At 41.2% G+C, this 576,716-nt stretch overlaps 7 protein-coding genes, 4 long non-coding RNA genes, 2 other non-coding genes and 1 pseudogene across 33 annotated transcripts; 3 read left to right on the top strand and 11 right to left on the bottom strand.

Annotated features, from left to right (window-relative positions):
* Positions 1–34,394: 34,394 nt before the first annotated feature.
* Positions 34,395–39,335, bottom strand: LOC107966737 (uncharacterized; annotated as a pseudogene).
* A 5,318-nt stretch (positions 39,336–44,653) lies between these two features.
* Positions 44,654–63,555, bottom strand: LOC129136146 (uncharacterized). The gene is made up of 2 exons (XR_008537475.1): positions 62,945–63,555; positions 44,654–51,614 (listed from the first exon to the last, which is right to left on the bottom strand). It is a non-coding gene; the product is annotated as an uncharacterized LOC129136146 (long non-coding RNA).
* Positions 59,688–62,949, bottom strand: ADRA2A (adrenoceptor alpha 2A). Its single transcript, XM_003312765.4, has one exon. It carries the CDS (start codon positions 62,503–62,505, stop codon positions 61,108–61,110), a length of 1,398 nt encoding a protein of 465 aa, XP_003312813.2. The 5' UTR covers positions 62,506–62,949; the 3' UTR covers positions 59,688–61,107.
* Positions 63,556–115,954: 52,399 nt separating the features above from the next.
* LOC134807208 (uncharacterized) lies at positions 115,955–126,454 on the bottom strand. The gene is made up of 3 exons (XR_010147016.1): positions 122,989–126,454; positions 120,410–120,522; positions 115,955–117,917 (listed from the first exon to the last, which is right to left on the bottom strand). It is a non-coding gene; the product is annotated as an uncharacterized LOC134807208 (long non-coding RNA).
* Positions 126,455–126,693: 239 nt separating this feature from the next.
* Positions 126,694–220,685, bottom strand: SHOC2 (SHOC2 leucine rich repeat scaffold protein). 6 transcript variants are annotated; one of them, XM_063782099.1, is made up of 11 exons: positions 220,561–220,615; positions 198,744–198,841; positions 188,409–188,593; positions 175,116–176,052; positions 154,383–154,520; positions 139,512–139,642; positions 135,268–135,456; positions 132,719–132,841; positions 130,989–131,126; positions 130,541–130,658; positions 126,694–128,752 (listed from the first exon to the last, which is right to left on the bottom strand). In XM_063782099.1, exons 4-11 carry the CDS (start codon positions 175,816–175,818, stop codon positions 128,544–128,546), a joined length of 1,749 nt encoding a protein of 582 aa, XP_063638169.1. In that variant the 5' UTR covers positions 175,819–176,052; positions 188,409–188,593; positions 198,744–198,841; positions 220,561–220,615; the 3' UTR covers positions 126,694–128,543. The 6 variants fall into 6 exon arrangements, with proteins under 6 accessions (XP_063638169.1, XP_016774806.1, XP_054515865.1 ...); XM_016919317.4 differs by lacking the exon at positions 198,744–198,841 and having other exon boundaries at positions 220,561–220,679; XM_054659890.2 differs by lacking the exon at positions 188,409–188,593 and having other exon boundaries at positions 220,561–220,635.
* Positions 151,138–151,245, bottom strand: MIR548E (microRNA mir-548e). Its single transcript, NR_106642.1, has one exon. It is a non-coding gene; the product is annotated as a microRNA mir-548e (primary transcript).
* LOC129136145 (large ribosomal subunit protein uL13-like) lies at positions 199,442–204,124 on the top strand. The gene has a single exon (XM_054659894.2). It carries the CDS (start codon positions 202,975–202,977, stop codon positions 203,584–203,586), a length of 612 nt encoding a protein of 203 aa, XP_054515869.1. The 5' UTR covers positions 199,442–202,974; the 3' UTR covers positions 203,587–204,124.
* On the top strand, positions 220,448–241,519 carry BBIP1 (BBSome interacting protein 1). Of its 6 annotated transcripts, XM_063780356.1 has the most exons (5): positions 220,448–220,756; positions 220,854–221,097; positions 222,018–222,111; positions 238,656–238,730; positions 239,730–241,519. In XM_063780356.1, exons 3-5 carry the CDS (start codon positions 222,075–222,077, stop codon positions 239,894–239,896), a joined length of 279 nt encoding a protein of 92 aa, XP_063636426.1. In that variant the 5' UTR covers positions 220,448–220,756; positions 220,854–221,097; positions 222,018–222,074; the 3' UTR covers positions 239,897–241,519.
* LOC134807209 (uncharacterized) lies at positions 222,705–223,578 on the bottom strand. Of its 2 annotated transcripts, XR_010147018.1 has the most exons (3): positions 223,438–223,578; positions 223,297–223,360; positions 222,705–223,011 (listed from the first exon to the last, which is right to left on the bottom strand). It is a non-coding gene; the product is annotated as an uncharacterized LOC134807209 (long non-coding RNA). The 2 variants fall into 2 exon arrangements; XR_010147017.1 differs by lacking the exon at positions 223,438–223,578 and having other exon boundaries at positions 223,297–223,413.
* PDCD4 (programmed cell death 4) lies at positions 241,499–295,931 on the bottom strand. Of its 9 annotated transcripts, none has more exons than XM_063782094.1 (14): positions 295,453–295,931; positions 268,657–268,870; positions 268,234–268,443; positions 264,177–264,281; positions 258,708–259,010; positions 257,145–257,239; positions 254,876–254,989; positions 252,359–252,580; positions 250,623–250,720; positions 249,582–249,696; positions 246,046–246,153; positions 245,722–245,832; positions 244,156–244,295; positions 241,499–242,222 (listed from the first exon to the last, which is right to left on the bottom strand). In XM_063782094.1, the coding sequence occupies exons 4-14, from the start codon at positions 264,217–264,219 to the stop codon at positions 242,162–242,164; spliced, it is 1,410 nt and encodes a 469-aa protein (XP_063638164.1). In that variant the 5' UTR covers positions 264,220–264,281; positions 268,234–268,443; positions 268,657–268,870; positions 295,453–295,931; the 3' UTR covers positions 241,499–242,161. The 9 variants fall into 9 exon arrangements, with proteins under 9 accessions (XP_063638164.1, XP_063638163.1, XP_063638168.1 ...); XM_063782093.1 differs by lacking the exon at positions 295,453–295,931 and adding an exon at positions 269,374–269,486; XM_063782098.1 differs by lacking the exon at positions 295,453–295,931 and having other exon boundaries at positions 258,708–258,968; positions 268,657–269,136.
* On the top strand, positions 281,430–288,612 carry LOC134807207 (uncharacterized). Its single transcript, XR_010147015.1, has 2 exons — positions 281,430–281,622; positions 286,324–288,612. It is a non-coding gene; the product is annotated as an uncharacterized LOC134807207 (long non-coding RNA).
* Positions 295,932–299,783: 3,852 nt separating the features above from the next.
* RBM20 (RNA binding motif protein 20) lies at positions 299,784–492,629 on the bottom strand. Of its 2 annotated transcripts, none has more exons than XM_508032.8 (14): positions 492,320–492,629; positions 357,375–358,458; positions 355,834–355,895; positions 354,828–354,919; positions 354,371–354,468; positions 341,663–341,803; positions 339,395–339,526; positions 328,921–329,000; positions 326,431–327,100; positions 319,075–319,179; positions 317,316–317,976; positions 315,635–315,769; positions 308,080–308,201; positions 299,784–303,392 (listed from the first exon to the last, which is right to left on the bottom strand). In XM_508032.8, the coding sequence occupies exons 1-14, from the start codon at positions 492,508–492,510 to the stop codon at positions 303,282–303,284; spliced, it is 3,684 nt and encodes a 1,227-aa protein (XP_508032.5). In that variant the 5' UTR covers positions 492,511–492,629; the 3' UTR covers positions 299,784–303,281. The 2 variants fall into 2 exon arrangements, with proteins under 2 accessions (XP_508032.5, XP_054515862.1); XM_054659887.2 differs by lacking the exon at positions 299,784–303,392 and adding an exon at positions 303,676–303,904 and having other exon boundaries at positions 492,320–492,593.
* Positions 492,630–532,316: 39,687 nt separating this feature from the next.
* On the bottom strand, positions 532,317–569,870 carry SMC3 (structural maintenance of chromosomes 3). The gene is made up of 29 exons (XM_016919315.4): positions 569,289–569,870; positions 568,116–568,191; positions 563,243–563,281; positions 561,574–561,641; positions 559,492–559,563; positions 559,067–559,146; positions 558,276–558,354; positions 555,969–556,086; positions 554,892–555,067; positions 554,345–554,425; positions 553,428–553,592; positions 553,014–553,135; positions 552,580–552,793; positions 547,299–547,402; positions 547,016–547,115; positions 546,435–546,595; positions 545,872–546,013; positions 543,766–543,916; positions 540,412–540,564; positions 538,676–538,827; positions 537,172–537,330; positions 536,447–536,554; positions 535,847–535,955; positions 535,058–535,305; positions 534,764–534,976; positions 534,277–534,468; positions 533,940–534,117; positions 533,652–533,758; positions 532,317–532,720 (listed from the first exon to the last, which is right to left on the bottom strand). The coding sequence occupies exons 1-29, from the start codon at positions 569,301–569,303 to the stop codon at positions 532,649–532,651; spliced, it is 3,654 nt and encodes a 1,217-aa protein (XP_016774804.1). The 5' UTR covers positions 569,304–569,870; the 3' UTR covers positions 532,317–532,648.
* On the bottom strand, positions 560,519–560,620 carry LOC112204698 (small nucleolar RNA U13). The gene has a single exon (XR_002938365.1). It is a non-coding gene; the product is annotated as a small nucleolar RNA U13 (small nucleolar RNA).
* Positions 569,871–576,716: the final 6,846 nt, after the last annotated feature.

The following is a 576,716-nucleotide window of genomic DNA, read 5'->3' as shown; positions in this document are numbered from 1 at the left end:
ATTTGTAAATTTTCAAGTTATTTTGCAATGGATATGAGTTTCTTTCCTAACAACAGCATTTTGTATTGTAAACTTCAGTGTTTTGGGTAGCTTTACCACACAATTAGTCCATGTTAAGTCTTTCATAAAAAATACAATTCAGAGGCTTTTTTTCTTGGTCTTGTATAGTTGGCTTTTTGAACCTAAGTGCCAGCCTTTAATTTATCCCTGCAGAATGCCATCATTTTTGCCCTGAATTCCAGCCTGCAGGGTGGGGTCTTTTGACTCCTGTTGCTGTCATGAGATGCCTGAACAACCTGGCGCTGCACCTTTGAGATTTTTAATAAGCACGCTTTCCCTTTCCTCTTCCACCAACTGGGAGTACAGAATAGAGGATGGGCCACTCTGGCGTCTTCCCTCTGTCTCAGTCCTGCATGGGCAGTGGGCCTGGAAGGAGGAGAGGCAGAACAGTGTGCCATACCAACAGGCAGGGAAAACAGGGATCAGAATCGTAGAGGAGAGGAAACGGTACCAAAACAGAGATTATAGGGAGGAGACAGAAAAACATTCTGCCTCCAATCTGATTACACTACCAAAGAAATAAGACCTCTGGGGCCAGCTCTCCTGGCTGCCTGCCTTGTCCGCAGGCCCGGGCACCGTGGCCGGCCCACACTGCATCACTCACTTAAGTGGCAACGATATCTGACAGACAGAGCACCGAGCCCCGGCCCCGTGTGTCCCTAATGTAGTTAGAGTTGGAGAAATTATTCATCAGAGAATAGACTAAAGCGGTTAGTGTCCCCTGGATGCATTAGGGGCAGGTTCTGTCGGCCTCCGCAAAGCACCTCTGTACGCTTATCCTGAAAACCCCTGAGCCGGCTCCACGCTGGTGACCTCGTCGCTCATCTCCAGAACCACAGCCAGTCCCGTGACTCGCTGCCATGCCGCCTCTTCACAGCCCCTTTCCTCTATCTTCGTTACCTTCCAGAACTCTTCCAGGCCGCTTGCCTCCCTCATCCCTGGGAGCTCAATTTTCAGCTAAGAAGCAAAGTGATCCCAGCTGCTTTCCCTGCCCTTACCCCTCACCCCAAAGGTCTCCTGTCCCCAGGCATCTCCATTTGTCCTTCCTGTCCTTTAGGGTCCAGCTGCAGCCACCTTCTTCTGAAGTCTTCCCAGCTCTCACTAGCCAGAATTACGACCTCTCTCTAGTGCTCACGGGGCATTTTCTTTTATTTCTGTCCAGCATTTCCCAGACAGTGGGGGCGAGGTGAGGATGTGGAGAGCCCTTGAGAAGAAGGATGTCGGCTCCTACAGGGAGGAAAGACCACTTCCTGCTCTTCCATGCTTTGCATGGAGCATAAACCACGTACATGGGGTTGGTATGCATTGGCTTGAGTTTCCGAGGTTCTCATTTCCTGTTAAAAAGAAGGGTTTATCAACATTCCCAAAAATCCTTATTACATAAACACCTACCTACCTAATATTCTGAAGTCTGAGGTGAGGAAAAGATCCCTACTTCACAAAAGAAACTCACAATAATTATTACAACTATTACTGTTATAATTCACCTTCAGGGGCAATGAACCAGGGGCCTATTCTATGTTCTCTGACTATGGTTTCTCATCTTCGCAATCACTCCACAAGGTAAGTCCTAACTCTGCAGTTCAGTGACGTGCCGGAAGTCTAATGACTCAGAATGTATGAAGTCAAGCTTTAAACCACAGATCTAACTCCATATCCATATTCTCTCCATTATTCAGTGTTCCCTGGTAAATGTTAAGACTCTCCCTACAGACTGTGAGTGACTGGGCTGTACTTAAGAGTTTTTGTTGGAGTAGAACAGCATCATGGTTAAGAACACGGTTCTGCAGCCAGACCGACCAGGTTGAAATCCTGGCTTTGCCATTTACCAGCTGTGTGTTCTTGTTCAAGACATTCACCTTCTTCATAGCTGAGCTCCCTCACCTGTAAAACAGCAAGGTGGCTCGATGAAATCCCACTCTTTCAGTCCTATGCACCTGGAACATCATGGCCATGAGCTCATTAAACCCTAAGAACAGCCCATAAAGGTAAAATCAGTTTAGCAGGGAGGCTCTTGAGGTGAAGAGCTGAAAAGTGTTTTGAAACTACTGCAACTTAGAATATCCCTCAGAAACTTGAAAAAATATCCAAAAGTATCCTGTAGGTAATTTGAAAGCTAGTTTATGGTTTATAGAATGTTTATCACAAGCACATTTTCAGACACACAGGTTTACCAATTTTCCTAGCATCGTTGCCTGCTGAGAAAGGGTGGTCAGGGAACAAGGTGCTGAAAGGAGCCCTGTGTTCTCAGTAACTCATTCAGAACCTTTCCTTAAACAGGTACTCAGTGCCAATAGATAAAAGTCCAAATGCCTCAGCCTTCCCTCTATGAATCTTATCAAGCTCAGTCTGTAGCCACTTCCCACATTAATCTTCCATTTCTGCATATTGCAAGCTTCTAATCATCCTCCAGCCACTTCCCACATTAATCTTCCATTTCTGCATATTGCAAGCTTCTACTCATCCTCCAATACCCCACTCCAGTGTCCCCTGCTCAGTAGAGCTTTCAGTGATCTCTGTAGGGTGAGATCATTGTTACTACATCCCCGCTGCCACAGTACTTTGTACAATTGTCTACCATAACCCTTCTTACATTCCATGCTAGTTAAAGGTTTAGGTATCTGCCTCCACTGTTACTCATGAATAGTGAGCTGGGCAAGGGTCAGGGTCATGTCCTGGTCAATTTTAATTTTAAATCTCGAATACCTCCTACATATCAAGTACCAAGTCAATATTTTTGAGTGCACATATAAGTTAATAAATAAACTTCAACGTTAGTTAAAAAAAAAATCATCTGGCTAAGTAAATATTAGCTCCTTCCTCAGTGTCATCCTTGTCAAGAACATTAAGATCCCAGCAATAGAGCCTGTGTAACTAAAAAAAAAAAACCAAGAAAAAGAAATTGAAAAACGTAATATCTTTCCCAAGATAAGATTTTTAAATATGCAGGTCCTATTTCTAACTGAGAAAACCATCTGCGGACGATTTTCTTGCATTGTTCTCCTAAATGGTCAATGGCACTCAAGAGGCTTTCTTGGAGGTCTGAGATGGAACTACTTTCCTCACATGATCCATCTCTTCACAGTGAAATTTCAAAAGCACACAGGCCACTTGAAAGTTGACTCCTGCTTTTGGGCAACACTGGAGGTTGTGTTCACAGGGAAGGCACAGAGTGGGCTCCTGGTAAATATTTGCAGCACAATGAATGTTTACTATTGTGTGAGGCGCTCTCCTGTGGTGCTGTTGGAAGTCAATTATTCACACGCCTCTGATTCAACCACCTCAGTTACGAAGGAAAAGGCAGTGTTACAAGGAAGAAAAGCTTTCAGTCAGATGACCCAAGTTTAAGTCCTGGCTCTGACACTAACCACCTGGGTGACTTTGGGCAAATCACTTGCCTCTCTGGGTAACAATTTCCTCATTTGTAAAATAAAAGTATCTCCCCACGCCTTGTTGTAGGGGTTCCACAAGATCAATACTTGAGAAGTTATAGTAGACCCCCTTATCCTTACTTTCACTTTCCACAGGTTCAGTTACCTGAAGTCAACTGCAGTCTAAATATAGGTTGAATACAGTACCATAAGATATTTTGTGAGAAAGACTGCATTTACATTACTTTTATTATACTGTATTGTCATAAGTGTTCTATTTTATTAGTTACATTTGCTAATCTCTTACTCTGCCTAATGTATTAATTAAACTTCATCATAGGCGTGTATGTTTAAGAAAAAGCATAGTATATATAAGATTTGGTACTACCTGAGGCCTCAAGAATCAGCAGGATGTCTTGGAACACATGCCCCTCAGATAAGGGGGGAATTGCTATATGTCACCCAGGCCAGGCATGGTGGTCAATAGATATCTGTCGTGTATACAGACCATGCTTCTGTGGCTTTGCTAGATTTCTTTTCTGACCTTTAGCTTTGGGACCCAGAATCGTATTTGTATCTATCTCACAAACATCCAAAACAAGAGGATGAAAAAAGAGCAGAGAACAGAACTGAAGGATTAACTCTATGGCAGAAAAGGTGTCTTGTCTGAACTAGAGACAGGACCAAGGGAAAGCATCTGGGAAAAACATCTCTCTCACATGAGATGCTGAGTATGATACTGGGAAAAATTAGCAGGAAAAAATCCATTTATTTTGTTTATATAAAATTTGACAAAGTTCCTCCCTTTATGGTAACCAGTTACTATTTGTGCCCAATTTTATGCACATGCACATTATCAAATATCTGCTGGTTTCACCTGACTATATGTCACTATGCTTGCTGAACCTGCATAATGTGTCACTTGTTTGTTGAAGTCAGACAGTTTTTATTTTAAAGAATTAAAACAATGTGTTGGCTCTTGTTCCAAGACATTTGTGATATTTGTGACCAAGAAAAGAGCAACTTTAAATATATATATGTATTATATATATATTAATTGCCATTCTAACAGGTATAACCTATTATTACCTATTAATATAACCAAATATTAATTGCCATCCTGATAGATATAACCATTTATACAACTATATATATATATATATATATAATTATACCTATTAGGATGGCAATTAACCAAGAAAAGTGGAAAATAACTAGTGTTGGCAAGGAAATGAAGAAATTGGAACCCCTGTGCTTTGCTGGTAGGAATGTAAAATAGTGCATCCATAGCCCACAGACACTATATAGCAACTACACAATCAAGTTTACAAAATAGCCAGCTAACAATATGATGACAGAATCAAAATCTCACATATCAATATTAACCTTGAATGTAAATGATCTAAATGCCTCCACTTAAAAGGCAGGGAGTGGCAAGTTGGATAAAAATTAAGACCTAACTGTCTGCTGTCTTCAAGAGACCCATCTCACATGTAACAATACACACAGGCTCAAAGTAAAGGGATGGAGAAGATCAATCAGGCAAATAGAAAACATAAAAGAGCAGGGGTCACTATTCTTATATAATGTAAGGACTTTAAACCAACAACAGTGAAAAAGGACAAAGAAGAGTATTACATAATGATAAAAGGTTATATTCAACAAGAATATAACTATCCTAAATATATACACACCAAACATTAGAGCACTAGACTCATAAAGCAAGTTCTCCTAGACCTATGAAAAGACTTAGACAGCCACACAATAATAGTGAGAGGCTTCAACACCCCTCTGACAGTGTTATACAGATCATAAGGCAGAAAACCAATGAAGAAATCCTAGACCTAAACTCAACACTTGACCAATTGGACCTAATAGACATCTACAGAATACTCTACCCAACAATCACAGAATATACATTTTTCTCATCTGCACATGGGACATATTCTAATATCAACCACATGTTCAGCTATAAAGCAAGTCTCAGTAAATTCAAAAAAATCAAAATCATACCAAGCACATTCTCAGACCACATTGCAATAAAAATAGAAACCAATACCAAGAAGATCTCCTTGAATAATTTTTGGGTAAACAATGAAATTAAGGCAGGAATCAAAAAATTTTCGAAATTAATGAAAACAGAGACACAACATATCAAAATCTTAGGATGCATCTAAAGCAGTGTCAAGAGGAAAGTTTAGAGAGCTAAATACCTACATTAAGAAGTTAGAAAGATCTCAAATGAACAATCCATCATCGCACCTAGAAGAACTAGAAACATTTTTTATTTTAAAAAAAAAAAAAAAGCTAGCAGAAGAAAAGAAATAACCAAAATCAGAGCTGAATTGAATGAAACTGAGATGCAAAAAAATCCATACAAAAGATCAATGCAACCAAAGGTTGGTTTTTTGAAAGGTTAAACAAAATGTATACACTACTACTTAGATTAACAACAACAACAAAAAAGAAGATCCAAATAAACACAATCAGAAATGACAAAGATGACATTACAACCAACACCACAGCAATACAAAAGATCCTCAGAGACCATTATGAACACCTCCGTTCACACAAATCAGGAAATCTCAAAAAAATGGATGAATTCCTGGAGACACACAACCTTCCAAGATTGAATCAGGAAGAAATTGAAAACCTGAACAGACCAATTACAAGTTCCAATATTGAATCAGTAATTTTAAAAAAACAGAAAAACAAAAAAACTACCAACCAAAAAATGATCTAGACCAGATGGATTCACAGCCAAATTCTACCAGGCATACAAAGAAGAGCTGGTACCAATTCTACTGAAATTATTCCAAACATCAAGGAGGGACTCCTCCCTAAATCATTCTACAAAGTCAGCATTATGCTGATACCAAAAGCTGGCAGAGACACAAGAAAAAATACTCCAGGCCCATATTCCTGATGAACATAGATGCAAAAATCCTCAAGAATATACTGGTAAACTGAAGTCAGAAGCACATCAGAAAGATAATTCATCACACTCAAGTAGCCTTTATCCCTAGGATGAAAGGTTGGTTCAATATACACAAATCAATAAATGTGATTCACCATATAGGCAAAATTTAAAACAAAATTCATACGATCATCACAATAGATGCAGAAAAAGCTTTCAATAAAATCCAATATTGCTTTATGATACAAACCCTCAACAAACTAGGCAGCAAAGGAACATACTTCAAAATAAGAAGAGCCATCTATGACAGACCCACAGCCAACATGATACTGAATGGGCAAAAGTGGAAACCATTCCCCTTGAGAAGTGGAACAAGGCAAGACTGCCTATTCTCATCACTCCTATTCAATATATTACTGGAAGCCCTAGTCAGAGGGCTCAGGCAAGAGAAAGAAATAAAAGGCATCCAAATAGGAAAAGAAGTCAAGATATGTCTCTTCACTGATAATATGATTATACGCCTTTAAAAAAACTCTGAAGACTCTACCAAGTGACGCCTAGAGCTGAGAAATGACTCCACTAAAGTGTCAAAATACAAAATCATTGTACAAAAATCAGTAACATTTCTAAACACCAATAATGTTCAAGCTGAGAACAAAATCAAGAATGCAATCCCCATTCACATTAGCCACAAAAAAACTAAAATACCGAGGAATACAGCTAACCAAGAAGGTGAAAGATCTCTAAAGGAGAATTACAAAACACTGCTGAAAGAAATCAGAGATGACACAAATATTTGGAAAAACATCCCATGCTTATGGATTGGAAGAATCAACATCACTAAAATGGCCATACTGCCCAAAGCAATTTACAATTCAACATTATTGCTATCAAGCTACCGATGTTGTTTTTCACAGAACTAGAAAAAAATCCCTTCTAAAATTCATATAAAACCAAAAAAGAACCCAAACAGCCAAAGCAATTCTAAGCAAAAAGAACAAAGGTAAGTATCATATTACCTGACTTCAAACTATACTACAAGGCTACAATAACCAAAATAGCATGGTACTGGTACAAAAATGCATAGACTAATGGAACAGAATAGAGAACCCAGAAATAAAGCTGCACACCTACAATCATCTGATCTTCAACAGAGTTGACAAAAATAAACTATGGAGAAAAGACTCTCTGTTCAATAAATGGTGCTAGGATAACTGGCTAGCCACATGCAGAAGAATGAAACTGGACCCATACCTATCACCATATACAAAAATTGATTTGAGATGGATTAAAGACTTTAATGGAAATCTTCAAATTATAAAAATTCCAGGGGAAAAAAACTAGAAAATACCCTTCTCTATACCGGCCTTGGCAAATAATTTATGGCTAAGTCCTTAAAAGCAAATGAAACAAAACTAAAAATTGACAAATGGGACCTCATTAAACTAAAGAGCTTCTGCACAGCAAAAGAAACTATAAAGGGAGTAAACAGACAACCTGCAGAATGGGAGAAAATATTCACGAACTATGCATCCAACAAAAGTCTAATATCCAGAATCCATAAGAAACTTAAATTAACAAGCAAAAAACAAATAACCCCATTAAAAATTGGGCAAAGGACATGAACAAACACTTTTCAAAAGAAGATAGACAAGCAACCAACAAACATATGAAAAATTCTCATCATCACTAATCATCAGAGAAATGCAAAAGCCACAATGTGATAACATCTCACACCAGTCAGAATGCCTTTTGTTAAAAAGTCAGAAAGTAACAGTTGTTGGTAAGGGTGTAAAGAAAAGGGAATGCCTATACACTGTTGGTGGGAATGTAAATTAGTTCAGCCACTGTGGCAACTAGTTTTGAGATTTCTCAAAGAACTGAGAGTTGAACCACCTGATTCAACTCAGCAATCCCATTACTGGGTATAAACCCAAAGGAAAATAAATCATTCTACCAAAAAAATACATGCGCCTGTATTTTCATCACTGCACTACCCACAAGAGTAGACATGGAATCAACCCAGGTGCCCATCAACAGTGGACTGGATAAAGAAAATGTGGTACATATACACCATGGCATACTACACAGCCATAAAAAAGAATAAAATCATGTCCTTTGCAGCAACATGGATGCAGTTGGAAACCATTAACCTAAGAAAACTAACACAGAAAAACAGAAAACCAAATACTATATGTTCTTACTTATAAGTGGGAGCTAAACATTGAGTACACATGGTCATAAAAAATGGGAACTTAAAAAAATATATATATTGCATTTCAGTGACAACACAGTGATGAGGATAGTTCTCAATTTCCCTTTAATTGTTTCAATACAATAGCTGGCAAGCTGGCAATGGGGGACACTTCCCAAGCTGGCCAACTTTAGTTCCTTTCTGGAAACCTGCACCTGGAAGATTCTGAAGGGACATGATTTTCAATTCCTCCTCTGGAGTGTCTGAAACCTTGCCAACAGAGTTGGCAAAATGTGGAACTAGGCCATTCTTCTCCTGAGCGTGGGACTTCTCTGGCTGGCCCTGCGCTGAAAACCCCACTCCGTAGTCCTGTCCTGAGCTTCCATATCCGGCCACCAAAATGACCTGCTGGGACTCCTGAAGATGGCGTTAGGTAACCAGAACTAAGTCAACAAACTGGGGTTATCGGCTTAATAGTTTAACAGGCTGACTCTCCCAGAAAACATATTTGCATTTTCACTGGGCTTTCTGGAAATAATAGTTTAAATCAAAGGAGCAAATCCCTTTTCTTGACAAATATTTGTTGATTATGGGACACACAGCTACAGAATACTTTTCCTTTCAAGGAGACAGTTCACCTGTTGCAGGTGGCTGTCGTTAAGGTCTGAGTTAACCTGCCCCAGTCAAAAGAACAGAAAGCTGGGTGGACACAGATAACCAAGGGCCCCTGTCTGAACACTGGTCACTTGCTTATAAGAGACTCTTGGACTCTCTGAGCATTGGTCCCCCGGCTTTTGTAAAGGAAATTCTCGGGCTGTAAAGGTCTTTTCAGTTCTAAATTGAAATTGAAATTCACCAGCTCAGCTCCAGCCACTCAAGCCTGTCAGGTTACCCACCTGAACCACATTCTCTACAAGATCGATGGGTAAATAACACTGCCTTCCCACCCAGTTGATCTCGTAGGTTGCCTGAACAAAAAGTGAGGCATCTGCAGCTTTCTCCTCCGTGTGTTGTGGTTATTGGATTACCGCCCCCCCCACACACACACACACCCCACCAAGTTCCCAGATAAATTCCCTTAACTTAAAACTTAACCTTTGAAACAAACTGAAATTCATTCTCAAGTGAGCTGCAGTAAGGCCCAAGAGGCACCTTGCTTTCCTGGCTGAAAGCAGGCAGGATGCACATCCCAAGGTGGCTCTTGGTCCAAGCGGATGAGGGATTCATTGTCTTAGCACCCTTAAAGGAGGCAGGAAAGAACAGGGGGAGGAGAAGGAGGAGCTATAGCAACCTGTCCCCACTCTGCCCAGCCCCTCAGGTAGCTCAGGGCCCGAAAAGCAATTCTAGCACAAAGGAGTCAAGATTCTCTCATGGAAGCAAGGGAGAGAGGACTGAAAGGGAACCCTGGGATCGGGGCAGGACCCCCGCTACCCATGAGGCTGACTGAATTAGTCCACCCAAGAGCATGAGAGTAGCTGCCTACTCTTAAGCACTCAGGCAGGTCAAGCATGTGCTGTATTCTTTATGGGCATTACCTCATGTAATTTTCAAGTAAGGCAGAAACTATCCTTTTCTCTTTATAAAGGATGGAACTGAGACACAAGGAGGTAGACTGACCCTGCAAGAAAATAAAGTCATAGCTTCCGTCAGATCCAAAAAACAGGCTGAAAACATTTTTGAGAGGCTCAATTCATAGAATTCCTTTCACTCACCAGTCCGCAAAGCGTTTCTCATTTTGCCAATTAAAAGTGGTTGCTTCTCTGCAGCTCCCAACCTAGAACACTTTCCCCTTCCTCTGCCCTTCTTAGGACAGATGTGAACACCCTTCATAGCCCTCTGGACTGGCCTTGGAGGGCCTTGTCCATTGTGGATCCCAACTGAGCTGAGCCCAGTGCTGGAGCCAGACATGCATGATGACACATGGAAGACACAGGAGGAAACCATGACAAAACAGGATGTTTTGCAGAACATCGTTCCCAGGGATGCTAACAGTGAGAAGATGACCGAATACCCTGTTCCCATCCTCCAGGCCAGAGGGCTGGCAGGGTTGACCCTTACCTGTTGTCTATAACTAACACCAAGGCTGGACCTTATATCACATAAACCCACGTATGTTCTTAGTCTTATGGAGTCATTTGCCTTGAAAATATCCAACAGCTGTGCATTCCACAGTCAATTGTACATTAATCATGCATCATAGGGGAAAATGCCATCATTGCTTCCAAATCTGCTAATGTGCAGACAGGCACCCAGCTTCTGAGCTGCAAGGGAAGAGAGGCAGGTCTCCAAATTCCAGCTGGCTCCTTTCGGCTTGCTGCAAAGCCTCAGACATCTGGCTAGGAGGATTGGCTAATGTGCCGTCCCTTGGCTGTGGTGTGCATGATTACATAGAGGTTTGAGCACCGCTTGACAAAGCCTCACTTGCTCTCTTCAGCCCTGCAATGATCTGAGACGCCCACCTCAGCTCACCTCTTTTCCTTCTTTTTTTTTCCTCTTTCTTTCTATTTCTTTCTTTCTGTCTGTCTGTCACTCTTTCTGGCTCTCTCTTTCTCTCTCCCACTCCAACAATTCAGGGCAGTGTATGTCAAAAAAACAAAAATAGACTGGAAACATTAATTTTTAACAGTTCCTATTTGCTGAAGACCTATTATGCACCAGGGACTTTGCACGTACTGGTTCTAAGCCTTATCAGCACTCTGCCAGCTGAGCAGTATTATCCCCATTTGCAAATGAAGAAAACTGAAGCAAATGGAAATTAAGTGACTTTCCCAAGTCATGCAGCTGGGAAGTGGCAGAGCCAAGATTCAAACCCTGATCTGGTTGATTCTCTCATGACACATTCTTTTCTGTCCCGCAATCCTATAGGGTCCTCCTATTGGACCCGGGCGATTGCCTGCGTCAGCTTCCTTAAGCCCAGAAATGAAAGATGACTCACTAGACAGGCCAGGCTAACTCAGGGCGGAGCAGGGGGCAGGGGGGAGGAAGGGGGAGGAAGGAGGACTGGCAAAGCAGGAGAGACCTATGAGGAAGGTTTTGCAGAAGGAAACTGTTTGTTGTGAAACGTTTAATTATTGCACTTGGGGGTAATTTATTATCAGGGAAATTAAGTGATTCCATTAGCCTCCTGTCGCTTTCCAAAATAAATCTGTCAGGGCAGGGTGAGGGGGGAAAAGGAAATGAGAGCTTCTCTGTTTTAATTTGTTTTTCTACAGATTGCCAACTGGAGGTGCGGGCTCCATTGATCCATGGGAAGGGAGCTGGCGGCCATCCTGGGTGAGCCTCTGCTAACCTCAGCCCCTCTGCAGCCACATTTCCATATCGGAACAAAACCCGAGCCCAGCTTGGGAAAGTGGGGCAAGTGCCCAGTCAACGCAGAAGGAAACCGAAGGCCTGGGAACAAGAGACAGCTCTGCCACCAGCTGGATCTGGCACCTTGGGCAACTCACTCCCCAGCTAATAAATGAGGCTCTCAAATGGTAATGTCCCTTCGCCCCTAACCTCCTCTAAGTACCAGCTGCACAAGCCTCCAATAATCCTGTGTCTCGGGTACCTTAACACAACATTGGGCTTATAATAAGAGCTCAACCAATGGCAGTGCTCTCCTTCTATCTCACCACCAGATACTCTTGCTATCTCTATCTAATAGATGTGGCTCTCAGGGAGCAAATTCTACAGCCAGAACAGGAATCCAGGTCTGAGTCCTCAGCCAGCACACTAAGCCACTGCCCCTCACTGTCATCTACTTCTGTGCATGCCCAGGAATTACTCTACGTACACCTCAATTGTCCTCATCGCAGCAACATGAAATCCTGCCTCCCTGGACTATGGGCAATTGAAGACAGGGCACTGTTGTTTTATTCCTTATATCTGAACCAGCCCAGGGCCTAAATAAATGCAAAAAACACTTTATTACTTTTCCTAGCCCCAGTGCTTGGCACTTAGCAGGTATGCAATATATATTTGTTGAATTAATAATTCTGTAATATGAGATTTCTCACTTAGCCAAATGGATAACTAGATCTTAACTGAGGGAGAGGACGCTGTGCCTTTTTCATGGGAAATCTAAATATGTGGAAAGAAAAGAGCTAAGAACGGTCTGGTAGTTTTACTAGGGAGAGGCCAAATTGTGCTCCTCTGCCTAAGAGCTTCAATTTCCTCAGCAACTCCATTGTGACTCTGCAGAGATGAATGCCATCAACTGATAAGGGTGCCCAAGGCCATGAGCCACTGAAATCTTCTTCCCACAGATGCTCAGCCCTGGCCATGTCTGCAGGGGGCTGCAATCTTTCTCTGGGCACAGTTTCCTGCTCATTTCCTCATCTATAACATGATAACAGAGTAGCATCACTCAGCCTCTGGAGAAGGAAGCAGGAACTATAGGGTACTAAGATCTGTGTTCTGGACACTGGCAGATCCAGACAACATACAAGATCTTCTGGAAGATTTAGCACCCACTGGGGCACTTCAAGATCAGATGCACCAAGTTCAATGCCAAGGGGACCCAATTCTGTCATCTCAGAGGCACCAAGACATGTGACTGCCATTATCAAGATATTACCCCAGCTCCCCAGTCATGTCAAGTATAGCGAGGGTGAGACTTCTCCACTGTAGACCCAAGTCTGACTTCACCTCCAGCCCATGACTGCTATTTGTTCAACAGATCCACAGCTAGGAGGAACACACCCCCTAAACACATGGTCTGAGTGGTTTTCTAAGTCAATAAATAGCTTTGGTTACCACCAACCATTCAAACTGGCTGAGGATGTATCTGCCAGGGGAGCCAATGAACATGAGCTGGGAGGGATATCAAATGCCTAACTCAAGTCCTGCACATCCTGATTCTCACTCTCCTCCCAAGGGATGGCAGGGCAGAGTGGGGATGCTATCCTATCTCTTGAAAGATCGCTGCCTGGGTTCCCTGTCTATGAGCTAGACAGAGATCATCAAATGAACTCCCCAAATCAATGTGTCCCAAACTTTAACATGCACACAAATCACCTGGGACCTTGTCAAAATGCAGATTTTTATATAATAGGACTAGGAAAGGGTCCAAGATTCTTCATTTCTAATAAGCTCTCAGGTGATACTGATGCTGCTGGTCTGCAGACCACACTTCTAGTAGCAATGCCTTAAATTCTCTAAGCCTGTTTCATCTACAAAATAGGGCTAATACTAGCTGCCTCACAAGGTTGTTGGAGATTTGATGAGATAACATACATGAAGCACCCAGCAAAGCATCTCGCACATAATGGAGCATGTACTACACACAAGTTTTACCTTCTTTGCATTTCCACACCGCTCCAGCTGACCCCCGAACCAGTGGTTCTTGATCTTGTTTGGCTAATAGATTCCTCTGAGAACCTAATAAAAACCTGGGACTCTTTATCAGTCAGGATGGGCTAGGCTGTATAAGCAAAATCTCCATGGTTTAACACAGCCAAAGTTTAATTCCTGCTCCTGCTACATTTCCTGCATGGGTCAGTGGGTTCTCTGCTCACTGAAGTCATTCAGAGACTCAGACTAATAGATGTTCCATCTCAATATACAACCCACGATCATGATGCAATCATGGTGGAGGGAAGGAGCAGGGTGAATCATGCATTGCTCTTATGGTGTCTGCCCAAAAGAGACACGCATCACTTCCACTCACATTTCAGAGGCCAAAAGAAATCCCAGGACAATGCCTCATTTCAAAGGAGCCAAGGATGTATAATTCTATCCTTTGCCCAGAAGATGGAGAGGCAGAAGCATTCGGTGAAGAACATAATGATTACCACCAATCTACTTCCCAGGGAAAATAATGCAAATAGAGGCCAGGCACAGTGGCTTATGCCTATAATCCCAGCACTTTGGGAGGCCGAGGCAGGCAGATCATGATGTCAAGAGATCGAGACCATCCTGGCCAACATGGTGAAACCCCATCTCTACTAAAAGTACAAAAATTAGCTGGGTGTGGCAGCATGTGCCTATAGTCCCAGCTACTCAGGAGGCTGAAGCAGGGGAATCGCTTGAACCCGGGAGGCAGAGATTGTGGTGAGCCGAGATCGCACCACTGCACGCCAGCCTGGCGACAGAGCAAGACTCCATCTTAAAAAAAAAAAAAAAAATGCAAATATAGAAGCATGCCTATAACTCCAAGAGGTCTACAGACCTGCTCACTCCCCAAGCCCCGTCCACCCTTAATACTGTCTGAGCATGACCAAGGAGATTTGGGGAGAAATGGTACTCATTCGTCAATTCAGCAAATGCGATTGATTGTCTACTATGACCAGTACATGTTGTGTGGGCAACAAGATAGACCAGGTCCACACTCTAACAAGGCTTATATTCTAGAGGGAATACAAAGACAGTAATCAGGAAATTACAGCAGATAGTAAGTGCCCTCAAGGTAATGGACATAGTGTGATGTAACGAAGAGTTACTGGGAGGTAGGAGGGACTGACTCCATCTGAACATGGAGAGGTCAGAGAAGGTCACTCTGACCAGTGAAGCTCAAGGATAAGAAAGAGCCATACATGCGCTGAGCTAGAAGAAAATTATTCCGGGCAAAAGGAATAGCAAGTGCAAAGGCCCAGTGGCAGAAAGAGATCACTGCGCTGGATGAATGGGCAAAGGTCAGTGTGGCAGGGGCTTTGTGAATGAAGTGGTCAGTGATAGGAGATGTGGTTGGAGGTGAGCTCAGAGAGGTGAGTGGGGGGCTGCTTGTGCAGACCCTGGGTATGTGTTCATGGCCTGATCCAGATCCTTGGGTATCCTTCCCTCATAGCAAGGGGAGTCAGAAGTAATCCTGAAGCACATGGGGAAAAGTCAGCTGTACTCGCAGAACAACACAGCCTGAAGCTGAGGCCAAGGCCCTCAGGGTAAATGACGCTAGCGCTAAACCCAGCAGCCTAAGGGACAAGACCCTCTGTAAACACCCACCGTCTCAGTCTTCTGTCTTCCCCTGCAGGACCAAGCTTGAGAGCTCCCTCTGGAACTCAATACATCTCTCTTTTCTCCTGTACAAAGACCCACGCTGCCTTCCTCTTCTCCCCTGGTCTATGTCAGACTGTCCTTCCTGTCTCCAGTTTCCTGCTCTCTTCCCTCCAGGCCATTATGATGGTCTTCCTCCTTAGAATACTATTCCATGTCCTCCCTGCATGAACATGTACTGCTCTTCCTGTAGAAAACAGCATAAATCCCACCTCCTCTGACACTCTAAGGACCATTTGCAGCGGAGGCCAACTGGCCTCTTGAATTTTTTTACTTCTCCCAAGCAGCCCTGATTTGGCCTAGTGGCATTGGTTACTATTACACCCAAAATTCTCATCTCTCCAAGGAAACTGCAGGTTCTTAGAGGGCAAGAATGATGTAACTGAGCAGTTGTCCCCGTCACTCACCCACCAGAGTGCCTAGCTCAGAAACGGTACTCAGGAAATGGCTTGACTCCTGAAGGCAGAGGCAGCAAACTGGGAAACGTGCTGACTCTGCCCTCTGTGCCCAGGCACCACATTTGTCCAGGCAGCTTGCTTAGCAGGGCCTGGAGCTGACAGGGGCTCAACCAATGCTGGTGGAATAAACCACCAGACCCATCTTGGCTTGGAGACTTGGGATGGATGAGCTGACACCTCTGAGCCTCAGTTTCCTCCTTTCTAAACTAGGGATGATGTGAGTTCCTTCCTCATGAGGCTGTTGTGAAGATCAAATGAAATATGAACAGGTTTTGTGAACCGTAGAGTCCTCACATATTATGAGTGACTGAATGAGCCACTGGTCAACAGCACAGTTGACACCACACCCGGTGGAGAAGGATGTGAACCAGAGGGCTGAGTGGAGCACATCCTGCTTCCTACTAAAGCAGGTCAACCAAGAACAAAGAGTAACGATAGGGTCATATTCCAGGGAAGGGCGTCTGAGCTTTGAAGGATGAGTGTCTTCTATGCCATCATGTCTCACATCAATTCTGCTTGCCTCTAATGCCTTCTCCTGGCCTTATGGAAAGACGGGAAGGAGAGTTGGCCGGTCAGGTGGGGAGGGAGGCCTGGGAGGTGAAGTTTTATATTGCATTCTTTGTCCCCAACCTCCTTCCACCTTCCTTGCTTTTTAGGGAGCTTATTTAAGTTGGGTTGCCCTCCAGAGGCCTGCTCTGGCTTCCTGCATATTCTATCACTCAGAGGAGAACCCTGGGCCCTGAGGAGCATCAGAAAAGGTCAGTGAGTCTTTCATGTGCTCAGAACAAGAGGGTCCAATCCTCCCAAGCAGAGAACAATGCGGAAAATGGTTCAGGAGGCAAACTGTTTCCTGAAGTCCAACACCATTCTCAGCACCTCCACACCCAGGTAACATTCCACAGGCACACAGGGCTGAGTGGAATTCGATCTCTGCCATGTACCAACTGTGTGACCCTGGGCAAGTCCCCTAATCCTTCATAGCTTCGGTTTGCTCCTAGTACCTACTACTTAAGATTGTTGTAAGAATATATCGAGAGAATGCTTGCAGAGCACTTAACATAGTGCCTGGCAATATATTTTAGCTATTTTCACTATTATACCATCAAGGCACGTTGTAGGATTTGATCTACAAAGGACTGGAAGCTCCAATCTTTGATGTTCACTCACAGACCCCCCCACCTCCAATAGGGAAAGAGCCACCATCCTATAATGCCTGTCCCTGAGACACTTGGGAATCTCCACCATCACCCGTTCCCACTCCCCATACTCTCAGAGTAGCCAATGGATAAAGATGTCTTAGTTCAGAACAAACAGGAAAATGTCTACCCTGGAAAATTCCCAGACCCTGATTGCTCACATAATGGCCACATTTTGCCACTCCTCTTATAATTAGAAAGTGAGGGAGATGGCAGGGCAGAAGGTAGAGATTTAAAACTTTTTTATCCCAAAGCCATGCCGAAGTCCAGGCACACACTCAACACCCATCATGGAAATCTCACCCTGTCAGCTGGTGAACCAAAAAGCACATCAGTCTCCCCCAACATTCATGCAGAAAAGTAATGTTGTGCTGGTCACCTATATGCCTCTCTGAATCTCTCAAAGGCAGAGGAAGATTACGCCTATGCATCCTTAGAGACCCAACACCTCACAAACAGTACACATGCAATAAATGCTTGTTCAATTTAATTGCATTGAGAGAATCCTATTCTCTCCAGAGGTGCAGAGAGTAGAAAGTCCTACCTGGGAGAACTGCTCCCTAAGAACCCCATCCCCTGGGGCATATGCACATCCAGCCTGGTGGCCAATCCTTTCTGCTCCACACAGGGGTTTCAGTCTTGGGCTATTGGTTACCTGTTCACACCTGCCCTCTATCTGGACTTATAAACTTCTGAAGAGTAGAGACGATCTGTCTTCTGGAGCAGAGGGAGTAGAGGCATCAGTTTGAGGTGCTGGCTACTCTCCATTTGCCCCTCCAGAGCCTCCCTCCACCTTTCTCTGCTCTGCTTTCTGTCCAGGGAGGCCAAACTCCATGAACTGCATCAAGAAGGTTTCCTTGGTGTCTGGCTTCCAGATGGTTTCAGCCAATGGGAGGTGCTAAAAGGAGATCAGAAGGTGGGAGGAGAGACAAGTCAGGGTATTTATTTCCCCAAATCCCTCCCTGATGGGCCAGGGCTTGTTTGGGCTGCATTCCTCTACCCAAGGGCATAGCTCCTGTCAGGGGGCCCTCTCCTTTGCTTTAGCTCTCCCTCCTCTAAACTCTACAGGCACAGGTGTACCAGTGGTTTTCTGCTGTTACTAATCCTGGCATCCTTCATCATCCCTTGTTAGTGTCCTTTAACTCTGCCCACTCTTTGTAAATAGTCCCCTCACTGAATTCTCTTCAATTACAACCCAAGTGTTATGTGCTTCCTGCCAGGATCTTAACAGATAGACCTGGAAATCTGAAGAGCTGGGTTCTAGTGCGGGCACTGTCGCAGCTATGTGCCTTTCACAAGGCTTGTCCCTTCTAGGTCAGTCTTTTCCTCTGCAAAATGGATGACATAACTAAGTGTCTCTAAGACCCCTTTAGCTAACAAAATTGTTCTTGCATCATCTCTCAGGGTCCCTAGGACACTGCTGTACCCATAGATGGTGCTGGAAACGATTTGATCAAAGGCTGCTATGGTGGGGAAAGGAGAGAGTGTCTGGTGAGTGCAGGGGTATCAAGTGCAGGGGTATACTGTGTTGTACATTGGCAGAAACAATCAGTGCCAGAGGAAACTGTTTTCCAGAAACCTATGTTAGTGCTTTAAGTGGCTGAAATGGCAGAGAAGTTTGGCTGCATATGGGTGTATAGAAACAAGACAGCAATGGCTCAGAGCATGGGATGAGATGGAAGAGTCCTGAGTTCAGGTCTCAACTGCTGTTTCCTTATTTTATGACCATTGAAAGCCCTTTCACCCCTCTATATTCCCCTCCCTTACATGTAAAATGGGGGTGATATGAACACCTCCCTGAAGAAACTGATATGAGAGTGAGAAATAGTTGCATAGCATTTACCACAATGCCTAGCACACAGTGAGTGCCACATAGTGGGAATAAATACTACCTATCACAATAAAAAAGGCCTTTGTGGCCAGGCACTGTGGCTTATGTCTGAAATCCCAGTGTTTTGTTTGGGAGGTCAAGATGGGAGGATTGCTTGAGGCCAGGAGTTTGAGACCAGCCTGGGAAATATAGCGAGACCCCCATCTCTACAAAAAATGAAAAATTTAGCTAGGCATGGTGGTGCACACCTGTAGTTCCAGCTACTCAGGAGGCTAGGATGGGTGGGAGGATCACTTGAGCCTGAAAAGTCAAGGTTACAGTGAGCCATGACTGCACCACTGCACTTCAGCCTGGGTGGCAGAGCAAGATCCTGTCTCAAAAACAAAAAAAAAAAAGGAGGAGGAGAGTCTTGTGACCAATCAGATGAACTGAAAGGCAAGATGCCATTGTGTGAGAACCAAGAAGGCCAGAGAAACTACTCAATTCTATGGCCCAACATAAGAGATGGAAGATAAAAATTCAAAGATTTACTAGGTGTTATGTTAGAGAAAACAAAAGTAATGCTCAATAATCACCCCCTACTCTCTTTCTAGGGAAATTTCCCAACTTCAGAGTAATGCATATGAGTCTGAACAAAGCATGGCAATACCAATGGGCTGAGGAGGCAGAAAACAGACTTCGAGGCAGTTGGAGAAGCTGGGAGTTGCAGGGCAGGATATCACAGAGGGAAAAGCTGAGGACAGAAGTCTAGAAGTCTTGCACCCTGGAAGTTGAAAACCGAGGAGTGGGCTGTATATGTTCAGGGTGTAACTATCTAGGTCTTATCAGAGAATGCCTACTACAAGTTTGAAAGCATAATAGAGAGGGTGAAGAGTGCTGGTGGACATTAGCGCTCTGACCCACACCTCATTAACATGCTGAGTACCCAAATAAGATATCAGACTTAAAGGAATTAAGGGAAAATGTTATCCTAATTCATAAACAGATGGCTATCTCAACAGGAAGAAAAACGAGAGCTGTACAATTGCTAATGCAAAAATTTTACTAGATGGGTTTAACATCAAATAGGAGAGAGCAGAAGAAAGAGTTAATAAACTAAAAAATCCATTGAAAGTATTAATCTGAAGAACAGAAAGAGATTAAAGAAAAATAACCAGAGCCTTGATGACTAATAGGAAAATATCAAATGACTTTGTATGTCTATAATTTGAATGCTAGAAGAAAAGAGAATGGGAATTTCTCCAGGAAAATCTTTGGAGACATTAATAGAAAAAAATCCAAATTTGGTGAAAACTATTGACTTACAGAACCAAGAAGCTCAGTGTTTTACCCTGTTTTTTTCAAGTAGGATAAGAAAATTAGAAATAAAACCACAAAACAGCAAAACCTGACACATGATAGTTGAATTGCTGAAAGCCTCCCTTGCTTCACTCTGCCCCAACCCCTCTTCCTCCTAACCAGTCTGACTGGGACATTGCTATGACCTCAGAGTTGCCCTGGGCCAAGCATCAGATTTGAAGGAGAGGTACCCTTAAGCTTGGTCACCAGCGAGATACGTACCAGGAGGATCCAGAGCCATGGGAGCAGCAGGCATGGGTGTAAACATGTGAGATGCGACTGCATAACACAGGTCAGAGCCCAGGTGCACACCGCTGTCCATCTCTACAGAACAGAGCCCAGTGAGAGTTATAGGATGAGGAACACTATCTATTTCTTCAGAGAAATAAGGGTTGTCCCTCGGTCAAACATCAGCCAGGCTTCCCTCTGTATTCATCCATCTCCTCTGACCCCTAGAGCCAAGTCTACTTAAAACTGTGAATTCTGACTCCAGAAAAGAGAAGGTGTGTTAGGGTTCTCCAGAGAAAAAGAAGAAACAGGAGAGAGAGAGAGAGAGAGAGAGAGAGAGATTAATAGAAAGAGAGGGGGAAAAGATTTATCTTAAATAATTGGCTTACATGAATGTGGTAGGCTGGCAGGTTGGAGATCCAGGGAAGAGTTGTAGTTCAAGTCCACATGCAGTTTTCTGGCAGAAATCCTTCTTCTTCAGTCTTTTTCTATTAAGGGGAAAGTCAGTTTTTTTAGTTTTGTTTTTCTATTAAGACTTTCAACTGATTGAAGGAGGCTCACCCATGTTATGGATGATAATCTGTTTTATGCAGTCCACTGATTTAATGTTAATCTCATCTAAAAAATACTATCATAGAAATATCTATAATAATGTTTAATCAAATGTCTGGGTACCATGGCCTAGCCAAGATGACTCATAAAATTAACCATCATACTATCATTCTGACAAAATGTGTCTCCTGTAGGAAGGGCCTGTGCAGGACAAAGATGAGCCTGAGGACAGCACCAACTAAGGGTATAGAAAAGGGGCTGTGACACCAAAATCTAACATGCTCCAAGGCAGCACCAATGGAAGTAAAGTGGCCCATTTCCTTCCAAGGAGACTAGACCCAGAGCTGCTCCAACTTAAGCATGTATGTGAACCACCAGCCTCCTGATCCAGGAGGTCTGGATGTGGGCATGAGAGTCAGCAGTTCTCACAAGGCCCTGGTGGCTGCCTGTGCCACTGGTCTCTGGGCCATAATTTGAGTAGCAGTGTGGAGGGCCTCAGAGCCTAGATTCCTAGGTCTCATCCCAGCTCTACTCTTCGTTTGCTGTGTAACTTTGAGCAAGGGAGGTACTTAACCTTCCAGAATCTCAGTGTCCTCATTGATAACGTGGGAGGTAACAATATCAACTTCAAAAGGTGATTGTGAGATTAAAAGAGAATATGAACGTGAAGTACATGGATAGTTTGAGCTCAATAAAAGCTCCTAGCTACTATCATTATTATGGGCACCTGATTTTTAAAGAGTACATGTTAGGTAGGATATAAATAAATCTTATATTTGGTGATCAGCATGGGGAAAGGACCTAAACATACAGCCACAGGAAGAAACGTTGATAAAATTGAAATCATTCACTCTAGAGAGGAACAGATGTAGGAAGGAGGTGGGAGGGAAGTGGAGGCCCAAAGAAGTGATGAAAGTCTTCCTGAACATTCTTGAAATGGAGCGTTCATGGAAATAAAGTGAGAGTTATCCTGCAAGCCTCCATGAAATTAACAAAGAACAAGATGTGGAGCTTCCTGGTAAGTCAAAATGAGATCAGTGACAAAGCCTGGGAGTATCCAAAGCTGACCAGAAATGAAGAAGGTTGTGTGAAGGTTGTGTGGACCACCAGAGGCACGGCAGCAGACTGTGCCACCACCCCTTCACCAGAAAGCCAACAGGCTGGTGCCACAGATTCATGTGACAACGCCCACACCCTCCAAGCACTTCCAGAACTCCAGAGCAGCTCTGTCAATGGCTCTCCCGGAGCACGGCCTCCTTCCTGCACTCAGAGTCCCGGCATTCCAGCTCTGCTGTCCAAGGGCCACTCCTGGGGGACAGTTGGCACATTCCAAGCTTAGTCATGATGCATCAGACAATTCATTCAGATTTCTTCAATTCCATTACCAAGCCCTGTGGGAGCCAAATGGGAAAAAGAATCAGTGCATAAGCTGGCCAGGGAAGTGGCAGTGTCCAAACAGCCTGCTCCCCATGAAAACACTGGCCTGTCCTTACCCCAGACCCCCAGACCAGGACTACCATGTTGCCAGGACAGTCAGACAGTCACACTATCCCATCTGACAACCACTGCTACACAGGCCATCTGCTCCATGGCCTCGGGGTTGCCCTTAGGCCTCCTCCCCACGTCTCAGCAGTAGCAGTGGCCCCCAGGAACAGCCCCACTCTGCTCCCCTCTCTGGGGCCTCCACACTGCTGTGCATTGCCCATGTACTTGTGAGGTCATCGAACCTCTTGGAACCTCAGTTTCTTCATCTGAAAAATGAGAACAAGAATAAGAATAATACCTACCTCACAGGGATGTCATGAGGTTAAAAGAGATAAAGATACCTAAAATATTTAACCTGATTCTTGGCATTTGGTACTGCAGAAATGTGGGCATTACACCCCGTGAGAGAGATACCCTGCCTTACCACAGAGGAGGCTCTAAGCAAGTGTTCATTAAACTGAATCATGCTGGAGAATACTCATGGCTCCCGGGTCTGAACTAAAGCAGATATCGGGGGGGGAGGCAGTTGCCTCCCTCACCTCCTCACCCTTGTCAGCAGGAGCCAAGGTCACAAAGCTGGGGCCTCACCCTCTAAGCCCTACCCAGGGAGACAGGAGCTCTGCAGGGTTGCAGAAGCCCAGAGCTTACGCTAAGGGAGCTGCTTGAAATCACAGCTCCTTCCAGGCACCTCCCCAGCAGGCCTTGCTCCCAGCTCTGTCAGGCTCAAGCAGCTTTAGCCTGAACGTTCTGGCCTCGGCCTGACGCTCCCCTGCCCTCGATTAAAGGGCCACCCCCACCCACTGTCTGACCTATGGATTGGGACAGACCTGAGGGTGGCTGTGGCCTTGGACCCCCAATCCCCAGCCAGCCCGGGCTCCTGCCACTAGGCTTATTTGGGACAACTCAGTTAACAGTTGGACATCTGTCGTGTGCCAGGCTGCGTGCTAGGAACAGGGGAGGACCAGTGCTCGATGTGCAGAGGGAGGGAGGGATATGGCAGCGCCAACACCTGTCGCCTGGGGCGGCTGGGCAGGTCCACAGGGACCTCTCACAGATTCTGTAACAATGCAGATTCATAGGGCTCCTGGAAATGATTGCGTGGGGATACAGGGCACGTTCCTCAGAGAGGAACTTACAGACCGGTGGAGGAGATGTACTCCCGGCAGAGGACAGAGACAGGGGAGCACGGGTCAATCCTGGTGGGGCGGCAGGCATGAGCACCTGAAGCAGTGAAACATTTGTGGAGGGTCTTTCAGTGCCTGGAATCTGAATCAGGATGCTCAGAGAAACACTGACTGGGAAAGGAAGACATGCGCCTGCAGGTGCTGGTGTGTCCTGGAAGCTTCTATGGAGTAGAGGGCGATCTTAGAGCTCACCACCTCCACCAAAGCCCACCCCGAGGGGAGAGGCAGGCGTCATCTCAACCTCCCCCCTCCTTCAGAGCTGGAGACCCCAAATAGTTCAGGCACCCCCACCCCTGTCTACACAAGCCTGCCGGAGGGACACAGGGACAGGGCTCCTTGCAGGGGGCCCAGGCCATCACACCCACAGCTGGATGCTGCACCCTGGGGGTGGGCATCCCAGGGACAGAGCTGAGAGAGCCTCAGGGTGGGTAGAGCTGGAGCTCCAGAGCCTGAGGGGGAAACCTGCCTGGCCCTGGACTCCTTGCTATGAGCGACGATAAATTTCCTCACTGACTATGCCCCTTGACTCAGGGTTTTCTTACTGGTAGCTGCAGGCCTTCTGAGAGATATAGGGACTCCATCTCCTCTCCTCTCCCTACGTCATGCTTGCAAAACATCCAGAGCCTACCCAAACTAGCGTTGCCAAACAAAACTAGGGTTAGCAAATGAAAATGCCGAGTGCCCAGTTAGATTCAAATTTTGGGTAAATAATGAGTAATTTTTCTAACATATTATGTTTTATGCTATGCTTGAGGCATACTTATACTAAAAAATTACCCATTGTTTATCTGAAATTCTATTTTAAGCAGGCACCCTGTGTTTTATCTGGCAACCCTACCCCAAACCCCTCATTTCTCTCGCCTGGCAGCACACTACCCTCCAAAATGGTTTGTCACCCAGAGAGCCTTCTGAGATGGCACTCAGGCACCCCCTGAGGTGGCCTGGGAGGGGTCAGAGAGCCCCACTGACTCCCCGGCACCTCCTCATTGCTGTGGGTTAGGGCTGGAGGGGGCCCAGTAAATGGCCTTCTCTTGCCTGCTAGGTCCTAACAATGGTGAAGAGAGAGAAGTGAAGAGGAGGAGAGACCGAAATATCACCTTAGCAGCTGAGAAAGCTGATTTGGGGGAATAGGGCTGAGAGCTGCAAGCACCTGGGCCTTCTGATATCAAACCCCAGAACTAGACAAATCATCTACTCTGTTCCTGCAGCCCTGAACCCTCCCAGTCCTGCTCCAGGGCAGCTCGGGCAGGGGAGGGAGGCTGCCACTCCCCTGGCTCACTCTGTGACCAAGAACAGTAGCAACCCAGGCACCCTGCAGGCAGGCGAAAAAGGTGAGGGTTCCTGAGACCTGTTTGTTCTCCCAAATTCACCTATCAGCGAAATCATTCATCCTACCTATCCCCCTGGGAGAAGAGAGGTCAGGAATATTGGGCTACTGACGGGAGTCCACATGGAGGCATCCACCGCTCTCATTGGCAGCACTAGGGGAACCCCGTCGGTCCCCACTGGTGGCAGGCCACTCACAAGAGCACGCTTTGATGAGCCAGCCTGGACCATGTAGTCACCAGTCAAAAGAAGTCCTGGCCAACAAACACAGCTCACTTCCCAAACTGTGCCTGCCTCAGTTTCCTCATCTGTGAGATGGAGAGAAGAGCACTCACCGGGGCTCGTTCATGGATATGCCTGCAGCACACCTGGCGCACAGAGAGGGCTCACGAGGGCTGTGGCTGTTACTATCCCTGGCTCTGTCATGGAGGGGAAGTGGGGGTGACGAAGCAAGGACAAGGCCCTTGAAGGGGAGAGAAGAGAGGAAGAAAGGGAGAATTTAGCTGGGCTAGTGTAAGACCTCTGCTTGGAGATAAGCGGAGGAAGAGAGATAAACAGATGAAGACACCAGGCTGGCCTCCCAGGTGAGATTGGTGTGGAAGCAATGAATGGGGGGAAGCACCCTGTCCCCATCACACCCATAGAACCTGATGCTTTCAGGGTGCTGACAAGCTCGAGATGCAGGAGCTGAGGCCACTTCCTGGGGAAGTGCAGAGACTGGCACAGCTAGCTGGAAACTTGGAACCCCCGCCAGGCAGGCTGTGACTCAGAGGGTGGCTCCAGGCCTAGCTGGAACAGGGATGTTCACCAGGACCCAAACAGAAACCACAATAGACCAATGGGCAGAGACAAGGAAGGAGGATAAACGGCAGCAGTTGTCACACGGATACCCCAAGTGCATGCTGGATTTCAGGCTTACTAACACTTACCCTCAGTAGTCCATTCAATGAAAGTTGATTGTCTCATCTGCTGTGGATTCTGGGGATAAAAGAGTGAATGTGGCAGCCATGGCCCCAGCCTCTGTGGGACAGGGTTCTTACACATGAAGCAACTGCACATTGTGGAAAGTGCCTGAAGGAAACATAAGCGCTGAGATAAAGAATCACAGGAAGTATGGCTTTCTTTGGTGGTGAGGGGCCTCACCAAGAAGTGACATGTGCACTAGACTGTAATGGAAATGGAAGCTCCAGCGCTGGGAAGAACTTTTCAGGCAGAAGATGCAGCAAGTGTGAAGGCACTAAGGGGGAAAAGGGCAGGAGGATTTAGGCAGCAAGGCCAGTGCCCAGCCCTGCGCTGGTGTGAGGAGCAGCTCAACCCAAGGCTGGGGTGACATCTGCTGGGCAAAGGGTCAAGAGTGGGATCACAGGCATGGTCAGAACAATGGCTTCTAAGTGTCCACTCATCTGGGAGGAGTCAGTCACCACAGGGTAGAAAAGCATGGTGGGACAAAGTGTCCCTGAGCGCCAACTTGTGAGGCCGAGGTCCTCAGAGGAGGACGGCTCCCTGAGGGCTGGGGGTCTCCAGAAGACTTCTTAGAGAAACCTCCTGGAGGACCCCATTTGGACAGGTTGGTGGTGTCAAACAGATGCGAGCAACAAAAGACAGCAGTGGCCCCTGGCTGTCTGTGCAGCAGAGAAGAAACTGGTTCACCACAGGGTAGGGATGGGGTCATAGGAGGAACCTTCCTTGTACTTTCTGAAGAAGAGGGAAAGGATAAGAAAAACCGCAGTATTTGTTAGCAGCCCACTCATCTCCCAGCCCTCTTTTCCTCTTCCTAACTGAACCCTGGTTGGCCTTGGAACAGCCACCTGCTTTCCAGGTACACACACACACTCATGTGCTCTGGAGGAAGTGAAGCCTCCAGTTCAAGGGGTAGGCCCCAATGGCTCACACCAACTGGCATATTCCATCTCCTGGCCAGGGTCATTGGTCCCAAAGACAGCCTGTGACTGAAGCCCATCTACTCAGAGGGATCACCAGGCCCTGGCTCAGTCTATGAGTTCAGCCACGAAGCATGGGCCTACTGGCAGTCATTGTAGACAAGAATAGAGGGATGGAAAGGACTGGGTCTCTGGTGACATCACTGAGGCCCTGGACCAACGAATCCTGCAACCCACCCACCTCTGGACTTTCCAGTTGCATGAACCAAACATCACCTTTCATGTGATTAAACCTGTTTGTGTTGAGTGCTCTATTCCTTCTGATGACAGCAACAGTTTGTGGACATCTAGTATGTACTAGGCACTGAATTAAATCTTCATACACACTATTTCATGCAGGAATCATCCTTCTCACTCTTCAGAAGGGAAACCTAAGTCTCAGGACATGCAGTAACCTGCCTCAGATCACACAGCTGGACATAGAAGGTCTGACTGCAGGGCCTGAATCTGGGCCTGGGCTCCTACCCCCCAGTTCCTTCAGTCCTTCAGGGACCAGCTTTCAGGGACCCATAACCAAGGGTCTGAAGACACCCTAAGTCAGAGACCTTACATCAGACATTACTGAGGGACTTTGGACTAGGACTGTGAGAGCTCTAAGTCTTGTTCAGGGAAAGTTGGGCAGGGCAGAGGCCTAGGCTTTGGGCAGCAGAGACCTAGGTTTCAATTCCAGAATCCCACTTAGTGGCCATGTAACCTTGGGCAAGTTACTTGCCTTCTTCAGCCTTAGTTTCCCCATGTGTGAAGTCAGAGTTGAATTAAGACCCTATTATCTCGTCTATTAATTACTTTAAAACACTCAAGTATAAACAATATGAAGGAAATGTAGACATGTGTATAAATTTACTTTCATCTTCACCCTAAGGCAATTAGTAAACAGTTGAAATTCCCTATCAGGAACCCATGCTCTAGAAGGTGCTATCAAGGACTTCAACTATCTTTACCTAAATTCACACCATAGGGCTTATAGCCTAACCTCATGTAGGTCAGACACACCTGTCGTGGATAAAAAACAGGGGTCAAGAATCGGGGCTGGTTAGAAAGACTGTCCAGCATTCTAGCCTTTGCATAAACAGGGTTTAAGCATGCAGAAACCCAGAGGCACAGCACAGCTCTGGGACTAGAATTCCCTTTGGTTCTGTGTGCCCCAACCCCTACGTGATGGAGGGGTCTGCCACCTCGTGTTCCTAGAAGGATGGCAGGTTCTGCCACCAAAACACTGTTTCCTTCTCTTGAAGTGTTCTTACACACAGTGCTTGTCCAAATGCCAAGGACCCTCCACACTCACAGGCATGGGGGTGATGCTTTGGTGGACACTTACCTCTCATTCTTCACATGGTGGAATCTGGCCTGAGACTGATTCTCACTGCTGCACATCTCCAGGTAGCAAGAGGAAGATGCCAAGCTCCAGCCCAACAGGATTTATTGGAAGCTATGCATCAAAACTAAAAATCCTGACAATTGTTGAATGGTCACCATGATTTAGATTCCTTCCCAGCTACTCCTTCCAAGTTGTCGGGAGGATAAGAGACACGAAATACCAGCAAATGTTGTTATTATCATCATTCTTATTATTCAGGCCTCTCTCTTCTTTAATCAAAGAACATATCTATGATGAGGAAAGGTGCTGAGAAGTGGAGAGAGGAGGAAAGATGGGGGTTGTGTTTTGAGATTTAGAAGGGCACAGTGTGTCCAGGCAACACTCCCAGCCCCCAGAGGTTGCAATGTGTGTTAAATCTCAGGACACATGAGGCTCTCCCACTGGAGACAAGAGGCCATGAAGGCCCTCCACACCCAATCTCATGGTCATAGACAAGCTAAGCTACCAGAGCCCTTCCTTCTGCCACCCTCCAGTGACACATGACATTGAGATATGGTTGTTCTGGTGTGGGGACAATTTGTCATGGAGACACTTCAATAATGATTATCAGAATCATAACATCAGCAATAAGTGTATTGTACCTGGTACCTGGTAAATGAAATCAGTGTTAGCTGGGTTCCTTCTGTGAATATTGTCGTAACAGGATACTGTGTGGAATATTCAATAGAGAAATTGAAGTTTTAAAGAACTAAGAAATTTGCCCACTCACAGAGAAAATGGCAATTGGGATTTGAATGCAGGCAGTCTCATTCCAGCATCTACATTCCTAACCACTGGTCTATAAAATACTAACACAATTAGGGGTGGAGGGTGACGTTACAGGAGCAGACAAACTGATTTTAAAGTTCGTGTAGAAAAGTAAACCAACATATCCACAGAAATGGAAAAAGAGAGCTATGAAAAAGAGCATGCTATCTATTCCCAGTAATAAGAGTGTCACTGGCATATGCTCAGACAAATATCCCAATAGAACAGAATAAAAATATAAGAAATAGACCCCGCTATGTGTGGAAGTGAGGATGTGATAAATGTGACATCTCAGATCAGTGAGGAAAATATAGTTGAATCGATAAATAGTATGGGACCAACTGGGTGGCCATCTGGAGAAAAATAAAGTCGGAACCATACCCCACACTATATTTCAGGATAAACGTCAAAGGGATCAAAGACTTAAAACTAAAAACTATGAAACTACAAAATGCCTGGACGAAAGCAGCAGAATTCCTATAAAGCCATGGGTAACATCTCTAGTCAACACTCAAATTCCAGAACTCATAAAAGACTGATCCATTTGATTAATAAAAATTAAAACTTCTGCATGGAAAAAAATAATAACAAGCAGGCCAGGTGCAGTCTCATGCCTGTAATCCCATCCCTTTGGGAGACCTACGCAGGAGGTTTGCTTGAGGCCAGCAGGTCGAGATCAACCTGGGCAACATAGCAAGACTCTGTCTCTACAAAAAAGTTAAAACTTAGCCAAGCATGGTGGCACACGCCTATGGTCCCAGCTAGGGATGGGTGAGGGATGGGATTGGATGAGGTGGGAGGATAGCTCAAGCCCAGAAGGTCGAGGTTTCTGCAAGCTGTGATTGTGCCACCTCAATCCAGCCTGGGTGACAGAGTGAGACCCTGTCTCTCAAAAAAAATAACAATAAGCAAGAAAAATCTAAGCGGACATATTTATAAGCCATATCACAAATTGAGGGCTAATCTTTCTAAAATGTACAAGCTCTTACAAATTGCTAAGAAAAGGACAATCACACAAATGGATGTGAGTAGACAGTTCATAGAAAACAAATTTATGGTACCACAAACCCCCATGACACGGGTTTACCCATATAACAAAACTGCACATATACCCCTGAACTTAAATGTGAAAAAAAGAAAACAAATGTATAAATGACCCTTAACTCTATGAAAAGATACTCAGCCTTATTCATAATAAAAGTGCAAATGAAAACCACACTGAGATAATATCATTTGTCTAACAAAATTGGCCAAGAGCCAAAAGTTTAAGAACTCACCTGTTGGACAGGCTGTGGAGAAACAAACTCCCTCACATGTTACTGGTGGAAGAACCCCCACAGAGGGCAATTTGGTAAAATCTATCAAAATTGCAATGCTTATACCCTTCACCCACAGTAATCCCACTTCTGAGAACTTATCCCACAGATAGACTTGCAAACATGTGAAGTGACATATTTATAAGGTTATTCACTACAGCGTAATGTATTATAGCAGAATAAGGTGGGAAACAAACAAACGTTCATCAGTAAGGACTGGTTGAAGAAATTATGATGTTACAGTACATCCATCCAACAGAGTACTGTGCAGCTGTTCGGGAAAAAAAAGTAAGAATGAGGAAGCTCTTTATGTGCTGACGTAGAAAGAGCTCCAAGAGATATATTGTTCAGGGGCAGACCAGTGTTTACATTATACTGCTTCTGGTATAAAAAACTGGGAGGTGGAAAGGATTTTTAAACTAAAACTTATAAAACAAAAAATAAAAGTGCTTGCCTGTTAAGGATAGGGGGTGGTAATTGCACAGAAGTAAAACTGGGAGGGAGATTTTTCACTCTAAAACCTTTTTGTTTAACCACATGAATATATTACCTATTCAAAAAAATAAATTTAAAAATTGTAATATTATGTTTTCAACTTTCTTCATGATTTACCAAGTACTATGTGAAAACAAATATCCTTCCCCACTTCCTCAGCCTCCTCCTATCCCTAATCCTGGAGTGAGGCTCAGGTAACATTTAAGCTAAAAAAAAAAAAAAAAAAAAAAAACTGAAGGTCAAAAAAAACTGATGGATGTGTTACTTGGAAATTGCAAGAAGGGGCAGGTGCAGTGGCTCAGGCCTATAGTCTCAACAATTTGGGAGGCTCAGGTGGAAAGATCACTTGAGGCTGGGAATTCACGACCAGCCTGGGCAACATAGTGAGACCCCATCTCTACGAAAATAAAACATAAAAAAAAACTAGCGAGGCATGGTGGCCTGCCTGTAGTCCTAGCTACTTGGAAAGCTGAGGTGGGATGATCACTTGAACCCAGGAGTGAGCTATGACCACGCCACTGAACTCCAGCCTGGGTGACAGAGCTAGACCTTATCTCTAAAAAATAAAAAATAAATAAAAAACAGCAATTTTGCATTTTGATGGGGCTGTATCAAAATGTCCCACATACAGTCACACAGATAGGAAGAGAGGGGTGGGAGGGAGTGCTTTGGATTTTGTACCTGGGCTGCAGAGAGTGCCCAGGTATAGAATTGAACGCACTCCCTCCTGCCCAACCCCCACCCACACCACATGCTCTCCCTCCACCCCCACCCCAGCCCCTGCCCCTGCTGGCGGGCCATAGCCCTGCTTGCACCTTAGAATCACCTGGAAAGTTTTAAAGACAATGCCAACACCCCAACCACACACCAAACCAAGCAAGCCAGCTGGCCCTCCCTCACATCCAGGCGCTGGCTGTGGTCGTAGTGGCACATTTGTTTGTGTGATTGTTTGATTAGTGTCTTACTCTCTTAGACAGTGAGCTCATGGATCCAGCGTTTACCATTGTATACCATGTGCCGAGCGAACAGTTGGTATTCAATAAATATTAGTTAAATGAGTGAAGAAAGGGAGGAATTAATTGTGGAATCCATGAAACGATGAAAGGAAGATGACAAGGCAAGGAGGTGAGGCAAGGAGCAGGCCCCTCAGGGAGACCCCATTAGACCCAGCAGCCCACAGTGGGGGGCCCAGGACCAGGGCTGACATCCATACCAAGCCCTGACCCCTTACTTGGCTGTGATAGGCAACTTGTTTTCTCCAGGGAGCTGATGGATCCTACCAAGGGCTGAGGAAACATTGATCTTCAACCCTAATCACGGAAGGCTTTCTGATTGGCAGGCACTAAGCGCAGCCCAGGGGCAAGAAGCAAGGCTGGGCCCCTCTGCTCTGGACAACACCACTTCTGGAGTGCCCAGTAAGGACTGTTGTATTTGTACATGACAGAAACCGGCCAAATGGCAAAATGCCATACAGGTCACCCCGCCCTAGGCTTTTGGCCTTTCTCCTGAACATGCTAAAAGGAGTCATGAGCTGCCACGTGGATTTAATAAACCAGATACCCATGATACAAACCAAGCTGACAAAGTAGTCCCCTAGGAGATCAGAGGTGTGGTCCTCTCCTTTGGAAAACATCTCCCCCTCCACCCACCAGTATAATAGCCCAGCAGCTCGTTGCCCAGGGAGGTATTGGGAGTCCTAGCAAGCCAGAAGGAATGGACCAGTAGACTAAGGGGCAGTAAGAGCTAATACCGAGGTGGACACAGGATCCAAGTTGAAGGAAAGTTGCTTCCCAAAGCCAAACCCAAAGTGGGAGAACTGCACACCCCCCAATCCTGCCTTCAACACTAGCAATATAATGAATGAGCATTTACCAAAGTTTTCCTGAGCCTGGGGCTGTGCTAAACCCTATGTGTGTATTCTCTGTAGGTACTCTTATTGTCCCCATCCATCAGATGAGGAAACTGAGGCACAGAAAGGCTAAATAACTTGTTTAAGTCTTTGAGGCTTTGCTGCGCAACATGATAGCCACTAAGGACATGCCACTATTGAGCCCTTGAATGTGGCTAGTTTGAACTGGGGTGTGCTGTAAGGAACAGGATGTACCTCTGTCCCAAATAGCTTCAGATTGTATCCAAACTGTATTATTTGCCTGTCAGTATTAATCTTGTTTCTCTACTGAGCTCTGAGCACATGGAGGACAGGTAATCTCCAGGGCGTGGTGCCAGCCACCCCACGTGGCCTTGGTCAGGGTCAGCAGAGAATGACCATGGCAGAGCCCCAAGTAAAATCCTTGCTGCCCCCTGGGGGAGACTCTGTGGGACCAGATTGAATGCACTGACCTTCCTCGGCCCTGCGAGGCAGCGTCACCAGCTCAGTTCTGTGGGAAGAGATGGGGGAAGGGTCTGGGGACACTCGAAGTGGCCCAAACTCTTTCTGCTCGCTACACATGCTCAGCCCCAGGGGGCCCACAGACTCCCTTCAAATCCCAGCTCTGCTTCTCACGTTCTGCCCTTTCTGGTCATGAGATGGGAGGGATGGTGGGCTGCAATGGCAGCTCTGCAAGTGTCACCCTCCCTCCCTGCCTTTCCCGTTAGCCAGAGAAGCTGAGTGTATTAGTCCATTTTCACACTGCTATAAAGACATACCTGAGACTGGGTAATTCATAAACAAAGGAGGTTTAATCGACTCACAGTTCTACATGGCTCAGGAAACTTATAATCATGGCAGAAGGTGAAGGGGAAGCAATCATCCCTTCTTCACAAGGCGGCAGGAGGGAGAGAGCACGCAGGTGGCAGGAGAGAGAGAGCTTGCAGGGGAAACTGTCCCTTATGAAACCATCAGATCTCATGAGAACTTCCTAACTATCATGTGAACAGCATGGGGGAACTGCCCCCATGATCCAATCACCTCCCACCGGGTCCCTCCCTAGACTCATGGGGATTACAATTCAAGATGAGATTTGGGTGAGGACACAGAGCCAAACCATATCACCAAGTGTGAGAACGATGACAGGGTCACAGCCAACTCTGTAGGAAGCCTACAACACCAGTCACCTCCAAGAGATGCCATATTCCACACAGATACACAAATTATGTCTACTAGCTACCCAAGAAAAGTAAAATCAACAGACCAGTGAACACTACATTTTGGGATGCAGCTTGGTGGAGCTGGGGATCTGGATTAGAAAGAAGCAGGGAATGCTCCCCCTGCTCAGCACGGTGCCTGGCGTGTGATGGAAGTTAATGCACACAGCTCATGCCCTGCACATGCTGTTCACTGCCTGGAACAGCTGCCCCACCCGACAAACCCCACCCTTGCATGTTGGGCTCTGGCTGCCCCTCTGTGGAACCGTCCATGCCCTCCCACCGGGGAAACGGTGTCTCCCACCTCCATCCCACTGCCACCCGTTATACTGACCCCAGGACAGTGCCCAGCCTGGTGCCACCCTCCCCACTTCTAGGGGAGGATTAGACACGAGGCCCTGCTTGGAGAAGCCTGTTCAGCACCGAAACAAGCACCGTTTTATCTCAAGCTTCCCATTTTTATTCCAAACACAGACTAGAGAAGTTTTATCAAGCACATTCAATCACCACTCTTCCTCCTTTCCTCGCATTCCAACAAATGCGATTTAAGCCTTGGCAGGCTCGAACAAATGGGAATCAAAATTCAAGTCACTTTACAACACATCCTGGAGTTCATTCATCCTCACGTTGATTGCTTCAGTCATCCTTCACCAAGCGTCTTCTGGGAGCCAGGGGCAGTGCTACACCGCGGCATCCCGTGGTGGTCTCTGCCCTCCAGAGGCTGCCAGTCTAATGGGAAACAGCTTGCTGCGTCTTTAGTTGTCTGTCTATATGTCCCTGTGCTATGACAGAAAAATGAACAGAATGCTGTGGGAATACAGATGATGGAGGGAAGGACTAATCTGTCTGGAGGGATCAGAGAGGACTTCACGGAGGAACTGACATGTTAGCTGGATTTTTTTTTAAATGACAAAGCCAGGTTTATTGCTCTGGGTTGAACCTGTGAAGGTAGGACCTGGGAAGGGGGACAGGGGCAGATGAGATTGGTGACTGTATCTTCCCGGCCATTGCTGGGTTCTCAGCACCCTAGGATCTGCTGCCCAAGGGCCAGGCCCCCAATGAAGTTCTAGGTGAGACCCAGTGCTGGGGGACAGGGTCGTCTTCCTGACAATGCAGCCTGTGGGATCACCTGTAAGGTCCCGTCATGGAGGTGGGGGCTGCAGTGTTGGCCTGTGCTGGGGCCAGAGTCCTCAGGAAGGTGTCTTGTTGGAGGAGGTGGCAGCAGCCGCCCCTTTCTTCTTGGTCGGGGCCTTCAGCAGTGCCAGCTTCTTGGGCAGGCTGTTGCTGGCTTTCATCACCACGGCATGTTCGATCTTCTTCCAGATCCTGACTTCTAGATTCTTCTTAAGCTTTTGCTGCTGACCGACGCACGCCTTCTTGGGAGCTGTAACACGACCGTCTTTCCTGCGGCCCCGGTTCCTTTCAGAGGCCGCCGCTGCCTCTTAGCTGGCTTGGGCGCCTGGAACTTGCGCTGCCCCTGCGCTAGGATCCCGCACGCAGCGGAAGAGGCCAGCTGGATCTTAAAGGATAAGAAGAAAGGAAGAGATGTTCCAGGCAAAGGGAACACACATGAGAATGCAAGTATGTAGGAAAGAGCACTGTGAATTCCGAACACAATGAGAAAAATTCCACACACCTGGACTATAAGGTGCACGTGCAGGAGTATTGCTGATGAGGCCAGGGAGAAAAGTTGGGTCCACGTGTTGAAGGGCTATGTGTGTTGCTGTAGGTGGCAGGGAGCTGATGGTATCTATTTTGTAGAAAATTAACTCTGGGCAGGGTGCAGTGGCTCATGCCTGTAGTCCCAGCACTTTGGGAGGCCGAGGAGGGCGGATCACGAGGTCAAGAAATCAAGACAATCTTGGTCAACATGGTGAAACCCCGTCTCTACCAAAAATACAAAAATTAGCTGAGCATAGTGGCGGGCGCCTGTAGTCCCAGCCACTCAGGAGGCTGAGGCAAGAGAATCGTTTGAACCCGGGAGGAGAAGGGTGCAGTGAGCCGAGATTGTGCCACTGCACTCCAGCCTGGCGATAGAGTGAGACTTTGTCTCAAAAAAAAAATTTTTTTTTCACTCCGAAAGCTGGGTGAAAAGCAAGACCATTCTGGAGTGCATAAGGTGCCCTACTGGGTACAGCATATTGGACCCTTGCAGAAGAGCATTGACTTTTTATGTTAAAGGTCTGTTTGCTACAGACTAGACAGATAGGAGTGGGGAAATTAATCTCCTAAATAGGGGATGGCACAGGTGTCCCCACTCCTGCCTCCCATGGCCATGACAGGCATTGCTAATCAATCACAGCACTACTTTCTGGTGAGTCTGGTCTTGGCCCCAGATTCTTCCTAATACAGAGCTCCATGTTACTACCACAATTTAGCCGAGGAGGCACATGAAATGAAGCATATTTTCCATTATTACACCAGGGAAATAAGCCTATTATTGACGTTAGTCCAAACTAAGCAACATCAGCTAGTAAAGCTTAATGTAAAAGTTCCTAAGAAGTACTATTCAAAATAAACACAATGAGTTGGAGGGGAAGAATCAAGTTCATAGCCTTGAGAAAGTAGCATTTAAAAGTGACCGGGGGTGGGGGGGGGTCTTGGGCCTCGAGATTAATTTTTTTCCAACGCAGCAGACCCACAGGTTAATCATCATAAAGCTGTCACTCTCTCCACCCTGCACTTGGAGATGATAAGAAATGTTCAAGGTCTTGCCACCGCAGGTTTTGCCTTCCAATTTCCCCTTTCACCTGCAGGAGAAGGGAGTTGCAAAGTGCAATGTAAAAAAGACATCAATTAGGATTCCTAAAGTGGGTGAGGGGCCAGCCATATTCCTGGTCCAGCCCAAAAAGTCGGCTGTTCCCCTGGCTAGAACGAGGCAAGAATCCATCTGGCCATGGCCCCCTGCCCTGTCTCAGTCCAGAATTCCAGAAGGACAGCAAGGCTCAAGTTCTGAAGATCCGGGCTTTGTGCTTCAGGGGTGGCCTTTGGCAAGGAAACGGGACAAGCAAATACCACATTGGTCTTTTGATCCTCTGTGCTTGACCTCTGCCCAGGGCCTCCATTTCCTTTTCACACCTCCCAGCTCCACCCCAAAAAGCAGAAGAAAAGCAATACTGGTCCCTGGGGTTCCCACTACCAAGTGCCCAGAAAAGCTGGAAAGGTGCAGGGAGAAGGAGTCCCACCCCATTCCCCTGAGCACGCCTCCACCTTCTGTGCAGGGCCCCACAAACAACTGTCTATTTGCTTCCTCTTCACCTAAGTAGGAGGCCCCAGCAGCTATGGCTGGTCCCTAATAGGGTGGGAGCCCAGCTCCCCAGACCCTAAGTCAGCCGGCATCTGTGAATCCTGAAGTTCCCTGACCCACAACGAAAACCCACAAGGACCCAGCAAGCGGGGCAGGACACTGGAAATCTCATCCAGTGTGGACTTTAGAACTGGAAGACATGCATGGGAGGGAGGGTCCTTCTAGACCAGGACTGAGTCCCCAACCCCCTAGAGGCTGAATCCTTAACCCCAGCCTCAGCTTCCTCCTCTACAAAATGAGAATTCTAATACTGACTTTGCAAGCTTATTGGAAGTATTAAAAACTGGGTACAGGAGGAGCCACCTAACAGAGTAGTTGGCACACAGCAGGAGCTCAGCACATGCACAGCTACTAGCTGGACCATCTGCCTAGACCATGTGAATGGCAGGAGGCCTGGAGCTGTGGCTCATTCGTACTGGGTGGTGGAGAGGTTGCTGTTTTCACTACCAAGTGAAGCTTCTGCCATGGAGCGTTCAATCCCTCATCCAAGGTCACCCCTGAGGCCCATGAAATTTCAAGGAGATTCTGTAGGATTAGGAACAGAAGGAACTGGGCCAGCCTCCAACCAGCCTTTGCCTCTAGGGCAGTGGCCTTTGTGAGACACACTCACTGCCAGCACCCCCACCTCCCGGGCCACCTGAATGCCTGGCAGGGTTTGTTTTCCTCTAAGCATGACCAGGTCCACCCCAGAGCTGGGCAATCATTCAGGGAGTTCCCACAGCATCTGCCTAATATATGCGCCCCTATCACGTCAACCTCAGGCTGGGGTGGGACAGTCTGGGTAAAGGACTTAATAGCAGGACAGTCACATGCCTGATATTCACTGCACCTTCCTCCCTTTCCAGCTTTCCAGCCTCAGCCTGGACTCATGATACAGAGACCCACATATCCCGCGGCAAAGGGGTTCCCCAAGCCATTCCGCTTTGGCCCCAAATACACCCAGCAAACCGAAAGCTCCTCAGATGGTTGTCTCCACCCTATTTAGGGACCATCTTATGCTCTTGGCACTCACTCTGGGAGACTATGCTGTATCCCACGCAGCTTATCCAAAAAGGATCTTCCCATTTCATCAAATTTTCCCTGAAAGCACTTGGGTAAACATTGCCTGTGACATTAAATTTCCAGTGGGTTTTTTTGTGTGTGTCCCCTACAGATGGGGCTCTAGACAGCTGCCCATTGCTTAATACTGCTAAGGTGCCAAGGTAATTTCCTTCTTAGAAACTCACAGCCCCACAAATGCCAGCCATTGTCCAGATGATGCCAGGTCAGACTCCGGCCCACGGCGGCAGCTTCTCTTAATCCCCTTTCACTGCTGAAAGGACACGCATATCTCCAAGTCATTGCAGCTTGCAAAATGCTTTCCCAGCTTGATCTCTTTTGGCCAAAGTTCTGGGATTTTGGGTGGGCAGAAGGCATCATCTTCCTCCTACAACTGAGAAAACAAATGGGCAGAAAAGTAGCCCAGGGGCCCATGGAGCTAGAAGTGGCAGAGAAATGGCAAGGATGTCTCTTGGCAGATCCAGAACACAACAGACATGTCTGTGCCTTGAATTTTTAAACTATTTACATAGTATTTAAGCTTCTTTGGCTGCAAGTTGAAAGAGATAACAGATGGGACCCTCTGGTAAAGAGAGAGGTGAAGATTAGGCAAGATACGTAGAGAGAGGGGAAATCTGCAGCAAGAAATAGTTTTGATAGTATGAATACGGACCATACATTGAGCACTTACTACATACTTCACATCCATCATCACATTCTACCCAACTTGTGAGAGGATATCATCCCCATTTTACAGCTGAGAAAACTGAGGCTCAGAGAAGAGAAGTGACTGTGCAGATACTCACCCAGTAAATGGAAAAGCCTGATACACACCCATGTTTGTCTGAACCCCTGACGCATCACATCAGTCACTACGCCGCTCCAGTTGCAGCCCGGTTCTGCCCCTTCCCGCTCCATGGGGCGCTGGGCTTTTTTTCTGGCCCTTTCTGTTTCCTCAATTGTAGGAGGCAGATCATGCCTTCTGCCCAACCCAACTCCCAGAACTTTGACCAAAAGAGATCAAGGTGGAAAAGCATTTTGTAAACCTGCAATGAACTGGAACTACCAAGCATCTCCCGGCCTTCCTGCTGAATCAGAGCAGATTCCTCCAACGGAGGATCTTGCCCCTCTTTTCTCCCACCACTCTACAGGGCACTGGTTCCTCCTCTTTTTCTTGGAAATGCTTCTAAAATCAACAAGATCATCGGCATCGAGCCCCAGTCATGCCAACATCAGGCGCCTGGAACCCTGAGCCCTGCAGGTCGGTCATTCTCATCGGCCCCCTCACATGATCCAGAGCGATTACTTGCTTAAAATTCAAAGCCAGGTTGCACAGGGCCCCCAACGTGGGAAAATGTCATGATTTTTCCCATGTGATCAAGTGACACAAAATATGAAAATAGCAGAGGGACTCCACCCCACCCCTGATTGGTCTCGCACAGCTAAAAAGGAGAACACGGTTTTACGACGGGACAAGATCAACAATGAATTGGCTTGTAGGGAGGAAAAGAAATGATATAATATTTTCTTGAGCTAAAGGGACTAAAAATAGTGTGAGGTTTTCCAAGTGATGGTGGTGGTGGTACTTCGGGATGTGGCTGCCAATCGTATATTGCAACAACTATTGGCATGTTCAGAGCTGTTCACAGGGACTGGCTGCTCACCCAGCTCCAGGAACAAGGAACAAGCAGAGGTCCGCCTGTCCCCATTATTGTACCTTTGCTCCTGCAGTGCCCCTCCCTGAAATGCCCTTCCTTCAGCCCACGCTGAATCCAGACATCCCATGTCCTGAGCTCCAGCCAGCTATTCTAGGCGGCATTTCTCAAACATTTTCCCCAAATCACTCCAACAGCAGAGGAGAATTTGCAGGGGGCTGGGTGAAGGGTGAAATTTGAGACTTGTCTGTCGACACCAACACAAGCATTAAATTTCCTCCAAATCTCAGTTTCATCCTGAGAATTCATGAATGTCATTTACCTTAAAAAGTTTAAACTTATTTTAGTATTTAAAAATCAGTTTGTTTCCTGATGTCACAGTTATATGGTTATTCAGAAGGGCTGTTTGCCTTGTGCCATCAAGAGCTTCTTGGCCCAATGCTGCCAGTGTGGAGTGCCCCTCAGCGACAAAACAAAGGCCTTTGCTGAGGACCTCAGAGCTCCTGTGGCCATTGAGGCAACTCATTCATTCATCCATCAATTCATTCATTTATTCATCCAATAGGTATTTACCAAACTCCTCCTCAATGCCTCCTATCAGGGATACAGCAGGAAGGAGTCCAACCCTCCAGGAACCCCATCTCATGGAGGAGACAGACAAGGAGACTGTGTGTCACAGCCTGGTGACAAGTGCTCCAGCAGAGACTAATTATAGGGGCTTTGGAAACTGGGCACCGGGGCTCAGGAAAGCCTTCCTTGCAGGGAAGGTGCACGCCAGGCTACAACCCAGCCTAACAGAGAACAGCCATGTGTCACAGGGCAAGCCGGTTAACCACGCAGTTTCTTCATCTGTGAAATGGGTATAATAGAATCATATGGTTTTCATGAGGACTAAATGTATTCAATTAAAGCAGTGCAAAGTGCTTACTATGGCACCTGATCCATACTGTGTTCAATAAATATTACCTATTGAGCTGGGACCTGAGGAATGGGTGGAATTGGGACGTGGGGGTGAAAGAGGAGAAGGAGGGAAAAAGAGAAGAGTATGTTTCAAACACAAGGAACAGCATGCTTAAGAACAAATATTCAATACATATTTCTTGAATGAATACATTCTATAAGGGAAATTAGAGTAATGCAATCTTGATAAGCCACACCCTTTGTCTATTGTTTCCTGGTGAGTGTGTGTAGGTGGCACTGAGTGGCACCTGAGCCAGGCACCCAAAGGCAAGTCCACTGCACTTTTCTAAGCAGGATATGAACTCCTTAAGGGCAGAGATCGCATCTTTCCCCTCTTGGGATCCCACATTTCTGAGCCAGGGTGAGCTGCAGGGTCTTATTTTTTTATCTCCAGGGGTGACTCATTCACCCCTCTCCTCCCTCTTTTGGCTATTTCACCACCACTTCCATCCTGGGGAAAGGCCTTGGCCAAGATCATTGGAGAGAACCAGGTGTCCCACTTCATGGAAGGACCTGAGTAATGCAGGCTGGGGGCAAACAGCCCTGGATTTGTATTCAAGTCCTAGCTCTGCCAGCAGGAGGCTCTGGGTCCTTGGCTGAGTCACCTGGGACACCAGTCCAGAGATGGTTCTCCCATGAGGAGCAGACTTCAGAGGTTTTGATGGGAAAGGATGACTAACCATCCCAGTTCTCCCTGGACTGAGAGGTTTTCTGGGATTTGGGACTTTCAGTGCCAAAACCAGGAAGGCCCAAGGCAAACAGAGATGAAGTGGTCACCCTACAAGGTGGCCCCAGGGAAACCATTCTCACTCCCAAACTTGTTTCTCCTCTCCCACATTCTGCCCCCTCTACCTCCCCAGACCTGAGTCGCAAGTCAGTACCAAATAGCATCAGAGTCCTTTAGCTTCTTCGCTGACTCATGGATCTGTGTCTTTGCAGGAGAAGGAGAGAGGATGAGGAAGAAAAAGTGTCTGGTATTGCCTCCATGATGCTTCCACACTCGAGGTTGGCATCAATACTCTGTTTGAGGGGGAGGACTGGGCCACATTCTCTCAGAGAGTCCATGTAGGGCCAAAACCAGCTAGCCAGGGTGCTGGCAAGGCAAGGGAATGGAGAGATTGGTCCACTCTGCTCTCAAGAGGTCAGGGTGATGGAATTTATGACCTCTGGTGGCGCTGAGCCCACCACTCCTCCCCATGAGGGCTAATTGGACTGGTCAGTCTGATGCTGACCCGCTAGGCAGAGTGTGGGCAGGAGGCTGCAGGGGGGTGTCCTCATCCAGGCCCCAACCCCACCCACACTGGGAAACCCAGGACAGTCCCCTGGGGCCACTTTTCCGATCCCCTTGGCATGCCCACCTCAGAGATCGCAGCAGGCTCCCCGTCATCCCATCCAAGAGACCTCTCGTGCTTTCAATTACCAATCCCCATTTACGTCAAGGTTGAGGCTTGAATGCCAGGCTATATTAGGCCATGCAGAGCCAGGCCTGTTATGCTTTCTCGTTAGCCACATCACATCGTATTTTTAGGGGTGGCCAATGCCAGGATGCCAGCTTTCTTCCTGAGTTCCCTAGAACCACCTCCATAAAAATAAATAAATAAATAAAATCACACTTGAAGGTCCAAGGGCCCCTGTAGTTCCCACCACAGTCTGGAAAGGTACCCTCTGCGACCAGGGACAAAGAACTAGATAAATCTGAGGCAATGAGGGACTGTGCCTATTTTTCCATCCCCTGCAGCTGCCTGCATCCACGACCCCAAAGCCCTGCTGAGCCTCTGGTTCCTTGTGGCCCAGTGCAAGAAAACAAAGATCCACGACTCTTGTGGGAAGCAAACGCCCTTCCTTGGAGCAGCCTCTTCTGTCCCTCCCTGTCCCTCTGCGGACCCCCAGCACTTCAGTGTGGGGCTCCTGTGCCCTGTCATCCACCATGTCCATCAGCACTGAGGCAAGGAACATTAGAGTTTGCAAAGTGCTGCCTCACCTGTGGTCTCCTTAGACTTACCTTTGGAGTGGGGTGGTAGGATACCCATTTTACAGATGAAAAAGTAGAGACAGTGGAAGGGGAGATGGTGTGCTCAAGTCAGGAAGACAGTAAATAGGAGGGTCAGAGCCTCTTTGCACGGCCCCAGGGGCTCGGCTCAGGGGCCAGGCCCAGCTGCCTATACAAGTCTACACACTTGGTAACCCAGGAGGAGCTGCTGTACATTTGAGTTCCTTTCCCAAAAGTACACTCCTGGAGGTAAGAAGCCCTGGAAGCACTGTGCCCTCTGTACTGCACTCCCTTCCCAGCCTCCTCATGCCCAGGACAGGCAGCTTCCATAGGGCTGGGGACTGGGGCAGCCGAGAGGGAAGAAGTGCTCTCTGTGACTTTCCACTTGCTCTCCTCCCCCAATTTTATAGTGACTCTCTCTCTCTCTCCCCCTCCATCTCTCTGTCTCTCCCTCATACACACACACACACACACACACACACACACACACACAGAAGCACATCTGGGATCCAGCAAGAGACCCCAGACCATCTCAGGTGGGGGATGGAGGGGCAGGGTCACTCCTCTAGTGAGCTGTAAGTTTCTTCCCTGGTCAATAATTGAGCATGCTGCCAATGTGCTGGGGCCTATAGTTGAGGAGGGGCTCCCACGGAGGCGCAGCGGGCAAGCTGAGGCAGAGGTGGTAGGAATCAGGGCCTGCTGCTTTGAGAGCAAGGCTGGGTCTTCCTGCCTCCATGAGATCCTGAGGATACGGCTGCAGACAGTAGAGGATCAGGGACCAACTCCAGGTCCCCTCCATGCTTCCCATCCAAGAAGAATAAGGGCAAGTCCTTTGCCCATAGCTCTTTGGCCATTAGCCCCTCTATGTCCTTCAGACCCCATGGGGCAGGACACAGACCACCTAACAGAACTGGCCCAAGAGAAGGGCTGGCCCAGGGGAAGGACCCCACATCACCAGGGCAATGGACCTTGGTTAAATGGCAGTGGTTGCTTCCAAGTCTCTAGCTCCACCTCAGGCCATGAACCCAGGTCCATTCTCAGTAAAGCTAATGGGCCACATGAACCTTCCTCGGACAAAGAAGCAAAGTTCTAGCCTCCTTATTTCACTGGACCCCCACTCCCTGGGCCACCCCACCCACACCTCTCCTCCCACCCCTAACTTCTGCCCTCAGGCTCTTCCTTCACACCTACTGGCCAACCCCATCACCATGGCAGCAAGGGCCCAAGGGTCAACAAGGCCATACCAAACACCCTCAACATGCAGGCACTGTGATAGATCTCAGGTGGGGAGCGGGATAGGCACAGCCTTGACCCACCCAGCAGTTTCAGGCTAGAGAGGGAGGAAAGGCTTACATAGACCAATAAATAATAAATAATCAAATAATATGGCAAGACAAGGATCCAGAATACATCCCCTTTCGTGGTGTGATGAAGCAGCCCAAAAAGACTGTAAATGGGAAACATGGAGGAATTTGGTGAGTCAGTGACACCCCAGCTGATTTTGGAAAGACAAAAGAAATGTGGTCCCCAACATTCCTCTCTTCCTCGAGACAGACATTCCTCATTCCTCAGGTGAATGAGGAACCCAGGTGTGCAGACTTCAGGGTCCACACATTTGACCACAATGCTCCTTTATTTTTCACTGGATTCATGTACACACATAGATGATTTACAGAGATTATTGGCATTTACAGAGTCTTGTGTCCAAATACTGTTGCATAGTTCTGAAAGCTGAACTTCTGTAGAAATGTGAGGGGAATAAAGCAGAATATTTAAGTGCAGAAAGCTGGCAGCCCAAATGACCTATGCTCTCAGCTCATCTGGCTTCACTTTGCCAACTAGATCAAATAATGTCCCCAAAATGCAATGCACAAAAATACATACACATTCCAACGATGTCTAAACCCATTTCTGGAAGGTTTCACCATGAAATAAGTCACTTGGTGGCAACAGCTCCTGTTACAGGACAGCCAGGATTTGGGCCATGCCTCTGGGACGATGACGGTGTTGTGCTATTTGTAGAGCCAGGAAATAGTTGTGAGAACAACCATTCTGTCCTCTTTAGAAACATGCAAATGGTAAGTTGGACCCTGAGACTGGAAGCCCAGACGGTCAGAAGTCCTCTACCTCCTATCCAATAACATAAAAGAATCCCAGAAATTGATGGATAACTGAAAGTTCCTCCCACCCTCCCAAGGAGTTGTTCCAAGTAACCTTATATACTCGGCCTGTTGGTCCCCATAGGATAGCACGTGGGTTATGGGTTTCTGACCTTGGTTTGATGGACTCTAGATAAGTTCAAAGAACCGTTTAAGGCAGTGTCAACATAGTTTGAATTAGAAAGTTGATCATAACACAAGGACAAGGTGACACCCAACTAAAGAAGCAAAACAAAGAAATTCACTTCAAATTCACACAATCTTTGAGCATATTGATGAGGTGACTTTGACCCAAAGGTCACAGGACTGTATCTGTCAGGACTTCCTTGTTGTAAGTGACAGAAAACTCAACTCAGATTGGCTTAATTAAAAGAATGGGAATGTACTGGCTCATGAAATTTTTTAAAAGTCTAGAGATAGGTCTCACTTCACACACAACTAGATTAAGGACTCAATTGGTGTCATTAGGGCTCCATTTCTTTTCCTCTTTAAGAGCTCTTCCATCTTCCATGGTGGCCTAGGTCGTGGATGGACATGGCACATCCAGTGGGAAAAAACACTGCCTCTTTCTCAACAATTCCATTGAAAGTCTTCTGGAAACTTATTGGCTTTGACCGATTCAGGGATGGGCCCCTGACCCATTCATTGTGGTCACAGTGGGGGATACACTGGCAGGCTACAAACCTGGGCTTAGCTCATAGAGTCACCTTGGAGCCCACCCCAAACACACTGATTGAGAGTAATACATAGATGGGAGTGAGGCTATTGCCAGAAGAGAGAATGATGGCTGGGGAGGCAAACCACAGACATTCACCACATAACAAGCAGGTTGATTTTCATGCGTGGCCTCCATCCCACACATGACCCTGATGAGCTACAGGCTGAATCCAATCCCCTCAATACCATCACCATGGTTCTCTCTGCCCCAGTGAAAAGAGGTTGCTGGGAGTGCTGCAGAAAAGCAGGCAATATGCAGAAGGTACAAGAAAGTCTCCAGCCCCACAAAGAGCCTGGAGCTGACACCTCACAAAGAGTGTCTCATGTCTACTGCTTCCATCAATTTTGCTCCCATCCTGCTCCCAGGCAGGGAAATGGTCCAGATCGCATCTGCAAAGCTGAGACCAGCAGAGTCTGAGTCATCCCTGCTTCATGATAGTAGCAGCCCAGGGCTGGGTCAGAGAAAATGTGCATAAGACATTCTCCATTGTATTGCTGGGACAGAGAGTGAGGAATCATTATCACCAAATAGGTATCATCATCATCATCATCATCACTAAGAGGAGACAAAACCCAGAAGACAACAACAGCATGTGCCAAATACAAACCAAAACAATTAAGAACTGAGAGAGGAAGTGATCGCATTAGTCATCAGGACAACTGAAGTAAGATTGGACAGCACAAGGCAAGTGAGTTGTGGTGAGTGATTCAGGACTAACACTGCGAACAGTGAGCACACACCAGAGCTGCTGCAGATAAGCAAGGGCAGTGATGGGGTGCCAAGACCCTACCCGACCCAGGCCACACAACAGAGAACCCAGAAGAAGTGGCTATGAACACATGCCCAAGTGACCCTGACTTTGAGGCAGGGATCCATGGAGGTTCCATGGAGGGTGGCATGGAGGACAGGAGTCACCCAGAGAGCAAATCAAAGGCTGACCTTTGTTGCTGCACACACAAAGGATGACCAGGAATGGTACTGTCAAGCCCTGAGCCATATGAGCTTATTAGTTCTCACCCCTTTCTCCTTTCTGGTTCTTCCCTACAGATCCAGGGCCATCCTTACTTAATGAGCTGAGACCACCTTTTGCCTCCAGCCTAAAAGCTGGGACAAGAACACCTTCCTCCAATTCCACTGTCCTGAGCACTGGCAAACTCCTAGATCAGGGTTCTGTTTTCAATCCCTCTCTCTGTGTTTAAAAGCTAAGACTTTCCCCCAACTCAAAGCAATCATTGCCATATATATATAGATATATATACAGAGAGAGACAGAGGAAAGGCATATGTATATGTATAGTATATGACATGTGTGTGTATCCCATACACACACACTTGTGCATGCACACACATCCACTCCTCCATATCTTCAAGATCCTGCACAAAGCTGTTCTCTCTGAGGATCCTTCCACAACCCTCCAGGCAGTGCCTATCACAGCCCTTGACAGCCTATAGGTGTGTGATGGTTACTATTAAGTGTCAACTTGATTGGATTGAAGGATGCCTAGATAGCTGGTAAAGTATTGTTTCTGGATGTTGTCTGTGAGCATGTTGACAGAGGAGATTAACATTTGAGTCAGTGACCTGGAAGAGGAAGACCCACCCTCAATGTGGATGGGCACCATTTAATCATCTGTCTGCATGGCTACAACAGGCAGAAGGGGGAAGAGCTGGCTTGCTGGGTCTTTTGGCTTCATCTTTCTCCCATGCTGGATGCTTCCTTCTCTTCCTCTGATGCCCTTGGAAGACTGCAGGTTCTTCCGCCTTTGGACTCTTGACTTACATCAGTGATTTGCCAGGGGCGCTCAGGCCTTGGGCCACAGACTGACAGCTGCACTGTCAGCGTCCGTGCTTTTGAGGCTTTTGGACTGAGCCACTACTTGTTTCTTTCTTCCCCAGCTTGCAGACAGCCTATCGTGAGACTTTGCCTTCTGATCATGTGAGCCAGCTCTCCCCTATACACTCCCTTTCATACAGACATATATCCTATTGGTTCTGTCCTCTGGAGAACCCTGGCTAATACAAACTGTACCCACACAAGTCTTTGTACATCCCATCTTCACTCTGTAGTTGTTTCAAGCACAAAAATGCATCAGAGACACAGGTCTTGGGAAGTCAGACATCTGCAGATCTCATCAGGTTTGATCTTAGCCCTTGTACCAAATCAACCACTGATAATTTAAGAGCGAGGACTTTGCCAGCCAGGAGGCAGGCTCTTCCCTGGTGGACAGCACTTCCTCTGTCCTTAAAACACAAGTACTTACATTCTCTTTCCTGCGGAACTTAGCCCCTGTGAGGTGAGCGATTCCCTCTGTCTTTGTGCACATCCAGGTGTGGAGCAGCCATGTAACGTGTGTGCCTTGTCACACTTGACACCAGGTTCTCATCTCTGCATTCACAATTCCTGCATTAACGTGGTTCTCAATGGTCACATCTACTGACTTAGGTGTATTTCATCACATTAAGTATCATTCACTCATTCATCCACCGAATGTTTACTGGATGCCTACTATGGGTTGTAGGTGACTCAGATTCAGCAGGAAACAAAGTCCTTGGATGTGGCATCATAAACATGCAGCCACACGCTATGGGAAAAGCTGTGGACTGTGCTCCTGAAGAAGTGGTAGAGCAGAGACTAAACTCTGAGTAACCTTGGCGTGTCACATAGATCCACCACAAAGTCAGAATGACAATATGCACCCGCTTGTGGTACTGCACGAGAACTCAGATATGAAGAGGGCATCGCAAACAACCCTGATGCATATGTGGTGTTACGAGAATATGCCATGTCCCTATGAGTGGACATTGGATAGTTTTCAATGCTTGCTAACATAGACAGCATTATTGTGGGCATCTTTTTTCTCTTAATATTAGTTCTTTAGTGAGTGTTTTTCAAGAGTGTGACAGTGGAGAAAAATAATATTGTAAGTAATGTTATGGCTCATCTTACAATATTGCCAGATTTCTCTCCAGAAGATAAGGCCCAATTTACATATCATACCAGGTATGTATGAAGACATGTGTTTCTAGGGGGGGCTATTTAAAATATTAGCACCCAATAGAGCATGAGCATGCAGCAGTCAGAACGGACACCTGCTGTCGACCTCCAGCACAGCCGTGGCTTTCCTGGCCTTGCATTCTATGATTTCTCCTTTTTACTGTGATTTTATTATGCGATTTTATTATTTCCATATTTTTTTTTACCGTGAGATATCCCACAGTTGTTCTCAGGCTCATTTCTTTCATTGCTAGAAAGTTTTTCCATTAACCAAATGGAGACGCATTTACTTCCCTATGTGCCGATCATCAACATTGATATCAAACTCCTCTTATTATAAGGAATCAGTCTTAAATGTGCAGGATTGGAAATTTTTCTGAATATTTTCTACCTAATGTCTTTTCCCATTGTGTTGATTTCCTTTTTGGTGAAACTGGGTTTTTTTTCTGCTGTAAACATCTATTTTTGAATTTTTATGAATGATTATGTCCATCTTCTCTCATCACAGCCTTCATTTCTTCAATAGACACAACATATCTTCCCTCTAAACTGGAGACACTATAGTGTTTCCTTCATGCTTTCAAAGAATTTTTCATTTTGCTACAAAAGTTATACATGATGATTACAGAAAAATGTAAGATGAAAATTTTAGGAAAAAATTGACTGCAAACACTCCACCCACAGGTAACTACTAACAGTTTGGTGTTTCCAGTTTTTTTGTTTTTTAATGTTTCAATTTCTATGAGATCATACTGTATTGGTTATCATCTGTCTTTTTCTCTTAAATCTGTATTATGAACAGTTTTCACATAGATTGGTTTTCTTCTTAAATACACAAAATATTCCAGTATATAAATGAAATAAACGTTGCAGTTAATCCACTATTATTGGTGAGAACTACTGTTTCTAATTTCTTGCCATTGCCTATAACACAGAGAGTTACTCTAGTTATTAACTTTATCTCCAACATGAAACTCAGGACAGGAATTAGATCTTTCCCATTTTGTATCCTCAGGACTTAGCACAGTGACAAATTCACAGTAAGTGCCAAATAAACAAGTAAATAATAGCTAATCATTACTGAGCAATTACTTTGCACCAGACATTGTTCTAAACACTTAACTTACATTAACTTGTTTGTTTCTTACCAAAAAAGCAAACAAAAATTTTTACATATGAGTAAACCAAAGCATAAAGCAGTAAAGAAAGTACTCCAATTAGCTCCCTTCACTTCCTCCTATTTGCTCTGCCCTTTCAGAACTTACACTGGGACAAAAACAGGGAACTCTGGCGCGGCCCTGAAGTGAAATATGGATCCACAGGCCACATTCCACAAAACTGGGGGAGCAGGAAGCAAGTGTTGGAGATGGAATCGAAGAGTGTCCAGAGATTACACAGAGGCAGCCCTGCCCCCAGACCTACAGCTCACAGGACCAAAGCCATCTTCTATATCCAATGCTGAGTTATTACTGCAAAGTCATCACCTCGTTTAATTCTACAGCAGCCCCATGAGATAGGTAATATTTTACCCATTTTTACCTGATGCCATGGGGAAAAAACAACTTGTCCAGCGTCACATAGACTGCCAGAGTTGAGGCCAGGATGCAAACCCCAGTCCATCAGAAACCAAAATCTAAGCTCTTCTTAGCCCCATGCTGAAGAGCTTTGGAGAACTCATGAGTTAGGGGTAGCTTAGATGGGAGAAACCCTTCCCCTCTAAGGGGAAAATCTGCATGTCTTAGGATTTCCTTTAGGTTTACGTCTTTTCTTACTTCTTTCTTTCTTTCTTTTTTGAGACAGAGTCTCCCTGTATCACCTAGGCTGTAGTGCAGTGACATGATCTCTGCTCACTGCAACCTCCACCTCCTGAGTTCAAGCAATCCGCATGCCTCAGCCTCCCAAGTAGATGGGATTACAGGCATGCGCCACCATGCCCAGCTATTTTTGTATTTTTAGTAGAAACAGGGTTTCACCATGTTGGCCAGGCTGGTCTTGAACTCTCAGCCTCAAATGACCCACCTGCCTCAGCCTCCCAGAGTGCTGGGATTACAGGCGTGAGCCACCACACCCGGCCCTTTTGGTTTAGTTCTGAAACTCTTCTGACCAAAAGCTCTCCAGTAGTGGGCACAGAAGAACTGGGGAAGATACCAGTCTCTGACTCCAATCCATCTGAATGAGAAGAAAGAGTGATGAAAAGACCCTCCCTCGGAGCTTTCGAGAATGGGAGGGCAGGGGGCAGGCCCATGAGTAGCTCCTCTCAGCAGCAGCACGGCGCCCTCCACCATGTACCCCTATTGGGCATTTGCCACCTTTGGAGATGGAGAGTGGAACTGACAGGAAGACAGACCCAAGGATTAAGCCTCAGTATAACTGATGCCAAACCCCAGGTTCTTTCCACTATTAAAATTTAAAAGTGTGGTGGTGTATCTTGGCTTTAAAGTGTGGTGTGATTTTGGGAGGCAGCAGAGGGATCACGTATGTGGCATTCCACATGCAGGAGAATCTAAGCAGAGTTATGGAGGCAGAAATGAGCATTATGTTCAGAAGATAGTTAAAATGACCTGGAGTGCAGCGAAGCAGCAAGGAGCACTAACCTGGCACCAGGAGATCTCAGTTTCAAGTCTAGAAATGCATCGTGGTCGTTACAGGTCTCGTATGGGTCCTGGAGCTCTTCTAGGCCCACCCTCTTGTGCTATTGAAGACACAAGGTCTTCCATCAGGCTGGAAAAAGAGAAAGCTAAGACCTAAGTGGTCAAATCTCTGTCACAAATCACCCTAAAACACTGCCCCGCCCAGCCCACCTCAGCCCAGGGCAGTTACAGGAGTAAAAGGAACCACCCAACTCCCAAACTAGAGAAGAAAATGTTAGCACTACTGAGCCTCTACCAGATGCCAAGCATAGGCCTAAGCAACCTACCAAAACACTGGCAACTTCTTCTACAAGTTACATGTGGAGAAACTGGTGCTTAGCCATCTGTTCAAGGTTAAACCAAAGCTATGTGATGAAACCAGGATTTTAATTCAGGTCTTCCTGATTCCAAAGTTTTAGCTTTAAAGTGCCCTTCTCAGCAATACCAGCCATTCCCTCCCTGGGAATTGCACAGTGGGAAGCTGTCAGCACCTTCAGAAGGGGCGAGGTGCTACCCACACTATTGGAACTGGGACTTCGGGGAAGGATGCCTGGCAGGCATTGCTGGCAGAGGACCCCTGAAGCCATTGCTAAGCTGGGTCCAGACAGGGAGAGAGCAGAGAGAATCAGCTCATTCTCCACTCTCACTCCCGCACCCTGATCTGCTGGTGGCTGCCCTTAGGCAGAACTCAGAGAGCACAGAAGAAAGAGTAAGGGGGCGGCTCACAGGGCTCAGCCTTCCAGGGCCCAGCATGGACAAGGGCAGAGACTATAGCCAAAGGTGCAAGTAGAGAATATCTAATTTAGAACCCAAAGCTCCATTCTCAATGCCTTCACCTGGGCCGCCCTCTCTGGGGGCTCCTGGGAGGGACAGCTCCATTCCAAGTAAGTGTTCAAAATCCCAATGAGAACACTTGGACACAGGAAGGGGAACATGACACACCGGGGCCTGTTGTGGGGTGAGGGGAGGAGGGAGGGATAGCTTTAGGAGATATACCTAATGTAAATGATGAGTTAATGGGTGCAGCACACCAACATGGCACATGTATACATATATAACAAACCTGCACATTGTGCACATGTACCCTAGAACTTAAAGTACAATTAAAAAATATATTTTTTAAAAATGGAAGGATTAGGTTTCAGGCAAACAAGCAAATGTGGAGGGTCATAGGAAAAGGCCCAGCCAAGAGCAGTGAGTTCGCTGCTGAGAGCTCCTCACGGCGGGCAAAGTACACATCTCTGTCAAGTCACAGGTTCCCTAACTTCTTGGAAATGGATGACTTTTATCTTTGAGGGCCTGAACAGCCCGGAGCAGGAGTCAGCAGCGCAAGTTCCAGATTTGGGGCTTATCAGATCTTCTGATCCCAAGTAGAATCCATGGGGTTGGCCAGGGTGAGTCCTTGCAAGCTCTCATTCACCCTTCATAATCAACTAATCTTTGGGGACATGACATGCTTGTGCTCCACGGTCTCTCCTCAAATCCTCCCTGGCCGGTAGTGTTGATAAGACAGGTGACATTCAGAAACGAGAAGCGAGTCACACCAGGTCAGATCCCGTGGCCTGTTAGGTCAACATACCACCATGACTGACTGAATTCACGCTCCAGGAGATGTTTGCATTTGACCATGAATAGGAAGCTCTGAGCCAAGGAGCCATTCCTTGAAGATGGAAATTCATGGAGGGTAGGAGCAGTGGTTCACAGTATTTTGCAGGCCGGGGAAGCTCTAAAATCCCAATATCTGGGTCTGCACAGACACTGGCGCTGCCACTGGGTGACCCTGAGGGAGTGAGGGCTCCTGGCCTTCCCTGTGGTGTCAGCACCCTAGTCAGGCTATTAATACTCTGACTGAATTACTGCTCCCAATACCCCTCCCCAATCAGTCTCCACCCAGCAGCCAGAATGATTGTTCTGAACCAAAAAAAATCTGATCATGTCCCTCCCTTGCCTAAAAAACCTCTCATGGCTCCCCATGCCCTCAAGATAAAATCCTTTACCTGCAGCTGCATGATCTGGACTATCTTCCTCCAGCCTCACCACTTTCACATCTCATGGTCCTATTAAAGTGGACTTCATAAGTTGCTTGAATATGCAATGCCCCCCACCCCTGGCACTCCCAGTCCCTTCGCTGGACCTATTCCTGCCCATCTCTCATCTCTCATCTGGCTGCACACTTCTCTGGGCTCCCTCCCCAATGCCTTCACCTGGGCTAGCTTTCCCCACCCACCCTGGTACCTGCATCACCAGGCTTACCACTTGCTGGAGCCCACAAAAGAAGAAGCTCCCACCACAAAAGAAGCTCTTCCCCCAACAAAAGAAGTTCTCCCCCTCACAAAATAAAAAGCTCTCCCCCAACAAAAGAAGAGGCTCTTCCCCCACAAAAGAAGCTCTCCCCAAACAAAAGAAGCTCTCCCCCAACACAAGAGGAAGCTGTCCCCCAATAAAAGAAGCTCTGTGAGGTAAAGATCCTAATTAACTTGTTCCCCACTCTACCCCAACACCTAGTACAAACAGAGGGATGTTAGTGACATTAGCTTGGGGCAGCTCCAAAACATAGTTGAATGAATAAAGGAAGGAAGGACTCTATCATTCATTCATTAAATGTCTCCGTGTCTCCTCTAGGGCTAGGGCATAAAAAATAATCCCTTAAGTGTGTCCAGGGACATGCTGAGAACAGAGCAGCAGACTCCCCAGTGTAACCAGGGGACAGGTGAGGACATCAGCCTGGGCCAGTCCTCATCTCCCCTCACCTGGGCCCCAGCCTCAGTGGCCATCACTGCTGGGCAGCTCTGAGCTATGTCTGAGCCACAGACATGGGATGGGGATTACCCAGAGAACTGTGGCCAAGAGCCAGCCACATGGGTCCCTGGGGCTCTCTCTCTCTCACCTGACCAGGTCGCAGGGAAGACAGGGAAGGGGAGTGTATGTGTGTATGTGTGCGCGCGCGTGCACACACACATAATAACCCCACACATAGCCTTGCATCTGCATAGTCAGGGAGGAAGGAGGGCCTGTGCTTTTCTTCTACAGATGCCCAGTGACCCAAGCAGCTGGCCCTTGGACAAACTGCAGAAAGCAGGCAGCTGGCCTCCCTCCAGCCTGTTCCCCAAAGTGCTGTTACTCTGCCTTTCTCAGGCTTTGGGTTCTACAGTAGATATTCTCTACTTGCACCTCCGGCTATAGTCTCTGCCCTTGTCCATGCTGGGCCCTGGAAGGTTGAGCCCTGTGAGCCGCCCCCTTACTCTTTCTTCTGTGCTTTCTGAGTTCTGCCTAAGGGCAGCCACCAGCAGATCAGGGTGCGGGAGTGAGAGTGGAGAATGTGCTGATTTTCCCTGCTCTCTCCCTGTCCAGACCCAGCTTAGCAATGGCTGCAGGGGTCCTCTGCCAGCAGTGCCTGCCAGGCATCCTTCCCCGAAGTCCCAGTTCCAGTAGTGTGGGTAGCACCTCGCCCCTTCTGAAGGTGCTGACAGCTTCCCACTGTGCATGTCCCAGGGTACTTCCCTGGCCCTTGTAAGTTTCTCTTAACCCTGCCTGTACCTTGCGAACAGTCCGTTTTCAATTCCCCTTCTTTCATCCCTTCACAGGGTGCCATCTTGTTTTTCTCAGGTATAGATTTTAATGTTGTCTCAGGTCTCAAGTCATGGGGACAACATTAACAGCCTCTCACTCTTGCCTCCCATCCCCTCCAGAATTCTCTGTAGTCAGATAAACTGCTCCTTCCAGAGAACAGGAAAGCCTGGAGGCTACAGAATATGCCTGCCAGAGAAGCAGTGTTGGCTGCCCCAGAATGCACACATTGCATCATCCCATCCTCCTCCTAGATTGGCTCCATTGCCCTAGAAGGGGAGTGGCATTCCACCTCGGGGGAGCAGACTCGCAGGCAGGGAGGGGCCAACTGACATGACAACCAGTGAGACGCACCACACTCCCCTTTAATTCCCTTTGTGACCTCTTCCCCTGGTGTGTACACGTATACCCTCAACTGCCCAGATGCTTCCACGCCAGGCCCAGGTGAGCAAAGTGGTCCTCAGTGTCCATTGGTGCCTGTTTACACACACACAGAGATACATACACACTCACACACCCATACACGCTCACATGTTACACACACATACACATAGGCTTAGCCTATGTTTGGAAAACACGCCAAACCCTCACTTCTACCCCAGCCTCAATAAGGCCAATGGCCCTTAGCGCCAGCTCTCCCTACAGAGAGCACATGGCTTGGCCCTGCCCAGTGTGCCTCACCCATGGCCTGGACAGAAGGAGAGAGCAGACCGGCATTTCATAGAATTATAAAATGGATCATCAGAAAAGCCCCGTGAGATCCCTTAACCCAGTATTACCCAAGAAGTGTTCCAGCAAACATGATTCACTGAGATGCTCTGTAAAAAAAAAAAAAAAAAAAAAAAAAAAATGAAATTCCACAGTCCAGGGAGTTTGGGAAACAGCACACCACATCATCCTCTCTCAGACAATCGGAAACCACATAGGCACATTAAAGGCTCTGAGAGATCCTGAAGGAGATGTACCTATTAAAGACTGCTTACCCCAGCATTTCACCAGATAGGTGGCAGACAGGGAAGAGATGATACGTAGGTGACAGACAGTAGAGACAGATAGAATGATAATGTCAATAGATAATGTAGATAATATAGATTTTGTAGTTGAATTAACTGCACAGAACACACTGTTAAATAATATTAGACCAACCACTTGCATTTCATAAATGAAGAAGCAGGGACTCAAGAGAGGGATTTGCTCAAGACCACATCGCTGGTAAAAGACAAAACTGGGCCTAGAACCCAGGCCTCCTAATCCTCAGTCTAGGCTATTTCCAACAGACCCTATTCTCTTTTTTTTGTATTTAACTAACTCTAAGCCCCAGGATTTCTGGTAATCAAATAGATCAATGCTATTTCCAAAACAAATCTGAGTGTTAGTGATTTTGCTCCATGACTTGACGTGGCCTCCCTTTCAGGCGTGCCCTCTGCTAAGGAAGGTGCCCCTTCCTGCACCCTGGACTCTCAGGCCCACTGTGAGGGGTGGCAGGGCCCAGGGCAGAGGCAAAGGGCTAGCCTGGCACTGGGCTCTGGACCTGGGTACCTGGATCCTATTATGCTACTGAGTCAAGGAGGTAGACTTCCTTACAGGTGTCCCCAAATGGGGACAGGACCTTGTCATGCCATCCCCAAGGATGAGGTTGGATGAAAGCTGAGGTCTGACCTGGGCCTAGGTGCCACTGCCCAGGCCTGGCACTGGTCCCACAGGACTCAGCTGCTAGAACCAGAGCTTCCTTCGCGGGCCTAGCCTTCTCAGAGTGTGGACATCCCAACTCCCACATTCTATGCCCTGAGCTCCCAGCCACAGCCACCTCTCCCCCACTGCTCACTCACAGTACAGATGCCTATTACCCTTGGTGGGCACACAGCATCCTCTCCCCCACTGCCACACTGTCACTGTGTGTGGCTAATGAGTGCTTTTCACAGGCACATCCTGTCTCCCCATGTAGCTCCAAAGCTTCCAGAGGGCAGAGGCAGGCCCTAATCTCACTCCACAGGGACAAGTGGTGAGCTTTGCACAGTGCATGCAGGGAAGGAAGAGAACTGCCTTGCAACGCCTAGGATGGTCCTTGACACAAAGCAGGCACAGGGGATCCTCTGGGGTTGATTAGCAACTCACCACATCCCAAAACAAAATAGAATTCATGTTGGGTGTATACGGCATCAGACAGAGAGTCACATGGAAGAGTGGGCTCAGGGGCTCCTGGAATGCTACATAACCAACAGCTTTTCTAGGTCTCAGGTACCTTGATCTGCCACTACAAGGTAAGAGTTAAGGATTGATGAGGATGCTTCTGGCTCTAAATCTCTGATTTGATTATACAGTCATAGACAGGGGAAAGCCCAAGCCACGTTTTCATCATTCTCTCCCCCAGCCTTTTAGCATAGAAGAAATTGAACAAAGCCTTGGGGAGGAGGAGACTGTGCTTGTGCCCAGGCTCAAATAAAGGCACTACCCTTCCCCCAACCCAGCACACTTGCACGAGTAAATCTAGCAAGACACACTTCAGACCCAAAAGCCAATGGCTTTCGATATCCCAACCAAAGTTACATAAAACAGGAGATTCGGCCACGAAGACAGACCCTCTTGGCCCAGATACTCGGGAACAGATACTATGCACAGGAAAATGTGGGATTAGCTCTTTAAGCCAAGATCCCTGTGGGAGCCATTTCACCTTAATTTCCCTCCCCACCCCACACCTTGGCAGACTGTTGCTTGAGCCCTTTGCAAATGAATAAACAGTGATTCCTACAGTGAACTCAGAAACCCACCCATGCCTGGGCTCCAGCCCTCTCTCCCCCACTTTCTGCAACCTCCATCCACCTCTGAGGCTTCTCTGCTTCTGTATCGAGGAGGAGGGAGCATGACACCAGAGGCCCCTCCGTGTAGCACCTCAGCCCATGCTTCTTCCCCCTTGGGGGGTGGAGGCAAGGCAAACACTTCCCTGACAGACAGGACAGAGCTGAGAGTCAACAGCAAGCAGTGTTTGTATCTGCTCCTGTGGCTGGGACACACAGCCTGGGTCTTGGGGGCTTGCCAGGCAGGCTCTTGTCTGGCACTGTTTGCCTTTGGGGCGATGGGTGCACTGGAGTGAGGAGGGAGAGGAGAGGCTGGGGTGAGGGTGGGATGGGGAGCAGGCCACAGAACCAGACCAGGGAGCCAGCCGTGGCGCCACAGGCCAGGAGGCTGGTTTCTGAAGCCTCTGAGCCAGGGTCACCGGAGCCCAGCACCTGGCCATCCTCCTGTGTGCTGGCTCAGAGGATCCAGGTGGCGGCAGGAACTCCTCTCCCCTTCAGAGCCATGGTCTTCCCTCTCCCAGGCCCCTCAGTGCCCAGATCATTTCTCAGGGCTCTCCACCCTCCCACTGCTGCATACAGACACCCTCTCCTGCACCAGAGAAGCAAAGGAAGATGAGGAGATGCTGCACGTATGGCCCTGAGGGTGCAGAGGACCTGCTTCTGGGGGGTGTCCAAAGCTGGTCCGCACATATTACAGGTGGCTGGGCTCACAAAAGCTGGCCTGCCCCAAAACCACAACCTGACGCTTGTGTTTGCCCCTCAAACCCCCCTCCTCCATAAGTGGCTATTCATCAGTACTGCATCTGACTACACACACAGAACTACTACTACACATCTCTCAGCTGCGCCCTAACCCGGGCAGCCTGGAGCCAGAGCCCTGTCACCCAGCGCCTTGGGATCCTGAGCAAGTCGCCTCCTCTTGCATCCGCATTTGCCTTCTCATCTGTCAGATGAGGGGTTGGATTCCTGGATCACTAAGGCCCCTTCCAGCTTCAAAGTGCCATTACCACAGTATGAGGACCATAAGCCCTCCTAGACAGCAGAGCAGACTTTGATATTACAGCAATGCAACAAGAAGGATGCGTGCCTTCTGGCCAGAGACAACTCAAACCACCAACTAATACATGGTTCTATTCAGGTTTGAGACCATACTTAGTGCATAACCACACTATGGAGTATATTCTACATGTCATATATTATCACGCTTTAAGGTGTGATATACATTTTGGAGTATATTCCACACTTGGTGCATATACCACACTTTGGAGTAGATGCACACTTTGAGGTATATAGACACATTAGGTCATATAGACACTGGGGTATGTATACACCTTGTGTATATTAAATACTGGGATATATCTCACACCTGGTGTAGATAGCACACTGCATAGACACCTCTCCACTGGGAGTGTTCTGAGAAGGGCTAATGCCAAAACTCTGGAAAGGTTCTGGGGTTAACAGTGCAGGCCCTAGAACCAGATAAAGCTAGGTACAATGCATTTCCACCACTTGTTAACCTTGAGCAAGTCACTTGCTCTGAGACTCAGTTTCTTCACCTGTAAAATGGGGATAGTAATAGAACTTACCTCATAGGGTTCTTGAGAAAAGTAAACGAGGCAATGCCTACAACCAGTTCACCACAGTGTCTAGCATGTCAGAAACACTTAGTAAATGGTAGCTTTGTTATTGATAGAACGTTTAAAAAATTTTTATAAGGTACATTTTTTATTTTTAAAAAATCCATAAAATCAGATGTTCCCAGAGTCTTAAAGCTTTTGAAAACTCAGATAACAGACAAGAGGACCACTCCATTCATATTTATTTCACATTTGATCTGTAAACTTTTTTATTTAAAAAAAATCCACTGTCATTAGCAACATGTGCTGACATTAGTTTTTCTTTAGTGAAATAAGAGTGCAGGCCTTAAATTGTCTCTGTCTAAAACATGTAGAAACGCAGATGTAAACACAAGGTCTCTGCCCTCCTCCCCTGACTTTGGCAGTTCATCAATGACATGATCTCAATCAGAAAAGCAGGGAGGGGGGAAAGGACAACATTTTGATACCTAACAGCTCTTGGGGAAGGAACTGTACAGTTTGGCAGGCCCATCTGTCTTTTCAAACTGTTTACCTTGGGCAAATTCTATCAGGTTTGCTTCTTCCACATAATTTCCACTCCTTGGAGTCTAAAAACAGCAGCTAAAAGATTTCCCCATAGTCAGCACTTTCGGGGCAGGAGGGGCACACAGACATACAAGATAGAAACATACATATTCTTCTTCAAGCAGTGGCCCTGGAGGGAGAGAGGGAACACTGGAAAGAGAGGTTTTAAAGTGAGTTACTGGGGCGAACAGTGCATCAGAGAATAATGGCTTTATACACAGGGCTGATGTGAGGCAGAAAGGCTCATTTACTTATGTCTTGATCCACCATCATAATATTTACATAGGAAAAGGCAATTATGCTGTTAGGCACAGGAAAAAAATGGACAGAAATCTTTTCCCTGTCAGGAAATCTCAAAGCAGGTCCATGTCGAAGGGACAGTCACCAGTTGCTGGTGAAAACGACGACATAGAGGGACTTCATAACACCAGAAAGGGCTTGCATTGCAAAGGGGCTTGGCCTGAACCAGACAGCTGTGTCTGCCTGGAAGGCATCTCTCCCAAGGCCAGGATTTCAACATCAAAACCAAGGCCAAGAGATATGGGGGCCCCATGTGTGCTATCAAAAATAGTGTATATTTACAGTGGGGGGTGGGGAGGGCAGGCAGGGCTGCCCTTAGCATTTTTCTTTAAAAAGAGAGAGAGAGAGCGTTGGGAATGGAAGGGGAATTAGCCAGAGCTAGGTAACCCCCATCCATTAACCTTTTGTGAGCCATGCCCTTGTAGTCCAGTGCTTGCTCTGAAGAGCTGTGAGGGCTGTACCAGGCGAAGAGGGTGAAAATACCTTTAGGAAGCAATACTGATTAGGGGTGGCCCACTAGGAAGATGGCTCCAGGTCAAGAGTGGCCAAACCAACAACTGGGGATGTGTGGGCCTGGCAGCAGGAAGCTTCCCTTGTAGGAGCAGCAGACGCCCGCCCGCAGGAGGCTGCAGAGCCACCCCAGACGAGGAAACGCAGAGCAGGCAGCGCCCGGGTTTCTGAGTGCCCTGAGGCTGAGCACCCCTCGATGCCCCCCGCTGCCTGCAGTCAGCGTGAGTCTACGCGGGCGCCAGCGGAAACCTCACACGATCCGCTTCCTGTCCCCCCGACAGAGGATCTTCTTGAAGGCGCGGCGGAAATCGTGGTTGAAGATGGTGTAGATGACCGGGTTCAGCGAGCTGTTGCAGTAGCCGAACCAGAAGAAGAACTTGAAGAGCGTGCGTGGCACGGAGCACCCGACGGCCGTGAGCGTGTAGGTGAAGAAGAAGGGGAACCAGCACACCACGAACACTCCGATGACCACGGCCAGCACGAACGTGAAGCGCTTCTCGCGGTTCTGCCGCCCGCGCCAGCGAGACGCCTTGGCAGCCCCGACGCGCTCCTCCCCCGGCCCTGCAGCCGGCGTCCCGATCCCCGTCGCCCCCGGCCCGCGCCGCGGCAGGCTGTCCCCCGGCTTCACCTGGCTCGCTCGGGCCTTGCCTTTGCCCCGGGGACCGCGCTTGGGTCTGCGGGGCCCTGGAGGCCGCTCGGCGTGGTCGGAAGACGAGCTCTCCTCCAGGTCCAGCGCGTCGGCGTCGCGCGGCCCGGCCGGCGCGGGCTCGCCAGGGGCGCCGTTGAGCTGGGTGGGCAGCGGTTCGGCCTCTGCGCCCCCCGGGCCCGCGCTGCGCTCGGGGCCCAGACCGTTGGGCCTGCGCTCGGCGCCCCCCGGCGGCGCGGCGACGGCGTCCGGACCCCGGCGGCTGGGTGGCACGCGGGTGCGACGCTTGGCGATCTGGTAGATGCGCACGTAGACCAGGATCATGATGAGGCAGGGAGCGAAGAAGGAGCCGATGCACGACGAGATGACGTACCACTTCTGGTCGTTGATCTCGCAGCGCGGCTCGGCCGGCTGCGGGCCGCCGCCGCCGCCCTTCTTCTCGATGGAGATGAGCGGCGGGAAGGAGATGACGGCCGAGATGACCCACACGGTGATGATGATGGCCTTGATGCGGCGCGGCGTGCGCTTCAGGTTGTACTCGATGGCCTGTGTGATGGACCAGTAGCGGTCCAGGCTGATGGCGCACAAGTGCACGATGGACGACGTGCAGAAGAGCACGTCGAGCGCCAGGTAGATCTCGCACCACGCCTTGCCGAAGTACCAGTAGCCCATGACCTCGTTGGCCAGCGAGAAAGGGATGACAAGCGTGGCCACCAGGATGTCGGCCGAGGCCAGAGACACCAGGAAGAGGTTTTGGGGCGCCTTGAGCGCGCGGCTCGTGAACACGGCGATGATGACGAGCACGTTGCCGAACACGGTGAGCAGCATGAGCAGGCCGGCCAGGCACACCAGCGTCAGCGTCACCTGCAGGGAGTAAGGGGTGGCCCGGGCGCCGCCCCCCGGCGCCTCGGTCCCGTTCCAGCTCGCGTTGCCCGCGTCCGGCTGCAGGGAGCCCATGGGCGCAAAGCTGCCCTCGGCCAACGGCTGCTCCTGGCGGAACATGAACGCGGGCGCCCGCTGGCCTGGGCCTGCTGCCAGCTGCCTTCCGGCCCGGCGCCCGTGGGTCCTCCTCTTCCTCCGGCGCCCCGCTCGCCTGGCTGCGGCTCACATAGGGAGGGGGCCGCAGGGAGGCCGGGCCCGAACTGGAGGACCGCTAGCGGCCCATGGCCCGGGTCCCGCGAACTGCGCCTGGCTCGCGCTTCAGACGCTCTCGGTGGGCGCCTTCTTGCTCCGAGCGCTTAATACAGCCAAGTTTTATTTCTAAGCGGCGGGAGAGAGTAGGGAGAGCCGATGGGTAAAGAGAGATTTATTCTTCAAGAAGGGAGAACAAAAATCATCGGTGGCCTGATAACTTGGAAGGATGACAGGAAATTAAATATATATATACATATCAATATCTATATCTTGAATCTTGAGCCTGAGCGAAAGCAAGAGGTCTTACCGTGTGCGGGGCCCGCCCCCACCCCGGGAGGCAGCCGAGGGGTGCTGATGCGAGCTCGGGGTCCTATGTCTGTCGCCTTACATCCCCGAAGCGATTACCGACTCTCTGGCTTCCCCCAGACGCTGCGGTTCTGGCCCGGCCCGGCCCGGGGCTGGGGCGCGGACTCTGCCGCCTCTCGGAGCGCCGCGAGACTTCCAAAGTTGTGCGCCCTGCTGGGGCTGGGGCGCACTGTGCGGAGCTCGGGGGCGGCGGCGGCGGCGGGGTGAGGAGTGTGGGGGCCGCATGAAGGCACCCCCGTCCTCAGGCGGGCCGGGGCAGGTGAACGATCAGCTCTCCAGGAGCCGCGACGGAGGCAGGGGTTCTCCTGGGCGTCCGCCTGGTGGGCGCCGAGCGCTGCTGGATGGGCCGGGGTCCGACGACAGCGCGAGTTGGGGCAGGAGCGCAAGGCGGGGAAGAAGGCGCTGGAGTGGCCGGGCGGCGGCACGTCGGCTGCTGGGCTTCTGCACCGAGCTGGAGCTGCTGCTGCTCCGCTGCGCTCACGGTGGACTCGTTTTATAGCCCCAGGATCAAGCCGGCGTTGCTGAGCGAACGGCGTCAGCCCCCACGTGGGAAGCCGACCCTCCCCCGCCCCTCGCACCACCCCTCCGCCAGTCTAGCGCCCGCGCCCAGCGCTGGACCTCGGGGAGCGTTGCCCTCAGGCGGGACGAGCCCTTTGGAGAGGCGGGTACGTTGAGCTAGAGACTTAAAGAGGGAGCCCGGGGGTGGGGGGTAGGGGAGGAGCGGCCCCTGCTGGGAGTTGGCCATGCAGCTCCGGGCCGACGGAGCAGAACGCAACGGGCACCCGTGAGTGCCCCCAAGGAGCTGGATCTTGGGAGAAAAGGGAAGAAAAAAATGGAAGGGAATCCCCGCCCAAATCGAGGGAAGTAACCTCCGGTGTGAGTTACATCTGGAGCAGCCCAGCTCCGGGCCAGAGCCGACGCGGTCCGCAGGTGCTCCTGGCGGCTGGGGAGAAAGGGGTCCTGGAGAGGGAGGAAGGCGCGGATTCGGATGGAACCCCTGGGGCGGAATGGACAGCACCCACGGGGAAGTGGCACAAGCCAGAGTTCAGACCTCCGCTTAGGGAAGAAGCGGCTACGTGTCCTCCCAGCCGCGAAGCTGTCTGCGGGAAACGCAAGACCCGGGGTCTGGACCGCGCCCCCTTAGACCGAGGTGGGGAGGGGTCCAGGAGCCGAGCGCCAGGGCAAAGCGAGGACGCACTGACACCTGCTGGCCGCTCGTGGTCACGGCTGAGAAGCGACCCGCTGACGCCAGGCGCCTCCTCCCGTCTCTTAGGTCTTCTGCCAACAGAGCCTTCTCCTATCTCAGAACAAATTGGTTTCTAAGCTCAGGAAAGGAGAACCCAGAGTTTGAATTGCACCCTGCCGTGTTGCAGAAATCTTCCTAAAGCAGATACTCGTGTGTCTACCCCTGGCGGGAGTGGGGGTTTGTCTAATAAAGTCACATCAGGAAGGGCTCAGCAGGCACCGCCGGCCAGAACGGGCATCCCACTCTGGACCCGCACAGCCCACCCTTCCTGCAGATCCGAGAGAGGCCAGGATCCTGCCTCCTTGGTTGCCCAGCTCTGGCTTGCTGGGAATCATTATGTTTTTGTTGAGGACCGAAAGCTAGACTCCACCCCCCCGCATCGCACCCCCATTCAGATGTACACACAGCATCCTTCAATAAGGGGAGGAGGGAGTAGAATATTTTCCGTGTTCTCTCTGATAAGAATAGCGGTGGGTGGCGGGGGGAGTGGTTGTGCGGCGAATGGCAAGTTTTTCCGTGCGTGCTAGCTGTCCTAGGATAGATTTTAACGGTCACTAGGGCACTAGCTTGCACCCTGCTAGCTGCACTTTTCAGATGAGAGCAAGCAGTTTAATGGTAAAACCCAAGAGGGTAGGAAATTTCAGCAGGAGAGAGATTAGACTTAAAGGAACGTCGTCTTATTTAAGGAACCACTAAACCAAAATGCCTTGTGTAGTCACCTAAGTTGGAATTCCAAGGATGGAACAGGCTGCCTCTCTGTGCAGCCAGCTGCAGGCTTAGGTCTGGCTGGGGGCTGATGGCTAAATTAAGGGCCCTGAGAATCACCTTCATTCCCAGCTGATGTCTATAGCCCACACCAGTGATACAGTTATTGGTGCTGCTGCTGTTCATGTAGTCTCAAAATCTGTACTTTCCAAAGTATTTCACAGAAGTCTCATTTGACTTCAGTACCTTTGTCTCCCAATCTTTGCCCTAATGGTATAAACTCCCTTTCCAGTGTTAGTTCTGAGGATCCTTTCTAATCTCCCTTTCTGGACAATCTAAAGGAAGCTGAGAAGACAATTTCCTCGCTCTGTTGAGTCACTCATTTTCCATCTTCTACTAAAGTCTCTGCTCTGAGGCTCTTGGCAGGGGCTTTGGACATCGCCAGTAGGCTCAGTTGGAAACATGGCTACACTCATTTTTGCACAGCAACTAGGAACCCCACACTTCAAGTATGAATACTAAGAGACAAAAATCAGAGCCCGTGGCAATCTGGGGTTTGCTGTGTTGCTGTTTGTAGAACTTGGGAACTGAGTCTTGGGAGACCATCACTTACCATCTGCACCCCAGCTTCCAACACACTGCTCTTCTTCCTAATTTCAGAATCAAAAGGGGAAATAAAAACAAAGTTTACAGTAATTATCTTTCTTGAAATTTCTGCTGCTAGCCTGTGTATGACACCTCTTGTCACATTTTCTAAATGCTTCCCAAACAGCCAGGTGGTTTCTTAATTCCCTGATTTGGAGTCTTTTCTCCTAAAATGGGAACAGGTCTTTTCAGAGCCAGGAACCCTGAGGCCAATACACAACGAATACCAATAATAACAAGTGCTGCATTTTATTAAGTACCACGATGTATGCACCATGTGTAGGGTGATATACATGGCCCCTTTATACACACAGTTCTTCTTCCTGTCATATGTTCCTTATCACCACAGGTTCTGCCTCCTCAGTTTGTCACACAGGGTATCTCTGAGCTTTGAAAAGCTATGTGGACACCATTAATTTTTGCTAGAAGATTTCATGCTGTGCAAGCTGAGTGAGACATTGCTGAGCAGAAAGATATCCACAAATATAATAATTCTCAACCAGGCCTATAGATCAGCATTTCCTAGGAAGACAAAATACACTTACCAATGCCCCACCAGGGAAATTATTCACCAGGTCCAAGGTGGGATGTAGCATGTGTATTTTGACAAAACTCCTTGAGAGCTGCAGGTGTGCACACCCTGCTGAAGACTTACCACCCAAAGCAATAAATCTCAGTGGGGGACAGAAGTGATCAGCAAGTGCCCTAGTGGGGACAGGAGGCAGTGTCCAAATTACCTGGGGTAGGAAGCCAACTTGAGCTAGAAAGAGTGGGCCCCAGATTGAGAATCACTGCCCTGAGCCAGTGAGACTGCTAGGACAGTGTCATAGCCCTCCAGGGAGCTGGGACAGAGCAAATAGTTGAGAGCCACTGTAAATACGGAGTTTGGGTTTGATGGCCTGAGAAGGAGTCATTTCTGGGGACCCAAATGGGGGTCCATTATTATTTATATTATTACTAAAAATAAATAGTACTTATTAGCACCAACCACATGCTAGGCACAATGCCAAGCAGTTTATGTACTATATATTATATAATTTCCAAAACAATCCCATAATGTAGATTTTATTATCTGCCTTTGTAGATGGAGGAAACTAGGCAACAGACTAAGTAAACTGTCCAGCTAATAAGTGGCAAGGACAGAGCCAAACTCTATTTTTCCTGGTGGTAAGCCCAATGAGCTTTCTAAGTTCCTTACTGTGAATCTCCAGCCTTGATCGCACTGCCAAAGAGAAACCTGCAAAATTTTCATCAGAAATGAGCGCATTGACAAGTTAGCACATCCTCCTTCTAGCCCTGTCCTTTCAGTCCATTGATGTCTACTAGATTAGGACAGTACAAGGCAAGATGTATTCCCTCTTTCTGTATCTAATGCCCACTCTTGGAGGCAACATCACGTACACTCTAGGAGACTGACCATTCCCCAACAGCCAAGCTGATGGAGAGCAAGCACTACACCAACTGGTTAGGCAACCCCTCCTCCTCCTAGTAGAAGCAACCTCTCTCTCTCATGGGTGCCATATATATTTTATCATGGCTTAGATGGACTTTTCTTGCTCTAGCTTATCTATTCATTTGTATGATGATCTAGCAGGTAGAAAGGACTGTCCTTTCATCTCTATTCCTAGAGCATCTCTAAAACAGGCTTTTTAAAAATCATATTTCTAGTACCTCCTCCTTGGAGATTCTGATTCAGTAGGATGAAGGCGGGGCCTGGGTGTTTGCATTTTTAACAAGTGCATGAGTAATTCAATAAATACCAAAATATAAGACACACGAGCATGGATACTTGATAAATGTTTGTGTGATGGATGAATGTATGAGTGAATGAATTCTACTTACACTGAAGCTATCAAAGAGGCAAGAGGGGCCCAGAAGTTGGTGAAGTTGGTGACTACGATGGCTAGCATTTTATTCCAAAATCAGGATTTCTTAATAGTTGAGGTAGCTTAACTAGTTCAAGGATGTAAGTATAGGATTCTCTCATTCTCTTTTTTCCTAAAAGGAATATGTAAGTAGAGGAAGATAAATTTATAACTATCAGCTAGGTAATTTACCAATAAAAGAAAGCTTCTTAAGATAAATCATCTGTCCTCATGTTATATCTGAAATTAAAGTATCAGGCAATACCAAAATTTGTCTTGGCTTCTATATCTTTGATGGTGACTTCATCTAACAAAAGTGAGGGAGCTGGCTGGGAGAGAATATTAATTGCTTACTTTATGAAAAAAAAGACTTGACTGTCTAAGAAAAAGAAAACATGACTCATTTAGCCTGGACTCCTAGGCTGTGACAAAATCCTCACAGATAGAAGCAATTTGGTCACACACACACATAAACACAGGCCACCCCCCCCCCCACCCCTGCCCCCGACACAGCCTGAACTTAAACACACACTCGCTAGTCTGAACATGATGAACAGGTGGGGAACGCAATGTTCCCGCTACTACTCATGCCGTGCGCACAGCTGGAACCAAATGCTGCAGTAAGCTACAAACATCTGTCAACTCACTGTATTGCTGACAAGGGGGAAGCAGGGAGTCAGTAGGGAAAACTCTATTGCTTCCTCTAAGCTATTACTTAATTCCTCCACTTCTTTGTACCTGTGCTGAAGCCCTTGGGAATCCCATCGTTATTGAAGGTTAATGGAAGCCAAAAGAAAAGCATCAACTCCAGGAGTGCTGTAAGGAGCTGCCTTATTCACCACCTACTATGTTCATCATTTGACTGCTGGATCAGTCTTGCTGTATTCACAAAAACAAGCGATGAGTCCTGCCATCGCCTTTATCTCTTTCTAACATGCTAACCCATCCTGCCGCAGCCTGGAAAATTAAGCCAGGTGTTTTCTATCTCTGCAAGGGCTTCTGGCCAATACCAAAAAGACAGCAGTTGGTACTAGGATCAACTCAGCCTTGAGGATGCCAAGAAAGATTGGGCTCCCAGCTGGCTCTTCGCTGGTGTGCCACCCTGCAGGGCATGTTTGTGTTGCCACTACAATGTGACTTTTGAGAGCTTGTGTGTACACACAAAGTTTAACATCACCTACCACAGTCTTCCAAGTCAGTCCTCACAAAGCAGTGACCTTTTCCACCACATCCAGGTGAATTATCTCGTCTGCTTTGTCCAGAAGCATGAGCAAAAGCAAACCTTGAAACAGTTATGGTGAGCAATGCTTACTTGTTCTCAGGTATAACAGGTGAGCTAAGAGCCACTGGGTATGAAGGAGATATTTGTCACCAACATTAATAACTCTTAAGCTAATATTCCATTAATATAATTAGGTAAGGTAAATCACCTTTCACATTTACTCAAAGAAACCATGGAGACGCCACGCCTGAAGCATATACACCCATGCGCACACACACACACACACACACACGCACACAGACATATTTAAGAGATGGTCTGGCTCTCACTGCTCCCTGGAAATGATCTTTTTTTCCCCATTCTTCCTAATTGATAACACGAAGCACAAACTCTTCCTTGGTAAAAGGACCACGGCCTGATAGTTTCTGGGAGGCATTCAAGTGAAGTCGTTAAGAATTTAGGCTTTAGAGTAAGAGAAACCTGAGTTCTGGTCCTGCTTCTGCCATTTCATAACTATATGTACTTAACTTCTCTAGACTTCAGTTTCCTCATATGGAAAAAGGGGAAAATGATTTCACATACCTCATGCATACCCTCAAAGATTAAATGTGTGAATACATGGAAAATACATAAGACAGTGTTGGGTTTAATTGGTGCTCAGACCAGCCTGGCCAACATGGTGAAACCCTTTCTCTACTAAAAATACAAAAATTAGCCGGGAAAGGTGGCGTGCACCTGTAATCCCAGCTACTCAAGAGGCTGAGGCAGGAGGATTACTTGAACCTGGGAGGCGAAGGTTGCAGTGAGCCAAGATTGCACCACTGCACTCCAGCCTGGGCAACAGAGCAAGACTCTGTCTCAAAAAAATAAATAAAATAAAAAATAAAAAAATAAATCTAGAGAAAGAGAAGAGAGTTGGAATCTCAAAGCTGATGGAACCTTAAATAGGATAAAGAGGCGAATGGTATTTTAGGGTGATTTCTTCTGCAATTCGAGCCAACCCAAAGTGCCTAAAATATAACAGAAAATGGATTGATTCACATAAATGAAATTTATTTTAACCTGAGGCAGAGCTGGCTTTGGGCAAGATGGATGCAGTGACTCAGTACTGTCACTAAGAAGCTGATAACTTTGTGGAGAAAGGAAAGAGGATTAAGCAAATAGAGAGTAATAAATGTAAGGAATCATGCAAGCCTCCCCACCAAAAAAAAAATTATATATATATATGGGAAAGAAGCTGCCTTGGTTTCTCCTAGCACTCCAAATTCCAAATGTTGTTGCTAGGAAGTTGAGATGAACCTCTTGCTTCTTTTTCTTGGATTCCATGAGATTTCAGAGCCCACACAACTACTTCCCCTTTTACTTCAGCCTCTTGGAGTTGTTTTCTATTTTGTGCAACCAGAATATTTGACCAGAATGAATGCTAGAGCCTTAACTTCATAAAAATAGTATTCATCTTCAATACACCAGATTCCATGCTAGACAATGATCATATAATCATCAAAACATAACTTCCAATAACTTCTATACACTGCAAAGTCTTTGAGAGGAATCTTTTCTGTTAGTGTTACATACATTCAAAAAAATTAAATAACAGTTTTGGTTTTAAGCACCAAATATTTTCAGTTGATGATGGCACTCTAAGTTTATGCTTCTTCTTTTCTTAGAGATGGAGACTTGCTATGTGGCCCAGGCTGGCCTCAAACTCCTGGGCCTCAAGCAATCCTCCCAGGTAGCTGGGTCTACAGGCCTATGCCACTGTGCGTGGCTTAAACTCAAGACTTTGAAGCGCCCCTTTGTCCAATCATGTAGAAATGAAAGATAAACAAAAGAAATTTTAAAAGATAGACCCACTCCCGATGCCAAGCAAGATGGAGCAAGTCTATTACAGCCTCTTGGTCCGACTAAACAGCACAACTAAAACATCTGGAAAATTCAAAAAGCAGCTATCTGAAAGGCAGACAGTAACAGGGAGAGTGGGAAGGGAAAACAAAAATTGAGGAAGAAAGCCTCATGAGAGAGTTTCCTATTGATTTTTTTCCTCTTTTGTCTCTCACGTTTGATCCACGGAAGGCCTCAGTTGTGGAACTGAGCACCGCAGCCGGTATGAGCAACTCAGAGGGTGAAGCTCCCTCTTTTGACAGAGAATGGTGGAGATGTCCACTGTGAGCTAGGAAATGTGGAGAAACTCTCTGAACATTTTTTCTTATTTGTCTTGTTTTTATTCTCCTCATCCTGCCACTAGAGTGGCCCCAAATAGGGAAATGTGCAGTAGCCGTATAGGCAGCTACAACTTTGAGGAGGAAAAAAAAGGTCTTTTCTGGCAGTAGGAACAGGGAAAGAAAGACCCTGTGCTCTAAAGGGCAGAGCCGGGGAGGGATTTCAGGACTCTTACTGTCTTTTTTTTTTTTTGCTCTTTTACCTTACCACTCTGCCCAGGGACTGAATCAGTCATGCAGAACTGGTGGCAGGATCATGGGTAACTCAAACTCTAAAAGAAACCTATCTTTCTGTCCAGAGGAATGGGACAATGGGTCCCTGGGAGACCAAGATTACATACGGGAACCCAAAGAGAAAAGAGCTGGAGAAGGGAATCCTCTAAGCCTTGTGTCTGATCAGGTGTAAGTCCCAGGCCCACCTGTGACCTGTGCATGCGTGTGACCAATGGCAGGCAGGATCCTGCCAAGGTTCATACCCCCAACATCAAAACACTGGTTACAGAAGGGGAGATGAGACCTGTGATTTGAAACCAACTACTAGGTTGATTTCCTGTGAATATAAACCAAACAGATTTTCACAGGACCAAGAGTAATACTCATAATGTCCAAGACAGAATCCAGAATTGCTCAACATACAAAGATCCAGTTAAATGCTCGGAAGGGAGAAATGATGAACAGATGTTTAACCTGAGATGTTAGAATTAATTATCTGACAGAGTTTAAAGTAACTATTATAACCAGGTTGCAAGAGGTAAAGGTAAGTATTCATTAAGTAATTTAAAAGATAGAAGTTCTCTGAAATAGACATGCTAAAGAAGAACTGAATGCCAAATCTTAAAACTAAAAAATTCATTCAAAAAATTAAATCTCACTGGAAAGGCTCTGTATGGGTTTCCTAGGGATGCTGTAACAAATTACCACAAACTGAGTGGCTTAAAATAATAGACACATATTCTCCCACAGCCTTGGAGGCTAGAAGTCTGAAATCAAGGTATCGTGGGGTCACATGCCCTTCGAAAGTTCTAAGGCAGAATTCTTCCTTCCCTCTTCCAGCTCCTTGTGGCTTTTTGCATTCCTTGGCTTGTGGCAGCATCAGTCCAATATCTGTCTCCATCTTTACATGACCTTCTTCCTTCTATGCTTTTCCTATCCAAATCTCCCTCTTCTTTCCTTATAAAGACAAAAAGTCACTGGATGTAGAACCCACCCTAAATCCAGGATGATTTCATCTTGAGATCCGTAACTAATTACATCTGCAAAGATCCTATTTCCAAATAAAGTCATATTCTAAGGCTCTGGTTCAACATGAGTTTGTGGGGAACACTATTCAACCCATTACAGGCTCAGTAGCAAAAACAGAGAAGACAGAGGAAAAATTCAGTGAATCTGAAGATAAATCAATAGAAACGCTAAAGGAAGTTGCTCAGTCTGAAGGGAAAAATAAGAGGGAAGCTTGAGACCTCAGGAATGAGGGAGTAACAGAAATGGGAAATATTTAGCATACTCATTGGCTAAGGCTGCCATAACAAAGTACCACACACTGGGTTTCGTAAGCAATAGAAAATGTTTGTCTCATCATTCTGGAGGCTAGAAGTCTAAGATCAAGGTGTCAGCGGAGATGCATCCCCCCGATCTCTGCCTTCGTCTTCACATGGCGTTCTCCCTGTGCTTGTATCTTTGTGCCCAAATTTTTCCTATTTCATATTGGACAGAGGCCTTCCTAAAGACCTCATTTTAACTTGATTACCTCTATAAAGCCCTTATCCCCAAATAAGCACATTCTGAGGTACTGGGGGTTAGGACTCCAACATATCTATTTTTTGAAGGGCACAATTCAACCAACACTTGGGTATCTATAACGAGGGTAAATATATTTTTTCCTTATGAGTTCTTTAAAATATGATTGATTTTAAGATCAAAATTACTACATCTGGTAGGGCTTTCAATGCATACAGATGTAACATATATGACAATTATAGCATGGACAGTGTAAAGCAATTTATATACTTATAAGTTTTCTACATTTTAATTTTTCCAGCTTTATTGAGGTATACATGACAAATAAAAATTGTAAATATTTAAGTGTACAATATGATTTTGACATACATATACATTGTAAAATGAGAATCACAATCAAGCCAATCAACATATCTATCAACTCACATAGTTACAATTCTTTTGTGTAGTGAGAACACTTAAGATAACTATCTTAGCAAATTTCAAGTATACAGTATTAGCTATGGTCATCATATTGTACATTAGATACCCAGAAATTATTCATTCTGAATAACTGAATCTTTGTACCCTTTGACTAACATCTCCCCATTTCTCTACTCCCCAGTTCCCGGTAACTACAGTTCTTTATTTATACTTTTTTAAAATTGACACATAATAATTGTACCCATATATGGGGTACATAATGATGTTTCCATACATATGATGTATACAGATCAGATCAGGGTAATCAGCATATCTGTCATCTCAAACATTTATCATTTCTTTGTGTTGGGGACATTCAATATCCTCCTTCCAGCTATTTGAAACTATGCACTATTGTTAACTACAGTCATCCTACAATGGTATAGAATATAGAACACTAGAACTTATTCCTCCTATCTAGTTGTAATTTTTTGTCCTTTAACAAATCTCTCTCTACCCCTTTATTTCCCCTATCCTTCCCACCCTCTAGTATCTTCTGCTCTACATTTTATTTCTATGAGATCACCTTTTTTGTGTGTGTTTGTGAGATGGAGTCTCTGTCACCCAGGCTGGAGTGCAATGGTGTGGTCTTGGCTCACTGCAACCTCTGCCTCCCAGGTTCAAGCGATTCTCCCACCTCAGCCTCCCAAGTAAGTGGGACTACAGGCGTGTGCCACCACACTTGGCTAATTTTTGTATTTTTATTAGAGACAGGGTTTCACCACATTGGCCAGGCTGGTCTCGAACTCCTGACTTGGTGATCCGTCCGCCTCGGCCTCCCAAAGTGCTGGGATTACAGGCATGAGCCACCGCGCCCAGCCAAGATCAACTTTTTTTTAGCTACCACATATGAATGAAAACACACCGTGTTCACTTTCTTTTCCTGGGTTATTTCACTTAACATAATGTCCTTCAGCTCCATGCCTGTTGCTGCAAATGACAGGATTTCATTCTTTTTTATAGCTGAATAGTATTTCATTGTGTATATATACCACATTCTCTTTCTCCATTCAACTGTTGTTAGACATCTAGGTTGATTCTATATCTTGGCTATTGTGAACAGTGCTGCAGTAAACATGGGGGTGCAGACATCTCTTCAATATACTGATTTCCTTTCCTTTGGATAAATGCCCAGTAGTGGGATTGCTGAATCATATGGTAGTTCTATTTGCAGTTTTTTGAGGAACCTTCATACTGTTCTCCATAACGGCTAGACAAGTTTACATTCCCATCAAGAGTGTCCCTTTCTCTGCATTCTCACCAGCATTTGTTATTTTTTGTCTTTTTGATAACAGCCATCCTAACAGGGGTAAGATGATACTTCATTGTGATTTTGATTTGCATTTCCCTGATGATTAGTGATGTTGAGCATTTTTTAATATTTCTCTGTTGGCCATATATATGCCTTCTGTCTAGAAATGACTGTTGAGATTACTTGCCCATTTTTTCATCAAATAAATGGTAAGATTGTTTATTTTTTTATTTTTTATTTTTTTGGCTAGTGAGATGTTTGAGTTCCTTGTATATTATGGGTATTAATTCCAAGTCAGAAGAATAGTTTACTAATATTTTCTCTCATTCCATAGGCTGCTTTTTGACTCTGTTGATTGTTTCCTTTGCTATGCAGAAGCTTTTTAGTTTGATATAATCCCCATTTGTTTATTTTTGGTTTTGTTGCCTGTGCTTTTGAAGTCTTGTTCATAACATATTTTCTAACACAAATGTCCTCAAGTATTTCCCCTGTTTTCTCCCAGTACTTTTATAGTTTCAGCTCTTACATTTCGGTCTTTGATCCATTTTGAGTTGATTTTTACATAGTGTAATAGCTGGGGGATATGGATGTTCAGTTTTCCCAGAACCATTTATTGAAGAGACTGTCCTTTCTCCAGTGTCAAAAATCAGTTGGCTGTAGGTATATGAATTAATTTCTGGGTTGTCTATTTCATGCATTGGTCTTTGTCTGTTCTTATGCCAGTTCAATGCCATTTTGGTTACTACAGCTTTGTAGCATATTTTGAAGTCTGGTAGTGTGATGCCTCCAACTTTTCTTTTTTCTTCAGGATTGCTTTGGCTATTCTGGGTCTTTTGTGGTTCCATACAAATTTTAGGAATTTTTTCCCACTTCTGTTAAGAATGTCATTGGTATTTTTATAGGAATTGTATTGAATCTGTGGATTGCTTTGGGTAGTATGTTCATTTTAACAGTATTAATTCTTCTAATCTATGGGCATGGGGTGTCTTTTCATTTGCTTGTATCTTCTATTTCTTTCTTCTGTGCTTTGTAGCTTTCCTTTTGAAGATCTTTCCCCTCGATTGAATTTATTTGGTAGTTATTGTAAATGTGATTGCATTCTTGATTTTTTTTCAGCTAGTTCATTGTTTATGTACAGAAACCCTACTGATTTTTTGTACATTGATTTTGTATCTGCAACTTAACTCAATTTGCTTATTAGTTCTAAGAACTTTTTTGTAGAATCTTTAGGTTTTTTTACATGTAAAATTATGTTGTCTGCAAACAGGAACTATTTTGCTTTCTCCTTTCCAATTTGGATGCCCTTTATTTCTATCTCTTACCTAATTTGCTCTGACTAGGGCTTTCAGTACTATGGTGAATAAGAGTGGTGAGAATTGGTGTTCCTCTCTTGTTCCAGTTGTTAGAGGAGAAGCTTTCAGCCTTTCCTGTTCAGTATAGTGTTTGTCATATTGGCCTTTTATTATGTTGAGGTACTTTTTTTCTATATCAAATTTATTGAGAGTTTTTAATCATGAAGAGATGTTGAATTTTATCAAATGCTTTTTCTGCATCTATTGAGATGATCATATATGGTTTTTGTCCTTCATTCTACTGATGCAATATGTGACATTTATTGATCTGTACATGTTGGAAAATCTGTGTACTCCTGGATACTTCCCAGGAATGTGCAGATGATTAATCATGATATATCATCACTTAATCATAATGTATTATCATTTTGATGTGTTGTTGGATTGGTTAGCTAGTATTTTGTTGAGAATCTTTGCATCCATGTTCATCATTGACCTGTAGTTTTATTGTTTTATTTATTTATTTATTTATTTTGAGATGGAGTCTCACTCTATCACCCAGGCTGGATTGCAGGAGTGTGATCTCTGCTCACTGCAACTTCCACCGCCTGGATTCAAGTGATCCTCCTGCCTCAGCCTCTCAAATAGCTGGGATTACAGGTGTGCACCACCACACCCAGCTAATTTTTGTATTTTTAATGGAGTTGGGGTTTCACCATGTTGGCCAGGCTTGTCTTGAACTCCTGACCTCAAGTGATCACCCAGCTCAGCCCACCAAAGTTTTGGGATTACAGGTGTGAGCCACCGTACCCAGCCTAGTTTTCTTTATTTGTTATGTTCTTGTCTAGTTTTGGTATCAGGGTTATGCAGGCTTAGGAAGAATTCCCTCTGTTTCAATTTTTTGGAAGAGTTTGAGAAAATTTGTATTAATTGTTCTGTAAAGGTTTGGTAGAAGTCAGCAGTAAATCAAATGCAGTCCTGGACTTTTTGGGGGGGGACACTTTGTATTAGTGAGTCGATATCATTACTTATTGGTATGTTCAAGTTTTCTACTTCTTCTTGGTTCAATCTTGGTAAGCTGTGTGTGTCCAAGAATTTATCCATTTCCTCTAGGCTTTTGAATTTATTGTTATATAGTTGTTTGTAGTAGCCTCTAATGATCCTTTGTATTTCTGTGTTGTCTGTTGTGACATCTCCTTTTTTATTTCTAGTTTTATTTATTTGGATCTTCTCTCTGTTTTTTTTTTTTTAGTCCAGCTAATGATTTGTTTATTCATTTCACTGACCTTTTGTATTGTTTTTCTAGACCCAATTGTATTTACTTCTGCTCAAAACTTTTTTATTCTTTTCTTCTTCTAATAGTGGGGTTGGCTTGTTCTAGCTTTTCTAGTTTTTGAGATTCATCATTAGATTGTTTATTTGAAATTATTCTCATTTTTTGGTGTAGGCATTTATTGCTATATACTTGCCTCTTAATACTGCCTTTGCTGTGTCCCATTGGTTTTGGTATGTTGTGTTTCTATTTTCATTTGTTTAAAGGAATTATTCAATTTCCTTCTTAATTTCTTCTTTCACCCATTGGTTGTTCAGGAGCATGGTATTTAATTTCCATGTGTTCACATAGTTTCTAATGTTTCTCTTATAACATTGTGGTCAGATAAGACAGTTGATGTGATTTCAGTGTTTTCTAATTTGCTTAGACTTCTTTTGTATCCTAACATATGGTCAATCCTAGAGAATGTTCCATGTGCTGAAGAAAAGAATGTGTATTCTGCAGCTGTTGGGTGAAATGTTCTATAAATGTCTGTTAGGTCTATTTGGTCTATGGTATAATTTAAATTTGATGTTTCTTTATTGGCTTTCTGTCCAGATGATCTGTAAAATGCTGAGAATGGGGTGTTGAATTCCTCAACTATCATTGTATTGGGGGTCTATCTCTCCCTTTAAATCAAATATTTGCTTTATGTATCTGGGTGCTCTCTTACTGGGTGCATATATATTTACAATTATATTTTCTTGCAGAATTGACCCCATTATTATTATATAATGTCCTTTGTCTCTTTTTACAGTTTTTGACTTGAAATCTATTTTGTCTGATATAAGTGTATCTAATCCTGCTCAATTTTGGTTTCTGTTTGTGAAGAGTATATTTTCACACCTCTTCACTTTCAGTCTATGTGTGTCTTTACAGTTAAGGTGAGTTCCTTATAAGCAACATATAGTTATGTCTTTTTTAAAATTTTATGCATTCAGTCTGTTTATATGTTTTAAATGGGAGATTTAATCCATTTACATTCAATGTTACTACTGATAGGTGAGAACTTACTCCTGTCATTTTATTTTACTTTATTTTATTTTAGAGACTGAGTCTTGCTCTGTCACCCAGGCTAGAGTGCAGTGGTGAGATCTTGGCTCATTGCAACCTCCACCTCCCAGGTTCAAGAGAGTCTTCTGCCTCGGCCTCCCAAGTAGCTAGGATTATAGGCATGTGCCACCACACCTGGCTAATTTTTGTATTTTTTAATAGAGACATGGTTTCACTATGTTGGCCAGGCTGGTCTTGAACTCCTGGCCTCAAATGATCCGCCTGCCTCGGCCTCCCAAAGTGCTGGGATTACAGGCATAAGCCACCCTGCCTGGCCCTGTCATTTATTGACTGTTTTCTGGTTGTTTTGTGTATTCTTTGTTCCCTACTTCCTCTTTTATTGTTTATTTTTGTGGCCGGGAGATATCCATAGTAATAAGGTTTACTTCCTGTCTCTCCTTTTTGTGCTGGCTCTACCAGTGAGTTTTATACTTTTCCATGTTTTCATGATGGTGGTTATAGCCTTTTCACTTTCAGGTGCAAGTATCCTTTGAGTATGTCTTGTAAGGCTGGTCTAGTGGTGATGAATTTTCTTAGTTTTTGCTTCTCTGTGGAAAATTTTATTTCTTCTTCTTGCTTGAAAGGTAGCTTTGCTGGGCATAATATTCTTCACTGGCAGTTTCATTTTGAATATATCATCCCATTCTCTCTTGGCCTGTAAGGTTTCTGCTGAGAAATCTGCTGTTAGCCCAATGTGGATTCTTTTATATATGACTTGATGCTTTTATTTTGCTGTCTTTAGAATTCTTTATCTTTGACTTTTGACAGTTTGACTATAATGTGCCTCAGAGAGGACCTATTCGGGTTGAATGTATTTGGGGTTCTTTGAGCTTCCTGGACCTGGATGTTCATCTGTCTCCCAAGTTTTCAGCCCCTCTTCCGTAGGATGCCACTGATAGGCATGACCCTTCCATGGGATGCCTGATAGCCTTGGACCAAAATCCCAAACCTCAGAAATAGCCCCATGGGCACCCCCTCAGCAGACACACCCACAGGCCAGCTGACAAGCCATGTGACCATATCCTGAGCCTGAGAAACAGCCTCTTGGGCTGCCCCAGCAGACACACCCCACAAGTTGAGCAGCAGTGTGCCTGCATCCTGGGCCTGAGAAACAGCTCCATGGCCCACTCCTGGCAGGCATGCCCCAGGCTGACTGAACAACTATGTGCCTGAGCTCCTGGCCAGAGTATCAGCTCCAATCTCAGCAAGTCAGAACCCAAGTTGGCCAATGCACCATGTGCGCACACACACATACACATTCTCCCAATGTGAGAAACAACCCAGCAACCCACTCTGGCACTACCCCCACAAATTCTCAGCCTAGGCCACTGAGACATTCATAAATATCAGTAGTGTGTATTACAGATGAAGAAACTACATGGAGACTACACTACTGCATCCACCTAGAAGCAAGGGCAACACATCCCAACCAAACCAACACTCTATGACCCATTCATATGAATAAGTATTTCCCTTCAAAACCTACTCCATAAAATTGGAAGAAGTGACTCTTCCACCAGATGCATAGAAATCACTGTAGGAACAGACACATCACACATGTAAAAGCAAGGAAACATGACACCTCCAAAGGAAAACAATAATTCTCCAGTAACAGATCCCAATCATAAGGAAATATGTGAAATGCCAGAAAAATAATTTCAAATATTAATACTTAAGGAAACTCAGTGAGATATAAGGGAAAACAGATAGTTAACTGAAATCAGAAAAACAATTCACGATTCAAATGAGAAATTATATATATACATGTATGTATGTGTATATATGTATGTATGTGTACATATAATATATATACATACACATGTGTGTGCAAAAAGAACCAAACAGAAATCCTAGAGCTGAAGAATTCAATGAAATAAAAAAAAACCAAGAATTTTAGCAACACTAGACCAAGCAGAAGAAAGAATCTCTGAACTTGAAGACAAGTCTTTTGAAATAACACAGACAGACAAAAAGAGAAAAAGAATTAAAAAGAATGAAGAAAGTCTGCATGATTTATGGGACATCATTAAGCAAACAAATACTCATATTATGGGTGTTCCCTAAGTATATGGGTATTCCAGAAGTATAGAGAAGGAAAAGGGTGAGGGAAACACCCTGGGGGTGTTTCTGCAGGGGTGACCCATGGGGCTATGTCTCAGGCCTAGTATGCAGGTACAGGGCTGCTTAAATGGCCCTAGGGTATGCCCACCAGGGGTGGCCTACAGGGCTGTTTCTCAGTCTGGAGCATGAGTGCAAGGCTGTTCAGCCCGTTCAGGGGTATGCCCACCAGGAGCAGCCCTCCAGGGCTGTTTCTCAGGTGTGGCACGTGGGTACAATGCTACTCAGCCATGCCTGGGGAGTGTCTGCCAAATGGGGTACTTCAGGCTGTTTCTCAGGTCTTGAGCATGAACATGTAGCTGCTCCACAGCCCCACGAACATAGCATCTGTTCAGAGGCTCAGGGGTCTCTCCCACTTGGGGATGGGCACACAGTGGTTTGACTGGCTCAAGAGTGAGTTTGTCTTGGGCAGGGCTGCCAGACTATTGCTCCAGCTGGAAGTGCAGTAATAGGGGTTGTTCATGACCAGAGTTACAGCCAATCTGGGTCCTGGGCTCCAGGCACACTGGTATTCATCCATGTGTGGGTTTGGTGGAATGAAGATGGAGAGGTGTAGTCACTACTAGCCCTCAGAGCAGGGTGCATTCCAGAGGTGGCTCTGGTCTCAAGATTCTGCTATGCTACAGGAGCTTGGCTCACAGGTGATGGATGAGGGATGTGGAGGGCACCCTATTTGGATAATACAGCTGTGCAAATTCCTGGCAGCTCTCCAAACTGGATTCAGGACTTGGAAGGACTGTGGGATCCTTCTGCAGTAAGGACTATAGGTATTTGGCAATGGGGACTAGTGGGAATCGGATCTTCTGCTTACCTTTTCCCCAAAATGTGAAGTCCCTCCTGACTCTGGGCAGATATGATCTGGGAGAGAGATGGGCTGCAGAATCCACACGCCTCCATGCTGCCCTCCTGGAGATGCATCTCCACTTTCCCACTGCACTCCGGCACTGTCCCTTCAGCACTCCAGTCAAATCTTAACTGTTTATTCATTGTCTTGGTCCTTTCTTTTGAGGAGAATGAGCACCAGCCATCTCGAGTTAGCCATATTGCTGATGTCACCTGGCAAACACAATTCTGATCTCTGCTTTTATGAGTTTAACTTTTTTATTTTTATTTTTTGTTTTAGATAGGGTCACTCTGTCACACAGGCAGGAGTGCAGTGGCACAATCACAGCTCACTGCAGCCTTGACCTCCTAGGCTCAAGCAATCCTCCCACCTCAGCCCCCTGGGTAGCCAGGACTACAGGCACACACCACCATGCCTGCCTACGTTTTTGGAATTTTTGTAGAGACAGAGTTTTGCCATCTTGCCCAGGCTGGTCTGGAACTCCTGAGCTTAAGTAATCCACCTGCCTCAGCCTCCCAAAGTACTAGAATTATAAGGATAAGCCACTGTGCCTGGCAAGTTTAACTTTTTTAAATTGTACATATAAGGCCAGGCACCATGGCTCATGCCTGTAACCCCAGAACTTTGGGAGGCCGAGGCAGGTAGGTTTCTTGGGGCTAAGAGTTCGAGACCAGCCTTGCCAACATGGCAAAACCCCGTCTCTACAAAAAAATACAAAAAATTGGCTGGGCACAGTGGCACATGCCTTTAGTCCCGGCTCCTCGGGAGGCTGAGGCAGGAATCGCTTGAACCTGGGAGGCCGAGGTTGCGTGAGTCAAGATCATGCCACTGCACTTTAGCCTACATGACAGAGCAAGACCCTATCTCAAAAAACAAAAAAGATTGCACATATAAGTGAGATCATATAGTATTTGACTTTCTGGGTCTCGCTTAAGTTAGCATAATGCCCTCAAGGTGAATCCTATGGCAGGATTTCCTTCTTTTTTAAGGCAGAATAATATCCCATTTTGTATGCACACACACACACACACACACACACACACACACACACACACACGAGGGGACTTCAAAAAGTCATGTAAAATTGAATTAAAAGATAAAAATAAAAAATGTAGGTTTATTTCTCAACATAAACTCCATCGAAGTAGACATTTTTGTAAGCAATAATACCAGCTGATTAGTTCATCCCTAAAAAACTAAGGGTCCCGGAAATTTAAGCACATCAATGTAGGTTTTTTGTTTTTTTGGTTTTTGTTTTTGGTTTTTTTTTACATTATTAACTTAAAAAAAGCTGGGTGCCTTTAAAGATTTAAAAGAAAAACAAAAGACTTAAAAGGAAACAAAAACACATCAATAGGAACCAAAGTAGGAAGCTCAGGTGGATGCCTACTGATTTCCCATAGAAACTAACAAAATTGACCTTGATTAGAGAAAAGAGCAGGCCCATTATTGTGGTGGAGAAGGACTTTCTGGTGAAGTTTTTTCAGACATTTATTCCGCTAAAGCTTTGGTTAACTTTCTCAAAACAGTCTCATAATAAGCAGATGTTATCATTCTTTGTCCCTCCAGAAAGTTAACCAGCAAAATGCCTTGAGTATCCCCAAAAACACTGTTGCCATGACCTTTGCTCTTAACCATCCCACTTTTACTTTGATTGGACCACTTCCACTTCTTGGTAGCCATTGCTTCGATTGTTCTTTGTCTTCAGAATCATACTGGTAAGGCCATGTTTCATCTCCTGTTACAATTCTTTGGGAAAAAAAATCCTTCAGGATCTTGATCCCACTTGTTTACAATTTCTATTGAAAGCTCTGCTCTTGTCTGTAACTGATCTAGGCACAGCTGATCTTTGACACCCATCAAATAGAAAGTTTGCTCAACTTTAATTTTTCAGTCAGAATTATGTAAGCTGAACCAAATGAGATGTCTATGGTAGTAAATATTGTTTCTGCTGTTACTCATAGGTCCTCTTCAGTTAGGGCACAAACAAAATGAATTTTTTCCTTGCAAATTGATGAGTATGGTCTGCCAGTGTGGGCTTCATCTTTAACACCATCTCATCCCTTCTTAAAATGACTTATCCATTTGCAAATTGCTGATTTCTCTGGGGCATTGTCCCCTTAAACTTTTTGTAAAGCATCAGTGATTTAACAATTCTTCCACCCAAGCTTCACCATAAATTTGATGTTTCTTCTTGCTCCAATTTTAGCTAAATTCATGTTGCTCTAATAGAAGCTTTTTTCAAATGGATGTCCTTTTGAAACTTAGTACCTCAAACTAGATCTTGTTCAGACATGTTATAACAAATTAGTATCTCAAACTAGATCTTGTTCAGACATGTTATAACAAACTAGTACAGGTTTCTTTTGGTGCAAAAAGCTTTGAAAACCATACATAGTTTTTTTCATAACATGCATTTTTCATGAACTTCTTGAAGACCCCCTTGTGTGTGTGTGTGTATCTCATATTTTCTTTATCCAGTCACATGTTGGCAGATACTTAGATTATTTCTATATCTTGGCCATTCTGAAAAATGCTGCAATAAACTTGGGGGTGCACACATCTCTTTAAGATATTGATTTTGTTTCTTTTGGATATTTACACAAGAGTGGGACTGCTGGGCATACAATATTTTTATTTTTAACTTTTTGAGGAACATCCATACTGTTTACCAATCTACATTTTATTTGAAGTGGTAAAACATTAACTCTAAGAAGACTATGAAAGGTTAAGGTATGTATTGCAATCCCTAGATCAGCCTGTAGAAAAATAATACAAAGATTATAACCAAAAAAAATCAATATGAAAATGAAAAGTAAATATAAATAAAAGTAATTGAATAATCCAAAAAAGACAAGAAAGAGAGAACAGAAGAATGAAGAACAGAAGTGACACACAGAAAACAAATAATAAAATGTAAACCTAAACTCAACCATACAAATAATTACATTAAAATGAAATGGTCTAAACCCACTAATAAAAAGACAGAGACCATCAGATTAGATAAATAAAACGAGACTCAACCACATGCTATCTACAAGCAGCCCAATTTAAATATAATGATATAGATAGGTTAAAAGTAAAAAGGATGAAGCCAGGCACAGTGGCTCACGCCTGTAATCCCAGCACTTTGGGAGGCTGAGGCGGGCAGATCATGAGATCAGGAGATCTAGACCATCATGCCCAACATGGTGAAACCCCATCTCTACTGAAAAGAAAAAATACAAAAATTAGCTAGGCGTGGTGGTGTGTGCCTGTAATCCCAGCTACTTGGGAGACTGAGGCAGAAGAATCACCTGAACCCAGGAGGAGGAGGTTGCGGTAAGCTGAGATCATGCCACTCTACTCCACCCTGGCGACAGAGCAAGACTCTGTCTCAAAAAAAAAAAAAAAAAAAAAGTAAAAGGATGAAAAAAAGATATATGATGCAAATATTCATAAAAATAAATCCAGTGGGGCTATATTAATATCAAAGCCAACTTCAGAGCAAAAATTTCAAGATAAAGAGAGATACTACATAATAATAAAAGATTACATACATTAAGAAAATACAGGCAGGACATGGTGGCTCACACCTATAATCCCATCACCTTGGGAGGCAGAAATGGGAGGATTGCTTGAACTCAGGGGTTTGAGACAAGGGCAACATAGGAAAACTCCCATCTCTACAAAAAATTTAAAAATTAGCCAGGCATGATGATGCATCCCTGTGGTCTTAGCTACTCAGGGGGCCAAGATGGGAAGATTGTTTGAACCTGGAAGGTAAAGGCTGCTGTGAGCTGTGATTATGCCACTGCACTCTAGCCTGGGCAACAGAAAGAGATCCTGTCTCAAAAAAAAAAAAAGAAAGAAAGAAAGAAAATGCAAAAATCCTAAATGTATATGCACATTAAAGATCTTCAAAATACATTAAGCAAAAATTGATATATTTAAAAAAAGAAATAAACAAATTCACAATGATGAGTTCAACACTCCTTTCAGGGTAATCATATATAAAGGTCCTGAAAAAACTGTCAACCAAATTGACATTTATAGAACACTCCATCAACAATAGCAAAATACATACTCTTTTCAAGAACAAAAGAATATTCATCAAGATACCAAACTGGAAAGACAACCTGTGTTCATATATTGAAAGACTTAATATTGCTAGATGATAGTGCCTACCAAATTGATCTATGGATTCAATATAATTCTTATCAAAATTTCAACTATCTTTTTGTTAGAAATTTATAAGTGATCCTAAAATGTATATAGAAATGCAATGAACAAGGAATAGCTAAAATAATATTGAAAAAGAAGAAGAAGTTGGAGAACTCACGCTTCCTGATTTCCAAATTTGCTACAAATCTACAGTAATTAAGACACTATGTTTCTGGCATAAGAAGAGACATATAGATTAATGGAATAAAATTGAGAATCCATAAATAAACTTTCACATCTATGGACAACTGATTTTCAGCAAGAGTGCCAAGACAATTTAATGGAGAAAAAGAATGGTCTTTTCAAAATGTAGTGCTCAGACAACTGGATTTTCACATGCAAAATAATGAACTTGGACCCCTACCTCACACCATACGCAAAAATAACCCAAAATGAAACAAGGACCTAAAAGCAAGAGCTAAAACTGTAACACTCTTAGAAGAAAACAGAGATGCAACTCTCCATATCTTGGATTAGGCAATAGTTTCTTAGATATGACACCTAAAACACAAGAAGCTGATGAAAAAATAAATATATGAGACTACATAAAAATTAGAAACTTTTATGTTTCAAAGGACATCACCAAGAAAGTGAAAAAACACACAGAACAGGAGAAAACATTTGCAAATCATATATCTGATAAGAATCTAGTATCTAGAATATCTAAAGAACCTTTATAACTCAATAATAAAAAAGATCCAATTACTAAATTCTAGGTAGGAAAAGGATTTGCATAGACATTTCTCCAAAGAAGACATGCAAGTGACTAATAAGCATATGAAAAGACCTTCAACAACTTTCCATATGCAAACTTCAACTTTCCATAGATGGAAATGCGTATTAAAACCACAATAAACCCAAATGTGGTGAGGTGCTCCTATAGTTCCAACTACTTGGGAGGCTGACGTAGGAGAATCGCTTGAGCCCAGGAGTTCAAGGCCAGCCTGGGCAACACAGTGAGACCCCATCTCTTAAAACATATGTAAACACACACACATGCAATGAGATACCACTTCACACCCATTAGAATGACTCAAAAGATAGATAATGACAAGTATTAATAAAAATGTTATCTGCTTTGGAAAACAGTTTTGCAATTCCTAAATATGCTAAACATAGAGTTACCCTATAACTTAGTAATTCCAGCCTCAAATATATACCCAAGAGAAAAGAAAATATATGTCCATACAAAAATTTGTACATGAATGCTTATAGCCATTACTAATCATATACAAAAAGACAAAACAACTTAATGTCCTTTAACTGATGAATGGATAAATAAAATGTGGTATATCCATATATCCATATAATGGAATATTACTCAGCCATAAGAAGGAATAAACTACCAATACTTCATTTTCAAGTTTTGGATAAATCTTGAAAACAGGCTCAGTGAAAAAAGCCAGAAACAAAACGCCACATATTATATGATTTCATTTGTATGAAATGTCCAAAATATGCAAATCCATAAAGATAAAGTAGATAATTACTTGCTTGGGGCTGGGAGGAGAGAATGGTGTTACTGCTATGGGTACAGAGCTTCTTTTAAAGGTGGTGAAAAATGATCTGGAATTAAATAGAGGTAATGGCTGTGCAACCTTGTGAATAAAGTAAAAACCACTGAACTGTATGCTTTTAAATGGTTAACTTAATGGTACGTGAATTATCTCTCAATAAAAATAAAAAATATAGACCATATTCTGGCTTATAAACAAACCTTACCAAATTTAAAATAATTGAAATTATATATAGTATATTATTTGACCATAACATAGCCACACTAAATATCAATAACAGAAACTTATATGGATAAATCCCCCAAATATTTGGAAACTAAATATCACATTTCTGGAGAACACACATGTCAAAAAGGGAGTCTCAAAAGTAATTAGAAAATGTTTTGAATGGAATGAAAAATCAAATACAACATACCAAATTTTTTGAATGCAACTAAAGCTGCGCTTAGAGGAAAATCAATAGCATTATATGACTACATTTAAAAAGATGCAAGTTCTCAGACAAATAATATACATTTTTTAAAATAAGTAAATTAAACCCAAAGCAAGCAGAAGGAAGTAATAAAAAGTAGACATTAATAAAAACAAAATCTATAGACAAAGGTCAATAAAACCAAAAGCCAGTTATTTGATGATATCAACAAATTGATCAATGTGTAGACAAATTGACCAATGATACTTACACAGAGCTGCTACCTATAGGCTGCAAAGAACCCAGGCCAGTTCATTTACCCTGAATGGGTTGCTCTTTAACTTCTCAGGGTTGCTCTTTAACTTCTCAGCCTGTTCCTGTTGAAAGCCAAAATTTTAACTCAGGCCAAATAAAGCATGAGGATACAGTAATCATAGTATAATATTTCTAAGCTAATGGAAATTCTTAAAACCTTTAGGTAAAAGAAACATCACCCTAACATTAAAAAGGAGGTAGAGGTAAGGGTTGCCTGGCTGTGCCTTTGAGAGATGTCTATCAAGAATTAAAAGACTTTTATTTTCCCAAATTTAAAATATTTTGGTTTCTAGTCAAGAAATCAATGAAAAATACTTATTTTTCATGTAGCTAAACTAGTTCTTTATGGAAATGTCAGGCAATCATGGAATAATTTTTTTAACTTTTTATTTAAAATCATTTCCAACTTACCAAAAAAGCTGCAAGAATAATAAAAGTCTCATATATCCTTTATCCAGATTTACCTATTGTTAAAATTTTACTCCATTTTCTTTATCATTTACTCTCTCCCTACTCCTTTTCTCTCTCCACATGCATGTGCACACACACACATACACACACACACACACAAGTATTACTTTTCAGAACTATTTGAGAGTAAGTTACAAATATCATAGCACTTTACCACTAAATACTTTGCTGTGTATTTCTTAAGAATATACCTGTTATCTTACATAACTACAGAACAGACACCTGTACATTGTTTTCATCAAGCTACCATTTGTATTTCAATTTTGCCAACTGACCCAATAATAATTTCTTCTCCACTACAAAAGCCATTTTAGGATTACGTATCACATTTTATTGTTATGTCTTTGTAGTTGGCTTTAACGGATCATTTTCACAGACTTTGTCTTTTATAACATTAACATTTTTGAAGAACAGTGTTTTTTTTTTAAACATGATTCCTCATTTTGGGTCTATCTGATATTTCCTCCTGATTAAATTCCAGTTATACATTCCCATCAGGAATATGAATGTGATATTGTATCCTTCTTAGCATATCACAACCACAGCAAATGATGTTCATCTGCCTCCCCTTGGTAAGTTAATTTTGATCACATAGTCAAGGTGTTTCTTGGATTTCTCCTTTTTGTAGTGACCATTTTTCCTTTCAGCTAGTAAGCAATCTGTGGGGACTTACTTTACAGTCATACAAATATCTTGCTGTTCATCAAAATGTCTTCCTAGGTTTATCATCTGTTGATGACTTTTGTTTTTACTATGATGGTTGAAAAATTATTTTCTAATCTCTGCACTCTATCCTCTGACTCTCTCTGAGTCAGTTTTTGGCATTGCACAAAGATCCTAATTTCTTCCCTAAGTATTTATGAATCCATCAAGGATATGTATTCATGGCTTTCTATTTTTTCAATGATTTATAACTAATTATTGTTCTTAATTATTTTGGTGTCCGAATAATCCGTGATTTGGCCTCTGAGAGTCCCTTCAAGCTGGTTCCTGTGTGCTTGTGACACGCCCTTGTCAATTTTTTGAGTACTTTCTTGCTTTGATTTAAGAAGAAGTTTCAGGGATTCTTCAGCCCTAGATTCAGCTGTTTCTCTAAAGAGCCCTGCTCCCTGTTAATGGAGTAATAGAAACCAAGATCCAGACACTTTGGAGTGTTTTATCACAAAAAAAAGTTGAATTTAGTCAAATGCTTTTTCTGCATCTATTGAGATGATCATATGGTTTTTATCCTTAATTCTGTTAATATGATATACTATGTTTACAAATTTGCGTATGTCGAACAATTCTTGCATTCCAAGGATAAATTCCACTTAATCATGATTTATGGTCCCGTTAATGTGCTGTTGAATTTGGCTTGCTAGTATTTTGTTGAGGATTTTTGAATCTATGTTTATCAGGGATATTGCCTATAATTTTCTTTCTTGTTATGTCTTTATCTGGCTTTGGTATGAAGGTAACAATAGATTCATCTAATGAGCTGGGAGTGCTCATTGTTGCTTAGGTGTCTGTTTCTGGGTCCTTTCAGCAGATAGAGCTAGGAAATATATGAATGTATATACACCTAGACATAGATGTATATATACACACACACACCTATACATATACATGTACATACATAAGTAAATATATTTTATAAATCATGAGTTCACACTGTTACCCCAATGCCTGTCCATTCCCACAGGGCTCTTTCTTGCCTTTCCTGATTCCAAATTTGTATGACCCTTCTTCCACAATAAGGCCCCTGACTCCTAACAACCTTAACATAGTTCCTCATTTGCTCAATCTTATAATACATATAAAATATTAATAATTTAAGAGTTGCTTCACTCATCTCACTACCCAAAAAAGAATCTTCTATAAAGAGTTCAGAGATCTTAAGTATACTAAATGAAAGAAGCAAGACACAAGAGTCGCATACTATATGATTCTATTTATAGGAAATATCTAGAATTGCTAAATCCATAAAGACAGCAGATTCATGCTTGCCAGGCACTGGGGTAAGAGGGAGATAAGGAGTGATCACTTTATGGGTATAGGGTTTTCTTTTGGAGTGATGAAAATGTTTTGGAACTAGATGTCGGTAGTGGTTGCACAACACGATGAATGTACTAAATGCTACTGAATTTTACGCTTTAACAGCTAATTTTATGTTATGTGAATTTCACTTAAAATATGTTTTAAAAGTTTGTATGCCATTCTCCTCCATCCTGCAACCCCCAAGACAGAAATACAATCAAGTAGGATTGAGTTTATATGTTTGCTTCCAGGTTTTGTTTGTTTCCCACTCACCTTCCTATCTTTATTTTTTTTTGTTTGGTTTTTGCTTTCCAGAGTTATTACAGTATAACTGACAAACAGAAATTGTACATATTTAAGATGTATAATGTGATGTGCACCACCATGCCTGGCTAATTTTTGTATTTTTAGTAGAGACAGGGTTTCACTATGTTGACCAGGATGGTCTTGAACTCCTGATCTCGTGATTCACCTGCCTCAGCCTCCCAAAGTGCTGGCATTACAGGCGTGAGCCACCGCGCCCAGCCCATTAACTCTTCTTTAACCCTTTTCCAATTTAGAAATAAAAGTGCAGCTTGCTGCCAGCACTCATTTAATTTTACATAAGCACACTCTTTTAGGCTGAAGCAAATCAGACTGATTTTCATTGTGAAAATAAAATATGAAAACTGTTTTTGGAGTTATTTCTAAACAGAACTAACATCAGAATCGTCTCAATCATCAGAATCATCTATTTTGGAAAAATCTGATTCATCAAATGAATCTTCAGTCAACAACTGTTCAAGAACGATGTTAACATCATGTGTAGGAATGCAATGCTTTCTAGGATTTGACATTTTCAGCAATTGAGAATTACTATATTTTGTAAATGAAGATACCCCTACTAAAAACAGAATGCTACAAATAGAATGATGTATTTTGTTTCCAAAGTTGATATACTAGAGTAATGCAAAAATAATAAAAGCAATATATTTGATAGCAAAGTTATCTTGGGGTAAATGCTGTGGCTGCAAGTGCCGCTGGTGAGTATTCTTAGGACAAACAGGAAAAGGGTTAAATTTTTGGTATAATTCACCTGTGAAGCTTTCTGTTCCTGGGCTTTTCTTTGTTGGGAGATTTTTTATTACTACTTCTCTCTCCTTGTTATTCATTTGTTCAGATTTTCTATTTCTTCATGATTTGGTCTTGATATGTTTATGTTTCTAGGAATTTATCCATTTCTTTGATGATCCAATTTTTTGGTGTGTGACTGTTCATTGTAGTCTCTTACAATCCTTTGTATTTCTTACAAACCTTTGTATTTCTTTATATATATATATATATATATATACTTTAAGTTTTAGGGTACATGTGCACAATGTGCAGGTTTGTTACATATGTATACATGTGCCATGTTGGTGTGCTGCACCCATTAACTCATCATTTAGCATTAGGTATATCACCTAATGCTATCCCTCCCCCCTCCTCCCACCCCACAACAGGCCCTGGTGTGTGATGTTTCCCTTCCCGTGTCCATGTGTTCTCATTGTTCAATTCCCACCTAAGAGTGAGAACACGCGGTGTTTGGTTTTTTCTCCTTGTGATAGTTTGCTGAGAATAATGGTTTCCAGCTTCATCTATGTCCCTACAAAGGACGTGAACTCATCATTTTTTATGGCTGCATAGTATTCCATGGTGTATATGTGCCACATTTTCTTAATCCAGTCTACTGTTGTTGGACATTTGGGTTGGTTCGAAGTCTTTGCTATTGTGAATAGTGCCGCAATAAACATACGTGTGCATGTGTCTTTATAGCAGCATGATTTATAATCCTTTGGGTATATACCCAGTAATGGGATGGCTGGGTCAAATGGTATTTCTAGTTCTAGATCCCTAAGGAATCGCCACACCAACTTCCACAATGGTTGAACTAGTTTACAGTCCCACCAACAGTGTAAAAGTGTTCCTATTTCTCCACATCCTCTCCAGCATCTGTTGTTTCCTGACTTTTTAATGATCACCATTCTAACTGGTGTGAGATGGTATCTCACTGTGGTTTTGATTTGCATTTCTCTGATGGCCAGTGATGATGAGCATTTTTTCATGTGTCTTTTGGCTGCATAAATGTCTTCTTTTGAGAAGTGTCTGTTCGTATCCTTTGCCCACTTTTTGATGGGGTTGTTTTTCTCTTGGAAATTGATTTGAGTTCATTGTAGATTCTGGATATTACCCCTTGTTAGATGAGTAGGTTGCAAAAATTTTCTCCCATTCTGTAGGTTGCCTGTTCACTCTGATGGTGGTTTCTTTTGCTGTGCAGAAGCTCTTTAGTTTAATTAGATCCCATTTGTCAATTTTGGTTTTTGTTGCCATTGCTTTTGGTGTTTTAGACATGAAGTCCTTGCCCATGCCTATGTCCTGAATGGTATTGCCTAGGATTTCTTCTAGGATTTTTATGGTTTTAGGTCTAACATGTAAGTCTTTAATCCATCTTGAATTAATTTTTGTATAAGGTGTAAGGAAGTGATCCAGTTTCAGCTTTCTACATATGGCTAGCCAGTTTTCCCAGCACCATTTATTAAATAGGGAATCCTTTCCCCATTGCTTGTTTTTCTCAGGTTTGTCAAAAATCAGATAGTTGTAGATATGTGGCATTATTTCTGAGGGCTCTGTTCTGTTCCATTGGTCTATATCTCTCTTTTGGTACCAGTACCATGCTGTTTTTGTTACTGTAGCCTTGTAGTATAGTTTGAAGTCAGGTGGCGTGAGGCTTCCAGCTTTGTTCTTTTGGTGTAGGATTGACGTGGCAATGCGGGCTCTTTTTTGGTTCCATATGAACTTTAAAGTAGTTTTTTCCAATTCTGTGAAGAAAGTCATTGGTAGCTTGATGGGGATGGCATGGAATCTCTAAATTACCTTGGGCAGTATGGCCATTTTCACGATATTGATTCTTCCTACCTATGAGCATGGAATGTTCTTCCATTTGTTTGTAACCTCTTTTATTTCATTGAGCAGTGGTTTGTAGTTCTCCTTGAAGAGGTCCTTCACATCCCTTGTAAGTTGGATTCCTAGGTATTTTATTCTCTTTGAAGCAATTGTGAATGTGAGTTCACTCATGATTTGGCTCTCTGTTATTGGTGTATAAGAATGCTTGTGATTTTTGCACATTGATTTTGTATCCTGAGACATTGCTGAAGTTGCTTATCAGCTTAAGGAGATTTTGGGCTGAGACAATGGGGTTTTCTAGATATACAATCATGTCATCTGCAAACAGGAACAATTTGACTTCCTCTTTTCCTAATTGAATGGCCCTTTATTTCCTTCTTCTGCCTGATTGCCCTGGCCAGAACTTCCAACACTATGTTGAATAGGAGTGGTGAGAGAGGGCATCCCTGTCTTGTGCCAGTTTTCAAAGGGAATGCTTCCAGTTTTTGCCCATTCAGTATGATATTGGCTGTGGGTTTGTCATAGATAGCCATTATTATTTTGAGATATGTCCCATCAATACCTAATTTATTGAGAGCTTTTAGCATGAAGGTTGTTGAATTTTGTCAAAGGCCTTTTCTGCATCTATTGAGATAATCATGTGGTTTTTGTCTTTGGTTCCGTTTATATGCTGGATTATGTTTATTGATTTTTGTAGGTTGAACCAGCCTTGCATCCCAGAGATGAAGCCCACTTGATCATGGTGGATAAGCTTTTTGATGTGTTGCTGAATTCGGTTTGCCAGTATTTTATTGAGGATTTTTGCATCAATGTTCATCAAGGATATTGGTCTAAAATTCTCTTTTATTGTTGTGTCTCTGCCCGGCTTTGGTATCAGGATGATGCTGGCCTCATAAAATGAGTTAGGGAGGATTCCCTCTTTTCCTATTGATTGGAATAGTTTCAGAAGGAATGGTACCAGCTCCTCCTTGTACCTCTGGTAGAATTCGGCTGTGAATCCATCTGGTCCTGAAATTTTTTTGGTTGGTAAGCTATTAATTATTGCCTCAATTTCAGAGCCTGTTATTGGTCTATTCAGAGATTCAACTTCTTCCTGGTTTAGTCTTGGGAGAGTGTATGTGTCGAGGAATTTATCCATTTCTTCTAGATTTTCTAGTTTATTTGTGTAGAGGTGTTTATAGTATTCTCTGACGGTAGTTTGTATTTCTGTGGGATTGGTGGGGATATCCCCTTTGTCATTTTTTATTGCGTCTATTTGATTCTTCTGTCTTTTCTTCTTTATTAGTCTTGCCAGCAGTCTATCAATTTTGTTTATCTTTTCAAAAAACCAGCTCCTGGATTCATTGATTTTTTGAGGTGCTTTTTGTGTCTCTATTTCCTTCAGTTCTGCTCTGATCTTAGTTATTTCTTGCCTTCTGCTAGCTTTTGAATGTGTTTGCTCTTTCTTCTCTAGTTCTTTTAATTGTGATGTTAGGGTGTCAATTTTAGATCTTTCCTACTTCCTCGTGTGGGCATTTAGTGCTATAAATTTCCCTCTACACACTGCTTTGAATGTGTCCCAGAGATTCTGGTATGTTGTGTTTTTGTTCTCATTGGTTTCAAAGAACATCTTTGTTTCTGCCTTCATTTCATTATGTACCCAGTAGTCGTTCAGGAGCAGGTTATTCAGTTTCCATGTAGTTGAGTGGTTTTGAGTGAGTTTCTTAATGCTGAGTTCTAGTTTGATTGCACCATGGTCTGAGAGACAGTTTGTTATAATTTCTGTTCTTTTACATTTGCTGAGGAGTGCTTTACTTCCAAGTATGTGGTCAATTTTGGAATAGGTGTGGTGTGGTGCTGAAAAGAATGTATATTCTGTTGACTTGGGGTGGAGAGTTCTGTAGATGTCTATTAGGTCTGCTTGGTGCAGAGCTGAGTTCAATTCCTGGATATCCTTGTTAACTTTCTGTCTCATTGATCTGTCTAATGTTGACAGTGGGGAGTTAAAGTCTCCTATTATTATTGTGTGGGAATCTAAGTCTCTTTGTAGGTCACTAAGGACTTGCTTTATGAATCTGGGTGCTCCTGTATTGGGTGCATATATATTTAGGATAGTTAGTTCTTCTGTTGAATTGATCCCTTTACCATTATGTAATGGCCTTCTTGGTCTCTTTTGATCTTTGTTGGTTTAAAGTCTGTTTTATCAGAGACTAGGATTGCAACCCCTGCCTTTCTTCGTTTTCCATTTGCTTGGTAGATCTTCCTCCATCCCTTTATTTTGAGCCTACGTGTGTCTCTGCACATGAGAGGGGTTTCCTGAATACAGCACACTGATGGGTCTTGACTCTATCCAATTTGCCAGTCTGTGCCTTTTAATTGGAGCATTTAGCCCATTTACATTTAAGGTTAGTATTGTTATGTGTGAATTTGATCCTGTCATTATGATATTAGCTGGTTATTTTGCTCATTAGTTGATGCAGTTTCTTCCTAGCCTTGATGGTCTTTACAATTTGGCATGTTTTTGGAGTGGCTGGTAGTGGTTGTTCCTTTCCATGTTTAGTGCTTCCTTCAGGAGCTCTTCTAGGGCAGGCCTGGTGGTGACAAAATCTCTCAGCATTTGCTTGTCTGTAAAGTATTTTATTTCTCCTTCACTTATGAAGCTTAGTTTGGCTGGATATGAAATTCTGCGTTGAAAATTCTTTCCTTTAAGAATGTTGAATATTGGCCCCCACTCTCTTCTGGCTTGTAGAGTTTCTGCTGAGAGATCAGCTGTTGTTAGTCTGATGGGTTTCCCTTTGTGGGTAACCCAACCTTTCTCTCTGGCTGCCCTTAACATTTTTTCCTTCATTTCAGCTTTGGTGAATCTGACAATTATGTGTCTTGGAGTTGCTCTTCTCGAGGAGTATCTTTGTGGCGTTCTCTATATTTCCTGAATTTGAATGTTGGCCTGCCTTGCTAGATTGGGGAAGTTCTCCTGGATAATATCCTGCAGAGTGTTTTCCAACTTGGTTCCATTCTCCCTGTCACTTTCAGGTACATCAAGTAGACGTAGATTTGGTCTTTTCACATAGTCCCATATTTCTTGGAGGCTTTGTTCATTTCTTTTTATTCTTTTTTCTCTAAACTTCTCTTCACGCTTCATTTCATTCATTTCTTCTTCCATCGCTGATACCCTTTCTTCCAGTTGATTGCATCGGTTACTGAGGCTTGTGCATTCGTCACATAGTTCTCGTGCCTTGGTTTTCAGCTCCATCAGGTCCTTTAAGGACTTCTGTGCATTGGTTATTCTAGTTATCCATTCATCTAATTTTTTTTTCAAAGTTTTTAACTTCTTTGCCATTGGTTCGAACTTCCTCCTTTAGCTCAGAGTAGTTTGATCTTCTGAAGCCTTCCTCTCAACTCGTCAAAGTCATTCTCCAACCAGCTTTGTTCCGTTGCTGGTGAGGAGCTGCATTCCTTTGGAGGAGGAGAGGCGCTCTGATTTTTAGAGTTTCCAGTTTTTCTGCTCTGTTTTTTCCCCACCTTTGTGGTTTTATCCACCTTTGGTCTTTGATGATGGTGACGTATAGATGGGTTTTTGGTGTGGATGTCCTTTCTGTTTGTTAGTTTTCCTTCTAACAGTCAGGACCCTCAGTTGCAGGTCTGTTGGAGTTTACTGGAGGTCCACTCCAGACCTGTTTGCCTGGGTATCAGCAGCAGTGGCTGCAGAACAGTGGATATTGGTGAACCACAAATGCTGCTGCCTGATCATTCCTCTGGAAGTTTTGTCTCAGAGGAGTACCTGGCTGTGTGAGGGGTCAGTCTGCCCCTAGTGTGGGGTGCCTCCCAGTTAGGCTACTTGGGGGTCAGGGACCCACTTGAGGAGGCAGTCTGCCCGTTCTCAGATCTCAAGCTGCACGCTGGGAAAACCACGGCTCTCTTCAAAGCTGTCAGACAGGGACATTTAAGTCTGCAGAGGTTATTCCTGTCTTTTGTTTGTCTGTTCCCTGCCCCCAGAGGTGGAGCCTACAGAGGCAGGCAGGCCTCCTTGAGCTGTGGTGGGCTCCACCCAGTTCAAGCTTCCTGGCCGCTTTGTTTACCTACTCAAGCCTGAGCAATGGTGGGCGCCCCTCCCCCAGCCTCACTGCCACCTTGCAGTTTGATCTCAGACTGCTGTGCTAGCAATGAGCAAGGCTCTGTGGGCGTAGGACCCTGACAGCCATGTGCGGGATATAATCTCCTGTTGTGCCATTTGATAAGCCCGTTGGAAAAGCACAGTATTAGGGTGGGAGTGACCCGATTTTCCAGGTGCCGTCTGTCACCCCTTTCTTTGACTAGGAAAGGGAATTCCCTGACCCCTTGCGCTTCCCGGGTGAGGCGATGCCTCGCCCTGCTTCAGCTCACGCATAGTGCGCTGCACCCACTGTCCTACACCCACTGTCTGGCACTCCCTAGTGAGATGATCCTGGTACCTCAGTTGGAAATGCAGAAATCACTGGTCTTCTGAGTTGCTCACGCTGGGAACTGTAGACTGGAGCTGTTCCTATTCGGCCATCTTGGCTCCACCCCCAATTCTTTGTATTTCCATAGTATCAGTTGTAATGTCTCCTCTTTCATTTACAATTGTATTTATTTGAGTTTCTTTTTTTTCCCCCTTTGGTTAATCTAGCTAAAGGTTTATTTTATCCTTTCAAAAAAAAAAAACAGCTCTTGGTTTATCTATTTTGTTTAGCCTTTCAAAGAAACTTTTAGTTTCATTGATCTTTTCAGTTGTTTTACTATCTTAATGTCATTTATTTCTGCTCCAATATTTATTATTTACTTCCTTCTGCTAACCTTGGACTTAGTTTATTATTCTTTTTCTAGCTCCTTGATGTATAAAATGAGTTTTTTTATTTAAGATATATTCCTTAGGCATTTATCACAATAAACTTTACATTTTAAATTTTATTTTATTTATTTTTTTGCAACAGAGTGTTGCTCCGTTGCCCAGGCTGGAGTGCAGTGGCATGATCTCAGCTCACTGCCACTTCTGCCTCCTGGGTTCAAGCAATTCTTATGCCTTAGCCTCCCAAGAAGCTGAGATTATAGTCACATGCCACCATGCCTAGCCAATTTTTGTGTTTTTAGTAGAGACAGGGTTTCACCATGTTGGTCAAGCTGGTCTTGAACTCCTGGCTTCAAGCAATCAGCCTCTCAAAGTGCTGAGTTTACAGGTGTGAGCCACTGCACCTGGTCTTAAACTTTAATTCTATAATTGCTTTTGCTGCCTTGCATAAGTTTTGACATATTGTATTTTCATTTTTGTTTTACACAAGATACTTTTTAACTTCCCTTTGATTTCTTTGTTGACCTATTTTTTTCAGGAGTGTGCTGTTTAATATCCACATACTTGTGGATATTAAAAACTTAATACTTATCACATACTTGTGGATATTAAAAATTTTCCAATTTTTCTCATTATTTCTAGCTTCTTACTATTGTGGTTCGTAAAGATACTTGATATGATTTTAGTCTTCTTAAATTTCGTTAAGACTTGCTTTGTGGCCTAAAATGATATATCCTAGAGAATGTTCCCTATGTGCTTCAGAAGAATATATGTTCTGCTGCTGTTGGATGGAATGTTCTATATATATCTGTTAGTTCTATGTGATCTATAGTAGTGTTCAAGTCAGCTATTTCTTACTGATTTTCTGTCTAAAAAATCTATCCATTTTTGAAGGTGAAGTATTGAAGTCCACTACTATTATTGCATTGCTGTGTTTTTTTCCCTTCCAGGTTCTTCATATTTCTTTATATATTTAGGTTCTCTGATGTTGAGTGCATATAGAGTTACTATTGTTATACCCTCTTGATAAATTGACCCTGTATCATTAGTGACCTTCTTTGTATCTTGTGATGGATTTTGAGTTAAAGTCTATTTTGTCTGATATAAGTATAGCCACCCCGTTCTCTTTTAGTTACTATTTCCGTGGAATGTTTCCATTTTTCACTTTCAGCATGTATGTGTCCTTAAATCTAAAGTGATAAAGTGAGTCTCTTGTAGGCAGCATATTGGTGAGTCTTGTTTTTCTTTTAATCCATTCAGCCACTATGTTTGTTTTAATTTTGAGAATTTACTCCATTTATATTTAAGGTAATTATTGATAGGTAAAGATTTACTATTAGCATTTTCTTGTTTTCTGTTTCGTAGCTCTTTTCTGCCTCTCTTGCTTTGTGATTTGTTAATTTTTGGACTTATATGCTTTGATTCCTTTCTCTTTACTTTTTTGTGTATGTACTATGAGGGGTTTTTGGTGATTACCATGCTTATATAAAATATATTTATAACAGTCTATTTCAAGTAAATAACAACTTAACTTCAATTGCACACAAAAACTCTACATTTTTACTTCTCCGTCTACCCAATATGTTATACTATTTATTTTATACTTTATATTTTTTATATTGTGAATGTATTCATTAACACATTATTATAGCTACAGTTATGTTTAATTACTTTTGTCTTTAAATATTTATAGCAAAGTTAACAGTGATTTCTACACCATTACAGTATTTGAGTACCATTGACCCTTGAACCACATGGGTTTGAATTGTGTGGGTCCACTTATATGCAGATTTTCTTTTACCTCTGCCACCCTTGAAACAGTGAGACCAACTACTACTTTTTCTATTCTCCTCAACCTACTCAACATAAAGACAACGAAAATGAAGACATTTATGATGATTCAATTGTACTCAATGAATAGCAAATACATTTTTCTTCCTTAAGATTTTCGTAATATTTTTTCTGTAGCTTACTTTATTGTAAGAATAGAGTATATAATACATACAACATACAAAATGTGTTAATTGACTATGTTATCTGTAAGGCTTCCAGTCAACAATAGGCTATAGTAGTTAAGTTTCTAGAAAAAGAGTCAAGATTATACATGAATTTTCAACTGTGTGGGGGGTCAGCACCCCAACCCTTTTATTGCTTGAGTCAACTATATACTGAATTTGAATATATATTTATCTTTACCAGTGATTTTTATGCTTTCAAGAATGTTTATGTTGTTACTTGGCATCCTTTTATTTCAACTTGAAGAACTCCCTTAGCATTTCTTATAAGGGTCTAATGGTGATTAATTCTCTCAGCTTTTGTTTGTCTAGGAATGTCTTTATCTTTCCTTCATTTGTAAAGAACAGATTTTCTGGGTATAATATTTTAGGTTCACAGTTTTCTTTCCCCTCAGGTTTTTTTTTTTTTTTTTTTTTTTTTTCTGAGATGGAGTCTCACTCTGTCACCCAGGCTGGAGTGCAGTGGTGCGATCTCAGCTCACTGCAAGCTCCGCCTCCCGGGTTCACGCCATTCTCCTGCCTGGGACTGCAGGTGCCCACCACCACACCCGGGTAATTTTTTGCATTTTTAGTAGAAACAGGGTTTCACCATGTTAACTAGGATGGTCTTGATCTCCTGACCTTGTGATCCGCCCACCTCAGCCTCCCAAAGTGCTGGGATTACAGGCATGAGCCACTGTGCCCAGCTCCCCTCAGTATTTTGAATGTTTTATTCCACTTCCTCCTGGTCTGCAAGTTTTTACTGAGAAATCTGCTGATAGCATTATGGAAATTGGCTTGTACATGAGTCATTTTTCTCTTGCTGTTTCAAAATTTTCTTCATCTTTGACTTTTAACAATTTGATAATAATGTGTTTTCCTGTGGATTTTTTTTTTAAGTTCATCTTATTTGGTGTCCTTTATTTCTTGGATCTGGATGTACATTTCTTTCACCAGATGTGGGAAATAATTCAGGAAATTATTTAAGTAAGTTTTCTACCCTCTTTCTCTCTCGCTCTTATACTTCTTAAACTCCCATAATGCATACATTTGTTCATGTGATTGTATCCCATAGATCCCATACGGTTTCTTCACATGTTTTCTCTTTCATTTTTTGTTCCTCTAACTGGCTAATTTCAAATGACCTGCCTTTGAGTTCACTAATTCTTTCTTCTGCATGATCAGGTCTGTTGTTAAAGCTCTCTATTGGATTTTTTTTTTTAAAGTTCTGTCGAAGTATTTTTCAGCTCTAGGATTTCTGTTTGGTTCTTTTCAATATATTCTATTTCTTTATTAAACATCTCATTTTGTTCAATCACTGTCTTCCTGATTTTATTAATTGTCTACCTCTGTTCTCTTGTATCTCATTTAGCTTAAGATAATTACTTTGAATTCTTTGTCATGCAATTTGTAGATCTCCATTGCCTTGAGATCAGTTACTAGAACCTTACTGGTTTCCTTTGGAAGTGTTATGTTGGCCTGATTCTTCATAATCCATGTAGGCTTCCACTTGTGCCTGTGCATTTGAAGGAGCAAGCACCTCTTCTGGCATTTACAGACTGGTCTCAGTAGGTAAAGATCTCCTGTTGGGTCCCTGGGCTGATAGGATTGCCTCTAGGATCACAGTTGAGAAAGTCTGAAGCTGGGTCATGTGGCTGCTGCTGGGTTCACAGTTGGGTCTGCAGTTGGCAAACCTATTTCCAGAGGTGTGGATCTTTCTTGGTCCCTGAGTGAATGGGACTGCCACCAGTACTTTAGTAAGGCTGGCTCTGCAACAAGAGTTCACTTCAGGGTGTGTAGTTGTGTCTAGAGATGGCAGACCTCTTGCCAAGTGCACAGATGAGTGTGACTATATACTGAATTTGACTATATGTTTATCTTTGCCAGTGATTTCTTTATTTGCAAGTTACTTGGACAGTTTTAAATTTTACATTGGTCCCTGGGAGGGCTACCACCAGGTGTCTGGGTGGGTTCCTGGGTGGGCAGGACTGACCCCAGACTGTGGCTGAAAGGGGTTGGAATTGAGTTTGGCTGAGTCACTCTTCAGGTGCCACAGCCAAAACTGAGGTCTGCAGGTCTGCCTCCAAGTATACAGACAGGTGTGAGTCCATGGGTGGGCAGAATTGCTCCCAGACCATCGAGAGGGGTTGGAATTGGGTTATAGGGCCACTTCAGAATCAGTGATTGGACCATGATCACAAGGGCTGTTAACCAACACATTGGTGGGGATAGCTCCTCCCAGATTCCTTAGTGGCTAGTCCTGTTGGTAAAACCAAGGCCAAATGGGGCTGTAAACAAGTCCACAGAGGGACAGAGTTGTTTCTCTGTCCTGTGGGAAGGACCACCCTTCTATCCTATTGCATCACCACCACTTGTACATAGCCAATTTAATTGTCTTCCTTCTATAAAGATAAGCAAATGTGTGCTTATTTCCTTTTACTACACAACAGGTAATATTGTATATATATGTTGCTTTTTTTTTTCCTGAACAATCTGTCTCCTAAAAATCACTCCATATCAGTTATAAAGACTTCCCTTCATATATTTTGTATAGGTGCATAGTATTCTATTTTGTGGATATATCATAGTTTATTCAACTAATATCCAAATCTGCTTGAACAATTATTTTTCAATATTTTGCCATTATAAATAATGCTTCAATGACTAGCTTTATGCATATGAGCTTTCATATTGTTAGAGATGTATCTTCAGGGTAAATTACTACAAATGGGACTGCTGGAGTGAAAAGAAAATTTATACCTAGTTATATTAAATATTGCTAAATTTCCTTTTCAGTGGTTGTACAATATTGTTTTCCCACCAGTAGGGCTGCCACTGCAACAAAGGTTCACCTCAGGGCCTGTTCTCTACAAAGCCTTGCAAATGGAGCATATGGTCAAACTTTTACATGTTGTCAAGCTGGTGGGTGAAAAATGCATTAATTTACATTTATCTTATGAGTAGAGCTGAATGTCCTTTTTACAAATTTATGTCTATTTATCTATTTAGGTTATTTTTCTATTATTCTATTAGCTACTTTGGTCATAGTTTAAAAGGTTTTCCCTATACCCACATTAAAAAGGAAATCACCTATGTTATCTTCTAGTTACTTGCAGTTTTATATTTTACATTTAGGTCTCTGATCCTTTGGGGGTTCATTCTTGTGTGTGGTGGGAAGAATGGATCTAATTTTTTCAAAGAGCTATACGGCTGTCCTTATACCATTTATTTAGAATATTTTTTCCCAAGTGATTTATCAACTTTATTACATAGATTTCCACCTGTAATAGGGCCTATTTCTGAATTTTCCACTTTAATCTATTGGTCTGCCTTTACATGTGCCAGTATCCCATTTTTAATTTTAGTATCTTTTATTGTCTGATAGGGTAATGCTCATAGCTTTGTTTTCAGTGTTTTCCTAGGTATTCTTGCATATTAGTTTTCTTACAAAAACTTTAACATCAACTTCTTTAGCCCCATGAAAACTCATTGGCATTTTTTTGTTTTGCACTAAATTTGTAACTTAGGGAAAATATCTGGATGATGCTGAGATGCCTAAGCAAGAACAAGAATTATCTTTCAAATTGTTCAAGTCTACTTGTCCTTCAGGTGCATTTTACAGTGTGTTCATGTATATATATATATGTGTGTGTGTGTGTGTGTGTGTGTATATATATATATAATGTGTACATATATATCTATATATGTGTATGTAGCTTTTGAACATTTCTTGTTAGGTAATTTGTTTTTCTTGCTAACATAATTGGGATTTTCTCATCCACTGCATCAACTAACTGGTTATTACTTCTGTATACCACACATTCTCAATAGTGGCAATATTGCTCCTCAAAGACAAAAATTGATTTGGTGGAGTAAAATACTAGTTTGTGGGTCTCTAAAAGATCACAGTACGTAAGAAGAATACACTATACCTCTGTTCAGGTTTGGTCTCAATTTTGTCATCTTATGTTGTATTCATTGTGTTCCTTTACTTGATGTGTCCTTTCTTGCTTTTTAAAAATTTATTTAGGTATTAGAAAGGTTTGCCTTTTTATTTGGATGGTTATCTTTGTATTAATAGTTTTAAAATAATGCCCTAGTCCCCTTATTTCTCATTAACCTTTTACTATATGGTATGTTGCTTTTATGTATCTTTCAAGTTTCATCTATACAGTGATTGATGATCTTATTTAAGCTTTCTCTCTGCCTTCTCCCTTTTAACAGCTTTATTGAGATATAATTCACATACCACACAATTCATCTACCTAAAGTGTATAATTCAACTATTTTATTATATTCAGAGTTGTGCAGTCATCACCACAATCAATTTAAAAATATTTTATTACCCCTGTACCCATTAGTAGTCACTCTTCATTTTCCTCAAAGATTTCCAGCCTTAGGCAACCACTAATCTATGTCTATGTTTGCCTATACTGGACATTTCATATAAATGAAATTATACAATATTTGGTCTTTTGTGACTGGCTTCTTTTACTTAGCTTTTTCACATGTTTTCAAGGTTTATCCATGTTGTTGCATTATCAGTATTTCCTTAGTTTTCATTGCCAAATAACATTTCAATCTGTGGCTATACCACATTTATCTATCCATGAATCAACTGATGGATTCTTGGGTTATTTTTGCCTTTTTTGCTATTATGAATGTTGTATGAATATTCTTGTACAAGATTTTGTGTAGATGAATGTGTTCACTTATATTGGGTATATATCTAGGGGTGAAATTGCTGGGTCATGTGGTAACTGTTTAACATTTTGAGTAACTGCCAGACTGTTTTCTAAAGTGGCTGCACCCTTTTACATACCCATCACCAATTTATGAAGGTTCCAGATTCTTCACATCCTCCTCAATATGTATTCTTACCTGTCTTACTAATTATAGGCTTCTGAGTGGGTGTGAAGTGACATCTTCTTGTGGTGTTGATATATATACCTCTCCTTTTTAGATTGTGTTCTCTCTACTTTGTCAGAATATTTAGTGTTCATCTGCCCTTCATTCCACCCTGGTTTTAATGTTATTTCTACAAATATACAAAATGCTCACAGCTGGTGTTTGTTTTCACAGTCATCTTTTTGCTTAGTAATACTCAGTATCTAGTAGATTCTTCAGGAAGGGTAGATGTTTACAGCATTGCCTGAGATCTTGCACATTCAAAACTGCTTATAGCCTTAATACTTGAAGGTTAACTTTGATGGATATAATCTTAGTTCACACTAAACTTCCTCAAAATGATGTTCCACTGTTGTGCTTTCATATTTTTGAAAGTATAATGTCTCTCAATCTCTTGCCTTTTAAAAATTTTTTCCTGAAGGATTTAAGGATTTTTTAAAAGAATCTTTAATAGTTTTACTATAGTGTGTCTCTGAGTCAATTGTTCTAGTCAATTTTCTTGGGGAACCAATAGATTCCTTCAATGTGTCCATTCGGGTCTTCTTTTATTTCTGGAAAGTTATTTTCCCTGTAGCCAAATATGGTGAAATACCAAGTCCTAACCTATATTCAGTATTTTGGCATTTAATGTTGAATTTTCTCTTTTTGGGGTGAATTTGTTTATCTGAGCAAAAACGGCAGAAGCAACACAAAGTTTACCACACCAACTTGGGCAAATGCTGATGGCTTTTCCATCAACACCTCAATATCCTCCTAGGTTGGTGACAAGACTTCACTACATTATTTTCCACAATTTTATCTCAAATCACCAAAATATTTATTTCCTGTTCTTCCTAACATTAGAATGTAATGAGTCAGAAGAATGTTACTTGTAGGGAGAAGTGAAAGTTTTAAAATAGAAAAATCATAGAGATGCAGAAACACCATTTTAAGGTTATGTTTTTGTGAAAGCAATGAACAAGCTTTTAACAAACATTAACCAAACAAAAGAAACTTAAAAGTGACATGATTTTTGACAATATTAATTGCAAAATAAAATGATTTTTAGAAAAAATGTGCTAAAGAGGAGTTAACTATGCTCACTACCGTGGTAGGATCCAATATACAGTATCTGGGGGAGGTTAGCATGTTATCAAGAGTAATTCTGAGAGTTGCACAATAATGCATGCTAGGACTTTTATAAGTCATATTTAGAGATAAGGATAACATTGCAAAAAAAAAGTTTTTAAAAGGATATTTTGAGGCTATTTATTGATACTTGGGGCATCAGGGTACTGCCATAATAATTTCATAGAGAGTGCACAGGAGTTGTCATCTCTCAAAAAAAAATAGCCACCAGAGAATTTCTGAGAATCATGGTTTCTTAAAATTTTGAGAGGCTCGTTATAAATCCACTAGAATGGCTAAAATGAAAACGTCAAACAATAGTAAATGTCAGGCAAGATTTGGAGCTATGGAACCCTATATATCAACTGGTAGAAGTGTAAATTAATGCAACCACTCTGGAAAGTTGTTCAATAGTGAGATCATTTGGCTGTGTCCTCACCCAAATCTCGACTTGAACTATAGCTCCCAGGATTCCCTTCTGTTGTGGGAGGGACCCCGGGGAGGTAACTGAATCACAGGGGCCAGTCTTTCCTGTGCTATTCTCGTGATAGTGAGTAAGTCTCACGAGATCTGATGCATTTATCAGGGGTTTCTGCTTTTGTTTCTTCCTCATTTTTCTCTTGCTGCCACCATGTAAGAAGTGCCTTTCACTTCCTGCCATGATTTTTTTTTTTTTTGAGACGGAGTCTCGCTCTGTCGCCCAGGCTGGAGTGCAGTGGCACTATCTCTGCTCACTGCAAGCTCCACCTCCTGGGCTCACGCCATTCTCCTGCCTCAGCCTCCCAAGTAGCTGGGACTACAGGCACCTGCCACCATGCCCGGCTAATTTTTTTGTATTTTTAGTAGAGACGGGGTTTCAACTGTGTTGTCCAGGATGGTCTCGATCTCCTGACCTCGTGATCCGCCCACCTCGACCTCCCAAAGTGCTGGGATTACAGGCGTGAGCCACTGCGCCTGGCCCTCCTGCCATGATTCTGAGGCCTCCCCAGCCATGTGGAACCATAAGTCCAATTAAACCTCTTTTTTGTCCCAGTCTCGAGTATGTCTTTATCAGCAGCATGAAAAGGGGTAAGACAGTAAATTAGTACCAGTAGAGTGATGCATTGCTGAAAAGATAACCAAAAATGTGGAAGCAACTTTGGAACTGGGTAACAGGCAGAGGTTGGAACAGTTTGGAGGGCTCAGGAGAAGACAGGAAAATGTGGGAAAGTTTGGAACTCCCTAGAAACTGGTTGAATGGCTTTGCCCAAATTGCTGACAGTGATACAGAAAATAAAATCCAGGCTGAGGTGGTCTCAGATGTAGATGAAGAATTTGTTGGGAACTGGAGCAAAGATGACACTGGGGGCATTTTGCCCTGCCCTAAAAATTTGTGGAACTTTGAACTTGAGATAATTTAAGATATCTGGCAGAAGAAATTTCTAAGCAACAAAGCATTCAAGAGGTGACTTGGGTGCTGTTAAAGGCATCCAGTTTTATAAGGGAAGCAGAGCATAAAAGTTTGGAAAATTTGCCACCTATGTGATAGAAAAGAAACACCCATTTTCTGGGGAGAAATTCAAGCTGGTTGAAGAAATTTGCATAAGTAGCAAGGAGTCTAATGTTAATCCCCAAGACCACAGGGAAAATGTCTCCAGGCCATGTCAGAGACCTTCACGGCAGCCCCTCCCATCACAGGCTCAGAGGCCCGGGAGGAAAAAGTGGTTTTGTGGGCCAAGCCCAAGATCCCTGTGTTGTGTGCAGCCTAAGGACTTGATGCCCTGTGTTCCAGCTGCCTCAGCCTTGGCTGAAAGTGGCCAATGTACAGCTCAGGCTGTGGCTTCAGAGAGTGGAAGCCCCAAGTCTTGGCAGCTTCCACGTGGTATTGAGTCTGCAGGTGCACAGAAGTCAAGAATTGAGGTTTGGGAACCTCCACCTAGATTTCACACATATGGAAATGCCTGGATGCCCAGGCAAATTTGCTGCAGGGGCAGGGCACTCACGGAGAACCTCTGCTAGGGCAATGTGGAAGCAAAATGTGGGGTCAGAGCCCCCATACAGAGTCTCTATTGGGGCACTGCCTAGTGGAGCTGTGAGAAGAGGGCCATCATCCTCCAGACCCCAGAATGGGAGATCCACTGACAGCTTGCACAGTGCACCTGGAAAAGCCACAGACACTCAACACCAGCCCCTGAAAGCAGCCAGGAGGGAGGCTATACCCTGCAAAGCCCCACAGGGACAGAGCTGCCCAAGACCATGGGAACCCACCTCTTGCATCAGCATGACCTGGATGTGAGACCTGGAGTCAAAGGAGATCATTCTTGAGCTTTACAATTTGACTGCTCTGCTGGATTTCAGACTTGCGTGGGCCCTGTAACCCCTTTGTTTTGGCCGATTTCTCCCATATGGAATGGCTGTATTTACCCAATACCTGTGCCTCCATTGTATCTAGGAAGTAACTAGCTTGCTTTTGATTTTACAGGCTCATAGGTGGAGGGGACTTGCCTTGTCTCAGATGAGACTTTGGACTGGAGACTTTTGGATTAATGCTGAAGTGAGTTAAGACTTTGAGGGACTGTTGGGAAGGCATGATTGATTGGTTTTGAAATGTGAGGACATGAGATTTGGGGGGCCAGGGCAGAATGGTATGGTTTGGCTCTGTCCCCACCCAAATCTCAACTTTAATTGTGTCTCCCAGAATTCCCCCATGTTGTGGGAGGGGCCCAGGGGGAGGTAACTGAATCATGGGGGCCAGACTTTCCCGTGGCTATTCTCATAATAGTGAATAAGTCTCATGAGAACTGATGGGTTTACCAGGGGTTTCTGCTTTTGCTTCTTCCTCATTTTCTCTTGCCGTCACCATGTAAGAAATGCCTGTCGCCTCCCACCATGATTTTAAGGCCTCCTCAGCCATGTGGAACTGTATGTCCAATTGAACCTCTTTTTTTCCCCAGTCCCTAGTATGTCTTTATCAGCAGCGTGAAAACAGACTAATACAAATAGTATCTAGTAAATCTGAATATCTGTATATTCTATAAGTAATTCCATTTTCAGGTATATACCATAAAGACATACATATGTTTATCAAAAGACACATTCAAAAATGTTCATAGCAGCATTAGTCATAGAAGCCTGAAACTGAAAAGGAAATCATAATATTCATCAACAGCAGAATGGTGATATAAATTGTGGTATCTTCACATGATGGAATACTATATAGCAATGCAAATGAACAAACTACAATTATATGCATCATAAATCTCATTTGTAATTTATGTACTTTTATATATATTTTTACTTTTATAGTTTATATAAAAAAGCTACCTACAACTAAAAATATATATGTGACTTACTTGACAACGTAATACCCTTCATACACACAGAGCATTTAAGATCAGAAGGAAAAACAAAAACCAGTAACTCACAAAATAAAGGGTTAAATTTTTCAGAAATTATGAAAAAAGAATATAAAAAATAAGGCAAGGTTTTTCTTCCAGATTTAAAGATTGCTACCCAAAAAGAAGCATTTGATGATATTGCACATTACAATTCTAGCATTAGCTAGATTAAAAGTCTTGGAAGTTTAGTTCACACACTGTATTCTCAATTTTGGTTAATGAAGACAAATGCCTTTATGTTACTTGTTGCCTTTCCCATTGGTTTTATTTCTTGGGAAGCATTTTGTCTTTTCCTCTTAGGAATTTTAAAGAAAGGTAATGTTCACATCCAAGAATGAATTAGATATAACTCCATGGTACCTGGGTGTGACCGTCATAAATGTCAGTGATAATTAGTTATAAATTATAAAACTCTCAGATTAATAGTTTAATATAATAATACAGCTCAGACTAATTCCATGATCTTTCATATTTCATCATGTCAAACTCTAAAAAAAGAAAAAGAAAAAGACAATATACTTTTCAGTGTTTGGGGGGAAAGTTCAAAATTGTGGTATTCTCATGGTAATCACAAAGGAAGAAACCTATAATAAACACACTAAATATAAAAAGCAAGGAATTAAAACATACTACCAGAGAATATTACTTATCCACAAAGGAGGACAAAGAAGGAAAAGAGGACTTACAAAACAACCAGAAAACAAATAACACAATAGCAGTAGTAAGTCTTTACCTATCAATAATAATGGTAAATGTAAAAGGACTAAATTATCCAATCAAAAGACAGAGTGCCTGAATAGATTTAAAAACAAAAATAAAAGCAAGACCCAACTATATGCTGACTACTCACTTCATCTGCAATGACACATGTAGACTGAAAGTGAAAGGATGGGAAAAAGATAATCCACACAAATGGAAACCAAAAACAGAGCAGTAGTGGCTATACTTATATCAGACAAAATAGAATTCTAGTAAAAAATTATCAAAAGACAAAGTGATTATGTAAATGATATGGGAGGGGGGCAGAGAAGTGCTGGGTAGAGACATGAGGGGTCCCCGGCAAGGGCTCTACCCTCGGGCCTGTGCCCGTGGACCTAGGTGGGCAGACACACCAGTTTTTGCACCCAAATGTTGCATTTTTCAAGACCACCCTGGCCTGCCATGCCCCCATCCTATGCCTGTGAAAACCCTGAGACCCAAGACCCTAGCGGGCACAGAGACAAGCAGCTGGACATCGAGAGGAACACACTGGCAGAAGAACACACAGGTGCCTGGAGGTCAAGAGGGGCAGAGGGGTGGAAGAGCACACCGACAGGTACCAGCAAATGCTGACGGGCCATCAATGCGGGACAGCATGGAATTCAGCCAGGGCGATCAAAGGAGAGTCTGCCGCTGGGCAGCCCGACTCCAGGGGAAGACGACCTTTCCACTCCATCCACCTTAGGGCCTCCCCATTCAACTCGCTGAGAGCTACTCCACTGAATAAAACCTTGCACTCATCTCCAAGCCCACATGTGATCCGATTTTTCTGGTACACTAAGGCAAGAACCTGGGATACAAAAAGCCCTTTGTCCCTGCGATAAAGCAGAGGGTCTAATTGAGCTGATTAACACAAGCCTCCTGTGGACAGCAAAACTGAAAAGCACACTGTAACACACGCCCACTGGGGCTTTGGGAGCTGTAAATACTCAACCCTAGACACTGCCCAGGGTCAGCACTCCCCACCACCAGCCCGTCTGTATGCTCCGCCTAGGGGTATGAGCAGTGGGGCACCGAAGAAGCGAGCCACGCCCCCATTGCAGGCCCTGAGAGGAGAATAAGACAACTTTTCCGGATGACAAAGGGGTCAATTCAATAAGAGGATATAACAGTAGTAAATAGGTATGCAACCAACATCAGAGCACCCAAATACATAAAGCAAATATTAATAAATCCAAAGAGAGAGACCGAAATACAATAATATTAATAGATTTCCACATCTCAGTGTCAGCAATGGACAGATCATTCAGAAAATCAACCAAAACACATCAAACTTCATCTCTAGACCAAATAGACCTGATATTTACAGAACATTTCATCCAGCTACTGCAAAATACACATTCTCCTCATCAGCACATGGAACATTCTCGAGACTAGGACATACATTCTCTAGGATAGGACATACGTTAGGTCACAAAATAAATCTTTAACAAATTTAATAAAATCAAAATTATATCAGGTATCTTTTCTGACCACAATGGAATAAAACGAGAAATCCATCACAAGAGGAACTATGGAAACTAAACAAATACATAGGTTAAACATGCTCGTGAATGACCAATGGGTCAATGAAGAAGCAAAGAAGGAAATTTTAAAATGTCTCGAGACAAATGAAAACACAACATACCAAAATTTACAGGACCTAACAAAAGTAGTACTATGAGCGAAGTTTCTAGCAATAAACAACATCAAAAAAGTAGCAAGACATCAAATAAACAAACTAGTGATTCGCCTTAAAAAATTAGAAGAGCAAGAACCACCCAAATTGAAGATTAACAGAAGGAAAAAATAATAATGATGAGGGCAGAATAAAATTGAGGCTACCAATATACAAATACCAACAAAACAAAAATTGGTTTTTTGAAAAGACAATATAAGCAAATCTTTAGCTAGACTACCTAAGAATAAATAAATAAATAAAGTCAGAGATAAAAAAGGAGACATTACAATGATACCACAGAAATTCAAAGGATCATTAGGGACTATTACGAGAGCAATGTAGGCCAATAAACTTGAAAACCTAGAATAAGTGAATAAAGTTCTAAACACACACAATCTACTAGGATTGAAATATGAGAAATAGAAAACCTGAACAGATCAATAATGAGTAACAAGAAAGAAGAAGTAATAAAGTCTAACATCAAAGAAAAACCCCAGGGCCCGATGGCTTCATGCTGAATTCTAGCAAATATTAAAACAACTAATTCTACTCAAAGTGTTTCCAAAAACTGAGGAGGGAATACTTCCAAACTCATTCTACAAAGCTAGCATTACCCTGATACCAAAACCATACAATAATAATTTTTAAAAAAGAATACAGGCCAATATCTCTGATGAACATAAATGCAAAAATCCTCAATAAAAACCTAGTAAATTGAATCTAACGACACATAAAAAAGATCATGATGATCAGGTGGAATTCATCTCAGGGCTGAAAGGATGGTTTAAAATATGCAAATCAATAAGTGTGACATCACATTACTAGAATCAAGGACAAAAAAATATGATCATTTCGATAGATGCTGGAAAGGCATTTGATAAAACCCAACATCCCATTCATTGTAAAAACTCTCAACAAACTGGGTATAGAAGGAACATAATAAAGGCCATATACGACACACCCACAGCTAGCATCATATTGAATGGTGAAAAATTGAAAACCTTCCCTCTAAGATCTGGAACGCAACGAGGATGCCCATATTCAACACTTTTATTTAACATAGTACTGGAAGTCCCATCCAGAGTCCATTCCTACTGGAAGACAAAGAAATAAAGGGCATCCAAATTAGAAAGGAAGATGTCAAATTGTCCGTGTTTGCAGATGACTTGATCTTACATTTAGAAAAAACTAAAGACTCTGCCAAAACATTACTAGAACTGATAAACCAGTAGAGTTACAAGATACAAAATCAACATACAAAAATCAGGAGCTACGATGTTAGTTGTGCACTTGGAAAAAAAAATCAGTAGCATTTCTATATGCCAAGAGCAAACGAACTGAAAAGGAAATCAGGAGAGCAATCCCATTTCTAATAACTACAAAAAAACCACACCTAGAAACAAACTTAACCAAAGAAATGAAAGCTCTCTACAACGAAAACTATAAAACACTATTGAAAGAAATTGACAAGGACACACACATACAAAAAGGAAATATATCCTGTGTTCATGGATTGGAAGAATTAATATTGTTAAAATGTCCATACTACTCAAAGTGATCTATACATTCAATGCAATCACTATTAAAATACCAATGACATTCTTCACAGAAATAGGGAAAAATTCCTAAAATTTGTATGGAATCATAAAAAACAAACAGAATAGCCAAAGCAACCCTGAGCAAAAAGAACAAACCTAGAGACATCACAATATCTGAACTCAAAATATATTACCAAAACAGCATGGTACTGGCATAAAAACAGACACATAGACCAATGGAACAGCATAGAGAACTCAGAAATAAATCCTTACATTTACAGTCAACTCATTTTTGACAAAGGCACCAACATATATTGAAGAAATGATAGTCTCTTCAATAAATCATGCTGGGAAAATGATATCCATTTGCAGAATGAAATAGACTTATCTCTCTCACTGTATACAAAAATCAACTCAACATGGATTAAAGACGTAAATATATGACCTGCAGCTACTAGAAGAAAACATTGGGAAAACACTTCAGGCCATTGATCTGGGCAAAGATTTCATAAGGCCTCAAAAGCACAGGCAACCAAAGCAAAAACTGACAAATGGGATTACCTCAAGCTAAAAAGCTTCTGCACAGCCATGGAAACAATCGACAAAGTGAAGAGATAACCTAGAGAATGAGAGAAAATATTTGCAAACTATTAATCCAACAGAGGATTAATAACCGGGATATATAAGGAACTCAAACAACTCAATAGCAAATACTAATACTCCAATTTAAAAATGGGCAAAAGATCTTAATAGACATTTCTCAAAAGAAGACATACAAATGGCCAACAGATATATGAAAAAATGAGGTAAAATAACTTGCCTCAGGTCACAGATCTAGTAGTGGCAGAGCTACATTTATTCACTTCATTCAGGATAAAAGCTAAAATCCTTAGCGTGACACACAAAGCCTCATGATCTGCTTTTCTGTTCCCCATCTCTCTGACTTTATCTCTACTCTTTACCAACTTGCTTTTCCTCACTCCAGCCACACAGGCCTCCTTTTTCCTTAAAAATCAGCTGTTTTACCCAAAATGCCCTTCCCTCAGATATAGCTAAACTTCATCTAAGACTCAAATGACACTTTCTTAGCCAGACTTACCCAGACCACCCTATCTGAAATAGCAACATCATCTTTTTTCAAATAAACGTTTTAAGAGCAATTTTACGTTCACAGCAAAATTGAGCAAAGTACAGAGAGTTCCCATATATATCTCTCCACACACACCCACAGCCTCCCCAGCCAATGTCCCTGTGTGGTACATTTGTTACAGTTACTAAAGATTGATACATATTATGACCCAAAGTCCATAGTTTACATAGCGTTCACTCTTGGTGGTGTACATTCTACAGGTTTTGCCAAACGTGTAATGACATGTATCTCCCATAATATCATACCAAATTCTTTCACCACCTAAAAATCCTCTGTGCTCTACATACTCGTTCCTCCCTTCCTCCAAACTCTCGTCAACCACTGATCTTTTTATTGTCACTAAAGATATGCCTTTCCCAGAATATAATTTAGTTAGAATCATACAGTATAAAGTCTTTTCAGATTGGCTTCTTCACTTAGCAATAAGGATTTCGGTTCTCCATGTCTTTTTATGGCTTGATAACTTATTTATTTAGGGATTTCCCAGACACCTCAGGCTCTCTATGTGATCCTGAGAGGCAGCCAGAGTGCATCAAAATGGTAAAGGGATACAAGGGGTCTGGTTGTGATACCTACAGTATTTGCCACTCCTCCTCCTATAGAATAATATCCCATTGTATGAATGTGCCACAGTTTATCCATTCACTTATTGAAAGACATCTTCATTGCTTGCAAGTTAGGCAATTATGAGTAAAGCTGCTGTATGCATTTAATTGCAGGGTTCTGTGCGGATGTTTTAATTCATTTGGGTAAATACTAAAAAGCATGATCATATGGTAAGAGTATGTTTAGTTTTGTAAGATATTGCCAAATTGTCTTCCAAAGTGACTGTACCATTTTACATTTTCACCGGAAGTAAATTGTATTTCCAGTTATTCCACATTCTTGCCAGCATTGGTGCTGTTGGTGTTTTGGATTTTAGCTATTCTAATGGTTGTGCAGTGATATCTCATTGTTTTAATTTGCAATTCCCTAACTAATAGAGGATGCTGACCATCTTTTAATGAGCCTACTTACTATCTGTACATCTTCTTGGTGAGGTGTCTGTTTAGATCTTTTGCTCATTTTTAAATTGGGTTGTTCCATTTCTTATGCTGAGTTTTAAGAGCTGTTTGTCTATTTTGGGTGAGTCCTTTATCAGGTATGTCTTTAGCAAATATTTTCTCCCAGTCTGTTGTTCTCATTCTCTCGATAGTGTCTTCTGAAGAACACAAAAATTTAATTTTAATAAAATCCAATGATGTCTTTCACAAATCGTGGTTTGGTGTTGTATCTAAAAAGTCACTGCTAGACCTAAAGGCATCTAGACTTTCTCCTAGGTTTCCTTCTAGGAGTTTTATAGTTTTCCATGTTACATTTAGGTATGGCCAATTTTGAGTTACTTTCTGTGAAAAGTTTAAGGCCTAGATTTGCTTATATTTGCATATGGATCCCCACTTGTTCCAGCACTGTATGTTGAAAAGAACTATACTTACTCCACTGAATTGCCTTTGCTTCCTTGTCAAAAATGTTGACAATATTTGTGTGGGTCTCTTTTTGGGGACTCTATAGTGTTACTTTGATCTATTTGTAATACCACAGTCTTAATTACAGTAGCTTTATAGTAAGTCTTGAAGTTGGGTGGTGTCAGACCTCTTGACTCTTTTCTTCTCTTTAAATATTTCACTGGCTATTCTGAATCTTTTGCCTCTCCATATAGATTTCAGAATCAGTTTGTCAATATCCACAAAACAACTTTCTGGGATTTTAATTGAGATTGTGTTGAATTTATAGATCAAGTTGTGAAGAACGGATTTCTTGACAATATCAAGTCTTCCAATTCATGAACATGGAATCTCTCTTCATTTATTCTTATTTCTATCATTAGAGATCTGTATTTTTCCTCATGTGTGTTTTATATTTTGTTTCATTGATAACAAAGTATTTCATTTTGGGAGAGAGGTACTAATGTAAATGGTATTATGTTTTTAATTTCAAATTCCAATTATTCTTTGTTCTGTATCAGAAAGCAATTTACTTTTGTATATAAACCTTGTATTATGCAACCTTGCTATAATCACTTGCTATCATCAGTTGTTTTTGCCAATTCCTTTGAATTTTCCATAGACAATCATGTCATCTGCAAACAAAGGGTTTTATTCCTTCCTTCCCAGTCTGTATGACTTTTACTTCCTTTCCTTGTCTTATTGCATTAGCTATCACTTCCAGTAAGATAATGAAAAGAAACTGTGAGGGAGAACATCCTTCCCTTGTTCTTGGTCTTCGTAGGAAAGCTTCAAGTTTTTTTTTACCAGTAAATATAATGTTAGCTGTGGGTTTCAGGTAGATGTTCTTTATCAAGTTAAGTAAGTTCTACTCTGTTCCTAGTTTGCTCAGAGTTGTAACGAAGGAGTGCTAGATTTTGTCAAATGCTTTTTCTGCATCTATTGATATACGATTTTTCTTCTTAGCCTGTTAAACTGATTGTCTGGTGTTTAAACAGCCTTGCAGGTTGACATTAATCTTGTGAATTCTTAGTCGTTACTCCTCAAATACTTGCTTCTTTCCCTTTATTCTTCTGGTCTTCTCATTAAATGTATATTACATCTTTTGTAGTTGTCCCACAGTTTTTGGATATTTGGTTCCAGTTAGTTTTTTCTCCTCTTTGCTTTTTATTTGGGAAGTTTCTACTGACATATTATCTTCAAGCTTCCTTCCTCAGCTGTGCCCAGTGTACTAGCCAATCATTCTTTATTGTTAGTGTTATTTCCAGCATTTGTAATTCTTTTGTAGAATTTCTCTCTCTGCTAATATTACCTACCTATTCCTACATGCTGTCTACTTTTTCCATTAGAGCCCTTAGCATATTAATCCTACTTATTTAAAATTCCTGGTCTGATAATTCCAGCATCTGTCATATCTGAGTCTGCTTCTGATGGTTGCTCTGTGTCTTCAAATGGTGCTTTTATCTTTTTAGTATGCCTTGTAATTTTTTTGTTGAAAGCTAACCACAATGTGCTGGTTAAAAGGAACTGAGGTAAATAGGCCTTTAGTGATGTAGTGCTAAGGTGTGGTGGGGAGGGGAAGCATTCTATAGTCCTAGGATTAGGTCTCAGTCTTTTAGTGAGCTAGTGCTTCTGTGCTGTGACCTAAACAAATGCTTCTTAGCTTCCCTTCCCCCACTCCCAATTAAGTCAGATAAGAAGTATAGAACTGGAGATTTCCCTTCTCCCACATGGAAAGCTAGAGGTGTCTAAAGTTGGGTATTTCCCTTTCCCTGAATTGGGTAGGCAGGAGGTTAGGCTCTGGTAAAATAATTTCTCTTGAGGCCAGGCTTTGTTAAGAAATACAGAATGCTCTGGTGTATTTCAAAATGGTTCCTTTTCCTCTCCCCATGCTGGAAACATGAGATTTTGGTTTTTTTCTTCTCAATCTTCACTATGAGAACCTGGTAGGGCTCCTAGAGATAAAACTCAGAAAAGAGAGGGGATCCATTTTTGATACCCCTCCAAGGTTTTGTTTTTAAAGTATTCGTCAAGACCGAATATATTCAAAGTGTACATGATTTAATATACATATATTGTGTGATAATTACTACAATCAAATTAACATATCCATCACCTTCCCCCACAACAAGTTAACTCTCAGATTTGTTCACATTGAGCTTCCAGCAGTTTATCAATTATAGCTTAGGTTTTTCCTACTCTGCCCTTGGTTCCCACGGAGGTTTCTGCTTGTTCCCAGTAAGTTGTGATTCTCTGTATCCACGTGTCTTTCTCCAATTTGGGGGGCTTCAGTTTGCTCTGTGACCTCCATTCTCTGATGGATCTAAGAAGAGTTGTTGATTTTCAGTTTGTTTAGCTATTTGTTAGGACAGAGTGACAACTTTCAAGCTCCTTACATGCTGCATCAGAAACCAGAAGTCCATTGGTTTTTTACAAATAGTATTTATCAACCTTTAATAAATCATAAAATTTACTTAGTATATTTATCTTTTGCTTGCCTTACTAGAATGTAACTATGGTCTGTTATGTTTGCTAACATATCCTGCACCTAAATCAGCGCTCAGCATGTTGGTGAGTGCTCAGGTATTTGCTGAATGATATACACACTGATTCTTCCTAAGAAACGAGATATAAAAAATACCAGTTGGGCACAGTGGCTTATGCCTGAAATTTAGAAGACTGAGGTGGGAGGATCACTTGAGCCCAGGAGTTTGAGACCAGCCTGGACAACATAGCAAGACCTTGACTCAAAATGATGATGATGATGATGATAATAATAATAATAATAATAATAAAATTAGCTGGGTGTGGTAGTGTGTGCTTGTAGTCCCCCCGTTACTCAGGAGACAAGAGGTGGGAGGATCACTTGAGCCCAGGAGTTGGAAGCTGCAGTGAGTTATGATCATGCCACTGCACTCCAGCCTGGATGACAGAGCAAGACACCATTTAAAAAAAAAGAAAGAAAGAAAAAGAAAAAATGTATCTTAGACTTTCCTAGGAAAGTCATAGAAAAAAAAAATGAACTTGAATGGTAGACTCATACATCAACCATACTACAAAAGACAACTGTGATAACTTTTAATTTGCATTTATATATACTGCAGGACACCTGGCTTCCTTGGTCTTGGAACAAATGCAATCTGGCTGCAATACCTGTCATTCCTTTTTTCCCCCTGGATTCATCTAAGCCAATCAGACTGGCTAGCCAGGAGGCCCTCTTTCTTAATTAATGCTGCATGCACAGCTCCAATCTCTCCTAAAGCTGAATTTTCAGAAAAGAGAATGTGATCGTGGCTAAAGCAGCATCACCAAGTCACAAAATCACAGTCAATGTGATAGAATCAAAAGAATACTATACTAGGAGAGGTGGTCCCCAGTACCCCTATACTGTTTATCTGACAGTCGGCTTAAAAACCTTTTGATTTGGTTACTTTAAAGTGGGATAATGTCTTATCTTCCTAAGAGAAAGGCGGCAGTCTATGTGATTTTTTTGAAACTACAACTCTAAAGTCATTGTCCAAGACAAAAATTGTATTTGATATTCTCCCTATAAACAACATGAAAGATCCCAAACAAAAATAACAGCAATTAAGTATGCAAATTATAGATTATACACTTAAGTCTTGCACTTTGTGGCTTTAATCTTGCATTTGGTTTAAAAGGATGAGGAGGAAAGAAATGTGAAACTAATCAAATTTATGGCTATTACAATATATGCTTTTTCAAGTTAGATGATTAATGGGAGAAAAGTTGTGTTTGATATGGCTTTCACCTGGTTAGCCTATTTTAGTCAAAGCCCCACTTTATCAGCTTTCACCTGGCTAGCCTATTTCAATTAGCCTAGTGCAGATATCATGTTTTAGATGGTGAGGCAATACAGTGGAGTAGAAAGAATACTGATTAAGGAGTGAAAGACTAAGGTTATAATTTCAATGCTGATATGACGCTGCATCAATGTATAACTCATTCACTTGCCCTGGATATTCCCTGAAAATAAAGTTAGATTTACATAGAAACCAAAGAATCAGGAAAGGGAACATGAGATTCACTTATTTGTCTAAAATAATACACAACTGATCCTTAAATAAACAAACTAAACTAAAACTAAAGAAGTGTAAAAAATGATTACCAACATTGTCATGACAAGTTTTTAAAGGTTTAAAAGAAACGTAGGTGCTTAACAACACTCAATTTAACTTGTGGCCCAAATGGAATGGTAGTAATACAAATTGTTTTTAAAAATTTGCTCTTGGACACATAATAGTATATAGTAGAGAAAAGCTATAAAATAACTGCCAAGGCACACAGGCACAAGCAAACTCTTGTTGAACTCAAATTGTTTTAAGGCTTCCCTTGGAAGAATTGTTTACAGTACAGTATTTTTTTAAAGTGGGTATTTAGTAAATAATATTCAAATGTCCTACAAATGTAATTTCCATGAAGAGTGGTAAATGAAACAAATATACATATGTATGGGTATATGCATATAAACTGAAAAACAGCAATGCTTAATTCTTAGATATCTCATCTACGCTAACACCTAATGAATATGGTAACACTGATCATGCCCTGAGAAAATTAACTGGATAAATTATTGTACAAAAACATAAAATTTGAAAAATTTTGCTTTTACAGTTCTCACCTGCAATCCAAATAAATTAAGGGTTACCCAGAATTATTGGCTGTACAGTATTCTTTTGAAGTGCACATCAAAGGCCAAAATCTGTAAATTTATGACTTGCCTCTAAGTTGATGATCACAGAAAGAAAAAAAGAAAAGTCATCTCCAAACATTTTGTTAGAAAACAGTGATTACCTCAAATCTAGGTTCATCCATGAATCTTCAATGTTAACATTTTAGTCTCTATAAAGGCAATCAATGTTCTCACTTGCCCCAAGATGTCCTTTATTCCGCAGTCACGGGAGGTGCTTTGGAGGTTAGAAAAATCGAACTCTGAGTTAAATCAGATATTCTTACTTTTTAAAAAGTAGATTACTCAAAATAGGTGTGAATTCCATTAGTTTGTGATCTAAGGGCAAAATTTTCTATGTGTCCATAGTGCGTGTTTGACAACAGAAGATATAGAATAAATATTTAATTTTGCACTAATGAACAGTGCTAGTTAAAAGACATGGAATACATAATAAATAAAATTCAGCAAAATATAATGGTCCCAAATCAGGGAAAATCAGAGAAGAACTTGAGACACATAAAGTTCACTTTTGTTTATATTTTTCACCTTCATGATTTTTATCCCTTTTCTCCTCTTTCATATATTCGTATGTACACAAGCGTATACACATGGTACATCTTTACATTTCAAAACAAACCCCAAACACTGTGTGCACTTCTGCCATACGAAATATGGCAATTGAGAGTCTAAAACACTGAGCATTAAAAATCCACCCCACTCTTGCTCTAGAAAATAAATTTCATTAAAATTGGGGTTTCCAACTAATTTTCAAAGTGATACAATCTAAACTAAAAAATCCAAACATTTAGATTCTTTAATCTCAACAAGGAAATTATTCAATCAAATAAAATATTTTTTAAAAAGATCTGGACATTTACAATGCCTGCTTTGGAAGATAATATTTACATGTTCTCAGTGGTATAACTCAGGGGTAGAGCATTTGACTGTATATATGTTCTCAGATATATGCACTTCTAATTTGAATAAATTACGCAGTCTTTAAAAAATTCCGGTAAAAAAGATTAACAGTCTAATCACTTCAATCTACTAAAGCATTACAGAGCCAATAGTCTAATCATTTAAATGTAATTTATTTTTATATTTTATAACAGTATTCTTTTCAAGTCAGAATATTTTGTGTGTCTGTTTTAGAACTGGGCCCCTCCAAAATACAGGTATTCTCTTCCTAGGCCTAAATTTTGCTAATAAAGCTAAGACTATGAAAAAAAATCTAATTCTTTAACTGGATCAGGTAAGCCAGTCTGAGTTGCAGATGAGTTAAAAACTAGACCTAGTAGTTATCTCAAACCCAATCTATTCCACAAGGTTAACCACAAAATAAAGGAAGAGTTAAAGAGCAAAATGAAGAGGGAAAACCCAGCATAAACAGGTTAATTAAATAATTAAAAGTCTGGAAAAGAGCAGTAAAATTTTCTTTAATGCAGAAAAATAAGCTCAATCCTTAACATGTTATTTCTAAAGAGAAGATTTAAGGGAATTAAATCTAAATAAAGAGGATAAGCAGTCCTATACTGCCCTTAACATTCTCCATCTGGCATCCTCCACCCCAATTCTTTAAGGAAATACAATTTCTCGCCTCTACTACAGCTACTTCTTGATTTTTGGAGTTCATCAGGGATTCCATCTTTTTCCCATCCTACATGATCTCCCTAGGGAATCCTTGTTTCAATTACCATCTATATGTTGGATCATCTGTTTCCAGGCCTAACTTCCTAACATGTATGTATCCAATTGCTTACCTGGTATCTCCACTTGATGTTCCACAGGCTCTAAAACACATTTTCTTCCTACCTCTAAACAAACCAAAAGAATCTGGTCCTCTGCCAAGTTTCCTTAGTTTAGTAAATACACCCAGATGCTTAAGCCACTAATCTGGGAGTATTCTTTGATCCTTACTCATTTTACCCACTCAATCATTACTTCTTACTAATATGTCTTGCTAAGACTCCCTTAAGGGTCATTCTTTCCACCCCATTACTAAAATTTCAATCAAAGTCACTGTCATCCATGATCTGGATTACTCTAACAGTCTCTCATCTGGCCTCTTGGTCTCTAGTTGTGATATCCTTCAATCTATTCTTCTCAAGGTAGCCACAGTGGTTTTTAAAAATACATATTAAAGAATGATACCAGGAAAGATGACAATTAATCACATTGTGCAAAGGACTAAAATTTGTTGTCTTCCTTAGGTTTTCTTCAGCCAATTAAATAGTTATCATTGGGTATTATCTCCTTTATCCTCATAGCTTTTGTTTTTGTGAAACATTTTAAAACACAAACTTACATAATTAGCCAATACTACAACTTACTTTTCTAGGAAACCTGCACTCAATTTCCACCTTTAGTTACCATGACATCCTAAACAGCTGAGTCAGAGCAAACTTTCTTATAAAAGTTTACAAAAGAAAACAAAAACATTTTCTTTACAGAACATGGAGATCATGATAAAAATACTATTAGGACTAGAAGGCTCAGAGAATGGAAGAATGACTTCTAAGAATTCATTTCTCCATTATAGAGCACAGTCTTCATGACAGGATATAACAACAACAACAAAAACCCTGACATTTAGGGTTTTAAAAATAATAATATATAAACAACATAAACAACTATAATGAAGGACACCACTGACCGTATCAAATACTATGTTGCATGTTTTTGTGCACTTATTTCTGTATACCTTCTACATGCCATTTGCTGTTTCAAAGTTCTCCAGAAGAATTTCATAATAGTAAAAAGTCATTTCTCTCAGTTCCACATTTTTATGGTTTCATGACACTGCAAAGACTGACTTCAGGTCCAGCTTCAGTTACACACAGCATTAGAAATCTTTTCAAAGACTCTATGGCAGAACATTTACAAATACATTATTTCCATTGAATAACAATACAGAATGACTTACTAAAATGGCCATTTTTATAAAGTCGAAATAATCAACAATATAATTCAAGTTCAAAGTACATTATTTGAAGGCTATTTATACCTTTTAGCCTTGAATCATAATTCAGAATAGCTAAGTATTTAACACAGTACAAGCCCTGTTAAACATCAGTGGAAACCTGATCTTTACCTGGAGAAAAATCCAAACTGTTAAATACATCATCATGTTCTTATTTAGCAATTATAAGATAACTTTCTGAACTATGTTAAAAATGAGTTTTGAGGTGGAAGAAGAGACAAACAGCAAATGTGAAAAAAAACTATATTAGTATATTTTTCTATTCAAGACTAATATTAAAATAAATTATTTGATCCACACATAAAACATTTTTAGTAGTGGACATCAGGTTTTAAGTACTAGCTAAATGGACAGATTTCTTGAATAATAATTTCTTCGAAATCATAAAAAGAAAATGGTATAGATGGCTGATGCAGATGCTACTTGTATATTGTTTGATCAGACCAGTGGAAGGTTAAATTCTCCATAATGCTTTAAAAACTATATTTTCATTTTAAGAAACAACATAAGCCAGGTGCGGTGGCTCATGTCTGTAATCCCAGCACTTTGGGAGGCCAAGGCGGGCAGATCACGAAGTCAGGAGATCGAGACCATCCTGACTAACACGGTGAAACCCCATCTCTACTAAAAATACAAAAAAATTAGCCAGGTGTGGTGGCAGGCGCCTGTAGTCCCAGCTACTCGGGAAGCTGAGGCAGGAGAATATAATAGTGTGATCCCGGGACGTGGAGCTTGCAGTGAGCCAAGACTGCACCACTGCACTCCAGCCTGGGCGACAGAGCGAGACTCTGTCTCAAAAAAAAAAAAGAAACAACATCAATAAGTATAAAAGGCAAATTAGATAACACAGAACATCTAAATGATGACGGTCACTGATAAAGCACCCAAAAACTCTCATTAGATTTTCCAAGTAAGATGATTTTTTGGAGTACCTATAATATATAAAATGCTTCTAATGCCATTTAAATATTATTACATCATTAGGATTCCTAGGATGGAACTCTAATAATTTGCACAAAGACAGAATCTCCCCTCTAGCCAAACTTGTGCCATTGTGCAAGAAACAAACAAAAAAAAGCTCCTTCCTTAAGGTTCTTAACTGTCAGAAATGTGACATAATATATTGATTTTGTTAGAACAAGAAACTTTACCAACACCTGCTAAAAAAAACTGTGATAATATACAAATCTATGATGTGAATGAACATCACCCCCAACATGTTATGCTGTTGTATACTGCACAAACCGCAAAAGCTGTATAAGGCATGCCCTGCCCCAACTACTCTAAACAGTAGAGGCTACTCCTCCTACCAAACTTGGAAACGTTTCCAGTCTGAAATACTATAAACTATTATCCAGATGAAGTCTTGATCACAAACAGGTATTTAAATTCAAAACCGCTTATATTCAGAACTTATAATGTCAGTGGGATATTTAATAAGTGTATACAAAAGAAAGTATTTTTTAAGGGTAATGAGAACTAACTCCAGTTTTTAAAAATTAAAAAAATCCCTTATTTTTAAAGTCATTTTTCAAAGTGAAAAAATAAACCCAGAAATTTTTCTCAGAAAGGCCTTCTATTCAATAACAAAGTACTGATAACTATTTTATAAAACATTCTCATATTTGCCTAATGTAACAATGTTCAAGATACCCCCTTAGATACCAAGACAATGTCACAACTCTTGCACATTCAAATTCTCCAAGATTACATAATCAACTAAAGATTGCCATGCGTTTCCCAATGACTTCTAAAGACTAAACTACTCAAAAGAATAAGGCAAGAGATAAGTTTTAGCTAAGACATCTGATACACTATCTTATCCTCTGATCAAGGCAGAAGGAGACCTTTCCTCACAAGTAATTCATTTTAAAGTTTATAGATTTCAGGAATGTATACTTCTCCAGTTTATTTTGAATTATGCTATCCACTTTTATCTAATTTTAATCATGCAAGAGTGATCATATATTCTGATTTCCTGGACCACTGTTGTGCTGTTGGCCCTATATAACTATTGGTAGTGCCCCCTTTTCATTTCAGAAGTGTCTACTTTTATATACTTAGTTACTATACATTCCTATTAATAAATAATTATAAATTCTGCAAGGTGAAATTTGGATTCAATACACATGGCTTAGCAATAACAGATGAGGCTGGGCATGGTGGCTCACACCTGTAATCCCAGCACTTTGAGAGGCTGAGGTGGGCGGATCACGAGGTCAGGAGATTAAGACCATCCTGGTTAACAAGGTAAAACCTCATCTCTACTAAAAATACGAAAAATTAGCTGGCCGTGGTGGCAGGCGCCTATAGTCCCAGCTACTTTGGAGGCTGAGGCAGGAGAATCGCTTGAACCCGGGAGGCGGAAGTTGCAGTGAGCTGAGATCGCGCCACTGCACTCCAGCCTGGGTGACAGAACGAGACTGTTTCAAAAAAAAAAAAAGGAAAAAAAAAAAAGGAAGTAACAGATGAAAAGCAAAAGGTTATAACAAAAATTTACAGAAAATCTAGATAAATTTTAATGTATAATAACTTATCTATTTTAAATGATTCAAGCTACACAATTAGATAAATTAGAAATTTGCAATTAGATTTTTTAGAGATCATTCCCATTGCAATACCTACATTTTAAGTACAAATAAACGTTTTATGTGTATTTTCCCTTCCTGTATCATCTACTGTTTTCACTTGTATCTATAAAGTTCATAAATTATTTAGCACTTCCTCCTTTCTGTATAAAATAATCATGTGGGATTTAGAAAGTATTAAACTCAGAAAAGGACAGCTTGGCATTACCATTGCCATTTTTCTGCTACATATTAACAAAAAGCAAAGTTTAGAGCAATGTTTTTATAATGTAACATCCTCGGACATTCTTATTTTATTTGCTGAGTCTCATGGAGAGACTAAATATAATTTCTTTAAAGGAAAGGAAAATTTTTGGATATGCCAATTAGTCCCATTGCAGTTTCAGGAAAAAGTATTAGCTCATATGTAGTCTTCAACAATATCCCTTATTATATTCAAACTATTTAAATGTTAAATATCTTGATTTCACAGGGATATCTTAATCAGAGTCCATTTTAGTTTCTTGGGAAATAATGAAATTTGTGGGCTCTCACAAGGTGACAGCCTACAGAGGATATACATTTTATACTTCTTTAAAATTTTTTATAACTTGTCATTATATTGTTTACACACAGCATGACTTCTACATGTAAGACTGATCGTTTTACATTACTGTTACAGATTAACATAAAGGTGGAATAAAAATGCTTTAAAAACCATATTTTCATTTTAAGAAACAATAACCATTTTTTTAAGAAAAGACATTTAGTTACTACCTTTAAAGTTCAAGTCCCAACATCTTAATATATAAACACACCTGGATACGAGATTTAAAAAACCACACAAACACACAAGCTCTAGGTAGAGCTGTAATAAACAAATTCCTTTTATAAACAAAATTTTAACTGAAAAGCCACAGTAGATGGGGGGGGAAAAAAAAAAAGAAAGGATATTACTTGGTAAAATCCAGTGACATCTACAATAGTTTTACAGCACATTTAAGCATTCTAGGGTTTTATATCTTCACCTGCCTTCCATTTCTTAGTTGATCCTTATAAAATCTCTAATTACGAACATAGGTTTGACCTCAAAACTAGTCATGAATTTGAGTGCCAGGAAAAGCAGAACAACAGTCCAAATTTCTATCTTAATATCATAGCCTTAATTCAAAAATGGTTTTGTGTAAAACACAACGCCCAACTAAATGGAAAAAAAAAAAAAAACACAAGCAGCAATATGTAATTATACAAAATAGTGATTAATTATATATGAAGTGTTTTTTAGGATGACATCTAGAACGCACCTTGCTCTGAGACTCCTCAATAATCAAATTGACTTAGACCAACAATACTGCTAAGTATTAAAAGCAGTGAAGCAAAGAAAATACATCAAATAGTACATGCACATCTTACAGAACTTCCACTGAACTCCCCAATGGCTTCTATGCAATGTGCCTCTTTTCCATAACTGTATTAACAACTACCAAGAAAGGAAAGATGAGATTAAAAGTAATGATACTGAACTGAATTGTTTGAAGCCAGTGCCCCATATGTGGGGAAAAGTGCATTTAGTTCAGCAGCAATACAGCACAGTGTGAAGATATTGTGCTTAGACACAGATATTCCAGAATTGAAAGATGTACAAGGCAAGTCAAGATATAAAACCATAGTACACTGTTAAATAACCTTGAAACATACATACATTGCAGTTTTCAAAGAAAGACATTCATGTCATTGTACAAGGATAGGAAGAAATCCTTAAAGTTACCTACTGTAGTTTATGATATAATAAATACATATCTATATAGCATTGTATATACATATATAGATTGTGTGTGTTTATATGTAATTTATTTGCCCAATTATCCTGTTAGTTTTGTGGATCTGCAACTTTCAGGAATGAAAAAACTCCTTTTCACTACAAGTTTCTCTTCCCCCAAACTTAAAAAATATTCATATTAGAAAAGGTCTCAATACCCTTCCCCTACCCAAAGACTCACTTCAGGTATTTTGCTTCACAACTCGTCAGAGAAGCAAAATTAAAGAAATTCTAGATTTTTGACTGTATCTTTTCACTTTGCCAGTTTTTTTTTTCAACAAGCAAATACCTTTCGCTGTTTACACCAGTTGATGCAAATTCTTTAGCAGAGGATTCAAACTCTAGATTTGACTGAATAAAACAGAGCAAATCAAAACAAACAAAAGAAATCCAGTGATTTACTCTGACTGTAAACAATACATAAAATTTAAATCTCAAATCTCAAAATAAGTTAAAGAAAAATTCTACTTTCAGGGCCTACAATACTATAAGGATACAACAATTGGTAATGGGAAAATATATATGAAAAGTTGCAACAAAATTTTTTGCCCATTATTTTTCCTAAGAGAAAGTATATCTAACTATACTACCTCTGTCCCTTAAATTTAATAACTTCATAATGTGTTGGCAAATGTTTTAAGCAAACTGGCATATCAGATTACACAACAGAAAAACATCCATCAAATTCAGCAAAGAAAACTTATATAAGCCTTTTGTACAGAATTTTAAAAAAATTCTAAATGGCTATGATTCCTCTATTAGCAGAAACACATAATGCAATTTTTATAAATCTGCCATATACCAATATCTACATAAATAGATACAGATATAGATAAGAAACATTAATGGCAGTCTATTTTTGAACAGTGTGTGGGACCAGCAGATTTATATCAGACCATGGCACGATATGGACCCTGCATCTTTAAGAACTGAATGATGAAAGAAGGCCCCCCGGCAACAATCTGAGGTGGAAGGTGACTGAGTGGACAGTTCTCAATACTCATGATTGAAAGCTTGCTGCAGAGTGCCAGCTCAAAGGGAAGGCTATGCAGGTTGGGGTTGTCATTCAAATACAGTTCTTCTAGGTTCTCCAGTGTACCTGTTTAAAAAAAAAATCAATTTTTTTAAAAAAATTAGTTGCTATTTTAAAAGTTCAACTGGGCATGATGCTGTTCTGGTCATTACATATACTGAACACACATTTCCTTTTATTCTCCTTTCTTAGCTTTAAAACTCTACAACCATGGATCTCAAATTTTGCTGCATATTCAAATCAACTTGGAAGACTTTTTAAACTCCTATATGTCCAGGTCACACTCCACACAAACTAAATTAGAACCTCTTCCTTTATGGTAGGTCTTCAAGCTTGGAGAGGTTTTTGAAAATACATATGCCCCATCTCCAGAGATTCTGTTTGGGATAGTTTGGCACATATATAACATTTACTTATATATATTTTAAAACTCCAAAGGTGAGCTTATTATATATTCAATGTCTATAACCACTTTTCTGTTGCAGATGTAACATTTTCTCAAATTAATAAATTTCTTATGTGCAAAATATTTGTTACTTAATATGAACCTTTCACTAAGAGTTATCACATGTATGGCAGTAAGCCAAAAACTGACTTATGTAGACCTTTAAAAATTTTTTCTTAGGATACTTGTATTCTCTAGGAAAATGTCTCAAGCAATTAAATGAGATCAGGTGAATAAATATACTAGAAATATAGGTGTAAATTTGCCTCATGTGTTTCCAATTTTTAAATTTCAAAATTCAGAATATTTCACAGTGGCATTTATTAGAAAATAACAGAAATAATAGCTAGTATGTAATCAATTTGTTTACATGTAAGATATTATTTAAGCTTCAGAACAACCTTGTGAGAACTTCCCATTATCATCTTTATTTTACAGGTAAGAAACTTGAGGCTTAGGGAGTTTACATACCTTACCTAAAGTCACAAAGCCAATAAGCAGCAGGGCTAGATTTTGAATTGCCAATTATCTCCAAAACCATTTTTTTTATTATACTTTAAGTTCTAGGGTACATGTACACAACGTGCAGGTTTGTTACATATGTATACATGTGCCATGTTGGTGTGCTGCACCCGTTAACTAGTCATTTACATTAGGTATATCTCCTAATGCTATCCTTCCCCCCTCCCGCTACCCCACGACAGGCCCCGGTGTGTGATGTTCCCCACCCTGTATCCAAGTGTTCTCATTGTTCAATTCCCACCTATGAGTGAGAACATGCGGTGTTTACTAACCTATAGTTCCTGTGGGACAGTGCACTATAGATGGGAAAACACTAATGCATAGAATTACTAATTTAAAAGCTAACATTTAATTACCATGTGACCTTAATCAAGTAATTCTCTTTATAAAGCAAGATTACAACTTGCACTGTCTAAAATTCCAGGTGGTCATGTATATTACATAAAATAATGGAAATGAAAACACCTGGAAAATGTTAAGTATTCCCAAATGTTAATATTGGTTAAATATTAATATTAATTCTAAAATTTCATAAATGTTCTTTTGGCATAAAACATTACTAATTCAAGCCTGTGTAATTTTAAATTTAGAAGGAATATAAAATAACTTCTAAAATGAGGTTATACATAAAACCTGTTGGAAATGTAAGTATTCCAAAACATTCTCAAATACAGTACTAATTTTAAAACCAATCCTAACAGCCTTTAGGAAACCTAACCAAAACCAATCAACAATCAACCATCAGTGCTCTATTAAAAAAAAAAAATCTTAAGCCTGATATAACCTCAGTTTAAAAAACAATAGATTTGTCATATTTATCTGAAATATTGCTTGAATGCACAAGAGCAAATTATTAGTACAGAGTCAAGCATTCACAGGGTTCATACCAATTTCTTCAGGAAGGTGAGTAAGTAGGTTCTCTCCAAGGCCCAGATGTGTGAGATTAGTAAGGTGACCAATGCCTCTGGGAAGAGTGGTCAACTGGTTGTTTGTCAAGACTAATTTCTAAAAGATTTACAAAATAAAAGAGAGTTACAAATATATTTCCTACATTTAATGTAAACTGAAAATAATATGTCTAAACAATAAAATAAATTAACAGGGAAACCAGATTGGATAGAATGAGAATCACTTACATTACATATTTTTCTTTCACAAAATACCATTTGTTAGGAAAACAAAGCCAGGTTATATGAACATAAAACTCAGCCCTAATACTAGAATAGGAAAGTCTATCTGATCCAAGAATTACATCAAAATCTTAAGAGAAATGTGGAATTTGGAACAGATTCCAAAAACTTTATAAAACTACAAAACCATCAGCATAATGTTTACCTGTAAATCCTTAAGATATGCAATTTCATTTGGCAAGGATTCCAATTTGTTCTCTTCTAGATCCAACTCTCTTAACTTCCTAAGGTTTCCAAGACCATGGGGAAGCTTCTTTAGAAGATTGTTTGATAAGATAAGAACCTAATGAGAAATTATTGATAATGTTTAGGAAATCATGAAATGAAATTATATACTGTCATTGTGTGGCTTAAAATCTATTAAGCAATGCTAATTTTCCAAACAGTGAATATTAAGCGTGATGTTCAATTATATAACATATAAAATATTTAACTTACTTTTCTAAAAAAATCACCATAGTTATTAGAAAAGAGATTTTATTTGATTATATCAAAACTAATGAAAACAAAAGAAGCAATTTAATTTTAATGAAATTTCAAAAAAATGCTCAATAGTTACAAATGTTTATCTAATAGGAAACTATTTATTCAAAATCCCTTACAAACCATTACTTAAGGAAGGTAAAAGCTACCTTCTAAACTTGCTATATCAATCCACTCTATTTATTATCTGTGGTGTTCTTATTACACTGAAAGCATCCTGGAAGATACTGAAGAGGGTTAAAATGGCAGAGAAGATAGCCTTTGTTCCGATAAAGTTACAAACTAGCAGAAAGGTAAGGAGACAATACTGGGTTGGGAGAAAGAGCAATAGGTAAAATAGATACGTAAGGTTCTGGGTAAGTTTTTATGTTCATTTATTTTCCCTAATGTTACACCACCCATAATAAATATATACAATAAGATGGAGAAAATAATAACAGCAGTCACCACTTGATTTTACTATTTGCAAGGCACTGTACTGAATGCATTATGTGCATTATTGCATTTAATCCTAACTACAACTCTACAAGGTAGATACTCTTATTATCCCCATTTCACAGCTTAAGAAACTGAAGCTTGGGCAAGTTAAGTACATAAATATACAGAGATAATTACACTCAGCTTTGTTTGACTTCAAAGCCCATGTTTTTAGCCATTAAACCATACTATTTCACCTTATTAATTTAAAAATTAGACCTTTAAAAAACATGGATATGAAGGAAATTTTAAAAAGCAATATATTTACTATTAGTAAGCATTTTCATCAAAGGGATGAAAACTCTAGGAACTCAGAAGCAGGAGAAATCATCCTTAACTGAAGAGGTGAAAATAAGATGGATCTTTAATTATGGAAAAACATACTAAAAGAAAAAAATTAAGGGGACGAGAAGAGGGCATTCTAGATACAGAAAACAATAGGACTAAAATTAGAGGGCTAGAAATAGGCATACCAGATTTACAACAAAGACAATAATCAATGAGTAAATAAAATAGCAGGTCGGTAATTAGGATGAAAAAGTATGATAAAGCATTCTAAATGGCAGTCTTGAGAATCGATAATTATTTTGGTAGACAATGGTGTAGTTTTTAAACAGCATAAAGAAAAAAATTGTTCTAAAAGATGCTTTTACAGAACTTTTCTTTTAGAGATATTAATACTTTACGGCACTCAAAGACACCAACTTGTAGTAGGCAAGAGAAATTCAAAAGCACTGAATCTAGACTACCTAAGTCAACACTTCATTATCCTATTAGGGTTGTATGTTTAAGTGAGTTCTAACATTTCTAATTATGACATTCACCCAAATAGAAATTGCTTATTTAAATTTGAAATTTTTAAATGAGATACGTATGGAAGGTTCTGAAGTTCTCTAATTGCTCATTTATACTAACCTCAAGAGAAACGAGACCAGACACATCCTCAGGGATCTTTGTGAGCTGATTAGTGGCTAAATTCAATTCTACCATACTGGTCCAAGTTCCAAAATCCAAGGGAAGTGATGTTAACTGATTGTCCTGGCAAAGACAAAAAGAAGCATCCAAGGTAGAATCACAAAAACAAAGTTCTATATATACCTGTCACTTCGGAAAGAGAATTCTTAATTAAACAAAATCTTATTCCCCTTTTTGATATTTAAATATAGAAAGAAAAAAAATCAGCAACAGAAAACTCTAAGCCTCCAAAGTTTTTTATACAGTAATGAGGCTTTTATTTGGGAGTTAAACTGGAAGTTTGTTCCTTATGTGATTATAATGGAAATAGAAAAACACAGTATACAGAGAAACACTGGAGATTTCAAAGATCCTATGATAAATATGATGTTTTTACAATTTCACAATATGCAGAAATCACTGAATAAAATATAAATGCTCAAATAAAGATATGAAAACAATAGAAGACGACGCATCTAATGACAGCCCATAAGGAAACCAGAATGAGCTCAGGAATTCTTAAGGTGCTGAGCAGTAAAGTAGGGGAGGAAAAACAGTCTTAAAAAGACAGCAAATTAAATCATTAAAACACTAATCAGGTATTTACCATTTCACTTTAAAAATCCATAAGAAAAAAATGGTAAAATATATTCATCACCAAAACAGAGGAAACAGTAAATATGGTCTTAATTTGGTTTAAAAATTAGACAATGCTGTCCACAGAAAAAAAGTATGCCACTTTTATTCACTTATAAAGTATACTTTCATCAATAACAACTCGTACCACATTGTTATGTGTTAGGGGTAGTGGTATTGGGAGAGGATAATCAACACCCCATCCAGCTCAATACCAACAATGTATGTCAGTATGTTAACAGTGATGCTACCTCTCAGTGGCAGTATTATTTTATATCCTTTATGTTAATCTGTATCTTTAAAATTTGCTGCATTGCACATGGATTGTCTCATTTCACACAAAATGACCCATAAAAGAAATCCCAAGTAGCAAGCATCCATTTGAAAACCCACTTTTTCTTTTATTGTAATATTTAAACTTGTTATCTATTTAATATTTAAGCTTAGTACCTATCTATGCCTAAACTACTGACACTTATAGTATGATTTATAAAGTATTTTCATTTTTAAAAATTTACTACTGTTACTTACATTCAAATGCATAAACTAATGAACACCTGAACCATTGCGTTTTAAGCCTATTACTACAAAATGAATGTTCAGAATCAACACCATTACCACTGTTAAATCTCATATAACCAGACTGATTAACAAGAAATTTTACAATTGTTAAAACTGTATGAGTATCTTGAATTTCCATTAGTTTACTTATCATATACTTCCAAAGAATCATCATAAAAGATACATACCATATTTATGAGCAAGTGTGGATGAAATTTAAAAATTGTACATTTAAGATTATAGTTTAAAGAACCACAACTATGTTCAAATGGTTCATCATGACAGGAAGAATACTATCAGCTATGTGGCCAATTCAGTTACCTTCCTTGGGCCTAAAGTTTGTCCAGTACAAATTAAATCACTGAATTTGATAATTTTCCATTTGTTTTCTCCTTTTGCAATGAATTTCATTACAAAGGTGAAACTCGATCACTGTAGAGTGGGTAAGCAAAAGGAAACTAACGTTCACCCATAAATAATTCTGATCTCTAAACATTTTGGCAAAAACCAGCTATATGTATAAATATAAAGATATTTAATATACAATTAAGCATATTAAAAACAGCTTTCAAAAATTCTGGGTGGGAAGAGATTTTTTACATGCTTTAACTTTCTTCCACTTGATAAAATGAGAATATTTCAACTAGTATGTAGTGTTCTTTTAGACCAAAATATGATTTTTAATGGCTCCACAGTATTCCACTAAAGATAAACTACTTAACAAAATTAAATCTCTATTAATAAGTTGGTACCTATGAAATAGATAGCTCTGCAATACATATCCCTACAACTATACTTTATAGACATTCATATTTCCTTTTTGGGGGGGATGGGGAACAGGGTCTTGCTCTCTTGCCTAGGCTGGAGTGCAGTGGTGCCATCATAACTCACTGCAGCCTTGAACTCCCAGGCTCAAGCCATCCTCCTGCCCTAGCCTTCCATGTAGCTGGTACCACAGGCCAGCTAATTTTTAAAAATTTTTTTGCGAGACAAGGTCTCACTATATTGCCCAAGCTGGTCCTGAACTCCTAGCCTCCAGGGATCCTCCCACCTTAGCCTTCCAAAGCACTGGGATTACAGGTGCATCAGCCACTGAGCTGGACAATGATTTCTTTAGGACAAAATCCTAAGGGTATGCTCAGTTCTAAGATATTTGTTATCTGATACAAAGTACCCTGACATGTCTTATGATCAGTTTAGACCCATCAGCAAGGTACAAGTACCCACTCCCCACACAATTAGAGAAAACATAAATATTAGTGGAAGTACCAGTTAAAGCAATTCCTTTCCCTAGTAAACAAATATATGCTTACCTTCATATTCAGCTTACTTAATACTTTTGCTCTGGAGAAAATTCCAAATGGAATTTTATTGATTCGATTGTGTTCCATGTTGAGGGAATAGATGGTAGAAAACTGAGATGGACCACCTACTGGATACAACTGGAAGCAATTTCTAGCTAAGGTCAAACTATTCAGTTTCACAAGACTTGATAAAAGACTCTGTAAAAAAAATGAAATAAACATAAGAATTAGAACTGTGATGAGACTCATTTTTTATAGAACAGCAGTCCCAACACAAATGCCTCAAAGGGCTTTGGGGGTGACAAATGACAGAGACTGGTTGGGGCAGTCTGTGACACTTCTCTACAGGGACAGTCACTACACAGTTCTAGCAGTTTGGTGCCTTGCAGAAATGTGGAACCAATGTAGATTTCCAGATTTTATAGGAGGAAACAGAAAATTTTCCCAATTTTTATTCTTTGGCTTCAATTTATTTAAAACACTGTATGGAGTAAGGAAAACATGTCTGTGTGTGAGAGGTGCCTCATGGGTGACTAATTTGAAACTTCTACATTGCAGAAACTTTAGTGTCAGACAGTCCCAGGTCTGAGCCCTGTCTCTGCCACTGGCTGTGTGACCAATCCTACCTAGTCTTAGTCATATACCTATCTCTAAATTATTAAGATTAACATAATGATTCCTTTTAGGAACTATTAAATTCAGTAGATGATTATGCTTCCTGATACTGTATAATACACCGCTTTTCTATATGGTGAAATTTCTGAGGGCATATATGTACCCATTAAACAAGTATTTACTTAGCACATAACCCCATCTTGCCCTACTTTAGCCTCTCACCATTTAACCAAAGTATTAAAATATTCAGGTATTACCAAAGAATCTCTGCGGTAAAGAAGATTAAGCTCTATTTATAGAAGTACATAGGTAAGAAATAATTAGAAAATAATATACAACCATATATAATCAATAATCAATTATATAGAATAGGCTCTTGCTATTCAAAGTCTGGGCCAAGGAAGAGCAATATCAGCATCCCCTGGGAGCTCGTGAGAAATGCAGACTCTTGGGCCCCACTCCCACTGAATCATAATATGCATTTTAACAAGATTCCCAGGTGATCTGCATGCTCATTAACATCTGAGAAATCCTAGTACAGGCTATAAACTGTTTTGAATCCTGACTCTATCTTTAAATAGCTTGTGACTTTGGCAAGTTATTTTTCCGAACCTAGTGTATCATTTTTTAAATAATGATATTTTATGGGCCATAGTGAAGACTAAAAGCGATAAAATACATAAATAACTTAACAATACCTAGTAGGAAGTAAGTGCTTAAATTTTAAGTCCTTTCTCTATTTAAATTCAAAGCAAGGAAAACTGGAATAACTGGAAAAATAGGATGAAAGTTGACAGTGAGCTAGATCTTGAAGGATGAAAACATTTTAAAATACTCAGAGAAACAGAAGAAACACTCTAGATTCAAAGTAAAAGCACAAGCAGGGAGAAGCAAGCACTGTATGAGGTATGTATGTTTTTAAAATAATGTTCAAACTTCAGTTGTCCACCATCAGCAAATTGAAAACTTAGTACTTGAGGTGACAGTATAATTGGCAAAGCCATCTGAAGGAATGAAGTAACTATATAATTGAGGATATAACTATACAGAGAACTGAAACTTGTTCTTTATACTGTACCTTAAGAAGCTACCCTTAAAATTTGTGTATTGTTGTACAGAAACAAAAGGAACAACAGAGGTAAAACAGTGGCAAGAAAACTGCATGGCAGTCAATTCAGGAAAAATCTCTACAGGCTACACGATTGAAAATAAAGGAGTTTTACTGAGCCTCATGGCAAAAAATGTGATTCTTTTTATTCTTACAACTGACTTACTTTATTGAATTGACTCTTATGATAAAATGTTAATACTGAGTATATTTGAGAAGGGGCAACAAGAAGCCAGCTCTTCAAGCTCTCATTTCTTAGTCACATTGTGAAGCAGGGGTTGCTTATCATTTTTTTTTTTTTGTTAGAATGAGACACATCTAGGCTTCTATTTTACACCTTCTACTAAGTTTTGTCAACTTTGGTGGATTAATTAGATAATCAACATACCTCTTACCATACTTCCAGAAAAATATTTAAAGTAACAAATTTGGCCAAAAATATAACCTCTCTTAAGCCTTATTTCGCTGTTTGATGAGGATACTCCAATAACTAGTAGGTTTATGATAAAGATTAAATGAGACAATACATGCAGAGCAACTAGACTCAAGCCTTGGGAATATGTGGTTCAAATTATTAGTTCCTTTTCTATATGTATACATCTACATTAAAATAAGTCCATTTTCAGACAGTCTTCAAATGACAAAATAGTCATTTTAGCAGCTCTGATTTCAGCTATTTAATATGCCCTTATTGAAAACCACTTTCATGATTTCTTGCCTAACCCAGCTTGAGTATCTCATAAGTGCTGTCTAATGGATTTTATTGTTTTCCTTACTATAAATGCGGATAATTTCACATTTGCATTGGGACTACGCTGCTTCCAAAGCACACTGATTACTTTTAAATTATGACTTCATACTTTCCCATATTCAGTGGGACTGGGAGTGAGGCTCAAGAGTCCACATTTCTAACAAGCTCCCAGGAAAATCCGTATTTCCTAATAGGTACCCAGGAATTATTAGTTTCACTTCACTGACAATAAGACTGGATATATATCCATTTAAATTTTTTCACTTATTTTTTTTTTTGAGACAAAGTCTCCCTTTGTTGCCCAGGCTGGACTGCAGTGGCGTCACCTCGGCTCACTGCAATCTCTGCCTCCCGGGTTCAAGCCACAAGCCATTCCCCTACCTCAGCCTTCTGAGTAGCTGGGATTACAAGTGCCCACCACCTCACCCAGCTAATTTTTTGTATTTTTAGTGGAGACAGGGTTTTGCCATGTTGGCCAGGCTGGTCTCAAGCTCCTAACCTCAAGTGATCCGCCTGCCTCGGCCTTCCAAAGTGCTGGGATTACAAGCATGAGCTACGGCGCCTGACCTTATTAAAGAACCCTTGTTCTTAATTTGATTACACACACACATACTCAGAAAAACTACCAAGTCAAAACATAGTAGCAGCACTTACGTAAGACATTTTTGTTACAAAAAAAGACTCTGCAAAGCTCAATCAATCCATAAGTCCACAATTCTTTTGTTACATTACTACAGAAAGACATGCTTGAACAACTATAAGCAAACATCCATTGTCGACATGCTAAAATAGGTGGGAAAAGAAAGTCAATAGTAAAAGACTAATAATGTTGATAAAGACAACTTTAAAAGAAGAGTATTATATTGGCTGGCTGTGGTGGCTCACGCCTGTAATCTCAGCACTTTGGGAGGCCGATGAGGGTGGACCACTGGAGGTCAGGAGCTCGAGACCAGCCTGGCCAACATGGTGAAACCCCCATCTCTACTAAAAATACAAAATTAGCCGGGCGTGGTAGTGCCTTTTATCCCAGCTACTTGGGAGGGTGAGGCAGGAGAATCGCTTGAACCCAGGAGGCAGAGGTTGCAGCTGAGCCAAGATCACACCATTGCACTCCAGCCTGGGCAACGAGAGCTAAACTCTGCCTCAAAAAAAAAAAAAAAAAAAAAGTATTATATCTTACCCAATTAATCCCTAAGCAAAATAAGTGAAAATATTTTTCTAATAGAATCAACAAAACCTAAAAATGTGTTAAAAAAAAAAAAAAGATTCTGGCGATTGTTCTATACTAAATAGGCCTTAATATTATTGCATAAACAAGGTAATAATTTGAGTCACAGGAGAATTGCTGCTAATATTAATTTTGATGATAGTGCATTCTGTATCACTTATCATCTTTCTTTTTATAACTGAACTGGGTGGGGTAGCTGAATTTTAAAACCAGCCATATAGTTTTTCCTTAATACCTTTACTGTCAGTTCCCAAAATGAAATGAGAAAGATTTACATGGTGCTAAAGTAGAATACAGCACACTTACTTTCCTCCTAGTTTTTCCCTTTTTCTTTACATTAAAAAAATAATAATCATAAAACTTAATAGGTTCATATACCCATTCTTTCTTGTTTGGAGTTACTTCAGCGGTGGTGGTACATTCACAGCATACTCATTATTTAAACAATCTCAATCACCAAATTATTTACCCTGCTATAAAGATTTACTAGCTTTCCTTGAATTATCTTGCAGACTCATTTCAAATCTTGTTTTCTCTAATCCACTTCTTACCTCTGGTAAAGTAGAAATGTTATTGTTCTCTAAATTTAATTCTTCAAGTGCACTGCATTTTGCTAATGATCTGGGTATTGCTGACAGTCTGTTATATCTCAGACCAAGACGACTTAAACTGGACAGGTTTCCTGTAAACACACACAAAAAAATTTATTTTTTACAAAATCTGATGAGCCTCTCACTGTCACAGGCTATCTACTATTTACAAATTACTTCGAAGTACTGTTTCAGCAAGTTCCTTAACTTCTAGCACAAGGAACGCACACTACACTATCAATTAGGATGAAATTGAAATCACTTTTATGCTCACTTGTCTCGGAGAAATAATGAAATACACAGCTGTTAAGTTAATTTTTAAATGAACGATTAGATAAAGTATTGGCATACTTTAACAAGTTAATCTTTAGATAAGGCCTAATTTAACTGCATCAAAGCAGTGTATATTTTAAACTTACAATACTTATTCCATTTGTTCTATGTTATGATGATCCAATTTAGAACAAGTGGTTATATATAAGTATGTACACGTAATTTTGGAGAAGAAATTTCCAAATTTCTAAAATGGTATTGTTTAAAATATAAATTATTTTCTGAGATCAGAAAGGTTCCATACTGAAAACTTGGCCTGATGGTAAAAAATTTCTCAACCCCCTCCCCAAAACTTACAAACCAAAGTGAAAGTTATAGTCTCTTTTATCTAAGCATATCCAGCTTGAGCACAAAATAGTCATTATTGAATAAATAAACAGAAGAGCACTTTCTTTTCTTTTCTTTTTTTTTTTTTTTTTTTTTTTTGAGACTGAGTCTCACTCTATCACCCAGGCTGGAGTGCAGTGGCATAATCTTGACTCACTGCAACCTCCACCTCCCGGGTTCAAGCAATTCTCCTGCCTCAGCCTCCCAAGTAGCTGGGATTACAGGTGCCCACCACCATACCCAGCTAATTTTTGTATTTTTAGTACAGATGGGGTTTCACCATGTTGGCCAGGCTGGTCTTGAACTCCTGACCTTAAGTGATCTGCTGCCTTGGCCTCCCAAAGTGCTGGGATTACAGACGTGAGCCACTGCGCCCAGCTGAGCATTTTATTTTCTACTTTTCTTGCCAAGACTACATGGCCAACTATATATAATGAATGATGAATATAATGACATCTGCTATCATATATGGTTCAACTCAAATTCAATTCTGCAAACAATATACATTAAAAATAAGTTAATTTTGATACAAAAAAAGCTAACAAGACAAGAATTTCATCCAATATACTATTTTGTTGTGGCTGATTAATTTCTTTTTTGACTTCAAATCACAACTGTTGCTATGAGATACTTGGATGGGCCAGGTTAAAATGTCAAATGTAGCCTTTACTTTTAAATTAAACAGTTATTTCCAGTGTTAGAAATTACAGAAGTGGAAGCCTGTGTCAACACTTAACTTTTTGGAGATAAGTATTTTGAGTCCTTTCAGCCTTCGCAACCTCTTGATGTCCATTTCTTTCCTTTTGCTTTAATCATTGTTCAAAAAGCTGTCATATGATCAACTTACTTTCTTAGATGCAATATTACTACAATACTTACAGAAAACATACATTAGTCTATAGCATAAGTTAAGCCTTTACACCTTAAGAGGGCACTCCTTATGCCTCATGATCCTTATTTGGTCATCAATCATCTGCATCTTTCCTTCTTGCTGAAAGTATCAAGTGAGTGAAGTTACACATAATGAGTAATTGGAGCTAATTTTTAGCCTTTACATTTTCAAGATAAGAATCAGTCACTGATAATAAAAAAATACTCATAATTCTATGCCATAAGTTGTCAACTATAACGCAGAAAAATGTAACCACCACTTCAATTCTTCCAATTAGAACTATTCCATAGGTATGCTATGCTCATTTACTAATACATCACTTTTGTACAATAGTGTTTGGAAACTGGGCCAAGAGTTTACTGGGTCTAGTTAAGTGAGATTCCAACCAGCACAAAGTGGAGTACAAAAGCAACAATAAAAAACTACCACTTAGCAAAGACAAGTTAATTTAGTCTTTAAAATGCTTTGTAAATTAACTAAGCATGCTTCACTTAGTGACTTCATCAGTGTCTTTCTGATGACACTCTGGTGAGACGTGTCAATTCCTCAGGAGAAAAAAAAAAATTGAGTGACTTTCCAAAGCCCCAGAAAATTTAGAGGTTAGAAATACGAACGAGAATATTCACTATTGCTATCACTGCGTTAGGCCAGGCATGGTGGCTCACACCTGTAATCCCAGCACTTTGGGAGGTCGAGGCAAGCAGATCACCTAGGTCAGGAGTTCGAGACCAGTCTGGTCAACATGGTGAAACCCCATCTCTACTAAAAATACAAAATTATCCGGGCATGGTGGTGTGTGCCTGTAGTCCCAGCTACTTGGGAGGCTCAGGAAGGGGAATGGCTTGAACCCAGGACGTGGAGGTTTGCCGTGAGCTCAGATTGTGCCATTGCACTCCAGCCTGGGTGACACAGCAAGGCTTTGTCTCATTAAAAAAAAAAAAAGACTATAATAAAAATGTTACTTAAAAGCTGGGTTGGCAGAAAATAATTTGCTTTATGACAAAATATGTTAATTAAGTCATATATAATGGCAAAAATAGGGACAATCTAAATATTCAACAACAGAAGAATAATTATTTAAATTGGAAGCATCACAATGTAATAGAAAAACCGAAGTATTTTATATCATTTATATGTCCATGGGCAAGTTACTTAACCTCTCTGTGTCTGTTCCTTATCCATAAAGTGGAAATAATGCCACATACCTGACAGGGTAGCTCTAGGGGTTAGATATAACGTGCATAAGATACGTAGCACCATGACTAACAGATACATAATAGATGTTCAATATATAATTTTCATTCTGTAGTATGTCTATATTCTGCAATATTCTGTACATACTAAAGTTATGTTATAAAAAGTTTTAAGATGTGAAAGACTTTAAGGTATGATGTTAAGTTGGGGGGGAAAAGCATGATAAAATTGTGCATTTTGTATGATTTCAACAACGTAAGAAACAGGCATGCAAAAAAAGGGAAAGAAAATGTATCAAAACTAATTGTTATCTCTGCATGGCAGAATTATGGAAGAACAATTAAAAATTTGTTTCATTTTGTCTACATTTTTCCTAATTTTCTATATTTTAAAATTTAAAAACATTTTGATAAGAATAGAGCTATAGTTCTAAAGTCATTTTAATTTTTTAAAAAATTGTGACATCCTTCCACCATCCTTTTTCTTTTGGATGAATATTTTACATTACAGAGATATTTTATATAATGTGACCAATTTGCATTATATGCCTGTACATGTTTTTAATAGTATATTAGACTATATATTGCAGGTTATTTCACTTAATTCTGGCTTCTAAGTCAACTTGTTTTAAAGTTCAAAATGTGCTATCTTAGCAATGCAAAGACCAGGGGGAAAATGCCAATAAACAGTATACACCATTTGCCAAATAAAGAACAAAATAAAAATGCCCAAAATTCATTTTAGAATTCCTAGTTTCCTGATACTTAACTCACTTAACTCTATGCTCTGTGATAAAGCTCTACCCACCTCTCGACAAGTGCACAGGAGCACCCACAGCACTGTGCCAATACCTCTATCATCATGATTACACCATATTATAAATGTTTATTTCATGTCTGTGTCCATTTTTACACTTAGTGAGTTATCCACTGTCAGAACCCTAGTGCAGAGCCAGACACTGGTAATATGTATTTGATGTTTACTGAAAGTTTATTATAATAAAGCAAAAATTGAGAAACATTAAAAAGGTAGGTTGTATTCTATAAAACTGTATTTTATAGAAAGGGAATAAGTACATATTTATCTAGTTAAAAATGTTTTCTAGTATCAGTTTCATCCCTTCTAAGTCAGTCACAAAATTCTATTTGTATTCTCAAAATATATTTCTCATGTTTGTCCCTTCTCCAATCCCACCCTCATCATTTCTTTTTTTTTTTAAGAGACAGAGTCTGACTCTGTCGCCCATGCTGGAGTGCAGTGGCGCAATCATGGCTCTCTGCAGCCTCAAACTCCCCGGCCTAAGGTGATCCTCCCACCTTAGCCTCTGGAGTAGCACGGACTACAGGCATGCACCACCACACCCAGCTAATTTTTGTATTTTTGTAGAGATAGAGTTTCGCCATGTTGCCCAGGCTGGTCTCGATCTCTATGCTAAAGTGATCCACTCACCTCAGCCTCCCAAAATGCTGGGATTACAGGCGTGAGCCACTGCACCTGGCCAAAAACATTTATACTAAAAACAACCTATTTCCTATTGTATCAAATGTAAACATTCTTTGCTAGCTTCTAGGGGTTCCCGTAATATACCTCCACCCACCAAGCTAGCTACTTATTGTTTAACTGCTGTATAACTGCACAGTGCCACACAAGACATAGTCTCTTCTCTCAAGAGGCTTACAGTACAGTGGTATATTTTCACAAATAACTATAATACTTAGTTGACTATGATAATACCCTAAAAGAAGTATGAACAAAATCTCTGAATGTTTAGAGATGGGGGAGACAACTTCCAACACAAAGGATCAAAGCTGGCTTTATAAAGAAAGTGAAAAAGTTAATCTTAGAAAGAAGGAACATCTCTGTCTCTAGGAACAGGAGAGAATGAACAAAAGATAAGCAAAGAGGGAAAATAAATGTAGAAGTAAGAAGTCTGGGCACTTTACACTGTAAGGGTCATCTTCTCCATAAAGAGAACACATAAGCTAAATTGTGAAAAAAATGAGTATGGTGGTTTTAAGTTTTAGATAGCCATCCTGTGACATTTGATAAAAAGAAATGAAAAAGATACCTAGGAAGCAGCAGTAAGAGCCATCTGAGGGTAATCAGCAGGGACTTTACCATAACATTTGTGAAGTAACTTGTCACAGTCACCAGCTAGTTGGTGAATCCAACTTGGTTGGCTCCCTATCAACAAATCTGCCTTCAAGATCTTCATTGACTTTGCTCCACTCAGCTTGTTTCCTTGACACGGAACCATGCTGTGCTCATTCTCACCTTCATGCTGTTTGACTGTCCTCACTGTTGTGCTCATGGACTGCATTTTTCTTCCATACTGAGTCCAATGCATTTGTTCATTGAGCCATTCTTAGTCATTTTATCAAGCTCTTACCGACCTCTCTGTAAACTGGATATACCAGCACACTGTTTTCACCGTAAGTTGGCAATTAATTATATTTGGTCTTATGTTAACTGTTTCATGGATTAGTTATCTCCCTCACCAGACTGAAAACCCAGTAAGTGAGGAGCTTTGCTATACTTCTCTCCACAGAATTGGTTTCAGTGCTAAGCATACAATAGGCATTAATTCATACTTTCTTAATAATTACAGAAACTAAAACATTTCATTATTTGTCCTCCTTTCCATTAGGAACAAGATACAAAAAATTATATGAAAGGCCCATAAAAATCTATTTTCTTCAACCCGTTCTTATTTTATAAAATAGCATGTCTATGAAACACAGACTTTATAGGACATAATTGAAAAATATATATGTTCATCTGGTCTATCTGAATACAAATTAATCATTCTACAAATATTTGCAGGAATTTTTCTGGGATACCCAACTTCTGAGCAGTCCATGCTTAGGTATCAGCCGGGAAGGAACTACTAACAATTCCAACTTTCTGAATTCCTCCCACCCCACCACATCACTTTTAGTTATAAAATATATAAATGTATCTTCCTATTTTCCTTAGATAACCATGGTTTATAGTCTGATACATACCTATTGAGACCTGTCTCTAAGCACTTATTTATATGTATAAAAATACAGGGATTTCTTATGTTTATGTGTTTGCTTTCATATAAATGAGATCATTCTATATGCTTCTCCCCTCCCCCATATAACAGATGATAGAAATATTTTTATGCTAAGTAAACACAGATATACCTCATTCTATGTAACCATTGTAAAGTGTTTCATGTCATGTGTGCCATTATCTCTCCAATCATTGCTCAACTGATGGCATTTAATTTTTTAAAAAAGAATTATGTAATGAATACCCCTAGACATGTATCTTTGTGCACATGTGAAAATATTTATGTGTCAGATGATATAGATATTTAAAATTTTAATAAATAACAAAAGGCTATATCATTTTTATTTCCACTAAGAGTGAAGAATAGCCCCCATTTACTCACATCCTTGTAAAATGGGGAGGGATGGTATCAACATTTTATCCCTTGCCTATTCCATTCCTATGGCCACTGCTACAGCAAGGCCAGCAGAAGTGAACATTTTCCTCCAAGTAGTGATCATGTCTGATCACAAAGAACTTCAAAACCTTCTGATAAAATTTTAATTTCCTGTATGCAGCTGCAGATAAAATGAGGCAGCTAACCTTTAAAAAAAAAAAATGGAAGTAAACAAGACCATCCCTTTTTCTCCTTTACATCACTGCTTTCCCTATGGAAGAAAGTTGATCCATTGTAACAAAATGGCTGAATCTTTCACCAAGGGGTCTTTGAACTCTGCCATAAGAGGGGAGAATTTATTAACAGAGAAAAGTCTCCATGATCTTACTCCATCAACTGACATGCCTCATTCAATAACCCGTTACAGTATCATGGTAGATAAATACAATATTTTAAATGTTTTTTATTCTCACTGAAAACTAAAAAACTTTCTGTGGTAACAAAGGTTAGTAGGGGAACCAAATTCTAAATGTTTGTCAACTCAAAAGCCTAGTAAATAGAACCAGATTCTTGAAATTTCTCATCCAAAACCAAGTAACTCTTAAGTTTCTCACTTTTAAAACCAGAGTAGGTTCCTAGAATTTAAAAATTACAAAATAAAAATAATGTAGCCAAATTGCTACATGACATTATCTAGTACCAAAACCAGTGGTAATTTAAATTAAAAGGTACCTCCACCTTTCTTGGATCTAAATTTTTTGCTTTTTGCTGGGGTGGAAGGGGTTGAATTTCTAACAATGTAATCTATGAGAATAGGCTGTTCTGATGAAGAAATCTCACATTTGCAAAGGCCCTATCACTTGAGACCACTGGCAAATTCAAAGAGTCATCCACATTTTGCCAAAGTCCATTACTCTCAGCTAAATAAAAAAGGTTAAAAAAATTAAGGATGAAATATCAAAACTCTTTTACGCCAGGAGAAAACATCAGAAGTCTGGCATTTATTGTGATTAACCCTCTGCAGTGGTTTCAGCTCTAACCCCTCTCAATGAGTGGTTTTAACCACAAACTAAACTGCAACCTAGAAATCAACACAAGCTTGCTTTAATGTTGAGCCATCTTGACTAAGAAATAAAATCATTGTTGCTGAGCTCCTGTATATAAACATAGGCTGATCACTGCCAATCACTGGCATTTAGCTTTCAAGTGCTTAACTTTGTCTATAAATTGTTCTGTGCTCCACTTTGACAGCTTGCTTTCTCTTACGCTGTCAGATTTTTAAAATATGGTGAAATCAAATGGCCATGAATTAAAATTAGATTCTTTCAATTTCAGCAAATATAACCAGCAACTTTAGTTTAATTTAGTATAACTTTTGAGTAAGACTAATTTAAATGATCATAATCTTATTTTAACAAAGTAGCAAAAAAAATAGTAGGAAAGACTCAGGGTTGGAAGGATGAAATGTCAAAGGTACCATTATTTTTTCAGAAACATTAAACTGAAAGCAAACTGAAAAGTAAGCAACACAGAAATTCCTGAATGTTAAAAACCCAAAGAACACCACCATTAAAAAGAAAACTAGTAAAGTTGTTATACATACGCTGCACTGTAATTACCTAAAACCCAATTACTAAAATGACTAAAATGCTACTTGTTGATATAACCATAATTAATGTAACATTTCTTCAGAGCCCAGTGCAACAAAAAGGCCTCTGTGAATTGTTCTGCACTCCAGCCTTGAAGGCAAGGTTTTGTGGCACAGTTCTCTCCTAATCTCATTTTGAGAAGAAATACAAAGTAAAATATTTTTTCCTACTTCAGACTGTTTCTTCCCTGGATTACATAAAACTACCAGAGGTACCAGAAGGCTTTAAAAAACATCAGGTTCATACTTTAAAACAAAATAACTGTTGGAATAAAGCTTAATATTTTCTTCTGTTCATAGCTAATTTCTGAATGAGAAAATATTCATATAAAATAATACTTTTTTTATTCAACAAGGCAGACTAACAGTTAAATCAGAGAAACTATAAATATGTATTTAAGCACTCTCTTACTTAACTGCAACTTGGTAATCCCCAACCCATTTCCTTCTGTCTCTTCCTCACATCCTATGAGTTGTCAGCGATACTAGCTTCTCAGCCTGGAAGTAAATGGCAGTAATTATCACAGGGGAGTGATAGTTACTCCAGGAATGTTCATGTTAAATAAAGAAAAAAGTAAAAAACATTCTGGTCTACTTATAAGAAAAAAGGAAAAGGCAAGTAAATACAGTGATTTCTGGGAAGTGATTTTAAGACAATACAAGATTTGATTTTCAGTTACAAGTTTAGGGCAAGATTCTTTAGTCCAAGGAAAAGAGAGTGGGCAGCTGCTTCCAGACTAGCATCAACTCTGCAGAATAGGTGTTGGGCTTTCTGTTTGTTTTTCATTTTAAGTTATACTTTCTCAGAACTAGAGTAGGATTTAAAAAAGGAGAAGTATCAGGAGAACCATAATTCAATTAAGTTTCCACTACTTAGGGTAAATTCTTCATCTTCAATAAATGAGAGTGAAAATCTCAAAGGTCAATTAAAACTGTTGAAATTTTTAACAGACCAAGACCCAAACGTCAAAGTTTCCCACCAAACCTCAATCTTCTGCTACATAATCAAAACACTAGGACTGGAAAGGATGGAGAAAGATAAAGTAATTATTTTAATAAACATGGTAATCGATAAATGACTACAATATCATAAAAAGTTTCAATAAATATTACTAATTTACTTTGCCATTTACTCAGAGTAACAGCGGTACTATACTTGGTGACAACCATCAAAGCATATAAAAGTAAATGCAATGTTATTTAAAATTTTCTTGTTGTTAATGTTTCAGTTCTCATTGATTTCCAATTTGTAATACTGTAATCTGGCCCTATAGAATAAGCTAGAGGTGAGGCATATGTGTTATTCTGAGATAACATCTAAACTACAAGAGATTAATAATAAAATCAAATGTTTTCATATTAGTAAACACACTTAAAACATAGAAGAATTACCTTCAATAGGACACTAATCCTACTTACTAGAAGACTGTATCATACATCACCACCTATGCTTTCTCTGTTTACCAGGATTATTCATTTCAGTACTTTAATCACATGCCCCTTTGACTGTTATTTAACAAGTTTGAGATACAGACACATATATAAAAATATTAAATAATAAAATATTGTTAGACTATTTGAGACAGAGAAGAAGGCCAAATGAAAATCATGCTATATATATCTATCTGATCAGTTGAAGGAGCAGGCAAAGTTACACAGATATTTAGGAGAAAAGAGTTCTAAACAGAGAGATGGGAAGCCCAAAGATCTCAAGGCTAGAATTTACCTGATATGTTCAAGAAACAATAAAATGTCTAGCATGTTTAATATCCTAAGATATACATAGTGACTAAACATATCAACGAGAAGGATAAGAAAATCACTTCATAACATTTCAAGTATCTTAAATTTTGGTTCTCCTGTCTGATTTGCAGTAGAGTAAAGCAACATTTTGTTGGGTTTTTTTGTTTGTTTTTTGTTTTTTTTGAGCAGTAGCAAGATTTATTGCAAAGAGCCAAAGAACAAAGCTTCCACAGTGTGGAAGGGGACCTGAGCGGGTTGCCAATGCTGGCTCCCGCAGCCTGCTTTTATTCTCTTATCTGGCCCCACCCACGTCCTGCTGACTGGTAGAGCCGAGTGGCCTGTTTTGTCAGGGTGCTGATTGGTGCGTTTACAATCCCTGAGCTAGATACAAAGGTTCTCCACGTCCCCATCAGATTAGTTAGATACAGAGTTTCGACACACAGGTTCTCCAAGGCCCCACCAGAGCAGCTAGACACAGAGTGTTGATTGGTGCACTCACAAACCTTGAGCTAAACACAGGGTGCTGATTGGTGTATTTACAATCCCTGAGCTAGACATAAAGGTTCTCCACGTCCCCACCAGAGCAGCTAGATACAGAGTGTCCATTGGTGCACTCACAAACCTTGAGCTAAACACAGGGTGCTGATTGGTGTATTTACAATCCCTGAGCTAGACATAAAGGTTCTCCACGTCCCCACCAGAGCAGCTAGATACAGAGTGTCCATTGGTGCACTCACAAACCTTGAGCTAAACACAGGGTGCTGATTGGTGTATTTACAATCCCTGAGCTAGACATAAAGACTCTCCATGTCCCCACCAGACTCAGGAGCCCAGCTGGCTTCACCTAGTGGATCCCGCACCGGGGCTGCAGGTGGAGCTGCCTGCCAGTCCCGCACCGTGCGCTCGCATTCCTCAGCCCTTGAACATTTTGTTTTTCTAAGACTAAGAATTTGGATCTTATAAAGTCATTTTTTGAAAGTGCTTTTATGTGACATTCCACTGAAAGTGATTATGATGAGATTATGCATTATTCTTTCTTTTCTTCTTTACCATTCCAATTAGTTTGTTGTTCATACTAACCAAACTTACAGATACATATTTTAATGTAAAAACATACAACACAAACTAAATATGTCACTGTGTGACATATTTACTATACTGAACACTATACTGAATATACACTGAATATATATGGCAAACAGAAAGCATATATACACTGAATATATACTGAATATACTGAAGAACACTGTACTGAAATAAAACTTAAACCTATATGTTGAATTGTCCCAGAGTATACTAGGAAAATATGATCCTGAAAAATAAACACTGATAAATAAAATATAGTTCTTAAAATTTCAGAAATCTAGAAATAATACTTTGGCTGGCCAAGCAAAATGACTAAGCCACTTATCATGGGGAAAAAAGAAAATGGACTGGCCTCTTATTTTTGTACATTCAATTCCAGAAGAAGGTAGAACTACCTGTTAACAAGTTCTACTGAGATCCTCAAGGAAAGGCAGTTTGATCCAATTATTTTTTATCTATCTAAATTGTTCTTAAATTATAAAAGCTACACACATACAAGAACTATAGGAGAATATTGCTCCCATGAACCATTTTTGAGAAAATGACTACCAACCAGATTGACTTCAGCCAACCAAGAAATGACTGAGGCAACTATGGCAACAGGACTGCTGATGAACATTAAGACTAAAACAAAAATGGGAATTAGTACAACAAGGTATGTTACCTATGCTGACAATGCAGTTAACAAAAATAAGAAGAAAAAGAGACTCCTCCAGAAACGGCAGAAAGTAGAATAAACTCATTGATTGCCTCATCTGTACCATGATTCATATTTATGGATCACTCCACCCAACAAAAGTAGAATACACATTAAACTGCACATGGAATACTTTTACCATGATGAAAGAATTCAAGTCCTATCAGGAATGTTCTTGACCACAATGGAGGTAAATTAGAAGTCAATAATATATCATGGAAAATTGTCAAGCTTTTGGGAACAAAATAACATTCTTCTATCAGGTTGGTGCAAAAGTAGTCGCAGTTTTTGCCTTTAAAAGTAATAGCAAAAACCGCGAATGCTTTTGTACCAACCTAATAAAGCCATAGATCACAGAAGAAACAAAAGGGTAAATTAGAAAATACTTTTAAAAGGAAAATACAACATATCAGAATTTGTGGGATGCTGCTGAAGCAGTACTTAAGGGGAAATTTACAGTGCTAACTGTCTTTATGAGAATAATAGAAAGGTCTCAAATTAATGACCTCAAGCTGCCACCATAAGAAACTAGAAAAAGAACAAATAAAACTCAAAGTAAGCTGGTGAAATAAAGTTCAAAATGGAAATCAATGAAATAAAAACCAGAGAAACAATAGGGAAAATCAATAAAACTAAGAGAGGATCAATACAATTGATATACTTCTAACCAGAATGATTAAGAAAAAGAGAAAACATACAAATTCTTGATATCAGGAATTAGAGAGGTGGCATTACTATAGATTCTACAGATATTAAAATAATAAGAATGTTATGAACAACTTAATGCTTTTAAATGTGATAATTGAAATAAAACAAATATATTCCTTGAAAGACCAATATGACCAAGTTTGCTGAAGAAGAAAGTGATAACCTGAATAGCCCTATATTTATTAAAGTAATTGAAATTGCTTTAAAACAAATTCCCATAAAGAAAAGTCCTGTCCTGGATGGCTTCACTGGTGAATTTTATCAAATATTAAAGGAAGAAATAATGCAATTTCATACAAACTATTCCAAAAATTGAACATACGTAGCCAGCATTACCCTGAAACCAAAAACCAGGTAAAGATAGGTTGCATAACATTACATGTGAATTTATTATTTATTCAAAACAAATACATCTAATATTTAAAACTACCACCAGAATGTAACTTTTTAATTTATTTCTTCTTGGTAAGCAATTTTGGTCTTATTATCCGGTTTTTTATCAAGTTCAGGGAAACATTATAAAATTATATTTTATAACTATCACCACTATTTGGCCTTCTGGAACGTCTAGTCCTATCTGCCATGACTTTTTAACTTTTCACTTCTTTTGTATACATTTCTTTTTGATCTAGATTCTAGGGGACTTTTAATTTATCCTAGAGATCATCACTTTGGTCTCTGGCTGTGTTCATTTGGTTATATGGAATTTTCCATTAAATTTGATTTGGCAAACATATCTCTAAGAATTGTATTTTATTCTTTGTTCCCTTTTTGTATCAGCCTCATCATATTTTAAACATGCAGTTTAAATATCCTATTTTTTTTTCTCCTAAGGTCACATCTCCTTGTTCATCTTGGCCATTTCAATAGATTTTAAAGAGAAAAAAAAGCATGAAATAATTGTGCTTGGTCCTTATTATCTTGAACCAGAAATCTGATTCTCTTATTTTATACAGGACATTTAGTAGAATATTTATTTTGGATATTAATAGAATAATTCATTATGTGTTGGAGACAATCTTGCCTTTCAGAGGGACATCTAAACCATAAACCAGTTAACTAGAATATGTAATCTCTTTCCACTACAAATAGTAATACGATAGTGTCATGGGCCAAAAATCAGGGAAACATAGATTCTAACGGCTATTACATCCATGTCTCAGCTTGCTTTTCTGTAAATAATTGTCCTGTATAACCTAAGACAGTCTACTCAACCCTGCTAAGAAATTCTCTAACAACTGCTTTGTTTCAAGTAATGGTAGGTAATTCAAATAAATTCTCCCAATAAAAAAATAAATAAATAAAAACATCTTCCAAAACCAAAATCAGAGAGTTAACAACATAATGACTAAGCACCAGAACAGAAACAAGCTGGGAACCCAGATACAAGCAAAACAATGGAGATAATTCTGTCCTAAGAACACAGCCCTAACTGGAAGATGCAGCTAAAAGGCGAAGTTATTTTTCCAGCAAGAGTCAAAATCTAGGGCCTGCCAAGGGTGGGGACTCTAGTCATCAACCTCAACTGGGACCCTCTAGAGCTGCACCCTACCAGTAAGGGTGAACTGGAAATAAAATAGTCATCCAGTTAGCCTGCAGCAAAACTTTTAATCACTTGGGGGACCACAAACATCTCAAGCCTTGAACACGAATTGATTAAAGTGATCCCCTCTCTACTAGGTACCCAACAGAGGCAGACAAAAACTCTTCTGGAGAAAGATAACATCATCACAGGCCTCAAATGATTTAGTAATCATGCCTCTAAAATATTCATGACTGGACCAAGCATGGTGCCTAACGCCTGTAATCCCAGCAATTTGGGAGGCAGAGGCAGGCAGATCACCTGAGGTCAGGAGTTCAAGACCAGCCTGGCCAACATAGTGAAACCTCATCTCTATTAAAAATAGAAAAAAATTAGCCAGGCGTGGTGGTGGACGCCTGTAGTCCCAGCTACTCAGGAGGCTGAAGCAGGAGAATCCCATGAACCCAGGAGGCGGAGGCTGCAGTGAGCCAAGATCACGCCACTGCACTCCAGCCTGAGAGGCAGAGTGAAACTCTGTCTCAAAAAAAATAAAAATTAAAAAATTAAAATACTAAATATTCATGACTGAAATTATGTAAATTAAGTAGAGATGTAATTTTTCTAAATAAACATTATAGTATCCTTATACCACATTAATAACTAAAAAGGCATCAGAATTTTTTAAATTCACTTTACTGGTATAAATTTATGGGCAATCGGAAAAATAAGACTACATAAACACAGAACATATCACAGCTCAATTCAATTTTTTGCAATTTGGCTAAGTCTCTAAAACATATTTTGAACTTCAAGTCATCTCCTTGCTTATCTCCTTAGTATTACAGATAAACAAACTTTAAAGTATATTGGCCATGTTTAAAAAACTAAATAGCAATGGTTTTATTTTTCAGTATGGAACACTTTAGCAAAGAAAGGACCACACCCAGTATAATAACATGCAACTCAGAAATAAGCAGAAATAGAAAAAGCCACCCATTTTGCAATTCAAACTATGACAGAATATATATACATGTAACTCAATATTCTCTCTCTTTTATAATCCCATTGGGCTCATTTCCTAAAACCTATTTTCTTTGCCAAGAAAAGGAAATGAAAAATGATTTTAAAATATTATCTTAAAAGTTTTACAACTTTGGTAATTGTGAATTTTACTCCTGAATTTTCATTACCAAATGGATCAAAAATAGTCCTATTAATATCCAGTTAGCTATTAACAGCTATCAATATCTCCTTTCTCCTCTCATACCTATAGTATCTGGGAGGTCTAGCAGTTCATTGTGCTGCAAGTCAAGGTTGGTTATCTGTGTACAGTTTCCAATCTCCTTTGGAAGGTGTTCAAGTTGATTGTGAGCTACATCCAGCGTAATGAGGTTACATAATTCACCTGTAAATTGACCAACATAAAAATTCAATAAGCATTATTAAAGAACATACTAGATAATACTTCTAAGCAAGAAAATAAATTTATAATTTCTGAACACAAACAACTGGAAACATAACCTTATTAGATAGGCAACTTTTATTTTAAATTTTTAAATCATTTAGTGAACATACTTGCATTGCCAGAAAATAAAAACTTCTTTTTTCTGTATCACAATTGTATTTTCTTTCTCAAAAACTAAGTCAACCACAAATCTGAAACCACTACTTCAAGATGACATCTGATAAAATTAAAATGTTGTTTCTGAATGATTACTTTTCCAACCTCTTTAAGTAACCAATTCAGCCACAAATGTTTACATATATTCCAAAATTTGAAGTACTGATTTTGTTAACCAAATTCAGCACAATAATATCAGATACACCTTGAGTTCAGTTTGAGGGTCATAATCTACCTCAAGACATGGAAATAAATGGAAATGGAAAAGTGATTTTAAAATATTATCTTAAAAGTTTTACAACTTAGATAATTGTGAATTTTAATCTTGAATTTTCATTACCAAAATGGATCAAGATAATCTTAATATCCAGTTAGCTATTAATAGCTATCAGTATCTTCTTTTTCCTCTCATGCCTATAGTATCTAGGAGGTCTAGCAGTTCACTGTGTTGCCAAAGTTGGTTATCTGTGTACTGTTTTCAGTCTCCTTTGGAAGGTGTTCAAGTTGATTGTGAGCTACATCCAGCTTTCAAATATGAAATCTCATATATGCTTTCAAATATGCATGTGTTCTGATGTTATATAAATGCATAAATTGACATTTATAAATAAAAATTGCTTCTCAATTTACTAGGACTCTAAAAGAACAGAAAATAAGGTATATTTCTCCCTTTCCATTCTGGTTGAAAGCTCTGTATTGGCAATTTAAATTACTTGCAGTGTTATTGAGCTTTAAAAAACCTTTTCATTTTTAATTGGTCTTGTCAAGATTTTTCTATTTATTATTATTTTTTAAGGTAGAGGTTGGAGATACAGAAAAGCACGAGATACAGAAAAGCACAAACTACAGAACTCTGAAGAATGGGTGTGGAACACATTTTTAAGCTATACATAATAAAAAAAAGAAAAATCGATGTTAGATTTTATCAAAATTAAAAACTTTAGTGCATCAGAGGATACTATGAAGAGTGAAAAGGCAACCTATATAGTGGGAGAAAATATATGCAAATCATATATCTCATAATGGATTAATATCCAAAAATATATAAAGAACTACAATAAAACAAGACCACCACAAAAAACCTCAAAGAAGCCAATTTTAAAATGGGCAATGGACTTCAATAGATATTTCTCTAACGATATACAAGTGGGCAATAAACACATGAAAAGATGCTCAACATCAGTAATCACTAGGGAAATGCAAATCACAACGAGATACCACTTCATACCCACTGGGATGGCTATTATCAAAAAATAGAAAATAACAAGTACTAGTGAGGATGTGGAGAAATCGGAACCTTTGTGCACTGCTGTTGGGAAATGGTACAGTTGCTGTGAAAAACTGTACAGTGGTTCTTCAAAAAATTAAACATAAAATTACCATATAATCCAGCAATTCAACTTCAAGGCATATATCGAAAAGAACTGAAAGCAGGGACACAAACAGGTAATTGTACACCAATGTTCATGGCAGCATTATTTACAATAATCAAAATGTGGAAACAACCCAAGTGTCTATTAACGAATGAATAACCAAAATGTGGTATGTATATATAACGGAGTATTATACAGACTTGAATACATTTCTGATAGGTGCTAAACATGGATAAACCTGGAAAACATTATAAACCAAGTGAAATAAGCCACACACAAAAAAACAATTTTATGATCCCTCTTATATGAGGTACCTGGAATAGTCAAATTCATAGAGACAGAAAGCAGAACCGTGGTTAGTAGGTGCTGAGGAGAGAGGGGAATGAGGACTTATTGTTCAGCAGGTACAGAGTTTCAGTCTCAGATGACGAAAATGTTCTGGAGATGAATAATGGTAATCGTTGCACAGCAATGTCAATGTGCTTAATGCCAGTGAACTCTACAAGTAAAAATGGCTAAAATGATCAATTATATGTTATGCATATTTTATAATAAAAAAAACTTATGGGACATAGCTAAGCCAGTGCTAAGAGGGAAGTTTATAGCACTAAATTTTTACATTACAAAAGAGGCAGGATCTCAAATCAGTAATCTAAGTCTCCATCTCAAGAAAACAGAAAAAGATAAAAATAAGTCCAAGCAAGCAAAAGGAAGGTAATAAAAATAAGAGTATAAATCAATAAAAATGAAAAAAGGAAGAGAATAATGTAAATATAAGATAGTTTTTTGGTGGAAAAAAATCAATGTTTATAGCCCTCTGCCATGTCTTACAAAGATAAAAAAGGGAGAAGGCACATATTTCAAATATTAGCAATAAAAAAAAGGAATACTGATCCTATGGTGTTTAAAAAGATAAAAAGGACATATTACAAAAATCTTTGTAAGTAAAATCATAAATTCAAAAACTTACAAGATATAACCTAATTGTTTCAAAGCCACAAACTACCAAAACTCAATCAAGATGAAACAGAAAACCTGAATAGTACTATTGCCATTAAATAAATATTTGTAACTAAGAAGTTTTTCAAAAAAGAAATTCTAGGTCCAGATGGCTTCACTGCAGACTTTTACCAAATGCTTAGAAATGAATTAACACTGATTTTATGCAATGTCTTCCAAAAAATAGAGGAAACAATTTCAAACTCATTTTATGAGGTATTACCTTGATATTAAAATCAAAGACAGTACAAAAAAGAAAACTATAAATCAATGTCTCTCATGAGATTTCTATGTCAGGAACTTAAGACACAAAAATTCTCAACAAAATATTAGAAAATTTACAAGAAAAAAACAAACAACCCCATCAAAAAGTGGGCAAAGGACATGAACAGACACTTCTCAAAAGAAGACATTTATGCAGCCAAAAAACACATGAAAAAATGCTCATCATCATTGGCCATCAGAGAAATGCAAATCAAAACCACAATGAGATACCATCTCACACCAGTTAGAATGGCAATCATTAAAAAGTCAGGAAACAACAGGTGCTGGAGAGGATGTGGAGAAATAGGAACACTTTTACACTGTTGGTGGGACTGTAAACTAGTTCAACCATTGTGGAAGTCAGTGTGGCGATTCCTCAGGGATCTAGAACTGGAAATACCATTTGACCCAGCCATCCTGTTACTGGGTATATACCCAAAGGACTATAAATCATGCTGCTATAAAGACACATGCACACGTATGTTTATTGTGGCATTATTCACAATAGCAAAGACTTGGAACCAATCCAAATGTCCAACAATGATAGACTGGATTAAGAAAATGTGGCACATATACACCATGGAATACTATGCAGTCATAAAAAATGATGAGTTCATGTCCTTTGTAGGGACATGGATGAAATTGGAAATCATCATTCTCAGTAAACTATCTCAAGAACAAAAAACCAAACACCGCATATTCTCACTCATAGGTGGGAACTGAACAATGAGATCACATGGACACAGGAAAGGGAATATCACACTCTGGGGACTGTTGTGGGGTTGGGGGAGGGGGGAGGGATAGCATCAGGAGATATACCTAATGCTAGATGACGAGTTAGTGGGTGCAGCGCACCAGCATGGCACATGTATACATATGTAACTAACCTGCACAATGTGCACATGTACCCTAAAACTTAGAGTATAATAAAAAAATAAATAAATAAATAAATATATAAAAAAGAAAACTGAATTCAACAATATAAAAGGGATTATACATCATGACCGAGTATGATTAGGATTAATTCCAGATATGCAAGGTGGGTTTAATATTTGAAAATCAATCAATGTTATTTACCATATCAACAGTCTAAAGAAGTAAGATCATTTGATGATTCATACAAGGAAAACTATTAACAAATTCAAAATGCATTCATGTTAAAAACTGTCACCAATTTAGAAACAGTGGGGAATTACCTCAATTTAGTAAAAATCTTCTATAAAAACTTACAGCCAACTTCCAGTTTCCAATCTAACACATAAAAAATTTTGAAGTCATCGTTCCTGTCCTCACAAGAAAAAGGCTGAACAAAGTGAAGATTATCAACTTTTCTTACATCCTTTTGAGATCTAAGGACAAACCTCTGCCCCAGAACTGGAGAGAAATGTGATACAGAGTCACCAGGAGTAGAAGCCACAGCTGGGAGCTTGGTAGGAACACTTACTGCATTAATTCATTCATTCAGACAAAAAATTATTGATATGTACATTCTCTTTTTCCAGACACAATACTGGGCACTGAAGAAACAGACTACAATATACTAAATGTTTGTATTCATGAAACTTACAATTCATAAAAAGACTATAATGTGATTTGAGGGAGGCTAGAGAGTCTCTGCTCCAAATAGGTCCTTCACTGCTTGCTTATAAAATTTCACCATTAAAGAGCCATTCTTTTGGATCTTCATGGCCATTCACAAAGTTCTTTATCTTTAAGGTGGTGACCCATTTCACTGACTCATTCATGAAAGAAAAACTTACTGTGCACCTACTAGAGATTCAACAGTGCAGGAAATGAAACAAGTTTCCATCTACATGAAAGATTCAGCAGTGCAGGAAACAAAGCAAGTTTCCATCCACATGAAACTTACACTGTAGTGTGCATGGAGTGGGGAATCATAAAATAAGGAAATAAAGTGTCAGAATGTGATAACTGCTGTAAACAACAACAAGAAAACACATAAGTAAAGGAAGTTGGAACTGACTGTTGGGGGAAGTTGGGGTGAAAAAAAAAAGCATATTTGAACTGAGACCCAGGGGATTGGGAGGGAAAATAAGCAATAAGGAGAGGAGGGGAACAAAGTGAGAAATCTAGGGTCTTAAATATCAACCTAAGGAATCTAGACCATTTTGACCAGATAATAAAGCACAATTTAAAGTTTTGAAGCAAACCATGATAATCAGAGTACTGTTCTAAAAAGTCTGTTTTCTCTAGGTTTGAATGGATGGACTTGAGAAAGACAAATAAAAAACACAGAGCCTAGGTTGAAGCTACTGCAATTAGCCCACGAGAAATAGTGTGAAGGTCTATACTACCTCAATGGCAGTGGAAGTAAGTGAGTGAACAACAGGCCTACTATCAAGAGAGAAGAAAAAGTGACAGGACACTTTGGGAGGCCGAGGTGGGCAGATCACGAGGTCAGGAGATCGAGACCATCCTGGCTAACACGGTGAAACCCTGTCTCTACTAAAAACACAAAAAATTAGCCGGGCATGGTGGTGGGCGCCTGTAGTCCCAGCTACTCGGGAGGCTGAGGCAGGAGAATGGCATGAACCCGGGAGGCAGAGCTTGCAGTGAGCCAAGACTGCGCCACTGCACTCCAGCCTAGGCGACAGAGTGAGACCGTCTCAAAAAAAAAAAAAAAAGTGACAGGAATGGGGTAGAACAACGCTTTTCAGACTACATATGGTGAAGGCCTGGTTCTTTGTCTTTTGCTGTTCCCAACTGGTTGTAGATGAATATTTAAAACACAAACTCACACACTTGGATGTCTCAGCAATGTCAAATTGTTATGTAAGATTCTAAATGCTTACTTTCAATTTCTGTTCTTAATTTGGGCAAACTAGTAACAAACAGTTGGTGGCCCAGTACCTGTCTAGTGAGTAGGCTACACCTTGACTAGAATCAGAACAACAACAACAAAATTCTCTGATCCGAAGATACTGAGCTTGGGTTGATAGAGAAGATAAGATGCAATTATGAGAGAGGAATGGAATCCACAAGGAAGAAAAGTTGAGCTGAAGTTACAGTTTGGTCATGAAGAATTTAAGATATCAGTGAGACATCTATGTAAAATATTTAGTGGCTAACTATGGGGGAAAAAGATGAAGAAAATGTTATCATGGTAGAACATTTTTGTCCTAAGAGAAAGCTGGATTTAACATCTGCAAACACTGAGCTCTGGCTAAGGGTGGTGGAGTCGTGTTGATAATTTAAAACTGTGGATAAAATACTTAAAGGCATACAGGGAGACCAAAGTTAAAACTAGAGGGAATTTACCCTTAAAAGAAGAGAACTGTAATAGGCAGACTTCTAAGATAACCCCCAATGGCCCTGCCTCATGAATAATTGTATACGTTATATAATTACCCTCCCCTTGAGTGTGGGCTAAACTTAGTGACTTGCTTCTTACCAACAGAATATGGCAAAGGTGATGGGATGTCACATTTGTGATTCAGTTACAAAAGATTCTGACTTCCACCTTGCTAGCACTTTATTGATGTCTTAGCTTACACGCTTTGATAAGGCAAGCTGCCATGTTGAAAAGACCCATGTGAAAAGGAACTAAGAGCAGTCTCCAGCCAGCAGCAAGAAATTGAAGCCCTCTCTCCAGCAACCTGCTAGGAACTAAATCCTAACAAAAACTACATGAGCTGGGATGTGTATCCTTTCCCAGATGAGTCTTCCCAAGCCCTGGCTAACACTATAACTGAAAAACCTTGTGAGAGACGCTAAATCAGAAGGTCCAGTTAAGTTGTGCCTGATACCCAAAACAAAGAAACTATAAGATAACAAATGATTGTTGTTATAAGACTTATCTTTTAGAGTAATTTGTTACACAACAATAGATAACTAATACAGCAATCACATGAGATTTACTTTCATAAATGCCTTTTTATAAAGCTTTTACCATGAAGTAACTAAAAAATCTGCAGGTGAAAAGTAAATCTCAAGTCAAAAGCCAGAGTCCTACTGCCTAAGAAGCCAAAGGACAGAGTTCAGGGTTATAAGAGTGACTGGAATTCAAGGTTGGATACTCTGTAAAGGAGGAAATCACAAAGAGCAGAGCCCTAAAATCTTCAAATACACACTCCTCAAATTCTTGCTGACTCCGAAAATACATGTGGGAGAGGAGACTGCAAGGAGCCCAAGGGGAGAACCACAGCTAGAAGGCTAAAGGAGCTGAGCAGAGATTCCAACAGTTGCCAACTGTGGTCTTTAAGAGTTTGGATTTTCAGTCTTGTCAAGTTGCTGGAGAGTAATAAACAAAATTCCAAAAGGGCTATAACATAGGAGAGTAAAGATCACATCTCAAAACTAAGGAATTTACCCTAGGTTTAAGGCTATAACCAAATAGCATCACCCTTACAAGAGCTAAATCTAAGTCTCTACGGTCAAGGTGACTCAACAGCAATTTAACCGCCTAGCAGAACAAAATGTAATACTTTTCAGAGGATAATGGAATCCACAGGAGTTACAGTATTAGCTATTTATACTAGCCAATCAAGAATTACTAGACTGTCTTCTATTTACCACCATGATGCAACTAGAAAATGAACAAAATGTTTGAGAAAATGGTTTGCAGACTGCAGACAACAGCCATATATGACTGTATTCCCTTGTATCACAGGAAAACAACAGAAGTCCCATGATTGCCCCAGGTTACTGCCTGGAGGCAGGTTCCAGGTCACAGAAAAAGCAGGGAAGGAATATAGAACAAGGGCCAATAGTTATTACTAAGTTAGGGCAAACGATTTTAGTCTAGGAAAGCCAAGATGGTTAGAATTTGGGAGGCAGAATTGGAGACAGAAGAGAGCAGCAAATAGATTTGTGCAATCTGCAAGAAAGTCTTATGCAGTCTTTGCCTAAATTCTTATCTGCATTAGGTACAAACAAACTACCAAAGGCTAGGCAAAGACCTAGCAGCAGCAACCCAAACAATTCCCAGCAGTCACACAAGGTTGTGAATAGTGTGAATTCCTACCAGCCACAAAAAGACCTCATAATATATAGTTTATCAGGGAGTCATCAAAATTTATTACCTTAGTAGTGGGGTTAAATTAGATGTAGACAAAAGGCTACTAAAACTACCATAACAAAGCTTAAAAGCAAGCCACGAAAGGATTAAACTGACTACAGAAAAATTTAACTGTATGCCAGAACAAAGTCCAGCACTATTAAAAGAATACAACAAAATCCAAGACTCAACAATGTGAAAATGTTATGAAGCTCACATCCAATTAAAAATTACTAAACATGCAGGATGGGTACGGTGGCTCACGCCTATAATCATAGCACTTTGGGAGGCTGAGGCGGGCGGATCACCTGAGGTTGGGACTTTGAGACCAGCCTGACCAACATGGAGAAACCCCATCTCTACTAAAAACACAAAATTAGCCGGGTGTGGTGGTGCATGCTTCTAATCTCAGCTACTCGGGAGGCAGGAGAATCGCTTGCACCCGGAAGGCAGAGACTGCGGTGGGCCGAGATCACACCATTGCACTCCAGCCTGGGCAACAAGAGCAAAACTCTGTCTCAAAAAAAAATTACCAGACATGCAAAGAAGCAGGAAAATATGACCCACAACCAGGAGAAAAATCATTCTGTAGCAATAAAAACAAAAATAAAAGAGGAAACTATAAGACAAGGACAGTGAAAAAGCTGTTAAACAATGAGCTCCATATGTTCAAGGTAAAGAAAACTTGAATAAAAATGACACCCAATGGAATGTATAGAGGTGAGAAACAAAATACCTGGTATGAAAACTTCATCGTATAGAATAGTAAGATTTAGACACTGAAGAAGAAATGATATACAGCAACAACAAAAAAATAGCAATAAAATTATCTAAAATATACATGGACACACATGGACAAACAGAGCATCAATGACCTAAAATGTAAAGTCTAATATACATGTAATAAGAGACTCACATAATAGAAAAAAAATGACCAAGAAAGGGAAAAGTTACAAGAAATAATGGCCAAAATTTTTCTAATTTTGATGAAAACCATAAACCCACAGATCCAAGAGGCTTATAAACTCCAAGATCAGAATAACAGCAGACTTCTTGTCAAAAACTAGGCAAGCTATAAGAAAATGCAGAGGTGTCTCTAAAATACTGAGGGGGAAAAAAAGGAAACTTTCAAACTAGCATTGCTATATTAGGAAAAACAGCTTTCAAAAACGAAGGCAGCAAGGTGTGGTGGCTCATATCCTTAATCCCAACATTCTGGGAGGCTGAGGTGGATGGATTGCTTGAGCCCAGGAGTTTGAAGACCACTCTGGGCAATATGGTAAGACCCTGCCTCTACAAAAGATACAAAAACTAGCTGGGTGTGGTGCACACACCTGTAGTCCCAGCGACTCGGGAGGCTGAGGAGGAAGGATCACTAGAGCCCAGGAGGTCGAGGCTGCAGTGAGCCATAATCACACCACTGCACTCAAGCCTGGGTAACAGAGTGAGATCCTGCCTCAAAAAAAAAAAAAAAAAGGCAAAATAAAGATTTTAAAATAAACAAAGCTGAGTGAATTCATTTTGAGCAGACCTGTACTACAATATGTTAACGGACGTTCTTTGGGCAAAAGAAAATGATTTGAGGCTGGGTGTGGTAGCTCACGCCTGTAATCCCAACACTTTGAGAGGCCGAGGCAGGCGGATCACCTGAGGACAGAATTTGAGACCAGCCTGGCTAACATGGTGAAACCCCGTCTCTACTAAAAATACAAAAATTAGCCGGGTATGGTAGTGTACACCTGTAATTCCAGCTACTCGGGAGGCTTAAGCAGGAGAATCACTTGAACCCGTGAGGCAGAGGTTGCAATGAGCCAAGATTGCGCCATTGCACTCCAGCCTTGGCAACAAGAGCAAAACTCCATCTCACAAAAAAAAAAGAAGAGAAGATCCAGCAACGAGTGCTAAAATTAGTGAGCAAAAGATTAGGGAAAAACAAGGTATCTGCATAGTCTAAAAACATCTCCCAAGATAAATTAAAAAGAAAAAAATATTAACTTTAAAGTGGAGAAGCACAGCAGAAGCTGTGGAGAAGCTGTGGAGAAGCATTAACCAACTGGTCGAGGTCAAAATCACTAGTAATGAGACTTATCAATATGAATTGATATAATTCACTGGAAAAGGCAACACAATCACCACTGTGGCATCCTTGACAAAAAAACCAAACTCGAACTAGTCATGAAAAAAAAAATTAAACAAAGGAAAAATGAGTGATATGCTATAAAACATTTGAAGAGTACTCTGCAAAAGTATCAAAGCCATGAAAGAAAAGGAAAGCCTTTCAGTCTTTGCTTTCAGACTGTCAAAGATCAGAGGATACTATGGACACATGACTATTAAAAATGTAACACAGGCCGGGCGCAGTGGCTCACGCCTGTAATCCCAGCACTTTGGGAGGCCAAGGCAGGCAGATCACGAGGTCAGGAGATCGAGACACGGTGAAACCCCGTCTTTACTAAAAACACAAAAAATTAGCCGGGCGTGGTCACAGGCACCTGTAGTCCCAGCTACTGGGGAGACTGAGGCAGGAGAATGGCGTGAACCCAGGAGGCGGAGCTTGCAGTGAGCCAAGACTGCGCCACTGCACTCCAGGCTGGGCGACAGAGCGAGACTCCATCTCAAAAAAAAAAAAAAGTAACATGGGATTCTAGAACAGAAAATGGACGTTAGTGGGAAAACTGATGAAATTAACTAAAATTTGTAGTTTAGTTTATTGTATTGTATCACTGTTAATTTCTTGGTTCTGATCACTATACAATGGTTATATAGGATGTTAATTAATATCAAGAAGCTGAGTGAAGGGTATATGGAAATCTTCCAAAATGGTTTTGAAACTTTTCTGTATGTCTAGAATTTGTTCAAAATAAAAAATTTTGAAAAATTGTTTAAAAACATAATTTAAACCTTAAAGCAAAATAATACCAATGTATTATTATGGGACTTATGATAATGTGAAGAAGTAAAATGTATTGACAATAATTGTATGAAGAATGGAAGGAGGGAAATAAAGGTGTTCTGTTGTGAAGTTCTTAGGATATATGCAAAATAATACAATATTATTTCAAAGTAAAATGTGTCAAGTTCTGATAATGTATTGTAAACACTAGAGGAAACACTAAAAAAAACCCCACAAAGTTGTGTAACTAATATGCCAAAAGTTGAGATAAATGAAACTTTTATTTAAAAAATACTTAATCCATAAGAAAAGAGAGGAAGGGAAAAAAGGAACAAGTGGCTGTCAGGCAGGATAGAAACACAAGACCTAACTATATGCTGTTTACAAAACCCATTTTAAAAAGATAGAAAAAGGTATACAATGCAAGCACTGTATGACACTGTTGAATGTAAAACATTATCAACCACCTTGACCTTGCTGATATTTTTACAATCCTCCAAAAAACAACAGAATATAGTCTTTTCAACTGCATTTAGAACACTTATCAAGACAAGCCCTATTTTATAAATCAAAGCAAAAAAAAAATCTGAAAATCTCTCTCATATATTTGGAAACTGAACAATTAACTTCTTAATAATCCATGGATCAGAGAAGATATAGAAAGGGATATTTAGAAAATATTTTGAATAATGAAAAGATAACCTGCCAAAATTTGTGTGCTGCTAAAAAAGTACTTTGAGGGAAATTTCTAGCTATGAAATAGTTATATAATGAAAGAATAAAGGCCTCAAATCAATCCAAATGACCAACTTAAGAAAACAAAGAAAAGCGTATTAAACCCAAAGTAATAAGGAATTTAAAAATAAAGACCAGAAACAAAGAAAACATACAAACAAAAGAATTTTTAAAAGATCAATAAAATTGATACACATCAAGCCAAACTGATAAGCAAAGAGAGAAGGCCCAAATTACCAATTTCAAGAATGAAAGGGGAACACCACTATATATATATAGTGTATATACATATATGGAACATTAAAAGCATAACAAAAATGTGAACTTTAAGCCAACAAAATCAACAAATTGTACAAAATAGACAAACGCCCTGACAGATCAAACTACAAAATTTCAATAGAGAACAAATAGAAAACCTGAATAACTATGTGTCTATTAAATAAACTGAATTCGAAATTCAAAACTTGTCCATACACACAAAAAAAACCCTAGTCCCAGACTGTATGGCTGATAAATTCTACCGAACATTTAAGGAGGAAATAATACTAATTCTGCACAAACCCTTCTAGAATATAAAAGAGGAAGAAACATGTCTCAACTCATTCTATGATATGAGGACAGTATTACCCTGATACCAAACCATGATCAAAATTTTTAAAAAAGAAAATAAAATTACAGATCAATATCTATGATGAATACAGATAAAAAAAATCCTTAACAAAATTTTAGTAAATTAAATCCAGAAATATATAAAAAGGCCCTTTGAAAATGTACCTAGTAGGCAATCAAAGATTGGTAAATGAGTAATTTAGGTTTGTTTCACGGTTATAAACTTTCCTTTACTCTTAATTTGACTCACATTTAGGATTCTTATATTCTAAAATAACTCTTGTTCTTTATAGGGATATTTTTCAAATATTCAGAGTTCAGCTCTATAAAAATCAGAGCAAATCTTATTAAAATACATTTGTAAAACTATATAATTAAAAAGAGTTGGAAACACTTGTCCCACAAGTTTGAACAGATTTAGAGAGGTCAGAATTTATACCAGAACATTATTTATACTTGTCTTAAAAGCTTAATTATTCCTTTTCATTGCAAAGACAACTTCAGGGGCTCTTCTAAGCAAGTTTTCTGCAACTAAGGGACATGGACAAGTGACAATGTTCCTCTGATTTTGTAACATGCTGTCTTTAGGGTACAATGTCTGCCTCCCTCTCTTTCCCATACCTCAGCCACATGGAAAGTAAACTGTCTCTCCTTTGATCCTATCAAGTCCTTCTAAAACAGTTCAAGTACTATTTTTCTGTGTTCCATTTTTTTTTCTCCTGAGACAGGGTCTCTGCCACCCAGGCTGGACTACAGCGGCGAGATCACAGCTCACTGCAGCCTCAACCTACCGGACTCAGGTGACTCTCCCACCTCAACCTCATGAGTAGCTGGGACTGTGGGTGTGTGCCAGCATGCCCAGCTAATTTTTTGTAGAGACGGGGTTTTGCCATGTTGCCCAGGCTGGTTTCAAACTCCTGGGCTCAAGTAATCCACCTGCCTTGGCCTCCCAAAGTGCTATTCTGTGTTGTTGTTTTTTTGCCTCCTTTAGCAATAATAACTTCTCTGGGTTTTTGTTGTTTAGTGAAAATCACGACAATTTCCTAACAGTAATAAGTAAAGAGTTCATTTGTAGGTTTCTAATGTTTCTTGCTGGTTCCCAGTCAAAAGGAGTTATTTATTAACAACTATGAATTCCCTTTACTGATTTATCATTCCTGCTAAAGTAAGTTACTTAGCATTTGTACAAACATTCAAATGAGATTATTAAATAATGTTACCTGGACCATATAAGCAATTGTATCACTCCTGGCAGTCCTGAGAGAATTCCAAGAATTTTAGTGATCACAAGTTACAATTTTAGTTAATACTGAAAATATTACTGAAATATTATAATGCTGTACTAAAATAAAGTATATAATACTAAAATCTTGAAAATACTATAGTTTTTATATATTATAAAGTTATAGTAATAATACCATAATACTATAATACTAAAATATAAAATAAAAATAGGTTAATAGTACTGAGCTTTATTAAATTTCCTTCAAGCCACATTTATTGAAAGCCTACCACTTAATGTCTAAAAAATTCACAGAAAAATTACATAATAGGAGTTAAACTAAATCTCTTAAGGTCAACTTTTTGAAAAAGTTGCTGACTCTGTTCAATATGCTTTTATATATAGATATTAATTATATACACATGTATGTGTCGGTTATATGTACATCATTTGACTTATAATCAAATATAACACCTCCATATTGCACAATAGTAAGAAACTGATTTTGTTTTCAATAAATGTTGATGAGTCAAATAGGTAATTTTTAAAATGCTGATTCTTAAATGTAAATTTAAGGAGGTGAAAAAGCTCTATGATGAAAACTGTAAAACAATGAAAGAAATTCAAAGGGACCAAAAAATGGAAAGACATTCCATGCTCATGAATTAAAAGGATTAATATTGTTACAATATCCATACTACCCAAAGTGATCTACAGATTCAATGCAATCTCTATCAAAATGCCAATGACATTCTTAAAAGAAAAAAAAATCCTAAAGTTCATGTGGAACCATAGAAGACTCTAAATAGCCAAAGCAATACTGGGCAAAAAGGACAAAATTGGAGGCATCACACTACCTGACCTCAAAGTACACACAAAGTTAGAGTAACCAAAATGCACAGTACTGGCATAAAAACAAGACAATAGATCAATTGAGTAGAGAACCCAGAAATAAATCCACATATTTACAGCCAACTGATACTTGATAAAGGAGCCAACAATATACATTGAAGAAAGGAGAGACCCTTCAAGAAATGGTACTGAGAAAGCTGGATATATATATGTAGAAGAATGAAACTAGACCCCTATCTCTCACTATATACAAAAAACTAACTCAGAATGAATTGAAGACTTAAATGTCAAGAACCAAAAATATAAAACTACTACAAGAAACATAGGGGAAACACTTCAGGACAATGGTCTGGGCAAAGATTTTATGGGTAAAACCTCAAAAGTAGGGCAAACCCAAGCAAAAACAGACAAATGGAATTATTTCAAACTAAAAACTTCTGCAGAGCAAAGGAAACAAAGACTGAAGAGACAACCTGCAGAATGAAAGAAAATATATGCAAACTACTCATCTGACAATAGATTAATATACAAGAACTCAACAGCAAAACAATAATCATCATTATGTGATTTAAAAATGGGCAAACAATCTAAGTATACATTTCTCAAGACATACAAATGGCCAAAAGGTATACGAAAAAATGCTCAACATCACTAATCATCAGGGGAATGAAAATCGAAAGTACAATGAGAAGGTATCTCAACCCTATTGGAATGGCTATCATCAAAATGACAAAAAAAAAAAAAAAAAAACATCATCACAACAACAACAACAAAAACAGATAGATACTGGTGAGAATGCAGAAAAAGAAGAACTCTCATACACTGTTGGTGGGTGTACCATAAATTGGTACAGCCACTATGGCAAACAGTATGAAGGTTACTCAAAACACTAAACAAAAACCTACCACATGACCAAATAATCTGACTACTGGGTATATATCCAAAGGAAAGGAAATCAGCATATCAAAGAGATACCTTCACTCTCTTATTTATTACAACACTATTCACAATAGTCAAGATATGGAATCAACCTCTAACAACAGATGAAGAAAGAAAATGTGGTATATATACACAATGAAATGCTATTCGGCCAAAAAAAGAATAAAATTCTGTCATTCACAGCAACATGAATGAGCCTGAAGGACATTATGTTAAGTGAAATGAGCCAGGCACAGAAATATAAATACTGCATGTTCTCTCATGCTAAAAAAGTTGATCTCAAAGAAGTAGCGAGTAGAATAGTGGTTACTAGAGGCTGAGAAGGGGGGCGGGGGTTGGGGAGCAGCGGGATGGGGAGAGGTTGGTTAATGGACACAAAACTACAGCTAGATAGGAGGAATTCTATCTGTTCTAAATTCTACTGTTCTGTAACACTGTTGGGTGACTTTAGCAAACAATTTATTGTATATTTTCAAATAGCTAGTAGGGAGGATTTTGAATGTGTCCAGTGAAAAGCAATGATAAATGTTTGAGGTGATGGATGTGCTAATTACCATGATTTCATTATCACACATTGTATACATGTATAGAAACATCACATTGTAAACCACAAATAGGTACAATTATTATTTCTCATTATTATTTCTCATACATATGAATGATGTGAGAATTGCTTTGTAAATGAAGAAAATGATATGGGTTCTCAAAAAGCATGTACTTTAATATATTAGATAATTTTCCTAAGCAAAAAAGGTTATTTTGACAACTAGACCCACATGAAATTGTATACTACATAAATATGTAGCATTTTATTGAACCTACAATGTAGGTAAAACACATTTTTAAAAATACTCCAACTTCTGTTTTTATAAAGAAGAATAAATAAGGGAAACTTTAAAGAAAGAGAAGAAATCCTAAACCCACAATTCAGAGAGAAAAGAAATCACAGGAATATTAGCAAAATACAAAATGAAGTTTATACCTGGTTTCAATGAGCAACGATTTCCTTCCCAGAAAAATAAAATCCTTTAAAACTTCACTGTCTAGAGTTGCCTGAATAAATAGATTCATTATACAAACTGTCTATCTGGTGGCCCCTGCTCTAATCCACTCATAAACAGAGAATATACAAAAGCACATCTTTTACAAGAAACTCAAAGGAACCAATCAGTTGGGAAAGGAGGTAAAAAAGTGCTTATTTCCTGTTTTCCCTCTGAAAACATGGGTTCTTGACTGTCTTTGTATAGAGTGAAGAGTCTTTTTCAAGATTAGAAATGGAGAAAGAAGGAATGACAGGAAGAATGGAACACTGATCTATAAAAGAAAGCAATGACTAAGGTTTCAATTTGTCTACTTAACCCAAAAAGAAGGGACACTTACTTTATTTGTCTATGCCTTAACATACAAAAGGAGAAAAGTAAATGAACATTACTAAATGAAAAGTTTTCTTAGCTACTTTCTGATAGATCTCTGGCTCTGAACAGTCTGTTCCAGTATCTTTTTATTGTTTTCTGCCAATCTTAACCCATGTGAATATGTATCACTGGTATCAAATCACATTACATTAATAAAAATGTCATTAATGCTTAAAAGGATAAATGTTCTAATATTTTTTTCCTATCAAGGCAACAGCATAGCCCAACCTTGTGTAGTGGTTAAATTCCAATTATATTATTTAAACTAAATAGTAGGCTCTATTTCGAAAACTCCTAATTTTAAAAAAATTATTTTTATTTTTTAGAGATAGGGTCTAGCTCTGTTGCCCAGGCTGAAGTGCGGTGGCGCAATCATAGCTGACTGCCCAGCCAACTCCTGGGCTCAAGGACCCTCCTGCCTCAGTCTTCCCAGTAGTTGAGATTTGAGGTGTGAGTCACAGTGCCCAGCAAAAAACTTATATTCCTCAAATATACTGCTGAATAAAAACTGGATGGCATGATTTAAAGTGATATATTTATTCAAACAATGAAGAATAAGCATCTAATATAAATTTAATATATATTTATAAATAATGTAGCTCTAATATGCATAAATGAAAGTTTAACAAAATTATAATTAGCATATATTTTGAATTAAAAATTCCCTGTTATGGGTTTCTGCAGTAAGTCAAATTATATTAAAGGTGTTTAACACTTTAAAAAATGTCAAATTTCCATTTTACTTGATCATTGAGCACAGGTCTTATATTATAAACATTCTCCAAGGAGCTCAGAACTTCTTTTAAATTAAAAACCCATTAAAGCAAGATCTACATCACAGAAAATAACTATTTCTGTCTTTCCGTTACAATAAAAGATAGCTCTCAAGAATTAAAAACAAATATATAGTGATCAGGGAACTGCAAAACAAAACTACAATGAGATACCAATTCACACGATAGAATGGTTATAATAAGAAAAGACGGATAATAACAAGGTTACTGAGGATGCAGAGAAATTGGAACCCTCAAACACTGCTGGTAGGAATGTAAAATGTTGCAGTCCCTTTGGAAAACAGTCTAGTAATCCCTCAAAAAGGTTAAACATAGAGTTACCATATGACTCAACAATTCTACTAGGTATATACTCAAGAGAAGTGAAAACAAATGTCCACACAAAAACTTGTACACAAATACAGAAACTATACTCATAACAGTCAGAAAGCAAAAACAGCCCAAATGTCTGACAACTGATAAATGCATAAATAAAATGTGGTATACTCATATAATGAAATATTATTCAGCAATAAAAAGGAATGAAGTACTGATACATGCTACAACCTTGATGAGACTTGAAAATATGCAAATTAAAAGAAACCTGTCATAAGAGACCACACATTATATGATTCTATTTATAGGAAACATCCAGAAAACACTAATCTATAGAGACAGAAAGTAGATTAGTGTTTGCCTAGGGTTAATGAGTTAGGAGAAATTAGGAGTGATTGCTTAAGGGTTCAGAGTTTCTTTTGGAGGTACTGAAAATGTTCTAACATTATCTCTGATGGTTACATAAATCTCAATATTCTAAAAACCACTGAATTGTTTATTTTTAATGTGTATATTGTATGGTATGTGAATTATATTATAATTAAACTGTTAAACCCAATCCTCCCCCGCAATCTTGTGCAATGGCTTTCAACTGCAGTTGCACATAAACTAACACAGGCTGCTCTTTAAAAGTACAGACCCTGGACCTACCAGAGAATCAAAATCTATGGGGGGTGGTACCCATTTTTCTAGATTGTGGGGAGACTACAGTGGAAACGACCAAGATTTACATTTCAAATTCTGACTCTGCCAACCTAGAAGCATGATTTTCAGTAAATTACCTAATTTTTCTACAGTGTCAGTTCCTTCTTCAGTAGCATGGGGAAAATACCTATTTCATTGGGTTACTGTAAGGATATAAGATAGTATAATTAAAGTATACATGGACAGAACAATGTATAGTATTATGATTCATGTGCTCAAACAACAGCCATTCTTATTATTATGATGTTATTTTTACTAACCTTTATTTTCTTGTTCCCTATAAAGAAACAGATGACCCAGACTTCTGCATGTTTGCCCCAGATCCATGTATCTAAGTTAAACTTTATAAATCATAATTCCTTATGAAAAACATTATACTTTTAAAAGCAGTTTACTTTCTGATGCCCTGCTTAGAATGAAATAAGCAACATTTATGATATTACCATTTTTACAGAAGTACAGCAATTACAAAAACACAAACTTCAGTAATGTCACTAATGATGGGAAGGAGGCCATTAACAAATTCAATGGCTGTTTTTAAAATTACAATTTAGGAATAAAGGTCAAAAGATTAGGTAGCCACAAATATAAGCCACATAATTACTTAAAATATGCCAATTTTAAAAGATACATTCACTTTTTAGTAAAAATGCTATCTATATGCTCAAGAACATATATGTATATTCTTAATTCCTAGGTAATTTGATAGCATTGCTATGGAGAAAGTCCTTAGAGACTTGTGAATTAAAGCTAGACTTTTAGGACTGAGTGTAACACATACACAAAACAAGAACAAAGACAGGAAGTAACTTTTATATTTCTATGTAGAAATTCAGCATTTATTTCTCCAATTGCCTATAATTCTATTCCACAATGAGCCATAACATGCAGGTCAAATTTTGACTAAATATGACACTAAAACAAGTCATTCAACAACCACATTCCTATCTGAAGACATGGAATGGTACATTTTCACCCAGAAATTCCTGGGAATATTTTAATATCTCGTGAGTAAGTCATACTCTACAGTACATTACTTGAGAAAACCTATCATAAATTTTCTAAACACATTAAATTAAACCAAAATTTAATTAATATTTGGATTGTCTAGTTAAGAGTTAAATGTAACAAGTCATACCTAAAATTTAAACCACATCTTTTTTCAAAGCTAAACAAAATATTAAAACACTCACAGAATATCATATCTTTGAAAAGCTGCGAAACCTAAAAATCAGAAAGTTTATCACTCATTTTAAGACCAATGCTGAAAGCAACAAAAATATAATCTTTATTTTTCTCAGAATAAATTGCCTTTAATACAAAAAGAAAACATCCTTTAAAAAGCTTCATAATCAACATTTTATGACAATTTTTACAAATCTTATAAAAATGGCCCACAGAGGCAATACCTTTATCAATTTTTCAAAACTGATGTCAATGGATTACTATATTCCAAATGTTTCAGAATGTTTTTCCATAATTAAAAATGCCAGAACTAATTTTTAATTTTTTACTGACATGTTCACACGTTTATATTCCCTATTTTTTTCTCCTACTACCAGCCTTTAAAAAACATTTTCTTTGTTTTAGTACAAGTTAGCTTTATGTGAAAGACTGGAATGAAAATTAGCAAAATGGTAACAGTGCTGCATTCACTACAGGTGACGTTTCTTCTACCCTTCTAAATTCTTGTGTTATTTTTAATAAACATGTAAGTACTTTCAAGATGCAAAAAAAAATTTTTTTTCTATTTCTTATGACACTGCTCTTTTGTAAGGCTCTGATTTGTCAACCTTTTGTGGTAAATTAGGTAGAAAGTGATGTGAATTTAAACATCTTTCAGATAAAGGTGGAAAAGTCAGAGAATGAGAAAATGTAGTTTTCATATATCTAATAAAATTGTATCAACAGATACTTTAAACACAGTTAGCAACAACTTGAAAATTAGGCAAACATCTTTTCTTCTTTAAATTTACTTATTCTCCAATGAAAGTTAAAGAAGATTAGGTTTGTGTGGGAAAGATCTAATTACATCTATTTTCTAACTCACTTTTTAATTCTACGAAACAATTTCAAGCCATGTACTATTAACAGTGCTGAAAATGGAATAAAGTAAACCATAAAAAAGTTGTAATTTAGAAATAAGCTGTTTTTAGGCAAGTATCAGGCATTTTTTGACATGAGAAAGCACTCAAAATTATTTAGCATAACAAATACTACAAATAATAATAATCCAAGGCCTCTTACCAATTTCAGCAGGTAGTTGTTTAATTTTGTTCTCTCGAATGCTAAGCATGCTGAGTTTTGACAAGTTTTTGATGTCCTTTTCCACAGTAGTTATACGATTAAAGCGAAGGTAAAGAGTGGTGAGAGAATCCAGCCTATACACCACTGAAGGAATTTCTCTCAGTTTATTATGCCGTAAATCAAGCATCCGCAGCTTCTTCAAGTTATCAAGAGAGTCAGGCAAACTGGTAAGTGAATTTTCACTTAGAGCCAGTGTCATGAGATTTACTAAACATCCCACCTCTGCTGGGAGGGACTGCAATTTGTTACTGTATAAATAAAGTTCTGTTAATTGAGTCAACTCTTTGATTGATGATGGCAATATGTGTATAGATCTCTTGGATAAGTCCAAACGCATTGAATTCTCTTCCCGGCATTTGTTGAGCTCTTTAATCACCTCTGCATTGCTGGATTTTTTTCTAGTCCCAGGTGCTGGGTTTGGCCGTTTGATCGTATTGTCAACTGAAAATGCCACCCCTGGTTGGGCAGCACTGGAGTCCTTCTTTCCATCTTTGGCATCTTTCCCTTTGGTCTTAGGTTCTTTTTCTTTGCTCTCTTTCCCAAAACCTCCAGAGGCTTTTGCCTCCTTTTCTCTTTCCTTGGCTGATGGTACTTTGGGATCTTTTTCTTTAGAGTCTTTTTCTTTTCCTAAACTACTACTCATGGTGACTCAAGCCTGGACAAAAACTACATGAACTCCTTTTATTTTCCAGTAATTGAATTCAAAGATGAAGAGACAAAGATCCTACACAATCAAAAAAGTACTGGCTTGAAGAAGTAATCAGCATGGAGTAACATCCATCTGTTACATGTTGGATCTAAAAGCACTATGCCCATTTCTGATCATTCATTCCAACTGGTAAAATAGTGCTGGTCAATCAATGATTCATTAGAGTTCCTGAAATATAATATAGACAGTATTAAATTACTTAAGATAATTTATATTAAATAGGCTCTGAAAAACAATCTTATTAGAGTTTGCCATTTTCCTATGATTTCATTCTCAAATATTTATGAACATCCTTTATAGGTAAAAATCCATTTAAAACTACACAGCTTAATAAGGCTGGCTCTACCTTCAAGAAACTTGCAATCTAATAGGAAGATGTATGAATGTAAGTTACTTTACTAGAAAATTTTATAAGACCTAAAAAGTGGAAGAAACCACAACAATAAGCTTAATATTTATTAAGTGCTTTCTATGTACTAGCATTATTCTGAGGAACTCACATGTATTAATATAACACATACAACAGCCCTATGAGATACATTGTTATCCCCATTTTATACAAAGAAACACTAAAGCACAGAAATATTTTTAAGTAACTAACTCTGAGATCTTGGAAACATGATGGAGCCAATATTCCAAATTAGGTAGTATGTGCTCACAGCCTATGTTGCTAACCCACTACACTAAAACAGTTCTAGCTACAATTAATTGGCGGATAGCTTTAGATAACAGAAAATATTTCAGTGGTGGTGACGATAGAAGGGAGAGCAGTCTGGCAAAAGAAAAAAAATGAACAAAGTGAAATATGTATGAAAAACAGCACAGTTCAGGGAAAGGGGCATTAATAATCTGTACTTTAATAAGCACTCTACATGATTCTGATGGAGGTAGACCTGAGGATCACCTTTGAAAACCAGTGACAAAGGGCAATGTCCAATGATGTGTATATTCTAGGGACTGAAAAAGAAAGATCAATGGCATAGGGTTCTCAAAAGCAGAAAAAGTCTGCTGGTAAAATGACAGGCCGAAAAGATTGGCAAAGGACAAAAAGATTAGTAAAATATTTATGGAAGGAATCAGTCCTCCCTAAACATTTTGAAATTTAAAATTAGTAATTCTTATTTTATGACTCTATTGTTAACTCTATTTAACTAAATGGTAATTATTTGGTACTAGAGATTAAAGATAAAATAACTTCTTACCTGACTAGCTTAAGAGGTTAAAACAGTTATTAGAATTTTGTCAGACTACCAAAAGGATGTGATTATGTTAAGTGCTAAGGATTCTGCTAATAATTTATTTTTATAGGATGTGAACCTCTCTGTATACAAGCTTGTAGTTTAATTAGACAGCCAAAACACTCACATATAACAAGTAATTGATAAGACAGCATATTATTAAATCCTCAGGCAAGTGGCATATGCTATAGCACTTTTGAGAAAATTTGTAACAGTGAGAACGGTTGAGAAAAGCATACAGGACTTAGGCTAACTAGTCCTGGATTAATGGGTTGTGTTCAAGCAAGTAAAGGAGAGATGGCAAAGCATTACAGGTGGGTGGCATGAAAAAGAAAGTTTTGCCTAGAATAGGGAGTGGAGCTTAGTTTGCACGGGACACTGAAAATGTGTCACTTTGCTGAAGCAAATGGTCAAATGTGCAGAAATAACAGGAACTGGGGTAGAGGATGAATAATCTGTAAATTTGAAACTGCACAGTATGAACTTTACTGGTATATAAGATTCTACAGTTAAACAAATACATCATTATTTGCTAGCACACCAGGAGAGCTCTATCTATTACTACTCAATCCTTTCAAAAAAAAAGAAAAAAATTATTTTGCGCTGCGATGGAGAGAGACTAAGAAAAACTCTAGAGATACTGATTCAGAAAATAATGCTGATAAGCCAATATGAAAGTACATTTACTAAAACCATACAACTGAATAATGGGAAATATGCATAGCTAAAGGGTTACAGGCATTGCTTATCAATTTGTATTTAAGAAATGTCATTATATCAAGTTTCTGGAAATCAAATTTCTATTTAGCAAGATATGTATACCCTAAATTTAGAAGGACACCTCCTATATAAGGATCAAATGAAATACATAAGGTGTAAAATCACATATATTAAGTACAGAGGATAGAACAAGATTATCCCTATTAAAAGGTAAGAAAACTTGGAAAGAAATAAAAAGTAAACTTTTCTAATGATAAAAACGAAAAAAGAAAATACGTGACCTGAGATATTTGTTTAAAAATACAAATTCCCAGGCTCCATCACAAATCACTGAATCAAAATTTTAGGGAGAGGGGGTCTAGGTATTTTATAAAAATAAACGCCTCAACAAAAGCTTATCAAGTTCGGGAAACACATGATATGACCAAATGTAAGATCTGAACACCAGTATATTTAATATTATATTTTTCAAATATAATTAAAAAACAATGAATGTTGAAGGTAATGGGTGGGTCAAGAAAGAAACTGTATTAATGAAAATATAAGTTATTAATAAAGTTCCCATTGAAATCTAAAAGGACTTTCCATAATCCATAATACTATCCACTGTATCTGAAATTCAGACTGATACTTGAACTGTCTGATGGGTTTACTGCAGTGGTGATGAATTTGAACTAGTGACCCACAAACTCATCCTGTAGCACTTGTACCTAATGAGATTTGCTGATATATATAGTTCAATAATAGCTCATAAGAAATATAACTAGTCAGAGAATAAAGCTTTTGACTTTGACAAAATTACTATGCTTTACTTAAGGGAATTAACTAACCAGACAGACCTAGCTATTAACTAAAAATTTTTCACATCCAGTAAAAATATTTTTGGCCAAGAGAACTAACAAATTATCTGACAGTCAAAAATTAAGTTCTGGATCTAGTTCAGACCTGAATCAGGTGACACTGTCAAATGTTTTAGATAAGAAAACATACTGAGAGTAATCTTTCATGTTTCTTGGAAATAAGTTATTTATTTAATAGTTGTTTTTTAATCACTTCAACTCCACTATGTTTTGGGGGAAGGCTATATTTGCACAAAATTTGAATCTTGCACTCATTTAGGTAATAGAATACACAGTACCCAGTCTCAGAATGCTTGAAATCTAGTGATAAAAGCATAAAATTGCAACAATAATTAAGCTGAGGCTGGCAAGGAGGTTTTTATACTGGGATCTTTACTACCCCAGAGGACTCTTTTATTCACCTCCACCTAATAACTACTGCATATGAAGCACTTGATATGTTAGCTCCCTTGAATACACTTAACCATTAGTGACCCCAAACAAAAACACTACAAATTTGGCCAGGTGTGGTGGTTCACTTCTGTAATCCTAGCACTTTGGGAGGCTGAGGCAGGCGGATCACTTAAGGTCAGGAGTTCGAGACCAGCCTGACCAACATGGTGAAACACCATCTCTACTAAAAAATACAAAAATTAGCCGGGCGTGGTGGCGGGCGCCTGTAATCCCAGCTAGTCGGGAGGCTGAAGCAGGAGAGTCACTTGAACCCAAGAGGCAGTGGTTGCAGTGAGCTGAGATTGTGCCACTGCACTCTAGCCTGGGCGACAGAGAGAAATTCCTCAAAAACAAAACCAAATAAAAACTACAAACTTGGTGGAGCTCTGAGTTGATACCATTTTTCTCTGGAACATAACTATATTCCAAATTATGAAAACTCTGAATTTCAAATTCCTAAGTAGAATAGTTCCTCTAGTCCCAATTTACAGATGAGAAAACTGAGGCACCAAAGTCAGATGCCTACTAAGTGACTAAGGAAAAATTCAAAACCAGGTCAGCCTGGTCAGGACTCAAAAGCCCAGATATATTCTTTTCCCATCCCATGTTGGATTTCAGAGATAAAACATCCAAATCATGACTATATGAGGGTGGTGATTACAATTCATTTAGGCTTCTAATGGCTTCTAAGTCAAGGGTGAGCAAACTTTTTCTGTAAAGGGCCAGATTTTAAATATTGAGGCTTTGAAAGACAGATTGCTTTCTGCTGCAGGTACTCAATTCTGTCAGTTTAGCATAAAAGTAGACAATATGCAAATGAGTAAGAGTGGCTGTGTTTCAATAAAACTTTACCAAAAACAGACCTCAAACTGGATTTGGCCATCAGGCCATAGTTTCCCAAGCCCTGTCATAAGTCAGTGTCAGGTTTTAAATCATTCCTTTCAGGAACTATATTTTTATGCAAATTGGACACAAGAAGTAAAAAATGTAGGCTGCCAAATTTGGAAACGCTGGTTATTCAAATTTAGTAATTTGGACTTTATCATGCAGACATCATGATTCTTTCAACTCTAATGTTCCAGCAGTGTACTCTTAGGGGCTGCCAAGAGTAAATATAAAAAGCCAATAAAGGATTCCTGAAGGAGAAGAGAAGAGGCTATGATTACAGTCATATTTTAACAAAATTTACCTGACAATGTTTAGAATGACTGTAAACAGTCAGGACTTCAGAAGGAAGGCAGAAAATTTAAAAAGCAATAATAATTTCGTGTTTAATCAGTGCCAGACATTTTCAGCAAGAATTCCCTAATGTTCAATCATTGCCAGACATTTTCAGCAAGAATCATCTGGCGAGCTTAGAAATCCTAACCCCTAATCCAAGAATGCTAACAAAATAAATATCTGTGGTAGGGAACAGTAAGCTGTATGTTTAAAGAGTTTTCCAGGTGATTCTATGTAGAGCCAAATTTGGAAGCCACTGCAACAGTCCATGCCAAACATGATAAAGGTACAATCTAACTATTTTTAGCTACAGTATTTTGGAATTTTGTAGGTTCACTTTAGGTTGTCTCAATGTTTAGAGAAATGCTACTGGCATTTAATGGGCCAGGTCTGGAGATGAGAACTATCCTTGCATACTGTACAACCTTCAAATACCTACCAGATATATAACTAGGTGAAATACCTGTTTATAATTTTGAGCACCTAATTCCATTTTACACAAAAACTGCAATATTTTTGCACTATTCTTTAAGAGTTATTTGTTATTTCTGATGATCACTGATACTCATACTGATCTTGGTATCCGAGTCACAAATATAACACGTCTATATCAGTTTGCACTTCTAACAATCACATTCATGAGGACATATGTACAAACTTTTGCCCTTCATTGCTTTCTGGTATTGTGCCTGAACACTTAAATACTGAAACATAAAATGTATAATAAATTCTTCATTTTTTTCTAATATCATTGTGCCTAAGCATTTACATAACATATAAAATGTACAATATTTTTCTTATATATCTCCTTTAAGAAATTACATAGATTTTTAAAAATAATGTAGGTTACTATCATTTTAGAAGAGTAAGGAAGTGTTACAGAATGTTGCATAAATGGGATATTAGGTCTGATGTACTTGAGAACAACTGGTTTAAACTACAAAGGTACTAGGAAAATATAGGAATAATTCTAGAGACAGAAAGCAGTTGGGGATGAACAGGAGTAGGGAGAAGGAAGGGATTCAGGGTAATGTCTGAGTAGCCGGCTTAAATCAGGTGGAGGCAGCATGATTATTCAAGACAGGGAACAAAAAAAAAAAAAGAAAATTAGTAAAATTTTGAACAAATTTATACTTAGATTCTAGTCTAGTCCACACTTGAAAATGTGATTTTAGAATAAAGGAGGGAGGTCTGGGCTAGAAATAAAGATACAGCTTTGGTGTCAACAGCAAAGGTTTCAGATGAGACTATCCACAAAACGCATGTAGAAGATGATACTGGTACTCTGGGGAAGATAATTATTTAGAAATGGATGGATGGGCCAAGTGCAGTGGCTCACGCCTGTAATCCTAGCATCTTGGGAGGCTGAGGCGGACGGATCAGGAGGTCAGGAGATTGAGACCATCCTGGCCAACATGGTGAAACCCCGTCTCTATTAAAAATACAAAAATTAGCTGGGCGTGGTGGTGCACACCTGTAGTCCCAGCTACTCGGGAGGCTGAGGCAGAAGAATCGCTTGAATTGGGAGACAGAGGTTGCAGTGAGCCAAGATCACACCACTGCACTCCAGCCTGGCAACAGAGCAAGACTCCGTCTTAAAAAAAAAAAAAAAAAAAAAAAAAGAAGAAAGAAATGGATGGAAGACAAAGGCCTCAAAGAGAAACAGAGGTACACATAAACTAGGAAAGGGTATTGTCAAAGCAGCAGCCAGTTCATCTATTTAAATTTTAGAAGGAAGGAGTAGTCAAATATATGTAGCATACTGGCAGAAAACTTAGCCTTAGAGAAGACAGATCTTTTTTCCTTTCAATTAAAAAATGAGAATGGATTCAGCTACAGACAAGTTTGTTTGAAGGGAGGAGGAATAAGAGAGTTAAGTGGGATTATCATCTCCAGTTACATACAGAATCATATTTGTTTGGTGAAACAGAAGCAAATTAATCTGTTGAGAACATGAAAGGCAAAGTTTGCTAAGGGGTTGATGAAAGAAGTAAAAGGAATGTATGAGGACATAGACCAGAGATAAATAAAATTGCTGAGTCTGATAAATTTTGATATCATTAATTTGTAGTGGCATCAATCTCCAAAACTGTATTTGGCAATCTAAATTGTATTCCTAAATTAATTTAAAGTTGAGGGGATTCACAGGGCAAGTGTGGCAGAAAAATAAGGGACCAGACAGTACAGTTTGGGCTGGTAAGGAGAAAAAAGTGAACCTAATAAGCCATTAGTTTCTTAGATAATTAGAGGAAAAGGGAGTGATCAAGAAACTGGAAGAGTGAGTTGGAAATTGTGGGCTGGGGGGGGGGGGGTATCTTAATGATTAAGAATCTGATGTTCTTCCTGCAGGAGAATTTACATTTATCCACAAACATATACATGCGGCATTATACACACCAGGTAAAAAACTATGTTCAATTAAGTCAAAGAGTCGGTATAACAGACGAGCATTAAAAAGCTAAAAAGATAGTAAATTATGGCAAAACAAAGCAATAAGCTTTCAATCACAACAGTCCTAAGAATTTGAGAAGTAAAGAAATGAGCTGATTTACTCAAGCACATATTGGAGTCACTGAGTTGCTGAAACTAGAATACAGAGCTACTGATATTCAGGGCACTATTCTAACCAATCTTGCTGACTACAATAACATATTTTATCTTGATGAACCATTTAAATGGTATGAAAGCACGGAACAATACTACAACCAAAGGTACCCATTTATGAATATTGCTATTTCCAAACTTAAATACAAAGATCAGCAAATTACAGGAAGAAAATATCTATTAAGTTAATGTTGCCTTACGGCAAATGCCCAAGAAAGAGCTTGTTTTCTTGATCTCTGAACAAAGCTCCAGGTTCACCAGAAAAGGTACCCTGATGTCTAATTCTGCAAGTCAGCTAAAACCTTTTCTTTCAACTAAAGAGGCTACAAATATATCTAACTTTCTTACAAGAAGAAGCTACTTACGAGATATTTCACTGGCAATATATTAAAAGGAACATTAAACGGAATACTTTGTTATTTAAAAAAAAAAGGATTTTTCCTAGGGCCCAATCATTTATTTTTTCTTTTATTTCTCATAAACATGAAATACATAATGATTATATAAGGTAACGGAGGCAGACAATCTAAACCCAAGCAGATCAAGATAAATGTAAGATTTAAAACATTCATTTTATACAAGACTATCATTTTTTAACATGTCAGAAGAGTTTTCAAACTGGAAAAGTCTTAAACTTTTTATTCCACAATTTCAACATATTTTAGGACAAGGAGCACTGCTGTGAAAAACAAAGGTTTTTTAAAAAGCAGCAAAGTATCACAGGACATTAGGCAAAGCAGCAGAATTGCAAGCGGCTATATCCAAAGAAGCAGAGTGGTCTTAAGGTATGAAATGTAGTCAGGAGTTTGAGACCAGCTTGGCCAACGTGGTGAAACCCAGTCTCTACTAATAATACCAAAAAAAATTACCCAGGTGTGCTGGCGCGCACCTGTAATCCCAGCTACTTGGGAGACTGAGCAGGAGAATCACTTGAACCCGGGAGGCGGAGGTTGCAGTGAGCCGAGACTGCAGCCACTCCAGGCAGAGTGCAGTGAGCGCCACTGCACTCCAGCCTGGGTGACAAGAGCGAAACTCCGTCTCAAAAAAAAAAAGACATGAAATGTAAAAAACCTGTTGGATCCACAGGAGTCATTTCAGGCAATTAGGCACATGCAGATACCAGAGGAAGCTATTACAGGTGACTCTGCAAAGTCTATAATTCTCTACATATGTTGGTGCATGTGCTACCCATACATAGCCATATATTTGGGTTGTGTGACCCATGTACTTAAAAAGCATATATTTAATAAGTTTCCATCACTTACAACTCTGTCATATCTTCCAATTTTGATGACAATGACCTTTAAATTATCTAAAATTACTTTATTTGCTTAATTGTTCCTTATGTCTTTATACCCTTCCTTCCTCCTAACTCTTCAACGAGAACAGGAACTTTGTTCAGTGTTGAATGAACATTGTAATATCAGAAAATAAAACATGTAATTAAGTCTCATATTTCAATTTCTACTCTAGGACAATGTACTTTAGTAAAAAAGAAATTATAATATTTTGGTTGAAACAAAAATTATAGAAAACAGAGCAATGACACAAAGTCACATTATGTATTTCTTGGTTAAAAGATTCTATTTTCCCCCTGAAGTTCCCTTTCACACTACAGGTTAACAGATGTCCCACACGTGATATTGCAAGTATGAATTTATTAAGTCAGCAGTTAATGAGTCTACACAAAACTCTGCATACAGAGACCTCAATAAATGTCTTTTAAACTGAACTGAGATAATCAATAGATTTTCCTCCCAATCTCACTAAAAACCTACCTCATTTGCATCAAACTTGATTTCCTTCCAAAATCAGATCTTTATCCCAAACTGCTCCATTTCAGTAAAAGACAACATTCAGTTAAGCAAGAAACTTAAGAGTTATTCCTATTCCTCCTTCCTTAATTTCCCATATCCAAACCTTTGGCAAACATGGTGGACTTTAGTCAAAATGAATCACAAATCATCTACTCTCCACATTCATTGCCTTCACCGTACTCCAAGCTCTCATCATCTCTCTCTTGAACTACCTTGTCTCCTACCTTGGCCTGCTGATTCCCACATACTTTAAATCCATTCTCCAAAAAGTGAACAAAGCACTTTTTATCCAAATAGTTCATATTACTCTCCTGCTCAAATTCTCTAATGGCTTTCCGCTGTATGCAGCACAAAATGTTACAGAGGACTAGAAATGGCTAATTTTTCAAATATTAGGTAAAGAAAAGACATCTTAGAGTTGCCCCATTAAATCTCAAAATTAACATATTTTAGGAAAAGGTTTCCCTGACTGTCTCTTCAACCTTATCTCTTACCAATCTCTCACTGGCTTACTATTCCCCAGTAACACTGCTCTTACTGTTCCTTGAAAACATCAATTTCTTTCCTACCTCAAGCCCTTGTCTGTGTTTCCTCTGCCTGGAATGTTCTTCCCCAGTCTTCGCATGGCTGACTCTTTTATTAATATTTAGGACTCACCTCAAGCTTCACCCCTTAAATAAAGCCTTCTCTGACCATCTATCCTGTATTATTTTCTTCATAACATTAGTATATGAAATTACTTTACTCTTTTATGTTTATTTGCTTATGACACATCCCATTTCCCTGCAAGAATGTAAGCTCTGTAAGACTTCCTTCCATAAGATAAGGGACCTGGTCTGTCTTGTTCACAAATATACTGTTAGCATCTTTATCAGTTCCTGTTTTATAGTAGTTGATTAAGACCTATATTAAAATAACAAAACATTTAAACCTTAATTTCAAAGGCACTTTTAATTTCAAAGTGACTTGAGAATCTGCTGCAAAGAAGCTAGCTGATACTACCCCTTTATTTTGATGCTAACATAAACATTTATCATATAACTAGGTAGTGAATGAGATGATTCTAGATGACCAAGTCTTCTGATTCCATAGTCAATATACTCCTGCCACCCTAACCAAGCTGCCTCTCTCATGTTAAAAAATGTATAATCAGAAAATAAAACATGTAATTAATTCAAATATTTCAATTTCTATTCTAGGACAATATCTTTTAGTAAAAAAGAAATTACATTTGTAATATTTAATATTAATATAAGTAAATATTTTAACTTAGTATATACTGTGAACACTAAATTGGAATATAAACCTTAATAAATTATACACAAAAACAATGGACTTTTTTTTCCTTAAAAAGAGGCAAACAGTAGCTTTTCCTGAATACAAATTATTTAGAATAAAAATGTAATTTTTCAACAAATTTTTGGTCAACAAAAACTAAATCAGTGCTTATAGACAAGCCAAATTAGAAAATAAAATAAACCAAGATAGATGACTTCACTTAGGTTAAATATATTAAAAAGTAATAATTATATATAATTAAAAATTTTCCTTTTTATACTATAGAAGAGGTATCACCAGATATCCATTTTTAAAGTATATTTCCTTTTCTATTCCCCCCAATCCACCAAATATGTGGCATAAGATGGTAGGTTTAAATATATATACACATCAAACCTATCAAAATATATATATATACACGTGTGTGTGTGTGTATATATATCTCTCTCTCTCAAAGATTTACTGTAACTACACACAAGTTATACAATCCATCAATTGTGCTCCTTGGTATTACCCAATGAGATGAAAACTATGTTCACAGAAAAACTTGTACACAGATGTTTATGGCAGCTTTATAATTGCCCAAACTTAGAGGCAACCAAGATGTCTTTCAATGGGTGAATGAATAAACTGTGGTACATCATAAAATACAATATTAATCAGCGCTAAAATGAATTGAGCTATCAAGCCACAAAAAGACACAAAAGAATTTTAAATGCACATTTCTAAATGAAAGAAGCCAATCTGCAGAGGCTACATACTGTATGAATCCAACTATGAGACTTTCTGGCAAAGATAAAACCAGGGAGAGAATAAAAAGATCAGTGATTCTGATCATTAGAGAAATGCAAATCAAAACTACAATGAGACACCATCTCACGCCAGTCAGAATGGTGATTATTAAAAAGTAAGGAAACAACAGACTCTGGCCAGGCTGTGGAGAAACAGGAACACATTTAAACTGCTGGTGGGAATGTAAATTAGTTCAACCATTGGGGAAGACAGTGTGGCGATTCCTCAAGGATCTAGAACCAGAAATACCATTTGACCCAGCAATCCCATTACTGGGTATATAGCCAAAGGAGTATAAATCATTCTAATATAAAGACACATGCACACATATGTTTACTGCAGCACTATTTACAATAGCAAAGACATGGAACCAACCCAAATGCCCATCAATGACAAATTGGGTAAACAAATGTGGTACATATATATCATGGAATACTACGCAGTCACAAAAAAAGAATGAGCTCATGTCCTTTGCAGGAACATGGATGAAGCTGGAAGCCATCATCTTCAACAAACTAACACAGGCACAAAAAACCAAACATTGCATGTTCTCACTCATAAGTGGGAATTGAACAATGAGAACCCATGGACACAGGGAGGGGAACAACACACACCAGGGCCTTTTGCGAGGTGCGGGACAAGGGGAGGGAGGGCATTAAGACAAACACCTAATGCAGCCAGGGCTCAAAACCTAGACGACAGGTTGATCGATGCAGCAAACCATGATGGCACATGTATACCCATGTAACAAACCTGCACATTCTGCACATGTATCCTGGAACTTAAAGTAAACTTAAAAAAAAAAAATCAGTTATTGCTAGGGGTTGGGGGAGTGAGGGATGAATAGGTGGAACACAGGAATTTTCAGGGCAGTAAAGCAATTCCCTATGATACTATAGTGATAGTTATATGTCATTACACATTTGTCAAAATCCATTGAACCTACAACAGTAAAAACCCTAATGTAAACTATGCACTTTCTGTGATAATATGTTAATGCAAGTTCATCAATAATAATGAATGTGCTTACTCTGATGCAAGATGGTGGTGGCAGGGAAGACTTCGCTTGTAGGGTGGAAAAGGGAATATACGGGAACTCTGTACTTCCAACTCAATTTTGCTATGAACCTAAAATTTATCTAAAAGTGAAGACTATATTTTAAAAATTTAACTGGGAAAAAATCACTTAAATTACTGCTTTATTAAAAGCTGAAAAAAACAAAACGTAAAAAGGCAAAAAATTAAGGTTAACTAGTGTGAAAGAGGGCAATATTTAAGAGAAACTAGTAGTTTCATTGTCTCTAACAATCTACAGATGACCTCTTAAGTCTGTCCTAAATCAAAAATAAAAACAGCCCTGTGCCTGTAAGTTTTAATCAATTGAAAAGACATTATTAGGCCAGGTGTGGTGGTTCACACCTGTAATCCCAGTAATTTAAGAGCCTGAGGCAGGCAGATCACTTGAGGTCAGGAGTTCAAGACCAGCTTGGCCAACATGGTGAAATCCCACCTCTACCAAAAATACAGAAAAATTGGCCAGACATGGCTATAATCCTAGTTACCTGGGAGGCTGAGGTGGGAGGATAGCTTGAACCTGGGAGGCAGAGGTTGCAGTGGGCCAAGATCAGATCATGTCACCAATATCAGGATTTCCTAGATTTGAAGGCTGAACGTCACATTTTCTGTGTGTATTCTTCCATCAATGAAGACATAGGTTGATTTCATATCTTGGTTATTGTAAACAATGCTGCAATGAACATGGGAACGTAGACATTTCACAATATAATAATTTCATTTCCTCTAGATATGTACCAAGAAGTCAAAGAAATGAGATTGATGGATCATATATGGTAGTTCTCTTTTTTTTTATGAAACTCCATACTATTTTTCAGTACATGGCTGTACCAATTTACAACAGTGTAAAAGAGTTCTATTCTCTCTATATCCCCGCCAACACTTACAGTCTTATTATCGTCTTTTGGATAATAGGTATGAGGTGACATCTAACAGGTATGAGGTGACATCTCATTGTGGTTATTATTTGCATTTCCCTGATGATTAATGACGTTGAGCATTTTTTCACATACCTGATGTACACTGTATGTTGTCTTTTGAAGACCATCAATGCAAGTCCTTTGTTCATCTTAAAAACTTGGGTTGTTTTTGTATCATTGAGTTCTTAAATATATTTTGGATATTAAGCCTTTATTAAATGTATGGTTTGCAAATATTTTCTCCTATTCTGTCAATTATTGTTCACTCTGTTGATCATTTCCTTTGCTGGGCCGAAGCTTATTCAGTTGATGCAATACCATTTCTCTATTTTCACTTTTATTCCTTATGCTTTTGGGGTCATATCCAAAAAATCATTGCCCCAACCAATTTCAAGAAACTTTTCCCTTTGTTTTCTTCTAGTAATTTTACAGTTTTCGCTCTTTAAGTCTATAATCTATTTTGAGTTGATTTTTGTATATGGTGTAATTATTTTCATGTTTTTATATATAGTACAGGAATGAAATTTTTATGCTCATGCTTCTGCATATGGATATTCAGTTTTTCCAACACCATTTATTGAAGAAACTATCACTTCTCCATTCTGTGTTCTTAACATCTTTGTTAAAGATCAACTGATTGTACACACGGTATAAGCTTTCTGTTCTGTTCTACTGGTCTTTATCTCTGGTTTTATGCCAGTACCACACTGTTTGGATTACTAGGTTTGTAGTATATTTTGAACAATTATGGAGGCATCGGGTAGTATGATGCTTCCAGAATTGTTCTTGCTATGGCTGCTTGGAGTCTTTTGTGGTTACATACAAATTTTAGGACTGCTTTTCCTATTTCTGTGTAAAATATCATTGGAATTTTGATAGCTGTTGTATCAAATACATAGATTGCTTTGGGTAGTATGGACATTTTAATAATATTAATTCTTCAAATTCAAAAACAGGATATCTTTCCATTTATGTGTCTTCTTCAATTTCTTTCATCAATGTTTTATCGATTTCTGTGTAGATCACTCACCTCCTTTGTTAAATTCATTCCTTTTTATTTTTATGCTACTGTACAGGGGATTGTTTTCTTAACTTCTTATTCATTGTTAGTTTATGGAAACACAACTGGTTTTTGTACGCTAATTTTATATTTTGCAACTTTACTGAATTCATTTACTAATTCTAACATTTTTGGCGGAGTCCTTAGGGTTTCCTACATATAAGATCATGTTATCTACAGAAAGACAATTTTACTTTTTCCTTATTGATTTCCACGTCTTTTATCTCTTTTTCAGGTCTAACTGCTTTGATTCAGATGTACAGTACTTTATAAACTAGAAGTGATGAGAGAAGAAATCCTTGTCTTCTTCCTGATCTTAAGAGGACAAGCTTCCAGCTACCTGAGGGCTTATATAATCTTTACGGTGTTGAGATACGTACCTTCTATCCCTAATTTGTTGAGTTTTTATCACAAAGTGATAATCTTGTCAAATGTTTTTTCTGTATCTGTTGAGAGATCACACAATTTCTGTCCTTCATTCTGTTAATGTGGTGTATCATTTATTGGTTCTTGCATATGCTGAACCATCCTTGCATCCCTGGGATAAATCCCACTTGCTCACTGTGTGTGAACCTTTTAATGTGTTGCTGAATTCAGTTTAGTAGTATTTTGTTGAGGATTTCTGCGTCTACGTTAATCAGAGATACTGACCTGTATTTTTTTTTTTTCTTTTAGTGTCCTTGTTTGGCTTTGGTATCACAGCAACACCAGACTTGTAAAATGAGTTTGGAAGTATTCCCTCCTCTAAGGTTTTGGAAGAGTTTTAGGACTTGTGCTATGTCTTCTTTAAAGGTTTGTTGGAATTCACCAGTGGAGCCTTCAGGTCCAAAGCTTTTCTTTTTTGGGAGGTTCTTGATTACTGATTCAGTCTCCTTACAGTCATTGGGTGTGATTGGATTTTCTCTTTCTTCATGATCGGTAGACTCTATGCTTCTAGAAAAAAATTTCCATTTCTTCTAGGCTATCCATCTGTTTGTGTATAGTTATTCATTGTAGTCTCTTATTATCTCATTTGTATTTCTGTTGTATCAGCTGTAATGGCTTCTCTTTCATTTGTAATTTTAATTGAGTCCTTTTTTTGCATAGTCTAGCTAAAGATTTGTCAGTTCAGTTTCTTTTCACAAAACCAACTCTTAGTTTCATTATCTCTTCTACAGTTGTTCTAGTCCCTATTTCACATTTATTTCTGCTCTGATCTTTATTATTCCTTTCCTTCTAACAACTTTACGTCTGGTTTGGATTCTAGTACAAGGTTTCCAATCTTTTGGCTTCTTTGGACCACACTGGAAGAAGGATTGTCTTGGGCCACATGTAAATTACACTAACACTAACGCCAGCTGATGAGCTGGGGAAAAAAAAAAATGCAAAAAATCTCTCATAATGTTTTAAGAAACTTAGAAAGTTTACAAGTCTGTATTGGGTCACATTCAAAGCCATCCCTGGCTGCATGTGGCCCACAGGTTGGACAAGCTTGTTCTAGTCCTTTGAGATACAAAGTAAGGTTGTTCATTTGATTATCTTCATTTTTCCTTAATGGAAGCATTTATCACCATAAAATTCCCTCTTAAAACTGCTTTTGCTGCTTCACGTAAGTTTTGCTATGTTGTGTTTCCACTGTCTTTTGTCTCGAGACACCCTTTCAAATGTCCCTTTTTTCTTTGATCCACTGGTTGTTCAGGAATGTGTTAATTTCCACATATTTGTAAATTTTCCAGTTTTCCTCCTGGTGTTATTGATTTCTAGTTTCATACTCTTATGCTTACAAAAAAATACTTGATACAATTTCAATCTTCTCAAATTTCTTAACACTTGTTTTATGACCTAATGTGTCTTAAAGAATGTTCAATGTGCACTTAAAAAGAGTGTATATTCTGCTACTGTTCAATGAAATGCTCTGTATATGCCTGTTACGTCCATTTGGCCTAAAATGTTGTTCAAGTCTGTTATTTCTTTATTGATTTTCTGTCTGGCTAATCTATCTATTGCTAAAGCAGGGGTACAAAAGTCCCTATTATTATATTACTATCTATTGTTCCTATCATTTCTGTTAAGATTTTAGAATCTTGGCTTTCTCATTATAAAAAATATTTTGGTGCTCTGATGTTGAGTGTATATATATTTACAACTATTATATCTTCTGGATGAACTGCCTTCTTTATCATTGTATAATGACTTTGTCTCTTACGACAGTTTTTGACTTGAAGTCTATTTTATCTTACGTAAATATAGCCACCCCATTCTCTTCTGGTTACCACTTGCGTGAAATATCTTTTTCCATTTCTTCATTTTCAGCCTATGTGTGTCCTTAATGCTAAAATGAATCTCTTTTAGGCATAATACTGTAGGATCTTTTAAAAAATATATTTTAAAAAACTCTGCCTTTTGATTAGAGAACTTAATCCATTTACATTAAAAGTAATTGTGGATAAAGTCTTACCATTGTCATTTTGTTGTTTTCTGACTATCTTGTAGCTCCTCTATTTCTTTCATCTTCTCTTAATGTTTTCCTTTGCGATTTGATTTTTTTTTTTTTTTTTTTGGTACTTATTTGCTTTCTCTTTATCTTTTGTGTATTTACAGGGGTTTTTCTCCACGAAATGTATATAAGACATCTTGTAGTTATAATAGTCTGTTGTTAAGCTGATAAAAATTTAATTTCAATCACATACAAAAACTCTTAACTTCTCCACACCCTCTCCAAGTTTACATTATTGAGGACACAACTTATATCTTTTTAGATTATATATTTATCAACAAATTATCATAGCTAAAACTTTATTTTGTTCCTTTGATGGTGTCACGTTTCCCTGATCATTTGAGATCCTTATGGACTTGCACTGGTGTCCGCATATTTGAAGAAGTAGGCACCTCTCCAGTCTTTACAGAGGAGCTTTAACATAGGAAGCCCTTTACCAGTCAGCCTGTCCAGAGATTCCGGACAGCATGGCTGGCATAGTCCACGAGCAGGCTTGCTGCTTGACTTCTCCAGTAGGCTAGCCTCAGTTACTGGGTCCGCAAGGATGGGTCTGGAGACTGGTTCTGTGGGATCTGGCCTGGTGCCTGGGTCCATGGGTGCCAGCCTGGCACTGGGGTTCACTGAGGTGGTTCTAGTGCTGGGGTTCACAGTAAAGTTAGGGGCTCACTTGACTCTCCTTCCTCCACTTGGAGGGCATCTTTCTCCATACTGTGCTGCACAGGCTTGGGAAGGGGTGAAACAATTAATGTGCAACTGTAGTTCCTATCCTCTTCAATGCATCATTTGTTTTATCTATGCTACACCCGGGTGCTACAATCTATCATTTGGAATCCTCAGCTCTTGTGAAGGTATTTTTGTCTATGAGTGGTTATTCGAAATGCTTCTGTGAAGAAACAAATGCTGAAAACTACTATTCTGACATTTTACTAACATCACTCTTCCTATTTAACTTTTAAATATGATGAAGTCACTCCCTTGCTTAAAAAATCTGATGCCATCCCATCTTTCAAAATAAAAGGCAAGCCCTTACTCCAACCTCTAAGACTCCACATGATCTAGCCCCTACACTTGTCTAGCTTTTCTCCAACTCTCCCCGCTAGGTACTTGCATTCCATTCATATTAATCTTGCTTTTCTTTGAATGCAGATCTACATGCTCACACATGAAGTCTTTGTTCCAGCTATTCCATCTGCATAGATACAGCTCTTTCTCTCAAATATCCACATTGTTTGTTCCCTGCTCAAATATCTCATTCTTGATCTACATATAAAAGAGAAATGTCTTCCTATTCTTTTTACCCTGCTTTATTTTTCTTCACAACATTTACTACCTGATAAAATATATTTACTTATTTATTTTGTCTATCATCTCCCTCTCCTCTATGAATGTGAAAACTGTGAAAGCAGGGGCTTCTGACTATTTGGTTTGCAGCTGTATATTCAGAGCCTAGAACCTGGCCAATACTAGATGCCCAAGAAATGGTTACTACATGAATAAAACAACAAATTAATGTATCTAGACATAATTTTTTAGAATAAATTTCTTCTTTAAGAAATATAAATGATCAGCTTCAAAATATCTGTTATCTCAGTAAAACTAAAATGAAAAATAAAGAAGGCATGGTATAGAATTGTCATTCCCATACCCATCAGAAGTTACCACTACAATAATAAGATATCAAGGATTTCACTGAGTGATATCATGATTATACTATTCAAACTGAAGGGATTTTTATTTGATTAAAAAATCCTACTCAGGGCCTGAGTAGGATGAAAAGGACAATCCCACAAAGATGCAGTTCTGTGTAGGGTATCAGTCAGAACAGGAAGAGATGAACACTGACATATGATGGTAACCCACAAGATGTTTAAGAGGCCAATTGGGATAGGGTGGGTATGCTCATAGGAAGATAGCTCAACACAGAGAATCAGAACCTGATTGGGGGTGAGAAGAACATCCACAGGTAGTGATGAACCAGGGTGTGATACTGGAGTCTATGAGAGTGAGGAAGATTTCTACATAATAGGCTTGATGGTTAAGGAGGAGGCTGCGCAACATGAACAGTTAAGATTTCAAGCAAGGTGAAAAGGTATTCACACACAGGGTAAGCCTAGCATGGAGAGTCAGAGTCTGAGTGGGGTTGGGGCGGACATAGGGAAGAGTCAAACATGGAGGTCTGTCAGTGTGGGATGGCAAAGCCCAAGTGGAGGCGACATCACAGAAAACAGCAGAGTAAGCATCTCTAAAAATTGTCTCTTCCACAAAAGCACAAAGAAAACTGGAAAATAGAATCAACTTTATCAGAACTCTAAAAATTAATAAAAAGCTTGCATCCAAGTTGCATTTATTTTTAAAAAGCTTAATCTCATTAAGAATGATGAGCTTTCTATTTTAACTTGCCCTAGTCCCAACCCTTGCTCTCCAGATCCACAGTAGTCTTGAAGAAACGACAGCTCACATTCCCAGTGCACTCTAGAAGCTACGTTAAAAAGCAGCAAGAGTTGTAGCTCATTCAAAGCTTCATTCTCCCCAAATTATTACTTGACCGGTCTTGTTTCCAGGAAGACCCTATTTGCAATGCTGACCGTATGTGACCTGACTCAGAGCTTGCACAATGCAAAACGCCTTTTCCCCAGGGAGATATTCATTGAAAAAAATTACAGTAAAGTGTTTTATACCATATCTACTTGAGGCAGTGAATAACAGTTGGAGCAACAGACTTAAATCTTAAAAGGAAAAGCTGAGAATGAAATACCCCTAACAGACTTTGAAAAGCTCTGACATATTACTGGGAATCCAGAAGGTCATACACATGCCTAAGGCTGTGTACATGCTCAAGGAAGACCTGAAAAGGGCCTAAGCTTTGAAGCTCTGCACAAGCAGGACATAAGGACAAGGCAGAGTTGCCAACTACCCAGCTGAGTGTTGAAGGCATGCCCCAACACACACACACACAAAATCCTCTGGCAAAGACTAGGAGGTTTACTGGTTCCAGGCATGTAAAGAAATCTTTGTCCAGTCATTAGCAACAACTAAGCTAACCAACTAGAGACTGAATTATCTACTGAGGTAGTCACACACATCAAATAGAGTTTGCAGAATTAATTCACAAAAGAAATTAAATGAAGAAACAACTACAAGTACTCCAACAAACCCTGAAGAGAGGGCAAAATGTGATTTTCATAGTTGTCAAATTATTTTATTATAAGTCTCCACTATTTGGACATTTTTATATTATTTAGAATGTCCACATTATTTCAAAGACCATTTATTATTTAAAATGTCCAAATGTAATTTTCAACAAAAAATTATAAGATATGCAAAGAAACAAGAAAATATGAACCATACACAGGAAGAAAAGCAAATAACAGAAACTGTCCCTGAGGAAATCCAGATATTGGACTTATTAAACACTTCTAAGTCAGCTTTTTTTTTTTTTTTTTTTGGCTCCAAGATACATACTTTTCATTTGTGATCTGGATTATCTTCATTTTCCACTGTGGGCAGAAGGAGCACACATAAAGGTAGAATCCATAGATTTTCACTGGATAATGGTAAAATGGTAAGAGGGCCTGGATAAGTAACAACTTCAAAATAAAAAGCAGAAAATAGTATCACAACAGAATATCCTAAGAATGGAGATAACAATATACTATGGAACAAGGAGTTTATGAACTTTGTAACATGTCACATTTCAGATTTCATAATAAATTTTCCAAGGTATGTTTTTGTCATTCTCAGTTTTTCTGTAATAACAAAAAAGCAGGGAAATATTAGGCAGGTCTTCCTTTGAGACGAGCAAGAAAGAGGAGACTGGTGAGATCAAATCCAATCCACAGCCACTTGGGGCAAAGTTGGGGCAAAAGAGGATCTGAAATGATAATATGTGGAAGAAGTGTGCTAAAAGAGTTGGTTGAAAGATTCTGGGTTGCCAAGAAGAAAAGGAGAATGCAGACTGTTAAAACTGATCCATAGAAGGCCAATGTGACTTTCCGTGACCAGAATGCTTAATTCCATTCCTACTGCCTCAAGATTAACTTCCTTGTTTAGATATAAGAAAATAGGTTCTCAATTTGACAAACACAAGTTACTCACTTAATATTTAACATAGTGAGACTACTTTTTGTTCTCTATGAGTTAGCAAGGTTTCAGTGTTCCAGCAGGACAACTCAGCCATTTATTATTGATCACGCCCTGGAGTTGAAGACACAGGCTCACAGAAGGTCGTGATAGCCCATGTTCACTTAGGTAAAAGTTGTAAATGAAAATTTAATATCAAATCTCCTGTAAGTTAGCTATTTTTAAAATGTTCAATGAACTAAAGGAAAACATGCCTGTAGAACTAAAGGAAGGTATAAGGACAATGTCTCACCAAATAGGGAATATCAATACAGAGATATAAGTTGTTTTTAAAAGAACCAAATAACCTGGAGTTGAAAGTGCAATCATGGAAATGCAAAACTCACTAGAAGGGTTCAACAGCAGATATGAGCAGGAAGAAGAAAGAATCAGCAAAGTTGAAGATAGGTCAATTTATATTATCCAGTATGAGGAACAGAAAAAAAAAAAAAAAAGAATAAAGAAAAAGAAACGGAGCCTCAGAGACCTGTGGAATATCATGAAGTGAACTAACATACTCATAATGGGAGTCCCAGAAGGAAAGAAGGAAAAGAAATAATGGTTGAAAACATCTCAATTCTGAAGAAAAACATCAATCTATACATTTAAGAAGCTTAACAAACTCCGAGGAAGATAAATTCAAAGAGAATCCACATGAAGGCAGATGATTATCAAACTGCTGACAGACAGAAAGAATTCTTCATCTTAGAAAACTGAGGATGAAAAAACTCAAAACAAAGGCAACAAGAGACGTGACTCATCATGTACAAGAGATACTAAGTATTAACATTTCATTTCTCATCAGAAAATATAGAGGCCAGAAGGCAGTGGGAGGACATACTCAAAGTTCTAAAAGAATTTTTTTAAACTGTCTAACAAGAATTCTATATCCATAAAAACTATCCTTCAAAAATGAAGGTAAAATGAAAGCATTACCAGAAGAATTCATTGCTAACAGACCTGCCCTATTAGAAATAAAGTGAGTACTTTGGGTTGAAATGGAAGGACACTAGAAAGTAATTCAAATATACATGAAAGAGTCTGAGTAGACCAAGAGGATGTTATTACAGAGAGGTAGCCTGGTATGGATTATCAAAACCTGAGCCAGTTGAGGAGAACGTGCGGCTCTTCAGTCTCTAGTATTTGGCAGACATTTTCTTGAAAATAAAGGAAATGAGCCTGTTAATTCAAAAACAAATGAGCTGGGTACAGTGGCTCATGCCTATAATCCTAGCACCTTGTGGGGCTGAGGCGGGAGACTTGCTTGAGCTCAGGAGTTAGAGGCTGTAGTGAGCTACGACTGAGCCACTACACTCCAGTCTAGGCAACAGAGCAAGACCCTGTCTCAAAAACAAAAACGAAAACAAAATAACAGAATATTTGTTGCCAGTGATAAAGTTAGACCCTAAATAAAAATTAGAACTTTAGAAAGCATGCATTCACCACCATGAACTTGAAAGCAACCCAATATTTAAAGACCTTCCTGACAAAATCAGTGGAATTATTAACAAATGTCTTTATTTAATACTGTATGATAAAATGTGTCAACATTTAGAAAATCTGCGTAACTCAAAGAGCCAGTATTTTCCAGAAGACCAATGTATGATGAATCAAAATCACACGTGGGTAAAGAACCCTTCAAAGTACAAAACAAACGAATGAATTTTGTCTTGACAGAGAATGAAAAATTCTTTGGATGGTGCTGAACAACTGGATATCCATAAGCTAAAACAAAAACAAAAAATTACCTTAATCTAAATTTCACAGTGTATATAAAATTAATTCAACTAATCCAAAATTTAAGTTAATTCAAAATCATGGTTTTAAATGTAAAATGTAAACCTATAAAATTCTGAGAAGAAAACATACAAGAAAGTCTTCAAATACTAGTAATTTGTAGGCAAAAAAAAATTTTTTTTCATAAAAGAAAAAAATCAATACACTGCACTTCATCGAAATTAAAAAGTTTTGCCCCACAAATGATCCTGTTAAGAGAATGAAAAAAACAGGTTATACAGACTGGTAGAAAATATTTGCAAACCGTGTATTCGACAAAAGTCTTACATTTAAACATAAAAAGAACTCTCAAAACTCAACATTAGGCCAGGCACAGTGGCTCATGCCTCACTTTGGGAGGCTGAGGCAGGTGGATCACTTGAGGCCAAGAGTTCGAGACTGGCCTGGCCAACATGGCGAAACCCTGTCTCTACTAAAAATACAAAAATTAGCCAGGCATGGTGGCACATACCTGTAATCCCAGCTACCCGGGAGGCTGAGGCACCAGAATCACTTGAGTCTGGGAGGCAGAGGTTGCAGTGAGCCAAGATCGCGCCACTACACTCCAGCCTGGGCAACAGAGGAAAATGCAAAACAAACAAACAAAAACTCAACATTAATAAAAGAAATAATACAAGCAGAAAATGGGCAAAGACTCAAGCAGACATTTCACGGAAGAAGAGATACAGAAAACAAGTATGTTCAAATAAGATGTTCAGTATCATTAATCAATAGGAAAATGCAAATTAAAATCACAATGACAGATCACTACACACCTATCACAACTTAGAAAAAAAAAGTGAGAGATGGGGAGAGAGAAATAATGTAAATACCAACTATTTTAAAAATTAGTTGGGTATGGTGGCATGTACCTGTTGTCTCAGCTACTTGGGAGGCCGAGGTGGAAGGACTGCTTGAGCGCAGGACATGGAGGTTGCAGTGAGTAGAGATTGTGCTAACTGCACTCCAGCCTGGGCAACAGAGCTAGACCCTGTCACAAAAAAAAAAAAAAAAAAAAAAAAAAAAAAACACCACAAATACCACTATTTTGTCTTTCCTCAAGAAAGACAAATGTGTGTGGTCAATCTATAGAAAGAGTGTGTGAATCATTTTTCAACATATCCAAACATTCTAAAAAACGTATACCAATTATCCAAGTGGCCAGGTTGAGTGGATGGTGACAGTTCCTCAATTTGTTAAAGAAAAAATCTAAATTAAAGACAACAGAAAACCATTAAATAACTAAGAGAGGAACTGATAAAATCATCACAGTAAATAAAGATGACAAGAAACAGAATCAGTAAATTGAAATGTTCATAAACATGCTGCAATACCTAAGCAGCACCTGAATAATTTGTTAATATAACCTCTATATAAAATTGTATAACTATAAATAATTGAATTTACATACATGATACATGCAAAATCACATTATACTTTGAACATTTAGAGGACTTTGAATGGACATTTTTAATATACACTATTTTCACATATATGCTGACTTTTGAACCTAACCCTAAAGATGTGCCTTCTTCCTAATATGATTCATTTCTTTTCTAAGAGAAATATAAAGGTATGTGAGAGTTATGCATCTCTGAAAGAGGCACAGAAGAAGAAATAGAAGAACATACACCACAATTAATGTAAAAATTAGACACATAAAGCCCAAGAAACTTTGATGAAACAAGATTAGGAAAGGCAGCATTGCTTTCTAGTCTTAGGAAACTGAGTAAAATGAGTGGCCAACAAAATCCACAAAATCCACATGTCTATCTCAAAGAAAAATTTTTCTCCTATCATTTCAGTCCTGATTCTACAGATGGCACTAATAACTTTTATCATTCTGCTATTTAAAAGAGAAATTTCTTCCAATAATACATTATGTCTAAATGCATAATTCATATAACCAAGAGGCCAATTATTTTCAACAGAATGGTATCTTCTGAAAAGTATGTTAAAAAGAATATATTCTATAAATTTTAATTCAGCACCTTAGAGATTAACTTCATAGTCATTTAAGTCCACTTTTCCATTAATAGTAGGAAAATATTTCCATAATTGACCATTAGGAAGTGATGATGTAGCTCAATTGAGGAAAGAATCTGACTCATCCATCTCTGGCCTGTGCACCAATTCTTAAAAACTAGCACTGATTATTCCTTAGTAGTAACATTGGTAAGGATACATGCTTATTTTAAAACTACTTTTTCTCTTGCTTAGGAGAAAAATAATTCAGAGAACTGAGGGGGAAACTAGATGTCTAGAAACTTGAGTTCTACATATATTAAAGTTGACATACGTCATAATCTAACATCAAAGTTGACATACGTCATAATCTAACATCAATCTAACATCATATGGATGACTCGATATCTTACCTCAATTCTCATGTTAAGTGGAGATACCACCTAGCTTTCCATCTCAAAAGCAATGTACTCAAAAGTAATCCCAGAACTTTTGGAAGCCAAGGTAGGGGGACTGGTTGAGGCCAGAAGTTCGAGACCAGCCTGGGCAACATAAGGAAACCCTATTTCTATAATAAATAAAAAAAAATTAGCCAGGCATGGTGGCACGTGCTTATGGTCCCAGCTATTCAGGAGGCTAAGGTGAGAGGATGGCTTGACCCAAGAGATAGGAGCTACAGTGAGCCATGATCGTGCCACTGCACTCCACCCTGGGTGACACAGTGAAACCGAGTCTCAAAAAAATAAATAAATAAAATAAAATTTTTAAGGCAGTAAAAAAAATAGCAAAAAAATCTGGAGTTATAGGGTTTGGTTCCAATGTGACCTAGGCAAAAGCTACATTTCTAGGCTTCAGTTTTTACTGAAAAATAAGTCGGGAGGGCTACAAGATTTCCAAAATTCCTCCTGCTAAGACTTAACAGAAAGTAGTTCCAAAGAAGATCAATTTTTGATGTTTAATACATAGGAGGCACTCAAAAATTACTTTTAGTCTGGAAAATCAACGGTAACAAAATTTCCATGTCAAAAAACCCTCAGATTTATAGAAAACATACTACCACAGTTAAATGTTCTGATTATATTTACATCCTGGGACAGCAATTATCATTTATCCCTATTAAAAAGCAACTGACATGCAAATACATGTACTGGAATACCGTTAACAACACATTGATCTGAAAATATTCTATAATATATTCTCAGCATTTCCCAAAATGTATTTCTACAACATTTAGTTCCACTATCAAATAGGTTTGGGATAAGAAGTGCTTCCAATCTAATTATACTCTTCCTTTAAGTAGAAATTATTAGTGTTCTATACATTCTTCGCAAAGTACATTATTATATTACATAGAAGATATCCCAAATTTATTTGGATCACAAAACCCTTTTTGGGAAATATCTATCAATATCTCATAGTGTTTCAACTGCTCAAAGTACACTTATTTAGTAGTAAACACAGGCACCATTATCAAATTAAAACATTGATCAAATTTTATTATTATAAATTATTAAAAATGTAATTGAGATTTTAAAAATACTGAAATGATCAATAACTAGAGTAACAAAGGCTAAAAATTGAAAGCTCCAATAATCTACCAAGCATTAAAATTTTCTGTGAAGCTGTTAGATGTGTTTTTATATTTGAGACTAAGAAATATATAGTCAGTCACACAAAAGAAATGGGGTGGAAAAAATACTTAGCTTCTCTCAGGTGCCACAGGTAAAATGAAACTCAGGCAAATGAATATAAGAATATGTTCAAATCAGAGAACAGAAGAAGGCTTGCCCACTAGCTATCAAAATTTTTCAAACATATTTCTTTTAACATATAGGACCAATTAAGTGAGGAAAATAAATGGACACTTCCCTTGAAAAACAAGATGCCATTCAGAATACCAGATAATTCCAGAACTAACATTCATTAAGCTAAAGGACTTAAAAATATTCTAGTAGCAGAACTTTGTACATGAAAGTTTAATTTTCAGATTCAGTTGAAAGAAGAATCACCATCTAAGGAAAACTGAAGAACTGATGAGCACTCTAAAACTAAACCCTAACTTTAGTTATTAGTCTTTAGGCATTAGTCTCTAGTCTCATGCTTAATTCTTAATTGCAGACTTACTAGTTTCATTCTTAATGCTTTTTAATGCACAAGACTTCATAACTAAAAACTGATATAATCAAATTCATATGTTAAATTGTGATTTTGTTTAATAAAAAAAATTTATCCAAAAGAGCCTCTGTAAATGAACTATTTTTGGCTTTCGGAAAACTACATCAGCCCATACTTTATCCCTTAAAGTTATCTTAATTCTGACAAAACTGGACTGACCTGTAGCTCTTAGGATTTCTAATTTGAAAGATGGTATGGTCCCCTCTTTTCCTCTTAAAAATATCTGAAAACAACTAGGAGAGGAGAGTGAGAAACAGAAACACAAACTACTTCTTCAACAAACTAAGACATATCCCTAACCATAATATATGAGAAGGTCTACTAAATACAGTGAAAGTAAAGAGGGATGCTAGAAGAGCTCAAGCCAGGGAAATGGCTTGCATCTTCACATCTTAAAACTATTAGTTCAGTTCTGTAAATTACATGACAGTCAGAAAAGCAAACCCAACAGTCCCTTGCTTGAAACATTTGAAGCTTTCACAGACCTCATTTGGCATCACTGAAACACAGAGTCAGGATTGGACCAAAAAAAAAAAAGCAGCTTTCCCAAGCGGCAGCCAAAGATGGCAGAGGTACAGGTCCTGGTGCTTGATGGTCGAGGCCATCTCCTGGGCCGCCTGGCGACCATCGTGGCTAAACAGGTACTGCTGGGCCGGAAGGTGGTGGTCGTACGCTGCGAAGGCATCAACATTTCTGGCAATTTCTACAGAAACAAGTTGAAGTACTTGGCTTTCCTCCGCAAGCGGATGAACACCAACCCTTTCCGAGGCCCCTACCATTTCCGGGCTCCCAGCCCCATCTTCTGGCGGACTGTGCGAAGTATGCTGCCCCACAAGACCAAGCGAGGCCAGGCCGCTCTGGACCGCCTCAAGGTGTTTGACTGCATCCCACCGCCTTACGACAAGAAAAAGCGGATGGTGGTTCCTGCTGCCCTCAAGGTTGTGCGTCTGAAGCCTACAAGAAAGTTTGCCTATCTGGGGCACCTGGCTCACGAGGTTGGCTGGAAGTACCAGGCAGTGACAGCCACCCTGGAGGAGAAGAGGAAAGAGAAAGCCAAAATCCACTACCGGAAGAAGAAACAGCTCATGAGCCTACGGAAACAGGCCAAGAGGAACATGGAGAAGAAAACTGACAAATACACAGAGGTCCTCAAGACCCACGGACTCCTGGTCTGAGCCCAATAAAGACTGTTAACTCCTTAAAAAAAAAAAAAAAAAAAAGGAAAAGAAAAGGACATGCCCTTTCCTAAGAAAAGCTGATGCAGACTAATCAAGATAAATACTGCAATAGTAAAATTACTGTTTCTCAAAGATTTAAAAAGAGAATCCTTTAAGAATCTACGCAAAAAACATTACTATCTTAACATGTGAAGGAGGAGGGAATCAATGTTTAAAAATCAGCGAAGCAGGCTGGGTGCGGTGGCTCACGCCTGTAATACCAGCACTTTGGGAGGCCGAGGCAGGCGGATCACCTGAGTTCAGGAGTTTGAGACCAGCCTGGCCACATGGTGAAACCCCGTCTCAACTAAAAAAAAAAATACAAAAATTAGCCGGGCAGGGTGGAGGGCGCCTGTAATCCCAGCTACTCAGGAGGTTGAGGCTGGAAAATCACTTGAACCCAGGAGGCGGAGGTTGCAGTGAGCCAAGATCGCGCCATTGCACTCCAGCCTGGGCGACAATAGCGAAACTCCGACTCAAAAAAAAAAAAAAAAAAAAAAAACCAGTGAAGCAATATCTAGAGTACTCGAGAATTTACCCCCAGCATAAAACATCATTAAATATGCAAAACCCTAAGGAATAGTTTTCATAAACATTAAGAAAATACTTGATGATAAAGTTCAGCCATCTAAAAGATTTTTTAAAAACTATCGAAAATAACAAACTTTGAGCATTTGAATCCACTTAACTATTGGTCTAAAACTATGGCTATGGCTATAGAATATAATGTAATTGTTACAATTCCTGATAATGTTTTTATATAACCAACAAAACATGAGAGAGTAAATAGACTGAGGAATGCTAATATCTTTATACTGTACTGCTTTACATCTTTAAGTATATTTCAATTGTTAACATACCTTGACTTATCTCTTAGTCCATTAGCTACAAAAGATGAGGCTATAACCATAATGATATAATAAATATAAATTAGCTAAATACATTCATTGAAAAAAAAGTCTCATATTAGATCTCAAAATAGAATGTAACTATATGAACACAAGACTCCCCTAACTCCCAAATTTGAATGGATGAAAATGAAATAGAGATTTACATATTCAAAATGACACAGGCATTTATAAGCACCAGGATATTCACACTAGCATCATCTATAACAGCAGTATATGGAAACACCTAAATGTCCACCAACTAGGACCTAGTTAGATAAACTAAAGTTTTTTCAAGGGAATATTATGTAGTTAATAAAAAGAATGAGGCAACAATTGAGTTAGTATAGCAAATGGGCTAATATAAAAGACTCTGTAGCCAAACTGCTGGATGCTGGAGTTCACCTTCCAGCTGACAACCTACTAGCATGTCATTTAAAGTTTCTGTGCCTCAGTTTCTTCCTCTGTGGTAAGGGAATAATATTTACCTACTTCTCACATTTGTGATGAAGATTAGTAATCAATACAAAAACACTTGTTAGAACAGGGCCTAGAACAAAGCACTACGTAAGTGTTAGATATTATTATAGTTAAGTGAGAAAAAGTGAACTGTAGAACAGCATAGTATGCTATCATTTACAAAAAACTTAAAATATATACATATATATGCACATATATGTGCAGAAAATATACATATATGTATAAAATATGTGCAGAAGGATGAATAAACTCATAGTAGTTTCCCAGGAGCAGAAACTGGGTAGAAGAGGTTTCAGAGTGGGAGAAAGATTTACTTTACCTTTCTATATCTTTTGAATTTTACACCACATGCATGTATGGACTAGACAAAAACTACTACTTAAGTTACCTTTAAAAATCTTAAAGAATCTAGGATGACTAAACACAGTGCCACTTTTCTGGTTAGTTCTCTGGTCTACCATGCCTAGGGTGCATTTACTCAATTCAAGGGTCATACAAATAGCAAATTATCAGAGGTAAATGTATGTCCCCAAGATGTCACAGAGTTCAGATATTTAATGTTGTCACCATGTAAGATATAAAAGGAATATATCTTAGGAGACAACACTACAAGGACATATGTAAAGGGAGTGTTCACTGCAATGTGCATATAAATAGCAAAATATTAGAAATAACCTAATGTACATCAATAGACTAAATTATGGTACTATGCAATGTTGTACAGATATTAAAAATGACAGCATAGTATAACTTTATGTATATAAATTATAATTTTTGTATATAACTAACAAATAGTAAATTCTAGACTCTCTCCACACAGGAATACAGATATATTTCATCTTTTCATTGCCTATGATTTGTGATATGGCTATATCATAATTTAATCATTCCTATTATCAACTGATATTTAGGTTGTTTCTATTTTCCTTTACATTTTTTAATCTTGTTTTCACCAAGATATATAATGCTTCACTTAACATCAATCTTCACCCACAGGGACTAATATTTCTGTAAGGCAGATTCCTGAAAGTAGAACTGTCAGGTCCAAACTAATATGCATTTTAAATTTTTATACGTAGTTCCAAACTGCCTTCTTCCAAAGAGCCTGCATCAACTTATACTCTTCCAGCCTTGCAAATTAGTAATCATTTTCATCAATCTGACATATGAAAATGATATATTATTTAAATCTACATATTAGTAAGAGTGTGCAAATCTTTCCATTCTTCCACTGTTTGTGGTATTCAAACAAAATACAGCTAATAGCTACATCGTGCTTAACACACACTGTGGCTTTTTTAATTTGCCAGAATTTAATCTTTGGGAGCCTCACAAAAAAATCCAAACTTTCGTTAAAAAAAAAAATCAAAAGATATGGGCATCACTGGACTGGATCCACATTTCTTTTGTTTGTTTTTTACAGACAGGGTCTTACTACATTGTCTAGGCTGGAGTGCAGTGTCTAGGCTGTTCACAGGTGTGATCGGTGTGCACTGCAGCCTTGAACTCCTGTGCTCAAGAGATCCTCCCACTTCAGCCTCCAGAGTAGTGGGACTACAGGTGCATGCCACTGCGCCCAGCTCCATACTTCTTAATGACGAAAATCAACTGACATTGAAAAGGAGCTGCCCTCTCCAAGTGTTCTACAATTCAACCACCTCATATATTTCCCCTACTGGGTTCACTCATTTATGTTACCTGCCTGGTCTCCTGTAATAATTGAAGTTTAGTATCCTAGTCCTATTGGTTTATTTGGCTACATACTGGCTATTAAGATTCTTACTATAAATGATATTAATACCTTATCTTGTACAAACATAAGTATTTACTGTTAATTTTTCTTTTAACTTAATCATATATAATCATAAATATATATAAAATTTTCAAAGTCTAGAAGAACATAAAGTGTTAGCAATGATATCCTTCAATTACAGGTGATTTTCACTTTTTATCTCTGTATGTATATCTTTTAAATGTATACAATGAGTAATCACTCCTTTCATAATTAGAAAAAAAGCTACTCTCATTTTGAAACAAAATATATGTAACACTGATAGTGATGTTAATTTTTAAACTAATAAAGCCAATTAAAACTTTACCTACAAAGAAAACCTGAATGCATAAAAGATCTATATAATAATCAGAGATCATTTAGTCTATGATTACCCATAAAGAACTTAATATATCTACTACTTCCAGCCAGAATTACAATATAAACTGTTTTTACAAGGGGCATTCAGAAGTACATGGAATGATATGACTCACTCTAAAGTTGTAAAACAAGTTTTGAATATTAGCAGTTCAGAAAACCAATTTTCTCCAATTACATTTAAATTTTTATAAATATAAAAAGTATATTTTCATTTGGTCAACATTTATACTAAGTGTAATGCACTTAGTATACCTTGCACTTTGCAAGGTGCAAACCATGCAATAACAATAAAGCACAATCCTTGCCTGAAAGCTTATACACAAGTGAGTAAAGCAAGAAAAAAGTCGAGTAAGTGCTGTTGAAGCACAAAGAGAAGGCACCTGAATTAGCCTTGGAGGTTAGGGGAATCAGGAAAGGCTTCTTAAAAGAGATAACATCTAAGCAGGAATCAACCAAAAAAGGTGAAAGGGGGCTAGGAATCCAGGTGGTGTCATCCTGACTTCTCTCTCCCCTTCAATGTTTACATTCTGACAATCACCAAATCTTATCAATTTTTCTCCCCAAATTTCTCAATGCCATTGGCTTCTCTTCATTCTCACTGCCATTACCCTGCTATAAGGTATACCAAATTCTCTCTTCTAATAGCCTTCTAACTGGTCTCACCATATCCACTTTCCCATCCTGTTCTTAACCTAATCACTATGTTGTAATTAGAGTGATCTTTCAAACATTCAAATCTAATCAGGTTAATGTCCAATTAAAAGAACTGAGGGGAGTCCTCAGGATTAAACCCAAATTTCTTAATAATAATTCACATGTCTTGAAGATCTAGCCCCTGCATACTTTTGCCACAACTCTAATATTTCCCATCTTGCACTATGGTCACATGAACTTCTTTCACATCCCATGGCAGCGTCTTCTATCTCCTGTCTCAAGGACTTTGCACAAGCTATATTCTTCTGCCAGAAACACAGATTTACAATTCTTCACTGAGCTAACTCCTACTTACTCTTCAGACCTCAGCTTAGAGGTCTGGGAAGGCTTTTCCTAATTATTCAAAAGCCTTTCTGCATACCACCTCCTCTGTGTTCCCACTTAAAACTTCCCCTAACAGAACACTTATCATGCTATTATTAGACTTGGCAGGTTAGTTGTCTGACTCTCTCATTTAAAGGTAATGGGAAAATAGGAACCCTTCTGCCTTTTTCACAGTTGTATTCTAGTACTTAGGACAATACTTAGCACATATAACACTTATATTTATTGAAAGAACAATAAATACTTGCTAATTTGGCTTTATCTGCCATTCTAGACAGCAATTTTTACTCTATAAATAACTCTAAACATAATATTATGAACCTTTTATTGAGCACAAAATAAATGCTCAATAAATACTGGTTTAATAACATGATAAATGAACAATAAACAAGGTTTCATCTCATGCATGGAGTTCCCCTATATCCTACTTAAAATTAACTCCAGGTCACTCAAATTTTGACATGAATACCTAAAAATGACAAGATTTCAATTGTATTTCCCATTATTTATTAAGATGTAAAGGCTTCTTATTCTTTTAAATAAAAAGAAAGAGCTCTCCCACCTAAATCATGTAAACCTATATATTTTTGCAGTTTAAGAGTTTAAAAAGGAACTTTCAAAGTTAGAAGACCAAAAGATTGGTCCAAAGAATGAGAAAACACCCACAATTAACATGCTCAAAAGAACGTTATTGTTTACAGAGAAATGGAAAAGCACATCTTTAAGCAGCACAAGTGAACCTGAGGTAGGGGATAGAGATAGTCCACAAAAATAAAATGTTCTACACTTGTCCATTTAACTAGAATTATGTCAAGAGTCCACAACTCATAGCATCTTCAAATTCATTCATTCAACTTTTTCCCTCCTTGGTAAGGAAGCAAAATAAAATATTTTGGAAAGACATGGAGACATGGGACTGATTTATTTTATATAGCAGCAAATGGGAGTTTTTTAGGAAACCTGCATTACTTCTTATGGGAAAGCAAAAGACTTTACGTGTAATTTACATTCTAGGAAAACGAGTTTAGAGCAAAGAACTGAAAATTCCTGTTTACCCAATCCACAATATAAACCATAATTGGGATTACAGCTCTCTTGTACAACACTTCAACTCACCATATGCATAAACTGCAAAATTCTTCACCAAAGTCTCACAGTTAAAAGGCAGGATAGGGAAGAGGGGATTTAAAAGTCTCAAAAGTACAAAGATATAATGGTAAACGTCAAATGGTAAATGACCAAACATTATCTGAAAAGTTTTAAATGCCACACAAACACTACCAAAAAAAAAAAAAAGATTTACTCGTGAATATTTGCTTAAATTGCCTTTCTTGCCAAGGAACTCCGAACATGTCATACACAACTTAAGTATTCCCAAGATATACTTTACTTTTCATTTCCCATGCAAACTGGCAATTTAAAAAAAAAGGCTATTTAATTACCAGTGTAAAGCAAAAGAGAAAATATAACTGCTACATACACTAAGATGACTACAATATTCAATATAGTATTTTCAAAGAAAAAAAGATTTTCAGACCTTTTAAACTAAAAAATGTTAATTAAATTTAACTACTACTTTTTTGTACATATAAAGCCACATATTTCTTCACTAAGTCTATCTCATTATAAATCCTTTCCATTACTCACTCTATTTAAACTATCGGAAACTGTCAGAAAAAAAAAAAAAATAAATGCGCTCTCAATAACAAGACTAGGAGTGTGTGGTCTCAAGGTATCTTATATTCGAGTATCAGTCAGTATTTAGTAAGTTGCCATGATTATAAAACAACTGGCCTTTCTTACATTTATATGGTCCATTTCTGAGACTTTAAAAGACCTCTATGTTCAACTATTTATCTACCATTCTGACAGTTTGGTTTATTAAATAGAACTTTTATATTTTGGGTTTTAAAAATATAATCTCATTATCTCTGTATTACATTTTTAAAAATATCACAAAGCAAAAATCTTCCTCATATAAGATCAAAAGAAACATAATAAGCAGCCATACTCAATTTAAGGGTAATAAGGAATTTCTCCCATCAGAAGTTACTCAAGATATTGAAAGGCAGCTCTTATATGTTTTAATATACATAAAGGGATACTTTATTTTTGTAATTTAACACATTAAACACAACCCTACAATTCCCAACTGGTATGTATTAACTACTATCTTGTGAATATAATCCTGCTATGTCCTGAACTGTGTCCTTCCCAAATTCTTATGCTGAAGCTATAACCTCCAATGTGATGGTATTTGAAGATGGGACCTTTGGGAGGTACTTAGGTTTAGATGAGGTCACAAGGGTGGGGTTTTCATAATGGGATTAATGCCCTTGTAAGAGGAGACCAAAGAACTTGCTCTCTAACTTTCTGCCAACTGAGGATACAGCAGGAAGACCTGTAAGAGACTCTTCATTCGCCCTGAACAGAAACAGCTGGCACCTCAATCTCGGACTTTCTAGCCTTCGGAACTGTAAGAAATATATATACTGTTGTTTAAGCCACATAGTCTATGGTATTTTATTATAGCAGTTCGAGCAGATAAAGAAAATCTCAAAATAAGATTCCCACATCAGAAGCTTTGATATGAAATAAGATTCCCACATCAGAAGCTTTGATATGAAAAAAATTTCCATACCACAAACATGTAAATCACGTAGTAATTTGCAGGTAGCAAGTGATATATTATTTAAATCATGCCAGGAAGAAAAAAATGTTGACATTAGTGATTCTTAGTTGCTCTTGGAAGCAACTCAAATATTATCAATTTGCATAATTAGTTATAAAAACTGGATAATGGCCATAAGATGTGCTAATGAACAATTTTTATTTTTACCACATCAATCTACTATTTATAGATTATCAATTTTCAAAGAATTTGAATATGACAAAATATAAGAAAACTTCAATTATATTAAACAATTTCAGCTTTCTTTGATAAAACAAAAATCTTCAAGATCTTGGCACAGGATCATTGTTGTTATATTATGGTATTTATATAATACACATATATACCTGCAAATATCAGGTATAATTGAGTTCCAATTGAGAAAAAGCCAGGAAAGTTTTTTAATATGCATTAAGGTATTACTCACAGAGCTAACTCTACAGGAGTTATACAGCTGACTTTTTTTGAGACAGGGTCTGGATGTGTTCCCCAGGCTGGAGTACAGTGGCAAGATCTAGGATCACTGCAACCTCCACCTCCTAGGGTCAAGCCATCCTCCCACCTCAGTCTCCCAAGTAGCTGGGACTACCGATGCATGCCACCACACCCTGTTAATTTTTGTATTTTTGGTAGAGATGGGGTTTCACCATGCTGCCCAGGCTGGTCTCAAACTTGTGAGTCAAGCGATCCATCTGCCTCAGCCTCCCAAAGTCCTGGGATTACAGGTATAAGCTACTGTGCCTGCCATACAGCTGATGTTTAAAGCAAATTTAAGTCCATCCTTTTTCATATCATAAAACCTTTTATCTGAAACATTTAATATTAATCTATCTTTTACAACTAGTGCAGGCTCAACTTGGTCCCTTTATAAATTAACAAAATAAGCTAGTAAAAGTATGTTTTATCAAATTCCTTTATAACCATATTTTCCTGAATAAAAAAGTAAATAAACTAGTGAACTTTTTTTAATAGTTTCTAATCAATTTCAGTATCTGGTTCTCATAGGCTGAAACAATGCTACAATGACAGGGTTGCACAACAGTCTCGGGAAATTATTTTGCTTGTTTGTTGCCCAGGCTGGAGTGCAGTAGTGTGATCTCAGCTCACTGCAACCTCTGCCCCTCAGGTTCAAGCGATTCTCCTTCCTCAGCCTCCCAAGTAGCTGGGATTACAGGCATGCGTCACTGCACCCAGCTAATTTTTGTTTTTTTAGTAAAGACAGGGTTTTACCATGTTGCCCAGGCTGTTCTCTAACTCCTGACCTCAGGTGACCCACCCGCCTCGGCCTCCCAAAGTGCTGGGACTACAGGTGTGAGCCACCACACTTGGCCAGGGGAAATATTTAAATAAAAACTATTTTCACTAAAAGCTTTAAGTATTGTACACAAGCATCAATGGAATATTTATATCAGAGTTATCAAACTTTTTCTAATAAAAGAGTATTGTGTTTTAAAAATAGGGACTCCATTTTAAAAGTCATTTTTCTCAAGCCTCCAAATAATTATTTTCATGAGCCTTATTTGCAACCTAAAACATTACCACTTGATTTATTTCAAACATTCACTAACCATCATTATATCTGACTATCTTAAGGTGCTTGGTGCCCAACACAAAGCCTGACACAATCTCACATCATTTTGCGGTTTCAATATGCTTTGTTCTCGTCCCAAATACTCACATTCTGTTGTACTACTATAAGCTATTATATAACAGGAGGTGGGGAAAATTTAAAAAATACTGCAGCACTACCAGCCATTTAGCATACTGAGTTCCCACAGTTGCTTAGTGGGTGTTCTGAAACTAGGCCATTTTCTAGTATTAAGAATTTCAAATCACTACTTCCAAAGTACAGAAATAAATGTCTTCAAGATTAAATCATAAAACCTTACTATTTTAAGCTGCCTAGTATATAAGCATCCCATTTCTATGAGTTTAGAGTTGCAATTAGCACATGGTAGATAAACCAATATTTGTTTTAGGAGCAAAATAACTAGCTCTCCTACCTATCCTTATAGTCACAGAATTCAACAGATCACAATATTAAAATAAAATGTAATTTATTTGAACCAGAACTAAAGCTCTGGTGAAATTTTGAATTCTATATCGCAGATATATACAAACCCAAACTGAATTAAATATAATCTATTTCAGGTCACCCAATCTGTCAGACACCACATACTTTTAGCAAAGAACTATGACTTTCAACCTAATTTTCCCAGTCCGGTTAACCAGGAAATGCCAAGGAATTAAGCTTATTTTCTTTAACAGAATAAAAGTTGAAGAAATACTTAGTTATTTTGTCTTATCAATGCAACAGGTTGTTTTCATTAAAAGTGGGTCAAGAAAAAAATGTTGCTACTCAATTTTACATATTTCACAGCAAAGTAAAGAAACACATAGTAATTATAGTATCTACCTCTACAAATTACAAGGTAGTATATCATACTGCACTGATTCAGTATTTTCAGATAATTATTTGTTTCAACTTAAATTTTGTTCAATAAATACTGTTACCTACTATGTTTTACCTCATTAAGCAAACCTTCCCAGTAAGAAAAGCTTAACACAGTAAAAGTTTTAAATTGTATCATTTTGAATGGAATTTTTCCAAAATACATGAGGTTATTAACAAAATTTACTAATATCCAATAACCTCTTCTTCATGATCCTAGATCATTATTTTCTATACTATTCTATGTATAAAACAAAGTGTCTTGAAAGATTCTACGCATGTTTGTCATAACATTAAGTTGCTATAAACTGCTGTTTTTACAAAATGTCTTGCATCTGGCTTTTCGAGTTTTTCTTCTGCTCTTATTTTCAACTCTCTTATCCCTCTAGGAGTAATTTCAGTCCTTTTTACATTTGGTTACCAAACTTTTAAAAATTGTGCACTACGTGAGAATAAAAATGCCTGAATTAAGGCTTGAAGGACTCTAAAAACAGAAAATGTGTGTTTAAAAACAAGAACATTATGACATGTCTTTGTCCTTCCTTTGGGCCTGTTCAGTTTGTTTTGGAGCTGTGGACTATTCATCTAAAACTAATTTTCCACTTGGAACCTACAAAGTCTAGACATTGTATACTGGTGGAACAGTAAATAAGACAGACATACTCAATGCTCATCTTAAGGCTTACAGTCTAGCAATAAAGACAGACATCAAATATATCATTACAAAAATAGTGTTATAAAAAAGGAAGTAAAAGCACTAGGATACCTTCAAACAGAAGAACCTAACTAGGGATGAAAGGAAGGTCTCCCAAAGTCTGGGATACAAAATTGAGGCCTGAAGGGTGATTAGAGTTTAGCTACATGAAGAGTGCATGAGGTAGTAACCAAGCCGATGACACCAGATAGTTTTAGTTTCCTATAAGTAATCTCAAGATAAATGAGGTGTAACAACATGTTTAAGGCAATTGCTAAAATATTAATATTTTTAAATTTCTCAGATTTCTATAATAAAAATAATTAGAAGGATCAAGAAATGCAAATGAGTGTTTTAACACAGAAAACTATGGCGCTCTGCAGGGAATGGAGTTTGGGATATCAAAATTAGGCCTCACATGATACGCCCTGGAAGAAATATTAAATTATATTGCATGAAAGGTCAGGCGTGGTGGTTCACACTTGTAATTCCAGCACTTTGGGAGGCCAAGGCAGGTGGATTGTTTGAGCTCAGGAGTTTGAGACCAGCCTGGGCAACACGGCAAAAGCTAGTCTCTACAAAAAACAGAAAAATTAGCCAGGCATGGTGGTACACACCTGTAGTCCAGTTACACGAGAGGTTAAAGTGGGAGGATCACTTGAGCCCAGGGAGGTCAGGGCTGCAATGAGCCCCATGATTGTGCCACTGCACTCTAGTCTGGGTGACAGAGCGAGACCCTGTCTTGAAAACAAAAACAAAAACAAAAACAAAAAAAACGCGTGAAAAAGAGACCCTGTCTTAAAAACAAAAAAACCCAAAAAATACTGCGTGAAAAATTAGTCAATTCTCAAGTTCAGAGAACTTTTAAATCATACAAGACAATTACAAAGCCTGCTTCTAGGGTATAACTGTTGACCATACAGTCTGACTTACCTAAAGAGTGGCACTGTCAAGTAAGTATGCAAAGTGTTTTTTAAAGTGTACTCAAAAAAGAGTACATTTTAAATGATTATACAAAAAAAAACTTTACCATGAATTCTAAGAAAGTTCATAAATGTTACTCTTAACATGATACATAAATGCTGAGAAAAGACATTTAAGTATTGCTTTTTATTTTAATTTTATTTATTTATTTTTTTTTGAGACAGAGTCTCACTCTGTCGCCTAGGCTGGAGTGCAGTAGCACGTTCTCGGCTTACCGCAACCTCCACCTCCCGGGTTCAAGAGATTCTCCTGCCTCAGCCTCCAGAGTAGCTGGGATTAAAGGTGCCTGCCACCACGCCCAGCTAATTTTTTGTATTTTTAGTAGAGACGGGGTTTCGCTACATTGGCCAGGCTGGTCTCAAACTCCTGACCTCAAGCGATCTGCCCGCCTCAGCTTCTCAAAGTGCAGGGATTATAGGCGTGAGCCACCAGGCCCGGCCTTAAGTATGATTTTGAAACATTATCCAAGTTCTAAGCCTGGGAATTATTCCCCATGTTACACTGATATATTCTCCTTGTATTTAATTAAAATAGTAATGAAAAATAGGTGAAAATTTTTCCCTTTTCACAGGTGTTGAAGGTAAAGTTTTAAATAATAGTTTGGTCAACATTAATACAGATCTGCAGTTCAAAGCCCAAATAAAATTAGGAACACAAGAAATATTATTATTAATAATAATACAAGCTTTAATCGAAGTCTACCATATGACCTAATATTATTACTAGAATCCAAACTGTTATTCTTCTCTAACTGCCCAAGTGGACCTAAACATATCTAACCTTTGTGCTTTTACTACCTTCCCCTATCCTACTTATTCCTCAAGAGTTCATTCCAGTCCTGTCCTCCAGTAGGCATTGCCAGTTATACGTGCAGTGTGAGTCTTAACTCATCTGAGTTTGCCAGTGTATATACTGCTGTTAAAAGCATGTGTCACATTGTTTAACAATTAACTATTGACTTGTCCGGTTCATGCAACAAACTCTGAACTTACTGAAAGAAGGAAACATATTTATCTCTGTTTCCACAGAGCCTGGGACACACATGGCATTCAGCAGAAGTTCCATGACATTGGTGAATGTGAAACTGTAGTTACTAAGAAATATTTATAGAACAAAATTGAAAAGTTAAAGACTATTTGCAAGACTGAGAAAGTACTGAAAGCAGGAAGAAGTGTTATACAACACAAAACTGGAAACTGAAAAAAACCCAAATGTAACTGATCAAATTAACTCCAAGTTCTAGAAATTATGTGTCAAAACAGGCCATTTCCACTTTACCTCCAAGACATTAGAAAAACTAAAAGAAAAAAATATTTATCTTTGTCAGCTGTAAAATTACTTAAAATTATAGGACTTTTAAATAGTAATTGAGGGCAAATAAAGTATTTAAACATTAGAAGTCTTCCTAGTGCTATCAACAAAAGATAGTCATGCACAAATAATTTATAAAAATATTTCAGGTTCATTTCACATAGGGACCATTATACCCCTTTTTAAGGTCTCCTGTAATGTTTTAGCTACAAGCAGTAGGTTCACTCTTTCTCATAAATGAATCCTTACCTTTTAGAGCATGTACTACTTTTTGCAATCAGTTCTGACCTTTAGAGAAGTTGGAATGAGATATACAGTGTGAAAATGAATTAGTGTTCTTTTAAATCTTGATAATGGGAACTGCATGCTTTCTCAAGAAGCACATACGCTACCATCATCTCAAAAGCTTAAGGATCATTGGTAATTAAAATATCCTTTTGCGTGTATAAACTTTGCTTTGCTGAATTAAAGATGCTGTGTTAAAAAGTTGAGACCCAGGGGAAAATACCAAACAAAACCAGAATGAACATTAATTTATATTAAAATAATTCAATTATATATTTTAGAACATAAAAGTTTCTCAGACTTATGTTTCAATCTGTAATGATTAACAAACACTTTTAAGAACACTCTATAATATATGAAGTTCAAGCATACCATAGGTCTTCTGTAATTCAGAAATTATTCAGATTTTAAGTCAGTTTACACAGTAGGAAAATATAAAAATTTACTATATTAAGAGAAAATATTTCAAAAAAGATCTACAGGGCACAACTTTGATGCAGTGTAACAAGTAAATGAAACAAAATTCAGAAGGCCAAGCAGTTAAAATAGGGGATTACAAGGATAGCAGATGATATATGTCCATAAATTAGTCTAAGATTCAGCCAACTTATATGTCTAATGCACAACACATAATGCATGAAATACAGGTCTACCAATAAGCAAAAATACCAACTCACTTAATATTTGAAGTACTCATTTAAGTATCACATAAAAGTACTTAATGTATAATTCTACTGATAAATTACAGTTTCCATTTATTCATCTATAGCAAAATACCAATCCCTACTAGTCTCATTAAGAAATGTCAAAATATCCAATTTATATTTAAATTTCCTCTGTTAATTGATATTTTATAAACGAGTAGCAAAATTCTTCCAAGTCTAAGTTATAAATCTCAGAACTCACTGAAGGATTTGTGAGTTAACTTGTTCTGTTGTTTTTTATTGTTTGGGGTTTTTTTAAATCTTATTTTGTTATAAGCATTAATCTTAAGGCTTTTTCATACATGAAAGATACATGAATCATATAGTAAACCAAATTCTAAAGATACATTTCACTTAATCTTCAGCCTCCAAAAATATGCATCCTTATATCTACATATAGAGTTTGTATCTTTTAGTTAAAACACAGATTTCTGTATTTAAATATTTTTACAAAAAAATCAAAATATCTGAAGTTTAAAGAAGTCTTCCAGAAATATTAAATGATACAACAAATATTGAAAATGAGCATATTTTTAAGGCAAATATAACTATAATTTATCCACCTGTATAATAAAGAATTTCAAGTTTATTCACCCATCCTCCATAATTCATACAGGTAAGCCAAAGCAATAACTATACCAATCACTACTCGGAAGCCATCTTTGGAAACATTCCACATAGAATTCCAGTTTATGTCTCTCTGATGTGGAAAGAGAAAAGTCATTCTTCCCTGACCCAAGTCACAGAAAAAAGAGTAACATTTTAAAGGCGTAATTCCAGCAAGTGTGACAAAGGAATTTGTAATTTTCATGTTTCTATTTAAACATGAAATGTTTCAAATTTCCAACTGGCTTGTAGTTCACAAGTTGATGCATGACCTTTTACTTGCTACAACTACCAGAAAAACAGCTCTGATGAACTTTCTGAATACGGTAGTTTAAAAACTAAAAAAAAAAGATCTAGCTGCAAACTATTAATGTATATTTTAATATCACTCTTTAATCCATAATAATTTATGAGAAAAATTTTTAAACTTAAAAATTATATTAATAATGAGTGATCAGAAAACAAATGTCAACTTTTAATGTAGCTGTTTCCTCAAAAACTGAAGGGGGAATGTGGGGATGGTTAATGGATATAAAAAACAGAATGAATACGATCCAGTATTTCATAGCACAACAGGGTGACCATACTCAATAAATTTAATTGCACATTTTAAAATAACTAAGAGTATAATTGGATATTTGTATCACAAAGGGTAGATGCTTGAGATGATGGGATACCTCATTTACTCTAACGTGACTATTATGCATTGTATGCCTCTATCAATATCTCATATAACCCATAAACACCTACTATGTACCCATAACAATTAAAAACTAAAAATAAAACTGAACAAGCACCTTGGGAAAATGCAGTACCCTTAAAGACATGTCCATAATTTGAAACTGGGATTTCAATATTGTTTTATATGTTGGCTTTATATTAAATTTCAGACATTTGAAAGTTACAAACCTTAGACAAAACTTTTATTCAGTTTTGTGTTTATTTTTGTCTATTTTTCAAATGTGTATTTATAATTGCATAAAAAGTTTACAATATACTTTATGTCCAAATAAAGACAAAAGGTTTATCATACTCAGTCTAAGTTCCATATGTGGCGAATGGTCATTTGCATACTTTATTCCTAAAATTCTTTTCACTGTCACACAGCAAAACATCAACACTTGATAAATTCAAATTATAAATATAACCTTACTGAATGTTACAAATTGGATGCAATAGCTAAGTCTCTTCAAGTACACAGTAACAGTTCTACAGTCCACGGCATGGAGGATGAGGGTAAAGATTAGTAAGTACACTAATAAACTGAGGTCTTTAAAATTAAAACTACTTTTCAGTGGTGTTGCTGTATTTAGTTACAAAAACACTTGGTTACACAAATGTACCTTAGGATTCTGAAAACCGTAACAAAAAGCTTTTGATATAGTAGTCCCTCTTGAGTAGAAACTAGATGCACTCGGTATCTATACTTTTCTTAAAGTATACGAAATGGCACAGGTGTAAGCCTAGACACTGCTGGTAGTTACCACGCTGGAGGCAAATAATATACAGTCCACATCTGCAACCTAATTTTGCTTCAGCGTCCCCAGAGACTTCGAAAATATTTCTTTGGGTAGGTTGCAAAACAGTGCTTCCTCTTTTATTCTCATCACCCCCATTACGATACAAAGCAACAGACAAGAAAAATCAAACTGCCAACTGTAAGGGCTTAAACACACACACAAAGCATCTTCCTTCTAGCTCCCGAATCGGTATTTATTCCACCTGTTTGTAAATCCATAATTCCACAATAACACAAACTGCCTGCTTAAAGAAAGGAAGGAAGAAAAGCAAAAGAAAGAAAAGAAATAAAGAGAAAGAAAGGCAAGTTAATGCTTTGGAGTCATTACTCTTCCACCTAGGCATGGGGGGAGGGGGATGGTACAAAAACAATGGATATTGAGGTGCTGGGGGAAAAATCGTCTTGCCCCAAAGCCTCTTGTGTTATGAGCCTGGGGAAGTCGGGGAAGAGTGAGACTACTTTTCCTCTCTCCCTAAAAGCTGTGCTATCACGGGGAGAGGTTGCCATCGGGCATGTTCTACGAGGCGGTCTCGAAGGGCTACAACTCGCTTCGCTAGGCAACACACCCAGAGCCGATCCAGCACTCTTCACTCAAGGGTTTTTAGGGAGAGAACGGGAGAGCAAGGTGGACTCCAGGGAGGGGGCGAGAAGAGACCCCACCCTGTATGACCGCCGCTGCGCCCGGGCCCTCGCCAACGATTTACACGACTCGGGGCGCCCTGCGGACTGGGCCCGGGGCCCCAGGGAGCCGAGAGGAGAGAGACTGTCCGCCGGGCGCCCCCGGCCCGCGCCCTCGCGCCGGCTCGCCGTCGCCCAGGCGCTGTCCGGACCGCCCGCCGCCGCCGCCGCAGGCCCGGCCCCGGCCGCTGTCACACCCGACCGCCTTCCTCTCCGCGCCGGGCTGCAGGCTCCCACGCGAGCCGGCTCCAAGGGCCCCGCACTCCCGGAGACAGCAACCAGGAAAGCGGCGGCGGCGGCGCCTCCCAGGGCCCCGGCCCCTCGGGCCTCGCCCCGGCGCTGCCGGCTCGCGCCTGTCAGGGCGCGCGGGGCCTCCCCCTACCGACAGCCAGCCCGACTGCCCGACGGACAGGAAGGCAGGCAGGAAGAACCGACCAACAGACACCCTCCGCCTCATCGGCCCCGGGTTACCGTCAGGAGCCCCGACTCCGCCATCCTCGTCGCTCGCCCTCCTTCCTCCTCTTCCTCCTCCTCCTAAGAAGCGACGCTGCCCAACCGCCGCCCCCCGCCCGCCCCTCCCCCACTCGCCCCGCCCCGCCCGCCCCGCCACTACTCTCGCTCCAGCCTCCCCGCCCCACCCCTCTGGCGTGGGCCCGTCACTCGCTAGGCAAGAAAAATGGGCGGAACCGGGGCAAGAGAAGCTGCCCAATCAGAGACGGGCAGTGCCGCCAGCTTCTCTCTCTCCGCCCTTGTCCTTTCCTCAGTTCCTCTACGCCGTCTCCCGCCCACTGGGCGCCGCTGGCTAGCCGGGCTACAGAGTAAGCCTCCGGCAGGGTAGAGTGACAACTCCCCGATCGGAAGTTACTGTTGAAGCTAAGGCGGCCATAACTGATAATGGCAAAAGGAGATTCCTGGCTTCCTGTTTCCAGGGTGACGTAGATTTTTTTCCTTCGCCAGTCTCACCGTTACCCGGGGCAACAGCTGAGCCGTCTGGGAAGGGATGCATCTGTAAGTAAGCCCAAAGAGGTACCGTGGGTGACCACACATCCCATGTTAGACAAGTTAATTCATACTCCGGATTACACGTCCAGTTTCCTGGCCCTTCTTTTACTGAGACGTCTGGTCACTTACGGAGATGGACAACAGTTTAGGGCTCCGAAATGCCCTCTCCTGCCCGGAAGTTGCATTTGGCACTTCCGAATTGGGTCATGGCGGAAGGGTGTTAATAGCCTGGCCGCCCGTGCCCCAGGGAATGCCTATTTTTGACCTTAGTTGCAAAGTGAGGTGAGTCCCTGGACCCCAACCAGTGGGCCGGACCCGGGCCGGACGGTCCCTGTGGGACAGAGCGCTGAAATGGCGAGCGGGGCTCAGGGCCGCTTCCGTTGGAAGGCGGTTTTCTTTCCGGGCTGGCCTGGCGGCGGCCCGCCCCCGTAAGGCTCCCTGTGGGGTGAGGCCGCTCTACAGGCCGCCCTAACCCAGCCAGAGGCAGCCCGGCCGGGAGGACCCCAGCGGGGAATGGGCGGGGACCTCGGGGCGGAGCTCCTAACTCCGGCAAAACGGAGCTCTTGACCACGCCTCCGCAAGTTCCTATTAAGTACTTTCACTCCTTGGCCTTTGGAGGGAGGAGAATTCGGGAACTTCAGAAAATCATTTTCCACCTTCACCTATAAAAGGAAAAGATGAGCCCCTACCACCAGGGCAAGACCTCAGTCTTTTTCCCCTGCCACCTGCCTTCCCATTCTGATTTTTCCCCCCTTTCCGCGTCTCTCCTTTGAGTATTTGTAAGCTTTGACTGCAGTTCTGGTGGTGGGATATACTATCCTAATCCTGCAGGTCTACACTTTCTTAAACAACGTGTTGAAGATGTTTGAAAATACTGTATTGCTTTTATATGGCCCTTTACAAAGTTATCATACATTATCTTGTAGTTTCTTCTGTATGCTTGAGTCAAGAACTCTTAAGTCATCTTGGTAATACCGGGTTGGATGCTTAAAGCTGCAGCAAAAAGACCAGAACTTTCAGGTAAAATTGAAAATTGTTAATATCCAGCCAGTCAACAATACAGATGCAAACCTACCTTCTCGACTTAATTTCTGCTTCCTTAGTACTTACACGCCAGCCAAAATGAACTACTCTTGTTTCTTTGCTGTTAATTACTGAAATCTGTTGTAGCAGTCACCTTTTGTGATTCTGTATCTGATTCTGTTACCCGTGGAGATGTGTTTCCAGATTCTTCCCAGCAGGAAGTAATTTCCTCTGAGTTTAGCATTTTTTGTACATCTTTTATGACAATCAGTATGTTATATATATAATAGCGCTTATGTTTTTAGCTTCACTACCATGTCTGCACCTAAATAGAATGGTTTGTATCAGATTCGTCTTCCCGTCATTTTCACCATGCACATGATATTATTTTGGTAAATACTTACTGAAAGTTTGAATATATCGGGTGTCTCTTGGATGCCCAAGACACTTCCAGCCAAGTTTTAGAGACCTTCAATTTATCAGAAATTCAGCTGAGCGCCTGCTACTCAATCTTTGTTTTACGTTTCCCCTGTGAAGTCTTTCTGACATGATTTTTTTCCCCAATGTTTTATTATGAAAGTGTTCATATATTTAAAAGCTGAAAGAATTAAATAATTTAATGAATATTCATGTACCCATCATCTATATGCAGCAGTTAACATTTTGCCATTTTTTTTCATTCCTCCCCACTTTTTCATTGTCATAAAAAGTTGCAGACACTTATTGTTAGGCAAGACACCCTTAAGATTTCCAGCATGAATTTCCTAAGAATTTTGAAGTTCTCCAGCAAAACACAATATCATTATTTCAGCTGTTTTGTAACTTTTAAAATCTAGGCCAAGTGCTAATTTTCCTAATTTACCCAGGAATATCTTTTATACCTTCTCCTTCCCAAACCTGCAAAAAAAAAAAAAAAAAAAAAAAAAAAAATCAGGATCCAGTCAAAATTTTTCTTTAGCTTTAATGTAGTAGAGTTCCCCCATCTTTTTTTCCCCTTGTGACATTGGCATTTTGAAGAGTTCAAGCCAGGAGTCTTTTTGGAAATGGGCCCCCCCTTTTTTCTTCTTGTAAACCAGAAGTTAGTCTAGAGGCTTAAGCTGAACATTTTTTTTGCAAGGATATGTCACAGTATTCACACTTTTCTAGCCATGACTAAGCCTTCTCAAACGCAGCTATACGCACCTTTGCCGTGAGTTGCTGGTTAAATCCATCTCACTTCTTAGCATGCTTACCCCTCTCCAGTGTCCTACAAAGAAGAGGGTAGCATTTAATCCTGTGTGTATAGAGTATGTGTTAGTGCCTTGGGTTGGCAACGTTGACTACCTTTAATGAAGTGTTGCTGCTACTTTGCCTATTCTTGGAGCTGATGCAATGAATTTCTGCAGTAAAGTGTACTGATGTCAGCATAGTTTATGAGTTTCAACTCCTGGCACCCTGCAGACATTGTTGAAAGATGTGTGGGCCCTGCAATTCAAATACAGATGAATCTTGATGTTATCAAAGCAAATACCAAGGCAACTGTTGGCCATCTGGTCACATTCCAATTTAGGCAATGTTATTTTTCTCACTGAAATTCTCATGCAAGTCTTAATTGGTCCTGGTGTTTTTATGATAGCTTTTTGGTAGCATTAAGCAGAGCCTATTAAAAATTGCAATATCAAGATTATACTTAACACTTAGTACATTAGATACGTTCTCTGCCCAATGGATAGAGAAGTGTTTGTGGAATTTACTTCATAATCACAAAGGGAAAACTCAAGACTGCCAACGTCGTATACTCCTCCTAGCCTAGACTTATATTTGATCATGAAAGATAAGTGAAAGGAAAAAACTGCACATAAGGGAGCAGAAGAAAATGCTCTGGGAGGACAGAATTTCTTAGATTGGTATAGAATGTTTTTAGCCATCATATTGAAAATTACGTAGTGCATTCCATTAGTTGCTTCCTTTGTGTAGAAGGGAATTTGCTTGTGTGGAAATAATCCAGATTTAAGTAAGGCAAAATAATATACCAATTAAGATCACAGGTTTTAGCATCAGACCTGGGTTTCAGGAATAAGACTATTCAATAACTGGATGACCTTGGACAGCCTACTCACTCTATTAATAATCTATTAAACAGTGCCTTGCCAGGTGTGGCTCACACCTATAATCCCAGCACTTTGGGAGGCCGAGGCAGGTGTATCACTTGAAGTCTGGAGTTTGAGATCAGCCTGGCCAACATGGCAAAACCCTATCTCTACCAAAAATGCAGAAATTGGCCGGGTTTGGTCATGCACACCTGTAGTCCCAGCTACTCAAGAGGCTGAGGCACCAGAATCACTTGAGCCTGGGAGACAGAGGTTGCAGTGAGCTGAGATTGCAGCACTGCACTGCAGACTGGGCAACAGAGCGAGACCCTGTCTCAAAAAAGAAAAAAAAAAAATTAAAACGAGCCTTAAAACCGTTAAGGATTGTTTTACAGAATTAATTCAAATATATATAAAGTGCTTTACCTCGGTTTATAGCACATGGAGTGCAGTCAGTTTATGGTAGTTAATAACTTCTAAAGCAATCCAATTAGGGGACGTATTGAATTCAGGCACATATTGACATTGATTATTTAGTGAGTGAAGGAATGAATCTACGACAGTAGTTCTCTTAAGTTTAATGTGGGGGACTTAATTAAAAGTTAGGATCCGGCTGTTGTGGCTCATGCCTGTAATCCTAACAATTTGGGAGGCTCGGGTGGGCAGATCACTTGAGCCTAGGAGTTTGAGACCAGCCTGGGCAATACGGCAAAACCCTGTCTCAAAAAATAAAAATATTAGCTGGGTGGGGTAGCATGTTCCTGTAGTCGCAGCTACCTGGGAGGCTGAGGTTGGAAGATCACTTGAGCCCAGAAGGTCAAGGCTGTGGTGAGCCATGATCGCACGACTGCACTCTAGCCTGAGCAACAGAGCGAGACCCTGTCTTAAAAAAACAAAAAAAGAAAAAGTATTCTGATTCAGCAATTCTGATTTCTGAAGAACTCCAGAAAAATCTGTATTTTTAATAATTGTACAGGGAGTTTTGATGCGATGATTTGGGGACTGGGCTTTAAGAAGCACTCTGTAAAGTATCAAACAACTTTTCTCTTTCCTTGCACACTGTTGAAATAGCTAACTAAATATCTCAGGTGCTGAGCAAATACTTTTTTTAAAAGGTTAATAGCTAACATTTTTAGGACCACTGTCTACTACTGAATTTTGAAATAGGAAGGGTTATTAGAAAAAGACATTTTGCATGAGTAGGATGTATCATTACTAACTTAATAGTAGTGTCTGCTACTGGATTTTCCCAGAGCCAATGGCATCATCCAAGTTCACCCAAGAAGAATTCCCATTCTTAGGCCTAGGTACATTTCAGAAGCTAGACACCACACATTTTATTCACATGAGCTTGAATTAATTAGCTAAATTGAACACGTTGCAACATTTTTCTACCAGCAGATGCCAGATAGCAAAGCAGAATAGAATCTGCTGTAGTCTCCGATATATGACATATGATGTCATATGTTGCTTGGCATCTCCAGATAAACATTATCAATCCAAATTAAGCATTCTGCTAGCATGTGGGCAGTTGAGTAAGAGTGAGTATTACTACTTTATGTTTGCTGAAAAATGCATTCTTTCTGGGCTCCCCTTTTCACCTTTTTCTCATATTTACATTCAGAAATCTAGTATGTTTTTGAAAATTCATCTGTCAGTTAACCACAAGTCTTGGATAAGACAAAAGATAAAAATTTTGTTATTCTACCATTCTCACCACCCCCTCTCAGAACCCCCACACTAGGCAGGTTGAATTTACTTTAAGGGACCCAACTTAATAAATATTCATAGAAGAAAAATACTCTTTACATAAAGTATCCTTTACAGTCCATGGCCATGATTGCTCCTGACTACTCCTTCAGTTCCCAGAGATTGTATTTTTGCATCTCAGTGCCCATTAATGATAAAATTAGACAGCTTGGCATATGTTTTACTGTAGTTGCAAAGTCAGATGCCTACAATGGATGGGCAAGTAAGGTAAGAGGAAACAATAGGCGGTAGGAAGGACTGGAGAATTCCAGAGCATGTGCTTACCTAAGTGAAGCATCACTTCCCAGCCCTAGCCAAATTTTGCCATGTTGAAATGTGGGCTTGACGTTGCCAGATTTGTCAAGTGGAGCTAAAATTTGGATTTTTTGTGAAATTTCCTGATTTTTAAACATTGGCTCAAATACTTTTTAAAAACCTATAAACCAACAAAATATTTAAGTGGATAGCATCAAGGGTTACCAGTTTATGACATGTATGTTTCTTAACATGAAAACATAAGTGGTGCTTTTGTTGAGAATCTCAAAATGCTTCAGAAATGTTTTCTTTTTGCCATATGTCAACTGCATTTACTTCTCTAGGTTAGGCAACAAGTCACCTGTCATCTCCATCAAAAATTCAAGGTAGATTAAAATTTAGACAACAAGCTTCTGTTCCCCTGATTACAATTTTAAAGGTTTTAACCTTTGCTGCCCTTTTAAAAGTTTGTTCACATTTTCTCAGCTTTGAGTTGTATTATGAAATAGGTTTGCTTTATTATAATACTTTTTAAAACATTTAAGAACACAATTTGGCAGCACATGCTGCTTCAAAAGTAAGTAAGTGAAACAGGTTTTTAAAGAAAAGCACCTTTAAATAGATCATGCTGTCTTATAGGTACCATGATATTTATGAAGATTCAAAGATTTTTAGAGACAGAAGATACCTTATGGTAATCTAGAACAAGTCCTTTATTATAGCAATATGAAAATTAGTCCTGGAATAATAAATGTCATACTGTATTTCTAAGGACTTTTACATCCACTTATCACTTGAACCTTACAACCCAGGACAGATAATAAACATGTTTTGTATGAGAAAACCAAACCTCTGGTTGGCTAAGAAATGTATTCAAGGTCACACAGCTAGTTAGCGGCATGGCCAGAGTACAACCATGTACCCCATTTAAAGTATAAATGTGAAATAGAGTACAACTAGTTAGCACCAGAGAGCAACCCTGTACTTCATTTAAAACATAAAGGTGAAATAGATTGATTAGAAAGAAATGACAGACTCTAGTATAAGCTTCTGTTTTATTTAGGTCACACATTGGATTTTACTGTCATAGTTTATTTAAAACACACGGAATCCTAGGATATGCTCGAGGATTCTATTTCTAACTTTAAAACTGGGGTCTGTACAATTAGCATAAGCTGATAAGTTTAGATGCATTAATAGAGGGAAAAAGGAATTACATTGAAGATGTAGTGACAGGTTAGGAGTAGTAGGCACATATTATGGAGGATAAACACATAGACCCATGGAACGGCTCCTTGGGGCTCCCAGCAAAGATCAAATACTAGATTAAGGAGACTTAGTGTGGGGAGGACAGTTTTAAAAACATCCGAATCCCATCCTGAACATTTTTAGAAACCAAGACTTGACTTTGGCATCCACAATATGTTTTCATTTTGATGTTTCTGATCCATATGTATACGTTATGAGTAATCAGGAATGCAGTTTGAATTTTAGTAATTTAGTCTCCTTCTCTGTCTGTCCCCTGTGTGACCACAGCTTACATTTTCCAGATGGCTAGATGAAAATAGGTGCAGTCTAAAGCTAATTGCCCTCTTCAGCTGTTTAACCCAAGATCAGTATCTTCTCATGAGTTGTGATATAAGCTGTCATATAATTTGTGATATGATGAAAATAATTTAAAAATGCAAAATTTGTAAGCTTTTAAAGTGTTGTATATTTCTAATTAAGCTTAGGATTTGAAAGTTTCAGTGACATAGTGTTTAAATAATATTTAATGCTATAAACAAAATCTAGAGTCAAAAAGCAGTTTTTCTTCCTAAGAGATTTATTTCAGAATGGCATCAAACATGACAACTGGAATGCTAAATCCTCAAATTAAGAAGACCAAAAAAAAAAAAAAGAAAAGAAAAGCTACATGTTGGTTAGAGCCATATATTGGTCCGACTGTGACACAGTTCCCAAACTATAGAGGAAGAAATGTGCTTTAGTCAATATGCTGCGCTTATTTTTTCATCTACCTCATTCCTGAGATTTACTGTTTGCCTCATATTTTATTTTCACCCTCCTTTGTAAGGGTTATTAGTGTCTTCAAAATTTCCCATTTCAGTAGAAACTGAAGATCGTATGTTACTTCAGCCTTTGTTGGCTTCTGCACACCATAGTCTACGATTATCTCTCCACCGTCTTCTTAAATGTTGATATTCCTTCAGTGAAGCACCGTACTAAACCTGCTTGGGATCTCCCTATCCTACAGATGTAGCATAGAGAAAACTGAAAAGAGATCTTGCCTTTGAGTAAGGCAGACCCGAGTTCAAATCCTGTTTCTTATCGACTATATGATGTTGGACAAGATAACTCTTCTTAAACCTTGTTTTAGTCTGTTAAATTTCATCATATATATATGTGTACCCAATATATAATTTTACCCATGTGCCCGTTCACCTCCCGCTGCAATTGGGAGATGCAATGGGAGGTGGATGGGCACATGGGTAATTCAATTCCAAAATCACCAGTTATGGTGATAAAAGTTTTTTCAAAATTACTGCAGAAAATTCCTTAAAATATCTACTTAGTTGAAATACATGCATGACTTCGTACTAAACACTGTGTTGCTATTGTTATTCTTAAGCAAACTAAAATTTAAGAGCCACTAGGCTAACTAAAGGAAAGAAGCTAAGGTAAATGTCCTGACATTTAAACAATTCTGCCTTTAATATAACTCTTAAGAGTATGGGTATTGAGAGAAGAGGTGGAGAATTCTAAAATATTTTTGCTTGCCCATAGGTTTTTCATCATGCATTTTTAGTAATAAGCCTCTATAACTAATACATGTTAATAAGCTTATTTTTTCTGAAAATCTAATTTTATGCCAACATTATAATGGTACACTATGGTAAGAATTGCTGACATTCATTGAGCTCTCATGCAGGGTTTGGTCTAATGGCTTTATATGAATTATATCTTTAATGCACCAGCCATCTCAAGTTGATGCCGTTGTAAGCTTTATCTTGCAGTTGAAACGAAGGCTCAGAAAATCAAGTAATTTAAGTGACTAATCTGACTTCAGCTGCTTCTTTCAACCACCACACTAGACCCTTGTCTCTTTTTACCATCACCCCACCACTCACCATTTTGCCATATCTTTCTTGAGTGATTATATCCACCTCTGTAGCTTGTACTCCTGTACAGTTGACTCTGGGCCTTCAGTCCTTTTTACCTTCCTCTTGGACTTCCACACTCTGTGAATCTAAACCGAACTCATGGTCTTTACTATTCCTTCTCAACCTTCTTATCTGTGTTTCCGGTATGAATTAATATGGGTATATCCACAATCATGTTAGCTCACTTCAGTCGTCTGTGATCATTTCCTTATCACCCACTGGCAGTGGGGGGTGGGAAGGTGGAGGATGTTTGAATCTCAACTTCTTGTACCCTTAATTACCTCATATCTTCTCCTCTTAGTGTCTATCACTGCTTTAATTCATACTTTCATCATCTTACCTAAACAATTATAGCTTCCTTACTAATCTCCTTTCCTCTAGTGTCTCTTCTCATTTTTCCTTTGTCTAGAATATGTGTTTCCAAAACATGAATCATGTCATGTAACTGCTTAGAACCATCCAGTTAGCTCCCTCCTGACTATAGGATATGAAGTCCAAATTCAGCGTTGCAGACTGAGTGTGAACTGGCCTCCAGCTGGTCAGTCCCACCACAATACCTGGTGCACACTGTATGCACACTGTACACACACTGCACTCTAGCCATGTCCTCCGACAGAACACTTTTTTTAATGCTTCTTCATTTGAACGTATTTTTCGCTTTGTCTAGAACATCTGCCCCTTGCTATACATCTCCTTCTCTGCCTAGTAAACCCCCATTCAGCTTTCTGGGACTAGCTCCAATGTCATGTTTAATAATTCTTCTTCAGAGACCACCCGTTGTCCCCTATCCTTAGCCAGGTTTTTCATGGTTTTCATTTCTTAAGGCACAGTAGGCATGCTTTTATTAAAGTACATTGTATTCAATTATAATTATTTATTTATGTGTGTCTCATTCCCTACCTCACCTCCACCAAAGAAAGGAACTGGTTTTTACCTACTCTGTCTCTCTCACTTAGCTACGGCTGGTACATTATAGACATTTAGTATGTTTGTTGAAAGAAAAAATCTGTTCGTATAGGTACTTTATCATTCCAAATTATTTTTATGTTACATTTGTTAGTTTTCTACTCTGAAAGAGTAATGCTTTTGTTGTCACCTAAAACAACATCATTCTCATGTTTATCACTCTAGTCTTTACTGTCCAGTGCTTATTTCCAAATAGAATACAAGGTACAGCATTAATTTGGCCTATCAACTCACAATTTCTGTCCACTGTAAAGATTTATACTTTCTTGAACAAAGAACTAGGAGCTAGGCTGTTTTCCCAAATATGTAATAGGTGTGCAGGGAAGATCTTAGCGAAGGATTCTGTCTTTTTCTAAGACTTTCACTTGTAGGTCTCCTGCAAGTCCACAACATTTAAGTTCAAAAGATGACATAAGAGCCAACCTTTTCTGGCCGGGCACGGTGGCTCATGCCTGTAATCCCAGCACTTTGGGAGGCTAAGGCGGGTGGATCACGAGGTCAGGAGATCAAGACCATCCTGGCCAACATGATGAAACCCCATCTCTACTAAAAATACAAAAAATTAGCTGGGTGTGGTGGCACATGCCTGTAATCCCAACTCAGGAGGCTGAGGCTGGGGAATCGCTTGAACCCAGGAGGTGGGGGTTGCAGTGAGCCGAGATCGCGCCACTGCACTCCAGCCTGGTGCCAGAGCAAGACTCCGTCTCAAAAAAAAATAAAGGCCAACCTTTTCATAACAAAATTATATAAATCTTAGTCTTTACAGTTTGAAGTTGTTTCTGTGAAGATGCTTGCCTGATTAATGGAAAATCTGTTGAGGATATCATTGTTTTGCTGGCCTGAGTTAATCACCACCCCATCACAGCTTTTACTTAAATCTTGTCTTTCCCTAGCTTTATGATTTCACAGTGTAGCTAGGTGCTCAGTTGAAGCACCCATTTTTCACCTGCACCTAAACTATTTGAAATAGCCCTGTAATTGTCCTCCTGAATACATTTTAGATCTGTTCGGGTCATTCTCATTCTTAAAATATTTCAGTGGTTCTCCTTATTTCCTTTAAAATCAATTTAATTGCAGTATGGTTAGGGTTTGTTTCCAGACAGATTGCTCGTAACTCTTTTTTTTTTTTTTTAAGCATTCCTTGCCTCCCCCATAATGCACCATGTGCTTTGTGTTGCCTATCTTCATGCCTCTGCACAAACTGTTGTTACCTGCACCTAAAGTTCCTCCCCCATCATCTGTACCTGACACAATTGCTCCCTATTCTGTGTTCCCATGGCATTTTTACAAATACTTCTAAGTATAGAACTTATATTGCATTATGCTTCTTCGCTTATGTGCCTGTTTCTTCTCCCTCCACCCCCATCCTTCAGGATCCTCAAGCCTAGAGACTATGCCTTAGTAAGTTTGATGCTGAATTAAAATTTCAATATAAGATGACTTGCTATTTGAATACTTCAGTTTAGTTCTTAACCCTTTCTTAGTAATGGATGTTCATGTAATAGAAAGTAGAAATAAGGCCCATAAATAATCATTAGTTAACATTTTGGCACAAAATATTGTACTTGTGTCACTAGAAACCCCCACATCAGGATATCCTTGTGATAGGAGAAAAAGATGTCATTTTTGCCAAGTCTACAAGTCTTTTGCAAGATTTTATCTTTTCATATTTAAATAATTCCTTTATAAAAATACAGCTTTGTCCAGGATGGTCTAAACTTTTCACTTAACAGAGAAAAAAGTCATTCTTCACTTAATTTTAATAAGTGTTACATTCAGAAGAAATACAGCTTTTACTAATTTCAAAATTAGTTATTTGTAAATACTGGTATTTTCCTTAAATGTGCTTAAGATATAGCATCTTACTACATATGCCATATTGAAAGTGACATTGCCCTAGGAATACAAAGTGTGTTCTAGGCAATACTGGTCCCATAATTGCACTTTTAAAGAATTCCAGAATCAAATAACTTTAGGAAACAATATATACTCAACTCCCTGTTTGAAATGTATCACATACTTTAGCATATTAAAGTTTCTAAACAGTCCTGCTATTAAAAAGAAAATTTAACTTTTTTCCTTCCCAGGGCTTCTCAAATTTAATAACTATGGAATCTTATCAGAAAGTCCATTAACATCTTAAAGAACAACGTGGTTATTGTATCAATCACCATCCTTTATACCAGGATTTGCATATCCTTCAAGATGCCTGAAGACAATCGGAGGGGTGTACAAGCAAGCGAGGTTAAGAACAATCAATTTTCAGATCCTAAACTTTTATATGTAGTGTCTGCTGATAATGCATTCCCTGAGAAAATGGACCTGTGGATAAACCATCATGCTTCATCTCATTTCCTATCTCCTCTTTCACCATTTTTCTTTCTTTTCTTTCTTTTTTTTTTTTTCTTGAGACAAGCTCTTACTCTGTCACCTAAGCTAGAATGCAGTGGCGTGATCATATCTCACTGCAACCTAAAACTCAGGCTCAAGCAGTACCCTCACCTCAGCCTCCCGAGTAGCTGAGACTAACAGGCACACTCCATCATGCCCGAATAATTTTTGTTAATTTTTTGTAGAGATGAGGTCTTGCTTTGTTGTCTAGGCTGGTCTTGAACGGGGCTCAAGCGATCCTCCCACTTTGGCCTTCCAAAGTGCTGGGATTCCAGATGCGAGCCACCGCACCAGTCCCACAATTATTTTTCTAAGGATGTATGAAGGAAAGGCATCTCTCTAGCCTGGTAGAATCCTACTATGACAAAAATGCTCCAGGAAATAAACATCTCTTAGGAGCTACACACAGAGACAAGGAAACACTGGTAACTCAAGTAAGAAAGACTAAGGGCTTCGCTAATTATTAAGTAAGTAGTGCTTTTGCAAGTCAAGAGACTGTTCTCAGCTTTCAACAATACTGAAGGAATACCTAATTGAGTAGTCTGCTGGTCATTTAAAATTATTTCTTGATGATAGGTCACTACGTGATTGTTAGCATATAACGTAAGTTCAAAGATTGAAAAAAATTTTCCCATTTTCATCTCAGTGTTTACATCTACAAAAATGAAGAATAGGGCTGGGCACAGTGGCTCACGCCTGTAATCCCAGCACTTTGGGAGGCCAACGGGGGTGGATCACTTGAGGTCAGAAGTTCGAGACCAGCCTGGCCAACATGGTGAAACCCCGTCTCTACTGAAAATACAAAAATTAGCCGGGCATGGTGGCATGCGCCTGTAATCCCCAGCTACTCGAGAGTCTGAGGCAGGAGAATTGCTTGAATCCAGGTGGCGGAGGTTGCAGTGAGCCGAGATCGTGCCACTGCACCCCAGCCTGGGCAACAGAGCAAGACTCCATCTCAAAAAAAAGGAAGAAGAATAGAATTGTAGCAATAAGTAAATTTCAGCCATGTATATACGTGAACTAATTGAGAAAATAAAGCTGTCTTCTTATTAACAGATATATGGCCAATAACTCTTATGTTCAACAATTGCTTTATCAATGTGTAATTCATTTTGACCAATTTTGTGCCAGTTGTAATAACTGAATCCAAAATATTTTAAAGTTTAAATTTATAAACATTTTTGTAGCAAAGAAGTATGATAGGATGATCATTAAAATACCAGGCATGAGGCCAGGCACGGTGGCTCACCTCTGTAATCCCAGCACTTTGGGAGGCCGAGGTGGGCGGATCACGAGGTCAGGAGATCAAGAGGTCAGGAGATCAAGACCATCCTGGCTAACACGGTGAAACCCCATCTCTACTAGAAATACACAAAACAAATTAGCCGGGCTTGGTGGCGGGCGCCTGTAGTCCCAGCTACTCGGGAGGCTGAGGCAGGAGAATGGCATGAACCCGGGAGGCGGAGCTTGCAGTGAGCCGAGATCGCGCCACTGCTCTCCAGCCTGGGCGACAGAGCAAGACTCCGTCTCAAAAAAAAAAAAGGCATGAAAATACGTTACACTAGAATAAAGTGGGTTGGAAATAGAGGTCCAGGAAGAAAAAAAGATGATATAAAACTTCTAACTTAAAAATGATCTTCTTTTTATTAATGGATGATGGTAGCTATCAAATTGCTGTCATATTTAGATTATATTGGATATGTTTTTAAAAGACTGAGGTAACAGTTATTTTTAAATATGCTGGAAATTATATCCTTTATAATTTAAATTTATGATAAGAAAGTTAAACATCAATGTATGAAGTGATGCCTAGTTTTCCAAAATCTCTTTGGGAGTATGCAAGTAGAAAATTTGAGGACCACTAATAATACATTCTCCAAGTTCAGAAGGACACTTCAGTGATCTAGCCTGGTCTCACACCCATTATTTAGTTTGGTTATCCAACTAAATCGCACCAGGGATTTTTTTTTTGGGGGGGGGTGGGGGGAGGACGGAGTCTCGCTCTGTCGCCCAGGCTGGAGTGCAGTGGCACGATCTCGGCTCACTGCAAGCTCCGCCTCCCAGGTTCACGCCATTCTCCTGCCTCAGCCTCCGGAGTAGCTGGGACTACAGGCGCCCACCACTACGCCCGGCTAATTTTTTGTATTTTTAATACAGACGGGGTTTCACCATGAAGATGATCTCGATCTCCTGACCTTGTGATCCGTCCGCCTGGCCTCCCAAAGTGCTGGGATTACAGGTGTGAGCCACCGCGCCCAGCCCCCACACCAGGGATTTTTAACTTGCCAAATGTATGTGATTGATTTGAAGGCAATAATCCATCCTAGACCTGCGTTTTAACTCTCACTCCTAAAACAGAGTAAAATATTTCATGACAAAGATTTGGTTTTCCTTCAAGTTTTTCAGCATTAATTTTAGACATCCAGCTCAAATAGCTACAACAGGTTTGCGTACCTTGTCATGATTTTGGAATGCACTGTTCATCAAAACTATTATCTCTGGGAGAAATTACAAACTTTAGAATCTGTGTAAGAAAAGGAAACAGCAGATTATTTTCCATTTACCTAAACCAAGGCCTTCAAAAAATGATGAATTGACACTGTATTCTGTGAGCATTATAAGTTTGGTTCTATTAATGTAAGAATAATTTCATTTTCTGTAATTTAATGTTTTCTCTTAAGGTATGCCTTGACAATCTGCATCATTTTTTAATTTGGCATAGTATTCCGTTCTATGGATGTTCCATGATTTATTTAACCTTCGATCTGCTGGTGAACATTTAGTTAGCTTCATCTATTGCTGAACATTTTGCTATTCAACACAATGCTTTAATGAACACTCTTTTATTTTTACACATTTGTGTTCTTTAGAACCAATTACTATGAGTCAAAATTGTGCATATTTAGTTTTAGTAGATACAGTACTGCAAAATATCCCTCTAAAAAAGCTTAACAACAGTGCTAATTTCCCTATACCGTCCCTACCTGTGGATACTATCAGACTTTTAACTTTTTTGCAGTTTAAAAAGACATTACACATGCACTCATACACACAAAAGCAGTCTTTGCTTAAATGTCACCTTCTTAATGAGGTCATCATGATTTTCTTCTTAAAACTGAAATACCACCCCCCTCAGCATTCCTTAATCCCCTTTACGTTATTTTCTATAGTTCTTACCACCTTCTGGCATGCTGTTGTTTCTCTCCTTATTCTAGACTGTAGGCTCCAAAAAGGCAAAAGTTTGGGTTTTTGTCCTGTTAATTATGAACAATGCTTGGCATATGATAAAAAAAAAAACTCACATATTTATTGAATTAAATGGCCATGGCAGTTGTAGAATACACATGAATTTCAGCCATAGCTGTTATGTTTCTCCCTTGGCCCATCTGTCCCTGGTTTAAATACATCTCACCTGACAAGAAAGTTCTCTTAAAAGTAGCCACAACTGCTTACAGTACATTACTCTAAGCAAATCACCCATGTCTGGCTATTAGCAGGCCGTGTGGGAGAAGGAAATACTGTCTGTATACCAACATGTGATCAGCAGTAGGCTGCATATACAACAGTGGTTCTATAAGATTATAATGAAGCTGAAAAATTCCTATTGCCTAATGATGTCATACCCCGTTGTAATGCTCATGATATTGTGGCAGAACATTTTACTTTGTCTATGTTAAGATACACAAATACCATTGTGTTACAGTTGTCTACTGTATTCAGTACAGTAACATGTACAAGTTTATAGCCTAGGCCCAGTACACTCTACCATATAGCCTAGGTTTATATTAGGCTATACCATCTAGGTTTGTGTAAGAGGCTATACCATCTAGGTTTGTGTTAGTACACTCTTAGGATGTTTGCACCATGACAGAACCACCTAATGATGCATTTCTCAGAACATATCCCATCATTAAGAAACACATGACTGTACTCCTTCCTACTCTGGACTCCCAGGGCAGCTGATTATCAAGAAAGTGTAGCCCAGCCAGTGCTGGCCATCCAACCACCACCTTGCTTATTTTAACCCTTCCCTTCCTGTTTCTTTCTTGCCAATGCCTAAGGGGGCCTAGAAACAAGAACCAACCCTATTAAAACAGACATTCTATCCAGGCAAGTGACTGGCACTGATCTCCCCCACACTAGGCGCAGCCCACTCCCTACCATCCCTTTGGCTCCACACCCTTTACAGTAACAATGGCAGCTTAGTCAAACAGAGAACTGAGGTTTGGTAGTGCACCAAGTTTCATTGTTTTTGTCAGGCCAGATTTTGGATGTGAAAGAGGTATCAGACTAAGAGAAAACAAAGGATAGCGACAATTCAGAGTAGCTGGAGTTGCTTACACTATATAACAGCTAAGAGTTGTTTATCTACCACTTTAGCATTTTGGTGATACATATAAAAATCCTTAGCTCCTGTGTATTTCCTTCACATTTATCAACATCTATAATGTCCTCCCTTTCACTGGCATATCATGTCAGGTTTGCTTCAAATAAAGAAATGTGATCATAATGAATATTTTCACTGTGATGTATTTAATGGAGAGACTAGGTGGTGGTTTTGATAGTTCAATTCAAGGCTAATCAGGGGGTCTGCAATGCTAGTAACCTTCATCCTAACCTGGAAAAAAAAAAAAAGGCAGTGATCACTAGGTACCACTGGCAGGCCTAAAAAGAAAAGAATATGGTAGGAGAAGCTGTGCAGTCTAAGGAAATTGTGTATTGTATTTATTTCACATTCCATTTAGTGATGAGTTGCTTTATTCCTGGTCCATTACTTATTTCATCATCTCTCCCTGTTAGAGCAGTATAGGGGTGAAGTTTGATGACAAAGTTCTGGAAAGCAGATAGAGGTTTTCAGGAACTTAGACGTTCCAGAATAAGAATCTGAGCAAGAGAGAGGAAGAGACTTGAATACAGAGTAGGAAGCTTTTATTAGGAATGTCAAAGTAGTGGAGCGGGAATAACAAAGACCAGAAGAAGCTTCACTTGATTATAATTAATTTGCAGTGGTTGGTAAAGGCAGGCACCAAGCCAGATTCACCACTTTGTAAATAATAAATCTGTGGGGGTGATGTTGTGAAAGATGCATGGTAAGGTTGCATCAGCAAGGTGAATCACTGAGTGGGTGGGACCGTCTAGAAAAGCATCTGTGTTTGGAAAGGGATCATTCTACAGCTTAGTCCAGAACACCTTGAACACACAGCATAGCAGAATCTTGGCTGTAATACTTGGAGCAAATGTCACTGGCAAAAATGGCATATATGCTGGGATGTTCATAACAAATACTCATAGTTAAATATTGTTGGTCCTTTCACATATAGAATCTCGGTATGAGAGGAAAATAGTAAACTGAAACTCTATTTCTGTTCTGCAAGAGCCAATTTCACCTATTGTATTACTTCGTTACCAATTGCAGCTGTGTAGTCAGTGATCCATAGGATTCTTTTTGTTAGACACAAAGTAGAAACCAGCTGTTGGCCGTTGAGACAAGTAGGAATCTTAGGAAATGTTAGCCTGCCAGTTCCTACTTTTCCTAACTACCTGCCTCACCACCCCCATCAAATGGTGGTCATGTTTTTTGTCACCTACCATTCAGGGGAGATGCTATCAACGAACCACGCTGGCTACACACAAATACCTTTTCCTCAGATGATATTAATCATCTTTGCCTTAAAAACTGAAGCTCTACCAAGTTTTCACTATGAGAGAAAAAACATTACAACACCTAGCCTTGTAGTTAACACCACAACTGACTAATGGAAGTTGACAAGATCTAAATGCTTATACAAACTATCCCAAGGTCACAGGAAATTAATGGCAATATTATACAAGGTTAGGGTAGTTCACTTTCTATAGGAATTTGGATTTTACTTCTTAAACTACAATGGAAATGTCTCAGGCAGTCTGCTTTGGGAATTTATTCTTGAATAATACTGATTTCTCATTGAAGGAAAAAACACTATATCCAACAACTCAGATATGGCGGAAGTGAAGTCAATGTTCCGGGAAGTTCTTCCAAAGCAAGGTATGTACATCACAAATATTGAGGTCATTGATTAAAGAAGTGATAGGCAGTGTCACATAGCAAGCTTAATAGCTAAACATCTGCAGCTATTGTGTTCCGTATTATCTCATTTACTGTCTTTTACTATATGCTTTTTCATGACATCCAGTAAAAGGATAACAAATGAAACATTGTTTCTTATACCTAAAATTGCCTATTAATTAGCTAATTCCTAAAATTGCTAATTACATTATGAATTTTTTTAAGAGACAGGTTGTCACTCTGCCACCCAGGCTTGGGTACAGTTGGCACAATCGTAGCTCACCGCAGCCTTGAACTACTGGGCTCCTGCCCTAGCCTACTGATTTGCTAGTACTACAGGCATGTGCTACCATGCCTGGCTAATTTGCTTTTATTTTTGTAGAGAAGGGATCTCAATGTGTTGCCTAGGCTGGTCTCAAACCCCTGGGCTCAAACAATCCAACCCCTTTGGCATCCCAAAGTGCTGGGATAACAGGTAAGAGCTACCATGCCCGACTCAATATGAAACTTCAATGAAAGAAATAATGGAATTTACTGTGTTAAATAAGGTCTGAAAGTGGAGAAAGAGAAACCTGAAGCAACAGTAAGAAAAGCCGACGGTTTAAACCTTCAGTCATTTGAATATTTACGTTAAATATCATACTTTGCTATATTTTTTTGCACTATGTATATATATATATATTCTGCCAAATCTTATTTTAAAATTAAACTTCTGGCACAAAAAGTTGTGTCTTATGGTAGCATAGATTCTTGGGTAGAACGCTCAAAACTTGTCTTCCTCAGAAGCACCCTACTAGTAAGAAATGTGCTTATAGAGTGACAATGATCTTTCTGGTTCCACAGCAAAACTCAATTTAGGTACAAGAGTTTTTCAGTGACAAGAGATTAATTTTTTAGACCTTCATTCTAGCTGCAAATCCAACTACCAAACAACTGGGTTATCTTTCTTGAATTAATTCTTATTTCTGTTAAACTTAGGGCCATTGTTTGTGGAAGATATAACGACAATGGTGCTGTGTAAACCCAAACTTTTACCCTTAAAATCTCTGACTCTGGAAAAACTAGAGAAAATGCATCAAGCAGCACAGAATACAATTCGCCAACAAGAAATGGCAGAAAAGGATCAACGGCAAATAACCCACTGAATGATAACTGAGCACTTTAGGGAACAACCTGCCTTATCTACTATTTAACAATAACTAGAAAATATGCTTCTGTGTGCTGAAAGTATGTGTTATCAATAAAATTGATAGTATTCATAGAAATACAGAAATATCCAAGATTGATGAAATTTGTATTGTGAATGTAAACACTCTGGTTTGTATTGAACATAAACAGTTAAACTATGAACCAAGTTTTATGGGGTTTAAGTCATGTTTTTAGAATTGCAGATTATTTGTTCACCATTCCTATTGCTATCTTTTATAGATAACATTCTTGGGATCTTTTATAGCATTCTTGGGCACAAGGGATTAAATACCACTTTTATATACAGAGGATCTTTACATGTTTATTAAATCTGAATTTGAAGATACATTCCAATCTTGCATAAAGTGTTTGTTGGGCTTTTACATTACGTAATTAAAAAACAAAATTTTTAAACCAATTTTATGTGCCATGTCACGTTTAATGCGATCTTGTGTGACCAGATCCCACCAGTAATGACAAAACTGTCTTAAACCTCATTTTTTTTTTTTTTTGAGACAAGAGTTTCACTCTTGTTGCCCAAACGAGAGCAATGGCACCATCTCGACTCACTGCAACCTCTGCCTCCCAGGTTCAAGCAATTCTCCTGCCTCAGCCTCCCAAGTAGCTGGGATTACACACATGCGCCACCATGCCTGGCTACTTTTGTATTTTTAGTAGAGACAGGGTTTCTTCATGTTGGTCAAGCTGGTCATGAACTCCCAACCTCAAGTGATCCGCCCACCTCGGCCTCCCAAAGTGCTGGGATTACAGGCATGAGCCACCATGCCTAGCCCTTAAATCTCATTTTTAAGAAACCCTCACCTATTCTGTAGTCAGCTAAGCTTTTAATTACATTAATTTTAAGCACTTGAGAATAAAATGACTGCATTTATCATCCAAGTGTCAAACAATTAAAAACCTAAAAATGGTAACTATATATAAGCCGAGGTAATATGGGCTTGATAAAGCCCATGAGGTAAATATGAACATTAAACTTGGTTTTAATTCTAACAGACTATATCTAAACCTGTAAGCAGTATACTCCTAACAGTACCCTCATAAATTCTGAATATAATTCTTGTTTGCTGCAGTCAATATTTGGCAGTTTAAATTAGCACAGACGTTGAGGCCTTGCTGAGTTATTAGGCTATGTAAAAGAGGTTAAAAATATGATCATTCTTTATTGTTAATTGGTAATATTTTCTCATACATTAGGTAAATGTCAAGCTTTGGGTCTCTGGAGTATAACTTTTTGTAACATTAGCCATTATTTGGTAACAGAATTTAAGGATGATGGAATGATGGAAGGTATTACATATTTCTAAAACTTAATTTAAGCTCTAGGTCAGATAACAATGGAGTAAAGTGATACCTGCATTTTTTCCCCCAGTGTAATCTTAATTTACTATTGTATTTTTCACTTAAAATTGTGTAGGGAAAAAAAGTTTTCAAGGGAACACTAAGATTAAATTGACTAGGTTCAAATATGCTTCCTTATGAGATTCAAAATTTACTGTGTGAAATTAAAGTTTAAGAGACCTAAAAAAATGTACTCCCAATAAAGAATCAACACTGCTTCACATGTTTTATTTTGGTGTACATTCTTCTAGAACCAGGTTCATTTTTCCAGTTTTGTAGAAAAATAGATGTTCCAGCCACCTTTTACTTAACTGTCTAGTCTTTTAAGACCAATCAGTATGTTCCCTGGAAAGATGAATAAGTCTCATGACTAATTTTTAAAAAATTCTTTAAGACAAAGAAATAACTTTCTTTTTTTACTCCCAAAGCACAGTATCTCAACAGCAGCAGCCAACATGGGGTTTTAGCAGCTTAACTTTACCCCCTAAATAAAGCTTTGTATAAACCAGTGATTTTACTACAAAAAACACTGTCCTTGAAAGAAAGGAGTGGCAGTCAGACATCAATGCAAAACTTGGAATGATTAGATAATAAACATGGCACTTACAAAAGGTAGCTTATTAGAATATTCCACTTAAGAAGAGGTTACTTTTCTGTCCCTCCTTGCCCCCTCGAAAAACAAAACAAAAAAAAAAAAACATTTCCTTTAAAAATTCCCCTTAAATGTAGGTTTATAAAATGTCAGAAATGCCTTGTACCCAAAACAAGTGCTTAAAAAAAAAAAAAAAAAAAACTTGTGCTAACAACTCTTACAATTCAGATATATATTTTTATAACATCTAAGACTGCAAGAGTTCTTATATTCAGTAGCTCTCTGGTTTAAGACGACCTCCATCTCCTTCACTTACAAAACGCTTTCTGCCCCTGTAATGAAAAAAAAAAGACATGAAAACAGATACAAATTCTGACTATAGTCAATATATAAAAAAATTAAAAACCTGGTATTTTTTCGTTACGTGTTAGCTTTTAAAGGGTTTTCCATTAAAAAAAAAAAAAAAAGCATGCCTCTAATTCCTTTGGAAAAGACTCCCTACTATATATCTTAGCATAAAACATCAATATCAAATCTGAGTTTTTGTTTTAGTAAGTTCACTATCCAAACAGAGTCACGTTAAAAAAAGTTGACTCAAACTAAAACATGTTATTTAGAAATTTAAAATTATTTCTAATTAATTTCTAATTATTATTTGTAAGCTTAACAGTAAGCCAAATAGGAAACACTAACATAATTCAGAATTATGCAAACTGGAGCTGTGGAACCTATCAAAATATCCATGTTTGGCAATTTAAAAAAAATGTTTTATCAACTGTAGAAAAGCCATAACTTGAATGTGGAAAAAAATCAGAATTACAGCCTATGCCCCATTTTGGGATCCGTGCTTTGTCAAACTCAAGAAGCCCTGCTCTATAATGTAACCACACTCTTAGCTACATGTAGTGGCAATAGCCCAGAAGGAACAGCTGGCCAGTGGCCTAAAGCAGTAAGTGGGAAATAGAACTTAGGCAACATTAGCCCTTACTCTCTGACCCCAGGCCAATAGGCACAAGCATGCAAAACCACACACAAATGTGCACCTCACCCAAATAGGCTAAAAGATGAAGGACCCAAGTCAAAGCTGTATGGTATGTATACACAGAAAGTTTATTGCCTCATGTGACCCTTGAGAATAAAGCCACACAGAAACAATCAGACTTTCAAACAGAGGCTGAAAAACTTTCAAAAAGCCAGTGCCAGGGTACTGGCCCCTTTTCATATTAAGTCTAAGTGGAAAACAGCTACATCATCTTGAACATAAAGGCTTCAGACTGTATATTATGAGACCAAGGTAGGGAATGAAAAAGCAGTCAATAATAAGAAGGCCAAAGTTCAGAGTTTTTACTGATGTATATCACTTGGCACATCCATACATAAATCCTGCCATCACCAAGCTAACGTCTAGTAAAGCTATTAAACTATCTTTCATCACTTTCTTTTCCCTCTCTTTTAATGGCTTCTAAAATTCTAAAGCAAAGGCCCCTACCAGGAAATATTTTTCTGACTTTTAATTCTTACAATGCACTTAAAAATATCAAAGCTTAAGAAATTTTCCAGATAAAAAATTATAAGAACTTAAGATTATATAAAACTGACCCACACAAGCAAAAAGTTTAGCTATTACTAAACATTTATATTATTACATTATAAGCTTCATTATTAGCTTTAACAACAACAAAAAAACTTACCAACTAGTAGCAAAAATATTAATAGCTCCAAGGAAAATCACCCACACACATACACTTTCCAGTGAGAACATCCTCCACACACCCCCCAACACACACACTTTCTAGTGAGAACATCCAATTAGCCCTAATTCTCCAACCTGTAAAGAAGTCAAGGAAGCCACATCCAGTACAGGTAAGAGCCCAGATCTTTGAAGCCAGAAAAGTCCTGAATTCATACTTGGCTTCTACCATGTACTAGCCATGTGACCTTAGAAAAAGTACATTATACCTCCCTAAGCCTCAATTTTCTCATCTTATCACTGATAATACCTACTCTAAAATAACACTGAAACTACTTACAACAAAGGACCTGCTCCACAAGATTAGTTTCTTTCACATAAACTAGGACTTCATGAGGCAGTCCTGTACAGATTTACAAGGGGGCTAAAACAAGCTTCGCCATTCTTTCTCCATGAACTCACAAGAGTCACGTTCTTCAGTGACTTCAGGGAACGATAAACTAACTTAGCAGTTAACCTTCCCAAAGACCTCATCCACTATTTTACGTTGAGAAAGTAGTATTTAAATAAAGTACCTTGAAGGACAAAGATCTCTGAGTTGTTTGGAAATTATTCCAGCCTGAAAACATTCTTCTACAAACCGCTCCAGCACAGAGTATGAATGTGGGACATCCAGATTAATGTCCGGAATTTCATTGTAAATTCTCTCATAACCCTACAACAATGAAATTACATGCAGAATTGTTAGCCCATATAAAATAAATGTCATAAAACACAATCCATCACTATGTCATCAATCTGTATTTAAGGCCAAATATTCAAATGGTTAAACTGAAGTCAGATTTGAATCGTGAGAAGCACAGAAAGTAGATTTGTTACAGTGTTTTACAACTGTTCTCTTTTATTAGAGTCAGGAAATAACAGACATTGGCAAGGTTGAGGAGAAAAGGGAAGGTTTATACGCTGTTGGTGGGAATGCAAATTAGTTCAGCCACCGTAGAAAGTGGTTCGGAGATTTCTCAAAGAACTCAACATAGAATTACCGTTCAACCCAACAATCCCATTACTGGGTGTATACCCAAAGGAAAATAAATCATTCTACCAAAATGACACCTGCATTTGTATATTTATCGGGTACTATTCACAACAGCAAAGACATGGCATCAATCCAAGTGCCCATCAATGGTGGATTAGACAAAGAAAATGTGGTACATATATGCCCATGGAATGCTACACAGCCATAAAAAAGAACAAAATCATGTCCTTTGCAGCAACGTGGATGCAGCTGGAGGCCATTATCCTAAGAAAATTATCACAAACATAAAACCAAATAATGCATGTTCTCACTTGTGAGAGCTAAACATTGGGTACACACACACATGAAGATGGGAACAATAAACATTGGGAATTTCAAAAGTGGGGAGGTAGGAAAGAGGACAAGAGTTGAAAAATTACCTATCAGGTACTATATTTACTACCTGAGGGACAGGATCATTAATTAGAAGCCCAAACCTCAGCATCACACAATACACCCATCTAACAAACCTGTACATGTACCCCTCTGATATCTAAAATTAAAAATATAAATAAAAAAATAAGTAAAACTAGTTACATAGCTAAAATTTTTTTTTTTAAATACTGTTCTCTTAAAAGAGCTGTAAGCAGACATCAGACATTGGGCAAACTCCTTTCCCATCTACTTCTCTATTTACACTTACTACCTTTTTAAAAAAATACAAGGCAAACAAAAACCTCACAAACATTTAAAACAATAATCATAAAATTTTTAATAGTAAAAAAGTACTTTATAATTTGTTAAAAGTTAAAGGTTCCTGTTTCTCTCTAGATATAAAATAGAAATTGTCACATCTTAGAAACCGAACCCTTGAGGTAGAATACATAATTACATTTGTTAAAGTAGGTTAAAAAAAAAAAAAAAAAAAACACTGCAGTGTTACTTTCCAAGAAATGGTTGCAAAAGGTTCAAACCTCAAACATTACCATTAAGAAAAAACAAAACATATAGGCATATTAACACTAAACATACCTAAAGAAAATTTCACTGACAATTCATAATCTGTATTCAATCATATATTTAAGACATAATCCTAAAAGTTGTTCAAAAACAATGTTATACTTACTCTTTTCATTTGGTCTACAGTAATGGTAGAAGACTTCCACAGGGACTTTAATAAATCCAAAATCATCTTAAATGTACTTTCTCCAGTTGACTCTAAAACCATTATAATAGCCTAAAAATTGAATCAATGAGTGAATTTTTGGTTAATTCATATATGAAACTGCTCCTAAAATGCACCTAGATGCCTTTTGTAATCGTAGAAATTTAATAACCACTTCCTCCTTTGATATTAAAAAAAGGATGTACATTATTTAAAAAGCATAAGTCGCTACAGTACAAAAAGGAACACTTAATAATTATCTTTGACATGGCAAGGTAATCTTACTTCATATACAAGCTCATGGTGAAAATGAGGTACTTCCAGCTCCTTAAGGCAATGTTCAGCTTCAGATATGTCTCCAGAGAGTAAATATTCTTTCAGCAGCATATCAATCTATTAGATTTAAAAGTTGAGATGTGTTAGAATTCCTAACTTTTAAAATATCGTGCTTGCCTACAGGATTATTTGCCCTCATTCTAATATAATGAAATAGTGGGTAACAAACAGCTAATAACATATACATTGGATGTGGTACTATTATAACAGAATTTTTCATAATTAAAAAATAAATCCCCAATTTTTAAATGGTTCATAATTATGATTCAAATGCAATGCTTCAGTGTGTCTGAATCACTGAGATCTACGAATAGGTTTATAATGCATGCGTCCTGGGTTGTGACCATAATGCTCTAGTGTGCCACTAAAAATAAGGGATTTTAAACACCACTAGAGGGCACTAACAAAGTTTCAACATAAAGTGGCATAAAATATTTCACTTCTATCAAGATGCTCTTAATAGTGCACTGAGAGCCAAAAAATGAGAGATGATAATGGGGCATTACTAGAGAGGGCAAAGATTTCCACATAGTTTCTCTTTTCTCTACAACTGAGAATTTTAAACTCATTATCTAAAATGTTCAATAATTCAGTTTCCAGCTGTAGCTAAAGAGACAAGTCTTGATTTTCCTGCTCAAACTTGAACATCTCAAAAAAGTGGGAGAACTTTTTCAGCACAAGAGTTTCAACTAGGAATATTTTTCCCTATATGTTATTTGTTAAAATCCCCTTTGTATTTGGTGGGCACATATCTAGTTGTCTGAATGTTGAATGTTGGCTGACTGAATTAAAAAAATCATATTTAAGTATCCTTCCAACTTCTATAAGATATTTTCATAAAAGGTAAAGTAAAATTTAATTGCTGTCATGCTTTAGGATGTAATATTTACATGTAAGTAAATATGTATTGTAATATTTACATGTAAGTAAATATTTAAAGCATAGCATTTGAGTATTTTTACAATTACAAACTAATGCATAGTCATGCATCGTTTAACAGGGATACATTCTGAAAAGTGTGTTAGATGACTCTGTCATGGTGCAAACATCATAGAGTATACTCACAAAAACCTAGATGGTATAGCCTACTACACACCAGTGCTATATGGTATAGCGTATTGCTCCTAGGCTACAAATCTGTACAGCAGGTCACTATATTGAATAATATAGGCAATTGGAACACAATGGTATTTGTGTATCTAAACATAGAAAAGGTACAATAAAAAACAGTGTAAATGATTTTTAAAATGATACACCTGTATAGAGCACTCAATATGAATAGAGCTTTCAGGATGGAAGTTACTCTGGGTGATTCAATGAGTGAGTGGTTAGTGAATGTAAAGGCCTAAGACATTACCCATACACTGGCTATGCACTTTATAAACACTGTATACTTAGGCTACATTAAATTTATGAAAAAATAAAGTAACTGTGCTACAACATTACAACTGCCTCCATATCACTCAACAATAGGAATTTTTCAGCTCCGTTATAACCTTATGGGACCACCACCATCCCACACAGTCCGTCACTGACCAAAACATCATTATGTGGCACATGACTGTACTTGTTATTCAAATTATATTACTTACTTTTAACATTTGTTACATAACTTTAGAAGTATTAAAAATATCCCCCATCAAATTCCATGCACTTCTGAGAATGATAAATTACAAATACATTTATACATTTCTAAAAGTCTTCTTTGATCCAACCCTTCCATGTAAGCAAATATCCAAATAATGTCAACCTCAAACTCATATACTGGCAGTTTTATTTCCATTTTTATCTTGTCAATTTTCTTTATTGAGAGAGAATTCACACACCATAAAACAGCTTGTCCAGTTTCCAAAAATATTAATTTTGGAGAGTATTACCATCTTAACAATATTACGTATCCTAATCCATAACCATGGGATATCATTCTATTTATTTAGGTCTTCCTTAATTTCTTTCAACCTGTTTTGCAGTTTTCAGTGTACAAGACTTGCATTTATCTTGTTAAATTTATTCCTAAGTATTTTATTTTTGATGCTATCACAAATGCAATAATTGCATTTCAGATCATTCATTCCTACTGTATAGAGAATTGAATTTTGTGTACTGATCTTTTATCTTGCAACCTTTCTGAACTCATTTTTTAGTTAATAGTTTGGTTTCAGTTTTGGGGAGTTAAAAAATGTTGTGGATTCATTCAAATTTTCTGTATACAGATCATGTTATCTGGGAATACAACTAGTTTTATCTCCTCCTTTCCAATCTGGATGCCTTTTATCTTTCCTGCCTAATTGTCCTGGCATCTTGACTATTTTTATACCTCAATTTTTCTAATAATTGTTTAATTTTTAAAAAACAGATACTGCAATCACGACATTACAAACACTGACTCATCTATTTTAACATATATAAAAGCAAAAACAGTCAAGGCTCTAACTACATTTTGAACTCCTTAACACTTAAGCTAGATACACATACACAAACACACACACACACACACCTCATTAAAAGACTTACTAAAAATCAAAATTATAGTTACATGAAAAGATTATACTCAAAAATCAGAAGCACATGAACTACAAATCTTCTAGTTGCATGCCTTTTCTTAAAGAGATCTGCAGATAAGGAGTTTTTTCTGTTTTTTGGTTTCTTGTTATAGAATACCACAATGCAGCCAGAAAAAAAAAAATCCATAGGGAATAAATCTGGCATTTTAATGCAATAAATCGCTTTTTTTTTTTTTTTTTTTTTTTTTGAGACAGAGTCTTGCTCTGTCACCCATGCTGGAGTGCAGTGGTGTGATCTCAGCTCACTGCAACCTCCTCCTCCTGGGTTCAAGCAATACTGGTGCCTCAGCCTCCCGAGTAGCTGGGATTACAGGTGCGCACCACCATGCCTGGCTAATTATTATGTATTTTTAGTAGAAACGGGGTTTCACCATGTTGACCAGGCTGGTCTCAAACTCCTGGCCTCAAGCAATCCACCCGCCTCAGCCTCTCAAAGTGCTGGGATTACAATCAATTTTCTTTTAAAACATGCATATGGGTAGTGAATGTCCTCACAAAAATCTAACACTCTGATCTGCTCTAGTGCTCATAATTCATAACTCATTATTTAAGACTATCTAGTTTTAAATTGCTCATATAAAAGCATATTTATTGAATAGCTAAAACACAGAAAAATCTCATTTCAACAGCATTTGAAAATTATTAATAATATAAGAAAAAGATTTCAGGCATTTCTTTGAAGTTCATAGATGGCTTGCTTATAATTATTCATGAAAGCCATTTTAACAGACTCATTTTTTAATCATATAATTTATAATAAAAGGTTATAAAGCCACATATAAAAAAAATTATTTCATTTTCCAATTGCAGCTGTAAGACCGAACTTAATTTTTGTCCATAAAAATACCAGCTAGTAGCCACAATTTATTTCACTCAGAGGAATACATATAAATTAAGTTAAAAACAATACCCAATCATTACCTCTTTAACAAGGTGATTGACAGATTGCTGCCCACCTCCAGAGCCCCACACACTATCTTTACGCTTTCCACCTTTAGACATACTCAGAAGCACGGTAGCCTTATCCAGAGCAGCTCTACAGAGAAAGAAAAAAAATTCAAGTTTGATAGCTGGACATACCTAAAGTTTACTAAATTAGGGATAAAGCTGACAAAATCCTATATGCCCTAAATCTTTCACATAACATAAAAGCAAAATAAAATTCAAAACACTTTTTCAAAACAAAAAGGAGCAAAAAGAAGTTGATTCTCATGTTAATATTCTCATGCTCTATTTCATTTCTCATTCAAGAAAAATCAAAACACATTACAAAATAACTGATCTACACTGAGAAGAAACACTTCACATATAATTAACTTTCACCTAGATCCATGCCTTCCTACCCAGGGACACCATTCCACTATGATGTGAAGTAGCCCTAGAAAATTAACTTAATATATAGACCTGAGGAAAACTAAGATATGGCTAAGTCCAAGTCTCCAAGAAGTTAAGAAAAATCATATAGCATAACTCCCAAATATCACATTTAGTTATACCAAATATCATATTAATTATACTAAATCACAAGAGTGAAAAAGATATTTTCTGACTAAGATTTCTACAGTAGATAAATACAAAATAAAACTATAAATGAGGCCTCTCTTCTTAAGGTTATCCATCTTATTAGAATATTAAACTACTACACAATGCTAGAACCTGAAAACAGAACTTAAAGATCTGTCCAATGGTTTTGTTTCATAAATAAAGAAACTGAGGCCCAAAGAAGAGTGGCTTGACATGAAGGTAATTAATGATTTAGCTAAACTCCAGAACTTTGCCATTATAGTACTGTCCTCTTCCTGGTATATCATGCCAATAGTCTCTCCATTTTAACAGTGGAGAATATAGAGAAGTGACAAACAGATGTACAGAGTGTCTGATTAACACAAGTGTCATTTCAATAGGATCCTGTAGAATTTTCCCCTATTTTGAAATTCTAAGTAGGAAAAGTGATTTACTTACCTAGCCTGCACACAATCTACAGTTCCTTTGTAACTATCAATATAGGTATTACATAAAATTCCATCTCCAACAGCTCTAGCAATAAACTGGCCCACCAACTGTAAAAAGGAAAAAAAAAAAAGAGCTATAAAAAAAGTTAAATAACTTTTATAGGTCACAATTTCTAAATACATAAATGATGAAGATTAGCTGAAGTACACAGTCAGTACCTAAAAGATGCTGGAATTTTTTTTTTTAAAAAAACCTATGTAGTACCTGTTATGCCTGGCATACACTCCCACATCTTAACCTTCAAGTTAAGTGCCAGAGTGGGGGCCACATCTGTTTTGCTCACTAATGAATCCCTAACACCTTGCACACTGCCTGAATACATAGCATATGATCAATTTTTTTTTTTTTTTTTGAGACAGAGTCTCGCTCTGTCGCCCAGGCTGGAGTGCAGTGGCACGATCTCAGTTCACTGCAACCTCCACCTCCCAGGTTCAAGTGATTCTTCTCCCTCAGCCTCCCGAGTGGCTGGGACTACAGGCGCACACCTGGCTAATTTTTGTATTTCTAGTAGAGACGGGGTGTCACCATCTTGGCCAGGCTGGTCTCGAACTCCTGACCTCGTGATCCACCTGCCTCGGCCTCCCAAAGTGCTGGGGTTAAACGAATGATTTAAGGTCAAGTGACGTCCTCTCTTCTTAAAACAAAACAAAAAAAAAAGGACTAGGTTCTCTCAAAAACTAATCAAAGGAATTTATCTTGTGGAGAAAAAAAGTTGTATAGAAATAGTTGAAAGTATGTTCACAGCATTAATTATTATAAAAACTGGAAATTGGTGTCCAAAAATAAAGGTATGGTTAAATGGTATACACGTAAAATGGTATACTATGTGGCCACAGGGAAAGATATTTACCATATTTTATGGTATGAGAAAAATCAAGTTTATAAAATAGCATAATGGTATGATTCCATTTTTTTTAATTTTAAAAAATTAAGGATTTATAGAAGCCATACATTGATATATACCCACAGAAAGGAGAATGGAAAACTTAACACCAGTAGCAGTTTTTGCTGGCCTTTCTTCTTTCTGGCTTTTATTTTTCAAAAATTCTACAATAAATATAAACTTATATAATCATTTTCTTAAAGTATGTGTATTGGTATAAGAGGAAAAAATGTCTGCATCAGAATCACCACTTAATATCTCATACCGAGTATTGTCTGTCATTAAGTATAACAGAAACAGCATTTAGGAACTGACATGCCTATATTCTATCTCTAAATTAATGTTTTAAGTAAAGTGATTTTACCTTGATTAAAAACTTTTGACAATAGCAACAACTTCACATTTTCAAAGCTACAAAAGGGAAGAGTCTTATTTATGACTTTTTATAATAAACATTAGTGAAGCATTCAATCATAACCTACATTTTTTAAAAATCTTAGCTAATAAAACAACTACATATAACAAAGACTATATATATGGCAAAAAAAAATTACCTAAAAACTATGCAGATCATAGGGGAAAAGTATGAGATAACATTAAATTTATAGCATGATGAAGACCATGTTTAAAAAACAAAAGAACTAGGAAAAAATACATCAAAATGCTAGCGGGATATTTCGGTGTGGTAGGAAATGTGGGCCATCCCCTTCCATCTACTAAAATTTCCTAGGAGTATACATTATTTCCACAATTAGGAATATAGTAGTGGGAGGGAATGAACAAAAAGAAGAATCATACAAACCTGTGGTGCTCTAGGAGTATCCAGTGCTAATTCAGGTAGATCTTTCAACAATTTATCAAATGATTTTTCCACATCAGTTGTGCTCATTACTGTCCCACAAAGGTCAGAAAGAAGCTTAGATGTCATCTCTCTATGACTAGCCTTCCCCTCCAATGCTAAGGATACTGCCAACACTGGTACTCCACTTTTCATTTCACCAAGATTTAAATCTCTTAACATTTCCTGTTCAAAAAAATAATTTAAAAACATTTTAAAAGTGTATCACTACCTACAGTTCAATAAAATTTTATTTTTGAAAAATTGAGCTTTTATCTATATATCTCTACGTCTCACTCTTTGGAAATAATCAAAAGACCCAGTCATGTTTTAGGAGATAGGATAAACACACCTTTCCCTGTGCATAAATCAGACATTGATCCACTTTGTCAAGCTTTAACTGCCTTAACATCGCTAAATTCAAAAATGTGAAATACCTTTAAAATACTGTCATGGGTCACGACACAGATACATTCTGAGAAATTCACCATTTAGGTGATTTCATCAGCGTGCAATCATTATAGAGTGTACTTACACAAACCTAAATGGCAGAGCCTACATGTAGGCTACATGGTATAACCTATTGCTCCCAGGCTACAAACCTGTATAGTATGTTACTATACTGAATACTGTAGACAACTGTTAACACAATGGTTACCTATCTAAACACAGAAAAGATACAGTAAAAAGAGTATTATATGAGACCAAAGGTATATATGCAGTCTGTCATGGAAACGTCATTATGCAGCTCATGGCTAGTTCATTAAACTACATAATATTGCTGAGATTGGTATTAGGAGTTAACTAACCTGCCTTACAATCTATTATTACTATAAATATTGTTTTATGAGAATTTGTGGAAAAATTCATTTTAGATTATCATAAGCTATTTATATTCTACTTTTCTTCAAAGCCTTCTCTTGAAATAAAAATTCACTTCACACTTTTGTATCAAGTTTAAAATGAGATCTTAAACAGCTGTTTTTAAATGGGATTATTGGTTTAAGATTCTGGGGTAAATTTAAAATTTCCTTTTAGAAATATAATAGCTGCAGCTAATACTTATTGACTAATGTATCAGGCATTATAATAGCCTCTTTAGTTATATTATCTTATTTAATACTCAAATAGCCCTTTGAGTATTAAATTATCACACCTATCATACTCAAAGGAGAGAGGGCACACAGCTGGAGCTGCCAAACTGAAAGTGGAATAAAGGCAGTCTGACTCTAGAAGCTAAGTTCTAATTCAGTTAAGAGTGCCCTCCTCTTTAATGAACGTTTTCTTAGAATCTTTAAATCATGATATACTACTAAGAGAGTGCCAAAACTATTTTCACAGCCACGTAACTGGTGTCCTTGTTAGTAATCTCTTCTCACTGACTGCATTTCATCTTCCTTGACCGCACTTTAACAACTAATCCACTACCCTCAAACACAATACTCCTCTTTCCTGGAAAACTATCTTAACTGGCGAACTCCTCAACATCCTTCAGACAGCAGAGAATCATCTCTACTATTACTCTCTATTTTATGCTTTCCAAACACTACTCAGTTAACAGATACATAGTATACAATTGACCTTATGCTAGGTAGATTAACAAGATTTCAACAGTCCCTGCCCTCATAGGACTCATGGAAACTTTTCCTCTATAACAGAATGTTTCACATATTTTCATAATCTGTTTACATATCATTTCTTTCACTTGACTGGGCTTCAAAAGGGCAAGAATCACCTATTACAAATTCCTCCAGATGGTATGCACTGAACAAATATTTGTCTTATATTCAAATCCTACAAATCCAAAGCTATCAAACCTCACGGTATCAGACAAATCATAAAAGTCCAGTCTAAATTTTAAGAATCTAAATGATCAAAGTCTTCTAAAGAGTTACAATCGTATTACTTTAATTCGATAATCCTAACTAGACCAATAGTTTTATCCTAGATTTACTTTATGAACAAATCATGATTATTCTCATGGCTTCTGTATATTCCTTTTCAAATCTTTATTATTTGTGGGGTTTTTTTTGGACAAAGTACAAAAAGATTTTATCCTACTTCTGAACATACTTGAAATAAATGTCAAAAAAATGAAACTATGTCAGGCATTCTTAACTGAGATCCCTGCAGAGGTTTCGGGGGGGCGTCTATAAGTGCCCTCAAACTGCTAAAATTATATTTTATAAATTATAAAAACAGATTTTATAAATTCATATACATTACAAATTATAATTATAAAAATTATAAAAATATTGTGTAATTTTTCAGAGAAGAAAATGGCACACAGCTCTCATCACATCCCAAATATGTAACTGTTTTAATGTAATGAGATTTTATTCCATTTCTTAGAAATTCACTTATGCAAAAGAAAATGATTAAATTTATTCAGTGACCCAAGATCATTCTAGATGTATTTTGCTTATAAAAGATGTCTTCTCTCCTATATTAAATAAATTATACTTGCAACTTTAAACCTACCGCAACTTCATTAGTATCTCCATGCTCAAAATATTCCTGTATGATTGGTGTTAAAGTCTTCTCAAATGCCCTTTCATCCAAAGGCAAAACTACAGTTTCATAAACACAGTTCTCCTTTGAGGGGAAAAGGGAGTAAGAGTTATAAAAAACAAAATGCAAATAAACAAATGAAATTGTTGTACAATTTTATATTCTAAGCGGTTAATAATCCCCACTTAGCACAAGACAAAGACATGCTACATACATTGATCGCATATAAAAACAGAATCTAGGCCAGGCAAGGAGACTCATACCTATAATCCCAACACTTTGGGAGGCAAAGGCGGGAGGTTCACTTGAGGCCTGGAGTTCAATACTAGCCTGGCAAACATAGCAAGACCCTGTCTCTACAAAAAAATTTTAAAAATTAGCCAGACATGGTAGCTTGCCCCTGTAGTCCTAGCTACTCAGGAAGCTGAGGCAGAAGGATCTCTTAGGCCCAAGAGTTCGAGGCTGCAGTGAGCTATAATTCATCACTGCACTCCAGTCTGGACAACAAAGCTAAAAAATAATAATAATAAATAATAATAAAAATAGTAGAATTTATATGTCACTGCTCTTTTACAAAATCAGAATACAATAAGCCAATATATAGATTAGAACCATTAACCACAGCAAATACATAATTTGCTCCCAACCCCCATGTCTTCTGTTAATTTTTTCTCTCAAAATTTTTATGTCTCTCTCAAAACCAATCTTTTAGTAATCAAAAAGTTTCATGACGGCTTCCTATCATAAATGGTGTTTTAATTAAAATTTCACTTTAAAAAAAAATGAAGCAGGAACCAAAGCCTTCACGATTAGCATTATTATAATAAAAAGTATAACACAAAGATCAATGTTGTAGTGACAGAAAAAAAATCTCTAAGGAAAAAAGCACTGTTCAATTGAAATTTCAAAAAGAAAATTAACATCCATCATCAAACCATTCCTCTCTCCCCATGCAAAAAAAGCTCCGAAATGTAGTGCCCCCTTATCTACAAGGGGTATGTTCCAAGCCCCGTCCGAGGATGCCTTAAACCACAGATAGTACCGAACCCAATAAATACTGTTTTCTCAATCCGATAACCTAGACAGCTACCATGTGACGAATGCACGAGTAGTGTATACATTGCGGATACACGCTGGACAACGGAATGGCTCACATCCTGGGCAGGATGAGGTGGATGAAGCTGGACAGCAGGAGATCTCATCACACTACTCAGAATGGCATGCAATTTAAAACTTATGAATTACTTCTGAAAGTTTCCACTCAATATTTTCAAACCACATTGGACCATGGGTAACTGAAACTGCGGAAAGTGAAACCACGGATAAGAGGGGACTGCTATATTTACAACTTGTGACTGGCTTCAGCCTAAAAACATATACTTGAAAGATTAACACATTTTTAGCAAAGATTCTACAGTACTTGAATCCTACTAGTTTCATATTTTTCATATTCTCTTAGAAATATTTCCATGTCTATTAGTTAAAACACTTAAATACATACATACAACACACAATAAAAACAACCTAACACATACTCTTAACGTTTTCCTGTCTAAAATTTCCATCACCATGTCTCACCTTGTGCAAAGACAAATTTTCAAAAAACATAATCACAACATTTGGGATTTGCTTCAAAATAATCCAAAACAGGGTGGGGGCAAAGGGGCCAATAGAAGACGGAGAGTAAATGGAATTAAACAAGACTGCCTATGAGTTTGTAATTATTTAAGTTTGTAAAGCTAAGAGAGGAGTACAAGCAGATTATACTATTCTACTTTAAATTTTTTCCATTAAAAAAATAAAAAATTCACTTCACAATCTATTAAAAATTTACATTTTCAGCATTATCCCTAAAAGAAAGATGCACATGTCCCCAAAACAAAATGTATTATATAGTTACCATTCTAAACAGTAATATTTAAAAGGAATCTAATATCTGTAACTCATAATATTCAAAAGAAAATATTCTCAATTATCATTACTATAGAAACAAACTATATTAACAGAATTTACTGAAAAATGGTCAACTTAATAATCCTAAGTGAATTTCTAAAGAGCTATTTTCGACTCACTACAGAAACCAAGTGAAAGTTATGCATGTATTACTGTCAGTTTACTTGGTTTCCTAATCCAAAACATTTATACATATGACTTGACACATGTATGAGTAAACTACAAACATGAAGTCAAAAAAGTTCATAAACATTTTAAATATTATGAAAAAGCAAAGCACTGATACCTGGTCATCATCATAGTTAGGATCTTTCACATCCACCTCCTCCACATCATACACCTGTCCAGGTGTACCCCAGACACCTTTGCCTCCTGCACCACCTGAAAAAGTTTAGAATTGAGAAAGAAAAAACACAAAATTCATCAATTTGTTGAAATCTAAAATAAAATGTTCCGATGTTAAACAACAGCTAAAAAAAAATTGTATTTAACGTGTTAGTTTTTTTCCAGTTTTCTTCCCCTACTGGTTTTTGTTCAGACCACTCTTTCAATATTTCCAAAAACATTAAGTTAAAATAGCTTATGAAGTTAAAAACTAAAAAAGCAGATGCTTTAAAATAAAAGCAAAAACAAATAAAGATTAAAAAAATAGCTATATTGAGGACCTCAAAGGAGATGATATTGCAGCTGAGCTCTAAATTTTATTCGACATTTCTTTGAGACTAAGACAAAAAGAAACATTCTGGGCCGGTAAAGCATAGCATAGAAAACTCAACAAGGGAAAAATTATTCAACAAAAAAGGACAGTAACCACCATCAAATATTTTAAAGTCAAATACAGTACTCTTTAAATATAAAAGTACACATTAAACCATACAACTAGCAATATGTTACAAATATAGAAAAGAATTCTAACTGCTTTTAAGCATTAACAGCCCTGAAAATTCTGTTTTCTAAATACAAAACAACCAAAAGAAGCTTAACAATTCCAATTTTCAAAGTTGCTTTTCTACATCAACTTACTGAAATGTTTTAAGGACTAATGTACTACATTATTTTTTAAAGAACCTTTACAACGTCACCAACATTTCTGTTTTTGGAGGTTTTTATTTTGTACCAAGTATATCCTTGCCATCAGACCAAAACAGAATCTGACAACCAGGTTTCATTTTGATATAAAACATGATTGCAGAGGCATTTAACAAAACTAATTTTTGACAGATCACAAAAACATTTTACAAGAAACCTAGGCTATAAATTGAAGTTCCCACCATTCAGAAGGTGATGAAATCGTCAGAAAACTCTTATTCAACAAATATTTGCCTACAGTGTACTAGTCACTATTTCGGGTACTAGAGAAACAGCAGTGAAACAAATCAATCTACTACAGAACCCAAAATAAAGAGCTAAAGAGAACTCACTGCGAGATCTAGGAAAACATTAAAATTCAGATCTAGACGTTATCAATCAAATGTATATTTATTAGTAGTAGTAATGGACATAATTATATTAAATAAGTATGATGGATTTCTGACTCCTTTCAAACTTAGAGAATATACGTAAAACTCGTAACAGTGAAAAACATCAGTGTATATTTTGCTGGAAATAAACCGTTAACATTCTGCTCAAGAAAATTAAATCTACTCAAACAAGAAAAAACATCAACCTAAAGAAAAAGTGAGATGGTTCTCACATTATTACTAAGTAAAAATATATACAAACTGTAAAGCCTTACATTATCGCTTTTTGAATCTCTCTCATTCCTAGAACAAGGAAAGTGTAGTACAAGAACCAGACAAATTTTTTCCACTTGTTTATCTTCCATTTGTTGGACATGATATATACCAACCTTTCTTTGGTAGTCCCCTTCCTTTCCCAGATCTGGATCGCCTATCCAGCAACCTTCCCTTTGGACTGGTTGGCACAGTTACTCCACTTCTAAGGGCGTCACTCCCATTGTCGCTGACCGAATCGCCTCTGCCAGAGTCCCGGGATGAGTTTTTCCTTAGTCGCCTTTTTGCCTTGGCATTAATTCTAGCTTCGTTAATGGAGGATGCTGAAATCCAATTTCCATTTATTTCATTCTTTATTTCCTCAGTCCCAGCATTTTCTTCATCACCGGAAAAGAGAGAGTCACTTAAGTTATCAGGATCTTAAAGAGAAAAATGAAGAAAAAAATTCTAAGTATTTTAAGTATCTACTGTTTTATAGATATAGTGGTAAGTTAGATTAGGTTGAATCACATGACATTACCATTTTTGTAGGTAAATTACAGTCACATATTGGGAATTTTATCTACTTCAATCTAATAAACAACTAAGTAAGATTACTTTTCACATTATCAAGGAAAGTAAACCAAGGCACTGAATTTTAACAAAGCATGTTTGTTTCTTACCAAAAACAAACCAAATTTGTTTGTATTTACCAAAAGAAGCATGTTATTTCACGTTTAGATCATAAAATCTATGCTAACAGCAACACCAAATATAAAACCCTTAGACTTTTATGAGCTAATTGGAGATATTAAGAAAAGACAAAGCATCTTGAGAAGAGAGATAAACTAATATTTATAGAATGCCTACTATTAGGCACTGTGCTAGACACTCTATCATTTATTTATGCACAAGTTTGGCAGTTAATTATTGTAACATTGAAGACAGATAAGGAAACTAAGGCTGAGAATGTTTAAATGATTTGCCAAACGTCCCATAACTAGGTATAAACACTTAAGAACTATTAGTAATCCAAAAGAGAATGAAAGGCATTTAGCAAATAATCGCATATGATTGTTGAGCTGAACTGCTGATGCTTTACTGCCTCAAGACAAAGTTTGCTTTCAAGAAAAGCCATCATCTCAAAGTCCTAATTCATCTCCCTAAACTTTTCTCCTATTACTTACCATCCTGAAAATCTTCCAGCCTATATAAAATTGATTCTTCTGAAAGAGATCAACATACTGGAGTTCCCAGTGGTTCCCCTACTTAGAATGTCGCCCTCACTGTTATTTTCAGTTATCAAAATCCTTTAGGATATAGCCCAAGTCTTACTCCCTGCATTAAAACTTCCCTAACAACTCTAGCTACAGAACACTAATTGCTCACATACTATTCATTCAACACGTCATGGAAATCACTTTCTTTTTATATAGCAGTCTTTATCTTCCAACTAAGTCATAAGCTTCAAAGGAGAAACCACAACCAGACTCTATGTCCTTCTTTGTATCCCCATCACCTAGCAGAGTGTCCTTCATACTCAAATTCCATGGAGATCAAGTGGAGGCACTTGGCTTTGCCCTGAAAGCTCTTTAAGTCAGAAAGGCTACTGAATTAGCTACCACTGGGCCACAGTTTTGTTCATTATTGTTAACGCAAATCAGAGCTGAATCACTCAAATCATTTTCTATATGCCTAAAGATAATTATAACATGTCAGGTCTATGTGCATGGGCTTTAATATGTTTTAAGACATGTTGAAACCAAAAATTTTCATCAACCTATAAAAAGCATACATGTGTTTAAATCTTTACAATTCTTGACATACTTAGGAAGGTAGGAATGTTTTGTTTTAAACAAAATCATCAATTAGAGCCAAATTATTTCACTAGTCTCATAAGTAGTCTCCCTGCCTCCAGTCTTCAAACTATACTGAATGAAGACTGATTTTCTCAAGCATGCCCTCACTGAAGATCCTTTAAAAGTAGTCCCATTATGTCACAAAAAATGTAAACTTTTTTTTTTTTTTTTTTTGAGACAGCGTGTCACTCTGTCACCCAGGCTGGAGTGCAGTGGTGCAATCTCAGCTCACTGCAAGCTCTGCCTCCTGGGTTCACGCCATTCTCCTGCCCCAGCTGGGACTACAGACGCCTGCCACTACGCCTGGCTAATTTTTTTGTGTTTTTAGTACAGATGGGGTCACCGTGTTAGCCAGGATGGTCTTGATCTCCTGACCTCGTGATCCACCTACCTTGGCCTCCCAAAGTGCTGGGATTACAGGCGTGAGCCACCGCACCAAGCCAAAATGTAAACTCTTTACCTTGTAACTTAAGGTCCTTTATGATCTTGCCCCTGCTTACCTCACCAGAATCACTGCTAACTACTCCCACACTCAAATTGTCAGAGCTTAAGTTAGATATCATAGGGAAGAGATGGGAGGGATTCATTTGGCAAAAGAATACTGAGTATATTACAAAAAGAGAAAGTATAAAGTAGGAAACCGCTAAGAAAATGCTTCAGTAACTCAGTCACAAGCTAACTGGTAAAGAGCAAGGGTAGTAACTGTGGGATAAATAATAATGTTACGCTTTTAAAGAAAATAATGAAGGACTTTTAAGCAGAATGTATCTAGGATTAAAGAGAAGTCAAACAATGCCTTAAAAGTTTTCAAACTGGTAAGAAGCCGGTGTTAGGATGGTGTGTTTGGGACATCATCATAACCATCAGTAGTAATTATAGTCTTAGTGGAAGTAGTCGTAGTACTGTTTCTTTCATCATTACCATTACTATTGTCATCTATTAGATACCAGGTTCCACACTACCTGGTACCTATTAGATTCCACACTACCTGGTACCTATTAGCTAAGGCACTTTACATATGTGGTCTATAAGCTTCAAGAGCTCTAGAAAGAAACTGTTTATCCTCATTTTACAGAAGGAATGTGTTTCACAAGAAGTTACATATCTAGAAAGGATTATGGCTAGAATTCAAACCCACATTTTTAATCCCATATAACTACAGAAAATACAAAACTAGAATACAGCAGAGTATTGACAGCTAAAGAGACGAACAAGGGCGTGAATGTAAAGAGAGATAAACAAAAATGATTAAGTGGAAGGGGACAGAAAGACCAGGATCACATAAATTAATGACATTTTCGTGTAAGAGTGGATGGTTGAGAAAAACATTAAACATCTACCTGTAACATAGTGCTTTCATCATTGTGCCATTAAGGTGAACCACAAAACTGGTCCAGAAGACACAGGAGTCAGAACTATAATAAAATGTCTTAAACTGTCCCTTGGAGTATTCAATTTAAATACATCTATTTCCCATAATCGAGTTTTCTTTTCTTCAACAATTTTAACATCCTTTCAAGTATGTTTGTGTCTCTGCAGCAGTAAACATTCTCTCAGTATAATTTATATATTTGACCTTATCATTTTTAACCCATGTTTGTATTAATTGCTTTATATTTTGTTACTCATAATCACCTAACTGTTGGAGTTCCATAACCCCTATTGAGCTGACTTTAAGAAAACCAAAATTAAAATGATAAGCTGAGTACAGAATGTGATTGACTTCAAAATTGTTTCCTGCTGTGTACTAATTCCCTCTTTCTGAATTCTGATATCTCAATAGTAACCACTCCAATTGTATATGACCACAGCACCAGAAAATCACATTTTCAATTACTGGTGTCCAATGAGTGGCATAATTAGAATAACATTACCATACTTTCATGTATTACATACCTAGTATGTGCTTCACAGACTTAACACACATATACAATATCTCACTAAATCCTAATTATAAATCTATACAGAGGGTATTTATATCCCAATTTTATACATGAAAAAACTGAAGGTCAGAATAACCTACTTCCTCCAAGTAAAAGAGTAAGAGTGTGACTTGGACTATTTGCTATGTGAAGAATTTACTACCAAGAGGGTCTATCTTAGGCCTATCCAAATATTGAAGAACAAGTCTTTTATTTTAAGGCAGTGCTGGACACAAGCACCAAGAACAGGGTTAGAACTAGGTCTTATTGTAGTTAGGAAACAAAAAGTATACATCTTAAAGCTGTGTTTCTATTTCTAATAGAAATAGAATGCAAGCCACATAAGAAATTTTAAATTTTCCAGTAGCCACATTAAAAAGTAAAAACAGGTGAAATTAATTTAAATATATTTTATTTAATCTAATATAACCATATCATCTCAACATGCAAGCAATATAACAAATTATTGAGATAGTTGACCTTCATCTCAACTCAGAGTAGCCACATTTCAAGTACTCAACAAACACATGTGGCTAAGCACAGTGGTGCACACGCCTGTAATCCACCTACTGAGGAGGCTGAAGAGGGAGGATCACTTGAGCCCAGGAGTAATAACCACATGTAGCTAGTGGTCACCATACTGGACAGTGCAGAAAAGAAGCAATTACCTATATATAAAATATATTCTAAACTGTATTACCATCCCCATCTCAATTAAGTAGGTACATATTATCCATTTATAACCCTAAAGCATACTCATACAGCTATTGTATACAGCAGCACAGAAATGATCATTAATTACATAAATTTTTTTTGAATTTTTTACCATACTTTAAAAAGATCTGTAAATAAACAATGGTAAAGAAGCTTCAAATTCAACGTGTTTGTTCAGATCAAAGAAAACTATGTGCATTGTAAACAATAGTTAAGTCACTGAGGAAATAAAGATGTAGTATTTAGTTATGAAATACACTTAAAATGACAGAAAATAGAGAGCTTTCAATATTAATAAAATTATAAGACAAAGAATTATCCAAAGTATACCAATATGAACTGTTCTCACTATTCAGATATTACACAATTCTAATTAACTTTTTGGGAGATTATTTTTAAATACATTTTAAATTATCTTGAGTTACTCACATTTGGTCATCTATTCCACAAAACTGTTCATTTTTATGATAATAACATGCTATTGAAGCACCATGGAGAATTAGGGAAAATACCCTAGGTAATTTAGAATATAAAAATTACTTGTTAGGAAAGATATCAAAGATACCAGTAAGTTTATATTACGGAAATCACTAACTAGCCCATGTGAAAATAAGCAGGCTCACTATTCTTCTCTATTCTGTACTATATAACAGAGAATAGGAATATGTGGAATGTGAAAGGATAGGCAGAAAAATAGGACATGTAATGAATTTCCATGAAAAAAAAATCACAAACTTGACTTTAAAAATAATATAGCCTGTTTTCTTACAGCATGAATAAAAGAGTATTTAAAGATAGTTTTTCTATCATGTTTTTATAAAATATGGAATGGTCTGAAGCTTCCTCACAAGATAGTCAAGCTTCAAGATATTTCAGCCTAGGCAACATAGTGAAATCCTATCTCTACAAAAAATAAAAAATTAGCCTGGTGTGGTGGCACACACCTGTTGTCCCAGCTGCTGAGGAGGCTGAGATAGGGGAGGATCTCTTAAGCCCAGGAAAGTCAAAACTGCAGAGAGCCATGATCACACCACTGCACTCCAGCCTGGGTGACAGAGCAAGATCCTGTCTCAAAACGAAGAAAAAAAGAAAAAAGGATATCCTTACTTACCTGCAGGGTTTACATTCAGTATCTGCTCATTTTCTACATCCATTTTCCCTTAATTTCGCTTGCACTGATTAAACAAATTACCTAATGGAAATCTTCCTTCAGAATCTGTTTTTTTAAAAGAAAAAAAGAAAGCTTCAAGATCTTTTAAACTGATGTAATTAAGCTGAATTAAACTTACTTAAACACACTGTAAAAACAAACGACAACAACAAAAAACACATAATTCCATTAAATAAAACAGTTCACTTTACTTTCAAAGACAAATTACCCTAATTAACATTTGGTTCCAATCTTTTTGATAAATTTATCAAAGTCAAAAAAAAAAATCCCAGATTTCAGCATGTGCCAAAGCACCCCTTTAATTGGAATTAAAAGATATGTTTGTGATACATGTTTACGTCAAGTTAAAGAAATACACACATCCAAATCTTTTAGGAATACCAAGCCTCAAAATTAATCTGATATACATACATAGGAATATAAATACTGGATAGTTCCCTACCAATGAATTATGAGAACTACTCCAAAATAAAAACAACACAGTTTTAGTTAATAAAGAATATCACATGACTGTGTTATTTTTCACATTACGGCATATCTGAAAGGCAGATATATCTGCCACTCATTACCTAGGTCTCTATAATTACTAGAATAAGACTTTGAGATTGGGAGAAACTTTTAAAATCAGCTTTTTTGATAATATTATTTATATGAGAAATCCTTTTTTTGATAATATTATTTATATGAGAAATCCATTTTTTAAAAATCTGATCATTTCAGAAAGGAATAAGTACAACGACATAAGCATTTCAGTATTTTAGGCCTCAGTTTCAAAATGGCTTAAAAATTATTAATACTGGAAGGTTTGATGAAATCAGTTACCTTTTAGACAATTAACTTAGTGATACAGATCCAATAATGTTATATGAAAGAAATATCAAAATAGTTTTCAAAAAATATATTACCAGAAAGTGCAACCAAATTAAGATTTCAGAATCTCTCTAGAAGTATTTTTTAAATAGTGGTTTAGAGTACTTAGGTGTATGTTTAAGTCACATAGGTTGGATATAAGTCCTTCTGGTCATTTACAATCAGGTTGCTAGCAGTGTGCTCTTCAGAGATATAAAATGCACAAATTAGTGAAAATGCCTAATAAATTAATTACAGAAAAGCACATTTTTTCCCATATAACTTAACCTACTGTTAGATGTCATTTTAGGATAACAATGATATATACAGAGCCTCCTGGGACTCAAAGGTGAAACTGACTTTTAAATTCCTCATTATGTACTATTATTTGCTAACATAAGTTTATAGCCCTTTTCTTCAGAAAAGGGTATTATTTTGTGAAACAAAAACAAATGGACCTTATGTTAAAATTATAGGCTTCTTACTATGGTATAATCCTCAGACTAATATGCTATCATATTGCTTGGGAACTTAAGAAAATGGTGAGATCATTCTCTAATTCTGTTAAGAATAAATTAATATATGTGAATCTTTATAATCACTTTTCACTATAACTCCCGCCAACTTTAGATATGAAAAAAAATCTTAAAAATATGTAGAGATTCATATAAATATATGAACAAAAATGGTTTGCAAATCTAAACACTCAGCATCCTTCATGGCTGAAAAGGCTACATTCTGTTTTAATTCCATGCATGAAATACATATAGGAAAGGAATAATGTCATATGATACGTGTTTCAGTTTTTTAGAGTTCCATTACAAAGTCTTTTTCATTCTTGATGAAGGTATAACTTTTGAGAGAATACTTTCTGCAGAACCTAATAAGCGAAATGATTATAATTGATGTTCATAAAGCCCTTTACAATTCAAAAAGAATTGTACACGTATTATTTAATGTACCTTACAGAAAAACCTTTGGGTAGGTATTCCACCATACACACAACTAAACAGATTCAGAGAGGGTAGGTGATTATGTCCAAGGACAGACAGCTGCTTAGTGGAACAGCCAGGATGAGAATCCAGACCTTCCAAATCCAGTACTGTTTGCACAAGTTCAATCCAAAATTTTAATATCCCACAGGAAGATTCTTTTCAAGGGTTAACAGAAGCTTCTTAAAACAGACTTCTGCTGTTCAAACTTTTAAATGCTGTTTTCCAAACACTAAAAATAATTATTTTAAACTATTATACAGAAGGCATTCCGTCAGACAAAACTGTCAGGAAATGACTATCATCTCTTTTATTAAGATAAAAACAAAGTTATCTTAATAAAAAAAATAGTCCTGTGTCTTTAGGCAATGATAACTCGATCAAGAACTCAAGTCATATTTGACAGCAACAAACACGTTTTAAGAGTTTAGATAAGACATGTTCCACGTTTTTACTCTCTTTAAAGTAGTAGGATTTTTTCCAATTTATTTAACAACCCTTAATTGGCCCAAACAAGAAAATATAAAGCAAAAAATCCAAACGCTATTTCCTTCATACTAACCTACAAAAATGAATTTTCGATGAGAAAACTATACATACAAGTTAGAAGAAAATGAAGGCTGACATTAAACAGTTCTTTTCTCCAGTGTGTTACACGAAATATACAATCAGAAGTATTCAACTGCCAAGACATTCCCTAAGAGACAGACCCTCCACTCCCCCACGAAATATATACATATGTATTTCCTGAAATATACCTCATAAATTGCTCTGGCATTTTGGGGAGTCAAGCTTTGGCCATTTATTAACTAGAATTACTTGTATTCATTCTTCGGCTACAAACAGCTAATTAGCAGCTTAAAACCAGCTAAAAGCATTCTACTACAGTAATGCAAAAGCAAGCACTACAGATAATATTCAAGCGGCATTTATTTTTGCAGTCCTAATATTTTTTCCTTTCACATTAGTACCACAGAAAAAGCCAGTCAATTATAATTCAAATACACTTACTGAGATATTAACGTATTCAGTAAGCCTATAATGAAGGAATAGTAAGGGCATAAAAACCAGTAACTCCTTGCTTAAAAAGCACTTGGTGGTTTCCCAAAAAAGTCACGTTAAGAATATCAAGATTATAACAATTAAAGTAAAAATACAAGTTAAAAACAGGGGAAACCCTTTTTTCCCCGACACCTAATCGCATTTCTGATCGTTTTCATCATTTGTAGACACTACACAGTCGCTGGCTACGTAGCGAGTTCTCACAAGGGGGAGGGGGGCGAAATTGACGTCTGCAGACAGTTTTGAAGCTCTTGCAAAACCCCATGTACGTTACAGCATCAAACTGACAATTGCAGAAGATGGCATGCGTTTCACAGAAAGGGGGCTCCCTTCCCGGCTTTGTTTTCTCTGGGAGATTTTATTTTACCTAAACTAAAAAAAAGAGACCCTTTGCCGGAAGACTGGCGCGACGAAGTTCGCGCAGGGCTGGGGCGGCGGGCACGTGTTCGCCTCCCAGCGCCCCCGGCGAGGATAGCGCGCGGCCCCTCCCCACAGCGGCCTGGCAAGTCCTCCCGCAGCGGGCTCAGGCTAGGACCCTCGAAGTCCCAGCCCGGGTCGGCCCCCGGAAGGGGCTGGGCCGGGGCCGAGGCCGGGGCTCCGGGGTCACGCCGGACAGGGGGCCGCATCTTCAGAGGATTCCCAGGGAGGGCAGGGGGCGGGGAGGGCGCGAATCTTCCTCACAGGATTTCAGTCCAGCCGGAAACACGCCTTCCAATCCCGGCCCCCGAATTCAACCTCCGCCAGAGGGGGAGGAGGACTGAGGGGGACCTTCAAGGGCGAGCGCCTCGCGCGCCCCTCTCAGTGGGGAGATGGCTCCGGGAGGGGGCGGGCCCGCGCCGACACGCTCCAGGCTGGGCTCAGAAAGAGGGAACCAGGCCGGATGCCCGCAGTCCGGGGCGTTGGGGACGGCGCGGCTGGACCTGCGGGGCTACAAGAAGGCAGCCGGACCCCCGCACCGCAGGCCCGGACCTGACAGGGCCGCGACCCCCACGCCTCCGCCCCCGCCCCCTCCCATCTTGCGGCTGCCTCCGAGGAGGCATGGGGGAGAGGGCGCAGTCTTCCCGAGCGTGTGAGCCGCGCCTACTGGTACTGACCCCTCGGGCCCCCGCCGCTGCTCGCCCAGGTTCCTGGTCAGCCGGCCCCGACCCCGCTCTTCTGCCTCTGCCGCCGCCTCGGAGAGTCTCTGGCCCTTCTCGCTCTGTTTGTTTTTGTTTTCTTCTACCCAGTAACACGGGGCCGAGAGGGCGGCGCTTATTGGCCGAGGCCGGGTGGTCGGCTGGCCAATCGTGGCGGCGGAGCCGGAGCTGAGGAGGAAAAGGGAGAGGAGTGAAACGTGGAAAGTTGGGGAGGGGCGCGGGAGGGCGCATGCGCATGTGGCTCCTGGGACTGGCTGGAGCGGGAGTTGAGCGGGAAGTCGGGGTGGGGGTATGTTGGGAGGCGTGGCGGGATGGGAGCGTTGGGAAAAGGGCAGTGCTGGGGGATGGGGACGAGGATGAAGCTTCCTCGACCCAGCTCACCCATTCTCCTCACAGGGCGTTCTGCAAACTCGGCTGAAGCAAAGGTTTTGAGCTTCCTGATGGTCCCTGCCTCCATTTCTAGACACTGCTTAGGCGAACCCTCCAAGTGATCAGCCTGTCCGATTCCTCCTCCCTCTGGCCGCTGCTTTCTCTGTGGCTTCTAGTTTCTGGAGATCCCATGCTAAGAAGTTTCTCTCAGCGAATCCCCTCAAACCTTTGAGATGGAAATAATTCCCATTTCACAGATATAAAGCAGGCTCCAAAACTCTTTGAAGTTCCTTTGCTAATCATGACAAGCCAAGCCTCTGGCGTTCAAACGCACGAATTCCGGCCTCCAGTGCTGGGGTTCTCAGCCATGGCTACAATTTCTGTATTGAAACTTCCACCTCCCCTCACTGTTCTCTGTGACTTTTCCTCTTGGCTGCATTGGTTTTGGCTGGTACTATCCTTATTCTTTCAAGGTCACGGTCCCCTGAGGGTGATAACCACAACCTTATGCTTCCTTTGTGTTCCCAGGCGGGGACTTAGCCACGCCTCTGATCAGATTTTTCAGTTGTCTGATGGGCAGCACCGAATGATCGCTTGTGCTTTCCAGAACCCAACTGCCTCATCCCGCACAGGCCAGCGCTTTCCCTTGGCTGCCCAGTCACCCTGCCTGGGAATCATCTCTAATGCTACTATTTCTCTGCACACACACGCACACACACACACACAAACCTTCACTGACTTCCCATTGCCTCTCTTGAGTGTCAGCGCCTCGGTCGGTCATTCAAGGCTCCGTGATGTGACTTCAAGACTTTCAGGCTGTGTCTCCACACATCTCCCCATATGCTTCCTCACCCCCTGGTAGTTCTTTATATATCACCTTGAAATGTCTCTCTTCTCATCTCCTATCTCTGCCTGATGCAATCCTTCGGTGCCTCATGGCCCTTCCTGGTAGTTTTTTATTTTGTTGTTGTTGTTGTTTTATTTAATTGAGGCAGGGGCTTGCCCTTTAGCCCAGGAGAATGCAGTGGCATGATCACAGCTCACTGCTGCCTCGACCTCCGTCAGCCTCCCTAGCTCAAGCGATCCTCTCACCTCAGCCTCCTGAGTAACTGGGACTACAGGCGCCGCTCACTATGCCCAGCTAATTTTTGTATTTTCTGTACACACGGGGTTTCATCATGTTGTCCAGGCTGGTCTTGAACTCCTGGGCTCAAGCAATCAGCCCACCTCTGCCTCCCAAAGCGTTGAGATTACAAGCGTGAGCCACCATTCCTGGACCCTCGTAGTTTTTCTGGAGCCTCGTGATTTGATATGATCTTCCTGCCGCTGATTCCTCACAGTATTGGCTTGCCACACCTCCAGGGGCACTGATCACATTCTACCTGGCATTATTTCATCTGAGTCCCTGTCCTAGCCCTTCTGCCCATTAGACTGTAACCTTGTTTAGGGAAAGACCTGTGTCTTACTCATCTGTGATTTTGTTGTTGTTGTTGTTTTGAGACAGGGTCTTGCCCTGTTGCCCAGGCTGGAGAGCAGTGGTGCAATCTTGGCTCACTGCAGCCTCAACCTGTTGGGGTCAAGCCATCCTCCCACCTCAGCTTTCCAAGTAGCTGAGACTACAGGCCTGTGCCACCACACCCAGCTAGTTTTTTGTATTTTTAGTAGAGATGGGGTTTTGCCATGTTGCCCAGGCTTCTCTTGAACTCCTGAGCTCAAGGGATCTGCCTGCCTCGGCCTCCCAAAGTGCTGGGATTACAGGCGTGAGCCACTGTGCCTGACCCACTCACCTGTTATTGTAGTACTTAAGATGCCTTGTTCATTTATTGTGCCTGTGCAATAAATACACCTTGATTTGAGTTTACAAAGATTCTCAGCAGTTGGTGGTCATCCTCATCTCCTGGGCGGGGGCCTCCTGGTGTGGCCAGTATCTGAATTAGTCTCATAACTCATGTTCACTTTTTAAAATCGGAGCTTCCCAGACCTCAGTTTTGTTTTGTTATTTTCCATTATCTGCAGCTGTCTCCTTTCCCCTCTCTCACCTATACTCTACTGATCAGTGACTGCTGGCTCCTTTGTTACCCATCCTTCTCTTTCTCCACATTTTTTCTCTTCTCATCCCTTTCAGTTCTGGACCGTTTCCTTCTTCCTCCCTGTCTTTCATTTAGTCATTCATTGAATGTACTTACTAAGCACATATAGCATAATCAGGCTGTGTTGGGTAGGCATCCCAAGTTCTATGAGATAAAAAAAGAATGGGATATGATTACCAATTTTAAGAAGCATCTAAAACAACCTGTTATGTTTTAGCAAACTGCCCCCAAAGGACCCATTAGGGAGGAAAACGTTCATGTCCTTTTTGCGTATCATCTCAAGCAGTACCCATGATGGCTGGGATCCCAGAACCCACCTTTGAGAATGCTGCCATATTTGCGTGTGGTTGACAAGGTTGGGCCAGACACTCAGGAAATAGGGTTGTCGTCCTACCTCCCCCACTAACTTCCTGTAAGAACTTCAGCCCCTCTCAGGACCTTTTTCTTTACCAATGAAATTCAGAAATTGGGCTCAATCAGTAATTCCCAAGTTATTTTCCAAAGAACATGAATTTTGTGGAACTTTAATAGATATCATGCAAAAAAAAATGTGGGAGGGATTGTTCCATGGTCAAATGGTCTTGGAAATAACTCGTTTAAACAAAAATAAAACTGTTTCTTTACCCACAACTCTTCTCAGTGTTTTTTGTTTGTTTGTTTGTTTGTTTGTTTGTTTGTTTTTTGAGATGAAGTTTTGCTCTTGTCGCCCAGTTTGGAGTGTAATGGCACTATTTTGACTCACTGCAACCTGTGCCTCCTGGATTCAAGTGATTCTCCTGCCTCAGCCTCCCCAGTAACTGGGATTATAGGCGCCTGCCACCACGCCTGGCTAATATTTATATTTGTAGTAGAGTTGAGGTTTCACCATGTTGGCCAGGCTGGTCTCGAACCCCTGATCTCAAGTGATCTGCCCTCCTCGGCCTCCCAAAGTGCTGGGGTTACAGGCATGAGCCACCGTGCCCAGCCTTCTCAGTGTTTTTAATAAGCTATGTGCCTTTAGTATCTTGGGAGACCAAGGTAGGAAGATTAGTAATGTTTCCTACCTTGTTTGAACACAGAACCTTTTTTTCTCAAGATACCCCAGAAGCAGTGTTATTTAGAAACCAACTTGGGAAATATAGATGACAGCCACTGTCACCAACATTCCTTCCAGCTGTGTTGAACACTAGTCACCTGTGCCTTTGCAGCTAAACATTTAACAAAAAAAAATTTTTTTAAGAATAAGCTGAAAATGGAGAAGTATCCAAGTGCCAAGAATTTTTGCCTACCAAATCAATCCACAAATATTTTAGTGTGTGCCTGTTCTATGAAAAGCACAGTTGATTCAGCTGTGTTCTTGGTAAAAGGCATTATACTACTTTAGGGTAGGTAATATCTGAAGCCCAGAGCTGCCCGGGCTTCTGGGCCACAATGTACGTTTTCATTTCATGTTGTAATTGTCACAAACTAGGTTTCTGTTACCTGAATCCCTGTGCCTATGGGCTTATGTTAATTTAGCTATTAGATGACAGAAAAGGAGAGAGGCCTTCCCCTTAACTCACTCTATACAGAATAATGGAATTGCAACTTCCATTTCCCTTAAGAAAGATTCATTCCAAGAGCTTAGGAGAGGAAGGGAGATCACAGTTGCCCAGAACAAGACAGCTGCTCAGAGGTGGCAACAGAAACTCTGTGCTTTGTGAGTAGATAAACGTTACATACTTCATCTTCCCCGTACTCCTCAGGCTTAAGCAGTATTGAGATACTTGGAGGGGCGCAAAGAGTGTTTGGTTTTGTCAGGGGAGAGTGTGGGAGATAGTTGCTATTTTTCGCCTCTTAAGACAAGGTAGTGACCCTGTCCCTAACTAGCTGTGTTGCTTTGGGTGTTTCACTTCCTCTCCCTGAGTGAATTGAATGCTTCAATTTTCTGTGCTGTAAAAGAAGGAGGTGCCCATTGCAGGGAGTCCATAAGCAGCCATTCAGTTCTAACACCCTGGGATGCTGAGCAAGGTACTGAGTTGGTACCATGGGAGTCCTGGGAATGGAGAACAAGAGATAAGAAAGTTTGCTGGCCGGGTGCAGTAGCTCATGCCTGTAATCCCAGCACTTTAGGAGGCCAAGGTGGGCAGATCACTTGAGGCCAGGAGTTTGAGACCAGCCTGACCAACACGGTGAAACCCCATCTCTACTAAAAATACAAAAAAATTAGCTGGGCGTGGTGGTGCATGCCTGTAGTCCCAGCTATTCAGGAGACTGAGGCAGGAGAATCTCTTGAACCTAGGAGGCGAAGGTTGCAGTGAGCTGAGATCCCGCCACTGCACTCCAGCCTGGGTGACAGAGACAGACTCCACCTCAAAACAAACAAATAAAGGAGTTTGCCACTGTTGGCAGGAGAGGATTCCACCGGGTATGGACAGAGGGACTGTCAACCCAGGGGCTTTCTCCTAATGCAAAGCTCAGATAATATCACCTCCCTCCATCCCAAAGGCAAAGTGATGGCTGGTGTGGGTTTAGGAGCGCTAATTAATTAATTTGGGTAAAGTACTTGAAAAAGCACAGTTGAAGGCAAAAGATAAGCACCTAGATTTACTATTAATGCCTTTGGAACTCTCCAAGGCCTTTTCATTCTTAGGGTAAAGCCTCATTTGAGAGTTCTGTTTCTTAATAAGAAATGGTCATGCCCCTAAATGAAATTGAGAAGAATTTGTCTTTCTGGGGACTAAGGGTAGGTCTTAGCCCACTTCCTTCCTAAGAAATTTTAGATGCTGCTGTCATTTGCAGCAACTTCATCTACCTGAACTGACGCCTTGTCTCCTTTTGTCAAACCAAAGCCTGAATTTTGAGAATTTCTCTAAGGCAAAAATTGCACTTTAGCACAAATGGTAAAAGATATAAAACATGTTCTGAAGAAAGAGCTGCATAAAGAATTCTTATAATAATGATGATAGCTGACATTTGTGTTGCCCTAAGATTTACTGAGCACATTTGCATAGACTTTCACCACCTCCCTATGAAGTGGACAAGATTCTGTGCTTTAAACATGAGGGAAATAATGAACCTTAAGCAGGTCACTGGTAATCATGGAACTTTTATACTGAAAGGAAATTTGGGGATTCCCTAGTCCAAACCTTTTATTTTACAAATGGAGAAACAGATCCAGAGAAGTTAAGTGGGTCACCTAAAGCCACACAGCTAAGTTAGTAGCTGAGCCAGAAGTACATATGAGATCTCTGCCCAGCGTTGTAGGGAATGTGCAGACCGGGAATCCAGACCTTCTGGCACCCAGGCTGGGCTGGACTTTCCCTCACATGCCTCTTGATTGACAGTTAAATTTCTGGGTCCTAGAGGCTCCTGGTATCAGATGAATCCATCTCAGGGGCCTGAAAGTGGGGAAGAGGGAAAGGGTAGTAAGCGTTGTACAACGTTTAGAAACCCTTCAAGGGGCATTTCTAGCATGTCTTTCCTGGGGTAAAAAGCAAGCACAGAGTAATGTGAAGCATAGTTCAAAAAATAGATGCAATATTTTACTGTGGTATGTACCAAGAAAAATTGAAAGACTACTAAGATTTTATTTCCTCAATTCAGGTTTCGAAAGGTTTTCTTAGTACATTCGTCTTTTACGGGGTTTTCCCCCCTCAAATCACTCCTACCACCTTAGAGATTTAGAAAAAAAGCTCAATTAACATTGAGGAACTCCAGCAAGAAATCTTTCCCGCACCATATCCCCCGCCAAAACACAAATTTTACCACATCTCCTATACTTGGCCTAAGTTCTAAGCCTTTGCAAACTCCAGTTCATTAGACTTTTGCAAACACAGACCATTCCACCCGATGCTTTTCAGCATTTATTATAACTGCCACGCCCTGCATTTAATAGTGTTGAGTCAGGGTAGAGAAGTGCTCCTCCAGTTGTATCTCTCGGGGCTTTATTTGCATTCTTCTGGAACACTGGATCCTGGGCTAGGCTTCACATGTCTCAGAATTAATCCTCTTTTCTCCAGCTGCCCTGAGTGCACATAGCTGCCATCATGCCCCCCTCCCCTCTATGTCTGCAGTGTCGGCTTGCTTCCCAGACAAGGAGGTAGGGCCCAGAGAGCCTGGTATAGAAATGAGGAACTTTTCATTCTGGAAAATAAATGAAATGAATGATCTTGGGTTGTGATTAAGACAGCCAAATCTACAAGGAAGTACAAACAGAGAAGGCTAGAGAAGGGCAGGGGTAAGGCAGGGTTGAGGAAGGGGGATGGCTGAAGAGACAAATGCTGGGTAGAAGTTAATTAATGGAACTAATCGAACCTCTATTTATTTTGAGCAAAAATAAATAAATAAAAGTAGTGGCAAGAGAAGAACAAGGGAAACCCAAGAAAGATGTTGCTTTTTGTTATGAAATGTTTATAATAAAAATGAAGCTAGCCCCGTAGAAGTTCAGAGAAAATAATAAAGTCCCAGGAGATGACCTGGTGAGGACAACTTGCTCAGATAACAAATGAGCAAACCAAGGCCCAGACAGAAGTGGTGCGGCTCCTGGCAAGACACAGACAGAGCCATAGGACCTCATTCCACGGCCAACAGCTGCCTTCCTTTTCCATATGGTTCTCTGCATGTGTCTTGTCCTTCTGCCCTGTTTTTTTTCTTTCCAAAAAGCTAGGAGGACAGCATTCAGAAAGAAAAACTAGGACTGGCATTTGTAAACAACAGCTCCAGGAAGTCCCCAAGTACCGCAATTGAAGTAACATGATTGACAGTCATTCAGCGCAATTGACAAAGCCAACATCAAAACAGGAACTAGCAAGCAACAGGCCACCCTCCAAGAACCAAGAGTTCAAAAGAAAGAAAAAAAATAACTGCTCAGGGGACAAACTGAGAGTCTTACTATCGTTTCTTGTGTTACATAGGTCTATGATATGTTTTGTTTTCAGAGAGCTCTCTTTGAGGACAGTAAATCTAGCCCAGTGATTTATTGGTTGGCTTCAGAGGGTGCAAGAACACCCTAAAATTTTATGCAAGTTTTATTATGAATATACATTTGATGCCACAATGGGTCAATAACTTTTTCCCATAAGGCCCCCAAAAGACTCATGTCCCAGAAAAGATCAAGAACATCTGGAATATGTTTCTACATTTATGTTATTACATGTTATTACATTTGGGCCCATTTTCAGATTGGGTGTTTGTATGGTAAATGCATCTGATAGCAATAACTAAAGCATTCCCTGAGAATGAACTTGTATGACAAATGCACCTGAATGTGTGTTCTGAGCTAGGGAATCTGGGAGTGGCCAACCAGGAGATTCGTTCCTTGTCTGTCAGGAACATCTGAGCCCCCAGACCATCCTGTGAAACATGGGCTGTACAGCAGCTTGAGGCCCTGAGTTTTGGGTTGAGTGAAGGTTGCCAGGTGGAGGTTATTAGGGAAAGGATGCTAAGTGAAAATGATATGTAAACTGCATGCCTTTTGCAATCAGTTGTGGTTCTTCTGTCCAGCCAGCCACCACTGCACTTTGCAGTTATCTTGTCCAGCCCACCATCACTGGACTCTGTCTCCTGTATGTAAGCCCCCAGCCAAACCCCATGTCTCATTTGCTGGCTCTGGGTCTCTTCTTCTGCCTCTTGATCCTGGCGCTATCCCCATTGGAGTAGATAGGGGTTTGACACACCAGTATTTCATCAAGAGAGGCCACCAGACTTACCTTTCCTCTGTATGTCAAACCAGGCGCAGAGTCAAAGTACTTCAAAGTAACAATAGGAAAACAAAACAAAATTGGTTTTTAAGACAGCAGTGGTCCTAAAAAGAGACGAATTGCCATCTTGGAACACCCCATAGTCATTCCAGTCAGGCCTGGCACCTACCTCCCATTATGGTGACTTCAGTGGGCCAAAAATATAAGCCAAACCTCCCAACATTTCCTAAACAAAAGTCAGCCCCATTACCCATGAGTGTATCTTTAAAAAACTCTTGAACTTATTTAAGAGAGGAAGCATTACATGGTGTCTCTCAAAATATGCTCCACAGATGTTCTACCACAAAAGGGTTTTAGGATGAAGTAAGTTTAGGAAAACTGCTAATCATCTCCCCTCTTAGAAAATCACAATAAATAATGGTGTTTTAAAGGCTCTGAGAAGTTCTGTCATAAGTAACCCGTTCAATTTTCTTTAACCGTATGTTTGCTGTTCTTATCTGACCATAACACCCTTTTGTACATAGTGTCTATTAACGTCTTATGGAATATATATTGGAAAACACATTTAATGGACTGAGATCTGGACGAGAAGGCAAGAGGTTTGGATCCCAATCCTAGTTGTGCTACTAATTGGAAGTATGACCTTGAGTAATTTGATTGCTCCAAGGGTGTAGAACTTAAAACGTTTCCCAGATTCTTTCTGGGGCTGTAATCTATCCAATATGATCTGTGAGTTGGCTGAGATCTGGCCTAAGATTCTGCTTATAGCCATTGTCCACGATTATGCATATTTTCTTCCAGGAGACTGTGCGGTGCAATGATTTCACTTATAAGCTACCTTCTCTTAAGAACTCTTTGGAGAGATAAGGCAAACGTCGAGGCACCAGAACAAAATGTAACCAGTGCTGTAAAGCTGGGTCAGCTTTATTCACTGTGATGAATATGTGTGGTAGGTCCATAGCCATAGAACTCAGCAAACACAAAGGCAGCTGACTGGTGGCCATGTGCATTTGATGGGGCTGTATTTTCGGAAACTACACAACCTCTTTGAAGCCACCAAGGTTTTAGCAACTGTGATCACATAACCTTAAAGAGAAAACTCTTTTCAAAGAACCAAAGTTATTACCACAGGTATTGTTACTCTGTGGGAGAACCCCCTCTCTCAGAGAAAAGGAGTGCTGACTCCAGCTTACCTTCAAAGGCATTTGAGTCAGTAACAGCCCTGACAGCAAGCTTTCCCAGGGAATACTAGAGGCCTGGGAATACTTTAAGTACCACCTGTGAAGCGTCTCGAGCTCTTGCACAATTATTATAAGTTGTCTTAATGCGTCACCCAGAGAAGTAGCCCGGGGTGACACATTAAGACTACACATGCTTTCTGCATCCTGTTCCATAAAATTTCCACAGGCAGATCATGGGGAAGACATCTTAAAAAGCAGAGGCCACAGGGCTGCAGGCAACAGGGCCAGAGATAAGTCAGAACTTGTTCCATGGAAGGGCTTTTCTCCAGCCACCACTGTGGCAGCACATCATGTCTTTGTACTGAGGTGGGGCTACATGTTTAGGCAGGCTGTGCTGTGTGCATCTTCCTACCTAATATAAGGAATCTTCTAAAAATAAATCCATATCATTACCCCTTTGCTCCTTGATGCCTCATGAAATTTAGACAGTTTAGCAAAGCCTACCTATATGTTTCCAGCTGAACTTTGCCTTGTGTTTGAAAGCCTGGGCTCAGCAAATGGAGTACTATACAACTGTGCAAAAGAATGAGGAAGATTGCTATATACTCTAATAAAAAGCTCTCCAAGACTACACTAAGTACAAATCAGTGTTAATATATGCCACTTTTGAATAAGAAAGAAGGGTAAATAAGAATATTTATTCAGACTCATTTATATTGACATAAACACTGAATAACATATAAAAAAACCAATGTAACTGTTTACATCTATAAGGGCAGTAGGCAGTTGGTGTGTATGGGATATACAGAGACCAGCAGGAGATGCCAGGAGGGGAACAAGACATTTACCTATTTATATTATTATATTTTTTGAACATATTAAAAAGCATAAAAGCCTGGGCTCTGGAATCTGCAGAAGTTGGTTTGACTACTTGTTCTTCTATTTCCTAGTTTTGAGTGAGTTATTTCACATTTTCTGATCCTCAGTTTCCTCACCTGTAAAATGGGGATAATTACAGTATCTGTTGAATTAGGGATGTTATTCAAATTAAATGAAATAATGTTTGTAAAGTACTTAGTAGGATGCTTGACATATTGCAAGTATCTAATAAATAATAATAATACTTTAATAGCTTTCGATATTATTTTTACTTATTGAAATCTAACTGATCCTTCAGGCTTAGGTAAAGTAATGCTTCCCATGAGAAGTTTTCCCCAGGCCAGGGCAGAGTGAAGAGCCTCTTCCTCCATTCCTGCCATGATATGCCTATCTGTTATCATGCTGCGCCCCAAGATCAGCTCTTTGTTTTGACATCAGTTCCCCACTGGACTGTGGCCTTCTGAAAGGCAAAAACCTTGCCCCTGCATCAGGCTTATTGTAGGCAGGTGGTTGTCAATAAATGTTTGGTGAAAGACTAAAGGAACTAATAAGATTTCTATTTTCTGTACAAGAGCCTGTCTGAGGCTGCCCACAGAGTTTTACTTCCTGGTTTAGCCCGGCAGATGCCTACCTGTCATTTGCTAGGTGTGTGTGGAGTTAATCAGGAGAATGAACTGCAATAAGCTGCCCTCAGCACTTGCAGCTCATGCTTGAGTTTGCTGTGAATTTGCCAGAAGGTGAACTGTGGCCATCTGTAGAGGCCTCCCAGGAATGGCGGGAAGCTGAAGCCCTCCAGGGACCGCAGCCATGCTGGATCCCAGGCAGAACGCGCAGGCTGACACTCCAGCTGTCCCAGCCTGAGGCAGAACTGATGCTTCTACATCAGCCCAGGGGCTAGGCCCAATAGCCCCAGAGCTGTTCCTGCCGTCCCTGAGTCTGCTTCTCTGGGGTGAGGCCTGGTTCAGAGGAAGAGCTGACAAAAATAAAACCAGAGTGACAACGTGCTGTGCAGGAAGTTGCAAGTCTGAGAGCCAGAACAGAACACAGGTACCTAGGTGACATACCACAAGAAAAGTTGCCTGAAGAGCAGACCATAGAACAAAACCCCGACTGTATTTGCATTTGTGGCTTTCTTCTTTTAGGAGTCAAGCCAACAATGCCTACTGTTGTCAAGCAGATCTAAGCCCAGGGTGGACCTCTGGCACTAACCAGCAGGTCGAGTTTAAACAAGAAGCCTCTCTGAGCCTCACTTTCCTTGTCCGAGAGCCACTGGGAGAATTACAGAAAAAACATATACTAAAGGATCAAGCATTTCTAAAATAAATATGTGTCTTTCCTTCCTGTACTATTGAGCACTGTTGAAGGTGAGAAAGACAAGGCTTCCACAATCTTACCGTAGAGAAGCATGTACACCACATATATATATATACACATAATACACATACATCACACACACATATACATACATGCCATACACCACACACATACATACATGCCATACACCACACACATACACCCCCATACACACCACATAGATACACACACACCCCCATACACATGCTAAGTTTAGAACATTTATGAAGCAACAGCTCTAGCAACAACTGAAGAATTTCACGGTTCTTCCATTGGCTGCTTCCTAACTAGAAACAGATTGCCTTACCCCCAGCTGTTTCTGGGCCAAAGTTCCTCTAAATGTGGGTTTACTCCTGGTAATTTCGTTTCCTTTTCTCAGTTAACAGTCATGTGACACCATTGCCTGGGTGTCCTCTGCAGCCCTGGCCTTTTATCAGTTCATAAATCCAGAAACAGAAGGAATGCTTACAAAAATGTATGTGGACTCCACCATTTATTGAGTGACTGCTGTGTGCCTGCATACTCCTTGGTCTCTGATCCTCATCACATCCAGCAAGATACTGCTATTATCCCCCTCACACAACAAATGAGGAAATTAAGGTTCAGAAAGGTCAAAAAAATTGCCCAAGGCCTCACAAGCAGTAAAGGGCAGGCTTGAGATTTGAAATTAGCCTGAGCTGTTTCAACACAAAACTCAATTCCAGCTCTTAAGGAGTTCCCAATCTACTGCCCTAAATACTGCCGAGGCCATTTCCCTCTCGAGTTTCCACTTGGGTCCTTCTTGGCCCGAGCTCCCTCTCCTCCCCTTTTCCCTCTGGGAGCAGACTCCTGCTGGCAAAAGGCTGGTGGTCTCCACTTCCCTTGCCTCCTGCCAGTGTAGGCAATGCAAACTTCTCACTGGAAAACACCATGCCTTCTGGACAAAGGCTCTGTGTGATGTTCTAGGACCTGCCCGACAGGCCTTCTGTGAAAAGACCCAGCTGGGGTAGCTGTGCTGCCAGGCCTTGGATGGGCAGAGTTCATAAACAGCTTCTCCAGCCACGGAGCTCCAAATGCACCCAAGCCGGGTGCTGCCTACCTCAGTGTCCAACCAGCCCCAGGCCTTGGCCAGCCAGAGTCCTGTTCTGGGAAACCAGCAAGGCAGCTGGATGTTCAAGGGCTGAGGCTGTGGGTGGGCTCCTTCACAACAGAAAATAAGCTTCTGAGTCAGGCAGACCCTGCTTTAAATCCCTTTAAATCTACCACCTTCTACCTTCCTGACATTAGGAAAGTGGCTTCTAGCTGGGCGCGGTGCCTCATGCCTGTAATCCCAACATTTTGGGAGGCCGAGGCAGGTGGATCATGAGGTCAGGAGTTCAAGACCAGCCTGGCCAACATGATGAAACCTTGTCTCTACTAAAAATACAAAAATTAGCTGGGCGTGGTGGCACATGCCTGTAATCCCAGCTACTCAGGAGGCTGAGGTAGGAGAATTGCTTGAATCTAGGAGGCAGAGGTTACAGTGAGCTGAGATCATTTCACTGCACTCCAGCCTGGGCAACAGAGCAAGAGTCCATCACAAAAAAAAAAAAAAAAAAAAAGAGAGAGAAAGTGACTTCTGCTGCCAGAGCCTCAGCTCCCTCACCTATAGATGAAACTCATAACATCTACTGTCCCTAGCCCAGCACTTGGCTCTCAGTCTCTTCATCTCCTGAAATAGAAGAGTTGGACCACATGACCTTGAGATTACTATCTGAAACACTTCCTATGCAGGCTGGGGTGAAGGTGTCCTTCCTGCTCCTGGGTTCAGTGAGGAATTTAGATGTCTTTCTCAAGGTAAGTTCATCCCTGTGGGAGAGTCCCTGGTTTAATTCAATAAATTTTATTGGGCACCCCATAATGCATACCATACTAAAGCTTCAACGTACAAAGATAAACAAGCATAGGCCCTGCCCTTAAGGAACTGATAGACTAGGCCAGCAGGAATGATAAGACTCATAAAAACAACTATTGTACATAGTGGAAAGTGATAAGTGCACAAGGAGGGGTACAGATAAAAGACCAGGAAGGTTGAGAGCAGGCAGAGGGTGACTCTGGGGCGGGAGGGAGCTAAAGATGTGGCCAGTCCATAAAGAGTCTTGAATGAGTTTGGACTTTATAGGGCCAACTGTTGAAAGCTCTTAAAGGTTTCTGACCAGGCAGTGGGCAGACCAGAGCCATGGGGGCTGGAGCCTTTTGTTAGTCTTCTACCATCTGGAGTAGTCAGACCGTAGAATTTCTAAAAGGGAAAGGGCCCTTTTCCACCATTTTCACAAGGGTTTTGTTCCCTGGATGAAACCGTTCAAGATTTGCATAAAATGTGCAGCTGTCAATGGCTGCCCTTTGTTCTGGCCTTGAATCTTCTGCAGCATGATGCCTACTGTCTTTCTTCTCTGTGCCCTCTCACCCAGCTGTCTCCCTGCATGAAAGACAAGAGAATGAGGCACATGGGGCAGGAGGCCGGCACCCAGCTCAGGGAAACAGTCCTGCCTCAACAAAGTCCCCTGGGACCTTTGCTGCCGTACCGCCTTGCCTTGGCCCAGGTCCCAGGATTATGGGAGAGAGTTGGCCTATTGAGGAGAGAATGTGTCAGTGAGTTGCAGTGCCTTGAGTCTCCTGAAACGTGTGCGTGTGTGTGTTCAGGACTAGGTGTTTTGCAGCTGATTTCAATCTAGGTCAGAATTGTGCAACCCTCAGCACGTTGCTATCTAGAGAAGATAAGCTTGAACAATCCCTTCCAGGACCAGCAGCGATAAACTACGGCTCTGAATGTAAACACAGCTGTTTGGCAAGCTCTAATTTCTGGAAATGAAGGGGCCTGCTGCATTAGCAGAAGGGATCCAGGTGTATCATGGAGTTGTTTAAACCTCCCAGAGGGGCTACTGCTGACCCTCTCTTCTGAAGAAAAGTCCAGGAGAGGTGCTGGTGAGCTTTGCCCCAGTCACGCTTCTACCACTTGGCTCATCCAAGCCAAAACTGACAGGGCCATGGATGGAGGAAGACACCCACTCACTTGCCATGTGGCCTTGACTGAGTCATCTTGTCTTATTGGCATCCGTGTCCCCATCCGTAAAATGGAGCTAGTGCAGTAAAACCACATCAGTGTGAAAGCAAAGAAAATCTCAAAAGACCTGTGAATGAGCAGAAGAAATGACCTCTCTTATCAGTCTATCCCCTTTACTCAGATAAAAATCCCTTAGAGCTCCTCCTGGAGCCTGTGTTTTCTTGGTTTACATGTTGAGAATATGCTTGGTTTTCTGGCTTCCGAGCCTATCATAGATGACAAACAATTGATGAGCAGGAAGTTCAGCTGCTAGAGATAGGCACACTGATTGCTGATAGAAACATAAAAAAGCAGAGAGAGAGCAAGGAAATGGAAAGAAAAACTGTAGGGCAGAAGCAAGATCTTCCAAAGCAATGGGAACCGTTTAGTACTAGGGCAAAGGCATTTACACGTGGCAGTATCTACAAAGCCATCTGCCTAGGAGCCTGGTATGACAATTGATGCTTACAAAGGCTTTCCAAGGAAATTTCAAATGATTGTACTCTGTAACTACTGTTTAACAAGGCAGGGCTTTACCGAATGTTATTTTTGGAAAATTTTCTTACAAATGTTTCTAGTAAATAAAGTTTTGGTGCTTAAGGGGGAAACTTTTCAATATCTTGAAATTTCATATATGGGAAAATGCGTAACTCTTTCACGAGTGCTCTGGAGGACACAGTTATACCTGTTCTCTGCATGCCAGAGTTTTGTCCAAGGATCAAATCAAATAATAGAGATGCTATTGTACTGAAAATGTATAAAACACTACCCAAATTAACCACTAGGACAGTGAGGAGCAGTCACTTTGGTCTGGAATTCTTCTTTCTTTCTTTTTTTGAGACAGAGTTTTGCTATTGTCGTCCAGGCTAGAGTGCAGTGGTGCGATCTTGGCTCACTGCAACCTCTGCCTCCCGGGTTCAAACTATTCTCCTTCCTCAGCCTCCCAAGTAGCTGGGATTACAGGCATGCACCAACACACCCAGCGAATGTTGTACTTTTAGTAGAGATAGGGTTTCACCATATTGGCCATGGTTGGTCTCGAACTCCTGACCTCAGGTTATCCACTGGCCTTGGCCTCCCAAAGTGCTGGGATTACAGGCGTGAGCCACCATGCCCGGCTGGTGTTGAATTATTCTTGAAGACTTCTTAGAAATGATACTAACAAACATGCTTGTTGATGAGTTGGCCTGGAACGTAAATTCATTATGCCTTCACTTGTATTTAGAGTGTGAACTTTTCCCAACACAGATGCCACACCCACTGTGGGAGGCACTAAAAGGAGGAATTGGGAAATAAAATTTGCAATCAGAAGAAATGTCTTTGTTCAGTGAGTGGAGCTGTTATCTTCACATCGGGGTAAACACTGTGGGCTTGTAGAAAAATGCAACCCATTGAGCTACACACCTCTGTCTGGGACTCACTGTGCCCTGGGATAAGGAGAGGCACCCAAGAAGCATGGGGCTGCCCTCAAGGAGCTTACGGTCTGGTGCTTTTCAAGGCCACCAAGGTGGCTGCCCAATATGAGATATTGACAATAGCAGCCCTCCTGACACTTTTTTCTTTAAATACATTTCACTACACAAATCATAATTGTTTATGTAGAAAAAGAAAATATAGGTGATAAGATGAAAAAGTTGATATCTGCAACCCATCACATAGAAATAACCAGTATTAACATTCTAGTTAATAATCAACATTAACAAATTGTAGAATTGTTTATATAAGTGAGTACAATAATGGGATCATATTTGATATTGACCTCTTTTACTCGAAAATGAGCCCCCCCAGTGCATTGAGAGTGATGAGAGAAGACAACCTCAGAAACACATCCTGTATGCTGAGAATATAAATTCTTCATCTATTCCAAATGTAAATTTCTGATATACTAAAGATGCAATTATAAATATATGGAGCCACAAAAGTATTATAAGCAAACAGAGGAAAATAATTACATAACATCAGCATGGGGAGACTGCTTACACAAGACAGGAAACCCAGAAGCCATGAAGAAAACTATTATAGATTTGAATATTGAAACATTTTAAACTTCTACATGATGAAAGACAGCACAAAGTTTAAAAAATGATAGACCTAGGTAAAATATTTGCAACACTTAAAACATGAAAGATTAATATTCCTAATATCAAACACAGACCTCTGGCACTTCAGTACCTGCTTCAGACCCTGATACTCACCCCTGGGAGCTTCAAAACACAGTGTCTTTTCTCTCTGCCAACAGATGTTTATGCTTAATGTACAAAAGTGCCTATAAGTAAGAACAACTCAAACATCCAAATAGATAAATAGGAAAGAAATATAAACAATGAATTCACAAAAGAAAGGCAAATGGCCCATAAACATAAAAAGATGTCCTCTGTTGTCAGGGAAATGCAATAATGAAAAACTTGATAGTACAGAGTGCTTGCAAGGATATCTGGAGTTCTCGCACACACTGCTAATGCAAGTGTAGACTGGCACAACTTTGGGATGAAGGTGGTTTCATAGAATCTACTAAAATGTTAAATGTGTGTCCTTTTTGACCCAGCAACCCCATGTTCAGCACTCTGTCTTACAGAAATAATAACACAGATTCATAAACCTGCACATCCATTGCAGCAAGATTTGTAATAGAAAAACATTTAAACCAAGAAAAACATCCATCGGTAGGTTGTGTTAATTATCATTTATCCATATTAGGGAATATTATACAGTCACTGAATAGTACAATATTTTATCTGTGTTGACTTGATACACACATATTGTTGAATAGAAACAAAGCAAGTGTCAGATCAATATGTACAGTAATATGTAGCTTGTGAAAATATGCATGTGTATCTATATCTATACATATTTGTGTCAGTATAAGCCTAGGGAAAATCTGGAGGCATTTGAACCAAAGCATTATTAATACAAGTCTGGGAAGGGTATTGGATTGGTGAGGAAGAAGACTCTTCTCTTTACACGCATTTTTTATAGGTGAAAGTATTCTCTCTGCTTTGTATGTAAATTTACTGAGGCTTATAGAAGTTGTCATTGCCAAGGTCAAATAATGGAGCTACTGAGTAGCAGAACCAGGCTCTGAGTGAGGTTCATTCGGCCCCAAAGCCCATGTTCATTTCACATTGCTAGGCTGCTCCCGAGGTATAGGGTTAGCAAGAATAGCTTACAGGATTCTATCTGGGATCTTAAGGACCCAGGCAGACAAGATTAAGTCTATGACTAGCCCTAGAGGCGTTGCTTGGATGTTTCTGGAAGCAGAGGAGAAAGGGTGAGTTGCAGGGATGTCCTGGGGACACACCCTGCTTTCAACTTTTGCCTCTGTTCCTGGAGGTTCTAGGCGGTAGTCACTGAGTGATCTAGATTGCCTTTCTGGGATGCTTTTTTTCTTCCTCTCTGTACCGTTTCCTCAGTGGTAAGTTGTGAGAAAGATGATGTGCCTGTTGTCTTATCCACAGATTTTCTGAGAGGACAAAAGGCGATTACTGTGGACTCCTCTAAAGGCTGCAGCCATAAGGAAAGAAAAATTTCTAATCTGAAGAAATGAAACGAAGTTACAAATGAAACAAAGAAATGAAACAAAGTTACAAAGAAGTACTTAGCCTCCTGAGAGGACCATCCCTGCACCCTTGCTGTGCTCAGGAGTCTTGAGCTCTTAGAGGCTAAGGCATCTCATTAGCTACCCTAGGCAGAAAATGTGAAGAAGGCCTTAGCAGGCAGCTTTGCCCTGGGATGCCGCTCTCCACCTTGTTTTTCATGTGCTGGTGCTGCTTTTGCCTAACTCTCTGACCAACTGCCTGAATCAATATGACAGAGCAGCCCTATCCTGGTTGACATTCCTGGACTTGGCTTCTCCCCTGCTGGTCTCATGGCGCTCACCTGATCCTTCCTCCCGGAAGGTTTCACACAGAGCACTTCTAGGTAGCCGTGCCCTGGGCAATGTGACTCACTGACCAGCTGACACACTTCAAATTCCAAAGCTGTCAGGGTTCACTTTGACTCATCATCCTATCGACATGTACATGCAGGCTGATCAATTTCCAGTGACCTGCCTCTGGATAGTAAAGTCCCTGAGGACAATGACCATGTCCATGTGTCCGCTTTGTTCACCAATTGCACACTCAGGACCATAGAAGACTCCTAGAAGAACCTGGTGACTAAATGAATATAGGAAGAATCTACTTAGGCTCCCTTTTCCCCTGCCATATAAAACAGCTTAAGTCATTGCAGAAAATCCACTTGAGCGGGGATTGGCAGACATTTTCTGTAAGCAATCAGCTAGTACATCTGGGCAAAATAGTAAGACCTCGCCCCTATAAAATAAATTAAAAATCAGCTGGGCATGGTGGCAAGTACCCATAGTCCAGCTATTTGGGAGGCTGAGCTGGGAGGATTGCTTGAGCCTGGCAGGGTAATAAGCCTGATGGCACCACAGCACTCCAACCTTGGCAACAGAGTGAGACTCTGTCTCAAAACAAATCTGGGATTCCCAGGCAAGTGGCAAAATCGAGGTTATGATATAGGTACTTAAAAAGCAAAAGAGAAAACAAATTCCTATGATATTTGTATTAGTGAAGTTCAAAATATAATAATGAATACAGTTTTTAGATAAAACACATCTCCTAATAAGAAGATTAAAATTCTTTTTTCATAAATAGCATTTTCCTTAGTTGGGGCTCAAAGTGTTCTATCATTAAAATCAATCGCAAATGTTCATCTGTTAATGCTGATGTGTAAAGAGATTTTATGTATTTCATATTTGATTTTCATATAATTCGCATATGTCATAAAATATTCTTTTATTTTTTTTATTGATTCTTAGCTTGAGGGCAGCACAAAAACAGACAGTGGGCTGGATTTGGCTTCAGGCTGTAGTTTGTCAGCCCCTGCACTTGAGGATACTAGAGAGTAAAGTATTCTCATTCTCTCTCTCTCTCGCTCTCTCTCTTTCTGGCCTCAATCTTCCAAGTCCTGCATTTTCTAAAACCTTGGGGTTTCCAAGACACTTTCACTCCTGTTCTTGGTGCCCCTTCCTTCTCAAAGAAGGAAACACAAGTCTGAGCCTGACAACTCCAGAGAATAGGTCCCAGGGGCTTCGTTATTTCCCAACTGAGCAGAGTCAGAGCTGCTAAAGGCCTTTCCTTTTCCAAAGCTGGCATTAGCTCTCTGTCAACCACACAAAAACCGCTGGGAAGGGCTTGCCTGTGCTGCTTCTCCACCTCAAACCACAGAAGAAGGGCGGCCTCAGAGAGGCTGGGTAATGGGAAACAGTTGTGCTTGCCCAGCCCCGCTCACGGAGGGAACATAATCAAATGCATAAAATCTCATTGCATCCTGAAAAACATATCATTTTGGGAAGACAACTGACCACAGCACAGAGTTCAGTGTTGGCAAAATGACATAAATAATGCACTACAAGGACTTCACCTTTTGTAAATATAGAGAATACTAAGGAGATCAGATACTTGTGAAAGCATCAATCATTCATGGATTCATTAATCTATTCAACAAATTTTTCAAGGGTCTCTCATGTGTCAGGCACCATATCAGGCCATGAGCATACTGCACACTGCAGAAAATAAGACAGTCTCTGCTGTCATGAAGTTTGTAATGGTGTTTAAGAGCATTTGCTAAAGCTCAGTGTTCCATGGTACATTATAAATATTTCTTGAATTAAAATGATTGCATGGTGAAATAGTTGGGGAAAACAGGGGTTAATAAAATAACCAGGTTACTTGATTGTGAAACCTTTCTGTGTGGCTTTCCATTGAGAGTCTCAAGAGAGAAGTATATAGAATGCAGCCTTCCCAAGCTTATTTAACTGTGGCATTCTTTTGTGAGTTGCATTTTGTGGCACCAGAGTCACATGGAACATAGTTTGGAGAGCACAGCTCTCAGGACCACTGGGCACACCCATGTAGGTTGTGCACTGAACAACTCTGATGGGACCACTCTCATAGACTACCATATTACATGGTGCCCTGGAGCTGTATGACAGTGGACATGATCTCTTTAACTACAGGGCAGAGCATGGGCAGCACAGCGTTCATTTGACTACCGCTCAGCTCCTAGCCTCTCGCTTTTTCCCACAGAACAGCAAAGGTGCTAGTGGTTTTACCCACCATTGTTTTTGCCCCATCAGTGTGAATGTCAACACAGTGAGAAAGGCAAATAAAATCTCAATGTGGTTATAAAAATAGTTTTGACTTCATGCAGGGATCTGCAGACCACACTTCGAGAACCATTGACTTACAGCTAGCAACCTCAGAATTAGAGTGTGTCTTTTTGATGGTACTGACAAAATCACAGGGAAGATTTTGATTGGCCCATTTGGATTATATTCCTCATCCTGAATCAATTGCTGTGATGAGGAGGATGAGGTTCTCTGATTAATCAGGCTTGGATCATGTGAACACCTCTCTGGCAAGGACAGGACAGATGGGCCCATGCAAATCACAGGGAATGGGTTCCCGCAATGAGCAGTGGTTTTCTTGCAGGAACAAGAGGGAAGGGATATTGCACAGGCAAAAATAACTTATGTAAAACATCAGTTCAATAGGGTAAAAGAAGTTAGTGCCTAGGCTAGTGGCTGGGCCTATTCCTGGGAGAACCTGAGGCCAGCACCAGGCAGGAGAATGGATTAAAGGTGATGAAAAGATTCTTAGGCAGGAGCCCTGCCCCTGAGGGCACCATGTCCTGCAGCCAGTCTGGCTTAGCCCAGCAGGCAGGATGAGGCAACCAGACCCAGGTTTGGTCAGGTTGTGTGTGTGTCTGCAGTGGTGGGTACTATGTGTGTTTGCAAGGGCAGGTGCTTCTCTCTGTGGCTCCCATCAACAATGTTGGGGTATGACTGCTTATATGTTCCCTATCTTAGCCAGACTTGATTCAGGAATTGGAATCCAGTGGGTCTTCAGGAATGGCTGATAGAGCAAGGCAAAAGGGATTCAGATATTAGAAGCTGGGGATAGAGAATGATTCTCTAGACCATTCATAAGTCAATGGAAATTCATTATGTCACACCAGCCATTGCAGTTTAAAAATGGCACTGACTCAAATGTGATTTGACCTGTCTGAGCTTTTTCACTTTTGCCATTTAACACTCTGAATCTACTTACTTACTCTCAGAATTACTGATACACTGAACTAATACAACCAATCAGGAGCATTCAACTCTAGTAAACAAAACTCTTCGCTCCTGAAATATTCTCATTCTCAGATGTCCTCGATGCCATACTTTTCCCAGATTTCCTCCTAATTCTCTGGCCGCTGCTTCTCAGACTCTTTGCATATCCCTCAGATGATGGAAGTCTTTAAGGGCTCTGCCATAAAACCTCCTTCCCTTCAGGCAATCTGATCTGTCCCCAGTCTCTAAAGACATTTTTTTCTTAAACTACTGCAAACCACACTGCCTTCTGCATGCACAAATATGTTCTTTGTGTACTAAGTCTCCATCAATACTCTCCTCAAGAGCCTGGGATAATCAGAGCAATCAATACACTATGGGCACCAACGCTATCGTAAACCTAAACATACATGGGTGGGTGTGGGGGGTGGAGGGGTCAAGTCATTTGACCATCCAGATGTCCAGACTATGGTATGGGTATGGGGGAATGTGTGGATGTGGTTCTGTGCATATGCCTATTTTTCTTTTTTCTTTTTTTGAGATGGAGCCTCGCTGTCTTGCCCAGGCTGGAGTGCAGTGGTGCAGTCTCAGCTCAATGCAACCTCTGCCTCCTGGGTTCAAGTGGTTCTCCTGCCTCAGCCTCCCAGGTAGCTGGGTTTACAGGCGCACATCGCCATGACCAGCTAAGTTTTGTATTTTAGTAGAGATGGGGTCTCACCATGTTGGCCAGGCTGGTCTCAAACTCCTGACCTCAAGTTATCTGCCTGCCTCGGCCTCCCAAAGGAATGGGATTACAGTTGTGAGCCACTGTGCCTGGCTGCATGTACCTATTTTTCTACCCATCTTTCAGATTGTCATTAAAATGAAAAAAAAAATCTATGAAGACTAGGAGAGGACTTGACTACAGCCCCTTGAGAATACGTGATTGCTCAACCTTTAACTGCTTAAATGAGTTTGTCTTATGTGCAGGCACATGCAGTAGGTGCTATGAGGGCTACAGGGTGAAAACAGGGTGAGGAGGAGAGGACCTGACCCAGATGCACCACTGTCAGCAGAAGAAATTTAAGAGCCCCATGCAGTCCAGTCCCAGCATGTTGTTGTGTGTTAAAGAATCTAAAAGAACTTTATCCAAATATTTTAATACACACAATTTTTTTTACATTTTAACATTCCTGAAACTAGGATGTATTTAACAAATGTGTGTTAGAGTTTAATTGACTGTGTTGTTTTCTTTCTTAATTGTACAAAAAATAAAGATGAGAGAGTTACAATTGATGCCATCTTAGATGAAAAATATTATTTGGATCTTTGAAAGAATATAAAGTGAGATCAGATATGTAATACATAGCAACATGTCGTTAAATCTCTCCTTTTTTTGGAGATTTAACCCAGAAGCCTCACATTCTCTCTCTACTCTCCACCAAAACACCTCAAAACATCCCTGACTGCTTCCCCAGAAAGAGTGTGAGAGGGTGTTCTCTTTCTTCCTCCCCCGCTTTTTCCTCTTCTCTCTGGAAGTCCATCTCAACCATCCTTGGTGGGCCTCTCCCCAGCCCCGCTCCTCTGGCTCTTCCCCAACCCTGCTGATTGAGCTGCTTTACTTAATAAGAAAAAGAGAGAGGAGTAAATGCTTGGCAGTTAAAATTTTCTTTAGCAAGGATGAGGAAAGAGATAGAGGCTTTGCATAGTCCCACAGGAATACTTGTTGAACCAGGAGCCAAGAGAAACAGGCAGATAGAGCGGCTGCAGCCCAGGGCCAGGATGGATGGGAGTGTTACCTATGATGGGGCATTCCGGCAAGGCTCAGATTTGAAACTGCCAAACGTGACAGCTCTCAGGGAGCTTCATATGCACGCATACACACTTGCACACATGCACATGTGGACAGACACGTGCATTTGCACACACGTGTTTAAATAATAGGTTGATGTCTTTCTCTGCTACGTCACACCAGGAGGGAAGGAGGCTGGGCCAGGATGATGGTCTCATTTCCAGAGAGGAAAAGGCCTGGGGGTCAGGAGGGGAGGTGGGGGAAAAGGAAGTCACCCAATCAAGTCACCCTGCAATTCAGTGGAAGAAGCAGGATGGGCAGCATAGGGTTCATATGGCTTTCCTGGGCTTGCTGGGCTGTCTCAGGTGGGAAATCTGGGCTGCAGAGAGCTTGGGGGATTTGCCTCATCCCAAAGCAGAAGGGTTGCATTAGCCTAGCTGGCTCCAGACCAAGGCATCAGAGGGGCTGAAGTCACACTCCTATCCCCACACCTGAAGTAAAAACTAGCCACAAAAGGCTGGACAACATGCTGAAGAGTGGCCTCCCCCAGATGAAGAAGCCTCATAACTGGGGAAATGTGGAGCTGGAAGGAGGAAGGGGCAGCAGGAAGGCAGCCTACGGGGAGAAGATCATGCTTCCCCAGGACCTTAGGAAAAACAAGGGAAAAGCTGGGAGGATGAGTCTACAGAGAGAGGGAGGAAGGGAGCCCCACTTTGGCCACCCAGCTGCACCCTAGTGTTTGGGTCCTCGGCCCCTATAGTGTCCAGCAGCCAGCTGTGCAGTCTCAGTGTTCTCGTGGTTGGGGAAGACCCCTGGGAGAGCTCAGGAGGCTCCTGCTGATGTGGGTGGGCTGCACCCAGACTGGCCAGTTCCCACCTCTCTGAGCTGTTGCTGTGACAGGATCATGCAAGAAGCCAGTCCTGGGTATGCTGAGTGTGCCATGCCCTTTGCTGGGTGCTCAGCAGTGGGAGTATAAATAAGGGGAGAGGCTGTGCTCAGGAGGAGCTCAGGAGGAAATCGTGTGTCAACACAGGTGCAGCTGAAGTCCAAACTGCTTTGCAAATCCCACCCCAGAGCAGAGCTGCCAAGGCTGCCTGCACCCTAGGAATTGCCAAAGGCCTGCTCTGAGCTCAGAGCCTGTGGAAAAAGTCAGTAAGGTTTTATTAGGAGGTGGATTTGTAGACCTGGGATAGGTGGGCAGGAACCCCTGAGACTAAGAGGCCTAGTTCCCTGGGGGCTTTCAGAGCTGGTCCCATGCCAAGCTTCAAAGCCTCCTTCTCAGCCCCTACTCTCTGGTAATTCCTGGCTGCAGGGTATGTGTGTGTCTGGGAACAGGTCAAGTTTCATTATTAATCATCTGGCTGGCCTAATCAATCTAGACCAAGGCCTCTCTCTTCCAGGGCTGTGAAATTCCCACTCAGTGACCCAAGTCTCCCAATGCTTTTTAGACATGAAGAGAGGAAGGTGCCAGGAGCCTCCCTGCAGCCCTTGGGTCTTTGGAGGCATTGAATAGGTGTGGGCATCAGGCAGGCAGGCAGGCAGGCGTGGTTTGCAAAGTGCAGGGTGAACCAAGGCCATATACCCAGTGTTGACAGAACTGTCATAAACCCTGCTTTGTTCTCAGCTCTGCCTGGGAAGGTCCTAGAGAACTGGGTGGGCCTGGCTAGGTGGAGGTGCAGAGGACAGACAGGTTTGGGGAGGAGATGCCCCTGGGGACACAGAGATGCAGCCTACACAGGAGCCCTGGCTCTGTGGCTATAGAAGAAGCCAGCTGTTAAAAGGCCAAGCTTTGGGCAGTATAAGCAGGGCTGTGTTATCCACTGTCAGAGCCAACTGCCAGCCCTGGGGTAGGGGGACCAGGGAAGGGAAGGATGGGTAGGGGGAGGGAAGGTGGTGGGTGGGTAGGGTGCTCCCTGGCACTGCTTCAAGGACCCACCCTGCTCCTAGAGCCAGCCAGCTGTGCCAGTCCTCATGGTACTTGGGCAGAGGTACCATGGGTTGGTACCTGGGCAGTGTGTGACTGGGCAGAGACTTAGGACTCAGGTCTCTGTTGCTCCAGCAAGTCCCAGAGGTGAGCAACGGATAACTTAGTCCTTCAAGTAACATTCACTGGTATCTGCTCTGTGGTGGGGATACCAGTGTGCATAGGGGAAGCAGGATACACTTCTTGACCTTGGAGACTCAATGACTACTGCAGAGGCAAATCTATAAACAGATAACAAGGCAACATGATAAGGGCTATAAAAGAGGGGCCTCTTGGGAGGCCAAGGCGGGCAGATCACGAGATCAGGAGATCGAGACCATCCTGGCTAAAATGGTGAAACCCCGTCTCTACTAAAAATACAAAAAATTAGCCAGGCATGGTGGCGGGCACCTGTGGTCCCAGCTACTCGGGAGGCTGAGGCAGGAGAATGGTGTGAACCCGGGAGGCGAGCTTGCAGTGAGCCAAGATGGCACCACTGCACTCCAGCCTGGGCGACAGAGTGAGACTCCGCCTCAGAAAAAAAAGAAAAAAAAAAAAAAAAAAAAAAAAAAGAGGGGCCTTTGTGTGTGTGCCTGGGCTACGGGTACAAAGTGTTCTGAGACACAGTGGGGGACCAGCAATACCTGTAGGGAGGTCAGAGAAGTCAAGGAAGGCTTCGTAAAGAAGACAACATCTAAGTAGAATGTTAAAAAAAAAGTCATAGTTTCCAGATAGACAGAAAGGGCCAAAAGGTATTCCTGGCAGTGGGAAAACCATTTACAAAATCAAGGAGCTGGAAGGGGCCTATTTGGGAACCCCCGAGGCACTGAGCATGGCTGAACCACAAATGGAGGCTGTAGGGGTGAGAAGGTGGGTGGAGAGGAGGCAAGATTAAGTAGGGTCGGTGGAGGGCCAAGCTAAGCCATATGAGGAGCACAGGAGACAAAAACCACAGAGACCAGGCTGGCCGACCCCAAGCAAGCCTGCCTCATGGGTAGACTCCCCTGCTGGGGGCAGGAGGATGGTAATAAGGAACATAGCTCCCCACAGGCCCATGTGGGAGATTCAGGTAGAGAAGTGACCACCCCCCACCTTGTGATTGACAGCAAGTCTCCACTCTTATTTTCTTCCCAAAAACCTCTGGCACACATCAAATGCACAGATGGGAAAACCGAAGCAACAGAAGGTAAACATTTGCCTGCATCTCAGAATGAGTTCATTGTGGATTTGACCCAGGAACTCAAGGTCCTGATTCCCAGCATGGAGATCTGTCCCTGAGCCAGAAAGCTCTGTTCTTCCTAGGCTTGCATACAGTGATGGTGAGAGATCTCACGGGCAAACGGGGCACGCCTTTTGCACCCCTCCTCCCTAGGCCGCTCCTTATCAGACAGGTTTGAGGGGCAGTTCCCAAACTGCCAGAAGGAATCAGCACTTCCCAGTCAGGCTTTGTTCCCTCCTGGCTGTGGTCATCCATTTGGGGTAACCCCAAAGAATAAATGCTGGAGAGGTTTAGTTTCCCCAACAATCCAAAGAGCAGGGGCCCCACCCTAGAGCTCTCTGTTGTCAGGTGGGTGTGGCAGGGCACTCAGGTAGTAGAGATGATGGTGACCTCCTCCTTGGCCTGTGAACACTGGTTCCTGGAAGTTCCGCTACTTAACAGAGAAATTTGAAAAACAGAGCTTGAAAATAAACCCAAACAAAAATTCATGAACTCCAGCCAGCATACTTACTCTCAGGTAGCTGGGCAGGTGTGAGCAAGGATCAGGCCTTCGGACCCTGGGAGGTGTTGCCCCGACATCAGGAACCACTTCACACAGACCAGAAGCCATCCCAGTGTCCCCTCCGGAGGGGCTCCCACTATGCTCTTCTCCAATGTTGGGCTGTGAGCTCCCTAAGGATTTTTCCAACACCTCTCAGTTCCTCTGTACTGTCCCTCAGGAGAATTATTCCAGAATATAGAGTCAAGTAGAACAATCTCCCCAGATAACCTGGAATGCTCTCTCCAGCCTAAGGACACAGCATGTTTTTTTTTTTCTTTCTGCCTTGGCTCCCAGGAGGCTTCTAGTCACATCTCTTGCTGTGTGAGCCCTTACAGACCATATATTTGCTGCCTCCAACTTTCTTCAATCCTTGTTTATAATTTTTTTGTTGCCTTAATCTGGACACCTGGCATCATGTATGTGCAACGTCTCTACTCCATGTTGGAAACAGGTGGCAGGCAAGTCAACAATCTAGTTTCACTCAGGAAGGAGAGGTCACAAGTGCAATCCGGCTAGCATTTTGGGGCTGTGGGAAATCCCCTTTTGATCACTCCCCTTTGTCCCCAAGTCCCCTGAGAGCAGAAAGCAAGCTGCTTCTCTTTCTTCTCCTCCCTGAAACAGGAGGAACTTGAGCAGCCCCCGGGGCCCTCCTTCCTCTCTTGCCCTCAGACTCAGCTCCCCTGGAAAATTCTCCCAAGTGAGAAGAAGGAAGAAACAGTATTTCTTTGGGTATAGTGCTGTGGGTGGAGGCCTTTCTTTACTTTCCAGGAGGAGAGGTACTGGAGAAATCAGTTTCTGGAATTTAACAAACAGGAATTCAGTCATAGGTAACTGCAGTATTGCTAAATTAGACTTTCTAATTTATCCAAGCAGCTCTGGGCAGACCCAGAGTCTAGAGGCTTTAGGGAGATGCAGGAACAGGAGGTAGGCAGTGGAGAATAGTGGCTAAGAGTGTGGTTTGACAGTCATGTGGACCTGGGTTTGAATCCCAACTCTGCCACTTACTGGTCGTCTGACCCTTGACAAACCACTTTGTCTCTCGGAGCCTCATTTTCCATCTATGAAATGGGGAGAATAACAGTACCTGCTTCTCCAGCTGTGAAGAGGCCAAGAGACAGTGCCCCTATGGAGTACACTGAGTGTGCCATGCAGGGGGACTCAGGAATCAGCAGGGCTGAGCTGACAGCAGTAGTGTCTCGTGGAAGAGGGAGAGAAAGTGTGTGTGACCCCAGAGTTCCTCGCTGACAGCGACGTGGCCCTGGGCAGTGGCCCTGTTCCTTGTTTCTCCTCTGAGTAAGGATTGCTGACTCCACACAGCTCTCTGTCTTCAGCAGCAGGGCTTCCATCAGATCTCGAGGAGCTGTTTAATAACCACAACACTTCCAGCCATTAACAAAGATAAAGACAGCATTGGAAAATTGACTTTTGCCTGAGCACAGTAAGTCCGAACCCAACTAAAAATCATAACACATGCTCCCAAATCCAGTTCGATGACTGTGACACGCTCCCACCCCCATCCTTCGCCGCCTCCCCCACCCACCAGCTGCCACCAGCCCCTTCTGCCATGGCCATGCTGGTCTCCTTTTCTCTGCCTCCTACTGTCAAGCCTTTTTCACACTAAAGTGCCCCTACCTTGAATGGCCCTACCACCCAGTAAAATAAATGCTGCTTCTATTCCAGGAGCTACTGGGGAAGTCCCTGGTTGACATCTAGGGCAGTGTTTCTCTAAGTGTCATCAGTGGACTGCACCTGCATTGAATTACCCCCCAGGCTTGCTAAGATGCAAATGCCTGGGTCCTCCCCGTGACCTAATGAGTCAGAATCTCCATGGGGGCGCCAGGAATATGCATTTTTAGCAAGCTCACCAGGTGCGGCTGATGCACCCAAAGCATGAGAATCCATGATTTCTCTCAAGTCCCTTGCTGAGTGCCAAAGTCCAGCTAGGACCAGACCTGGAAAATTCACACGATAATGTAATCGAAATATCATAAACTCTCCAAGTAGCCCCAGCAAGACTCAAGGGATCTGGATTCTAGTCTTGGCCCTATACCAATAAGCTGTGTTGCCTCAAACAAGTCACCTCTCTTCTCTGGGCCTGTTTTCTGGCTTGTAAAAGGAAGAGCAGAGGCTTGGGGGTCTCTGGGGCCATCCTGCTCCAACATGCTTGGAATTTCACTCAGGATAGGCACATTTATATGACTGTCATTGTGGGAAAAGAGAATGGGGAGTTGACAGGGTTGAGCCCAGATGTCCAACCACTGCCTAAGAGGGCAGTTAACAGTTGCTGTTGCCAGGTTTGATGGTTCATGCCTGTAATCCCAACATTTTGGGAGGCTGAGGTGGGTGGATTGCTTGAGCCCAGGAGTTTGAAACTAGCCTGGGCAACATAGTGAAACCCTATCTCTACAAAAAAAAGTTAGCCAGAGGTGGTGGCACATGCCTGTAGTCCCAGCTATTTGGGAGGCTGAAGCAGGAGGATGGCTTGGATCCAGGAAATAGAGGCTATAGCAAGCTGAGATCGCGTGCCACTGCCCTCCAGCCTGGGTGACAGAGTGAGAGCCTGTCTCAAACAAACAAACAAAGAAAAGAAAGCAAGGTTAGTATCCAAGTGCCCTGACCTAGTAGGGCATTATGAGGAGGAAACCCAGTGTCTAGGCTGTGGCAGAGTCAGGCAGGGGCAGTCTGGAGTTGATCCCTGGGGATAGGTGTGGTACAGGGAGTAGGTCTGAGTGTCAGAGGTCCAGCCTGGTGGACTGGCTCAGAACCAGGCTCTAGGGCCCACAGAGATATCAGAGAGCAAATGGGAACACCCAGGCTTGGGGGAACAACTGCAACTCGAGGGAAGGGGGTGTCTCTGGCTGGGTGTCTGCATTGCACAACTCCAGGGGGTGCCATCCTATAGGATACAATGTGGATGCCCTCTCTAGAGTTGTGCCACATAGAACAACATGCTAGGACTAGGCACCAGGGGCACCCCCAAGCATCCTGGATCCTGTACTTAGGGCAGCAGAACCAGTCTAGGCCCATTCACTGCTTTGGCCATCTAGGGCATAGATAGCAGTTGCAGAAAAGGAGGTTTCCCTACTCCTCCTGGTTGGAAACTGGAGGCCTGAGCTTGGTCCACCATGGCCACAGGAGGTGGGGGTGGGGCGCAGACAGCAACAGGCTCAGCAGGAACTTTCCTCAGACCTGCAATCTGTTCCTAGGAATTGCAGGCGGCCCCCTCACTTTGCCCTCTGGGTCCAGGCTGCCCAGCCCCTCCCTGTTGACTCAGGAGCACTGCCAACAAAAGGGAAGGGCCCAGAGAAGGTTCCGGGCCATTCAAAGGACTGGCCAACTGGGCCCAGAAGACTGGCATTGTTTTGCTAGAAGAAATGGTTGAGAAACAACTTAAGAACCCCTAAAATTTGGAGGGCTGCTGTCCAGATTGCAAAAACAAACAAGATTCGGTGACTTGCAGCACACCAAGTGCTTCCACCAGCAATTATCTTAACCCTGAAGCAACCCTGGGAAGCGATTCACCTTTTTTTTTTTTTTTTTTTTTTTTTTTGAGACTGAGTCTTGCTCTGTCACCCAGACTGGAGTGCGGTGGTGCAATCTCGGCTCACTGCAACCTCTGCCTCCTGGGTTCAAGCGATTCTCCTGCCTCAGCCTCCTGAGTAGCTGGGACTACAGGTGCACACCACCACGCCCAGCTAATTTTTGTATTTTTAATAGAGACAGGGTTTCACCGTGTTGGCCAGGATGGTCTCGATCTCCTGACCTTGTGATCCACCCACCTTGGCCTCCCAAAGTGCTGGGATTACAGGCATGAGCCACCACACCCAGAGCAAGTAATATTCTTATCTTCTTTTACACCCAAGGAAGCGGGCCTTAGGAAGTCATGGGCTAACAGGGGCAGGGCCAGGCCTCTGCCTGTGCCTGCTATTTCCACTACAGCATTGACCACCAGATATTCATCTTCACAGGGAATGGAACTTAAAGAAATGGCCTAACCCTGGTGCAGGACGCTGGGTGGCAAAGCTAGGAGTTTATAAGAGGCCAAGAAATGTTCGTATCTGAGCCTCCAAAAGGACAGCAGCCCCCACTTAGTCAGACTCATCCCCCGAGGATCACCCCTGAGAATCTCTGATTCTCTCTGGTAGCCTAACTGGAGCCCTAAGAAAACCTGTTTTGTCCTCTCTGTTCAACCCTTGAAAATAATTCGCAATTCAAAGGGACCAAATCTCAACCTTTCTGCTTGATGAGCCTTCCCCAGCCAAATGTCAGGGACCCCTGCATGACACAGAGTCACTCACTCACAGCTTTCAAATTCTCTTTATTAAAAATCTTTTCTTTTCTCTTTTGTAAAAACAAACACTTTGCAGTCAGTTATACAGATCAGGAAAAGTAGTGACAATTTATAGGACACTCAACAAATTTCAATACTTTACAAGTTCAAACTTAAATTAACTTAGTGTTTTGGTTTTTCTCACAAATTCAAAAAACAAACTCTGGTCCAGTTCAAGTATAATCTAATTATCTAACAGGTCACAGCCTCAGACTGTCCAAGAATGGGAAACCCTGATACTAACGGCTGCTGCTCACACCATCAGATTTTCCAAATTCTTTGGGGATACTGTCTAGATAGATGCTATTTTGGGTGTTAACAATGAAAAGAAAATTATACAGGCCTTTTGTTGTATTAACCCGGGGTAAATATGAATCTGTTGCTTAAGGGAGCAATTGCTCTTCAGCATCCTTTTTTGAGAGACACTTTGAAATGGTTGACAAAACACTGAAGAAAAGCTTTAAAAAATAAATCAATATTTACCTGGTTGCCATTAATACTGCATTGTGTGTGGCACACATAGGAATAAAAAGTGCAAATCATAGGGTCGGTGAAGGACCATGCCAATGGAATTGTATAAAAATAAATACAAATAAATACGTATGTACACACAAGTATAGACTCTTAGATGATTTTAAACCAAAGGTTCTGATTGAAGGCAGATAGCGCCTTATCTCTCTCCCTCCCAGGGGCTCTCCCTAGCTTTCCAATATGAAGGCCAGTCTATCACAAGAGAGCCATAACACTACACGACCATCTGGATTTGCATGGAAATGCTGCTGGGGATGGGGGGTGGGGGAAGGCCGGGGTGGAGTGGAATGAGCTGGTAAAATCTTCTCCCACTTTGCTAGGGGATAAAGTGTCCAGTCTCTCTGATAATGTACAGTTCTAACCTCTGATAAAAATTGTGGGCTATTTCCAGCAAAGTTCAGCAAGAAGGCCAAAGAACTGCCCCCACAATTCCCTTCAGTAGGAAGAAAGACACACAAGATCAAAGGTTTTCTGAGAAATGGAGGAGGCATAGCTGGTGTCCAGAATGCCAGGTTCAAACCTGTGGAGTTGGCCCGGGGAACAATCTGGGCTGAGCCGTGATCTTCAGACTTTATTTGAGATACCAACTTTTCAGCAGCCCCCATATGGTCTTCTCAAAAGATAAAATTACAACAAATTTACTTTGAAGATCTTAGTTGGCCTTTATTTTTGATTCTAGAATTGGGCAACATGTCATTCTATAAAATAGAATGAGTGTTCCCATGAGCTGAGCGGAGGAGGTTGGCTTTATAGACAGAAAAGGGCTGAGGAAAGCAGACACAAAGAACAAAAACCAGACTGGTCATCTCAAAGCTGCTTTCCTTATAAAGGTTAAAACCAAGGACACTTCATCATGCTGGTTAAAACTGGCCTCTTTGGGGATTTGGCTATTCTTTCTCTCTCTCTCTCCTGATTTCCTGGAAGACAGAACTTCAACATGAGTGACTCCCTTTTGTTTTGGCCTGTTGGGCCTATTGCAGGAGCTCAGTCCAAACCAACAGCCTCCTATAAATTTTATTTAATAGCCTGATGATGAGTTCAGGTTTCTTGCTTCTTCCAACCTCTCCGCATCACATCTGTTCAAGTTGGTCAGCTTTCCCCTGGTGCTTGCCTTAACTGTTCTCTGTCACCGGCTCCCATGAGTCTGTCCCTTGCCGATGACTGCGTGCTTTCAGGTTTACACTGATCATTTTATGTTCTTCATTTGTTCCCTTTGTGTGCCTCAGTTACCTGATATAAAATGTTAGCCTTGAACTAATCTCTCTGCCCTTCCTCCATTATTAGTACAGAGGACAGAATGTACAGTATGCTCTCACATGCCATAAAAAGGAAAATGAAAAAAAAACAAAACAAAACCCTACACAGTCCCTTCTCAGTCTGCCTTCCCAAGGTCAGGAACAGAAACAACAGGAACTGCCTAGGGGAGAGTGACCTGTCTTCCTTGTTTTATTTTTCCTGGGCTAAGCTATGAAGGGTGCTTTCAGGAGAGTATCTCTGCTCATGAAAACAGCTCCAGGCTCCCTTCTTAACTGCCCGAGGGCCTCTCTATGGCTGTGGCAGAGCCTCATTTCCCCCAGCACCTTTATCCCACACCCTTTCAATGGAATATCAGGCTACAGACCCCACAGCCTGAAGGTACCCACCCTCCAGTACCAGAAAGAGCAGTGGGAACTACGACTTTTCATAACATTTTGGTATCAAAGTCTGCACATACAGTCAAACCCAGGGAGCCCTCAACTATCTGCCCAGCTGGAAAGGGTCCACCTACAGACACCCAGGAAACTGCAATGCCACTCTTTGGATCTGCAGCCTTCTCTTTCTTTAGCTTCTCCCCCAACTGGGGGGCCATTTAAAAACCATCCTACTGTGAGGTGGTTGTACCCCAGAGTGCAGGTACCAAGGCTGAATCAAGGACAGATGATGTTTCCTTGACTTAAATAAGTTCATTTAACCCCCAAGACAACTCTGTTTTCCACAGCCTGGAGCTGTGCCTCTCGAGCCAAAGCTGTGCTTTGCAGAGAGGCCAGCATTCAACCTAAGCCCACGCCAACTGCTGCTTTAGCTGGAGGAAGATGCTTCTGTTTTTATATTTAATTACAGTGAATCTGTACCAAATTCATTGTCCAGAATAGAACAAACCCTGACATCTCCTGAAATCAAGAGGAGGGGAATAAGTTTGGAGGAAACTTATCAGAGCTTCCAAAATGAAGGGCTCTTTTCATCTTCTCTAAAATTCATTTAATTTTACTTTAAGGCATAAGTCTGGCAGATTTCTAGAATAACTGAGAGGATGAAAGAGTTATTAAAAACAGGGGCTTTTCAAAAGGGTGGCCCAGTTGGAGGAAGAGGTTAATGAAGACCCTCCCAGCTCTGCCAACAGATTGTCCGTGATGTCCCCTCACCAGGACTGCAGACCTGACTCAGCTCCTCATGCAGGGGATACATGGGACACCAGGCAGAGATACTGCTATAGACTCACTGCAGGGGTTCGCCTGACCCAGGAGTTTCCATTAAACCTTTTCCTTGCCTGACTCAGCCAGGCCTGACCTGTTATATCCTACCAAGAATTTAAACACTGTGAAAATCCCTGAGAAGTTGGGTTTTGTGAAAAGGAAACGATCCTTGGCACATAAGGAGGGAGGGAGAGTAAGAACAAGAGGAAAAGAGAGAAAAACGAATTGAAAGATTGAGAGAAACAAGAGTCAGCAGGGACAGAGTTGGTGACCCTCAGTGGGCTGGACACACCTGGGTGACTTGCTCCTGGAGACATATCAGGGGCATTTCACTGAGTCTCTGGGAACAAGCCCAAGCAATGTGCCCTGCTTGGTTTTCCTTCCTCTCAGGCTTTAGTCCTGTCCCCAGAATCAGGAAGGCCCCACTTCGGCAAGCTCTCCTTTCCAACCTTGCAGCAGCAGCAGTAGCAGCAGAAGAAGAAGCATCAGAGCTTTTTCCTTTCGAAGCGTGGCACGATTCCGCTGTCCTCTGGCCTCGGGCTATCTGCCCCCTCGGTCTCCTTGAGGCCCTCCTCGGCCAGCTGGGACAAATATTTCTGTGGAAAGAAGAGGGGAAGTGGAGGAAGGGGCATGTTAGTAGGGACCTAGATGGAGAGGAGAGGAGCGGACATGCCTCAATCATCCCTCTCCTGGCATCTGTGCCCAGCTGTGGGGGTTACCCTTTTCCTGGTTCAGAGATCCCCACTGGGGCTACAGAACTTATGCTAAGTACCTCATTATGTTAGCTTGCAGGTAATACATGTCTCCTGTAGAAAATGTAGAAAGTACAGGCCGAGCGTGGTGTCTCACACCTGTAATCCCAGCATCTGGGAGGCCGAGGTGGGTGGATCACCTGAGGTCGGGAGTTGAGACCAGCCTGACCAACATGGAGAAGCCCCGTCTCTAATTAAAATACAAAAAATTAGCTGGGTGTGGTGGCACATGCCTGTAATCCCAGCTACTCGGGAGGCTGAGGCAGGAGAATCACTTGAACCCGGGAGGCGGAGGTTGCTGTGAACCGAGATCGCACCGTTGCAATCCAGCCTGGGCAACAAGAGTGAAACTCCATCTAAAAAAAAAAAAAGAAAGAAAAAGAAAAAAAGAAAAGAAAAGAAAAGAAAGAGTAGAAAGTACAGCTATAATAGCAAACACTTCCAAAGCCCTTATCTAGTGTCAAGTGCTGTTCTAACTGCTTGACTTAAATAAGCTCATTTAACTCCCAAAACAACTCTGTTTTCCAGAAACAGCCCAAGCTCTAGGCAACATATCTATGCTTAAAAGGCAGAGGGAGGGAAGCTGGAAGGCAGGGTAAATGAGCGCTGGCCTATGGCAATTGTGCAAAACAGCACCACGGCCTGACATTTGAGACACTTAACAACCTGTTTCCTGTCAGGGCAGGCTAGTGGGTGGGGAGCCTTGGAGGTCTTTTGATGGATTTAAAAATGGGCCTGTCTGTTCTATCGTTGAGGGCTGCCTCTGCATGACCCCAGAACATTCACTGCTATGACTGGCCTCGGCCCAACACCATGAGGCAGGTTGGGCTGCTCTTGGGCTATCTGGAGTCAACACAGTGAGGCAGACTGGGACAGGTTTGAGGCCCCAGCTGGGGTTCTCTGACAGGGCAGCAAGGAAAAGGCAAAGAGCACTGGATTAGGAGACAGAAGGGTGCAGACCAGTACGGTGGTTAAGTGTGTGCACTTTGAAGTCATATGACCTGGGTTCAATCCTATCCCTCAGCAGGCAAGTTATCAAATATCTCTGACATCTGTGAAGGGAGGGGAATAACAGTAACAACAACATAAGGTTGCTGTGAAGTCGAAGAGAGGCAACAAAAAGCATTCAGTACAGCGTTTGACACAGAATAAACACTCAGTAATGTTGGCTTTTCTTATTAGCAGCACCAGCCATATGAGTTGGAGAAAGCCACTCCTCTTCTCCCAGCCTCAGAGGCCTAATCTGTTAAATGGGAGGAACACTGTTGTCCTCACCCTCCCTTCTGGGATGGTGTGTGGGTCAGATGAGAGGGTGTGTGTGAGATGACCAGGTCTGCCTGCTGTCTCCATAGAAGAGACTGCAGTTGGCTTCCAGAAATGGGTGCAGCCTGACTAGGAGAAGAGCAAACGGTGGATGGCAGCAGGCGAAGCTGCTGATGGAGGGCCTGGGTTCTCCTCTGCCTTGGCTCAGGGAGGGTAAACCGTGTGCTGAGGAAGGCAAGCGAATGAGCGCCCAGTACGTGGACACATTCCGCTCCAGGGCCTGGAGCCAAGCAGGTATCTAGTTTTCCTATCGAGTGCTGACTCCACCTGTTGTTCTGAATCACTCTGGGTGGGTTCTTGCAGAGCCATGACCAGCCGTGGGGCACAGCACAGGCTGCTCAGAGAGAACGGAGGCTCCTTCAACCTGCTCCCTGCCTTTAGGAGCAACCTCTGGTCCCCAACTCAAGGCCTCTCAGTGGTGTTAAGTTTAAAAGTTGCCTGATTTAAGTGTCAGCCATTACCTGCTGCTTGGGGTGGGGGAGGCTGTGTGGACAGAGGCATTCTGTCAAAGCCGCTGACAGAAATCCTATCTGGGAAGCCTGTGGTGGAAACTCCCAGCTCCCCAGCAGGTGCACCAGGTAAAGCTACACTGCAGCTGGCTGGCACGAGGGGCTTAACCAATGTCTACCCCAATGCACTTGAGAACTACAAGAATGGCTCTGGCCTGCTGCGGGGAGGGGAGTCTGCCTGGGGGCGTGGCCCAGAGGCTCAGAACACAGTGCAGTCCACTGCCCTGGGAAACATACATGAATTAGAATTAGAGGCCCTGGCGAGTCTGAACTCTTCCTAACTTCCGAGGTGACCTTGAACTATGTGGCCCCCTGAAGGGCTGCACAATACTACTGCAAATGCTGGATGAGAGAAAAGGTTCTCACATCGACTATCAGAGCCTGATATAAGGATGGTTTACAATACAGACTCTCAGGCCCAGCCCTACAGAAAATGAGAAAACAAGAGTAGGGTGAGATCCAGGAAGCTGCATTTCTTTTTTTTTTTTTTTTTTCTGAGACAGAGTTTCGCTCTGTCACCCAGGCTGGAGAGCAATGATGTGATCTCAGCTCACTGCAAGCTCCACCTCCCAGGTTCAAGTGATTCTCCTACCTCAGCCTCCTGAGTAGCTTGGATTATAGGTGCGCGCCACCACGCCTGGCTAGTTTTTGTATTTTTAGTAGAGACGGGGTTTCACACTGTTGGTCAGGCTGGTCTCGAATTCCTGACCTCGTGATCCACCTGCCTCAGTCTCCCAGAGTGCTGGGATTACAGGCGTGAGCCACTGTGCCGGGCCCAGGAAGCTGCATTTCAAAAAGATGCCAGCTGGTACAAAGAAGAAGGTTTGGGAAAACCAGGACCAGATGATTTCCAAGACCCCTTCCATCCTTACCATTCTGTAGGTTTCATCTTTTTGGGAAAAGGGATGATTATGTCTTCAAGCTAGATGACTTCCCTCAGCTGGCTTTGTGGGACCCAGTCTGACTCTCCTGCTCTGGCCAAGTCAGGCCTTTCTTGCCTTGCCCGAGGAGAGGCCTAGCCCTGGGCCACAGGTGCTGTGGCTGCCTCAGTCACAGAGAAGCTGCTCTCCGGAGGGAAATCAGAGGCTTAAATGACTTGAGTTTGGGCATAGCCTATGATAGTTCTCTGCACATGGTGACCCAGGCCATGACATTATGGGTCTCAGTTTCCAAGACAAGTATAGTAGAGTAAAAAGAGGAAAGTGATTCAGAATCAGGCGATTTGATTCTAGGCCCAATAACTCACTATCTGTGTGGACTTGGATGAATTATATAGCTTCTCTGGGTCTCAATTTTCTCAATTATTAAACAAGAAAATTGGCCTATATCTGAGTTTGTTTTTTTTTAACTAGGGGTGCACATTTGAATCTTTTGGAGAACTTTCTCAAATTACATATTCCTGCAATCTGCCTTCCACCTCCAAATTCTACTAAATATATAACTTAGTACCTGAATTTTAGAAATACTGTCCAGATGAGTCTGATTCATGTCCCTGGTTAAGAACGGCTAGATCAGTCACTTTTAAACAATTTAATGATAATAGTAATGCCTAGCCTGGGACTTGGGCACAGCCACTGTGAGGACTTCTTGAGTCAAAGCCTTATGGTTCAAATAACTAGTCTGATTCCTTGTAGTAAAAACAGGAGGTGTCTTGAGATACTTACCCCTGGCCCTCTGATATACCATGTCTTCTGTTAAGCTATCAAAACCTAGCCCATGCCAGAAGTTAATCATGAAAACCACATTCTAATATATTACATATTAATTAGGTATATATTATAGAACATATTACCATATTTCATTGATCTCAAGACACATTTTTTCACACATTAATATTTCTGAAATAAAAATTCATTTTACAGTTGATGGAGTCTCATCACTTGATTTGCAACATTTTTTTTCTAGTTGGTACCAAAAAATAGTGGTGCCTTACAAATGATGGCACCTTAGACTGGGTGAAATACGGTGTATAGAGTATTTTTTATATGTCGCCCTTTAACATACTATACCATTTACTTCATTTATTGCTTGTCACCTACATTAGAATGAAAAATCCATGAGAACAGGGATTTTTGTCCACTTTACTGTTGTTGTTCCAGTATCCCCGGTCCCTAGAATAGTGTCTGGTACCTAGCATGCCTGTGATAAGTATTTGCTGTATGGATGAACAGTTAAAAAGAACAAAACAGTGTTTTTTTTTTTTTTTTTTTTTTTTATTCTAGCAAGCAGGGATACCTGCATAGGGGAACAGAAACAGAGAAAAACTGGAACATCCGAGTCTTGTGGGAAGGGGTCAGTCCCAATCACAGGCCAGAGGAACACTGGCCTAACTTGAGTTACTCACAGTATAGAGGGAGAGGTGGATATTGCCAAAGCCAACCCAAACAGGATGTTTTAGGTATTAAAGTAGAGACATGTGCTAGGAGCAACACAGGAGGTAGCCACCATGTCGAGAGCAGCCTGATGGAATCAAGTCTATGGGAAGATTAGGGGTTCTCCATGTAGTGGAAGGAGACAGACACAGAAGCAGAAAACAGCCTGGTGTGCTTGGGGAATGGCAAGTAACCTGTGGCCTGGAGTAGGCCTTGCAGGTAGGAGCTAGACTCAGAGGCAAGCAAGGCCAAGGACGCCAGACACCTGGCTCGGTTATGGAGACTGGGGAGCCCCTGGCATGCTGGGCAAGGAGAGTGGATTTTTACCTGTAAGTTCCTGTAGTGGACAGCGCTGCGGCAGTGGCTCATCTTTGCTGTCTCCTCGCTCGTGTAGAACAGCCCACACAGCTTGCAATAAAAGCCAGTCCTGGGAACCACGAACTCCACCCCTGGGAAAGGATGGGGGATAGACACGCAAGGTTAGGATGGCATGGGAGGCAGGCCCCTGTGTCCTGGCAGCCATCAGGTAGAAATGGGAGCCACGAGCTCCACCCCTCACTTGCTGTTGACCTTGGCTGGTTACTGAGCTTCTCCAAGCCTCAGTTTCCTCATTTGCAGAACAGTCACAAAGAGACTCACACCCACTTCATTCACAGGTGGTTGTGAATGTAAGGGATGGACTCGGCGGTGTGGTAAGCACTTAGCCATTCCATGGCCTGCTGCTGGCCTATTCTCCTACTATCAATCTCCTTCCAAGAACAATGAAGGTGATTTCTGACATTTCTGATATTTCACTTGTTGGATTTCATTTCTTCACACTGTACCTCTCTCTGCAGCTGCTGTGACCAGGACTCTCGAAGAATTCTCTCATTTTTGTTTGTTTATTTTAGAATTATGTTCTTTACAGAAAAAAAAGTAAATAAAAGGAAGGAAAAAATCACCCAGAGTCACTCCAATCCAAATATTTTCTTCCACATAATTAACCTGTATGTAGGCCTCTTTTGGGGGGGGCATTTTAGTCATACCCTAATTACAATTCTCTGTCCTCTTTTTTTTCGTGAAATTGTATATCATTAACATTTTCCCACTTCCCCTAGTCTTTACATCCGAACCATCAATTAGCATTTCATTTGTGATTTATTAAATATAAGTCCCAGAATTCTGGGAGGCCTTTTGATTCCAAGCAAAGGAAACAACTGGCACCACCACCAGAGAGGAGTGACAATGTCACAGCCAGGGGAGTCATCCTTGAAGGGATGGTGGCTGCTCCAGCCTCCACGAAGGTGTTTTGCAGGTCACAGTTCTCCTTTTGAAGACACGGTCAGTCAGTGGAGTGGAAAGAGCCCAGCTCTGAGAGGGTCCAGGCCAGATGCTAAGAACCCATGTGACCTGGGGAGAGTCAGCTGAACTGCTCCTGGGGCTCAGTTTCCTCACCTGAGAATGGAGGTAGGAACACATGCCCTGTTTACCAGGCACCTGACTGTGCAGCGCCAGCCAAAAGGCAGGGTGTGAGGGCTGTGAGAAGCAGGACCCATCAGGGAACTAAGAAAGAGGGGTGATGCTTGGAACACCCAATCCCACTTGCAGGCTGGGGGGCAAGCCTCTCTTCTGCTGGGGCTGGGCAATGGTTTCAGGTCTGGCCATCCTGGGTAGAAGGAAGGAAGGGGCCTGGGAATGGCACAGGCAGGGGAACAGCAATTTCTTGCAGGGATGGGGACAGGCAAGGTCTCCACTCATGACAGCGCCTGCTCCAAGGCACAGCGTGACCAACTGCAAGCCCAGCTGGTTGGGTGGCTTCACTTTCCTCCTCCCACCTCCCAGGACACTGAGCTAAGTGCCTAGGAGACCCTGTCAGAAGGAAGCAGCCTAGACTTGTCATTAGAACTTTTTTTTCATTTCAAAATAGCCACTTATCAGTGTGAAGGGCAGCTCTGAGGGAGGGAGTTGGGAGGGAAGGAGGGAGCCCAGGAGGCCTGCCTGGACTGACAGTGGGGCTGTGGTCCGGGGCCTGAGGCGTCCTCCTCAGTCTGGCTTTCTCTAACTGCCACATCGCAGGCTACACGCCATGCCCTCAGCAGTGGTCCCCAGAAGTGAGAGGGCCTCACTCAGGCCCAGGTGCCCGGAGGGAGGTTGAGTGTCCTTCCCTTCCTCTCCGCAAAGGATGGAAAAGTGGCCCCAGCTTGGGCTGTGGGGGCCAGTTCTCCCCTCCACCTCACAAACAGGTCCTGGCTCCTGGCTGTTGGTGCGGGCAGAGGCGCATTCAGCAAGGTCTGCCTCCTTCCTGCGTTGTTACAAAATAGTTTTCCCTCTGCTGCTGCTCTGTAGGGAGCCGAGACCCCCGCAGTATAGGAGAGGGGCAGCTGGGAAAAAAGGAGGGCTTTGATCAGAGCCACACTCTCAGTCCCGTCCCAGCCTCTGGAGGATGAACGAGCTGGGTGGTACCAGGAAAGAAGCCCTGGGGTTTTTATTAAGCCCCCTGTTGAGTCCTCTGAGTCCCTGTCCTGGGACCCCCAGAAGGCGTACAGATGCCCTAGGAGCTACCACAGACCCTGAAGCAGGGATTGAGCTGGTAGCCAAAGCCCCCAGCAATGTAGCTAGAGCTATCTTCTGTCAGTTCTGGAACCGATTTCACTTGAACAAAGACTTCTACTGTCAAAAAAGCAAAAAAAAAAAAACCAAAAAACAAACAAACAAAAAAAACCTTGGAAGCCACAGTGTCATGGAGAGAAAATAGAATGTAGAGGCAAACCCAACTCTTTTACTTATGCTGTGTGACCTCAGGCACACTGTTTACCCTCTCTGAGATTAGTTTCCTCATCTGTGAAATAGGAATAATAGTGCTGTAAGTGATGTTTAGGGGAAGCACCTATCATTTTGCCTGTTGCTCAAAAATACTGGTTTGGAGACATGTGTTAAATATTTCATCACAGAAGCTGTTAATAACTGCCTAAATGTTGGCTTTCTCACTTGAACCCCAACCTCTCCCCAAGGCCACCTGGGGAACCCGGCTCCACAGTTTGGTGGCAACTTTCTTCCCTGGCCCCTGCTCTGCAAGTTCAGGCAGTACCAGGCAGCTATCAGGCAGCACTAGGGGAAGAGAAGCCTGGAGGAGGAGAAACCCCAAGAGCTGGTAACTTGTCCCAGAATAAATGGGGGTTGCTGCAGACACCACATATCCCATGGCACAACTCAGGACACTTCTGGAATGTGACGGGGACATGAAGAGGCAGCATCAAGACATATTGCCCCGGCCGTGATGTGTTCTGGAGCCACTCAGTCCTCCATTTTCCAGCCTCTACTAGGATCACTAAAGCTGCATTTGGCTTCTAATAACAGCTCATGGCATGGGTAATTATAACTCTGTCATCCTAGTAAAGCTGGGACGGATAGAGGAGGGAGCTTGCACTTTGCAGGCGATGCTGTTTGTTTCTACTGAGAGCAAGCCTTGGCAGGCTCGCGCTGGCCAGGGTCATGCAGAGCTGGCCTGGATCTCAAGTGCAGAGTGCAGTGTACTTCCCCAGCCATGCCCACCCCCAGTCCCCGAGCAACGCGACTGGCCTCCCTTTCCTCCCAACTGGGAGCCCAGTCCTTGACATCCCTTATTTCAGCTCTATGCTTTCCATGGGACAAAGCCAAAAAATTGTCTCTCACCTCCCTAGAAGTCTCCATGCCAGTAGTGACCAGTCCTGGAGGCTAAAGGGTTATGCAGCCCCGGTGAGAGGAGCCTTAATAGGTCTTAAATATTTCATGAGTGAATAATAATAATAGACAACCCTTATTAAGTACCTCCCACTGGAAGCCACTAAGACCTTACCAGTATTTGTTCACTTAATCCTCAAAATAACTCTGCGTAGTAGCCTCCTATTACTATGGCTGATTCACAGATGAAGAAATCCAAGCAGAGGTTAAATAAGTTGCTCTTTGTCATCCAGCCAGTAAGTAGTAGACAGGGGATTTAAACTCAGGGAATCAGATTCCACAGACTGTGTTCACAGTTTCTGCACAAATGTTGCCTTTCCTACACTGTGTTGCTGCCTGAACTGGAAGAACCTGGAGAACAGAGTGATCTGAGATCGGAAATCCTGAGTGTTTTTTTTTGTTTCTTTTCCTTTTTTTCTGAGACAGGATCTCACTCACTCTGCTGCCCAGGCTGGAGTGCAGTGGCACAATAATGGCTCACTGCAGCCTGGATCTCCTCCCAGGTTCAAGCAATCCTCCTCCCTCAGCCTCCCAAGTAGCTGGGACTGCAGATTCACACCACCACTCCTGGCTAGTTTTATTTTATTTTATTTTTTTGTAGAGACAGGGTCTCCCTATGTTGCCCAGGCTGAGAAATCCTGAGTTCTAACCTGCATTTGCTATGTCATCCTGGGTAAGTCTCTGGACTTCAGTTTCCTCACCTGTCAAATGCAGAACCTCATACCATACTCTTCCTTCAGGGACCAATGAGATAATGAATCTCAAAGCTAACTGAAGACTATTAACAAGTACAATCTGTAAAGGCCCCGAACTGAAAACAACCCAAATATTTGTCAACAGATGAATAAACAGAATGTGATGTATCCATATATGCAACGCAATACTCCTCAACAATAAAAAGAAACAGACTGGCCGGGCACAGTGGCTCACACCTGTAATCCTAGCACTTTGGGAGGCTGAGGCAGGTGGATCACCTGAGGTCAGGAGTTCAAGACCCCAACAGTTCAAGGCCAACATGGTGGAACCTTATCTCTACTAAAAAAGACAAAAAACTAGCCAGGCGTGGTGGCAGGTGCCTGTAATCCCAGCTACTCTGGAGGCTGAGGCAGGAGAATCACTTGAACCCAGGAGGTGGAGGTTGCAGTGAGCCAAGATCATGCCACTATACTCCCGCCTGGGTAACGAGAGAAAAACTTTGTCTCAAAAAAAAAAGAAGAAGAAAGAAACAGACTACTGATCCACCCAAAAGTACAGATGAATCTCAATGATGTTGAGCAAAAGAAGCCAAACTAGCACATACGATATGATTCCCTTTATATAAAACTCTAGAAAATGCAAAGTAATACTTAGTGACAGAAAGGAGATCCTTTACCTGGGGGTTGCACTGTGGGGAGAGAGGGGTTACATAGGAGACAGGAAATTTGGGATATGATGAACATTGTTCCCAGTCTTGATTGTGGTGATGGTCTCACAGGTATATTTATAGGTCAAAACTGATCAAACTATGCACTTGATATGCACTTACTGTATATCAATTATAACTCAATAGAGCCAATTTTAAAAAGGTGAGATACTATTTTCTTCCTAACTGGTTAGGAAAGATTAAAAACTGATAAAATCCAATGGGAGGTGGATATTGGGAACTCTCACTCAAGGTCGCAGGGAAAACTGATACCATCTTTTTGGAGTGCAATTTAGTAGCAATTATGAAAATTTAAAATGCAAATACATACCACCCTACAACCCCCTGGCTAGGACGCTCTCCCACAGGAACACTGGCATACACATACCACTGAACAAGCACATCTGAAAGGCAGCAGAGAACAGAAGCTAAGAACATGGCTCTAGAGTCAGATGACTGGGATTTGAACCTGACTCTGGTTTTTGCCAGTTATTAGCTGTGTGACTCTGCATTTCAGATTTTTTATCTGTTAAATAAGGATAAAAACAGCACCTACCTCATAGGTGTTTTGAGAGGGTTAAATGTGATAATACATACAGATCCCTAGGGATGGTGCCTGCATGGGGAATGTTAACAATAAAAGCTTAGCTATTAAAATGGGAAAAAGAGCAGACAGCCTAACTGTTCACCAGCAGAGGAAAGATCAGTCATTTATAGCATAGCTTTTACGATGGAATATTTGCAGTGGTTAAAAAGAATGTGTTCTCTATGTACTGACATGAAGAAATGTCTAAGACCTGCTACTAAGTGAACTTGCAGAACATTATGTGTGTAGTGTGATCCTATTTTTGTGAGAGAAAAACTGGGCATGACAGTGGTAGGCTACCTCTGGAGACTGGGGAGAGACTGGAGGGAAGAGATCAATCAGACCTTTAATATTGACTTGATATGGTTCTTATTTTTTGAATTTGTTACATAATCTTTCACACTTTCTATAATGAAAAACAGCAGTAAAACACAAATTACAAGGTAGCAGAATTTATTCTTAATTTTTGCTAGTATCAATTAGGTTCCAAGTTCTTGGATGACAAGAGACTTGTGTTATATTTCTTGGTTACCCCAGAGTGTCTAGCACAGTACCATGTTATCCAGTAAGTATTTGCTGACTGACTGAATGCATGAAGGAGCCCTCTCTTCTCCTGCAGGGTGGCCTTTGCAACTGCTTTCTAGAGCTAAAATACCCAGGGTCATCTCAGTTTATTCTAAGGTTAGTATTTCTTTATCCTTCTTTCTTATGTTTTTGTCTTGGGAGATGCTGTGCAGTAAATTTATCCCTTAAAAAAAAAAGGAAGTTTGCTCTCCAGATCTGACTATAAAAATGGTACACCTGGAGGAAAGAAATAGTAAGAGATTTTTTTAAAGGAGAAGGGAAAAAAAGAGCAAGTTGGATGGAAAGGACGAGCCTCCACACTGACCAGCCCCTCCCTGCATGATCAGACACGTGGTCATCAGGCATCAGATGACCTGTGCTTCTTATGCTTCCTTGTGACACTTTCCCAGGTGACACTTTCCTGAGCTCTCCTTCTGAACAGCTGCTACTACTACTTTATCTAATTCCGACCTTTCAGAGCTAATGCGAGGGGACTCAAAGATGATGTAGGCTGGAGTTGCTGGGTTAGTGGTTGTGTCAGAATCTCCCAGGGAACTTTCTTAAAGTGGCTTCACTCCCTACCCTGAGACTCTGCTTAACTCTTCTCTTTGAAAAGGGATTCATTCCTAGGTGATTCCATCAGTAAACTCCCTCCCCACTTCATTCCCAACACTTCCACCATTGAAAAAATCACTGTCTAAATTACAGTGAGGAAACTAAGGCTCAAGAAGGGGTATGACTTACCTGAGGGCACACAGTCACCCATAAGTAGGAAGAACAGAAACCCAGGTCTCCCTGTTCAATACCCTTTCTATGAACTAGGGGTAGTCTGCCCCAAACACATTCTATTCAGCATCATTGCCTCAGAAAAGTTGGTCCTTTAAAGAGAAAAAAATATGTAGCATTGTTCTGGGAAGGACTGGAGCAATGAACAATAGCAGACGAAGTTCATTTTTGTTGACTTTATGGAGGCTGCTGGGCATCTGCTTTCCTGCCTGAATAAAGGCTAGGCTTAAAGACTCCATGTCATCAAGAATAAAGCATTCCCTGACAGGAAAAACAGGACTTCTTAGCTCTGGGTCCCAGGGCACTGTTATTCAAGGCTGTTTTCACGGAGTATCTGGTCTATTATGGGAGACTGAAATTGCAAGAAAGTTTACAGCCGCCCCTTGCAAATCTAGGTTATTGCATCATACACTTAAAATAACGATAGGCCAGCCAGGTGAAGTGGCTCACACCTGTAATCCCAGCACTTTGGGAAGCTGAGGCAGGAGGATCACTTAAGCCCAGGAGTTGAAGACCAGCCTGGGCCACATATGGAGACCCCATCTCTACAAAAATAAATAAATAAATAAATAAAATTAGCTGGGCCTGGTGGTGTGCACCTGTGGTCCAAGCTTCTCAGGAGGCTGAGGTGGGAGGATCACTTGGGCCCAGGAATTTGAGGCTGCAGTGAGCTGAGATCATGCCACTGCACTGCAGCCTGGGTGACAGAGCGAGACCTTGTCTCAAAAGAACAAAAAACGGTGTCAACAACAAAATGACAAAAAGCTCTCTCAAGCTCTTGAGGTTGCTATGGAACTGTTATTTCCTAGACCTGAATTTCAGGAAAGACTGTGTGTTTTGCTTACCTAGAGGAATGCTAAGTTCACTGAACACATCCTCTGGTTCCCAAGAGGGCAAAGAAAGGGGCTGTTTCAGTTCCACTTCAGTGTACTCTGGTGACCTCACCTCCAGAGATTTCATTTCCACGTACCTGGAGTTTTCTGCAAAACATGAACCAAGGCAAAAAAAAAAAAAAAAAAAAAAAAAAAAAGAAATACAACATGCCTCAAAGAGTCCCTGAAATTCTATCCCTGCATAGTATGATTGGGAATTGTTCTTTGGACTGCTTAATCACATAAGGCTGGGGCAATGGTTGCTAATTAGAACCAAAGCACTGTCATTAGGAGCTTTTTCCACTGCCAAAAGAATGCCACACACAATAAAACTTGGCAAATCTTTGCATTTGGCCCAGGGGGATGGGCTGCTGATGCCTTCAGTTGAGAAGATCCACCCCACACCCCCCATGCCTCCCATCTCAGTATCATTCCATCTCTGCAGGCAGAGGAATTACTGACGGGCAAAAATTGTGCTGACGTCCACCGAGGCTAGCAAAACAGGCAATGCCATTCTCTCCCCAAGCTTGTCAAGCTGTTATTAAATATGAACCCCAAACACTGGGTCAGTTAATGAGCCTCTAACACTGGCACATGTTGAGACCTATACCGCAAAATAAAAGGGGCTTGATTGGAGTGAGGTGAAGATTTCACTCCTCCTTTATTCGTGCCTTCTCTAGACAGAGCCTGGGCCTCAGGGTTTCTCTAGCAACAAGAAGGCATTTCACGGCGGGGTTTCCATGGAAACTCAGATCCATGCAGGTAAAAAACAGCTCAGGTCAGCTTGACATGGAAAAAATCCCAAGCCTCCCAGTTACCTAACAGCTCATGCCACCCACAGGGCCCTGGGTTGAAATGTTCATTTTTAAGCCTTTCCTCTGTATTTTCTGCCCCTGACTCTCACTTCAACCTCTGGTGTGCTACAGGCTTTCTGTAAAGCAAATCCCTAATTATTTTCACAGTGAGAATCTTAAAGGCTACTCTCTCTCCCTCCCCCCAAACCCCCTGATGGATCTTAAGTTCCACTTGGCAGAGAAGACGGGGCTTAGCCTATTTTAAACTCTCTCTTTCATGATGTCACAGTGCCGGGCATAGGCACAAAACGTCACCTCCAATGGAGTGAGAGAATATCCTGCAACAAGTCTTGTATCACCGTCAGACCCTAGCAAAAAATGGGTCTGAGGTAGTAAGAAAGGGAACAGCTGTACCCTTTAAGGATCCTCTGTTCCTTCCCCTTCCACTCCTTTCTTGTATCCCCTACTCTTGCCCCCATCACAGAAATAACAGCCTGGGTGGCCCTCTGCTGTGCAGGCACGAGGCTCCTCCTGATCTCCTTTTGCTGATAACCCAGTCTAATTTTAGTTATCCAAGTCCATCTGGGCTCCTGTTAATGCAGAGAAGTCTGCCCTGAGTTTGCTTCTCAGAAAACATGCAGCCTCCTATCTAACTTCCTTTACACCACTTGCCTAAAATCGCTAACAGTTTAGCCAGGCTTTTAGAGGCTTGCCTTTGTTGCTAAATCACTTTCTGCACCCACTTTAATGCTAGTTAAAACCTTACTTATGTTCATTCCAGCCTGCACATGCTCATACTTTATCAGGTGAGCAGGAGTCCAATCAACCCGACCACCCGTGAGGAAAGGGGAGGTAGTTACCCGGGGTCAACACTTCTTGGCAAGCTTGGTTTTGGAGATCGGTTTCGATGGGGGGGCTGGCTTTCTCCTCCAGGGGGCTGCCTTCACAAGCCCCATCTTCGGGGGTCCCCCTGGTCTTGCAATCATCGACAAATGGGCTTGGCTGCCGGGCCCTCTCCTCTGCTGGCTTAGGGGAAGACATTTGCTGGACTGTAGGGGCTGGATGAACATCTGAGCTCTCCACTCCCTTTGCCTCCTTCTCGTAGCAATCTGAATCCTCCAGGGAGAGGCCTGTCTCACTTTCAGCTGGCTTCTGCTCAGCATCCAGATTTAGGCCAGGCATTTCCACGTCCATGTCACTGGGACAGCTTGTGGAAGCAGAGGGCAGTTCTCTGGGTGACTTGAGGCTGATTTCTGCAGCCCCATTCCCTACGGCCTTGACTCCTTCCTTGGGGAAATCCTGGGCCAGGTCTAAGTCTAAGGTGGTTGTCACACACAGACATGTTTCTGGGCAAATTTTGTCTTTCTGGTCAATGGGCACAATTTCTTCCAGCTCTGGGATGTCTGGTTCCATGATAAAATCTTCTTCTTCCCCAACCTCGTCCACTGTCACCAGCTCCTCCATGTTAGTGGGATACCAGCTCTCCCCCTCTGCCTCACTTTCACTCTCCCAATCTTGTTCCTGTACAAAAATGCAGAATGGAGGTCAGAGGGTGGTTGAGAGCATTCAACTGGAAGGCACAAGACTTGGCCATAAGGACCACTCAAATCAGGAAGAATCTGAGCATTCTTACCTCTACCTGGTACAATTACTGTGAACCACTCAAGTCCCACAGCACCAACTCATCTTTAGGGTGATGCTCAAGGTTTGGAATAGGCCCTTAATGCTTAATCCACCATATTTAAAGTGACACAAAGAATTTCAAGCCCCAGTAGATAATAGGTGCTCAATATACAGTTTTTGAATGCATGAATAATGAAGTTATAAACTCTAAATACTTACTGGAGCATCTTTCTTGCATCTGGGTCATCACTAAATGTAACTCCAGCAAAGCCCCTCACAAAATTCCCCCCAAGCACCCTCTCCCAGCAGGGGTACATACACTCCCACAGCCAAAGCTTCTACTAGGCACCTTCTAGAACTTTCCCCTTGGCATCTGCGGCAGCCCATGGACTCCCAGCTCCACAGACAGATTTAGGAGATCAGCTTCCCTGCCAGCGATACTCATTTCTCCTGCCTCTCCTGACTGGAAAGGCACGAAGATGGCCCTGTTCCAAGGATATTTCTTTTTGTTGTGGCAGCTCCAGCCCAGGAGAACTGTAACTGGATTTTTTCATTTTAATTAAGTAAAACAATCTATACAAGCACAGTAGATGGCTTGTTAATCCTAGGGTCTGGGCCTGCTGAAGTCAGGGCCCCAGCTTGAGTGCCCAAAGCAGCTTCTCGCCCCATCCCCGCCAAGGGACTTGTCTATTTTGGGAGCCTGGCTCTGAAGCCTGAGTCTTTTTTTGGGCACATGTTTTCTCGTAGGAACACAGCCAAATTGCTGGAGAGTGAGCAGAGCCCAGACATGTGCGTAAAGATCGCTTCAATAAAAACTGTCCGAAGATTCCAGGCACAGCCACTCCTCCAAAGTAGCGCTAGGAGGACTGGTTCATTCATGGAACTAATGGTGGGGTCTCAGCCATATTCCATCCAGCAGGACATCACCAGGCAAAAGGGGGACTCCTGTGACTCAGTCCCTCATGGCAGAAGTGCAGAATCCGAAACAAACTTTACCTTCTTTGTCCTTGTGTTTTCCGGATCAGAGAACTCTGCTTCTTTCTCCTGTCTGCCCACTGATTGAGGGCTTTCTTCCATGCCCTCCTGTTCCTCTTTTCCAGCCTTACCAAAGGAAGAACAGAGCAAACCAAATCAACAGTGAGCAGTGACAGGGAGAAGAAAAAAAGAATGATACTGAATGCAGGTCCCAGCTCTCAGATAGGTTTCACATACAGCATTTCCTTTATCCTCCCAGAATCCCTCGGAGGCAGCTGCTATCAGCATCTTCATTTTATAGATTAGAAAACTGAGGTTCAGAGAGGTTAAGTAATTTGCTCACAGTCACACAGACAAATGGAGGCAGAGAAATGTCTTGAAGCCTGACCCGATGTCTTTAGGGGGCAGAAATACCTGGCAAACTGGGTATTTTTTGCAGAGTAGAAGCAACAAAACTTGAACTGACTTGGGCCGGCCAAGACCCCGGGGTTAACCATCACGGTGACATTTCCCCAACAGAGTCATCTTGGCTATGAAAAAAATCATTCAGGACACTTATAGGTAGAAAGGGCACAGTCAGAGTGCCCTCACACCTTTCTGTTGCCCTCTGTCCTTGAGTGATAGCCCAAACTAACACTCCCTTTCCTCCTTCCTTGTATTCCCTTCCCCCAAATCAGGACCCTCACAGTAGTGCGCATGTCTGTGAAACTGAACAATTGAAAGCAGGTGTTTGGTTTGAGAATTAGGGCCTCTACCCAACCTTTAAGACAAGGGTCAGCAAACTATAGTCTGCAGGTCAAATCTGACCTACAGCCTGTTTTTGTATAGCTTGTGAGCTAAGAATGAATTTTACATGTTTACATAATTACATTTTAAGTGATTATAGAAGTGCCTACATAAAATCCTCAATTTTGCCCCTTGGCCCACATAGGCTAAAATATTTACTATCTAGTCCTAGAAAACTTTGCCAACCCCCACATTAGAAGTTTCTGGGGGATATTCTCCCATGACTTAAACTTTGGCCACCAAATCAATGACTACTCCTGGGCTTTCTGAGGGCCAAGCTGCAGTTCTAGGACATTCTTGGCTGAGGTTGGTTCTAAGTAAACCACTCTAGTTCTGATTTCTTACAATCAGACACACCCCCTTGAGCTGACTAGGAGCCAGCTGGAGCAGAACTCAGGGCTGACTGGTTTCACCAGTTATTACTGGACAGGGATACATAGTTCAAATCCTAAAGTCCTTTGTTTCCAGTGTTTGCTGTGGAAGATTCCACTGAAAGCTTTGCTGAAGTCTACTGCACTAGCCTGAGTATAAAGCAACTACAAATACCTTTTTAGCTATTATAGCTTCTACCAACAGGTGACTTTATTTTTATCTCCCTGAATCACCTATCCATGGCCCTCTCTTGTCAAAATGAATAATCCTTACCCTTCCCAAGCAGTTCCTGCAGCCACACTCCCAGATCAACACAGTAAAGGGACCCCCTTCAGTTCAAGTTGGGAGAGGCAGGGACAGTCTTGCTAGCCGGGCTGAAAGCCCTCCACCAAGCAGACCCCTGCTCTTCCACCCTGCAGGCAAAGGAAACAACCTTTCAGAGCTTCCCTTTGCTGTGGGATCACTTCCAGGAGACAGCAGCAGCTTAAGTGGAACAGATGGGTGCAACGGGTGCCCCCAGCTGCCCACAGCAGCTCACAGACTGAGACTGAAACGCCAACTGTTGCAAGCAGGGCTCTGCCACCACAGGGCCCGGGCTACCGAACCACTTCGAAACTGGTCTCCCACTTCTGCTCTGTACCTTCCCCCAAAATCTATTCTTCCCAAGGCAATTAAGAATGATCATTCCAAAATGCAAAAATGATCACATCCTCACCATATTGTCGTTTTTTTTTTTTTGTTTTTTTTTTTTGAGATGGAGTTTTGCTCTTGTTGCCCAGGCTGGAGTGCAATGGCATGATCTCGGCTCACCGCAATCTCCGCCTCCTGGGTTCAAGCAATTCTGCTGCCTCAGCCTCCCAAGTAACTGGGATTACAGGTGCCTGCCACCACACCTGGCTAATTTTTTTTTTTTTTTTGTATTTTTAGTAGAGACAGGGTTTCACCATGTTGGCCAGGCTGGTCTCGAACTCCTGACCTCAAGCGATCTGCCTGCCTCAGCCTCCCAAAGTGCTGGAATTACAGGCGTGAGCCACTGTGTCCAGCCTCCTCACTGTATTTTCTTGCTTAAATACTTCATTTGCTTCCCCTGGTAGTTAAGATAAAGGCAAAAATCTTCAACCTGCCTACAAGGCCCTGCATAGTGTAGGCCCTGTTGACAAGTCAGCCTCACCTCCTGTTACTCTAATGCCAGCTCTCTGCTACGGCAACACTGGAGCCCTGGAGCTGCTGGAGGCCCTTGTGCACGCTGCTTCCTCTGTCTTTTCACTTCCTTTTCACCCAGTCAATACTCACCGTGCCTCCAAATCTCAATAGGCACAGCCTAACCCTGAGAAGGCTCAGATTTATCACAGGCACTCACAGCATTGCGTACCTTCATCTCCTTCTTAGCACTTAATACTCAAGCTCTTCTGTTCATTTAAGGAATCACTGGATTAGCATTTCTCTCACTAGACTATGAGCTCCACGAGCCCAGGGGTCATTTCAGTGTCACTAACTATAGTCCCAATGCCGGGTGCTCCACAAATATTGGTCAATAAAAGAATGAAATTGGTAGAAGGGGGTGGGGTGAATAACAAGTTCTCACCTGTCTTCCCGCATGGTTGGGTCTTGTCTAGGCTCTGAAGCATAAGGGTTTTAAAAATCTTCACCTCTTATGGATTGGTTATACCAGGGGTTACACTCTGGGGCTTCTAGATGGCATCTGGCCCACAGGTATGTTTTGGTTTATACTAGACACTTGTCTTGCTCTAAGAAAAGGGAGATTTGACAGCGTGGCATGCACTCCTGCATGGCAGCTGTAGAATGGAGCTGAGCAGTAGCTCCGGCCCCACAGATGGCACCACTTTCTCAGTCAGCCATGGTCCCATTATGCTGGCCTGGCTCCACTTGTCATTAGCCTGGCTTCCCTTCCCTAGTCACCTGGGCCTGCCACTCTTGAACCCTCCCTCCCAGTAGGATGTAGCAGTGTTTCTTCCCCATGTTTTCCTTATCTGTGACTTCATTTCTTTCCTCCTCTTTATGGTCCTGTGGCCAGGATTGGGTCTCAGGTATGGACGTGGCCACCCATCACCACGGAGCAGCACGCACACTGGCTTCTCAACCACGGGAACTTTCTCCAGAGAGCTCAGGATATTTTAATGAGCATGACCTCTTCAAAGTACTACAACAGCCTCGTGATCACACCCATTTTACAAACAAGAAAAGTGAGGCAGAAGAAAGCAGGGTCTGATCTGGTAGTCAGAAGCCAGGCCTTTGCTTCCAGAGTCTGGGTTCCAACCTTCATACCTTCAACAGGTACTCACTGGACACCTGCTCTGTGCCAAGCCCTCCTCTAGGGACTGGGAACACAGCAGTGAACACAACAGACAAAACTTCCTGCCTTGTGAAGTTTACATCTGGAGCTGGGGGTGACAATAGACACTAAGTAAAATAAAGACATTAAGTAATAGGTTTGAAGGTGGTAAATGCCACCAAAAACAGGAAAGCAGGGAGGGAGAGGAGGGGGTTGAGGTGTTGAGATGGTCTGCAGCAGTGGGAGGGAGAGGAATGGGTTGGGGTATTGAGATGGTCTGCAGTGACGAGAGGGAGGGGAGCAGGTTGGGGTGTTGAGATGGTCTGCAGTGACGAGAGGGAGGGGAGCAGGTTGGGGTGTTGAGATGGTCTGCAGTGGTGGGGAGGGAGAAGAGTGGGTTGGGGTGTTGAGATGGTATGCAGCGGTGGGGAGGGAGAAGAGTGGGTTGGGGTGTTGAGATGGTATGCAGCAGTGGGGAGGGAGAGGAATGGGTTGGGGCGTTGAGATGGTATGCAGTGGTGGGGAGGGAGAGGAATGGGTTGGGGTGTTGAGATGGTCTACAGTAGTGTCGGGGGAGGGGAGGGGGTTGGGTGGGGTGTTGAGATGGTTTGCAGTGGTGGGAGGGAGAAGAGCAGGTTGGTGTGTTGAAATCATATGCAGTGGACAGGGAGAGTAGAGAATGTGGCCATGAGTAAAGACAAAGGAGGTGAGGAGCAAGCCAGGAAGACTTGTGGCTCCTTGGCAGCAGCAACACCTGTAAAGGCGCTGAGGGCAGGAGGTGCCTGGTGCACTGGAAGAACAGCAAGCCCTGCTGCCTTCATTCCCAAGTTCAGTTGCCACCTGTTATCTGACTCCTGGGGCAGCCCTGTGGGGTCTGGGCTTTTCTTGAGTTCATCATACAGAGTTTGAGGACAGTGCAAAATACTCTCTGTTCTGCTGTCATTCCAACACACAGTGTTGGACTGCCTGGCTCCAAACCTAAAGAAACAATCTATGAGGGGCCCCAGTAAGTCCCTACTGACCCCACTCCAGGGTTGTAAGAGGCAGAACCAACTTGAGGGACAGAACTGTGGGGAAATTCTTGGGGCTTTCTGAGATTCTTTTTCCATCAGGGGCTCTTTGGCTGACACATAGCGTCACCTTAAATGAGCAATGTTGTAAAAACCGATGAGAGCAGGGTGGTAAAACAGTAGAAGAAATGAGGTTCCCAGGGCAGAGTCTCAGGAGTGTGAGTAGAAGTGCAGGAAGCAGCTCTACCTCTCAGCCTTGGGGGAGAGAGGGTTGGCAGGCTGGTGGTACCCACATGAAGCCCAGGCTTTCCTTGAGCCTCTGCCAACTCTTGCTCTCTGCCCATCATCCATCACCAGCAACTTGGATACCTCCAAGCACATATACTTTTAAAAATATCCACTGGTTCACCAGGTCCTTGGGATCCAGTTCAAGTCCCTGGTGAGGCACACAGTGTCTTCCATGAGTCTCACCCTCTTCCCTAATCTCATCTCCTGTTCTTCCTCCTGCTATGCCAGTTAGGAAAAATCGTGGCAGACTTTGTAATGGGCAAAAAAAGACTACTGGGTGTCCTTTCACTGGAATGCTGGGCATTTGTCTAGCACACCCTTTCAGGGCATCTGATTCTATAGAAGTCTGCACCTTTCATTATCTTGAACTGAGGTATTTTACAACTGTATAAGTTGCAGAAATCAGATCCTAATACAAATGATTCTTGTTCCTAGAGATGCACATGAATTGTCTCTGCTGGAGATGCAACCGATTCCCTGCCCCCTGTGGAAGGGGCCACTTTTACACCTATTAGCAAATTCATTTTAGCATTCCTGATTGCCTGTATATGTTGCCTGCTCTTTGGATTCTCTTTTGAGTTGGTTTTTGCATCTCATGATGCCGTCATTAATTAATGAGTTGAATAAAACCTTTGACATGTATTCATTATATATGTGCATCAGAGTCATGATTTTACTCTTTAAAAACATTATCCCTAATATGCCCTAAAGATGCAGCCATGCCGATTATCTCCAGGTTCTTCAAAACAGTCTTTCTTTTTCACTTTTGCCCTGGCTTCTGCTTCTATCAAGAATCTTGGCGGGGCACGGCGGCTCACGCCTGTAATCCCAGCACTTTGGGAGGCCAAGGCAGGAGGATCACGAGGTCAGCAGTTCGAGACCAGCCTGACCAACATGGTGAAACCCTGTCTCTACTAAAAATATAAAAATTAGCTGGGCGTGGTGGCGCACACCTGTAATCCCAAATACTAAGGAGGCTGAGGCAGGAGAATTGCTTGAACCCAGGAGGCAGAGGTTGCAGTGAGCTGAGATCACACCACTGCACTCCAGCCTGGGTGACAGAGTGAGACTCTGTCTCAAAAAAAAAAAAAAAAAAAACCCAAACTGCTTTTTTCTATTTTTAATACTCAGCTCAAATATCACCCTCTCTGAGTAGCTCTTTTCCTGTTCCTGTGCAGAGTTAATAATTGCCCACAGAGCAGCTCATCCTCTGTAAATGCTGGCATGAGTCCCATTGTATATAAATTATTTTTATATTAATAGGTCTGTTTCCACCACTGGACTTCTGTCTCTGCTGTAACATGGACTATGTCCTATTCACCTTTGGCTCGCCTACACCTAGCACACCACCTGGCAAAGTGGCACTCCATCTATACATGTTGGAATGAATGCTGAAGTAGCATCCAAAAGGTGACTCTTCAGTGTTCATGGAGTAGAGATTTGGGCTCCTTATTTGCACTTAGTATTGTCACCAACTCCCAGGTCAGAATGACTAGAAAGTATGTGTGGAGGATTTTAAAAATTAGGCTCCTTATGCATATTGCCAAACCTCACTTATCCTACCCCTACTTAAATATAGAAGGCTCTGGCAAGAAGGAAGTGTAAGCCAAGTTAGAATATAAACCTGGTAATCACAACCCTCCTTGTGACGCCCCTGTGTGAACTGAAGTACTGCTGCAAGCCCTCAGACCTTTCAGATGCCATGAAGGTGCCAGCCATTGCCATGCATTTTTTTTTTTTGAAATAGAGTTTCACTCTTGTCATCCAGGCTGGAGTGCAATGACATGATCTCGGCTCACTGCAACCTCCGCCTCCCGGGTTAAAGTGATTCTCCTGCCTCAGCCTCCTGAGTAGCTGGGACTACAGGGGTGCACCACCTTGCCTGGCTAATTTTTGTATTTTTAGTAGAGACAGGGTTTCACTACATTGGCCAGGCTGGTCTCGAACTCCTGACCTCAGGTGATCTACCTGCCTCGGCCTCCCAAAGTGCCAGGATTGCAGGCATGAGCCACTGTGCCCAGCCACCGTACATTTTTATTAGAGTGGAGGTAAAACACTGTGGACAGCTCTGGGCACCCAGTTTAATTTAGCGGGTGGTGACGGCTTCTCCTTCACCACCTCTCCTCAGAGTTCCAGGACTGGTAAATGCTTTTGGCAGGAGGGAGGACAGAATGAACCAAAGATCTAATCTCCCTTGGGAGGCTCTTTGGGTGCAAACACCTCAGGCCACTCCCTACTGGACGAACAGGACTACAGGCCTTTCCATCATGTCCCGCCCTAACTTCTAGTAAAGGCAACAGGTGCCATGGGATTTGGGGCCAGATCTCCTTGGTATAATTCTGGGTCTGCCATTTCCTGACCGTGTGTTCTTGGACAAATAACGTAAGTTCTCTGTGCCTCAGTTTCCTCACCTGCAGTAACAATAGTACCAAGCTCAAAGGTTAGTACTCAAAACCTGTGAGGATTAAATGAGTTCACTGAGATAAAGTGTCTTGCACAGTGCCTAGCGCATAGTAAATAGCCAGTAAATGTTCATTCATTCAATAAACGTTCATCCTCATTATATTATTATGATTATTCTCCTTCAGGGCCTGCCTCGCCTTACCTGGGGAAGAAATTGATCATTACCTCATTCTCTGCCATTGTGTTTTCTTTTCTATCATCAGCTCCTTCTTGGTCTCTATCAGTTCTCTTGGTTTTATTTTTCTCATTCTGCTTGGCCTTGGCGCCCTCAGGGGCCCTAGTGACCTTTGGCCCCAGCCCATCTTCCTTGCCTGAGTCATCGGGATGGGGGTGTCTGCTTTCCCGCAGCCTGGCCTCGTCTTTCCTCCTGGACCTCCCGGGGGCATCCTGCTGCTGCTTCAGATACTTGTCAGACTTGGCTTTGGGCTCTTTCCGGTAGTAGCCGTCTTCACGGCTTTTGTAACTGGACACAGAGTGGGGCAGGTTGGGAGACCCAGATCTCGGGTACTTCTCCCGGTGGGGCCTCCCTCCTTCTGGTCGCTCGTCCAACTCAGCCTTGTCCAGTTGCCGGGGGTGGTGTTTGCGATCATGTGCCCAGGGGTCCATCCTGTCCCTCTTGTCATCTCCGTTCTCCCTCCAGGGAGCCGGGTCTCGCTCTTCCTCCCTCCTGGCATAGGGAGAGTGCTCCCAGGAGTCCCGGCCATTGCCCCAGTCAGCCCGGGAGGGGCCCGGAGGGCTGTGGGAAGAGCTGCAGGAGGTGAAGCTGGGAGTGTGGGACCTCGGGGAGAGTGACCGGCTCACCGGACTACGAGACCGCGGCCTTTCTGGGCCATATCTGTGAGGGAACCGAGGAGCAGGATTTAGAATCTTCACACCTCCCATCCCACCCCACCCACACACAGATACACACAGTCTCTGTCTTAGATATACTGTGCATGTAACTGTGTACACTCTTAACTCCCAACTCTACAGAACCACACAGAGTGGTTCAGGAGAAAGCCTTTTCCTCCCTTCTGGCTTCCGTGCAGAGGACTTCTCCTAAGCACAGCACTGGCCACTCGCTGTGCCTTTACTCATTCTGCTCCTGGGAACTAGGAAGAAGAACTGGGTTGATTTGGCTCGGTTCCAGCTTGCCTTCTCTTGGAAGGGAGCTATGCTCAGGGAGCGGACCTCTGACTCTCCTCCTGCGGGTGTGCGGGGTGGGCACTGGGGGGCCAGATTGCCCTAGTCCAGCCTAGTGGGTAAGGCTGCCTAACCCTGGGTGCCGTTAGCCGGCCTCTTAGCTACAAGACTTGAAGCCACTCCTACATTTGGGCTGTATCAGAATGAAGCCAACCTCTTAGCCTCCAGTTTTCTCATTTATTTCTCAGCTCAATTTATGCATGGAAAAGGGACGCTAACTATTGGGGAGGGCAGGCTCAGAGGTTAAAACAAAGAATTAGGAAGGCATTTTAGGGTTGGAAGATACTCTAGAATCCTGATCTACACATGTTTGAGATGAAGAAACTGAAACCCAGACAAGGACCCCAACCTGTGTAAGGCTCAGAGCAAGACTTTCTAACTCCCCTCCACTCTGCTGCAGAATTGCAGGTGGCAAGATGTGGCTTTACACGTCTTTAAAAAACCCAAATAATCAGAACTTTTTTTAAAAAACAGACAAACTAATAAACAAATAAAGATTCCCAGCCTGAACAGTTACGTACAAAGATATACACACATATATACAGATACACTCTGAAGGCTGTTTGGTTATTAAGCAGGTCAGCTGAGTCATATATCCGATATTCTAAAATGATGGGCATTTTTTCATTAAGTTCCCAAATACAGGAAAACCACGTAGCCCTCACTGACCAGGGGACACCGAGGTGCATCTTGCTAGGACCAGGCTGCCTTGACTATCATGGGGGAAACAGCCTGGGCTTGTGCCGTCTACAGGGAAGTGACAGCACCGCCTGCGGCCACCCCAGCAAGAACCCCAGGACATGCCAGCCAGGTGCCTGCTCCTGCAGTTTTCTACCTTGGTTCTCTTCAGGAACTGTCTTTGTAGGGGAGTGACAGTGGTCAACTTGTAGCCCCAGCTTGGCCTGATAACAAACTTCGGTTGGAAGAAATGGGTTGGAAAACTGAATATATTCAATGTTTCAAGAAAGTGACTGTTCAAATAACTGATTTTTTTTAACCATCTACATTTTACTTCCTACATCTACATTTAACTTATGAAAACCAAGAGCTGGTTCTAAACAGAAGCCACACGTACACACACGCGCACACACACACACACGCACACACACACATGCACACACGCACACACACCCACACACACGCATTACTTTTAGGCTGTTTTAATAGGGTGTAGACTTGCCCCAAAGGGCCAAATATTAACAGACATTTTCCTACATTATTTTCCAACAAAGGGGGAGGAGCTGAAGGGAAGCTCAGCATTTTGCATTTTCCTGAGGTTAACCGGAGCAGCATGTCTGAACTGGACTGGTGTTTTTCATGGGGAACATGGAAAAGTGGGACCCAGAAAAGCAGATGGATGGGGTAGGGTCAAGAGCAGGGCACAGCATGACTCAAATACCCCTAAGAATGAGAAACAGGAGTCTGCTCCCACTGCCCAGAACCTGCCTGGAGACTTAGGGCTTGGGGCCTCACCTGTCTGCTTCCCGGAACATGTCCCTCTCCCTCTGGGAATGGATGTCCTGGATGATGGCAGCCACAGCCTTCCCGGGTTTCTAGCAAAGTCAGAGAGATCACCATCAGATCAGAGATGGCCTTGCAAACACCTGAGGGAAGCAGCTCTGACCTGGGTCATTCATTGCCTGGTCCACCAAAAGGGAAAAAATACCTTGTGGGGGGAAGACAAAAGGTGTAATCCAACGGATGAGTGTGAGTATAATGCTGAACTGGGTGGGGCTGAGTGGCCCAGAGAACACTGAGTGGTCCATTGAGCTGGGGAAGGAAGGAGCCTGGTGTTCACATCCATGTGCTGGAGACAAGCAGCATTTGTTAATACCCACCTCTGCCCGAATAAAAAAAATTAAAATGTGAAAGAAAGAAAAGGACAGAGGGATGGAGGGAGGGAAGGAAGGCAGGCAGGCATGCATTGTAAACTTGGAAAGACTTGAAGATCATTGACTGCAGCCTCCGCTTTTTATATCTATGGAAACTTAGAGCCAGAGAGGTTGAGGCAGGGTCTCTGCTCTGCACAGCTCCAGGGTCACCAGCCACCTTGTGTTCCATGCAGTTGGTGACTCTTGGAGTTGTACTGGGTTAAGGAACACTTCAAGGTCACACAGATAGTGAAAAGAATCAGGACCTGACACCAGGTATTTTAACTCCAAGTTCCTTTCCATGCTTTCCATGCTCTGTGCCCCCTTCAACACCTCAAGCACAGACATCAGCTGATGCTCAAAGTAAATCTGTGAGGAGGGTGGCATAAGCTGGGAGTCGGGCTTCACAGCTGAGAATAGGAGGCAGCCAGGGCTCCATCCTTCCCAGAGGTCATTAGACGGTGGCTATGCCAGGACAGGACCAACCCCAGCCCCCCATTCCCAACCAAAGCCCTTTCCTAAACCCAGAATGGACACATGATAACCAAAATAAATAAATAATAAATGATTTTTAAAAAGAAATTCATAAGCACAAAAGGCAACAGGAGCATCTTCCTGAAGACTATGCAGAATTCATCCCTTACATAAAAATGTAGCAAGCAGAGTGAATTTTATGGAATGTGAGTTATATCTCAAAAAATAAAGCTGATTTTTTTAAAGACCAAGACTAAAAACCCTCAGTCTATGTAAACTTTTGATAATGAGTTTTATTAAATTTAATCGACTTTTTTCCTTGATTTTTTTCTATGTAATTTACAAAGAATCATGCAATTTTTTTTTTTTTTAAAGAAACGGGGTCTTGCTCTGTCACTCAGGCTGGAATGCAATGGCACAATCACAGCTCACTGAAAGCCTCAACCTCCCAGGCACAAGTGATTCTCCCACTTCAGCCTCCAAAGTAGTTGGGACTACAGGGGCTCACCACCACACCAGGCTAATTTTTTTAGGTTTTATAAAAGACAAGGACTCGCTATGTTGCCAGGGCTGGTCTTGAACTCCCGGGCTCAAGCAATCCTCCTGCCTTGGCCTCTCAAAGTGCAGGGATTACAGGCATGAACCACCACGCCCAGCTAAATCATGCAATAAGAGCCATACAAATGTTAAAAAGCATCACGTATCTCATTTGACAGATGGGAATCTCAGGTCCAGAGATGTGATCTAGCTGGCCTAGCATGGTATGAGTGCTCTGAGTGGCGTGGCTGATTATCTGTTATTGTTGAGATAGAGGGTTGGGCTGGGAAAAACACAGAGTAAAGGTGAGAATGAAGGAGGAGCTGCCTGCAGTTTCAGGGAGAGAGGTCAGGACACAGAAAAGAGATATAAAATGTTCAAGTGAGGGAGGGACCTCACCTCTTGTCATATGGAGATGCAAAATGAAAGAAAGTCAAAGAGAAGGCAGTGACTCCTTCAACTGTGCTCGTGAATAAGTCAGAGGTTTTAGAAGTCAGCCAATCCCCCATTCAAGAAAAGGCCCAGGAACTTAGCACTGGGCAGGATGTCCACAAGAAAAGGCACCACAACTTTGGCAAATGGTCCCTTATGTCAAACTGGAGCTGTAGAGATCGACCCTCTGTAAAGCCCATGAAAGTGCCACCTACAAATTACCAGATCACCCAAGACTTGCACTGGCCTCCAGCACCTCAGCCACTTAAACTGGACCTTGTTCAGACCAAGGCCAAACAAGGATAGAAGCCAAGGCTGTTGGTGTCGGCCAAGAAGAAAGCTGCTGCCCAGGATGTCTCCTCCCACCCCACCATGTGGCTAGAGACCACTGGTCCTTCAGCCAGGGTCGGTTGTCACTTGGGGTAGAAGAAGAGGCTCACTTGGAGCTGACTGCACTTGATGTGGATCCCACCAAGCGGGTCTTCTTCCTGCCTGCCCACCTTGGGCCACACAATGAACTCCGGCTACTGTATCATCAAGGGAAAGCCAGCTGGGATGGCTGGTCCCTGAAAGGACCTGTCACAGCACTGCCTTCACACAGGCACCAAGGGAGCAGCAGAGCTTGGGAAAGCTGGTGGGAGCCATCAGGACCAAGACCATGTCATGAGATCTGCCATCACCGGGGAAGCCACACCCCGGGTCCCTCCCAAATCTGTGGCTTGCACTACCAAGCTAGAATAGACAAAGGCTAAAGAATGTGTCCCCAAACTGGGATAAATGTATATGGCAATTCTTCAGAACATAAAATTCCCCATAGGAGTTGGATGGGGAGCTTTCTGTTGTAAAAAGAGTCCCCGAGGTTCCAGTTTTCTTCTGCTCTTCTGGAACTTCATATCCTCCTGGTTATTCCTTCCAGCCCAGATCCAGGAAAGACCGACGTGGGAGGAGGATGGTCTTGGCAGGGAGTGGCTGAGGTTTTGCAGATTACCCATGGCAAAGTGACTGTGAGGGTGGGGCTCAGGTGCATGGGGGCAGGAGCAGGTCAGGCCAATGTCAGGGCCAGAGGCATTCCACGAGCTCTTGGTCCCTTCTGCACCTTGGTTATCACAGATGGCACCCCCAGGCCCTTCCCCTCAGGGGTGCCCCCGATGAGGGGCAGAGCAGGCTGATCAGACACTGCAGATGAAAACATCCTCTAGTGGCCCATGCAGTTTCCCAGGGGTCAAAGAGGTGCAGTTAGAGTGAGCTTAGAAGAGCCTCTCCTTGGCTTAAACATTCCTCTGCCCCTTATTTTCTTAACCACAGAACCTCCTCCTGGGGTCACTTTCAGCCCATACCTCCTGGAGTTACTTCTGTCCAGATCCCAGGTCCCCAGTGAGGGGGCCCCTGGGCTGATGATCTTCACACAGCCAGCACCAGCACAGAGCCTGGCATGGAGCAGGTGCTCCCTAACACCCATCCCAAGATGCATGGCTGGAGAGATGGAAGGATGTGGCTGCAGAGAATGAATATGAATCTGCAAATACTACACACTGGGGCTAGTGGTCACAGGTATTGTGATCCCTCCTGAGGATCAGAGCATCAGTTCTGCTATTTTAGGTGGTAATTGCAAATTGTTTGGTGCTCTCTGGACCAGCTGCCAGCTGCCATCTGAAAAGGGGACAGAAGTAGCCAAAGATTTTCAAATAAGAGAATTGACTTTGGAAAGCCCTAAGAAAATTCTCTCCACCTTCCTCTTTGGCCAGCTTCTGTATCCTGTGGGTAAAGGCATAAAGAAGGCAGGTGAAACAAAGCTGTAATCACCCCAGAAAAATTGAAATGGGAGAGAAAAGAGTAGGTCTATGATAAAATTTTGGTTACCTTTTTATTATAGAAAATTTCAAACATACACAAAAGTAGAGAGAATGGTTTACTGAACCCCGAAGAATCCATTACCCATCTTCAGCCAACAATGATGACTAATCTTGTTGCATTTTGATATGGTTTGGTTCTGTGTCCCCACCCAAATCTCATGTTCAATTGTAATCCCAGATGTTGAAGGTGGGGCCTGGTGGGAGGTGATTGGATCATGTGGGTGGTTTTTAATGGTTTAGCACCATCCCCCAGTACTACTCTTGTGACAGAGTTCTCACGAGATCTGGCTGTTTAAAAGTGTGTAGCACCTCCCTGCTCCCACTCTAACTCCTGCTCTGGCCATGAAAGACATGTCTGCTTCCCCTTTGCCTTCTGCCATGACTGTAAGTTTTCTGAGGCCTCCACAGCCATGTTTCCTATACAGCCTGTGGAACCATGAGCCAATTAAAGCTCTTTTCTTTATAAATTACCCAGTTTCAGGTAGTTCTTTTTTTTTTTTTTTTTTTTTGAGACGGAGTCTCACACTGTGTCCCAGGCTGGAGTGCAGTGGTGCGACCTTGGCTCACTGCAACCTCTGCCTTCTGGGTTCAAGTGATTCTCCTGCCTCAGCTTCCCAAGCATCTGGGATTACAGGTGCCCGCCACCACACCTGGCTAATTTTTGTATTTTTAGTTTAGGTTTCACCATGTTGGTCAGGCTGGTCTTGAACCCCTGACCTCAAGTGATCCGCCCACCTCGGCCTCCCAAAGTGCTGGGATTACAGGCGTGAGCCACCACGGCCTGGCCTCAGGCAGTTCTTTATAGCAGTGTGAGAATGGACTAATACACATCTGTACTCACCACCCTCCTTCCCCACCCCCTATATGATTTTGAAGCAAATGTCAGACATTGTTATCTTTACATCCATTCTGTGATGACAATGATTCCGCTCAACAGCCCCACAAGGACCATCTACCCATCAGAGTTAACACATCTTGCTGCTTTTAAGACAAGGGTGAGATTCCAAGCCCCATGCAGTCCTAGAAAAGTGCTGGCATATTAAGAGGGAGGCACCACCACTAGGAATCTCAACCCAGGAAGAGCAGCCCCAGCCCTGCCCGCACCTGGCTAGGTCACCCTGGGTCAAGGCTTATTGCCGATGGGAAACTCACTTTCTCCACCTGTGAAGGTGGGTTAATGAGGCCCATCTGGCATCCACCAAAAGCCTCAGGGCATGGCAGGCTACACCCGTAAAAGTCACAGAGTGCTTGGCCAACATGAAGGGAGCTGCTGGAAAGTTTCATGCCCTCTGACAACTCCACACCTGTTTTACACACTTCAAGAGTCCTGGGAAGACACTGAAACCATCTAGATGAGCCCAGAACTCATCTGAGCCAGATCCTGTCAAGGCAGCCCTGACTGTTTCAACATTACCAGGCTTTCTAGGCTCGACATCATCACTCACCCGACTCCTGCCTGGAAGCTCTGTCTCTCTTTAGCTAATTCTCCCCTTCTTCAAGGCCTTGTTTAGGAATCTCTTCCCTTTTTCACACCCCTCAGTCACACTGCCTTTTGCCATGGAACTTCTGGTAGCTCCTGTACTTATGCACTCATGTTTAAATCTTGTGTAATTTTGCACAAGAATAATTTGTCTCCCAGTTGGAGAGTGAACTCTTCCCAACTGAGAACCATGTCTTGTATTGCTTTGTAACTATCAGCACATAGAGAAGACTCTCAATCATCTTCCCAACTGAGAGCACCATGGACCATTCACAAGACTGCTTCCCAGGGCCAGAAGCCCTCTCTGTAGCGAGGAGGCTGGCAAGACCAATGGCTCTGAAACCAGGCCCTCTGCCCTCAAAAGCACCTGGGAGTCTCATTCCCACCCGAAGCCTATTGAAGAGAATCTCTGGGCAAGAGGACTCCCCCTACAAAAAATCCCCTGATGACCCTCTGATGAAGTGACTGGGAGACACTGGTTTAAATTATTCCAAGTTCACTTCTGCATCAAAGAGATTATGATTCCATACTTATTGACGAAGTTTCTATAGAACAACCCAGAATATATTCCAATCATCTTGTCCAGGTCTGCAGGAAGAAGGTTACTCACTTTTTATTGTTCCTTCAGATTTTCTCTTTCTTATTCATTTTGCATATTTATTAAACATCTATCAAGTGAAAGGTTCTGCCTCAAATAAGCTGAGGAACTCCCTTGCCACAGGAAGTATATGGGGAGATAAGATATGTGCATGAAGAAATATTCAAGAGAGGAAATGAAAAATACCATAAAATCTCTCCTTTCTCTCCCTATACTTTACCTGGTGAGCAAAAGATAAAGTTAGAGGAGAAAGAGCAATCAGAATTTCTCCCCACCTCTGCAAACCCTGGTGGGACCTCATATGCAGCCCCTTTGGCCCAGAGACACACATGGATACAGTGTTTGCCCTGTACCTTCCCGGTAGCCACTCTCCCTCCTCCTGATAGCAGCTGTTCCTCCCTTATCTTGCTCCAGCCAATCACAGCATGGCCTAGCCCTGGCCAGAGATCAATTCAGGAATGTGCACCTGTGCTAAGCTAGTCCAGTCAGAGCGACTCTCTCTCAAAAGTCTCAGGACTTTTGTGGGAGCTTCTAGGAAAAAACTCTGGCTTTCTCTTGTTGAAGGAAACGGAAGGGGGAGAAAGAGCTGCTGAGGTCACTGTAGCCATCATGCCACCTAGAGGAGAGAGCCTGGGCTGCTACGGCCCATCCCAGGGAGCCCCCAGTAAACAAAGCCAAAAGAGCAGAAGGCAGCGTGGAGAGAAACCCAGTCCTAATGAGGGTCTCTGGGTCCTGAATCCAGCCGTACCTGCAGCCAGATCTACTCCTGGACGTTTCATTTACATGCATTCATAAATTCTTTTTTTTTTTTTTTTTTTTTTTGCTTAAGCCAACAGGCTTAATGGAGATGAATTTCTGTTACATGCAGAGAGAGTCGCAGCTGATTCATATCAATATAGGGACCATAAAGCATGCATTACTATGTAGTTGAAACATACATTAAGTTGTTTTCACATCTGTTATTCCATGCGACCTTCACAATGCCTTAAGAGGGAATATGGCAGCTTGGGGAGCAGAAAAGCCCTGCTAAAGATCAGAAAATAATGTGTTCTGCGCCCTTTCTATTCAAAGTGTTCTCCGAGGACCACCAGCAGCAGCATCTCCTGGGACCTTGTTAGAAATACGCAATAACAGCACTACCCTAGATATGCTGAATCAAAGTGAGTTTTCACAACATCACCAAGTGATCTGTATGCACACTGAAGCTTGAGAAGCTCCATTAGAATACTATCTCTGCGGCTTCTTGGCTGGATGACTATAAGCAAATTACCTGATTTCTCAGGTTTTTTTCACGTAGACAACAGAGATCATAATAACACACTATAACAATGCAGCTTTAGTGCAACACCAAAACAGTACTAAGTTTTAATCATAGCTCTTCCAGTAGCTAAATACAATCCTGGGCAAGTTCCTGAACTTCTATTAGCTTCAGATTCCTCATCTGTAAAACTGAGATAATAATACCTGTCTAACAGGACTGATGTCAGGATTAAATAATGTATGTAAACTTCTTTGCCCCAGAGTACCGGGACTCAATTAAAGGTATACATTATTGTTATTGTTGTACTCTTATAATTACTGCTATTATACACCCTACACACTTCACAGGGTACGGTGATTACGAGACTGAAAAGATAATATATGAAAAAAATGCTTAAAGCCAAATAACTCAAAGTATAGTCCTTTCCTGATCTGTAAACTGAGGTTCACAGAGGTTAAGCAACTTTTCTAAGCTCACTAAAGCAGGAAGCGGTAGAGCCCAGGCTGACATCACCATCTTCCAATCTAGGATAGGTCACATGGTTGTCAGTGGTTCTTTGTTTATTTGCTTTTTCTCCCACCAGACTGAGCTCCTCGCCAGCTTGCTACTTCTACCTCCATGGCACCTGGCCCAGTTCCACCCACGGTGAGCACTCAGTGCACATTTGCTGAAAGCAAAACTCGACCATCTGACCTCTTTAACCCATGTTTTTTGCACCACCCCAAACTATCTCCCTCAGGAAGGTATTGCTATGCTTTGGTACTTTAATTTAAGAAGCCAATTACTGCGTTAATCCTAATTAGAAACTTATGACAACATCTCATTTGGAGACCAAAGCTCTACTGGGAACTTAGTGTAGAAATTCAATTCTAGCCCCCAGGGAAGAATCCAGGAGACCAGGAACTTTGGTTGGATATAGAATGGGGTGGGATGCTTACTTGTCTGAAAGAAGCAATATGCTTTTATTAGGAAAAAAAAAAAAAAGCCAGGTTCTGCCTGAAGGAGAGCTGTTAGTGAAGGAATTTCAGAGGCAATGATGCAAGCAAAGCAGATTCAGGACTCTGGAAGCTGGTTGACACAGTGCCCATCTACACATGGAGACTTGTCAGAATGCCAGTCCTAGCCAGAAACATCCACTAAGCCTTTGTCTTCTAACTTCAACCTTGAAGGTGGATTAAGGCCTGTGGGTCTTAGACAAAATGGACCCTAAGTCAATGTGGAATGAGCTAAAGTGAACAGGAAAATCCCTATTAAATGGAACAGTAGAAAGCACAAAATAAGAGGGTAGATTCAAACACAAATACAGCATTAATTACAAGAAATCCAAATAGACTAAGTGCTCCAGTTAAGAGAACTCCTGCAAACCAATAAGAAGACACAATGCAAAAGAAAAGCATGGGCAGATGACCTGAAAAGAAACAGCCCATCAGAGAAGATCCAGATGGAACAGCCAACAAACAGATGAAAAAGTGCTTAACCTCCATGCGCAATTAGGGGAATAAAATATAAAACTGTCATAAACTGGCCAGGCACGGTGGTTCATGCCTGTAATCCCAGCACTTTGGGAGGCTGAGGCGGGCAGATCATAAGGTCAGGATATTGAGACCATCCTGGCCAACATGGTGAAACCCTGTCTCTATTAAAATACAAAAAAAAAAAAGGAGCCAGGCATGGTGGTGTGTGCCTGTAGTCCCAGCTACTCGGGAGGTGGGGAAGGAGAATTGCTTGAACCTGGGAGGTGGAGATTGCAGTGAGCCAAAATTGCACCACTGCGCTCCAGCCTGGTGACAGAGCAAGACTCCATCTCAAAAACAAAACAAAACAAAACTGTGATAAACCATGATACTCTCTCAAGACAGGCAAAAATTTAAAAGTTGGACAAGACAATGTGTTAGCAAGTATGTGGACCATTGAAAATTTTTTTTTTTTTTTGAGACGGAGTTTCACTTTTGTTGCCCAGGCTAGAGTGCAGTGGCACAATCTTGGCTCACTGCAACCTCTGCCTCCCAGGTTCAAGCGATTCTCCTGCCTCAGCCTCCCGAGTAGCTGAGATTACAGGCGCCTGCCACCACGCCCGGCTAATTTTTGTATTTTTAGTACAGACGGGGTTTCACCATGTTGGCCAGGCTGGTCTTGAACCCCTGACCTTGTGATCCACCCACCTTGGTCTCCCAAAGTGCTGGGATTACAGGGGTGAGCCACCACGCCCGTCCGAAAACTCTAATACACTACTAGTAGGAGTATAAATTTGGGACAACTAATTTTGGAAAGAGCTTGCTATCATCTAGGAAAGTTGAGGTAAGCATGCCTTATGATGCAGCTATCTCAATCTTAGTTATGTATGTACCTCTAGTTATATGCTCAAGTGCATATATACCAGGATGACATGTTTGAGAAGGTTCAGATTAGCCTTGTCCCTAAAACAACTCAAATGTCCATCAACAGTAGAATGGATAAACTGTATAGCCATACAATGGAAATGTATATAACAATGAAAATAAATAGAGATGCCCAACAACATGGATGGCATCATGTTGAATGAAAGAAGCAAGATCTGTAAGAACACAGCATGATTCCATTTATATAAAGTTCAAAAACAGGCAAAACTAAACCATAATGTTTAGGGAGGCATATACAGGTGATAGAACTATAAGGAAAAGCACAGATATGATTATCACTGAAGTCAGGAGAGTAAAGAGGGAGGGGTTGAACAGGAGGAGGGACTCACGGGAGCTTCTGGATGCTGTCCATATTCTATTTCTTGACTTTGGTGGTGGTTTTATGGGATTTGTGAGATCTCACCCATTATTACTTTTTAAACCATACAATATATAATCAGCCATTTTTCTGTGTGTTCTGTTATACTTCACAATAAAACAAAAAAGAAGGAAAGAAAAGAAAGAAACGTAGATCAGCTAAAACAAAAGCAAACCCTGGTTTGGAACTATTTGAATGCATCCCTGAGTTCTGACAGTGGCCAATTCAGCCAAGGGCTGCTTAGAAGGACTTCTACGAGGCTTAAGACGTAAATATGAAGGAGAGAGAAGAGAACAAGAGATCAAGGGGGTGACAGAAGAAGAAAATGTTACTGAAGGTCTGTATAGGTAGGGAAGGTTGTATTCAAGTGTTTATGCCTGGAACTCTCAGCACCTTTCCCTTCTGACTTCCTCCTTTAAAAGTTCCCCTGTGAACATCTTCTTCTGGAAAACTTTCCTTGGCTCCCAGGTAGTCTCAGGCATCTCTTTGCACTTTGTATTTACCTCAAGAGCACTTTTCTTGCCATGCTGCAATGGTTTGCCTCGAGATCCTCAAAGGCAGTGTGTCATTTCTGAATCTTTTCCTATCCTCTCCTTTCCACCAGCGTTTAGGTCAGTGCCTAACACGGAGGAGAAACTCATCTGGTGCTTGTTGAATGACTGAATGAGCAAGATAATGCTTTACCTTGAGCTGCAATTCCTTGTATCTCTTGGACATCCGAATGAGCAACTTCTCACCATTGATCACAGCAGATTTTTCTTGATAATACTGGACCATGGCCTGCGCAGCTTCTGTGTAAGCCATCTCTAAAAAGGCCTAAGAAAGAAAGGAAGAACACTCATTGGACTTGACTTTAATGGTCTTAAACAAGATTCAGCACAAGGCATGATTCCATGTCTATGAAGTTCAAGAACAGGCAAAACTGATCAATGGTGACAGGAGTTAGCATTGAGCTTCTCTCTCAGGTGGGGATGGGGTATTGATGGAGAAGAAGCATAAGGAAACCTGACATTCTGGAAATGCTCTGTATCTTTACCTGGGTGTTAATTATATGGGTGTACACATGTAACCGATTAATGGAATTGTACGCTTAGGATGAGTGTACATTATGCACTGTAGAGTATGTGTTTAATGCCTCACTTAAAAGGAAAAAAAGTCAGCACAAGGAAGAGATCTCTTTGATCCCATCTGTTCAAAGAGACCTTTTTATAAACATCGCCAAAAGAACTCATTATAAGATGGCCCTTTCCTGATCCCCAGGGTTACCAGACATTGTTATTAATTATGTATGTCGTCCTGGGCTACATCATGCCATGGAATCCCTCTGAGATGGAAGAGCCCACTAACCCACATTTCCCTGGAGGGGCAGTTGCATATGTGGCCTTGAGCTGATCCCTATAAAACTTGCTATCTGGTGGTGATGGTGACAGCAAGAGACACAAGTTTGGTTATCTGAGTTCTTACTTTCCTTATAAAAAAATTCAGGAACTCACAAACCCCTAGGCTTGAAGGAAGGCCATGTTGTTGTGAGTTAAAGAAAAAGGAAAACTTCCCGATTATGTTTCCACAGCATCTTTCTTCTTTATTTAACTGCTCTGATAAAACACAGAGAAATGGGCTTTTCCACTCAACCTGTGTCTACTGAGAGTTCCAAAGAGACTGTTTTGACTGTGCATCAGTTTACCCCAGTAGTTGGTGTGGTGAATTTGTTGCTGCTATTGTTTTTTGGATTTGTTTGGTTTGTACTATACTGACAATATACTGATCCTGATTCCTCAATGCTGCAGGGGAAAAGGGGTCGGTGACAGGGAAGCCCTCACTGTGAGCCCCTAACTCTCTCATTTCCTTAAACTAAATGATCTAAACAAGCTCATTCCCTTCCTTCTCTCATATTTATTTCTGAATTTCAGATGCACAGCTTTTCTCCATGCTGTCATAGTCTATGGCATTAGCGTGGGCGACTAAGAAGTCAAGATTCTTTAGGGTTTTATTTCACATTCTGCCACCCAGATTTCTCAGTGCCTTTTTCCTGATAAACATTTTAGCACCTCTAGCTCTCACTTGTCAAATGGGAATAATACTAATCTAGGGACTCTCACCACATCAATGTTACAAGCTGAATTCTGTGCATTTATCCAAAATAGAATTTCTGAGAAGTAGGAACAGAGACAAGTGAGTAGTCTCACTCCAGGTTGATGGAGAGAGATAGCTTAATGACCTGATGTGGCTATGAGTCTCCAAAGTTCAGCCTTCTTTAAGAAAAGAATTTTTCCTATGCCTGTTCCTCCGATTCATAAAGTAAAAATATTCATTAAAAGATAAAATATTCTGATTTCTGACTGTTGGGAGTATAAACTCCCCACCTGACTTTAGAAATGAAGACAAAGGTACTCCATCCCAAAGGGCTCAGTCAACTCCTACAGGTTAAGGATTCTTAGTTCCTTAGACTTACTAAGCATCCATCCATTCTCACACTCCTACTCTCCTGCTGTGAGACAAAGGGCCTCACCTGCTGACATCAAGGACCAGGAAAAATACCTAGTCCCAAGTTCTTGGCTGGCTCCAAATCCAGGCCATCAGATAGGATAGGCTTAGAGGATAAGATTATAATTAGCTCAGGGGGTTGACAACACAGTGGAGAGATTCAAGTCCATAGATTTTTATTTTGGGTGCCAATTACCCTTTCTGTGTGAATGAGCACCTCATTCCAAAGCATCTCCTCTCACCTCTAGGCAATTCACAAAGGCCTGTACCTATCACTAGAAGGATAGAGTGAAACTAGGGGAAACAAAAAAACATCACCAGCAAAAACATCTATGCCATGCCAACAGAAGGCCAGCTACGGCATCGCCTCTTTATGTTAAGAATGGCTTCTTTCAAAAATTATATCGTTCCCTTTCACTAATGTGTGGTCTGTGGCATACACACTGGAGTGAAAGTACCCAGACCTACCTGATTAGTCGACTTCATGAGGATGTAATTAGTGACCTTTCCAAAGGGCAGCCCCAGGTTAATGACGTCATTCTCAGTGCAGCTTCCTTCAGGGAGATTGCAGATGTGCACCACGCGGCCAGCCCCTTTCCGCTGTGCAAACTAATGGGAACAAAGATCATTAGTGGTATTCAGAAGACGGTTCCCTTTTCCCCTCTCTTCCAGACATTCTTAATGGCTATCTTTCCCCTAAACAATGATTGTAAAACTATAATTTACAAAATTAATGCAGAAAAAATCCATTCACAGATACACATAAAATATCAATTTTATTCTATCTCTTTACAAAAGGATTCATAATATATATATTTTTTTGAGACCGGGTCTCACTCCCGTCACCCAGGCTAGAGCGCAGTGGTGCAAACACGGCTTACTGTAGCCTTGACTTCCAGACTCAAGTGATTCTCCCATCTCAGCCTCCCAAGTAGCTGGGACCACAGGCATGCACCACCATGTCATAATAATGTTTTTTATAAGTAGTAACAACGAGGGCTGTGGAGGATATGAGGAAATGCACATATCCATATGTTGCTAGTGGGAGGCTGAGTATCTATAAACTTTTGAGAATATACTTTAGCAATACTAAATAAAACAAAGTATACAGAGCCCATGATCCTGCCATTCCACTCTTAGAAATGTATCCTATAGAAATAATAGCACCCCAATATGTGATGGCTCATGCGCAAGAACATTTATTACAGTAATTTATTAGGTGGCAAAAAATTGGCGGAACAGCCTGAATGTCCAACAATAGGGAAATGTTTGAGTAAATGATGGCTCAATCATAAAATGGAAAACTACATAGCCATGACAAGAAGGAGGTAAATGTGCTGATATAGAATAATTTTTTTTAAGAAGTCAGAGTCTTCCTGTATCACTCAGACTAGAATGCAGTGGCACAATCGTAGCTCACTGCAGCCTTGAACTCCTGGGCTCAAGTCATCCTCCCGACTCAGCCTCCCGAATAGCTGGGACTATTGATGGCTTGAGCCATCACACCCAGCTAATTTTTTAATTTTTATTTTTTGTATAAACAGGGTCTTGCTGTATTGCCCAGGCTAGTCTCGAAATCCTGACCTCAAGTGATTCTCTCACCTTGGTGATACGGAATACTTTTTAAGACAGATCGTTAAGTTAAAAGCAGGTTACCAAGTGGTATGTGTACTATGATGCCATTTTTGGAATACAAAACAAAAATATATGAAAAAAGATAGATGAAGCAAGTGTTGTAAAATTTTGATAATTATTGGAATTGGGCGATGGGTATACAAGGATTAATTATACTGGTCTCTACTGTTCAGTAGGTTTAAAAATTTTTGCAATAAAAAATGCTTAAAGAATATCAGCACATACAGACAAAGGTGTGCAGCATATATATCAACCTGTCAATGTTGGTTATCTTCAGAGAAGCAGAATGGGAAGGCAGTAAGATGAGACATGCTGAACCTTCTTCATATATACGTCATGTTGTTTGACTTACAATTCCAATAAAGAAAAAAGAACATAGAAAGTTTGTGGGAATCTAATACATAAGCATTGATACTCACAGCAAAAACCTGTGGTTTAGGGCAGTGGTTTTCAAAATATTTTTAGCTTGGAGTCCTTTCTTCAAATAAAACTGGTTTATCCCAATGTATTCAACAAATAAAAGAGGAGCTATTCTGGTCAAACCCTGGGGTCCGGCACCCTGGCACGACCCCCACCTGGCAGTCTCAAAGGCACCTCTAAGGAACACAGTCTAGAAGCCAACATTTGGCCCTAATCAAAGCTCCTGGAGGGAGGAAGTGTGTCTGTCTGTTTTGTGCAAACCTTAATCAGCCTGGAATCTCTGGGAGGGTCAAGAATTAGTAACCATAAGCCAACCCAATGTGGAAGAGAAGGATATAATTTTCTGAACCTGAAACACATTCTAATAGCATAGTCTCCATTCGCATAATCACAATTTTCTATGTTAAACTGAACTTCTACATCTAATTACATTTGATGTGGGGCCGACTCTGCTAAGGCAATACCGGGGGAAAGTCTAAGATGTCATCCCTAACAAGGGCTAATACTTGGGTAATTCTACCACGAAAAGCCCTCATTTGTCTCATTTGAGCTGAAAACAATTACAGTCAGTAAGAATTTCCTTTTATGGTTCAGCCCTGAATTGTTGAAGCCCAAGTGCCTCTTTCCGACCTCCCACTCTGCAATGTCCAGAGGTCAAGCACTTTCCCAAAGGGGAGCAAGGATTCAGGCAGCATCCAGAGCAGCTCCTCATCTTCCTAAAGTGCAAATGGACTCTCCATCAGCTAGGAGACTTTGAGTCTGAGCCTGGCTAGTGAGGACTGAACCCTTCTGCAGAAACGAAAGGAGGAGTGCTATTAAGAAGCAGAATCTTTGCCTCCCATTAGTGTGAGTGTTCACTTAAAGATGCAGACACAGCTGAGCTTTCAAGCAGGGCAGAGTGGCTAGTCCTCTGAGCTTATCACAAGGACGGCTGAGGCTAGGCGCTCTGCCTGGTCTCTTAGCGAGACACGTTTCTGCCCCATGTGACTTTGCTGTGGTTGGCCTTTGCTAATGTGTGCTTGGACAATGGAGCAGACACCCAAGGCAGTTCCAGGCCTATCCTGCTCCTGGCCTATCCAGTTGCCTAGTGAACAGGCATGAGGGCCAGTGCCTCTCTCATTGTCTCCTCCAGACTGAAAGGACAACTCAAGAGGCTTTTATTGGAACATAGCACAGCAACTGCTGCTGCTGGGTAGTAGAAAAAACAACCTCGCAGCTGCCAGTCACCAAAGAAGAGAAGCATTCATGCTGAAGATGTCGTTACCAAAGGCACTAAGTGAATAGGTCTCAATTAAAATTTCCAGTCAAATTTTAAAAAGACATCGTCTGAGTTCTTTCTCTTACAAGATTTTAATCAGAAACAGATGCTGGATTTTACCAATTCCCTTGTTGTCATTTATTAAGATAATGAGATTTTTAGTATTCTTTCAGATAATAGTAATTTGGAGCTTTCCAATTATGAGCTACATCAACTGCAAATGGTTATAGGAGTGCCAAGATATTGATCCCTCAGGCTGAAGGCCAAGTTCCTCCAGTGACCATGAGCAGCTTCTTCAGTTAAACCATTTACTTCAGCAGATTATTTTCTAAGTGAGCCATGAAATAAAAATCTTGAGAATCTCTAGGTTAATAGTTGGCTTTTGTGTGGTGTCTGGCTTCAGGGCATGTGGTAAATCCTATCCAGTTAGAAAGATAAATTAATTTTTATGTGTTCTATTCTTTTGCCAATATTTTATTTCATCAAGTTCTTTTCTGCCATTGATCTGAAATATCTTTTGGTTGTTGTTGAACTCCATTTAGGTTCAAAACCATATATGATTCATACAAGATGTAGAATAGTAGCTATTTTCACTCTACTCTATTCTCATTACACTTTACATAAATATGGCTATTATTTGCCCTATGCCCTGTGGGAGATCTGAATCATGAGGGAAAAAGGGAGGGAGCGAAGGAGGAAAGTGAGAAGGGAAACAGGCGGAGTGAGGTCCCTGAGTGGTACATCAAAAGTACAGTTTGTACATCAGGGGCACTGGCAATCCTGAGTGCTCTTGAGCAAGCGTCACCATGCTATGCAGTAATCCCCAACCCGGGCTCTCTTATAAGCCCTTAAAGGTCTTCGAAGGTAATAATACTACAGGAAGCAGGGAGCTAAACATTATTCTTTACATTGAAAAATGCGAGTTGAGATCGTACTTTGAGTTTCTTTATCAATATGGTAATCTGGTGTTAAATTCAATTTGGCCTGAGGATGCCTCCATACTTTGAGTTCTTATGTAAGGAACTGCATTTTAACTTAGCACATCACCTAGGTGAAAGCCTGAAGTAGTGTACTTTTCTAACAAATAGCTGAGTCTCAGCCAATCACAGCAGCCAAGCTTCAGTTAATCACAGGCAGCCAACGATCAGACCACGTTCAAATTAGGCAAATACGGAGCTGTAACCTATCAAGCTGTTTCTGTATCTCGCTTCAGTTTTCTGCCCATAAATGCTGCCTGCCCACGTGGTGCAGCGGAGCTCTCTGAACCTCTTCCGGTTCTGAGGGCTGCCCAATTAAATTAAACTCTGCTAAATTTAATTCATTTACAATTTGTCTTTTAACACTGGTTAGCTCTTAGGCTAATCAGAAAGTCTAATTGGTGTGTCTCTGTCTTTGATTAATAAAAATGGGTCACCAGTTAGTTACTCATTAATACAAGTACTTTGGCAGATAAAATCTTTCCAAATACGAAAATGCGGGACAGTGGCTGCTTGGGGTGGAAGTAAATAATGAAAGGGGACTTGAGCTATAAAAAGCTTGGGACTTTCCAGTGGAAAGAGCATCCTCCTAGAAGACAGAGGGCCTGGGTTCAATCCCCAGCTCAGCCGCTGATTAGGTGCATGACAGAGACAAACTAGTTTCCTTTTCTGAGCCTTAGTTTCCCCACGTCTGGAACGAGGGAGGTGACCTATAGGTCTAAAGTCCTTTCCGGATGTAAAAAATATATATGCTTATGTGGCTCTAAGTTCTAAAATTCCACTCCTCCCAGATGCCTTAACAAGCTAAACCCCAAGAACCAGGATAATGATAGCTTTCTCCAACTGTGCTCAGTATAAACAGGAAACCCATGTCTTTCCCACTCCCTGTTCCAATGAATGTAATGTTTGTCCTCTCTCTCTGTGTAATTGGCTGTTTAACCATGCATCCATTCCCAAGCATGTTCATCTTTCAGACATGTTTGTCTGTGTTGGTGGTAGTCTCATCTTTATAGGACTAAAGATAAGCTCCAAGCAGTGAGCACCTTGTTTATGAATCCTGCAGCTCCATGAATAATTCTGCTGCCACGGTGGCTAGAAAGAGTTGAGAGGATACACAAATGAACTACAGACACCTGGGCCTGGGGCCTCTCTGAGAACAGACTCATGTCAAGTGTGTGTTTTATAGTCACCAGGCACCAGGGTCAGGGCAGTGGGAGAATCAGACAGACCTGAGTCTGTGTCTGCTCCCCCTGTGACTAACTGTGGGCCAGTTACTGAATTTCTCCAAGCCCAAGTTGGCTTGTCTGTAAAACAGGGGTAATAAAAATTGATTCCACAGGACTGCTGAGAAGATGAAATGCCACCATGAATGTACGGTGCTTTGGTGCAATGCCTGGCATTATGCAGGCTCCTGTAAGTAATGTTTATCTCCTTCCTCCACCCAACAGTTAAAGGATGTGTTACAATGATTCTGCATTGGGAAAAAATATTGTTGTGATTATGTAAGAGAAAGTCTGTATTCTTAGGAAATTCATGCTGAAAAAGAAGTGAAGAGGTACAATGTTACCAACCTACTCTAAAAATAATGATTTAGGGGAAAATGCACAGCTGATCAAATGATGGATAGATAGATAGATAGATGGATAGATAGATGGATGGACAGATAGAGGAAGATGCAGAGAAAATGACAAAGCAAATGGGGCAAAATATAAAGGAGTAGTGAAATTAATCTGGACAAAAGTTATATGGGAGTTCCTTATACCTTTTTGGTAACTTTTCTGTAAGTCTGAAATATATTAAAAGTTACCAAAAATAAATTTTAAAAGACATACTGTAGGGGAGAAGGGCAGGTCAAGGTGTTGATGGGCTCTGTCTGCTGAGTGCCAAGGAGCCACACATAAGACAGGTGCACTGAAAACTTCCTAGCAGAGGTCACATCTCTAAGAGAGCTAAGTTGCAGGGGTGTGACTAAAGCCTGAATTACCAAGCTAAAGGGACAATCATCCTTTTTCAGCCTCAGGGAGGCTTTAGCCTGCCTGCAAGCCAGCACTGACCTTGAGTGCCCCCACATGGGATCAGGGGCCTGGGCTGTGCATTTTCACATGCGGGGGCTGCACCTTTAAAACCAGATGGTGCCCCTGATTGTTCATATGGCTGGGTCCCAGACCTCTCAACTGACCCTCAACTCTTTTGTAGCTGGGGAGAAATGCAAAAGAAGCAAACAGACTTGTATACGAAGATTCTAAGACCTTTCATTGCCCCTTGGTGCAGGTAGAAATAGGCTTCACAGATGAGTTCAAATAAGAGGCCCAAGTTCAAATAACTTAGAGTTGCAGTAACAATATGGCTTAGGGCAACAGGCCTGCAGGGTGAGAGAGGTCTCTCAAACTGCCTCCTAGAGCTGCAAAGTGTAGATTCCATCTTCAGTGAACGATTTCTGTGCTCCAGCCTGATCTGTCTCAGATGTGATCTAATGTTATCTGGCACAGAGTCTGTGGGCCTCTGCTGGTTTTGTTCTAAACATGCCTAAGAGCAGATATGGCAAATATTTATCTCTCATGATGTTGATTTATAACCTGTTATGCAGACAGCAAGATGTTGATTTTGAACCTATCATGCAGATAGCAAATGGTTGCAAATTCCGTAGCTATGGATCTTGGCTTAACTTGGAGGGTGGACACAGTTGTCTTTATTGATGCTTTCAAATATTTTATAGAGCATATTAGCTCTGACTCAGAGTGAATTTACTTTTACTGGTAAATCCATAGGATTGCCTACGGATCTTGGACGATTCACCTGTTTAGCAGCTTCAACATCCCTGGAAACTGTAGAGTCACAAAACGTTAAAATTGGGAGGTCATCTGGTCCACGCTGTATATGAGGACACTGAAGCCTCAGAGAAGTTAAGGATCTTAATCTGTGGCCAATTAAACAGTGGCAGATTTGTGATTAAAACTCAGGTGTCACTGAAAAAAACCTATCAATCGCAGACTTGATAAATTAAGGTAAATACAAAAATGAAGTTACAAAATAAGATAGGAACTATTTACATTCTGATGTGGAAAGATGTCTAGAAATCGATTTAAATATATATTGAAAGCTTATGTTAAGTGAAAAAAACAAATTGTGTAACAGATTGTATGACGTTATCTGGTTTGTGCCCAAAAAATTACTTTTACTAATGAAACATGTACACATACACTAGCTAGAGAGATATATACTTATAACAAAAGCATTTAACTTCTGTTTTCTCTGCAAAGTTGACTTTTCTTTTATATTTCTGTTACTGCTAAGATTGTTTACACAATGTTCACACTGCTTTTCCAACAAGAAAAAGTAGGATTTGTAAAAAGAACAAATTCCAAAACAAAACCTACCCAGGTCTCCTGTCTCCTCCTCTTTGCTCTCTTTGAAAAAGCACAAGGTGGCCCCTGCTGGAGGGACAGGAGCAATGACAGAGCTGGAATGGTGGGGAGGCGGCTGGTAGTATATGCCACATCAATTACTAGTCCTCATGCTCAAAGAAGTCAGGAGACCAGAGCACTCTAAGCCATGCATTCAGAGGGCCAGGGCAGACAGACGGTGTTCCAGAAACAGCCAGTAATCAGAGTTGCAGCCTGTGACTTATACCTCTGGCCTTCCACAGACATTTCTATTTTCCTGGGCCTCCATTTCCTTATTTATACAAGTTCCCCAATGTGCAGGGTCTTGGCGAGAAATAAATAATAAAAACGATGTGTATCATCCCAGGTCAGGGTGGCCCATCTGTGACACTGGCACTAAATAAACTCCAAGATGGTTGTGAAAACTGCAAGGTGGCTTTACAGGGACAGACACAGAGAAAGTGCACCTCGGGCAGGTACACGAAAACTACTAACAGGCTGAGAAAGCCCCAAGGCCCCTTCCAGAAACCTGATTACTCTGTTTATGATGACTCAGGCAGCCAAGGAGAAAGTGCCTGGCCTCAAATGGCAGGAGCTTAAGTGAAAGTGAACACCTATCTCTGGGGACCCTAGAGTGGGATGGGAGGGGCTGAGGACAGACACAAATCACCCTACCAACAGCAAACACAGCATACAACTGTCAGTGCAGTGTCCCGTCTCTGTCAAATATAAACACGCGAGCCTGGGCAACATGGCGACACCCTGTCTCTCCAAAAATTAGCTGAGTCTGGTGGCACATGCCTGTAGTCCCAGTTACTTGGAGGCTAAGGTAGGAGGATCGCTTGAGCCCAGGAGGTGGAGATTACAGTAAGCCATGATCACGCCACTGCACTCCAGCCTGGGTGACACAGCGAGACCCTGTCTCAATAAATAAATAAATAAACAATAAAAAGGAAAAGAAAAGAAAATGAGAAAAAAAAACCTAAACAAAAATAAATAAACAAACAAGGTAACGAAACACTCAGACTCCAACACAGGTGGGAGAAGTTTAAATGCAGCCAAGTCTGTCCCCAGAAGGGCTTGGTGGCAGTGGCAGATGGTCTTTGCGGTCCTTTTAGATTTTGTGGCAGTTCGGATATAATCTGAAGGCTCATTTCCAGAGCTCCGTGTCACTTTGGTCTTCTCTTGCTTAAAAACCGGGAGCTTTAGAGGCAGTAACTGCTCTTCGCTCCACAGACATTAGTGATATGATCAGACAGTGGCAGGATCCTGGCTGTTCCTGGTTTTACTCAAAAAAAAGTGTTTCTGAAAAGATGCATGTAAATGGAATCAGACATACAAAGTGCTGGCGCGGGACCAGACCTCACTTGTGGAGGAAAATGGGATCTCTGTGAGGGCTGAAAGGGAGATAACCAGGGAATTTCATTCCCCTCAGTATTTCTTTTCTGTTTGCATTTTCACAATAAGCATAAGTTTTGTAAGCAGAAAAACATTAGAAATGTATATGCAAAAACAACTCACTGGGCATTCATTGGAACCTGGAAAAATATCCTTTGGCAACAGAGTAATCACCCCTTATCTTTGGGGTGATATCTTTGGAGGTCAGTGTTTGTAGGCAGAAAGAAAATCAATAGTTTCTCTGAGGGACTCTTCTGCTACTTAAAGGAGACTTGCAAAGTATTTTTCAAGAGTGGATTAATCATTTCTCCATTTCTCAGCTTGTCTTCAAATGTCAGTGTTCTTGCATTTCAGGTTTTCCTCAAGACAGATACACCTGCATTCAATTCCATATGCTGGCAATGGCAAACCGGGGGACCAGCGTCTGACAGAAGGATGTGAATGAACACCAAGCCACTGACAATGTAGGGGTTGGCTGGGGCAGGCTTTGTCCTTGTCCCTCAGATAGGCTTGGGGAGGCTCATGTCACCAGCAAGATGTCACAGAAGTTATAATGATAAAACCAGACAAATGCTGACTCTCCCCTTCCACTGGGTCTGTAGAAAAAGCCTCCAAACATCTGAGTTCATCTTGGCAGATGCTGTCAGGGTGCAGAAGAATGTGGATATCAGGTGTGGCTGGCCTCTTCATCTCGCTCCATGAGTGGCCAAGGCCAGAGAAGTCCCTGTCACCTGCAACGCAGCCTCGGAACCTCCCAAGCGGCTTGTGGGGTAGGGAGAGGGGGAGGTGAGAGGGGCTTACTAAAGAGAAGGATCACAGCAAGGAAGAGACCCCTCGGATCCTCGCAGAGAGGCTGCAGGGCTTAGTGGTTACAAATGAGGCTTCCAGAGCCAGGCTGCCTAGGTTCAAATCCCACCACCTCCATTTACCAGCTATGTGGCCTCATATAAGGTACTAAGCTTCTCTAGGCCTCAGTTTCCCAACTGTACAATAAGGATAATAATAGTATCCACCTCATGGGGTTGTCTAGAGGACTAAATGAGCTAATACAAAACAAACATGCTAAGAACATATTGAGTACTATATAAATGTTGGCTGTTGTTTTTATTATCATCCTACAATGACTGGGGCTCTCTGTCCCCTCCTAGCTCCCAAAATGTTAGCTCTCTGTCCCCTCCTAGCTCCTCACAGAGAGCTGTCCCCTAGGTCTCTGTCCCCTCCTAGCTCCTAGCAAAATGTTTCCTGTGTTGCTTCTCACCAGGCTCAAGCCAGATAAACTCCCCATCTCTAGGTGTTCGGAGGAAGTGGCACTCAGAGCTTCGAGGAATTAATTAGAATCAACACACAAATCATCAGATAGCTTGTGCTTGCCCACTGGTACGTAATTTAAAAGTACATCCATGGGAACCTCAAAACATCTCTAAGGTGGAGCAAGTGTGACCCTGGGTATTACTAGACAGATTTGTGTAAGGGGAACACTGATACCAAGACTCGGACAAAATCCTATGGCCAGCAGACAGAGCCAGCCTTAGACAGCATGGGTATCCCCCCCACTCTTCACAGCCAAAATGGGTTAAAAGCGCTCATTACTCAAGAACAGCCATGGTTACTTCATATGTACTTGACGGTTCCCAAATCATTGTCCCTGATATTATCTCATCTGATCCTCACAAGGGCAGGACAATACTGGATCTATCCTAAGCCTTGCTCCCACTGTCTGGCGCTGGCCACTGAACCAGAAGCCTGGGCTGCAGAGCTGCATGGGATGTTCTGAGATTTGAGGAATAATCAAAACAATAAATTACACAAGCTGGATGGAAATCCAGTTGTTTACTTTATCTTCCAAAGGCATTATTGTTCCCACTTAAGGAAACAGAGCCTCAGAGAAGTAAAGTGACTTGCCTGGAGACACACAGCAAGTGGCTCCCAAAGTAGGACTTGAACTTAGGTCCCTAGAGCCAAGTCCATAGGAAAGGGTCTCTGGCTCAATGGGCAGCACTGGAGGGTGGGGAAGAGGCCTGGGACAGACTGCAGAATGTCCTGCCTGTGTCTCTCCTCTCCCCATCCACCCCCTTTTATGGAGGGGCTCAGTTAATGCCATCTCTTCCCCGTACCCAGACCCCAGGTTGGAGTCAGTTTACAAGCCCTGGCCCCTGCCCACCTGACACTCAATCCAGCCTCCCCCATCGTGGTCACAGTCCCTCCCCTTCAGTGCCTGGAGTGGGGTCTCAGGGCAGGGTTGTGAGCACAGAGGTGCCTCCATGGCCCACACCCCCATCAGGACACAAGGTCATGTTACCAGGAATCTGACCTCAGAGGACAGGCCTCACTGAATCTAGCCATTGCAGTCTCCTGGGACTGACCCGAAGCTGCCATTGACCTGGGCATGGCTCTGAGCGAGCAGAGTGCAGAGAGGGAAACCACAAAATTCTCTTTCACCAAAATGTGGGCTTCCAGACAGGGGCTCTCTCGAAGCGCTTCTCCTATTCAACATCACAGATCAACACACACAAATAAACAGAAGCCTGGGCTCAGGCAGGCCTCACGTCTCATCACGAACCGCCTCGCTTTTCCGCTTACTCACTCCCCAGAGCCTGAGAGCTGCACTTCACAGCTTACTGGCCTGATGCTTTGCATGCCAACACGTAGAGGGGACAGCACGTGGAGACATGCTCTTGTGAGCTTGTGTTCACTCGCAGGAGAAGAGAGAAAGAGGCTGCAGCAACTCACACCACAAAAGCACAGGCACAGGCTAAGGCACACAAAGAGGTGCCCTCCAGCAGGGTTCAGACAAATGCATTTGTTTTACAGTCAGTTTTCCTCCCACTCCCCTTTCTCCTGCCCAGGGGAGAAGAAGAGGTCAGATGGGGGTGTAGGGTGGTGGCACAAAACAACTGAAACCCCAGAGAGAAGAGGAGCTGTCACCGTTGGTGAAAAAGGAGAGATGAAGCTTAGGAGCTTTGGAGGACGAAAATGTATGTTGCAGAGACAGCAAAACTAAAAACAAACAAAAACATTATACAGCACAAACCAGTTCCTCAAGGGGCCAACAAACGCTACTGGTGCATAGTCCTTACTTTCACACACTTTCTGGTTCAAGCTTCAAAATTACCCTCTCATAGGAAATAATCCACTTCCATAAAACATTAAATAGTCTTAAAAAAACATAAAAAGCTCAAACTTTTTTTTTTCTAAGCCAGCACTGAATGCTAGAAAGTCCAGGAATGCCTTGAATTTTAAGGATTTATGTCTGCTTCTTAAGTCATGTGTTTCAATACTAGATGAACTGGATTAAACAGCTCTTCACTTCTGTCTGGGGTTGTTTTTCTGAATGACACAAAGCCAGATCAGCACCTCTAGGCCCAGACATAGCAGGTGATAGTACAAACGCTTGACGACAACAATGACAATGGAGAAAATGGTTTTTTTGTTTGTTTGTTTTGAGACGGAGTCCCGCTCTGTCACCTGGGCTGGAGTGCAGTGGTGCGATCTCGGCTTACTGCAACCTTTGCCTCCCGCGTTCAAGTGATTCTCTTGCCTCAGCCTCCCAAGTAGCTGGGACTACAGGCATACACCAATCATGAACCAATCTATGGCCAGAAAGTGTGATGATCTCCTTGGCTGCCTGAGTCACATGCTCACCTCACTTCTGGTCATGTCATCTTGGAAACTAGAGAAGTGTAATTCCCAGAGTGGAAAATTGAAGGGTACCAGGTATAAATGGGTCTAGACCTCAAAAGCCAGCCAACTCTCCACTAAAAAAAAGTGTTAACATCCTCCCAGCCTGTGGCATGTCAGGTGCATACTGAGCATGAAGAACACAGTGCTGGGGAAAGCAACAAGCATTTCAGGGTGACTGGCACACAGAGAGGTATTTGAGGCAGGGCATGGTGGCTCACATCTGTAATCCTAGCACTTTGGCCACCTGTAATTCCAGCACTTTGGTTGACCGAGGCAGGAAGATCACTTGGGGCCAGGAGTTCAAGGCTGCAGTGAGATATGATTGCACCATTGCATTCCAGCCTGGCTGTCTCAAATAAACAAACAAATAAATAAACTAATAATCATTTTCATTAATTTCTGGAGAAAATGTTTCCGTACTCACAGTTGTCCCCACAGAAGCCAAAGGAAATGTGGGGCTTGACTGAGCGAATGACCTTGCTGGAATGGGCACGTATGATGTTCCAAGATTTGAGGCATAATCTAAATGATGAATTACACAAAGTCAGTGAAAACCCAGAATGTAACATCAAAAGTCATTATTAGGACACAAGCAGGCATAGAAAACTGAACCTTTCCCCTTCACATATTATTAGTGATTGGCATGATTGTACCTCTGGACATGCTGATAATCAGCAAAGCTTTACGTCTCAAGTATCTCAGAGAATACTGATGGGCCCAGACAGCAGGCCCAATGCATTTTAGTGTCTTGGGATCTGTTTGCTTTCTACATCCATGAGAAGGGGACATCAGGGAAGTCCTGGTTATTAAAGACAGGACATAATGTGCCTGTGGGTAGCCCACGTCCGCTTCAAGCTGCTGACCTGTAGGGCCTTGCTCACCTTCATTCCCAGCAGGGTTATAAACAGCTGTGCTGTTGGGAGAAGCACACAATGTTCCCTCTGCTGAACCAAGTATACACCGGATGCCAGCACTGGAGAGGGCGAGAAAGGGAAACCGGCTCCTTAATAAGCTAAACAAAGAATTAGCATGTGACCCAGAAATTCCACTCGTAGGTGCAGACCCCCAAATAGTTGAAAACAGGTGTTCAAACAAAAACTGTCCCCAAACGTTCCTAGCAGCCCTATTCACAATAGTCAAAAGGTGGAAACAATCCAAATGTCCATCAAAAGATGAATGGATAAACAAGAATGTGATATATACATGTAATAGAATATTGTTCAGTCATAGAAAGATTGTACATATTACAACATGGATGGATGTACCTTGAAAATGTTATGCTAAGTAAAAAAGAAAAAGCCAGTCACCAAAGGCCACATATCATATGATTCCATTTTACAGAAATGTACAGAACAGGCAAATCCATAGAGACAGAAGGCAGATTGGTGGTTGCCAGGGGCTGGCTTAGGGGGAATAGGGAGTGATTACTTAATGACTATGAGGTTTCCTTTTGGAGTAATGAAAATATTCCGGAACTAGAGAGTGGTAACATTTGCACAATGTCATGAATGTGCTAAATGCCACTGAATTGTATACTTCAAAGTATTTTCAAAGTATTTTAAATAGTAAGTCCTATGTGAACTTGACTACAATGAAAAAAATGAAAGCCAGAAAAGGGAGGCACACGCCCACGCACACACGCACTTCTGGCCTCTGCCTGGTGTTTTCTGCCTAGCATTTACCACCAGGGATGCTGTAATTTTCTTGTTCATTTTGTTTATCATCTCTCTGGCCCCTGTGAAGCACAAGCTCCTTGAGGGCAGGAACTTTGCCTGTTCTGGTCTCTGCTATTGCCCCAGGACTCAAAACAGCGTGTGATACACAGTAAATGCTCACTGAATATGTGTTGAGCCTATGCATGGGCCTGTCCTCCTGAACAGCACTTACTTTTCAGAGAAGACCAGGCATTTCTGAGCGTGCAGCTTCCCTTTCACATGCAGCTCCCAGTCCTAGGTCAGAAGGAAAGAAAAGTGACCCAAGTAGAACTGAGTCCATGGGAAGGCAAAGGATGAGCACAGAGACACTGGTCAGGCAGGGAGCACAGAGCGCCCAGAGGCTGGACCACCCCTGCAGACACATCCCTCCACCCTTCCTCTCTTCCTCCCAGGCTCCTCCCGCTGTTCCTGCCTCCCCATCCAGCCTTCGCTCCATCAGCTCCTCATCCATACATCTCATGCCCATCTTGAACAGGAGCCCAGACTCACAAATTGGATTCCCTCTACCCCTCTCAATGGACCCTTGCACCCACCACCTACCTCCCACCTCCCACCCCTTCTCCTTTCCCCCAGGAAGACCCCACCTATTTCATATCCAGTTGGGAGAATCTGGCAGGTAGACTCACAGTGACTTACAAAGCCTTAGAAAAGGTTCATGAGAGACAAAATCCTTGAGCACCTCCCCATGTCAGCTAGTCCCCTCCCAAGACTAGAGGTCAGAGGGCATGTCCTATCTGGGTCACAGGGATGCACTTGGATGCTGTGACCCAAACATAGGTGAATGACATGCTGCAGTGTGACTCACACTCTGCAAGGACATTATTATGCTTTTGGACAGGATGAGAGATGGGAGGCAGGACAGCCCAGTGTTTAAATGGTGCAGGCCCTGAAAGGGTCAGGCCCACATTTGAATCTCCACTCTGCCACTTTCAAGCTGGGGAGGTGGCGGGGGGAAGGGGCTGAGAAAGTCATCTCATCTCTCTGGGCCTCAGTTTTCTCATCTGTAAAATGAAAATCATAATAATATCTACCTCATAAGAGTTACTGCTGGCACACAGAAAGGGTTTAATATATGGTATTTGTTATAATTGTTATTGCTTCAAAATATTTCACTGCATCTGCAATACATTTTTTGGGGGGAAATTATACTATCATATACCTCTGTTTGCAGCAACTCAAAGCATTTCCCAACCACCGGGAAGGTGTCATGAGACTCTACCTCCATTTTGCTGATGGGGAAGCTGAGGCTCTCTATAACAATTTGTCTAGGTTCCAAGGAGGAATTAATCTGTTTCCCCTGATCCAAAATTCTGCTTTTTTTCTTTTCTAACTCACTACAATATGGGTACTCAAGGGGCAGTAGATTCTAGGCATACCACAGGGGAGAAGCCCTCCACGAGAAGGCAGGAAACTCCTGAGCCCCTTCTCTGCAACCCAGGTGGGGTCCTTTGCTCCCCTACTCAGCCTCAGCTTTCTCATCTAGAAAAAGTGTGTAAGAATTTCTGACTCACCTTCAAGCAAGGGACTGGTCCTGATACATTTCTGAAATTCCTATGGGTCCTAATACCTATGATTTTAGTCAAGAATACTGATGGCAAAATTCTGTTACCCCAATGCAACAGTTCCTTGCCCATTGGCAGCGTGAGTTGGGTCGTGGGGAAAGGCCTGCCCAGGCTTCTAGCTGTGGCTCCCAGCCTGTCTTGGACAACTCACCTTCAAATCAAACACCTTCTTGTCACAGATGCTACAGATATGCGGCAAGTGGAGGGGGGCCACACCGTGAAAGTCGTTCAGCTCATGAGCCTGCAGGGGCCGCACAGATAGCAACGCCTGTTCCTCCTTGGCCCTCCGCCCAGCACCGATAAAACCCTGTTTGCTGTTGTTAAGCCGACCCCCGAAGGAAGGAGGTGTCCTGTCTGAGGTTGGTTCCTCAGGGTCGTACAGCTCATAGGGCTGGTTGTGGGGTGGAGGCCACATGGGACCTGCTGTGAGATCAGGCTTGCTTTGGCCCGAGAATCCATGGGGGCTCTCCCATTGGCTGTTTGTGCCCTGCAGCAGTGGCCCGACCTCACTTTTCAGGCCCCCAGCCTGCTCAGCTGGAAATCCGCTGGCCACATGTGAACCTTGGGAGTTGGGTCCGTAAAAATCTTTGGAAAAGGCAGCTTGACCATCCTGCCCTGTGTGGCTGTAGTGCCCTTCATAGGTCACACTGCCCGAGGTTGAGGCCGAGGCAGGCAGGAAGCCAGGCTGACCATCTGTTTCAGGGCCATATGTCTGGCCAGAGCTGGCTTTGCCATACTCATAGAATCCTGCTGTAGCTGGAGCAGGCCCAGTCTTGCCAATGCCCAAGATGACTGCTGGCTGGCCAGGGGTCTGAGGCATTACCCCAGTGAAAGGATGCATCACCATGGCACTGGGTGGCTGGTTGGGAAGGTTCATGGAGGGTCCGGGGCCTCGTGTCTGGCTGGGGGGTGAAAAGGCAATTGCATTAGAGGGAAACCGGGTACTGGGTATGGCTGCAGCATGTTGGGGAACCCCAGCATGGCCGTGGGGGCCAGTGATCACAGACGGATGCCTCAGTTGATTGAAGAGAGGCTGGGACATGGCCACTTTGGAGAGGACTTGGTTCAGGACTGTGGCGGCTGCAGTGTTGTTGGTGACAGCTGTCTGTGCCAGCTTCAGCCGGTGGAGGGTGAGCTGGGCCTGCAGTTGAGCCAGTTGGAGACTGGCAGGTGAAGGAAGCAGAGGGTTCGGGTTACTGACCGAGAACGGGTTCTTGTCCAGGAGCTTGGCGGCACTGCGGGAAGACAGAGGTCTAGATGCACAGCTGGTTTTCAATGAGGGGGGCAAGGGGCTGTTCTTTGTTATCTGTGGTCCCCCCTCCCACATAAACAAGACCTTCCCACACTGGTCCCACATACAAGTGAATCTGCAAAAACCTGTGCTCACACATACACATTAAAAAAAAAAAAACTCCAATGGAAAAATTATATGACAGAACGTTCAATCTCACTAGTAAGTAGAAACATAAACTAAAACCATTCAAAACAAATATTTGCCTAGCAAAATAGCAATTTTTTAAAATGGCACTCCGTGTTGGAGAGAGAGTAGAATAGGCACAATGTCAATGATAATCAATGCATACAGCTTTGTTAAAAGATAGTCTAACAAAATGCATTTATTATAGCCATATTCTTTGACCCTGGAATTCAATTATATAAATCAAAACTGAGAAAATGAGCTCAAATGCAGACCAAATTTGATACCCAAAGATGCTTAATACTATACTATTTAAGAGTCCAAAGTTGAAAATTACAAATATCCAACAATAGGGAGATGGGATTTGAACTGAGGAAATTATGATACACCAACATAATAAAATATTAAGTAACCATTACTACTGGTGTTCAAATTTCTACTTTATTACATAGAGTACACAGCACCAAGCTTAAGACAGAGAGCGTTCCAATACGATAAATCTCCCTTGGTTACGTGCTCCCCCCACCTCACCCTTCCCCATGATTGCCAATGGTAAACATTATCTTGAATTTGCCAAAGTCTCTGTTACAAAAAAACAAAAACAAAACCACTTTAATGACATGAGAAAATCTATATGCTCTAACGTTAAGTGAAAAAGGCAGGCTTAACAATTGCCTACAGAGTGAATCATGTTTACATTTGTGCCAAACACATTTTCATCCTTGTCCTCATTTCACATCCAAAAGTAACATGAATTGTCTTCCTGTCCGAATATAGGCACAAACAAATTCAGCATCTCCTATACTCTCACAACACGAACCACTTCTGACACTAGATGTGTGGGAGGTTTTCTCCACACACCAAGCAAGCAACCAGTTCTGCAGTGGACACCAGCTGGGTGTCTGCCAATTCAGTTCCGACACTACCTGGGGAAAGCATCAGATCCCACAGGTTGATGGCTCAGCCCCACAAGACTGCCCCTCCACTTTGGATGTCAATCACAAGCCCCAGGTTGTTTTACTCATGCTTCTGACCAACTGGCTGTAAATCAGAATTAGACTAATTTGCTAGAGAGGCTCCCAGAACTGAGGGAGATGCTTAGTTTTACTGGTTTATTAGAAAGGATATATGACAAAGGATGCCAAGGAACACCAGATGGAAGAGGTGCGTGGGGCAAAGTGTTTGGGAAGGGGTACAGAGCTCCCACATCCTCTCGGGCACCCCCCTCTCCAGGAACCTCCACATGTCCCAGTCCTTTCTGGGTTTTTACAGAGGTTTCATTGCACAGGCATGATTGATTAAATCATTGGCCATTGGTGATCAACTCTACTTTCAGCCCCATTCTCCTTCCCTGAGGTTAGGGGTGGGGCTGAAAGTCCCAACCCTTCCATCCTGCTGTGGTCTTTCCAGTAACCAGACCCCATCCTAAAGATACCTAAGGGGCTGCCAGACATTTGTCAGCTTATTAGCATACAAAAAGATATTTATCCGATTCCAAAGACTTTTGGAGTTTTATGCTAGGAAACCTGAGGAAGACCAAATGTCACAATATCACAGTTCCCTTCAACTGAGCTCTCAAACCTAACTAGCATAAGGAATAACCAAAAAATTACAAGTAAAAAAATCTGAATTTGAGGTAGGGGGCAATAGCAGACTCTCACTGAATCTTACTGCAGAAAGGGTGTCCGTCTGACATGTGTCTTTCATGTGACCTATATTGGTTGGTTATAGTGGTTTCTGGACCAAAAATCAGTGTGCATGGTCTGGAAACTGGAAAGACTTTCCCAGAACGTCTGGGATATGTGGTTACCACAGGCAGGGAGGGAATCTTTGGTTAAGACCACATTTTCCAGGTTTTAAATTCCCATCTGAAAAGTGGGTGTCATCAGGAAATATGTTCAGGATGTTGATGAACTGGAATTCTGGGACATTTGAATGGGAAGAAGGGGACTGGAAAACTGGAAATTGGGGTTGCCATAAACAATGCGTGCTGTACAATAAGCATGCTTAGGCAGTACAGGGTAGACACTGCACAACTGGGACACCTTAGTCTCCACTGTCACAGGTTCTGTACAGTAAAAATCCAATGATAATGGAACAAAAACGAGAGAGGCTGGGAGCTAGCTCAGCTGAGGAGGAAAAGGGAGACATGGCAAGTGACATGGGTTGTCACACTGTCTTGTTGGAAGGGAGTTCCCAGAACATCAGGCACACCCACATTTAAATGTAAGTACAAAGCACATTTGAGAGCCAGATAAAATGCCTTTGTTATTCTTTCCCATTTGCATGAAAAATCAAAAATTGCCTATAAGTTGTTAAAAAGACACCACCTTCCCCAGCCAGCAGCCCTGCTATGCTCCAAGGGCAGAACAGGCTGGCTGCATTTTAAAATATGGGGGAAGAGGGCACTGAAAGTTAAAGGTAGTTACAGCCCTGTTCTCCTTTGGGGAGCCGGGCTGGTTGCAAACAAGCCTTGGGGGTCCCTGGGTGACCCAGCACAAATTCAACAGCAGCAGAATGGGGAGCGACCAATGTCTATGTAGGCAAGAATACGGAAGGAAGAGGAGAATGGATGGTCAAGAGTCTGATGATAGATTTTGACTTGTGTAGTATTAAGTAGCTGAGCTTTAGAAAAGCAATTAAGCTTAACTCAAAACCGTGGCCACACAGGGCCAACTCTTCCTCCCAGGTTTGTCCATCATGCAGCCTGTTCTTGCTAACAAGGCGATAATGAGGTGCCAACTTGGTTTCCATGACCAGAGTAAGACAAGGTTGGTTTTGTTTTTCCCAGAGAAGTCAGCTCTATTTTCTAAAATTGCATTCTGGGCAGGAGGGAGCTCTTGGTAGAGATTCCCCTTTGCCACTGAAAGGACACGTGAGGAAGGGCTTTCCAACTAGGAAAGCCAGCCATGCTGGGTATTTGCAGGTCAGCCATGGGAAACCTGTCCTTTTCAGAGTATGGCCCAGGTTACAGACGTTAACCTATTCAGATTCCTCAAAAAATAAGAAAACTAACCAGGTTTTCTTCTTAATTTTTGCTTTGACTAGGAAATTTTCATCATTCCCAACTTTAGTCAACCTTGAGTAGAAGTGATTTCACATGAATCGTCAGAGCTGAGCACCTGTTTTCATCCAAACACCCTAGACAAAGAAGAAAAAACACATCATACTATTTTTAAAGCCCTAAAATTCTTAGCCTGCAATAGTTAATAACCTGAAATTGAGGTGCATATAGTAGTGATCATATTTCTGAACCAAAAATTGGGGTGCATGATCTGACACCCCTGGAAGCTGGAACTGATGTCTCCTGCTGTCTTCCCACTCCTTAGTTTGTCACTTTTATATCACTCAGCACATCCTGTGCCTTGGGTTAAAAATAATTGTGTGCGTGCCTTTCTACTCCACTAGACATAAGTTCCACAAGAGAAAGGAGTATGTCTTGGAGAATCTTGTATTTCCTCAGCACACTGCCTCCCACTTTATGGGCACAAAGTAATTGCCGTGAACAAAATGAAGAAGGAAGATAATGGGTATGGCTCATCAGAATCTGGTGGCTTTGAGGCAATATGGACACCTCTTTTATGAGTACCCAATTCTGTGGAGAAAAACCCACAAACAGCTCAAAAAGGACAATCTAAATACACCCAAGAAGCAAATAAATTTTGCTGTTGTAAAAAACTAAACCTACAAGCAGGTACAAAGTCACCTTCCTAGGTCACTATCTACAATTTCCCACTCCAATGCAGGAGCTTCAGTACACTTTTTCTCTGTCTAAGTTCAGGTTTTTAAATTGAGTGGATAATCCCTGCAGTAGGCTGAATAATAAAAATGTCCACATTCTAACCCACAGAGGCTGTGAATATGTTATCTTACATGGTAAAGGGGACTTTGCAGACATGATTGAATTAAAGATCTTGATTATCTGAATTTCTGAATTTAATTTGGTATGCCCAATGTAATCACAAGAGTCCTTCTAAGACGGAAGCAGGAGGATCAGAGTCAGCGAGAAGATATAAGGATGGAAACAGAAGTCAGAGAGGAGAGAAGATGCTTTGCTGCTGGCTTTGAAGATGGACGAAGGGGCCATGAGCCAAAGAAATGCAGGAAGCCTCTTAGAAACTAGAAAAGACCAGGAAACAGATTGTCCCTTAGAGCCTCCAGAAGGAACTAACACCTTGACCGTAGTCCAGTGAGGCTGGTTTTGGACTTCTGGCCTCCAGAACTGTAAGATAATACATGTATGTTATTATAAGCCATTAAATTTGTGGCAATTTGTTACAGCAGCAATAGAAAACCAACACAATTCCCAAGACAATTAGATGCAAAAGTGGCTTCCACTAGAGAGGCGGTGGTAGGTGTAGGGGCTGACTGGACCTTGCTGGTATGAATTGATCCCCCCAGAGTACAGACCATCTGACCAAACATCCAAAGACCCTCTGGGAATGTAGTCAGGGGCCAATTCTGCACAAATAGGGGCCCATGCAATGTGTCTCAGACCTGGCCAGTCCAAGAACCACATCCCTCTGGCAACAGTGATTGGCTCATGGGGGAACACTCTCTGATACTTTGTTAGAGCTATCAGGCATGATTCTCTGTCATGCCATGGTTGCTAAATTGTTGTTAAGCCATCACTTAATGACAGCCTGCTTGAGAATAAAGCCAACTCAGAAGATGCTGGCCTGAAGACAGAGGTACAGGCAGCTCCTTGATGACTTCCTAGGAATGCCTTGAGCCAGCTTCTCCTGAATCCACCCTGTACTTTGCTGGACATGAAGCAATGCATTTCCTTTATTTGCTTAAAGAAAGCCAACCTACGTAAACCACGGGCATTTAACCATCTTTTAAAGACGGTTCCTTTCTGTGGCCCGCATTGACTTGAAGGTTCCTGGTCACCCTCCAGTTTCCTCTGCAGGAGTGGGCTGACTGTGAGGACCCAGTAGTTGGAGCTACAGGGTCACTATCATCATCATAGGGAGAAAAGAGGATTAGAAAATAAGGAGTGGGCAACTGCTGAGAGAGGAGGGAGCAGGCATGGGGATGGGATTTGAGGGATCCAAGAGAGTCTTAACATCTGGTTGGTGAACCAGGACTTAAAGGGCTGTGGAATAACAAGGACACAGCTGAAGTGCAGTAGAGTGAATGTGTGTAGATGTATCAGCAGGCTCTCTCCTGGTAATGTCCAGCCATTCAGAAGCAGGAGCCAAGAACCACAGCCCAGAGCATGGTAGTGCCTAAACTCATGCACCAGCCACATCTGCAATAAGCACAATATCTTCCAAGATAACCAGTTCAGGAATTTAAATTCACTTCCAGTGCAACTGGCTGAGTGGTGAATGCGCCATTTCTTCTTTTGTGCTAAAATATAGAAAGTAATCGAGGTGAGAGGGCTGATGACCAGGCAAGAAAATATTTTCTAGGTATGACCACACTATAAAGGTGTGGCCAAATAAATGCAACGCTGAAGGTCAGATCTTTAGAGCAGAGTTGAGAATTTATGATCTTTCCATGTCTTTATGACACATTCTGCTAGTGTCAACACAGGAGAGACTTAAAGCAAAGAGAGGATTAATGTCAACTTAACTAACAAGAACTACATTATAGTTTTCCTTCCTTCTGAACCATTTTTCTTTAAAACATTCCTTATTTATGGTATTTTGGTGGGAATTTCTTTTTAATATTTATCTTTCCTAGATCAAAAATTCTCAACTCTGCTATAATGCTTTCAGAAGCTAGGTCAGAATATGACATTCCTGAATGTCAGGTTACAAAGGTGACAATGACAACACGACAGTCATATTGGGGCTAAAGTTCAAACTCTAGCTAGTGATCACACTTTAAGAGTGAGGTGAGGCCTTACAATTTAGTTTAACTCACTCATTCTACAGACAAAAACAAAACAAAACAAACCAAAAGAAAACAACAAAAAACAAACAAACAAAAAACCGCAAAAGCCAATGAAGTTGGCGTCCTCTGTGAAACCGCCCAAGTCACACACCGAGACAGAGAAGAGCTGGGACTGGAATGCAGGCTGCCTCTGTCCTCAGGGCTGATGGAGTGGCTGTGGTCGGATACACGCCTATCAACATATACCAGATGAATTTTCTCTTTGCAAGGAGAAGATGAGGCCACACACCTTTTGGATAGTGCTCTTTCTTGATAACAGTAGGGCTGCTGGGTCTCCACTAGCTTGGCCTCTGTGACTAATTTCGAGACTACTGGGTCAATGCTGCTATTCTGTGTTTGGGCCTTAGCCATGACATTACCATATGATGATTCATATCACCATGACACCTCTTGGAATGATTCATAACAGCAATATAATCCTATCATCTCTCTTTTGTTTTGTGTTTTTCAGTTGGTGTGTTAATGAGTGTTCTCACTTCATTAGCTGTCTCATCTCCAGAACAGCCATATGGACAGCTAAGTCAAATATGACCATTTCCAGTCTATAGTAAGAAGACTGAGACCAAGAAAGATCAGATGAACCGTGTGAGGTCATCCAGTGAATAAGGGACTTGACTGGGACTTGAAGGAGGGTTTTTAAACTGTAAGGCCAATATTCTATCCTCTGTTTACACGTTCATTAAAGGGAGCTCCAAAAACCACGTTTCTGGGCCTACTTCCTTTGGGCCAGTTAAACATGAGTTTGGGTTAGTTAAACATGAGTTTAACTAACATGTTTGGTATCAGATCCCTGGGCTTTCAGTCCACTGTGCCCCGTACGTCGCTTATCAGGCAGAGCACAGTCTCAGAACCAGGGGACTATGCAGTCACAATGGGGCAGCTGGTGGGTTTAGAACTGACACGAGAGGCCTGCCTTTCACGCTGGACTTAATAGAACGGCTCAAAACCTGCCAAAGAGAACTGATCCTGCAGCAAATGCAGAGAGAATGATACACATTCTGCTAGTGTCATCACAGGAAAGACTTAAAGCAGAGGATTAATGTCAACTTAACTAACGAGTCCCATAGTATAGTTTTCTTTCCTTCCTTCTGAACCATTTTTATTTCTTTAAAAATATTCTTTATTTTTATAAAATGAGGGTATGGTATTGTAGGTGAGAATTTATTTTTAATATCCATATTTGGTTTTTTTTGAAAATTTTAAAATACAGAAATATGAAGAGGAAAACAAACACCTATGAATTCAGTGCCCATTATCCAAAATGAATAAATGCTACTGTAATGGTCATTTTGCTTCAAAATTTTTTAATAAAAGAATATTTGACAGATAAAGCTGAAGCCCCCTTTGAGACTCTGCTAAGTTCAATCCCACCTTCATCTCCCCAGTGACATCCACATGTGGTGTGTCTATCTGTCTGTGTATCTGCCTGTATCTATATATAGAAAAAAAGCAGGAAAATAAGGGATTTTTCCACATGTGTGCGTTTATAAAATAGTGCCTAGGACTGATATCAACAAAATTTCTCCTTAAGAACAAATGCATAACCTACCAAGTTCCCTCTTACACACTGAAGACTGAGAATAGCGCAATGGAGTGCAAAATCAGGAAGCTAGAAATCAGAAGACCTGGGCCTGGCCCAACAGCCCTTATTTACTCCCTGTGGGATCCTAGGTCAGTTAGTTTCCCTGGATCTCAGGGAGTTTTTTTTTTGTAAAATGAGAAAGCTGGATGAAAGGATCTCCAAGGTCCCTTCACCTTTGAAATCTGATAACTCTAAGGTTTAATTTCCTCATCTGTCAAATGGAGATCGTAATGTCTGTTCCACTCACTGTAAAGATCAAACGTGATGTGCAGGTGCTCTGGAAAATATGATAATTATATTAACTATCATTATCATTGCTCACAAATTCAGCTATTTCTGCGCCTGGCCACTCCTGGGAGTGCTTTTAAAGAAACCATTGTTATATATACAGCCATGTGCCACTTAACAATGGAGACATGTCTTGAGAAATGTGTTGTTAGGCAATTTTGTCATGCGAACATCATAGAGTGTACATACACACCTAGGCTATATGATATACCCTATTGCTCCTAGGCTACAAACTTGCACAGCATGTTCCTGTACTGAAGGCTGGAGGCAACTGGAACACAATGGTGAGTATTTGTGCATCTCTAAATATGTTTAAACCTAGACAAGTACAGTAAAAATGCAGTATTATAATCTTATGGGACCACCATTGTATATGCCATCTGTTATTGACCAGAACATCGTTATGCAACCCGCGACTGTATATGGCTTCGTTCAGAGGCATGTGTTGCAGGCCAGACAGCATGAAATAATTTCATTCTCTCTAACCTTGTTCTGTTAGGCAGTCAGTTCAGCACGGAGGCTCTCTTACCTATATCCCTGAAGATTTAGTAAATGAAATACCAAAAATACTTTATTATAAAATTGTCTCATCTACAAAGACATTTCCCAGATGGACCCACAGCTTTCAGAGTGAAATGTGGCTCAAATCCATTTAGGACAGGAGTTGGTTTGTCAGAGATGCAATTATTAAGAAAATCCGCAATGGGCAAAAATTAATTGGTTTTGTGCAGTCTCAAATTGAGGAAGCTGGTTTGACTTGTGGGGTTAGGGGAAATCTTTCCATTTTCTCGGTAACATAAGATCTGGTGACCTCTCAACTGAGAAACTTTTCTTGGGAACATCTGAGTCTTTTGTAATGGAAAAATGAGTTTTTCGAAATGTATATTTTAAAACTGCTATGCAAAGTTCTCTAAGAAACCAAATTGCTAATGTTTATACACACAAATAAATATATAGGGATTTACAGATCAATCCTGGCCCAGTGATAGAAAATGTACATACAAGCACTAATGCCTTGGCATATACTGGCCCCTCTCCCTACACAACCTCCTCCCTACTCCCCTTCACCTAGATATCTACCATCCTTTGAAATGTAGCTCACAGGACACCTCCTCCAGGCAGCCTTCTCTGGTTTCTGCTCCCATCCAGTGTGCACTGATGTCCCTTTCATGATCTTCAGAATGCCCTTCTGCTCCATCAGCCTCAACTGTACTCTCTTCTAACTCCACCACCTGCTCCCATAATTGTCTACTGAAGCACTTGTCTGACTTTCCCACTGTCCCATGATCATTCGAAGATAGGAACTATATGTGTCCCACACCACATCACAATACCTAGCACATGGTAGGTGTGTGGAACCAATAAACACTTCTATCCAATGGGCTAGGCATGGTGGCTAACGCCTGTAATCCCAGCACTTTGGGAGGGTGAGGCAGGCGGATCACTTAAGGTCAGGAGTTCTAGACCAGCCTGACCAACATGGCGAAACCTGGTCTTTACTAAAAAAACACAAAAATTAGCCAGGCATAGTGGTGCGCGCGCCCGTAGTCCCACCTACTCGGGAGGCTGAGGCAGGAGAATCGCTGAGATCACACCACTGCACTCCAGCCTGGGCAACAGAGCCAGACTCTGTCTCAAAAAAACCCACAAAAAAAACCAAAAAAAATTTATCCATGGACATGCCTGCTCCATGTATATGTGTATGTAGATAATAGCTGTGTGTTCTCCCTTCGTTTTCTTGGCTTAATGTTCCCTGTGTATTGCTACAATGCATTGAAAGATGAAGCTCTACAGAGAATGTGGATTAGATTCAGTCTTTGAACACGGACAAAATTATGTAAATATCACTAACCACATCAAGTATAAAATTGTAAAGTATTCAACAAACAGACTTCTTGTCACATTTTTCCTTTTAACTAAATCGGAAGAAAATGCAATTTCAGTGTGTGCCTCTGAGGCGCTGTTAAGTGCCTAATCTACATGATGTTGGGATGAAACCTATGTTCCAGGACTGGTCCCCATGTTCTGTGAATTTTCTTTTCAGCAGTTTACATCACCGATATTTTTTTCTATTAAATGTACAAAGACAGTTATAAAATTCAAGCCAATTTGAAATGAAAGAATTTTGGATTAATTTTAAAGAATTAAAATCCTGTTGGTCTTTTTCTAGAGTTGCCTGACAATTAACCTAGACATTTTAACTGATGTGATTTCAGCCAAATACTAGAAGTCCACATAAAACTGGAGAGGCAATGTGGGCCAGTGGGGGAGGAAGACTGTGTCGGTTTTAAGTAGACCAAAAGCTCTGTCACCAATAACTCTACATCTTATTGACTTCATGTCACCCTATCGACCTTAGTTTTCTCATCTGTGAAATGGGAGGGTCAGATGAGACAACATTTAAGGTTTCTTTATGCCTTACGATTTTAGGATGGTGGGTGTTTTCTTAAGGCAGTTATTCATGACACAGAAAAGTTAGGATGATCTGGCCATGGTGCAGAGACAGATCCCAGGACTGGGGTACCTCAGTTTCTGACAAGGTGAAATAACAGCAGTAATTCAAATTTTGGTGGGCACCCAGAGAGGAGAACTTCCTAAAACACAGATGCTGCGCCCACCCCTCACCACCACCCACACCCTCATCTCTGTGTCTGACTCAGAAGATCTGGGGGTGGAGCTTGAACATGTACATTTCTAACAAGTCCAGGTGAGGCTGATGCTGCACTTTGAGAACCACTGTACTAGAGTATTTTGAAAATACTTTCCAACCCTAAGAATGTACAGTGAGGTGGCTGGGGGTAGTGGCCTCACACCTGTAATCCTAACACTTTGGGAGGCCACGGCAGAAGGATCACTTGAGGCCAGAAATTCGAGACCAGCCTGGGCAACATAGAGAGATTCTGTCTCTAAAAAATTTTTTAGATTGGCCAGGCATGGTGGCGCACAACTGTAATGTTAGCTACTTGGGAGGCTCAGGTGGGACGATCACTTGAGCCCTGGGTTTTGAGGTTACAGTGAGCTATGATACCACCACTGCACTCCAGCCTGGGTGAGTGAGCAAGACCCTGTCTGAAAAAAAAAAATCTATAGTGAGTTACCAGGAATTGAGTAACCCCTGTATTTTAACGAGCTACTTCTACTAGCTGCAAGTACACCAAGAATGGGCTTCCTCTTCCATGGGGGTTTCAGACAACGTAAAAATAATTTCAAGGGACACATGTAATTAATTGTAAAACTACCTTCCCTTAAGAGACATAATCAAGATTTTCAGAACATTCGGGCTGCTGTAATAAAAACACTCAAGGTTCAGGGAACCTTAGGTAACATAGATGGTTGAGTGACTGGCTTGGCATCATATTACCAGGTTTGTTGGAAAGGGAGAAAGCATACCTCCATCTACATTGAGTTCACTAGTGCAGAGAACAGAGGGTGAGCTTCCAGAAAGCTGAAAGTTCTTTAGTCAACACCCACCCCTATCATTATAAAAAGCCCATTCCAAAACTCACCCTAGAAGGCTTAGGCTAAAACAAACAAATAAACAACAACAAAAAAAAGGTTGTTGATAAAGTCATCTATATCACTAGATCTCAAACTTGGTGGCACTTAGGAATTACTTGGGAAGTTTTAAAAAGAACTGGGGCTTGAGTCCCACCTCCAGAGATTGACTCAACCCAGGCATTGGAATTTGTAATATTAATAGCTCCCCAGGAGAACAATTGTGCAGCAAAGTCTAAGAATTACCAATCTATAAAAGAATAGAATCAATCTGTTCTTTATTACTTTGGGTCCCACAAGCCATTTTTGTCACTCCAAACAGCATGACCATTTGTCTTAAATGACCCTGAAGAATAAACACTGAAATTTCTACAAGTCCACAAAGGGTCACAAGTCCACAAAGGGTCAAACACAATACAGCTAAAAATATTTCTTAGTTCTATTGATGCACCTTTTCATGCAAATCGATAAATATTTTTTGCAACAAGATTTCCCCCAGAGAACACATACAGTTTCTGCTGCAGAATGCCAGGTGAGGTTTGCTAGGCGAGGAGATTTGCCTTCTAATTAAAAGCACCTTGAGGACATCATCCGCATCCTAGAATCTTTCAAACTCCCAAGTGCCTATGTGGTTCAGCACTGGGCAAATTAGAGGCACTGAACAAATACTGGTTCAACTGACTTGAAATTATGACTGTCTTAAGCATGTGGGAATGTAGATCTTACCAGAATACCCTGTTTCCTTGTGAAGGACATGGTATATGTTTCTGTGTGTGTTTTGGGAATGTGCACAGTTTAATTCCTTTACATTCCTTAGATTAAATGAGAACATTAAGATTGGGGCTTTATAAATAAGCCATATAACTATTTATTGAGAAAAATATCCCTTTCCCAAAATGGGTGGAAGTTTCTGGTGCCTTAAGACACATACATATCTTTCTGACTACAGCCAACAAAACACAGATGTCACCCAAGGCAGAGAATATTATATGTGCATGACTTTTGGCTTTTGCCTGTATCTTACAAAGCTGTGGCCATAAGAAAGTTACTGCAGAGTAGAGATAAAAGACAACCTCACAACGGTTAGATACACAGGCCCATCTTCATCACATTTGCATGTGCCATTCTAGATATTTTCTTAGAATACCACAAACTAAACCTGTGGTTACGATCCAAGCAGATTGAAAACTGCCTTGGCTGAGGCCAGAAAGAATGGTTAAAGCTTGAAGACTGATTTTTTTTACTTGAAACTGCTCTCCAGCACTTTCCCCAGCTACCCCATCCATTGCTAATTAGAAGCAGCCAAGGCTTGACATGTACACAATTCTCTGTGGTAAAATTGATTATTATATTACTATGGAAAATAAGGAAGTCATTTCATTCGAAATATCAAATTCCACAAAAATCATACATGGCAGCTGTTAGCATATGCATGTGGGGGAAGGGTAAGTGCGTGAACATATTAACCCTCTCCCCTTCAGTTTTCTGACATCTCAGAATTGCAAGAAAGAAAAGATTCCAATGCATATAAGGCAGAAACCAATGGCAAAGCTGCATAAAAGCTATTTTTAAGGTTAAAAAAAAAATCTCCGTGATATAAGACACCCCGTCCATGCCGTTTTATGAGTATGGATTTGCTTTTACACACTTGCAAGCAGAAAACTAGTATTCCTCTACCACATGTGTTGAAGCTACTTGTAATTGCATCAGATAGAGAAATGAGGTGAGTCATGTTTGGTTGTGCTTGAGTCTGCTAACAGACCATCATGTCCATGTCCAAATCTGTACCCTGAACCGCACAACAGAAGTTTATGCACTTGCTTGCTTGCTTGACGACAATGAAAATAGTTCTGTTTAAACACTTAACTTTACTTAAAGATACCTAAGAGGTGCTGAAATTCATATTCCAGCTACTTCAGGGGTGCTCAGAAGCTATTCTCAAGCCTTGTTTCTTGGCGAAATATCCCCTGCTCATGAATTTTAACACGGCACTCCCCTCCTGGTCCAGAATGAGTCAACACTCAACAGATACGAGATGTTTCAAACACCTTTAAGTTCATTTTCCATCACTGCCAAATTCCAGCAATTAACACAAAGCACCTCACCCTTAAGAGATGCCCATCATTTATAAAGTTTTGGGATTCTGAATGCATCCCCTTCCATTCTCCCAGATCTGGTGATAACGCAATCTGTTTTCCAGTAGCCTTGCGACTTTTCTTTAAAGAAGAGTTTAGTAACCAGCATAAAAAGAGCATCTAGACTTCCTGACATTAGGATCGCTGATTTCACTGGGGTCATGAGGAGCTGTTTTAGGTCACATGTTAAACTGCCGTTGTGAATCATTTGTTAATTTTTTTTTTTAAACGGAGGGGGTGGGGACACAGACAAATCGCATACTCATGCACAAATGCTCAGCGCCGAGAAATGTTTAGAGGTGCTGCCTGAACTGGAGAATTAAAAAAGAAACAAATAAACCTCTATTTCTCCCTTGTGCTGGGGAAAGGTAGGATGACGTCATGCAACCTTACCTTTCTGAAACATACCAGGGTGCCTGGCACGACGGGCTGACCTGTGGCTACCGAAGCCTGGAGTCATTTTGGGTGTTGCGCATGTGCCTCCCTAGAAAATTCCAATGACATTCTACCAGCTTTCTGCATGCCAATCATGACAAGCCTTCACTCAAACTGTCTCGAGTCTGGAAAGGGGCAGCGGAGGGGGTATGCAAGCGAGGGAGGGACGGAGCGAAAGAGAAAGAGCAGTGCCTGAGCACGGCATACCCGCCTGGAAGGGCAGTCACATGCCACCGGGAGCCATTCCTGCTGCATTACACATGCCGAGTGTAAATGGCAAACAATATCAGTCGATGTTTATGCCACATGTTCTCAGCCTCTTCACATATCAACACCCAAGCCAGCTCTATGGAGACAGGTCTCCTGAGAGCACTTCAGAAGAAGGGATCTAGGTCTGATCGCGCTGACCATTTTTAATAAAATTCCAAAGCCTCGCCTGGTTTACTTCCCTATTTTTTGTTGCTGCTGCTGTGGGTGGTGGTGGTGCTGGTCTGTTTGTTTGTTTGCTTGCTTGCTTTTTACTCTGGGTTTTCATGGGTGAAAATTTGGTCCTGAAGATACCCTTAAAAACCTTAGCAATCCAGCTACATCAGACAACCCCAGCAAACTGACTCCCAGCCAGCAAAGCTCCTGAAACACTTGCCCTTCTTTATTTTTGTGGAACAGGAGATGAACGGAGATGACCCATCATTTCACCTACCCAGTGGTAACTGCAATACCTTTCAGGAGGAAAAGTGAGCTCTCCTTTGCTCTAAGCAGTGGCTGGGGATAATTTTGGCCCCCAGGGTAATGCTGGAAACAGTTTGTTGTCAGAACTGAGGGGGGTGATGGGATGCAACTGGCATCTACTGGGCAGAGACCAGGGATGCTGACAAAATCCTACAATGCTCAAGACAACCACCACAAAGGATAATTATTTGGCCCAAGATATCAACAGTGTTGCAGTTGAGAAACTGTGCTCTCAGGCTAACGCCTTCAACCAGTCTTGCAGAAAGTACAATACCAAAAAAAAAAAAAAAAAAAAAAAACAGCCAAGAAGCCCCTCTCTGTGAGGAAGTGGCTAAAGACCCTGGCTGGCCTCACTCAGAGTTTGATTACTTAGAAATGTAACTTTTCTTCCGAGGAGCCACCGTTCTCCTGCCAACTTTTTTTTACTTTTCTCCTTCCAAATCTCACACTGTAATCCTTAAACACTCAAACCAAACTTAACCTTCACGTGATTTTCTAAAATCAAAATCTGTTGTCACAGGTACTTCATTGTCAGGTTATGCAAAGCAACCATCATTCCAATTTGTCCTGTCTGGGACAGGCTGATGTCTACCTGCAATGCCTGGTGTCCACTGTAATCTCCTATCCAAAACAGTCAATAGGGTATATTCCTTTTAAAAGGTCAAAACTCCCCAGTGAGCTTATAAATGACTTAGTGATTGAGGCTTACTAGATTCTCCTATTTTAACTTAGCCCCTTGGAGGAGATGGGGCTTGGGGTATCCTGGCATCAGGGGGGCTTCCCTCCTGCTGGGACTGAACTCAGACCCAGTGTGTGACGTTTCTATAGTCGCACTGAAAAACCAAAGTGAAAGCCAGTCGGATATGTTTGACCAGCCTGTTTCTAGCTGCCCACCAGAGGCCCTTCCATGGGCCACCTGCCCCAGTGACCTCCCAGGAGAGCCCAAAGGCTTTTTCTTCCTAATTTAGTCACAGCCCACAGGCTGTCCCAGGCTCCGTTGGCCTCAGCCACTGACTCAGTCACAGACACCTAAAAGCGCCAGTCCCAGCTCCTGACCTGAGGGAACCAGCCAGCCTGGCCGTGGCTGCCTTTCTCTTCTGGCCTTGAGTCCTTCCCATGGTCTACTAGGTTTCCCCAAGCTGCCAGGCTCTACTCCAATCAGCAGGTTAGGCCCTTCCTCTCTCTGTCTTCTTTCATCATGCCCAGAACTTTCTTAGACTAAGAGTTTACTGAAAAGCGCCCCACCACACACATCTTCCCAAACCCACATAGAAGGCTCTGCTCCTGTCTGCCATTGTGGGAGAAGCAGTGATGTGCAGTGGTTAGAAACAAACACCTGAAACCTGCCAGCCACAGCCAGACACAGGAAAGAAGGATGAGGACCGTGCCTACCTTCAGCATTACGGTAGGAGCCATGTGTCACCTGGTACAGCCGGAGCTGTGTATCTGCTATTGTGAGCTCCGTAACATGATACACTGAATGTGAGCTTGATTATTGAAATAAAAGGAACCCTCATACACGGCCTGGAGTGCAATTCCCAGGAGAATAAATGCCAATACTTAGAATAAGCCCTTCTAATTGTACGGTCCTAGCTCTTACCCAGAGACTGGGACACAACTCCAGTTCCAATCTGGAAATGAAGACGCACAAGCTGAACATCCCAAATGAAAATTCAGTTCAATGTCATAGGCATGTATTGAGTACCTACTGTATACCAGCACTGTGCCAGGCAAGGAAGGAGGGGGGAACATGTGGTAGGTAGTAAGTCTGGGTGCACAAGGCTAATTATGCTACCTGCTTCACACATTCTCTTGATTTTCACAAGTCTTAAAACAAATTAAGATCACTATCCCCATTTTACAGATGAGAACATTGAAGCTCCAAATGACTGAGTACCTCACCTAAAGTGTCAAAGCCTAGTATGTGGTTACTTGAAACAATGTTTGTTGGATTCCAAAGACTTTGTATTTCCACTAAAGCACCTCCCAGTACACAAGGTGTATTTTTAGTAGAGACGGGGTTTCACCATGTTGGTCAGTCTGGTCTCCAACTCCTGACCTCAGGTGATCCGCAGGCCTCAACCTCCCAAAGTGTTGGGATTACAGGCATGAGCCACTATGCCATGTCAGTTAATCCTTCCTTTTACTCCAAAACTAGTATTAAGGCAAGAGGTGGAAGCTGGGTTGGGAGAAGCACATGGCACACCTGGCCCCCTTAAATACTGTTATTTATTATGATACTATGGGTCTCTTCCGGTACCAGGATAGACGGGGATAATCTGGCCTCCATGCCGGGGACATGTCCTGCAGCGGGTGGTATAGTGGCCCTCACTGGAAGTAGAAGAGGGTGTTAAAACACAATAATGTAAGGAGGAGGCAACTGGCAGTGGTATACACCCCGCGTGTGGGGACAAAGGCAGGGAAAGACTGAGATCCAGTGAATATAATGAGTGTTCACCTGGGAGGTGGAAGACTCGGGCTACGGCTGGCTGCATCACCCACTCACTGTGTGACCTTCAGCCGTTACCGAGTCCTTGTGGCTTAAGTCGCCCAAGTGCCAAGTACACAGGAACTTAAGGACATACTATGCTGCCATTAAAAAGTGATATTTACTATTCATTTACTATTTAATGTTAAATCTAAAACCAGTGCACAAAATTGTATATATGTTACAGTTACAGCCGTGTAAAAGGCTTTCCTCTGGTAGGAAAGAAATCCTATTGGAGAACACACCAAACCGTCAACAGGAATCATTGTGTTTAGATGGTAGAATCATAGGTAATTTTTTTCTCCTCTTTCCTTTCGTAAGTTTTCTAAAGCTTCTCCCATGCAAGTACTAACTAGGCCTGACCCTGCTTAGCTTCTGAGATCAGATGAGATCAGACATGTTCAAGGTAGTATGGCTGTAGGCTAATTTTTCTTTTCTTTTCTCTTTTCTTTTTTTTTTTTTTTGAGATGGAGTCTTGCTCTTGTTGCCCAGGCTAGAGTGCAGTGGCATCATCTTGGCTTACTGCAACCTCCACCTTCCTGGGTTCAAGCAATTCTCCTGGCTCAGCCTCCTGAGTAGCTGAGATTACAGGTGCCCACCACCACACCTGGCTAATTTTTTTTTGTATTTTTAGTAGAGACGAGGTTTCACCATATTGTCCAGGCTGGTCTCAAACTCCTGACCTCATGATCTGCCCGCCTTGGCCTCCCAAAGTGCTGGGATTACAGGCCTGAGCCACTGCACCTGGCCAACTAATTTTTCTTTAATAAACATACCTATTTTAAAATTAAAAATAATTTTTATAAGACAAAGGAATTCCTGGCCAGGTGCAGTGGCTCACACCTGTAATCGCAGCACTTTGGGAGGCCAAGGCAGGCAGATCACAAGATGAGGAGTTCGAGACCAGTCTGACCAACATGTTGAAACCCTGCGTCTCTACTAAAAATACAAAAATTAGCCGTGCGTGGTGGTTAGTGCCTGTAATCCCAGCTACTTGAGAGGCTGAGGCAGGAGAATTGCTTGAACCCAGGAGGCAGAGATTGCAGTGAGCTGAGATCACGCCACTGCATTCCAGCCTGGACAACAGAGACCCTGACTCCAAAAAAAAAAAAAAAGACGATGGAATTCAGCTGGGCTAATATTGACCCATGTAGCTTATAGTGTCTTCCAATGAACCCCTCAGATGAAGGTGTCTAACACAGCCCCTTTCCCAAGAAGGGAGAAGGGATTTCTCTCCTGGAGAACCAGGTGCTAAGAGTAAGGGCAATGCACATGTGCATGGGAGGGATCTTCGTGAAGCACTGCCACGTTTACACATGAAGCCAAAGCACCCGATTCAGGTGGGTTTTCACACTTATGTTCTGTGAAGGTTCTTTGCAAAAGAGGATGGAACACGCCAGCACATTGTTCAGGCATCACAGGTACTCATTTTATGATCTCAAACTTGTCCATCAGAGGGACCAAGGTCATCAACATCAAGATAGCTTCTTGGTACATGCCACGGCTTGAAGCTCACAGCCTTCCCCTGTGCCCCCCACCACCACTGAGCTAATTGCAGACAGTCAGGTAAGACCAAAGGAAGGAGGCAGAGTAACTGCTCAACCATGGAGGTGGACTTGGCTCTGTGGCCTCCAATTTAACATTTGGATTGCCTTCGCTTTGTTTCTTATACCTTTCAGGGTGGTACTAGGTCATTGTTTTTTCTTGGGCTATGTAAGTACAAAGAGAGTAGTAGATTCTTCATTAAACCAATGACAAATCCAGGCTAGTCCAGGATGACAGACTCTGCAGCAGAGCCTCCTCTAATCCTCAGCACACTGAGCCAGCATTGGCAACCTCATCTCTGTTTTCGCCTGGCAATCTTGCTGGAGCCGAATCTCCATCCATGCTGGATGGACAGAGCCGGTCCCTGCCATTGCCCCTCCCTCTGCCCCTGCTGGGATTAGCCAGTGGCTGCTTCAAATAGCCCAATTCTTGCCCAGGAGGTAGAGAGGCTTCTGTGGCCTGAGAGATCCCAATGCATGTATGGCATGTAAGAAAACCACTGGAAACATTCCTGGGGCCTTTTCTTTTTCTCTTATTTCTTCTTTCCTTTTCTTTCTTAATCCTTTCAACATAAAGTGGCAATTCAAGGTGAAATTCTCTCTAAACAGCGATTTCTCTTTAAAACCAGGGCTGACTACTCTATCTTTGCAATGGAGGAAAATAGAAAAGCTATGCCAGAAAAGATGAGGTCTGAGCCCCCTAGGATGATGGAGGAGTTGTATGTGGAATACAAAGAGACCCCTTGAAGGAGCCATGGTAGGGGTTCCAGCCTCTTGTTACCAGAAGATGCAAGTCCAGAACAAAGGCAGGATTCGTTCCCAGAATGAACAAGCTCAGCGCCGAAAAGGCTACATCCTGCACAGACAAAGGCTGGCCACAGCCATTAGCAGAGGAAACCAGTCAAGAGTTGTGAGTCAGCCAATGTGGAATGAGTCCTTCCTAGGAAAGGAAATAGGTTCTTTGTTGAGCAGGGATTTTAACTCCTGTCTGGTTAACTGTTATTCCTTTGTAGGTTCTCCAGAGGCCCATAAAACAGAAGCAGGAAACATCATTAAATTTTCCAGATTTGCTCTTTAAAAACTGACCAGAGCTTCCAGTCAGGGATCTCATGTTGGATCCACAGGGTGACATATCCTCAGTACCTTCTCACAAGCTGCCCTCCCTACCTGAAACGTCCTTCCCCTCATCTGCACTGTTCAATAGGATAGCTATTTGCCACATTTTTCTATTTAAATTTAAATTATTAATATTAAATTTAAAACACAGCTCCTCAGTTGCGTTAGCCACATGTGACTAGCGATTACCATGCTAGACAGCACATATCATCGGCGGCAGGTGGAGGGTTCTGCTGGGCAGTGTCGCTTCATATCTTCATGTGACTGAGTCTCAACCTCAGGTCCCAGTGCTACTGTCATCTTCTCAAAGAGGCCACCTCACAGAGAGTGAACCATATGTCCTGCCTTAAACTTTGGATACATCTCATCCTATTACTGGATTTTGTATGTGCGTGTGGACTCCTCTAAAGCAGGACATGTGGTTTACTCTCTGTCCTCCTCCCTTATCCTATCTTTATCACTATAAAATTACCTTGTTTATCTTGCACTTTATTGCTTGTCCCTCCCCTGGAATATAAGCTCCATAGGAACAGGGATCTTAGGGCAGGCACAGTGGCTCACGTATGTAATCCCAACACTTTGAGAGGCTGAGGCAGGTGGATTGCTTAAGCCAGGAGTTTGAGATCAGCCTGGGCAACAAGGTAAAACCCATCTCTACAAAAAATACAAAAATTAGCCAGGTGTGGTGGTGCACACCTGTAGTCCCAGCTGCTTGGGAGGCTGAGACAGGAGGATTGCTTGAGCCTGGGAGCTGGAGATTGCAGTGAGCTGAGATCGCACCACTGCACTCTAGCCTGGATGACAGGTGAGCCCTGTCTCAAAAAAAAAAAAAAAAAAAAAAAAAAAAAAAAAAAAAAGAACAAGGATCTTGCCTGTCTTTTCTATTGCTGTATGCCCTATGCCTATGACAGTATCTGCCACAAGCAGAGCTCAATATTTTGAATAAACAACTCACAGTAGGGTCTATCCCATGACTCTGGAGTTAGAGGACAAAAGCCACCCAAAAGAGATGCAGCTAATCTTCCCATGGGCCACCATAATGTCTAAGCATGGGCCCCATGAGGAGCATCTATCTGGGAGGCTGAGTGCTGACGGAGTAGCAGAGTAGACAAAGTCCAACTTGGTCCAATTCTCCTCTAGGAACACCAGTTGCCTTTTATTCCCCAACAGTCAATGCCCAGTGCTGTGCCTAGCACTTTGCACTGTCTTCATTCTCTGTTTTTGCAAAAGACCAAAATATCCTCTAATATAGCATTAGACAGTCTTCAGTATGGTATCACTTTTTGTCCACATGCACATACAGAAACAAGTAATAGGATGGAATCTATCCTAAGTTTAAGAAGTTAGTATCCTAATACTTCGCATATTCTGTGAGTACTTTTGGGTGCCTCCTCTGGATCAGGAGAAGGAGAAAGACCCACTCTACTCCAACTTTGTTTTACTATTTACTTCAATTAAAATTGGAATGGCAAGGGTATTATACTCAGCAAAACATGATCCCCATGGCCAAACACTCAGGGAGTATAAAGATATAAAAGTTGGAAAACATATCACATGTCACATATTACTGATCTTTCATAACAAGCTGAGCACAAAAGTCACCTTTGTTTAGGATCAAAATATTCAGCAACATAGTCAGAGGAATAGAGCAAAGAAAAACAGTGTGTGCTTGGGAGAATAATAAGCAATTAGAAAGCAAAATAAAAGCAGGTGGAATCTGTGCTCTGAACCACACTAGGAAGGAATCCTCATAGTCAAGGAAGCTGGGGGACTGGAAGCTAACAGCCCAATAGCTTGCCAAGAAAAAGAGGGGGCAGCTTGGAGAAACTTTGGCAGTATATCCTTTAATTCTTGCTGAAGGAACAAATCTGATTGTAAGTTGTTTTTCCCTGAAAGAGCACATGGCAATTGTTTGCTGAGGCTTTAACTGATCTCTTAGTGACATTAATTAATAAACGCACCAACCTCACTTGTGTAGGAACACTGCAGAACACTCAATTTTGAGAGAATTGGCAAGGAGATACCAAGTTTGGGTCCTTCTAAGTTTTATTAATTCAAATTCCAGTATCCATTCTGAAATGATTTCCAGGAAATGGGGTCTGCTCTGATGCATATATCGTGACAACCACAAGGTTGTACAAGACCTGGTGACAGCCAGAAAGATTAGCTCCCACCCTCAGGCTTTCTGCATTTCGTCTTTTGCTAAGTCTTAAACAGAGAAGCACAATCACCTCCCTACCTTGACCAAATGATAGAACTCCTCTGGACAGAAAGGTCACATTCACTGCCATGAGCCCAGATGTGGGAGGAATGTGCATTGAGGTATGAGGAGGGAAGAGATGCCAGCTAGGCGGATCAGCCACATCAAACCTCGTGAGCAATGGGATGACAAACATCCTAGCCAGATCACTTTCACAGCCATCCTCAGTGGCTCCTCTAAATCTCAGCTTCTCTCTTAGGTGGGCATACTTGTGTTCTCTGTATAGGAAAAGACGAGAAGCGTTCTGAGGGCAAGGACGCCACAATACCCACCATGGTGCTTTCCACAGAGGAGAAGTCCATTAAGTGTTTTCTGAATCTGTAAATGATTTACAGGCTTTTCCTCATGTTGATTATAGCATCAGAGGTTTCCATCCAAATCTGGGATATGAGGACTGAACAGTCAAGAATTCATTCTTAACACTCAAGGTTTAAAGTTTTAAAATCGTGATCCAACACCAACTGGCTAAAGCGTGATGTTGAGGGGACCCCAAAGACGGGACTCACAAACCTGGCCCAAATTTATCCACTGAAGTATCCTGAGCCATGGCCACAGTCAGGAATCCGCTGTCATTGTCACAGATGCACGTTGGAGCGTTAAAGATCAGGGCATGCATGAGAGAAGAGGCTGCTGACTAATGCTGTCTCCACAGCCTGAATCAAAGCCAGCTGCCCTAAATTGAAGGGGCTGGATGGTGGCCACTCCAGGGCAGCTCAGGGCCAGGCTGAGGTGGTTGGGAAGCCAGCTAAGAGTAGTTTTCCCTTGGTGGTCATTTTTTTTAAGGCAAGGATGAAACTTATTGGCCAACCAATTAAAGTTACCCCTTGAGGAAACAACAGATGGCATCAAACAAGATGGGCTTTTCCATTCCCCAGTGTTAATGTGCAACCAGTAAAAGTCTCTCACCTTTTCCCCCCAGATGGGACACCAGGTCAATATCCCATGTGGCTACTAATATCTTAAAGCAAATAAAAACTTGTGGCCCTACATTCCCTTGATTTTTTCTGCACTGTAAATTTCTAAATTTCCTAAAGACACATAACACAGATATTAAACACAATTGTAAAATTTTACACAATAGAAATGTAATAGCTATTTCCTATGAGGGAAGGTTAGGTGATTGAATTATTGGATGAGCCCTCAGCTAAAAACAACTCTGAGTAAGTAACCATAAAAACACTGAAGAGCTGAATGATAGCACATCCCTACTAGGCTGATTTAGGGAGAAAGCTTTAACCTAAAGAGACTCGAGGATGATTTGAGTGCCAAAGCTGCTTTTGCCTTGCAGACATCAAAGGGGTAAGGATGAAAGATGTCAGGGCCCAGAGCACATCTGATGTAGACTCTTACAGGAGACATATACCTACAGTAAGCTGGGTCCCAAAGGGCCACACCCTCAGGATTAGGATGAACCAGGAGTAATATGTCACTTCCTGTCCCCCCCAAACCCATGGACCCAGAGAGAAACCTGAGCAATGCAAGAGAGGAAGTAGGAAGGGGATAAAATTACCCCTGAGATGTGACCAGAGGCCTGCCCTCATCCAGATTTGCACCCCAGGGTTCTATATCATACATGGACAATGAATTTCGTTTGTAGTGACTCCAAAAGGCAACCAGAGGAAGGAGAGTACACTCATTCTAAGCCTCAGGGGATCTCCACACATAATTTCTTTAAGGGCAATAACTAGTGAAATTGTCAGGCGTATCAGAAAATAGATCATCAGGCATAGAAGGAAATAAGGCAACATGAGTGAGAACCAGCATAAACAGCAGAGAGCAGAAACCGACCTGGACACGCTTCAGATGCAAACTCATTAAGTTTATATGTGCTAACCACATGAAAAAGTAAACAAGCTCGCAAATATCTGCAGGGCACCAAAAACTGTAAAAACTGACTTAGTAGATTTGGAAAAGAATCAAACAGAACTTCTAGAAAGGAAAAATTTAAAAACAAATGAAAATCTTATTGAAGTGTTTGGCAAAAGATTAAAAACAATAGAAGAGAGAATTAAGGACCAGAGGTTAGATCACAGGAAATTGTTCAAAATACAGCATCAAAAGCAAAAATATGGAAAGCACAGAAGAGTGGATTTAGACTATAGGGGATAAGTCAGAAGGCCCAACATATATTTGACTGGAGTCCCAAAAGAGGACAATGGGGATGGGAATGAGGTAATATGGAAAAGATAAAAGCTGAGAATTTTCCAGGACTATTGAAAGACACTAAGTGGTCAAAAGACCAGAGAATCCCAAGCAAAGTAAATGTTAAGGAATGTACACCTAGACCCATCGTAGTTACCAGTGATCACAGTGATTAAAACCAAGAGAAAAGCTTAGAGAAAAAAATATCCAGATTATCTTAAAAGGAATCATACTTAGACTAAAAAAATCTCAACATCAAAAATGGAAGCCAAAAGACAGTGGAATAATATCTTTAATATGCTGAAAGAAAATAATGACAAATCCATAATTCTGATGAGGAAAGATGAATGACCCCCAAAGATATTCAGGTCATAGTCCCTGGAAGCTGTGAGTGTTACCTCATATGGCAAAAAAGACTTTGCAGGTGTGATTAAGTTGAGGATCTCAGAATTTAGATCTCATAACCTAGATGGGTAGATTTGGGTGGGCCCTAAGTGCAGTCAGAAGTGTTATACAAGCCAAAGAGGGATTTGACACAGAGAAGGTGATGTGACAGGAGAGAGATTTGGAGATGCTACAATGGCTGCTGTCTTTGAGGATGGAGAAGGGGGCCATGAATCAAGCAATGCAAGGAATGCAGCATCGCAATGCTGGGAAAAGAAAAGATTCCCCCCTAGAACCTGCAGATGGAGCACAGCTCTGCAGACACTTTGACTTTAGCCCAGGGAAACTGATGATGGGCTTCTGCCTTCCAGAATCAAAGGAGAATGAATTTGTGTCGTTTTGAGTCACCAGGTTTGTGGTAATTTGTTACGGCAACCAGAGAAAACTAAGACAACTGCCACAAATACCCTGCCACAGTGAAGTGAAATCCAGGAGTTTTCAGGCACGCAAAGAGTTCCTCACCAGCAAGGGAAATTCTAAAGGTTACATTTCAGGCAGAAAGAAAGTGATCCCAGATGGAAGACTGGAAACACAAAAAGGAATGAAGAGCAAAGAAAGTGACAGATGCATGATGAGTAAATCCAAATGAACTTCCACTGTGTAGAACAATATATTTTGTTGGTGTTCTTTAAAAATATAGAATTAAAATACAAAACACAATGAGAGAAAATAAGTTGGGAGTGGTTAAACATTTTTAGAGTGTTCCAAGGACCTTGAGTTACTCTATGGGAAATGAAAGCTTTGAAAAACTTTAGACTGTCAGTATAAATATTATAATTTCGCCAGGCACGGTGGCTCACACCTGTAATCCCAGCACTTTGGGAGGCTGAGGCGGATCACAAGGTCAGGAGTTTGAGACCAGCCTGACCAACATGGTGAAACCCCGTCTCTACTAAAAATACAAAAATTAGCCAGGTATGGTGGCACACGCCTGCAATCCCAGCTACTCGGGAGGCTGAGGCAGGAGAATTGCTTGACCCCGGGAGGCAGAGGTTGCAGTGAGCTGAGATCTCGCTGCTGCACTCCAGCCTGGGCAACAGAGGGAGACTTCATAAAAAAAAAATATATATATATATATTATATATATATGTATAAATATATAATATATGTATTATAATTTCTAGAATAGAGCATGTAACTCTCAAAATAATAGAAACACAAGTGGTAAAATTATAGAGAAAAGCAAGGAAATTACACAAAGGTGTAAGTGAGGAAGGAGGCTGGGATGGCTGAGGGACCCTCGAGGGCTTCTGGGTGCCAGGGGCATCCCATTTATTGACCCAGTGATAGATACATAGGTGTTTGCTTTATTTGTTAAACTTTGCATAGATGCCTTAAGTATTTTTTGGTGTGTATGCAATACTTTACAATGAAAAATCATTGGAAAAAAATAAGTACATATTTATCCCTTTCAACTACATCTATATCCAGAAATCTTCTTAGTTCAGTGTTTAGCAGATCAAAAATCCATACACGGGTTCACACAAAAACCTGCACACAGATGTTTATAGCAGCTTTATTCAGAATTGCCAAAACATGAAAGAAACCAAGATGTCTTTCAGCAGGTGAATGGCTAAATAAACTGTAGTACATTCAGACAATGGGATATTATTCAGCACTAAAAGGAAATGAACTATCAAGTCATGAAAACACATGGAGTAAACTTAAATACATATTACTAGGTGAAAGAGGCCAGTCTGAAAAGGCCATATACTGTATGATTTTAACTATGTGACATTCTGGAAAAGGCAGAACTATAGAGACAGTAAAAGGGTCAGTGATTGCCAGGGGTTAGCGGGGAGAAGGGATATATAGGAGGAGCACAGAGGGTGTTTAGAGCAGTGAAACTATTCTGTATGGTGCAATAATGATGGATACATGTCATCATGCATTTGTCCAGACCCTCAGAATGTACACCACTAAGAGTGAACCCTAGTGTAAAGGACAGACTTTGGGTCTTATGATGAGTCAATGTAGGGTCATCAATTGTAACAAAAGTACCAGTCTGGTGGGGGATGTTGGCCATAGGGGAGGCTGTGTGTGTGTGGAGGCGGGGGTATATCGGAAATCTCTGTACTTTCCTCTCAGCTTTGCTGTGAACCTGCTCTAAAAAAAAAACAGTCTTTCAGAAAGAAAAAAAAGTGTGCCTGAGCAGAGGATCTGCTCTATCTCCCCCAAGTTCCTTCCCAAAACCCAACATCAATAGATTTTTTTAATTTCTATTTTACAATATTGGTCCTTTACCCAATAAACTTTGATGTTATTTAACAAAAAAAACCCACAGATGGGTTCTCCAAAAATGGTTTCATCCAGTCCCTGTCTAAAGGCAAGTAAATTAGTATTATACCTCATTTATGGATGATGCAATTGAAGTCTAATGAAGTTAAATGATTTATCCAAAGTGTGCTTGCCATGACGGTTTAGGTGCAAGAACGTATTTGGTTACAGATTATAGAGGCATAATTATGAATTTTGTCAGACATTATTTTATGTGTAGGAAAGGCAAGGACTTGGGTCATTTCTCTTTTAGGAAATATAGTGACTTAGGCAAAAGACATGGGGGGCATGTTTTTTATCTTCTTTGGTCTTTAAAGTATCTTTTTGGAGAGTTGTATGTCATCACAGAATTAGGGGCTCTGTGAAATGATGCTGTGGAGATGAATAAACATGGCTTTTTATGTTTGTCACTTTATCTCACAGTCTCTTAAAATTCATTCCTGTGGTAAAGAGGGTCCCTTAGAGAAGGCCTTGCCTTTCCACTCAGACTTTCTTGTCATCTAGCACCAAGGCAGGTTTTACAGAGACATCCTGTAAGGTCTGAAGAATCTGTGCACACACACAAATTACTTAAGATGATGGAGACATTGGTTATACTCCCTGCTTAGATTGACAGCAGTGATAGCTATAAGTATGCAGCCCCAGTGGAAAACCACACTACCCTCCTCTTACCTTCAAAGCCCTCTCTCTTCTGGCAAAAAGGAAAGCATGCCCTACGTCACTCTAGTCTCATCCCATCTGCCCCCCTTCGCAGATGAGAAAACTCAGGCAGAAGAGGTCAGCAGGTCTGCAGGTAAAGCAGAATTCCACAACTCCCATTTTCAAATTACCAGCCCACAAATGACCACCTTGCTTAAAACACTGGTACGTCCCTAGAGACCCATCGCACCCTTCCTTCATCACCCCACCATACCCAGGTGTATTTCTTGGCTCCTGAAAGGCCTTATGATTTCAGACCAATGAAGCCCAATTAAGCTGGTACACTGATGTCAGCAGCATGCTACTCCTATTCAGTCCCAGAAAATTCAGAATCTCTGCCACTTGTCAGGGAGCACACATTTCATTACAGAACACCCAGTTTCACCCTGTCAAGGAAAACAGCAAGGTCTAGAGCTTAAAAGAAATCAGGCAGCATCTATGAATTAAGAGGTCGGGTAAGTAAGAATTGAATGCAATGAAAACAATTTCCCCATGCTTGGATAGAACTTAATGCTTGTGACGATGCTCTTCCCCATGCGTTCTTCCTTCTCTGCTCCTCTAGCAGTTGTAACCTGCCCCACAGAGAGAAGAGAAAACGTGAGCGCTGGCAAGGGAGGAGGACCTAAGCTAGTAATCAGTCCAACCCTCTTGTTTTCCAGAGCGCACAGCCCCTGAGAGGAAGGTCCTCACCCATGGACGCAGCTTGCTGATGGCAGTGATAAGATCAATCAGGATTTTGGGTTCGGCAATTTCCCCCTATACAACGATAGCTTCCACCTTTCATGCTGAGGTTGGTAGTTGCTTTGTGTTGTCTTAAAAATTTTTTAAACATGGAAATATTTCTAAGTGTAACAAGCCCTTGTGTCCCCACTAACCAGGATTAACCAATGTTAACATTTTTATCATTTTTCACATGATGGATAAAGCTGATGTCCCCTGTCCCATTCTCTCCCCTCACTCTGTGTCCAGAGGCAACATCTATGTGTATACTTCTAGGCCATAATCTTATATTATACACCTATAAATCATAATACTTTAACCTAGTCAAATTTATCATTTTTTTCACTTCTGAGTTGTGTTTTTTGGATCCTTTCTAAGGAATTCTTTTTAACCTCTCAGGTCATAAAGATATTCTCCCAGGGTTGGCTTCTGACAGTGTTAACATTTTGATTTTCACATGCTGGTTTAGCTGAGATTTATCTTGGTGTGTGTTGTGAGATGCAGATCTAGTATCTTTTTTTATAGAAAGCTAGTTGTCTCAAGATAAGTCAGTGATGTGCTCAGCCTTTCCCACTCATTCATCATGCACTGTTATCTAGTGTTAAATTCACAGTGATTCTTAGGCCTGTTTCTCTGCTCTTTCATTTGCTTTCTTGACCCTTTTATTCTTTTTTAGACATATCAGACCTATGGATGTACCTTACTCTTCAAATCAATTTTAGAATTGGTTTCTGTAATTGCAAGAGAAATCCTGTTGGGATATTTATTGCAATTGTCTTCAATGAGACACTTTTACACAAATGAGCTATCCTATCTATGAACATATCGTATTCTACTTATGATATACTTTATGTTTTATAATTTTTTCTATTAAAGAACTAGGCATATTTTATTTAATTTATTTCTAGGTACCCTACAGTTTTATTGCTATTGTGAACTGTATCTTTTTTTCTATAACATTTCCTATAGGTTACTGTAGTTCGGCAGAAATGCTATTGCTTTCTGTACATGGACACTGAATTTCCAAAAGTATTACATATAATAAAAGAGGTAAGCAACTTGTTGAAAGTACACAACCATATCATCTCCACATAACAATAATTTGTCTCTTACTTTCCATCCTTGTGCTTCATTTACTTTTCTTGTCTTACTGCATTGGCTAGGTTCTTCAGCACAATGCTGAATCACAGCAGTGATATTTAGCACCTCTTATCTTATTTCTGACTGTAATTGGGAATGCTTCTAAGGTTTTCCCAGCAAGCATGATGTTGGTCATAGGATGTAACTGTCTTTTTCATGTTCTCAGATTACATCTTCCCAATTAGTAAGCTCCTTGAGAGTAAGGCCTAAATCTCATACATTTTCCCATCCACCACAAAACACTGTGTGTCACACAGTAGGCAAATCCGTAAAGACGAAAACCACATTAAGTGGTTGCCAAGGAGAGAGGGACTGCTTAATGGGCACATGGTCTCCTTTGTGGGTAATGAAAAGGTCCTGGAACTAAATAGTCATGATGATTGCACGGCATTGTAAATGCACTTAGTGGCACTGAACTGTGTACCTTAAAATAATCAAAATGGTAGATTTTGTGGTATGAGTATTTTATCACACACAGAGAGAGAGAGAGAGAGAAAGAGAGAGAGAGAGAGAAGATAATAACTAGTCCAGGGACACACAACTCGTAAGTGTGATTACGAGAACCCAGTTTTTCCCTGTAATTTTAGGAGTCAAAAGAGAGCTACCCCCTACATCTCTACATTGAGCCCAAGTCCAGTACATTCTCCCTGATGCCTCCTCTGAGTGATCCAGGCCTCGGTAGCCCTTGTTTCCAGACACACCCATGGTACACACCCTGGCATGAAACCCTATCTGCCCCATATCACTCTCTGGTCATTTCATGCACAGTGGTTTAGTTCCCCAGGTAGACATACTCTGAGCTCTTTGAGTCCAGGGCCCATGAGCCCTCCCCACAGGGCTCACTGGCTTGACTACTGTTGTGGAAACTGAAAAGCATACCAAATGCTTATTTATATGTTTCACAGTTTTAACTTGCATTTTAGCTAAAATGTTCCCACATTCTTTTGGTTAGCAAAACATAACAGGCTCTCCTTTTGCCACTGATTCAATCTCAGGAAATGCCTTTTCGCCATAGAACTCCTAAACCCATTGCTGCCTATTGTTTTCTCATTAATGAAAAAAAAAGTTAACACTACTTTCTCCACTTACTCATAAAAGTTTCATTTCTCTACTTCAAACACTGTGTGAACATTAAAAGGTGCTATAGGTTGCATTTTAATAGAACAAGACAGTAAATAAAAGCATATGAAATTACAGCCTAGGAGTTTAAACATGTAATATTTCAAAGAAGTTTTACTTCACTTGAAAAAGTTTTCTCTTTCAGAAAGAAAACTTTCTAAAAAGTTTTCTCTTTTTAGTGTATTTAGAAATTAGCAAGGAAAACTCAGATTAAAAAGTCATTTAATCTACCTTCTAGCCTTGGATGCATCACTTATTTTTGGTCCCAGGCAAGTTCCTCAAACCCTGGGTGTTAGTTTTCTTATTCACAAAATGGAAATAAAAGTGTCTTCCTGTTAGTCTTAGAGAAGCATTGTAACCCGCGATTAAGACAACAAACAAGAAAGTGAGTAGTAAAGGGCAGAGCCCTGACTGTAAGGGAGAAACTTGGGACAGAGGATCTCTGAGTCCAGAAAGGGAAGAAAGGAGGTGGCAATGACTGTCTCTCCCCATCCTTGGCTCCAGGTCTCTGCACCACTGATCACCTGGTCTAGCAGGTGCTTTGAGCCTGGGCGGGGTCTGTGGAAGTGGCCAGTGGATCTGAAGGGGGTTGAGAAGCCAGTGCTACCCTGCCAGAATGACCCCAAAAAAAAAAAAAAGAGTTTTTAAAATCAATGCTCAACTTTTCTCCCAAATGATGATGCAAATACCAGTAATACACAAGCAGGTGGAGGTTATTTTTAGTGAGGGTATTTTTTTAACTTTCTATTCTGAAATACTTATAGACTTGCAAGAAGTTGCAAAAATAGTACAGAAAGGTCTATGTCCTTATCACCTATCTTCCCCAATGATAACATCTTATATCACTATATTACATGATCAAAACCAGGAAATTGACACTGGCACAATACAATGGACTAGACTGCAGGCCTTAATCAAATGTTATCAGTTTTTGCAGACACTGTTATACAAACAACTATAATGGTGCAGAGGGTAGAAAAAAGAAAAAGAAGTGGTATAGAATTATTTACATCACTGGGATGAAATCAATACAATGTAATTTCGATAGACAATTCATGAGTATGCAAATAATTTTTTTATTACAAACGATATTTTTCTTCATGATTGAGTCCATTGTGATGGGATGATATTTGCAGCATCTTACTCCAGTCCCCCATTTGGGGAGGTGAAGAAATTTCCCACAACAGTTCTAGAAGAGTCAGGGAGAAAGAGTTGGGCATCCAATGCCCATTGCAACCCTAATCCCAGACCCTCTCCATAGGTAGCACTGCCTGCTCCCAATCCAGCTGTGCAAAATCATAGAATTCCCACAGCTTGAAGGGCATATCCAGGTGGAATTTGGTGCCGGCCTTGAAATACTCCGGGTCGACTGAGCAATGCCACCATCTGGTGGTCAGACAAAGAACTAAGGAAAGCAGTGACAGCTCTCCGTTTGTGGGTCTTACCAGTTGAGCAACCTTTTAAATCTATTCCAGGAGGCTCTACTTAAGGTACAGCCATACTAAATGTTGTAATAAAGAATGTTTCGTAATGAGAATAACCACTCTACAGCGGATTAAATATGGCCACAAATTCCTGGAAGCCCCTCCCATTAAGACATGAGTCTATTTCCCTATCCTTTGAATCTGGGCTGGGCTCTTGACTTGCTTTGAAGCAGAATGCACAGGAAGAGATGCTGTGTAACTTCCAAGCCTCTACCTCAATTGGCCTCAGAGTTTGCCCCTCACCCTCTTGGAAGACTGCCACTTTGTGAACAAGCCCGCACCAGCCTCCTTCAGCATGAGATTCTAGTGGAGACAGAATCTCCATTTCTTCTGAGGTCCCAGGCATATGAATTCCAGCCGAATTGCTACCAAACGTGGTGATGAGCGAGCCCAGGCAAGAACAGCTGAAGGCAACTCAAGTCATCTCAAGTCATAACCCACAGAATCATGAGAAATAATAAAGGGTTCTAAATCACTAAGTTCTGGGGTGGCTTATAATGGAACAGATTTGAACATTCTCAAATTATTGTTTAAAAAATCTGTACTGTGGACAAGCTTAAGGTTTATTATTACTATTTTAAACTAGATTACTAGGCAGGGCATACATCGCTATTTCCATATGGTAAACCTTGCTTGTTGCATGCATTTTGAATATATGGCATACTTTGATTTTCCTTTGCATTTTCAGCCCTCGTCACATGTTATCACGCATTCATTCATCAAACACCAAGCATGTTGAAAGTCACAGCTCCTGGAGTAGGCACTAAGGATGTGACATTGAATTGGATATGACGGCTACTCCTGAGAAGCTCATGGCTATTGGAGAAGATACGTATGCAAATGCTGAGTGACCACTCCCAGTGGAAGCAAGGCAAGGGGCTAAGTTAGTCAGGACCCAATAAAGAAAAGAGAAACCACTCCAAATCCCTTGGGGAATTTAATCCAGAGAATTTATCAAACAGACAAGAAGGTACACAAAAGCTAGTGGGGACAGGAGTAGCAATAGAGCCCTGGAAGATCCCCAGCCACTGTCAGACAGCCAGCCACAGAGGAGGGGGAGAACCACCCTGGCATCCCCCTCCAGCCACCCTGCAGTCTCACCCCAGAGGCTTGCACTGTTCAAACCCAGCAGGCGCCTGGAAATGCAGCCTGCAGGGATCAAACCCCTGGGATGTAAAGCACAGGAGGGGAAGAACAAGGCTTACGACTTGCCATGGTGGTATTCTGGCTAGAAAGTCTTTACAGCAGAGGCAGTGGCTGGGCCAAGCCTTGACACTTAGAAGAACTGGACTCTATTTGGAGATGTTTTGCAGTCACATTTGGGTTTGCCCAGGAGAAACAGGGATGAAAAAGCAGAGGGTTTGTATTCAAGCAACTGCTTACAACATTGACCCAAACAACAGTAACCACAAGGAGAGTGACAGTGCATAAGAAAGATACCAGCACCCCCAGGGAGGAATTGCTGGAGTTCCGGAGAGGCAGAAGTAACCTCTCACTCTTGGCTCCTTTTGGTGCTGGGAGGACAGTAAGGTCAAGGCCATCCCTTCAGTTGTCCTGAACACAAGCCTCTTGACCCACATGGTGGCTGCTATGTTTCACCATGAGCCAAGCAAAGGACCAGGATGGATTCATTGCCTTTGTTCGAAATATAACTGAGTCTTCATATCAGCAGATTTCTTTCCTTGTCTTCTTGGTACAAGTGTACATATCTTCAGATTTCTTATTTCAGTAGCTAAATATACATCTAAACTCATTTGAAATGAAATAGGGACTGGCTCTTTCACATTCTAAAGTATGGTTTGCAAACTTCAGCAGGCCTCAGACACACCTGGAGGGCTTGTTCAAACACAATATCACTAGCGTCCACCCCCAGAGTTTCCGTTCAGTAAGTCTGGAGGAAGGTTTGAGAATCTGCATTTCCATCAAGTTGCTAGGTGGATATTGCTGCTGGTGCAGGACCACACTTTGGGAACCAATGTTCAAAGGTATTAACTTTCCTCCAAGTTCTTTTATTTTATATATCAACCCACCTTCACCTTTCATCACCTTGGTAGTGGCGTTTCCCAGCCACAAGCATCAGCCCGGTGCTGGTGAAACTACAGCTCCCAGTCACTCCCCTGGAGATTCTGAGGGCCTGGAATGCTACCTTCAAGGGCCCCAGGAGAGTCACATCAGGGTGACAGAAACCACAGGCATCCTGCAAACCTACTGTGTGCCAGGCACTGTGCTTGACAGTGATTGACAGGCGCTATTTCGTGTGATCTTCCTTATACTTCCGCTTGCATTTCCTCTGTATAGAGAGGTATCTGAGGCACTGAGAGGTGAAGGAGTTTGCCCAATGCCACACAGCCAGCAAGTGGAAGAGCTGAGGCTCAAACTCAGGAAATGTGACACCACCCTGTCACTGTACTCCCAATCATTCTACTCTATTTCTTCCTAATGAAAAGGGGACTGGAGCCCCCACCAGGATCACTGAAAAATTTCTCTAGTGAAGAGAAGCTGATCTCTTCCAACAAGGAACACCAAATAAAAATAAAAGGACAGCTGGGCACCGTGGCTCACACCTGTAATCCCAGCACTCTGGGAGGCTGAGGTAGTCGGATCACCTGAGGTCAGTAGTTCAAGACCAGCCTGGCTAACATGGTGAAACCCCATCTCTACTAAAAATACAAAAATTAGCCGGGTGTGGTGGTGCGCATCTGTGGTCCCAGCTACTCAGGAGACTGAGGCATGAGAATCGCTTGAACTGGGAGGCAGAGGTTGCAGTGAGCTGAGTTTGTGCCACTGCACTCCAGCCTAGGAAACAGAGCAAGATGCCACCTCAAAAAATAATAATAATATAAAAGAACAATGTGGGTATTGCATGCATGCATGCATGTGTGTGCCTCTGTGTATGTTGTGTGTGTGTGTGTGTGTGTGTGTATGTATAAACTGAATCAGAAGGCTGTGAGAAGGTGAGAAGAGGGAGAAGCTTTGGACTAAAGTTGACCATTAAAACCTAGTAATTAACAAATAAAAAGTGTAACTATTTATCACATGCAACATAAAATAAGATATATCGTGTTAAACTTGTCATTTGATGAACTGTGAAAAAAATAACCCCAGTTAGCCCATGAAAACTCTTACCCCTTTTGGCAAGCCACTTAATCTCTCTGTGCCTTAGTCTAATGGTCTGCAAAACAGAAATTGATTTACCCCATTGGAGGTTTAGAGAATTAAGTGAAATAATGAATGTGAAAGCCTCTAAGCTCATAAGCCTTTTTTTCCCATTGTTGGTAAAATATACAGTTCATAAAATTTAACACTTCATATAAACCTTTCAAAAATAATTTGTAAAATACATTGTGTCTGAGTTCCTTAAACAGGGGAGTGATTAAACCCTGAGGTTTTCGGAACCCTGCCAGGCTTGAGGTGCTCTGAGAGTGATGGCTCGTGCCACAGTGAGAAGGCTTCACACTGTCCCTGTGCAACTGACTTGATGACAGCCCGGGCCGCCTTCCGGGGAACACATCTCTCCCAGGTCCATGCTCAGCAGAAAGCAGATCTTTCACAGTGAGAGGTGGAGGTGAAGCACACTGTTGAAGAAGATGCAGATGAATCTCTTTATGTTTCTAGCATCAGCCCTCTACTCAAGAACCCGAGCCTCTGCTTTGTGCAGCTTTGGGGGTTTTGAAATACTAACCGAGCCTCCCAGCTACTACCTAGGTGCTTTTGAAACAGGTGAGCTACTAAAATATAGACCAGCTGCCTGAACAGTAGCAGTAGTGGTTGGATTTTTGTGTCAAGTTTGGGTTCTGTTTTATTTTGTCTTTTGTAAAAGAAAGAAATCATGTTATGAGAAAGTGAAACTTCTGTACAAAGAAGTTTGGGGGTAAAGAAAAAAATCCTGGGTTCAACTGGGTTTCTTTCCTTTAGTAGCTCCAGAAAAAGTCCAGGATGAGCACACTGCCAGGGGACTGTCCCAGGCCCCACACTCAAGACCAAGGTCCAGGGGTCCATGTTGCTAAGGTTCCAGAGACTTCAGTGGTTCATGCAGCAAAACTGTCCAAGTCCAAGTCCTGTGTCTTCTTCTCTTAAGTCATGTGTGGAAAGTTTGTCCATTAGAGACCTGGGAAAAGGCCTCCAGTCTGGGAGCTAAGAAAGAAATGGCTCAGGAAGCTACTGAAAAGTGAAAGTCTTCCTTGTCCCCAGCCCCTGACTTGGGAGAGGGCAGTAGTGCAGAAGGCTCCTCTGATGAGGAGGTGCAGATAGAAAAGTCAGGCTGGAGAGAGCAGATTCCTCTGGCAGAATCGCAGAACATCAGGTCAGGAAGGGACTTTGAGGCTCCTCCTAGGTTTATTTATTATTTTTTACAGGAACTACATCATGAACTAACTTCTGGGTTCATTTAATCTACAAAAAAAGGGTGGAGCACTCACTGGGGTCAGGCTGAACCTGGTGTCTCAACTCTCAGTCCACTACATTTCCCTCCCTCTGTCAAATTGGGCAAAGATAATTTCAGCAGCTTTTGGGTTCTGCCCTAGAGGAGTGTACGTCCGTGGGGAGGCAGGCACGTAAACTGATCATCCTCACACTGGGTGGGAAGTGGGCAGTCTAGAGGAGCAGGATCCTGGAAGAGGTACTGCAGGGCTCTCCTGGGGAGGGAGGGGGGTCATGTACTCTGGTCCTGGAGGGGTTCCTAGAGGAGGTGAGGTCTGAGCTCAGGCTTGGTGAAAGAGTAGGACAAAGCCAGGTGATGGGGGGCAGGGGGCAGCCCTCAGGTACATAGCTACTGGGAATTGAAAACAATTTCAGGCTGCCACAGAGTTGTGAGCTGACAAATGGCAGAAGGCTTGGTGGGGCAGTCTTGGAGAGAAGATAGAGATTCGGGAAAAATTTAGGACTGAAAGCTGGCAGAACTTGGTGAGTGGACATGGGGTAGAGGTGAGGGAAAGGAAGGAGTTGAGGATGACCTGTGGGTCTCTTTCACTTTCTGAGTTGATGGAGGAGTCATGTGGAAAACAAGGGCTGAGTTTGCATGAGTTCAACTTCGGACACATGAAGTTGTTGGTGCCAGAAGATATAACGTGGAAACAGCTGCAGTCCCCTAAATACTGACATCTGGAGCTCAGGAAAGATGACAGAGGCAGATACCTGTTATTTCTCTATTATCTGTGCTTTCTACGTCACCTCTACAGATGATTTCTTATTTTACCTGTATCCACCCTAACAAATATTGAATACCTGTGCTTATTCATAGGTGCTTCTTGACTGGGAAGGAGTGGAAGAGGTCCTAGGTGCAGAAGGGTATGGAAGATAAGGTCAAAGGATGTGCTGGTGGGAATGGGAGACAACGGAGAAGGTGAGACAAGCTGGAGGAAATGTCAGGAGCTGCTGAGAGAAGCTCAGCCTGACCAGAGATGAGAATTGCCATCTTGAATCGTCAGGAGGTGAAGGAAAGCCCAGGTGAATGCCACCCAATCAAAAAGAAAAAACAAATGCAGATGGTAAGGTAGAGAAGGCTCTGAAGCCCAGGTAATGAGAGCCACGTTACCCTGGACAGAAGCATCCAACACCACACATCTCCAAGGATGTTGGAGATCCAGCATCTGGATCCAGCTAACTTCTGCATCCTCCTTCTGTACTCACAAGAGTTAACATGGACGTCCATGCATCTGCTGGACAACATCCCCTAGAACGAGTGTCTTTATATGTTTTCACACACATAATGATGTTATATCTGCTGCCATCCTACTGAGTAAGGGGATGAATAAAGGTAAGAAGAAAACAAGTCACTTTAACTCAAAAAGGAGTCCTCAGGCCACTCCAGTGAACATCAAGGTGGCCATAAACTTGCTTTCCCCACCCCTACCAAGCCCTGGTGGGAGAGGGAGACATGGGGGACGGGAAGGAGAGAAGGGGCTCCATCTCTCTGGTGGGTCCATAACCCAGTTCTGTGAAAGGCAGCTCCACACACCTGGCTCCCACTAGCTCTCCTGCCCCTCCCTCTGCAGCAGGGCCTTGGGCAAGCTTCTCTTCCCAGCCCCCACCCTTGCCCATGAAACACTCAGACCAAGCTGGTACTACCCCAGGGGCCACTTCTGCCCAACGCATTAAGGTTTGGCTGATTCAAAAACACCCAACTTAAAAAAAATGTTGTTTTCTATCTCCGACACAGTCCTTTTGACCTACACTAGATGGTCTCATCAGAAACAAAAGCATCCTAACCTTCCAAGGTCAACATTACTCCACCTCAACCCACAGCCACAGCCATCAAACACATACCCAAGCCAACAGATGGTTACAAAATTCTAAACAGCGCTCTTTCAGAACTCTGGGGCGAGCTACCCTGGGGCCTCCAACTAGACTTCCTGCCCTGGCCCTGGCCTTGACAATGAACCTGTTTCATCTCAGCAGTTGGCTCGGAAATGCCAAGCTGCCTTGTTGTCCATGTTTCCAGACAAGTCTGCATTGCTGAGTATCAGGGGCAGCTGGAGCAGGTCTGGGCACTTGGAGAAGGAGGGAGAGGGAGACAGTATAGTGGGGCTGGGAACACCCAGTGAGGGCAGGAGGACCCAGATGGGCAGGGCCGCTGGGAGTGGCTTCCTCACTGCTTGTGGGCTGTGTTAGTCACCCAGGTCGCACAGAAGCCTCATGCCTTCATGACCACAACAATCACCCAATACTCAGGCCAGGGATTTGAACTGCTGGATCTCAGTGCATTTCCACAGTTCAGTCCTGCAGGTGGGAACTATTAATACCCATTTAGAAGATCAAAGTTGCCCCAAGTCGTACCACAAGGAAGCATCCCAGCTAGAATGTTCACATTGATGCTGGTGCCCTTTCCCCTGCCACTCTGCCTTCCACCACCACGTCAGTCCTCGAGTTGAGTTCTTTCTGGAAGGCGGTAGAAAACTGGTTTCCAACTTTCCAATCCTAGATTTTCTTTCTTTCTTATGCCTACACACAAGCACTTTTCCCTAATGTAAAATTCTCTGAGGGGTCAAGAGATCCGGCAGCTCATCAAAACAATCCTATTTTGAAAGAAAATTTTGGATGAATATAAACATTAAGAGGTTGGGGAATTTTGTCTGTTTTTGTTCACTGCTGAATCCCCAGTGTCCAGGACAGTGCGAGACACACTAACCCAGAGTGGGCACCTAATGAATGTATATTGAATCAACATTCTTCCAGATTGCAGATTCTTGCAAAATTTTCATGATCTCCTGCTCAAATATCTTCCTAAAAACACAGCATGACTTCAAGAGCCCTCAACTGTACTAAAGTAGTTACATACATATAGCATAAATCAGACTATGCAGGCCTTGGTCCTCAGGAGACCTGTCAACAGACAGAAAGACATCCATCTGATCCTGTGCCCAGCCAGAAAATGCCACCTGCGACAGTTACTTCCTGACTGTCCAGACACCTCCCCATACTCTCTCAGTTACAGATAAACTCCCTTAAGGATTGTGAGCAGCTGTGGACCATTTCAAATGCTTCCTACTAATTCTTGTAGCTGAGTGGGCCCTTCCTGCTCTGCTGTGATACGAATCTGCAAGGAAGGCGAGATCTGGAGAGTTCTCAAACCAACACACCTCACAGCTAGGTCTGGGTTCCCATCACAGGCACAAAGGCTGCAGCCCCAACCCCAATGTCAGCCTCGCCACTTCCCCTATCCCCATTCCCACCTCCGTGCTCTGGCACCTTGGCACTCCTTCAGCTCCAGGAACATGCCCCACGTGCTCTTCCAGCTTCCTGGGAAGCTTCTCCCTCACCGTACCCTGGTATACTCTCCTCATCCCTCCAATCTCAGCTGTGTCACTGTTTCAGGAAAGCCCCCCTTCCATGCCACCCTCTCCCCCAGCCCAGATCCACTTCCTATGTCATAAGTGTTAGTCCAAGTTGCATCATTTCGTAAGCTCCCTGTCATTTCGCAGACCTTGGTCAAAGTGAAACATTCCACCGGGGGTTCGGGCTGTGAGAAACAGCCTGACCAACTGCCTGACTTTGCTGGGAGAAAGGGCAAGGAACATCACATTCCACTGGAACAAGGGCCAAACCACCTCATCGTGGGAACATGTTATCAACATTTTCCCAGGCAGCAGGCCATGCTCCCCCCAGACCCCTCCTGCTCAGGCCTATAATTGCCCCAGCCTGTAAGCAGCGGTGGGCACTGGCATTAAGCTGGTCCCCAACCTCTGCAGGTTTTATGTTGGACATAAAGCCTACGTTTTGCTGTAGGGCCGCCAACTCTCTCTCTGTTTTTCTTTAACCCTCACCTTCCCTTTAAAAAACCTAACAGTAAGCTGTCCTGGGATCCTGCCTCTTTCCTCTTCAGCACTTACCTCCATGGCAATCACACCACCTTACCTTGGTGTTTGCTTAATTAATGCTGGCACAAAAGCAGAAACCACATCTGCTTCTGCTCCTTACTATTCCCAATGCCTCACACAGTGCCTGGCATATAAATGATGATTAATGATGACAAGAATCTAGCAGCAGGCAAGACCTGGTCTTATAGGCCCCGGTAAGGAAATTTAACAACCCAGCAATTCCACCCCAGGTGTATACCTGACAGAAATGTGTACGTATGTTCTCCAAAAGACATGTAAAAAATGTTCACAGCAACATTCTTTGTAATAGCCAGAAACTAGAAACAACCTATATCCATCAAGAGTAGAATGAATAAATAGTGGTGTATTCCTGTAATGGAATACTACACAGCCGCGAACACTAACCAGGTATAATTATTTGCTACAACATGGATGAATGTTACGAACATAAAACTGAGTAAAAGAAACTTAGGCACAAAAGAGTATACACCATATCATTCCAATTACGTTAAACTCAAAAAAAAAAAGGCAAACTAATCTATGTTCAGAGAGGTCAACATTGTTAAAGATCGTCAGAGGCTGAAGAGTGACTCAAAAGGTAGCCACTTGTTCCTGGGGTGCTGGTAGTGTTCTGTTTCTTGATCTGGATGCAGGTTTTTAGGGATATGTTCACTGTGTAAAAATTTATCAAGCTGTTCACACATTATTTCTATACATTATACTTTAGGACCTTAGTCATTTCAGATTGCTAAACCTTAGGCCAGGTAACTTAAAAACAATAGAAATTTATTGCTCAAAGTTCTGGAGGCTGGGAAGTCCACAATCAAGGCACCAGCAGATTTGGTGCCTGGTGAGGACCACTTCCTCATAGATGGTGCCTTCTTGCTGCCTCCACTCACATGGTAGAAGGGGTGAACAAGCTCTGTTGTTTTTGAGTGTGTGTGGGGGGTGTTTTTTTTTTTTTTTTTTTTGAGGCAGAGTTTCACTCTTCTTGCCCAGGCTGGAGTGCAATGGCACTATCTCAGCTCACTGCAACCTCTGCCTCCCAGGTACAAGTGATTCTCCTGCCTCAGCCTCCCGAGTAGCTGGGATTACAGGCGCGCAACACCACGCCCGGCTAATTTTTTTGTATTTTTAGTAGAGATGGGGTTTCACCACGTTGGCCAGGCTGGTATCGAACTCCTGACCTCAGGAGATCTGCTCACCTCGGCCTTCCAAAGTGCTGGGATTACAGCTGTGAGCCACCGCGCCAGGCCGGGTCTTTTTTATAAGAGCACTAATCCCACTCATGCCTTCATGACTTAATTGCTTCCCAAAGGCTCCACCTCTTAATACCACCATCTTGGGGATCAGGTTTCAAAATATGCATTTTGGAGGGATACAAACATTCAAACCATAGCATTCAATGAAGAGCTTACTGAAAAAAAGGAAAGAAGGCAATTCCTCCATTAGGTGGTGGTGGATCTCAATAGGCCCACAGGGTGTTTTGGCAGAGCCAGAGCACAGCCTCCACTGCTCCAGGCATGTTTCTGCATTCCCAGCACACATGGACACCTGCAACCACCATGTCCCTCTCAGTTTCTGTCATCTGGATTGGTTTCTTTCTTTCTTTTTTTTTAAGATGAAGTAAATATTTAAATTTTCTCTCCCAAGAAAATTCAGATGAAAACAGGATAAGTATTCAATGACCTAATCCAAAAAGTGTATAAAATTTAAAGCAAAGACAAAACAAAATAAAATACCTAGTTCTATACAGCAGTTTTATACAACAGTGTCTTGACACGCACAGATAGTGTGTGACTAAGAAGGGAAAAAGAAGCAAGGAATGGAATTCAGTGCAAACTGGGTATATTGTGTGCAAATGGCATTTGTAGAGAAGTAAATGTGTGGAATGTAATTTGGGAAGATGGACTTTATATCTTTAATTTTTGTAAAAACTGCATTGCAATTTTCTTGCTTTAAGCAACTTCTTCCCAAGCCCTCTGGTTGCAAAACTGTGACGTTGTAATCCTAAATATATGTTATTTGAGATTTGCTGCCAAAAAATTGTGTTTCATCTTCTCCAGGTCTGAAAGTGTGAATGTTCTGGGCAAATGCACTTGTGCTCTCTAAGGAAGACAGGCTGGCGTGTGGAAGGGTTGGTTCTGCCCACCGCCTAGTTAATCTGCCATCAGAGGGAGATGGATGGGAGATACCATTTCTTCAAAGCCTAAGCTTGTGGTTAAATTCCAGAGCCTTTCACTCTTGGGGTGAATGTTCACTAATCTAGCCATGAGATCAGCAATCCTGAACAAATACCCCAAACTCCTACTAAGATGCATGTTAATTAGTAACTTTGACTTATGTACCTTTCGTGCATGGGTCAGTGTCCTGAGCTCTACGTGTAGTAGCCGAAGCTTAACCAGAAGGCATAAAACCTTGAGATGGGGCAAACAGACATGCTCATGCGCTAGATGACTGTTTTCATCAAAACAAAAGCAAATATACCTTTCACCCAGCAATCCTATTTACAGAAATGTATCCTTCCGATGGACTCATACATACATGCCAAGATGGGTGTGCAAGGATCCTCACTGCAGCACTGTCAGTAATAGTAACCTATCAGAGACAACCTAGATTAACAGGAGGCTTGGAAAACACATTATAATAATTTATACAATGGAACACTATTCAATCAGGACAAAAGCGCAAGGTACAGGCTTGTGTGCAGACAGGCTACAATCTCTTCAGAGACACATTGTCAAAACGAAGTTAAGTATGGTGGCTAGACAGTATGCATGATATGTTCCTTTCCACATAAAAAAAAATACATGCAGATACATGTTTATGGTAGTTCTCCCTTATCTGCAATGGGGGGATATGTTCCAAGACCCCTACTGGTTGCCAGAAACCTTGGATAGTACCAAATTCTATATATACTATTTATTTTTTCCTATATATACCTGGAATAAACATTTACCTTTTCACTTAAAGGAAGCACTTTATGGCTTCTCTTGGGCATATCTGAATCACCAGCATCACTACTCTTATGCTTTGGGATTGTTATCAAGGAAAATAATGGTTATTGGAACACAAGCCCTGCGATACCTCGACAGTGGACCTGCTCACTGAGATGGCTCCTAAGTGATGCTAGGATGGGTGGTGTAGACACTGTGGATACACTGGAAAAAGGATGATTAACGTCATGGGAAGAACAGAGTGGGACAGTAGGAGATTTCATCACGCCACTCAGAACAGCTCACAAATTAAAATTTAGGAATTGTTTATTTCTGGCATTTCCCATTTAACGTTTTCAGATTGTAGTTGACCAAAAGTCGCTAAAACTGTGGAAAGTAAAGTTGCAGATTCAGGGGGCATGAGTGGGGAGCACTGTATATAAATAAAGAATATCTCTGGGAAGAGACCCAAGAAACTGAGTCAGGAGCCCTATTTTACAAATGAGAAAATATCTCCTCTTAAGATTAAAATTACTGACCTCAATGGGTTGGGGGGTCTGGGTATACTAAGGACACTCTCAAAAAAAAAATCAATAAATAAGAGGGAATTTTTATATTGGTTCCATGATAGAAAAAAAAAGACAGCATCTTGGCTTATAGAATAAAATGAGTTCACCCACAGGATTTAATAAGGTAGGTAACAACATGAAATCAACATAGATGCAAATCCGTATTGAGCAGAGGGAATCATTTCCAGTGACACCTGTAGTTCAAAGAATACTCAAAACTGTATCTGAAAGTAAATGACTTAAAAGTTACAAATGTGTATGAGTGCCCAGAGCCAACTTGAGGGGCCATTTCTCTACTGACATAGCAGTATTTGTGGACCTGATTTTCCATGTTCTAGTCTCTTCTCCATCCCTCTTTCTGCTCCTACAATCTCACCATCCTTTTGCTCAACATCTCATCCAAGGAAGCACGAATCAGTTTCTCCTGGGACACAAATGAGACCCTCTTATCACACTCTATGACATTCTAAAAACCACATTTAATCAAGAAGATATGTTGGAATTACAATGCTTCTTTCAAGCTCTTGCCCAAAGACAAATAATTCAAGACAGAATGTCGACCTTCAGTGAATGATAATTATCTCCTCATCCAATGGAAGGGAGGGGTTGATTTTATTTTTACAAAAAAAGAGAAGAAATGCATCTAATGGATGTGGCTAACAGACATTCGCAGGTATAATGAAAAGATAAGAAAAAGACAGGCATGATTAAACATCACACCCACACAAGCTGGTTAGCTGAAGTCACGTGTCAGCATCTCTGAGGCTGTTCTTTTGAGAAGCACCCCAGAAGGGCAAACCGAATTGCTGGGGATAAAACATGTCCATTACCTTGCTTTAGAGGCGATTATCTTTAGAGTGAGAGTGAAAGTAGCTGAGCGAGCAGTTCCTGGGCATTCTGCAAAGTCACAGGCATCAGGATCTCAAAGGCAGCCAGAAAGCGCCGAGCCACGCCAGTGTGGGAAATTTGTGGCCAGAGCGAAGCCAATATTTCTCCAGCTAAACAAAAATGCCAGGCAAGATCCCCAGGGATTATGAAAGAGAATGCACCCCTGATTAACCATGACCTCAATCAGGGTACAGAACCCCAAGGAGCTAGCCCTGCATGGGCAATTCTATTCATAGTAACCACAAATCACTGCATGACTCCTCTGTGTACCCAGAGATCATTTATCCAGAGGCAGTGTCGTCCTCCAAAAGACACCCGTTTGTGTAGGTATTTGGAAGCCACATCGTCAATCCTCCCAGCCATACACCCGGCTCTATACCGTGTGGTTTCACCTCATCCTCCTTCTCAACATTACACATCCCCCGCCAGGGGTGAGGGCAGGGAAGGGGTCACTGATTCTGCACTAGAAGAAATATCAGGGTTGGGGACGGGGATGAACTGAATTGAGACACCATGAACCAGCTCTGGAGCAAGAAGGGCAGAAAGAGATCCCAAGAACAACTTCAAGTAAGTAGTAAAGAAACTCCATTTTCTGAAAGGGCATTGTTTGTCGCTGGCTGTAGGGATCCTTTCAGAGCCTTACAAGCTTCCCTTCTGCAATACGGTGGTGATGGTGCTGAGACAGAGACAGAAAGGGAAGGAAGAATCTTGACAGAAGTAGGATGTCCAGCAGGGATCCTGGTACTTATAAGAATTGATTCCATATGGAAAATAGAAGAACAAAAGGAGATTTTCCGAGCCTGGTGAGTAGCCCTGATGATATTGGTCACTGAGATTGGTCATTCTTGTTTCCAGGTTCTGCAGCCTGGGAAGGTTTCCTAGGGTTTCCTGGGGTCTGTTATGGGGAACCAGGAGGGATGCTGATGGTTCCAGAGGTCAACACAGTCAATGATTTCCAGTGAGGTCTTCAAAACTTCTAGACTCAGGAGACCAAGTTCTCACCCTTGACATGATTTCAGTCTTCTCAGGGCAGGAGAAAGAGCCAGGCTCCCTGAAGAGTTTTTGCTCTGGAACCCAACGATGGGGTGCATGTGAACGGCAAGGGCAGAATTTATGTGGCGGTGACTCACACTTAACCCAGAAGGCCCCTGGACCCCAGAAAGGCAAAACCGGAGTTTGAGAAATAAAAGAAATTTAGGGAATGATTTCAGAACCTAAGAATGAACCCTAACTGCTGGAGACAGAGCAGTGAATTGAATTTGCCCTTGGAAACCTGGTTTTGCCTTTGTCAGAAGTCAGGATTGGTGGGCAATTGAAATCATCTGAAGGAGAAAGGAAACATTTCCCCTAAATCCTTAAAAGGAATCTGAGAGGAAGCTGGAGAAGGGATGCCCATTTTCATAAAAAATAATTCTCATAGGAAAGAGCATGGAGGAACTGAGAAATAACCATGACTGACAGCGCGTCAGAGAAAGAAAATCAATACCAACCTCTCCATAGAAATAGCAGGGGCGAGGGGACAGGAGAATAGAAAAAAGTGGAGATGACCATGAAACAGATAAACCAATGAGAACTGCAACATGGGAATATTGAAGGATGCTATGTATAAGAAATACTCTCAAGAAAAGGCAAAAAGCAGGGGAGGGAAAAATGTCACTATCAGAAGTATAGTTATTAAGATAAAAAGTGGCATTGTTTGAGATGCACAGTCCTTTTAGAAAAACATAGGTGAGAAGATTGAGGAGACAAGAAAGAGCTCTAGAGGTGCTGAAGGTGCACATGGAGAAGATGGACCTGAAGGTCCATGAATGTGAGATTCAGAGGCATCTAATGCCAAATGCAAGGGTAAGGATTTTAAAAGACCAGCTTTATACCTCGAATCTTACTACAACAGTAAACTTAACACAAAAAAGGACATTTTGCAAATTAAGCTGAAGAGAACACTCTCAGCATACAACTAAGGAAAATGCCTGAAGAAGTCTAAACTCTGAAGTGGACAAAAAAATGCAGCTTTTGCCTTTAGGAGCCATTCTAACATAAGAATGTCTATTTTCATTAGCACACTCTCAGAAAATTCTAAGGTGAATTAGCCTAGATAACAAGACAAGAGGGACAAATGATAATTTCTACAAATTACAGTATAAAAGGCTTTGGAAAAATTATTTTTTAAAGATGGCAGCACACGTAGAAAATGACAGAATTGTAACTAAGGCAGATTTATGAGTTCAGCTAAAAGGGGTGGATTCCTGAGTTTTTCAGAAAGAAATGGGATATGGCAGAGGGAATTTGTGACCCAGGGTACAGGTGTAAGAACCTATGGATAGAACATTACTGAACTTGTGGAAATCCAAAACACAATTTTAGCTTCTCTCTTCATTAAGCCCATTCTTTTATTGTTTACCAAGGAACCAAATGAATTGCCGTCTTCCTTGTTTCATTCTCTCAAGGAAAGGAATAAAGCAGGGAAATTAGCAGCTTCTTCGCTTCCTTGTTTTTTGTTTGAATTTGTGGGCAGACATGGAGGAGGTGAGAGGAAATAAGAAAGGAGGGAGGAATCTAGTGATTTCCCAACGTGGATAACAACCAGCCCCCAAATATCGAGAACTGGCCTCATGCAGAGTACCTAGAGAAAAGACTGCCTTTCATACCAAGAAAAAATAAAACAAAACAGTTTCATACCTCAAATTCACTATGGCCAGTGAATGAACCACTGGAAATACTTATCAGAAGGAGTTCTAGACAAAGCATGTAAGTTACACAAGGGTTAAAGAGCTCTAGCCCACTGGTTTCTAATGGGGCCAGTACGAAGCGATTGGTGCTGTGTGCACGCTCTAAGCAGGATGGGGGGCGGCTTGACACTTCAAGTAGGAGGGTGGCGAGGTAGAAAGAAACCAGGAAGGATGCCTCCCTCCTCCTTCTTCCTGATTCCCTGCCTGCCGGCCTCTCCCACATGACTTTGCTCTTGCAGTTATTTAATTGGGAAACACAAAGGAAGGAGGGGCTGGGCATGAGGTCTCAGAGCTTCTTGTTCTCACTCAGGAATCCAAAAGAGATTGGAAAGGGAGCAGTCAATCCCACCGCAATGAACTTTGGAGAGGAGGACATGCTGGCATGGTCTGAGGGCTGACCACGGGCTGGGCATTCTGCCCATTTTACAGATGAAGTTCCTAGCAACTTAAAGCTTGTTCAAGGCCACAATGTCAATAGCACAACCAGGACGAGAACCCCACCCTGTCTGACTCCAAAGTCTGCACAATGCTGCCTCCTTCTTCTAGGCTAGAGGAGTCCTCGGGACTGAAGCTATGTTCATTTCTGCTGGAGGACCTGTGAAAGGGGGAGGGGCATTCTGGAGCTGGACACCCAAGAAAGGAGGTCGGGGGATCTCCAAGCCAGGATTAATGAGGTTAAAATCAGGCACATTCAATTTGCATGTTCTTAAACCTTTGCCATATAAACTTTGCCTTGGCATTGCTATGTTAATGCACAGTCAGGAGAACAGAAGTCCGAGGAAACCATCTCGAATGTATTCTAAGCAACCAATTAGCTGCTGTCATTTATCCAGGGGTCTGCTTCTCCCAGGAAGCATGCAGAGCTAACAAGGCAGATGAGCACCTGGTGCTTGGGACTAGTCTTAAAAAAGAGAAGGGCCAAGCACGGTGGCTCACACCTGTAATCCCAGCACTGTGGGAGGTCAAGGCGGGCGGATCACCTGAGGTTGGGAGTTTGAGACCAGCCTAACCAACATGGAGAAACCCCATCTCTATTAAAAATACAAAAAAATTAGCCGGGCATGGTGGCGCATGCCTGTAATCCCAGCTACTCAGGAGGCTGAGGCAGGCGAATCACTTGAACCTGGGAGGCGTAGGTCTCAGTGAGCCGAGGTTACACTCCAGCCTGGGCAACAACAAGAGTGAGACTCCGTCTCAAAAAATAAATAAATAAAAGGGGGAAGAAATGACATTAATGTTCCTGACAGAGGGGGTCAGGAGAGGGCCTCTCAAGCATTCCAACATCACATCTAGGGCAGAGGTGGATGCGGTTCCCCTCAGGCCTGTCTGCGCTACAGCCAGGGTACAAGGGCCAGTGTTCTCTACAGTGATGACGGACGGCTGGGAATCACCCCTGGAGCCTCTAACTGATCACACCTGACTTTTAGGTTTGAGCTGCAAGTGGGAGCAGCTGCCAAATCTGGGAGATACGATCTCAGCTTCTGCCCTCCTGGGGCTCATAGCCTAGAAGAAGAGATAGATATTAATCAAACTGTCAAATAATTGTGAAACTGTGGGTTGATCAATGCATCAAAGGAAAGGGTAAATAAGAGGGTGTGAACCTCACCTGGAGTTGGAAAGTTGTTGGGATTTGAAAAAAGTGCAAGGTTTACTAGGTGAGAAGGAGAGGCAGGAAGGGCAGAAAAGAGAAGCCCAGGCACCAGGACCTGAAGGAAGAGACAACCCCTCGCAGGAGAGAGCTTTGGGAATAACACATATTATTTTATTGACTATTTAAATAATTACCTGGTAGTTACGTGAAAAGGATTATTGAGGTTAAAGTTGGGAGCGTTTAAGTGGCATGTTCTTAAATCTTGTGCCATAAATTGCCTTCTCTGTATTCAAGATACTTTCTCATTCTGAATTTCTTATACACCTAGCAGAACGCTTGAAGAAATTATTGCTGTCATGGTTGCAGCAACAGTAACCAATATTCTGTCTCGGCAAACAGTATTAAAAGCGTATACTTTACATGCTTCAGTTCACATGATTCTGACAACAACCCTATGGGCAGGGGAGCAGTGAAGAAATTCTGCCCAAGATCACACAGCCTGGGTGTGACAGGGACCAGATCTGAACCCAGGCCCAACTAGTTCAAGGCTGTGTGCATAAACAGAGCAGCATCGCTCAGCGGGTCAGCAGAGGAGGTGGAAAGATACCCAGGGACAGCCTGCTGTCAGTCCTGAGACCTGGCGACTCAGCAAGCTTCCTATGACATCACCTGCCTCACCTGTAAAATTAGAATAATGACACCTGCCCATCCACCTCCTTGGGTTGTTGTGAGGCTTAATACAAGCACACGTGAGCCTGACAGGTTGAGAGCACCACACAAATGAGAAGTATTATGATTGGGCAAAAACACACCCTGATAATAACTTCAAGTAGGCACAATGAATGACACCCTCCCAAGACCACAGACATAATTACAGAGAAAGGAGAAAGAGAGAAAATTGAAGTCACTCCCCCTCACCTTGACCCTGAGGCATAAAAATGAGCACTAACAGCAATTTACCAAAGTCTACCAAAGTCTACCTGTCTAGTAAAGAATCAACCTTATCCAAAAAAAAGTGTGGCTTTTTCCCTTTCCTGGACTCTGAGAGGTAACCTCTAAACCCTTAGATTTTACTGCCTGAGAACAGTGGGGACCTTGGGCTACCCAGATAGTCTAATAACGTGATTTATGGCAGGGGCCCTGGGCCATGCAGCATCAACTCAATCTCCAGAGAGGCTGGAGACCTAGGCCAGCCACACAGCTGTCAGCTACACGAGTGAGCCCCAGTAAAAACTAGGCTCAAGAAATAGCATTTGACCCAGCAATTCCATTACTGGGTATATACCTAAAGGATTATAAATCATTCTACTATAAAGACACATGCACACGTATGTTTATTACAGCACTATTTACAATAGCAAAGACTTGGAACCAACCCAAATGCCCATCAATGATAGACTGGATCAAGAAAATGTTGCACATATATACCGTGAAATACTATGCAGCCATAAAAAAGAATGAGTTCATGTCCTTTGCAGAGACATGGATGAAGCTGGAAACCATCATCCTCAGCAAACTAACACAGGAACAGAAAACCAAACACCACATGTTCTCACTCATAGGTGGGAGTTAAACAATGAGAACACATGAACACAGGGAGGAGAACACCACACACTGGGGCCTGTTGAGGGATGGGGGACAAGGGGAGGGAAAGCATTAGGACAAATACCTAAGGCATGCGGGGCTTAAAACCTAGATGATGGGCTGATGAGTGCAGCAAACCACCATAGCACATGTATACCCATGTAACAAACCTGCACGTTCAGCACGTGTATCCCAGAACCTAAAGTAAAATTAAAAAAAAGAAAAATATACAAAATTAACTGATAAGCCTCTTATAAATAAGAGCCAAGAGGGAAGTGATTTGGTCTTCTTTATATCAAAACATTGCATATGAGTAAACAACCAGACAACTAAAACAGAATAGAAAGTTTAAAAGTCAACCCAACTACATACAAAAATTTAAAATATAATTGAGACAGTGTCTCACATCTGTGAGAACAGGATGGACTTTTTAATAAATAGTATTGTGACAACTGGAGAGTCATTTGGAAAAAGATACAATTGCAGCCCACACCTGACACCAAACACCAGAATAAACCGTGCGTGAATCAGAAACCCAAAAACTGAAAAAATGAATTATGTACACATATTGAAATACCATACTGTATCCCAGAAATACATACATTATATGTCAACTAAAGATAAAAGGGGGAATTTCTTAATAGTAAAAAAAAAAAAAAAAAAAAAAAAGGCTGGGCGTGGTGACTCACGCCTGTAATCCTAACACTTTGGGAGGCCAAGGCAGATCACTTGAGGTCAGGAGTTTGAGACCAGCCTGGCCAACATGGCGAAACGCTGTCTCTGCTAAAAACACAAAAAATCAGCCGGGCAGGGTGGTGGGCACCTGTGATCCCAGCTACTCCGGAGGCTGAGGCAGGAGAATCGCTTGAACCCATGAGCCAGAGGTTGCAGTGAGCCAAGGTTGCACCATTGCACTCCAGCCTGGGCGATAAGAGCAAAACTCCATCTCAAAAATAAAACAAAACAAAAATACAGGCTCAGGTGAGATTCCCTGTGGGCCCCTGCCCTCAGCTTATTTTAATTTGTATCTTTTTCCTGCAATAAACCATAACTTTGATTATAACCACTTTCAGTAAGTGCTGTAGGACTTTCTAACACCTGAGTGTGGTCTTGGAGACCCTTGAACCTGCAACTGGTATCAGAAGTGGAAGTGGTTTTGAGGACCCCAAACTTTGTAGTTTTTCTACAATGTCATTTAATCCTCACAAACCAAAGAAGCAGGTGTTAGTCCCACCTCACAGACAAAGACACTGAGTAGCTTAGAGGGCCATCACTTGTTCATGATCCCATATCCAGTGGGTAGAGGAACTGGGGTTAATCACCAAGCTATGCACCAGTGAAACTCTCATTGGGTACAGAGTAATCCTGCCTCCATCTGCTACCCTGAGAGTGACAGGCAAGTGAATAGAGGGCCTCGCTCATTGCTGATGCTTGGAACAGTAACCCATGCCATGAGAGGATAGGGGAGACCTTAGAAAGTGCTCTAGTACGGAGAAAATATGATGCTGTAGAGATGCTGGGTGGTATCATGACCTTACCATCTCCAACTCTGAGACAGGCCACCTAGGACAGAGACACCCACAGCAGCCCTGAAACCCAAACCTGAGCCCTTTCGTGGTCAGAGCCAAACCAGTCATCAGGAGCAGGAGGCTGGTCAGCAGTGATGCAATGCCTCCTGGGACAGAACATTCCACTGAGAGGGAGAGGCCGGCAGAGGGGCTGCGTCAGGGGAGCAAGGAGGCGGGTGCCCAGAGAGAGGGAGAGGTAAAGCAGGAGTGGGCAGATGGGGCAGTCAGCAACACATCTGCCCCCAAGATGGGGATGGGGTCCATCTGCTCAGCACCACTGCCTGCCAGGATGGGGTGGGGGGAGGGGGGCAGGAAGGAGGCTGCACACGCAGCAGATTCCACCCCCAGCACAGAGGCCAAGCTGTGGCTGTCAATCCTGCCTCCCGTCTCAGAGAACTGGCGTGACCAATGCTCTCAGCTTCCTATACACACGCCACCCCAGCTATATGCCATACAATTGGTTTTACAAGAGCAACAGATTTAACGCTGCCTCCCCACAATAGCTCTGTGAGCTCTGCAGCCCCTGAAATACAAAACCAAGCAAGATGTCATACCTAAAATCCAGGTTGATGTGCTCTGTTTCTGTATTTTTTTAAAGCCTGCACCTCTGCAATTGTTTTCCATTTTATGTTATACATGTACACAAAACAGAAGAGAAATCTGGCCAATCAGATTGTCTTGTTTTTGCTTTATCCTTAAAGTTCATCAATCTAAATAATACCTAGTTATAAGGGATATTTAGCAAATAATTGTTTAGGAGAAAGATTTTTAACATAGAAGTAACTGAGAAACATAGGATTCCTAATAATAGTAATGTGAATTTATCTGGGACTTTAAAAACATCCTTCAGGGAATAAGCACCGAAACAGGCGTTATTGACCTACAGGTCCCCCACAAGGGTCCATGGATGGGTTTCAGGATGTTCATAAAAACCATGAAATTGAAACTGTTTGCAAAGTCATATAAGTGCACGCTCCAGAGTAATTTTTCTGAGGTGAAAGTCCAAAGCTTTCATCAGCCCTTGAAAGGGATCTCTGATTCCAAAATGTTAGCACCACTAGTACACTCAACTCTGGCACATTCTTGGTCTCATTTACTCCCGAGTCATTCTTGTGAATTACACAGGGTGAGAATGATTAACCTGCTGTGCAGATGGGAAAGAGCTATGATCATCCAAGTTCGTGGAGTGGTGTCACTTGCTTAATAGAGCTCAGTGACAGTGTTTATCACAGTCCACTTTGCAGTAACTTGGCGATCCACACGTTTCTCTACCCAAAACTTTAAACTTCTTGAGGACTGGGACTCCTCCTCGAAGACCTGGCACATGGTAGGCATGCAGTCAGAGCCCAAGCAGTCAAGTTCCTGAGGGGGATGCAGGCAGACCAGGATCAAGGTTTCCAGGCACTGCCTCAAGAAACCTGGTACACTTACAGTAGGTGCCGGATAAAGCATCTCCTGTGATAATGGTGATCCTGCCTTCCTTGCCTACTGTTCTCATTCCCCAGATGATTCATCCCCAGATGAAGTGAAAACATCTGCTTTGGCTTCAGAGAAAGAATGTCCCCTCCCTGAGTCTTGTGCCAGACCTCCACCAGGGCAACGATATGGCCCAGCACACCCATGGCTGCAGGGATATTACTGGGCCTGTCAAGGTGACTCTTTGTGGGGAGAAGCCAGGGAGTCAATGCTTCTCCCCACTCACAGTGCTAACGTGATTCAAGTCAACGGTTCCTGCTCTGTCTCCAGAAACAGAACTGAGAAAATCTTGACGAAGCACTCTCAGGAAATAGCAGGTAAGAGGTGAGGCCCCAGGAAACATCTTCAGACTTCCTCTCTCAACAAAGAAGTCACAATTTTGCTGAAAGGCTACGTCAGTTCTGCAGCTCCCAGCTTGGAGCAATTTCAACCTGAGCAGCCTGCAACCTGTTGGAGCAGATGTTTTACAGGTAGTCTGGTGTGGTGTATTCTGAAGCATCACTAGCTTGAAGGCCCAGCATCACAGCATCAGTTTGGTTTTGTTTGGTCGTTTGTTTTACCACTGCCACAGAGACAAACGGGTTCTGCACACACACTGGCAGATGGGATTTGTTTGTCTCTTTTGATGGCTAAGTATTGACTTCAGAATATAAGCCCTGAAGTCAACAGACCTGACTTGGACCCTGGCTTGGTCTCTTACCCGGTAACTTTTGGCTAGTAATGTAACCTTTCTGAGCCTCAGTTTCTGCAGAGTTGTTTAGAATAGTAGAGTGTTTAGAATACAGTGTCTGTCATGTACTAACAAATGAATACTATTATTATTTAGACATGGAAGAAAAGATAAGCCTATAATCGAAGTAAAACTCAAGCCCAACACTTAAGGAATTTCATATGAACTAAAAATCACAATAATTCTGCCTTACCTGTGCACTGACACAGAGGAAGGGCCGTGCTCATCTGTACAACAGGGTTAAAAAACCTCAACAATAAAGACGCATAACCCAATTAAAAATAGGCAAAGGATTTGAATAGATGTGTCTCCAGAGAAGACATGCAAATGGTCATTAAGCACATGAGAAGATGTTCAACATTGTTAGTCACTAAGGAAATGCAAATCAAAACCACAATGAGTTTCCCCTTCATATCCACTAGAATGGCTGAAATCAAAAAGATGATAATAAGTGCTGCAAGAATGTGGAAAAATTGGAATCCTCATTCATTGTTAGTGGCATTGGTGTAAAATGGTGTAGTCAAGTTGGAAGACAGTTTGGATGCTCCTCAAAATGTTACATCTGAAGTTACCATATGACCCAGCAATTCCACTCCTACATTATCCCATTTATATGAAATGTCCAGATGAGGCAAATCCACACAGACAGGAAATAGTTTAGTGGTTGCCAGAGGATGAGGGAAGGGGAAAGGGAAGGGATGGGGAGTGACTGCTAATGGGTACACAGTTTCTTTTGGGGGTATAAAAATATTCTGGAATTAGTGGTGATGAATTACAGCTCTGTGAATATATAACCGTTTACTTGTATATTTTTAAATGGTGAATTTCATGATATGTGACTTACATCTCATCAAAGCTGTTATTAACAAAACAGTACCCACCTCCTACCTTATAGGGTTGCTGGGATGATTTTTTTTTTTTTTTTTTTTTTTTTAGATGGAGTCTCGCTCTGGCGCCCAGGCTGGAGTGCGGTGAGGCGATCTCGGCTCACTGCAACCTCTGCCTCCTGGGTTCAAGCAATTCTCCTGCCTCAGCCTCCCAAGTAGCTGGGATTACAGGTGCATGCCACAACGCCTGGCTAATTTTTATATTTTTAGTAGAGACAGAGTTTTGCCTTTTTGGCCAGGCTAATCTCAAACTCCTGACCTCAAGTGATCTTCCTGCCTCAGCCTCTCAAAGTGCTGGGATTACAGGCTTAAGCCACCATGTTCAGCCCACTGGGAGAATCATATGAAATCCCCAGTACATGTCCTAGCCCTAGAGCTCCTTTGTCAATGGTATCAGAGATGTAATTAGTATCATCACTCTATCCTCCAAGGTTACCTGGGGCACAAATAGAAGCATACAAACAAGCTGATAACAGTGACTAATTCTGGGGCAAGATCTGAGTTTGAGAGTGGTGGAAAAAAGAGACTTTAGTTTTATGTGTAATGTTTTAATACTTTAAAGGAGCATGCATTCATCTATTATTTGTGTAATTAAATTTTAATTTTCACTAGGGCGGTGAAACTACTCTGTAGGATATTATAATGGTAGATACATGTCATTACACATTTGTTCGAACCCACAGAATACACAACACCAAGGATGCTCCCCACTGTAAACTATGGACTCTGAGTGATCACAATGCTTCATGCAGGTTCATCAACTGTAATAACTGTACTACTCTGCTGGGGGATGCTGATAATGGGGGAGGTTGTGCATGTGTGAGGGAGGGGGTGGATGGGAAATCTTGTACCTTCCTCTCAATTTTGTTGTGAACTTAAAACTTCTCTAAAAAATAAAGTCTATTTAAAAATTAATTTAAAAATGCCTGCTGTTGTTCTTGAAATACATCTTCCCATTAATCATTTCAAATCATCTTGCCTGACAACCATAATTAAACACTGACAGCAACCAAGAGCCAGGAAGTCTCCATAGAGGAAACAGTGCATCAAAAGAAATCATGATTTCTAAGACAATTAACTTAATTGCTCTAAACTACATCATCCCCTCCAAAAAATTAATCAAAGGCAGAGAAAAGGCAGGGGCAGAGACAAGGAGAAGGAGCAGGTGCCTAAGGAGGGAGTCCTCCCCTCTCCAACTGGGAGAGGAGATAAATCTCTGCCCCTGACACCCCAGTATGCCTTGTTCTAATACCCAAAGTCTTGGATGCATCCCCCCAGAGACTGCCTGCTCTGCACACACATGCTCCGGGCTGTAGGTGAGGTGAGGAGGAAGGTTCTGCAATAAATGGCCTTGATCTGCTTATCACACCTATTTTTAGGCCTTCATTTTATAGCTTGGTGAAATGAGAAGGTGCAGAGAGATCCAAGTACCCAGCTACATTAAGATGTTCCATGAGAAATAGGGAGACACTTTCACAAGCAGAACCACAGTCGGAAGCCACAGGTTGTTTTTGAAGATGACACCAATTAGGGAGGCTGCAGAAGAGCGTGCTGATTTGCCCTGTGGTCATGTGAAAAGGCACGGTCAGTGCAGTGATGATTTACTGCTGGGAGGACGATGCCTGGACAGACCCAAACATGGACAGACACGCGCACACTCACCAGTCCCGTCCCTCCATGGCAGAACTTACCAAGGCCCATGGGAAACGGCATTCACAAGAGCAAATGTTCACACTGCCCACTCCGAGGCCCACTGGAGGGAAGGTAGCCAAGGTTCTAAAAGCAGGCTGGGCCCTCATTAGAAAGAGTCCAGGTTCGACATTTTCATATTCATTTAACAAACAGGTGAGGGGCTGCCATATAGCAGGCATTGCTCTAGGGATGGAGATTGACTCAGCAGGGAACAAGAAAAAGTCTCTCTCCTCATGGAAATGACATTCCAGTAGAGGACAAGTAAATGTATAATGTGTCAGGCAATGCTTAGTGCTGAGGAAGACTGAGGAAGGAAAGGGGGACAGAGAGTGAAAGGGGATTACGGGGTGCTTGAGATAGGGCCGGGGAAGGCCTCTCCATGTGGCGGCAACTGAGCAGGTGCCTGCATGAAATAAGGAAGCCAGTCCTGTAGAATCCAGAAGGAGAGGGTTCCAGGCAGCAGGGAGCGAAGGTCATACCTGAGGAAGAGCAAGGTAGCCAGTGAGAGAAATGTCAGGGAGAGCACGGGAAATGAAGTGAGAGGAAACGAAGGTGAAGGCCATGGAGGGCCTGCTAGGCCATAGTGGGACCTCTGGCTTTTATTCTGATAATGTGGGAAGGGTCTGGAGGGTTTTGAGTAGAGGACGGAAATGACTGGACGTGCATTTTCAATGGTCACTCCAGCTGCTGTGGGAGAGCAGGCTGTAGGGGCAGGGTGGGATGGGCACCACAGGGATGAGGGTTAGGAGAGCAGGCTGCAGGGGCAGGGTGGGACAGGTACTGCAGGGATCCAAGTGGGAGGCCATGTGGCCTGGCCCAGGTGGTAGCAGAGGAGTGGTGGAGAAGTGATTCTGACTGTGTCTTAAGGTAGAGCTGAGAGGATCTGCTGATGGACCGGATGTGGGGAGAAAAGAAAGATGAGAGTCCAGGATGATGCCAAGGCTTCTGGCCCATGGCTATGTCCCAGTCCCGCGGTTGCACTACAAAATGTGGACTAGAAAGAAGATAGAAGAATGTCACTTTCCAGGAGAGCAAAGGTGGTGTGAGGGCCTGAGCACTCCCAGGAAGCAGCTAGTCCCCTGCTGGTGGCCGGGTGGACACAGGATTCCCAGACATTGTGCCAACCTCCTTGGCATCAAAGAAACAGCCCTGAGGACTCCACTAGGAATGAAGCAAGCTTGTCAGTGCAGTGACTGGAAAGGTGGGAGGGTGGACTGAACATTGGAGTTCTCCCAAAACCCATATGTTGGCATCTCACCTGCATTGTGATGGTATCAGGAGTTGAGGGCTTTAGGAGGTGATTAGGTCACTAGGACAGAGCCCTCATGACTGGGATTAGTGCCCTTATAAAAAAGATCACCACCAGGGCGCTCCTTCACCCCTCTTGCCATAGGAGGGTACAGCAAGAAGGCATCTCCAAGAACCAGGAAGCTATCCCTCACCAGACATCAAATTTGCTGGTGCCTTGATTTTGGATGCCTCAGCCTCCAGAGCCGTTAAAAATAAATGTTTATTTAAGCTACCCAATAAAACAGCCCAAACAGAATAAGACAGAGGTGGGGGAGGGAGGAGGAACCCTTTACACACATTATCTCATTGAATCCTTAAGAGGCACATATTACAATCCTTGTTTACAGATGAAGAAACTAAGACAAAGATGACAATACTGGATGAAATCTCTAACTTTAATAAAAAATACACATAGGAGAAACTCTTTGTAATCTGGGATGGGAAAGGCCTTCCCAAGAAAGACACAAAACTCAGAAGCCATAAAGAAAAAGATGAACAGGTTCAAAGTCATAAAAATTGAAAATGTTGGCCTGATTAAAGAAGAACAAAAACAAAACCTAAAACTATACATACCTATACCCGCGAGACAAAAACAAAAACAAAATAAAACCCATTTATAAACAAAACCAAAAGCAATATTTACAACATCAATAGCATGGCAGTGAGACCTGTTAGGAATTAGGAATTTGTCAAGTCAATAAGAAGGACACACAATCACATGTTTAGAAAGTGAAATCAATGAGTATCAATTAACGGAAGGGGAAATGCAAGAGAACAAGACCTCTGTGAAGGGTGCCCACTCTGCCAGTGTTCAGAGGAATGAACAGCAACAACAATCTCATGTGTTTTCATTTTCAAGACTAGGAAAACTGAAACAGGCTCACCTTCAGTGTTGGTGAGGATGTGGGAAAACAAATATTTGCTGCTCTGCAGGTGGGAGTCTGAATCCGAAAAGCCTTTTTGGAACACCATTTGGCAGAATCTACCAAAATGTGTCACATACATGCTCTGCAACTCAGCCATTCTATTAGAAGACTCTACCTACAGATATGTCTCCAAATGTATGTAGAAAACAAACACAAACTTTCTCTCTACAGAAAAAGACAGGACAATAATAACTCAATGTCCATCAACAGGGTATTATTTAAGCAGATTAACTATGCTATCAAATCTGTGAAGTCTTTAATAAGAAAGAAGTAGAATTAGGCTGGGTATGGTGGCTTATGCCTGTAATCACTTTGGGAGGCTGAGATGGGTGAATAACTTGAAGTCAGGAGGTCAAGACCAGCCTGGCCAACATGGTGAAACCCTGTCTCTACTAAAAAAAAATTCAAAAATTAGCCGGGCATTGTGGCGGGTGCCTGTAATCCCAGCTACTTGGGAAGCTGAGGCAGAAGAATAGCTTGAACCTCGGAGGCGGATGTTGTAGTGAGTAGAGATCACACCACTACATTCCAGCCTGGGCAACAGAGTGAGACTAAAAAAAAAAAAAAGAAAAAAAAAAGAATGGAGTAGAATTATATGCATTAACATCAAAGATCTCAAAAAAAAAACTAAAAAAGTTATAGAAGAATACATGTAATAACCTACTGTATATGCTAAAAAATAAAACAAACTATCTATGCATGTATACAAACATACAGATAGAAATACCAGAAAAAGGGCTGGAAGTTTATACCCCAAACAGCTGTCAGTGGTGACACATTTTTTGCAAGGGAGAGTCCAGTTGGGCAGAGGTGGGGAAGCATGGAGCCCTCCTCTGAGTACTTGGTCTTCTAAGGAAAAACCAAGATGTCTGAATGTCTGTAATTATGAATTTATATATTGCTTATAAAATGTAATGTGTTTTAAAAACTAGAGGATGATAAAGGTATTTGTATTCAAACTCTTTTAAGTGCATGTGACAGAAACCCAACCCAAAGTTGCTGAAACAAAAAGGGGAAGTGCTGGCTTCTGTCCTTGGGAAGTCAGGGGTGGTGCTGACTCCAGGCCCACTGCATGCAAGGGTGGAAGCCATGTGGCCAAGCCTCTGTCCCCCGCCCTAGCTCTCAGGCTGCTTGTCTGTTTTTCTTCATTCTCAAAGGATATTGCCACATGTCAAACAGAACAGATGCCCGAAGCCCCAGACTCACATTCTTTCTAGGCAGCCCATGTGCAAAAGGGATTGTTTCTCTCCATGCACTAGTCCCAGGACAAATGCTAACTGGGGTTGCTTGAGAATGAGGCTCCTCCCTCGCACAGTGAGTGGGGCCAGTGCAATGGAGCGCTTTGGGTCACCTGCCCACTCCAGTGAGTGAGGAAGATCCCTTTGTGATTCCATGACTGATAGCCACAGTAGGACCATGTGAGGTGGATGAGGAACTCCCCTCAAGGAATCAAAACCAGAGGAAGAGGGATGGGAAACTGTGGCAGGCAGATGGAGCAACAGATGCCAGGATCCACTACAGAACACAAGTGAACAAGATCTGAACTGAGACCCAACGTCGCACAACCAGTCAACGGCAGGGGTGGGATTCAAATCAGGTGGGAGACACTTCAAAGCCCACACTCTCTCCACCTCACACTCAGTTCACTCCAGATGGCCAGGGGACATCGATGTCATCTCTACAGTAAGCCCTGCAGAAGTGAAGGGGGTTCTTGGGGGCCTGTCACCCAGGAACTCCAGTAAACCCATCACATTCCATAAGTTTCCCTGAAGATTATCACCCTTGGAACAAAATGGGATTTGCACAGATGGAATTTTTCTGGAGAGGAGGGAGGAGGAGGGGGAGGAGGGCAGTAGAATATTTATGAGATTTGAAGGTCCCAACAGTACTTCTAAAGAATAGGAAAGAATGAGGGTGTAGTGAATTAAATATGAAGGCTGTCCCTGCAGACCACCTTCACCAGCCTCATCATTTATTAAACACCTTATTTTGCATTGCAAAAGGAGCTTGGAGAGAGAGTGAAGCAGGCAGCACACAGTTCTGTCCTCAGAAGCCTGCAGTTGGGGATTGCCACACTAGTGCTGGGGCCTGTCACAAGAAACACAGACAAGACAAATGTGATATCAAACATTTCTTTATGCAAAAACCAAACAAACAATGAAAAAAACTCAATCAACCGATGTTTAAAACACAATTACAGGAAGGATAACAAGCACAGTTGTAAATTCAAATTTTCCATGTTTTAAATCTTTTTTTTTTCTTTTTTTTTTTGAGACGGAGTTGTGTCACTGAGGTGGGAGTGCAGGGGCACGATCTCGGCTCACTGCAAGCTCCACCTCCCAGGTTCACGCCATTCTTCTGCCTCAGCCTCTCAAGTAGCTGGGACTACAGGCGCCCACCACCACACCTGGCTAATTTTTTTTTTGTATTTTTAGTAGAGACAGGGTTTCACCTTGTTAGCCAGGATGATCTTGATCTCCTGACCTCAGGATCTGCCCACCTCGGTCTCCCAAAGTGCTGGGATTACAGGCATCAGCCACCACGCCCAGCCGTAATTCTTTTACTCTATACTCCAGTCATTTATTCCCCATGAATATGCATACTGAAATACCCACTGTCTTCTGAACTCTGATCATTGTTTCTTGTACACTCATTCCAAGTTAGGACATAATAACTTGCAATATTAGATCACCCAGATCACCCCAATCCCAAATCCTACTCTTTCAATGGCAATTGCATGAATAAAGGTAAACAGTACATGTTTAATTAGGCCAGATGTTACATAATTGAGACCTGGTCAATGGGCCTCCATATAGGCCTACAGAGCAGGAGAAGCCAGGTGCCCTGAGGCTCTGGGGTGAGGGTGGTATGCAGTTGCAGGAGTTGTTCTATGGCAGGAAATGAGGCTAAGCCTTGCCCTGGAGGGAGACATCTGGGGCCTTCTAAGGGACTGCTCCTGCCCCTAATTACGCACCTACCATTCTACCTCCTCATTACTAGGAAAGAGAAAAGACCAAGACCTTCACACAGAGGATGCCTAAATTACTGATTAGTCTTTTCCAAACTGGAAAATTGGCAATACATACTTGACTTTTCATCACTTACATTATCCCCTTTTTACAAATGAAGAATGTGATACTTCCTGAGACAACTTTGCTGCAAGTGAGTGAGAGAACCAAGAACATAATCAAAAGCTTGTGGAGAGACTTCTAGTGCTCATGCTCATCTAGTTCTTTTCTTCTGGGCACACAGGGGGATTACACTTTCTGCCTCCCTTGTAGTTAAGTAGGGACCATGTGATTAGTTATGGCCAATGGGCTGTGAGTAGACGTGATGCTATCTCCAGGCTGGGGTGAGACCCTTCAGTACTGTAATTGTAATTGCAATGTAATTGCAGGGGTGAGACCCTTCAGTACTCTCTCTTCCCCATCTGAGTGATCAAGGCCACATGTTCCAGTTAGCTCAGCTATAAGATGATGGAACCCCAGTCATCCTGAGTCCCTGAGGAATCATATGGAGCAGCCCCTCAATATCCACCCAACCAAATCATGTAGGATTTGTGAATGAGTGAGAAATAAAATTTTTGTTGTATTAAACCTTTGGGGTTTTGTGGCTACAGCATAAACCTAACCTATCAGGACTTAACAAAAAAGACTTTAGTCTAGTGGAGGGCTAAGATATGTACATAAGTAAGTACAATGCAGCAAAGGAAAACTGACATTTGATGGCCTGAGCCATCTACAGTACTCAACCAACATCTGATGAAGGAGTACATGCATGGCTGATATGAAAGTGCTGCAGACGGTGTGATGACACAAGATGGAAACATTCACTTCCACTTGGGAGTTAGTCAGTAAAGAGTGATGGAGTATAGAAGTACGAATATTCACAAATTATGGGTTTTTTCTTTGTTTTTTTTGTTTGTTTGTTTTTGTTTTTGGACAGAGTCTCACTGTGTCGCACAGGCTGGAGTGCAGTGGTGCGGTCTTGACTCACTGCAGCCTCTGCCTCCCTGGTTCAAGCGATTCTCCCAATTCAGCCTCCCAAGTAGCTGGGATTACAGGAGTCTGCCATCATGCCCAGCTAATTTTTGTATTTTTAGTAGAGTTGAGGTTTCACCATGTTGACCAGGATGGTCTCGAACTCCTGACCTCACGTGATCTGCCTGCCTCGACCTCCCAAAGTGCTGGGATTACAGGCTTGAACCAATGCTCCCAGGCAATAAATTACATTTTAAAAACCTTTTGGATTACTGATATTATTTTCTTCAACATCATTTGGGAAGGCAATCCTTTTTCCCTGGGCCACCCCTCCAACAAGTGACTTGAAGACCAGGAGACAATTCAAGCCAGCTGGAGCCTCCACCCTGAGCTGCTGGGTCTCCAACCAAGTCAACTACTAGAGAAGGATTCTTCTTGGAAGATGGACCATGTTGCCCCTTCTCAACAATTCTAAGGGGCTGAGGACAACCAGGAAGGACTGCCTCACCTGGTACTCTATCTGCTGCTCCTACTGGTGACTCCTGTTGGGCATGGGCCACCCACAGCTCCCAGAGGCTGTTCCTGCTCTCTTGGGGCAGCAGCTCCTCCTGACAGCTGACAGCAGCTGCTCTCATCAGCAGGTCTCTCAGCAAGTTCTAGAAGCAGAAGTTGCTGCTTTCAAGTAATGGGATCTTCTAGGAGTACCTTGGGTTGGAAGCTCTTGGGTCCTCATTGTCTGGCCCCTCTAGCAGTTCCTAGGAGCCTAGATGGTCACGTGGTCAGTTCAGTATGACTACAACCACTGCAGAGCACAGCTTCAGACAGGCCAGTGCTAAGCCAGCTTTATTTGTTGCAGCAATGGTACTAGAGACATCTGCCAAACAATACTCCTTTACACAACCTTTTCATTGCCCTCCAAGAACTGCAGATATGGTTACATTTCTAGCTACCCAGCATGGGCAAGACCCAGGTTCATGAGGCTCTTGAGTCAGGGAACACTCTTTTCTTTCTTAAGAGGGTCTCCTACCATTCCCTAATCCCAACTATGCCAAGGCTCAAGTGTCTACTCAGGAGGCTTAGCATGTCCCAAAGTCCTCTTCCCATAGCCCATCTTCAGAATCAGGAGCACTGCCATGACTGTAACTCCAGGCACAGATCTGCTTAGCCAGGTCCTCACAGGAGATGGGTAAGCTTCATTCTAATAACATTCCTGGGTGATGATCCTTTGGGCCATGTATCTTCTAGGGATTAATACATCTGAATATTATCAGTCTTCACAATGAAGTATTTCTTACTGTTCCCAACTAGCCCAAAAAGGTAGTCCTTAGTAGGCTGGAAAACGCACTGGCACAGGGATAAGGAGCCCGGGATTGTGGTTCCAGACTTGCCACTTACTAGCTGGGAAACCTGAACAAAATAATCCCCTCTCTAAGCTTCCATTTCTTTATCCATAAATTGAGGTCAGATGTGCTCTACCTACTTTAGGGAATGGTTGCGAGGCTGACATTAAATTGATGAATGTGAGTCTCTTTCAAAACACTATACAAATGCTGAGTAGAATTTGTCCATTTATTCTTTAATTTGCCAGTAATGCATATATTTAGATAATAAAAAATTCCTCAGCAATGCCCTAAAAGCCCAGTTGCAGTACTGAATTATTAAATGACTACTCTGCCCCTGTAGCATGCAAAGTGTCATAAGGGACACAGGAGATTTAGGGCCTCATCTTTGTTCCCTAGTGATTTATCCTAGTCAGGGTTATAATCGTATTGCACCTAAAATGAGAGTGGAGAGGACTCAGGATATCACTCAAGCCATGTTCCTTACTTAACAGCAAGGAAACTGAGGCCAGGAAAGATTATCTAATAACCAGCAACAGTTATAATACTAGCTAAGCCTAGTGCACGTTACTCTGTGTAGCAGACTTGTTTAGGACCACACAGCAGATCTGTGGCCACGCCAGACCTGGAATCCTAGTGATGGCTCTTTGGCCAGGTTGCTTTCCATATATTTTCCATAAAAATCCACTTCTCTGCATCTGCCCCGTTAGTCAAGCCTGTATGTATGTCAATTACTTATCTTCTGTGATTCTCACACTAAAAGCCCTAAAGAGCAGGGAGAATAGAGCAAGCACTGAGGGAGTGGACAGAACAAAAGAAGCATCACAAGAGGTATTCTGGGGGAAACTGAGGCAGTCAAAGAGGAAGGAAAAGACACTTTACAAATATGGACGCCAAAGTCAGGGGTGACCCAGGATGACGGCAACCATTTTAAGATACTCTATAGAGGGTGTAATAGATGTGTTGGGGAATCACAGAAAAGACCAAAAACAGTTTATGCCAAACAGAATTATATAGTGGAGTCCAGGTGATTAAGTACACACTCATGACATAACTGAAAGGTAATTATTGGGGTCTCTAGATCAGTTTTTTGGGGGCAGGGCACAGAATCTTGTTCTGACACCCAGGCTGGAGTGCAGTGGTGCGATCTCAGCTCACTGCAATCCCTGCTTCCCAGGTTCAAGCGATTCTCATGCCTCAGCCTCCCGAGTAGCTGGGATTAAAGGCAGGCACTGCCACGCCCTGCTAATTTTTGTATTTTTGGTAGAGATGGGGTTTCACCATTTTGGCCAGGCTGGTCTCAAACTCCTGACCTCAAGTGATCCACCCGCCTTGGCCTCCCAAAATGCTGGGATTACAGGGGTGAGCCACCACGCCCAGCCTCTAGATCAGTTTTTATTGGCCTCAATCAATAAAGATTGAAATATTCTAGCGAACCTCCTCATGTCATGCTCAGACTATGGCAGTAGCTATTAAATTGCAGTAGCTTTTAATTTTAAAAGAATCATCTCTGTTCACAATGATTACTACTGATACCACCACTATTATTGCTACTGCTATACGCAACCACACAATCAAACATACACAATATCTTAGGGATGACAAAAATGAGGGCCAGAGCTGGCATATGACTTACCTGAAAACCATACATGAACTCACAATTAACTAACTGTAACTGAGCACCTTGTTTGGTTTGATGCATCATTTCCTACTGAAGAATGACACAAAATAATATAAAACATGATCTTAATTAAAATATATGATAATTCAATTGGAGAAAAAAGAAAATAAAATGCTACTTCCATACTTGGATCTTATCACTTCTTACTATTACTGATTCTAATAAGAAATTACCATTACTAATGTGAATAAGCTTCCTGAATCTGAAACAATGCTAGCACTTTCCCACTGTAGATCAACAACACATTACCTTACAATATTAAATGAGTAACAACAATAAACAGAGGTGAGGGACAGAGAAAAAAAAAGGATACAATCCCTGTGTAGGAATTCAGAATCCTAGTGGGTAGGAAGAGAGCACATTTGCAAAACCCTGAAGTCCTGTTTTCCCAGTACCTAGCATCGTACGCAGGTGATACTAAGCATTGTGGGATAAATGCATGAATAAATCAATAATTCTTCTGGATCAGACTGATAGATAAAGGAGGCTGGCTTATGCGGCAGTCTCAGTTCACAGAGTACAAACATAGAATGCCTTCGTTTTTTACATAACTACCCCATCTGGGCAATGTCAACCCCTTCTCTGACTTTCCCCATTAGTGGGGACTTCCTTAAAGTCATCCCTTGACTTTTCAGTCACTTGCAATTATCCAGTTTCATTTAGATTTCTAAGACTCAGCTCAGTTCATTTCAAAACTTCAGTCTCATAGCTGATTCCACATTCTTTTTGTCCCCTCCTCCCAGCCAGGCAAGAGCTATTGCAGTGGTGGTAGCTTGGGGTAAAGGTGGCGGTGGCCTGTCCTTCCCACACCTCCCCTCTCCTGGACTCTTTTTTTTTTTTTTTTTTTTTTTTGAGACGGAGTCTCACTCTGTCTCCCAGGCTGGAGTGAAGTGGCACAGTCTCAGCTCACTGCAGCCTCCGCCTCCCAGGTTCAAGCAATTCTCCTATCTCAGCCTCCCGAGCAGCTGGGATTACAGGTGCCCGCCACCACGCCCAGCTAATTTTTGTATTTTTAGTAGAGACGGGATTTCACCATGTTAGCCAGGCTGGTTTTCCTGGCCTCTTTCCTGCACCACTGGATAGGGGTGGCCACAATCGCCCGGCTGGAGTCTAATCACACACGCACCCCACAAGTCCTCCATGGTCTTGGGCTGGGGGACAGTAACAAGAGCCTCCTCCCAAACCACTCCTCTAGATGACCCTGGAGAAATCTGGATTCCCCTCTAGGGGTGTGTCTCATGACAACCTCCACATGTAGGAGCCTTCTGGTTCCCCAAGCAAAAGCAGTCCCAGCCAACTGTGGCCTTCACGTCACCTGCCCGGCTCCACAAGTCCAGAGCCTGGGACTCACATGAAGCCTGTCTTTGGGATAAGGGTTCCTGACCTCACTTCTCCTTCTCCTGTGCCAGGAGCCCAGGGCAGGCAGCTGTTCCTGATGACGCACGTGTCTAGCTGGAAAACTGGATGCCAGGGTGCCCTATCTGCACAGAAAACTTTGGAAAAAGGAAGCCCCATCATTTGCCCCCAAAGGGGAAGGGGGAGGGAAGGACCAGCTTCTCTCCAAGAAAACTGCATTCTCCAAACTGTGAGCTCCTTCTCCCGCCTCAGTCCTTCCTACTGGGGCTGGGAGTTTAACTGGGAGGCAGAGAACTGAAGATGGAAAAGCAGCTCTCTGAGGAGGCCCAGTGGGGCAGCCCCAATATTCAGTTGTTCTCCAACCTGAGAACCGGAGGCACCATGAGATGGGGCTGGCAGCAGGGCCTACCTCCTGGCTGTTGAGAGGATTAAATAGCAATCACATGGGAAGTGCTCAGGCAAGTGCGAGCACACAGTATACGCTACAGAAGTGTCTGATTATTGTCATCATAATTTGGAGTCTTGGCTACATTTCCAGATTATTGCGGAATATCCAGTTCAGCATGACAACCAACTTGTTGCGCGAAAACCCACCTCAAATACAAAGGAAACTGCCCAATATGATCATAGTCCAACTATTGGTATCTGTTTTCACTCATCAGCACTAAAGGGACCTTGGACGCTAAGGATCAAATAGCATGATAAAAAAAAGTTGATCGAATTCAGTGGTACTGCTTTTTAGACATGAACTCTTTCTTCATATGAAAGACTAGGTGAAAGCCTAAAACAGAACGCTGATGTGAGCAAAGCTGGTCTGGAGGACGTGTAGGAGGGCACAGTCTTGGAGTCCCTGGGGCTCCAAGGGACAAAGGTTTTTAAAAAACAAACATTCTGTTAATCTCTAATGGGTTCTGACTTTTTTATTTGAACTTTATGATTTTTGAAATCATTAATTGAGGCTGGGCACCACTGCTCATGCCTGTAATCCCAACTTTGGGAGGCCAAGGTGGGAGAATTGCTTGAGTCCAGGAGTTTGAGACCCACCTGGCAACAAAATGAGACCCCCCATCTCTACAAAATTAAAAAAACAAAATAGCCAGGCGTGGTGGCACATGCCTGTAGTCTCAGCTACTCAGGAGGCTGAGAAGGGAGAATCACCTGAGCCCAGGAGTTCAAGGCTGCAGTGAGCTACGATCATAACACTGCACTCCAGCCTGGGCAACAAAGCAAGATCCCATCCCAATTAAAACAACAAAAAAAGAGAAATTATAATTGATCTTTAAAATCATGTTTAAGATGTGCCAGGGCCTTTAGTGAAAACATTTCTGCCTACAGACAGAAAAGTAAGAGATGGCCCCTCCTTCCAGGGTCAGGGCAGACACTCCCTCTAACAGACGGGCAGCAATGCTGGCCAGTGTGGGCTGCTCCCAGAATGGCCTGCTGTCTGCTCCAGAGTTCCCAGCACGCCTGCGGGGTTGCCTTCTCCTAGGCAAGCGTCCAGCATCAAAATGCCAGGGTCATCCCCTGGGTCTTTGACTCTCGATCCCAGCATTTAAATCCTGGCCATTTCACAAGCAGCAGGAGGGCATTAGCCATGCCACATTGTACAGCGGGGATGAGATGTCAACAAGGGTTTAGAATCCAAAGCTGTTTATCTCACATTGAACCTGACCCTGCATCAGGATAGCTCTGTCCTGGTTCAAAGGCGACATGCAGCTTTGGCTCACAGCAACACGTCTGACCTGCTATTGAGGGATGAGGTGAGGAGAACATTTAAAAAGAAAAAGAAATTAGAAACAAAGACACACTACAATTGATAGCCAAGGACTCAAAATAAAATAAAATTGCCTCACTGCCTCATGTGAAATTGGATGCCAGGCCCGGATTATTCCTAAGTTTACAAACCCCACTGGACATTTCTGCCACAGTCCTGCCACCCTAGCCACACTCTCAATCACTCCAAGCCATTTCTTGAACTTCACTAAATTTTCTGTGGTTGCCCTCAGGAATAGGAACCCCAGGATCCTCAATGCCCCAACACCACCTTCCAGAATGGGAAACAATGAACAGACTTTCAAAAAATTCTTTGTTTCTTGTTTCCCCTGAAATACAAAAATAATTCCGCCTTGTTGTAAAAACTTGAACTCAGAGCTATAAAAATTAGAAAGTGAAAATCATTTGAAATCCCAGCTTTCAGCAATAGCCACTATTAATACTTTATTAATAATTTGAGAAATAAGGTTTTATTTCACCTGTTTTTATCTAGCAAAAATATATAGAACCTACGTATTTTACCAGAAACTAGTAAATAAGTGGGATTTAGTTTTATACTGTATGAAACAAGATAAAAATGTTTAAAAACACCACTTATCTAATACTTAGCCCTTTGAAAATAGTTGAAAAAAATTATCTACATGAAAGTTCATCACGCTGGTCCTCACAAATTCACATACAGAAAAAAAAATCTGATAAACGTTAGTTAAGATTAGGATTAAAATTCAAAAGTCCAAAGCTAGTTTGAGCTGAATTATTGGGTAGCTGATATATAGGACCAGCTCATAATTTGCAGGGCACACTGCAAAATGAAAATGTGGGGCCCTTGTTCAGAAATTAGTAAGAATTTCAAAATGGTGATTACCAGAGCATCACGCCCAAGCATAGAGCCCCTTTAAGCACGGGGCCCTATGTGACAGCACAGATCACCTGCCAGTGAAGCTAGCCCTGCCAATGCTCATTCATCCAACCTTTTTATAACCGAGTGTTTACTTCATATGTTTTCTTTAATTCTTTATTGTTATAGGTACATAATAGGTGTACCTCTTTGTGGAGTACCTGTGGTGTCTTGACACAGAGGTACAACATATAATAATCATGTCAGGTAACTCAAGCATTTAACATTTATTTGTGTTAGGAACATTACAATTCCACTCTTCTGGTTATTTTTAAATGTACAATAAGTTACTGTTGACTATCGTCATCCCGTGGCACTATCCAATACTGGGTCTCATTCATTCTATCTTACTATATTTTGTACCCATTAACCATCCCCACTTTCTGCCCTCTCTTCCCAGCCTCTGGTAACCATCATTTTACTCTCTATCTCTATGAGTTCAGTTGTTTTAATTTTTAGCTCCCACATATGAGTGAAAACATGCAAAATTTGTCTTTCTGTGCCTACCTTATTTCACTTAACACAAATAATGTCTTCCAGTTTCATTCATGTTATTGCAAATGGCAGGATTTCACTCCTTTTTATAGCTGAGTAATATTTTTAAGGCTTCAGATCTATGCTGTTTGCCTTTTAAAACCATTCATTCTGTGTTTTAAAAATGTTTAACTTTCTCTAGGAAATAAATCAGCAGAATGGCAGGCAATAAAACCAGAAAAAACATTTTTTAAAAGTGTATTTTAGCTTGATCTTGATTAACTTATATGCTTTTTGATGTATTTTCCAGTTGAAATGAATTGGCTATGCAGCTAATATTGTAAAAATATACATTCTGGAATATCAGGTTAGCAAAAATAAAATCTTAAGCTCCATTTTATATCCAACAATCTACATCTGAGCTTATTTACAACATGAGATGTTTTTCTAGGATAGATTTTCTAATACGCTTCTAATTGTTTAAATTAAAAATATGAGCTTCCTTCCCAATATTCTCTATAGCCGTCACTAAATAGATTTCCCTTTAAAAAGGGAAAAGAAAGCCTTATCACTTGGCAGATTAAACTGTACAAAATTAAGAATTCTCTTTAGCCCCTTTAAAATGCAACAGGTTCATTTTACAGCACACAATTGCTATGTAAAGTAGCCATCCTAGAGCCTCCCTGGGTCATTTAAGCGTTTTTCCACGTTCAACATGAGCTATGTCATGCATAAGAATAGCTTGATCTTTTATACATGATGAGAATACCGAGAATTCCTTCTTACTGCTATAAAAGGCTCACAAAAGCCACAAAAAGGCCTGGACCACATTCTTTGGCAATTATCAGTATGAGGAGGAGGCAAGACCAAGACAGAGAAAGAAAAGGAAAGTGATTTGTAAATGGCCTGACTACAACCAACCCTCTTTGATTAGGAGAAACAGCTGCAGAGCCTCTTTACCCTCAAGCCAAGGAGAATCACTGTTGGTTTTGAGGTTCACCCTCCAGACAGACAGCCCACCACTCCGTCCTGAAATTTCCCACCCTTTCATCCCAAGAGAGACCAGAATAGCTCTCCCATCCAAGCTTGCATGGACACAGCTCAGAACCTCTAGAATTTATTCAAGCTTCCTTTGGAGTTCAATGTAGTCACTCAATGAATGCTGCTTAAACAGAACCGTTGCATTTCCTGGCGGATATCAGAAAGAATGAAAAGGGAGGCAGCTCTGTGACTGGTCACCCTGAGCTCCAACCTCAAGGTCCAGGGCTGTCCCAGAGACACACAGATATTGCCCATTCCAGGTGGAGAAGTGAAGACAACTCACATTTCTTAAGAACCTATTGTATGCCAATGCCACTCCAGACACTTTGTGTGGATCATATTATTAACCCACAGAAAGCTTTACCATTTTGAAGATAAGGAAGATGACTATAGCTATGAAGGCAACTTGCTCAAAGTCACACAGCTACACAACCAAACTGCTACCCCAGTGCAGGCAATAAGGTAAGATGTTGTCTCTAGAGATTTTTACAACAGGAATAAAACTACTAAAAGTCATCTGCATCAGCAGTTCTTTTTTTTTTTTGAGATGGAGTCTCACTCTGTCACCCAGGCTGGAGTACAGTGGTGTGATTCTGGCTCACTGCAAACTCCACCTCCCAGGTCAAGCGATTCTCCAACCTCAGCCTCCCAAGTAGCTGGGATTACAAGACTCTGCCATCACACCCGGCTAATTTTTGTATTTTTAGTAGAGATGGGGGTTTCACCATATTGGCCAGGATGGTCTCAAACTCCTGACCTCAAGTGATCCACCCACCTTGGCCTCCCAAAGTGCTGGGATTACAAGCATGAGCCACTGCATCCGGCCAAGTGTCAGTAGTCTAAACAATGTCAATGAGAAGCTACTCCTTCACAAAAACAATTGTTTTGTTGGTTTAGGTTCCAAACAATTATTGCAACCACTGTTGAGATTAATATATATGTAAGTTTCAAATTAGCATATGTGTATTACTTACGCTTTCATAAGCATGGTATTTACATGAAATTTATTTGGAGAACTCTTGGATTTGTAGTTGCTCATGCAAATCCAGACTCACCTACACACACAGATTTAGAAAATAAATTCATACTAGTTTAGAATCAATTCATTTGCAATTCCATTTCCAACACAGTTTGTATCTCCAATCCCTGCAGTATTATCGATTCACTGGTTAAAACAGATTTGGTATAAACAGTGATAGCACAGTGATTATAAAAATGAAAAATCAGACTTTAATTCAGATGTGAAATATTTTATTGGATCTGAGTAGTATATTTAAAACTTACATCCATTCTTCTTCAATCATTCATTGTTTACAAACTGAAGAAAAAATCAAGAAAATTATTGCTGACTGCATGGTTTTTATTGAAAATAATGTTGTCATATAGAGGACAGTAATGTGAAAAATTATCTGTTCCAGGCATCAAACACACTATGTGAACTTTCACTGCACTCCATCAAAATGACCCAATCCACAGAAAGAACCAGCATCCTTCTGGAGGCTGGGAAAACCACTGTGTGACTTGGCCAACAATCGAACTTTTTGTTCACAATGGTGAATCACTAAAACCAGCCATTTTCCAGCAAGGCCATGCTTCTGTTTTCTTCTTGTAAGAAAAGTATACCCTTTCAAAGGGATTTATCACTGCAATAATCCTTACCTTTAACCAAAAACATATAATATTCCATGAAAAATTAATGGCTTTTCTTCAAATTCAAATAGTTCCAATTTTTTGTCAAATACAAAAGACCATAAAATTCCCAAACTCAGCTATCGGTGGCACCAACATTGACAAGGCTTCTCCAAACCTCCACTCTGTCCTCATCTCCCATCTCCCACATGGCTGTCCTCTGGGCTGTTTCAGGCCTTCTATAATTTGCCTGCACACAGTCTAATGGCTCTTCTTTCCAGCCACTCAATTTCCAGAGCTAAGATGACACATGTCTTAAAGACAAGAACTGTCACCAAACCATCTGAATCTCCTCCTCTCCCTTTCCTCTTACACAGTCCTGGATACATTGTAAAAGCCAGTGGTCTGTTTTAATTTATTTAACAAATACTAATACAATGTTAGCTGCAAGTCAAAAAGTGGAACATCCATTTACTGTTGGGAGGTACAAATTTAAATAACAAAGTGTTCTTTTATAATTATTAAAGTAGTAAAGCTAAACATGTAATTACCATATAACCCAGCAATTGCACTCTTAGGCATTTTAGGCATTTTTCCCAGAGAAATGAAAACTTACATTCACACAAAAACCTGTACACAAATGTTCATAGCAGCTTTCTTTGTAATAGCCAAAAACTGGAAAGATGCCAGATATCCTTCAATAGGTGAATGGTTAAACAAACTGTGGTACATACATACCCTGGAATACTATTCAGCAAGGAAAAATAATGCACCATTGATACACTCAACAACTTAGATAAATCTCCAGGAAATTATGCTGAGTGAAAAGGCTTGTCCCAAAAGGTTACACACTGTATTATTGCTTTTATTTTATTTTATTTTTTGAGACAGAGTCTTGCTTTGTTGCCCAGGCTGGAGTGCGGTAGTGTGATCTCAGCTTACTGCAACCTCCACTTTGCTGGTTCAAGTGATTCTCCTGCCTCAGCCTCCTGAGAAGCTGGGACTACAGGTGCACACCACCACAACTGGCTAATTTTTGTATTTTTAGGAGAGATGGGGTTTCGCCATATTGGCCAGGCTGGTCTCGAACTCCTGGCCTCAAGTGATCCACCCACCGTGGCCCCCCAAAATGCTGGGATTATAGGCATGAGCCACCATGCCTGGCCTGATTTCATTTATATAACATTTTAAAAACGACAAAATTTTAGAAATGGAGAACAGATTAGTCCCTGCCAGGTGTTTCGTCAAAGGGAGGGAGGTGGATGTGGTTGTAAAAGGCAAAGCAAGAGATCCTTGTGATGGAACTATTTAGTATCTCGACTGTAGTGCTGGAAACATGAACCTACATGTGTGATAAAATTGTATAGGGCTAAATATATACACACATACAAATGAGTAGAAGTAAAATGGGAAATCTTTTATAAGATAAATAAGAGAGGTAGATTGTAACAATGTTAATATCCTGGCTGTGATACTATTCTACAGTTTTGCAAACTGTTGTCACTGGGGGAACTGGATAAATGGTACATGGGAAATCTCATCATTATTTCCTTTTTTAGTTTTATTTTTAACTGATACATTCTAAATTCTTTCTTTCTTTTCTTTTTTTTTTTGAGACAGAGTTTCACCGTTGTTGTCCAGGCTAGAGTGCAATGGCGCAATCTCAGCTCACTGCAACCTCCGCCTCCTGGGGTCAAGCGATTGTCCTGCCTCAGCCTCCCGAGTAGCTGGAATTACAGGTGCCTGCCACCATGCCTGGCTCATTTTTTGTATTTTTAGTAGAGATGGTGTTTCACCATGTTGACCAGGCTGGTCTCGAACTCCTGACCTCAGGTGATCAACCCGCCTTGGCCTCCCAAAGTGAGGCTTTACTGCAGGCGTGAGCCACCATGCCTGGCCTAAATTATTTCCTACAAGTGCATCTGAATCTACAATTATCTCAACAAAAATTTCAGTTAGAAAGGTATTAAGCCAACCAAAAAAAAAAAAAAAAAACCCACCCCAAACCCCAAACTCTTAATATTTATTAAGCAAACACTTACATGGTGCTCACTAATTGCCAGATACCATTTTAAGTACTTAAAGGTTAACTCATTGACTCCTCCTAACAATCATATGTGGTATGTACCATAATTCCCATTTTACAGATGAAGAAACTGAGGTGCAGAGTGGTAAATAACTGTCCAAAGGGCACACAGTGAGTAAGTGGGTGGAAGATGATTCCAACATAAGCAGTCTGGATCCAGAGCTCTCCCTTCTGAGATCTCTGCATTACGCCCATGAGGGCTAGTGGGTGGACAGGCACAGAAGACCCTGAATTCCGACAGCAGTTCTTTTAGAAGGTTCCCAACACCCAGGGGAAAGCATGACACATCCTTCCGATCACAAAGCCAATCATAAACTTCACATGCTTTCAACTTCATTTATGTATTTTTTAGAGACAGGGCCTCGCTGTGTCGCCCCGGGCTGCAGTGCACGGTCGCCATCCGAGCCCATTACAGCCCCAAACTCCTGGGCTCAAGTAATCTTCCTGCCTCAGCTTCCAGACTAGCTGGGACTACAGGTGTGTACCATCTCACTCAGCAAATTTGTTTGTTTGTTTGTTTGTTTGGTAGAGATGGGGGGGGTCTCACTTTTGAACTCCTGCCCTCAGGTGATCCTCCCACCTAGGCCTAGCAAAATGTTGGGATTACAGGTGTGAGCCACCACACTCAGCTGATACGCTCTCGACTTTAAAGGAAGTAAACAGAATGACTGAATTCTAATGTAAAATCTTCCACTTGGTGAGAGTGAACACGTTTAACACTTGAGAGCAACTTCCCACTTTTGCCCAGCAGAGGTTGGAAAACAGAAAGAAGAGTTGGGCACATTGGGGAGCACATTTCAGAGGGAAGGTGAGGAGGCCTAAAAAGCACAGTGCCTCTGGGGGCAGATAAAAGGGGATAGCTGAGGCTGGCTGAAACAAGACCACGCAATCACGTCTGCTTCACACAATTGTCCCAGCTCCCAAAGTCCTGCTGCTCTATCCCCAGAGGAATGCACCTTGTCTGGCACTCTCCCTCTCTGATAATCCCCCATTAGCTCTCTGCCTTATCAGCATCAAGCCCACAGGCTCTTACAGATCCTGGCCAGTGCAGACCCTGGGGATTGAAACTCAGAACCTATGCAGCATTTCAGGTTGCAAGCCTACAGCAAGGCAATCAGGCTTGGGAGATTTTCAGATTATCAAGTGGGAAAGGCAGGAATGTCACGGCCTCTGTGGGTGGACACAGGGACATTCATCAAAATGACAGCTACCATGAAATCCCTGACTCCCTTTCCCACTGGATGTTGTGGAGCTGGGGTGTGTGCATGGACATGCATATGTACAAACCGAAATTATTTTAGCAGAAAGTCATTTCCCAAGATATGGCAAAGGAGGGCTGGACCTGAACTTTTCAAAAGGCAAGCTCCAAACCAGCAAGGCACTGTAACTTAACACTAACAGTGAGATCTCCAGCCCATACACGGGGTAAATGATGGGAACAGCATGTTCCCCGTGGTCCAGGCTGATGCGAGTACCATTCAGAAAAAAAGGAGAATCAGTACCAGGGAGTAGGACCGGACTTTATGGGTTTCTAAAGACAGGAACTCTTGGAGATTTTCAGTTAAGCTTTGGCTGACCAGGTGAGAAGTAAGCCCCACTGTGAACTCCAGGCTGGAAGAAACTGGGAGGAAAAAAAAAAAATTCTTCACAATCTGTAATTTTGAGAAAGAACCACTGGGAACGGAGTTCAGAAGGGTCACCAGGAAAATGGAACCCCCGGCTCACACAGGTATCCCAAAATGACTCAGCTCTGTGCATCAGTTTTCACATTTAAATGACATTTCCTTTGCAATGAGTCTGAAAATTTCCCCTCCCAGATAAGGCAGAAGCAAAGAGGGGTTTTTGTTTGTTTGTTTGTTTGTTTGTTTTGTTTTGTTTTTTTGAGACGGAGTCTTTCTCAGCCACCCAGGCTGGAATGCAGTGGCACGAACTCGGCTCACTGCAACTTCCATCTCCCGGGTTCAAGCGATTCTCCCGTCTCAGCCTCCCAAGTAGCTGGGATTACAGGCACCCGCTATCATGGCCGGCTAATTTTTTTATTTTAGTAAAGACAGGCTTTCACCATGTTGGCCAGATTGGTCTTGAACTCCTGACCTCAGGTGATCCGCCCGCCTCAGCCTCCCAAAGTGCTAGGATGACAGGGGTGAGCCACCGTGCCTGGCCCAAAGAGGGTTTTTATTTGTTGCCCATCCCATTTCCTGCTTTGGTTGCTGGCATGTAAGTAGGTAATCCTGGGGCCTCTGTCACTGTCCTGTGAAGAGGAGGCCACAGGCATAAGAACAAAAACATCATGGAACGTGGCAAGGTAGGGGATGGAAAGACTTTGGGTCCCTAAAGACCCTGTTGAGCCACCAAACCAAACCTAGGCCTCTGCCTCCAGGTTTCATGTTGAGATGAGAAATGTCCCTCTGGTTTAAGCCACTGTTGGGGTTCCTGTTGGCAGCCAAGGATTTCTTAATTGGTACAGCTCCTCTGCAAAGATTTTGCTTAACAATCATAAAAGGTTGCCAATTCCACACTCCCTAACTGGCCCAAGGCTGAAACTTGGATGAAACCTCTAGGTCTCTGTATCCTATTATCTAAATCTGAAGCGCCCAAGTGAAAAAATGTAGCACCTATAAACCCAGCCAACCTTGTCTGATGTTCATGCCAAAGGCTCAACAGATAAACACAAAGACACAGAAATGGGAGGGACTAGGGGGAGGCATGGGAGAGGTGAAAAACAGGAAGAGGGGAGTACAGTAGTCCCCCCTTACCCACAGTTTCGCTTTCCAAACTTTCAGTTACCCACAGTCAAGCATGGTCCAAAAATATTACATGGAAAATTCCAGAAATAAATAATTCATAAGTTTTAAATTACACACTGATCTGAGTAGTCTGATGAAGTCTTGGGCCATCCTGCTCTGTTCACCCGGGACGTGAATCACCTTTTTGTCCAGCATGTACATGCTCTCTATACTTCCCACCCGCGAGTCATTTAGTAGCCACCTCAATGATAGGATAAACGGTAATGATACGGCAGTGCGTGTGATCAAGACATCCTTATTTCGCTTCATAATGGCCCCAACGCACAAGAGTACTGTGCCTAATTTGTAAATTAAACCTTATCATAGGCATGTTATGTATAGGAAAAAAACATAGTATATATATATATATATATAGGGTTCAGTACTATTTGCAGTTTCAGGTATCCACTGAGGGTCTTGGAACATATCCCCCATGGATAAGGGGGGACCATCGTATAAAGGAAAAAAGAGAGACAGGAAACAAGTACCCTTTAAGAATGCAGGTTTGGTTTTTTTTTGTTTTTTGTTGTTGTTTTGTTTTTTTAAACGGCTGTGTGCAGTGGCTCACACCTGTAATCTCAGCACTTTTTGTGGCTGAGGCAGGCAGATCATCTGAGGTCAGGAGTTCAAAACTAGCTTGACCAACATGGTGAAACCCCATCTCTACTAAAAATACAAAAATTAGCCAGGCGTGGTGGTCGGCGCCTGTAATCTCAGCTATTTGGGAGACTCAGGCATGAGAATCACTTGAACCCAGGAGGAGGCAAACGTTGCAGTGAGCCGAGATTGCACCACTGCACTCCAGCCTGGGAGACAGAGCAAGAGTAAGACTCCGTCTCAGGAAAAAAAAAAAAAAAAAAAGAATGCACTTTTTTTTTTTAAAGATGCCCTCATACTTTTCAAAATCAGCATGCCTTGAGTAAGAAGGCACTGCCTGCAGGATCTCCATCATCACGTGGATCTGGAAAGGTTAAGTCCATCAGTGGAGCCCCCGTCTCACATGGCGCAGACGTGTGAACGACTAATGGCTTCTTGCATTGCCTGTGCATGACTTGGCTGGCCAAAGCATATTTTACATTAGCTTAGGTCCTGACATTCTATCATGTTCCCTGTCAGGAAGCCAAGTAGTTCTTGGAAGCTTGCACACCAAGTGACATATAACAGAACCCTAGCAAATGAGACGGCCCTTTGCCAAGTGCCCTTAAGTTAAAGGCTCTTCTTGCCTCTCCCACCTCTGTGGCAGTGGTCTGTCTGGCTGGGCTGAGAGCAGGCATATACCACTGAAAGGTCACCATCCTCTGCCAGCATCTGAGGTACTTTTCAAGGAGGCAGTGTCACATGGTGTGGGGCTATTTGCAATTGAGTTGCCTTTAGCAATCTGTATCACTGAGTCAGGAACTAAAAGTGGGACAGAGAGGGGTACCCTAGGCTGTCTATGGAGCATGGCATAAAGCTGAAGGAATGGCCATCAAAATGACACCTTCTCTTTCCAGTTCCACGCTGTCTTCAACGAACCTGCCACCCCAAGGGACACTCTGTCAGGCTGTAAGAGGAGAAGCTCCAATGCCACCTCACATGACACTGTCCAGAACGTCTGTGGCCCTGGGGCTGGAGTTTCTGCACCCTCCTCACAGGGTGTCAACACTCTTGCAAGGAAGATGGGCCCTCAAGGACAGGCAGGGTTCCTGCCAGGCTCCTGCCAGCGAGGGCAACTCCTGGTGCTCTCCTTCTGGCCTCCCCAGGGGCCGCCATCACAGCCTCTTTTTCCGTTTTTCCGGTGCTCCCCTGCCCTTCCCAGCCCACCTCCTGTGTGTCCTGGGTATCTGCCATAAGCTCAGAACTGTGCAGGGCATGCTGGAGCAATGCTGGGAAGTATAGGGGAAGTCTTTGCCCATAAGGCCTGTGATAACTAATATAAGAAACAAGGGCCAGGCGCGGTGGCTCACGCCTGTAATCCCAGCACTTTGGGAGGCCGAGGCGGGCAGATCATGAGGTCAGGAGATCGAGACTATCCTGGCTAACACAGTAAAACCCCGTCTCTACTAAAAATACAAAAAAATTAGCCGGGCATGGTGGTGGGCGCCTGTAGTCCCAGCTACTCGGGAGGCTGAGGCAGGAGAATGGCGTGAAGCCAGGAGGCGGAGCTTGCAGTGAGCCGACATCGCACCACTGCACTCCAGCCCGGGCGACAGAGTGAGACTCAGTCTCAAAAAAAAAAAAGAAAAAAAAAAAAGAAACAAGGCCCCTGTTTCTTCAATGTGAGGGAATAAATAATTGAGAATTGATGGGATTGTGGTGTGGGGAATGCGCTGATAAAATCAGGGGAGGGAGGTGTCACAAGAGAAAGGGCTGGTCAGTGAAGACTTCTTGGAAGAGGTGAGACTTGAGCAAAAGCTTGAGGGAAGGATGAGGACCAGACAGGGAGGAAATGAAGGGATAGTGACAGCAGATGTGTGATGATCATGAAACAAGGTGGGCTCAGGGGCCAGGAAACAACCAGCATGGGTGGCATCCAAGGAGGTGGTGAGAAGTGAACTCATGCAGATAGGACTGTGCCACATTTCTGGCTGCCTGCATGGCAAACAACAAACAATACCTCAATCCCTCTGCCTGGGCACACCTCTGTATCCCAGCTCTTGGCATGGGCCTGGCTCATAGTGCTCAATACACACTGAAGAATGAACCAAGGAAATTACGAAGCACCCTCAGTCATGCAGGAGGCCCCAAACTAAGAAACAAAACCATATTTAAAGGCAGGGATTGAAAACTCATGGGCCAAGCCCAAGTGGGCCAGGCAAGTAACAAAAGTGCAGCTGGCTAGGAGTGAGCAGTGGGGAACAGCCAGGGATACTGACGCATGGACACCCATCTTCAGGGGGACGGTTCCTACCTGACTACAGCCCAGCACTGCTGCTGAGGTTCACGAGCCCAGTGTTGTCGGGCTTTTGTTGTGTGAAATCCCCCAACTTTTAAATCTGAGCAATGAACTTAAAAAAAAAAATTCTGCATAGACCAAACAAAACACATAAAGTCATATCCAGCCTGAGCCATCTTTGGCTATACAGGATAAGTTTTTTTCCTTAAGAAGTGGATAGTCTAAAAAAGTCCCCAACAAAACTAATCTATGATGACAGAGGTAAGAATGGGGGTTGCCTTTGGTGGCAGGGAGCTGTGGACGGGCTCCCTTTTGGGAGGCTGGAACTCTCCGGTCTTTTGGTCTGTGTGGTGGTAACAGGGATGAGCACACATTTGAGAATTCATCGAGCTGTAAAAGTAAGAGTTGCAGACTTTACTATATTTAGTAATGTAAAAAGCAAAAATGGTCCCCCAGAGTTGGACGAAACCCTCTCCAGAGTGTGCTTTAAGCTGTGCTGCTCCTTCAGCCTCAAATTCCCTTTGGCTCTCCCTCTCTTTACCCTGCTGCCACTCACTTGCCCTATCAGCCATGGCCCAGGCAGTACTTCCTCCAGGAAGCCCTCCTACTCCACCCCAGCCCAGGGTTGCACTTGGCCCATCTGGGTGCTCCCAGATCCAGCCCAGTGAGTGCCACTTCATCCCCACCTTCATCACTTCCAAGGTCTGCCACCCTTGGAGTTTCTGAGGTCCTGGGGATGAGGACTGTGCACTGCTCACTGTGGTGCAGGCATTGCACACAGTGGGCATTCAGCAGAGGTCTGACGTGACAGCTCAATCCCCTCCAGCAATCAGCAAAGGGGAGGATGCCTCCCTCCCAACCCCATCTGTATTTCCCAAGAAGTGACTGAGCACAGAATCTGGAAACATGAGATCTGGAGAGAAAAAAATGCCAGGGGACTAGCTGAGTCCTGGGTAAGAAGTCCTGGGGGAGCAGGGTTGGGGACATGTACATCTAAAGATTTAAAATGCGATTCTCTTGCAACCAGCTATGGTGACTTCCTACTGAGGAGAGGAAATAAGGATGCGTACAATTCTTAAATCACTTCCCTGGCCAAAGAAACTCTAGCCCAGTGTGGCTCACGCTTCCGCAGGCATCAGAATCACCAGAGGCTTTGTTAAAAACAGATTCCTGGGCCCACTGAGGAGATTGATTGGCTCTGGAACAGGGCCTGAGAATTTGCATTCCTAAGTAGATGCTGATGCTGCTGGTCCAGGGACCCCCACTGTGAGTGACACTGGCTCAGGCAAGACCACTATTAGGAAGAACAAAATATCACAATGCATCAGTGTTCTTTCAGTGACTAGTTTAACAAATTTTTATTACATTTGTACTGTGTGCAAAGCCATGTAAATGATGCAGACATAATTAGAACTAGTAGTTGCACCCTTACCCTTGGTCACCAGAAAATGGATTGCAACCTCTCAGTGCCCATCACAGGAGTTGCTGTTAAAGCAGAAAATGACACCCACTTTCAGCCACTTCCCAGTGCTCAAATGATCTCAGGTTCAAACTCATGACTCTGAGAACAAAGTGTGTGAAGTCCACTCCCATCAGCGAACTCATCTGTTTCTCCAAACATTTCTGATGAAATGAATCATTTCTCTTGGGCCTCTCTTCAATACATCACCTCCTTTGTTTAACCAGAGGAGGAGTTGGTTGTAGATTTCGTACTCTGGGCTGGGCAAGGGGCGGACACATTTCCCCTGGAGTCCAAGACAGCAAAGGGTCTCCAGAAGAGTCTGAGGGTGGAGGCAGCTTTCCAGCAGACAGACAAACACACTGCTTTGAAATAGCACCCCTTCCCGTCCCAGGCAGGAGCCACCTTCTGACATATTCAGTTACAAGTGAGTGCCTGGGCATTAAATCTAAATGGCCCATGCTATGGAATGCCTGGGCAGCATGCAGTTAGATTATTTATGCCCTCTGCACCTGTGGAAGTAAGGTTTAATTATTTATTTCATGTTAAATTTCCAATCCTTGGCTTCCAGTCTGCAGATGAATAAACACCTCAGTTAAACTGCCGGGGTCTTTGGGTCATCCACTCAGCAGGGGCCAGAAAACTTAAGGATTTCAGCACCTCAGGATGTCATCTCACTCACTGCCTGACGATATCGTAACAAAAATCAATCCTGTGGCAGAGTTTTAAGAATCCTTTGAAGTGACAATATCTGAAAAATTCAGTTTTGCCCTCTCAATCAAAATGTAACTCAAGAGGTAAGGACACAACCTTTGAACCACAGACATGACACTATACTCTGCTAGTATATCTTTCCTGACTTGCTATAGGAGGCCACTAGCCCAGCTTACTCCAATTCTTTCCTAAATTTGGGCAAAATTCAAAATTGTTGAATTTTGAATTCAACAATTCAAAATTGTTACAACTCTGGAGTTAAACATCAGTCAGCTCCTTGTGGTGTCTGATCAAAATATAATACTAAGGTATGTTCTAACTGAACTAGTTGCCTTCTTCTGGTAATCCAGTTTGCTGTTAGCAACAGGGCTGTGGTTTGGAAATTGCTATCTTAACCCAAACCATCATCAGCTCTGCACCTCAAGCAGAACTGCTCAGAATTCAAACCTCAACCCTTCTCTACTTGCCTTTTCCTGTATTAGTAACTTGAGTCCAATCTCCTGTTCCAATGAAATGGTTAGATTCCCATTTTGCTATATTTTCTTCTGTGGAGAGAATATCAGCTTTCACTTACAATTCTGGAAGCTTTCCAAGGCCATGCACAAATTTACTGACTGCATCATCGTAGTCCCCTTCCTCTTAAAAGTGGCTGCTCAAGCTTTTGACATAAGAGCTAGCCCAGCCCCAACAAAGATGGCAGTGCCTGAGAATGAATTCACTTCTTTAATAGGACCAAAATACAAAGCTCTAAACTTTACAATTTGGGTTACAGAATCAATTTCTTTTGGGGGATCAAGGCTGCCTTTTGGCTTTGGTTTCATTCGGTTCATTGGGTTCATTGGTTCTCCCAAAGCACAGGGAGTTGTCTGCTTTGTGCGCTTCTGTGTTCTGCATGGTTGGGATACCTATGGTTATGACGGTGCTTGGTAGAGGGCAGCAAATACTTGTTGCATGAATGACTGTCTACCAGGAAACACCCATCCTGAAGACCAGGTAGAAGCACACAGGAAAGTCACAAAGCTCTTGTGCCCCACTGATGCTGGTTGCTTCTCTTAGCTCTGTCTGACCCAGTGTCTGATAAGAAAATGGAGAAATTTAAATTTGAGTCAAATATAACACTGGTTCATTCTGCTACACAAATTAAATGGGCTAAGGACCATGTAAAAGCAGTCAGTTTACCGAGAGTAAGGATAATTGTGAGTCAATAATGATATTTTACCAAAAACTCCACAGAGGACCTGTAATCTAAACTATGTCACTGGTATGTTGGAATCATTTTTGTATAGCCTGATAATCTTATATACAAATGAGATTTCCCACTTTTAATGAGTCACAAGACATATAGTAAAATATTTTATTAAATATTTGGCAAAAATTGAATACACATTAGCAATCATATATACAAGCAAAAGCCTCATGTTCCTTGGTACTTTACCTTGGAAAGAAATAACATGTCATTTAAAATGAGAGTTTCACTCTAAGACAAGAAAGTAATTCAATAAAACAGACAGTAGTAACAAATTTGCCAACAGTTTAGTTTAGAATGGTCATGTTTGAAATGGACGAATGCCTAGAAAGATACAATCTACCAAAACTGACCCAGGAAGAAGTAGAAAATATGAAAAGACCGATAACAAATAAGGAGATTGAATCAGTAATCAAAAACCTCCTAACAAAGAAAATCCCTGGACCAGATGGCTTCACTGGTAAATTCTACCAAACATTTAAAGAAGAATTAACACCAATCTTTCTCAAACTCTTCCAAAAATTTGATGAGAAGAAAACATTTCCTACATATTCTATGAGGCTAATATAATCCTGATACCAAAGCAAGACAAAAACAGTACAAGAAAAGAAAAATGATAGAACAACATCCATTATGAATATGATGCAAAAATCCTCAACAAAATACTTGCAAACCAAATTCAGCAGCATATTTAAAGAATTATACACTATGACCAAGTGGGATTCATTCACAGAATGCAAAGATAGTTCAATATAAAAAAATTAGTCAATGTAATATACCACATTAACAAAATAAAAAGGAAAACCTCATGAGCATCTAATTGATGTCAAAAAAGCATTTGACAAAATTCAACACCTTTTTATGACAATAACACTCAATAAACTAGGAATGGAAAAAAAAACTTCCTCAGCATGATAAAGGTTAGATACAACAAACCTACAGCTAACATCATACTCAATGGTAAAACAAAACAAAACAAAACAAAAAACTGCAAGTTTTCTCCTAATACCAGAAGCAAGATAAGAATGCTTGCTTTCTCCACTTCTATTCAACATAATACTAGAAGTTCTAAACAGGGCAATTAGGCAAGACAAAGAAATGAAAAGCATTCCAATTGAGAAGGAAGAAGTCAAACTACTTCTGTTTGCAAATGACATGGTTTTATATGTAGAAAACCCTCAAGTTACATACACACACAATGGTTATAGCTCATAAACAAATAGCAAAGATGCAGGATACAACATCAACTCATAAAATCAGTTGCATTTTTACACACTAGTAATTAACAATCCATAAAGAAAATTATGAAAACAATTTCATTTATAATAGCATCAAAAAGAATAAACTAGGAATAAAGCAAGGAGATGAAAGGCTTGTACACTGAAAACTACAAAGCATTGCTGAATAAACTCAAAGAAGATAAAATAAGTGGAAAGACATTCCATGTTCATGGATTGGTAGACTTAATATTGTAAGTGACCTACAAATTGAATGTAATTCCTATCAAAATCCCAATAACATTATTTTCAGAAATAGAAAATTTATCCTAAACTTCACATGGAATCTTAAGGGACAAATCCCAAATAGCCAAAGAAATCTTGAAAAAGAGGAACAAAGTTGGGAAATGTATACCTCCTGATTTCAAAACTAACTACAAAGCTACAGTAATCAAAAGAGTGTGGTACTGGCATAAGGACAGACATAGAGCAGTAGAATACAATAGAGAACCCAGAAAAAAAAAATCTTTACATATGTGATCAATTTTCAACAGGTGTACCAAGGCCATTCAATGGGGAAAGCACAGTCTTTTCAACAAATGGTGCTGGGAAAACTGGGTATCCACCTGCAAAATAACGAAGTTGGATCCTTACACAATATGCAAAAAGGAATCAAAGACCAGAACTTGAGATTATAAACTACAGTTTACACGATAAAAATCTTAGAAGAAAACATATGGGGAATGCTTCGTAATATTGGATTTGGCAGTGACTTCTTGGGTATGACACAAAAGGCACAAGAAATAAAAGAAAAAAGAAATAAATTGAAGTTCATAAAAATTAAAAACTTTCACGCATTAAAGGACACTATCAAGAGAGTAAAAAGACAACACACAGAGTGGAAGAAAATATATGCAAATCATATGCCTGATAAAGGGTTATATTCTGAATACATAAAGAAATTCTACAGTTCAACAACAACAAAAAATTCAATTCAAAAACAGGTGAAGGACTTGAACAGATATTTCTCTAAAGAAGATATACAAGTGTCCAATAAGCACATGAAAAGATGCTCAACTTCATTGGTCATTAGAGCAATGCAAATCAAAACTACAATGAGATACTACTTCACACCTACTAGGATGGCCATAATAAAAACAAACAAAATAACAAGTGTGTTTGAGAATGTAGAGATATTGGAATCCTCTTGCATTGCTGGTGGGAACATAAAATGGTTCAGCCACTGTGGGAAACAGTTTGGCAGTTCCTCAAAAGCTAACCACAGAATTATCATATTTTCTTAGTCAATTCGAGGTGCTATAACAAATTGCCATAGACCAGGTTGCTTGAACACGCACATTTACTTCTTACAGTTCTGAAGGCTGGGAAGTCCAAGATCAGGGCACTGGCAGATCTGGTGTCTGGTGAAAGCACTCCTTCTAACTTGGGACTGTATTCTCCTACTATCCTCACATGGTATGGGTAGAGAGCAAGAGCAAGAGCAAGCTCTTTCGTGTCTCTTCTCATAAGGATTCTAATCCTATTCAAGAGGGCTCCATGGCCTCCCAAAGACCTCATCTCCTAATACCATCACATGGGGGGTTAGTATCTCAACATATGAATTTTGAGGGGACACAAACATTCAGTCCATAACACATAAGATCCAGCAATTCTGTTCCTAGGTATATACCCAAAAGAATTGACTCAGGTCTTTCAAGTCCAGCAAGGACTCAAATATTTGTACACCAACATTCATGGAAGCATTATTCACAACAGCCAAGAGGTGAAAACAATGCTCCTGGCCATCAACAGATGAATGGATAACTAAAATGTGATATATACGTATATTGTACTTACAAAGTATATTTTATTCAGCCATAAAAAGGAATACAATTTTGATACATGCTACAGTATGAATGATCCTTGAAAACACAATGCTAAATGAAATAAGCCAGAAAAAAAGGACAAATATTGTATGGTTTTACTTATATGAGATACCTAAAATAGGCAAATTCATAGAGACAGAAAGTAGCCTAGAGGTTAGCAGGAGCTGGGGGAAGAGGGACATGGGGAGTTTTGTTTAATGGGTAGAGAGTTTCTGTTTGGGTGATGAAAAAGTTAAGGAAAGAGTGTGGGTGGTTAAACGACTTTGTGAACCTATTTAATGTCAGTGAATTGTACAGTTGTTTTTTTTTTTTTTTTTTTTGAGACAGGGTCTTGCTCTGTTGCACAACCTGGAATGCAGTGGCACTATCACAGCTCACTGCAACCTCAAATTCCTAGGCTCAAGCGATCCTCCTGCCTCAGCCTCTCAAGTAGCTGGAACTACAGGCACACACCACCACACCCAGCTAATTTAAATTTTTTTAGTAGACAGGAGGGCTCACTGTGTTGCCCAGGCTGGTCTAAAACTCCCAGCGTCAAGCAATCCTCCAGCCTCAGCTTCCCAAAGTGCTGGGATTACAGGTGTGTGCCACCATGCCTAGTCAAATTGTACAATTAAAAATAGTTAGGTTATGTATCTATTTAACCACAATAAAAAAAGGCCATAGTTGTTTATTTTAAATCACTCATTTCCAGGGTTTTTAAGATAACTGATATCATTCCATAAATTGATCTGAAGGCCCTATTTAAGCATTGTTTCATTCCCATTTTCTGGAAGCACTTAAAATTAAGATATCTCTTTTATGAGTGACACAAATTGACAATCAGATGAAAAGCCCATCTAAATATATGCAATCCAGAATCTTCCCTGGCTTCTACCTCTCTGATTTTGTCACAGCTTCTTGATGATATGAAGAATACCAAGAAATAGAAACACTGCTACTTTAGACTTGTAAAAGGCTTTATACTCTATGCCCATTGTCACTAAATGTACAAAATGCCATCACCAACAGGAGGGACTCTACACTGTGGGACTAGAAGCAATGGAAACAAGGCTTTCCACGGAATTTCCCAACAAACAAACTCCCTAGATTTTTAAAGACCCACACTACCAGCACAGAACAACCGTGTGGATTTCCAACAAAGATATAAAATAGTTATACATGATGGAACTGTAAAACACCAATTAAACTGTTACTGATATTTTCTCCCATCAAAAGCAGGCACCTGCTCCTGAGCTCCGGCCAATAGAGCTGAAAGGGAAGGCTGGCCCATGGATTTCCAACTTTCTCTGAGTCCTTAGTCTGATTGATTTTTCCTCATAGCACTCATTAGCTCCCATTATACTGTTTGTGCATGTGTTTACTTGCTATGTCTGTTTCCTAGAAGCTAAGCTCCATGAGGGCAGGTTTTGTCTCTCACTCACCCCTGTGTCCCCAGGCCTCCAGCAGAGCCTGACTCATGGGAGGCCCCAGTCAGCACGTGCTGAACCAAGGGAGTGCAAGAGTTGAGTTGGTTGGAGGATCTACTGATCTTGATTCTATCAATGTCAATATCCTGGTTATGATATCAGGTGATAGTTTTCAAGATGTTGCCATTGGGGGAAACGGAATAAAGGGTACACAGGGTCCTTCTATATTATTTCATACAACAGCAGGCGAATGTAGAATTATTTCAAAATACAAAGTTTAATTTTTAAAAACTTTAAAATACATGCAAACAAACAAAAAATGCCTAAAAGCCATTCTATAAGATCCTATTATTCTTCAAAACTGTAAAGGTGATTAAAAAAAAAAAGGAAAGACAGAGAAGTTATTATACGCTGGGGAAGACTAAGAAGAAATGATAACTAAATGCCATGTTGAATCCTGGGTAGAATCATGAAACAGAAAAAGGACATTGGTGGGAAAACTGAAGAAATCTGAATAATGTCCATAGTTTGTTAATAGTATTGTACCAACATTAATAATGTTTTAGTTTTGAAAAATGTATCATGGTTATGTAAGGTATTGACATTAGGGGAGGTTAGGGAAACTCTATGTGCTTGATTTGTAGCTTTTTTAGTAAATCTAAAATTATTGCAAAGTAACAGTGCTTTTTTTTAAAATGCAGGATTGGAAGAAGGATGTTGGATAATGCACCAAGCAGTTAACTAGAACTATATCTGCTTTACTTTTCAGATAAAAATCATACAAATCTAAGCAGTAAAAATGTTGGGACATCAACGTGTAAACAATTATGTTGTGGTATGAATCCGAAATCCTTAGGGCCAAATTTGGTGAAATTTAGAATCTTTTTTATTTTGAAAAACAAACAAGTATGATGCATGTGCTAGACTTTGAACCCAGTAGAGTCCAGGCCAGAACCATAGCATTAAACACATGAACATTTCTTGAGTAAAATGCATAAATAGTCACACTATGTGAGATTAAAAATAAAGACTGCAAACAGCCTCTCATCCTATCAAGTCAGATTTTGTTGCCAAATACTTTTGCTCAAAACTTTAAGAAAAACCTCTCTGTTTTCAGAGCTATTTGTATTTCAAAACTGCAGATAAGGAATTGTGGACTGGATTATTAGGATTCCAAATGAATAATATTTGATTTTTAATTTGTTAGACCACCAAATTTCTAAAAATTATCAACTCATTATTTCTCTCTCTCCTTTTTAAAACACATACACACACATACGCACACACACACACACACACACACACACAAAACCATTTAGGAGTAGCACTCATGACCCAGAGGAAGGACAAGGGGGACTTCTAGGATGTTGATGTTTTATTTCTTAATCTAGGAGCTGGTTAGAAGAGTAAACATTCAATGAGCTATGCACTTAAAATTTGTGTACCTTTTTGATATGTATCGTAAATGTTGATGCAACATTTTTAAAAAAGCAGCAATGACACGATGTAAAGTCAAAACATGTTAACATGGGAAGAAGTCTTTTCTCATTCGAGATATGTAGTCACATCCCCTGTATCACAGGTGGACAATGGTCAAGTGACTTGCCCAAGGTCACACAGCAACGCAGTGGGAGAACAGAGACTTCCAGCTCAACTCCTGGTTTGTTAGGCAAAATCATGAGATTTCTGTTTCAAACATTTGTTCTATAATATGTGTTACTAATTAACTGGGAAAACTTGTAATACCATCAGACTGGAGTTAATGCCCAGACATTTTTTGCTCGTTTAGATTTACTTTTTCCCATGAAATTACAGAACTGATGTCTGGATCAGATGTCTATATTTAATTGGGTGTAACTATGCTTCTCTCTAATAATGCGTAAAATCCTCAATGACCATAAATACAAGTTAAGTGTTTTGTCACATCATCCAACTTAATCATTCAGCTATGAATATATCATGGATGATTTAAATCACATTGATTGGACTCATCACTTAAAAAATGTTAACCCTCTAGTTAGCTATGACATTTTAAGGATGGAAAGGAAAATATAATTTGGGCCTCTTTGACTTACATACTTTTAGTATCTTACTACTTTTCTAGACATTACCATATGACTCAGCTTTTCACTGTGTTTAATTTACATTCTTACTTTTCATAGTTTACAATCTTGCCATAGGCAGCTGAACTGGGACAGTACTAGAAAAGCACTGTGCTTATACAAGGAATACACATTTTTTCTTTCTTTTTTTTTCTTTTTGAGACAGTCTCGCTCTGTTACCCAGGCTGTAGTGCAGTGGCATGAGCTTGGCTCACTGCAACCTCCGCCTCCTGGGTTCAAGCAATTCTCCTGCCTCAGCCTCTCGAGTAGCTGGGACTACAGGCATGCACCACCACGCCCAGCTAATTTTTATATTTTTAGTAGAGGCGGGGTTTCACCGTGTTGGTCAGGCTGGTCTCGAACTCCTGACCTCAAATGATCTGCCTGCCTTGGCCTCCCAAAGTGCTAGGATTACAGGCATGAGTCACTGCACCCGGCCTATTTCTTTTACTGTAAAAATAAATGATGGATAGAAATGCCTATAAGCAGAAATTTCCAAATTCCAGACATCTGTAAAAATATCTCTCTTAGATAAAATTGTAATTTCCATTTATATTTTATTATTACTTTTTTAGAGACAGCATCTGGCTCCATCACCTAGGCTGGATGCAGTGGTGGGATCCTAGCTCACTGCAGCCTTTGAACTCCTGGGCTCAAGCAACCGTCCCGTCTCAGCCTCCCGAGTAGCTGGGACTACAGGCATGCGCTACCATGTGCAATTTCCATTTTTAAAAAGCACATTAAAATCAGAGGGTTTTAATTGGGCTTCAGACTGAATTACTGGCATTCTGTGCTAAATTGTGTGGGGGTGGGATCGGGGGAAGGAGGCTCATACTTCCATCAGATTCTTGAAGGAAGCCATGACCTTAACTATAGGGGGGCCAAGCGGAAGAATCATTCATCATTAGTCACTAGCTACTATAAATAAATAGTAATAATAAAGAGTAAGGAAAGTAAGATCTGGGAGTGAGAGCCCAAGTTTCTATCACAGGTTTTATGGGATATTTAAAGAGTCATGATGACATTGTCATGTAGCGCTGTATCTTGGGCCCTCACAAGAGCCCTTCGAAGCAGGAATGGACTGGGCTCCATTTTGCGGATGAGAAAAGTAAGGTCCGTGAGATTAAAGAACTTGTCAAAGCTCCACAGCTATTCAATGTGGATGCGAGATGCTGGGAATACATATAGCATTTAAACTGATCCCCATCAGAGCTATACGCTCAGGCTTACGTTAAATACCTGTGAGGATTTAAAGGGTCTCTTAAAAGTTCTCCTATCATGTCAGCCTGCGTCATTGTGCTTTTAAAACAAAGATCCTGCATTATGTAAAAGCATTATAAAAATGCAATTTTCAGTGTGTTAGTTTCAATTTGTTTCACAAAGCATACCGAAAAAAAGAAGTCCTGCCCTGATCTTGTTAGTCACGTTAGCCCGAACCCACCTCCCGACCCTCCCGCCCAAGGCTACCTCAATTCCAACCCTTATTTTTCATGTTCCTTCCAGCCATTCCCTTTCTAGGCATTAAAAATACCAATACCATATACCAACGGTAGAACTCCCTCTGTGCCTTCTAAACCTGAAGTTGGACATCTCTTCCTGCCCGCCCTCCCAAAGGTCTCTCTGCTTCTTCCCCTCTCAGTATGGACTACTAGGGACTTGCTAACCAAAATAGCAAAGAAAAATACATTCCATCGTCTCCTTCCTATCTAGGTGTTTAAATGCCAGAGCTATCTTCCAGCTACCCCATGACCATTCTGAACATAGGCACAGCTGTCAACAGAGGAACAGAAAACAAGAAAGTCCCTGCGAGTCTGACCTGACAGAAGACAGCTTTGTCACCAGTCTCCAAGTCGAAAATAGATCACCCACCACTCAGAAGGGCACAGGGCACTTTTCCACTCTTATCTCAGAGGCCTCCAGGAGTTACATGAAACGCGCTGAGCACTTATGGAATAAAATGTGCAATCAGCGATACGCTTTCAAAATAACTTCTTTTTGACAGGCCCGCCAAGGACAAGATGACAAGGAATGCATAAGGTCGCGTGTGAAAGTGCTGATCCTCGGCAGTGACCACAAACCCCAGAAAGGACAGCAAAGGCCCCTACGGCCAACAGCTGGGTCATTCGCCTCGTTTTACAAATGCGCAAACAACACTCTCTACCGCAATTCAGGCAGATCGCTCTCCTTGTGCTAAAGCTTTTGCAAACAGATTCACTTCTCAAGATGTCAGGATCCACCGCAATCATCCAGCTGTTTCACCAGCAGTTCTCTTTACTTGTCTCCTTCACATTTTGTGTGTGCGTGGTGGCAGGGCAGGGCCGGCGGAGTGCTCCCAAGCTTCAAGAGGTCTACATCTGACTCATAACTTTATTTAGGCTGCATCCCAGATAGTGAAATAAACACATGGTGACAAAGTCTACGATTTTCTCTTGTAAATTTTTTTAAAGTATTAAAATCCTCACTTTTCATCCAGTGCTGCAATGGAGCAAGATGAACAAGTTAAGTAGGAACAGCATGCCTGAATTTTGCATGCAATTTCCCATTATGAGTGGAAACTGGCCTGAACTTCTACAGTGTTTTGTAGCACATACTTCTTTGGTTAAAGAGGGTGGAAATTAAGCTGTAGTTTATGAGGCTTTTAATTCTGTACCAAGACAAATCAGAAACTCCCCATATTATTTTTTGGTTGTTGTTTTTTTGTGTTGTTTTGGTTTGGTTTTGTTCTAACAATATCTTGGGCAAATGACAATTTCTGTTTTCTTTTTCTTTTTCTTTTTCTTTTTTTTTTTGTTTTGTTTTGTTTTTAAGATGGAGTCTCACTCTGTCACCCAGGCTGGAGTGCAATGGCACAATCTTGGCTCACTGCAACCTCTGCCTCCCGGGTTCAAACGATTCTCCTGCCTCAGCCTCCTGAGTAGTGGGACTACAGGTGTGCTCCACCACACCCGGCTAATTTTTGTATTTTTAGTGGAGAAAGGGTTTCATCATGCTGGCCAGGCTGGTCTCGAACTCCTGACCTCAGGCGATCCACCTGCCTCGGCCTCCCAAAGTGCTGGGATTACAGGCATGAGCCACTGCGCCCGTCCCAAATGACAATTCTTGTCTGTCAATGTTTTCCTTGACACTGTAGAAAAATTATTTCCATGACTTTCTTTAAGAGCTGAATGAATTTACTCATCTCCCGCCGCCCCAAAATATAGTTAATTAAAAATATTTCAAAGTGAGGCATACAACTCTGTTCTTAGTCACAGGATATAACTTGATTTTTCTTTTTCTTCCATTATCTTCCAGCAAAGAGCCACAAGTTTCTGAAATCATCTAAAGAACCCACAAAAACATAAAAGCCACATTCATCAATCATTTCACTAATCTTCCATACAGTTACCTTAAGAATAATTTCAACTGTAGATAGAAATAGAAGTTTCTCCTATTTTAAAAAACTGACTCGACATATTCATTTTGTTTTTTAAAACAGGTCAAATAGCTTTTGAAAGTTGAATTGGAAGTCTTGATTGGCTCTCCAATTGAGGCAAAATCATTTAGACTGACATTTTAATTTAATCTAGAAATGAGCAAGTAAAAGTTACAAAACTCAATTCGCTTTAACTCTTCACTGAAGCAAGGTTTTAAACTCTTAAATAACCTTCCCCAACAAATAACAGAACAAAAAGGAAGCTCTTAAGGAATAAGAGGAGAGGGAGAGATAATAACTAGAACCACTCTCAAAATGCAAACCTGACCTAGCATTTATGAGAAAACATTACCAAACTCCTCTTGCACACAAAATTAATGAAAACCAATTACCAGCTCCAATCGCTCTAATGCAGACACTCTTACTGCAACTCAACCAGCACCAGCTGTGTTGTAGATTGAAATTGTAAATCTGACCAGTGCTTTGAGCCAAAAAATAAAACTGCCTTCTGCCATTAACAAGTTCATGAAATTCAGACCTATTAGGTCTTAGGGCACCGGATGCCCACAAAGTTGTAATTAGAATAAAGCTGACTATGAAATCAAGAAGGTGGTCAAGAATTCGATGAGAACAAAAAAAGCCCAACACTTAGCAACCACTTTTGGATTTTTTTGCTCTCATCTAATTCTTGATCACAAGAATTAGACACAATGAAAAATTGTGATCAATGACACAATCAAAAATTGTGATCATCATAACCCAAAAAGTAAAAGAAATATCTGACTCCATACTGACATAAATACTTGATAAATAAAGAAATGAGGAAGAAGGAAAAACAGCTCTTCCTTACAGAAGAATTCCAAATAATAAATGGAGAAGGAATGAGTGAAATGGAAAATCACTGTTAGAATATGACAATGATAACTATTGTAGGCAAGCTCCACAGATGAATGCCAAAATTAGCAGGTGAAAGTTTGAAAAGAAACAGGATATTTGCATAATCCTACAGTAGCTCCCCTGAAATATTCTTAATTACAAAGAAAAAATAGCAGCTTTTAACTTTACAGTTAACACCACCTTAAGCAAGCAATTAAGTGATGCTCTGAGAAGGGCACATCCCCTCTTTGGGAATCTTCTTCCAACACGCATAACCTCAATCTAATCATCAGGACACATCAGGCAAACTCAAATCCAGGAATCTTTCACAACAGGAGTTGGCAGATTACAGCCCAAGGACCAAATGTGAACCTTTGCCCGTTTCCATAAATGAAGTCATACCGAGACCCAGCCATGTTCATTTATTTACATATTGTCTGAGGCTGATCTGTGCCACAACAGTAAAGGTGGGTAGTTGCAACAGAGAACATGTGGCCTGCAAAGCGAAAACTCTTTACTATCTGGCCCTAGATAGAACAAGTTGGCTCCATCTGTGTTCTACAAAATAAGTGACCAATACTCTTCAAAAATGTCAAGGTCATGAAAAACAAGAAAAGACTGAGGTACTGTCACATTCTGGAGGATGCTAATGGAGACACGACAACGAATGCCAGGTGGGATCCTGGATTGCATCCTGAAATAGAAAAACACATTAGTGAAGGCCAGATGCGATGGCTCACGCCTGTAATCCCAGCAATTTGGGAGGCCGAGGCGGGTGGATCACCTGAGGTCAGGAGTTCGAGATCAGCCTCGCCAGCATGGTGAAACCCCATCCCTACTAAAAATACAAAAAAATTAGCCAGGCACGGTGATGGGCACCTGTAATCCCAGCTACTCAGGAGGCTGAGGCAGGAGAATCATCTGAACCCGGGAGGCGGAGGTTGCAGTGAGCCGAGATCATGCCATTGCACTCCAGCCTGAGCAACAAGAGCGAAACTTTGTCTCAACAACAACAGCAACAAGAAAAGCAGAAAAGAAAAGGAAAAGAAAAAGGAAACATTAATGAAAAGACTGTTGAAATCTGAAAAATGTCTGTAGTGTGGTTATTAATATCGTGCCAATATTCTTTTCTTGGTTGTGATAAATGTATCATGGTTTATCCAAGATGTTAACGCTAGGTGCACCTGGGTAAAAAGCATACAGGAACTCTCTGCACTATTTTTGCAAATTTTCTGTAGGTCTAAAATCATTTTAAAATAAAAAGTTAAACAGTAATTGTGATGAACTCCTCACCCGACCTCAGGCTAACGGGGAGCAGCAGCAGCTGCCATTTCTAGGCCAGCCTCAACCTTCCAATGGTGTCTTTACAGGGCTTAAAAGCAACTGCAAAAATAATTCCAAGGTCACTGACACTTCAAGCCAGTGACCTGAAGGCAGAAAAGATTAGCAGAGAGCATGCCTCAACCAATACTGCCTTTACAAATACCTTACAGTTTAGGGATTCCTGTACTTAAATATAAAGTACTAAACAAGAGGATGAAATTAGACATCTAAATCTCTCTTGTGCCATTTCTCAAAGCTTAAACTAACCCTTAAAGATAGGTGGATGTGAAGATTTTCTTGGAAGTGTTGGCAGGAGGAGGTTTGGTGCAGACCCTATTGCGAGGAGACGTGGTCTAACAGCAGGGGGAGACAGTGTGTCCCTGGGATTCCGGGCCAGTTCTGTCACCAGCTTCTCGCACAGCCCTGACAAGGGAGTGAAATGCCTTCTGCAGAGGTCTCTCCCTCGTTTGCTCAAAGGCTGTCCCTGCATGGTCAGTGAGGAATGTGCGAGAAGAAGGTGCCCCTGTTTCTCTTCTATCGAGCAAGTGCCCCCTAGACAGAAACCATCCAGGCAGACTTAAGATTTTTCACGAATGTAACAAGTCATGTCTGTAATTACGCAAAAATAGAGAGAGAGAATAAGAGACAGACTGAAGAAGAAAGAAGTGGAAAAGAAAGAGAAGTAAAGGGAAATGAGTGGGGAGAGGGGAGCACACGACAGAAACAGGAAGGAAATATGGGGGTGCAGCTGTCCCCAGCAAGAAGCAGCTGAGCAAACGGACCCTCGAGAAGCACCTGTCTTCCTCCAACCTTACTGATCAACCCTGGTATAGGTGCATCAAAGCTGGGGTGAAGGAGAAGGTCCTGCCAAGCCCCACTGTGAAAGGTGGGTCACAGCCTCCCCCAGGCGTGCACCCTCCCCGCCCCCAGGTGACACCCATTGCGTGACAGCGCACCGCAGCCCACACTAGTTAGCCGCATGTGTCAGTCCCCGAGCTGGCCAAACACCCTTGGCAAATCCTGGCTCACCACTGAACACACAACCCAGCAGCCCGAGGCCATCCATCATGCCAGCCCAGGAGAACAGATGAGACTTGGAGAAGGAGGCTCCTACCACCTTTTCAGCTGACCGAGCTCCTCCTCCCCCAGCTTTGAGAGAACCGAACCCCCGAGATGGGGGAAACCAGGCAGTGGCCAGTGCCATCAGGAGAAGAAAGAGGAGGCATTTTTATGAATGGACCATTCAGACAGGAAAACAGCCCTGTGGGCCTTCCCTGGCCAGTGCCACCCCTCCCCACTCTGAAAATTCTTTCGACTCCATCTGCTCCGAAGGAGGCAACACATCCAAGGAGCAAACCCACCACCCACTCCAAACTTGAACTTCCGCCCCCACCAAGAACATTCCAGTGGTTTTGCCAAACAAACTAATTGCTCTCCCCCAGGACAGCCTGCATGACAACAGGTGCCCGGCTCCCGGCTCTAATGCCACCACTCACAGTTTCTGGGTTTCATTGTTTTTAATTAGCCTAAATAATTGTTTTTAAAGTCATTTAGAAACAGTGCTGTCCTACTGTGCCCTTATCTCAAAATATGAGAAGAGCAGGTTAAAAGGGGCAGTGTCAGTCCAGGGATGAAACTGAGATTGAGGTGCCCGCCGACCGTCTCTGGCACCAGATGGCATGAGCTGTGAATGACAATCACCAAGTGAACGCCGCTGTGGCCATCTGTGTGCTGGGCCTGTCTGCCTGGCTGGGAAGTGCGTCTGCATGTGCCCCAGTCCATCAGGGCTAGAGGAAGGCGGACCTGCCTCCCAGCCCTCAGCCAAGCCCTCTCTCAGGAAACAGCCACGCTGCAGACAGACAGACTGCCAGCCTGTGGCTTTGCCTGCCCAGCCCTTCAGAGAGGATCCAGGGGCTCGCAAAGCCCTTGCATAAAGTCACACCTGATTTTCAAAACAACCCCGTGAGGCAGACACCATAAGCAGGAAACCAAAACATAGGGGCTTACATGATGTGCCCAGCTTAAGAACTGCAATAACAGGAACTATGATAATTATTAACAAGAAGAGGCTGGGCACGGTGGCTCATGCCTCTAATCCCAGTGCTTTAGGAGGGTGAGGCAGGAGGATTGCTTGAGGCCACTAGTTTGAGATCACCTGGGCAACATAGTGAGACCCTGTCTCTACAAAAAATAAAAATTAGCTGGGCATGGTGGCTCGTGCCTATACTGCCAGCTACTCGTGAGGCTGAGGCAAGAGGATCACTTGAGCCGAGGAGTTCAAGGCCACAGTGAGCTATGATCACACCACTGCATTCCAACTTGGGCAACAGAGCAAGACTCTATCTCTAAAAAAAATTAAAAATAAAAAAAGAAGAAAAAGGACAATGAGCATTTATTGGGTACTTACTATGTGCCAGATACTGTGCTAATCACTTTATACAGCCTTCATCCTAGTGCCAACCTTGGGAGGAAGACAGGAGTACTTATAAATAAGAAGCAGAGGCTCCATTTCATATATTCGAGCCTGAGGCTCCAGGAGGCCAAGTTTCCTGCCCAGGTCTCCATGGCTCCTCAGCAGAGTATCCTGGATTTGAACCCAGAACCTGCATATTAAACCATTGCAGAGCCTCTTTATCTCCAAGTGTGGGTTGCAGCAAAGCATGAACCCATCTGTGCTCCAGGCCTGAATGAACATAAACCAAGTCATTCCAAAAGTCTGTGTATTGCTCAGCTTGAACTTTCAGACTCCTGGACCAGTGCTCCCTCTACTGCATCATATCATGAAAATGTCACATCTTCATTAGATATGAAGTGAATCTACCACCAAACATTCTCCTATTGCCCACTGCTTCTGTAATAACATTTAGACCTAGAAAAATCTTTCAAGGTCATCAGGCTCAACACCTTTATATTCCAGATGTGGAAACCAAATCTCCAAGTCTCAGAGAAGCCAAGTTCATTGATCAAGGGAGTGGGTGGCAGGATGAAGAGTAGACCCCAGACTCCCCCGGCCTTGCACACTCAAGAGTGCTTTCCAAAACCAAACTGTACCTTCCCAGAAATGAACAATAAGGGAGAAATCACACAATAGGATGCTTTCCATGGGTGTCCTTAACTCAGGAGATCCTTTCTCTGATGATGCTGCAGTGGGCATGATGCTGCTTTAATCAAAGTGAACCAAATTATGAGAAGATCATGGTCTCAACATGCTATGAGCTCAAGTACGTCTTGAAACAGAATTCCATTTAGTGACACCCTCATAGCCACTTAATGGCAAAGTAATGTATTTAAATGCCTTGACACCTAAACATTTTTTGCATAATTACATTTAATCTTTGCTCTTTGGTTAGGTTTTTATAGGGATTTGTTTTGTGTGGATAAACTTTTGAGTACTCCCATAGCTCTATTTCCCCACATTGTCTATAAGAAAGATACAGTTGAAAGAAATCCTTTCTTTTCCTTAATATTATTTATCCCAGTTTATGTTTTATAGTTACCTATTTTTTTGGTTTATGTTAGTTTTCCTCACTAGACAGGAAGCTCCATCCATAAGAATTACCTATTCCATTCATCACTCAGCACCTAAGACAGCACCTAGCACATAATAGGTGTTCAGTAAATATTTCTTTCAGTTGAATGAATTAAAAATGAAGTGCCCCGAGGGTTAGGCTGTGAAGGAGCAACATCTAGAGGGTGCAAATCCCCTCTGACTCAAGTAAAACAATTCAGAAAGCCATTTTACCAGCCTGGTTGGTATCATTATTTTTAGAGAGATGTCTACAACATGAAGACAAGTAACATGAGATACATGCCCATCGAACACACCAACTATCTAAGATCTTCCGTTTTATCAGAAATTTGGAAAAATTAAACAATATGTAACACTCCAGTTTTCCCAAAATACCATTTAGCACCAAATAGTTCTGTGCTATGGTTTGAATATTTGTCCCCTTTAAGATGGGGCCTTTGGCTGGGCGCGGTGGCTCACGCCTGTAATCCCAGCACTTTGGGAGGCCAAGGCAGGCAGATCACGAGGTCAGGAGATAGGGACCATCCTGGCTAACACGGTGAAACCCCATCTCTACTAAAAATACAAAAAATTAGCTGGGTGTGGTGGCGGGCACCCGTAGTCCCAGCTACTCGGGAGGCTGAGGCAGGAGAATGGCGTGAACCCAGGAGGCAGAGCTTGCAGTGAGCCGAGATGGAGCCACTGTACTCCAGCCTTGGTGACAGAGCTAGACTGTGTCTCAAAAAAAAAAAAAAAAGAAAAAAAGATAGGGCCTTTAAGAGGTGACTAGGTCATGAGGGCTCTGGATTAATCCATTCATAGGTTAACATATTCATAGTTAATGGATTAATGGGTTATTATGGGAGTGGGACTCGTGGCTTTATAAGAAGAGGAGAGAGACCTGAGCTAGCACGCTTAGCCTCCTCCACCATGTGATACCCTATGCCACCTCGGGATTCTACAGAGTTCCCACCAGCAAGAAGGCCCTTACCAGATGCAGCCCCTTGACCTTGGACTTCTCAGCCCCCATAACTATAATAAATAAATTTTGTTTTTTTTTTAATTATCCTGTTTTAGGAATTCTGTTAAAAGCAACAGAAAACAGCCTAAGACAGTCTACAAGTATCTATCTGATTGCAGCCTTATTTGAAAATTTTAAAATTCTAAAGTGACTCTGAGATTTTTTAAAAACATTAATATTTTCAAGCTACATATTTTTTAAACCTCTTTATAGCCTCTTGCATCCACAAATTTAAAAACCAATATTGGATTTGAAGCAAAAAAAATAGCATTTGTTGCTTCCAAAGAAGCCAAGTTGGATTATATCAAGGATACAGGGACAAGAACAAATAGGTTTGTCACAACCAAGGAGACTGCAAATCAGAAAAGTACAAGAAGTTGTTCTTCCTAATTGATAGACACTTTGTGAATTTTGAAATTTGTGAATGAACTAATATAAAGAAAAACTCTACAATTGCAGAATGTCATACAGAAGAAAAACTACCATATGAACAGTTTGAAATGTGCAGGAACGCGAGTGTAAGAAGTACTAAGTGATGTTGCCCCATAAATTCTGAGAGCGATAGTTAGAATTAGCATTTCATCTTAGAGCAAAGTTTCTCTTCCACTGTTTTTTTCCTTTTATGCATGTTGTCTAAACGTCTCTGCCTTGGTTATAATTGTTTCGTGCATTGTTTAACTTTATAGGCAATAAAAGATACCACTTCCAAATACCTATTTTTCTCTCTGTGAGATGCAGGGCACTTATCTGTCAGCGCCATCAGGAAGTGGGAACCAGCAGAGCGAGGACGCTGGGAATTTCAGCATATCCTGATTTCAGCCCCTGGAATGTACAATTGGCACCAGATTTTATGCCAAATTTCAGTACAATGGAAATGTCCTGGTTTCACTCTCTGGGTTTTAGAAGACAAAAGGAAATGCAGTCAGTTCTTGGAGCAAAGCAGAACCACATCTGGAATTCATAGTCCATTCCTGGGATGCTCCAGAAGAAGAAATCCAACGCCCACTATCTGTTAGCTAATTATCATTGCAGGTGACTACCAAGTAAACTCTACCTAAATCATGTCCACCCTCACTGCTTCTCATTCTCAGAGACTGCATTATAACCCTACATATATCTGTGAAATATAAGCCATAGCAGCTATCATTTCCTGCCTGCTTACTCTCTGCTAGGCATTCTGCTAAATGATTATATATATTATCACATTTAATGCTCCCAACAACCTGAGGTAAATATTCTTCTTTTTTCATAAATGAGCAAATCAAGGCTCAGAGAGGTAATTTCCAAGGTCACAGCTGGTAAGTGGTAGAGCCAGAATGTGAGCCCAGGTCTGTCTGACTTGAAAGGCGGGGCTCCCTTAGAACTTGAGGGGGACTATGTTAATCTCAACAGGGGCTTTCAAAAAGCACTAAGAGACAGTATTATACAGTGGTGAAGAACAGACTCTGAAAGCAAGCTGCCTGATTCAGTTCATCTGAACCCCTGCTTGCCCACAGACCTTACCAGCTGGAAGTTGGTTGACTTCTTTATATCCCAGTTCCTCTGCTATGAAGTGGACATAACAATTGTTATCTGTTCCATAAGGTTGTTTGGGGATTAAATAAGATACTACATGTAAAGTCCTCAGAACCACATTATAAGAATGCAAGACACATCAGCTGCTCATAATGATGATGGTGCTGGTTGTGGTAAAGGCCATGATCTCAAGGATAAGCCTCGCTTCTTAACTTTGGAGCCTCCTCCCAAACCTACCCCATCATCCTATCTATTTTTTTGACTATCACAATTCAATATTAAACTTATTCACTCACCAAAACAGGCTCTCTTTTCCTTTATTCCCATCCTGCTCTTTTCCGGGTATAGCCAGTAAGTTCACTTCCACCTATCCAAAACTTGCTCACTTCTTCAAGGCTCCCCCAAATCCCACCTCCATGAAGTCTCCCCCAAACACAGATGCTCCATTGTTCTTCTTCTTCCAGACAAATTGCAGTCCACCATTTAGAGTCAGCATTTAGAGCATCATCAGCAATCAGCAATGTACCATGGATACAGAATTGCATCCTGCCTTGGAACGTGTATTAGATATTTTGACTTTGTTTGCCTTATCCCCACAACTTGGTTGCAAGCTCCTTGAGGACAGTATATGACATATTTCTATGTCCTCCATAGGCAATAATACACAGACACACAATCACATCAAATAGGCATATCCTCCGGTGGGAGAATTCTGAAGTTATTGATTTAAATTATTTTAAATGTCAAGAGTGCAGAATGAAATCAAGAAAGAATCTTAAAAATATAGTACATCGACAGCCTCAAAAACACCAGACCTTGTATGCGATCTTGAAGACTTAAGCAGTGATCAATCTTAACGCCTGCACTTATTACCAGCTTGTTAATATGTAGGCTTCCTGATGCAATTCAAATTATTTGGATTAAACAGATTCAACACCATTAATCCAGTGAGCTTCAAAGTGATCTACAAGACTTGGGAGACATTATTGAGCTTGCGTGGTCACGACAAAAATGTGTAGCTACAGGTTATGTAATTCAAGTCTGCTCATCATCTGGAAATGGGCTTGGAATTGGGAATGATTCTCAGAGGATGCTCGGAATGTGTTTAAACTTCAGGACACTGGAATCCTGCTCTAACCTGAAAGTAGTGGGGCAAAAACAGCAGTCTTGGTTTTAAGAGTTCCCTGTTGTAAGCAATTCCCTATGAACAGGAGAGCCAGGTGCAGAATATGTGAACTGATACGGGTACAGGTTTTCTAATGGATTTTACAGAACATAAGAATTGACTATAACTCAAAAATGACTTCCATCCTACACAGATATTAAAGCCCAGCCCTTCCTTCCAATATGTTTGCAGACTGAGTAGCCATAAATGAGTTTTATATTACTTCCCACCCACCTGACACACAAAGGAACTAAAATGCACCCTTAAAGAGATATTGTCTCTCTTCAGGCAGCAAGTTTGGCAAGAAATTGCAATATAAAAATGCAGGAAGGAGGATTAGAATATCCTCAAGTCTGGCCTTGCCTCAGGAAGATACACCCTCAGACTGCCAAAGGAAAGCTTCTCTGCTGGTAGATTCATTCTCCCCAAAATGTTTAGGAAGCCAACCCTAAAAAGCTATGCCACCCACAGTAAAGGATATTCCATTTTTATGTGACTCAAGCTCATAACAATTTCTGATGGCTCTCTGAACTTACCAATCCAACACAACCTCTAGTACCACTTCAATCCCTGAAACACAAGTAAACCTCATTCCTCCAGTTTCAATACAGGCCACTGTCCTCGGAATGTGGGGAGTTGGAAACAAGCAGATTGCAGAATATACATCTAGGTTTCAGATCACACAGGCTTCAGCAGCCAGTACCTTCTAAGCTCTCCTCGCCTGTGGCCTTAGTGACATTATCTTAAGAGTATTCTCATAATTCCTGGTGCTGGTGAGGCTGGCCTGAAATAAACACTTAAGCACAGCTAGCAGGAGTAAACATTTATACAAATTTTTTGAAAAGCCATTTGGATGCTGGGCATGGTGGCTCACGCCTGTGATCCCAGCACTTTGGGAGGCCGAGCTGGGTGGATCACGAGGTCAGGAGTTTGAGACCAGCCTGGCCAACATAGTGAAACCCTGTCTCTACTAAAAATAAAAAAATTAGCCAGGCATGGTGGTGTGTGCCTGTAATCCCAGCTACTTGGGAAGCTGAGGCAGGAGAATTGCTCGAACCCGAGAAGCAGAGGTTGCTGTGAGCTGAGATTGCACCATGGTACTCCAGCCTGGGCAACAGAACAAGACTCCGTCTCAGAAAAAAGGAAAAAAAAAGAAAAAAGAAAAAAGAAAGAAAAGCCATTCAGGAATATGTATCAAGAACCTTAAAAACATTCTCACTCTGCCCTATGATAATGAGACTATAACCTAATACGGAAACAAGTTTTAGCCAGAAAGATGTTTACTACAGAATTTTTTAATGAAAATAAAAAAACACCTAAATATCCAAAAGTAGAGTGGCTGTATATGGCATGATAGAATATTATGCAGCCAGTATGTATGTTTGTAAAATAATAAGAGAAAAAAAGCAAAATTCAAAGTTGAGCTTCATAGATTAAAAACTAGAAAAAATAAATCTAACGTATGTATAGACAAAAAAAGCAAAGGAACTATTCCAAATATCAGTTGATTTTAGATAGTGGATCCATGACGAGTTTTTCCTGCCTGCTTTCTACTGCTCTATACTAAGTATGTGTCAAGCTTTATTTGAAAAACTCAAGTACAAGTCCACGGTACAACCTAGCACTCTGGGGGCACTGGCACTCCAAAAGAAAGTTGCCTTCCCACTCCAGGAGAAAAGACCATCTCACCGGGGACCGCTGTGCCCACCCCAGGTCTGAAACGTCCCCTATCCGCGGACGGAAGCATCTTCAGGGGTCGCTGGAGAACCGTGGGGGCGCGAGCGCGCAGCTTCCGCGAACACCCGGGAAGACCGCCCGCGGCGCACCGCCCCGGGGGCTTTGGCTGACGATCACGGAAGCTCCGCCGGGCGAGGGAGGACGGCAGCAGCCCGGAGAGAAGGTCTCTGCAGAGCGGGGACGCAGGGTCCCGGGTGACACTCGGCGAGGGGAGCCTCCCCTTCGACTGGCTCGCTGAGACCTCTCAGGCTTCTAGTTTTCAAACACGAGGGTGGAATTATTCGGAGAGCTCAGCAGAAAGCGGATTAAGAAGGGGAAAGCTGAGGGAGCCATAAACTGACAAGTGCTGCCACCTCTCCGGCCACCAGGGGCCGAAGTCTCACCACTGCCCCCACCCGCGGCGCCAGGCATCGCCTCCCTCGTGGCAGAACCCTGTCCAAGTGCGCGGAGAAACGCAAAGCGCGGCAGGGACGGCTCCCTGAAGCCCACCGGGTAAAAGCAATGCCAGACATCAGAACCAGGAGCCTCCGAGAGCCGTCATCGGACAAGATAGGAAGAAAAGTCCCTAATAGGGCCCTAAAATACCCCCTAAGTTTGTCCCTCTGGGGTGAATGTGAAGTCTTCAGAGCTAAGTGGCTGATAATGAGCCTCAGCACCTCGGGTCCCAGGTGATATTTTGGTGATGAGACTCCACCCTAAAGGGATAGCAACTCTTTGTAAAAGCTGAAAAAGAATTCCTACATAATATCAATAATCACACCAGAATGGATCTGTTCTGTAAATTAACATTTTAAAAGATACCTTTACCAATAAAGAGATTTAAAGGGAGTGTTTCTTGTAAATACGGTTAATAAGCATGTCGATGTATATACATATATATATATCTTAAACAGTGTCATTTTACTTCTATTAAATTAGTTTTTTTTAAAAATCTTGAGCTGGAGAGGTGTTTGTTTCACAAGCGCACAATGCATAATACTTTGGTAGACACTGTTCTGAGCAATATACAAATACTCATTCCCAATAACAGACCTATGAGGTGGGTACTGTGTCACCCACTTTAAAGAGGCAGTAACTGAGGCACAGGGAGGTTAAATACTTTGCTGAAGTTCACACAGCTGGTAAATGCCAAGTGTCAAGCTGGAATTCAAAGCTGGGCAGAGTGGTTCCGCTTAGTTATTGTGAGACCAATATCCTCCTATGTTACTGCTAACTTTTTAAACAGGTACAACTTTATTGTAAAGCAATGTGGCTAATATATCAAAAGCAATAAAAATATTCATACGCTTAGAAATAATAATCCCATTCTGAGAAAATATTCCAAAATGACATGCATGAAGAAAGCCATTACTATAGTATTGATAAGACAGAAAAACCAGAACCATCATTGTCCATCAGTAGGTGAATAATAACTTTGGGTAAGTCAGCTCAGTGAGGAGGTATGTGTACATGCCCACGTGGTTCTCCAGCGATCCCTGAAGATGATCCACTGGAGGCTTCTGTTTCCTGATTGGAGACGTTTCTAGGCCTGGGGGCTTCGAGGCAGCCACAGGAGAGATGGTCTTTTCTCCTGGCATGGGAAAGTGACTTTCTTTTGCAGCGCCAATGCCATCATGAAAAATTAAACTATGAAGAGGATGCAACTGCAAGAAAAATCTTTTCACATCATAATGTTAACAGGAAAATAGAATGTAAAACCATGTGTGATACTTTAAAATATATGCACATGACCAAAAATAAAAGGAAGGAACACAAAATAGAAAAATAACAATCTGACAAAGAAATTACTGCTAATATTTTTTCTTTCAAGAATTTCCCTTTTTGTTGTTACAGTCGTGTTGTTATGCATAAAGTTTGGAGAAAGTGAAGTACATCTCAAAGTATTTATGAGAATAAGCCGTATTTCCTGCGTCAAGAGCATCCCGAAGGAAACCTGTAACAGGGATGGTTCTACGGTATTTAAGTGTTCTCTGAGCGGGGCTCCCTCTTGCCAGGGAAGGAGGATCATGCTGGCAGCTGGAATTAGCACCGTTCTCAGCCGCTGTATTAGAGAACCCCAGCAGAGATGAATGCTGCAGGGATTCCAGGCCTAGCATCAATGCCCACAAATCATAATGATGGTGAAAGAAGCAGAAGCCAATGTCTGGGGCTTTTCACACCCAGCAGCTAAAGAAATACAGTCCAGTCATGAGAAACTTAGTTTCAGATCTCACCAACGGGCAGTCTAAGGATGTGCCACATTCTTCACTTCCTATCTGTCTGTGCCAGATATCAACCAACAGTCCCTGGGAAAGAGACAAGAGTGAGCTAGATCATTTCTTGAATCTACTCTAAAACTCCAAGGTGTGAAACTTTTAGACTCCCTAGGAAGTCAAGTTGAAGGAAGGAAAAATCAAGACAAAAATTCTCAACTCAAGACAACATGCATTGAATACACATTCATGTAAACGTGCAAAGAGAGATGATACCACTTTAACAAACTGTAAATATTATTTCACATAAAAATCACCATCTAAAAAAATCACTTTTCAAAAAAAAAAACAAGGTGGAAACTAAAAGGTTTCAAAGAGATGAATTATTAGACTTACTAAATAAAGTTGGGTCATGGTAAAAACCAAAGCAAACATTTCTGAAACAACTAAACAGGGTGAAATCGAATGGTTTCAAAGAAATGGCATATTATTTTTAATTCAGCAACCTTTAATCAGGAGTTTGTCGACTGACCAAGTTCTAAGCCTTCTCCAAAAGCCAGTAGAGTACCTTTTAGTCACTGTGTGCTTAAGAACTGTGTCAATGTACAACTCTTGCCACCCCAATCCCTACCTTTTACTAACTGGACAGACCCAAAAATGTCAGTTTGGCTGGGAAAGCCAGTCCCTTGAAATGTACTACAACCAGGCCAGATACAGTGGCTCATGCCTGTAATCCCAACACTTTGGGAGGCCAAAGCTGGAGGACCGCTTGAGCCCAGGGTTTGGACACCAGTCTGAGCAACATAGCAAGACCGTATCTCCATTTTTTATAAAGTACTGTAACCAAGTGAAGGTGCAAAGTTTCCAGATTTGAAAGCAATCTTCTGAGCCTACAAGTGTTGTAATTGAATCCAAAGTTTTGTTGAAAGGCACATACAATCACATAAGTGGTTTTTGAATGGGAGGCAAAAAACCATAAGAGACTTTTCAGATAGATTGTAGTGGCCTGTAAACACGTCTTACTTCAAGTTTATTGCTTTTAACAGAAAATCCAAATAATACATGGAGGAGCTGGTCGTTTAAATATCATTCCTATTCCCCAAAAGGCAACCCTGTCCCCTCTACCCCCTCACACGCATACAGATTTGCCACACTCCTTCCCAGTGCTTCCCTCTCAGACTATCTGGAAACACTTTCATAGTTCTCCAGCCATAAGCAACCTCACCGTCAGTGGATTAGCCAAAGTAACCAGTATTTTAAATTAATCTTCTGCTTATTCTCCATCATGGCTTTGCTTCTATTCCAAAAAAAATAGAAGGAAGATTTTCCTCTGCTTAAAAACCACAACACCTTTATGAGGTTCAAGACAACTAAGTTAAATACGCATACATGTAAACATGCAAAGAGAAATGACACAACTTTAACAAACTGTAAATATGTTTTCCATAAAAGTCACCATTTTAAAAGTCACTTTTCAAACAAAACAAAGCAAGGGCCAGGACTTAAAATGATCAGTAGGTTTTTTGTTTTTTTTTTTAATTGTTATACTAAAAAAGTAACCACAGGGAACTGTCCTGAGAAGTTCAAAAAAGAATTTCGTCAGTCTCTGCCTTCGAGTGAAACATTAGGCCAAAGAATCTTAAGAGTTGGGATCAACTCTGCCTCTACCCTCCCCTCTCTTCACAGTCCTCAAAGAGCAGACATGAAAAAGATTTCAAAAAGGGAATTTAAGAGGGTTTCTAAAAGGTTTCTCTGGCACTCTCATCACTCATCGCAAACTCTCTGGGCAGGAACGACACTTGTTCCGTTTTTTTTTTCCTCTCCCTCCCTCCACCTGTTGTCCCAAGTCTCCCTTGGTATGTTGGGGCCATTCGCAATTTCTGCTTGAATGACAAGGTCTCCCCTATAATCCAGTGTCTCCCCTTCAACCCAAGTCGCTGCTTCTAAATTGGAGCCCCCTAGAAAAATATGTGCCAATTAGGGGAGACTTTACGCATCACAAAATGGCCATAGGTTGGTTGGTTTGGTTAGTTTTTCCCTTGTTTTATGCTTTTCAGTATTATGACTGGCTGCACCTTAACCTTCCAAAGTAAGTGAAGCTGAGATGGGTGAAGACGCACACAGTCAGATAGCAGGGGGCCAGGCTAGTGGTCCCTAACTTCCCTTTTGGCCTCCCCACCCAAGGTAGCCCCAGACACAGCTCTGGAATTCCAGGCGGGATGCTTGGCATACGTCAGTAATTGAGTTAGGGGGATCTAAAGAAAGCCTTCACGTTCACATTCATATGCTAAACTTAGTTAAAAATAGATGCAAGAAGGGCCTGACTTCACTTTTAATTTTAGCCTGGTGATGAACATGCCCTAAAGACAGAAAGTCACCAGGCATTTTCCTGAGTGCAGTGATCTTCATATTTTTATAAAAAGGAAATGCAGCATGTTCTATTAATAAAAGTGCTGTAGCCTCAGTTAAATCCGGACAGTTCGTCAATCAGGGCTCCCTCTGGCTCAGCTTCCCTGCACCACTCACTCACACCCAAGCCCCAGAAAGTGGGCAGGTCACATGCATGGGGGGTAAAGTGAGCAGGACACCAGGGGCCCAGGAATCAAAGGCCACACTGGATGGCTTTGTGATCAGTGAGGCACTCCAAGGCATGGCTCCCAGACACTTCCCAGGTGACCAAATGACTCAAACAAGTGCATTTGCCAGTCATTCTTAAAGGGCTAATGAAAAGATCAACACTGCCAGGATGAAGCCCTGTGTGTTACGAGATTAGTGATGAAAAGGGGGCTGGGTTCTGGCTGTAAGAGGCAAACAAGGTAGAAAGCAGAGAAAATGTGGTGCTTGCTTCAGGAAGAGCAGGCAATTTCACTTTTTCCTTCCAATCTCAAAGCTGGCAAAGTTCAAGCTGGCTTCTAGTCATCTAGCTACTTACCTTTCATTCACCCACCGAGGCAGGATTTTCCCACTGTCCATGCCCATCAAGCCACGTGACAAAATAAAATGGAGCCAGGTAGAAAAAATGCCATCCTTAGAGCACTGAGCCTCCTCATTCAGGCTAAATGATCATCCCAAACTTAGGCAAGGTGGCCCAAGGTCCCCAAGAAAGTGCTGGAGAATATCATGGGGTTCAGTGGGGGTAGCCACGTCACAAGGATGTCCAAACACATAAGCTCTGGCCCAGCCTTGGGATTCTTAGGATCTTGGTGAATGCACTGCAGTCTTCTTTTCTAAATGAACATCAGAGACCTCACCTCTTGCCAGGCACTGTGGTAAGCATCATATGGACAATCTCATGTCATCCTCACAACAGCCAAATGAGGTTGGTTGAAACAACTGTGGCACAGAACAGTAAGACCACACACATCCTAAGTAACAGGCTGTGCTACCTAACCCAGATCTCTCAATCCAAAGCCCAGGATGGTGGCAACAGAAAGGGCCCAATAAGGCCACAGTGGGAGGAATGCGGTCTATTTCCATTTTCTTCCCTTATCCTTGGATAAATTTCCCACCCTCAAAGGAAGACCGACTCTGATGTTTTGGTGGCAGTTTTTGTTCTTGATTTGCCTTGCCCCAATTTTCCCATGTTTATATTACAGCTGCTTGTAAAACCCTATAATCCTTAATCTAAACAATCCTACAATAGTTTGAGCCCCAAGAGAGACATAAATTCTGTAAGGTAAGATGGAAAGACTGTGAGCTTTGGAGCCAGACAGATGTGAGTTAGGATCTCAGCCTCCTACTTGCTGGCCAGGTGATTTTTGTTTTTTATTTTTTTCTGAGACAGGGTCTCTCTCTGTCACCCAGGCTGGAGTGCAGTGGTATAATCATAGCTCACTGCAGCCTCAAATTCCTGGGCTCAAATGATCCTCCTACCTCAGTCTCCTGAGTAGCTGGGGCTACAGGCATGTACCACCACAGCCAGCTAATTTTTAAAAAACTTTTTGTAGACATGGGGTCTGGCTATATTGCCCAGGCTAGTCTCAAACTATTGGCCTCAGGCAATCGTCCTGCCTCAGCCTCCCAAAGTGCTGAGATTACAGGCATGAGCCACTGCACCCAGCCCCCAGGTAATTTTTAAGAAGGGTCTGTCTGCTCCACAGCCCAATATTAAATTTAAGGACATCTGAAAACAGAACTGGCCAAGTGGCTGAGCTGATGTCTTGTTCTGTTTAACTTTTTATTATGGAAACTTTCAAATTATACAAAGGTAGAGAGAATAATATAATGATTTCCATGTACTCACCACCCAGCTTCAAAAATTATCAATCTATGGCCAATCTTGTTTATTTTGCACCCCCCTTCATTATTTTGAAGCTAATCCCAGACATATCATATTTAATCTATACTTTAGTATACAACCCTAGAGTATAACTGCTTTCTTTCTTTCCTTCCTTCCTTCCTTCCTCTCTCTCTCTCTCTCTCTCTTTCTTTCTTTGTGCCACCACACTGGGCTAATTTTTTGTATTATTTGTAGAGACAGTTTCACCATGTTGTCCAGGCTGGTCTCGAACCCCTGGATTCAAGTGATCTGCCCATCTTGGCCTCCCAAAGTGCTGGACGACCATGAGCCACAACACCCAGCCAACTTCTGTATTTTAACATAATCAAAATACCATTACCACAACTATAAATAAGTAACTAATAAATAATAAAGTAACTATTCTTTTTAATGTTCACATAATCAAATAAATAATACATGAATAAATAATTCTTTAACCTCACTATTCAAATATAATATCTTAGTTATCATATATATATCATAGATTATCATATATATGTATATGCATGCATGTATACATGTTACAGTTAGATTTGTTTTGAGCTAGGACCCAAACAAGAATTACATACTACATTTTGCTGATAAGTATTTTAAGTCCTTTTTAATCTACAGATAACCCCTCCTGCTGTTTTGATTCTTAAAATTTATTTGTTAAGGAAACCAGGCCTGCAGCATGTCCCATTTTCTGATTACCTGATTCATCTGCCCGATATCATTTGTACATGTTCCTGCGTCCCTTGTATTTTCTATAAACTGGTAGTTAAATCTCAAGCCTGCCAAGACATTAAGATCGATCAGTGGGTTTGAATATTATCAGCCTGATCCCTCCATTATAAAGAACGCCATCAGCTGCACCTAAGAGCTTAGTAGCCATTAACAACCACATTGTCTAAACTCATTATTCACCAGGGGTTGCAAAATGCTAATGTTCATTCCTTCTGTATTTATTAGACGGCATTCTTCTATGAAGAATTTTCTGACTGGTCATGGTGACTCATGCCTGTAATCCAACACTTTGCGAGGCTGAGGCGGGAAGATCACCGAAGCCAGGAGCTTGAGACCAGCTTGGGCAATATAGGAAGACCCTATCTCTACAAAAGAAAAAAAAAAGTAGCCAGGCATGGTGACATGTGCCTGTAGTCCCAGATACTCAGGAGGCTGAGGTGGGAGGATGGCTTGAGCCCAGGGGGTCCAGGTTACAGTGAGGTATGATGGTGCCACTGCACTCCAGCCTGGGTAACAGAGCAAGACCCTGTCTCTAAAAAGAGAGAGAGAGAGAGAATTAAGAAGGAGGAGAAGGAGGAGAGGAGGAAGACAAAGGGGATGAAAGTTGGTTCCCCAGCACCCTATAGTGGAAACTACTGAATTTTTAATTTTTTATTTTTATTTATTTTCTTTTTAAAAAAAATTTTTTGAGACAGAGTCTCACTCTGTTGCCCAGGCTAAAGTGCAGTGGCACCATCTCGGCTCACTGCAACCTCCACCTCCCAGGTTCAAGCGATTCTTATGCCTCAATCTCCAGAGTAGCTGGGACTACAGGGGTTAGCCACCACACCCAGCTAATTTTTGTATTTTTAGTAGAGACGGGTTTTCACCATGTTGGTCAGGCTGGTCTCAAACTCCTGACCTCAGGTGATTCCCTCCTCTCAGCCTCCCAAAGTGCTGGGATTACAGGCATGAGCCACCAAGCCCGGCCGAAACTACTGAATTTTTTTAACTCATAGATTTTGCACATGTTAATATATTTGATGTATGTAAATCCACTATAGTTATTATTTTTAATGCCCAAATTGTTCAATATTTGGACAGGGGGAGCCCCTTCAATTAGCTTCTGAGTACTTCTCACAGGACACAGTGGTCTTTGATAGTTTCTTTGCTTTCTGATACAACAAGATATTCCAGCTCATCTTGTACACTTTCTGCCCCAGGCCTGGAATCAACATTTTTCTAAGGATTCTTAGTTTCTTTTTTAGCAGAAAAAATGTACTTAGAGGCCATAATCTGGATGTTACAGGTGCTTACTGCTACTAGGTTTGTCATTATTTCTAGGCTGTTCAGTAGACAAGGTTAGAAAAATTTTTTTATTTGTTTAAAAGAAAATACATCAGGAGTTCTTACTAATATTTCCAATTCAAATTTAGAATTACAGGACTTTCATTTAATATCTTGATGGTAAAATTGTCACTTTTTTATATACTGAAAATTTTGGTTTCTAATGATTGCAACATAATTACTCTTATTATGTATATTCATATGTTTATGTGGGTGTGTGTGGATATATATTAGTGTCAGTACAGTTCTATCAACATTTTTACTTACAATATTACTGAAAACAGCTCAAGATTAATTTGGCATTCATGTTGACGGTAAGATATACACTAGGGATGTATAATTAAATTAATTGTGTTTTCAAGTTATCTGAAATAATTGTGTGGTTAAACCACCAACTTGATACATAAGTTTGTTTCACTTTAGTCTTGATTTTTGGGGATTACTTTTGTCCATGTCGATTTAATTTTTTTATAATTAAGACAAACATCTATAAGCTTCCAAAGTCAAATCTACAAAACAAAACACATTTGGAGAAGTCTAGCTTCTACCTCTGACCCACTCTTCCATTTCCTACCTATACATACAGGTAAATATTTTTATTGGTTTATTCTTCCATTTTTAAAAAAGTATAAGCAAGTACATGTATATTTCTTAAATAATAGATAGCATGCCATCCGCTTTTTCTGCACTCTGCTTTTTCATTTAATAGTACGCCCTGGAGATCATTCCATAGCAGTACACAGAGATCGTCCCCCTTCCCTGTCATTGATACATAGAATACTGTGTTCTACGTATCAGGGTGTGGAATGTGTATACAACTGGCTATCTTCTCTGTAAGAAAGCAGGGTGATGGCTGGGTGTGGTGGCTCATGCCTGTAATCCTAGCCCTTTGGGAGGCTGAGGCAATGGATTGCCTGAGCTCAGGAGGTCGAGACCAGTCTGGGCAACACCCCGACTCTACTAAAATACAAAAAAATTAGCTGGGTGTGGCGGTGTGCATCAGTAATCCCAGTTACTTGGGAGGCTGAGGCAGGAGAATTGCTTGAACCTGGGAGGCGGAGGTTGCAGTGAGCCAAAATCGTGCCATTGCACTCCAGCCTGGGCGACAGTGCAAGACTCTGTCTTAAAAAAAAAAGAAAGAAAGAAAGCAGGGTGAGAGGAAGGTGAATATATATTCGTATTTGCTTCAGTGACCAGAGGGGCCAGATTTGAGGGATGTCCAATGTAGGGATGAACAGGAAGATCAGAGCCTACAGGCTGCCTAATCTCAGACACTGTGTTCTACACATCAGTATAGAGGAAGGAGGGCGATCCTTTACTCAACCCATTCCCTGGTGATGGACATCTGGGTTGTCTCCAGTCTTTTGCTATTGCAAATAGTGTCATGATGGAGAAGCTTGTGCCTATGTCTTTTAAAAATTTTTTGTGTGTGTATCTTGGGATAGATTCTATAATAGGATTGATTGGTCAAAAGGTAACCCACATGTACTTTTGCTAGATATTGCCAACTTCTCCACAAAGGTTGTATCATTTCATGTTCCCTACCAAAAAGTGATATGTTTTACATGCTGACAAGTTTTCTTTAATCCTTCCAAAATCTTGGGAGCTTTAATTAAAAACCTCTGAGAGAAATGTGAATGAAAGCCATCTGATTCAATTCTCTACATTTTAGACCGAGGAAATTTCTTTGAGAAAGGGCAGTGATGTGCTCAAGGAACTGCCTGACCCAGTTTGGCACTTTACACATAATCTCTGTCTCCCCTAGTGATGTCAGAGAAGTCAGCACAGTGTTAAATATTCGGTTTGAAAATATGATAGATTAGTTTTGGTCTTTGTGAACCGCAAGTGGCTTCCTGAATTGGAAATGAAAGTTTACTGGGGGGAGGAGAGCTTCTCAGTGCTTTTTTCTTTCCTCATCCCTTCACAGCCCTTCTAACAAAGCACAGATCTATTTGGAATTTCATGGTACCAGTCAAGTGCTGGCTCCTATCCACACCAACACCACTGAAGATCATCTCCCTCGAGTGTCCTCCCAGCAGCTGGGATTAGACAGCATATAGACTCTGCCACTCAACGCTACTATCTTTTTTTTTTTTTGAGACCAGTCTTGCTCTGTCACCCAGGCTGGAGTGCAATGGCATGAGCTCAGCTCACTGCAGCTTCCGCCTCCTGGGTTCAAGTGATTCTCCTGCCTCAGCCTCCCAAGTAGCTTGGATTACAGGTGCCCACCACCATGCCTGGCTAATTTTTTGTATTTTTAGTAGAGACGGAGTTTTGCCATGTTGGTCAGGCTGATCTCAAACTCCTGACCTCAGGTGATCCACCCACCTCGGCCTCCCAAAATGCTGGGATTACAGGTGTGAGCCACCGTGCCTGGCCCCTACTTTCAACATCTCTCAAATCTCACCCTCTGGTCACTGAAGCAAATATGAATACATATTCACCTTCCTCTCACCCTGCTTTCTTACAGAGAAGGCAGCCAACTGTATACACTTTTCACACCCTGATTTTTGCCCTTAGTAATATATTCTTGAGACTTCTCTGTATCAGTACCCAGAGATGGTCCGAATAGTATTGGGAGGATGTAGCCAAGTGTTATTCACGAATCCCCTATTGCTGGACACACGGTTGTTCCGATCTTTTTTGGCCTCTATGTCTAGGGACTGAGCCCAGGCCTGCTGCTCTCCCTCCACCATCAAGATCCCACGAAATACACAAGTCAGATCCCAGCCTAAGGGGTTCTGGCTACACTGGCAACTGCCGGAGCTGGGCCATGAGAAGAGCACCAAGTCACGGGTGCCCAGGGAGAGTCTTACTTCCAAGAACCCCACAGAAGCAGAGGCTACAATCTTCTAACACCTTCCACTTTCAGTTTCCTGAATCACAAAACTCAGACCCTGAAGCCCATACAGTTCATATCCTAGGTGGGCTCAGAGAGGGAACAAATGCCACCACATAACAATCACTAAAGTCAGTATTTTTACCTATATTTCACTTAGTCATTCAACAAATATTTAGTGAGCATCTTCCAGGTGTCAGGAATTGCTCCTAGGCCCTGGGGGGTAAATCACTGAGTACAACTCTCCTGCCATTGGAGAGCTTATGTGGTGGGGGCAGGGTGAAAGGAGCCATAATAGACAATAAGAACATAATAAATGAGTAAATTATATAATTCATCAGAACAGCAGTCCCCAACCTTTTTGGCACCAGGGACCAGTTTTTTGGAAGACAATTTTTCCATGGACTATGGTGGCAGGGGATGGTTTAGGGATGATTCCAGCATATTACATTTATTGTGTAGTTTATTATTACATTGTAATATATAATGAAATAATTATACAACTCACCATAATATAGAATCAGTGGGAGCTCTGAGCTTATTTTCCTGCAACTAGATGGTCCTATCTCGGGGTGATGGGAGACAGTGACAGATCATCAGGCATTAGGTTCTCCTAAGGAGCATGCAACCTAGATCCCTCCTATGTGCAGTTCACAATAGGATTTGCCCTCCTATGAGAATCTAATGCCACCACTGATCTGACAGGAGGCGGAGCTCAGGCAGTAATGCGAGTGATGGGGAGCAGCTGTCAATACAGATGAAGCTTTGCTTGCTCGCCCACCACTCACCTCCTGCTGTGTGGCCTCGTTCCTAACAGGCCACAGCCTGGTACCAGTCCATGGCCTGGGGGTTGGGGATCCTTATGCTAGAAGACAACAAGTGGAAAAAATTAAGCAAAATAAGACAGCCTGGGTGGGAAGAGATGGGTTCTAGATGCAATTTAAATAGGGTGGTTGGAGTAAGTCTCACTGAGGAATCATGAGCAATCACTTATTTTTCAGGCAGCTTCTTTTTTTCTTAAGCTGCCACAAGTCGACTGTCATTATTACTGCTACAGTTAAACTGTCATTATTGCAAATGTCAAGGCAATAATAAAGCAGTATCTTGGTGTTGCTGTTGTCTTGATTTGTGTTATTTTAGAAATTGCTTGAGGCCGAGCAGGGTCACTCACACCTATAATCCCAGCACATTGGGAGGCTGAGGCAGAATGATCGCTTGAGCCCAGAAGTTTGAGACCAGCCTGAGCAACATGGTGAAAACCGGACTCTACAAAAAAATACCAAAAAAATGAGCCAGGCATGGTGGTGCACACCTGTAGCCCCAGCTCCTTGGGAGGTTGAGGTGGGAGGATCAGTATGCACTCTAGTCTGGGTGAGAGTAAGGCCCTGTCAAAAAAAAAATTAAAAAAAAAGAAGAAGAGGAAGAAGAAGAAGAAGTGGAAGGGGAAGTGGAAGAAGAGGAAGGGGAAGGGGAACGGGAGGAAGAGGAGGAGGAAGAAGAGGAAGAGGAAGAACAAGAGGAAGAGGAAAGGAAAGAAAAGAAAAGAAAAAAAGAACAGAAATTGCTTGAAATAGGCAGATGCTAGCTTAGGGCTTAGAAACTTTTTTTTGAGATGCAGAAACGTATCATTGAAAGCATTGATGCAAGCAGGTTTTAAGGAGTGTTCCTAGTGGTCATTTCCACCATTTATCCTATTTGGATCAAATCTCTCAGAAATTCAGCCTGGAAATTGCCTGCACACAATCTGGCCTCTGGCTGGAGATGACAGCATGAGACAAAAAGCTGGTTTACATGAGGACACATGTATTCAGTACTGCTTTCCTACCAAGGCATGTTCACCTGTCATCTCATTGACTGTTTGAACAAGCCCCATACCCTGGTCCCCCTTTAACCCATGTGTACTCTAAGAAGCTAAGTGCTACCTCTGGTCACACAGTGGCTTGAGAGTGGAGCCCAGAGCAGAGCTGAAGTTTATGACTTTCCGCATTTATATTCCTCTTATATGGCCTCTCTGAACATAAATGTCTGTCTAGCCCTTTCAGACAGGCAGTCCAAATAAAACATAAGCTGGAGAAAACCAAGCTTTGGCGTCACATCAGGTCTCACCCATGAGAGCATCCTGACTAGTATTTCTCATCACCAAGTCAGTTAGATTGAAAGTTCAGTTGCAGTTAAGTTCCTCATTCCCAGATATTCAACACACTATGTGCCAGGGGCTCTGCTAGGTGATGAGGATAGCAAAGATGAGTGGCAGTGGCCTTGACTGCAAGGACTTTGCATGGTCTTTATGGGAGACAAGCAAGAGGAGAGCACGGACAAATGCTACTATGGGAGCCACAGACAATTACAGGAAGAGGGTCACTCAGCCCTCCTTCCTGCTTAGGGTTGGGGAAAGCTCCCTGGAAGAGGTGAGGTCTAAGCAGAATTCAGAATGTTCTAGTTGAGGAGAGGGAAAGAGGGCAGCCAAGAGAGGACAGGAAGTTCTGGAGCTGGAGGGCTGAGTGGGGCAGATCTGGAAAGGCCTTCCATGCAGTCTGAACCTTAACCTAAAGGCCAGGAGAAGCCACAGCAGGGCTTCCAGCAAGCAGAGGACAAGGTCAAGACTGTGCTGCTGCAGAGAAAGAAGGAGTGGAGCCCAATCCAGCAGGAGGCCGGGGGAGAGCTGGGAGGCCTGAACTAAGGGGACGGCAGTGGGCAGAGACAAGGAGGAGGAAATTCAAACGAAAAAGAGGAGGGCGCGCAACTTGGAAGGAGTCAGAAGGCCTGGCTCTGAGCCCGGGATCTCCGATCATTGGCTAGGTGACCCTGAGCTACTCCTAGTTACTTAATCCCTACCTACTTCACAGGGTTGTTGGAGGATTAACTGGGATAACCTAGAAGGAAACAAAGTGCCCTGTGAATGCTACAGACTGTAAAACACAGCGCCATTCACTCACCCCCCAGCACTGTTGCATCATGGCTAGGAGACGTCAAATTACCCTCACAGGTGTGTAAGTTTCCCCTGCTCCACCGAACTGCTCTAATACTCGGCTAGCCTTTGGTAAATCCAGTCTCCTTTCTGGACCTCATCACCTTTTCTGTAAAATAAAAGAGCTGACTCAGGTGATTTTTAGGGTTTCTTTCAGTTTGAAGTTCTGCAGTTTTGTTGTCTTTTTCATCTTGTGTCCCAACTTCCATGGTCATAATTACTTGCCAAATGAAAAACTATTGAAGGAAGATTCATCAACAGAAGAAAAAAAAACTAAACTAATGAGTGATTGATTCTGAAAACAAAGATGAAAAAGTGTATATTCTTTAAACACCTTAAAGGGTTACATTAACATGCTCCATTCAATGACATACTAATAAAAATTTGAAGACGTTTCACCCAAACAATGATTCTTATGTACAATATTTGTGATCCTAAAAGGTTAAAATATCATTGGCCTAGAAATTTACCCAAGAGAAGCTGAAAGATATGTCCAGATAAAGACTTGCAAAGGAATGTTCATACCAGCTTCATTTGTAATAGCCAAAACCTGGAAACAACCTAAATGTCCATCAACAGATGGATAAAGAGTTTGCACTATATCCACAAAACAGAATACTACTTAGCAAAGTAAAAGGCCCAAAGTTTTGATACAAGAAACAACATAGATGAACCTCAAAATCATTATGCTAAGCAAACCCATAAAATAGGAGAACATATTTGCAAATTATACACCTGATAAGGGCCTACTCTCCAGAATTTTCAAAGACTCTTACCATTCCAAAACAAGAATGTAAAAAACCCAGTTTTAAAATGGATGATAGATTTGAGTAGACATTCCTCAAAAGAAGATATACAAATGGCCAACAAGCCAACATGAAAAGAAGCTCAATATCATCAGTCATTACTGAAATACAAATCAAAACCACATTGAGATAGTACTTCATACCCACTAGGATGGCCATTAAAAAAAAAAAAAAGAACAGGCCGGGCATGGTGGCTCATGCCTGTAATCCCAGCACCTTGGGAGGTCAAGGCAGGAGGATCACGAGGTCAGGAGATCGAGATGATCCTGGCTAACATGGTGAAATCCCATCTCTACTAAAAATACAAAAATTAGCCAGGCGTGGTGGCATGGGCCTGTAGTCCCAGGTACTTGGGAGGCTGAGACAGGAGAATTGCTTGAACCCAGGAGGAAGAGGTTGCAGTGAATCGAGATCACGCCAATGCACTCCAGCCTGGGCGAAAGAGTGAGATTCCATCTCAAAAAAAAAAAAAAAAAGAATTACCATATGACCCACCAATTCCACTCCAAGATATATACCCAAAAGAACCAAAAACAGATGTTCAAACAAAAACTTGTACAAAAATGTTCACAGTAGCACTATTCACGATAGTAAAAAGGTGGAAAAACCCAAATGTCTATCAATAGATGAATGGACAAAGAAAACGTTTTCGCTACCTATACAATGGAGTATTATTCGGCAGTGAAAAGGCATGAAGTGCTGACACATGACACAGTATGGATGAACCTTGAAAGCATGATGCCATGTGAAAGAAGCCAGACACAAAAAGCCACATATTATGGGATCCCATTTATATGAAATCTCCCGAATAGGCAAATCCATAGGGATGGAAAGCAGATTGGTTTCCAGGGACTGGGGAGAGGTGGGAATGGGAAGCAACTGCTTAGTAGGTATGAAGTTTCCTTTTGAGGCGATGCAACCATTTTGGTACTGGAGAGTGGTGATGGTTGCATAACACTGTGAAAGTACTTGATGTCACTAAATTATGCACTTTAAAATAGTGAAAGAAGACACACACACACACACACACACGAGTACATACTTGGATTTCATTTGTATAAAATTCTAGGAAATGCAAACAAAGAAAGCAGATCAGTGGTTCCCTGAATGTGAGGGGGATAAGGAGAAGAGGGAAAGATAAATTATAAGAAGTATGAAGAAACATTGTGGGGTGATAATTTTTTTTTTCGAGATGGAGTTTTGCTCTTGTTGCCCAGGCTGGAGTGCAATGGCGCTATCTCCACAGCTCACTGTTGTAACCTCTGCCTCCCGAGTTCAAACGATTCTCCTGCCTCAGCCTCCAGAGTAGCTGGGATTTCAGGGGCCCACCACCACGCCCGGCAAATTTTTTGTATTTTTAGTAAAGATGGAGTTTCACCATGTTGGCCAGGCTGGTCTCGAACTCCTGACCACAGGTGATCCACGTGCCTCGGCCTCCCAAAGTGCTGGGATTATAGGCGTGAGCCACCACACCCAGCCAACAATGTTTATTATTATCTCAATTGTTTAATGGTTTAATGGATCCTGATGGATGCTTTAAACATGTGCAGCTTACCATACTTCAATTATACCTCTTAAAATTGAAAAAAAAAAAAAGACCAAAAAAAGTTTTAAATTTTATTATTAGACCTCTGAATTGTTAGCATTATTGAATTGCTATTTGAAATACACTGAGAAACTCATGGTTTAAAGGATTTTTACTGTAAACCCTGTCGCAGATCAAAAGCCACAATCCTTCCCCAGTTTATGGATTCTGTTCAGTCTGGTTGTTACAGACCATGGTTTCTTAAAGCAAAAGAACACTTGTAACAATGTCTGCAAAGATGGTTCAAAAAGTATGTCTGGCAGAGACTAGCTGAGCTTCATGTGTACTTGTTTCAAGTCAGGAATTCCTTTTGCTATGAATAGGAGCCTGGGACACTTTAATCATTGCAGAATCCTGGTTTTCTGAATTGGTTCAAAAATGGTCTGGTGGAAGTTGGCAGACACTTTGCAAATCAAACTATCATGTCTGTTATTATTTTAGCACATGCTGAGAGGATTATAAGTGTTTGTGTGCTCTCTGTGAGCATCAAATTTAGGTCTTGTTTAACATGCATAACAAGCAGAGTAAGACAGTGAATCAAATGCCAGAGTCAGATTTGTTCATGGAATTTAAATTGGGATACAGATTTCACTTTAAACCAAAGCTGTACTTAAAGTTTTAAGGGGGAAAAAAAGGGTGGGGGTGGGGGACGGAAACAGGAAAAAAAAGTTTTAATTGGATTGCTTAGTTTGTCTTAAATTTGACCTACTTTCAGATTTATTTTAGTCATTTTTTTCTATAATATTTTCTTGTAAGTGATGGATTTTCTATAAATTAAGGAAACAGATATTTACACAGAGAAGACAGGATTGCTTGAATTAGTATAACATTCTTTATTCCAAGCCCCATTCCACCATGTTTTCATAAATACTACTTTTCTTAGCTTTCCTGGGTCCTAGTAAGGTTGTGCCTCAGTTTCCTCATCTGCATGATGGGGAGAATAACAACACTTACCTCACAGGATTATTGTTGAAGTAAATGGATTGAAAATACCTCAACTGTTTAGAATAGTGGCTGGCACACAGAAAGCACTCTGTACGAGTTAGTTGTTATTCACTTTATTATTACTGCTTCCTTTAACAGATAAGAACACTGACGCTCAGGGTTAGTAGTGGCAAAGCTGAATCCAGAACATAGATCATGCCTGCTCCTGCTCCTTTTCACTACTCCACACCACCTTTTTCACCCATACATATTTTGTGTATGAAAATAGGAGTACCAAAGTGGAACAGGCAAAAATAGCTGTGTAACTTAAATCTAAAAAACATGAACAAACTGCTAGTCACTGACCAGCCCCAAGACTCACCCAGTTTAGGCACCAGGGCAAGTCATCAGTCATTTTTAAAGCCTGCTTCATACAGTGATTTTGAAAACAGAGTTAAAAGGCTTCTGCAAAGAACCAACATAACTTCAAGAGGATACCCAAAAAAATCTGATGAGCAGTACAAATTACATCAGTATCCACTTATTTCCATTAGCATTAAAATGGACATTAAAAGGCACTGCAACTCAAGAGATGGAATGTCTCTTATAGAGTTAAATGGGAAGTAGCTGACCCATGGATCAAGTCCTATGAAGTCAGGACTAGAAAAATCCAGAGGCTCTAGATAATATCTATGGGGTGATACAATGCAAACATATTTGCAAGGCTGTTTGATATAAACTGTGTGTCCAAACTCATGCATTCTAAAGTGATCCACATATTTCATTACAATTGCTCCTTAAATATTCAATCAAATTAAAAGACAAAGCCACCAGATGAAAGTCTGTTGGAACATAGATATTCAGAGGGTCTCATGGTAGCACCTCTGCAGACAACTTACTACTTATCACAAACAGAAAAATGTCTGTCTACAATGGAGCAATCCGGTGGCCGCCATGTTAAACAAGGGGTCAAACTCTTAGCCTATCTTTGCCAAAATGTTTAACCTGGATCTGGTCATGAAGAAACAACAGTCACAGCCATATCATGGTTCATTCTCCAAGACAACTAGCCTGTAATCTTCAGTATTGGAAAGTAGAAAGAGGTGGGTATACCTGGTAGATTAAAAAGAAGAAATGGCTGGTGCAGTGGCTCATGCCTGTAATCCCAGCACTTTGGGAGGCTGAGGCAGGAGGATTGCTCAAGTCCAGGAGTTCGAGACCAACCTGGGCAACATGGTGAAACCCCGTCTCTACAAAAAATACAAAAATGAGCAGAGCGTGGTGGTGCACGTCTACAGTCCCAGCTACTTGGAAGGTTGAGGTGGGAGATTGCTTGAGCCAGGGAGGTCAAGGCTGCAGTGAGCTGTGATTGCACCCTGTACTCCAGCCTCAGTGACAGAGTGAGACCCTGTCTCAAAAAAAGAGAAAGACATTATAAACAAATGCAAAAAAAAAATCAGCTATATGAGAGATTATCTGACAAATGAAAGTTAAAAACCTAGTGTTTATTAGAAAAAATTAAATAAGACTAATTTCCTGAGCTATGATAACAAAATTATAGTTATGCAAATTACTTTCAAATAGTTCAGGAAAAGAAAAAGCAAGAGAGAGCACACTCAAGGGCAAGCAAGAATGCAAATATAGTCCCCGCAAAGCAAGGTTTACTTTTTAAAAATACAGTCCAAATTATATCCTTGGTTGAAACAAATTTGAAGCAGAGTGGGAATTGGGGTGGCAGAAATAATAATGGGCATTCCTATAACTGGCTTGGGAGTAAGAAGTAAAATGTGTTTTGTTTCCTTTAAATATTAGTTATGCCTTTACATCTCAAAAGGTTCATGTTTAAACCACAGCTTGAAGGTGTTAAGAGGACGTTTCTGGGTATGAAAGGAAGGTAGGTACTGGGTTTTTCCTCTATTAAGGATCTGGGAAAAAAGAGTAACCTTGAACCAAGAAGAGCAGAGAAGAAAATGTGATGGTTGGCTTCTGTTTGGCAGGAAGGAACAGAGCATGAGATGCCCAGGAGAGACCCAGTCTACTGCCACTCCCATAAAAGTCCCATGTGGGTGGGTGAGCAGGATGGGGTGAGAGGAGATAACACAACCAAGGATGCTTTTCTCAACCCTCTTAGGGGAAGTGAGTAGACTAAGGCCGGTACATACACGGTTAATTTATGAATGCCTCCATTTCTCTCTCCTCCATTCCCAGGATGACAAAATGGTGGCTTAGCAGAAAATATAAGAGACAGAAATACAGGGATTCTCATCACAGCCTGATGACTCCCTCGCTGTGTGACCTTCAACAATTCACTTGACTTCTCTGATGCTCATTTGTCTTACCTATAAAAACAGGAAGGCTGGGCTAAAACAGCTCTCAGCTACCTTCCAGGACTAAAATGTAAGATGCTAAAGGGCAGCTCAGTCTTCAAGATAGTGCAATACCAATGTGAAATGTCTACTCCTTCTGTTGCTGTTTTTAAAAATGAAATACTCGCAGGTACAGACGGTTAGGAAAAGAAATAGATAAAGAAAAAAATAGTTTTATTGTTTTCTTTTATTGTAAAAGTAATACATGCTCACTGAATTTTAAAAAAATAGACCATATTAAAAAGGAAGAAAAAAAGACAAACCACTCTAATTGCCCCATCCAGAGTTAGAACTACTGTTAATGTTCTTTACATTTGTTCTTCAGATGTTTTTTAAGGCTGGCAGGCACCAGCACACACTCATACACATCTTTTCAAAAACAAACATGAGATCTTTGCATACATGCTGTTTGTAATTTTTTTAGTTAATATTATATGGTTCTCCTTCCATATCAATCAATGCAAAATAACAGCATCATTCTAATGGCTGAGTAGTACATGACCTTATACCTACACATGGTTTATGTTTCCAACTGAGAAACATTTAAGTGGTTTCGAATTTTCACTTTTCTAGACAGTGTTGCAATAAATATGCTTATGTTCATCCTCATGTATGTACATATTTGAAGACTTTAAATCAAGATTTAATCACAGACTTCTCTCTCTTTTTATGCAGAAGGTTAAAATATTGATCATGTCAAATACCAAATAAAGTTTCTCCACAACTCTGCTATTGCCAGTGCAGGAGGATGCAGCACTGGCCCCACGGCGCCCACATCCTGGCTCTGGAAACACTCGGTCTCCTGATTCAGTGAGGCTACACGGAAGCATGAGGCCCAGCTTTGGGACAACTATGACATCTGCAAGGCTGCAAAGAGGTTTTAGGGCGAGCTCCAGGCTGGTCTCTGCGGCCGACTGACTGTGCGTCACGGTTCAGGAGTCCCTGCAGTAGCCACAGCCGTGCTCCTGTAAAACGTTTGTGCGTCCTATGTTTACATTCTCTGCCTCTGAAACCATCGATGTCACCAAACACACTCCTGTTGGCCTGTGTTTAACACAATCCAATTCAGACACATGAAAATTATTATCTCTGTCTCCTAAGCTGAAAGTGCTGCTTTCACTTTGTTAAAGTAAATGTTAAAGTACTTACTTTAACATTCCAAAAAATTATTCTTATACCAAAAACATTTTTAGAGATTGAAGAACAGTATAAAACCTTTTCCTGTTCACTGACATTAGTGTTTATTTTTCTGACTTTTAAAATTATGTCACTGATCCAAATATTCTTTGTGAATGCTAGAGAAAGTATTTCATTCTCTTTTTGTGGTTATTGTTGTATTCATGGGTGATCAATGTCACAAATATGTACCTGTGTCCATGGCTAAATTTAATTGATGTGGGACATATTCCGTATCAGGTGATGGAGGAAGTAGATGGAGGGAGGCATTCTACGTTGGTGATCACTCCACAATTTTGCTACGATTTGCACAAGAGCCACCTAATTTTATTCTTGGAAGAAACTGCAATTGATCATTTCCAATCCCTGGAGAGGCTAGATTAGAAAGGTTAATTGGCTTGTTCAGGTCACTGACTCCCAGTCCAGAGTTTTTTCCTCTGTGGCACTCCTCGACAGAAGCCCAATAATTAACTTAGAGCAAAGATCCTCATTTTACACCTGAAAATATCAGACTGATCTTAAATCATTTTGTTCAATAATTAATTCAAAATAAACCAAAGGAGGAGATTTAGTGAAACCAATGCATCTTTAAAATATATATTACCTAGTCTACTCCTGACACTGGAGGGCAGGTTGAAGGGCAGGCCTAACAATACTTAAAAACATATTTGGGAAAGAGCCTACAGACAGGTTGCAAAACCAAAAAGTATTTAAGATGTCCAGACAGCAGCAATTGGAGGTTTCCAGGTTTGGGCCAGAGTGGGAAGTGGTAACTGAGAACTGATGGGCCATTAGTGTGATCAAGAGAAAGCAGGTGCAAAGAAAAGGCAGAAGCAAGTGGCCCTAGTACAGCCTTAAAGCAAATACCACATTAAAGAAGGCAAAATTGGCGTGGAAACTATCTTCATGGGGTGATAACCACTCCCAAACACATGCATGACCCCCTGCCTTTTGTTTCGGAACACATGGAAAGATTGATTTGTCCAACTGAGCTGTGAGTTATGAACACATCCTCATGCAAGTTGCTTAACTGCTCCCTTTTTGCCCATAAAGTACATCAGCACCAATATGTACCATCTCCCCTACAGATCTGCTGTCAGCAAGTTGGAAAAGTTGCCTTAGAAACCATCAGGGGACTTACTTATCTTATAAAATCCATCAGGAGTTGTAGGGAAGAGGAAGATCAATCAACTTGACTGTAACTTCCACCGCGGTAAAGAGTTTATCATATTAGATGGATATATGCAACATATCCAAAACACACACAAGTTATTTGGGGGGAGGGGTCCTCCTCACTTTCACCTCCTCCCCCAACAGCTGGCAGTGATAACTTGTCCCCACACTTGCTGTGTGTAAACTTTGAAGACTATAATCTTGTACAGCTCCTTAGTTGGGTGGAATTTAAACAGTGACGACCCATGGAGCCAGTCAAACTATCAGCTCACCAACAATACCCCCGTGGTGGTGTTGCAAACCAAATTCACATTCCTGATTCAAAAACATGTCTTCTTAATTAGGATCAGAATCTGCCAGTCTACTCACTGATGGGAACAAGCAGTATTAGGAATCCAGGATAACACGCATATTCTCAAGATCCAGCCAGGTTCTTTAAACAGAAAGGGAACTGCCGTGTGCTCCTTTCTGCAAACCACTAATTACCATCTTTGCCATGATTCTGTAATATGGATCATTTTACTTAATGCAAAACTTTTCAACACTCTAAACACAGCTACCAGTCACTCACACTAGCTGCAGATCCACAGCAATTTTCCCTGTTAAAATATACCAAATAATATCATTTAGACCATCCCCAATTAAATAATCACTGTGGCAGGAAATAAAAATCAGATTAAGTAGGATTTTGTGGTGTAGGAGACCATTCAAGCTTTTGTCTGACAGGGAGACCAGGACAGATGAAGGCAGAGGGGTGTCCTGCTTCTGAACTTCTCTTTTGGGTTTTAACTCCAGTATCTCAAGCTTCCTCAATTCTTACTTTCCATGTTTAGTTCAGTCCATTTTAATTTCTATCCCTTGATTAAACCCCAGTTCCCAACATTTTGTGTATTCTTGTTTATCAAACCTGTGAATTGAGCTATATCAATTTGTTCACTTGAGGACCGGCTGTTGTGGGCAGGGAAGAATATTAGTTTAAACTGGAGTCAAGAACTTAAAGTCACAAAAATAAATAAATAAATAAATAAATAAATAAATCAGAAGGAAAGAAAGAAACTGGATAATGTGGAATCATTTCACTGTGAGTCAATCCTGGTTGGTTTTTTTCCGCCCCCTGGTGACTATTAGGACTGGCAAAGAGATCTTAACAGATCAGAGTTCACATTCCAATGGACAGATTTGGGCTTTTTAAATTATTAATTAGATAAACTGCGAAGGAGGTAGCAAAAGAATACATGGATAGAAAAATAAAAAGGGTGATCAAATTCTTCTTCTTTTCTCCCCTACAGCACTGGCATTAGAACAGCTCTGTGTGTACCATATGCATAGTCCTTTACTGTGACTAATGGGAATAATGTACTACATTTCATAATACTGATCTCTTTGGCAATTTGAGAAAAATTCACAACTAAATGACTACACATACTATCTAAAAATACTTATCACAACAAAACCTCAAGCAAAATTTCTTTTTCTGATAAAACTTTGGAAAGCTTTCTAGATAAGCAAAAGAATCATTCAGGCTGCTAAGAAAATAGCACCCCCCCCTTTTCTTCCCTGTTGGGGTAAAGGCTTAATCCTCTCAGATGTTTTCCCTGCTGAATGCTTGTCTTATGTGCAGTTTAAGATGGTATTTAAAATTTTCAAAATTCCTTCTACAAGTGTATTCCTATTTCCCCTAAAATTGGGCTCAAACTGATGTTAACTGGCACAGATGTTAGAAATTCCATCCTCTTTCCAGAAAGGACCAAGTATGAATGTAAGGGAATGTCCCTTTTTAGCAAATTCTTATTTCTTCTCTCTGACTCTGGATGTAATTGTCAGCATACCCATCAAAGTGGGTGAACATCATACACAACTTGCCTGCAAATGACTCCCTAACAGTTACACGGAGATCCTTCTGCAGAATGTCTGTAAAATTAGAGTCTGTAAATCGGAGTTGCTACTTACAACATTTTCTATTCCGAGTGAGGGGAGCACTTTGCTCTGAAAATATAGACAGCCAGTGTTCTAATGCTATACGGAAGACTATAGATCAAAGAGAGCAAAGCTGGATTCATGTTTTCATTAACTACAAACATTTACACGCAGGTAACACTAGCCATCAAATGCTAAACCAAAACTTTTTCCATTGTTTATAATTATTTTTATTCACTGCTTAAAAAATAATCTAGAAAAAAGTGTCATCTATACTCAAATTAAATATGCAACCTGATGCCACGCATTAGCCAGGAATATTTTGCTGCAAATCAAGTAAGTTAGGAAAATCACCTCTACATTCACTTCATAAGAGGGGTGCACGTGTTTGGTTTCTTTCCTCCATGGCTAGTGGTATATACTTCGTGGTTCCATCTGACAGCTAACTTCAACATTTCACACGGAATTGAGTGGCTCTGTTTTCATTCTAATGAGCGCTTTAAAACTGGCAACCTAAAACTTAAATTTCTGACGTTCATCAAGGTTAATAAATAACTTCTTATAAATAAAGGATTAGGTTTGATTTTAAAGCTCACGATTAAAACAAAATAATTTTAAAAATAAAACATTGTAAATGTTGGAGGAGATAAATCCTTATAAAACATTCACCGGAATGTCAATGTTTTCATATTTCTGCTAGTATGGAAAATATATATATTTGTTAAGTTCTCAAATTATTCTGATTTCCTAACTTATCCCAAATCTCCTCTTAGAGTATTATTTATATTTCTTGTTTCCTAAATAGCCTAAATCGTGTTTTATATACAATAATGCCTCTATATTAGCCAATTTGGAGAATGCACATTTAAAATAAAAATCTTACAAAATATTAATTATCTGTGTCTATACATGGCTGATAATCTTTACAGTAAACAAGAGCAGAAAAGGTATGGATGATTCTTAACGGAAGCTAAAAATACAATGACAAGGAAATGAAATCATTGTACTCCAGAGAAATTAACTCTAGATGCAATCTTCATAAGTACTAAGACTGGGTCCATAAAACAAACAAAATCAGTCTCATTGTTAGTCATCACGCTTCATGTGTTTATCTTTGTAAATGTAGTATACGGCAGTTCTCTAAACACCAAATATAACATGTGAACAGGAACTGATTTTTATTATAATTGTTACTATGGTTTTTCCAAAGTCATTGACTTTGATCTAAAATAAAAGCCATTACTAATAAAAATCAGTAAACATAGACAGTAAGCGGAAAAATGTTTGTAATCTTCAAACGCACTATGCAACATGAAGAAGATTGATGTCGCCATCATTTTGAAAGCAATCAAAACTTCTCCTCTTACGAGTTACATAACGACCTCACTAAAATAACTAGAAAAAATAGAGGTTCTCTAATAATATTTAATATGTGTTCCACCAGAGGAGAATTTCATCCAAAGCTGTAGCTCACAAAATTCCCCAAATCAACAGGCAGACAACTTGTTTTGCAGCCGAGGGCAGTAGCTCCACTATATTTTCTCAAAGATGGCTGATGCAAACCACACCTCATAACTACATAAAAATGTTTGCTCAGATGGACTTATGCAAATGCAGTTTCAAAATAACCTGCTCAAATTTCGGCGCATTGAAGATGGACCTACAAAGCGTTTGCGACATTATATCTGGTTCCAGCGGAATTTCAGTGGGTACTAAGGAGAGCACAAGCTCCAAATCATCCTTGTAAAGAAAGACTGAAACGTCAGTATGCAAACATCAAATTCTATGAGCATATTCACAGCCCTGGGACCTGGTCCCTGAACACTGATCCGTCACCAATGTAAAGCAAGCAAAGCCATGAGGCGCCTCTTGAGGTCTCCATCCTGCCCTTCAAGTAGAAGGGGCCATCTTTGAAAAGCTGAGTCTTTTCTTTTAAAATTAGATATTCCAAAGATGGGATTTTCAAAAGGGGGGATGAATTTAGAGGGTAAATTATTTATTATATGAGGCAAATAAAATATACTTTAAATGATCCATTTCCATAAAATGATATTTATTTTCAACCTGGCAGTATTTCATAATCAGATGCCCTTCTACAAAGACTTTCCTGTGAATATAAAGTTTCCAGTTTTCTTCTACTTAAAAGTAAATAATAGAAAAGTGCAGGGTAATTACAATACCGAAGCAATTTCAATTAACTTCATATGCAGCCTGATTTCAAGCCTCAAGACACTGGCTCCGTACGAAGCACATCAGATAGATGTTTCCAAATTAATAATTGGCCAAATTGGATTTTTCACTAAGTAAACTTTAAATTTTAAATAGTTTTTCTCTGTTGCTTTACATTTATATTAAGGAATAAAGAGAAATTTTAAGTATTGATGTACATAAATTGTCAATCATATTTAGTATTGGCTGAATAATTTGCAAAACAATAGAAAAGAATAATAATATGAAATATTTTCATTTTGGAATAGTTGGAAACTGTTTGTAGTTGAAAGTTATATAAAATATCCAATTAAAGCAAAAAGTTGTCACAAGTGGAGACTCAGTATTCCACCAGTCAACATAGGGAACCATTTTGTTCTGAAATATGATACCAGCGTTTTCTAATGTTAAACTTGAATTTTCACAATTCTTTCCATTAGATAAATCAGTCTTCAAAACAATAAATACTTAACTGCTATTTACTTCCATTTACACCCATCACTGGTTCTTTCTGTTACTAAGTTTTATTAAATTTACAGGACTCAAAGCATCAGCGGAGCAGCAGAAAACCTCTGCTGTGTTGCATAAGGGTAAATTTTGCTGTACTTGCGTGTATTTATTTAGTGTTGTCAGTTTCGCAGAGGTGCGCATCATTCACTTTCCTACACTTATTAAACTAGTTTTGAAGACTTCATTACAAACTGGGTAAACCCTTAGGAGAGTAGAGATCCTTCAAATAAACCAACATTCTAGGCCTTAAACGGTCACACGAAATCTCAAAAGAACAAACAATACAAAGCATCACTGTTTTTACTCGTATGTTCCTCAAACGGGCTGAAAGAGCCTCTCGGGGCTTATTAACCACCCCCAACCTTCTCAAGCATTGGGAAGGCCGACCTGAGAATTCACGACCCAAGTCGCACAGGTCACCCGAGTCACAAGATGGTAACATTAATGGAAAACGGTTGCGTAGCTAAACTCTTCGAAAAGGCCTTCTTGAAAAGTGTCTACACTTTCAGGGCAAAGTAAAACATGTTGTTTACAAACTGTCACCTCCCTTTCCACTGGTTGGTTTCAGGGGCACCATGAAGGGTGGTTTAATTTTTGGCATTTTACTTACACACCCTCACGCGCGCGCACACGCTCACGCACGACTCTCCATTCCAGCGTCCTCTTGGGACCAGAAAGATGAAATACAGTCGCTGGGCCATTTCCCCCCAATCTGAGCTATTTTAGTTCAAAATATCTAGTACCATTTCTGAAGAGAAGAGAAAGGAGATAAGGAAAAACAAAATAATTTTCCCTAAAGAACTTGGTTCCCCTCTTTCCAGCCTAACAAACAGCCAGAAGGACACCGACTCTGCCCAGAGGGGGTACGAGAAAACTTCAAACCCAAGGGGGGCGAGCGAAGTTCAGCAGGGACGGGAAATGAAGCCACAAAGGGGGCTCTCGGGGCGTGTCCCCAGGCGCACCCCTGGTCCCTGTTCCCTTCTCCCTTCTTACTTTTGGATGATCTGGGGTAGGCCGGCTTGGGGCGGGGGCGGTGGCTGGGGCGGCGGCGGCGGCTGCTGCATCCCTCGCGGGCCGGAGGGTGCCGGGGACGCCCGGGCACCAGGCACACTGCAGGCAACTCTGTCCGGCTGCTCCGGACCGCTGGGGTCCGCGTCCTGGCTCATGGCTGCTGCCAGCACCATGCGGGGCGAGACCCGCCCGGGATAGCGGCGAGAGATCTCAAGGGAGGGGCGGTCCCGGGCCACGGGCGCTCACTGGCCGGGGTCCCCGTGCCCAGTCCCCTTGTCCTTCCCGGTGGCGCGGGGAGGAGACGCGAGGGGCGGGGAGGAGGCAGTCCCGGCGGCGCCGCCTCCTCCTCCCGCTGCTCCAGCTCGTCCCGGCCGGCCACGCGGGGGCGGGGGCCAGGGGGCGTCTCCCGACCGGCGGGAGCTGCTCTGCGGCCGGGGGCTGCTCAGCGCCAAGCTGGACCCAGGAACTCTGCCCGCCGACCCTGGGCGCAGGAAGCGGGGAGGGAGCGCGGCGTACGCCACCCGCCACAGTGCACCCTCAGTGTCCGTAGCCCAGCGTTCCACGGCGCAGCATACCGCGTGAGGAAGGCGACACACGCAGCCCGCGGTCGGCCGCCGCGCTCTCGCTCCACCCGGGAGCCCTGAGTCCTCCGGCTGTCCCTGGGGACTGTGCGCGCGGCCTCTCGCAGCTCCTGCCAAGCCGGGCGGACCGAGCGCGCCCGGGACGTCCGCGCGCATCGCCCGTGCAAAGTGTGCCGGGCCTGGCATCTGCTCGCGGCTGGAGCCCGGCCAGCGCCACTGGCGCCTGAGGCACCCGACCCCGAGGGGAAGAAAGCCTGGACTCGCCCTGAGGTGGGACTTGTATTGTAACCCAGGTCTCAGATGACCATCCCCGGGGCTCTCCAAATTGTCAGTTCCAGCTGCTGATTTCAGGTGTCCCCGGAAGCAGCCGGTGGGGCCACCGTGGGTTTCTGGTTTCTTTTTCTCTTCACTTAAAAGACCCCGCCACGACCCCACGAGCGCAAAGACAAAACCATGCGTACATTTTATTCTTGTTATTTATTGGCCAAATCTCCGTGGAAATGTAAAGGATGAAAAGAGAGTTCGCCGACAACGTACGGTCACCGTCACGCCCTCTGAAGCCCTGTTAATTACCCTGGCGCTCGCGTGCGCCCGTCCACCTGCACTCACCGGTTCACAGCTGTGGACGCGGACATCCTGCGGCCTTTCAAGGCTGAGAGCCACCACGCAAGGTTCGGCTTAATGCCCTGGCGCGTGGGTGCGAATATGCGAGGCACCTGACACAGAAATGTCTACGGAGCAGAGAAAGACCAGAGAAAGCGGCCGCCCAGTAGACCTCACCGGCTGTCCGGCATACAGGAGTTCTAAGTCCTGACGCCAGCGTCCCCGGGAAGTAGAGAAAAGCGTGCCTTGCGTGCCTGGGAAACCAGAGCCCAGGATGCCGCATGGCCTGGAGAGGAGTTTGCTCAGGGTCTCCACTCAACTCATTTTCCTCCCGCACCCACGCGGAGGAAAATTCTGAAGATGGATTCCCTGAGACCTAGCAACTACTTGACTTCCCCAAAAGACGCTTTCATGTCTCCCCAGACTGAGTTTCTAGCCTCAGGAAACTACGCCTCCGCCTCCGTTGATTTCTGCCATCATTCTCTCTCTCTCCTTCCTTCCCTCTCCCTTTTTTATCTTCCTCTCTCCCTCCTCTAATATAAAATGACACTATCAATTCCTCGTATTCATAAAGATCAGTTTGCCACAGTTCGCAAAATTGAGCCTCACCAAAACAAACAAAAACAAAACAAAAACATGAAACAGGTAGGCTGGTCCGAAGGTAGGTAGTTAGCTCAATTGATTGTTCCGTTCGTTACAGATAGAACTCCTTGTTCTACTCTTTCCCCCTTCTCCTTAATGCAGCTGACAAGGAAGAAAAAAACACCTGGTAAAGAGGTGTTGATTGTTTTTCCCATTTCACAAATGTGGAGGCATTAGGGTGATCTGTCGGGAGGATCCATGGCTAGTAAGAGGCTGTAAGAACCAAGTCCATTCTCTGAATCGTTAGCTCATCATCTTCAGTTTCTATCACTAAATTCCTAACCGTGGTTTCCTTAAATCTCCATCTTCCACCCCATATTCCCACCCCCAGACTTCCTTAGTGAAAGGAAATTACTTAAAATTAACATTGCAACTCTCCCAGAAATAAAAGTTTTTCTATGTTTGTACGGAAGTCTTTTTCTCAGAATCCTCCAAAACCTTGATGGAAAGAGCTTTGTGATCAAAAGGACCTGTTTTTGAGTCCAGACTCTGTAATTTACCAGTGGAGTAATTCAACCTCTCTGAGTGTCAGTTACCAAATATGTAAATCGGAATTGATGAGACCCTGGCTTGGAGAGTCTCTGTTAGGGTTAGAGATAATGTGTCTTGTATACTTTGTGCATAAGATGTTCAATCTGGCACTTACTACAAACATGACTCTTTATATTCCAACCATATAGCCAAATATTAATACAATAGATCTCAAACCCCAGAAAGCTGAGAGCCTGGAAGTCACAACATCGATATAAGTGAGTCTATTCCCATTACATTTTTATTGGCAAAAAAAAGAGGACCATGTTATATGAATGAAGCTGTCTGAATCTCAAAAATAATATCCTAGCATATGTGATAAAATAAGAAACAATGGATAAATCTAGATATTCATTGGGCTTTTTTTGCATCCTTTCTGTAAATTTGAAATTTTCAAAATTAAAAAAATGGGAAAAAATGAACGATTCACAGTTGTTTTTCAGAAATGCCATCTCCATGATTATAGCTTAATATTTGCAACCGACATGTTACATAATAACTGAACTTAGAACAGATTTGAAGGGAGAGGGCAAGACGACAGCAAAAACCTAGAGGTAGTTCATGTCCTTCCTCAGATCCCACAAAATGTTTTCCAGGATGACATTGAACAAGCATTCCATTTTGCAAGTCAAACATAAAGTATATTCAAAAGTTGCAATGATAAATATTTCTAAATGTTTCTCACTTCTCTCCCGGAGGAATGAAAAAGCATAAAGAGCCATAGCTGAGGCTGCAGCCCTTGCTTTGATCTGCCCCTGGGCTATCATCACTCCCCTCCCCCAAGCGTGCGCTTCACAGTGAGAGAAGCCAGACAAATGCTGTGTGAGTCACCTGACTTGACAAATGGGAGTGTGACTGAGAGGTGAGGACTGGTAACATCTCTCTTTGTTCCTCTCCACAGAAGCATCCTGTCCCTCCTTGACCTACAAGTGAACTACAGTCACGTGGTGAGGCTATTGCTGTTTGTGCATACGTTGAATATTTAACAAGCTGCTAAGTATTTTCATAGTTTACTTACTTTATATTCACAATAACCCCATGAGTAGCAACTGTTAACTTGAAGCTCAGATAGCTACAAGAATTTGCTCAAGGTCACCCAGCTCTTAAGAGCCAGAAGCAAGACTGCAGGTAGGTTGATCTGTCCCCAAAGCTCACCCACTCTCTACACTATCTCAGTGATAGAAGTGGAACTGAGATCTTACCTGTCTTCTTTTGCTGTGATGCTGCTGTGAATATAAAATGCCACCTGCATTGTGATGCAACTCTGCTACTCATATCTTTTCAGATCGGTCAATTAATAGGAAATATCTAAACTGACCCTTACAAATAAGAAAATTCAAAGAAATGATGCAACCTGGTGGGAGATGGTAGACAAGGGTGGAAATACAACCCAAGTCTCTATTATACTAGGGTCATTCTCAAACTTACTGGGGACTCTGGCACTCTGGCTTGTCCCATGATGTTAATAAATAATCCAGGCACTGGTTCTAGGAGTTTTCTCAAACCTTATTTCATTTAATATCACCATTTTGGAGAAACTTGAAGAACCTGCCCAAAGTCACTGGAATAATAAATAGCAGAGCTGAGATTCAGACCCTGCTCTGAATCACTGTGACCTTCTGTCCCCTCTTCAAAGCGGAAATATAATAGCTTACCTCTCAGTTGATTGTGAGCATTCATCTCTGCAGATGAGCTGATTTGTATGTGTGGCTGTTCAGCATATGTATCCTATCACTGTTATTTTTTAACAACAGTTTACTTTGTAAAGTTTGATGACACAGACATTCTCATATACTATAGGTGTCAGTTGCAGCAACTCTTTGGAAGTGAATCGTAACTTTTTTTTTTTTTTTTTTTTTTGAGACAGAGTTTCGCTCTTGTTGCCCAGGCTGGAGTGCAATGGCGCTATCTCGGCTCACCGCAACCTCCACCTCCTGGGCTCAAGTGATTCTCCTGCCTCAGCCTCCCAAGTAGCTGGGATTACAGGCATGCGCCACGACATCCAGCTAATTTTGTACTTTTAGTAGAGACGGGGTTTCTCCATGTTGGTCAGGCTGGTCTTGAACTCCCGACCTCAGGTGATTCGCCCACCTCAGCCTCCCAAAGTGCTGGGATTACAGGCATGAGCCATGGTTCCTGGCCCAAATTGGAACTACTAAAATTGCAACAAGGGAAACTGACTCAGCAATTATCCTCCTAGGAATTTATCCTCTCGGTTTATTTGTAGCAATAATCAAAGCTACGTGGACAAGGGAGTTTATCGTGGCATTGTTCATAATAGCAAAAACTAGAAACAACCAAAGTGCTGCACAGAAGGGTGGCCTTGCAAAAGATGGTCTCTATTACAAAAGAGTACAATGTAGCCCTGAAAAAGAAGGAGGTAGGTCTGTATGCACTGCTAGGGAAAGAGATCCAAGGTGTATTATTAAGGAGAAAGTGCAAGTTTCTCAACAGTATTGCAGTATGACTAAATGTCTATAAAATCAAAGAGAAGAGAACATTTCTGGAAAATTTATACAAGTAATTTTTAACAGTAAGTACCTCTGGAAATTAGGATACAAGGCCTTGTATGACCTTTTATATTGTTTGAATACTTGAAATAAAATTTTATTGAAATACATATACTATTAGAGTTTTTGCTATGAACATATGTCATTTTTAAATTAACCAGTGACAACAAAACTTAAAATTTTGTTTTTTCAACTAGTAATCATTAACAACACTTAGTACATCAATAAGATTTTTGTTTATGTATTTATTTTTTGGGATGGAGTCTCACTCTGTCACCCAGGCTGGAGTGCAGTGGCGCGATCTTGGCTCACTGCAACCTCCACCTCCTGGGTTTAAGCAATTGTCCTGCCTCAACCTCCCAATTACAGGCAACCGCCACCATGCCCAGCTAATTTTTGTATTTTTAATAGAGACGGGGTTTCACCATGTTGGCCAGGCTGGTCTCAAACTTCTGACCTCAAGTGATCTCCCTGCCTCAGACTCCCACAGTGCTGGAATTACAGGTGTGAGCCACCGCATCCGGCCAAGATTTCTATTTTTAAAGCAAAAATTCATGTGAAGGAATGAAGGAGAAATACACTGGATAATATATTGTCCAGTCTTAAACACTGTCCTTTTATCCTAGCAACTCCAGTAGAGACAGTTAAATAAGTAAATCATTAAGTTGCTAGCAGTCACATTGACACAGTTATAATAATCTGACAATTATGAATACATATCAAGCAGTCTATCATAGATCATCTTAGCCATAAGATATTAACTGTTATCTGGGTGTTAATAATAACAGTTGCCATTTCTTGCTTTAGAGACAGAGTCTCACTCTGTTACCCAGGCTGTCATCCAGGGTGGAATGCAGTGGCACGATCATGGCTCACTGCAGTCTTGAACTCCTGGGCTTAAGCGATCCTCCTGCCTCAGCCTCCCAGGGAGTAGCTGGGACTCCAGACATGTACCACTACACCTGCCCAGCTAATTTTTATGTTTTCTAGAGACAGGGTTTTGCCATGTTGCCCAGGCTGGTCTCAAACTCCTGGCCTCAAGTAATCTCACCCCAGTCTCCCAAGGTGCTGGGAATACAGGGGAGCCACCACACCCAGCCAACGGTTCTGTTTCTTGACTATTAATCTGTCAGGCTGTCTTGAGCACATATTTCTCATTTAGTCCTCACAGTCACCTTAGTAGGTGGTTGGTTTTTTATACCCATTTTACAGATAAGGAAACAAAGGCTCATGAAGTCCAGCCACCTGGCCAGCTAGTAAGCAGAGGAGCTGCGAATCTAACCCTAGTTTCCATTACTCCTAGCGTTGAGCTTTAAACTACTTTGTGTGTTGTTTCTTGATATAATGGGGCTTTGAGACTGCACACTCCTCTGGTAAATCTCCAGCGTTTGAACCTCTTTGCTGTCTCCAATATCCCATCCCTTGGTTTCCCATCTCTCCACACTCCCCGGCTTCTCTTTTCTACCCCCCCGAGGTAGAAATATTTACCTCAGCTTGACCTATTGGCTGGTGCCTCGACCAGAGTATGATTTTTGTTTGACTTTGAAGTCCATGGAATCTCTGCAGATGTTTGAAAACAATCAGAAAATAAAATCCTGTCCTGGCTTCACAAAGGGTCACCACTCCCTGAAAACCCAGGAGAGACAGTGGCTGAAGGATGCTGTTTAAAAATAATGTGGTTACTCATGGAACTGGATGCACATCTGAATTTGAAGGAGACAGTCAGGGAACTTTAGCTGAGGAAAAGTGAGGACATGACCCAGGAGGCTCTTTCCTGCCCGACGACTCACTGGGAACTTCCCTCATTGGCTGCAGGGAAAGGCTTAGCCTCCATCCCTCTGGTCAGGAACTTATCAGCCAGGCCTCTTGTCCTCTAATAAGCCCTGCAGGTGTTGTATTGTAGTCAAAGTAGCAGTTGGTTGGAAGTCAGGAAACCGTGGTTCTAGAGCTTTAGGTATACATCCAATGTCCTTGAACAGGAAAGCAGTTATCCCAACCACAAGTGACATCAGCATCTTTGCCTCTCCTAAAAGCATCACTGCTCCGAGCCCCGGGTGGCTAGAGCTCTGTCCTGCCACCGCTTGTTCGGTACCTGGCGACAAATCAACAACTGCAGATTGCGTCCAGAATCACAGGGGCCCCGAGCAGCAAGGGGGAGGGTTAACCTGGGCATGGCTTCCTGGAAAAGAGGAGTTTTGAGCTATGCTTCCAAAGAGCCAGAGAATGACTTTCTCTCATTTGCTGTTTCCAGGACACATAATACAACAATCTTACTGTGTGTTATAAAGCAAGTTGCAGCTGAATTTTTTTGGAGGGGGGATGGGAAGTGATGGAGGTACGAAATGAATGTGGGAGAAATGTTAGAGGTAGCTAATTGCATGACTGAAGTTCCGTGGGGCTCTGCACCCCCTGTGGAGACCCAGCTTCCACAAGTCGTGCTTAATCCCTGGGGAATGTCACTGTCATTCAGAGGCCAGTGGTGTGACTGTAGGCCCCAGCCAAGGAAAACAGCACTTCTCAGAGGCAGGGGACTCCTTTATCCACCCCGTCCCCCAGTTGCCTCCTCTGTCTCTCTTATCACCCCGCCTGTCAAGCCAGTTGGGCATCAGAGAATAAACATCTCAGGCTGTTTGCCCACCAGCTCCAGGATCAGGTGACCATTATGGAAGGCAACACCGGAGGCCTCTGCATGCCAGAGTGACGCCAGGAACAGTGAGAGCCTGCAATGTGCTGACCTCACTGAGTGGGCACCCATGCAGCTGGCTGGGAGTAGACTAATGCCACTCCCTGGTGTGTCCCCTTTGGTCATCCCAGGGCCACCCCATACAGAAGACCCTGCCCCGCTTCCTCTCAGCCCAGACTCTGGAGTCAGAATGACTCCCTTAGGAATCCAGCCCCAAGGTCTGCTAGTCACATGATGTTATGCAACTTACTCTACCTCCCTGAGCCTCAGTGTTCCCATCTGAGAAATGGGAATAATAGTGTCCACATCATGAGGTTACTGTGAGGATTATATGTAAAGCACTTAAGCCAGTGTCATCTGGCATATGACTGGGGCTCAGTAAATTGTCATTGGCTGTTTTTATTGTGATTACTGGACTGCCCATTGGGAACATTCAGTAATCATAATACACAGTCCCTTAAAAGAGCTTGCTCTGGGTCAGGAGGTCAGCCACCTTCGGCACATATAAATCCCAGGGGGAAAAGAACGTTTCCATTAGGAACGTCCAGTAATGATAATACACAGTCCCTTAAAAGAGCTTACTCTGGGTCAGGAGGTCAGTCACCTTCTGCACGTATAAATCCCAGGGGGAAAGATACCTGCCTCGGCCTCCCAAAGTGCTGGGATTACAGGCCTGAGCCACCCAGTCTGGCCAATAGTCCTCTATTTTTGTAGCACCATGTTAATACTGGATGAGCAAGAATTATATTGGAAGTCTGTACTCCAAAGGGTGAGAACTTAAACCTCACAAGGATTCAGGGGCTTGCACATTAGTGGACTGGTAAGGACCCTGGTCCTAACCAATCCACCTACCTCAGCCTCCCAAAATGCTGGGATTACAGGTGTGAGCCACCATGCCTGGCCCATTGTATATCTTTAAACTGTCCCTTTTGCCCATCTTTATATTGTTTTTTTAATGTCTTTTTCCCCTCGATTTTTAGAGCTCTTTATAAATTAGGGAGATTAGACCTTTGATAAAGATGGTGTATTATTTGTCTTTTCTTATTGTTTTACTTGTTTGTCTTTTCTTATTGTTTTTGCCATGCCAATGTTATTTTTATATAGTAAAATTTATCAATTGTTTCTTCTGTTGCACCTGCATTTTGAATCGGAATTAGAAAAAGCTTCTAAACACTGAGATTATTTTTTAAATTCTCATGTTTTTTGTAGCATCTGTATGGTTTAATTTTTTTACACTTAGATGTCTGATTCATTTGGAGTTCATTCTGGTGCACAGCGTGAGGCATGGATCCAATTTTATCTTCTCCAAATGGCCATCCAGTTGTCCCAACACCACTTTTTGAAAGGGCTGGCTTTTCCTCCAAGATATAAGATACCATCTTTATCATATGCTAAATTTCCATATGTACTTATGTCTAATTCTGGACTTTCTATTTTTTCCTAGTAGTCTTCCTGTTCACTTATTAGTTTTCATTAAAGATCCTTTATAATAATATTTGTTATTTGACAAGAACTCTCTCTTCTCACAGCTCTTCTTTTTGGGGGTTTTCATAACTATTCTTGCATTTTTATTTTTCCGTATGAGCTCTGCAATCAATTTTCTAGAAAAAAAATGTGATATTAAAAAAAAATAGCCAGATGTGGTGGCACATGCCTGTAATTCCAGCTACTCAGGAGGCAGAGGCACAAGAATCATTTGAACCTGGAAGGCAGAGGTTGCAGTGAGCCAAGATCGCACCACTGCACTCCAGCCCGGGCGACAGAGCGAGACTCAGTCTCTAAATAAATAAATAAGTGGTATTTTTATTAGATCTTGTTAAAATTATATATTATCTTGAGGAGAATTAGACCTTTACGATGATGAGTTAGTCCCATCACAGAACAAGGGATGTCTTTTGCTTTGTTCAAGTCTACTTTTATGCCTTTAGGGAGTATCTTAAAGTGTTCCTCAGAGAAGTTTTGGTGGTTTTAGTGGTATCAAATAAAACACTTGACACTGCAGCAGATCAAAGCAAAAGCTTTGTTACAGAAAAAGTAATACTAGGAGGGAGGACAGAGCCAAGCAAATCATCACACTGACACCAGCTGCCAGACTCACAGCCCAGAGGGACAAGAGACGTGGAGCCAGACGGGCAACCAGCCAAGCCGGAAGTTGGCACCCACAGCACCTCCCCTGGAACTAAGCACCATCCTCATAGTACCTGGGCTTGTAAGACCCTCGGAATTCTAAAGTCGTTCTATGGGTGGTTATGTTGAGAGCCAAGTTTGTCTATTACATACCATGTTTTCTTATTCGTGACTATCTAACTCATTTATTCCATGCTTAGTGCCACGATATGGGATCAACAACTCCCTAAGGTATTATGTTGGAGTTCCCACACAATTCACACTTTTCTTCTTAGTTTGTTCCTAAATATTTTATGCTCTTTAGTTTGTATAATAAGTAAGGCTTTCTCTTTTATTACCTTCTCTAACTGGTTATTGTTTATATAAATATAAATGTATATTTGCCTATTTATATTTCTATATTATTTTAATCTATACATAAAATAATGCATGCATACGCACAGAATTATTTTGCTTGTTTTAGTTTTATCATTACAACTTTTGAGTTTTCCAGATATTCTATCATGTTATCTACAAATAGAGTTTTACTTTTTTCCCTGTCAATTTGTATTCCTCTAATAGTTTTCTCTTGTCTAGTTGTATTGATTAATATCTCGATTGTATTAAATAATAGTAGTGGATATATAGGCTTCTTTGCCTTGTTTCTGATCTCATGTGTTTATCTATTAAGATGCTGACTTTCCTAATATGTACATTTATTATATATGTTTACATCCTTATATATACATTTATTGTATTAAAATGAATTCTTACATTGGCATTGTGTGGAAAGTTAAAAAGACGAGGAAAAGGCCTGGCACGGTGGCTCACGCCTGTAATCCCAGCACTTTGGGGGGCCGAGGCGGGCAGATCACGAGGTCAGGAGTTCGAGACCAGCCTGGCCAACATGGTGAAACCCCATCTTTACTAAAAATACAAAAATTAGCCAGGCATGGTGGGTGCCTGTAATCACAGCTACTAAGGAGGCTGAGGTAGGAGAATCACTTGAACCCAGGAGGCTAAATTTTGTATTTTTAGTAGAGATGGAGTTTTGTCATGTTGGCCAGGCTGGTCTCAAACTCCCGACCTCAGGTGATCCACCTGCCTCGGCCTCCCAAAATGCTGGGATTACAGGCCTGAGCCACTGTGCCCAGCCAATTGTCCTATATTTTTATAACACCGTATTAATACCGGATGAGCAAGAATTATATTGGAAGTCTGTACTCCAGAGGGTGAGAACTTAAACCTCATGAAGATTCAGGAGCTTGCACATTAGTGGATTGGTAAGGACCCAGTGGTCTAGGGTCTGTCATCCCCTCCAAAGTAAAAGGTAAATCTTTTGCAGTGGCCTTATCAACCCCTTTCCCCTTTCAAAATTCTACTTTCCCCTCTGAATAGCTGGCACGATGTGAGTGTCTTCTTATAAGTGTCTGATGTAAACTGGGTGAGGATCAGGATCAATCTATATGTGAAATATTAGCAAAACTTTGAAAAATTTTTGATGACATGGATAAAAGAAAACCAAAAGCTCTAATATCTTCTTCTTGTGTTCCAGTGGATTGACTTTTGAGCCTCATATTTGGAAGTCAATTGAATAAATTATTACTTTTATTTTATTTTATTTATTTATTTATCTTGAGGGGGAGTTTCACTCTGTCACCCAGGCTGGAGTGCAGTGATGTGACCTCGGCTCACTGCATGTTATACCATCCATCATCCAAAAGGAAACATAGAGATACTGCCTTGGTCCATCTATCAAGTGATAGGAAATGCTGTCAGCTTTCTTGGAATGAGGCACTGCCTGGGAAAGGATTCTGCAGAAAGTCCAGGCTGGGCACGAGTAACTCTGCTACCTGGACCATGTGACACAGAGGATCCTATAGCATGAGAGGCATTTATGGAAGGAAAGACATATTGAATCTATTACAAGCCCCAGTAGGGGGATCACAATGTAGACACCTAGAGCTCTGGAGCAAGTCATGACATGTGCAGCAGAAATTTACAGCATTTGGAAAATAGTTCCTAGTGGGTGACTTGGCCCTGGTAGAGACAGAGCCTCTGATCTTGCCAACCATGGAACGTCAAGTGACTATGTGGCAAGAGCTGCTGCATTACATTTCTACTGTTGTGTAACAGATTATCGTAAATGTAAGGGCTTAAAAGAGCACACATTTATTTGTTCACAGTTATGCAGGTCAGAAATCCAGAATGGCTCAACTGGGTTCTCGGCTCAGGATGTTACAAGGCCAAAATCAAGATATTGGCCAGGCTGGGCTCTTATCTGGAGGCTGTAGGTGAGAATCTGATTCCAACTTCATTCAAGTTGTTGGCCAAGTTCAGTTTCTTGTGGTTGTAGGACTGGAGTCCTCATTTTCTAGTTGACTATCAACAGAAGGCCTCTCTCAGCTCTTAAGGCCACTACACTCCCTCTCAAGTGGCTCCACCATCTTCAAGCAAGCAACAATGCATCAAATTCCGCTTATACTTGAAAGAGACTTGAACCCACCACTAGAACCTTTAGAGTAAATCCAGCATACTCACTGTTCCTCACAATCTAAATGATATAACTCCTATGCTTAGAGAATTGGCTCCTTCTCTGTTTATTAGCAGGCTGTGCTTGAGCAAGTCAAGCTATCTAATCTCTCTGTTTTAGTTCCTGATCTAAAAAAATAAAGGTATAACACCTTATAGGGCTGTTGTGAACATCAGTGAAATAACACTTATAAAGTACCTGACACATGGAGATGCTCAGTTAATGAAAGCAGTCAAAACCAGCACCTCTACCACCACCACCACCACCACCATCATCATCATCATCGTCGTCATCAGAACAATGAAGACATGAACAATGCTGTTTTAGGCCTCTTTGGCCTAGAGAATGACAAGCCTTTGGTAAAGTAACAACGGAAATGAAAATAGTTTGGGGCTCCAAATCCTAATGTATCTGAATTCCTGGGATCCCTGGAGTCCCAAGTTCCATTAAAGCATCATGGGTGGTATGTGTTTGGTGGCCCTCTTAGTTTGTTTTTTGTTGCTTATAACAGAATACTGAAACTGGGGAATCTATAAAGAAAGAGAATTTATTTCTTAAAATTATGGAGGCTGAGAAGTCCAAGGTCAAGGGGCTGCATCTGGCAAGGGTCTTCTTGCTGGTGAGGACTCTCTGCAGAGTCCCTAGGCAGTGCAGGACATCGCTTGGGAAGGGGGCTGAGTGTGCTAGCTCAGGTCTCTCTGCTTCTTCTTATAAAGCTACCAGTTCCACTCTCATGATAACCCATTAATTCATTAACCTGTTCATAAGGCCCAATCACCTCTTAAAGCCCTACCTCTCTAAATACTGCCACATTTAGGATTAAACTTCAACATGAGTTTTGGAGGGGACAAACATTCAAACCATAGCACCCTCATTGGTTTTGCATATGGTAAATTAGTGGCCATTCAAATCATTCTACTTTTCTCGTCTTAATTGATAGCTGTTCTTCTGACATTGTTGGGATGAGGTAGGCTCCCTGCTTTGCACTCCCACAGCAACAAGAACTGCCCTCATCACCACCCTGTCTTCTAATTGCCTCTTGCTGGCTACATATTCCATGAGACTGTGAGTGCTCTCTGAAGGTGAGTGTTTTTGTCCTACTCACCATTGTATTCCCTGGATATAACACAGCATATGATAGCATAGCAAGTGCTAATTAAATACTTGTTCAATACATGAATGAATGAATGTCTCCCAGCTCTTTTAATCATTATACCTAACAAGGCAGAAGGAATTAAGTGAATTAGGGGCATTATTAGTACATAGCAATTAAAAATGATAATCATAACCATTATGTAGGAACTTAAGAAGACAATTATGTAAGAATGCCAAATGATAGAAAAGTTACTTAAACTCCTTTTGGCCACATCCAGAAAATGAGGCTAGCAGCATCTGTAATATTGGTTTGTTGTTATAATTAAATGAGAGAAAATAGGTAAAATATTTAGCATGGTGCCCAATATGAACATGTGTTTCATAAATGGCAGTCATTTTGTTGTTGTTTACAATAATAGTAGGTGAAAGAAAAAAACAGAATGAAAATAGTTATTTTAGAGCTTATAAAATGATAGCTCTATAATTCTACAACTTCAAAGTTTCTATAATTTCAAATTCTATTTCTATAAAAATAACTATCACAAATATTTCTATTTTGTCATTAAAGTCAAAGTGACCTGGGTTTATTACCAATTCTCTGAGCCCCATTAATAAAGTAAAAATAAGTATTATATCGTACTTGCTTTATAGGTCTTCAGTCAATCAAATAAATTTCTAAATGTGAAAGTGACTTGAAAGTAGTCACCTACTTTTTTCCAGTTCTGTCCTGCCTTAGTTTTCCCCTCTGGTATCCTTGTGATGGGTGTACTGGCCACAAGGGAAATTCTGTACAAAAAGGGAGTCAGTAATTGGAGTGAAAATCAGTATGGGGTTGCCCATGACTTCAGAGAGTCAGAGTGGCCAGCCCTAGAGAGGATCTAGGGAGCAAGCCCAGGGAGTGGGTTCCCACAAAGAGAACCTGGAGATGACTGGGAAGTGGAGACAAATCTACTGCACTGGATTCTGGGTTTGGAAGGAAGACAGGAAGACCCAGGAATGTAAAATATATATACCCAAGGAGAGCATCCTCATACCACCAGGGCTCAACTGAGGCATTTTTTTGTTCAAAACTAGCTCTAGCTTCCCACTTCCCATACCTAAGCCACCCACAGGCCCCAGCCTATTATTAGTATTGGCTGTTTGGTTCCGAATGACATGAGCCTTTCTTTGACTCTATCCCCAGGCTAAGAAAAACACAGGTCTTGGCTGGTTAAATTCTGCATCTACAGAGTCATAGCAACTGATCAGCACCACGAAGGTTATTCCTGCTGCTGGATGTGTTGCTTTCTGGCTCCAGAAATAGCACGCATTCCTTGCCTCTGTGTGTTCTACCCACTCCCTCTGAGAATACACAGACAGAAGTTGGATCAGGGACCACTCATGCTAAATGTAAACAGTTGGGTGTATTTGGAGTCCTTTTGTTTTAAAAGTCCAGCAGCTTCCTTTGCACCTGTTGGCACAGTGTCAACTTTCTCTGTTTCATTCATGCTGCATGGGAGAGTCAATCATAGCTTCAATTACAAAGTCAACAACATTTGGGAAACCCTGCCAGGAAATTTCACTTAATCCTCATAAAAACTCTACATAATACAAGATAGGCATTATGCACATTTTAGGAACAAGAGAACTGAATTTCAAAGAAGTTCAAAAACTTGAACAGGAGCACACGGCAGAGCCAGGATTCAAAACTAGAGCTTTGGCCTACTGAAAGCCTGAACCTTTCTACAACACCAGATTATAAACATAGAATGTTGGGACTTTAAAGATTGCTTTGTAAGTTTATACTTTGAAGAACTACTGCTGCTCCAAGCATGTAAGAATAATAGATGAAATATGGGGAGAAAAGGTAATCTTTGCTCAAAAGCACAATGAACATCTCCATGGACTACTGAAAATGAACCTGAAAAACAAGATTTTTAAGCAAATGAAAAAATCTAACCCTAAGAAAAAAGCCAACAAAATCAAACAACAGGAAGAAAAATTTAATACAGATAAAATTAAAATAATAAGATTATCTGACAGATACTTTAAAATATGTTTAAGTTGCTCAAACTAAGAAATAATATGTATATAAGAACAAAATAAAGGCGAAATAGGCAGAAAAAAGGGGAACAGATGAGTAATGAAAAAGAACCAAGTAGGAATCTTGGCAAAAAAATAAATAAACAAAAAAGAGTATTCCACTTTTGGCCTCAATGGATTAACAGAGACCGGATTTACCCTCTTGCCAGAAACAACAAGAAAAACAGAAAAACATGACACAATGGTTTTCAAGACACTTGACATTAGGAAACAAAGAACGTGATCCCTGAACAATGGGAGACAAACAAGGTGAGCCCTGTTACTGCTACAGTTTACTGCCTTGAGAAGAGTTCCAGGGCACAATCTGGGGGTAGGGGGTGGCGGGGGCCGGTAGGGGGGTGGTAGGGTGTAGGCAACTAAAGCCCAGTAGCGTTTCTGATTTGAGGCGACAGAGCTGAGAATCTAGCAAGACCAAGACGCAAGTGTTCACAGGACAGAGTACCAGAGGGGAGAGAACTGCACAGAGACTGAAACCCAGAGATCTCCAGAGGGTCCCTCTCAAATATCCAGCAGAGTACTAATCAGTGCACGTGTGTGAGGTCAGGAGAAAAATCATCTGAAAGGATCTGAGAGAACAGTGTTCAGCACTCACACAGGACTGGCAATAATACCTGTTCCCACCAGAGAGAATGGAAAAACTCCAAATTCAATGGGTAGTGTATTCAAGAAGATCTTGCCTTAGGAAGATCTTCGGAGGAGTAATTAGCCTAAGACTGAGTACTTCTCTGAGTCTGCCTTAAAAATCATAAAAGCAAGATCTAAAAGCATCAAACTGTTTCCAAGTAATAGTTGGAACAAAGTTCAATAAAGTTCAAGATTTACAGGGATACAAAATATCCAGCACCTAATAGGGTAAAATTCACAATGTCTGGCTTCCAGTCAAAGATTACTAGGCATGCAAAGAGGCAGGAAAACACAATCCATCATGGGGATAATAATCAATTAAAACCAACCCAGAAATGGCACAGATGTTAGAATTAGTAGAGGGCATTAAAACCATGATTAAAACTGCATTCCATATGTTTAAAAAGTTAAGTAGAAACATGAAAGATATATAAAAAGATCCAAATAGAACTTGTAGTGATAAAAATTACAATGATTGAGGAAAATAATAGACATGAATGTAGTTTCATCAACTCTAACAAATGTACCACTCTAGTGAAGAATGTTCACCAGATAATGGGGGAGGCTATTCATGTGTTGGGACAGGGAGTATGTGGGAAATCTCTGTACTTTCCTCTCAATTTTGCTTTGAATCTAAAACGTCTCTAAAAACAACATCTTTAAAAAACATATTCTCTATATAACATATTTTATACAGAGAAACAAAGAAAAAGATGACAGCAGGTTTCTTGATTTCTCTTCGGAAACAATGCAAGTGAGAAGACTTGGAGTAACATCTTTAAAGTATTGAAAAAAAATTGTTGACCTATAATCCCACGTCTAGCAAAAATAACTTCCAAACAAAGATAAAATAAAGTCATTTTCAGACACAAAAGTTGAAATAATTTATCACCACCAGACCCATACTATAGAAGATGTTAAAGCAAGATCTTCTAAGGTCACTCAACCAATTAGGAGCACAGCCAGGATTTGAAAACAATAAAATTAACCACAGCAAACATTCAACAAACATTGGCTTATGGAATAACGAAGGACACTCACTTAACCTTCACAACACCCATATAAGGTATGCATGACTTGGCCTTACTTTATAGATGAAGAAACTGAGGCCTGGGAAGGTGAAGAAACTTAGCTTAGGGCACACACATGCCAAGGTTCAAGTTCAGGCTTGTCTGAATTTGGAGGGTGTGATCTTTTCCTCGTATGCAAATCTCTTGGGGGCACCAGCAATAAGTGGACCAGAGGGTCCAGCCTCTCTCTGGGAGGGTCCTGGCATCTGGAGATCTCTGTCTGGGCAGCTAAGAGCCCAGATCCTTAGATGGTCAACCTGACTCCTCAGGCTGAGGGAGTCAGTGAAGGAGCAAGTGAAAAGTTGAGACCACTATCCAACAGGTCTGGGGCATGCAGGTGAGCCCAGGCCCCACAAGCTGGAACCATGAAGGAGCTCGTGAAAGTTACTCCCATCCCACAAGAGCAGCTCATCCCACTGGTCTCAGCTCTACCTCTCTAACACCCCCGAAAAAGGGAAGCCAACTCCAACAACACCTTGGTGTTCCTGGAGGTAGTGCTTCCTGCATTCCACATCCCACTGACAGATTGTTGGCTTCCTTTGATGACCCTAATAAAATGTACCAGTAATAATTTATTTTGTCTTAGGAGTGCAAAAGGCTTATTGGGGGAAAAAAAGAAAACAAACAAAATAATAATTTGCTTTGCCTTAATTAAGAACTCCTGCTTGGAGGCAGTAAAGGAATGACCCTCCATGGCCTGGTGATCAAACTCAGGGTAAAAGCTCTTGGCTCTCCGCCCACTCCTAGTCTCCATCCCTCTGAACTCTCCATGACACCTTCTCTCTATTAGGTGCTGGACAAGACCTCCCTCACTGCCTTCTGAGGTTTGTTTTTACAACAGTAAGAGCTTCCATTTACTGAAAGCCCACTCTGGGCCAGGCCCTATACCAAGCAAATGACCTGCTTTCTCACTGATTCCTCATGGCCACCCAGAAGAGTGCCATTATTGTGTCTACTCAGAGATTGGGTGGCTTTCCCAAAGTCACACAGCAAGTAAGTGGCAAAGACTCAAATTGCATGTACTTGCTTCTGAGCCACACTGCCTTAGTCAGCTGAGAGTGAGCCAGGAGACCCCCAAAAGTCAGACAAGGACCCTGCCTTGAGTCAGATATTCCTGGGATGAGACAGGAATTGAAAGTCAGAGTCAACTGCCTTCCCTCTGGGCCCTCTGGCACAGTGATTACCCTCATAAGTCTGGAGTCCAAAAGGCACAGGGTCAAATCCAGGCTGCTTCCAGGTTGCATGGCCTTGGGCAAGGTACTTAAGTTCTCCAACTCTCAGTTTTCCCATTTGTGAAATGAAATAACACCTATTGCACAGTTTAGACTCACAGGGCTGGAACTGAGTCAACTCAGGCAGCAGTGGTGTCAAGGGCACCCTGTGAACAGGCCACAGCATAGCAGGCCTGAGCAGGAACTCTGGAGACTGATTTCTTGGGTTCAAATTCCATCTCTACCACTTATCAACTGTCTGACTTCAGGCTGGTAACGTGGCCTTTCCAAGCCTCGGTTTCTTCATTTACTAAAAAAAAGAAAATGGGAAACTGCTTCTTCTCCTTCCCTCTCCTTTCCTTGCTGAACAATTCATGGGGTGGGGGACTGGGGAGGATAACACTGCAGTGACCCAGCGTGAGGGTGTTGGAGTCTGTGGAGGGTGAGGAGGCATCTATTTGGGAGGTGGCAAGTCATGGGAATCAGAATGGGAAGAGGGCAAAGCAGTTGTCCCATGGAGGGGCAGCCCAGCACGAAAGGTAAGAGACCAAGTGGGGTGAGAAGGGAATCTGCTGGTGTGGGGAAGTGGTGGCCCAATATGGAGAGTCACAGAACAGGTGGGGCAAGGAGAAAATTCATTGGGAAGGGCAGAGGCCCAGCCTAGCATGGGTGTCAGAGTCCAAGTGGAGTGAAGAGGGCGTCCACATGTGGGGAGGCTGAGTTCCCGAGCTGATGAGAGCATCTATGCGTAGGTGACAAGTGGCCTGGAATGGGGGATTTGGGGCCCAAGCGGAGAGGAGAGTGTCTGATGAGGGAAGGATTAGTGGAGGACATGGACATTGGTCACATACAGAGGGATTAATCAAAGAAGGCAACACATTCAGGATAATGAAACCAGAATTCTTGCCACTGGAGAAATGGGCTGCAAAGATGTAAAGGGAGAAAATGAGAATAAATTCTATGGTGTGAAACTGGAATTGGAAGTTTCAGTGTGAATTTATTTCTGTATGTATTTTATCTATATTTATTTCTTATATAGAGAATATAAATAAATCTAGAAGTAAATATGTATCATTTATGTGTACTTTTTTGAAGATTTTTGAAATAAGCACAAACTTACAGAAACTTTGGAAGTACAAGTAACTTCTTTTCTTCCATTTGAGAGTAAGAAGCTGACCTGATGCCTCATTATTCCTGAACACTTTACTGACTTTTTTTTTTATTTTGGAGGTTGGTGGGGAATGAGGACAGTGGGGGAGTATTAAGACAAAGCCTTTCTGTCACCCAGGCTGGAATACAGGGGCACAATCACAGCTCACTGCAGCCCCAAGCCCTGGGCTCAAGAGATCCTCCCACCTCAGTCTCCTGAGAAGCTGGCACCACAGATGTGCCCAACCATGCCCAGCTAATTTTTTTTTTTAGAGAGACAAGGGTCTCCCTGTGTTGCCCAGGTTGGTCTCTAGTGTGTGATTTATCCTGCATAACCTCAATACAACCTTCAAAAGCAGGGATTTCACATAGTTGCATTACTCTCTAATCCTCAGACGAAGTTTTGCCAGTTGTCCCAATCATTTTCTTTATAGCAAAAGAATCCAGCTCCAAATCACATGGTGCATTTAGTTGTCACATTTCTTCAGCTTCCTTAAATGCTGAAAGATGGAATAGTTCCTTGATCTTTCCTTGACTTTCATGATCTTGACACTTTTCAAGATAACAGGTCAGCCGGGCGTGGTGGCTCATGCCTGTAATCCCAGCACTTTGGGAGGCTGAGGTGGGTGGATCACCTGAGGTCAGGAGTTCAAGACCAGCCTGGCCAACATGGTGAAACCCCATCTCTACTAAAAATACAAAAAAAAAAAAAAATTAGCCAGATCTGGTGGCATGCACCCCAGCCACCCGGGTGTAATCTCAGCTATCTGGGAGGCCGAGGCAGGAGAATCACTTGAGCCAGGGAGGCGGAGGTTGCAGTGAGCTGAGATCATGCCACTGCACTCCAGCCTGGGCCACAGAGTGAGACTCCATCTCAAAAAAAAAAAAAAAAAAAAAGATAATAGGTCAGTTATTTTGTAGAATGTCCCTTAAGTTTCCTCCATACTTGGATTCAGGTTATGCATCCTTGGCAGGAGTATCACAGAAGTGATTTTTCTCATTGCATCTTATCAAGTGGTTCATGGTTTCAATTTGTCCTGTTAATAATGATGTTCATTTTGGTCTGTTGACTAAGACGGTGTCTGCTAGTCTTCTCCACTCCTTTGTAATTAGTAACTCCTTTGTAATCAGTAAGAATTCTGTGAAAAGCCATTAGGATGCTGCCGCATTTGTGCAAACTAGAGTCAGTGGTGGCTTTCACTGAGATAATGGCGCAGCAGTGGAGAGGCAGGGGCATGTTTCATAAAATTCAGGAAATACAACCCACAGGCCTTGGTAGCTATTTGGATATGAGGAATGAGAGAAAGGGAGAAACTAACAGTGGTGCTAATAGAGTTCCCATCTGGGCAGCTGGGTGTGCAAGTGCACTTGGTAGGTGTGTAAATTAGCTCTACCATTGTGGAAAGTGGTGTGGTGATTCCTCAAAAAGCTGAAAACAGAACTACTATTCGATCCAGCAATCCCATTATTGGGTATACCCAAAGAAATATAAATCATTCCACCGTAAAGACACATTCACATGTATCTTCATTGCAGCACTATTCACAATAGCAAAGACATGGAATAGACCTAAATGCCCATCGGTGATAGACTGGATAAAGAAAATGTGGTATATATACACCATGGAATACTATGCAGCCATAAAAAAGAATGAGATCATGTCCTTCACAGGAACATGGATAGAGCTGGAGGCCATCATCCTCTGCAAACTAATGCAGGACAGAAAACCAAATACCACATGTTCTCACTTATCAGTGGGAGCTAAATGATGAGAACATGTGGACACAAAGATGAAAACAACAGACGCCGAGGTCTATTTAAGGACAGAGTGTAGGAGGAGGGAGAGGATCAGAAAAAAAATAACTGTTGGGTACTAAGCTTAGTACCTGGGTGATAAAATAATCTGTATAAGAAATCCCCGCTACACAAGTTTACCTATGTAACAAACCTGCACATGTACCCCTGAACCTAAAATAAAAGTTAAAAAAAATAAAAATTGATATTCTGATTGTCAAATATAAATGGAAAGTTAAAAAAAACTTAAAATAGCTAAAAACAATTTTGACAAAGGAAGAAATCCAGAGGACCTACACTACTAAATCTGAGAATTACCATTAAGTTACAGTCATCAAGACAGCTTAGTATCGATGCAATGACAGATATAGAGATCAACAGATGAGAATAGAGTGAGAAATAGGCCTATACATATAGGGTTAATTGATTTTCAGTGGTGCCAGGATAATTCAATGGGAGAAATACAATCTTTTTAACAAATGGTATTGAATCCAATGGATAGCTTCATGAAAAATAATTAAACCTTGGGCCGAGCGCAGTGGCTCATGCCTGTAATCTCAGCAATTTGGGAGGCCAAAGTGGGCAGATCTCTTGAAGTCAGGAGTTCAAGACCAACCTGGCCAACATGGTGAAACCCTGAGTCCACTAAAAATACAAAACTTAGCCAGGTGTGGTGGCAGGCGCCTGTAATTCCAGCTACTTGGGAGTCTGAGGCAGGAGAATCACTTGAACCTGAGAGGCAGAGATTGTGACACTGCACTCCAGACAGAGTGAGACTCCATCTCAATAAAATAAAATAAAATAAAATAAATTTTGACCCTCACTTCACACCATACACAAAAATTAACTGAAAATGAATCATAGACGTAAATGTAAATGCTGATGATAAAATTTCAAATAAAAAATAGAAAAAAAATCTTTGCACAAACTTTAAAGATTAATAAATTAGAGTTCATTAAAATTAGAACTTCTGCTCTTCAAAAGCCACCATTAAGAAAATGAAAAGGTAAGACACAAACTGGAAGAAAATGTTCATAGCACATATATCTAACAAATAGCTTGCATCCAGAATATAGGAGGAACTTTACAACTCTGTATTAAGAATGCAAATCAGGAGACTTTTTATGATGAACAAAAATTTAAAACATAAAAGAAGATAAGCAAATGGCCAAGAAGTAATTTTTAAAAGCTCAACATTATTAGTTACCAGGGAAATACAAAGTAAAACCATAATAAGAGCATCGTACACCCAGCAAAATGGCTCAAATTTAAAAGACTGGTGATATGAAATGTTGGTGAGGGTACAGAGGAACTGGAACTCTCATATACTGCTGGTGGGAAGATAATATGATGCAACCACTTGGAGAGCAATTTAGCAGTTTCTAATAAAGTTCAAATATACTTACTATACAACCTATACAACCCAGAAATTGCTCACCTACTGAAATTAAATTCCTCCAGAAGAATTTAAAATATGATACATCTACACAAAGACCTCTATACAAATGCTCTTAGCAGCTTTATTCATAATAGCCAAAAACTAGAAACAATCTAAATATTCATCAGTAGTATATGGATTTAAAAAATTGTGGTATGTTTATATGATAGAATATTACATAGCAATAAAAAGGAGTACAATAGCAACATATGAATTTCAAAAATGTGTGGAGCAAACGAAGCAAGATACAGAAGAGTATATAATGTATTATTCCGTATATTTGAATTTCTAGAAATGAAAAATCTAATTTATGTTGACAAAAAGCAGATAAATGGTTTTCTGGGACCAAGGGGACTGACTACAAAGGGGCATGAGAAACCTTTTTGGGGGTGGTAAAAATGTGCTAATTTATCTGAGGTATGTAACTATGAGTAGAATTACTAATCATAGCGTGGTTGTATGTTGTGGTTTATGGACCATCAGACCTTTTCCCAAAGTGGTTATACCAATGGCGGTGGTTTACACTCCCACCAGCAGTATACAAGAGTCTCAGTTGCTCTATATCCTCAACACTTGATACTGTGAGTCTTTTTAATTTTAGCCACACTGGTGGATATGTAGTAGTAATTTGTGATTTTAATTCACATTCTCTGAAGACTTTCCAATGTGTATTGGCTTTGGGAAATGCTTTTGAGACCTTTTGCCCATTTTGAAAATTAAAATTGAGTTATCTGTATTTTTCTGATTATATTGTAGAATTTCTTTGTATAATGTGGAATTGAGTTGTTTGCCTAATGTAAATGTCAGTATAGCTTAACTTTGTATTATTCTTTTTATAAGTGAGGATGAACATCTTTTTATTAAGAACCATTTGTATTTCTTTTTCTGAAGAGTCTTTATCTTTTGCCCATTTTTAAAATTGTTTTGGCATTATTTCATACAAATGATAAGAACTGTTTATATTATATATTAAGAAGATTAGCCTTTTGCCTTAATATCAATGGCATGTTTTTTTCTTAGCTTGACGCTTCTCTTTTGGCTTCGCTTATGGTGTACTTTTTGGCCACGCAGGGTTTTTTTCTTTTTTTTTTTTAAAGAATTTATCAACCTTTTCTTTTAGATGTGTAGTCATTTTTAAGTCCAATGTCCCCATTAGACACCAAAGAGAGGTGATGTCAGGCAATGTCTAGCCGCCTTGGACTGAGCCTATGGAAGGGCCTGAGCTAGTAGGGAGGGGAACAGGGGCTCAAGTCCTCTTTCTGCTACTTATGAGCTGTGGATCTTTAGGCAGGTTACTTTACCTCCCCTTGGGGCAGTTTCTTTTTCTGCAAAATGGGGATATTGGGGCCCACCTTACAGAGTTGATGTAACAATTAAATGAGATATTGTACGAAAAGCACCTAACGCACAGCTAGCACAGAGTATAAACACTCCATACAAGGTACTTCTCTCTCTCTAAATGGGGTGTGTGTGTGTGTGTGTGTAACAGGTGTAAATAAATGTGTGTGTGTCTGTGAGTGGGAGGAAGCAGGGCCCAGCTGTAGGATACAACATACAGTTGGCTCAATTACTCATGGCCTCAAGATTAAAAAGCGGCTCCAAGTATTTACAGGCCCCCGGATAATTGCAAATCCCACAGCCTGGCTCCAGGCCAGAGCACTCTGCCTACACTCCCTTCCCCCACCTCCTCCACTGGTGGTCAGAACCTGGCTCCCCTACTCCCTCACTGGGATGGCCTGGCCCATAGATACCCAGAGGATCTGAGACTCCAGGGTGGTCTTGAAGGGGAGAGGCTGGGGCCTTGGTGGTCTGCTAAGCCTTCTGGAGATCCCCATCTGGACTGACTGCCTGCTCTGGGGACCTCTCCAGGCAAGGAGATCAGTGTACAGCCAGAGAGTAGAGGGGCTCCACATGGCCTGGGGCTCTCCCCCTTGACACCTTGGCTCAGCCAGACTTGCAAATCTCATTCCTCAACATACTGGAGTTCACAGAGCAAGTGGGGCTTTATGTCTCAGTGTTGCTGAGAAAGGGCCAGGAATTCCCTTTTTGTATATCCAATTCTTCCAGAGTTCTGGGAGAGCTGGCAGTTTAAAGGAGTCCTGCTGAGAATCTTCTAGGCAGACCAGGTTACCTCTTCCCTGTGGAGCTTTGTGAAGCTGTTTTTCTCTGACTTTGCTAAAGATGAGAGGTGCATAGACACCTCTGGAACCAGCTGGAAAGTTGACATGAGGCCAGGGAGGTCTCTCTGTTTCCCCAGTAGTGCCAGTCAGCCTCACAGGGCTCTGGTGCTAGGAAAGGGCTCATGGGCAGCAAATCCATGCTCCTTCTTGTCCTACTCACTAGGGAAGTGGGCACCAAGAAGGGATATGATTTGCCTGAGGTCACTACATTAGAAGCAAGTCCAGGCAGAGATCTAGAAACCAGGAGCACACTCTTTCCTCCCTTCATGTTCCCAGCATCAGGCATAGGGTCTTTAGTGTAATGGGAGCTCAAAGTGATGGTTGGCTGGATTCAAACACCAGGTTTCCTGACGGCTGATCTAGTTCTGATCTAGTTCTCTCCCAAGATGGCCCTGGAAATATTCTATGCAGAGAAATACTTTGTAAGATCCTTGTTGAGGGTAACTGTGGTAGATTAAAGACGGCTGCAAAATCATGGCTATTCCTCCATGGAGAGGTGGGGCCCAATTCCCCTCTGCTTGAAACTAGTTTGGGCTTAGTACCTCACCTGACAAATTGAATGATGTGGAAGTGATGTTCTAGGACTTCCAAGGCTAGGTCATAAGCAGCTTAGCAGCTTCTACTTTAGCCATTAGTTAGCACTCCCTCTTGTAAACCTGAGCTTCCATGTAAGAAGTCCAGCCACGCTGAGACCGCCAGGCCAGAGAACTCACTTGCAGGCCTCTGGCTGACAGCATCTCTGAGTCCAGCCTTCTCACTTCCCCTAAACACACACCAGACACGGGAGCGATGCCGTCTTGGGCCCTCCAGTCCATCTGCCCTCTCCATCCCACTTAGGCAACCACCACTAATGCCATGTGAGGCAAAGAATCACCTAGTGAGTCCTGCCTGGATTTCCTATCTTCAAATTCTAAGATGCAATCAAATGGTGCTTGTTTTAATCTACCTGAGTTTTGGTGACGTTTGTTACACAATAATAAATAACTGTAGGAAAACTTTCCCTCTTCAGGAGCTGCTGTTGAGCCCGTTCCAGAGTGAGTACATGCAAACTTACCCAGCCCCAAATATTACAAATGTAACCTGGCTGCCAACTGGCACAAAAAGCTAAACCTAAGTCTCACATAGCAAGCACTGCGTGCAAGGCACTCTATTCACACATAATTCTCAAGCCACCTTTTTAGATAGTTTCGTGTGATGTCTCCATTTTACCAGAGAGGAAATGGAGGCAAAGGTTAACAGACTTGCCCAAGACCACACAACTAACAAGTTGCACAGCTGAGACTCAAAACCCACGCCTTTTTCCAGAGTCTATGTGTATTGTCTCCCTCGATGAGTGGGTGCTTCCTGGGGCTCTCCCCACTTAGGAGACATCATGCCTGCACAGGCTGTGTGGGTGACATGAGGGACTCTGGAGTAGACGTGAGAGTGAGAGTTCCAGTGCCCAGGAGAGCTGCCTCCAGGGTGATGAATGAGTCCAAACCCCAGGCCCAACCTCGTTCCACCCACCCAAGCCCCCTCCTCAGGCCCCTGCCACAGCTGCCACCATCACAGCCTCCTATCCAATTACAAGCCCCAGACTACCCCCCCTCCCTACCTCCTCCTCCTCCTCCTTCCAGTCCGCAGGAGGGCAGAGACCCATCCTTCCTGGGAACAGTGCTAAAGCTGGAGCACGAATCTGTCAAAGGCCGTGCCAGCTGCTGTCATTGCTGTGGCCCCCGCTTGCTGAGCTCATTCCCTGGGGTCCAAGGCAGCTGGTGCTGAAGAGGGACAGGAATGAGGGCCCTGCAGTGAGGATGTGTGGAATCCTGCAGTTGCCTTTGTTTAGATGTGTCAGACCACACCAGGCCTGGGCTCTGCACCTGCTGCTGGAGGAAGTCACCTCCTACCTCCCATCCAGTGTATGAGCATGTACACACACACAGTGCCACGTCTACCTTCCGCTCAGGGTGCGCTCACTCTCTCTCACACACACACACACACACACACACAGTCTCCTCTACCTCCCACTTCAGTGTGTGCTCACACACATACACATACGTATGCTGACATAGTGTCACCTCAACCTCCCACTCAGGGTGTGTTTATACACAATACACACACACACAGAGTGTCCCTTCTACCTCCCACTTCAGTGTTCAGTGTGTACTGACACACACACACATCCAGTGTCACCTCTACCACCCATTCAGCGGCCTCCCACACAGTTGGGTCAGTGTGTGGAGTGATGTGGAAGCTCCCACATAGGCCTGGTAATACTGGTCTTTCCCGCTTAGTTGGTGACTCTTTCCTAATCTATTTTTATTTTCAGAGATGGGGTCTCAGAGTCTCAGGGCCTCGCTCTGTTGCCCAGACTGGAGTGCAGTGTTGCAATCAGGGCTCACTGCAGCCTCCAACTCCTGAGCTCAAGGGATCCTCCTGCCTTAGCCTCCCGAGTAGCTGGGACTACAGGCGTGTACCACAACAGCTGGATAATTTTTTTTTAACTTTTTGTCGAGACTTTTTTCACTTTGCCCAGGCTGGTCTTGAACTCCTGGACTCAGGTGACCCTCCTGCCTCAGCCTCCTGAGTAGCTGAGATTACAAGCATAAGCCACCATGCTCGACCCTGTTCCTAATCAGTTTTCCCATCAGAAAAATTGGTTAATCAAAGCATCAAACTTACAGGTTTTTATATTTCAGGTCCTTACCAAATGATTGTTGAATAAAACCAAAGAGTCACTCCCCAAATCTATCATTCGTCCCTGTGGTGCAGGTCCCTAACCCCACTCCCTGTACACTTTCCCTTCCTTCCCGCCATCCCACACACACGGACCTTGACCTGAGCTGCTCCTTATCAGGCCTGCCTTCTACCCTGAGAGTCCATGAGCTGCCTTCCTCATGGCCACACTCTGAGGCCTGAAGTGGGTGGTCAGAGGAGCTTCCTATGTTTTGGAAATGTATCTAATACTTGGAAAGACATGACAAGCTCACTGGATGTTCTTTCAAAGCCACACTAGAGCATGGTCCAACAGACCCTCTAAGGGTCATCTGACTCTCCAGGGGAAAGTAGCTTCAATTGACCCACTGTTTTCTACTGATTAGACCCAGACTCTGTAAATGAGATGTTAACTTACAGGGAAATAGAGGCTGGTAAATTGGAAGTGACTCTTGTCTGCTAGAAAAGATAAGCCCAGAGCCGGGCGTGGTGGCTCACACCTATAATCCCCGCATTTTGGGAGGCTAAGGTGGGTGGATCACGAGGTCAGGAGTTCAAGATCAGCCTGGCCAATATGGTGAAACCCCCTCTCTACTAAAAATACAAAAATTAGCTGGGTATGGTGGTGGGCACCTGTAGTCCCAGCTACTCTGGAGGCTGAGGCAGGAGAAACGCTTGACCCTGGAAGGTGGAGGTTGCAGTGAGCCAAGACTGCACCACTGACTCCAGCCTGGGCGACAGAGTGAGATTCTATCTCAAAAAAAAAAAAAAAAAAAGAAAGAAAGAAAAGAAAAGATAAGCCCAAAGGTTAATGTCCTAGACAACTTTTGTCATCCTGCTGGTTCCCTCGTTAATAAGTCCCTGACAAATTCTCACTATAGCCTGTATGAGAATCATGATTTCAACTTTGCAAAAATTATGCTTCAACGCTGATCTCAAGTTTCCAGAGGATGTCAGAATTGGGGTGAGAGGACCTCTGAGGGTGGAAATTGGGAGGAAGAAGGTTGAAGTCACTGTGAAGGATGACAGGCTGTAGGGTGGAGAAGAAGACTGAGCTTAAGGCAGGAAGTGCCCCTGTGTCCTGAGTAAATGGTGCTGAGGATGCTGGTGGGAATATGTGGGGTGGGGGTGTGTGGGGGAGGTGGGGGAGAGGAGCAGACAGAACTGGAAGAGGTGATGGCTAAACAACAGTGGTCAAGCAAAGTGGCCACCAAGCCAGGAGGTCATTGGTCCCTCTTCCTAAACCTGAGAGAGAAGGTGGATGAGGAAGTCTGGTCTCTATGAGAGAGTGTTTCAAAGAAAAGAAACCTCAAAAAAATTCTCATGTAGTAAAAGGAACGTTCCAGAAGTCTTGGTGATACGAGTTTTTTGAAGGAGGTGGGGGTGAATATGGAAGATGGTAGACTGCAAGGAGCAGCTCCTCAGGTCCAGGAATGAAGGCAGCAGGGTGGGAAGCCTTCTGGAAGGCAAGCTGAATCATAATGAGGCCTGTGACAGACTGACCAGACCTGGGGCTTCCTACTGGAACAGGGCCTGGTGTGGACTCAGAGATCAGGGATGCTTCAAGTCTGAGTTCTGAATGCTGGGCAGGGACCATTAGGGTTTTTCTTGGTGGGCTGGGCTAGAGGAGACAACTATGGAGTTGGTCACACTTCATGTGTGACCACATGAGTGACCACAGCAGCTTTTAACAGAAGCACCCTAGAAACTACTGGTACAAGGACAGTATCAGGTGGCAAGGAGCAGCCATAAGGCCCCCCAGCAGCATATCTGCACCACCAGGGCTGTGATTACCAGCAAGTCCCACCCTCAGAGCTGCTGCTGGCACAGACTCATCAGCTGTGAGCTTCAGGTTTCTTCTAATGAGGAGGCTGATGAATCAAACTGGCTGGTTTAAAATTACTCTCCACTCAAGAAAGGAATGAGCTTAATAGCCCCAAGTAAAATGGGGCAGTAGCGCATTACTGCGGCTGGTCAGGATGCAGACGTTGGCTCACTCATCTCTGTAACCCCAGCCCTCCAGCTTGGGGGCCTTTCTGTCTAAAATTCTGCCAGTTTCAGAGACTCCCCTCTATACCCAGTTGCTGTGCCACTGTTTATTTACCAAAGAGAAATTCCACTTTCCTCATTGGATAAAAACAAACAAAACAAAAAATCTCTGCTGCTTTCTTTTGTATAGATGCCTCAAAAAGGACGTCTCCCAGGTTCACAAACCATCCTTTCCAAAGGTCAAAATTTTAGCCCACCTAACTCCACTTTTTGAGGTCAATACATTTCCCTGGTTAGCAGGTCTCACCTGTGGCCCTCCTGGGCCCTGCCCGAGATCCAGTGTAGAATCTCCAAGGGGAGAGACTAGAAAAATCACTCTTTCAAGTGAATTTGATAATGAGGCAAGGACTGGGTAGGTTAAGATTAGAACCTCTCCAGTTTGCTAACAAGATAGTACGCTGGGTTCTGCACACATTTCTAGACAAAGTTCTGGCAAGGCTATTCCAGAATCTTACCTCACCACTAGGTTCACCCCGGGGTGGGGAGATGGGGGGCAGATGAACTGGGCTCCACAGAGTGCAGCTTCTCTCCAGCACCCATTCCTCATTTCTCTATGGGTAGAATCTAGTTAAAGAGAACCATGGTGAAGACGGCAGTCGTCTGTGGGGCAGTCTCTGAGGGGCGAAGCAGCCAGGGTATTGTGGGAGCTAGCCTACCACAGGTGGAACACTCACTCATTGCCAGAGAGGCTCCGCGTCACTGTGGACCTCCGAGGTGGACTAGGCCTGCGGTGAAGCTGGCTTCCACCACTTACAGCTGCATGGCCATGATGGGTAATAACCTCTTTAAGGTGTAGTCCACTCCTTTGGAACATGCAGAGAACAGTAATTCTTGCAGGGTTGTTGTGAGGTTTGTCTGCCACAAAGAACAGAAATTACTCAGCATAGAGCCTGACACATAGTCAGTGCTCAGTAAGTGCCAGCTACTATATATTCGACAAACACTGGGTAAAAATAAGAAAAACAAAACAAAAACAGATAGGCATGGCCCCAGCACAGAACTTACAGAGTACAGGGTTTTAAAGGGACATTTCACTCTAAAATAATAGAAGACAATGGGTATTTGTTTTTAAAGTGACAGGAAAATAACTGGGGAAAAGCACAGGGTTGATTCAGAAATGAGTTTTTTTCTGACCCCTAGAAGCAAGGAAAAAAAAAAAAAAAGAGGAAGAGAGTTCTGACCTTGCACGTTCTTTAGACCTAAGTCTGTTGGAGCTAAAATAGAGTATAGGGGCACAGAAAAGGTGTGTGTCTTACACATTGCAGAGCCTTTAGCCTTGCGACCGATTGTTACCCCTGCACCTGCCCTAATGTGTCTGACAGCTTGGCTACCTGGAACTGTTTTGAGTTGTCAACATCCACATCCCTTCTGATATTGTTGGCTCTGTGATCCCACCAAAATCCCATCTTGTAGTTCCCATAATCACCACATCTCGTGGGAGGGACCAGGTGGAGATAATTGATTCATGGGGGTGGTTTTGCCCCATCCTGCTCTCGTGATAGTGAGTTAGTTCTCACGAGACCTGATGGTTTTATAAGGGGCTTCCCCCCCGCTTCACTGGGTGCTTAGGCTCTCTTCTGCTAGCCTGTGAAGAGGTGTTTTCCACCGTGATTGTGAGTTTCCTGAGGCCTCCCCAGCCATGTGGAACTGTGAGTCAATTAAACCTCTTTTCTTTATAAATTTCCTAGTCTCAGGTATTCCCTTCATGGCAGTGTGAGAATAGACTAATACACCTCCCTACGTCAAATGTCCCAAGTGTCTCCTTAAAAACCCTCTTATGGCTGGGTGTGGTGGCTCATGCCTGTAATCCCAGAATTTTGGGAGGCCGAGGGGGGCAGATCATTTGAGGCCAGGAGTTCAAGACCAGCTTGACCTACATAGTGAAACCCCGTCTCTACTAAAATACAAAAATTAGCCGGGCATGGTGGCAGGAGCCTGTAATCCCAGCTACTTGGGAGGCTGAGGCAGGAGAATTGCTTGAACCCAGGAGGTAGAGGTTACAGTGAGCTGAGATCATGCCACTGCACTCCAACCTGGGCTACAGAGCAAGACTCTTTCTCAAACAAAAAACCCTCTTATACCTACAAACTACAAAGTGAAACACATTTAACTGGATGTGAGAACCAAAAGAGAAATGAAATGCTTGGGGGCAGAACCACAATCCTGCTCTTCAGAGTGGGCAGATGAAGCAGAGCTGGGCCAGGCTCCTGCGAGAAAGCAGAGTGCTAAGCGGCAGGGTCAGGAACAGGCACAGGGCAGTGGTAGTGCTCGGCGTGCAACCTTTCCCAGTCCTCCCACTACCAATCCTCCACTAGTCTTTTCCTTTTCAAAATTGGGAGTAGAGACTAGGGTTGGGCCAGGTGAGAGGAGTTGAAAGTTAACTGCTAGAGAATAGCAGAATCAAAGGCACTCAGCTGGCAACTACTCTGCCAAGATGCACGTGGGGCATACAGTGCGAGAAAAGGGGCTCCTGGTTTTGAATTTGCGGCTCCTCCTCAGGTGCCATCTGAAAGAGCCTCCATCACCCAGGATCTTGTTCAAACAAAGCCTCCTGCTTTTGTGGCATGGCGTCCCAAGGGTGTGAGGATGGAGACAGCAGGAAACAATACACCCCAGATTTGTAGACAGCTCTGAAACCAACTGGTTCAAAGGTGCTTTTTGCCCTTCCTTGTGGCTGGTCTGTCTGCAAGTGTTGGCACTGGTTTCATTTTGAATTTTTAAATGGCAGCTAGAGAGGTTGGTGGACTAAGATAAGCCAGGACTCTACTCTCAGTTCCACTGCTTTCCAACAGAAATTGTTAGACAAGTTACTTTGCCCTCATGAAACTTAGTTCCTCTTCTGCAAACTGGGGTTACCACCACCCACTTCAAAGTCGCTGCCCTTAAGAGAGACGATAAAAGCGCCCATCTGGTAGCTAGCAGGTAATTATTATGCACAAGGTGCATACATTGATATACAAAAAGAAACGATCTCTGAAAGACTGTAATCCTTCTGCCCCAAGGGATCAAGAAATTACTTGAAATCAATGAACCCCTTTTTCATCTACTTAGCCAAGGGCAGAAGTTAGATGAACAGACCCCCTGCCTAGAAGCATGTACATAAGAAAAAGAAAAACCAAAAGGCAAGGATCACTGAGAAGACCTATTTGGCACCAGCTTCAGTGGTTTCTCTTTTTTGAGGTTTCTCAGAATCTCACAAATGAGATGAGCTCTGTCCATCACAAGGCCATGCTCCATGGTCATGCCAGCATTCCCATCAGTGTCAAGGCAGATGTTGCATCTCAGAGGATGAGATTTAGCCTGCTGTGTGACCCCTGTGCTGAGGTACAGGGGCAGGGCTGTGTGTGGGCTCCCACATGCCTGCTCACCATGGGGATGAACCCTTTATTCTTAAGCAGTAGGGAAACGGGACTTCTGGAACAATCCTAAAGCACATAATAATCTCACATAACAGCCACATAATCGCAAGGCTACAGGGATTCTAATAAGATTTCTAACAAGAAGCAAGTATTCCCTTCACTCTGTGAAAGAACATAAGAGACGCTGATTCGGAGTGTCTTGTTGGGGAGATGACTTAAAAATGATAAACTGAAAAGCAACATAATAGGTGAAGCTGTTTCAATTAAGGGATGCCAGGTTAGAGACAGAGCAAATGAGGAAAATTATAATAGAACAACCTCTTCTGGGTTTATATGAAGATAGAGGAAAAAACTGCTCTGAGGAGAAACAAGTAGGGCTACTGCAAGAAAGGACCGTGATGGTTGATATTGTCAACTTGATTGAATTGAGGAATGCAAAGAATTGTTGCTGGGTGTGTTTGTGAGGGTGTTGCCAAAGGAGATTAACATTTGAGTTAGTGGATTAGGAGAGGCAGACCCACCTTCAATCTGGGTGGGCACCATCTAATCAGCTGCCAGTGCAGCTAGAATAAAACAGGCAGATGGAAAGAGCAGACTTCCTGAGACTTCCAGCCTTCATCTTTCTCCCGTGCTGGATGCCTCCTGTCCTCTAACATTGGACTCCAAGCTCTTCAGCTTTTGAACTCTTGGACTTATACCAGTGGTTTGCCAGGGGCTCTCAGGTCTTCAGCCACAGACTGAAGGCTGCACTGTTGGCTTCCCTACTTTTGAGGTTTTGAGACTCTGACTGGTTTCCTTGCTCCTCAGCTTGCAGACAGTCTATTGCGGGACTTCACCTTGTGATCATGTGAGTCAATACTCCTTAATAAACTACCCTTCATATATACATCTATCCTATTCCGTCCCTCTAGAGAACCCTAATACAGACTGCAATTTTGTTAACAAGATCCCATTAAATAGCTGCTGCATACCTTTCTAAGCAGCAATCCAACCTGTTGCAAGCACTGGGTACCTTGGCTAAAAGCATCCAATTACTGAGCTGCAGTTAACACGTAGCTCAAACTCTTGCAACAGAGAAATCTCAAGAATATCACACCTTGACCATCTCATTGCTCCTGGAACTCTACTCTAAGAAACTAGAGTTTGAAAAACTAGACTGAAAAAATGGAGGGGTTGGCATGTGTCAAGGGCCCCCTCTAGTGGCTCTGGGAAAAAAGTGAAGTAATTACTGGGAGACAAAGCAGCAGCCCAATGATGAAGAAAGCCTCAGCCTTATCTACCTTTGCAGCCATCATTTCTAATTCTGAAGTGGTACGATAGATTCCTGTGTTTGAAGACCTCTCCTAGCAAAGGCCTCTGCCTCAGAAGTGTCAGGGACCTTTAGTACATTATACCTTAACTGCCTCTGTTAACTTAGTCCCAAATGATTTGCCTTAAACCCATGTCCTTCAATTTTCTATGGTGGTGGGTTTTTTCCACCCATATGTAGTTCCATGTTTCCAGCCTTTATCGCCATCATTGTTAATTACTGAATAATTTTAGGTGTATATTTATAAAGCCAAAGCAGGACTTGTGATCACTGTACACTTTAATGTTTGATAATCAACTTTCCAGGCACTGATCTGAACACACAAGTATCCATGAGATAACATTCAAACCTTAATGTCTCTTTCCAATAATAGAGTTATACCAACCAATGTGAGGACTTGAGAGAGGAAATAAATCCATGTGCTTCTTGCAAACCTAATCGCTAGGCTGCCTCATGTCCCTGAGCAATTACTGGCTGCCACAAGGGCTCTTACACCCAGGAGACTCTGTGTCTAGGAAGGGGAGAGTGAGTGCCACATGGTGGCAGATTTATGGAGCAACGCTGGCATCTTTCATGCAGAAGACTGGCAGCCAGGAGTAATCCAGTCCCCCTAGGACACTGAGATAAGTGATCAGAGTGTACCTAAATAAGTGCAGTCTAAAGAAAATAGGAGGAGTGGGGAGGCAAAAGGCAAAGAAAACCAGAGATGGTGAATTGTGCCCTTAAAATCTGTTTTCTCTGTGTCATGTGGAGGATCAATCAACACTGTACTATCTCTCTCCCATTTTCATAGTTAACTTGGGAGAAAAAAAGAGCTAATGTATTAGAGTCTGTCCTGCTTGCGAAGGAAAGCCAGGACTTGGTTCTGGCTCTGTGGGTTATTAAGCTGTGTGTGCTCATTTATTCATTTGGGTCACTTACCTAATCTGGGCTTCAGATTTCCTCGTCTATAAAATTAAGGTATTAAACTAAAAAATTTTGTATCTCTGGATCTAAATATATCCTTCAAAGTCCTAACTTAGAAAAAGTGTAGATATGAAAGCCACTTTATTTTTTTGAGACAGAGTCTCGCTCAGTCGCCCAGGCTGGAGTGCAGTGGCACAATCTCAGCTCACTGCAAGCTCTGCCTCCCAGGTTCACGCCATTCTCCTGCCTCAGCCTCCCGAGTACCTGGGACTACAGGCGCCCGCCACCAGGCCCGGCTAATTTTTTGTATCTTTAGTAGAGACAGGGTTTCACCGTGTTAGCCAGGATGCTCCGGATCTCCTAACCTCGTGATCCACCCACCTCGGCCTCCCGAAGTGTTGGGATTACAGGCGTGAGCCAACACGCCTGGCCGAAAGCCATTTTTAAGAAGACACGTTTTGTGAAATCTGAGCTCTTGCCAAAATAATATTCCTTCTAGAAATGTTAACCACTTTATCAAGAATTACTTAATGTGACCAAAATAAAAGCTGTAACACTTCTAGGCAATAGGCAATTGAAACAGATTCTGTTCTTACTTTTCCCGGATGAAAAGAATTGTTTCTTCCAAAAGATAAAACTAAGGAAACAAGGATATCACTGTTCAATCTTCACACAAAAGGAGAGGATAATTTCCACCTAATTACATATAATTTTAAAACAAAAAAGGGCCAGCTGCAGTGACTCACACCTGTAATTCTAACACTTTGGGAAGCCAAGGATCACTTGAGGCCAGGAGTTCGAGACCAGCCTGGGCAAAGTGAGACCCCCCCCCCACCCCCCCACCCCCCCATCTACTTAAAAAATCAGAAATCAGCCGGTGTGTTAGCACACACCTGTAATTCTAGCTACCTACTTGGGAAGGTGCCCTGAGAGGAACCCTTGAGCCCAGGAGTTGGAGATTGCAGTGAGCTATGATTGAACCACTGCACTCCAGCCCGAACGACAGAGTGAGGCCCTATCTTCTCTTTAAAAAAAAGAGAAAAAAAAAAAAGAAAAAAATACCAAGTAGGGAAGGAAAGATCCTCCTAACTTTTAAGTAGCAGGCTAACACTTTGCTGTTACCATTTAAACTGCATTAATGTGCAACTGGTTCCATTTGCACTTCCCTCCATTTAAGATAGCAGACTAAGCATAAATACACAAACCTGGATTATCAGTGTTCCAGGATAAGGAGATACGCCTAAGTAAAAAGATACAGAATGAATATTATTTCGTAAATATAACACTTTTTTTTTTTTGAGACAGGGTCTTGCTCTGTTGCCAGGCTGGAGTGCAGTGGCATGATCATGGCACATTGTAGCCTCAACCTCCCAGGCTCAAGTGACCCCTTCCACCTCAGCCTCCCAAGTAGCTGGGATTACAGGTGTAGCCACCAAACCCAGCTAGTTTTAAAATTTTTTGTAGAAATCGGGTCTCACTACATTGCACAGGCTGGTCTCAAACTCCTGGCTCAAATGATCATCCTGCTCCAGCTTCTAAAAATGTTGGTATTACAGGTATGAACCACTATACCTAGCAGAATTTTTAAGAAAATGATTTCTTAAATCTTTAAGACAGAACATAATCTCTGCACCTCTGTGGCAAGCACCCAACAACTGGAAGCTGTATCCTGGAAGACCATTTGCTGGGTGATAGTGAAATCTGAATACTGTTCACTTTACTTAAACACTGGTATTCTCCCTTTGTGGGAAGCTGAATCAAAGTACTAGTCCTTTTATTAAGAGAGTTTTGGTTTTTTTTTTTTTTTTTTTTGACGGAGTCTCGCTGTGTCTCCCAGGCTGGAGTGCAGTGGTGCGATCTCAGCTCACTGCAACCTCCACCGCCCAGATTCAAATGATTCTCCTGCCTCAGCCTCCCAAGCAGCTGGGACTATAGGCCCGCATCACCTCACCCGGCTAATTTTTAGTAGAAACAGGGTTTCACCATGTTGGCCAGGCTGGTCTTGAACTCTTGACCTTAAGTGATCCGCCTGCCTCAGCCTCCCAAAGTGCTGTGATTACAGGCGCCGAGCCACCACGCCTGGCCTAGATAGTTGTTAAAAGAGAAACACCTTTTAAGAATTAACTAAATATTTCCAAAGACCCGTTTGCTATTGCTTTTTTTTTTTTTTTTTTTTTTTTTTTTTGAGATGGAGTCTCGCTCTGTCGCCCAGGCTGGAGGGCAGTGGCACGATCTAGGCTCACTGCAAGCTCTGCCTCCCAGGCTACCGCCATTCTCCTGCCTCAGCCTCCACAGTAGCTGGGACTACAGACGCCCACCACCACGCCCGGAGAATCTTTTGTATTTTTAGTGGAGACGGGATTTCACCAGGTTAGCCAGGATGGTCTCGATCTCCTGACCTCGTGATCCACCCACCTTGGCCTCCCAAAGTGCTGGGATTACAGGCGTGAACCACTGTGCCTGGCCGGCTATTGCTTACTTTTAAAAAAGAAATCCTCCCTTTCTATTTCTCCCTTTTCTACTGACTATATTATTCACAGTAAAATTATTTCTATAAATTACATCATTTTCTAAAATTACTATTTCACTAATTTTGAGTAGACAAATCCTTAACCTACATACTATTTCATATTTTACATTTTTTTCAAAAAGAGCATAAAGAGTATACAAAAATCCTTACAAATATTCACACTCTGACTTCTAGGAATCTATGCTGGGAAAATAATCCTACATGTTGGGAGTTTTATGTATAAAAATGTTGATCTGTTTTTTAATTCATTTTTGGTACTTTAGCCAAAAGAAAACGATCTAAGCCTCCAGTGGGATATTTAATTATGCTACTTCTACTTGACAGAATAGTATATGACTATTAAAATCTTGTTTCCAAAGCATTAAAACAGGAATATTTTATATTATTACTAAATTAAAAATCTAAGATATAAAATTATACACCTAGAATAAACATAAACCACAAAACTTTTTATGAAGATTTGAAGGAAATGCCCCAAAATATTAACATTGGCAGGCCAAAGCAGAAGATCACCTGAGCCCAGGAGTTCAAGGTTGCAGTGTGATCCTGCCACCGCACTCCAGCGTGGGTGATGGGATGAGACCCCCCCCCACCATCTCTTAAAATATATGTTCTTCAATTCCACTATGGTGAATGTAATGCATTTGTAACAGTATTAACAAAATCTCCAAGTGGAAGAATCAGTACTACTCTGAGGAAAGGACTATCCAGCCAAAGAGAAGCATAGATTTTCTTATGAATCACTGGCTAACTCCTTGGGTAAATGTCTGTCCTTCCTCTAAGTTTCTGGGTTAAGCATGCTCAGGATTGTCACATTTTTCTATTCAGTCTCATTAGAATTAATTCATGACTAAGATATCGCAAAGAATATAGGCTTTTACAAAAATTTTGTTTCATTATTTAGATGCTTTATTGTTATAAATTTACTGGCATTTCATTTATACTAATATCCTTGGGGAAATGCTTAAGAACAATATTAAGGAGTTCTAGAATGATGCTATGTTTGTAACATCCCTTGAATTGAATCCTGGAACTTACCTTACACCAAATTCGTATTATAAGGGGTTGGTCATATCAGAGCAACTCTACAAATCGTAAACTATACACCAAGCATTCATGATGAATATTCTTAGGTAGTTTTTTAAGAAAAATTCTTGGGTAAATGTGTAAGAAAAATGGTAGAAATATTAGAAAGATATTATAGTTACGTAACCCTTTGAATGGAGTCATAGATAGAACATATACCAAATTCTCTATTATAGATCAGTTATGTTATAGCAAAGCTACAAAGTATAAATAATACACCGAACATTTAAAGATTCAGCCAGTCAAAATGAAAACCCAAAGTAAACTCACATTTTTAAATTCAATTTAAAGTCCCATTACTATTTCTTTATTTTAAAAGTATCTCTTTAGGTATTTCTGGTTTCCAATGATGGAAGAGTAGCTCCTAACAAATTCTCCTGCAGATAACCAGTATAAACTCAGGCCAGGGGAAATCAAGAAAAAGAAATTAAAGGTAAATATTTGAAAAGGAAGAAATAAAACTGCCTCTTTCTTGCAAATGACATGACTGTCTATGTAGAAAATCTCAAAGAATCTACAAAAAGCTACGAGGACTATTGAGGTAGTTTTCCAGGGTCACAGGAGACCCCCAGTGCTTAAAGACCTACTTTCAAAGAAAAGAGTAGTATGGAAAGGGAAAAAAATGTAACTTCACAACAAAGAAACCTGGCAAGTACAATGTTGGGTAGGTGATCAAGGTAAACATCAGTGATAAAACATGTTAATAATATGTACTATTATATGAGGTAATGAGAATACTTCGCTTCTGTGGTATGAGCTCCAATCTAACCATGAGAAAAATATTAGACAAACCTAATTTGAGGGACATTCTACAAAATATGTGAATATTCTTCAAAATTGTCAAGATATGATAAACAATGACAGAGAAATTGTCACAGACTAGAGGAGATATAAGTAAATGTAATGTATCCTCTGTGGGATCCTAGAAAAGAAAAAGGGCCTTAGTGGAAAAACTAGTCAAATCTGAATAAAATCTTGAGCTTAGTTGATAGTAATGTATCAATGATAAATATACCATGGTAGGGGCTGATTTTGTGCTTCCCTTCCCAAACTCACATGTTGAAGTCCTAACCCTCAATACCTCAAATTTAACTGTATTTGGAGACAGGTCTTTTAAAGAGGTGATTAAGTTAAAATGAGGCCTTACATCCAATCTGATTAGTGTTCTCACTGGAAGAGACTATGACAAATGAAAAGCCACATAAAACACTGTATTAGTCATAAAACCGATTATTTAATTGAAGCTATAAAAAAGGTAGTATAAGTGATAAAATAATTAGGAAAGAATATTTAGCATGTTTCAAAACATTTAAAATAGGAGCAGAACATTTTACAAAAAGTTGTACAGGAAATTAAATTCTTAAACTGTAAGTACAAACATGACATTACAGAGTATCTTATAAAATACAAAGACAAATATAAAAGGACTATGATGCTTTAAGTCTGAAAACTATTGGCCAAATATTTAGGTTTAAATTTACAGTTCCTGGGTATGAGAATCATATTACTATATACATCTCCCAAACCAGTAGGTAGTATTTTCCAATTAACCATGTGTGGTATCATCTTCTACAAAGTCTTTGGCCATCTCTGCTGTGATCACATCAATATGACTAACCTGAAGAATAAATGTTAAAAACAAAAATCTGTTAATTACATCAGTGTTTACATTGTATAGGGTAAATATATACAGCCTATCAACTACATTTAACTACATTTTTTAATTTATAATTTTTTTTTTTTTTGAGATGGAGTCTTGCCCTGTTGCCCTGGCTGGAGTGCAGTGGCACCATCTTGGCTCACTGCTACCTCCGCCTCCCAGGTTCAAGCAATTATTCTGCCTCAGCCTCCCAAGTAGCTGGGACGACAGGTGCACGCCAGCATGCCCAGCTAATTTTTGTATTTTTAGTAGAGACGGGGGTTTCACCATACTGGCCACGTTGGTCTCAAACTCCTGACCTGGTTATCTACCTGCCTTGGCCTCCCAAAGTGCTGGGATTACAGGCATGAGCCATTGCGCCCGGACTATCACCTATATTTTACATATGAAGGAAAATAATTCTGAAGCACTGACTTATAAAACCTTTATTTACAGTGGTGTTTGTTCAATGCATGGATTTAAAAAATATGTATTTTAATGCTCTGAAGAAATAAATATCATGCCTAAACATCTAAACTACCTTTTTGTTCACTTTCTATTACTTTGCTATTTCATCAAGAATTTTAAGGTTGGGAAGACACCCAGGAAGAGCTATGCAGTCTATACAAATGAACATATATAATTGTTAAAGACTGTGCATTACAGAAGCATTGAATAGACTGGACAGAAAGATATTGTTTATTAATGCCAATGAAAATAAAACCAATGCAACGCCATAAAATACTGCTAAACTTCATAGTTATTTGAAGGAAAAGTTCTTTCTTTACAAAGACATCAGATAAGCAAAGACTTTCTAAGTTTTCTTTCACTATTTAAGTAACATAAAATCAGAATTCAACAAATATAATTGATTAAATACAAACTTAAACTCAATGTAAAATAAAATTACCTTATTTCTGAACTTTACACCATAGAATTTGTCAGCTGACTCAAGCAGTTCAGGCCTAAAAGTAGTTGTAATAAACTGAGCATGTACAGCAAGTTCCATAATCATATCTGTAAAAAGAAAATTGTGCTTTAACAAATTTCTTTTCAGCAGATCTGTAAATTTAAAAAGCAACTATCTTTACTCTTACTAAAATTCAAAACTGCCTGAGTTTGATTTTTTCATATATACATCAGCAAATATTACCAGCTTATTGTTAAATACAAAACCAAAACTGTACTGAAACTGTACCTGACACAGCCTTTCTGTGCTGAGCATCCAGAGCCTGGTCAATTTCATCAAACAAGTAAAATGGAGCCGGGTCACATTTCTGAATGGCAAAAATCAGAGCAAGGGCTACCAAGGATTTCTGTCCACCTGAAAGCTGTTGCATTTCTCTCATTTCACCTTGTTTTCCTGTAAATGACACCTAAAAATAAACATATTATGAGTTAATATCCTAAAGGGCAGAATCACCACCATCTTTCAAAAGTAACTTGCATATAATGCACCAATCAGATTTGCAAAAGATACTATAAATTCTATTACGGTAATGCTCTGAGGAAAATGGAATATAAAGGTATTTTACCCTAATTCCAACTCCAGTAAACTGGTCAACTGATGGGACACTGCTTTGTGAGCCAGAACCCCTCTCACTCTCACCACTCCCTTCTCCTTCATCTTGAGACTGACTGCCCTCCACATCTCCTTTCTTCATCACCAAAGTAGCTTTGCCACCAGGTACTAACTTCTGGAATACTTCACTGAAGTTCTTAGATACCTTAAAACAAAAGCAGATTGAAATATAAATTTTGCTTAGAATTATATATAACACTTAAGTAAAATATTTAAAAGCAACCAATTATTTTTTAATCTTAAGAACAAGGATAACAGACTAGATCCTTCTAAGGGCTGTGTAAAACATTCAAGTTACTGTAAACCTATATGCTAGGTTTGTTCACATGTATTAGATTCACCTGGTAATGAGGAAAAAAGCTTTAAAATCTTTACAAACTGAAAAGAACTGGAAGCTTTTGTCCTCTGTGTGTATGTTTTAACTACAAAGCGAAACATACCTGTTTGAAAGTTAACTGAATAGCTTCATATTTCCGAAGTTCAAGTACATTCATCAGTTCCATGATCGATTTGTAACCCCTATCTAACTCTTCTTGACGCTTTATTAACTTTTCTTTCTGCTCGGAGAAATTTACAAACTGATCCAAAGCCTTTTTGTTAACATGGCTGTACTTCTTTAATTCTGTGTTGCACTGCTCAAGTTTTCGAAACAACTATAAAGAGAAAATATGTATTCATATAAATAAATTTATATACTGAGCAATTTGTAACAAGACTTCAAATTTAAAACCAACCTGTTTGAGGCTCAGTGTCTGGTACTTTTCAAATGCTTCCTGGGGAAGTGATCCAAGTTCTCGAATTTTCTTCATACACTCTTCTTTCTTCTTCAATAGCATGCCTTGCCGATTTGTCATCTTTTCCAGTTCTTTAGTATCATGATTTATAGCATCCATATGTTCTTTTTCCATATTTTTCCAGCGCTCCATACTCTTCTGAAGCTCCTTAATTCCAGCTTCTGTTTTATCAATGGAATTGTCCAAATCTAAGATGGGGGGAAACAAAATTAGGCTATAATACCTATAAAGCCAGTGTTATATGTTGAGTATAGATTTTTATGATCAAACCTACCAAAATAGGTTTTAGGTTTTGTGTTTAAAATTTTCTGTGAAAATTTATGAACCACGTTAAGTCAGTACAAAATTAGAAGTATATATGAGTCACTCAAATATATAATTTTCATTATTCAATATTAATGCTTATAAACTATAGTTATTTTCTAGCAACTAAGTGATAAGAGAAACTTTAGTCAGATATTTCATATTTTATCAACAAAATGAATCATTTATGGTCTCAAAATTGTCATAAACATTTCAGTAAAACAAAAGTTACTATTTATAGTCAACTTCCTAAATTCCATTTGCTATACATTGTTTATAATGGAAAACAAAAAATCATTAGTATATGCTTCTGCCTAAAACAAAAAATCATTAGTATATGCTTCTGCCTATTTGGACATTTCATTCTGTAGTAAACAATTTTATAAAACATGCATATAAACAAAATTTTACTACATAAAAATTCACCTTCTGATCGTGCCATAGTGTCTTTTACTCTTTTATTGATGGCTTCAAGTTCTGATGTTGTGGCTGTGAGAACAGTACCCCCTTCTGTCTCTCTCAGCTCATTAAGTTCCTGTAACAAAAAATACAAATTCCATTAGTTTCAAATGTTATGACTGCCAACATTTTCTATGGCTATTGTCTGAATAAACATTCAAGAAAACAAAAAAATATAAATACATCATATAATTACAAATACTTAGAAGTATCCATTAAAGGGAAGAAAAAAAAGACATAATTACTAGAAAATTTCTAAGCATCTAACCACCACTGAAAAAATATTAACATTTACTAAGTACTTAGAATGTGTCAGGATAGCAATTATATAAAACAAATATGATAATGCTTAATTTACACAAGAAACTGAGGCTTAGAAATAGTGACTTGTCCAAAATCACACACTAGGTGGCAGAATTCCAACCCAAGGCCCACAAGACACTAAGCTTTCTGTCCCCAAAGCCCATGCTTTCAATCAGAGCCTCTGATATAACCACTTGCAATAGGTCATGGCCACCAAGGAGCCCTTAAAAACAAAAACAAAAAAAAAAAAAAACACATACACACCTGTTCTACTTGGTCCAAGCGTTTTCTCAGATTCTCATTGAGATAAGTCTCTACTCGAGTAATAATACCTTCTAATTTAATTCTTTCATTTAGCAACTGTCTGTTTTCCTAGAATTAAGAAAAAGTTGTCTATATAAGCATGTACATTTCACACACAGGAATGGTGCTCATTTGCTGTCCTCTCTAGTACTTGTGCTCACGTGAGCTGAAATGAAGTTTAATATGTTATATTCTTCAAAAAAGCCCTATACTTCATTTTTCTCTTATCAATTCATAATGTTAAATTTTTGTGGCTGGCTCTTTTTATAACGCATGCTGTCAAAAACAGTTTCTTTAAATGCTTTTCATTTTTTAGAATCGGTGTTGGTAGTTTACATCTATGCAGTTTTAAAAATCAATTAAAATGCTTAATCAAAACATTAAATATGTAAAGGCAGTAAGATAAATATGGTAAGGCTAACAAGCTCAAACTCATAGCAATACTTACAACTAATAAGTAATGCTAATTAACTAAATTTTAAGGAAATGAAAATTTCTTGTATAATCCTAACCTAGCTAGAATGGTTTAGAAAAACAAAATCTTATTTACTCCTATGTATATTAAAAGTCCAAGCCTCATTTTAATATTTTCTCAGTTCTTTCATATTCCCCTAGTTAGCAAGAAAGGCCCTTTTCACAATAGCCAATTACTAATGAATTCTTTTTCCAGTCAGCTGTCTACTTACCTGCTGAAGTTGACGAATCTCATCATTCAGTGCATCTACTCTCTTCTGATCTTCCAAACTCAGTTGAGAAAGCAAATCAGTTCCCAGTTCTGCTTTCAATGACTCTCTGGTAGACTCCATAGCATGCAAGCTTGCCTCCAAACTCTGTAAGCTACGTTGCTATATGACATTATCCATTTATTAGTAAGGTATTAGCCACTGTATTACTTATAGTGAAAATTTTAAAACAATCTATATTTGAGCTAAATATATAGACATATCAACTCAAATATTAGGTGCCTATTAATTTGGTAATTAGGACTCTAGCAACAAGAAAAACATGATGTAATAGTATAGGTGGGGCAGATCATATTCCATGATTAAACTATACAAAAATCTTCAGGCATATTATAAGAACAAAAAGTTGCCGGGCGCAGTGGCTCACGCCTGTAACCCCAGCACTTTGGGAGGCCAAGGTGGGTGGATCATGAGGTCAGGAGTTCGAGACGAGCCTGGCCAACATGGTGAAACCCGTCTCTACTGAAAATACAAAAATTAGCTGGGTGTGGAGGCACACGCCTGTAATCCCAGCTACTCTGGAGGCCGAGGCAGGAGAATCGCTTGAACCCAGGAAGTGGAGGTTGCAGTGAGCCGAGATCACGCCATTGCACTCCAGCCTGGGCGATAGGGCGAGACTCCATCCCCCTCAAAAAAAAAAAAAGTTGTCAGAATATGGTTGGGATGGTACAACTGTAGGCACATCTTTTTTTTTTTTTTTAAGCTCTTTGTAGTTTTAGTATTATACTAAGTAAAAGATTTGTCAAAACTGTCAAGTTTATGAGACCAATAACACACTATCACTTATAAGTTTGCTTTCTAATTTTAATACAATCTGGACAAAACGGAATCAAATATTCAACTAATTCCATTGTGCTTCAGATAAAAATGGTTACTGACAAAAACTGACCATCAGACAGTACTCTTATGTCATAGCTTCAAATGCCTATTTGTTCCATGAAGGTGGAAAGTTTGAACGTGCCAACAATAGGAGACTTTGGGTATCCATGGGTTTAAGAATGGTAAAATAGATGTAGATATCCAAAAGTATGGGTCTAGCCTGGGCACAGTGGCTCACACTTGTAATCCCAGCACTTCGGGAGGGCAAGGCAGGTGGATCATCTGAGGTCAGGAGTTTGAGACAAGCCTGGACAACATGGTGAAACCCCATGTCTACTAAAAACACAAAATTAGCCGGATGTGGTGGCGTACGTCTGTAGTCCCAGCTACTCAGGAGGCTGAGACAGGAAAATCGCTTGAACCCAGGAGGTGGAGGCTGCAGTGAGCTGAGAACGCACCACTGCACTCCAGCCTGGGTGAGACAGAGACTCTGTCTTCAAAAAAAAAAGTATGGGTCCAAACAAAAATGAAACATAAAATTCAAGGATAACCCATATAATGTATGATTCATATTTCCATATTATTAATCTGTAACAATCGATCTATAACCAAAGATATACTTACGAACCTTAGGCATGAAGGTTTTCTCTGACTGCTGCCTCTTCTCTTTTAGCATCTTCATTTCTGATAATATGCTATCTCTAGATGCTTTAAATTTCCTTTGCTGGGTCTCGATCTGTTGCATTTGGTTCATCAACTGATCAATTTCATTATTAATCCATATACAAGGCTAAGGAAAATTATCTCCAGGTTGTAAATATATCGTATGTTCTTAATTCTTTTTAGACACAACACCATGTATCCCTTCCTTTTCTTTACCCCCAAATAACATTTATGTCCTCAAATTTATGGACCAAAACAATGCTGAACTATATTACCCAAAATGCATTCAATCATAAAGAAGCTTGAAACATTTCACCCTCAGAATAACATGTATACTGTTTTACTAAAAGTTATACAAAACAAATTCTTGGAAAACCATAAAGGAGGTTAGGTGAAATCTAACAATATTACATACTTTTAAATATCTTTTCATTCAACAAATGTTTACTGTTACTATGCTTAAGGCACTATGTTAAGGGTTTATGTATGAAGAGTTCTTGCCATGTGTGGAATAATTCAATCTAGCTGGATTATCAAACACAGGAAGACAGCTGGTATACACTGTCAACATTCTCCTTTTCCTCAGTATTTCCCCATACTCTCTTTGTGTTAACATCTTGCCAAATTCAGGCAGTTCTTTAAAGTGCGATATGCAGACCCCTGCAAGGTCAAAGCTCAGGTGCTTATTTTTCTTTTTCTGTGCTTGCACTGATGGCACAGAAGTTATAAATCTGCAGTTTTAAAAAAAATGCCAGTTTCACCTGAAGCAGTTAAAAATCATTAACTTTATATCTATTCTTGATGCTCAAGTACCTATATTTTTCAACTTGTGTGGCAAAATGGAAAGCACACATAAAGTACTTCTTATACCAAAGCACCATGGTGGTTTTAAGAAAATCCACATATACAATTGTTTCATTTGTGAACTGAACTAACCACTCCTCATGCAGCACCATTTTTATGTAAAAAAAAAAAAACTATGGTTACTCCGACTTGGTTATCTGACAGCCATTTCCTCCACTAACATTAAATCTGCACCAAATAACTTCAAGACAGTAAAATCCAACATTTTTCACCCTCCCCTGCCACCTTCTTTTTTTTTTTTTTGAGACAGGGTCCCACTTTGTCACCCAGGCTGGAGTGCAGTGGTGCGATCTCAGCTCACCGCAACCTCCACCTCCCAGGCTCAAGTGATCCTCCTGCCTCAGCCTCCCAAGTAGCTGGGACTACAGGCCTGTGCCACTGTACAAGTACAATAAAATGCCAGTCCTTATATATTTGACTTCTAAGCAATATGTAACATTACTGATGCCGCCCCCACTCTCTTCCTTAAAACATTATCTCTTGCTTACATAAATTTAACAGGGAAGAAGGGGAAAAAAAAAAAAACTACCAAGGTTTTATTTGTACAATTCACAAACTGATCCTTCTCAGTTTCCTCTTTCTTTGCCTGATACAACCTTTATTTTTGTGTTCTATGGGTTCTTTTCTTCCAAGTGACTTCATGGTATTAGCTACTTAACACTTAAGCAAAGAATCATTAAAATAGCTTTTAGTCTTCAAAAGCTAAACAAACATAAGCTCTTGAACTTAAAACACAAGAAATTTTTAATATGTGAAAAAACAAAAGATTATATATGGCAACCAAAACACAGTTCTTCCCCCACAATATCTATCATTATGCACAAAACAAAAAGATATTTTCAATATTTCTGCGCAGGTTTTCATTGAGCTTTGCTTCAAGTTCACCTAGTTCTTCTTCTGCTTTTCTAACATCTTTTTGCAATTCAAGTCGAGACTTCCTTGTGTCATAATAACCTCCAGTTAGAGCACCCCGATGGCTGACTTGGTCACCTATAAACAAAACATATGTAATAGGTCTGTACAACTTTTTTATTCAATGATAAATTGACTTATAACAAAAAAACTAACCTACAGGCTTTAAGTAGATAATGAAAATTGAAAATAATTTAAACCACCCTGAAAAAATTTTGCTTTTCAATGCTAGAATTTTTTTTTTTTTTTTTTTTTTTTTTTTTTTTTTTTTTGAGACAGGGTCTTGCTCTTGTTGCTCAGGCTGGAGTGCAGTGGTGCGGTCATAGCTCACTGCAACCTCAAACTCCTGGATTCAAGTGATCCTCCTGCTTCAGCCTCCTGAGTGGCTAGGACTACAGGTGTGCACCACCACAACACCTTTTTTGTAGAGACCAGGTCTTGCTATGTGCCCAGGCGGTTCTCGAACTCCTGCCCTCAAGTGATCCTCATGTTTTAGCCTCTTAAGTATCTGGGATTACAGAGTCAAGCCACTGTGCCCAGCCAAAATTTGCAGTCTTTAAAAAAAAAAAAAAAAAAAAAAAGACCCTCCAGTTGAACCTGAACATCTACCAGAGAGCAAGGAAGTGAAGACTAAAGAGGAAATATCAGTAGGACACAGGACCTAGCCTGAAATTTCCACTGGCCATATTTGGGAAAATTTGAGCATCAAAATAACAATACCAATGTAATAACATATTGAATTTTTTTAAAAAAAAATTCATGAATCACAGTGATACTTTTTTAAAAAATGAAAATTGGAGACTCTTTTCTACAGAAGAGTGACAGCTAATAAATGCAGCAGCAATAACAGAATTTATGAATCACCATTTTGAAACCCCCCAGTGTAACAACTGATTCAGGCAAGAGTCAACAAAGGTGCTAAAGCAACTGAAGTTGTTGGGAGAACCTGACTTGAAGAATAATCTCACATATTATTAAATTACAAAGGGGCAAAGGGATACCTTTACAATGGAGAGATCTGCAGGTGATCAAACCTAGTATCACTAACAATGGGACACATTATATGACACCATAAGTACATATCATTCATGTAGCATTCATGCCAACAATATTTAAACAATGATGAGGAAGCAATAAGACAAATCCAGAAAATGGAACTTTTCTGGATTTCTCTGGGTGGGGAGAAGGGAGCAGGAGGAACTGTCTTATATTTAAAGAATCTAGACCGGGCATGGTGGCTCACGCCTGTAATCCCAGCACTTTGGGAGGTTGAGGTGGGCGGATCACCTGAGGTCAGGAGTTCAAGACCAGCCTGACCAACATAGAGAAACCCCGTCTCTACTAAACACAAAATTAGCTGGGCATAGTGGCGCATGTCTGTAATCCCAGCTACTTGGGAGGCTGAGGCAGGAGAATCGCTTGAACCTGGGAGGCGGAGGTTGTGGTGAGCTGAGATCATGCCACTGCACTCCAGCCTGGGCTCGAAACTCCATCTCAAAAAAAAAATAAAGAGAAGACACTATATGCATACCTGATTTAATCCTAAATAGAAAAATATTTTAGGATAATTGAGAACACTTGAATATGGATACTTTTTTAGAGGATATTAGGTTAATGTTAAATTTCTTAGGTGTAACAATGATACTGTGGCTATACAAAAGAATGTTCTTATTGTTAGGAGATGCATGCTTAAATTTTAGAGATGACATGTCATGATGTTTTACTTATTCTTGGATGGTTCAAAAACAACCACAACAAACTGTACATATACAGAAACAAAGCTTGGGGGGAGACGGGTTTACCTGCTTTCTTCAACAAATAAAGAGGAAAAAAAAAATTGAGGGCAGGTAAACTAAACCTATATACTGGAGGTTCTTAACCTGGATTTCAAAGATAAAATTCAGAAGATCTGTGATTTGAGTAGGAAAAAAATTTACATCTTTATTTTTATTAACCTCAAAATGAGATTTAGCATTTCCCTTCTATAACAAACACGACAAGAACCACAGTAGTAGTATTAGTATCTGTGACTACCAAAAGAAGAGCTATTTTCATATTAGGTAACACTTGTCAGATGTCAAAGTATTGTTTACATGTGTCAGTACTTCAAACTTATGGTAGCTATTAGACCCACTACTATCTTGTTTTTTGAATACATTAAAGAATTATATAACATTTTTAAAAATAATAACCATGCGAATACAATTCATCTCCTTTGTTATCCAAAGTATTTTAATTTATGCATTAAAAATTGTGTTGAATGTGGCTTTTGTTGTGGAAAAGAAAAAAAGTAAAAATTAAAAATTAAAAAATTAAAAAAAAAATTGTGAAGAAAGATCCATAGGCTTCAAACAGCCAAAGCAGTCCACACTGCAAAAAAGGTTAAGAACCCCTGCTATACACCAAATGATCACATTTCAGAGACATCAACAAAATATCAAGTACGAACCCTGTCTGGACTCTTAATTGAACAAACCAACTATTTAAAAAACGATAAAATAATTGAAAATAAACTTTTCTTTTTTTTTGAGACAGGATCTTGATCTATCACCCAGGCTGGAGTGCAGGGGTGTGATGTTGGCTCACTGCACCCTCTGCCTCCCAGGTTTAAGCCATTCTCATGCCTCAGCCTTCTGAGTAGTTGGGATTACAGGTGTGCGCCACCACACCCAGCTAATTTTTTGTATTTTTAGTAGAGATGGGGTTTCACCATGTTTTGAATTCCCTCCTCAAGTTATCCACCTGCCTCAGCCTCCCAAAGTGCTGGGGTTATATATAGATGTGAGCCACCACGCCCGGCCAAAGGCAAAGGATGAATTTTTCGAATACTCTCAAAACCAGAATGTCTCCAAAATACTATAAGATATATTCATCAGACATGCATACAGCTCAACTGACATATTATACAGATTATATGTCTCTTTGTTTTTTGAGACAGAGTCTCGCTCTGTCACCCAAGCTGGAGTGCAGTGGCGTGATCTCGGCTCACTGCAACCACTGCCTCCCAGGTTCAAGCAATTCTCCTGCCCCAGCCTCCTGAGTAGCTGGGACTACAGGTGCACACCACCACACCCAGCTAATCTTTGTATTTTTAGTGGAGACAGGGTTTCGCCTCATTAGCCAGGTTGGTCTTGAACTTCTGACTTCAGGTGATCCACCCGCCTCAGCCTCCCAAAGTGCTGGGATTACAGGCATGAGCCACTGCGCCCAGCCAGATTATATATTTTAAATGATTTGTTCGAATTTATCTGTTTAAAGCTAAGAATTAGTATTACAAACCTTCCAAAGTAATACAGTCCATAGTGAAAGCACGGGCCAGCTGGGTTGAAACTTCCATGCTACGACAAATAAGAGTCTTTCCAAACACATGTTTGAAAGCTTTGTCAAATCTAGGATTGTACCTCAGTTTGCTGATCATAGGAATAGCATCCTAAAAATGAAATTTTGTCAACAGAGAGATCACAACACAGTTAACTAAGAACTTAGAATTACGAAATTACATCTTTATGAAATACAAATAAACTATAAACACCATTATATTTCAAAACGATTGACGTTTTCCCTGAAGTAGTTAGAAGACTCATTCCACTAGAATATCCTGGTAATTCTGCTCTTGTAATCAAGGTTTTCAATAGTAGAGCCTAATAGTGCTAAAGAGTTTAGTGGTTCTGAAGCTAGACTGCCCAAATTCAAACACTCGTTTCACCATTTATCAGATGTGTACTGTGGACAAGTTGCTTAACTTCCTCAGATAATAGTTACTTTATCTACAAAATCGTAGACAATACATATCTTCCTTATAAAGTTGTGAAGACTAAATGAGTTAATATATGCAAAACTTACGATAGTATCTCTCACATAAAAGGGCTAAATATAAATATAAATAGTACTTCCTCAAAATGTTTTAATTTTACATATTTTATACATCTAAATTAGATATTCAGGAAAATATTTTGTCAGATAAAATTTCATTTCCTCTCTCCTAAACTGTTAGAACAGGGTTTTTAAAATTATGAAAATATATCCTATATAGAAAAATGCAGTTAAGTATTCAGTGTAAATTAATAGAACACCAACATAACCACCACACAAGAAACAGAACACTGCTGACACCCCAGAAGTCATGGGTGTGCTCCTTTCCTAATCACAAAGCAGTTACCTACAGTGGTTACCTGCCAGAAACGACCACTGCCATGACTGTGCTAACACTTCCTTGCACTTCCCAGTTCTATATATATATATTTTTTTTTTTTGAGATGGAGTCTTGCTCTGTTGCCAGGATGAAGTACGGTGGCATGATCTTGGCTCACTGCAACCTCTGCCTCCCCAGTTCAAGTGATTTTCCCGCTTCAGCCTCCCAAGTACCTGGGATTACAGGTGCCTACTACCATGTCCAGCTAATTTTTTGTGTTTTTAGTAGAGACAGGGTTTTGCCATGTTGGCCAGGCTGGTCTTGAACTCCTAACCTCAGGTGATCCGCCCACCTCCCCCTCCCAAAGTGAGGGGATTACAGGCGTGAGCCACCGAGCCTGGCCCTAAGTTTGGTTTTGTTTACTCAGCGTAAATGGAACCACGCTCCATGTATTCCTTTGTGTCTCGTTCCATTCATACATCATGTTTTTGAGACTCAATTTTTCTTACCCAAACTTCAAAGACAATTTGTAGATGTGATAGCAGAAAAAGTCAGACCCTTTGATAGCTTACAAGATTCTTAATGTTCCACTTAAATTATTGATCATTCTCATGGGGTTTCAGCTTTAACTTCAGAGGATGGTAAAACAGTTGATACTACCATCAACATTCTGAAGTCAAGTACCTCAAAGCAATTACACTGTTCTAAGAATGGTGTCTGAAGAATATTTTTAATCCACCTGAAGTGCACTTTTGTTACCAACAAAAGCAATATTATGCTTCCGAAGTCTATCACCTTACTAGCCATTTTTTTCATTTAATCCTAAGTACATCAAGACACTTTAAATCTATACATGACAGTTCCTTGGGAATCTTTCTCCAACTCCCTAACCTTAATTATGTCACTCCCAGATATGCTCTCAAAGTATCCTGTACTTAAGCTTTTAACACTGCACATTTGCAATGATTTGTTTCATATCTTAGCTTTTTTCTCTTCTTTTTAAATGATCCTCCCACTTCAGCCTCCCAAGTAGCTGGGATTACAGGCGTGCATCACCACACCAATCATAGCTGTGACTTCTGTCTCCCTCCCCAAAACCCACTCAGCACTAAGGTCCATGGGAAGACAGATATTTTTATCTCACACACCACTGAATCCCAGTGTATAGTGCCTGGGCACTAGCATGTGTTAGACTATGTGATTAAAAAATAACATTATAAAAGAGAAATACACCTTATCACACAATGACTCACATTGGTTTCAGGATAAGCTGTATCCCTGACATCTAACTTGTTAAGAGGCAGAAAAGTAACCTCTCCAGGAAGATTCATTTTATTAAACTCCATTAAAATCTTCGTGCTGACTTCATCTGAATCAACAATGTGATAAAATAACCTAAACATAAACAGAGTAAGACAAATCTTTATTGGTACTCAGGGTCTCCCCATGTTGCCCAAACTTATCAATCCTCCCACCTCAGCCTCCTGCATAGCTGGGACTAAAGGTGTGCACTTTTAAAATATTATAAACACTTAAGCATCAAACAGTTTTTTCCTATATAATCCAAATAATTTTTTAAAATAAGACTACTTTAAAAATTCCAATGGCGGGGAGGGAGAAACTCCCAAAAGGGGAAAGTTCTAGCTTCTATAATTAGGAACAAATACTTAGCATCTACTTCTTTAATTAGAAAGTTAAGGAACCGCGATATAAAAAGATAATGGAAGATATGTTGTACAAAAACTACAAAAGTTGTTTCTTAAGCTATTCTTATTCCCTCTTCTAAAAATGCTAAATATCAAGCAAAAGCTTTAACCTGTTTCCAGCAGTGACTTCCACGCATGTGTAGAAAGCTGGTTCACATTCAAAGTTATTCATTACAATACCATGATAGCCATTTTGAACATGCTGGTTTATTCCTTTTCGACGAAAGTGGTCTAGCACTTTGTTTATGCTGTCTATTCCATTTAAAATGGCCTGTAAGTTGTCAGAAATGAAAAATATTAAAATAATATCATCAATGGCACTCCTGGTAAGGAATGAGCCCACAACACCATACATTTTAAAAATATACCAGTGATTAAACTAAACATCCTCTCCAACAAACACATCACCTCCTCACAATATGCCAACTACATGTAACACCTTATATGATAGGTTCTGTTCTATAACAGTAGTGTTAAAAATGGGCTCTTTATCTGAACATCAAAAGTGCTATTAATAGTATGTGTAGTAATAAAACTATTTAATCTCTATCATTTCATATTTAGAAGATAATTTGGACTCCTATTTATCACTTGGAACCCATGACCTACACCTTGAAAGGTAAAAAATTATTACATAACGATTAACTCAATGACTCAGTGTAAACAGAGGTGATGAAAAGAACCTGCCCACCTTTCCTGTTGCTGCTCTAAGAAGTTGTTGCTTCTTTTCAAGATCTTCTCTTTTAGCAGCAAGTGCTTGCTGTTCTGCATTCTCTTCTCTCCACAAGTAGCTAATAAATAAAAAGTAGACTGTCTTTAATTTTAAACACATATGAGGATGCATTAACAGTATACAGTTTAGAATCAAAATACACAAAACAAGCCTGACCGGTTAACTTGTAACTTAAAGACCACATAACAGCTAGTAACGAACATTACTAAAAACATTAATGCACATTTTAGTCTATACTAACTTTCTTTCACTTTGTAGTTCATCTTTCTTATTTTTTACTTCGTAATATTTTCTGTCCAGTTCTTCTACTCGAGCTTTGACTTCATTAAGATCCTGGTCCAGTTTCTATGGAAATAAAAATAAATTTAAAATTCAATTTCATGAAACTAATCTACACTGATAGAAAGCAGATCAGTGGTTGCAGATGGATGGGGGAGGCGGACAAAAGGTGAGGGAGGAATTACAAAGGGGTATGGAAAACACTTTTGGGTAATAAACATGTTTATTGTCTTAACTGTGGTGATGGTTTTACAGATGTATGCATATGTCAAAACTCATCAAATTATATACTTTATTTTTGCCACTTTCCTGACTAGGAAAAATGATGTACACTAAATATGTACAATTTACTGTATGTGAATTATACCTCAATCATGCTGTTGAAAAATCCAATTTCAGTTTCTGTTTTTTTTGTTTTTTGTATTTTTAGTAGAGACGGGGTTTCACCGTGTTAGCCAGGATGGTCTCGATCTCCTGACCTCATGATCCGCCCGTCTCGGCCTCCCAAAGTGCTGAGATTACAGGCGTGAGACACTGCGCCCGGCCCCATTTCAGTTTTTAAAAGTTGTCTTTAGGCAAAAGAGCATACCACCAGAAAACACAAACCATTAAATACTATAAAACATGTTGCTAAAAGTTAATTTGTTCATTAGTGATCTAAATCTTCCTATTTCTATAATATACACTCCAGAATTTTAGAAAAAAAATTCTAAGTTCTCATAATAGTCCATTATATACTTTCATACTGCCCCCTCTACACACACACACAACAGAACACAAAAACTATTTTCAACTATTTTACATTCAAGAAAAATGAGTTAAAAATCTTGGCAGAACCTATAACAAATCTCTAAGAACCTAACATAAGATGCTGTTTCCTTGAGAATTAATGAACTGTATTCATTAATTTAGTAGACTATACTGAGCTGAAAAAATCCAATAGCCTCATTGGCTAGAGTTTAATGAAGCTGACACTTCATCCACTTAGTGAAGTTACCAAAACCCCAGTATGTACCAGGCATTCTTAGAAGAGCTGGGGAATCATAAAAGACCAAAGCAAACAAAAATCCTTGCCTTATTGGGAAGCAATAAGACAAGCAAAATAAAGCTGAAGATCATCCTTCAGGGGAAGGGCTTCAAACTGCTTCATAAAGTAATTACATTCATCTGTATTATAACTAATTATTGTCAGATATCAAAGTAATTGTAAATATTCCCACAGAGTACTAACAATTATTCGTCCTCAGTAGTAACACTGACTTTTTGTCCAAAATTTTAATGGACAAAAGTCAATGTTACTACTAATTCCACTGACAAAAAGTCAATGTTACTACTGAGTCATAAAATCTTAGATTGGCCGGGCGCGGTGGCTCACACCTGTAATCCCAGCACTTTGGGAGGCCGAGGTGGGCAGCTCATGAAGTCAAGAGATGGAGACGATCCTGGGCAACATCGTGAAACCCCGTCTCTACTGAAAATACAAAAATTAGCCAGGCGTGATGGCACACGCCTGTAGTCCCAGCCACTGGGGGAGGCTGAGGCAGGAGAATCACTTGAACCCAGGAGGGGAAGGTTGCAGTGAGCCGAGATTGTGCCACTGCACTCCAACCTGGTGACACAGCGAGACTCTGTCTCAAAAAATCTTGGATAATCAGAATGACTTTTAACATCTTGGATAATTAAACCCTTTAATTCTACACATAAGGAATTTGGGACTCAATGGTATCTGAAACCATAAAAGAGTTAACAAATTCCCTATGTAAAATTTAACTTTTCTGCAGCAATTACTTAATTCATCCCCAGGCTATCTGAACACATGCTAAAAGAAGAGTATAAACCTTGAAGAGTCAGTTTTCCTAAATTAATTTTTCAACTTTTACAGTCCTAAACAATTCAAAGACTGTTGTGTTATTAACTAGCATTACAGCTTACAGTATTTCTTTTTTTTTTTCCTTTGAGATGAAGTCTTGCTCTGTCGTCCAGGCTGGAGTGCAGTGGTGCAATCTTGGCTCACTGCAAGCTCTGCCTCCCAGGTTCACGCCATTCTCCTGCCTCAGCCCCCCGAGTAGCTGGGACTACAGGCGCCCGCCACCACGCCCAGCTAATTTTTTGTATTTTTTAGTAGAGATGTGGTTTCACCGTGTTAGCCAGGATGGATGGTCTCGATCTCCTGACCTCGTGATCCGTCCACCTCGGCCTCCCAAAGTGCTGGGATTACAGGCGTAAGCCACTGCGCCTGGCAGCTTACAGTATTTCTTAAGTCCTACATACTTTGTTTTTTTCCAGGTGTATCTGAACACTAATGGTTCCCTTTCTGACACCATGAGGCTACTCAGAACCAGTAATAAAGTAAGCTACCTATATTAAATTCAAAATATAATGTTTTGTAGACTTTATTAAATGCATTACAACCTGGAAAAGAGAAAACATTTAGTTTGCACTGAAACTATCTAAGAGCTTCCCCTTCTCCACAGCAGTTGCTACGGCCAAGATACCACTGACATAAGTTAGAAAAGTCTAAAAACTTAGTTTGATAAGTATGTAGGATACGTATCACATAAATGAACCGTAATAAAGCATAATAAAACTACCAGAAAGACATTTTATTTTTCATACTGCAGGTTTTAAAAATACACTGTGGAAAAATTAATTTAGGATTATACCAAGAGGCAAAAGGCTATTTACGCCGGGCGCAGTGGCTCACGCCTGTAATCCCAGCACTTTGGGAGGCTGAGGTGGGCGGATCACCTGAGGTCAGGAGTTCGAGACCAGCCTGACCAACATGGTGAAACCCTGTCTCTACTAAAATACAAAAATTAGCCAGGCGCAGCGGCGGGCGCCTGTAATCTCAGCTACGTGGGAGGCTGAGGTAGGAGAATCGCTTGAACCCAGGAGGCAGAGGTTGCAGTGAGCCAAGATCGCACCATTGCACTCCAGCCTGGCAACAGAGTGGGACTGTCTAAAAAAAAAAAGGCTATTTACATAACAAAATCAGCATTATAAAATCATCTCTGTCCAAAGGAAAGGCTTCATCTTCACAAATGGTCATTCTGATAACCAAAAGTGTGGCTGGAATACTGGAAAATAATGAACTTCAAGCATGACAAAAAATGAATAAATTCTCTCACTGGAGGCGCCTTCAAAAAGGGCATCTGCTGAGGTTGGTTTCATAAACTCAAGAGAAAACTCATTTTATTTCAAGAAAGGAGGTGTTAACTATCAGTTCAGACTATACTAACCATATAAAGAACTGCCTGGATTAACCCAACTTTTCCACTCCTTCCACAAAGTATCACAACTAAAACCCACAGCACGACTGGACTTCCAAAAACAGCAGGCTACACTCCTGGCAATTTTACCTACCTATTATTTATGCCTACAGAGGCTGTTGTGTTTGCTCCCCACTATATATTTTTTTCTTTATGTAAAGTGAGAATATGAGTACAAAGAAAACAGCTCTTTCTTTAAAACTTCACTGAGGTTTTGGATACATTTAAAGGTGAGTCACCAAAAACTTGAAGTGGGCAAATCACTATAACAGATTAGGGGCCAGGCATGGTGGCTCACACCTATAATCCCAGCACTTTGGGAGGCCGAGGCAGGCAGGTCACAAGGTCAAGAGATCGAGACCATCCTGGCTAACACAGTGAAACCCCATTCTACTAAAAATACAAAAAATTAGCCAGGCGTGGTGGCATGTGCCTGTGGTCCCAGCTACTTGGGAGGCTGAGGCAGGAGACTTGCTTGAACCCGGGAAGCGGAGGGTACAGTGAGCCGAGATTGCGCCACTGCACTCCAGCCTGGGCGACAGAGCAAGACTCCATCTCCAAAAAAAAGAAGAGATTAGGGACAAATAATTATATATAATATACAATTAATAAGTACATAAATATATGTACTTTATAACAAATAATTTAAAATGTCAAGTCCCAAAAGTCAAGAAAAAACTGAAGAACTGGTCCAGATTAAAGCAGATAAAAGAAACATGACAACTAAATGTAACATAAGATGCTGGAATACCAAAAAATGAAGTTTTTTTTAAAAAAAATATTACACCGGGCGTGGTGGCTCACGCCTGCAATCCTAGCACTTTGGAAGGCTGAGGCGGGTGGATCTCGAGGTCAGGAGTTCAAGACCAGCCTGGCCAAGATGGTGAAACCTCACCTCTACTAAAAATACAAAAAAATTAGCCGGGCGTGGTGGCAGGCACCTGTAATCCCAGCCACTCGGGAGGCTGAGGCAGAGAATTGCTTGAACTCGGGAGGTGGAGGTTGCAGTGAGCTGAGATCACGCCACTGCACTCCAGACTGGGCGACACAGTGAGACTCGTATCAAAAAAAAAAAAAAAAATTGTTACTATCAGCTGGGCACGGCGGCTCACGCCTGTAACCCCAGCACTTTGGGAGGCTGAGGCGGGCAGATCACCTGAGGTTGGGAGTTTGAAAGCAGCCTGACCAACATGGAGAAACCCCATGTCTACTAAAAATACAAAATTAGCCGGGCTTGGTGGTGCATGCCTGTAATCCCAGCTACTCAGGAGGCTGAGGTTGCAGTGAGCCGAAATTGCACCATTGCACTCTAGCCTGGGCAACAAGAGCCAAACTCCATCTCAAAAAAAAAAAGTTACCAACAAGCTATTTTAGACATATGTTGTGACATCTTGTTAAATTAAGGGTATGTAAGACACATGCTACCAATTCATAAAAACATATTTTAAGCTGGGCACAGTGGCTCATGCTTCTAATCCCACCACTTTGGGAGGCCAAGGTCGGAGGATTGCTTAAGCCCAAGATTTCGAGACCAGCCTAGGCTACATGGCAAGACCTCGTCTCTACAAAAAAATAAATAAAAATTTTGCTGGGTCTGGTGATACATGCCTGTGGTCCCAGTTAGGAGGCTAAGGATGGAGGATCGCTGAGCCTGGAAGGTGGAGGCTGCAGTGAGTTGTGTTTGTATCACTGCACTCCAGATTGGGTGACAGAACAAGACCCTATCTCAAAAAAATTAAAAATACATACATACATTTTAATATACTTAATCTACATAAAGGCTCAATGACATGAATATTCTTTAAAAAGAACTATATGTATATTAAATTGTGCAGGCCTTTTCTAAGTAAGTATCTGTCATATATTTTAAGAGCAACATGTAGAGTTATTTAAAAAGAAAACTTGAAGTAGATAAAACTAAACACATTTATCTCTTCTGAAAGATTTTTACAAAGCAGCTATAAAAGTTCTTACATTATACTGCTCCAGATTTTTCTCTTTATTTGCTTCAGTGTCTTCCAAATCCTTATGTATAGCAGCAATCTGTCTTTTCTTGTCATTAATAGCCTGATCTAAAGACTTGAGTTCCTTTTTAATCCACTTATCCCTTTCTTCTTTTGATGTAAACTGGCTTCCTCGACCCTGCTTTGCATAAAGATCCGTTCTTTCCTGGGTAGCTTGAGCCAATCTACACAAAATAGAAGCGAATGGGATGAAAAGGAGAATAATAACCAAGTTTAATTGTAACCAATAATGTCAACTGCACACAGAAACATAAAGCCATTTTTCAAAATGATACAAAAAGAATTAAGTGTAAAAAGCAGCTACTATATAATTGAGCTCCTTGAACAACCTAGTTTTACATAATATGATGTAGAAAGTTAAAGTGTTGGTGAAAGTTCTCAGACCTAGCAATTCCTCGTTCTTCTTTCTCTTTCACACTGTTGAATTTGGGTTCTGTTTCTGCCAGTTCTTTCTGCTTTTCTTCTATTTTTTCAAGCAGCTTCTGCCTCTCTTTTAATAAACGTTTCTGTAAATAAAGTAAAAATGCAAACTGCTTTAAATTTTTTGCATAATTTAGGTCTAGCATAAATGTTTTCTCAGGAAAAAAACTTCATGAGAAAACCCACCTGTAACATGAAACTCTTTTTTAATGTAAGAAACAAAGGGACAGTACCAAGTTGTTACTTGAGTACAAATTATGTTAACGTAGCAAAGCTTAAAAAAAAATTCCAACACATACCAGTCACAGAAAGGGCTGTCTTCTACAGTTGCTACTCACCTGAACATTCACATCTTTCATTTTTAGCATTTTAACCTACCCTTTGTTCACTATTGCCTGCTAGTTCATCTTGTAAATCCTTGGCTTTAAGCTCCAACTTAGTCCTCTGCTTAATTTGCTCTTGTCTTTCAGCACTAAGCTGTTCTTTTTCTTCTTTCATAGCTGAAATTTTTGTTTTCAATTCTCTAACTTGGCGTTCGATATCCTATTCAAAAGTATTAAACAGAAAATAAGGCAATTAGAAGTACAATAGCAGAATTGTGACACCATTAATTCTCTTTCACTTAATGTTTAGTACTACTCTGTCCGTTCAATATTCAATTCCTCTAACTCTCCCTTGTGTAATCATTCCATAATTCTGGTACAAAAGGGTTTACTATGGTCAAAAACATACGATGGCTGGACATGGTTGCTCATGCCTGTAAACTCAGCACTTTGGGAGGCCCAGGTGGGAGGACTCCTTGAACCCAGGAGTTCAAAACCAGCCTGGGCAACATACTGAGATTCCATCTCTTCAAAAAATAAAAAAATTGGAGGCTGAGGTGGGAGGATCACTTGAGCTTGAGAGATCAAGGCTGCAGTGAGCTGTGATCTCACCACTGCACTCCAGCCTGTGCAATGGAGTGAGACCCTGTCTTTAAAAAAAAAAAAAAAAAAAAAAAAAAAACTTCAGGAGGCTGAGGCAGAAGGATCACTTGAGCCCAGGAGTTCGTGACCAGCCTGGGCAACATGGTAAGACCTTGTCTCTACAATATATTTAAAAACTAGACAGGTGTGGTGGTACACACCTGTGCTCCCAGCTATTCAGGAAGCTGCCGCAAGAGGATTGCCTGAGCCCAGGAAGTCAAGGCTACAACGAGCCATGATGGCACCACTGTACTCCAGCCTGGATGACAGAACAAGACCCTGTCTCAAAAGTAAAAAGTAAGTTAACATGAACCTTGTTTATAATCTTACCTCCATTTTATCTCTTGCATCCTGCTGAGCATCTCTTAATTGTCTGGATTTTTCTCCACTAGTCTCTCGCTTAGCAGAAAGCTAAGAAAAAAAACAACTTATCATATCTAACTCATTTTGTAATTACTAAATATTTCATAACATCTAATAAAAATTTTTCTATCTATTAAAATAAACCAAAAGTAACCACTCAAATTTTTTACAAAAATTTTAAAAATGATTTTAAACTAGAAAACTGAAGCACTAAATTTTTGTACAAAATGTGTAGTTTAGGATATACTACAACTACAAGAAGCCTTCAAAATGGCTTTCCTCTCATCTTGTCTGCCTAATACCACCATCTGATTATATTTCAGATAATACTACATAGAAAGGACCACATGGCTAATTTCCTTGAACTAAAAAAACTTGCTGACTAATAAATTCATTGAGAGGTTTTTTTAAGTTTCTATTTAAAATCACTGAAAAGTGTAATTATGGCCTGAGTTTAACAAATTCATAAAAACAAAATTAATCTGATTTTAAGTGTCACAGGTAAATATTTTACCTCATCAAGTTTGGCACGAGTCTCATTAAGTTCCTGATTGTAAATGGTATATTCCAGGGCTCGTCTCATTTTATCCCACTTCTGATACTGAGCTAGTTCTTCCTTTTCTTCCTCTAGAGTATGTAATCTCTCTTCAATGTATTTTAACAACTCATTGATTTTTTCCCGTTTGCCCTCTTAAAAGAAATGGGGAGAGAGGTGGAAGAATTGAATAAGATTTTTATGTAATATCACTTCTTAAATATACCTTGAATTAAATTATTTTTAAGAACTGTAGCATTATTTCTTTGATGTGATGTGGTAACCCAATTTAAAATACTAAAATAGCAATTAGCCCATTTATGCCGGAGGTTGCAAATTTTTTTCTGTGAAAAATCAGACCTTGGCAATGACCTTGAGCAGTAGAATGTAAGTAACATCCACAAGCTTAGGATTCCAATAATGGAATGCTAGGCATAAATGGCTTAAGATCCTTTATTATGAAAAGCACCAGAGAACAAATTTACACATGGTGACACTGGTTCTTTTATAACATGTAGTAAGGGCCTCAGTTTAAGCTTCCTTTTAAAAAGTCAGTGTGCCGGCCAGGCGCAGTGGCTCATATGAGTAATCCCAGCACTTTGAGAGGCCAAGGCAGGTGGATCATCTGAAGTCAGGAGTTCGAGATCAGCCTGGACAACATGGTGAAACCCTGTCTCTACTAAAAATACAAAAATTAACTGAGTATGGTGGTGGGCACCTGTAATCCCAGCTACTCAGGGAAGCTGAGGCAGGAGAATCACTTGAACCCGGGAGGCAGAGGTTGCAATAAGCAGAGATCGCGCCACTGCACTCCAGCCTGGGTGACAGAGCAAGACTCCATCTCAAAAAAAAAAAAAAAAAGTCAGTGTGCGTTTCCACAATATTTTTAAAAGCTACTAACATCATTGGTGTTATGGATTCTCAATTTTTATTAATAACAGCATTATCTACTGCTGTCATATACTAAACACCTACTATATTCCCATCATGGAGCCACTCTGTCACAAAAACAGTAATTTGCAACAAAAAAATAAGGCAATATCCCATTTATTTTACCTGTTTCTTTCATTAAGGAGATGCTTTCTTCCTTTCGTTCGTCATACACTCTAGTACCAGCTACTTCTCTTAATAGCTTTAATCTCTGAGAATCTGGTGCTGTTGCCATCTGGTTGATCTAAAATTTTTAGAAAAATAATCATTACATAGCTGTAGCCTCCGTTTAAGAAGAAGAACTCCACGTTGAAAGGTTTTTAATACACATGAAGGTGTTGGGTATCCCTTATGCAAAATGGTTAGAAACCAGAAGTGTTACAGATTTTAGATTTTTTCAAGTTTTGGAATATTTGCATTTATACTTACCAGGTGAGCAACCCAAATCCAAAAATTTGAAATCCAAAATGTTCCAACAAGCATTTCCTTTGAATGTCATGTCCACACTCAAAAGGTTTCAGATTGTAGAGCATTTTGTATTTCAGACTTTTGAATTTGGGACATGCCAAGTTTTAAATAGATTATGATTTGCCTAATGTCATTTGTATAGTAGGCATGCCTACATATCTATGTCTCCTTTACTTAAATGAAATTTACCAAATAAAATCCAAATACAACTGTTACGTTCATAACTCTCCTTTATGAATAGGGCTAACAAGTGAAGGAGTATCTCACACCATCATCTTTTTCTTAGTCAATATGGTAAGGTATAAAAGATGAGCTCCATTCTCAAAAAACAAAGTATTTTTATAAGGGAAAACCATCACTGACTACACTTTTTTTTAAAGCTACAATAATATATTAAAAGTCAATTCTTCCTCAGTTCCCATGGGGATTGGTTCTAGGACCCCCTGCAGGTACCAAAATCCAAGGATGCTCAAGTCCCTTATATAAAATGGCATAGTATTTGCATATAACCTATGCACATCCTTCCATATACTTTAATATCTAGATTAATTATAATAATACAATGTAAATGCTACGTAAATAGTTTTACTGTATTTTTAAATTTGTATTATTTCTTATTGTACTGTTTTAAAATTTTATTTAAATATTTTTGATCCATGGTTGGCTGAATTTGCAGATGTGGAACCTACAGATACAGAAGGCTAACGATATGACAAAAATAGTATGCTTTAAATATAGAGAGAATGGTACAACTTAAGTGCCATGCAACTTAATATATAACAAGTATCCCTAAATGTCAAAAATGATATCACTGCATTAAAAAATTGAAATTATCTCTAAGAAAATATGGTCTATCAAAAGTATCTACATCAAAGAATCATCCTTCAGATCCTCATTATTGAACGCTCCAATTATACATATTGGTTCATGCAATTTACTCACTTAAAAATTATTTTTCAAATGGCTACAACATATGTGCCACTGCTGGGCACTGGAAAAGAGCAAACAAAGCAGAAAAGGTCCTGCCCTCATGGAGCTTACATTCTAATGGAAAAAGACAGAAAATAAGTACTATCATAACAGTGTAAGTGTTATGAAGAAAAAACAGATTAAGGAAATAAAGCACATAGGGTTGAGGGGACCGCAATGCTTTCAGATGAGGCAATCAAGGATGGCATACGGGCAGAAACTGAAATGAAGTAAAAGGGCCTAGATTGACAGCAGACGGATCTCAGAAAAGTGCTCTTTCAAATCAGCCTCCATTTAAAAAAATTTATCTCCCACAAATAGTTAAATCGGAAAAAAACTTGTTCTTCCAGTAACACATTTTCTAAAACTGAAACTCCATATTCTTCCTAATCACTTCTTCTAAATGCTAACTTTCCAATACATATCTAGAAAAAAAGGCCTACAGTATAAAATAAGTGAATATTCTTTGAGAATTTTCCCTAGTCCAAAAAAAAAGTGAAAGTATATGAGAAGAGAGCAGAACAATCAGTTAAAAAAGTTTGTAGTTTGGCTGCTGAAAAAATGTAAAAACAATCCCTATTAGGGAAAATAACACGTAGCAAAATGGCAGATTTCTGGTAATGTTAGCTTTTCAGTATTTTAATTATGATAAATAATTAGGTAACACAAAATATTAATTTTAGAAAGTTTTTCAAATGTGATTTTTATAGAATTCCTACAATATTCTTAATTATTGCAACATTCATAAGCCAATAATGTCTTCCCATACTTTCACCTCAGTAAGTAATACCAGTCACTAGGAAAACAAGATCCACTTAATATGCTGAAATACTTCCATCTCAACATGCAATGGACCTATTTGGTACTTTACGGCCATGTAAAAGAATATGGCCATTTTTGCTTCAGCTTAACCACTCAAATCAATAAACCAAATTCATCACTCAAGAATTACTCAGAAAACAAATTCTACTTAAAAAGGACATACAATTGTTTTACCTTTCCTTGTTTAACAATATAATACGGATTGCTTCGAGAAAAACCAGCGCTTTCAAGGAGGTTCATCACATCATTTTTCCTGTTGACAAACAATGAAATTACTTTCCGATAAATAATTTTAAAGCACCATTAAGCAATGAGTAGAGTAGCTCCTGGGTTGATAGCCTTAGGGAGGAAAGATCAGTAATTAAACCATCTGTATCATCCTCAGAACTTTCTGATTCTTATGTTTATCCTCTATATGTTGACTTGTTGAAGATGAAGCAAATATTCCTCATATATGAAGCAGGTAAAAGAATACTTTTACTCTTTTGTAAGGAAATCATAAAATTGCGGGCTGGGCGCAGTGGCTCATGCCTCTAACCCCAGCACTTTGGGAGGCCAAGGCAGGCAGATCACAAGGTCAAGAGTTCGAGACCAGCCTGCCAACATGGTGAAACCCTGTCTCTACTAAGAATACAAAAAGTAGCCGGGTGTGGTGGTGCCTGCCTGCAATCCCAGCTACTCAGAAGGCTGAGGCAGCAGAATAGCTTGAACCCGGGAGGTGGAGGTTGCAGTGAGCCGAGATTGCGCCACTGCACTCCAGCCTGGGCGACAGAGCAAGACTCCGTATTGAGAAAAAGAAAAATGCTGGCTGGGCGTGGTGGCTCATGTCTGTAATCCTAGCACTTTAGGAAGCCGAGGTGGATCATTTGAGGCCAAGAGTTCGAGACCAACCTGGCCAACACAGCAATACCCCATCTCTATTTAAGTACATATTCAATTTTTTTAAAAAAAAGAAAAATGCTTACGTGACCATCTTCTTGTCTAAGAAATACTGATCCTTTTTGGCACCAATAACTCTTCGAAGTGAAACTTCTTCTTTATCGATCTAAGAAAAAATGTAAAAGCCCACAGTTAATTTAATAGTAAAGGAGAAAACTTTTTAAATAAGGTCATTTTAAAGTCCTTGCCCATAACTATTTATTTTAAAATTTCAATTATCTCACTAAAAATACTACTACAAATACTCAATACTCTTAACCAAGACACTTTTCACAACAGTTTGTACATTCCCATTTGTTAACAGAGTATTCATTGTCATTTTAAGATAAAATCAGTATATAAACTGTAATTATTATAACAAATTATAAAAGCTTAAAAAGTTTCAAAGTATGAAGAAAATCAGCTAAACCAATTAAATTCTCAACATTACTTTAAAAAAAAAGTTACTTACTGGTAACCGGTTGTCTGAATTATCAAAAATAATCTCCACAAAAGCAGAAATAACACGAGGACCAGTACCTTCCTAAAAATGAAAGAAGTGAGATTTGCCATTTAAGTTGTATATTCATATCCTTTAAAGGATTCTTAAAGTCTAGGGCATAATAACAAGTCTGATTCAATGGAGAAAAATTTCTGCTAGATTCATATATACACACACACACTAATCTAACGTCTCTGCTCTTTTGGCAAGAGGGATACATACTTTGGGGATATCCCCAGAGTTATAGTATATATCCCTCTTGCCAAAACAGCAGAGACGTTAGATTAGGACAACAAAACTTCTCAACCAAATAGCTTTTGATTCTAAATAAAAAATAAGAACTATGCAAGACATGTCAAAGTTAGATATCCTTAAATATGATTCTACAGACCACTTTATTAGACTGCAAGACTGGGGACATTTAACTCTACCTATTTGCTAATATCTAATACACCATGAGGCTTTTCTCTTACAGTCTCATTTTAATGCTGCAAAGAAATCCTAATAAATCATGGGATAATTACCAAAAGTCTGTTTTTTAAAAAAAATTGAGACATTCTACAGTTCTAAATCTATTATAGAAATATACACATTTAACATGTGTCACATTTAAACCAATCTATGACACAAAAACTATGGTACCAAGTCCAGATACCTTCCAGATTATAGAAACTATGTAGTAAATACAATGAAGAACTGTACCAAAGAGGTTATTAATTATTTTAATGCCAATCTGAAAAACCTAAAAAGAATTTTTCTATAGGAAATCAATTCTGATTACTGGGCTACAAATTCAAACTAAACAAGGGGAAAAGACAGACGAGCTAAACAAAACAATTTCCTATGTGTCAGAAACACTGTTAAGACATATTGAGGAATTTCATTTTCTAGTCTTTAATAAACAATATTCAAATCAGAAGGATTAATCATTTTATTGTAGTCTTTCATGATTTTCTATCCTAAAATTACTTTAGTCCATTACTCATATTTTTTTCCACATCACATTGGTAATGTGCCAATGTCCTAACAAGGTTTGAGGGAGGCATGACTCACATGAACACGAAAACCCAATCATCGTGCTTATGCATTACAAAAGGACCCACTTAATAAAATATCCTAACTCACATTACTGTAAATATACAGGTGGACCCCAACTTACGACGGTTCAACAAATGGCTGAATGACAACGTGATAGCAGTCTACATTCAGTAGAAACCATAATTTGAGTATCCATAAAATCAGTTTTTTACTTTCAGCATAGTATTCAATAAATTATATGACAGATTCAACACTTTATTATAAAACAGACTTTGTGTTAGATCATTTTGCTCAACTGTAGGCTAATGTCCATTTTTGACTTATGGTATTTTCAGTTTATGATAGGTTTATTAGGACATAACCCCGCTGTAAGTTGCAGAACATCTCTACTGTTTTTCATACTGGAAAATGATGTTTACTATCTAAGTACAAATATGGCTAAAACAACAAACAACTTGTATGTTGTTTAGTTTGCAATGGTTGTTTCTCTATGTTCCAAATTAATTTTTGGTTCTGCATCTTAAAGTTCCTAATCTGCAATCTCAAACTCTTCTTTCTCCTCAGCAAACCTGCTTCTTAAGCCTTTGCAGATCACATCCTTAAAGAAATGTACATGGAGGACATACCCACCTATAGGCAAATCCTATAATTTTCTCCTAACCATCACATAAAAATTAGGCCTTTATCTGGCATTAACATGCTAGGCTAAATTTCACAGCAGAATAAAACACTTATGATATATATCCTGTCTCCTTTAAGACATTTATATGGAGGACATATCCATCTATAGGCAAATCCTATAATTTTCTCCTAAACCACTGTATAAAAATTGGGCTTTTATCTGGCATTAACATGTTAGGCTAAATTTCACAGCAGAGTAACACACTTATGAGATAGATTGTGTCTTGTTCACAAAGAATCTGAAACTTGAACAAATGCTTTTTTAACCAGCATGGAAAATTTATTTTTAAAATACATGTAGTATCAATAATGTCTTAAAGCAGTCTCACTCACATGCAATAAAGCCAACCGCTGTTCTGGACGAAGATGACTAAACTCATCACTGAGAACAAACTGAATTGCTGGAAATACAAAAACAACTATTAGTATACCCTAAAAAGGTGTTTATAACTTATTTATAACTTCCCACACCTCAATAGAACATAGTGTGTCTGGTAATAGACAATGCAAATAAATTATCTGTTTCATATGGACAAAAGGAAATGCAGAAAATGTGCCTGCACATCAGACTAATCAGGTAGGAAATGATATAAGAAAAATACTGAGAAGTTTTCATCGAAACATTTAAAGTAAGAAAATAAAGAGAAACCACCGAAATACATGAAAACAGACAAGCAAAACTAAGGTATACCTCTGGCTCAAAGTGTTCACTGACTGGATTAGGTTAACACTGTATTTGCTTTTTTCCCCACTAGACATAAATGATACGAGTTAAAATCCTTTTTAACAAAATAGGATGTATTTTGAGAATATGCTTAAGTGGATACTTTACCAAAAGAAATAAAACTAAGGAAATACAGGGAAATGTTTGAGATGCCCAACTTCTACTACACGTCTTATACTATACCGAGCTCTGTAAGGGGCCATTCCTACTTCGATACAGAGTACCTAACTGGACCACCCTGCCTAGGAAGTGGAACTCTTTACTCAGCTGTTCTTGTCCCAGTCCACCCAAGAGACCTCTGGCACTGTGTATGTGTGGAGGTGGTGGGGGTGCCCACATCAGCAAGTACGTGCATAAGCATTAATGTGTGTGCTATGGACACAGGTCGAGGTGAGGAGACTTCACACTGCCCTCATCCCTGGAGATTCTGAAATACTTCCACTTCAGTCCACTCTCTCATCATTGCCAAATTACAACCACAATAGGATATACAGGCTAGAGAGTGCCTTTCAGATTCGTGTGCACAGAAGAGATAGAACCTTTGCTCTTATTAAGCCAGTCCACTAAATGCCCCTTTCCCTCAAGCATTACCCAACTAAAAAGTTCAAATTTTTCAACCTACTCCTTAACTGTCTAATTTTGTTAAAATGTTTTTCTCCTCAAAGGATTTGTTAACAGACGCATTGCTATTTACACTTAAATGCAATTTATCTTTAGAGAGAATTTTTGAAGCTCTATTTACTATCTTCAAAGTGACAACAGTCTGTTCAGTTTCAAGTTTTTTATACCTCTTCATCCTTTACAAAGATGATTGGTTTAGAAAACGTTTTTAAAAAGGTGAAATAAGAAAGATGAACAATTTTCCAAAGCAATACTATCAACTATTCTACTGCATTTACACACATTTAAAATATGCATTTATAACATTTATATATTACATTCAAGTTTAAAAAGCATTTTGATACATACTATTGCATTCCATTCTTACAAACCATCTAAGGTAGACAGGGCAAACATCCAAATATCTCCATTTTTAAAGTGAAAAGAAAAATTTGAGAGGCTACATGTTTTGCCCACTCTCACATAGCTAATCAGCCACTGGGTATAAAGCAGAATTCAGATCTGTATACTCTAAACCCTCTACACTTAAGCTGCAACCCCATATAAAGTATTTCTTGGGTTTCATGCATACATAACCTCAGAAAATTAATGATTTTACTAATCTACCCTAAGATACCCAGGTCTTAATATATTTACAATTCAAAAAGCAACACCTACCATAAAAAAAGTTACTTTTTCCAGATCCATTTCTGCCCACTGGAAAATTTCAAAAAGTACAAGTTATTTTACATAAAAACCAATAAAACTGTTTACCTTTTAAAAAATACTCAATATTTTTAAAATCCAATTTTCTAATACATCTTAACATCTGAAATTAAACAACAGTGAACAAAAGAAACCAATAAAACAACTATAATCACCAAATAAATTCAATTTTTGTACAGATTTCTAATAGTTTTTTCTTTAAAGATATTTCACAGTTGATCCGTTTGCTCTTACCCAACAGTTTAAAATGAATAGGAATAGCTAAATATACTACCTGGCTCTTATAATATCATATTACAATGGATATATAATTCTATTTTAACTATATGTTTAACAATTTAAAGATTCATATATTACTAATGTTCTAAAACAATCATTTTAAATCCTTAAAGTGTTCTCATGTTTAAAATCAACCCTATATTATCATGTGTAGTCTCACAGAACCACAAAAGTATAAATAATTTTAAGGTACTTTTTGACTAACAAAACTCAAATATAAGCAATTCAATATGTAAAAGGGTATCAAATCCTTTTGATTTTAAGTGTATTTGTTTAGTGAAATTTTCAGTGTTAAGACTCATAAATAACTATGTCAGTCTTCTCAATCTTGAGCCAGAAATATCCTGAGCAAATTAACCACAAAGTTACCACCTTTAATGCAAAGTAAATCTCAAAAAGATCATTCATGTCACGCCAGAAAGGATGTACTTTTTAAAAAAACGCATATGACAGACACAGGAGCCAGCTTGAAGTAGCTAAAACTAGGGGTAATCTGAGCATCAAAATGGCCAAATAAATTATAAATTATTGGTGGGGGGAATAATCCATGCATCCATATCAATAATAAAAACATAAATAAGTAGGTAAGGAAGGAGAATTACCAAATGCCAAGTTGTAAATGTGAAAGGAGTGCTGGAAATGAAAAATCATTTTGTGACCGTCAGAATAAAGGCAAGGGTCATCAACAGATGGTAAATGCAGGCACAAAGTTTGAAAAGGAGCACAAGATTTACATGGTCCAAAAGCATCTGCCTATATTACTTATTAGCTGCAAGGGAAAAAATAATATCTACACAGTGGAAACATTAGACCTTGACTGGGTGATCAAAAGTAATATCATCAATAAGAGTCAGACAGACCTCATGTGCCTCCAGATGTGATATCCTGAGAGGGACACAACATCACTTATGTCTTAATTCTCAAAAATAACAATGTTATAAAAGACAAAGGAAGGCTGTGGAAATGATCCAGATTAAAGGAGACTAAAGAAGCATGACAACTATGAAATACCTGCTCCTAAATTAGATCCTGTACTGGAGGGGGAAAAATGCTATCAAGAACACTTCTGGGTCAGTCAACATAACTGGAAAATGGACAGATTACTATGTATTAAATTTACTTAAGTTGTAAATTGTACTGTGATTATGAAAGAGAATATCCCTCCTCTTAGAAAGTACACATTAAAGTCAGAGGTAAAGGACCATGGTGTAAATAACTTTAAGGAAAAAAGTGTGTAAAAAGTGGAAATGATACAGCAAGTGGGGAAAATGTTAACAACAGGTGAATCTAGGTAAAGGGTTTATGAGTAGTCTCTGAACAGTTCTTATTGGGGCAATTTTTCTGTAAATTTGAAACTATTTCTAAATAAAAGTTTAAGATGACAATTTATCATTAAATGAATAAATATTTCAAACCACAATCCATCTATAAATAACTGAAATTTTAAGAATTTCCTTTTAAGAATTAATCCTAGAGTGGAACACTATATAGCAATTTTAAAGGATGCTGAATATTTAATAAAGATATTTCAAGATTTATCCTGAAGGAGAATAACAGATTACCAGTAAGTTATATGATGAACCCATTTTTATTTAAAAATGAACCCATTTTTATTTAAAAATGAACCCATTTTTATTTAAAAATGAACCCATTTTTATTTAAAAATGAACCCATTTTTATTTAAAAATGAACCCATTTTTATTTAAAAATGAACCCATTTTTATTTAAAAATGAACCCATTTTTATTTAAAAATGAACCCATTTTTATTTAAAAATGAACCCATTTTTATTTAAATATATATTAAGAAGATATATACAAAGACTAAAAACGTACTGAGGTAAACACAGTTTATATGTGGCCCCAGATTCACCTTTCTCAACCCAGGCCTTGGCTGCCAATCAATGGAAAAGCTCAGTCTCCTAATACCTCTGGTAGATTCAAGCTACCTTGGGAGTACATTCAGGTACTCCTGAATTGTGAACATGGAAAGGAGGCTATAACTCCCTGACTACTTCCGGGTGTTAGTTCCCAGAGCACCACAATCCAAAAGCTTGGAGGCATCAATGCCGGATGTAGAAAACTTTGACCAATGAAAGACAGGTGCCAGCAAACAAATCCTTGTCAGAATCCAAATCCATTCCTCTATCATCTGACCTTTCTAAGGCATGGTGGGTCCACAAAGTCTGTGAGTTATTCAACATGACTGCAAACCACCTGTGTCTTCTTTAGAAATCTATGACCAGCTTTTCTCTTCATTCTTGCCCTCAAACTGCACCTCCCATTAAAGCCTTAGCAGCTAATCCTGTCTGTGCTGTTTTCTAGGAAACCAGGACTAATCACAAGTATAGACTGTTATTATTTAGAATGGTTATCTCTGAAGAATCATGGTGTGCAGTAAAAAACAAAGAATGGTTATCTCTGGGTAAAAGGATTATAGTTTATCTTAATTTTCTTCCTTTTAGCTTTTCCATAATGTTCTATAACATGTATTTCTTTTGTTAAAGGTTAGGGGGAAAAAGTCCCTAAAAAGGTATATGTTTGATGCATATACCCAACATCAGTACAAGAGATATTTTTTAATAGTCAACATCATTCATCAATCAAAGTGGTATGCTTTCACCAGATATTTTTAAGGCAAATCTCAGTACCTAACTACTTTTGGTCTTTCTTACATTATGTCTTACAACCTGTCTGGTTTTAAAACATGTTTAATCAGTACTGTTATCTTGGGTTCATTTGTTTTAGTTAAACAAAACCATTTTCCTTTGTAACAGTGACTATTAACAAATCTAATGCTGCAATCACAAAGTACAACAGCTAACTGATAACAGCTAAAACAATGGTATTTGACGGACCTTATAGACAAAATGTAATCATTCTAGCTAGTAAGTTACAGATCATTTATAAAATCACACAAATGAAATATTAAGATACTTATTTTAAGGTGCAAGTTAAAGAAAACAGAAATCGAATAATTCTTATTTTTCTACATTTCTAAAGATTTTCTGATTGATGAAAAAAATCAGAAAGTACTTATATGTGAGCAAAACCCCAGTACAATTAAGCCACCCTATGGCATGTCAATTCAATTAAATGACTTCAGTAGACAGAGCACAAGCGGGGAAAAAAAAGTATGCCTTCTTTATTCCCAACTACAAGGCTGCTATTGATAAATCGAGGGCAAAAAAACCTGCCTTCAATTTTATCATTTTATACAAAATGAAGTATGATTCTCTAAAGGTCTTCTGGAAACATCAGTAATGTGAATCTCACCCACGCGCCACAGACTGAATTGTGTCCCCCTGAAACAACTGACACCTTAATCCCGAATGTGATAGTATTTGGACATGGGGACCCCTGGAAGATGATTATGGTTAAATGAGGACATGAGGATGGGGCCATGTGAGCACACAGCAAGACAGCAGCTGTCCATAAGCCAGGAAGAGAGCCTCACCAGAACCTAACCATGCAGGTATCCTGATCATGGATGTCTGACCTCCAGACTATGAGAAAAAAAATATCTTGTTTAAGCCACCAGTCTATGGTATTTTGTTATGGCTGCCTTAGCAAACTAATATACCACTTAGTTTGGACTCTGTACAGCAAAACTATGTCAACAGCAGTCTGTGTTTCTGGTGTCCAGAAGCACTCCTTTCATCTATCCTGTAAAATACTCAGCAGAGTGTCAGAAAACATTTTTGTTAGCTGTATCAGCAAAATGCACACTACAATCTGAGCAATCTATAATGACTACATATTGTTAATGGCAATCACCATTAGCTCTTTATCTTCACACTTACATAAGGTTTCTCATTTAATCTTCTCAACAGCCCTATGAGACAGGTATCATCTCCACTTTACAAATGAGAAAACTGAAGCTTCTCAGAAAGTGAAAAAGAACGTGTGCCACAACTGGGATTCTTTTTTTCGTTGTTGTTATACTAGGATACATGTGCACAACATGCAGGTTTGTTACATAGGTATACATGTGCCATGTTGGTTTGCTGCACCCATCAACTCGACATTTACATTAGGTATTTCTCCTAATGCTATCCCTCCCCCAGGCCCCCACCCCCCTACAACTGGGATGTGAACCCCATTCTGTTATGCTCCAAAGTTTATGCTCTTCCAGTCTAGCTACATGGTCTGTCCTTAGAGACACTGACTGCCAGGGGTGAGGGGGAATCCTGGCATCTACTTTGTGAATAAAAATTGTCTGTCTCTGAAATAAGGCAACAGTCAGCATTTTCACTAGGATATATAACAAGAACAGAAGAGCGGAAATGCTTTAAAACACTCTTACACACACATACAAGGCTACCCAGATAAAAAATGTATAACTTATGAGTGTCTTATCCAAACATTTTAAGTTTATAAAAATAAGCAATTCATCAGTGCAATAAGACAGAAAAGTTATTTCACGCAGAAAAATATAACTTAATATTCAAAGACAATTCCTGTCTCCTTAAGCCAATATACAAATGGACAGAATTTACATTATCTGTATAGACTATAAATATGACCGAGTAAACCAAGAACACTTACCAATCACATTATGTTTTGAACTGAAGGGATCTACAATTGTTTGATCTCTGTAACTTCGAAAACCCTGGATAATCACCTAGTAAATAAAAAACATTTTTGAGAACCCACCCCCCCCCAAAAAAATTAACATTTTTCTCTTGCATTTCTTTCTCGTTTTTCATTTAATGCAATATAGAAAACTCGAAATTTCATATAAGAAAAATTCGTTTTGGAAAGTGGTGATTAAAAATCTGCTAAAAAAAAAAACTCCTTTTATCGGTAATCTTTGCGAAGGCAATGCTGCTGGGTTTTATTTTTTTTTAGGAGTTATGCTGTCAACCTGTTAAGGACCTTTCAACATCAAAAACACCGTGTGAGCTTAACTGAACACTAAACGCTGCAGTACAACAGCAAGTCTATAAAGCAGGCCGACGGGCCCCAGCTCTCCTGACTCCAAGACCACCGAGTGCTGCTTTCAGTCACTCACGCCGGCCAGCCTGAAAGAGCCCACGTTCCAAAGAAGGAGTGCTCAGAGCCCGACGGACCCAATAGAAAACCGTCTCCAAGGCCGTGTGCTCATCTTTGTGGTGGAGGCCCGCGCGGGAAGACCATTTTGACAGAAGTAAACAACCGAGGGAGGCGGCGCTCCGTATCCTGCAAGCAGGAGGGTCCCGCTCACTTCGCGGGTTAATCGGGGAGAGGCACGGCCCCCCGCAGTGACAGGTGACGACACCCCAGCCAATGCCCCCAGGGCCGCCCCCGGGCCGGGGAGGCCACCTTTCCACACATCCCAGGCACATGGGCCGTGTGAGGCCACCCCTGCAGGACCACACAGCCCTTCCCGCCCGCGGCCGCCCCGGCGGGGTGCCCCCGCCAGCTCTGGGGCCACCCAGGAAGGCCCGGTCCCTCCCAGCGGCCCGCCCGCCGGCCCTTCCACACCTCTCGGAGATCCTGCCTCTCCCAGACAAGCGCCAGCGGGGAGGCCCGGGCTGCAAAGGAGGGCCCCAATTCTCCGCGACCCCGCAGCCGGGGCACTAGCGGGGCCCGGGTCTCCCTCCTCCCCCACAGTCCCCGCCCAGCCCTGGTCCAGCCTGTGGAGACAGGGGAGAGGCTGCGGGTGGCGCCGCAACAGTCCCGCCTCAAGGAGCGGTCCTTACTGGCCCATGACGGGGTGGAGGGACGTGAAGGCCTTACCTGCTTTATGTACATGATTCCGGGCCCCTGGCCTGGAAGGAGACCTGCCCCGGAGCAGCAACCGCACGGCTGCAGGGTCAGGTGAGGCGCCTACGCGACCCCTCCCCCAAAGCGCCGCTCGCTCCCCTCAGCCAAACAAAATGGCGGCGCTCGTGGGGGCGGAGTCCGCGCCTTGGACGGAACCACCTTGCAGCCTTCACAGGGCGTAGGAGGAGTCAAGTTCAGGTCTGCTCTTTCTTTTAGGCAAAACCAGTCCTCCACAGCGTTTTTTGGTGGATTTCTTTTGAATCTAGAATTCTGTAGCTAACGCTTTCCTGAGACTTAGTCAAAAGCTTCACTCGGAAAATCTATGACCGTAGGGTTGGTCCGTACCACCTCCGAGCGCGGGGCCAATGGTCGCGTCCACAAAGGGGGAAAGGTTCCGCGCCAAAGCCAAGAGGGAGACTCCGAGGGCCAGTAGCGCCGCGGGCCGTCGGCCACGTGATTCCGCGCTGTTTAAAAAAGCGGACCTCGCGCGCACTGTGCTAGCCTTGGAACACATGGAATGCTGGTGATTCTTGGAATTCTGTGTGCGGAGTCAATGCCGCCCCTTTGTTATCGCTCTCCATAGGAACGTTTACAATCTTAGCACGCCCCAAGCTGGTTCCGAATTGCCCACTCGGAGGACAACCCCGAAGGGATTTGTCAATGCTCGAAAATTTGTTTTAATAATGTGATGATTAATTCTCTCGGGAACTGTTTCTGCTCAACCATCTGCTATAAATCTAGGCAGATCTGTACAATAGCAACAAAGATTTAGGTAAGGCTGAAAGCTTTTAATCCACTTTAAAAACAAAAGAAAACAGCCTGAAAGATACTAGGTGCTAGTGGCAACCCTAGGTCTGTCTGATCCTTGTCAGTCTTGGGAGAAAAACATCATTTGTTTAGAAAATGAATCTCTGGGCTGCTCTGAAATTACTTGCTGGGAAGAGAACAAAATAACTACCCAAATCATCCCCAGCCCCCCCCCCCCCCCCGCCCGCTGCTGGAGACAATTCTGGCCCTAATTATTTCTAGATTGAACTATTTTTAGTAGCCTCCTAACTGCCTCTGCTAACCAGGTTGTCTCCCTATGAGTCCTTTATCTGGAGCCCGGATCAAATCCTATCCAGCCCTTGGTTTAAAAAAATAAATAGGCCTGGTCGAGTGGCTCAAGCGTGTAATCCCAGCACTTTGGGAGGCTGAGGGGGGAGGATCACCTGAGGTCACGAGTTCAAGACCAGCCTGGCCAGCATGGCGAAACCCCCGTCTCTACTCGAAATACAAAAATTAGCTGGGCGTCGTGGCGGGTGCCTGTAATCCCAGTTACTCGGGAGGCTGGGGCAGGAGAATTGCTTGAATCCAGGAGGCAGAGGTTGCAGTGAGCCAAGATCGCGCCACTGCACTCCAGCCTGGGCAACAGAGCAAGACTGTCTCAAAATAAATAAATATTTAAGCATTTTCTTTTATTTCTAACTTTTTTTTTTTTTTTTTTTTTGACAGGATCTTGCTCTGTCACCCAGGGTGGAGCTGGAGCACAGTGGCTCGGTCATGGTTCACTGCAGCCTCGAACTCCTGGGTTCAAGCCATCCTCCCACCTCAGCCTACAGGCTGTGGCCACTAAGCCCAGCTTTTTTTTGTTTTTGTAGAGACGGGGTCTCCTTATGTTGCCCAGGCTGGTCTCTAACTTCTGGCCTCAAGCGATCCTCCCACCTCTGCCTCCCTAAATGCTGGGATTACAGGAATGAGCCACTGCACTCAATCTAAACATTTTACTTCTAGATTTTAGTTGTATTATTTAAAGCTTAGGACAGGTATGGTGGTTCACGCCTGTAATCCCAGCACTTTGGGAGGCCCAGGTGGGTGGATCACTTGAGGTCAGGAGTTTCAGAACAGTCTGGCCAACGTGGCAGATAGGATTATCTTATACATCCTGTTTGTAATTCTAAATATGATGGAGTTTTATCATCTTCATTTTATAGACTAGGAAGTGGAGGCTTAGCATGGCAAAACTCCGTCTCTACTAAAAATACAAAAATTAGCTGGGCGTGGTGGCAGACGCCTGTAATCTCAGCTACTCAGGAAGCTGAAGCAGGAGAATCACTTGAACCCAGGAGGCAGAGGTTGCAGTGAGCCGAGACTGTGACACTGCACTCCAGCCTGGGTGATGGAGCAAGACTCTGTCTCAAAAAAAAAAATTCTAAGCCTCCACTTCCTAGTCTATAAAATGAAGACGATAAAACTCCATCATATTTAGAATTACAAACAGGATGTATAAGATAATCCTATCTACCTAAAATTGTTTATACATATGTAGGCAGAATATGAAAAGATGGTGACTAAAACATTTGAATGGCTTTCACAGTGATGGGAGTTTTACTTTCTTCCTTAGGCTTTTCCATATTAAATGAAGCTTATACAATTAGCTTATATAATTTATATAGGCAGAAAAAAAGATCAGCGAAAAACCTAAAATAATCAAAAGGTGATTTTGAGAATGTAATGCTTTTATTTATATTTATGTATTTATTGTCTATCTCTGCACGAATATAAATCCAAGAGAGAAGGGACTTCATTTTGTTCCTGCTGTTACTTAGTAACTAATTCACAGAAAGTACTCAGTATATATTTATGAGTGAAAAATGCACAGAAGCAAAGTACTTACCACCGTGCAGGGCTTACATATGCCAGCTACTGGTGTTTAAAAGCTCCCTATGTCCCCATTCCACCCACCTTTCATCCCCCTTAGGAGCATCATTCTCTTCTGGTAAGTACGTAGGAGTCGAACATATTGATCTCCTTTAGCCAGGATAAATAGTTATTCAAACCTATGAACTATCTGGAAGCAAAGGGACATTCCTGAAAGAAATTGCCACCATAAAGCAGAATGCCAGCCGCACAGTGCCTACTAGCTCATAGCTAAACAACGGAGAACTGCAGCCTTGAAACAGTGCCCCAAAGAGTTAAAGAAGCCTGTGACTAACAAATTCTTGAGTTTGCAGGATAGCAGATGAGAAAAGAAACAACTTGCTGAAACTCCCTCCACTTGTAATATTAAAAAACTGACTGAAATTGCTTGCAACCAACATGACCAACTGGAGTTTGTGCAGAATGGTTTGCTAACATCACAGCCTGAATTTCCAGTGCATGGTTCATACAAACTCCCCCTGAGTTTGACATATGATCCATGTGGTGGCATGAAGAGGTAACTGTGCATGCCTCAGCACTTTCTAGACCTCCGCTTTCCTTCCGCCAATCACCTACTAATCCCAGAATCCACCCATGAATTTTTTTCTAATAAAATTACTGCTTTAAACCTAGCACAGAGAGACAGATTCGAGCTGGATTCCTGTCTTTTTAGTCAACTTGCAATAAAAAGCTTTTCTTTTCTCAAAAACCCGGTATCATAGTATTGGCTTCTAGCACATCAAGCACTGAGCCCTTTTTGCTTGGTAACATCATTTTACATCTAAACATCCCATTAACAACACATGGCATCACCTCCTCAGTGTTTTTATTTCTCTCCCCCAACCCCACCTCAGATTGATTCAGCATGATCACTTAGACACACTGGAGTGGGAGGAGGGGAAAAAGAGACATTAATCATAAGTCTCTTTAAGAAGGGAGTCTCTAATGCTCAAAGCACAGACACACAGCAATCATAATCCCGTATATTTGTGTAGCTCCTCACCCAGCTTCAAAGTGCTATCATGTGTATGGTCTGTCTTAGATTTTTCTCACTGATGCTGTGAGGAGCAAGGGTACTTATTTTGCATTGGGTTGGAAACCCAAGGGTCTTATGCTGACTCCATTTGACAAATTCCATGAGTTGGGACATGTCATTTTACCATGTGACTTTCTGTAGATAAAATGGGAATATTCTCTGCCTTTCCAGGCAGCAAAGATGCAGATAGACATTTGCCCCAACAGTCAGTGGTCAGACTTTGGGAGAGCCGGGTCACATCCCGGCTCTATCACTTGCTGATGTATGACCTGGGGAAGATTAACCTCCTGAAGCCTGTTTCCTCATCTATAAGTAAAGATTTTAATGATATCTATGGAAATTTCCTTGCAGGTAAATTAGGCTGATTTATTTAAAATAACTGGCACAAGACATAGTGTTAGCTATTTTTGTTATTAGTTCATAGCCAAACTTGTAGTCAGCAAATCCCTGGGAAAAGACAGCAAAGAGCTAAACTGAAAAATCAAAATGCCAGGAGAAAACTGACCAAAGACTCTGGGACCACCTCACCCCCCATTATTCATTCATTCATTCATTCATTCATTCATTGAACAGATATTTACTGATTACCTCTAGCATGAATGTGTCCTAATAGCGTTGAGGAGAAAGAAACTTTTCCTCTGCCCTTTTATGTTTATGGGTGAGGTGTGGAGTGGGGGGAATCCATGAACATAAGAGGACAGGAGCTTAAGGCTTGGCGGCGATCGCCTGTAGTCCCAGCTACTCCGGAGACTGAGGTGGGAGGACGGCTTGAACCTAGGCGTTCAAGGCTGCAGTGAATCATGACTGTGCCACTGCACTCCAGCCTGCATGACACACTAGCAAAAGAAAAAGCAGATTTTAATCACATACGTACATGTGGGAGTTCACAAAGAAATGTGACTCAAAAGGGCAGTTACAATTTGGGGCTTATATACCCCAAATGGAGTTTGAGACCAGCCTAGCCAACATGGCAAAACCCCATCTCTGCTAAAAATACAAAAATTACCCAGGCATGGTGGCCTGCAACTGTAATCCCAGCTACTAGGGAGGCTGGGGCAGAAGAATTGCTTGAATCTAGGAGGTGGAGGTTGCAGTGAGTTAAGATCACACCACTGCACTTCAGCCTGGGTGACAGAGTGAGACTCCATCTCAAAAAAGAGAAAAAAATCCATTTTGACTGTGTGCTCATTGGTCAGGGAAATTGCCGCAGGATGGGTTTATGGACCTAGTGCAACGAATGTGAAACAGACTTGAGCCAGGACTTCATGTATCACCTGGCCTTTGTACACCTCCACTGGATCAGGGGAGCCATAAACATGTTTGAGCTCAGTGTCAGCTCAGATCCTATGTCCAACAGCACTCAAAAGATCTGGGTGTTCCCCTTTTCCTAGAGTTCAGTTACTCTGTTAAGTTTTAGGGTCAGATTGAAAGAAATGATACTGAATATACCCAAGGAGAAAATACACCTTCCTTGGGACTCAGCTTCCCCCTCAGTTGATGGGCTGTGGTGTGAGATCTGCCTCCCGTACATAAACTGGATGAGGGGTTGAGACTTTCCATTGCAGGGACTGACATCAGCTTGTGCTCGCTCAAGCCTAATCTAATTTGGTATGTAAGTGAAGCTGTACACACTGTCACTGGCTGCCAACTTATCTTACTCCTAGAACAACATGGTCTATGAACCATAGCCACAAACCCCTATGCGTTATAGACTTAAACAGGTCCTAAGACAAAATTATAATGAATTTAGTTTAAAGATCTTAATTGGCTTTACTTGTGATTCTAGAATCAAGCAACACCCCATTCTATGAAAAAGAATGCACATTCTGGTGAGTTGAGCAGAAGATCATGGCTTTCTAGATAGAAAAGGGCTGAGGAAAGCAGACAGAAAACAAAACACAGCTGTTTCAAAGTTGCTCTCCTTGTAAAGGTTAAAGCAGAGGAAGCTTCCTCATCATGCTGGCTAAAACAGGCCTATTTAGGAATTTGGCTATTTTCTCTCTCTCTTGATTTCTTGAAAGGTCAGATAAACAACTTAGTTTTGGCATGGTGTTGTGGAACTTCAATATGAGTAAATCCATTTTGGTTTGGTCTGTTGGGTCTAGTGCAGGAGCTCCATGAAAACCAATGACTTTCTATAAATTTTATTTAGCAAACCTAGGAGCTAAAACTACAAAACCCCCAGATGGAAACATAGGAGTAAATCGTTGTGACCTTGTGTTGGCAGTGGTTTCTGTAATGCATCGCCAAAGCAAAGTAACACACACAAAGATTAATTGTACTTCCTCAAAACTGTTGTTCACTAAGAGAAGTGAAAAGCTATAGACTGGGAGAAAATATTTGCAAATTATATACCTGACAATTTACATATGTGTGTGTGTGTGTGTGTGTGTGTATATATATATATATATATATATAAAATATATAAAGAACTCTCACAACTCAACAATAAAAGACAAACAACCCACTTTAAAAATGGGCAAAAGATTTGAATACACATTTCTCCAAAGAAGATAAACAAATGGCCAATAAACGTGTGAAAAGATGCTCCACATCATTAGTCATCAGAGGAATGTCAATCAAAACCACAGTCAGATACCACTTCATACCCACTAGGATGGCTAAAATAAAAAGGCAGACAATAACATGTGTTGGCTGGGATATGGAGAAATTGAAAGCCTCGTATGTTGCTGGTGGGATTGTAAGATGATGCAGCCACTTTGGAAAACATTTAGGCACTTTCCAAAATAGGAAAATCCACAGAGACAGAAAACAGTTCAGTGGCTGCCTGGGGCTGGGGATTGGAAGGGAAGGTTTGAAAATGGAGTACAGGTTTGTTTTTTAGGGGAGGAAAGGGAGTGTTGAAAATATCCTAAAATTATATTGTAACAATGGTTGCATGACTTCTTGAATATAGTGAAAATAACTCAACTCCATATTTTAAATGGGTAAATTTTATTGTATGTGAAATATATCTTAATAAAGCTGGAAAAACCTAGGAAAATATTTCAACAGTGAATCTTTGAACCATACCAATACTTAGACCATGTACAGATGATAATGTGTAGATTATCTAAGTCATTCTTGAACCATTTCATAAAATATAACAGTGCTGTATATAATTGAAATACATCATAATTTGAAATGTGCTATTGAAATCTCAGGTTTAGATCGTCTTTACACAAAGCTTGAGCTATTTAGATTAATGCAGAAATCCAAATTCTGGCATAGATTCAAATATGCCAGGTTCCAGATTCCCAATTTTTCACTCAGTAGTAACTGTATCACTAGAAAGTTAAACACAAAACTACATTATTTAACAGTAACGTAAGCTGATACATTTTCTGGTTTAAATTATCTTTTATAATTTAAAAGGTATTTAATACAAAATCCCTAAATCTAGTATAAGTATTTTTGGGAGAAAGCAATGAAATGCAAAAAACAAGTTACTAGGAAAAGGGAGGTTTGGCCAGGCATAGTGGCTCATGCCTGTAATCCCAGCACTTTGGGAGGCCAAGGTGGGTGGATCACGAGGTCAAGAGATCGAGACCATCCTGGCCAACATGGTGAATACCCATCTCTACTAAAAATATAAAAATTAGCTGGGCATGCTGGCGCACACCTGTAGTCCCAGCTACTCAGGAGGCTGAGGCAGGAGAATCGCTTGAGCCCGGGAGGCAGAGGTT

This window comes from Pan troglodytes, chromosome 8 (genome assembly GCF_028858775.2).
Source record: "Pan troglodytes isolate AG18354 chromosome 8, NHGRI_mPanTro3-v2.0_pri, whole genome shotgun sequence".
In the NCBI taxonomy this organism is placed as follows: domain Eukaryota; kingdom Metazoa; phylum Chordata; class Mammalia; order Primates; family Hominidae; genus Pan; species Pan troglodytes.
The sequence above is the reverse complement of the archived record's forward strand: the minus strand, read 5'-3'. Positions and strand labels throughout refer to the sequence as shown.

Coding starts and splice junctions, on each gene's coding strand:
- ADRA2A (XM_003312765.4), bottom strand. CDS start 62,505: ATGTTCCGCCAGGAGCAGCCGTTGGCCGAGGGCAGCTTTGCGCCCATG.
- SHOC2 (XM_521602.8), bottom strand. CDS start 175,818: ATGAGTAGTAGTTTAGGAAAAGAAAAAGACTCTAAAGAAAAAGATCCC. Junction 139,643..154,382: donor AGACCTCCCAGATACTATAG/GTATGAGAGGAG, acceptor GTGTGTTTACAG/GAAACCTGTCCAGTTTAAGT. Junction 132,842..135,267: donor TAAGTAAGCTGAATATGAAG/GTAAGCATATAT, acceptor TGTCTTTGCCAG/GACAATCAGTTAACATCACT.
- LOC129136145 (XM_054659894.2), top strand. CDS start 202,975: ATGGCAGAGGTACAGGTCCTGGTGCTTGATGGTCGAGGCCATCTCCTG.
- BBIP1 (XM_063780356.1), top strand. CDS start 222,075: ATGCTTAAAGCTGCAGCAAAAAGACCAGAACTTTCAG. Junction 222,112..238,655: donor AAAAAGACCAGAACTTTCAG/GTAAAATTGAAA, acceptor TTCTCATTGAAG/GAAAAAACACTATATCCAAC. Junction 238,731..239,729: donor GGAAGTTCTTCCAAAGCAAG/GTATGTACATCA, acceptor TGTTAAACTTAG/GGCCATTGTTTGTGGAAGAT.
- PDCD4 (XM_054659891.2), bottom strand. CDS start 268,512: ATGCGCATGCGCCCTCCCGCGCCCCTCCCCAACTTTCCACGTTTCACT. Junction 252,581..254,875: donor GAGATACTAATGAAGTTGCG/GTAGGTTTAAAG, acceptor TTTTTTGAACAG/GAAATGTTAAGAGATTTAAA. Junction 246,154..249,581: donor TCAATCACCTTGTTAAAGAG/GTAATGATTGGG, acceptor TAAATCTAATAG/ATTGATATGCTGCTGAAAGA.
- RBM20 (XM_508032.8), bottom strand. CDS start 492,510: ATGGTGCTGGCAGCAGCCATGAGCCAGGACGCGGACCCCAGCGGTCCG. Junction 317,977..319,074: donor AAAACACAAGGACAAAGAAG/GTAAAGTTTGTT, acceptor ATTTTTGTACAG/GAACAAGATTGGGAGAGTGA. Junction 308,202..315,634: donor TGAACTTAGCATTCCTCTAG/GTAAGCAAAACA, acceptor ATCCTTTCCCAG/GGGTGGAGTTCGTGGTTCCC.
- SMC3 (XM_016919315.4), bottom strand. Junction 553,136..553,427: donor CAGGCAATAGTGAACAAAGG/GTAGGTTAAAAT, acceptor CTTTATTTACAG/AAACGTTTATTAAAAGAGAG. Junction 547,116..547,298: donor GAACTACAAAGTGAAAGAAA/GTTAGTATAGAC, acceptor TTTATTTATTAG/CTACTTGTGGAGAGAAGAGA.